At 42.3% G+C, this 576,716-nt stretch overlaps 1 protein-coding gene and 1 pseudogene across 3 annotated transcripts; both read right to left on the minus strand.

Moving 5' to 3' along the window:
- Positions 1 to 39,479: 39,479 nt before the first annotated feature.
- GRIN2B (glutamate ionotropic receptor NMDA type subunit 2B) lies at positions 39,480 to 453,396 on the minus strand. Of its 3 annotated transcripts, none has more exons than XM_047864812.1 (15): positions 453,386 to 453,396; positions 451,733 to 451,737; positions 449,712 to 449,874; positions 326,930 to 327,358; positions 219,414 to 220,012; positions 148,263 to 148,377; positions 90,992 to 91,194; positions 90,032 to 90,203; positions 89,660 to 89,813; positions 85,918 to 86,043; positions 83,158 to 83,387; positions 48,958 to 49,118; positions 46,917 to 47,104; positions 43,695 to 43,933; positions 39,480 to 41,339 (listed from the first exon to the last, which is right to left on the minus strand). In XM_047864812.1, the coding sequence occupies exons 4-15, from the start codon at positions 327,338 to 327,340 to the stop codon at positions 39,480 to 39,482; spliced, it is 4,458 nt and encodes a 1,485-aa protein (XP_047720768.1). In that variant the 5' UTR covers positions 327,341 to 327,358; positions 449,712 to 449,874; positions 451,733 to 451,737; positions 453,386 to 453,396. The 3 variants fall into 3 exon arrangements, with proteins under 3 accessions (XP_047720768.1, XP_047720767.1, XP_047720766.1); XM_047864811.1 differs by lacking the exon at positions 453,386 to 453,396 and adding an exon at positions 451,157 to 451,393 and having other exon boundaries at positions 449,712 to 450,139; positions 451,728 to 451,824; XM_047864810.1 differs by lacking the exons at positions 449,712 to 449,874; positions 451,733 to 451,737; positions 453,386 to 453,396 and adding exons at positions 412,563 to 412,620; positions 413,276 to 413,451.
- On the minus strand, positions 372,335 to 372,774 carry LOC125170571 (zinc finger protein 280D-like; annotated as a pseudogene).
- Positions 453,397 to 576,716: the final 123,320 nt, after the last annotated feature.

Below are 576,716 nucleotides of genomic sequence, written 5' to 3' on the forward strand. Positions count from 1 at the left end.
TGACTTTCTAATGGTGACCCACATTACAGTGTGACCTATGACACATGTACACACACTTCCACTTGCACATTCATATGCACACACACCTACATGCACGCACACACACACACGTGTGCACACTCACACGCACGCACTTACACAAATGTGCACACACACGCACACACAGACATACATGCACACACACTCACACGCACGCACACACTCACATGCATGTGCACACAATGTACCTGAAACAAGTTACACAAACTAATCCTTATCTTTGCTGTGTGGAATGTTCTTTGGTATTTTCGGTTTGACTTTGTTCTATTTCATTTCATTAAAAAGGCTAGACAGAACTCCCTAAACTTATTCCACAACTTACTACTGGGTTGAGACACACAAGCTAAAAAACAGTGCCCTAACGTGCCCTCACCGATGTGTTTCACTGCATTTCCTCGGCTGGAATACATGAATGACTCAGTTCCCCAGTTCTCCCCAGCCACTGGCCCAAGTTTCATTTTTTTAAACACGAAAGTATCATAACTGCATACACGAGAAATAACATGCACTGAAGCTGCTGTTTAATTACACAGCGTTGAGCATAAGTTAAATGATATATTCCCTTCTGAGTTTCGTGAGTAACCCAGCTACAGAATTGCTGGAGGATTAGTTAAGACAATTCTAATTGGAAAAGAAATATAATTAAGTTCAGAGAAGTCAACGGTCTCTGAGCCAAATCGTTCTCCTACCTAAGGATCTTTTCTCATTTGTATCACACTGACTAAGCAACTTCTCGGCAGCTGGAGCCTGAATTCAGTCTTTCTCATTCATTCCTTTGCTTATTTACTGACTCTCCAATTCATTTATTTGCAAAAGATTCACTGAAAGTGAAAGCTAAGTACTATGCTTAGTTTTCATGATGGGCCCTATTCATACAAAGATGTCTGGTCCCTGCCTTTGATTTAAAATTCAGTGTGGTAGTGCTGAAAAGGAAAATGTCCTGGCCACCGTGGGAGGACAAAAGGAGGCAGGAAGGGATCAAGGAAGACATCAACAGGAGAGACAGTGTTGGGACCTTGGACCTCATTCTTGCCGAGTAATAAGGGTATGATAGGGAGGGAAGAGATGAGAAAGAAGGGGGGTAGGATGGAGAGAAAGGTGAGAATGTCCCACGTAGAAGGAAACATGTGCGAAGGAAAGATCATGGCACCTTTAATAAAAATTTTTTTTTCAACGTTTATTTATTTTTGGGACAGAGAGAGACAGAGCATGAATGGGGGGGGGGGGGCAGAGAGAGAGGGAGACACAGCATTGGAAACAGGCTCCAGGCTCTGAGCCATCAGCCCAGAGCCCGACGCGGGGCTCGAACTCACGGACCGCGACATCGTGACCTGGCTGAAGTCGGACGCTTAACCGACTGCACCACCCAGGCGCCCCAATGGCACCTTTAATAAAACGCAGCTCCACGGAGCGTACGGAGCTTGCTGGAAGTTGACGGGACACAAGGCAGAGAAAGTGGACAGGCCTTGATTGTGAAGAGTCTGTGCTATACAAGGAGTTTAGACTCTATCTTGTAGGTGACAGGGAGCTGAAATTAATGAATGGCTCTTGAATGACACAGCGCAGTGTTTCAAAGAGATAGCAGAGAGGCTGTGTGGGAATGGTGGGGAAATGGGGTTACTTTGGAAGACGGGTGAGGATGAGGGGTAGGTTTGAGAGCCACGAGCCAGTCAAGTGGACAGGAGTGGTTGACAGTTCGGTGTGGGCAGTGGCACCTGGATTTGCTTTGGGCGGCCGGCAGATGGTAGTGCCATCTGCTAAGATAGAGGCTGCAGGAGGAAGAGCAGGTACAGAGAACAGACTAGTGAGTTCTATTTTAGAGAGGACACATTTGAGGCCACCAAGAGACCTCTAGGTGTAGCACATAACAGACAGGCAGAAATGTTACCCTGGAGCTCGAACATAGGTTTGCTCACAGGTATAGATTTGGAAACTATAGGTTTGGGTTAGCAATGCAAGCATTAGGTGTAAATGAGAGTGTGTGTGTGTGTGTGTGTGCAGTGAACATAAGGGGGCTAAAGGCAGAACCTACCAGTATTTAAGAGGTGGGCTGCAGAGAAGAAACATAGTTTAAAAAATTCCTGAAAGTAGCCCTAATGGCAGGAAGACAATTTCAAGGGGTGGCCATTACTGACCCGACAAAGGAAAAGGACTTTGAACAAGGAACGTTCAATAGTCACATAACATGGAGGAATCCTAGAAGGTGTTCACTGGCTTTCTCAGGGCAAGTTCAGGGATGAGGCCAAGGGTAGGGAGGTGGGGAAGAGGTCAGGTGGCAAGAAAGGGCAGCCCAGCATTGCAGCAGGAGAAAGGCAGCGGGGACAGCATAGCACGGTGATGAAGGCGGTGACTCCAATGACAGATTCATGCACTCAGCTAATACTGATTGAACAGCCACTCTGTATGGACCATTTGTCTGAGTCCTAGATACATTTACATTCAGTAAATAAGAAAAAGGGGACAATCTCTTTTCATAAAACTTGCATTCTCAGATGACTTGAGTCTGAAGCCTCACTCTGACACTTCTTGCTTGTGTGGTCTTGGTAAGTTATTTAATCTTACTTTATCGGTCCACAGAATGGGTATGATGATAGGACCTATCTATTGGGTGGTTGTGAGGCAAGGACCATAAACCACCTGGCCCAGTGAATGGTGCCTAGTTATCTCTCAATAAGTGTCAGCTATGGTAAGTGGGGTAATGGCGACTTTTTCCAGAGACTTGTCTATGGTGGGAATTCAGAGAGATTATAGCTAAAAGTGGACCCAGAAATGGGACAAGGCATTTCTCTGCACAGGAGAGGCCTGGCTTGTTTATGTACCTGGGGAAAGAGTAAGTTAAGTTGCAGAAAAACATAATTTGTGGCCTGAGAATCTGGAGGAAACTCCAAGGCCATGTGTTGTCATCCACATCGAATCCAGCACACCACCCCAAGGCTCAGTTAAGGGAAACTGAACGACCCAACCTTTTGAGCGAATGACCTTGATCATGAACTCCTACGGTTCTTTATTTTTCCCTCTGTGTCTGGATTCTGAGCCACTTTGTCCACATCTGGAATGAGCCCCCCGTGGGCCGTTGGCACACACAGCAGGAAGCTGCCCCGTTACTAGGGTGACCATTCGCCCAAAGTTCCCACATGCTGTTTTTCATATCAACTTGGAATTTCAGCGATCGGTACATTGTGGGGTTTCTTCCTTCTCCAGATTCAGGAGCAGTGGGGGTTGTAGGAGCACATGAGCTGTGGAATCAGATGGACCTCACAGCTGTCACCAAAGCTGTGGGGAAGAAGAAGGTTCCTTACCATCTCCGAACTTATGTTTCCTCCATGATGAACCCAGGAATAGTAATACCTACCTCACAGTGTGACTGCCTCGTTAAACCTGAAAATGGAAAGTACATGACCCACGGCTTGGCACTCAGAAAGTGCTCAAAAAATATCTGTGTTTCTCATCTCAATTAGCCCTTGAAACATACAGTAATTTAATAATAATAGAAATGATAAACACGAAGACCCGAAGGATATTACGTGGTCATTCACTTAACAATTTCTCATCTGTGGAACAGAAATAACAATAGCTACGCCCTGACCCCAGCACGGTAAGGATTACATGCCACAGGTCTGTGGTGTCACATCTTTGTGCTTAGTTTGACTCTTGCTACTACGAAGGTAAACGTGAAAATGCCCCTGGCTGCTTTCCATCAGCTGAGAAATCTTGATACTAGAGGCTGCAGAGAGGTGGAAAACTGAGATGTGTTCTCTGTTAAAGTCTGGATAAGAATGTTTGAAACGAAGGGACCGTGCGTACCTTAAATATCAAGCAGGGCTGGTTGCAGACCAGGGAGCATTTCCAGGAGTGCTGATTTGCACACACTAGACCCCAAGACGTGATCCTCAGCTTTGTGCCATTAGAACTTTCTCGGCTGAGATGTATGGTTTTGTAGCCAAACCATCGGCGTGAAAGAAGTTGGGAGTGTAGCCACATCGAGACAAGTCGAAGGTCAAAGAAACATGGGCAGGCCAGGCTACCTGTGAGACCTTCCCTCATATTGTAAAGCGGGAACCCAAGATTTAGCACCTGGCAAGTGTCACCATCGAAGTCCAGCAGCATGGATCCCACTGGCCCGGGGTTGCCGGCATGGCCCTCCCTCCTCCGTCACACCTCCTGCTCCACGCTGTCTTGCGTTTACAGGCGTGCTCACGGCCCCTCGCTAGGCCAGGCCGCAGGATTTCCGGCCACTCCCTTCGGTTTCTCTGTTCCTATCTGATTTCCATTCACGTCCAGATCCTCTGCACCTGGGAATCGGTCACAGGGCCGGGATGCTGAAATGATGGAACTACAGAAAGCCAGGCGGCCATCCAAATGCTATGTTAGCAATACAATTAACTGGTAAATGAGGATTTTTTTTTTTTTCAGAGAAAATAGGCCTTTTATTATATGAGCCAGAACTCTGGTGTGCCTTCCACGACTGGGACCCAGGGAGGGCGACCCAGGGTTTGATCCCTCTGAGTCCTAGACACTGCTCATGTTGATTCTGTCTGCCATGATGGTGAGCCTGTCTTAGAAGTCAGTGAAGGTCAAAGGGAGAAAGAGAGAATGTTGCCTATACTGTTCTTCCTTAATGCCCCCTTCACCCAGTTGTTTCCCAAACACATTGCACATACACCATCCACTGAGCCTTTGCTGTGGCCATTCCTTCTGCAGAGAATGCTCTTCCCTGCATTCTTCAGGGCACGACCCTGCTGTCTTCAGGGATGCTTTAGGGCTCACTCCCTCTCTGTGTGCCTGGTGCCCTCTCAGGGAGGTCTCCCTAATCAGTGCCCCCAGACTCTCTCCTTTTCCTCCTTCACTTTTCCTCGGAGCATTAATTCCCATCAGGTGCCCTAACTCTCTCTTACACGTTTAAGGGTCATCTCCCAGATGTGAAGTTCCACTAGCGAAGGGAAATCGGTCAGGTGTCATCACTGCTATCTGGTCAGTAACAAGCATTGACCTGGCCTAGAGCAGATGTTCAAATCCTTGTTGGAAGGGAGAAAAGGAGACGAAGGAAAGGGAAATAAAGATATAAAGAAAGGCAGAGTTGCATTTTCTTGCCCCAATCTCTCCATTTCATGTAGCAAGCATCGTTCCAACTTGTACTCGACGCTGAGCCCCTGCTCATGCCTCTGAGTGCAAGGAAGCATTTAGCAGCGGTCTCTCTCACTGGAACCTGCCAATCTAGCTGTGATCTTGGGACCAGGCAGAAAAAATTGGCATGTGAGAGACGTGGGCATCACGAGAAGAAGGGGCCACATGTGTTGAAGTAACTGGAAAAGACTTCAAGGAAGAGCTCATGTTTGAGGTGGCATTTGATGGGGGTAGATGAAGTGGGATGATACTGTGATTTTTAATAAGAAATACATATTTGGTCTTTATCCCCATACCTTCACAGAGCTTCTAAAACTCTTGGAATTTCCTAAGGGATGAGAGAGATAAAGGTATCTTTTGTTATTCATAACAAGCCCCTTTCTACTGCACCTGAACTGATGTAAATGAGGTGCCTTTTGGAAAGACCCCCGAATAACCACGGGGTGGGTGGGGGCTGGTTGCCAGGGGAGCCAACCTTGTGACTGGAGGGCTGGACTTTTCAGACCCACCTTCCTCCCACCTCCATCTCTGGGAAGAGGAGAGGGGCCAGAGATGGACTTAATCACCCATGGCCAATAATGTAATCAATTACATCTACATGATGAAGCCTCCCCAAAGCCTGAGACAATGGTGTTTGGAGAGCTTCTGGGTTGGGGAACACCTGGGGGTGCCTGGACAGGGCAGAGGAGCTCGGCGCCCTTCCGCACAGCTGGCTCCACACATCTCCTCCATCTGACTGTTCCTGACTTACGCGGGGGCAGTCTTGTGGGACTGAGCCCCTAACCTATGGGATCTGATGCTCTCTCCAGATACATTGTATCAGAACGAAACTGAAATGCGGTATTCCACAGCTGGTGTCACCAAGTTGCTTGACGAGTGGAGACCCACACCTCTGGTCACAGAAGTGTTTTGTGTTGTAGTGGAGGAGAAACACAGGAGTGTTTTTCCTAAACGGGAGAGGTGGGGGTGGGGTTAAATAGGAATATCTGCCTGAAAGTGGGACCTTATCTGCTGTGACTGGGGAATAGTGGATAAATCAAATAGGCTTCAGCTCAGACTGTGTAAGGGAACACTAGACAAGGAGGCTGGAAAGTAAAGCCAGACCATAATGTCAGGGGAAGTGCTCCCATTTCATGCATAGGCAGTAGGGAGCCAGAGCAGGCTTACGGTGGGGAATGGCCAGGGTTGTGTGGCATTGTGGGGTCAGCCTAGCAGGTCGGTCTGAAGGAGGGATTGGAGTGAGGAGCTCTGAGGCGAGAGGATCCTTCAGGACGCCATTGCCAGTGTCCCAAGGAGATCAGAGGGCCTGACCAGACTAAGGGGAAGCAGCGCGGGGTGCATTTAGACAGTGTTCACAAGCAGATTTGCTAGAATTCGGCAACTGATCCGTGTTGGGTAGGGACTCGGGAAGAGGTAAGGATGACCCAGGCTTTGGGGCCAGAGGCTCAGGAGAATAGAAAGGTGCTTAAAGAGTGAGAGCTCACAGGGAAGGGGGATGCGTTTTTTTCAAGGAGCCTGTTTGCAAGCTGCAGTCAGCTGCCCTCCTCGTTGTGAGGGACAGCCTCAGGAGGAGGCTGCTGAAGTAAGTAATCTTTCCCATTTTGCCCATCCCCTCTATGATGTTGCAGACCACCTGGGATACAGAGCTACACAAAATGGGATGCTAGGCAGAACATGGGTCGCCTAGGGCAAGTCCTTGTACCAACGAATGCCTCAGTTTTTCCCCTTTCTGCTGGAATCCGGTGAGGCTGACTTTCACCAGCCCACTCTGCAGCATGCACATCTGAAGACAAAATGCTTGTTATGTGCATTGAACTCCTGGCCTAAAAGGAACTGTGGTGGAAAGAGTTGGCCTGTCCACACAAAAGGTTACATTAGATGCATTAGTAAATGTCCTGCTGGGCTATTCATACCGTGAGGAAGTGCAGGGGTGGGGTGGGGATATCTCCGAATAAGGCTGCATTCCAGCCCGTGGAATCACGCTCACCCCAGGGATGGTGCTTCTGCTGCCCTTCTGGTCCTTTGTGTGCAGCTGCCCTTTTGCTGTTGGCCCTCAGCGGCTCTGCTCTGTTCCTGTGCAGATGGCTCGGGCCCACCCTCACCCCCCAGGCTCCATCAGGGAAGGGTCACATTCGTGAGAGGACCGGAGGGTCACTCAGTGGGTCTGAGAGACACAGGCTGGAAACCGCTGGGACACTGGGGGCATTGCAGGGACCTGAGCAAGGCAAAGTTACTATTTTTCCTTTCTTGAACATCCAAACACAAAGCTACCTGTGGCATCTAGATTGCAAAGGCTAACTGGACCTATTGGCTTTGGGTAGCTGGGGACAGAACGGGGATTCTTATGGGTTGAATGCCACCTGTCTGGACCCAGGCCCACGTGAATGCAGTAGCCACTGTGCAATGGAGGCTCATGGGACAGTGCCTATTACTTTCTCACGTGATACAGGAGAGTAGAGATTTTTGCCCTCCACCACGGAGGTGGCAAAAAAAACTGGAAACATTAACAGTAGCCTGAAAACCAGGGCTCTAATCTCACTAGAAGAGTGGCTGAGGAAGCTCCTGCAGATCGAAGGGATCATGGGTCCAGGCTGCGGGTGCAGAAGCCAGTGTGAGAGGTGATTGTGGTCTTTCCTGAAGCATCCACGTGGTTGACGCGACTCTAGGCTTAGGATATGGCTCTCTGTTTTTATGGGCCAGCAGTCCCAGGGCAAGATGTTGGCAGGGAGAGCCGGGTTGGCCTCCTGGAAGTCACGCAGGGGTGACAGCCTGCACTAACATGGAAAACATTCCCTTGAGGTCATGGTGCCTGCCAGTCTGGAGAACTGCTGTCATCTTCTTTCCCAGGTCTCCTCATGGTGAAGCTAAGCCTGGAGCACATCAAAGACGCAAATTAAGGAGGGAGAGAAAGGTTTGGATTGAAAATAGAAACTTGACCCATGTCTGACATTCACCTTCATGTGGAAAAGGAGAGGAAGATTTGGCTTTCTGTGTTTCTGTTTTGTTTTGTTTCGTTACTGGGAAGGGCGACTTAATCATAGGGAAGGGTGTGTGTCTGTGTCTATATTTGGTTTCACTCTGCCCTCCCTTCTGCCAATCCTCACAAAATCGTGTAGTGAAGCATTCGATCTTTTTTCCAAGCTCTCTTGAGAAGGTCTCTTCCCCAAGTGAGTTGTTCCCTCTGCCTCTCCCCTCCTCTCAACTATTTTTGCAATCCGTCCCTTGCAACCTGCTTCTCTGATGTTGACCCTGGCAGGTAAAAGCTCCATGGCTCTGAGCCCACAGAAGACATAGCAGGGTGCACGAACAATGGTGGTGGGGGAAGCAGGGACCTTCATCTTCTGAGCATTAGGGGCCGAGGGCTTGGCACCCATGACAGTGCACCGTGGGAGCATCTCCATGGCCAAAGCTGGGTTTGGGAAGGGTGATGTGAATTCCTCCAGTGGCTACGTGGCAGCCTAGAGGTTTCCTCATCCATTTTTCTTTACCAGTTAGATAGTCACAGCGGCGAGTTGTGGTATGATGTGGGAGAGAGAAGATTGCCACCCTATAGGCTCTAGAGGATGGTTCAGAACCAGTGTAGAGCCTGAAATACCAGAGATTACAGCAAGGCAGCGCCTCAGCAAGAACCTGGTACGTTTTCCTGCCTGTAAGGGAAACATCTGTACTTGACTTAGCAGGATGGCGAGGGAGCGACACTGCAGTCAGGGGCTCTGGTACAGGCTCAGCTTTGTGGGAAATCAGATCGCAGACCCTCAGAAGTGTGGCTAAAAGGCAGCCTTTGCTTTGGAATTTCCTCAGATGTATCTGTGAATGAGAGAGCAGCACCGTGACACCACGGCGGCATGGATGAAGAGCCAATCGTCAAGTTTTGTGGGTTCATCCAATTCAGTTCTTGGTGGTAAATGTTTAGAAAGGATCTGCCAAGTCGTTTTCTTCACGTGAAGGTTTCGTAAAAGTGAGTAAACCAGAGTCATAAGGAAGGCTGTGCATCTGTCTCTATATTTGGTTCCATTTTACCTTCACTTCTGTCACATCAGTCTCGTCACCTTATGTTACATTTTTCTTTCCATAAATGTCTGCAATTATCTGTGCCAATCACCACAAAAGTAGCAGGGTGCAGTGGAGAGAGTGCTGGGCTTGGAAAACCCGGAATCTACTTTTTACTCACTTCATGACCTTGGGAAGGTCACTTTCCCCACAGTGTTCTCATCTGTAACATGATAATAATACTATCTGCCTCCCTACTTGTCAGGGATGGTATGAGACTCAAAAAGGCAACTACATGGAAGCACTTTCTCTTCCCAAGACACCTACTTCTATCCTCCTCTCTACCCTTATCAACCTCCCAATTCCAGAGTTCTCTACATGATTACATATGAATGCATCTATTTCTCACTTCAAATCAGGTACGGTTTTCACAATCTGTTGTGGAGGCATTCTTCAAAATGAGTCTCTCTGGAAGAGAACCTCTTCTCTGAAATTAATGCATCCATTCCAGACTCAAAGGCTCATCTGTTTGGGGCCAAATGCAGAGGGCACAGGTAGCATCCTGCCTGGAAGTCAATCCCCAGGTTTGCTGGGGCCACATATGACTTTTCAAGACTCCACCCAAGCAAGTAGGAACACAGGAGTTCCTTGAGGGCAGGACCTTCTTTTCTGTTTTGCAAGCTCCTGAATCTTTCACTCCTAGAACATTGTCCAGCACATAGTCGACACTCAGTAAATATTTGGATGTATGAATGAAAATAAGTAGAATAGAGGAAGCTCTGCCTTTCCCCTATCATCTTCACATAGGACTTGCCCAGGAATCATCTCCACAGCCCCAAAACCATGTTTGTAATCATTGTTAACTTGGAGCAGATCAGCCTTACCAAAATCTGCCAAGTTTACCCTAATCAACAGAGACACAGACAAAATAAATACGATTTCCTTATCTCTCCCCCCACCACCACAATCATCAGAATAAATATAACACATAAAAACATATAAGCATCTAACTCATATAAATTATCTTATTATTGAATAAGTTACATAGAAAATTAATTATGAATTATATATTATGTAACTAATGTTATGTAAATATAATTATATAAAGTTGTCAGGGCGTGTGTCTCCTAATTATATGCAGTTTGCAAATTAATTAACTTGAATTCTCCTACCGTTGTGATACAGCAATGAAAGCAAAACTAAAGTCCAACATTAACTGTGATAGAACAAATAAGTCTAGCTCAGGAGGTCTTTTCTTAAAGGCATCAATTGAAATGGAGCTCCATATTTGTTCCACACCCATGAGGTCTGTTTCCTGAAACATGACATCTGTTATTTGTATAACACAGACATGCTTATCTCGGCTTCATGGGGGAGCCTGTGCAAAGCTTTTCCTCCATCCCCATGTTGTGATCTGGCAGCTGGGCTAGAAAGAGAGTGAGTGCTTGGTGCTGAAAACAAGTTTTTCAGGTAACCCAATGTGGTCATCGGGGTTCAGTTAGGAAACAGAAACCATAGCAATAAACGGAATTGGGAAACTTTCAGTTGAAGAATTGTTTGCCGAGTAATTGTTTACTGGAAAGGTTGAAAGACAACTCTGCAGAGAAGGACATCCACCTCTTGCACGAGGGAAGAGTGCACAAGGAAATGACTCTGTAGTTAGAGGAGAGCCCTGCAAGGCTGAATCAGCCGCTGTGGTGGGAACATGGCTGCTGCAGGAGCACACACTGGCTGCCTGTGAAGGAACTGGCTGGAGGAAGTTCTGGAACCCTGGGAACTGGCCACCAGTGTTGCAGGGCCAGTTGCAGGAAGAGAAGCTGGTCCACCAGCCTCCCAGTGTCCCTCTAGCACCCTCTATTGGCAGAGCCTAACGTCAAGAGGCTGGCAAAGGAGAAAGGAAGCTTGCAGAGACCAACTCTAGTATCACAAAGCCGGGCAAGCAAGGGTCCATGGGGAACCTGGGGGCCCAACTTAATAACTGACACCTCCCCAAAGGACATATGGGGCAAAAACTATTTCTGGGTTTTATATATTCTGGCCACTAATCCCTTTTGTATTCACTGCGCCATAGAGGTTTTGTTCCGTTCTCTCCCCCATCTGATGGCTCTGATTTTATATTTTAAGGCATTAAATGAAATCACCTTGGTACCTTGGCTCCATATTAGCATCATCCAATGAGCTTTTAAAAAATACTGAGAACTTAGCAACTGTATTTTAAAAATCTTCTCAGGTAACTCTGATTTGCAGCCAGAGTTGAACATCTCTGGACTAGGTGTGGCAAGAAGGCAGGTTGGCACACAGATAATATGACTTTGGGTCAGTGTAGGCCTTCAAAGGCTCTCTAGTGGAAAGGTTCTGGGGTAAGATGGATCTGTTCCACCTGTGCAACTCCAGGCAAATTAAATACCCTCCCTAAACCCCAATTTCCTTCTCTGTAAAATAAGAGATGGGGAGGGAAATGTGACCTGTCTCCGCATTAACATGAAGAGCAAATGAAATAATATATGCGACATATTTAGCACAGGGCTGGTAATTATTAAGTATTCAATAAATGATATTTATAGTGACAGAGATGATGACTGTTTTCACTTGCAAAGATCATTTGTGTATGACTTTCTCTGAATGGCAACCAACTGTGACACTTTGGACAAAGCAGGATGTTACAGTGTCTAAAGGGACACGTTTTGCGAAGATGGGTGCCTTAGTAAGTATAAGTAGCTAATTGTAGGGTATCAGAAACAGACAAGTGATTACCAAGCTGCTACTAGACATAATAAGATGGTGTTACATTTGTTCAGAGTACTCCACAGTTTCCAGAGTCACTTTTGCTTATTTTCATTTCATTTCCAGAATTCACTCCTTTTAGTAGCTTAGTAAAGCTGTTTGACTTCATGGTGAAAGTGGGGTGTCTGGGATGGGTTTTTTTGGTTTTAAACTGATGATCTTTTACTTAAGAGTGCTGAGATAAATTTCTAGGCCTAAGAGGGAGTCTCTCCTGCCTGGGATGCCACGAAAGCAAACCAAAACTCAGATAAAACTTTGTGCCCCTGTAAATGCTCTGCTTGACCAGAAACACAGCATATCCAAATGCCATGCCGACCCCCAAATGCCATGCCAGTTCTGGGCTCTGTACTTACCCCTTTGCTCCTTACTCTTTGTCCTGTACAAGCTTCCTGTCTTCTGCCCCAGTCTGCAGGCCTCTGGACCCTTGGGAATGGAGACTGCCCACTTCACAAAGTGTTAAGTTTGTATCACCTACATTGTCTTCTTTATTATTTTAAACAACAACTGTGTGGTTTTGGGCAAGTTGATGGATCTCTCCAAACATCAATAGCAACATTTATGAAATGGAGTTATTAAGAGGATTACATGAGGTCATGAATGAATAGGCCTGGAAGATAATAGATACACATTAAATGATAGTTTATTTCAGGTGTAACTTGAAGGAAAAATACCCTCTCCTTTGGCATCTGAGGGGTTTCTTGGATAGGCTAAAACTTGCGCTGCTGTGTGCTTTGGGATGAAGAAAGGATATACCCAAATATTAAATTTAATATCAAAAAAAAAAAGCAAAAGGGAGAGAGAGAGAAACTTGACATTCAAAGCTTTTGTGGGTGTGTGTATTTGAACGATGTAGGTGGTCTACATGTGTAGAGGGCCGTTCTATTAGTCATTGGTGGGAGAGAGCAGGAGAAAAATCACATCACTGCCACTGCTTTGCTCTGAAACGAGAAATGCTATATCCATGATAGAAACACAACTTCTTTGAGTATGCTGCAGCAGTTAGGAGGAAGGACTAGTATATGCATGCGCATCAAGGGGAGGTGTTAGGGAAGGGGCGGGGAGTGTTGCAGAATTAACTAGCTTTTAAGGTGTGACAGGTGATGAGAAATGACGAGGATCATGCTAAACTCAAGAGCTAATACTATCCAGAGGCATCCAAATTTAAATATTCAAAACCTGTGCCAATAAAAAAAAAATCCAGTTTCCTGATGGAATCAGCCTGTAGGGCTCCTAGTTTTGACCTTTAATTTAGACTCCATTATCCATGGGATGATAATGGGGGTTCCTACTGGTCAACCTGAAAAACCATCCCCCTATTCTAGTGGGGGAAAGGACGATTGGCTTTGGAGAACTGAGGCCCACCTTCAGTCGTCCTGATGAAGCTCCCTGTGGGGTCAGACTGGTTGAATTACTATGATTAGAAGCATGTTCTGGGGGGATTACAATGCCCTAGGGATTGTCCGGCAGATGGGAAGGGGCTAATTCCTAGGTAAAGAACATCATCAGTTAGGATAAGTTTCCCAAACCGAGGGGATGCAGAATCAGAACTCCAGCTATGAAAGGTTGAAAAAAGAGGTGCATCCTTAGAAGGTCATTGTGGAGTAAACCCAGGAATTATGATATATCCATAGTCTCTTATTATAGGCTTAGCTTTTTGAGTTTCCTTCTATGATCATGGGAGGAGTCATATTTAATGTCCGTTTCAAATTTAAAAATTTGTATGTAGAATTTCCTTTAGATAGACTAACTTTTCAGTAGAGCTACATGTAGCCATGTATTGTGGCAGGATGTACTGTTACTGGATTGTAACAGTACACTGAACCTTCCCTATAGTCATTCTGCAACTCCAAAAGAAGAGGAAAGAGGTCCAGGAGTTCCAGAGAGTGACCACCTGTGGAGTGGTGGTCTAGAGTGAGGTTGAGAATGACCACAGACGATAGCTGCAGCATTGAGTTGAATGAGAGTATGAAAACTCCTTTCTCCAAAATACACTGACAGTGGTAGTGGTTCTCATTCTGGCTGCATGTTAAAATCACCGGGGTGGGGGGTGGTTTTATTTATTTATTTTATTTTTTATTTTTTATATTGAATAGAATTTATTGTCAAATTGGTTTCCGTACAACACCCAGTGCTCATCCCAGCAGGTGCCCTCCTCCATGCCCATCACCTACATTCCCCTCCCGCCCACCCCCCATCAACCCTCAGTTCTCAATATTTAAGAGTCTCTTATGGTTTGCCTCCTTCCCTCTCTGTAACTTTTCCCCCCCTTCCCCTCCCCCATGGACTGCTGCCAAGTTTCTGAGATCCACATGTGAGTGAAAACATATGATATCTGTCTTTCTCTGCCTGACTTATTTCACTTAGCAGAATACTCTCCAGTTCCATCCACGTTGCTACAAATGGCCGGATTTCATTCTTTCTCATTGCCAAGTCGTGTTCCATTGTATGTATAAACCACATCTTCTTTATCTGGGGGGTGGTTTTAAAATGCTCAATGCCCAAACTGCATCCTAGGATAACTGAACAGAATCTTCGGAGGATGAGATGAGACCCGGGCATCAACATTTCAAAAGCATCCGGATGACTCCAATATGCAACCAACATTGAGAACACTAGGTAACCTTTGTCAGGGGACAAGCAGGCAAGTTGACATCAGGGTTTAGAGGTAAGACAACTGAAGTCCGCTGAAGTTGAAAAATCTGTTAAAGACCGCAAATGATAGCTTTGGCATAAGTTTTTTGACAGGCTCCGAGACTCTGTGTCAGAAGTGCCTTTCTGGTGGTCTTTCCTGTTCTCTTGTTTCATTCTAGAATTTCGCAAGAAGTTGCTTCCTGGGAATAATTTATATTTTTGAAGGGATTATTTGGGGTTTGTAAAAGGATGAGAATAGAAACATTTAAGCCAAATGATCAGGGTAAATATTCAAGTGACAAATGCAGAGAAATATCAATCCTGGAGTAGTCTGGGAAGCCTGTCTTTCAGGGACAGTTAGTTGGCTGAGGAGAACATGACTGGGTATCCCTTTAGACTGCTTTTGCTAATAGTTCCTTACAGTGGAACTCATGGTGGCATAGGGATGTGAAGAATACAGGTGCTCTGAGCTATTTTAAGAGCCCCAGGCGGTGGGTGAGGCAGGTAGCATAAAGAACAGACACCTGCCACAGGTTTGAATATTCCTACAGGGTGATCTGACCAGGTGAGTCTATCTGTTTGGTTTTGTGTTGTTTTTTTGAGATGCTCTGGTCATGATCAAAGCTTTAACTATGTCCTTACTGGGGGTTCCCACCAGGATTCAGATACCTTACTCTTAAGCTTCCCTCATTTAAAACCAGACTCAAGATTTGAGTGGAAGTCTTGTCTCTCCCAACTTGTTTTAAAAACAAGTCTCAGATTTTTAAGTTGAACCTACTGTACAACTTTCATATTCTTGTTAAAGCAATTCTATGGCCCAAGGACAACTTGGGATTTAAAGAAATATCTCTGTAAGTGAAGAGAATTACTATATCTGGGAGGAACTCTGGATTTATGTCAATGTTTGTCTACTTCCAGGTATGTTCAGAAAGAAAGGAAACTTTTGTTGTTGTTGTTTCAGTAGAAAAGAAAATATAGGAGGAGCCCTTACAGAGAATCCCCCTGAGACAATAACTCTGAAAAGACAATACATCATCCTGGAAGATGCCCTGAACCAGGGATCAGAAGTGCTGGATTCCAGCTGGGACTTGGCCACACATGAGTTCATTGAGGCTCCTTAGCCATAAAATAGGGTTCTCTGCAAAGTCCTTCCAGGTACTAGGATTATAGGAGGAACACATGACTCTTAACAAAGTGATGTTGGAATGTGCCTTATGATTTCCATTTGCAAAACTAAATATATCTATGCTCTTTTCTTTTATTATCAGAAATATCACTTAACTTGAGTAATTCAGAAATCAAGAAGAGAAATAATCTGGCACCTATATATACAGTCAGTAACAGAGTTGGGACTAGAGGAAAAAAGAAGGCTATTCAGGTACATGTAATAGCTCAAAGGACAGGTTAGAAAGCCAGACCAAGTCTTTGTTTCTTGTCTTGGCTGTGGGAAGAGCTGAGTCACCTTGTGACTAGATCCATATTGCTTTGTCCATATGGAAGATGTATGTGACTAGCTAATTCTTTTAAATGTACTGCACATTGGTGACAATGAGGTCCAATTTGCTCTCTTGATACTTCTAAGCAATGGAAGAAGAATGCATTAAAGAGTAAGACAATTATCAATTGACAGGAAATACATCGGACAGAGGAACATGTTAATCATTACCATGAGGATACCACCAGCAAAAACCAACTGTGGGAACCTCTACGGGATAAAAGACTCCATTTGTTCAACAAGTAAATTTCAAGATTAAAAATAGAGAATTGAGGGGTGAACATATAGATTCAAACTGAAGTTGAGAAATAGCAACCAATTGTTTGGACCTTATTTAGCTTATGATGAAATAAAAACAACTATAAAACAGTGTTAAATTTGAGACAATTAGAAATTTGAACAGCAACTAGATGTTTGCTATCACAGAATTGTTGCTAAGGTTTGATGTCATACTGGTACTGTGGTTACTCTAGAGTCCTTAGTTTTTAGAGATATATAGTGAAATATTTATAGAGTGAATTATACAATTATGGAACTTGCTTCTAAATAATATGGAGGAAAGGGATAGGATATGGTTGAAACAGGACCAGCATAACTTGGTAATTGTTGAAGCTGGGCCATGGACACAGGGAGTTCATTATACCATTTGGTCTACTTTTGAATATGTTTAACATTTTCCATGCTGAAAAGACAAAAAAGGTAGATGACAGTTATTACGGAGGGAAGAGTCTTACAGAAACTAAAAAATGGCGCTACGATTACAATCATTTAATTTCGCCCAACCCCCTACCAAGAGAGCACAGCATCAGCTAGCAGAAACGGATTCCCAACTCAACCAGAGTCATGAGTCCAGACTACTACTGACACCCAGAAATTGACTAGAAAATAAATTTTTCCCCACCAACATCTTGTTATGATACATTTTTCTAAGCCAAGTAAAGAAAGCACAAAGACTACCCCCGCCCTCCCAAAAAAAACTCTGATTCTGGATTTTTTTTACCCTGATAATTTGTGGTAGGTTTCTTTATTTTTTGAATATAAAGTGACAGAAATAATTTGCCATTAGAAAAGAGAAAGAATCTTTGACTATTTACAGCTTTTATACATCACAAAGTTTTTCTTGTTTTTATGTTGTGTCTTTTTTTTTTTTAAATTCATTTTAATTTTTGTTCCTGCATCATTTGAACAAGCCCAAACTGGAAATCTATACAGCTCACAAAAAAGCCCTCCACCCAAAAGACCCCCCACCCCCACCCAACCCCAATGAGAAACAAGATAAATCAAAAGAATGAAATCAACTTATTTCTTTTTTTTAAGGTAAGTCATTTGCTTATATATATACTTGTAATTATTTTTTTTCAAGTTCAAACACCAAAACCCAAGAGAGAAAGGAAAAAATAAAAAGACCCAGTCATCCGCCCCCTCCCCCCACTCCAGAATCTCAATTGATCCCTGCACGTCCAAAATAAGAAATATATATTTACAGAAAACAAACAAACAAACAAAAAAAAAGAACTTGGAGGTGGATGGGCTGGGGATCTGAGAGTCAAGAGGAAGGAGAGCCGGCCCCAGGGAGGGGGGGCAGATCTGGGCCTCACAGAGTCAAGGCAAGCCTGAATCTTCTGTGTTTTCCCTGGGGAGCCTACTGCACTGGGAAAACTATGAACGTGTCCCCTCTGCTGTGTGACCTCAGGAGGGGGGCGGCTCTGAGTTTGCAACCCAACCCTACAGTGGATTCATATTTTGTGGTTTCCATCATCATCACCCCCTCACAAATACATGTGTACGCACAGACTCACGGGCACACACGCACGCCAGTCATTGTGGCTAATGTAATTATGACATTGATGGAGCACTGAATCCTGTCAAGTGGAAGAAAAGAGATGTGCCCTTAGGGACGAGAGCTCATTGCCCTGTCCCGTCCCTTCTCTGTTCTCCACTGCAATATGCCGCGTAGCTCCCTGAAATGTTTCCGCAAGCATCAGGGCTACTCTGAAGTATTAACGCTGGGATGGTCATTGGGTAACAAAGCTCCTATGAAGATTTGCCCCTCACTTCCTGCAAATTTCCTTAACAAACAGGCGCGCACAATTAACCAGGTGCGGCAGGCAACCTGAACTAGGGGAAATCTGAGGCAGATAAATGGAAGCCATGCTGTTTTCCGCTCAACTTTGAAAGGTTGCACTCCCAGAGGCCAGAAAGCAGACAGAGGGCATGATGAAACCATCCCTGGCTAGCTTCACTTGTTTCCTCCTCCCTCCTAAATGGGTTTCTGTAAGTCTTCAGTGCATAAAGACCAGATAGTCCCTTAAGTTGATTGCAATATCTTTTCAACACAAGAGCCAAGCATGGCATTCAACAAGCCAGGATGAACACAATTTAATCTTTTGGGGGAAAATGCCAGGCAGGAACAAGACTAAGCCAAGGGGTCCTTTTCCTGATGACAGAGAAGCTGCACTAGTAGCAGCCATCACTGTGACCAAATTCCTGCCCTGTTCCAGAATCTGTGGAGGCTTGGAGAACTAATGCACTAGAAATGGCTGAACAGCTTCTGTATCTTTTCAAATTATGAGAGGTACCCTGTGCAAAGAGCGCGGGAAATGAAATAGAATGAGCACACCATCTGTGTTAGAAGTATGTGGAATGTTCCTGGGGGTAGACTCTAGGTTGCTCTTGCTCAATCTCCAAAAGCCAACACGGTGGATTTTTATTCTTGCCTCCTTTCGTGAAATTTCTGATTTTTTCAGGCCCTTCCTATAAGCCTTCACTCATGCCCTTCACGCAGCCCCACTCAAAGTCCTTTTCCTAACTCTCTCTTGCTCTTTCAAACCTTTCCTTCAGGTCTTTTAAAGACTTTCAATCATCTTCTATGCTACTGTCCCCCTGGTCCTCTCTAACACAAGAAAATACTAAATAAAAATGATCAGCCAGAGAACACTTTAATTTAGCAAAACTGAACAGAAGCAGATCTGCTTTCTGATCCTTTTACTTCGATTTTTTTAAAAAAGATAAATGAGGAGAAAGGTGAACAAAGAATTATGATTCCCTTAGGAAAACTACCTTAGTTGGGAGCCTTGAAAATAGGACAAGATTTACTGTAAAAATATGCTCTTTCCAGGGCAAAGAGTCAAAATGTGGCCTCAACCCACAATCACATTTGCTTATGTCTAAAAAATATGCTACGGCCTACCAAAGAGGGCAATAGAGCTTTTAGTGTAAGTTAAAAAAACAAAAACAAAAACAAAAACAAAAACAAAAGCAAAACAAAAACAAAAACAAAAACAAAAACAAAAACACAACAACCCAGACATCAGGATTGAAGAAGAGGAGCCAGAATTCCCTGTGCTGCTGGCAAGACCCTATCCCCATCACTTGGAATCTTACCACTTCAGTCTGACAAAGGGACCATCAAGATTGATCCAAAATACCTGTAAGCCTTGCTTGGGACAGTCACCATGAGAAGCCCAAGTCTCATCACTCAGACATTCATTCCCAGATGACCGGCCATTTCCCATCTGAGCTCATCTCCCATCCTTTACGAGCTCCCTGTATCCTTCCATGAATCAGTGGTTCATCATTGGCCACAACCTGGACAACTGCTTTCAGCTTGCTGTCACAGACACTCGGCTTTTCCTTGAGGGCCTTGTAGCCCTCTCAAGGGGAGACATTTCTTCTCCCACGTTTCCCATGCCACTCAGAACCTTCCTTTCTCCTCATTGCTATGGCTGGACCACCACCCCCCTCTCTTCTTTAAAAATCAAAAGAAAACAAGACGAAAAACCAGCTTCAAGGCACATTAGACTATACCAGTTGCTTTTCCTACCTGAAGCAGTTGTTTAAATACTCTAGGATCACCCTCATTCCAGTTGCTGTCTTCAATACCATTCCTGTCATAATTCGTGTTGCCTTCCATAGCCACATAAACCATTGTTGCCACCTCCTGGCCGCTCCGTTCCTTGGCCTCTGCTCCTTCAATAACTTTTCCCTCCACCTAACCTCTGCCCACAGCCCCGCACCAGCCCAGACCGTGTCACTACAAATAATTGCAACAGCTCTATAGTGGAAGCCTCGAGCATCCACTCTGACTCAGCTCCTAATTTCCAGATGAGTCCTTCTGGAACATGATTCAATAATTTGGTGACTCCAGTCTGCCTCTCGGTCTCCTCCCCTGACCACACCTCATTGTTTCTGATTCCCTAAAAATCCTCACCTTTGTCCTCACCCAGCTTGGATTCCATGGCCAATCATCATCCCTACTTCACAATTGCCCTTAACTGTGTCTTACTGTCTTCACTGCATTCACCTGGTTAAACCCCAGCCCTGCTTAAATTTAACTCTCTAAGCTGGATGTAGCTGAAGAAAATTTCTTAAATTTCTTTTAAACTCACGACTTTAAGAAACTCAAGTCAGTCCTTTGTGTCACCCAGCATGTCTCCTACACTTTCTTTGTTGCATTACTCTTCTGCTAGATGGCTATATAAAGTAATTCAGATCTTTTTCTCTTCCCAAACCTCTAATACTTACTCCTGATATTCAGTCTTAGCTGATCAACTTCCTTTGTATTTCACTAAAAAGACATCAATCAGAAAAGATGTACTCCCACCATCACATTTACCAACCAATTTAGGCATGTGTCCAAGGTCACTACTCTATTACTCTAACAACCTGGTTAGTCTCCTAAAGTCACTGCCCACTTGTGCCCTGGATCTCACCCGCTCTCATTTCATCAAAGACATCATTCCAGCCAGTGTCCCCTCCCCTGGGTCATTCTGGTCAGCCATACACAGGATGTTATTTCTCCCATCTTAAAAAAAAAAAATCCCTTCTTGGACCTCACAGCCTTTACCACCTCCTGCTATTTCTGTGTTCTCTTTACTCCTAAGAGAGTTGGTAGTTCTTTTTGTCTCCCATTTCCTCTCCTCCCATTCTTTCATGAACCCACCACTTTCATGCCTATGTCCCCACCTGTCCACTGATACAGCTTTTTCTCAGCTTATCAGTAAAATGACCTCCATGTTCCCAGATAATCTTATTCTACTCCTCGATTTGCTCCTGGCTGGTCCTCCCAGTACTGCTTTCTCTTCATCTCTGAAGGCTCTGGCCCAGGGACTCTCTTCTGTTTAGTCACTCCCTCATGGCTTCAAATACCATCCAAATGCCTATGAATTCCAAATTTATATCTTTAGGCTCTACTTCATCCCTAAACTCCAGACTCATATATCCAATAGCCTAATCAGCATTTCTACTTAGGTGTCTGATGGACATTTTAAACCTACTATAAGGCTCTCTTCCCCAATCTGCATTATCTATAGGATTTCCATTTGATTAATGGTGACTCCAAACGTTCCAAACTGGTAGTTGACTCCAAAAATTCTAGGGTCATTTTTGATTTTTTTTCTCTCTCTCTTACTTAATGTCTAATACAACAAAACCTTCAAAATATTTCCAGAACCCGACCATTTTTTCACCACCTCTGCTAACACTATGGTCCAAGCCACTGTCATCTTTTACCTGGATTAATGCAATAGCTTCTTAACTGGTCTCACTGCTTCCCTTGTTGCCTATGCGCTCATGGTATACTCTCAACACAGCTATCACCGTGCGTCTTTTAAAATGGAAGTCGGGTCCTATCAGTTTCAACTCAGAATCCTCTAGTGACTTCTCAGCTTGCTCTTGGTTAAAGCCCTTAACACTGGCCTACAAGCCCTGTGTGTCAATACCACCTCTCTGACCTCTTCTCTCATATTCTCCTCACTCATTGGCATCCCGGCTCTTCCTCAAGGATCTCAAGCATGTGGTTTGACCTCATGGTCTCTGCAATTGCTTTCTCTTTGCCTGAAAAACTCTTCATATAGAAAGCCCCACAGTTTACTCCCATTGGGGCCATTGCTCAAATGTTACCTTTTTATAGAAACTTTTTCTGTCCATCCTACAGAAAGTAGCAACCCACACCCATATCCCACCCCCCTTAATCTGCGTTGTTTTTCCTCTGTGGCACTTTGAAGTATCTGACATGAAATTTATGTATTTATTGTCTATGTCCTCTCATAAATACGTAAGCTTCACGAGGGTATGGACTTCATGTTGTTCACTTCTGTATCCCTGGCATGTGCTTTTTATTCAATAAATAGCAGTGTGTGAATAAACCATCTTTGTAAAACATGCTCCTACAGGCCAAATCTCCCAAAAAGAAGACTTTGAGGGAAAAAAAATCTGAATATTTATTTTAAACTTTAACCAGATTCCTAAATGACAAGAGTAGAATTTACATTCTGACTTGAGAACTCTCCTTGGGTTTGCTACTTTTTTTTTTTAATAACTAAGAAATGAAATGACCTTGAGTCTCACTCAATGGCTCTCTCCCCCTCTCCTTCTGTTTTCTAAGTCCTAAATCCATTGTGGGTACAATAGCATTTATAGAGATTCTAATATTTGGGAAGATTACTTAACATCTTAGCCTTTCTGGTTTGCTTAGACCATATGATCTATTGCCGTTTAATAATATTTTATGGCTTAAAAGATCATGTGTCTGAGTTGGTAAAATCCATGTTAATATGTGTAAGACTCAGGATTAAATCAATCCATAAAATGCCTATTTGTAATCTAATCTACCAATTTCCTTCCTGAGGTAAATAGTAATCAGATTAGAAACCTGGTGTTTTCACTGGGGAAGAGAAGAAATAATTTTATTTAAAAGATTTTCTCTCTCAGAGGTGACCTAACTTTGTGATCCAAAATCATTCCAAAATTGAAAAAAAGGTTCAGCTAACTCTATTCCCCTGATATATTTTGTTCTTCACAGTGCCCTTTGGCTTCCCAATTTAAGTAAATGTAATCATAATGGGTCTAAGGCTCTTCTACTCAAAATATTCTTGACTGGAGAATGAAAATCACTTGAGAGAAGCTGCCCTAAAGGTCTGTAGATGAATTTTTGAAAACTTAAGGCGCAATGCTTATCAATGTCTTCCTGGAAGGAAGCCTATGCCTCTTTCTAAAGTTATTCTGTTGCCAATGTTTTGCACAATCAATAGCAGCAAAGCTTCTCCTCTGCCAGAGCTCATAGGGAGCAGCAAACACATCATTTATGGACTAGACCACAGCACCTGGATGTTGGTGTCATCATCTCTTCACCCCCAAACCATTCTACCCTGAGTCCTCCCTTCACTGCGTTTAAACATTTCTAAGCTCAGTGAGGAGCATTTTTTTTTCAGAGTAAAGCCCTTTGTCTACTTGTGACTGAATCTGTTTCCTATTTCACTTTTCTCTCTCTCATTCCAAAGGAGGCACGATAGAAATGCTTAAAAATATAATGTACAACAGCTCGTTGGGTGAGAGACTTAGAAACTCTGTGACCTTAGGGTACTGTCATATCACCAGCACGTTCAGACTGACATCTGAACATCCCACATCACACAGGGGTTGTGCTTTGAAACAATAAAAAAGAGAGAAGACAGTAACAACCACAAAATGCCTCCATATACACGACAGGCACCTCAATCAAAGCCCTGGTGCACATTCTCACAGAGATTGCTTAAAATTCCAAAGCACACCCCTCTCCACTGGTAGAACTGCAGGCTATCACTGAGGGCACACAATTTCCCAGCACTTGACCTTGAGTTGAAGCACCTGGTAATATGGCCTTTCTTGTTTGCTTATCATTCTCCTTTTTACCTTCTCTATCTTCCCAAGTTAAAATACTGAGAAAACCGTGAGAAATCGCCAAGAGTTGCTTTAACAATCTAATAGTTTAGATAATACTGCATCTTAAGGAACACATCCCTCCGTCATAGGAAAGGAGGAGAGGAGGGAAACAAAATCATGACAAGGTACCAGGAGAGCTGCCAGGAAGACCGAGAGGCGAGAAGAGTTTCCGTGTAAGGAACCTGGAAGGTTCAATGCTAAAACTTACACTGAAATTGCCAGAGACATAGGTATTTTGGCCTATTTCCTGTTACAGCTATTATTCTCTTTGTTCAGTACCAAGCACTAAAACTTGTTTTGGAATCATGGCTGCCAGGAAAGGAAGAAGAGGTGACTCTAGGGGAGAGACCAGAACTCCCCAAGTGGCGAGGATTGAATTTCCTTATGAACTTCCATAGCAAACTTTGCCAGTAGGATGTGTGATTGGTGATGGCCAAGTAGATTTCCCCCATGATGTGACAAAGGAAGCGAAAAAGAAACGAAGGTTACCAGAAAACAACAATAATGACCCCAGAAGATAGTAGCTTTGTTCTTGGTCTCATTTATCTTTCTGTCTACCAGGCTTTACCCAAACGGGGTTATGCAGATTATTCTTTCATGTAAGCAACAGAAAGCAAGAGGTCAAGGAGAGGTGTGAGCTGCCCAGGTGCCAATAACCAAATGGACAAGCCTGGCTTGGAGAGAAATCAAAGTCACAATATGAGAGGAATTACATCTTGCTCCCATCTCAGTGACATGCAGAGGCTGCTGCTCAGTAGGAATTCCTGGGGTCTGAAATTGACTTAACTTTTGTCTGCCTCTCCATAAAACACCTAGCACCCAGGACCACTAAAATCTACCACAAATGGGAAAGTACCCTCATTTTCTGTATACCGTCGGCAGCTTCAGTCTTACGCAGATATGGATTTTATCAAGCTATCCTTTCAAGCTATGCTTCAGGTTATCTTCTTCATTTCTATTATAATCTTGATACTGAGCACAATAGCTCCATTGAATAATTCTGTTATTTTATGCCTTTATGCCCCCACGAATCCTCTTATCTCCCCCCACCCCAAAGACTTTCGCTGTAGCATAACAGGGAATGGCCATCTCATGGGATTATGATGCTCTACATGCTCACCAGTGGTTGGCCACGTTACATCATTGATGTTACAAGCACCACGACCCACGTATCTGTAATGGCACTCATGTGAAGGATGACGTCACTGTGGAGTCAAGATAGAATGACCCTGACCCCTCTCTTAGTTTACTATGATACCATCATGATTTCATGTGGCATATGGAGAATCGAAAAGTAGAGAAAGGATATTTGTAAATGGCTGAATTCTAAACTTTGACTTTAAGGAAGATTCTAGTACCCTCCTCTACATCATCCCTCTACATGAGAATAAAACTTACCTCCTCTCTAAGCCCATATTCTTTCCTGAAACCAGGTTCCTGAAGCAGCCTCTGGGAATGACTACACTGTATAATTGACTATATAGAGGATTCCCCACTCACCCATTTAAGGGCCTTTCCATCTTCCTACTTCCTGTCCTGTCTTCCCTCTGGGGACAGGATGATCCGATGAAGTTAAAAAAAAATCCACATCGAGGTAAGAAACTTCGAGCTCTTTTACTGTTCTTGGTATAAGCAGAATGCTCTCCGTACATGAACTAAAACCAGTTCTGTGGCAAGATTAAACTAAAGACACTATCCTCTTTGGAAAGACTAATAATAACTTCCTGAGCTTGGTATTATTCATCAGTGAACAAGTAAACTGCAGGAGAAATGGTTGCCCGGTTCCCTGGGTTCAGGATGCTTAAAGAATTAACTATTATAATCTTGGGGCAAAATCAAGATTTCGTAATGATTCTCAGGAGACCTTTATTGGTCTTTGCAATGCCCACACTTCCCTTCTTCATGCTTTAGGCAAGCCATAATGATTGTGCATCTAGGGGATATAGGGCCTTCCTTCTGAATTCATTGTATATGTGAACTTCCATATACTTCTACTTCTGTTTCCTGAACAAATTCATGTCTTAATATTGGAATCAGGCTTTCTGTGTTTGGCTAAATTATAGGGGAACCCAGAAGAAGGCTCTTGGGGGCTCTCCCCTGAGGTTCCCTCCTGTGGGCTGACCAAAACTGCTGATATCTTTAGAGTATTTTGATTTCCTCACACACACATTCCTGAAAACTTTCTTCCCCATGTTAACACTTTGCAAGAAATCCTCTGCCTCAGTTTTCCTTAAGCTTTTTATTTATGTGGGTTACATGCCACATAAAACATGTTTAATAATAATAAAATTATTCACATTGCCTTACTCTACAAAATTCAAAGACATTTGTCTCGTTTGGCCTTCAACTTTTCCTCGTTACAGAAACTTTTCTACCTCTCTCTCATTTTCAAAGTTCTTGCCCTGTTCTTACCTCTTTGACTTGTCTCTGTAGACTCATGTGGACTCTGGACTGTGTGTGTGTGTACGGGTCTACAAAGAAGACAAATTTCCATGGGAAAGATCTGGATAAATCAGCTGCCTGGATTTAATGATTTTTCTCCACTGTTAGACGCTTAACAAAGGGTGAGGGTGGACAATTCAGGTAGCATTACCCAGTGAGCTAGGATGAGGGTTGGAATTTCAGACAACCTTTGGTTCTGCCAAAGAATTTCCTAAATAACCTTAGTTTTGACTAATCATAAAATGTTGCTGTGCTTCAAACTTTTCATCTGTAAAATTAAAAGGTGATCATATTTTTGTGCCAAAGGAGGCTATGTGGAAGAAGGGGTTATGGTAAATTATCCCACATTCACAAACCAAGGAAATTTGATTTACTCAGAATGTACCATAGACTAAATATGGTGGCCAACTAAGTGGGTTGCTGGTGACCCTAGAAACTCTATCCCCCAAGGAGCGGGTAGCAGGCTAGAAACTGCCATAGCTCAGGTCATTTTTACATAATTCAGAATGATCAAGCAAAGACTCTTCAAATTTCTGCTGCTCCATTTCTTGTGCCTGTTACCAAGAAATAACCAAGGTAATTGCCCTCATCAGTGGAGCAATGTAGTAACAAAGTTGTTCTCTCTTCTGGGATCCAAAGTACCCAGGATGCACAAGCAGACTCTGTCCTCAGTCATTAAAGGACAGTGGGGCTGACGGAGCTAGGCTTTTTGGACTCTGGCTTGGAAGCATTAAACACTATGCACATGTTCAAGCTCTGTGCCCTCTGAGTGTTATGTGTGCATCGTTCAGGACATAGAATACTTCCGGATCTCTAGACTGAGAAAGAACAGTAAGAGAATGTCAGAGATAGTAAGTGGATGAGGGAGACAAAGCTGTATGAGTCCTGGTTGTCTTCCAATGACATTTGCATCAAAGAAAGGGTATTGTCAATATTTCATGGTTTTCTCAGTAAGAATTCTATCTGGATGCTTCTCTAGTCTCCTTTCTTCCTACGGACATGAAGTCTTGATATTTTCCCTGCTCCTGACCCTGGAAGAAGAAAAATTTGTGAATCTCCCAAGGCACATATTGCTATTCCTGTCCCCAGTGAGGAGAGACCTCTCTACCCTGCTCATAGTGTCGTCAAGAAGAGATGTGGGCACATTTGGGTAAGTATGTATCTAAGTAACAGGACTATCTGTCCTTGGGGAGACTGGCTTCTGCTTCTCCATCTTCCTAGCACCGATCCATCAATAGGACATCAGAGTTCCACTCGAATTCCACAGGGTAAAACAGGGACAAACAAGAGGACAACTAGGTTATTCCATCACAAACAGAATGCTCCTTTCACATAAAGTCTGGATATTCTGCCAAACCTTGAGCTGTCAGTGGATCCACAGGCTAGGTAGAACAAGAGAGAAAACACTAGCTTGATAAAGCAGAATATGTCCACCCAGTTCTAAATGAGCGCTTTTTATCTCCCAAGGATGTATCCCTGTTCCTCCGTAAGGCGATTGAAATTGGCAATTTGGAATCTGTTAGAAGTGTGCGCACACAAGCAGTGTGTGTGAACTGGGGAGGTGCACACGCATTGAGGGAGCTCATGGCAAAGAGATCAGATCAGGTCCAGTTGTGCTGTCCAGGTCACCATGCGGCAGCAATGCAGAAGTTACTGAGGGCACAGCTCAGACAGAGGCAGCACTATGGCCCAGACCGTGGTTTACACATGGTTCTTGTTGCAGCCAAAGGGAATATTAAAATAGCCCTTGAATTCAAAAGAAAATGATAAATTACAATGTGACAGTGACATTGGGAATTAACTACACAGACTATTCTGAATACGACTGAGGTTTCAGGTAGGCATGCTTTATTTATTTTTTTAAACGTCCCCTTTGGAAATAGATAACAACCTTATCTAAGAGAAAAGGCAGCTCAACACATTTCACATTCCTGTGGCCACATTCCCTGAAGCTCAACTCCTGTCAGATCTCAGAGACTGAGAGTCTCTTAATACGAGGACAGACAGAATCACAGCCTGGTGGCTTAGATTCTGTGGGGAAGGGTGGTGTGACGGGGTCGCTTCCTCTCTACTCAGGTGAGGATCAGGGCCTCTCTGGGTGCTGTAGTCTGAGGGACACGCCTAAGCACTGGCTCAGGCCTGACATGTGGCCTGACTGCCTGTGGACATTCAGGATCTCATGGATGTGGTTGGATCCAGGTTCCGCACCCACCACTGGTGGGCACAGTTACAGCTGAAGGCAGGTATGATGTGGTTCTTGCTTTCCTGGCAGTGCCCTGGGCAGCTGTTACCTTTCCTGGTATTTTTGACATTGGAGCAAACAACTTCCAGTCCACACATGAGCATGAAGGTGGTCCCCAGAAGGGGCTTTTAAAATTTTTCTTAAAAATTTGTTTCCCTTTCTGCTGCATCTCGGGTTACAAGTGAAAATGGGGAACGGCAGGTGTAACGCTGCCCTCAGTCCAATACCCTGGAAATAAGCTCCAAGTTTGCGTCAGCTTTCACTCCCGGGGACTAAAGGAACAGACATCTGGAAGGTCATCAGCTTTCGGTCTTGCCCTTTTCTGAAGCTAGCATCAAAAACCAGTAATCCAGGGAGACCCAAGAGACTTGGGTGCAGGCTCCTGGCTTTGTGAAATGAAGAGAAACTCCACTGTAGACTTCCTATCCTTTTCCTTCCTCCTACCCTCCCTTAATGTCTCAGATATTTACAGGGAAAAAAATTGACACGAATACCTCCTGGGTAAAATTGCCTCCTGGATATATTATGATGTCCTGGATTTGTTTTCATTCCATTGGTCTAACAACAATTTATGAATGTCCATTATGAGGATGGCGTCTTCCTACCGTTCTACCTATTATCAGACAATTTGTTTCACTGGGGTGTGTGTGTGTGTGTGTGTGTGTGTGTGTGTGTGTGAATTTTTTAGATGAGAAATGAAATACACACACACACACACACACACACACACACACAGAGGGGGATTTTGCTCTAAAATGTTAACTACCCCATTTCCAGGAGCCGGACTATCTAGACCTAACAGGACTTTCAAGAAGAAAAATTCTCCCTCGAGACTTACATTTTAATTTTCATCAGGGTGCCTCCCAAGTTGCCACACTTTGCCCCATCTTGCCAACCACAATGCCTCTACCTCCCTCCTGTCTCAATGAAGAATGGACTTTGTTCACTTTTTTGAAGAAGAGACTTGTCAGAGCCTGTAACTTATTTAAGTCCAGTTCTCTATTGTATGCTTTAAATTAGCACACAATGGCAGAAGATGCCTCCCAAAGGAGATTAATTCCTGACCAATGACATAATGAGATTTACAGACGAAGCTGGCCAGGGGAAGGAAACATTATAAGTGAAAGAAAGAACCAGCTCTAAGAGGTTCTTTTGGGGAACAAACACAGGCTCGCACAGACTACAAGGAATAAGACAGACTGCTTAGTGGCATACCACAGAGGCAGGGGGGATGTGAATAGGGCTCTGGGAATAAAGGAACAAGAGAGTCATGTGGTTAGAGGTGATGTTGTCTTCCTCTAATGCAATGAATCCCTTCACATTTAGAGAGAAAGGATTGCGTTAGAATTCTAAGTCAGCTCATTCAAATTCTAGCCTGCTTTCACTTGCAGTACACAGATCAGAAACAAAGTGCTCAATTATTTCAACACTCAACTTCCCTTTGAGGGAAGTAGTCCTCTAGACAAAGCCTCTATGGTAAGAAGACAAAGAGTGCAGGAAAGAGAGATCACCAAGACAGGTCATGAGCAGCACAGTTTCCCTAAGTCCTACTGGACCTACTTAGGGTCCTACTGGACCACTACTTAGGGTCCTACTGGACCACACTTAGGGTCCATAAAACCGTGTGATTACTGAGCCTGAATTGTGACAAGATCCTTCTGGTACACACGTTTCAAAAAAAAAAAATGGCTACAGATTGCATGAAAACCACATCAAGGCCAGCATAGGTCAGGTTGTTAGAGACTCAGTCCAGGAGTGAAGTATCTGGAGACAAGCCCCACTCAAAGCATCTGAAAGCTCCTGATACCTAACATGTGATCAATATCCTCCATAATCTCTCCCTCTGCCACTTATTTGGTTGGCATGCATGTAGTATTCCAAGTACTACTAACCATAAAACAGCCACAGAGTAACTTCACAGAGCAAGGCAGAGCCTCAAAAAAATCCAAATTCCCATTTGAAACAATAGTTAACATGAACATGTATACATTCAGCATATTGCTGTAATTGTAGGTAGGCGCAGAAATACAGAAATGTGGAGGGACTGATCCTTAGGTTTTACTGCAGATTCAAGTATCCTGTGGGCAAAATAAAGTGACTTCTTTTCAATTATAATTTATAATACCAAATATTTACAAGTACTTTCCATTTGGAAGATACACTGGTAGGTGCTACAGGAGATAAAAAGATGAATAAATGCATGCCCCCTGACCACCACAGGGAGTTTATAATCTAGCAGGACTGATGAGATGTATAATTAAGTAACCATAAAATAAGATGGTCTGCAACAGATATCACTAGAGAGATACACTTAAAGTGCTATGGACATTCACAAAAGGCATATTTGTAAGTTTTTCTGGATGAAGGAAGGTAGACATGTGGTACATTTGTTCTGTTCTTTGAAGATCTGTATATAGAGAGATGGATATTATGCAAGAAGGGAGTGAGATGGGAGAGAGGGAGGAGAGAATTTGGGGCAAAGGAAGCAGTTCAAGAAAAAAAACACGTGGGGGAAAAAGTCAGTATCGGAAAGGTAAGACAAAAATGTGTGATTCAGCTTATCTGCTGCACAGGCGCACACACTGGCAAATTACAAGAAGTTATTCTTCCTGCTGGATCATGGCAAGTACAGCCCATTGGAATTTTTTTTTTCACTTGGAGAATGGCATGATTTAATAGGAAGTGAATACTGAGAAGAGGAGATTCAAATATAAAAACTTAGAAAATGCTAAAAGATATTGAAATCATCCCGACTAGATGGAAGGACCTGAATGGGAGATCCTTGGGGGCAAGAATTTACAGGCTTTCCAGATGATCAGCTGTGTAAGATGAGGGAAACGGAGGAGGCAAAGTGTCTGGAAAGCTTTAGTTTGGTGACAGAAGGAACAGCGGAACCATTAACCAGAAGGGGGAATCTGGTGATTAAGTTCGTTTGCAGGGATTGCCTTGGATATTTGACTCAACAAGAAATCGTCCAGGAGGTGAATGGAAATATCTGCATTAAGAGGAAATGAAAAGGAAAGTGTAGGTGAGAAGATTTGGAATTCATCCCCAGAGAGTCGTCAAAGTGGTGAAAGAAAGAAACATTGCTACAGAAGCATGGCGGTAAAGAGGGCGGGAGGGTCAAGCTCAGAACCCCATGGCAAGTCAACGCTGAGGGCATAGGAGGAAGAGCAGGAACCAGCAAGAGAACATAGAGAGAGGACCAGAGGGCTAGGATTAAAGCCAGAACATGCTGCTTCCCAATGGTAAATTTAGGTTAGCGGTGGGGGGGACAGGGTCATTGGATTCTGTAACAAGAAGTTCACTGGAATGTTGCCAGAGCAGTTTCGGTAGAGTGGAAGAGTGTAGCCCACTTTTAAAGCTTAAGCCATGAGCATTATTAGGTGAGGAAGTGAAGAAAGACAGGCTACATTTTTGGGATGTTTGGAAAGTGAAAAGCTAAAACAGAGGACAGGAATCCAAGAGTTTAAATTGATGGAGAGATTTGCTTTTAGAGATGGTGGTAGGACGGGGAGACTGTTAGAGATGGTGGTAGGCACGTGTGGAAGAGATGAAAAGCCCATAAGGGAGGTACTGCTGGCTGGAGCGGACCTCAGGACGGGTCAGAGGGTAGGCATCGGAGCACCGGGGTGAGGAGCACTGGGCTGAGAGGGAGGAGGGAAAAGACGAACGAAAGACAGCAGGAATTTAGAAATGGAGAGGACTGGTCATGTGAGGACTCAAGAAATCAGGTGTCTTTTCTCAGCAATGCAGTAGGAAAGACCGCGTGTTGGGAGACAGGAGTTAAGGATGAAAGGAAAAATGGAAACCAAGTTTCACGACCACTTGGCAGATGGGACATGGAGTCGAAATAAAAAAAAGATGTTCAAGCGGGGTAGGGTTCAGGGGGGCACCAAACGGATGGCATCTGTGCCCTTGGCACAGGTGGAAGACCCTCCGTTCTCGCAGGAAGAATGGATGACGGGGTGGGGGGGATGCAGAGTTGGAAAAGCAACCGGGTGTGACAAGGCAAGAGGCAGAAGCCAGTGCTGCGGAGAGCATGGGGCGATACCAAAGAGGTGAGGAACTTCAGCCAGAGCAGTTGATGGAGAACAGCACAGGGAGCGTGAAGGGAAGTAGGTAAGATACAGAAACTGCAAGGTTGTGGTCAGAGAGAGAATTCAGAGCTTCAGACCAGGAGGTGGAATGATTCAAAAAAAAAAAGAAAGAAAGAAAGAAAAAAAAAAGATCCAGGCCTGGCTGTGAGAGGAAAAACTGACGGTGTTTTTTTTTTTTTTTAATCACATAATGGAGAATATCTTTGACTCACACCCTGACACCAGAAAAAATTAAAACTTGCATGTATAAATATACTGATTTATGCATATCTATTTATACAAACATAATACATACATTTAAATATTTGATACTTTTGCATTCATATATTATATGCGAGTATAATATATTCCATTTGGAAATCTTTTATATTCGTCACAGTACCAGCCCAGGGGCATCGTTTGTACTGCTCAATAGATACTGGTTTAATTGAAATTAACATATTTAATTAGAGCTTTTATTTTTGTCTCCTGCATAGTACTGGAATCTGCGTCACCCCCTACATCATAACGCTATTAAAATAATTAAAAATAAAGAGAGTTCAGGTTTGAAGTGTGGAAACCAAACCAAATCTTGAAAATAACCGTTTTAAATTGGGCTTCGCGTTGCGCTTTTACCCTTAATCCTTGCGCTGAGTTTCCATTTGTTTCCATTGCCAGAACACGGATTCTACACACCAGAGTCCCAGGGCTATGGGGGATTCTACTCATCCACTCTGCTTGCCACCTTCAGTTCTCATCAGGAGTCCTCACCCCTGTAATCACACCAGCAATTATGTTTTAAAGCACAGAACAGTGCCAGAAACTCCCTGTGATGAGCTGTGAGATGGATGCAAATGGACATCCTGGCAGAGAAATAGGGATGGTTTCTAACTTTTCCCACTTATTCCCAGTACTGCTGTCCTAACCCATCATTCTTTGGACAAAATTCTTTTTCCTTGCTTCAATATTGCAAATTAGAGTCTTCAGACTTCACTAATGTCTCCAAGGCATGGAAATAGCATTGGCTTCCATTTTTTTTTTTTTTTTTTTTTTTTTTTTTTTGCAGGGGATGGTTTTTTGTCATGACAATAGATAGGTGTAGATACTTTAAGTGATAGAATCCACAGGGCTCTGGTGTGGTTGAGTCAATGCGGTTGGTATGGGATAGAGGTGGGATGCATTCAGATATCCTGTGATGTTATATACTCTATTGGAACCCCAAACTGGCATGGAATCCTAGGTCTAGACTGGCATTAGACATGTTCAGACTGATGAATCTACATCTTAGTGATGTCCCAAATATCTGATACGTCTAGGAAAGAACTGCCCACTGGTTAAGTAGCACTTGGTAGTATGGTGGCTCCTTAACAGTTAGTGTGCGTAGATATCACTGGGCACCCCCTATGGCAGCGAGGACACACAGAACATAGAACAAGTGCTACATTGGAAGAGTCATTGAACCGGGACAGAGGACAGATAAGTGCAGTACTTTTGTCATCTTAACACTGATTCGATTGATCGTTCTAGCTGCCTACTCAGTCACCTATACAGGAGGAGAAGCGCCAGCCTTCCATTTTCCATAGGAAGACTCACAGTCCTTCATCTGCCCAACAAGATAATGAATTTAAGATTCACAAACTACACGCTCCTGTGACCACTCACTAAAAATAATTCCTAGCTAGGAGTCCTGTTCTTACAACACATGAGCCTTAAATAAAAGCAGGTGGAAGATGAGACGGTTTAAATGTCTTTATATTCTGGAACCTGTATTTTGACTCCCTTCTCTGTTACTCTCTGTGTTCTTTGCTCTCTCCCCCTTCTCTTGTATCTTACTATCTTCTCCTGTATTATCATCCCAGGAAAAGAGATGAGACTCCTAATGTAAACTAGGTGTTTAAATGTATAAATCCCTAATATGGCTTGATATGTCACCCTTCCTGGGACTGTTTTCATTTAAATGACAGACGAGCAGCTCAGTGCTAGAAGAGTACGTCTGTGTAGGAAGCCAGTAGTTGAAAGTGGGGTGGGCAATGAAAAGGAAAGGTCCTCTCAGGACCTCTGAAGCCACACCATGGATCATATACCATTTGTAAGGCCAGACCCATTCCATTAGAACTGTCCACTTTTAGCTGCTCATCATCCACCATCAGTTCCTTAGACAGAACGGAGAGTCCCTGACACTCAGGTGAAGCAAGCAAACGCTCTACCGGAGTGTCTGGCGGTCTACTGAGCACACATTTCTTATATGGCTTTGGGCTCAGAAAGCACAGAAGTTATGGCCACAATGGCTGGAAATGCCCAATGCATTCACCAATGATGCAGCTGCACCATGTATGCACACACGGGAATCACTCCTAACACACCAGACAGACACACACAGGGCGTCAAGCAACGACAGGGCTTTCTTAAAGAGAAGGGGATTAAAAGAATACGGTGAGGTCTGGAATAGCTTTTTCCAAAGGCCGTTGCCCAAACCATCTGGTTATTCTGTCCCTAAATCTGGAACTAACTAAATACCAAACAAACAAACAAACAAACAAACAAAAAACAGAAACAAAGAAACCCTAGCTCTTAAGTGAGATGTGCAGGTGACCAGCACGCTGCAGTTTTGGTAATAGTTTCTTCACCTCCCATGCGGAGAATTCACCCCTTGGGCAACTCCCGATGGCCACGGAAGACTGGGCGGGTGATATTCACCTAATTGTATAGAAGACTCCTATTTTATCACATTACACATGCGTTTGGGCACTACTGACACCACCAACACTTAATGGAATCACTTGGGACTCTTTTTCCCCCAATCACAACATGGCTGTGGCCAGGACGGGGGAATCCACATCAAGGAGGTCTCCCACGTTCTGGCTGAGGATACACAGTGACATACTTTGAAATTACGAGATCCACTGCACATGCATCACTCTGAAGGGTGTGCGCATTCTTGACTCGAGCAAATTCAAGGGGCACGTTAACTGAGGTTGGTGGCAATGCTAAGATTTAAGCATTGCCACTGAGAGGATACAGGATCAGAGCCACCAACCCACTTTCCGGTGGAAGGGAATGACAGAGGACACCAAAGATAGAAAGCATGGATTCTGAGGGAAATTGGAACAATTGGTGCTCTCGAGGGTGTCTGTGGAATCTCAGTTTTGGGCAGATTGGGTCTTTGTCCAGGCCCAGTGTGGAATGGATGGGGCTTACTGCTGAATTCATCCTCATGCAATTTTACTGGCTTGTTATTTTGGAATGAAGTAATATCTAGAACTCGACACTGCTTGGCCTTCCTTTCTTTAAGCTTTCTTGAGCAGGCCACGAATACTTTATTTGGTCCCAATTCAAACATCCAGCTGAAGAGAAGTGACCAAGGGGCCCAACGAAAAGGTTTAGAAAAATGAAACGATCCAGCTGACAGCTTTCAATGATGGGAGGATAGGACCAAATATGATGTAAGGTCTTGCGTAAACGGATTTGGACATTTCATCCCGTGGTAGTTAGAGAGAGGCTGCCACCCTTCACAAAACAAATAATCCAGCGAAAGAAACTCTGTTTGTCTGGTTAATAACCCAAGGTCAGGTTATGAATCCCTGGCTCAAGGCAAATAGCACCTTCCTGAGGGCAGAAACGAGGACAGGACAAAATAAAGTCACTATCGGCACCGTCCCTCACATACCCACCCTTCTACGTCTAAAACCAACTTCTGCAATCTTTCTACGGGCAGATCTGGTCATCTTTTTTTTTTTTTTTTTTTTTTTTTTTTTTTTTTTTTTTGAGCAGATCTGGTCATCTTTTCTAGAAAAGCATGCATATTTGTAAGACATGTATCCAGTGCTGCCTCCCTGTCACCAGATATCACATGCTTCAAAAAGTAGACTTTGTGGGAATTTTCTGGGTGTGCTTGCAGTGCTGATACCTAAGGAGTGAGGGAGGGCATAGGGAGGTTGCCAGCACTCAGGTACTAGGAAGAAAAGAATTGGCTTTGATATGGTTGTTAAACATCACAAGGGGGCTTCTGGGAGATTTCTCAGGACTGAGCTGCCTGAAACCTCTCGGCCACATCAGGATTGAGGGTCAGTTTGACCTCAATTCTGATTTAAGCCCTTTTTTGGAATCTTTCCTACCCTAGGTGCCGACAGGGCAAATGTGGTGTCGCCAGCTTGACTCTGCATGGAATGCTGGTCATCCGCGGTCTACCTAGGAGACAGGAGCAGGACCTGGGTTCTGCTTAGGGCCAAGCCGGACCCAGTGCCAGGCCCAGGCTGATGGGCACGGACACTTCTCACAGACCAAGAAGATTGGTGAGGTGGGGAGGCGTGGGCACAGATTACTTTTCCCTGGCATTTTCACCACAGTGGCCTCCATTCACATACACTTTTCCCCAGACGCCCTGAAGCAAAAGCCATACAAAACAATTCCCCCAATGGAAAATGAAAACCCATAACAAAACACTTTTCCCCTCTTCATTCCCATCCCCACCCCACTCCCTCCAGCCCGACACCCTGAATACTCACAAGAGAACACTTTATCTATACAAAATTAATTAGAAAACAAAATATTTACATATGAAATAAACACCATCTTGATTTCCGTCACCAGTGGAGACCGACAGAGCCCCCTTTGTTCTAGATTGCTGTTCGCTAGGTTAGTTGGTTTGGTTTTTTATTTGAAAGGGGTGAGGTAAGAGGAAGAGTGAGGGGAGGATCCCCTGACCTCAGACAGAGTCAGGGTGAAGCGATGTTTATATGGCCCTTCTCCTTCTTCCTCCTGGAGACGCCTCACGCCCTCTGTCCTCTCTCTCAAAGTCTTTCCTTGAATCTAAGGTAAAGCACTCCGTGCTCCTCTCTCCAAATCTGTGAGAGGTTCAGCCCCTTGCCCCCAGGTTCGTTTTAGAAAGAAAACATAGCTTTACAAGGCCTTCAGTTGGCTTTAAAATGAAAGATACTGAGGTAAAAATCCAGGAGGAGGACAGGGGACAGCAGTCAAGGGCAGGGAAGGAGGAAGGGTGGTGAGTCAGGGCAAAACAGGAAGGCAAAGAGCAGCCCTGGAGGGTGTGACTTGAAGAGGCATGGCAGCTTCCTTCCAGAGGAGGATGAGCACCTTTCTGGTTTATGTGTCCTGTGTGCAACATGGAGATCCTGCAGTCAAGCTTCCAAACAGACCGGGGGCTCTTTGGCTGCCAGCCTGGGTAAGGGGAGGAAGGCAGGACAGTGGCACGGACCCACAGGACACCCCCTCCCTAAGTTTCAGGACCGGCAGTGACGAATATTCATTTCCCTTCTCAAGTTTCCAAGTGAAGGGGGGCATTGCATCTGCCAGTACCCTCATCCCTGGAGTTTTAAATATATATGTGTGTGTGTCTATATATATATATATATATAGACACACACACACACATATATATTTACATATATATTTTTATTCTTGAATGGTACACCTGGGAGGGAAAGAAGGTTCTGTAGGAAGGTGGAAGGGCTTCTACTGAGAGTGTTCACATTGGGCTCAATGCCACATTCTCAGGGAGCCAGACCCAGTGGGGCAGTGGGGGAGTCCATCCCCTGCTACCCTCTCCACTTCCAAATCTCTTCCCTTCCCTCCACGTTTCCTGAGCTGTACTCACAGAGCAAGCTCATGCCATTTGACTGTCTGTTCCAGATCAGTTGTGATCAGCTCTGGTGGAGCAAGCTCTCCTAGCTCCAGGTGAAGTAAGAAGGGATCAAAGCATTGAAAACATCCCCCTCTCTCACTTACCCGACCATAAACAACTCCCCTATACTTCAAAGCTTTACGTAGCTCCTCCCCAAACCTTGGCCAGCGTCTAAAAAGCTCAAGAAAGCTTTTATAGAATCTTTTGCTCTCGAGTGTGGGCAAAAGAGCCGTGGCTGCTTCCCGTTCCCTTCAGCCTTCCTGGAAAGTTCTCGTTCAAAACTGGTTGAACCGCAGAGGAGTGACTTTTGCACCTTGCTCTCGTAGGATCGTTCGTCACCTTTTTGTCTAGACCGCATCATCGTCCATGTCAAGAACTTCCATTCTCCTCACTCAGGAAGGGTGGAGGGGAGAGACAGTCAACCTTCAGGTAGCATCGGACCATCTCTGTTTGTATATAAGCCAAAAGAGGCACACCGCTTCGAGATGTTGGAAGAAACAGCTTTAGGAGTCCAGGTTGCCCTCTCTACATTTCTAGGCCCCTGACCACATGCCCGTGTAGACTACATGCACGTACAAGTGTACATGGCCACACATGCACATGTCGTCCATCTTCTCTTGCCTCTAGCGCACCACGGAACATGGCTATGACGTGCTTTCCGTCACCTACCAAAGACCCTTGGTTCCAGTTCACCACCACGGAGTCTCGTGCAATTGAAACATTCTTTTGGCTTATATATAAACACACATGGCCTCCTGCCCTCTGCTTGGCACGTGATCCCTACACAGATGCCACCTGAGTGACAAGAATTTAGCAAAAGCCTCTTTGCATTCACGGGCAGTATGGCAAATGGTCTCATTTGGGTGCTTTTGCCTTCTCACCTAAACATCTAGATCAGTTTGGGAAGAGCTATCCTGCGCTCACGTGGCCTCCTTGTATCTCTCTCCCTGCTGCACTCCAAGTTGGGTGGCAAACAGTCCTTCCGTGCTCCGAGGAAGCCTGCACGCAGCCACCTCCTTTCTCCACTCTGCCCTCCCGTGCTGAGCGAGCCCACCGGATTCCCTCCCGGGAACGGGAACGACTGACAGATGGAGAGGGAGGAGAGCACTGGAAAGGCGGGGGAGGGCTGGGGCTGGTCACCAGGGTTGCCCTCTTAGAAGGAATCAGAACTCCAGGATTCCGTCAATAAATGAAAACAACAAGAAAGGAGCAAATGGGAACCAAGTTCACCCCCGTCACCCTCCGTGACATGCGCACCACACGCCCACGGCCCCACCCTCCCGTACCCACCTTAAAACCTCTCTCTTCCCTCACTCAGACATCAGACTCAATACTAGAAAGTTTCTCATAAACATGCCCATTGCTGGAGCCATTGAAAGCCCTGGGGTTTTTGTTGTTAGGCACACAGGGGTTGGACTGGTTCCCTATACAGATGTCTTTCTGGAAACGGCCTGGCACAGCCCCGTGAAGGGCCGAGACCACCGGCTTGTTGGTGACAAGGGCCCGGAAGTCTGGCCTGGCTTTCGGCGCCCCCGCCACCGTGGGCTGCCTGAAGAAGTAGGATTTGCTGCCATGGAGCAAGCACTGGTCGTCCCCAAAAGTGGGGATGAAAGGGTTTTGCGTGACCCGGTCAGGGTAGAGCGACTTGCTGAGCATGTAGCCGCCGCCGGGGTTGTTGTGGTGGTGGTGTCCAGCAGTGGGCACTGAGGACTTGTTGTTGGCAAAGGTGCTCTCGCCAGCTGGCATCTCAAACATGTGGGCGTAGGGACTCCCGTCCAGGAAGCGGCCCTTGTCTTTCAGGCTCACGCTGCGCGGGGCCAAGGCGGCTTCTTCCTTCTGCAGGTCCACGAAGGTGTCGTAGGAGTGCTGCCGACGCAGCTTGTTCCGGGTCTTCTTCTGGGCCTTGGAGTTGGTCGGGCTCTGGGGGTACTTGGTGGTGGAGGCATTGGACGTCACCGCCACAGGGGCAGCCGGCTGGTCCAGCTCCTGCAGGGAGTTGTCCTCGCTGATGTCATACAGGTTGCCTGCCTTCTTGCAAGCCTCGCAGCGGATGCACGCCTGCCTGCCCGAGTTCTGCCCGGCCACCGACGCGGAGTAGTTGTGCAGCTTCGACGGGCAGCTGCGGCAGAAGTTGCCGCCGCCCGAGCGGTCCTCCCAGTCCACGTTGGCCAGGTTCTTCTCCCAGGGGGCCGGGACCCCGCTGACCACGCCGTGTTTGTCGCCCGCCCCGTGTTTGAGGTGAGACCTGTTGGTACAGGGCCCTCCTCCGCTGACCGAGTCGCGCTTAAAGTCATCGCCCTGCTCCTTGTAGATATCCGTCAGGTCCACGTGCTCCCAGTGCGGGGAGTTCTCCTTGGTGCGGAACTGGTCCAGGTAGAAGTCCCGTAGCCCTTCCTTGTCCCTGAAGTAGCGCTTGTGGTCCGGGGAGCGGGGTGGCCGGCGGCGGTAGGCCAGCTCGATCTCGTCAAATTCCCGGCGGGACTTGGCCGAGGCCGGCCGCTTCTTCAGGCTGTCCTTGTATTGCTGCTTGCGCCGCTTGGCGGCATTGCCCTCGATGTTTCCGTAGGTGACCGTGTGGGTGGAGATGTCAGACACGTCGGAGCGGATCAAGTCATCGTGGCCACTGTAGCGGTCGCTCTTGAAGGAGAATTTGCCGTACAGGTCGCTCAGCTGGCTGTGCTTGGAGGAGGGGAGGCCAATGTCCAGGGGCTTCTTGCTGATGGACCTCGGCTGCGTGGTGAAAGGCGGGTTGTCACAGTCGTAGAGCCCATCGATGGAGCTGGCACTGCCGATGCTGTGGGGGCGGTGGTGGTGGTGATAGTGATCCTGGTACACGTTGCTGTCCTTCAGCTGCAGGTTGCCAAAAGTTCTCTCCACCTCGCTGATGTAGTCGCTGAAGAGGTTCTCCTCGCACGGCGGGTTGTTGTAGGATTTGCAGTCAGAGTGTGTGAAGCTGCGGCGGTGCTCGGAGATGTCGTAGACCGATGACTCACGCCGGATGAAGTCCAGGGCGCTCTGGGGGGAGCCGTTCACACCAGACAGGTTGGCCATGTTCTTGGCCGTGCGGAGCAGGCGCAGGATGTTGGAGTGCGTGTTGTTCATGGTTGCGGTGGGGGAGTTCATCACGGACTGGCGCTCCTCGATAGCCACCCCGTGGATGCAGCTGTAGATACCCTGCAGCAAGGAGAGGATGACACGCGTCAGGTCTCCGGCGAGGCTAGAAATGCCCACGTGGAGGACGCTCTCCCCTCCACCGCTACTAACTGCCTCGCTGGATTGAGAAAAGTCAGGCATGAAACGTGGCACGGTCTTAAAACTCATAGAATGCTGTGGCCAGAAGCTTGCCTGATTTATCACCTTGCATTTGCACAAGATGAGCCAAGCTCAGTGGTCTGGCTCTCTGAGAGGGGACACGCTCACTCCAAGTGACTTGAGTAAATAGATTGGAATCGTAAGACGTGACATTCTATGCCTCGACTCCACCATCGCCTTGCATTGACTTTCCTTCCTGTGCCTACGTTTTCCCATCTTAAAAATGAGGTCATGATATCAGCTGATCGCAAAAATGATTGTCAGCTTCCTGGAAATCGATAGCAATACTCCCCAGGTGCTGGGGCTGTTCTGCCCAGGCTGGCCACCCTTGACTGGTGGTATAGCACAGGGGAGCTCAGAGCTCATAACAGCCACTTTTTTTCCAGTGGCTTTTAGGATTTTGGTCACCAAATAACAGCTGAGCAGTTCTCTTCTTGAGCCAAGCATGAACCAAATTCACAGAGAGAGTTAGGGAGCCCTGGGGTCAAAGAAGGATTTTTCTCCTGCTGTGTCCTACACCGTGGGAGGGCGGAATTGGGACAGACAGCAAGTACTAAGTAGGGACAAATAATTCCCTTGTTGAATCCTCTCACTTATTCTCTCTTTAGCTCCTAGTTTCCTTCTTACACTTTGTCACTCACTTAATCTTATCATACATAATTAATACTGTAACAAATTAGTATTGATTGAGAACTCCCTGTGTACAGCTCCTTGTTCCAGGCCTTGAAGAACACCACCCAGCCCAGGTAATGGGTTGGGTTCACGTCCCAAGTCAGGGAAACCTGCTAATGTCTCGCTCCCTGCCTTGGAAGGTGGACACGTTTGAAACCTTTTTCCCTGGCAAGGGAAGTATGTGAAGAGGAGGTGGTTTGAATTGGGTCTTGAAAACAAAGGGGATTAATTTGGGAAGGGCAGTTGCCCCAACAGATGGGGATGAGGGCAGAGAAGATTAGAACAGAGAATCACAGCTAAGTGGGGGAGAAGAAGGGGTTAGAGGAAGTGAGCCTCACCATCCCAGAGGGCCATAGCAAGACCTAAGATCTTCGAAGTAAGGTTACTGTCCTTACTTTCCTTCTTTCTAACCCTCCTTGGTTAGGGCCAAGAGAAAGCGCTAAGCAGTTTCTTCTGCGGGGGCCTTGATTATGCTTCCGGGTCGTGAGTGGGATTCCTGTTACAGGCCACCAGCTCCCCCGTTCCTTCTGCCATCACCCTATGTTGGACCTCAGAAAGGGCTGTACGGTGCAATAATGTGATTCAGGGACCACGCATCCCCCCTCTCCTGCGTACAGGTTCCTGAATGGCCTGAATCAGCTCACAGCCAGAGAGGAAATTGTTCTGTAGCACTAAAACACTACAGGAAAATGATGAGAAGATAGGACGACTTAATGAGAAATCCATTTTCTTACATAACTCCACTAGAGCCCAAGTTAGTTATATCTGAAATCCAGCCCTCTATTCTATAAAGGACATCTGAGGTCACTGCTCACGAATGAGTCCCAAAACTTTACCGACAAGAATTAAAAGAAGCCTGCCTTCCCCCGACCCCCCTTCGCTGTGATCCTCTGTTCGTATTTAAAACTGAGTTCTGAATCCTCACTTTGGGCCAGAAACGGAGAAGAGACCTAAATAAAGAATGACTTAAGAGTTGTACTCTTGTTTCAGTGAAGAAAGTTTCTGGAATGTACATTTCTTATGGGTCAGTACTTATTTCTGAAGGTTCCGTTAAGCTCTTTAACTCTGCGTAACTCACACATGGTTAAAACAGAGTGGAACCGTGGAACTACCAGTAATTTATCTCTGTATGTCAGAACAAGGGAGCCACATTATATTTCACTATTTGAACAGACATGTGTTTTTTTTTTTTAAAGAAAGATTAAATGATTAATACAGCCTATACACAATTAACTAACGGTGACGGAAAGCATTTGGTAGGAGGCCAAAATTTTCGTTTTGACAGATCTGCCAGTTCTTCGTGAGAACCAAATGCCCAGACCCCACACACGAAGCTGCCGCTTCTTGAAGGAAAACCAGCACCCCCTGTTGTTTAGAGCCACCTGAAATCCCGTCACCCGACCCGCGGGGGAAAGGTGCACGATGCGGTTTCTTGCTGCAGCTGCACGGGGCTGGAATTAGTGCGCTCCTGGGTCTCTGTGCTTTGCACGGCCCTAGACTAAGCTGTCCCCCGCAAGCTCCCGACACCTCAATCGAGCCACTCACTCTGCTGATGGAGAAGACCATGCCAGGCTTGCCGGAACAGACGCCCATAAAGCAATGCCGGAACTGCCAATAGAAAAGGTGTTCGCAGATGAAGGTGATGAGGCTGAGAGCCATGGCTGCCCCCAGCATGTAGAAGACTCCCGCCATGTTGTCGATGTCCAGCTGGCTGCTCATGACTTCGTTCTTTTCATTGTGGCAGATGCCAGTGAGCCAGAGAGCCTCCAGCTCCTCCATCTCCCCTGGAGACGGGCCGGCAAGGGGAGCGGGGAATGGGGGGCCGAGAGCAGGCAGAGGGGACAAGGAGGGTATTGGGGAAGAGAGAGAAGGACACGAGAGAGAAAGAGACAAGGAGACGGAAAGAAAGAAAAATCAATAGAGAAAATCACGGTAATTTGATGAATACCGCCGTGTATCAATTCATCAACGTATTCAATAAGTATTCGGCAACAACTTAATGTGGGTACTGCAGTGACACAACGGTATGGGGCATTGCCTCCGCTCTCCACGATCTGTCAGTCCAAACTGTATACAGATAATCAATATGACCGGCAATGTGCAGGTAACGCGAGAGTTCAAATTCAGGGAAGTAATTTTGTGCATGGTGTGACCGGTCAGTTCTCCTGAGGAAGGTAGGACTTGGAGGTGGGCATAGAAAATGGGTGCGTTTTAATTTATATTGCATGAAAAGGCACTCGAGGCAGCAGAAATAGCATGAGCAAGGGGAGAGAGGTGGGAGTACACAAGCCTTGTTTGGGAAAGACACGCAGAACAGCTCAAACAGAGAAAAGGGGGGCACAGGAAGCTGAACAAAAAAGGTTCATGCAAGGTGCTCAGGGCCTGAGTATCAGACTAGGTGCTTTGTACCTTCATTTGCAGACAGTAAGAAATCACATAATCAAATAAGAGATTCAGAAAATTGGCTCTTAAAATATGTGCAAATCAGGGGCACCTGGGTGGCTCAGTCAACTGAGTGTCCGACTTCGGCTCAGGTCATGATCTCAAGATTCCTGAGCTCGAGCTCCGCATCGGGCTCACTGCTGTCAGCGCAGAGCCTGCTTCGGATCCTCAGTCCCCTTTTCTCTCTGCCCCTCCCCCACTCTCAAAAAAAAAAGTTTTTTTAAATGTGCAAATCAGATTGGGCTGGGGAAGGAGGGATGGAGAGAGAGAAGCAGAGATTGACTGATCCCCCACTGACCCTCGCACTATCTGATCTCTTGTTGCAGAGGGAAATATTAAGAGTAAAGGGGAGTGAACTTGAATCAAATGAAACCACCAAATTTAGAACTGCCTCCTTGTAACACCGCTTAGAGAAGCTCTGCTTGATTTAATTCATGCCAGAGACAAATAACCTTTATCCACTCCCCTGGATACTAGAAATTAGGAAGGTACAAACCTTAGACAAAAGGAAAATGAAAAAATTCACGTGCCCTTGAAGGCATCTAATTCTAGGCAAACAAAATTCTGAAAATCTCATGAAGAAAGCTACCTGTTCTAATAATTTCAGTTTGGTTAAAAATTTGAACTTTGAGTAAACTGACTGGAGCTTTGGTAACTTCTGCAAACAATCTCTACTGCTGCCCTTCCTCATAGACAGAGGCTCTGCTATTGCCTTTAAGTGACAGCTACATGAAAATTATAGAAGCCCTTATACCAACATGGCTTATATGCTTCAGCTATAAGCCTTGAGTCTTTCCAGTGTTAATCAAATCACTTTAAAACACTTTTTGAATGTTTATTTATTTTTGAGAGAGAGAGAGAGACAGAGAGCAAACAGGGGAGGGACAGAGAGAGAGAGAGAAAGACAGAATCAGAAGCAGGCTCTAGGCTCTGAGCTGTCCACACAGAGCCCGACGCGGGGCTCAAACTCACGAACTGTGAGATCATGGCCTAAGCCGAAGTCGGACACTTAAGCGACTGCGCCACCCAGGCGCCCCAAATCAAATCACATTTTACTCATTTCTTTGATCAAACTATGATTTTCCTAACTAGTGGAACAACGGACTTCACCTGGAGCCTGAAAATCCAGCTGTGTTCCTCTCCCTCGAATCTCATCCCTAACAGCAAAGGTTCTGCAGGAATAATTTAGACAACCTCCTGGCTGATGGCCTGTGGGGCCAAGCAGAGTCAGGCTGCCCTCCCATAACTGGATTAGCTTCTGGGAGACTAACAGGAAGAGTAGGTACTTTAAAAAACAAAGTGAAGAGGAATGCCGAAGGCTGGAGTGTAATGAAATTGGAGATCTTCTCAAAGCAAGATGGCTGCCTCAGTCTCCTGCCAGAATGACACTGGGGAGTGCCTTACGAGTTTCTGCCTCAGAGGACCCTGTCCCTGCTTCCTATCTCTTCCAGCTTAAAGAGCAAGATGGGAGAGAGGGAAGAATGAATAGATGGCCACAAGTGTACTGGCCTTTCTCTGGACACACAAAAAGCAGAAGCCTTTCCGAAGCTCTCTCTACTGCTCCGGCCACATGTGAAAAGACTGTCTGGAGCATCTAATACTAGCCCCTCTTACTTGATCCCTGAAGGTCTAATCATACCCTGCGATCCTCAAATGTACCTCCTTGATCAACTACATTAATCCTCCCAAATTTCACCCAGTTATGGGTTGAACTGTGCACCCACCCCGTGACCACCGCCAAATTCCTATGTTGATGTCCTAATCCCCAGTACCTTGAAATGTGACTTTATTTGGAAATGAGGTAGTTGCAGATGTAATTAGACAAGAGGATATCATGCTGGAGTAGGGTAGGCCCCTATCCATTACACTTGGCATCTTTAAAAATGGGGGGAAATCAGGCATCTACATAGGGAAAATGGCGTGTGATCATGAGGGCAGAGATGGGGCGATGTGTCTACAAGTGAAGGAACGCTAAAGGCTGCCAGAAAACCACCATGAGCCAGGGGAGGGGCATGGAAGAGATTCTCCCTTGAGGCCTTCCAAAGGAATCAATGCTGACACTTTATCTTGGGTTTCTGGCCTCCAGAACTGTGAGACAAATTTCTATTCTTTAAGTCACTCAGCTAGGGTACTTTGTTATGGCAGCTGTAGGAAACTAATACCTACCCCCCCCCCCCCCCCCCCCCCCGCCAAAACTTCACAGTATACCGTGGGATAACTGTCTGGAAGTGCAAGGGTGACAGGAATGGAGAAGAAAGAAAGGTTGGTGTTTTGGACTAGCCGTGAGAAGAGCCCAAATAAGCATTTCCCCTTTCTTTGACTCACCATCTCCAAATAGCTGCAGGATAGCAAGGTCCACCTGGCGCTTCCACCCAGAATCTTTTTGGATGGCAATGCCATAACCCGTGGAAGCAAAGACCTTCCCACTGCCAATGGTCACCAGCTTGCAGCCTTCATCTCTGCCTGCCATGTAGTTCAGCACTGCTGCATCATAGATGAAGGCATCCAGTTTCCTGTGCAAAGAAGAAGCAAACAAACAATCCAGTGGAGGAATTTTAGCCCAAAACTACCTACGGGGCCATTAATATGAAGCAATAGGGTTCCAGCCAACTATGGGGAGGACTGGTTCAAAGTAAGGCTCGAGTTGGAACTCAGCCAGAATCTAAAGCCTAAATCGCAGGCTGTTCTTTATGTGATTTCAGGTTGAAAGGAGGAGTTCTTTCCCTCCCACTGGGAATGATGAGAATGTAAGTCGGGCCTGAAGCCAACTCATAAGCTGTGTCTGAAAGGAGAAGGAGTAAAAAGGAATCAATAAAAATAATAACAGAAATAATGAAAAGTAACCATCACAATGATAACAACAAATAGCACGGGTTAGATTTATATAACATTTTTCATTTCTCAGTTCATTACAGTCCAGAGTGGGGATAAGTGTAGGTGTATGTGTTTCGATAGATGTGCAGGGCTATTTTTGTGGTCAGAAAGGTTTCAATAGTCTGTTTTGCAGCACAAGGAGAGAAAGGAGCAGTTGGGGTTGTAGCGGCACAGGCTTACGTTAAGAGCGAATGTGCGCAACGACGGGAAAACCCAACGTATAGAAGAATTCAGGTCTCTCAAGTTCCCAACGTAGAAGAATCTCATATTATATATTGTGCTTCCCAAGGGAGGAATATGTAGGGAAGGGAGTAAGACCACGGGTAAAGGCAGGAAGGCATGGACCGATGTTTCAAACCAATCTTTAGACACATCGAAGGTAGAGAAAGAAATTCAAGTACAGCCATTATAGGTAGGTACTAGAGAGGTCTGCAAGAAAGAAAAGCATGCATCATCTCCTTCAATTGTACACGGTGAGTTAGCTTTATCCCTCCTTAAGAAAAAATAAGCCCTTTCCGGTATGATAAGATAACAAACATTTTTAAAAGGCCCACGAGGACCCTATAGAAAAGTGACACACCAAAAAACCAAAACTCTGATATGACGGACAGCTGTGGTTGTACCAGGGGCCAGGCTACCTACCGAAGTGGTCCTACACCCAAGCTCAAATCTCATCTCCTGTAATCTGCTGTGATGTCGTGGTGATAAGACAGAGTCTGACAGTATTTAAGGAAACATGCATCTGAGTAGCTCTTCCAAAACTGGAGCCACCGGGAGGTCCAGGTGCTGCTAGTTATCATACAACACAGGAAATCAGCTACAAGACCCCTTGACCCCAAAGTCCCAACATCTATAATGCTCAATTGTCTATCTATCTTATCCCACAGCCGTGGCTTTCAGAGGCCAAATGAATAAAGGGACCAATGTGGCTGGGATTATGCAAGCCAAGGTGTTTCCAGTTCATGAGCTCCTCTTAACAAACAAATAACTTTCTAGTGTATAAAGCTGGATCAAAGAACACTAATAAAAGTGGGAACTGGAGATCAGTTAACACATTCTCACTGTTTGTGGTCTAAAAACCTTCACCCCTTTCTTCCTTTATTCCTCCCTTGTCCAAAAGACACCAGAATCATCATGTTCACCTTTTAGTCAACAGGTCTTCATGTCACATGTAATACATGAACCTTAGCCTTGACGCTTCTCTTTTACTTTTACAGCTATTTTATTTATTCCTGGTTCATGGTTACATTAATGCAAGTAGAACATAATTTGTAAAAAAAAAAAAAAGTATACATAGAAGTATGTAATAGCATAGGAGTCTTTGTGCACTGGCCTGAATTATATTGTCAAATTCAACTTGGAAATCCACAGAAAGCAAATGCAGTCTTGTTTGCTTTAAGTTTGGCACCCAAGCATGATATAGCTGATTCAGTGTACATTTAATAAATGTGAGAAACATATCAAAGACTCTGAGCTTGGAAGCAGTTCTTACCCTGTTTTCAGGGAGAGCAATGCATCATCTACACCCCTCTGGTTGAACTTTCCCATGTAGGCATGCATTTCTGCATAGTTATTGCGAATATTCCTCTCTGTGCTGCCGTTGGGCACAGTCCCAAAGCGAAAAGGGGGTGAGAAGTCATTGGGTCTCTGGAACTGGAGAGAGAGAAAGAAAGAGAGAGAAAGAGAGAGAGACAGACAGAGAAAGAAAGAAAATGCTTCAGAAAACGTGAAGAGATATTAAGTTAGCATTTAGTGGATTTATAATGGAAGGGACCCAACTACAGTTCACCAAATACAATAGCCCTCACTTAGGAACAGCAGTTGCTAACTGAAAGAGGACTTCAATTCAATGCAATTTAATACATATTGTTGAGAGCTTTCTATTTGCCCAATCCTGAATTTAATCTATAACCTTTGCATGTTCCATTTGTGCATACTGTACAATATCAGTGACGATGGGGATGTGCTGTTAGCTTAACTGCACGGGCTCAGTCACCTTTACACCTGAAAATTATGTAAAATATGGCTACAGGTCTCTTAATTTAGGGGTCTAAATACATTGTCATTGCACCATTTAAGGCTATAGAACTTTAGTGGGATGAACTACATTGTACTCCTGAAAACAATTTGTTGGATATCAAATATATTTTGCTAAGAAATTTTCTTGACCTTCCTTGATGCATTAAAAGCCTGTATTTATTCTACGTGAGTTGTTGAACAAATTGTAAAATCAAATACAGTTTTCATTATGTTCCTTCCCTTGCTTAAGAACTAAGAGTAGATCTCCAGTGCCTATCATAACAAAGTGAAATTTCTTAGCTTAGATGTGTGGCATCAGCTTATTTCTGGTATTGCCCTGCAATTAATAAGACTGTATGTTGCTTCCTGAACAAATTATTCATTTGTATCTTCATGGCCTCATATAGTCTGTCCCCTCAGCATGAACTCACTTTTCTCTTGAGGCCAATTCATGTCCTTCATCTCAAAATGTAACTCAAAGCAATTTCTTCAGGACACCTTCTGTGAATTCTTTCCTCCATCACGTCTACCCCAAAGTATTTGATGTTCTGGGTTTCTATCATGCTAGAAATGCAATTACTCTCTGAATGAACTGGTTAAGTTCTGAGAGCTACTCTTTGATATAGTCATTAGAAGTTTAAGGTCTTAATTGAGACAGATACGGATTGAAGATCAGTTCTGCCACTTACGACTGTGTGATCTTGGGCAAGTGACATGAACTCCATGCATCATTTCCTCATTTGTAAGAAGGAGACAATGATGTCTCGTTTTCAAGGCTCTCGTGTGGATTAGATGATATAATGTATAAGACGTGACTGGCACAGCACCCTTGCATGCGGTAAGTGCTCAATAAAGATTATATTATTTTAAACTCATGTCTATATTCTGCATTCCCCAGTAAACTTCACACTCTCCAACCTCCCCATTCTAATAGTACAGCAGTGATCAGCTAGACCGTGGCCAGAGTAGCTCCCGTAGCTTGGCACAGGAAAGACGATATAGATATTTCAAGTCCTCTTGGTTTCAATACTATGGGGATATATTTACTTCAGAGATATATTTGGAATACTCAGGAGTACTCTGAACCTCTGGACTTGTGTGGGCTTAAAGACATTCTCCTTTCTCTTTCCCTTGACCTGAAAAGCTCAAGAGCTTCTCTGAATATAGGGATTTCATAAACCACAAAATGTCACAGCACCAGGAACCACAAATACCGTCTTCAGTGTGCAGAGTTGGCCATAGTTAAGAGCAGAGTCATGCAGTGGGGTTAGGCAATCTGGGATGCATCAAAAGACCACTTCTTCTTGACTCGAGAGGCTTCCCGTCTGACTTATCACAGTGCTTTTCTCCATTAAGAGTTTTTGTTTCATTGGTTTCGAAAGGGTTGTGATTTTTAAGTGAATAAAAGAGTCCTAGAATTTTAGAGTCATATAAAGCCACTCCAGGTTAACCAGTCCACACCCTTCATTTCACAGATGAAGACCAAGGCAAAGAGGACAAGTAATCTGCTCACTGACACACAGTGGTAGTGAAGGTCAACACTATCAGAAATCAATTGGCTTAATTAATAGTACTCTTCTTTGTCCCCAGCGGAGAGTAAGTTTAAGGGGACAGAGATATGTTTTTTTTAAGTTTATTTTTATTTATTAATTTTTGATAGAGATAGCGAGTGTAAGTGGGGGAGGGGCAGACAGAGAGGGAGACAGAATACCGAGCGGGCTCCGTGCTGTCATCGCAGAGCCTGATGCAGGGCTCAAACTCACGAACTGTGAGATCATGACCTGAGCTGAAATCGGGAGTTGGATACTTAACCGACTGGACCACCCAGATGCCCCAACAGGGATATGTTTTATGGAAGAGACAGAATGCTATGCATATCACAGTCAATGACAATACTTCATTTGTTTGGAAACAGGTAGCCCCCAAATCAAATGCAGAATACATTCTATAGCAGGCAGCAATGTATAAACAAACTCCTTTTGTTTTTTTTTGTTTTTTTTTTTTTTTTTTAATTTTTTTTTAACGTTTATTTATTTTTGGGACAGAGAGAGACAGCATGAACGGGGGAGGGGCAGAGAGAGAGGGAGACACAGAATCGGAAACAGGCTCCAGGGTCCGAGCCATCAGCCCAGAGCCTGACGCGGGGCTCGAACTCACGGACCGCGAGATCGTGACCTGGCTGAAGTCGGACGCCCAACCGACTGCGCCACCCAGGCGCCCCTAAACAAACTCCTTTTGATCAGCGACTCCCCACTTTGCTAGAACGATGACAACTGAGCCTCACAGTGCCCAAGATATCCGAGGGCCCAGCATATTTTCTGCAACATCAGTGAAAGTTGAAATCGTGTCAGGTACAATTCTGGTGTAGGTCATTATATGTGTGGTCTTTTTTTTTTTTTTTTTTTAAATTAGCAATCCATGTAAGGTATACGCAATAATTTTGATTCGCCAGATAGAATCTGATGTCCAGGGTGCCTCACTTCCTGATGAAGCCAGATTATGGAAAGTTTCTGCACTACTCCTTTGTAACTTTAAATTTTTAAATTATCTTCAGATTTCCAGATGTTGTTTATAACCGTGTCCTTGAACAAAAACTAAAGAAAGGATCAAGGACCTAACACAGCCAAGATGACTGCAAAAGAAGAAAAAAGGTTGAAGGGCTTATAATACCTGACTTTAAGACTTGTTACAAGGTGATAGAGATTGTGGCAGTGTGATAATAGCACGGAGAAAATAAGGAGATCATCTGAACAGAATAGAGTGCCCACCAACAGACTAACACATATATGGTCACAAAGGCAATTAAGCAGAGATAGGAGTGTCTTCAACAAATGGTACAGGAACAATTAGATATCCATATGCAAAAAAAAAAAAAAAAAAGAACTTCATCCCACACCTCATGAGATATATAGAAATTAACACAAAGTGAATCACATGCCTAAATATAAATTATAATATTTCCCGGAGAAAATACAGGACACAGTCTCTGTAACCTTGAGTTAGACAAGATTGATTTCTAGAGATATGACACCAAAGCACAATCCACCAATAAAGGAAAAAAAAAAAATCAGGCTTCATCAAAATTAAGTACTCTTTGAAAGAAAGTTAAGATCATGAAGAGAGAAGCCACCAAGGGAGAGAAAATATTTGAAAATAGAGTCATTAAAAATCTAAAGGGAATACATGATAACAGAGCCAGATTCTTAAACACTGAAAGGTGAAAGCATCTTCCGTAAGAAAACGACCAGAGAAACCAGCCAGCACTGAAAGAATGGAAAGGCACAGTCCTTGGAATGCACTGGTCTTAGAGGCAGATCATTTGTATTGGCTTCTAGTTCCTTCTCTGACCAGCTGTGTGAACATGGGCAAGTTATTTAAATTCACAGAGCCCCATTTTTCTGGAAGTATTATTTTTAGTAATAATATATAGGAAACCACTGAACACAGTATCTGGCACATGGTGGGTTCTCAAAATTATTGACTGCTTCTCTGACGATGAAGTTCTAACATCTAAAATTGTCTTGTGTTAGCCAATGTTCCCTAAGATGGAAAACTCTTGTTCTCTCATTTGTTCCTTAAACTAGGCCAGTTCTGGGGACCAAGAGGGTGAGCGCACTGCCCCAGAATTAGCCAAAGCAGAGGCAGAAGTGAGCTTGCCTTTTCCTTTGAAAATTCTTGTCCCAGCTTGAGAGGTTTAAATAAAACTCGAATTTAAAAAAAAATATATCCATCATTGGACATTGAACTTGGCTAAAATTCATGGCCATAGAGAACTGCATGTTCAGTGAGGCCTGTGGGGAAGAAGGAAAGAATAATCTCCCAAATACTTTGACACTGCCACTAAATGCCCTGTAACAAAATTTACCCCAAGCGGTGAGGCATTATATGGCACTTGTTTAACCTGAATAGCAATCAATGCTCTCTGGGGTTTGGGGAAGGAATATCGTTTTGTACTGCCAGGAACCACGAGTCTTAAAATCCACAGAACAGGGGGGGGGGATCCCAAGAAACAATTAAAAAGGATTTAAAACCCCCCCAATACACCAAGGAGGTCAACACTGGATTAAAGAGCTCTGTCTGATTTTTAAGTAGGGAACTGTACACAGTATTCCTTATTGGTCACCTTTGGCCATCACAGGGTTTCCTTGAATTTGGAATCTTTTTCCCGAGTTACCCAGATTGGGATTACAGAAACAGATTTCCCCATATCACAAGTGAGGAAACTGAAGGCCTAGAGAGACCAAGTAAGTTGTTCCAGGCCACATGGCGAAGCTGGAGGACAAGCTGAGGCTTGACCTCTGGGAGCTGAGCCTTCCCACTGCCGGCTGGTATGCTGGCTGACTAGTCCCTACTACTGCTTACTGGGAATGAAGCCCCACACGGCAAGTGGGGCCACCTGTGAGGGTGTCCTTCCCTTTCTGGCACATCAAATGCTGACTTGCATTCACCCTCTGGATTCAACACGTGGCTTCCAGCAATTACTGTAAGCACACATTTGCACAAGGGCAAAACAATGCCGAATGTTAAGAGAACTGTAATCTCACTCGATCCTCCTGGACAGCTGTGGGGAATCAGAAATCAACCCTCTTAGCTGTTGAGACCATCATCTCAGCCCCTGTCTTAAGAACCTCAAAGTGAATTAGTCTTGGCAAGCCATGCCAGGAGAGAGGTGCTAGAAGGCTGGAGTAAAGGTCCCTGCCTCACCCGAAGATGATTGGACTGGAGGGTCGTGGGGCTGAATGGAGAGCCTCTCATACAGCCTGTTGCAGAGAAGGGTAAGGGAAGTGTGGATCTGATCCATTTCGTCTTATTTATTAAATAAATATATAAACTTATTTTCTTATGTATAAGGCATTACTAATTCATCCGTAGCGGTTACTCATATCCAACACCTATGTAATAACTCACATTATCTCCTTTAACTATAATAATTAAAATGCATCAATTCATTTGGTAAATATTTGCCAAGCATCTCTTAGTGTAGAGGGCTGTATTAAGAACTGAGGGTACGGAGAAGAAGAAAAAAATCAGGCTCTGTTTTCAAAAGATTTACATATTAGACAGTCAGAGAGGCAAACATTCATTCGATTTTCTATTCATTTTCTTTTTCATTCATGCCTTTATTCTTTCATTCATACAGCTATTCAGCAAGGATCTATGGGCATCTGCCATGTGTAGATGTTATTCTCGGTGCTGGGGATACGGTATTACAGAAGAATAAGATCCTGCTTTGAAAGAGTTCACATTATAAAGAAGGGAGGCAAACAGTAAGTGACCCCTGCCTGTTAAAGGTGGTGGACTGAGAGCCTCCATTCTTCCACTCCTTCTACCAAGGGGTGAGGTCTATGTTCTCTCCCTTTGATTCTGGCCTGTGCTTGGTGACTTGCGTGGCCAATAAAATGTGCGGAAGTAAGTACACGTTCACTTCTGTGCCTTTTTCTTTTTTAATGTTTATTTAGTTTTGAGAGAGAGAGAGAGACGCACACAGAACACAAGTGGGGGAGGGCCAGAGAGAGAGGGAGACACAGAATCTGAAGCAGGCTCTGAGCTGTCTACACAGAGCCCGCTGTGGGGCTGAGATCCACAAGCTCTGAGATCATGACCGGAACTGAAGTCAGACACTTAACCGACTGGGCCATGTAGGTGCCCCTGCATTCTGGGACTTCTGAGGCTAGGTTATAACAATCTTTCCAGCTTCCGCCTGGACCTCTTGGAACCTCGCTTCAGGGGAAGCAGTCCACTCTGTAAAAAGTCCAACAACCCTGAGGCCACCACGCTGGAGCCATCACAGTCCTGTCTACAGTCCCAGCCTAGCCCAGGCTTCCAAATGTTCCAGTAAGAGTACCAGGTATTAGAGTAAAGCCATCTTGGACCCTTCAGCTGAGCCCAGCTACCAGAAGACTACCACATGACCTCAGCTGATGCCACATGAAGCAGAAGAATCGCCCAGGGAAGCCCTGAGCAAATATATGACCCCCAAATTAGTCAAATACCCTGAACGGTTCTTGCTTCAAGCCACTAAGTGTTAGGGTGGTCTACTGTGCAGCAATAGACAGCTGGAACGTGGACGGTTTCAAATAGTGACAATGAAGTGCTACGAAGAAGCTAGAAACAGCTATTAGACAAGAAAAAGAGTGACTAGTAGAAGAACAAGTTCAGATCAGCTGTCCTGCAAAGGCCTCTCCGAGAAGGTGGCATCTGAATGGAAACCCGCGTGACAAGAAGGATCCAGGCCTGCAAAGACCTGGGGAACGCATACTGGGCCCAGGGAACAGCAGACACAAAGGCCTGACCAGGGGACAAGCCTGGCGTGGTGAAGGGACACTGAGCAACAAGATGGGTGCTAGGAGTAATGTGCCTATGCAGCGGTGGGAGCACAGAGCACAGGGCATCATCCTCAACAGCCTTACAGAAGCTGCAGCATGGGGGTCAAGACCGGAAGGAAGCGTTTTCCAGTTGGACAAGAGGAGCAAAGGGGCTTCTAGGTAGTGACAACGGCGGGGGGGTGGGGGGGGTGCAGAGACATCTGATGGGGAGAGAGTTTGGGCCTGACTAGAGATCATGAGCTGCTTGTCACTGTCTGAGCCTCGCAGATGTGGCCGTGATAACTGGAGGCTGACATGGCTGAAGACGGAGACAGAGCCGGGATCACAAAGGGACTCGAATGCCGCGTAAGGAAGTTCAGAGTGCATGCTCTAAGGGAGAAGAAACAGCAGAGCCTCTGGAGCCAAACTGTCTGAATTCAAATCCCCGCTCTGCTGCTTGATAGCTGTGTGACCTGGAGCACCTCACTTAACTTCTCTGTGCCCCGGTTTCCACTTTTGTGCAGTGGGGCTAATAACAATACCTACCTCATAAGGCTTCTTAGTATTCAGCCAATTAATCTCGGCAAAATATTAGCACTGTGCCTGGCACATGATAAATATACCATATTAGCTATTATTGCTGTCATTATTATTACTGTCAGCATCATCATTATCAGAGGCAACTGAGGGTCAAGAGTGGGTTTTTGTGTTAGAAAGAGCCCAGAGGTGTCAGCACGAAGGACAGGTTGGAGGACTAACTAAGAGAGGAGCTGAGCAGGACTTGAGCTCCCATGATGATCTGGAACCAGGCGGTGGGGGTGGGGGGGGGGTGGTAAAGAGGAACGGAAACATCACCAGCTACCTCCCTCCCTTCTGAGAATATGAAAGATGGCATGTGCACAGCTAGCTAAAATACAAGACCGCCCAGGCATGTACCAGGCATGTTCTCTTCAAAAGAGAAAGACTGGAATCAGCCTGGAAGGCTTCTTGGAGGAGGCTGGGTGTAAGCTGGCGGGGTGAATGGGCTGGGTTTGGAAGGATAGAGATGGGAAGCTAACGTCGGTTTACACCGGAAGACCCCCTCTGCTTTAAGAGTCCTCCTCCAACACTGCTTAGTTTCCATGGTGAGTGAGGAAATACGTCTGCAGAGAAGTCTTTGCGGCCATGACGCCAGGAGAAAGAGCAGGTTCTGAAAACAAAAGAAAAACCCTCCTAAATACTGACTGGGTCCAGGCTTCTGTGCTGACCACCAGACAAAGCCCAATGAGGTTAATTAGAGTTAGATCCTGTGAATGAGGGCACACAAATGACAGCAGCTCTACTAACATGAAGAGGGTGGGGAGGAAATGCCTTCCTGGGCACTTGGCTGCCTGAAAATGGCTCTTCTCATTCAGTGGGAGTCTGACCAGCATGTGCAGATTGGGACCGGCCAGCACCATGACCTTGCAGAGATGCATACTGTACGTTCTGCTTGCAGGGTCCATCCACACGGACGCGGAACCTGGGGGCTTTTGTCCTCAGAGCTTAACAATCCTCCACATAAATATTCATCCCATTATGCCTGCTTTTACATTTGAATCACAAAAAGAATCAATGCCCAAATGCCACTCAGCCTTCCAAGGCACCCGAGGGAAAAGGTGGGAAGGCTTCAGACACAAGGGTGGCTTTTATGAGGATGTGGCAGAGCATCAGAATCCTAAAGGGACCGCTTTTTTTTTTTTTTTTACCTACCCAGGACCCTCCCGTTATCATTATTATTACCATGCATACCCTGCTTCACCACTAGTTTTGTTATCGACATTTATTTATTTATTTATTTATTTATTTATTTATTTATTTTAATGTTTATTTTTGAGAGACAGAGACAGAGTGCAAGCAGGGGAGGGGCAGAGAGCGAGAAGGAGACAGAATCCGAAGCACGTTCCAGGCTCTGAGCTGTCAGCACAGAGCCTGAGGCAGGGCTTGAACCCATGAACCATGAGATCATGACCTGAGCCAAAATCGGATGCTCAACTGACTGAGCCACCCAGGCGCCCCGACTTGTATTATTTTAATGAAACGTGTTATTCTTTCATGCATGCATTTTAAATTGTAAAGTGTAACTGACGTAAAACGTAGCATTAATTTTTTTTTTCATTTTAAATATTTTTAGGTGTACCGTACTGTGGCATGAAGTATATTCACACTGTTGTGCAGCCATCCCCACCATCCATCTCCAGGACTTTTTATCTTCCCCAACTGAAACTACGTACCTGTGAAACACTACATCCCCATTAGTTCTATGCCTTTTGACCATACACAGAATCTTGTAACCCCAGGCCACAATCAGGACATAGAACAACCCCATCACCTGCTGAAACACCCCCCACCTTTAACCTCTGGCGACCACTGATCTGTTCTCTATCCCCGTTTTGTCTTTTCCAGAATGTCATTTACATGGAATCATACAGCACATAACCTTCTGAGATGGGTTTTTGCACTTCTAATAATGCCCTTGCGATGCATCCAGGAGGATCTGTAGGTCATTCCTTTTTATTGCTGAGTAGAATTGCATCGTACGGATGTATCGGCTTGTTTATCCATTTATCCATGTAAGGACATTTAGGTTACTTTCGGTTTGGGGTAGTTACAAATAGAGCAGCTGTAACATTCATGTGCAGGTTTCTGCGTGAGCATAAATTTTCATTTCTCTAAGGTAAACACCCAGGAGTGGGAGTGCTGGTTCGCATCTCCACCCCCTGCCCAAAGGGCAACTCCTTTTGCATCTCATTTTTCCTTTGATCTTCCCAATTTCCCCATGAGCCATAAAGGAAGTACCGCAACTGTTCCTGTCTTCTTGTTGTCTGCTACTGAATTCTCCCCTCATAATATCCTACAGCCTGACCAGAATGAAGCAGGGGTGTGTGTGTGTGTGTGTGTGTGTGTGTGTGTGTGTGTGTCTGACTTCAGACTCTGAGCAATGTTTGAAGCCAGGAGGAGGTGGTTGGAGAAATCAGCCTCCCCCCCTCCCCCACTATGGTCCCTGTTTGCCCAAAGGGGGAAGACAGGCAGATGGTAATCTATACATTAGGCTTTCTGAAGGCACAGTCTTCCTCACTGTTCCATGGCCCATAAATGCTTAGGACACGCAGGACAACGAGGCTGTCTCTGCTTACACTGAAGGACAACATAATGCTAAAACAGTAAGTGTTACCTGTGGGTTATGGGCTCTAGAGACTGAAGCTCAAATCTGAGCTCCATCATTTATTAACTGAGTGACTTAATACACAAGCCAATTGGCTTTGAAACTGAATGGCAACAATGTTCTAAGAGGAGAAGTAAGGCCTAACATCCCATTACAAATCCTCCCCTTCAAAACCTGGGGCCCAGGATCGCCACTCGGGACCCTCCCCATGGAACCACCCGGCTGTGGATATAGTGACAGATTAGAGTATAAGATTCTTCATGAATTATAACCTTCATGAAAGCTATAATCTGGGACGGAGGCGGAAGAAATAAATAATTATTATACGTTTCATTATAAATTATTCATTGGAGAGAATATTGTTCAAATTCACTCAGCAGAGGAGACTGAACTGCAATAACAATAACATCACAGAATGTACTTAGAAGACACAGGTATATAATAAAAGGGCCGAAATTAATTCAGTTCTCTTCCTGGGCCCCTGGAGAGCCGGATACCATTCTGTTACTGCCAGAAAGTGAGTTAGCACATACTAAACACTCAATATCTTAGTCATTTCTATTCTTTTTTCTCTTAATATCAGCGCTGTGGTTGTCCACCGTGGCAAACACACAAAGTCTGCATATGAAGGAATGTGCACTTGGATAGGAGAAGCCTGGCAAGTACGGCTTCACAATTCTGGATGCTATGCTGCTGGAGAAGCAGCCCTTTGCCTCTCTGGGCTCAGCATGGAACTGGGACTCCTCCGACGGACTCTGGAGGGGAGGAGGTGGTGGAGGGAACAGCATGCCCTCCGCTGTCACCACCCTCCTGCTGTGCCCCCAGAAAGAGCGTATAGAAAATACAATGTGCCAGTTCTTCAGATTCCTGGAATTCGGTTAATTATTAGTTTTCCTCCTAGCAAAACAGTCATCTCTTTTGCAGTTTACAAAATTTAGATATACGAACCTTAATAAATATTTCCGAAAATAGTTCATAAAATCAGGTAATGGCTTTAGAGTTTATGTAAGCTCTCTGAGGTTTGGCCCTGAGCTAGGAGAGCTGAGCAGATGATACAGAAGCTACTACTCCTGTATTAGCTTTGCCAAGTCATACCTGTGCCCCGAAGTCTTACATGTGTGGCCAAGTCTTATGTCTGGCCATAGAGTATCATCATCGGCACACATTCAATGGCTATAATCCATGCATTAAGTCACTAAGCTCTGAAATGAAATAAAGCAACAGATACAGTCCCTCCATGACTGTTCAGCTGGAAATTAAAATGGGAAGCAGCTAATGCTTCCATGTTAACGTACCACACAACTGACATAGAGTAACTCAATCTTTCCATCGACCCTACAAGCTGGAATGGTTATCCCCACTCAGTGGACAAGAAAACTGATGAACAGTGTGGTAAGTCATTTGAATAAGGCTACACAGCCAGAAACCAGTGGAACAAGGGTTCAAACCCAGGGTCCTCACATGACCATAAAAGATACCACAGAGTTCTATCCACACCAAACAGATGCTTGGCAAACACGTGTCGGGTAGAAGAATCCAATGACTAGAGGACTGTGCCAAGTTCCAAACGGGACATAAGGCAGGCGAGGGCTCTGCAAGTTCAGAGGGAGCAGGGATCATCATGAGGGGGTGGGGTGGGGCGCTAACGAGAGGAGGCAGAGACGGAGCTCTTATAGGTTGGCCAACTTACATCGGCGGAGGTGTGGGGAGGGCCCTCGAGGCAAGAGGAGGGACTCAAGTACTGTGACGTCACTGAAGTTGGAAAGAACGTACATGGGAACGTGGAGCAGTGAGTTGGCGCACAGACGGAGGCCGTGCAGCAGCACCCGCTGCACGGTCAAGCTGCAGAAGGATGCCACAGCACTTAGGTAGCACTATTCAGCTACAGCAGTGTGGCTAGAAAAGCAGAGAGGCTGGAGCAGAGACATTCACTGCAAAATGACTAAGGGTCTGGGCTATTTTCAGGGGGAACATCATGGGAGGAATATATGAGAGAGATCTAGAACATAAGCCCTGACAGGATCCAAGTCAGCCTGGATATTCAGGAGGACAAAGGGAGGGAAGAGCGGTGGAGTCCACATCATCCCACCCCCTCATCTGCCACCACGCTCCTTCGCCCATCCCTCAGCAGCCATACTGGCCTCTGAGCCGTTCCTAGAATATACCAGGCATGCCCTAGCACGCTTGTCTCTCTGCTCAGAAAGCCCCTGCTAGCCATCACTCCCTTACTCGGTGGTCTTCTCACCGAGGCCTTCTCCGACCACTCGACTTAAAATTGCAACTCATCTGCCAACACCATCTCCCTTCTCTGCCTGATGTTAGCAGTTAACGCCTAATATCGTAAATAAGTGCTTTTTCAATTCATTTTCCTTTTCCTCCTTTTAGAATGCAAGTGACATGAGGGAGAAGATTCTGTCTATGTTGATCACTGCTGTATCACTAGTGCCTAGAACAGGACCTGGCATTTAAGAGGCTCTTGGTGCGAATGAATGAATGAATGAATGAATGAATCAATAGCACACTCCTTACTGGTGAGTGTGTTATCATGCAACACAAAGAACACAAAGTTGCACGGCAGTGTTTCTTTGATCCAGTGCTACTGTGGCACAGCTAGTGAATAAGGAGTTAATTTGTCCTCATGCTAGCTGAGGACATCTTTTCTGGCACCTTCTCCATCTTCCCTTCAAAAAAATATGTCAGATCTGAGATCCCACAAGAGCTTGTCAAATTTAGGACTTGACAATGCATATGAGTATTTCTTTGGCACCAAAAATGTGACAGAATTGGAGATTATTATGGTAACATGCAGATGAAGTGAAACAGAGGTGTAAGGACAATGGCATTTGATTTTTATCCCGAAGTCATCCCGTGTGTGACAGGTGGCCTTGGTCATGCTCCCTCAACCTACCCTTAGGTGAGACTTACAACGAGGTGTTACTGCCACGCACCCCCTTTCTCATACCGACCGGGGAGAGTGCATGGACTGTTGCAGATATATTATAAAAGCTGTGGGTGCTAGCAAAGAGAAGTGGCCTTTAAAGATTTCAAGTAAAGGGTACAGATGGATTCACCATGGAAACTGGGATTCTGGAACTTCAGGAGCAGCCCTAGCAGCTCACACACAGTTTGGGGGAGAAAACCGAAGGTTACTATCGGGACTTTCACATGCCAGATTCCCCAGTGAATTTAGGGGGTGCTCCAGTTGCTAGCATGCTAAGCTGAGGTTCCTAACCCGAAGCTGGGGCAGGGGTAGGGCAGGGGTAGGGCTGCCAATGGACTATGCCAGGCAGGGCCGAGGGCAAGTAAGGATCCAGGGAGAGGCACGTCAGGGGGGACAGACACACCTCTGCTTTCCTGGCAATCAATCAGATCCATCAGTTCCAAACCGAGAAATGGAAATGCCAGCATGTGCACACACGGTCACATTGTGACCCATTTACAGCACAGCAGAACTTACGGCTTTGGTCAATAAAGTCAGCCTTATGCAGGGGGCACTCCAGTTTATAGAATGTCAGTGCTGGGAGGGGGCCTTCGTGAGCCCACAGTGCCTACTGCCTCCCTTTCTGGGGTTCACAGTGGACCCTCTCAGGGGAGGGTTCTGATGAGTCCTTTGGTAAAGAAACTTATTAAACCTGACACAGAACTTTCCCAAACATATTTTGCCATGGATTTTTTTTAAAAGAATACCCATTATGTTTCCCAGAACATTAGTGGGCTGTGAAACACAGTTTGAGAAATGCCCACTGAGAGACTTCTTCCCTGTTCGCAGCCAGAAACAGAGGCCTGGACAGTTTATTAACTCTCCAAGACCAAATAGCCATTCCCTGCTCCTGTCTCCTCCTTTCCTTCCTTCCTCCTGTTACCACACACGTACTGAGCGCCCGGTCGGCATCTGCAATGCGGCTAGAGCCACACCATGCTTTGACATGTAATAGTTCAATGTGCCTACGACATCCTTAATGGGCCTCCAATTACAATGGTAACACAATTATTCTAAGGTGATGGCTACAAAAGTAAAAGATCAACAGCCATAGGGCAGAGGAATGGAATTTAATTTTGCCAGCTGACTGAGGGTAAGCCAAAAAAGCCCTTTTACTTTCAACCATTGCGTTGAAAATCATTCTGAACTATGTTAATTCGCGTTCCTTTCTCGGGTTACCCTCCATTCAGACATATTCAGTGAGTATCTGCTTTGTGTCCTGGTACTGGGATGTGGATGCTTCTGCAGGGATTTAGACGCAGAAGATCACAGATGGTTTAAGAGGTGACATTTAACATATATTTACTCCAGGAAAATCTCAGAAACTATTTTTACCTTTTTAAAAAAAAATTTAATGTTTCTTTTTGAGACAGAGACAGAACGTGTGTGGGGAAGGGGCAGAGAGAGAGGGAGACACAGAATCTGAAGCAGGCTCCAGGCTGTGAGCGGTCAGCACAAAGCCCAACGTGGGGCTCGAACTTGCGAACTGCAAGATCATGACCTGAGTCGAAGTTGGACGCTTAACCAACTGAGCCACCCAGGCGCCCCATCAGAAACTATTTTTACTTTTAATAATTCCTTTATATGAGCCTGTTTGGTTATCATTTCTCTCTTTGCCCCTATGAAAGTGGAAAGTGGCATGGCGGCCATATTTCAGGGTTGGCCACTTCTTGTTAAAGAAGTCATGGGGAAGCAGAAATGTCCAGTGGAAAGCTGGATGATTGTGAAGGCAAGTCTCACCACTGAGACAACTGTGTAGACATGGCACATGGACCCACTGAGGGGCCACTGTACTCCTCTCCCACGGGACATGGAGAGCAATCGGGGCTTCAAAGAAGACAAGTCCTGAAATCACTTTATAATTTAAGAGCCGACAAACCACAATAGCAGTGCGGTTGGAGACCCCCATTTGTTCACCACTCTTCTTCAATACTGCCTGCTCAATTTGGATGACTTGGGAGTAGAAACCACAAGATGAGCAAACCCTGTCTGCTACTATAAATGTCAAATATTTCGTATCTACATTACCTACCCCCAATCCATTAGTTTACGAAACTACCTTCCACTGTTTCTCAAATCCAAATGGCTAATAAAGAAAGAAACGCACTGGCTAATCCTGTGAACACTATACGAATTATGTAACTATCTGAGGCATACATTCATTCATTGACTAAATGATTATTCAATCTGTTCTTCAACAAATATTTGAGCACCTATATTTGCAAGGCTCTATATAGTTACTGTGGATGTACCAGTGAACAGAGACAAAACATCTTGACCTCAGAGAGATTATAGTATAGTAAGGAGAGACAAACATTATAAATATGTTAAATACCATTAGTATGCCACATCATGTAACATATAATTTCTATTAAGGAAAAAAAAAAGACAGAAAACCACAGAGATAAATAAACTTATTTTAGAGCCTCTTCCAGATGTTAGATCAGATGCTTCGGTGGCCTGCCTACAGGATATCCTGAGCTCAGACTGCCTTTAAGGGACACAGTGTCACTGTTTCCTGGGAACTTTTGCCTCCAACAATATACAGTTTATAAGTGCCTTCCTCTTTGAATGTAACCCCACCATCTTGGTCTGATGTGAACTTTCAGAGGGACAATTTCAAGTTTTCATCAGATATACTTTTCTACTTAAAATGAAACCCAAGGTGTATTTCATTCCAGGATGGGAGAGGATACTTTTTGTAGAAGAAACGAATGGGCTAAAGGGACAGGATTACTGGCAGGACAGCTTGCCTATGAATTGCAACACATTATCCGGGAAAATAATACAGATGAGTCCATTTCACACTTATATTAGTAAAATCCTGTCCGAGTGGATATCATTAGAGGGAATGTGTGCACTCCCGGGGATACTGTCTCACCCACTTGGAAGCTAAAAGTTTCATTACTGAGTTTCACAACGATTCATTTAAGATACCAGGGAACTGGGTCCTTGGAATGGTTCCAAGTACATGTGTCACGTTCCCTTGGTCAATGGTTTACAGAGAAGATAGCCTACTTTAAAATTATTCTATAAATTCCAAATCAGGAGTCAATTAACAGAATGGGAAAAAATCTTAGCCAATGCCGAAGTAAGCTGTCAAGAAAGTTTTTCTTTATCAAACAAGAGGCCCCTGTGACTGGGCAGGTGGGATTCTTGGTAAAAGGGTAGGCATGGTCAGCTTGAGTTGAGAGTGGGAGATAACTTACTGTTCACACAGGGGAGGGTCTCATTTTCCTTAAGAAGTTCAATGATGGGATGGAAAACTTGCTCTTTAAATCTGCTATGACACTAAATTGGACTGGATGGCTGGCCATTTGGGACAGAGAATTAAATAGCAAAACAATAAGTGTGGCATGATGAAAGAGGATATTAAAAGGATGAAGTTCAATTAGGAAGCATACAAAGTAAGTCACACAGGATGTAAAACCATAGTGCCCTCCAGTGAGAAGGGACAGGAACCGGCTTTGTCAAAAGCATGGTCAAAAAGATTGTGACGCCCTAGCGGACCACAGGCTGCACGGGTTGACAACACAGTGCTGCTATTTAAATAGGGAGCCTATAAAGGGAAGTATGGTAGGTGGGAAGGAGAATATCAGGACCACGGTGTATCACTAGGAGGGCATTATGGTCCCGGTGTGCTCTTTTCTAGAACTCACAATGGAAATTTGAGGAGGTTCAGAAAGTGATGGAAGGCAATGGGACCAAGTTTTAAGATAAAAAGTTAGGGGCGCCTGGGTGGCTCAGTCGGTTAAGCGTCCGACTTCGGCTCACGTCGTGATCTCGCGGTTCGTGAGTTCAAGCCCCGTGTCGGGCTCTGTGCTGACTGCTCAGAGCCTGGAGCCTGTTTCAGATTCTGTGTCTCCCTCTCTCGCTCTGACCCTCCCCCGTTGATGCTCTGTCTCTCTCTGTCTCAAAAATAAATAAACGTTAAAAAAATTTTTAAAAAAGATACAAAGTTAAAAGATTGGGTTTATTTAACCTTGAAATGAGCACCCAAGGACATTGCACTGTACTTACTACCTTCCGTTTTAAGCATTGTTTGAGTGTCTGCCTCCCTCACTGGACTATGAGACCAGGGCTATCTCGGCAGGTCCCTAATACTTCATAGGTAGGGTCTCCATGACATTTGGGCCATACTTCTACTAAAATCACATGTGCCATTTATCAGAAATTCTAATTTAACTGGGTGTCCTGAATTTGTATTTGCTAAATCTGGCAATCCTGCTCCTAGGGTAATTGGTAGCCATCCAATAAATACTTGTTAATTTCTAGCAGGTACTAGGTATTATGTGAAGTGCAGAGAATAGAATAACTTACATTAAGAAAAAACACACAGATGATACAACACAGGACTCAGTCGACCCAAAGAGCAGTGGAAAGGGGCGGGATTCTGGTAAGAGGCAGAATCCAGGTTGAACAAGGAGCTGATCAAGGGTAGGAGGGGTTTCTGGAGAGACCCTTTGAGACGAAGAAGCCCAACTTATTGTAGAACAAGCCTCTAGGCTTTAGCCATGAGCAGCCTGGCAGCTGCGAGGACTCCTGAGACAGACTGTGTGGTTAGGCTCTGAGCTCAGGGCTTGGGCAAAAAAGGTTAGCAAGAGCATCCCTGCATAGAGCTGTTTGGATCTTTACCCTGTTCCAGTAAGGGGTTTATGGCAGATATATAGGGTCTGTCTGTTGAAGAAATAAAGACTAGATCGTGAGACTGGAAAGCAATGAAACTGATTAGAGCGCACTTACATTATAGTTGCATTGTACACACATGCAGGATAAGGTGCACTAAGATCGTATGTGTTAAGTGGGAATTGGCTGGCAGGGACCCTCAATAGTTTGGGGGATGGAAAGAGGATGGGAAGAGCTGGGAACTGAGAGGAGGAGCTGTAGGGACTGAAACCGTTGGGTCTCAGGCTCTCCCAAACTCACATCTAACCCGACCTTCTGGGAATTTTCCAAATGGCAAGGGGTCACTGGCGAGCATCAGTATTTCCTTCATTAGTGGACAAATTATGATAGCATAGCAACCATTTATGACAGTAAGAACATAATTTCCACCACTAAATTAGTCAAAATGGATAATGATGATAAATTAGGAATATTATAAAATTCCCCGGTTTCATCAATAATTTGCAGTGAAGCTAACTAAGGTTCTTTTCCAAGTCTCCAAGACAGCTGAGCTGGGAACAGTTAGGTTTACTTTTTCTGAGCATCTGAAAGGAAAGACAATTCTTTGGCAATACAGACCATGCAAGTAGGGAAGGTTTTGAGAGAAACCCAGTTTTATAATCTGTCCACTCCCATAAGAAATTGTTTGGGGTAGGGCCCAGTAGTCAAATGAAATCGTATTTGTTTTTTTGTTTTTTTTTAATTTTTTTTAACGTTTATTTATTTTTGAGACAGGGAGAGACAGAGCATGAACGGGGGAGGGTCAGAGAGAGAGGGAGACACAGAATCTGAAACAGGCTCCAGGCTCTGAGCTGTCAGCACAGAGCCCGACGCGTGGCTCGAACTCACGGACCGCGAGATCGTGACCTGAGCCGAAGTCGGACACTCAACCGACTGAGCCACCCAGGTGCCCCAAATGAAATCGTATTTGAAGTAACTGTTTTCTATCACAGCGATAGGTGACAGATGTAGATTTGGAAACAGTCACTGAATTCTTACTCTGCACCTTGGAGTGCGCTAAGTGCTTTCTCTCAAAAGACCCAGAAGGATGGCTGAAAAAAGGACAATTGGGCACCTCTTGCCTATGGCAGATAACCTTCTTCCAGGCAGCCTTGGCTCCAGAGCTATTTTCTGGGACTCTGAGCAGTGAGGAGTGACCCCTCCATTCTCCCTTGCACACCTTTACAGCCCTGACGTATGACTTGCCCCCCGTCAACACCCCCACCCTGAATCTCACTGAAATATGCAAGTGCAGGGAGCCGGGAGGGTGGCGGCGGGACCACAGAGTGGGTTCTCGAGTGGATTAGCAGCAGTTTGTGTCTTTCAAGGCATATGTTAATCATCTACTGGAAACAGCATGGACTTTGTGAGATGGGTTTAGGCACAACACAGGGGTCTGCCATAGGAATCGAGCCCTACCATTAATTGAGGGATTAGTAGACACCATTCTGAGCACTTTAGAGGTATTTTAAGTCTTTGATAGTACAAAAGCTATCACGTAGGCAACACTCTCATCCTCATTTTATGATTAGGAAACTGAGACACTAGAGGGGTTTGGGAGCCCAGCCATATCGCCTACTTTGCAGTGGCTGAGTCTCAGTTTCCTCTTCTGTAAAACAGAGGTAGCATCTGCCTAAAAGGTTTGGCAGGGTAAGCGAATGAGATAGAATGTAAAGCGCCCAGCCCAGCAAATGCTGCCCATGGTCACTTAAGACTGACCCATCCTCTGAGGCTGTAGCTACAGACGTAGCTTTACGTAGCGATTAATATGGACAAGGGCCACAGTTGCTAACATCACGAAAGAACACGTAATCCAAAGGTCAATTTATTTTTGGCTTTGGAAATGCAACTGTTAATAGGTCGGCTCCAACCTATGAACAGGTTGTCCTCAACAGTTCACTTATAAATCAGCCGTTCAGAAACAGAAATACATTTCCCCAGAGAAACAATATTGTAAATGGGTAGCTCATTAAAGGCAATTTAATCCATAAGAGAGTGGAATTTTAGTGTTAATCTTATTAGCTTATGTTCTGGGAACATTCATTCGCGTAACACGCTTCCAAGACGCAGCAGGCACTGTCCCAGGAGCTGAACAGTGTGTCTGTTGCCTTAAGGATGTTACAGGGCAGTGCAGGAAACAGCCATCTGATCACTGATTCCAGGGGAGGCTAACAAGGATGGCTTCCGGCTATTGTAGGAGAAAGGGGTAGGCTATCTGGGGATGTGCAGGGGCAGGAGATGGGTGATGAAGTGTAGAGAAAAGGAGAGGAGACTTCCCTCACTTGAATTCAGGGCTCACCCTTGTACTTCACTTTGAATATTCAGATCCTACTTTCTGGGCCCGGTGCTCTCCTAAGCTCTCCTCCAGGGCATCCACACCTGGCACTCCCTATTTTCCTACATGATCCGTGTCCACAAAATTAAACCTACTGCCTTTTTTTCAGTCCAAATAGACCATGTCTCGCTGCTAAGAGGGAGACAGTCTAAAAAAAGAAAAAAAAAAGTGATTAAATCATCACTCAACATCCCGAAGATATTTGCATTTGAAGAAGCTGATTGTGTAAAACGTTTTGTTTTCTGTATAAATGTTTAAACTACAAATATAAGCACATGAAACCATTCCATTAGAAGGTAGTGGTCGCTCAGACCGATTGGCCCAGCTCATGCACTGCCTTAGGAACTACTTTCTTTCAGGGGTTTTTGACAAGTGAACCACACATCCTTAGCTGTTGGGAGGATGTCATGGTTGTTTTGTTTTGTTTTGTTTTTGAGAGAGAGAGAGTAGAGGATAGGGGCAGGGGTCGGGGGGGGGGGGGGTGGGGAGAGAGAGAGAGAGAGAGAGAGAGAGAGAGAGAGAGACAGAATCTTAAGCAGGCTCCATGCTCAGTGCTGAGCCTGACCTGACACGGGGCTTGATCCCACAACCCTGGGATCATGACCTGAGCCAAAATCAAGAGTCAGATGCCCCAGCGACCGAGCCACCCAGGCGCCCCCAGACGTCATGTTATTTTCATGTGCACACGGCTGCTCTCATAGAGTCCCGTGGTGCCAAAGAAGGGGGTGGTGTGGCAGAATGGCTGCGTGTCTGGGTCACCTGTAACCTGGGGGGGACTTGTCCTGGAACATGGGTGTACAGGATGATGTGTGATTTCATGACACCTCAAATCAAAAAACTGAAGTCACGTTATGAAGACTATTCCAGGGAGCTAGAAAGCCGCCCGGCTTCGCAGCACCAAACTCCTAGCCCCAGCCCAGGTCAGCGAAACCACAGCCGCCGAGCAGAATGCCCCCCTCTGCCGTGCGCTGTGTGTGGCTCTACCATCCCCAGCAGAGGGGACCAGAGTGACGATCACGTACTTGTGTTAAAAGCCTCTTTTCCACGACTTGGGGTGGAGAGGAGGGATTGCAATTCCAACTCAGGAGGAGATTCCGAAGTGCGGAATATTAGAGGCAGCTATTAGAGAAGTTCTCACAACCGTCATTAGTGGGGAATAAAGTATCTCTTTCTCTGCATATGGTGGCTCCTGAATGAACGAATGGCTGAACGGCAGAGGCCTTTTCCAAATAAATTAATCTCGCAACGTGAGACCTCAGTGTTCACTGACTTCTTCCTCTGGGTGTGTGGATCGTTTTTTTTTTTGTGTGTGTGTGTGTGTACTTTGCATGGTGGACTTGCCCCTGACCGCAGGCATTCTGAATATTGGTATTGTTAGGGCCACATCTGACCCCATGCTTACAGATGCCCACCATGTCCCGTGCCATGTATTTATGGCTGTCAGACCGCAGGGGTATTTAAGGAAATCAGGCTGCTCGGTCTACACTGTTTGGACTCCAAGTCATCCCGAATCTTGTCAGACCTAGTGGTGACCCTCTGCGTGGGGGCCTGAGTTGCACAGGGGTAACAGGTGCTCTGGGAGCCGGTGCTGACTTTGACTCTGCCCCATCTCCACGGGAAGCCTTCTCAGCCTTCTCCTGTCAGCAGCAGAGGATTAGAACAGACTCCTCTGGCAGCAGCCTCTTCTCATTAGCAACCTGGAATCACTGCTGTGCTGAAGGCTGCATTGTTCTTCCACGTTTGAATATCAATTTGCATAATGAAGCAGGTGAGAGCGCCTCTTGCCCGTTCAGGCAGCCCTGATTGGCAGAGAGAAAGGGATTTGTACATAATTGGCCGCAATTAATTTGACGCGCTTTTATAAGGAGAAAAGGAAAAAGCAGAAAATTGCTCAGTGCTCCAAGTCAAAGCGGCATCTGCACCCTCTGCGGTGTGTGCGTGTGTCTGCAGCGATGGGTGGGTGTGTCATGTACAGGCATGTGAGTGGGAACCTTGTGCACTCAGCTGCAATTTTTTTTTTTTCTGGGAGCAAGAAAAGGCTCATTCCCCGGAGGTTCCTGTGCCCGGGAGGTCCACGGCTACAGTGTCCTTCATAACGCAATGCTGTTAGCCATCTTGTTCAATTTGTGTTTGAGGCCACTAGGAGACATCATTAGACATCCTAGCATTCTTTCTTTAGTACCACAATGACACCCAGCTCAACATCTCTTTTGTACTCAGTCCAAAAAAGGCTGAGTCCCAGCTGTCTCGGGGTCTGTTGGCAATCAGTTCTTGCAAGAAACTGAACTGGCTTGTACTTAACTCAGAACACGCTGTAGTGCTAGTGATAAGCTAGGAGATGTGTGAGCAAGTGTTAGGGAATTAAGCATTTGGCAGTTTTAATATCAAGGTGGTTTGTAGAACTTAAGCTACTCATGGTCTACCCCAAGGCCACAGATGCCTCAGAAACAGTCAATAAGTGTTCTTGCCTTACTTCCGTCCTAAGATGAAGACAGAGGGATGCAGCAGGGCACATTTCCCTCCTCTCCAATTCTTTCCTCTCTGCCTTCCTTTCCGCTGAAGGGAAGGTTCCTGAGAGTGAGATCTTTTCCTTTCTGGCTGGCTTGGTAAGTCCATTGGTTTCTTCCTAAAAGAGAGAAACTCCGCATCCAAGAACATTCTATGTCCGTTTGATTCGTTCATCTAGTCAACCCTCAATAAGTAAGTGGCTTTTAAGTGTGTAAGAAATGAGTTCAGAAACAAAGGCAACAGAGCCTGTGCTGAACAATCTCTTAGATTCGAGTGAACAGAGTCCCTTCTATGTTCCTGTGCACTTACAGCTGGGTCGAGAGTGGTCTAGCCACCCTCTGTGGTCCAATCACCTCTCGAGAATCCGAGAGGTCAGGGCAGAAAGGGCCCCCGTGACCGGGGGTTTGACGGTCTTCTGCCGCCTCAGGCCAACACCTCTAGAGGCACACGCAGGCACACGGGGCTCGGTCAGTGCAGTTAAATGGGACCGCTGCAGGTTTATGGGGTCAGTTCTCCCTAGATCAAATCCCGATGCCCTCACTTCCTAGTTGTAGGATGTCAGTGAATTTGCTTAACTGTTACATGATTCTCCTCATCTGTAAAATAATGTTAATAATATCTAGCTTAAAGGGTGGGTATGATGATTAAAAATATAAACAAATGTGAAGAGTCTCACAACAGACACATTCAATAAATGTTGAATAGGTGTTGAGAAACTCATGCAGATTTGGCCCCAGGAATCTCAATGACTATCAGCTAGCCAAGATAAAGATCAAAGTGAAGCCCACTGCTATAGATTTTGTATTCTAGCTGTTCTAGAAGAAGGGGATAAAGGCAGGGGAGCTAGGAAAGGTCCTGGGAGGCAGGAAAGCATTCACTTGATGGGCACTGTGCTGATCTAGCACTGATGGTCTCTATGCGTGGCCAGAGTTCAAAGCAGACTCTTCTCCTTGTCAGGCAAGTTCATGGGTTCCTCAGAGAGTCTTTCAGAGTGAGAACATTGGTCAGCAACTCCCTGATTGCAGCTGGCTGCTTACATCAGTCCCTCCGGCTTCTCCATCAGATGACACCCCTCCTGTGTATTTCTGTTTCGATTGCCTCATCCTAAGCAGGAAGCCCTTTGAGCAGGGTATCTTTAAAAACACCCCCCTCCGCTCCTGGCCCAGACTGACTCCCTCCTGCTCATGTGGCCTAATCTAGACTTGAGGAACAAAGGCCTACCTCATCACTGGTGGGGATCTGGACCACCCACCAGGCGAGGGGCTCAAGCCAAGACCCGTCATCCTCGATCTTCTCAGCTACAGGTCAAATGCCACTCTTTCTCCATTTGAACTGCAGGGGGTGAAGGCCAAGCTCTCCAAATGATCCCTTCAAAACCCCTTTAGTGGGTATGAGGGGAGTGGGAGGATAGGAGGGGATGCCACGGGCCTCTAATAACTTCCCCCAAAGTAATGTGCTCTCACGACCCGTCTTACAGTTGTGGTTTCATGGCCGCCTGCTGGCAGGTCCTGTGAGGTGGGAGCTTTTGCACCTGTACGTTACTTCTACCTGGATGGACAGGGTCCTATTCATTTGAAAAGGTTCCCCAAGTGACTTTGATATTCGTGCTCTGCTCCACCCCGCCCCTTCCCAGGCAGCTACTTCTCCTGTGTCCCCACAACAGAAAGAGCTACTCAAACAGACTAGCCGTATAATTTTTCAAGTGAGGACCTGAAGCTCTCATCTTCCTCCTCCTGACTGCCTCCTGCGCGCACCGTGACGGAGCTTCTCGCCTGCTTGTTTCCTTCTCTCCGTTCGGGCAGCTCTCAGGATCACACCGGCCTGGAGACAATGCCCCTGATAGTCTGAATCAAAGCCCTCCAGACAGGACTGCATAAAATACCAGAGCAAATACAGAGCATGAGTGGTCTCTTAATGGCTCTGTGTGAGCCATGCTGGAGAAGAAAACCCAATATCGAATTATGAATGAAATGGTTGGGCTTCCCCAGCCTCTGGCGGTCTCAGATCCCTACTGGCCCCAGCACATGCCCAGCTCTGCCGAAAGCTTCCAAAAACATAACAGGTGTTACACAGTCCACTGGGACCCTTGTCTACTCTTGCCATCATGATGGCAAGGAAGGGCACTGGAAGGGCAAAAAAGGCTGAAGCATCCACAGAGCCCAGAGCTCGCCCAGGCTACAATGCTCACTGTGGACACAACTGGAACCTCTCTAAAGCCTAATTCATTTTAGGCCTGATGCCTTTGGCCACATATAAATTGTGATGGCTGCACTAATTTGTCTCAAAGGACTTGCACTTAGTTGCCCAGCAAGAAACACTACTTCTTAATAAATTCTCAACCCACAAGCCGAGATTTAGTGAGCGTATAAAAGTTTAGGCCCCTTATACTAAAACACTTATTTCTACTTTGTGTTTTTGATGAGAGAGAAAAGGATGTTGAGGAACTCTCTTATTTTTCTTTGGAGGAAATAAATTTCAAAATGAAGAAACTGCCTTCAGTAGTCGGCTAACCAGAACAGCTCTTCTCCTAGGACCAGAGACCTGGCTGTAAGTAGATTCCATCACCCCTGGGGGTCCCCAGAGCCACTTGCCCTTCCCAGCCTGGGAGAGATGGCCTGACAGAGAGAGAGACCTGAGATGGAAGTCACACAGATAAATTCAGTGATCTGACCAGTTCGAAGAAGTAATCGGCTCCTCCCACTCTTAGAGCACCCAAAGCTTAGGTACGGCCTGCCATGCTATGTGCTTTGATTTTTGTTAACTGAAATCATGTGTTGCTTATTGCAAACTGCAAATTTATTTGGGGCCCAGTTCAATTCAACAGAGGTGGGGAAACTGTGAATTCATGCTCATGTTAGCTTGTATAGTTGCATTTTTAAAAATGTTATGGCTCCAGGAAGGCTCTGTTCCTCTAATATCTTACATAGGGACATATTTCTAAGAAGAGTTATACAGAGTCCAAGATTGGTTCTGATGCTTTTCTTTGGCCCTTCTTCCTTCCTTTCTTTTCTTTCTTTCCTTCCTTCCTTCTTCCTTCCTTCCTTCCTTCCTTCCTTCCTTCCTTCCTTCCCTCCTTCCTTTGTTTCTTTCCTTCCTCCTTCCTTCTTGCCTTCATTTCATTTTGTTTTATTTTTACTCATTTCACAGAAAGACAGTTCCCCTTATCAACAGAATGAGACAAACTTTCTTCTTTTGCCAGGTAAGAAAGACAACCTTTCTCAGATCTACATTATAAAACTTACGGTCTATGTACATGGGAAACATATGTTCCTTATGTAGCTTTGTGTTAAGTTCCTAGCTACCCAGTTATCTTGTTATCCATATGTACTCTTTTTTTTAAAAATATAATTTATCATCAAGTTGGCTAACATATAGTGTATACAGTGTGCTCTTGGTTTTGGGGGTAGATTCCCATGATTCATCGCTTACATCCAACACCCAGTGCTCATCCCAACAAGTGTCCATATGTACTTTTGGAGGATAGATATACAGTTGACCCTTGAACAACATGGGTTTGAACTGCCCAGGTCCATTTATATGAGGATTTTCTTCTATAAATACAATCTAGTAGTGTAAGTGTATTTTCTCTTCCTTATGATTTCCTTAATAGCATTTTCTTTTCCCTACCTTTTAAAAAATATTTATTTATTTTGAGAGACAGAGAGAGAGCGAGCGAGCAGGGGAGAGGCAGAGAAAGGGGGAGAAAGAGAATCCAAGAAGGCACCACACTGTTAGCGGGAAGCCCGATGTGGGGCTCCAACCCATGAACCGTGAGATCATAACCTGAGTTGAAACCAAGAGTCAGATGCTTAACTGACTGAGCCACCCGGGCACCCCTTCTTTCTTCTTACCTTTATTGTAAGAAGGCAGTATGTAATACATATAAACATACAAAATATATGTTAATTGGCTATTTATGTAAGCATAAGGCTTCCAGTCAGCATTAGGCCACTAGCAGTTAAGTTTTGGGAGAGTCAAAACTTATACTCAGATTTTTGACTGTGCAAGGGATTGGTGTTCCTACCCCCACGTTGTTCAAGTGTCAACTGTATATATATGTGTGTGTGTGTGTGTGTGTGTGTGTGTGTGTATATGTATACATATATACATATGTGTGTGTATATATGTATACACACATGAACACACACACACACACACACACACACATATATGAGTGTGCATTCCTGTGTAGCGAAGAATCTAACAAGGAAGATCCGCTCATCTACATGAAGAGAGAGGACACCTGTTTACATTTGTTAAGAAAAATGTCACCTGTGCCTTTTGATCAAATCAAGTCCCTTCTAGTTCTGTGATTTGAACAACGCAACACAATCCAGAACATGAGAGGGGTGCATTAATCATATTTTTCCCTAGAAAGGAGTTATGGAAATGATACATCATACAAAAACAGGTTCTCAATCCCCTTTGATAATGTTACTATAAAGAGGTCTAGGAGAAGGTTGTGTGGGAAGTGTGCACACACAAATGACACAATGTACTGTGAGGAGCTGACCGAAATCAGGCTGAAGGACAGAGCGAACGGGAGCACACAATGACACTTAGGTTTTTTACTGTCTCCCTAAATAAAATCCACCAGCACGGAGAAGACTTCCGTCACATGTAAAACATGTCTCTGCAAATCTTCAGTGTGATGTTGATCAATTCTTTGAAGCAAAGGAGCTGAACTGAATCCTGCTGTAAGAAATACTCACGTTGGAAGGATGGGGCCGGGTGCTGACAGAGGAGACAGAGACGAGTAAGAGAAACTCCGAAGTTTAACGTCTGCAAGGAGCTCAGAGTGCAGGTGGTAAGAGAGTCACAGAGGCCCTGTAGGAGTTTCCTGTGGCTGCCTTTACGAATTACCATTAAAACAACACACAGTTATTTTCACACAGCTCTGGAGGCCAGAGGTCCAAAATCAAAGTGCCAGCGCTGTGCTTCCTCCAGAGGCTCTAGGGGAGAATCTATTCCTTGCCTCTCCCAGCTTCCAGGTGGTTCTTGTGGCTGTAACACTCCAGTCTCTGCTTCTGCCTTCTCCTGATATTCTCTTCTGTGTCAAATCTCTACCTTTCTCTCTTGCCCAAGAACACTTGTCATTGGATTTAGCACCAACCTGGATAATCCAGGATGATCTTATCTTGAGATCCTTAACTTAATTACATCTGCAAAGATGTTTTTTTTTCCAAATACAGTTATTACTCACAGAATCCAGGGCTTAGGATGTGGATGTATCTTTTAGGAGGTGGCCCATTCAACCCACTATAAGCCCCAACAGTATAGCAGAGGTGAGAAGTAAGGAATCCTGTGTGGGAAGCCATGGAATGTCAGGAAGCAGGTGGCCAAGGGGACAGGGGGCCAAGGTGAAGCCTGATTCTGTGGAGAGGCACACAGAAAGTAGAGAAAGGAGACTCTGGGCTCCCCTTTGGAGCCCAGCAGTCAACACCAAGCCATGTGCACCCTGGAACTAGGGTGACCACTGCAAAGTCCCACTGGATGCCTTGGTCAAGTCAAAACTGGACTCAGGAATTAGGGTTCGAGTAAAAAATGGACTCAGGAATTAGCAAGAGGCAGAAGTAGTCCATTCTCAAATAAAATTAGAGAGGTGGTGATAGCTGATGCTGATCAACAGAACTGGGGCTGGGCAAGCCCCAAGCTTGGTTCTGGATCTATCTTGACGAAGGCCACCCCGGAAAGAATGAGGGATATTCAGTACTTGGGGTGACAGCCCACGTACAATGTCATATTGGTTCTGGTAATGGAGCGACAAAGGGGCAGGTGCCCCTTCCCCTACGCACGCATGCCGTGTGCCCTGTATTCGCCCAGGGTCTGAGGAGTTTTCTTTTCTTACCACATCCTCCAGAATTGCTCTTGACCAGCTGTTACAAGAGGACCAGTTGCTTGACAGCTCCACAGGACTCCCACGCAAGAAATCACACCCTATTTTGCTCAACTACCTGAAGGTCCGGCACAGGCCCTCGTTTCTAGCTCCCTGGCTAGTTAGTCATGCCTGCCGCTTCCCCAAGTAAACTATTTTTGGCTCAGTGTTCCGTGATCTGACCAAGAGGGTCAGGCCCAAGGTGTGACAGATCCAGCTTGAGGTCAGCTGTCTCTCACTGGCTTTCGGCCTAAAATTAATAGGACAAGGAAGACGCCTCTGCACAGTGGACAGCACAGCCCATTTTCCCCATGTGCTCAAATACCATCCAAACATTACATGTCCGTGTATTGTGGTGTAAATATGCTTATTGCTAGGCTAGTTTTCTTCCAGAATGCATATCGAACCTGTTTGCATGTGGATTTAAAAATCCTACACTGTCTGTATTCCAAAAGGATAGGAGATGACTTCAAGATCCTATGAGGCTTCACAGAAACTCAGAATAATCATTATCTAGAAAAGCCATAGGCCCTCCCCCAGTGGTTAGAAGGCTGTCCTGATTATACCTTCCATGTTGCAAACAAAGGAGGCTGTCCTTGTTAACTAGACAAGCACCTTTTGGACATTTTACAGTTAACAAAAAATTCCTAGGGTTCCTGGAAGAAAAAAACCGCAAAAAACAACGTGGGTGCACATCACATTGGTGGTGAGAATGCGTGAAGCAGGACGCAGCCAAACACGCTTGGAAACCCCATGGTCGGACGGCGGTTTCCAGCGACCTTCAAAGTCTCTGCCTCCTTGCGGGCTTTCTTCACCCCATGACTCCGTAACTGTCCCTTCTCTCTCCTGCTGCCACCCCTCTCCCCTCCTCCAGCAGGGTCTGAAAGTCCAGGGTCACACTGGGCTCAAGCTAAAGTCAATTTGTGGGCCATTAACCTGCACAAGTACTGGAAATCACCATTATTCTCGATTTAAAGTAATGCCTCGGAAAGCCTCCTTAAATAAAGTGCAAATGTTAAGATACTGTCTAATTACTGTGGATCAATTCATCAGATAGCTGCTTTTTGGTAGAGGAAAAGGATCTAACGTGTTATGCTTTGACAAGGTAGATGGGAGGATAGGAAGGAGGAGGATTAACGGAAACAAAGCACTGGGATCTAAACAGGATGGAACCCTGTTTAAAGGCCCTAGGCAGCGAAGAACATCAAAAGGGAAATTACTTAACCTTTCCCACTTCAGTTTCCTCATCCACAAATGAAAACATTAACAGTGTCATTACATGAGATAATCTATGTAACGTAACTGGCATTCTGCCTGGTTTGTGAGAGCTGAAAACAACGTTGGCAGAGATATTATTGTTGAAGTTATGTTAATAATAGCGATGACTGTTATTACCATTATCCGTAACAGAAGTAGTAACAGTAGTCCTGGGGGTGGCGGTGTATGGTGACCTGAGGGTTTAAGTGGAAGTGATACAGAAAGTCATTAAGTTAGAGAACAGAAAATGAAAGAAAAAGCGGGGGCAGGGTGTCAATACCAATCCTTAGCTATGTCATAAGTTGGTCTGGGATGAGCTACGAGGGAGAAATCCTGGCAAAGTGATTTTAGAGCCAAACACCCAGGGACTCAAACCTTGGCTCTGTCACTTGTGAATGTGGGACTTTAGGGAAGTCAGTAAACTTCCCAGAGTCTCAGTGTCGTATTTGTAAAGTGAGAATGATCATACCTCCGTGAAGAATACACATATAAGATATAGGTAACGTGCATAATGGGCCCGGTAAATATGTCCCTTCCTTCACCTGGTGGTCAGGCTCTTTCCCTTCCTTTCGGTGGCTGGCGGGCTGCAAAATGAGAAATCCATCTGGATAGGTGAGAAACAGTAGAGGAAGTAGCATGGTGGGCTCTTTGTTAAGAGGAGAAAGATGTCACCAGCTTCCTTACATTTTCCTCCCACTGGGGGAGCCGAGGGAATGTACAGTAGGGCTGCTAAATGTTAGAACTTGCACCCATATTTAGTTACAGCATGTAGTGGGATAATTCTGAATTCACTGATGTAATGTGCTAGTGCACAGTGGAAGCCATCCAGTGAAAAGGAGCCCCAAAATAGGTTTTCATGGAAACTTAACTCTGAACACTCTGATTTTGTGCCTTACCATAAATGAGATCTGGGAACGTTTCTACGCCAAAAAATTGAAGATAATTTCCTAAAGATATATAAATTTAATGGCTATAAATGTCATCTCCTCATCACCGCAAGATATTCACCATTTGATTTGAGTTGTATGGAAGATACGCCATCCGTGACAGTGAAAACAAGTTTAAGAAATCTCTTCCATTTTAAGTGTTACTTTCCTTGATGAAAATTTAACTGCACTGAAAGAAGAATCTTCAAAATCACCTCATTTCTATTCTCACTGCTGCTGTCTTGACAACTTCATTCTTTACATTCTCTTTTTCTAAATTCACAGAATACACTTGCTGTCATGCAAAGTCAGGCCCAAGACTCTGTTTTCTAAAGGTGTTGGGAAGGAAAACTAATACCAATTTGGGGATTATAAGCGCACTTCCAGAAAACCCTCTTTCTGATTTGTATTAGCATTCCTGCCACTGATACGCGTTATATGTCATTAGTTACTTAAATGTTTTCTATAATTATGTAAATTATGTCACAATTTCTGGCAGGATGCTTACACACTACTATTTTGTCATTTGCAAAGTTCTGAAATGTATCTGATAACCATTTTCACGTATTTTCAAATTACACAGTTGTGAAAGGGTTCTTGCTCTCTTGTTGTTTTGCCTTTGCCTATAATGCTTAGTCCGGTGTTCGGCGCGAGAGCCTCTTACGTAAATATATCCCATCTCCCCCTCTCCTCACGGACTTTTTTAAAATAAGGATAGCCAAGTTATTGCCACTGCCCTTATGGAAGTCATGGTCAAATGGGGGAGATACAGTTAGGTAGAGGCCTATAGATTATTACATGATAATGTGGAAGACAGGTGTTATTAATAAAGGTATGGATGACTGCCACGTCAGTGGAGAGTATGACTCACCAGCCAGATGACCCAAGGAAAGCTCTACAAATGAAGTGACCTCTAATCTGGGTCTGGAAATTTCAGTAGGAGGTTAGTGAGTGAAGTCAAGAGAAGAACATCCCAGGAAGACGCACACACTGAGGCATGGCTGGCAAAGATAAGAAGTCTAGGAGGCCTAGCGGGTAGGCCGCAAGACACTAAGCACTGGCTGACGAGACTGAAGAGCTGGAATACACTGGAATCATATGTAAAGGCCCTGAGAATAACAGTCCGTATTCTATAAGCAAGGGAGCCACTGATGTTCTTTAAGCAAAGAACTGATGGGATCCAACTTTTCAGAACATAACCAACGTGGTGTGGAGGACAGACAGGTGCACAACCTCTTTGGTTTAAGCAGCCTAGAACGATATGTTCTTTCAAAACCACCGAAGGGAAAACCGTCTCCTTGCACCTTAATTAGGCTTAATTCACATAGAAAATTGTATGGTTGCTGCCAGGTGGCTCGTGAATGTATGGGAAAGATAAAGACAGTGCCCTAAGCAATTCTCAGAGATACTTGAAGAAAACCAAATGATAAATGTCGTGGATCCCTCACTTAGTAGCCCAGAGCTCCAAGAGGGACTGTGGTCCACGTTCCTCTGCCATACTACTGACCGCATGGCAATATGGTCCCACCATATTCCGTGTGGGGACATGATCGACCAAGCCTCCGCGGAGCCTGATGAGAAGACACGGTCGGCCACACCCCTGGCAAATCCACATGTGAGGACACGGTCCACCATGCTGCTGCCACATCCGTGTTTTAGAACGGGCACAGTCCACCTCATCTACGCTACATTCAAGCGAGGAGCCCTGAGGAACTAGCTGTTCTTAGCCCTACTGCTGCCCCTGTCACAGAAACAGGCACAAAAATTAGTGTAACAGGGGGTGAAGGGAGGTACGTAATTCAACTTTTCTGAGTCAGGATCATAATGATGAAAGATGTGGACGAAGGACCAAAGAGAAATGTTTAAAATGAACTAAGTAATAAATTCATGAATATATGAATACATGAATAATAAATCATGCGTTAGAAGAGCGAAGTAAATAAAAACTTAAAAACAAGGAAGAAGAACTACAAAAGAGCTATTATTTTTTAAAATGAAGAAAATAAAGGGGGTGCCTGGGTGGCTCAGTCGGTTAAGCATCCGACTTTGGCTCAGGTCATGATCTCGCGGCTGGTGAGTTCAAGCCCCGTATTGGGCTCTGTGCTGACCAAGCTCAGAGCCCGGAGCCTGCTTCGGAATCTGTGACTCCCTCTCTCTTTGCCCCTGCCCTGCTCAGGCTCTGTCTCCTCTGTCTCTCAAAAAATAAATTAATGTTAAATTTTTTTTAAATGAAGAAAACAAAGGAAGACAAGCCAGAGAAAGAGCTAATATGAAAAGGTAAACACAGGGAATGAGCCTCATATGTACATATATATATATATTTTTTTTTTTTTTCATTCCCTTTCTCACATGCTTTTGAGTGTTCTTGATGAGCAGAGGTGAGTAGATGGAGAAATCAGAGCCTATGCCCTTCCTTTTAACTCTTCTCAAACCATTTGCCAAGTGTTTAAAATTTCATTTTGGGGAAACCTGCCCTATGTTAGAAATCACTGACTCTCTGACCTATCTGTTCCAAACACAGATCTGTCTATATCTTGTAGTTTCATCCTGGGGAAAGGGGTGGGAAATCACATTCTCTAAATCTTTTTTTTAAAGTTTATTCTATTTATTTTGAGAGAGAAAGGGGGGGAGGCAGAGAGAGAGGAAGAGAGAGAATCCCAAGCAGGCTCCACAGGGTCAGTGCAGAGCCTGACATGGGACCCGATCTCCCGAACTGTGAGGTCATGACCTGAGCTGAGATCAAGAGTCACATGCTCGACCGACTGAGCCACCTGGGTGCCCTTCACATTTTCTAACTCTTGAGGAAACACAGGGTGGGAAATCTGTTGTGGGTGAGTCTCCGGAATGATGCAGGGGCATCCCCGAGTCTTACTGGCCATTCTGTGGAGGTAGCTCCTATCCCTAGTCTTGGACGCTCCCAGCTATCATGGCCTCAGGGGACAGATGGCCCACAGAAACCGTGAAGCCTCAGGCAGACCTGGAGAGTACCGTGTACAGGACAGGTTTGGCACATCCTCCTCCAGGAAAGATGCAAACCAGCAGAGACTCTCGTTCCTTTCTTGACTGCACAGCCTGGCAGGGGGCCTGCCATGGGTATGAGGGCCACCTATTCACTGGCATCACACGGGGCAATCGTCGAGTTAAACAGCAGTTCCTTCTCTTCAGGAACAATGTGTACCACCCTCCTGCTTAGCCCTGGGAACACACGGGTGTGCAGATGAACAAACGGAGAGCCCACTGGGCGGAAAATGAAGGCCACAATGGGCCAGCGCCCTCAGTGTGGGTGCCGGGGGCGACCCTCTAATAACACACCAAACAGGCAGCCCTGTGCTGACGGGCCACCCAAGCACATCCGGCAGGAGGTACCATATACTCAGAAAGCCGCGACCACACCAAGCTGCTTATTTGCAGCCCAGGGTGTGTTTTTGCCAACCTTTCACAAATCAGAAGGCGAATGTGAAGTACTATTATTTCAGTAGGGACCCTGATTTTTGTTCCCCTATCCCCACGTAAGGAAACACAAGAAAGAACTGCCCCGATTCCAAAGGTGGAGAAAATTAACAGGTACGTGAGAACTTTCGAGTATGGCTCAGAATAGGACTGAGGGCAAGATGGGCAGTTTCAAAGGGTTCTCTTACCTTTTTGTCACTCAGGCCAGAAACCTGGTCCACATACTCCTCTTGGATCATGAAGGCAGCTAAGTTGGCAGTGTAGCTGGCCAGGAAGATGACGGCAAAGAAGGCCCACACCGACACCATGATCTTGGAGGTGGTCCCCTTTGGGTTCTGCACGGGGACGGAGTTGTTAAACACCAGACCCCAGAGTAACCAAATAGCTTTGCCGATGGTAAAAGATGGGCCACCTGGCTCTGTCATGACGAAAAGACAAGGGCAGAACGTCAAGACAGAATCACTGATTCTATATACACCTACAAATACACAGAGCTGGTAAGTTCCTGCTCAGAGCAGGAAATCCCCCAACTAAGATACAGACACTTTTAAGTTGACAGCTTGTGCCTCTCTTCTCCCGGGACCCTCAGGAAGGCAGAAGAGGGTTCTTTAGAAGAAAATCCAGGGGTCTGGGGTGTGCGTGAGATCCTCCTCCAACTAATGTTCGTGATTCAGCCCGGGCACCGGCTTCCCGCCCCTGTGTATATGAGACCCTCAAGATCACATCAAAACTGAATAATAACAAAGGCAACTACCCCACTACTGTCACACTTGTGCCCTTATTACCGTTGTTCCTCAAATTTATATTTGTACCGACCAAGAAAGGATTTCAACTTTTAAAGAAAGGTCCACAAGAACTGTGTGGACTCTTCTACCACTGTCATGGACCTTCTAGAATTTTATTCACACTGATGCTAGATGACTTTGAATGTCCTTTATTCTAATTCTTCTTTCACTTCTAGCGCTTCGCAGTAAATGTGTCAAAGATAACCTTGACCCCAGTCCAATGCCCACATCCCAATTGTTTCCTATCATGGTAGCTTCTGTGTAAAAGAGTATCAGGAAGCCCAGGGAGGAAGTCACAGACACCTGGCTTTTGCCACACTATCTGAGGGCAGAAAAGTGGGCTGTCTTTGACCTCTTCCCCCCCAACCTTTACGCACACCATGCCAGGGCTTCTGCCCATAGATTTATTGTGGCCTCCCTGCTTTCAGGGCTTGGCGATGGCAAAATCTCGCCATGATGTAGCCCCTCCACTGCAGAAATGAACATCTGCCTGCACAGTTTCACAACACATTAGCACACGTCTTATGATGCTATCTGTGATCCTGATAGCATCTGCTCTGACAACTAAATCAGTGACTACACATGTCAAGCCCAGTGTCTAACTGTGCACACACATCTGTGCATGTGGACCTTATTTCATGGAGCAGATGTGTAACTAAAAAGTTGTTCATAAATCAAAGTGTTGTACATTGTAAAATGCCCCAAGGAGACTTGATATTTAAAGTGATCCCGTGTTGAGTTCCTTCGCGAAGACAAGCGTCCTTTGGTAAAATAAGTAATCATAAGCCCTTGCTTTGAATTTTGTGGCTGGATTTTTCGCCTCTTTGATTTCTTCAAGGTGAAGGGACAGCATCCACTAACCTCAGTTTTGGGCACTGTCAACATATGTACGTCCTTCTGTGTTTCTCAGAGGTTTCACTTGTTACTAATGCCCCTCGGGATGGGGAGTAGGTTGTGGTTCTGGAAGACCCTTGGGCACAGGCACAAAGTCCCCTGACCGGACCCTATTGTGGAGACATTCAGACCTCCGCTCCAGAATGCATGAGCCAAATAAGAGGGTAGGTCTGCACCCAGAAATACCTCAGGGCAGGAGTGGTTTACCGCCTGGATGGTGAAGTCAACAGACTGCCGCCTAGCACCCCAACCCCAAAGGTTCTTATTAAATAGCTGTGGGGTGGGTGGTTATTCTATTATGCAACCAAGGTAGAAAACCACTATTTTGAAATATAGTAGTGGTCCAAGATCCACACTGGACTTAGGGAATCAGAATATTAGACAATCAGGTCCAAGCACCTTTGTCTTTTAAGTGCCCCACTGATGATTCTTTGTGTGGTGCAGGTTAAAAAAAAATCTTTTCTCTTGGAGGCATAATTTCAGAATAAAGCTCACATTCTGGAAGGGAGAAGACTCAGAAAAAAGTGTACTATTTCCTAATTCTGGGGTTTTCAGAAAGTTTTAGAGGATGTATTCACAAGGGTCCCACGGCCCCCTTCAGAAATCTAGTAAATGTTTTGTGAGGTCTCATAAATGCCTCACACACATGGGCAGCCTTCATATCTCTTGACCCACTTAGCCAGAAAATTGGACTGCCCCCGACAGTAGCTATGGGTCAGAATTGCTATCCGTTGGCCATTTTATTTCAAACACCCAATGTCTGTACCCCCTGGAAGAGGGATCTGAGTCAGGGTCACATGCTTTGGAGATCTTGTACCTCGGCGGTGGAGAACTCTTTCAGCCACAGCTACCCTGCATGTACCCTGGGGCAGTCTAAAGTTTTTATTCTTAATATACGGGTATATCTGCCTTGTTAGTCCATCTGTTCAGACAGACTGCTCACCGCCTAAGGTTATCAAAATAGTTTCCTCTGACATGTTTATGCTATGCGGATCTCCTGCTAGCTTTCCTCTCGTATACCCCCGGGGTGGAACTGGGCTTGCTGGGTGAGGCTTCTGCCAGCGAGGGGACATACTGATTCAGACTAACCTCTTAATTGGGGTATTTCTAATGAGTTGCCAAGCTGTTGACATAGAAGGCTGAGGGTTCGTTTTCGGAAACGGATGGGTTAGGGAAGGGGCAGACACCACATGAGGCGTACAGAGGCCCGGAAGTGACAACGAGAAAAAAACAGAACGCAGAAATGCCAACGGCTGCAGCTGGCCTTACCTCTGCCATCAGCGAGGCACCTGTTATAACCCACAGGGCTGAAGTACTCGAAGACAAAGACAGCCACGGCTGAGACGATGAGCAGCATCACGAACATCATAACCCATACGTCAGCACTGAATGGCTCTGGGGAAGGAAAGAAAAAATCAGTGCTCAGAATTGAAACAGAGCAAAAACACATTCTGACTTATTTGCATATCCATTTGCTCAGGCAACACGTGTTTTCTGAGGGGACAACAAACCACAGTTGTGTTGTGTCCCTTCAGAGAGCCAGGGCCTGGGCGGGGGAGAGGTGAGAGGCTATGTCTGGGTGTCTCCATTGCCCCGTTTCTTTTCTTCCAGAGAAGGAGAGCTTCTTGCCTCTGAACTTTTTGAGATAGTTTCTGCCATGGCCAGGAAATGCACAACTACAAGAATAACTAGATCTGGAGTAAATGAATCATACGGGTGTGGTTCATGGCGTATGTTCTCACCTATATGGCTGGCCACACCACATGACGGAGACCTGGACAAGCTTTCACCAATGCTTCCCAGGCTTGCGTGCAAATTCATTCTCAACAGGCACGGTCACTACTTCCGGCCTAACTTGGTTCAGTAATAATTACATCCAACGAACAGCTCTTTTGCCCCCTTGCCTCACCTCCTCTAAACTTCCCAGCCTATATTTACTTTTCAACCCTCTTTATTGTGGTGGATTTTATTAAACATCGTTAGGGTATGAGAATAGAAGTCAACGTCCAAAAAAAAAAAAAAATCCATCCATGTTGACGATCCGTGACTGTCACGGTGGGGATGCAGCAGGTGACAAGGAAACTTGTTTCAGGTATAATTAACAAAATGACTACAAGCTATTCCCTAACAGTGAGTGAAAGGGGTTGATAGGATAGGACCAGGTAGAACAGCAAGAGAGTGCTTTCTTTAATTTCTTTAATCATTCTTGCTGAATCCCTCCCAGCTGACCCAAACCTCTCTGGCTTAGACGCGTCTAGAAATTGAACACCATATTCCAAGAGCCACCTCACCGAAGGCCTACAAAAAGGGACAATTGCTATTCTTTCCCATGATATGATGTTCCCTCAATTGTGTCTCAAAATAGTTCTGGCCTTTTTAGCTGTCACATCACATTGTAAACTCATAACTAAGTGAATTAACATACTGTTTTTTCCATTTCCCAAATCATTAATAAAGATGAAGTTGAAAAAAGGGAAAAACTGGCTAGAAATTAGAAAATATCTTCTTACTTGAAATCTCTGCTTTACTTTTGGACTTTTGAAGGGAATTATACAAACCCAGTCACTTAACAATTTAAAAAGGACCTCGATAAGGCACGCATCCACTGTGAAATGTAAAACCTTTCAGTGGCAGCCAGAGATGTGAGGGTAACAGGTTTAATTCAAAGCCTCTATATGGTGGAGTACAGAAGGCCCCTCCCCTCGGCTCTCATGGACTGCAGTCCTATCCAGATTAAAGGCATCCTCTCTGAGCTTCCTTCTCCCCCACTGAGGCAAGGGCAAGTTTCTGTGTACAAAATACAACAAGCATTTGTATTGGTCTTTACAATTTAGAAGGTACTTTCACCGTATAGTTTATACAATCCTTATAATGGCCCTTTCATTATGGTATCACCATTTCTATTTGACAGAATGGCATGGCCAGGTTATAACCTGAGGTATTCTGGGGCAAAGTGTATCTCTGCCCACCACACTGGTTCCTGATTTAGGAGTTGCACTCTGAAATGGCTTCACGACTATTGGAACACAGGCTCTGAAGGCAGCCACCTCTGGGCTTTAATCCTGGATTTGCCAGCTATGAACTGACAGATTGTTGGAAATTTGCTTAACAGATCTAAGATTCAGTTTCCCAAGACACAAAATGTGTATAATAATGGTATCAAGGAGATAATATGCCAAAAGGATGTACAGTATTGCTTGGAAAACCACATAATAGGTGTTCAATAAATGTTGGCTTCTTTTACCCTTGTAATTAATTGCTTCTCCTCCGAACACACACACACACACACACACACACACACACACACACACACACACCCTGCTTGGCACTACTGTGTCATTTTAGGGCTTTGCTGATATATCACTGGCTCTTCCAGTTCAGAAGCTGAGGTTAACGCTATATTGTGGTTAGAATTAGAATGCACTTTTGTCTGTGTCTCTTAATGTTCCAATTATCCTTGCAAAGTAAAAAAGCAAATAAAATACATAAAGCTGCTATGAGGATTAATGCATATAGTGTGTGCTATCTAATAGTATTTCACATGAAATTGGCAGGTCCAGAATTTGCTCTACTCTAAGAAGGCTAGCTGAGAAACTCGAGTAATTTATGGAAAAATTCTATGGAACCTATAACTCTATTTTATAGTGCATTAATTAAAAACTTCCCCTTTCCCCCACTACCTGCCAGATAGAGCTTAAAGAAGTATCAGTCAAGGTCTATTCCAGTATCCTCATGAAAAAAAAAAAAGTTGAAGTCCTTCAGAGAGTTTGTGACTCGTCCAAGGGCTTACAGCTTGTTTATGTCCAAGCCAGGCCTCCTGCCTCTTAGCCCAACGTCCTGTTTTCAAGGTGACATTTTATTTTCCAACCCTTTGCTCTCACGGCCTCTGCAAAAAATATGGGGTATGAGCTCACAAAGGACCTCATCTAATTGAAATCTTGGCCTTATCTCACCAGGTCTCATATCACATCTAAGGCTTTGACACATAAGCGATGCTGGAGAGAGCGAAGTACAGAACGACATGAGGAAGGGCGGGGTAAGATGGGAGCGAGCATCAGATCAGCTGTATCTCTCAAAGCTCTGAAAAATGTATGTGAAAAAAAAAGCCTCTTTTGGTAGCACCGACTTCAATCTTTGAAGATAATTAAAAAGGCATTTCAATGATATCTAGAATTAGAAATTATTTTTTTAGATTTTTTTAATGTTTTATTTACTTTTGAGAGAGAGAAAGACACACAGAGTGTGAGCCAGGGAGGGGCAGAAAGACAGAATCTAAAAGCAGGCTTCTGGCTCTGAGCTGTCAGCATAGAGCCAGACGTGGGGCTCGAACTCACAAACTGTGAGATTGTGACCTGAGCTGAAGTTGGACGTCCCTAGAATTCGAAAGTATTAAAGCGGGAAGAAGTACCCTCTGAGATCAGATAGTTGAAATGCCTTCTTCTTTTTTTTTTTTTTTCCAACGTTTATTTATTTTTGGGACAGAGAGAGACAGAGCATGAACGGGGGAGGGGCAGAGAGAGAGGGAGACACAGAATCGGAAACAGGCTCCAGGCTCTGAGCCATCAGCCCAGAGCCCGACGCGGGGCTCGAACTCACGGACCGCGAGATCGTGACCTGGCTGAAGTCGGACGCTTAACCGACTGCGCCACCCAGGCGCCCCCTGAAATGCCTTCTTTTACAGACGAGGAAACTGAGTCCCAGGATGGAGCACATTTGCTCAGGGTCAAGTGTGGAGTAAGTTGCAGGAATGAGACCAGAGTAGGAACCCTGATTACTAGCCTAAGGCTGTTTTCTTCCAGGGTCCTACGCTGTCCTATCAATTGTTTTTGGGTATTCTTCAGTTTTTATATTTGAGAATAAACAATATTTAAGTCCCCCAAATTAAATGGGCTCCTAGAAACCACCTCGTGACTGAAAGAGCCTGGCCACGTGCTCGCTCCTTCACTTAATCCTCATACCAAGTATCTGTCCTTACGTCCATGTCCTTCACACCAGTGAGCATATCACTTACCTAAGAAGGCAGAAGGTGAGACAGTCCCATTGCTGCGTGACACCATGACACTGATGCCGGTCTCTATGAAGGGCACAGAGAAGTCGACCACCTCGGATCGCTCCTCATTGATGGTGAGTGATCCCACGGCCATATAGGCCCTCTTCATAACCACCTGGGAGAAAGGCACAGTGCTTCAGGTAGGGCACTCAGGAAGGCCAGGGGCCACCGCAAGGAAAAAACAGTCAGGCAGTGGTTTCCTTAGTATAGTGGGAACAGGAGAGCCTATTCACGGTTTTGTATTTTCTAAAATTTATAAATGAGCCTCTTTTTATATTAACATGAAACAAAACCCATGGAAAATGGAAACGGCCCTTACTTTCTGACACTCACCTCTCCAATCATACCATTCCAGGTTCCATTGATTTTCTTCCCATGCTTGCCATTGGTAACCAGGTAAAGATCATAGGTGAACTTCACAGATTTGGAAATTTTCTTAAGGATGTCAATACAGAACCCCTTGCAGCACTTTTTGATGTAACCTGGCTCCTCATCTGTTTTGTTCCTAACCAGTTGAAGAAACAAACGAACGAACAAACAAACAAACAAACAAACAAACAAAACAAGGCTTTATACAAGAGGCAGCTTTTATCCTTCACCATTCAAACTCCAACCCCAAAGCAGGGCCTCCCTTTCACAGCTCAGCACAATGTGTATCAGACCCGAGTGAGGAAATCGATAGACGACAGAACTGCAATTCTTTCATTAGCTCATCATGGTGAACAACGTTTCCTCACAGTTTTTAGTGCTCCTTTGAAGTGTAATGTACATTAGGAAAGCGCGCATGTCCTAAGGGTTCAGTTGGAAAAATGTGTATACATTCAACCTGCCCATTTAACCAGCACCAAATCCAGGTACGGAAAAGTTACCCTCTTCTTCTCTCTTCCAGGCACTTCCCACTCTCACCAAAGAGAATCATTATCCTGACTTCTAACAGTATAAATTAGTTTTACCCATTTCCAAAAATGTTCCTAAATCTCAAAATTTCGGGGCATGATGGCACGAACACCAATGCAAATTTACATCTCCTAAATTTCAGGTCCTGGTTGTTGAGATCGGGCAAGGCCAAAGATACGTTAGCAGAGTTAGCAGTAGTTCTCCCAGGTCATGATCTGGACAGACCCAGGCATCACACCACAGGTCTGCTAGTAATTCCACGGCTCAGTAGTAACTGACAATTGAACATGGTGCCCAACTCATTCTATGCCTCAAGTCCCAGCCCAGGCAGGTGCTGACAGCTGTATGAAATCGGACTATCCCATGCCACCCGGAGCACTGGGGAAGGGGCCATACTCAGAGACTATGCGTTTTTGGCAGGGGACTGTGTTCCTCATGCAGGTTCCACTCAGAGGGTCCACACTTTCCACAATGACAAAGGGGGCCTCCTCCAGGGTTACAATGCTCAGATGGTCATCCTCCTGTTCTTCTGTCTCAGGACACATTCGGGGCCACACGTAGTACTTCATCTGCAGGGACTTGTCTTTCCACTTCCCCACCTGCACAGGGGTAAACAAAAGACTCAGAAACCACTGGCAGAGACCTAAGCAACCTCTCCTTAGCATCACCCAGGAGGCTGTTAAACAAATAGAAACAGACACAGGCATTGTATGTAACAGAGAGGAAATTCTTTTTAACCTATATGCCTAAAACGAGACTACCATGTCCATACCTAAGAAAGGTAATATATTCTTTTGCTCACTCACTTACCAAACATTAGAAGAGGATCTACTATGTGCTGGGCATCCTTCTCAATAAACCCTGTGGCTCAAAGAAGCATGATTCTGCCCTTTGTCAAGCTCACATTGAATGAAGGAGTCAGAAATGTAAACAAATGTTTACAGTGATAGATGGTAAGTGCTCAAACTGAAGCCTGTATCAAGGGCTGGGAAGATGCCAGAGTTTCCCGACTTGTGCGGCTGGCGCTTTTTTCTACTTAACTGTAACAAGGAGCATGATAGTGAGAGCAGCAAATAGCTCCAGAAAGGTCAACAGAATGACTGGAGCAAATGAGCCAGAAGGATGTGTTTTGGCTTGTAACAGAGGTCCAGTGGGAAGCCATGTGGAGAACTGGGTAGATCTGAACTGGAATAAAATGATAAGTCAGGATTAAAGAATACAGCTCCGCTGGGGAAGGAAGTGTGGTTGGGCTGGTGGCGAACGCCATGGGTCAGTGCAGATATGCACCTGCTGGGTTGGGTGGGGGCACCGGGATCAATCATACAGGTCTTCCTGTGTGCACAGGCTCTGTACCCCTACTTCAGGGCGCACCATTCAAGCATACTCCGGCGTGAGAGGTGGGTGCCCCCTGGAATCATTCACAGGGTGGCCCTGCTACCAATCATCAGGAGAAATGTGTGGGTTCCATTATCTTTTAGAAGAGCCATTCATTCCTGTTTTTATAATAGAATCTGCATGACTTTGTTGGTGGGTGCCTGTTCTCACTCTGCCCTTGAGTTTCCTGAAGAGGGAACACCTTTTCATCTTCTACAACCAGACATCCTCAATTACCACAGGAATTATGGACTGTAAGCTCCTGCATTTTCCCAATCTATAATTTCCTCCATGCAGCAATGCAAATTAGTAGCATAAGTGAGGCACCAGGACTACAAAACTACTTAATCATTAACTACATAAATCAACAAGGAGCAACAAATGGGCAGTACTTCATGAATTTTCAAGCAAACGGGCTTAGATTTCCATATTCCTACAAAACCAAAATTCCTTTGTTTCTGCCTTTGTCTGCCTAGGTGTCTACCTAGTACCTCCTTAGGGGTGGTTTGTATCTCCCTCCAACCTGTGTAGCAGGGGCTGCTTACTTTCATGCCCGTATTAGGCTTGCACAGCCACTGTCCCGGTTTTACTGCATCACTACAACAACGGACAGTGGTTTGGTGTCCTGGGCCAACCTGTTGGGCATTAGCCTTGGCGCTAGTTTTCTTCCAAGTGCGTACACCATATTTCGCTTTTGCATTAGAGTTATGCACTGGACCTAGAGTTGGCTTTCCTTTATGTATGTAGTCTTCTCCGTAGTGAAGGTCCCATTTTGGTGCAAGTCTGTTTTTCTTCATATTGCTAAGAGTACTTATTTCTAAAGCAGAAATATCCAAATAGCTTCTCAGCCACGTGGGGATATGGATGTCTTCAGCTAGTGGTTACAGGGGTGGCGGGACTCGGGGGCAGGGAGAACCCATCGTGGAAGCCCATGATGTTGGGTCACCTCCAAGTCCAAGTAGCCCTACGTATCGCAGTGGCCAAACTGGGATCATTTTCTGTGTTCAACGATGGGGAAAAGTTGGGAACCTCTAATGTACTTATTTTTATTTATTTTGTCACTCTTACCATCTTCTCCCAATAGTCCCTGCCGAGTTTTTTCTTTTGAATCCACATTTATTCTCTTCTATCTTTACTACTTATTAGCCTAGTCCCATGGTGCAGCAGCCCATTCTGGGATTACTGCAGGCCACTGCGAACTTCACGCAGGCAACCCCCTAGAGCGCACTGTGGACACTGCTCCCAGATGTTTCTTCCTAAAACATCACTATTCAAGAATTGGAATATCCATCCCTATTCAAGATTTTCAACAGCCTCTCACTGCCCTTGGGATGTGTCCAAACTTCTCACCCAGATGGTCAAGGTGTGTGTGCTGAGCCTAATGTATCTTGACAGAGTTCACTATTTTGAAACATGAATCCTTTGTTCATATTGGAAAAGGAAGTTATTGATATTGACAGCCAAAACAGATTAATCAGGTAGAGGTTTTAACAAGTAAGCTGTGTGTTGTTGACTAAGAGACTTATTCTATTTGTAAAACAAAAATGTTGCAGGCGTAGCATTCTGGCAAAGTTTCAGGACATCCCTGTGGACAGCATGCGATATAATATAGATTATTATATACTTTGATAGATTTAAAAGGAGTTTAAAATCTATACCCAAAAAGGAAAAGAAAATATTGTTTAATGAATCAAGGTCATCACGGAAAGAGGTCTTTAGTGACACTTCAGGAGATTCTGTACTTGCAAGTGGCCTGAACAGTGTTTCATAAAACCAAACAGAAGTAATGCTTACAAAACTGCAGACAACACAAAGCTAAATGGGATAGAAGATATACCGCATTGCAGAATCAAGGTTGGAAGTGATATGAATTAATTGGAATGGACTAAACCAAATGGGATGAGATTTAATAGTATTTATACATAAAGTCTAGCATTTAGATTTTTTAAAAAGCAACTGCACAGTATTTAAAAGGCCATATTTCAATTAACAGCAGTCTATAAAAGCTATTGCACTAACAAATGGGGCATTTACGGCTTTACAGAATCCAGCACACGTGGTGAGGAAAGGGCACAGACAATCCCACTCGGCACTGTGTTCATCATACCACAGCTGGAAAATTAGATTCTGCTTCTATAATTCTATGACCAAATGATCATATTTACTAGATCATTCTCACCTATCCAATAATAACCTGCACATGGAGTCCCCTCTAGCACACCTTTTCCCAACTTCCTGAAAAAGCTAGCCGGGTCATTCCTTGCTTCACATTAGTTAAATTCAACCAGAAGCAATTGCATGCCAATTTTGTGCCAGGGACGGGGCTGTGTGTTACAGATAACAGCACCAGGTGGCGTTTAGCAAGGCCTTAGTATATGGTAGGCACTGAACATTCCAGTAATCTCACTGATCATCACAGCAAGCTTGTGAGAAACTGAGCTGTCTGGCTCCTGAGTTTGGGCTGTTCCCTCTGCACTGCACTGCTTCTCTGTCAATGAAAGGATAAAACATGACTCCTGTCCTCTGAGGACAGTCTAGTGGGGGCAAGACACTCTCTATTGACAATAATATCAAATTTTTTAGGCTTTGGTAATTACCCTAATAAAAGGTATAAATCAAGTACTCTGGGATTCAGAATAGAAGTAATTACTTCTGAAAGGGTTGGGGTGATGGGAAAAAAGCTTGATGAAGACACGTCTCTTTGAGCGGGGCGTTGAAATGTGACAGTGAATTTGGTGAAGAGTACTTGATCCACTGAGGCAATAGCAAGAACAAAGGATCAAGTCCTACAGTTGCTCAAAAGAAAGATCAAGGATAGTCCTTCACAGCTGAAAGGGTTGATGGGGCAGTGGGGGGGGAATGGTCTAGCTCAGTTCTCCTCCTCTTTAGAGACCTGTTCATTCCAGCCGGACAGTCTCTATTCTGCAGACAGCCAACTGGATAACACTTGTCTCTCCCTAACTCCTTGTTCAATGGCCTCACACTGGTAGCCTGAAATTGGCTTCAAATGGCATCCACGAAGTTGGCAAACACAGTAATTCAAGGCTTCCTCTGCCCACCCCCACCCCCCGTTGTTAAATATTTACCAGCTCACAAATGGCCAGAGTAACCAAATCATTCATTATGTCATGCTATTTACTGCCTTGGGGACTAACTTTTCAGGTGTCTTGTCTCCTACACTAAATTCTGAATGTAACCCTAAGTATTTTTGTGACCACGGACAAATGTTTAAAACTCTGAGTCTCAGTTCCCATATCGGCAGAATAAGGGAATGATTTCTAAGGTGCCTTGCATAAAATCTCATGATCCCAGGATCTTTTTAGGATGAAGTTCTCTACCATACTTCCATCTGATCAGAAGCCAGTGAAAAAATATTCTACATGGTTATTTTCTGAAGCGAGGGAAGGATCTAATTTATTTATACAAAAAGATTAGCTTGTCTTAAAGTCCTGACTCTTTTGTATTGTTTCTTTAAGGATGACTGCAGTGAAGAAGAAAAGTTAACAAATTCCTTGAGGGCTGAAAGAGAAATAATTTTAGGAAAAAAATATCCCTCTGCTATAAATACCAGATTCAAAATGCTGTGCAGTGCCCATGTTAAAGAACACGTTTAGTAACCTCGAATTAGCTACCCCTAGGCAAAAGAGAGCAGGGCAGTTAGAAACAAGTGAACTAAAATTAAGTAAAATAGGAATTGTTTGGGTAGAAAAATAAGGTATGTTTCAATAATTGTTTTAAGGGGGAGGAAGTATGCTGGAGATGTAGATAGGAGAGCTTGTCAAGAGTGAGAAAGAATTGGGGTGCCTGGGTGGCTCAGTCGGGGATATGTCTGACTTCGGCTCAGGTCATGATCTCGCAGTTCACGAGTTCAAGCCCTGCGTCGGGCTCTGTGCTGACAGCTCAGAGCCTGGAGCCTGCTTCGAATTCTGTGTGTGTGAATTCTGTGTGTGTGTGTGTGTGTGTGTGTGTGTGTGTGTGTGTGTGTCTGCCCCTACCCAACTCGTGCTCTGTCTCTCTCTCTCTCAAAAATAAATAAAAACATTAAAAAAATTTATAAAAAAAAAAGAGTGAGAAAGAATAGCAGATAGAAGCCTGAGACACCAAAAGGGAAGATTCTGAATGCTTTCCCAGAATATCTGAACTGGCTTGAGCTTGTAATACCGGAAATGCAGAGAGTCGTAGGAAATGAGGTCAACAGGAGGTACTTCAGGGAAGATACAGTGAGAAACACTGAATGAAGAATTTACAGCTGAGATTAAAGGATGATCAGAAAAAGAAAAACGAAAAACCTTGAGGAAATAATGAAGAAAACATCTATAAAGTGCTCTGAATTCCTCAGAGATAAGCACTAAACAAACATCATTACCGTGAGCACGTTTAACAACAACATCTGTCTATAAAAAATGCCATTCTCTGCCATGCTAACATTTAAAAAGAGCTCTTGAGGACTGAAGTCATCTTTCTCAAGAGAAAAAAAAAAGTCTCTGATTAGTTTTCTCAGAAAAAATGGAGTCATTTTTAGGGGTTCTGGTTTGGCACTCTTGGTACAAGCTGAGCACCTGTTCAGCTGGGAATCTCTCCTCAAAAGGACGTTTACCTCACAAACCTACGGAATATTATTCCTTAAGCCCTTGCTCATGAAAATTCTAGCGAACCAATCTATGCCGATTTTAGACTTCAAAGTCTTCCTTCTGCTAACAGATTTCCTCCATTACCACCAGTGAAACTGGCACTAATTTGCACCCTGACAAGGCCACGCATGAAAAAAAGACCACGGGGACCATGCTCCCACTGAAGCCCCTGCCTTCATCCCTCTGGTGAATGTGTCATCACGGAGAAGGGAGAGGGGCCTGGGCAGGGCATGGCGGCCGTGAGAGCTGCTGCAGTCCTTGCCCACACACCAAAGGACATCCGTCTCCCTGGGCTGCCTCTCTCAGCTGCACAGAAAGTCATTTCTTAAGATCCTGGAAGAAAAGCACTTATTAGAGCCTCTTTAGGTGTCAAAGGTTACTTTTCGAAAATGGAAGTGTTTTTGTTTCTTGTTGGAGATGGCATCTGGCTCGAACACGAAACGCTGCTTAATTTACGCCTTCCACTGCCTTTAAAAATGCAAAATGTAAAACTATGTGATCTCCCCGAGCAAGCGAAAGGAACGGGCACAGCGTCTGCAAGGCAGCCGGAACATGCCTCCTATTCTGTCCCCAAGCGGCGGTCCATCAGGCAGTGGCCCCTGGCCGTGTGCTGGTGTTGATGCTGCCCCCCGGGCAGGCCCGAGACTCCTAACAGAGCAAAACTCTGAGGATGGGAAGGCACTCCCAGCTCTCCTCCCCCAAAGCCACCCGTCTTGGCTCTGAGGACTTTTAAAGGTTGAGTGAGAGTACTTCATTTTGTCCAATCTTAATGTTTCCGTACCTGCCCCTCCTACCCTTACCCCCATCATTTGTAACCAAGTGGATATTCTGGTGTATGGCCACTCATTCTCTATATTCATACAAAGTACATATACCTATGTATGAAGAACGGGATAAGCGAGGGTAGACATGTGTGTGTTTGCTAAAATTGTATCACGATATATACAGGTCTCTGCAACTTGCTTTTCTCGCTTAATTATATATACATCGTGGACTGACTTGCAATTCAGTAGATAGTAGATCTAACTCCTTTTGTTTATTTAAAATGTATTACTTTAAAAGAGGGAGAGAGAGAAAGACAGCACCTGTGTGTGCCTGAGTGGGGAAGGGGCAGAGAGAGGGGGAGAGAGAATCCCAAGCATGGTCCTTGCGGCCAGCCTAGAGCCCTACATGGGGCCTGATCCTATGAACTGTGAGATCATGACGTGAGCTGAAACCAAGAGTCCGATGCTCAACTGACTGAGCCACCCAAGAACCCCAAATCTAACTCCTTTTAACAGCTGCATAGTAGTCCGTAATAATGGACATGGCTCAGTTTATTTAGTCATACCCCTATCGATACATATTCAGGATATTTCCCCCAAAATTTTAACCAAGACATATGATACAGATCTTGATATTTCCAAAGCATTAATTCCCAGGGATGAAAAAAAAAACAGAATAAGAGAATATTTATGTTTTTAAGTGTTCTGGATGTTGCCAGAATACTGTACCAAAGGTATGTAGCGACTGAACTTCTTGTCAGCAACACACTCGAGGGCTCCTTGCTCACGTTGTCACCAGCGCTAGGTTTTTATCACTATTAACGTCTGCCACTCTAAGGGGTGAAAAACAGTATCTAATTGCTTGCATTTTCATCTCCCTGGTTCGCAGTGAGCGAGAGCACCGTGGCACATCTGTGAGCATTTAGATTTTCCTCTTTTACCCTCTAGTCTTATCCTTCACCCATTTTCCGTTGAGCTGTTTGTCTCTCTTATCTATTTGTAGGGAGCTCCTGGTGTAGCAGGATAGTAATCCTTTACCTGTCAGATAGGCTTGAAATGTTGTTCTCCCTCTGAGATCTGTCTTCTGTTTTTGCTATATTTTTTTTATGCACAGAATTTTACTGTTACCTTTCTTTTTTTTGTAGTATAATGTGTGTGTGTGTGTGTGTGTGTGTGTGTGTGTGTGTTTAGAGAGAGAATGTTTGGTTTTACCTAAGGAAAAAAGATCTACCCCACTCTCAAAGTGTTACTTGTTCATCCTTTTTTTTTTGATTAAAAAAAGATGTTTATTTATTTTTGAGAGAGACAGTGCACATGGGGGAGGGGCAGAGAGAGAGGGACAGGGGATCCAAAGCAGGCGTTGCTCCGATAGCAGAGAGCCTGATGCGGGCTTGAACTCATGAACCGTGAGATCATGACCTGCGCAGAAGTTAGATGCTTCACCCACTGAGCCACCCAGGCCCCCACTTGTTCCTCCTTTTGCACGGAGCTTGTCCTATATTGTGTGTGCAGACACAGTCCTCCCTCTGTCGGTCTTTCCATGTCTCTCCAATGCTTTGCATCCTTCTCAGGCCTCATCGTTTCCACAGTGCTGTCTCCGGTCACCCTTGCTCAGAGAAAAAGCTCCATTTGATCTTCTGCAATAATTCTGTGGGTCAACCACTCCCTTCTGCTGTTACGTTAGAACGCTAAGCTATAGTCTGACATACAGATCCCTGTCTGTGAATGCGTCTTGAAGCATCCTAGGGCAGAGACTATATTATTTTACTTCTTTTTGTCCCTTAGACTGGCTTGAACAAGTGTGCTCTTAGTAAATCACTGAGTGATGGCACTAGAGGAAAAAATACATCGATACCCTCTGAAGGCTCCGCTAGGTATAATTCCAGTGTTCTTCCACAAGAAGGCCTTAGGAGGTAAAGGCTGCCGCACTTACTGCTTCTCTTCAGCCATCCTGATTACAGAGTTGCCCTGGACGGACTCAGCTCCGGGTGGACTGCTGTAAGGGTAATGGCGAAATCTGCTGCACTGAGCATCTAACGAGGCCACTGGCACAGCTTGATACCCCTTCTCCTAATCATTTGCATACTCAGTGATGTCTAGGTTTAGAAACCCAGCATTTGAAACGTGCATTACAAAGTAATTTCCATATCCAAATTGGATCCATGGCTGCCTTGGCCTGTTACTGCTTCGGCACTTAGTAAGCTGGGGACCGGCAGCCCGGGACACACGGGCCAAAGGGAGGGCCGTCCAGCCATTCTTGCCTGGCACCTGTGTGGGTCTCCCAGGGAGACTGAGACATCGGTTGTCATCCCAGCCTCAGCTGCTTTCCCTGTCTGACGCCTGCCTCTCCAAGAGAGCCGGGGGCTCCCTGGGGACTGTGCATACCCACTGCTGCTGCCAGCCATCCCCCTGTGAGTGATCCTGGTTCTCCACAACTCTTGCTCTGCAGAGTGAAGGGATGGGAAAGTGGCGAGCTAGAGCAGGAGCTGGGGCCGGAAATGGAAGCTGCAGATTCAGAGAAACAGTTATGGTCATTTCAGATAACTCCACCAACAGATGTGATGAGAAGACTGGCCTAGCAACAGAGAGAGAGAGAGAGAGAGAGAGAGAGAGAGAGAATGAAGCCAGTGATAGATAGATGAATGAAGCTGGTGATAATATTAGAGTAATTGTAGCTGTTATGGGCTGGACGCATGGAGGCACCGCATCCTTTGTCACTAATTCCCCCAATGGTGGATGTTGTACCTGTAGCGGACAAACAGCAGCCTCACTGAGGGTCCAGGGTTTTATCCCCGATCGCTTTGACTCTACAAGTCCATGTTTCTTTCACTCTGCCATGTTACCAAGAGAATTATTCCTGACCTCTTCTTCATTGCTCGCTTTTTACTGAGATCTGAGAGACAGGAGTGTGCTTCAGCCCTGCAGCGCCCCCACCCTCACCTCTGCTTCCCAGCAGTGATGGTTGTATGTAAAGGCTTTGTGGCAAGTGGCAGCTGAGGTCTGTGGTGTGGGCCTGACAGGCAGGACGCTGGCAGGTGCCAGGAGGAGGCGTGGTGCTGACAAGCTGTGTGACCTTTGGTGAGTTATTTCATCTCTCTGTGCCTGGCACATCTTAGCTCTATGCGAGTATCTGCTATTTTCCCTCCTCCTTCTCCTCCCTCCTCATTATGACTATTACTCCTACGAGTGAAACATGGGTACAACTCTTCAATGTGCCTAACTTCCTCCCAGAAACAGGTTTTTTTTTTTTTTTTTTTTTTTTTTTTTTTGCTTGCAAGTGGCAAGGGAGAAATACTGAACAAACTCCAACTTCTCAAACTTTAACTCAATTCGATAAAAAAAAAAAAGTGTCAGGGTAAACTCCACGCAATTCTTTTGGCTTTCTGCACCACTTTCATGTGAAGAAAAGTAGAAATCACAAGGATAAAAGATGCTATGATTCTTCCAGACTGACCAAGGGCCTTGAACCCAAAGAGTCCCATTGAGCCAGGTGCTCCCTCTTTATAAACCCTGACCTGGGATGAGAGGAATATTTTAGAAAGGGCATGAATTCTGTCAGGTCAGAACATTTTGTTCATAGTTTGCCACACAGACTCAAACAGACTTAAAGGTTCAGGGTGTTGCCCTGAAGTATCAGAAAGGGTTTGAGATCTCCTAAGCGTTAACTCCCCATTCTTGAACACCAACCTCAGAGCCCCATTCTGGAACCCAGGAGGGCTCAGTCACCAATAGCTGAGCTCTACCATCGCCTCTGAGTTCCCTTTTGCCAAAAAAGGCCCGTCCTCTGAAACACCAACACTGAGCCCCGAAGCACCCTCTAGGACATGTGGGAGCCAATAAGGGATATGCATTAAACAGCACCAACACTAGTCCCACCTCCCTGAGTCAACTTCCTCCTACATCACAGGGCTCTCGATGGGTGTGCAACACCCCCAAGGCTTTGGCTTGCTCCAGAACACGGCTCAGCAGGGATGCTGGCTGGTAGATGTGGGTGGACTCCAAGGGTGCTGCTGCTTTAATCTGCTTTCGGGGTCTGGGCCACAGGCTTCAGTCATGAACACTGCTTCTCAGCAGCTTAGCTTCTCATTACTCTCCACCTTTATCCTCCACTGACAAGCTGTGAGGGTAGAGCAGACGTGCATGTCGTCTGACCACACTGGATTTGAGCACTGGCTTCACAAGTATTTGTTTATATATGTGTGGATGCATGGATGCATGAATGTATATATGTATTCATTCATCATTCATTCATTCATTTCACTACTTCGGTTCATTTTACCATATTAGTTAAGTGCATAGGCTTTGAAGTCAGAAAGGCCTAATTTGAGTCCTGGCTTTGCTTGTATGTGACTTGGGACAAGTTGCCTAACCCCCCCCTTTTTAATATTTATTTCTGACAGAGCGAGAGCGAGAGCGAGAGAGTGCATGCAAGCAGGGAGGGGCAGAGAGAGACGGAGACAGGGGATCTGAAGCAGGCTCCATACCGACAGCAGAGAGCCTAATGCGGGTCTCGAACTCACGAACCACGAGATCGATGAGATCACGACCTGAGCTGAAGTCAGATGCTCAACTGACTGAGCCACCGGGTGCCCACGTTACTTAACCTTCTAAACTCTGCGCTGTGGATGCCTGCTGTTACGTCTACCAACCTGCCATCTTCCGCCTGACTCTTCTAGCGCACTCTCTCCCCCGACCCCTTTTCTTAGTTCGGTCTCCCCTTCTTTCGTGAAACATCCCTTCCTCAACTCCAACTGCACGGTCCTGTGGAAGCTGCCTTGTTGCACCTCCCAGTCTACCCTCTGACCAGAGAGGCGGGGCAGCTGACTGGCTGGATAAAATCCTTGGGGTTTTTAACCTCCGGACCCAAAAGAGTACCAAGTCAGTCTCATAATCTATAATATATAACATTCAGAAGAGGTAGGCAGCCATGTTTTGTACCTTCTGAAGAAAACTGGCCTATGGAGAGAGAAGAATGAAGCCAGTGGCCCGAGGAAAGTAGATACACGTGAGAGAGGGCAAGATACATGACCGCATCAGAGTCCCGGCTTGTAGCTACTCTGGATGCCTAGCCACAGTTCTGGTGAGAAAATCTGGTGTATCCTTTATGATAAATTTGCCTTTTGCTTTTAAGCTAGTTCAAACTGGGTGTCTATCCTTTATAATCAAAGCCAAGTTCTCATCACACACTGTTTATCTCGCCTAAGCAAGGCAGTAGATAGTAACTATATCCTTCTGGGGTTTCGGTAAAAATTCAATAAAGTAATGTACATCCCTGCTTTGTGGAATGCCTGGAACATGGAGAGCCCTGAGAAAAGGACAGTAGTGGTGGTATTATTCATCAACTTTTCGCGAACACCTCAAGAGCCAAGTAGTAGGTTGGCTCACCAGTGACAGGTCCCAGCACCATCCTTTTATTTTATTTATTTATTATTGTTCAGTTATTTTTGAGAGACAGAGAATGAGCAGGGAAGGGGCAGAGAGAGAGAGAGAGAGAGAGAGAGAGAGGGAGACACAGAATCCAAAGCAGGCTCCAGGCTCTGAGCTGTCAGCACAGAGCCCCACGCGGGGCTTGAACCCATGAACCATGAGATCATGACCTGAGCTGAAGTCGGACGCTTAACCGACTGAGCCACCCAGGCTCCCCGGGCCCACCACTATTCTTAATCAAGTGCTTCCCTGCCTGGGGCCAAGGGAGGGAGAAACAGGAGGCCCGCGCTCAATCTCAGAGTTTTGAATTTAGGTAGGGCCAACCAGCTAGAGTTCCTTGTGTCAAGTCTGACAGTGGCTTATGACCGAATCCCCTCCATGGCCCCCGATCCTCAGGGGGGTTCCTTGGACAGTCACAGGGTCTACAGTTTCAGTCAATCACACTCAACAGGTCATTTGGCGTCTCTTCCCAACTGGCTTACCTGCCAAACCCTGCTGCCAGGTCCAGTCATTTTCCAGGCCTCCCATCCCCCTTTTTACTCTCCATGCGCCCCTTCCACAAATCCTTCTCCAGGAGGAACAGCTCGTAAGCACAGGGGTTCCGTAAGATCCCTACAGAGGGCTTTCCCAGGCCAAGCAAGCGGTAGAATGGGATCTGAACCCAGGCAGTCTGACATCCGAACCTTTGCTTTTCACCACTACTCTGTATTGCCTCAAGTATTAGAGAAGATGCATAAGAATGATATCAAGCACATCGTCATAACAATGCTCAGCAAATGGCCCTCACTGACTCAGGATAGCCCATCAGTCCTGTTCTCCTCAGGCAGCCCCGCATGCCTCTGGCCTGCCATAGCGTTAGAGGCTCTCGAAGTCTAGGGCAGCTGGAGGATGAAATGCTCTGAGTGGAAGCAGTGCCACCATCTAGAAGGCACTGAGATCTCATGGGAGACCAGTGGGAGCCAGAGATGATTATAGGCTCTTCAAACACTGCCTACTGGGCTGATCCCAGCGTGTTCTGTCCTTTGCCTCCCAATACGTTTCATCACATCCTCCATCACGATCCTCCTTTGAATTACAAATGTGTTCAAGATGTTCAAAGAAAAGGTTATTTGCAAATACACAGGCATCTACGATAGATCTTAGACACACTGGGCTAGCTCCCCTCTGGAGTGTATATCTCAGGACGCTAAGAAAGATGAGGAAATTGTTGCACAAACAAGCCAAATCAGGTTCTCATGCAAAATTTCAAGAGCTAGAAAAGGCGGCCAGGACTGGAGCAGGACCTCATCAGGTGAGACCGTGGAGAGCTGTTTTTGGTGCTACAGGGTGCTCGTGCACAAGGGCCAAAAAGGAAGGAACAGGAGGAATTCTGGAAAAGAAACATATTGCGGAAGTATAATGAGAATGTTTTCCAGACCACAAATCTGAATGTAAACTCCGATAATTATGAATGTGTTTTCAGGGACAATGAAGCAGCACAGTTGAAAATGTGGTCATCTGGGAAATCCACGGCATAAGGTTGTGAATATATATGAAAAGAAACAAGGCATGAACATTGAAAAGACACATAAAAATCACCGAGGCGATGAGGGAGCACAAATGGAAGAGGTCAAAGTCATAGAAAATACATTACAATTTTAAAAGACTAGACCACAAAGAAGAAAAAAGTCATGAAAGATATGTTTCTAGGAAGGTGCCTTGTAGAATTCTTTGAGCAGTTTACTCGCACCTCACGCTAAGGTCACGGACAAGACTCGATCCTTAGCAATATCAGTCATTCTTTGTTCTAAAATTTTTTTAATGTTTATTTATTTTTAAGAGAGAGATAGAGCACAGACAGTGAAGGGGCAGAGAGAGAGGGAGACACAGAATGCGAAGCAGGCTCCAGGTTCTGTGCTGTCATCACAGAGCCCGACGCGGGGCTTGAACTCACGAGCCATGAGATCATGACCTGAGCCAAAGTTGGGTGCTAACCGGCTGAGCCACCCAGGCATCCCCAGTATCACTCATTCTAAGATGGTCTGGGCTCTACCAGCCCTCTATAGGCAGGATTGTCCAACTTTGAGGACAAACGTACCTGCTAAGTATTTAGAAAATAGTCTTTCTGAAATATTCTGGACTATGCTATCCAAAGTCATTCCTTTTCTCCCCTGAGATGCCTTCCCCCAGCTTCAGAGGATACAAATGGCACGAAAAGGGTGCGTGGGTGGCTCAGTTGGTTAGGTGTCTGACTCTTGACCTCAACTCAGGTCATGATCTCATGGTTTATGGGTTCAAGCCCCGCATTGGGCTCTGCACCTTCAGAGAGACAGAGATTTTCTGTCCCTCTCTCTCTGCCCCTTCCCTGCTAGTTCTCTCTCTCTCTGTCTCTGTCTCTCTCAAAATAAATAAATAAACTTTAAAAAAATTAGAAGGAAATGGCAGGAAAGGATCTCACACTGGCTTTAATTCTCACTCTGCCTCCTGTCTGGATTCCTAAGTTACTCCTAACTGGTTTCCCCTCCTCCAGTCTTATCTTCTCCAGTTAATCCTCTACCTGGCCCCCAGCATGATCTAAAATTCAGATGTGACCCCATCCTTACCCTTTCCAAAGACTGTCATTATCTTCTCCTTCACCTACAGAATGACATCCACCCTCCTTGGATGAGTACACAGTTATTCCCCAACCTTTCCCTTTATCTCTCTCCTTACCTCTTTCTCTCCCTCCCTCCCTCTCTCTTCCTCTCTCTCTCTTCTTTCTGGCCTTTCTGGTTTCTTTTTGGCTTATCTCCTCAGGGTTCCTAGCCTTTGCTTTCATCTGACAATAACACGCTATGCTGTTTCTTATCAGAATGCCTTTGCTTTATTGGAATTCCCTAATTTTAAATCTCTTCTCTTCTGGATGATATCCACTCAACCTTTAGGATTCAGCTCAGGTAGTATTTACTCTAAGGAGCCTTTCCTCACCACACCCCCAGGCAGGGTTGAGGGGTTAGGTATCCTTTTATTTTCCCCAAATACCTTGTGCTTATCTCAATCATTGAACTTGCCATAGTATACATATTTCGTTGCTTAGATGCCTGATCTCCTCTCCTAGACTATAATTTCCTCAAAGGCAGGGAATGAATATTATGTACATATGTATGTATGTATGTATCTGCAATGTCTAGCAGAAGGAATAGCACCACAGTGGGCACTTAGTAAATGTTAGTTGAACAAATGAGTAGGACTTTAAAAGGAGAACTTGCTCTTGGCAGCTAATAGTCAGTGATGGTGATTCTGCTAATAATACTAGCTAATATTTGTCGAGCATTCACTGTGTGTCAGAGACCCTGCTAAGAAAGGCACATGCATTACTGAATTGAATTCTCAGAATAGTCTTATAAGCTAGATATTATCTTTATATCTATTTATGGTAGATCATGATATTAGTGGTGCCCAAGGAATCATGTCCCAATCAATATCTGTACTTGTGTAGTCCCCTCTCTCACTGACTCTAGATTTGGCCTTGTGACTTGCTTTGACCAGCAGGATAGCAAAAAATGTAACACACATAGACACTTGGCGAGTGACAGTGCAATGGGCCTTGCCTTCTTGGAATATTGCTGATGACTCTCAAGAAGCTTGGGCCAGCCTCCTTCAGGATGGGCAGACATGCAGAATGGGGCCCAGCTGACAGCCCGTAGCAACAGCTAGATATGCAAGTGAGGCCATTTTGGATTATCCAGATCACCACAACAGATGAGTGACCCCACGTTAGACGAACCCAAGAACCACTCAGCTTATCCCCAACTCAAGTTGCTGCCCCCCGAAACGGTGAGTAATATAATGGTAGTCGTTTCAAGCCACTAAGTTTTGGGGTGTGGCGACACAGCAGAGGTTAACTGAAACATATCCACCTTGGAAAAGGCTACACATATCAGGCAAACATAAGAAGAACATAGAAACAAGAAGACAGAGATAGAATTAAATGACCAAATAGCACAAAGTTCTTTAGAGCTCTTTAATATAAATAAGTACCGTGCTGCATAAGTCTTTCTTAATTGTAGAACTGTTGGAAGATCATTGAACACAGAGTCGAGTTTCAGGCCCAGCCCTACCACTGACAGGCCTTGTGAATGTGGTAAATCACTGAATCTCTGGGGATCTGAGTTTCTGTACCAGCAGAGTAGGGAGAGATGTATGTATGTATATTCTACTCATTTCACAGGGCCGGTAGAAGAATCAAATGTACATCAAACTGTCCAAATGTGGGTATTAATGTTTTTGAAATTAGTTCATAACTTTGGATCACCGTAATTACTAACAACTCATCTGCAAACCAGCAAAAAAAAATGCTGGCGGGACAGAGGAGGGCACTAAGGAATGGGAAATTCAGAAGGTAAAGTGTCAATATCCTTCCACGGACTAAATAATATTTCTCCAGTAGATATTTCAGGACCTTTAGTATCAGTGGTTTCTAATCATTTTCTTTATAAGACACTCCTTGAGATACCTTATGTAACTCCTCCCCACCCCCCTCTGCCCCAGTGTTCATAATCTAGTTTCACACAATCTATTAAAGGTCAGGAGAGTACCTGATCTCAGAGCAAAAGCATTAGGCCAGGATTGTGGAGATTTATTTGTCAGGCTCTGCCTCCCACCAGCCATGGGAACTCGTCCCTTAACCTTGCTGAGCCTAATTCTCTGTTAAATATGAGGGTAGCAACATTTACCAAAACTCCCCCTAGGGATTCGAGAGTAACACATGTGATGATGCGTGTGGAAGTGTCTTGAAAATGGCCACTCCCTGCACAAAGTCAAGGTGTTAGGAGTGCCCCATTGAGCAAAAAGTACCCGATGCTTAGAAGTGTTTATTTATTTAGAGGTATTTATACCAATGACGTGCCAGACACTGAACTAAGCGGTAGGTTTGGTAGGGAAAAAAATAGGGCAACTGACATTTGAGGTGAACGGTAATTTGCCTGTGGTCCCATAATTAAGAAATGGCTAAGTTGGACACAAATCCTTATCTGTTTCCCTCCAAAGCCTGGGCTTCTTGTATAGTGCTGGGCAGACTCCAAATGGAACTTCCTCAGTCTGCAGGAGAGCGGAATTATTGGCCAGGTAGTTTACCATTAAATGGGGTCACCAGCTTGTGGCTAAAGAAACAGATGATGAAAAAAGTGCTGAGGGAGAAAATGCCCATTTACAAACACAGCTTAATTAATTAGTCAACTCAGATGAGGCAGAAGAGGCGGGTTTCCAGATGCCTGACATGGAGAATTAATTAGGAGAAAGGCGCCAGGCTTGGATTCCTGTCCAGAGCACACAGTAGAATTAAATTACTAAATTGCCTCAGTGTCCCTTACCTTAACTAAATTGCTCCTCAGCTTAACTAAAGCTATCTGGGAAAGAAAACAAAACACCTCGCTGAGAATGACAAGGGAACTGAAAAGGTACCCTCAACTGAAGCTTCAGGTGCCATCCAGAAAAGAAAGTTGTTTCTAGTTTTTCTTTTTAATTTAAGAGAGAGACAGAGATAGAGAGACAGAGACAGAGAATGAATGGCAGAGGCGCAGACAGAGAGGAAGAGAGAGAATCCCAAGCAGGTTCTGAGCTGTCAGCACAGAGCCCAACACAGGGCTTGAACTCAGAAAGTGTGAGATCATGACCTGAGCCGAAATCAAGAGTCTGATGCTTAACCGACTGAGCCCCTCTAGTGTTTCTAGTCCGAGTCACAGAAGGTCAAAATAAAATTAAAGTGAAGTAAAGTTACAGCCCACCAGCACTTGGAAATTCCAAAGCTGTACCTAAATAAAATGGAAAACTGGCAAAACACTTGAACTCCTACCAGGTAAAGCCATCACCTTCATTTCTGCCATCTTTATGGTTGTAGAAGAAGCGAGTCTGGGAAAAGCCAAAGTCCACCGGCCACTGCCTCAATTTTCTGTGCCGTTTTGCTTACAGGATAAAAGATTATTTAGGAAAGAGAAGTCCTGTCACCTGAGTTACTTGTTGTAAATATAAAGTATGTGTGAAATCTGTACAAATCACAACAAAATGGGGTTGGGCTGGCTCAGGAGAATAAATAATACGGAGCTAAGTGTCCTGAACTCTCCGTGACTTTATGAATCAAAATCACTTTTCAGGAATGGGTCCCTTCCCTTCTCTGCTTCTATAGTTCACATTTCCTGGGGGTTCTAAAAGTGCTCCTAATTTGTTTATATTTTTATCAGTGAATTTCCATGTATTCTTCACTTGTTTGGGACTTGTCCTCTGCCTAATTAAGCAGAGGAAGTTAATGAGGTATGAAGCAACTTTGTGCCACAGAGTAAATAGAATATAATGTGCAGAGAGAGAAGCGAGCAATGGGTCAGGGCAAAGAGTCAAGTGAGGCTGGAGACTTGGGGTCTGGGCAGAGGGGGGGAAGGGATGGACAGACATGGTGGGATTCCATGAGAGGGAGGCATAGATGTCAACTCTTCAATCTGGAATTGATCTAGAGAGAATCAATAGTTTTCAACCAGGCTCTCTAGTAGAATCACCTGTAAAGCTATTAAAATGCTGATTCCTGGGCCCTCTCCCAGACCAATTCTCTTGGAATCTCTAAGTGGGATCAAATCATAAATTTATGTAAAGGAGACAACAATATTATTTAAAAACTTCCCAGGTGATTCTAATGCACGGCAGGATTGAGGACCACTCATCCATGGCGACCTCTTCATTTTACTAATAGGGAAATGAGGGAATGAATTTGGAGATGAGAACGAGACAGTGTGGGTCCGTGGTGTTAAGTGACATTTCACTGAGTTGCCCTGAACAACTTCACTCTTCATGCACGGCTTCAATTACAGCTTTAGTCTCACTTTATGGGAAAGGGAGCACTCCTTGCTGGGGATCCTTTCCCTTGTCAGGCTGTCACACTTGGGCACCTTTGTATGAGGCTGAAGGAGGTTGGACTAGCGGTGCTCAGGGTGGTCCGCAGACCAGGAGCATCAGTATTACCTGGGACCTTGTTTGAAATGCAACTTCTCAGGCTTCACTCCAGACCTACTGAATCAGCAGCTGAAGGAATGGAATCCAAAAATCTGGGTTTTAACAAGCCTGATACATGCTGAAGTTTGAGAACCTCTGGTTTAGACTACCATTTCCCTCCCTTCCTTCCTTCCTTCCTTCCTTCCTTCCTTCCTTCCCTCCCTCCCTCCCTCCCTCCTTCCTTCCTTCCTTCCTTCCTTTCTTTCTTTGTAAAGGTGCATTTAATTCTTTTTCACTGTTTGTTTTTGAGAAAGACAGAGTGCTAGCGGGGGAGGGACAGGGAGAGAGGGAGATACAGATTCCGAAACAGCTCCAGGCTCTGAGCTGTCAGCACAGAGCCCGACGCGGGGCTCAAACCCACAAACTGTGAGATCACAACCTGAGCCGAAGTCGGACGCTCAACTGACTGAGCCACCAGGCGCCCCTAGAAAACCAATTTTTTAATGGATCTTTAGTGGCAGGAAGCAGAGTGGGAGGTAATGGTAGCAGGAGGTTCATGAGGACACTGGCCCCTCCAACTGAGGATAAAGGCTGGCAGAGATTTCTTTGGATTAATCAAGGACTGCAGGGTAAAATTTATCACTGTATACAACAAGGATTTTAATATTTACCATGCGTCACCTGCCTGACTACAGCTAGCTGGTGAAAACAAAATGCCTTTTGTTCCCTCAAAGATATCTGATGCCAAACTGATAAATTCCTGCTTTTGAAAAAGTTCCATTTTTGCCCATGATGGGAGTTTATTCAATACTCTACCCTGGTTTTAACTTAAATATTCCTATTTTCAACTCTTGATTATGTCTCACAATAGAGAATAAGAAAGATGAATATAATAGCAAAAAGATAATCAGCATTTTTTTTTTGCCTGAAGAATGCATTCACAACTCATAACCCAGTCACTGACACAAACACCCACACCCCCCAAACCTACCCCAACTCGTTTCTCATTCTTTCTTGGCCCAGGGCCCTTTCAGCGCCTACCACACAGCTGTTGATTTGAGGAATGTGCCGAAATGATAGAAGAGCTAGGTCACAGCAGATAATCCACTTATGGATAATAAAAAATGTGTGTCACACTTCGCTGACCATGTCAGTTCTGAGCTGCTCTACATACATAAGAGATCCTTCATACCCAAGATGGATTTCAAAGCAAAATGAAAAGCCCAGATGAAGTGGCCATGTTCCGACTCATGTTTTTTACATATAATTTTTTGTTTTGTTTTGTTTTCTTCATGAAGTTCATGCTTTTGTTTTATTTTTATTTTTTAATATAATTTATTGTCAAATGGGTTTCCACGCAACACCCAGTGCTCATATATAATTTTTTGAAGTTTATTTATTTACTTTGAGCAAAAAAGAGGGAGCATGAGCAAGGGAGGGGTAGAGGGGGAGGGAGAGAGGGAATCACAAGCAGGCTCTGCACTGTGAGTTCGGAGCCTGATGCAGGGCTCCATCCCACAACAGGAGATCATGGCTTGAGGTGAAATCAGCAGTTGGGATTCTTAACAGACTGAGCCACCCTGGCGCCCCATTCCTACTCCTGTTTTAAATCACCCTAGGATAATAGGTAAAAATAAACTCTCTGACCAATAATAACTAGTTACTGATCACATGTCCTATGCCAGGCTCCCTGTGAGACCCTCCAGGGGGTACAGAAGGTAATAACACAGATTTTGCTTTCAAGGAGCTTAAAATCAAATGGGGAAGAAAGAAATATACGTATTAAAAAACAACTTGTAATATCCAGTATATTAGTTGTGGTAGGCTAACTAGTACACCAAATAACTCATGAAATGTAATCCTAATTAGGGGTGTCTGGGTGGCTCAGTCGGTTGAAGCATCTGACTTTGGCTCAGGTCATGATCTTGGGGTTTGTGGGTTCAAGCCCCGCGTTGGGCTCTGTGCTGACAGCTCAGAGACCGGAGCCTCCTTTGGATTCTGTGTCTCCTTCTCTCTCTGTCCCTCCCCTGCTCACCTTGCATCTCACTCTGTCTCTCAAAAATAAATAAGTGTAAAAAATATTTTAAAGAAAGAAATGGAATCGTAATTATAACACAACTGAATTTCATTTCTAGTTCATGTTAGTGTACTGATCTTGGTAGGGCAGCTTCCTTTATGCAATTATTTGGGAACCTAGGCCAATGGAGACTTTGGCATCTTCAACATGAGGCTTTCAGGCCCCCATGGAGAGGTCTCCATCCCAGCTAGCCAGAGACGAAAGGAGCATAGCTGAGCTTATGTGGGAGGACTTTATGGGCCAGTCCTGGAATGACACCTGTCATTTCTGCTCATATTGCATTGACCAGACATCAGTCACATGGCCACACCTGATCACAAGAGAAGCTAGGAAATAGAGTCCAGCTGTATGCTTTGGATGAAGGACAAACATAATTTGGTAAATGGCTACAGTCTCTGCCGTGCTAGGCTTGACTGGGGAGGATGTGAGAGGCTGGAGGGAGGTTAGTAACAGTTCTCTCTTTTTTTTTTAATTTTTTAATGTTTATTTATTTTTGAGAGAGAGAGAGAGAGAGAGAGAGACAGAATCCGAAAGAGGCTTCAGGCTCTGAGCTGTCAGCACAGAGCCCGACATGGGGCTAGAACTCACGAACCACGAGATCACGACCTGAGCCAAAGTCGGACACTTAACTGACTGAGCCACCCAGGCACCCCAGTGTTTTCTTTATATATGTTTGCCTTGTTTCATTGTTTCCCATTATCACGTGTTACTTCTGTAATTTCTGAAGATTCCATACTCATGAGACTCCCTTGATTTTTCCTAGAGTCAGTGGAATCCTATACACTGTAGTCCATTCCAGGAATGAGTGTTACTGGGAAACTATGGAAGGATTCCGTGAAAGAGGGACGGCAAATTTCAAATGATGCTACTTTGACCTCTTTCTGTCCCTCCTTTTAGCCAACAACTCACTGCTCAAATGCCAATGCATGGAATCCACTTTAGTGCTGGCACTTATCAGGAAGTGACATCCTTCAGGTGTCTGGGCCAAGAGAAGACCCAGTAAGGCAGGACACCAACTGTTTTACTCAACATGAACATTGGTTCTGGGGTCTGATGAGATGTCACTGTCAAAAGAAGGTCTTAAAATATACAATGCAAAGGAATATGGGGGAAAATCTCTTCACATTGAGAAGAAGCAGATGGTAAATCAGGGCACTAAACCGGGATTGGAAGTGGAGAGAGGGTCATTTGCATTTTTTTTATGATTTCTATAAAGAAGGGAAATCGATAGAGCTTGCTTAAGAGCTCCTTCTGGGTAAAGAGGATTACCTATCTCATTTCTCCCACTCTCTACCCTGCCAGCACTTTCCCAGACACCTTGAGCTCAGGGTACTGAGCGGTGCAGAGGAGCATGGGTGGAAAAGAAGCACACAACCGGATTTGTACCTCCCCTCCCCCACCCCACTTTTCTGCAGAGATAATTTGCTACATGGAATCTGTTGGCAACAGCAGACCTAAGTAGGAATCAAATGATTGAGGGGGAGCACAGAAGATTTAGCAAATATATGAACCTGGGCCCTATACGTCAGTGCCCTGAATCTAGCCATTTATTTGCTTTAACCAAGGCATTCTGCTTCATTTAGGCAATTAGCAGCAGTGAGGAAATGGGTAAGTGTTTGAGTTCCTGTACATTATGCTGGGAAAGGTATTTTATATCTCTGGCATTAGTCATAAGCTTAGGAATAACTTTCCTGTACTGATACCTATAATTAGAAGACAAGTGTTTGTTCATTCATTCATTCATTCATTCATTCAACAAATATTACACATCTATTACGAGACAAGCACTTAGGAATCCCTGCCCTCCAGAAGTTTGCGTTCTAAGAATGGAGAAAGACAGTAAGTGGATATATAATAAAATGTCAGCTAGAGAGAACTGCTATTAAGAAAATAAAGCCTAGGAGAGAGGATGGTGTACGATGGGATTTACATAACGTAGTCAGGGAAGTCCTCTCTAAAGAGGTGACGTGTAAGCAGAGACCTGAATGAAGGGAGAGTCACATGACTCTCTGAAGGAGGAGGATTTCAGGCAGAAAACTCTGCGAGGGCAAAGTTCTTGTGATGGGATGTTCCTTGGATTGGGATGTTCCGTCTAAGAAACAGCAGGTCAACCACTTTGGCTAGAGCTGGGAATCCAAGGGAAGGGTGGCAGGAAATGAGTCTGGTGGGGTCTGGAGGAGGTAGATCACATACTGAGGATGTGGATCGTCTATGTTTGATGGAAAGCCGTTGCAGGGTTTTGAAGAAACAACTGACATGAACTGTTATGTTTTGAAAGGACTCCTCTGGCTGTGACATAGAGAACTGTACAAGAGTAGGAAGTAGAAGGTGAGTAGGGAGAGGAGGGTGATCTGACCACGGTGGTGACAACAGAGAATTGGTTAGTTTCAGGATATGTTTAGAAGGCAGAGATGACCAGATGGATGATGAATTTTACAGTAGGTGGAGAGAAAGAGGACTCTGAGGTTTGGGGCTTTAGCAACGGGTGATGCCATCTACTGAGACCCTGCACAGAGCAGTGACTAGGCTGATATGGACATGGATGTCACATGGCCTCGGACTGATGCCCGATCTGCCCTATGACCACAGGCAAGTTCGCTCTGTATCTGTCTCTATATCTCAGTTTCATCTTCTGTAAAATGGGGATATTAATAATACCTATCTCACAGGGTTGTTATGAAGATGAAATTAGTGAATGCTTGTAAAGCCCTTAGAACAGGGTCTGGGGTAAAGGAAGCTCTCAATAAATATCAGCTAACATGAGGAATATGGAGAGTGGGAAATAGAAATGCAGAGAAAAACAAGAGTTTGATCTGGGACAGGGGCAGTCTGAGTCACCCTCCAGATGTCCCAGGAGAAATGTCAGTAGGGTATGCACAAGAGTCTGAGTCCAGGTGAGAGTTCCAGACTGGAGATAAATTTGGGGGACACATACATTCAGAAGAAGACTTTGCACGTGAAGGGATCAGAGAGTATCATCTTGCTGTTATCAAGCAAACACAGGCAATGGAAAAGAAACAAATATGTCCTGGAAGCTAACAGAAAAGGCAGGGTGACAGAGTTATGTACAAGAGGAGGAGCTAACCTAGGCTTGGGGGACAGGCAAGATTTCCAGAGCAAGTGAGGTTTAAGTTGAACCTGGAGGAAGAACTTCCATTCTTAATTATGCTCACTGCTCCTCTCTGTATATTTTTAGTCACAATACTCGTGGCCCCTAAAAAATAAAAGTACAGAAAAGGACAATGAGAAAATTAGCTGTGCACCTATGTACATTTCCTTAAGAAAACATCAACTGGTCTTCTTAAATGAGACGTTCTGTCTTCTGTAAAGTTTTGGCATCTACCAGAGAATGGAAATGTCAGAATTTCCATACATTTTGCTTCTGCCGCAAGAAATAGTTCATGGCTTAGTCAGCATTTTCTCAAAATGAGAACAATAATCACGACACAGGGCTTCACCTAAGCTAACAAATCATCATCCTTCCTAACCTATGTGTAAACAGGACCCTGATGAAAAGGTTCACTAGTTCTCTTCCCTGTTCAGGACATTAGACCCTTAACACACACACAGAAGCTATCTAGATGAAGAAGCCTACTCAGATGGTCCACCAAATATTTCAACACTGTTTTCCTTTTCCCTTCTGCCTGTGTACCAAATAGGTAAAATCCATTCTGCATCAGGAAATTGTTTCACTAACTCAAACAGAGCTTTGTTAAGAGTCTAGGCCAAAATGATGTCACTGAGCTGTAAATAAGTGTGCAGGTCTGACTGGCAAAGGGGATTTAAAAGACGTGAGATTAGATTTCCCACTGAAGTGGAAAGAAAGGTTTCTACTCTTCAGAAAGACCTGCTGTCATCTTTCTACTGTCCCAGATGGTGAAAGTTATGCACTCCTTGACCTGAGCCAAAGCCGATGTAAGAGAAAATAGACAAACAGACCTGCTCGAAGATACCGAGCGAGGGCCCATCTGCGATGGCTTTAAGCACACGAGACACAACTTCCCAGACAAGGACACCTTCCCTGACCCTGTTTTCTACACCGTGGTTTACAAGGTAACCAAAAAAAAGTCTCATAAAAGACTAGTCCAAGGTATCCCACAATTCCTGGAGATGACAAGAACAGATTTAAAGGACTTTGAACTCAGGTGGTTTTTTTTTTTTTTCCCCCTGCAAGGAGTAAACCAAGGCCAAGGTATGCCCACGCGCATGCATACGTACGTGCTGAACGAACGTGGATGGACGTGCATTCACAGGCAGAGGAGGGTACTGGCAGAGGCAGTGAGGCGGCACTGACCGCTCATCATAGAAAACGACTTCTGGGAAAACCATGCCTTCTGAACAGAACCAGAGCTGCGGTTTGTGGTTTTCAACCTGCCCCCCTGACCCCATCAAAACACAGGGAAGCGTCTTCCGAACTTGCAAGTTAAACATCTCGCACTTGAACCCTCATTTCAAAATGGTTCTGTCTCAGAAATGCAAGAATTGGATCACAGATGCCAGCTTTTTTTTTTCCAACGTTTATTTATTTTTGAGACAGAGAGAGGCAGAGCATGAACGGGGGAGGGGCAGAGAGAGAGGGAGACACAGAATCGGAAACAGGCTCCAGGCTCTGAGCCATCAGCCCAGAGCCCGACGCGGGGCTCGAACTCACGGACCGTGAGATCGTGACCTGGCTGAAGTCGGACGCCCAACCGACTGCGCCACCCAGACGCCCCACAGATTCCAGCTTTTAACACTGAAGAACCCCTTGGCAGATGGGGGTGGAGGGAGCTTCTAGTAAGTAATGTTACCCAGAGAACATGCACTCATGGTGACCTCAGTACAGCAAGCCCCATCCTGCCCCTACCTATGGAAATGGAATGGATCTGAACTTTCTAGACATAGAACATAACCCCTCTTTTTACCCCAATTACGCTATTCCTGTCTCTTCTGCATAGGACAGCCCAGGATGGGATGAGGTCTTCTCTTCACCTTTGTTGTACCCCAGGGGGAGGGGGAAGGAAGAGAAAGATATCGTTTATGGAATACCTATCATCACCTAAGCCCCGAGGAAGGTCTCTAAATGCAGGGAGGTCAGTTACATTTGCACCATTTTATTGAGAAGGGAACTGACAGTCAGGAAAATGGAATAACTCACCCAAAGTCATCAAGTCAATAAGCTTCAGTGCCAAGATTCAAACCCAGCTTTCTCCCACAAAGCCTATTCATTCCAGAGAAGGCTATCTGGTTCTGATCATGCCTATCCCACTAAAGGTCCCAGTAAAATTTTAGGAACAGTGCTTCTTGATTCATACACTGTAGTGACCAGTCAGCAGCAGACCTCAGTGCCAGACAGCACTTTGGAAATATCATAAAAATGAAAAGATTCTGCAGTGGTAAAGGCAGTAAAAGCTGTCAGTGTTCACAGACAGGTCTGCTCTAATACCAGATAAATCCTGCCGTTTTCAGCAGTCACAGTGTTAATAGCTTTTTCATACCTGAAGACCGTGCATAGGTCACTTATCAACATTCAATGTCCCATTTCCTTTAAAGTTCCCACATGTATTCCATTCACTGCCCTTTTAATCATTCTCCCATTTTACAATAGACTCCTCAGGTCCTCTTTAACTCCTATAAATTCTGTGGGTCTCAACAGGATCCAATACTCCAGGAAGACTGGAGAAGTATAGTGCATCTTGGAAGAAAGATGTCTCGATCAACACTCGGAATGCTGTTATCAGGATACTGTCCTCTGCTGGGGTTGCACACTTTCCTTCACTTTCCTGGAGACTCTCATTTCCTGTCGTTTACCTATTTCTTCCTATCACCGTTCCTTCTTTTCTCTCCTCTTTTCCTTTCCCTATTCCTTCTCTCTTCATTTCTCTCGCTCCCTTTCAGTTCTTAAATTTAGCCACGTTCTTTTCCTTTGCATTCTCCACCTCTTCCTCTTCTTCTTCTCTGCCTCTATTTTCAAAGTCAGTTTAGTTAAACTGAAAAAACAACAACAGGTATTAAAGCCACACAAACCTGATTCAAATGTTACTTCTTCCACTTAGTATGCCCTAGGACGAATAACCATCCTGCCCCCTCCCTCAGCATGTGGATATCAACGGTATGCATGTGTAGGTCTGGATAATAAATGGCAGAACTTGTGTAAATTCAGTTCAGGCCTTTGAATGCAAGTCGGACACTAAAAATCATCAGCAAAACCGCTATCTGTGTCCTGTCTCCTGTCTGGCTGGTGTTAATCCTACCTTCTCTCCCACAACTCCACCTTCCCTCTGTTCCTTCCCAGAGGCACTGATAGTTAGGGCTCAGCATTCAGCTCGGTTTCCCTTCACTTTGCAACAGTTTCTCTTTGGCTGAATTCTCCTCATGGTCTATGTTCCTCTAGTCTGAGTCCACCGTGAGGTGGAAATAATTAGATATTATGGAATGTTGCAAGTAGACAAAATGTTCAAGCATCTCATTGACATGCTTCTTTTTTTTTTTTTTTTAATTTTTTTTTCAACGTTTTATTTATTTTTGGGACAGAGAGAGACAGAGCATGAACGGGGGAGGGGCAGAGAGAGAGGGAGACACAGAATCGGAAACAGGCTCCAGGCTCTGAGCCATCAGCCCAGAGCCCGACGCGGGGCTCGAACTCACGGACCGCGAGATCGTGACCTGGCTGAAGTCGGACGCTTAACCGACTGCGCCACCCAGGCGCCCGACATGCTTCTTTTAAAGAAGGGCAGTAGCAACAATATTAAACATCCCTGGACCATTCTGACCTAACTATTAAGAATAATGAGCTTAGAGCCAAGGAATGCCTCTAAGGAATGAAATGTACCTCCAGGAATGAAATGTATGACTAAGGAGGAGCCTATCTGTGTAGTCAGTAGGTTGAGTAGGTAACGACCATACTCATTTCCTACCCTGAGAGTACGAAGATAACAAAGTTTTTTTTCTAATCCGAAGTTTGTTTAAGTTTATTTATTTTGAGAGAGAGAGAGAGAGAACGAGAATGTGTACACACAAACACACCCACACGAGTGGGGAAGGGGCAGAGAGACAGGGAGGGAGAGAATCCCAAGAAGACTCCATGCTGCCAGAACAGAGCCCAATGTGGGACTCGATCTCACAAATCCTTGAGATCATGACCTGAGCTGAAATCAACAGTCAGACACTTAACTGACTGAGCCACCCAGACACTCCTCTAATTGGAAGTTTAAAAAATCTGTGAGCAATATTAACCACTAGTCCTTATAGCAGGTTACTTCTTGGTGGACATAATCCTATTGCAAGGAGAAGCATTTAGCAGGCAAACCTGCCACAGAAGCTTTAGAATCATAGTTCTTTCCGTAAAATGTAGGACCCTAAACACACCTGACTTGTATCACGGCAAATGGCGGCCCCCTGCTACGTAACCCACATATCTTTTGGTAGCTCTCAGCCTGACCTGCCATTTCCACATCTCAGACGTTTTTTGTCTTTATTTTCTTTGAGTTCTCGACTCCCTTTTGCCCTTGTCTTTACTGAGCTTCGTCCTGTTAGTTTCTGATTACTTGTCCAATTTGTTGAGGTCATTTCCAATTCTAATCGCATCCCCCAAGGCTTTAGCCTCCGCTTTAAATTCAGTCTCATCTGTGAACTTAATGAGTGTGCTACGGCAGCATCCAAGTCACTGATGACAATCTTAACTAGAAGTGGATCCAGGACGGAGCCCTGTGCGACACCACATTTATGTGTTTACCTGTCAAAAGAAATGGATGTGCATGGGCTTTAATAAGTTCAGTTTAGAAAACAGAAGCCTCTCTCTTCAGAATCTGGGATCATTCAGGTAGAATTTGTGACACTTTTGGCAATTCAAGGCTGTAGCTCCATACGAGTGAAATTAAATAACCAAAGTCATTGCTCAAAAGGGAAATTTCTTTTCAAAACGTCTCATTGTTTTGAATATAAAAGTCACTGCTTGTTTTCACCATTCTTCCCTGGAATCACTCAGAGGCACACTCTGGCCTACTGACGGGGCCCTGGGCAGGGAGGGCACGGCCTTGGCTTTTCGCTCCATCTCTGGCATTCAGCATATGACCTTGGGTGAACCACCTAACCTCTCAGCCTAGACCTTATGCTCATCAGTAAATGAGGGGCTCCGATCAGATGACTGCAAACGTGCTTTCCAGATCCGAGAGGCTGGGGTTCTCTCTTGATGAGGGACTAATTATTCTCAGTGGCATATTACTATACACATTCTTTGCTGTAAGCTTTTCCCATGACATTTCTATATAACATTGTAACTTTGAACACAGTTAAGAAGGATTAGACTAGCTCTGCACATAGTCTAGAATTTGTTTGCCAAAATGCATATTTATTTGCTTATGGATTCCTTCTGTATTCTCAAATACTTGAATGCTAGCTATGTGTGAGATGGCATTTCCTGGTGATACCCAATATTCTAACAACTAGTATTCTATTTCAGAATTCTTACTTAAAAAATGATACAATTGAGGCCCAGACTGGTTTCGCGACTGTGCAGAGTCACAGAGCTTGCCTGTGGGGTCACAGAGTTAGGGCTTCAACTTGGTTTTTGGGCACAGAGCTCTGAACTCTTTCTGTAGGTCACCCCCCTCTGGCCACTTAACTTACTGTTCACTCAGTAGAGGTTATGTTATAAAAGAAAGTACTCTCAATTATATCAGCAATCAACTAAAATGCCTCGCCACACTGTGTAAGAGCATCTGTTTTTCAATGATGAATGACCATCAACTCAGCTCCTGAAGATAAAAGTAAATTTTCTTACACTGTGGATATGTAAATAATTTTCTTTAGGAACAGTGTAAGGCTATTTTCTAAATATATTTGGCTCCAAGTCTGGAAAACAATCATAATTTTTAAAAAGACTGGAGGAGAGATTCTGCCACCAGTCTTAAAGAAGCAAACAGTTGTCAACTGCCTACCGATGGGTCACATGGTCAGGAGCTCCACATGGCCTTTAAAAGCTGAATGTAGCCTCTAGCCAATACTCAGTAAGAACCTCAGTTGAATAGCCACAAGCAAGTGAATTCTGCCAAAAAAAACCCAGAATAAGCTTGGAAGTGGCATCGTCCTCACTCGAGCCTCCAGATGAGAACACAGCATGGCCAACCCTTTGACTGCAGGGTTGTAAGACACTGAGTAGAAGACTTAAAGACATGCCTGGCCTCCTGACCCCCAGAAACTGAGATCACAAGTGTGTGTTGTTGATAAGCCACCAGTTTTGGGGAATTTGTTATGCAGCAACAGAAAACCAATACAAGAGTTATCTATAATTCATGGAAAAAGAAAACAAGTTTTGAAGAACTTAGGTGTGTGAGTTTTTGAGAACTTCAGTAACTTTGTTCAAGGTTACATAACCGGCAAGCAATAGAACTCATGTTTAAACTTAGGTGTCCTCAAAGCTCAAAGGTCAAATGGTCGATACATCATGTTGCCTTTCCATGCTTTTCTTTCCATTAAGTGGCATTACTACTGGGATATTAACACATAGAGAGTTGTAATATGACTTCTTGAAGTTAGGGACCAATAATGTATGTGGTCTTGAAGTTACAAACTAAAGAACTCAAACAGGTTTTTTCCTTTCCCCATCTGCCCCTCCCTGGTCATCATGTTGAGGAATGCTGCCCACTCCTCACTCCTGAGAGAGAAAGAGAAAGAGAAAAGAAAGAGAGAGGGAGAGGGAGAGGGAGGAGACAGAAGAGGTAAAAGTGGGATGGAGGGGGCTGCCTTACTAGCATTGGAGAGAGGTTCTCATCCACTCAGAGGGGGAACCGAAGAAATGTCCTCCAAAAAAGAACTGTTCCAATTAGGAAAAAGCTCTTAGGGTCACAATAATGAGCCTCCCACCAGGAATACTCCAGAGGCAGGAGCCTGCAGCTGATGAATAGGGTTCCATACTTTGGGTTAATACGGTGGTAACAATGAAACCTACAGCTTCGTTTCAATACAATTGGTTTGGGTTGGATGAAAGAAAGCCAGCAGTGGGCTGACTGAGTTTGACAAGTCAAGGAGCATTGGTTCAGATATCTTAGGGGCTGTTTGTTTGATGTAGATTATAAAGGCTGAAATTTCACTGGTTAGGCTTGGCTGGGCCTCTCTACTGTTGGGCAGAGTTGGACTGTACTTTATACATGCCTCAGTTAAATTACTGGAACAGTAATAAACTAGGTGTATCAAAATTTTGACGTGCCAAATTACATGGGAGCATATAGGGAGTAGCATAAACCTTAGCTCTCTCTAGTCCATCACAATGTCAATTTCTAAAGCACGGCTTCAGAGAGAGCTCAGCAAACAGCTGAGAACGTATTCCATGCCCGGCCCAGGGCTGAGTGCTATAAGGAAAGCAGGGGTGAGAGAGACATATAATCCTCACTCTCCCAGAGTCTATAATCTGGTAAGACAGAAAAGCATGTACATCAATAACTAAATAACCATCTAGACATTTGGAATTTGCCATCTTTAGAGCAGGCAACAGCGAAAGACACAGCCAGCCCCTGACTTAATGCAGTCAATTAGATGACATTAAGTCATGGAAGACCAGGTGGCAGGTGTGAAAGGCCTAAGGGAACAGACTGTCATTTGCTGTAAGAATTTCTAGAATTTCAAGTTCCCTCCCACTGTCACAAAGAAACTAACTTCTCCTTTGATGAAAGATGTTATTGCAGTTACCTCCTATGATAACAGGTAAGTTCTAGTTGAAAAGGGGGATGACATCAGTGAATACTTCTGGACTTCATCATCTTCACCTTCCAAGTAAAAGGCATGCAGAAAAGATGTGGGATGACAACCAGAGAGTATGCATAACAAATCTCTGCCCTGGAGGATCTTCTGATCTAGTTAAGGAAAACGAAATTACATGCTAAATTAAGTACCTAAGAGGCATAACAGATATAGGAACCTTGAGAGTCCAGTATCTTCTTTAACTTGTTAGGAGGTTGGTTTTGACATTTACGCATTGTGTGGTTAACAGCAGAGTGGAGAGAAAAACAGAGAGTGGGATAAGACGAAATGACCAGGGAAGAGCAACACGATAAGCAAAAACACTAGCTTTAATTAAATGCTAGTTTGACTCTGGGCTCTGCCATTAGTTTAAATTGTATGATGATGAGCATGTTACCCACTGTCTTGGAACTTGGTTTCCTCATTTGGAGAGGCTATTACTAACAGACAGAGGGTAATTAGGAACAAGCAAGATAATCTATGCATAGTCTGTAGCACGATGGTTTGCAGATAGTGGACTCTCAGAAGTTATTTTTTGAAGAAAGGAGTGAAGGCATAAAGACAGGCAGAGAAGACAGAAAACAGAAGGAGGAGCACCCGCTTTTCTTTAATTGCCTAATTTCCCTTGATGTTTTTAAGGCTTTCTTCTTCTCAGATTTATCTACCTTCCTCTTTTGCTATAAGAGGCTCTTTTAGTAAGAGGCCAGCTGGTCCTGAGGACCGAGTGCTCATGATTACTAGGAGAGTTCCACAGGATTATAGGGACTTAGTAACAAAACAAAAAACAGGGGCGCCTGGGTGGCGCAGTCGGTTAAGCGTCCGACTTCAGCCAGGTCACAATCTCGCGGTCCGTGAGTTCGAGCCCCGCGTCGGGCTCTGGGCTGACGGCTCAGAGCCTGGAGCCTGTTTCTGATTCTGTGTCTCCCTCTCTCTCTGCCCCTCCCCCGTTCATGCTCTGTCTCTCTCTGTCCCAAAAATAAATAAACGTTGAAAAAAAAACAAAAACAAAAAACGAACAAACAAAAAACCCCACAAAAATTCACAGTAAAAGATGTTTGGAGAAATATTACAGCAAAATTAAACAATTTTCTTCACTATAGGAATTTTAGAGCCTATATTTTTCCCATATGCATTTTAATTTTTTCAAGACTTTGATATATAGTGGACAGCCTCTCCCAAGTTAATTTAAAAGGAACCAATTTTTCACAGTGGATCACGTGAGGCCAGGGTTCCATGGAATATCCATTTGAGGAATACTGATTTAGATCAAGAGAGCATACTGTCTGTATGGGGGAAAGGTAGACCTGTTTGGGGGCGGTGCAGAGAAAGCCCCCAGAAGAGGTGGTTGAAAAAACAATCCTGAAGAATCCCATCTTCCCCATCAACCACGCTGAACTCATCATTCAGACCTCTAGCTTTCTGTTTTTGCATTTGTAAAATGAAGGGCTGGAGATGTATATTTTACATACCCTTCTAGCTCTAACAGTTTACTATTCCCATGTGGATGTGAGCTACATGATTAAGCATTCAAAAATTACACGTGTTACAATGCCCCTTCTTAGACAACAAGCAATCCACTTCAACATAGCCTTCACTGACCACCCACCACATGCCATGCTCTGTGAGAGACGCTCTACCTTCTCTGGTTCTATCCACCGAATGTTAACGCAAGGACTCTCCTCAGGAACAACATAGAAATGGAAAGAAATCACTTTGGCCTGGCAGTCAAGGCCCTCCAGAGTCTAGCCACTGGTACTCTTCATCTCTCAGTAATCCCAGGCCAACTTCACGCTCTTACTCCTTCCACGGTTTCGGGTGGAAGCTCCCCTCCTAACGCCATCATTCTGTGTGTCCTCTCACTACGCCGTCCCTGTGCTCTTTGCCTTCTTTCACAGTGTTATCTTTCCTGCAATCCCCTAACCCTTCCTCTGCCAACATAAATTCTGTTCCTCCTTTAGGACACCAGTCAGATCACAAGAAGTCTCCCTTGATCCCACAGGAGGGACCGTCTCTCTCACTTAAAATTCAACAGATCTGAACGTGGGCACTCTTACTAAGATGATGGAAAAGTCCCTTTACGTGCATGTCGACTTATCTTTCCAATGAAATCTGAAGGGTTGCAGATTCAGACCTTTCCTCTGGAGTTCTGAACAAGGAAACATATCCCATAACCATCAACTGGCAAACGGGAAAAAAAGTGCCTCTTCATTCAGTTCAGTACCTCCCAATCTATCCCCTCCATCCCTCACGGAGGCTTCAGTTTCCTTCTCAATGAGGTCCTCTTTGGCTACTTATCTACCTTCTTTACCTCTTTAGCATTTATCACTATTGGTCATTTTGTATAATTTACTTATTTCCAATGTTTTCTGTCTCCCCATAAAAACAGAGGTTTTTTTTTTTTGTTTTTTTTTTTTTGAGTCTCCGTGCTAGAGTACTAGATAAGTGCCTGGTGCATAGTAGGTGCTCAGGAAATATTTTTTTTTAGTGAATAAATGCATACAGGAAGTGTCATTTAATGTCATGGGCTTAACACGGCCTCTTACTCTCTGTTTTATCTCCCAGATCTTTCCATTAAGAGCCAAAGCACGTAATGGTAGCTCAGTGAATGTGAGCAAACTGGTGGGACGGTGCTGATTTTATTGGCATTACTAGAAATTCTGGGACTAAACTAGAGGCCAGCATAAAGTCTATCTGTTTCACTGGGCTTCAGGATCTATTGCTGATTTTTCTCACGCAGCCTAACTCTGATACTAGATCATTAGGATGAACTACCCTCTCCCCCTCTCCTAATCAAGCTAGAAACATTCTGGATTGAAAGTTGTGTCAGAATGCCAGTAGACAGAAATCAGTCCACTGGCCCACGCAGAATATCTGCAAGGTCTGGACAGATTCCCATCGCTCCATGACTTGATATCTGTGCGATCCTGAGAAAGTGACCTGTTTCCCACAGATCTTGGTTTCCTCATCGATAAGACTGGGACACTATTAAGCAGGTGGGAGGTTGTGAGATTAAATGAGATAATTTAGGATTTTATTCTTTCCTGTAACATTTATTGAGCTTTTACTATGTTCCAGGCTGCATTATGTACTAAGAATATAGAGATTAAAGGCTCCGTTTCTGCTCTTCAGGAACTTAAAGTCTGGAGAGAGGAGATACGTACAAATGAACAAGGAAATACAGTGTGATAAGTGTATGGGTGAAGGTAAATGTCAGTTAGTTCAAGAATGCACATGCACAGTTTTCTAACCAAGCCTGAAGCGATGTCAGGAAAAGCTCGCCAACGGTGGCAACAATCGAATGGAGCCTTGAAGTGCCATTAAGAGTTAGCCAAGTGGAAAAGGTCTGACGTAGAAGAGGAAAAGTCTACCCTTCCAGATAAAGGGAAAAGCACATGGAAGTGTATGGTAGATTCCAAGAGCCACAACCAGTTTCTTGTGGGTGGCACTTTGGGTTTAAGTTGAGGAATCATAGAAAATGAGAATGAAGAGACCTGTAGGAGTTTGGAGCCAGACAATAAAAGTTAAACTCCCTAGCACGGCTTTTGAGTTTTTATCTGGATGCCACTGGAGAGCTATTGCTGAGTTTTAGTCAGGGAACCGACTTGAATAATTTTATGTTCTAGGAGGATCCTTCTGACACTGTGTGAAGGATACATTAGAGTAAGACTAGATCAGAGCCACGGAAAAAGCAATTGCAGTGATTCAATGCAATAAATGACAAAGGCAATTAAGAGAGGAAATAAAGAGTAGCAGATAGATAGGAGGCAGATAGATGAGAAAAGAGGAATCATCTAGAATGATTCCCAGGGTTCTACCTTGGGTAATTGGGCAGACTGTGGCACCAAAGTTAATACAAGAAGAGAAGCACACTGGAAAGAGAGAAAGAAGATGGGGAATTTAGTTTTGAGTCTGGTGGATTTGGGGTCTCTGTGGTTCATAAAAGTAAAGGTTTTAAGAATGTCTCTGAGGGCCCAGGAGAAAAAAATCTGGGCATACAGGTTTGGAAGTCATCACTTTTAGGTATGGATTGTCTGTGAAGTCTACGTAGATAGATCTGTGAGAAAATGAAAGAATCAAGAACGGGAGCCCTGGAGCATCCCAATAAATAAGGTCAGGGGGGAGTAAGAGCTAGGACAGAAGGGGCAGAAGGAGAGCCGGTAAGGGAAGGAGACAAACAAACCAGAGAGGAAGTCATGAGAAGGAAAGGGGGGTCACCAGTGTCGACTATCAAAGAGCGGCCAGGAAACTAGTAGGTCGATTTGTTGGGCTGCGTGCTAGGAAGTCCGTGGCATCAGGAAAGAGAATCGTAACAGAGGCACACAGTACGCTGTTAACTCAATAGACAGCTTCGACTCTGTTCATCAAGTATACACAGTGGGAACTCAAGAACACTGTGACTTTACACGAACCATGGGAAGTAGGTTTGTCTCAATTTTTTAAATTTTATTTTTAAACGTAAAAATACCATTTTATTGTGCTAAGAACACTTACATGAGATCTACCCTTTTAGCAATTTTTTACATGCGCCATAGGTACTGTCGACGACAGGCAGAAGGAGATTGTACAGGAGATATCTAGGGCTCATTTGTCCTGCATGATGGAAATTTTACGCCCATGGATTAGCAACTCCCATTTCCCCGTACCCCATTCCACTCTCTGATTCTATGAATTTGACTCTTATATACCTCATACATGTGGAATGTTTGTCCTTCTGTGACTGGCCCCTTTCACTTAGCATATATCCTCAAGGTTCATCCACATTGTCAAATATTGCAGAATTTCCCTCTTTTGTAAGGCTGAATAATATTCCACTGTTTCAAATAAGTACGTCAATGTCCACTTTCAGGAGGCGTGTTTTGTCTATAACCAATTAAGTGGTCACATCAGTTGTTCATCTTTTGTCTCTTCTGCAGTATAGGCCTTGTGAACTGAGTATATGATTTTCAAAAACCACCCAAAAAAAGAGGGTCGCCCAACTCTGCTACCACCTTCCTGCACTCCCCCTGACTCTGAAAAAGAAAAGGCTATGCCTGGGCTTCCAGCACTTTCACCCAAAGGCAGAGGAATGCCACACCAGATGTGGGCTGCTGAACAGCCCTCACCGCTAGAGTGGCTCAACGGGAATCCTGGGTTAAAAGGCACGACAGAAAAGGCAGAGGTTATTTCTGGAATTATCATGATAAGAGACGTAATGAGAAACTCACTGTGGGGCTGGATAGAAAGAAAAGGGGGGGAGGAGCTGACAAGGGAGAGAAAAGCTTCCCTGGTTTCCTTGCAAAGAAGCTGGAGGAAAATACCTGAAAATGTGTGAAAGTCGAGAAGCAGGAAAATGAAGAACGAGAGACATCAGCTAAGGTTAGCTAATCCCATTTACTTGTTTGTACATGAAAGACCAAAGCGAGAATCCTGACATACAGCACATCTCAAGAAATCTGCAGGTGATGCACTGTATCCTGCGGTCTCTGCTTAAACTGTCCGGGAACAGCCTTGTGGGGCGGTGTTGCCACATATGTGCGCAAGGCGCTCTGGGCACTGGCTCTCCAAACTGCTTGCTACCAATGAGGCAACCGGCCCTGTGGCTGACAGTCGATTATCATTTTCACCAAGATTCTGTGCACAAGTGCTGACTCTGTTCTCTTTCGTAACTGGAACGGCTAAAAGCCCTGGAGTCCAGTTCTGGCCGCTCGGCTGGTGTGTGTTTTGCGCTTCTGGGCTGGTATTGTCCAGATAACTAAGGCCCAGGCATCCCCGTCCACCCATTACAATGGCAATTACAATGCAGTAAAGCTAGACTGGCCGTCTGTTTTACAGAGCACGCAGGCTGAGGCTTACGAATAGCTGTTAGGTTGGGGAGGACGCTCTGCCCCAACTTCTGGCTGCCTCCCTGGAGGTCTACAAACAAGAGAAAGAGAAGCTCCCAGCTTCGAGAGAGGGTGGGAACAACAAGAAATAATATTTCAACGGAAGAAATGGAACTGAAAATGCCAGGTGTCTACAGCTTTCGGAGCGAAACAAAACAAAACAATTAGTAATTACCTAGGTGGGCCAGTTGTTTTCCTTGCACAGTTGAAACCTGGAGAGGCTAGACATTGGTGGGGTATTAGCTGCATATCATGTTGAGGGAATCGCCATTCAAACAGGAAAAAGCATCAAGCACAAGACACTCATGGTATCCAAAAGCCACAGAAGCTTCATGTCTCTGGCTACCAGCAAACCTGTGGGCCCAAATGTCATGTCTTTTCTCAGGCTTATTCTCCTAACCTGGCTCTGCCCAGAATAGAACCTCGTCGCCCGACCAGTGGTAATTATACTCAAGCCATGCCTGAGGCAAAAGCAAAAATGGTGGATAACTTTGGCAAACACTGAGCATGAGGCTTGGGTTTCAGGGCAGGAAGAACGGATGGGGAAGGGAATCAGGCATCAGAACACTTAGAAGTTCATGTGCGTTAATCCATACTGCACCCCCAAGAGCATGAGAGTGGGGCCATACCTCCCCCTATGCTACATTCAGGGGTACGCGGTATTCAGTGTAGTCTCTGGGGTCCAACTGCAAGGCCCAAATCCTAGTTCCTCTATCCACTAGCTGTGTAACCTTCAGAAAGCCACTAAACCTCTCTGGGCCTCATGATTTTTTGGTCTGTTTTTTTTCACCTTAAATACTGATTCCATAGGGATGTTGTGAGGTTTAACATGAGTTAATAAGTAATCTGCTTAGAACAGTGTCTGGTCTATAAATGCCAATTTATTATAGAAGTGTTAGCTATTACTAATAGTTTATTGTCTGTCAGCCAGGGTGCCTATCACTTTAGACAATCTTCTTTAGAAGAAGAGTTGGCACACACTGGAATTTTGGCTTGCTAAATCTTCTGATTTCCTTCCCCTCATTTCCCCTGCTTCCTGCCCTGGGTGGAGTCTACACTGTCCTACCTCCTTTTTTAGCTTCTCTTGCAATGTCTTCCCTTTTCCTTACCGTCTCTCTTACTTTCTCCACCTATATGTCAATCTTCTCATCTTCCTCACACTCTTTTTCTTCGAGAACAGCGTTCAACACATTGCAGGCAAAGATGAGAACATTGTTGAATAAACAGTAATCCAAAGCATGAACAGGCAGTTTGGTCCCAGAACACAACAATGACTTCAAAATATAAAAAGGAAAAAAAAGAGTATGACCAGGCCCTATAAGTTGTTTCTAATTTTAAAGACAGGGATCACAGAGAAAGAGGGAAGTAGTCACTTGCGTAGCAATATCCAGGAATACAGAATAAAAAATAAAAAAGAGGAAGAGCCTGCTTTACAGTGGGAAGTGACGTAGGAAACTCTGGTGGTCTGTGTGTTCAACTGTGACACACGGATGTGCAGGTGGCACTGCCTGACCCTAAGCACCAATGTCTCTTTCGTGAAGGAGACAGAGATGGTCCAACTGCGTAAGGCTAAGACAGTCGAAGGCTGTTCCCTGACTTCTTGGTAGCAAGGTTCCAAAGAAGTCTGCTCTACATTGTGATTCCTGCAGATTACTACAAAGGCAAGAGAAGGAGGCCAGTGTAAAACATTCGACCTCCCTTCCCGGAAGGTAGCTGCTAACAAAAGCCCATGAAGCCAAATGACCGGGCTGCCCAGTGTAGGAAATGAAGTTTAAAAATAAACAATTCTTATAGCTAACAAATGAACAAATAGTTGCCCCTGAAAATATGCCATAGTCAGAACACCGTGGCAAACCCAAATAGGTGTTTGAAACCACAGATTGTCTGAACTATAAGGGACCTTAGGGACTTAATGTGATCCTCCTGATTCACAGAGGTGGAAAGAGAAGCCAGAGACATGAAGTGACTTGCTCAAGGTCACCCACTAATTGGTGGCAGAGCCAAGACTTGATAAGCCAAAGGGAGTGGATGCACCTGTTTCTGGGATACTAGGACCCAGTCAAGTAGTAGACATCTTGCTTGAGTCACAGTAGCAGTGGGGAGAGACTGAGCAGAGAAAGAAATTAAGAATGGGGACTGGGAACATCCACGTCAAACAACTGGTTATAAAGATTCAGTGAAAGTTGAGTCCAGGATTGAAAAACTAATTCAAAGAACAAATAGAGCAACAAAACCCACCAGGCAAACCACTTGCTGTCCTGGAGCGAGTGGTTATTAAATGGTGTCCTGGGGAACTGGGGACGTTCCAAGTATCTGCTCTAAAGGGCCAAATAGCTTTTTCATGTTCTAAAAACTGCTTGAGCTCTCCTTTGTGAAGAAAGGCCCAGGTGCTCATCTATTATTGAGCATGTTTAAAAAGGCATTTAGGGAAGAGCACCAAGAGGCAGATTTGCAACTCCAACGTCAGTCCCAGGAGGGCTGTGCTTGCTTAGAGAAGAAGCAGGGTTCACGTTCAGCAGTAAGGAAGAAGCCAACACAGCCAGGTGTTCTAGCTTTCTCCAAAACACCTGTTGGTGTTCTCTCCTCCAGCAAGTTCGCCAGGAAGTGAGCGATGCAGAGGGCAAATGCCAACAAGGAAGGGATCTTGCTACTGTCAACACACGCAGACCAACGAGCTATGGCCAAGATTTTACCCCACGTGTGTGGGGAGGCACATAGGGGTGTAGGAATTTTGTCACATAGATACTTAGGTACAGAGTGCTTAAAGAATGTAATATGTGGAGCTAAAATAGTTGACATCGTATTTTATCTTTTCAATGTTTATTTATTTGGGGGAAAGACAGAGTGTAAGCGGGAGAGGGGCAAAGAGAGAGAAACACACACACACACACACACACACACACACACACACACACACACACAGAATATGGAGCAGGCACCAGACTCCAAGCTGTCAGCACAGAGCCTGATGTGGGGCTTGAACCCAAAAACCATGACATCATGACTTGAGCCAAAGTCGGATGCTTAACTGACTGAGCCACCAAGGTGCCCTAGTTTATACCATATTTTAATATATCCATAATATATATTTGACATACTATTCACAAAGCATCATTAAAAATGTAGATTACAAAACAGGATATATAATACCATCCCAATTTTATAAAAATATGCCCTTATATTTCTAAAGCACATTTATAATATATAAGAACACAGAGGGAAAAAAGACTGGAATGACAGAAGCAAAATGTAAACAGAAATTATCTCTGGGAGGTAGAATTTGAGGTGCGCTTTATTTTCTTTTCATGCTTTTCTCTATTCTTTTTAGCTTTCCTCTGATGGACCATTACTGTTACTTTTGGAATCAGACACAAATAAATACTGTTGCAGAAAAGAGAGGTTATCACTCAAGATGGGACGGGATTCCTCCCGTTCTGAAAAAGAAATCCTAACTTTGTGTACGTTTATACCCACATTTTAGGGTGTTTTCCTCCTTTAGTCTTTAAGTGGCCAGTGATTCAACTGGAGAATATAAATACGGGTGGGGATCCTTGAGGGTTACCTTAGTGGTTGCCTACCACAGTCATATTCGTCCCTGTATTTTATCTGTATAACATTCTTAAGAGGGTACATTTCTTGAGAACAGGGCATCTTATTTACCTTTCTTTCCTTTCAGCATCTAGCATAGGATCCTTCATAGAGAAGCCCTTCAGTATGTTTATTGAATGGAACTGAATCGGCCTGGAAAAAGAAGTGATAACTCTAAACACAGGAGGTAAAAGCAACACTTTCTTCCACTGGACTTTGAGATCCTGCTTTCACGTGGAAAACAGCAATGCCAGTGGAGATCAAAGAAGAAAGGTTTATCTGAGCTTTGCAGAGTAGGAGAAAATGTTATACACTCACTGTAGTGCTTTGGATACTAGAAAGCTCCATCTTGAGATAGAATGTTTCTAACTTTTGAGCTGGGGTGGGGGAATCTAAAGTACCCTGTAGAGAGACCAAGCCTTCCCCTTCCATCCTTATTCAGCACTCAACGCACAGTAAAGATACATGTGCCATTATTTTCATTATTAACGCAGTTTTCTTTCTATTCTGCATGCTCAAAATCTCTGAGTGTGGATCTTCTCCTGCCAAGACAATTTCAACCTCTTTTCTTGACTCTGCTTTTTTTTTTTTTCCTTTCTGTTTCTTGGCTTTAGTTTCATCAGAATAGCATGACAGAAGCCTTCTTGCTTTCTCACTACACTCAGACTCTATCACTCTCTAATTGCTATCGGTTTTCTGTTCCTTCGTTAAGATATGACATTTGCCCACCCCTCCCCACTCCCCCACCCCGCCACTTCATTTCTAATTTCAGCTTTTCCTATTCCACATTCTTTCATTTGCCCACTCCCTTCCTTCATTCTCCTGGTCTCCCAGCTGAGTTTTTCCTCTGCCTGAAGCCTTCATTTCTCCACTAGGAAATGCCCCTGGATCATTCAAATTCCCCTTGAATGCTCACACCTATGAATCCTTTCCAGGTTATTCATCCAGTTGGGATTATCTGTTACTTTGCCAAGTAAAAAAGACAAATACACACCCTTTATAAGACTAACACTTTTTAAGGCATCAAAAGTTTGTATTTCTGTATTTCACTGTCTCACAAATAGAAAGCCCGTCAGAATAGGTAATTTCTTTTTCCTTCTACAATCGTAAGGTGGATTTGGAAAATCAGTACAATATAGAACTATAATTGCCCAGGACAGGGAGGCATTTTTAGACTGTACTCAGAATTCTCAGCTGCCCCCTAGAGACTCCAAGGTGAACTGCAGCGAGCAATCAAAAGCGCTCCATAAATCCCCAATTTCTTAAACTTGAATGTACCCATTCTCAAGGTATACATTCTAGATCTTAAGCTGGGACTGAATGTTTTCTGAATTCATTTCTGCTCTGTGAGTTGCAAACTCCCATATCCCAATCAGGTAGGTTATTAATAAAAGCGATGGGACATGGTGGGAGGCTGTATTGAACTGGAGAGCTGGAGAACGTGTATGCCATCCAAAGGAGGCTACACCCCTCAGCTCCAGCAGAATGTGAGCCCGGTGTTGCCACTCTCCTGATTCTTCAGGAAATCCAGAAATCTGGAGATCTAAGGGGCATCTCTAAATATTTAAGTACCCAAAGCAATTTAACCTTAAATACACCTCTCTTAAGCCACATAGAACATGTCTATGATCCAAAAGCAGTCTCTGGACTGCTAGCTTGTCACCTTTCCTCAAGATCCTCAATAGGTCCTCCTATAGTGTCACATCATGACCTCCAGGGTCAAATGGAGAAAATGGAGGAAGCAATTGCCACAACAGGTGCAAAAGAGTGGAGCACCTGCACCCCTTGGAGCAGGTGAGGGTAGGCAACTTCCTAAATACAGTTCTTACTAAACAATGAGGCCTAGTAGGTCTTGATTATTTGGAAAAATCGAACATCAATACTGGAATGTTTATAGCCTGATGTGTCAAGTTACAAATTTCACATCCCAATTCTCCGAAACCTAGAAACAAATGGAAGACCAAATACCACCCACATTCCTCTGCGGCTCAGAAGGGGGTCTATAGTCTCGATACAGTATCTATATACAGTTTAAGCGGAGGTCTTATGGGCATAATATGAAATACTTTTACATCAAGTTGCCAGTTAAGTTTCTTACAACTGCCATTGGACATATTCCTTAGGAATTAAACTGGCAACTTATTTAAGATAATAAAGCCATTTCCAAAAAGCCCCTTTGGGGGATGACATCATGTGGCTGAGAGCCATTGCACCCTATCTCACCACCTTAACAGCACTTGGTATCATCTGAAATGATCCTGTTTATTTGTTGCTGTGTTTGTTGTGTGACCTTCCTTAACAAGACATAAACACCTCCAGCGCAGGGAACTTGTCGGTCTTATTACTGTTTACCCTATGCCCAGAACAGTGCCTGGCACTTGGTAAGGGTTCTGGAGATATTTGCGGAATGGATAAACCCAGACTTCCAGCCTAATATCAGGGAGTTTCTGTAGCAGTGATCAAAGATGACAAGTAATTCAAAATCTCCCGGAGTGAGCGGCACAGGCCTTAACTCTTTCTTGCCATGCTTCTGGATCTGTCCCTCACTTTATGAAGGGATAAAGATTTTTACTTCGCAGTTAATGGCTGGAAAATAAAATGAGAACAGAGGACAGTGACAGAGTGGCAGTCTTAAATACCCATTAAACAAATAACTTCTCTCGTTCTCTTGTCCTTGTGAATAGGTGATAAACTATCCCTGCATTTTATAGGTCAAAATTCAGATGGTCGGGCCTCATTTTGGGGGCTTCTGAGGTAGGACCTGAGAATCTGCATTTCAAGTAAGTTACTAGGTATGCGGATGCTATTGGTCCAGGGACCGCACTGAGGACCAGGGGCACAAAGTGTAAAACACTACTCAGGTGTCAGTACTACCACTCCCTTTATAGCCAACCCTGACCAGGGCTGTCTTCTGTGGACGGAAACCACTTTCCTTTGTGGCAGGAATTCCTTGAAGGGTTGTGGGCCAATTACTCGCCACACGAGGAGGCCATAAAGGAGGGATTGGCAGTTCTTTATCATCAGCCACAAAGTGGTGGCTGATTACAGTGAAAACAAAACCCAAGGAGATCAAATGGCACAAGGACACATTACAAGCTTTCCTAAACTGTCATCACCGTTTAATGCATTTCGGTTGTTACTCAATAGTTACAGACAACCCACAACAGGATAAGTCTAAGCTGAGGAGGTTTTAAACTCACTGATGTCCCGGTGGCAGGCCCAGCGTGGACTTCTGTGCCATGTTGTGGACTGTGCTGTGTTATTGCCGTTATTTTAAGACTCAATTTTTAGAAAATCCTTGTGCAGGGGCGCCTGGGTGGCTCAGTCGGTTGGGCGTCCGACTTCAGCTCGGGTCATGATCTCGCAGTCCGTGGGTTCCAGCCCCGCGTCGGGCTCTGGGCTGATGGCTCGGAGCCTGGAGTCTGCTTCCTATTCTGTGTCTCCCTCTCTCTCTGCCCCTCCCCCGTTCATGCTCTGTCTCTCTCTGTCTCAAAAATAAACGTTAGAAAAATTAAAAAAAATTCTTAAAAAAGAAAATCCTTGTGCAAAAAGTTGTTTAACAATAAAGGAAGAAAGCTTGCTCATTACCAATTTATCTTCGAGCAAGTCAAGAATTCTATGTATTTCCTAGCTCCTTCCTTTCAGTGACTAAGGCCAAAATCCAACTGTGTCCTGTGGGTATGTGTTGTCATTTTCCTTCACGTTCTTGTTTTCTGGAAGCCGGTTTCAACTGTGCTACATTGGTTTTACACTACGTTCAAGTAAAGTAACTGAACATTTGCACAGCACTTGCCCTGTGCCAGATATTGTACTAAGAATTTGACATGAATTATAACTTATTTGATCCTGATGGCAACAGTTTGAGGTAGGCACTACACTTCCCATTTTATAGATGAGAAAACCGAGGAACAGAAAGGTGGAGCACCATTGTTGATACTTCTGTGGATAAATTACTGTGCAATGCGGAGGTAAGATATGATGCCTCTTGGGTTTTAAACTGTGCCTCAAAGGTCAAGCTTAATAATCCAAGGTCAAGGGGAGAGCATAAGCAAAGACATGTGGGCATAAAAGTACAAGCGGTTTTGAAGAAAGGTCAGTGGCAATTATGCTGGCGTGCAGACTAAATGCAGAGGGGTGGAGGGCGGAGAAGATGGGAAAGTTGAATGCTTTGACTTGGGGGCTGGTGCAGGGAGCACATTTTGCCCCGAAGACGCACTTTGCAAATTTCACTCACTCAGGTACCACTGTAGCAATTTTCTCCACATCCGTGTATCACGTCGATGGTACTTTTAATTTAATATATGAAATAACCTTCCTTTTAAAATGTATCTTAACAGTTCATATTACTGTAAATGTGAGGCAACTGTCACTTGCCAAAGACAGACAACTATAAAAATAAACACATGATTAGTTAAATGAAAAAATACTCATCGCTCTTAAATTAACTCATGTATCACAGTGAAACCCACAATCACATTTGGGGCAACGTTTAAGTGGCAGAGATGAATCACAGAAGATTGGTGTTCCTGTTCACTGAAGTTTGCTCTTACCTTCTCGTTCACATATATATGGATTATATATATTTCATATAAGATACAATGTAATCTTAATGAACCTTCATCTAGTTTTACATGAGATCCCTAAACTCCACTACTCCTCTCTCTTAGCTAGTCGAGTTCATAAAATATTTGGTTGATTGTGTTTTATGTAAAGCTAAGTTAAAATTTCATGTTACTCTCCTACAAAGGTTTAAGGGCTGTTTTGTAGGTCAGCTATTTTAAATTCCCCTTGGTGTTTCAACATTTCTCTACACCTTCAGCGGATGTCTGATCAATGGGGGCTGCATGGCCACTGTGCCACTGCCATGGTGGCTGCATTTGAGAAGAGCTTTGAATGCAGAAGAGTACGGTTTCCTAGAAAATCCCCTCTATGCGATCAGAATTGGACAGCTGCTTCTGTAGGTAGTTATGCCTTTGTTATTGAAACATGTTCATCGACACAGTTTTGAGGAGACAGGTTCTTGCCGTCGACTGAAAAGAGGATACATGTATGATTGTGTGTGTGTGCGTGCGTGTGTGCATGCACATGTATGTGTGTGTAATAACAGTGAGGAGGTAGAGGGAGGTCGAGGAAGGTAGGGATGCAGAAAAGCCTTTTTTGTTACTGTTCTTTTCTTTGCTCTCTCCCTCCCTCCCTCTCTTCTTTTTTCATTTTTGCTCGTCTCAGGAAAATGTTACACTGAAATAGCCAGTCACAGTCTGGGCTAACTACTAACTATTCCCCCCTCTCAAGGGTTACCATGGTGTGATTTGTCCTCTGGTCTACACAACTGTTTCCAAGGATATTGCTACACTCTGATCCCATTAGTTGTATTGTTATATTCCTCTGTGTGTTAAGGCACAAAGCATGCTGGATTAAAATGGAGCTGGATATAAATGCCGACACCTAGTTCTGCCACTCTTCTGTGTGGCTTTGGGCAAATCATGTCACCTCTCTGAGTCTCAGTTTATTTATCTGTACAACTATTTGCCAAAAGTTTAATAGGAGTCAGAATGAGATCATATGCACTAACGCTCTTCATAAGCCACATTGTTAATAAAATGCTATATAAGTATCAGATGCGCCTGTGGCCAAACCTTAATTCTAGGCTAGACTGTTCTAGAATTGTACATCTTCCCCAGCTCCTATAGGGAAAATGAAGGTTCTGTTTGTTTTAATGTTTCTATAAAGAGAATGCTGAGGTGGCTTAACTACCCACCAGAAATTCTACTTGAGAGGTACTATTCTGTTCCTTTGCCAGCAAGTGCCTTTCCCTAGGGGTTGAGTGAAGAAAAAATGGTACATATTACAGGAATAGCCAAAGACACTGATTTTAGAAGATATCCCACACCAAACCCTTGGAATAGACAAATGTGAAAGGATATCTAGAGGGGTTTGGTGTAAACACGGAATGCTGAACCCCTGGAAAATATAGCCAAGGAGAATGGTTTTCTTCCTCTAAATGTCCATTACTCTCCCCGTGACTCATGTACATGTGTGTTCTTCTCCTAACTTGCCTCTCCAAATCACACTCGTCCTCTCACCTTCCCCCCCCACCCGCCCCACACACACGCTTAAGTTTAAACCTTCAGAACATTTAGCTGGCAGAGCTAAGACCTGAAAAACCTGTTGAGTCAGCAGTGGGCAGCCCTTACAGAAAGCAGAGAAAACCCAGATTACGTGAGGTGAGAGCCTCCAAGCCATCTGAAGTCCTCTTTCTCTCCTCCCACCTTTCTGTCTCTATATAGATACGTAATACATAAATGTATATGTATATATACACAGAGAGAGAGATGCATATGTGCATATATAACTGTTCCACATACCATGAACTAGATATACAAATACACTAATACTAACATGCTAATTAACTAGAATTAGAATGTTCACCAAATTATGAACAGAGATAATTCTAATAGACAAAATAATAAAACCACCCCAAATAATTGGAGTTCCATGGCTACTGTGAGAGATTAGTATCCATATTTCTTTTATTATTAATAGCTTTCATTCTTTTGTAAAAAATTTTTAATGTTTGTTTATTATTTTTGAGAGAGAGAGACAGAGCATGAGCAGGGGAGGGCAGAGAGAGAGGGAGAAATGGAATCTGAAGCAGGCTCCAGGCTGCTGGCAGCGCAGAGCCTGATGTGGGACTCGAACTCACAAACCGCGAGATCGTGACCTGAGCTGAAGTCGGACGCCTAACCGACTGAGCCACCCAGGTGCCCCAATAGCTTTCATTCTTAAAGATAATTTATTTTCTTAATGGGCCTATACTTCCTTTCAAATCTTTGTACTGCAGGCTGATTAGCAGCGTTAACATGTCAAGGTCAGAGCTTTTCTCCCCGTGTACATGGATTATGTTTACCCTGCTCCGGGCCAGATCTCATAAATAGGTATTACAGAGAGAGAGAGGTTGTGTACGGACTAGTACAAATCCATCATCATTGCAGGAAAAACTCAAAGCAGATGATCTTGTCATGCTAGGTCAATAGAGCTTGTTTGTATATGAAGGACATTCAGATATTATAGTTTTGATGTCAAACTTCAGATCTCAGCTAAAGTCAACATGCTGTGAATGCATGCAGAAAGTATTTTCTTTGGTGGAAAATACATAAAAGTATCAAGAGAATAGCACCCTGCTATAGAGGCCTGGGCAGTCTTGAGGCATATCCGCCTACAAATAACAAGTGACTTTAGCCAGGTGCTGCCCCTACTGGTGAAAGAAGGGGATTCTCCTCCCTTCCTCCTGGTCCCTTGTGCCACAGAGAACAGAAATTGCACTAGAAAGGCTGACATACCCAAGAGTTCCTTGGGAAAACGGGTCTGAATTTTACAAGCTTCCAACTCTCAAGGAAATGATCCCCGTATGATGAAAACGGCAGACAGACACAGACCACATGGCCAACCCCATTCTTTGTAGGCTGTAACTATCAAAGAAAAATCCTCATCAGCAAAGTTAGAGGGCTACACACTCAATCAGAAGATCAAAAGGAAAAAAAAAAAAAACAACCCTCCATGAGTCCTGACCGACCAGGAATCACAAAGTAGAACCTTCCATTCCAACTGGATATGTGTCCATTGGTTATTAGCGAATTAATACAAATAACCCAAGCAATTCTCAATTTAAGGGCTTCCCTTTTTAATGTTTAGCACATTAGATAACAACAAAAAAGTGGTCAAACCTTGTTACCTTGAAAAGCAGTCTTTATGGCATCACAGCTGGATTATCAAAAACTCTGAAATTATTTTCATATGAGCATTGTATGAAATATGATATGAATAGTTTCATTTCAGTCTCTACTTAATACACGTACGTCTAGTTATGAGTGACCAGTTTAAAGAAGTGGGATACATCCTTACAATGGAATATTAAACAGTCATTAAGTTTCGTGCGTTGGATAGTATCAGTAAAACAGAAAAAAAACATCTACAATATTATAGTAAGAGACAGTAAGAGAAGAAACTAGATTGTAAGCTGTTGTAAGTTGTATTAGCAATTCTGCCATATCTCATTGCATTGTGTGATAACATGCACACGTAGAACATGCACGGAGAAGCATCAGCAAGAGACAGAGAAATATAAAGGCTAATTCTTTGAATGTATATTGTATGTATATTGTGTCTTATCTCCCCCACATGTCTTTTTAAAAAGAAAAATTTTTTAATGTTTTTATTTATTTTTGAGACAGAGACAGCAGGGGAGGGGCAGAGAGAGAGGGAGACACAGAATCTGAAGCAGGCTCCAGGCTCTGAGCTGTCAGCACAGCGCCTGATGCGGGGCTCGAACCCACAGACTGCGAGTACATGACCTGAGCCGAAGTCGGACGCTCAACCGACTGAGCCACCCAGGCGCCCCTCCCCCAGATTTCTTTAATAAGCATCAATTACCTTCATAATAAGAAAACCATAAATGTTTTTAACCTACATAACCTAGATAAGCACAAAAGTCTTCTAACCAGTATACCACTATTTCTTCTCCAATATCACTAATGGAAAAAACGCTATAACCTAGAAATCAGACAGATAGTTCAGGGGACTCAGGAGCCAACCATAAGATAATGGTCATGAAATAAAAATAAAACGTAAACAAGATGGACGTAAGCCGTATTTTAGTTTTGGGGACACGTTCCTCACTGCCTTTCGTTAAGCCAGCACTTCAGTCTCCAAGTTCAATTCTGCTTTTTCTTCCCCATCAGCATGGATAGGTTTCAGAAGTAAAGTCAACCAAGGTTATCTTGTTCTTTTATCCCATTCATTCAGTGGCCGATGACAAACACACGGAGACAACCAGCCTTTATGAAATGACATTTCTGAAGTCTCTTCCCTCACCACATCCTGTTCTTCTCTTCAAATTATTTTAGAAACGCACACTGGGTTGCAGTTTGGCATTGTGGACTGAGTCTAATAACAAGCGTTGAGACACTGGTGGTTAAGAGTACACTTTCTGCTCCTCAGGGCTGGCCCCCAGGAGTCTCTTTCTGGAACCCCAGAAAAGGGGTTAACGAATAGGGTGGACCATGACTCTGGGAGATCAGTGGATAAGAAGGGAGTACTTGGATGTGAGAGTCCAAAATAATCACAACTCAGAAAGGCAGCCAAAGACATGTAATCCAGCTACCCTGTTTGTAAGCCATGGTCATAAATATATATCAGCAGAGAGTCTTTACCAACCAAGCAACATGAAAGAAACATCCACCCCATTATTCCACCATATCAAATAGTAAGATTTAAAAACCACCTTAGGTTACAGAATTTTAAGTGTCACAATGAGCAATACCTTCCTCTTTCTCTTTGCAATACCTTTGTGGGTATGTATACCAGTAAATTTTACCTTATCCTCCACCCCCACATAAATTTAATAAGCAAAATGTCTTGGGGCGCCTGGGTGGCTCAGTAGGTTAAGCGTCCGACTTCGGCTCAGGTCATGATCTCACGGTTCATGGGTTCGTCGGGCTCTGTGCTGACAATTCGGAGCCTGGAGCCTGCTTCAGATTCTGTCTCCCTCTCTCTCTGGCTCTCCCCTGCTTGCTCGCTCTCTCTTTCTCTCTCTCTCTCTCTCTCTCTCGCTCTCTCAAAACTAAATAAACATGAAAAAAATTTAAAAAAAAATCAAAATGTCTTTAGTAAGTATCTCAATAGATTATCTTTATAAGAAAACCATAAATGTTGTTCTCCTTTTTCCCCCAGCCACTAGGAAAACTACAACACTAATTTGGTGGGGTTAGTGCTTGGTTCATGGTAGATGCTCAATAATTATGTGTGGGAGAGAAGGGAAGGACAGGGAAGAAGGGGGGTGGGAAGGAGAATGGAAGGAAAACTCACAACCATGTATTTCTTGTACTGTTTTTTGGGCTGCACACTGCAGAGTGATGAGGACATATCCCATTTTTAAGACTTCCAAAGTCATCCCCTGGTGTCATTAACAGTCCTGGTACTCAAAACTTCTATCAAGAAGTTCTCCCTACAGCTAATATAAATCCTCTCTGCTTGATCTTAAGCCCACTTACTCCGGTTCTGTCTCGGAGGAGAAAAACGGAACAGCTGATCTCAACACTTGGTACAATAAGTCTTCATATATTTAAAGAGAGTAAGTCATCACTTCATTGCCTTTTCTTCCTCCCCTTCACAACCCCAATTCCCATAGCCTTTCTCCATGGATCCCGTGTTCTAATCCCTTAATCCAATGATGCATATTAGTACTCAGTTCAAAGTCGGTAAAAATAGCATGTTGTCAAACGGCAGTATCGAGAGGTCCAGAACAAACACCCCCAACGTGAGGAGCTTCTGTTTCACCTCCTCAGACAACCTCTGTAAAGTCTGAAGAGAGCAGGGATGCTCCCTGGCCTCTCCTCCAAAGATGGGTGGTAGAACACAGTTTGTACAGGCATGTTCGGGCTGTCACCAGACATTTACTGGCCTGTTCAGGAATGTCTCGCGCTGTGCTGGGCACAGGCATATGGTGAATAACCAAATGGATGCGGCTTCTATGTCATGAGCAATCTGCCAGTTTGGATGTGAATGTGCCTATGTGTTTGTATGCACACATGCAAGGGAGGAAGTGGAGTGGCTGTTTATTTTGTCCGTCAACAGCTTTCAAGTGGCACCTGCCACAGCAGCAATCAACCTCTGCTGTATCATCACCAAACTGATCATTCTGGAATATGATCACTGGAGTCGTTAGGTGCTCATAGCACAGGGCATCCACAGCCTGGAGTTGCTGCTGTCTCCTGGATACGAAGCTATCGGAGGCATATAGCATCTCTTAACCTCTTTCATTCATCCCAGGCTTCAGATGCCAGTAGAACATTCTGTCTTATTATGTTGTTGCCGTTGTGGCTCTTGGGGGATCTTCCTTCTACCAGTTTAGTACCCTTCCTCCTCTCCCACTGTTCCATACATTAATTCATAAATACTATTATAGGCCCAGCAGTGTGGGCTAAGTACTTTCATTCTAGCACTTCGTTCAGTGGTGGATGTGGCTGTAATGTCTCAGTATTGCAAGCCTAAGGTGATAACTGGGATTTGGGGAGCCAAAAAAAATGACCCAGACAAATGGAGAATGTTTTAGTCTACATAAGGAAGGGCATTTTCCAGTAGATGGAGGCAGAGAAGAGGGAATCTGGGCTTATAAAATACACCTGTTGTCCCCGGGGAAATGGTTTGCATCTCTGCCTGCCTTACGTCTCCTCCTGTAATTCGGACCCAGACAGTCCCTTTAAGGTCTGTTTACATCTTACAGCCTGAAAATGCACCATCATCATTTCTTGAAGTCATTACTCAGAACACACCCCCACTGCATTTCATTTTTATTATCCCCATTTTAGGAACGATTAAATGGAAGCAGAGAGCGGTAGCAATGAAGCAAATCATGAGAGGCTCTGATAAAGACAGAAGCTTGAATGCTTGCTGGAACTGCTTCTCTGTGCCAGACTATTTTTAATGCAAGTTTATGCAGCTGTCCCCCACTTAGAGAGAAGACTTACAAATGAACCCATTCTGCACGCATTTTTCCACCACCATCCCCTACCCTTTCCAACCTATCATGCTATCCCCGCATGCATGCACGTGTGGGAAATGTTCTCCTCCACATTCCCACATACCAAAGACGTTACCTGGCTTTCTGTGACTGTAATTCTGATCCAGAGATCTCTGTGCTATTCTAGCTGCCCCCATGCCTCCTTAGTGGCTATTTGTACAGGATCCCATTACAAGTTCACAAGAGCAGGTGCTATTTTAAAAAAATAGGAGGTTGAGTAAATATATAGAATTTTTATATGCTTGCAGTATGTTCAGAGAAAATACATAAGACCCTGGAAATAAGGATTTTTCTGGGGAGGGGCCTGGGGGAACTGAAGATCACAGATAAGAGGATGTTCTTTTTACCGGATACCCTTTTGTACCATTTGACTTATTACCATGAGCAAATGTTACCTTAAAAAAGGGGGGGGGGAGGGCACTGACTGACATTTGTTGAATACTGGCTATGTTTCAGTCACTATTAACTGGTATTTTATTATAAAATCTCCTTTAATCTTTATAACAGCCTTATGTAAAACCCTGTTTTGCAAAAGGGGAACGGACTCAGGTAGTATGGCCGCTTGGTTTACGCAGCGGATAGACGGCAACAAGGGGCATTCATCTCTGTTCTTTCTGAGTCCAAAACCATGCTCAGTCCCAGATTATGCTGCCTTGACTTCAAGTCTTTCAGAAGGAGCCAGATTTATGAGACGGTAGCTTTGAGACTATGTTTTAAAACCTGAGAGGGTATTCACATGGTTCACACCAGCATCTGAATGAGTCTTCGTCAACCTGAGGCTCCTCGTTGAAAAGTGTAAGGCCTGCCTCCTCTGGGAGGTTGGGCCTCACTGAAAATGGCGCCCACCCCGCCCGCCAGACCCTTGCTAGCACTTGGCCTGCTCACACCAGCGGTGGAGAATGTGCCTGCTCTCCCGCTCTCTTCAGTAAACCACTCCGTCCACCTGGAGGTATTTCAGGCAGAAGTGAAATGCCTGGTCAATATACTGACTCTCCTAAGCATATGAATTCTTCATTTATTTAACAGCTATCTTTTGAGCCGTCACTCTAAGCCAGATACTCTTCTAGAGTATTGGGCTTATAGAGGTGAACAATGTCCTTGCTCCCAGGAAGCATCTGTCCTGGTGTGAAGAGACAGGTGATAATCAGGCAAATAGGCAAAACATCAGATAAAAAAGTATCCTGAAGAAAATTAAAACGAACTGTTGTGATAGGGTGGCTCAAGCTCTACGTTAGCTTGAGTCACCAAGGAAGGCCTTCTGAGGAGATGATATTTATCTAAATGACAAGAATGACAAATATTCCCTGGAAGCTACTGTCCTTAGAAACAAACTCAGGTTCCTTTTGTATGCTTCAGCTCCCACCCCAGTTCCATTCCAAGTGCTTACTTATTTACAACGTGAATTTTGTAATCCAAGAAGCTAGAGCCAGAAAGGGCCCTAGAAGTCGTCTTAATCTCATGCCATGATTTCAGACATGAAGAAAGAAAGATCCAGGAAAGTGAAAAGAGCAGGTCACACAGCTAGTTAAGGGCATGACCAGAAGCTGTGGGTCCTGTCTGTTGCCTCATTTTCCCCACAAATCCAGATTCCTTCCCCATTTATCTTCCCAGCTTCCATCTCCTCCCTGTCAAATATTCACCGTGGGGCCTGCCTCTCCAGAGTCCACAGACACGAAATCTTCCCTGGGCCACATGGGACCCTCTGGAGTGGTATTAGAAATCCTGAGAATACAGAGGGTCCTGGGGGTCAGGGTAACAGTGGAAAAAAAGGTTTAACTTCCCATGGCACAACTTCAGCACATCCCAGATATGCACTAGAGCTGTGCCTGGCTCCTACCACCCGTCTCTGCCCACAAGGGAGCCCTAACAAGGATTTCCACACTGGGGAGCCTCCTGGATCTGTGAATTCAACAAACAGTAAAGACCACTCTTCAGCAATGTTCCCTGATTGAACCAAATCAGTATGAATATGTGATATTCTATGACCTCCTACCCCCTCCCAAAATGCTTTACAAAAAGATTAACCACAGAATTTCTTTAAATAACAAGCTCCCTTGTTTAAAGTACATTTAAAGTATGATCTATGAAAACTCAATCTACATAACGGTTTTATCTCCCCTCTGCCCCCCAAAAGAGGTATTACATCAAGGGCAATAACGTAAACTTGGATTCTTAATGATGGATTTTCGACTCTTGTATTATGCAATGGTTCTCATTCACCTGACACATACTTATTGAACTGCTCTATGCAAACACTTTTCCAGGTTGCTGGGAGGACAAGACGATATAAAGACACAGCCTCTGCCATCTGGAAGCACGCATCCACACAACTCTAAAACAGGCAGATGGGACGGTGCTACAACAGAGGTAGGGACAACGGTTACGGGGGACAAGGGAGCGTGACAGATTATATTTTGGTCAAAGACGAGAGAAGAAGACAGTAACAGTTTCATTGGGCTTCAAAGGACGGTTATTATTTGTATAACTGGACAACTCATTTCAGAAAAAGGAAACATGATACATGCTGTACAGGAAGCAAGACATACAGGGAAATATCTTAGAACAGAGAGAGCCCAATGTAGCTTGATGGTGAGACGGGAAACAGCAAGGGAGAGAAGACAGGCTTGGAAAGGTAGACAGGAGCCTTGAACACCAGAATAAAGTTTGGACCCAGTGCATAAACCATAGAAGCTTTGAACAAGGTTTGGGCAGAGAAAGAACATGATCAGAGTTGTGCCTTAGGAAACTCACTCTAGCAGCCATGTCCAGGACTGATCTGAATGGATAAAGGTAGGCATCAATTTAAAAAATTATCACATGCTTCCTGGATCATATAAAGAGGAATAAATTCAAGAGCTACAGTAAAGGTAGAACTGATGAGAAGGGAAGGGATGCAAATCCCAGGGAGGGTGACTAGTTTGGGAAAGGGCAGTAGTGGGAGTGGTCACAGGCCTCAGATTCCAGCCTAGAGAAGTCAGCACGAGTGACGGTAAGATCTCTTTAAGGAAAGAGAGGTGTGAGATGCCCCATCCTTGAGGCAGTAATCGTGAGTCTACTGCATAAAAGCTACCCAACTGGACATCTCTGATCCATGTACGAAGCCTCAGTTATTAATAACTCCTCTTCTGGAGATATACAGAGGTGCCTATCATACATGAGTTCCCAGAACACTTCTTAAATTATTATGTCTCTATAGCAGCAGTGAAAAGCAGCTTGATTGGAGTGCAGGGCAGGAGCCCAGGGGAAAACCACTTCTGAACAAATGATAACTCAGTAGAGGGAGAGCAACTTTAATCAAGAACACAAGGAATAATCTAAGTCTTATGGCTGTGCCCTGATATAAGGAACTCTATGACAGATTGAAGTCTTTCAAGTTTAAGAATAAGGCCCCAGGTTCCCACTACGTGAGCCACACATGCTGTTTCACAGATGAGCATTCACCTAACTACCCGTCCAGGGCTCACGGACAGGACTGTGAATTTCAAGAAATTTATCTCTGGTCTCTTTTCCTGGCCCTTCTTTCTGGAAATATATAATGTGGGTTTCCTTCCAGTCAGAGCCATGCTGACATCTTGAAGCCTGTTCTCAGCCAACTGACTGAGTCCATAGAAATTGCTTTAAATCGGTGTTTCCCAACATGTTTTACAGACTATGAATTTCATGAACAAAGGGACCGGTCTAATAATAAAATAAATTTTGAAAACATCAGAGTAAGTAAAGTTAGAGATGGCCCTTTGCTATAGACAGTATTCCTCTGAGCTTCCAAATGTTACTATGCTCTGGGAACCTCCCAGAAGGAGAGCCTGGAGGGATGTCTCCCAACCTTATTTATCTACAGAACCATTTTTCAGCAAAGAATCTCGAGGGACAAATGACACCTGAAGAACATATACCAGAGAAGCACCAGTGCTGACATTGCTCTGGGGAGCATTTGTATTTAAGTAGGAATCGGGGATAAAATCAAAAGCGAATACCTGTTAAGTTCTTACTGTGTGCCAGGCACCTTTCTAAGTCCTTTGCATATATTAATCTATTTAATCCTCATAACAACCCTGTGATCTTGGTACTTTTATTTTTATTCTCATTTTATAGATGAAGACACTTGAGGCACAGAGTACTTAAGAGATTTGTACAAGGTCCTAAGTAGACAAGTTTGTGAGTAGAAGAGCTAGGAAGTGAACCTACGTAACCTGGCAATCACAGAAATTAATTTCTAATGGTAGAGTTTCAGATACTGTGGTCAGCTGTCAGCGGGAGAGATCCTGAGGAGAGCCTTGCAATGGCAAGCCTCTGATCACAGCAAATTCAAACCTATGTGCTTGTAAATTACGTTTCATTGGCCTCCCCAGTACACTGTGTAGGACCCAACTTCTGAATTATATCACTGATTTGATTTCTTCACTGAATTATGTTACATTATACATGTACACTCTTCCATTAGAATAAAGTCATGATTCACACAGCACCATAACCAATAAAAATGATAATGCATAAAGAAAATAATCTCTTGATTAACCAAAGGACAAGAACACGAAGATGCAAGTTGGAGAAACTTTGAGTTTGAGCTTCTCCTGTGCTCTCAAAGTATTGCACTCTAACTTCACAGCTCAGAGACCAAAACTAAGGTTTGGTTTAGTTTTCTTTTAATGTGTCGCAAAATTTTATGTCCCTACCCCATCTGCTTTGCTTGAGAATTGACAAAAGATATGTCCTACCCTCTCCCACTTCCTCTCCTTGTTCAGAAGGATTATCACCAGTTTCGGGTGCATCTGGTAACCATCTTCACTGAAGGACAGATTTCTTCCCTCAAAAGTGACATTGATCAGATATCTGTAAAGATAAAAGAAAACAAAGGTTAAAAGTATGAAGAAGGTATGCCAAGAATAAGACAGGAAGACAGAGGGAAAGGTGAATGGAGACAGACACCTAGATAGACATACAAATATCACTGTGAAACTGTTAAGCATAGAGACATTCAAGTTTTCATTTAATAGGAGTAATATGGAAAGATAAGAAACCTACTTCATTAGGTTTGTAAGGCTTAAATGAGATAACTTCCCACCGAGGCCTGGGACGTAGTAAACCCTCCTTAAGCATTAATGGTTATTATTCACAAAGGGAGGTCAATTAAAGGGTGGAGTTGGTAGAGAGAAGAAAGGGGGAGTGTACCAAGACAGCTTTCTGCTAAGAAGGGTGGCACACTGGAGAACAGGGTCTCTCTGCCTCTCAGAGATATGTACACACTTTTGAACTCTTGCCAAGATCCAGGCCATGCTTCTAAGAGCTGTGAGAGGAGTCCAGCAGTCAGGGGTCTGGTTCCTCAGGATACATGCGGAAACTGGGGCTATTGCATTGTGTATAGTGAACAGAAAATACCGGGGGGTGAGGGAGGTTGGAGGAAGGAGGGAGAGGTATCTCAGAAAGTATTCCAGGCACAGGCACGTAAATTAGCAGTAACTCTGGAAGTAACTGGAGTCAAACCAATGAACTTATCTTCCCCCTCAACACCTGCACCTCCAGCTCACCCTTGTTCCTCTGCTGGCTGCTCCGATCTGATGAAGAGCTCCCTCACTGGGAATTCCCACAGGCGTGCTCATTACAACCACATTAGTGCAACTGTGCTGATGGTAATTAATGTTCCTTTACCATAATGGCCCAAGGAGTCAATAATGATTAGCTCAGTGTTCACATGACATGCTACTCTAGAGCCTTGGGTCTGATGCCGTCGTGAGGTGTCTCTGCTGAGAAGCAAAAAAGGTATCTTGTAATTGCCACCAGGGTTCTAGGGGCTTCGAATTTGTGACCAACAACAGTTTCCTAACACACTGAAGGGAAGAAGAATGTATCAGGAGGCAGCTTAAAGGGTCCTGTTTTAAGTCTTCTCATTCAATGAAACTGGGAGGCTCTTTGTTCTTCCAGGTAACATTAGGTTAACTAACAAGGTTGCTAAGATGCAGATCCTTCAGGCACTTATAAAAAGAATACTAGATGTCATGAACCAAACCCGCGTGGACCACTTATTATTTCAAGAGCTGCCTGGGCTTTTTCAGCCTGTCATTCTCTGGTCTTATGGTCTTCACAAATGCAATCAAGAACACAGAAGGCCTCAAAAGAATAGAGGCCTCTAGAATCTCAGAATTGAAAGAGACTTTCGTAGTCAACTGGTCCACCACTTCTCACAGTTTATGCTTTCCCTCTACAACAGAAAATTGGCTCTCTCAGCCCTTCTTGTTATCACTGCACCCTCTACCATCAAGAGTGCCATCTCACTGTTGGGCAGGGTGCCTTTTTGTTTTGTTTTGTTTTGTTTTCTACTTAAAGTTGAAATCTGCTCAGGGCACCTTGGTGGCTCAGTGGGTTGAGTGCCTGACTTTGGCTCAGTGAGTTCGTGAGTTCGAGCCCCACATCAGGCTTGCTGCTGTCAGCACAGAGCCCATTTTGGATCCTCTGTCCCCCACCCCCGTCCCTCCCCAGCTGCGCTGTCTCAAAAATAAACAAACATTAAAAAAAAAAAAGCAATTTGCTTTCCTGAAACCCCTGGATACTGGCTCCTTCTTAGATATTATTCAGTCTTAGTCTACTCCTTCTTCCACATGAAAGCTCTTCAACTTTTCAAAGACAATTATCATGTCTACCTTGTAAAGTAAATTTTAATCTTTGAAGAAAACTGAAGGTCACTTAGTTCTACAATTTTATTTTATGTTTTTAAACATTAAAACAAATTTTTTATTATTTATTTTTGAGAGACAGAGCGGGAGTGGGGGGAGGGGTAGAGAGAGACAGGGAGACACAGAATCCGAAGCAGCCTCCAGACTCTGAGCTGTCAGCACAGCGCCTGACGCGGGGCTCGATTTCACAAACTGTGAGATCATGACCTGAGCCAAACGAAGTCGGGCGCCCAACCGACTGAGCTACCCAGGTGCCCCTAGTTCTATAATTTTTACCTGATAGGAAACTGAAGCACTGAGAAGTCAAATTATTTGCCCAATGTCCTACAACTAATTTAGAGCAGAAATTACATTTTAAGCCATATTTCTAGTCCCATGATCTCTTTACCACACCAGCCTGACATATGCCACATCAGGTTTAACATCACCAGTTCCTTCACATAGTTATCATATGCCATGACTTCAAGCCCCCATTCTCCTTATCCTCTGGCTGCTCTTTCTGGACACTTCCAACTGGTAAAAGTGTAGTGCCTCCTAATTCAACTCAACACTCCACACAGCATCTCCTCCATCCCTTGTACTGCCTGTCATCTCTCGGGTCCGTGCCGCTTGCTCAAGCCCATCACTAGTTAGAAAATAATAATCAGGTCTCCTATACTTTACAACTTCAACACTCCAGCCAAAGCCCTATATAATTCATTCCAAGGAACAGAATTACAAAACCACAAAACACTTCAAACTAACAAACCAGAATTTAAGCACCCAATGTAATTAACTTGGAAAATATATTCTTATTATAATAATACTGCATTGCTTAGAATAATTTCTGGAATTCTTCAGAGAAGGTTAATGAGACATGCAAAAAATTTTAGTTTTCTCTTTCTCTCTCTTTTTTTTTTTTAGAGGAAAGGGAGGAGGAGAAAGGGAGAAAGAGGAAGGGAAAGAGAGAGAAATTAGTTACCTAGCTTAAGCACCCTCCTTTCTCACCTGACATGGCTCTGAATAATTCTGACTTTATCTAAGAGACCTTTACAATGTTTCTTTTAAGAAATGTCCATTTCAGAAAGCAATTATGAGAAAAGTTCCAAAAATAAGTAATAAGAACCATAAATGCTTCTCAAGATGACTTCTTTGAAGGGGACAGCATTGAATTGGGTGTATAAGTTTTAAAATTCAAACTGTCAGAAAATAAACTACATTCATGGGTAATGTAATTGCTCTGTAGTTAAAATTTTCTAGTTATTCCTGTTGCACATCCTTTTGATTTTTTAAATGAACTCCTTCTGGGATGTTCGCTCTCTTCCAGCTCTACAGGTCCATTTTATTCTACCTAGACACTTCTCATGTATTTTACACTTATCAAAAATATTGATACATTTCATGACAATATGCAAAATATTCTTCTCAAAGTATCCCTTAATTATTCATATCCTTCAGCAGTATGCAGATTAATCATTCGCATTGTGTTTTTCTGAGTAATTCCCTCTAACGTGCCAACATTTGGCTATTAGTGAGGAGCTTGCAAATACACACCCGCCCTGAACAAGGATGCCCTTTGAATAGCAGAACAAAGCAGTCCATTCACTAGGGACAGCAAGTGTGATAAAATAATCAGGAGTGTGGTCACTTCTAGGCATGGGACTTTGGCATTTCCTCTTCAAAATGGAAACACCATTCTACCTCCTGCTTATCAGAGAAGCCCAATGTGCTAATCAAATGAAATAATGGATTAAAAAAAATCAAATGAAATAATGGATAGGAAAACTATAGAAAACAGGATACAAACATAAGGTTATTTAATGGGAAGAAATCAGAAAAAGAAATATATTAGTGTCATTTGAATATCTAAAGGCAAGAAACTTGCCTCATTTTGGATCTTGTGAGTTAAAGTGTGATAACTACAGTATAACAAGACCCAATTATCAATGGAATACACACTGGAGGAATGGAGATTGCACTCCACGTAGGGAGGGATAAACTAGGTCAAATGGTCACATTCGTCAATTTAACTTTCCATAAGGCCTGAAAATACCCAACCACCTTTGGATCTGGCTGCACTTTGCCAATTTTGAACATTAATTAAAACCCCAAAGCTTCCATGTGTAAATCCTTGGTAAAGGATTAAACTATAATTAAGATGGGACAGACATTCTGTTTTCCTCTAAACGTGTCATCCTCAAGCAGACAGTCAGAAAGCCTAGCTCAAGTGGCAGTCAGATTCAGAAGCTCTTCCTGGAAGACTCTAGGCCCCTGGAAATCCCAGCAAGGTTTGGTATATATATATATATATATATATATATATATATATATATATATATATGTATGTATGTATATACACACACACATATTGAATGGCAAAAAATATATATATATATATAGCTTGATTTGTCTCCAGGATGCAGATGGACCCTAACGAACCTCCTTGTGTCTCATAAAGTTCTAATACTACACAGAACCTCAAACTGTTAGAACCAGAAGAAAATTTAGAAACTACCCATTGAGGGAAGGGGAAAACAGGTCCCAAGATGCTACCCTTATTTTCCAAGGTGACCTGCCCATTCAGTACTGGAGTTCAAGTCTTCTGGTTTTCAGTTAAGTGTTCTTTTCGTTATAACACCTAGTGAAGGTGAAAGCAGTTTTGTGAGCCCCAGATGTGCATTTTAGCACTCGCATGTCACGTGTCATGCCTTGGACTATGTAGATCCCTAATACAGACTGCATGAAATAAAATGCATCTCATTTCCTGCTTGATTCCTTGTTGAGAAAGAGCCTCAGAACTCCGATGGGCTCAGAGCCAATACATTTGCTTTATATGGCTAAAGTCATACTCCAGTGGGTTTAATGAGGTCAAGCTGAGGTAAAAAAGCCCTTGTGCCTCTTTGACATTGACCATGCCACTCAGAGCTCATCCACTGCACCACAATGATACCTAAAGCAATGATTTAGCAGGATGCCCTGTGTGGGAGGCATCCAGAAGAGCTCTGCTAGAATTTTCCCAGCAAACCAAGAGCCCTGGCACTGTAATTCTCATTCTGCCCTCCATACTTTTACAAGGCCCTCAATTTTTAAAATTAATGTCTGTTAATAAGAAATATACGTGGTAATGAGAAAGATAAGTCTCTCCCTTCATCCAATCCTTTAACTTCTAGATGAAGCAGATGGAAGTCCAGAAGGATTTGTGGCTTAACCAAGATCACATGATGGGGCTGGAAGCAGGATCCAGGTACCCTCACCCAGGGTCCAGCACATCTCAAAAACAGTAGAATTTTTCATAGCTCTCAGTTTCCATTCTCTAGCTATTAAGAGTGAAGCAATAAAGGAACAAAATTCCAGGCACAAAACTTGAATTCTTGATCCCTTGTTTACAATTTCTAACTCCAAAATTCTGTAGCTCTATAACTGAATCTTTGGTGTGTTACTTACTTTCTAAGGCCTTCAGCTCCCTCATCTATAAGACTGACTGGTTCACACTATCTTCCTTGCCTGATGAGGGAAGTACAGGGCTGCTCCCCTGACATGAAATAGATGATCTATTTCATCTGTTACATTACGTTATTATACTCTCTATCATCTGAACGGCAAAACCACAAATCTTTCCGTCTTTCTCTTGTCTCTCTTAACCACTTTACTATTTCACTTAGTATTCTTTCATACACACATTTCCTCTTGAAGTAGTGGAAACAATTTCTCACAGGATTAGAAATAGCGGACTTTAAAACACTTAAAAGCTACCTGATTAGAGACCGGTATTAGGGAAAGGAGGCAAGGATATTGAAAAGTTGGACAGTCAGTGTTATGGTTTGGTAAACTAAATAGAACACTTCTGACTTTTGCCCACCTTAGAAATTCACAATTATCAACGTAAATCCAAAATGACCAGTACAGTGCTGTCTACACGGCAAGCCATGGCCACGGAAATAATTGTCCACTAGACTCACCAATGGGTTCTTCTGAGATTAAGCCCAGGAGAAATATATCATTAGTAAGATATCCTACATGCAAGCGAAGATTTAGACAATGTCCCAAAATGCTAATGGAAAATAAAGAGAAACAGAAAAGAAACTGAAGAGGAAAGGACTGTAGTGCACATTCTCCATAACCACCCATCACCACTACTAGGCAGTGTAGCATGGAGAGTGTTTTAAGAGCAAGGATCATGCAGTCAGACAACCTCTGTTCAAATCCTAGACCCATCAGTTCCTAAACTGTGTGGCCATCTTTTCAAGACGCACGAATTATTTTATTCTTGCCAGTAATGGTTTTCTTTTTAAGGAAAAGGTATTTGAAGAAGTTTTAAAGGTTTCCTCTGACATATAATGTCATATATAGAAATATTACACCACGCTGTTGAACGGAATAATTAGAAATACCAGTTTCCTAAGCCGTCAAATACAGTTCTTTTCTCTTATTTCCGTATAACGACACTTAATAGAGAACCTCAGGAAAAACTAATTTAAAGAGTGCGTTGTCATATTAATTTAATAATTGCTTGAAAAAGATTAAAAAATAGTTTGTCTTCCAGTAAATTAAACATTTTCTCTGAAATGGCGTTTATATCATTAATCTATTTTGCAAACCATTCTTCACAAATCACAAAAGGTTCAAGTTTGGGCTAGTCCATATTTTAGTGATTTAAGTTCTAAATTCCCAGTGTTAAATTAATGAGATAGTAAAGTATCTTGAGGACTGACTGATATAAGTTTAATATACTTCCTCTCACCTGCTGGTGGTGAAGATTGTGCTCTGGCCCCTTAGCAGCCTGGGCTGAGCTGAGTTCATTTGAGGAGTAAATGGTGATGTATCAATTCACCAGCTATTGCAACCAAGAGGCTTCTCAGGCCCCTTGGCCTAATAGAGGGAAAAAGTGCTGCTTCATGAATGAATGCCATGAATTATTTTCATGTGAAATGAAAGTGGAGAGGCATTGCTGGAAGTTGCTCAACAATCCCTGCTTGAATATAAGAAGACAGAGAACATTACCGTTCCTCCAGAAAGATGTTAAAGCAACGAGCATATTCTGAGTGGCTATGCCACGAGCCGCAATGACCTCATGCCTACCCACCAGTAGTACCCTTTCACCAAGTCGGGTCCATGTGGCAGGCCATAGCCAGAAAACAATTCTCCTCTGGACTTCCTAATGGGTCCATCTGGATCAAACCCAGGAATTTGTCCTCATTAATAAAATAGCCTATCTTCAAATGAATGACAAAGCCTGGGCAATGCCTCAAAATGCTTTAGTGGTGAGGAGTAGAAAGAAAACAAAAGGGAGAAACAGAATAGGTTAAGCAAAGAGGAAAGGAATGTGGTATGCATTAAATACACACATACACAACAACAACAACCATCAACAACAGGCCCTGCAGTGGGGTGTGTAAGAGCAAGGACACTGGGGTCAGACGAGCTCTGCCCAAGTCTTTGATCCGCCAGTTCTGAAGCTGTGTGATCTCACAAATTATTTAACTTCTGTCTCCATTTCTTCCTCATTAAGGATGCGAATAAAAACAGTACCTACCTCATAGGACTGTTGTGAGGATCAAGTAACTCAATACACAGATCGGACTTAGAAATGCACCTGTCCCCCAGTGAACATTATGTGTTAGCTGCATCTCTTACTGTAATTACCCTTTTTTGTTTTTGGTTGCTTGGTTATCAGAGAATGTAAGTTTGCAGGGACTTTGGGAATCAGTCTAACTTTTCATATTTAGAACCAAACGCACCAAGGCCTGGGGAAATGCTGCTACTATTTGGCATGTTAAATTCAGAATCTGAGTCTCCTAATTCCTAGGTCTCTGCTTTTTCCCAATACCACCAGTCCAGAACATTTCCTCTCATTCCGACAATACCCCAAACTCCGAAGGCTCTGGAGCATTTGGTTTCTTACTATGATCAGTAACCCTCGTGAGAGTCTGTGTAGTGGGGAATCACTCAAATATACTTCAATATAAAGTTCACTTCCTGAGAAAGGCAAAAGATGAGCTCATATCCCCATAATTTTGGCCTAGAAAAAGTGACTCCTCAAAATGACCCCTATTCTGATCTCCTAGAGCCCTGCTTTCAACACTCTGTAACTCTCTTTAAAATTCCTTTGGAGGGGGACACATCCTTGTTTGTATATTCCTTGGAAACTAGTGAGGCCACCCCCCCCCTTTTTTTTTATTGCTACACCATTTCATTTAATGCTTTCTTAGGCACAAAGTAGGGAAAACAGGTATACCTAATCACAACAGTGAAGTTTACCCTATTTTTAAAAGTTTTTATTTAAATTCCAGTTAGTTAACATACAGTGTCATATTAGTTTCAGGTGTACAATATAGTTATTCGACCTTCTGATGTCAATTAACAAAGTGTGCTGAACAGCAAAGCTGTTTCCCATTCAGGAAACTGTGCACAGAACTCAGGAATGGAAAAGGAATCCCTCCTTGCTCTCATGCCCATAAACTTTAGTCACGTCCACTATAGCTGAGACCTGCTAAAGTGCTAGGGAAATTCAGAGTTACTAGAGGCAGTCGGAAAGGTGGAACTTCCCAGTGGGAAGGAATCAAGTAACTCTTCTGGATACTGTTATTGCCACCTATCTCTTTTTGAGTTCATATTTCCATTATGTACATAAGTTAAACTCATTTTCCTTTTAAAAAGTCCTGAATAAAAAATTTCTTTCCTGTTCCATAAATAAGGTGCTCAATATGTTGGAATATAGACTTACAGGCTATCAAAGCTAAGTGGTTGGACCTTCCCAGAGAAAACACCAAGACAGGTCAAAGGCGAGCTGATCTCTGAGTACACTGATATTTCTTTTTTATGCCCACTAATAATTTTAAGGTGAAGACTTGCCTCTCTGACACCCATTTTAGCCCATCAGCTGGCAATACTGCTCAGGGGCTATGCCAAGACCAGCCAAACAATGACTGGCAAAGATTTCTCCAGGACATTCACCTTTGACCGGAAGCCCTTTTCTTCCTGTGAACTTTCAGACTGAATTATAAGAAACCCTGGGCATATATATACCCAAGAAGCCCTTGGTCAAAAATTCAAAGTGACCTGGGAATGATGTCAGGGGAAAAAAATAAGGAGGCGCTTCTTTTTGTTTTTGAGCTTTCTCCATTTCCTCAATTTGTTCTTCTCTATTCTGGAGCCCCTCTCTATTCTCTATTATACTTCAGGTGGTCAACAAAATTAACACATCAGCAGTACCTCCATACACAATGGCTCCCACCGCCTCTGTAGCTACCATAGGCTTAATTTCACAACTCCCTCCAATAGTTCTAATAAAGGGTAGCAAAAAGGGTGAAAAAATGAATTATTGAGGTGGCTTCAGTTCCAGGGATTAGGAGTGGAGGTTATGAGTTGCTGTCATCCATGGGAAAAGGGGGTTATCATTTAGTCTCCCAGTAATGGTTGTCAGATGTCTTCAAATGGATATTTCTAGAAGCAATTATATTGAATGGCAGGGAAAGAGGGTCAAAAGAGGGAGAATATTCCAGGGTCAGGTGATGGTTTCCAACAGACAGAGGAGTCAAGATGCCTGGGTGAAGATTAAGTCTTAGGGGAGATAGGTGTTCCACAATTACATCATGCTGCACATGCCATACAAAAACAGCAGTATTCAAAAACATTTCTCTGTCTTCAGAAAACCCAGGGAGCCAAACCTACCCCATGGAGAAAGCCCTTTCACATAGAAAATAAAATGATTTTTTGAGTCTAGGGTCCAGGGAAAGACCAGGGGAACAAAAGAGATGATAAGTTCAATATAAAATGGGAATGGAGAAAGTGAAGCATCAGAAAAGTTGGTCAGCAACTTGGTTAATGTGGCTCCCCCAGCACAGTGTGGAGAAATGGCTTTCCGGGACTACAGTTGAGTGGGAGGACCCATCCCCAAAAGTATGATTGGATTTGAAGGTACAGGAAATGCATACCAGGCAATAGTGAAAGGGATCTCACAGAGTTGAAAACAGTGAGATGAAATGTATATCTAATCACCGAGAATACACCAAGATGGAAACCACAATGCCAAGGTGCTGGTCAAAGGTTACTAGCCAAACACACATCCTATGTTTCTAGAGTTTTTGCAAGTGCTGCTCTACATCACAGTACTTTATGGCACTGTTTTCAGATCAGGTTAGGATAGAGAGGTCAGGGAAAGATTAAAGTTTTTGTTTATTTAATTTTAGTTAGCTACTTAAGACACCCGTTGATCTTTTCCAATATTCTAAAATAAGCCTGACCCTTGAGTCAGAATTTAAAGCAAGGTGAGGGCAAGCATTTATTTAAAACAAACTCTATTTCCCTCTTTGCTTGTCCTCAAAAGGACAGCACCATGAACCCCAACTGTATCCTTCACAGGGAAGCTAAAAGAAACGTGTAATCATTTCTCCCTGCTGTACTGTGTGGGGGCTAGAACTCTGCTGTTCCTTCTTTGTCAGGGGATCCTAGCTCTTTCTCTTCCTCTGTAGGTTGATGTTTCCATGGAAACATGCTCTTTAATGCTTCTGAAATTACTGTGCATTTATACCATTAACTCTTTGTTGACCAAGGCAGGTCATAAAGTGATTTGTTTTCCGATCTCTGAAAAGTAATTCCATTTCCTATCTCATTTTTCTTCAAACTGTTGAAAAAAGTTAACTGACACCTGATTGTCCCTTTTCCCCTATCAGACCTCACTCCTTAACCCTTGCAATCTTGGCTTTTGCCTCTATCATTCTACCAGAACTCTTCAATTTACAAGGTTATCAATAATTGAAGGTCGACAAAAATAAAAGCAGTAGGCTTTGCTTCATCATCATTCTCCTAGACATTCTATAGCTTCTAACAGTGGACACTCCCAAATTTTCAGCAGCTATCCTTTCCCTTGTTTATTTGTTGTTTAAAATAGAATAATTTTTTGATTCTCCTCATACTTCTTAAGTTAGTTCTCTTTCCTTTTCTGTCCATTTTCACGTGAAACCCCCTAGCTTGGGGGTACCCCAAGACTGTCACCCCTGCTCTCTATTCTCTCCCCGAGACTCATTCATAGCCATCATATCAGCAATCACTTCTACACCAAGGCCTCCAAAATCTCCATCAGAGGTCCCATCTCCTTCCTGACCTTCAGTTTGATATCTCTGATTGGACCACTCTACCTGAGTGTTCTGATATCAGGTCAAACATAACAAAGTCAAGTCCAAGTCAAGTTCCTGCCTTTTGGCAACAAGACCACTACTCATACAGTGTTAAAATTCTGGCACAGCTTTGACTTCTCTCTTTCTGTTATAATTTCATCTTTGCAACATGAATGAAGAGAAAAATAAGCCGACCGCTCTTATTAGCTGCATTCTCAGAAGCAATAAAATCAGTTAAAATGTCAGCTGTAGTTTAGCATTATGTATAAAATAAGTTGATTGATATTTTTCCCCTTCTCAGAATTTTGTCTCCCCAAGGTAAATGAATCTCATGGATGTCTAGCCTATGAGTGGAATTGCTTGGAAGTTGTATTTCTGTCCTGGTCATTCAATTAAAAAAAAAACCCTCTAATAATGCTACTATTTATTGAGTACATGCCAAGCTCTGTTCTGGATGCCTTGCATTATTTTAAATTCTCACAGACATGCTATAAAATAATAGATCACATTATAATGGAGGTCCAAGGTTGGTGGCACTGGCAGTTGATCTTACTTAATTCTGTGCGATTCTAAAACCCATAACTCCTTCCACTGCCTGCCTCATACTAAGAATAATGTTGTCAAGAGAAGCAACGGGCAGGAGAAAATTTCTAACATGGCAGGACTAAAATCCAAACCCAGATCTGAATGGCTTCACAGCCGGGGCTCTTAATCATTATTTAAACCACCGCCAAGCATCAGTTGCCTTTAATTGTCCCTCGTGCCAGCCTCATAAGGGAGGACGACAGGGAAGGGGGTGAAACACACTGCCTCTGTACAGCTCTAAGAAAGACTGGAGGCACATTGCTGGTCAGGACACACATACAGAATAACAAGAGAACTCCAGACTCTAGGACTGTCGATCTGTCATATTTTACAAGCACTAAGCTAAAAAAGTGAAGAAATGGAATTAATTTTCCTTATAGGAAAACGGGAAACAAACCACAAAGTAGTAAGCTTGACTAGACTTACAGAGGAATTAATTCTCAGATTATACTCTGGGAAGAAGTAACTTATGAAAGTCTAGGGCTATATTCTTGGTGTTCTTGTTAGAGACACACAACAAGAGCTAGAATATTTATTTACTTGGCGTGGTTAAGAATCGAAAAAGTTTATCTTGCTTTGGCACAGAATATCTAACCTCTCTCTGGACTTAAAGTACAATATTAAAATACTTATTTGGAGCTACAATCAACTCTCAGTTACCTTCAGTAACGGAGGCAGAACCATACTCATGATCTGAATAATCAAATACATAGCATATTCTCGGTACTTAGCTTGCTTCTTCCTTCTTTGCCTACTTTCCTGTATGCTTTTCTTTATCTTTTCCTTTATTTGAGGTTTTTTTTTGGGGGGGGGGGAATTCAGTAAGGGTCTCCGTTCATTTTAGACATTTTCAGGACACGAATTCTTCCTCTAAGTGCATGAATCCCAGTTCTATCCCTGTGGTCCTGACCTCTTTCTCATCCCCCATTTCTATGTCTTGTTGGCCATTTCCGCCTGATTCCCCATTACAAACTCCAAGTGTAACAGATGGGTTTGTTTTAATCTTCCCCCTCAAAATAGCTAACTTCCTAATTCCCCTCTCTCATTAGCATTTACCAAGCACTTGGAATAGTGCATGACACACAGTAGGCTCTCAGCAAATATTAGCTATTAATATACAAATATTTGTTTATCTTGAAACCTCCCAGGTGTTTCTGACTGCTTCCTTTTCTTAGTTTTCCATGCCCAGTGAGTACCCTAAAACATTCCTGTTTTTACAAAATAATTATTGCATTTGTCTCTTCCTTCTTATCCCCACAATTTTCATCCTAGACCAGGCCTTTAAATTATCACACCCAGTCCCCTCCTGGGCCCTCTGCCCAAACACCACTTGAACTTAATCTTGCTAGACTTTTTAGTGCTATGTCACTCCTGCTCAAAACTCTCCAATGGCTCCCCATTCCCCAGAGCAAAAAGCCACCCTCAGTCAAGGCTCTCTACCTCCTGGCCCTATCTATCTATTTAGAGTTCTCTCATCCTCTATATGAACTCTTGCTGAAGCTAAGTGGCAGCTTTACTGTCCCCTGAATGTTTTGTCAACTTTCTTACCTCTCTTCTATTTTCACTCAATTGAGTAATCCAAATCTTGCTCATGCTTATGGATTCAGGTCAAGTCTTACCCTCTCTCTACACCTCCCTGACATTCAAGGTGCCTCTCTCTCTCTCTCTCTCTCTCTCTCTCTCCCTCTCTTCTCTCCTCCTGCCCTTTCTAGCTGCCAGTCTACATTTCAGTACTTCATCATTACCAACATGACCTGTTTTGTTCCTTTTTATTACTTAACTTTTCATGTGTCTGTATCTTGTTTTCCATGATAGACAATACACTATTGGAAGGTAAGAATCAAATCTTGTCCTTTTACTATCTTTTTCAGAATTCAAATTAGTGCCTTGCTTGTGTTAAGTATTCGATAAATATTTATTGATTTGTTTTGAACTTCCAGAAGACTGCTCTTGAAGTCTCCCTTGCTACTTTTCACTTCCCAGCCCCTCAACATGTACCACTTCTCTCTCTCTCTCTCTCTCTCTCTCTCTCTCTCTCTCTCTCACACACACACACACACACACACATACACACTTAACATTGAGTAAAAATTCATGTGGAAGAAAGTGACTGTCCAATTATCGATGAAAAAAAAAGGTATAACTACAACCTATCTAACTTTTCTGAAAACATGGAGACAAAAAGTGGAGTTGATTTAATTCTTGCATGGGTCCTTTAAAAATTTTCCCCCTTCGGGAACACCTGGGTGGCTCAGTTGGTTAAGCGTCCCACTGGATTTTAGCTAAGGTCATGATCTCATGGTGGGATTGCAGGATCGAGCCCTGTACAGGGCTCTGTGCTGACAGGAGGGGGCCTGCTTGAGATTCTCTCTCTTGGACCCTCCCCCTCCCTCACACTATCTTTCTCTCTCTAAAATAAACTTTAAGGCACCTGGTGGCCAGTCAGTCAAGCATCCAACTCTTGATCTTGGCTCAGGTTGTGATATCACAGTTAGTGAGTTTGAGTCCCACATGGGGCTCTGTGCTGGTAGCACAGAGCCTGCTTGGAATTCTCTCTCTCCCTCTCTCTGCCCCTCTCCTGCTCATGCCCTCTCAAAATAAATAAACTTAAAACATTTTAAAATAAACTTTAAAAGAAATTTTCCCCTTTGAATGTTCTCCCCTTTATACTGTCCATGAAAACATCTGTCTGCCCATGAGAATCACAAATCTTATTTCATAAGAAAGAAAAAGAAATAAAACTTTTAGATATTACTGTGCTGGCAATGATTTTTCTTTTCAGTTTAGAAAAGAAAAACATTGGGGAAACCTGAAACATATGTAAAAAATAATATTTGCATGTTCTTCATCAATGTAAATTCACTTTGTTAGTTTAGGGACAGAGAAAAATAAAACTCATTTTGCTTATAACATTGAGGTGAGAAGGTCTTTATGCTAAGTGAAATAAGTCAGGCAGAGAAAGACAGATACCATGTTTTCACTCATATGTGGATCCTGAGAAACCTAACAGAAGACCATGGGGGAGGGCGAGGAAAAAAAAGTTAGAGAGGGAGGGAGCCAAACCATAAAAGACTCTTAAAAACTGAGAATAAACTGAAGGTTGATGGGGGGTGGGAGGGAGGGAAAAGTGGGCGATGGGCATTGAGGAGGGCACCTGTTGGGATGAGCACTGGGTGTCGTGTGGAAACCAATTTGACAATAAATTATATTTAATTAAAAAAACAGATAAGAAGATGTGGTGTGTGTATATATATATATATATATATATATATATATATATAATGGAATATTACTCAACAATCAAAAAGAATGAAATCTTGCCATTTGCAACAATGTGGGTAGAACTAGAGTGTATTATGCTAAGCGAAATAAGTTAATCAGAGAAAGACATATGATTTCACTCATATATGGAATTTAAGAAACAACACATGAACACAGGGGAAGGGAAGGAAAACTAAGATAAAAACAGAGAGGGAGGCAAACCATATAAAACTCTTATTAAACACAGAGAACAAACTGAGGGTTGCTGGAGGGGGGCTGGGTTGGGGATGGGCTAAATGGGTGATGGGCATTAAGGGGGGCAACTGTTGGCATGAGCACTGGGTGTTATATGTAAGTGATGAATCACTAAGTTCTACTCCTGAAACCAATACTACACTGTATGTTAACTAACTTGAATTGAAGTTAAAAAAAAACAAAACAGAAAAACAAAAGGGGAATTTGTTTTTTGTTTTGTAGTATTTTTCAATTTTTGAGAAAAATTAAATATTCTCACTGGGGAAAGGAGATTAAGTTTTTTTTCAATGTTCACAGTAACTACAAAATTCCTCCATTACCTCTCCTCCCTGCCTGCCCTTCCCCAACGGGATCTTATGATCCCATAAGATCAGAAGAGAAACTGAGGGTGAATATTCCTAGTAAGATCTTCTCTACATTTGGCTCAACTCTTGATAACCCAGGATATATCTGCAGAGATGCCTATGGGTCAATGCAGAAAATGCACAAAGTGAATATTTCACAGGTGGGAAATTAAGAGCTGAGGATAGTTCAGACTTTCTCTTTTGTAGATAACACCAGGATGCGAAGTAGTAGTCCAGGTGGAAATCAGAAAGTTATTATTAATAAGTCTCTCTGAACCTTAGCAAAGGTTTAATCCCTGTGAAAGCAGAGGGAAGTTAATTTGATTAACACTTGCCTGAATTCCCTCCTATTTGGGCATCCTACCATAACCTAGAGGAATTTAGCATTTGAGTCAATTTCCTTCTCTCTCTTCCAGTCACTACCGGGTCGCTTTGATTATATAAAGTTAAAACACATTCGATGTGATTGGGGGAGAGGAGAAAAACAGCCTGAAGAAATGCAGTGTTTGATGTGTTTAATTACAAAGGGGGTTAGGGTGGGTGTCAAGAGAAAGAGAATGTGAGGGCGCAGGCACACACTGGAGAGGAAAGAAGAGATGGAGAGAAGATGAAGCAGCACGCAGCCTGCTGGATAACATTTCCATGGCAACCACATCACATGCACAGAGAACTGCCAAAATAAGTCAAGCTCCAAGTAAGTAGGTGTTGGTGGAAGAGGAGATTAGAACTCGGCAGTGGACAAAAACCACTAGAGGAGATGAATGATCTTTGTGAGTTCAACTCTCCTTCCCATTTCTTCTTCTAACCATACTCAAAGCTCCAGTTTGAGCGAGAAGGCAAGTGAAGTGTGACTGGTGCCCAATCAAAATTTCATCCAGGAAGGTATCAGGATGATAAGAAAGAAGCTTAAGAGTCCACAGTAAAGCCCAAAGTGAGGTAAATAATTTCCTTATAGCTGTTAGCTTGATTTGACAACTTTTTTTTCAGCCATTTGAACAGGAGGAATAAATTTGTTTTCATTTTTCAGGTGGCTTAAGGAAGGGAAACAACATTAATGAAAATATTATTGAGCATGAAAAGATAGGCAAAGTTCCTGCATGAGTGGTCTAGGCTGCCTGCCCACTGGTGAAATCTACCCCTGTAATATAGGGAGAAGGCTGTTCAAAAATATAGTCAAGATGACCCTGGAAAAATTAGGTACTTGCAAAGATGTTTTTCCTTTTTCCGGAGACATTTAAAATTACCCAGAAAATAATAGCTTTTCCTTTCTAACTTTAGGGCATCACACAGAAGAACCATCAAGAGTGTCAGAGTTTTTGTGCTTTCCCATAGCATCCATGGAGAGCCCAAAGAGAGCATGTTACATGATGCTCCTTCACACAGCGTTATACCGAGAGGCTGAGCTATGTCTCTGATGCTCACCTGGGGAGCCTGTCAAAAATATGGATTCCTGGGCCGACCCCAAAGACAGGGATTCAATACGCCTGGGATAGAGCCTGAAAATATGTATTTCAAAGCTCCCTGGCAGTTCTGCTGTATAGACAGGTTTGGAAACCATCCACTGAAGCATACTTCCTTCCTCTCACTTCCCTACTCTCTGCAAAGAGTAAGTAGGCAAGCCTTACCTCACCCCCAGGAGTGGTAGAATCATCAAACCTAGCAGGAGTTGCCCTTCACACACTCACCAGGCCAGAAAAACATCATTCTGCATTAAAAAATTAATCTTAGAATAGCACAGGTCGCCAACTACTCCTGTCTGGGAGAGTCTGCTTTTGGAACCACTCTCCTATAAATGTTGGTGGGTAAGGGGTGAACTAGGGAGAAAAGAGAACAGTTTACACTGAAGAGCGTAGACAGTAAGCAAGAATAATTAGGTCTTAAAGTAAAATAAATAGCTAAATTTTGAGTGAGAAGTGAAAGCACTCTTTATTCTCCTATCAATCCACAGAGGTACTTCCCTGCATCATATAACCTTGCCATAAAAATCACAGGCAATTCAAAGGATCCCTTGATATCACTTATCTCAAAACTCAATTCTTCTACCTTTTAATAACACCATCCTTCTGTTTCAGATTTACACAACCCAACATTTGAGGAACCTCTTCCCAAACTAACTAATGTCTACCCAAAGTGATATTTACTAGGTGAGGCATCTGACAAGAGCAATATCAAGTTATTCAACAAATGATCACTGAGCCATACCATATGTCAGTCACTGTGAATACAGTGAGGAGTAAAAGACGTTACCTGCATCTTCCAAGCACTTACTCTATTAGGTATTTTGCATATGTTATTGCATGTAATCCCATATCACAGATGAGGAAACTAAGTCTCAGAAAGGTGACTCATTTTGCCAAAGTCATACACCTAGTAAATTACAGGATGGAATTAAAATTGACATTTGTCTGATCCCCAAATTATACTTTTGTAACCTACCACACTAGCTCTTTCCTACAGTTGGGGATACAAACAAACATATATATATAAATTAATATTGCTGACCATATGTCTACTCTTCTCCTCTACTTCAATCCCCAAACTGGTACCAAGAACACATGGATTTATCAAGGGAAAAAAAAAAGAATGCCCTTTTTTGAGAAGAGATGAGAAACTTCTGTTCCTTTGTCCAGGGCTGGGGAAAGTGAAGATAGCCTTTCCATGAGTGGAGTAAATACATATATCTATATATAAATATCTATATCTTTGTCTTTCCTTTCATTTCTCCCCTTTGGTAAGGTTTGAGGCTTTGCCTTTCTTCTACTTGAGAGGCGATAGACACTGAAGAATAACGAGGATTTGATAGATCAAAGACAAGGAAAAAGGAGCTTGTTATTTTATGGAAAGCTGCAAAGGGATCCCTAAGGATGCCCCACTCAATTATCCAGAGACAGAAAACACACAAGAAGCAGCATTTATCAAGGAAATAAAAGAATCTGTATTTTGGGGTGTGTCCCAACAGTCATATATATGTGTACGGTAACACCAGGAAGTAAGGGCACAGGGGAGGACACACAGAAGCTGTGTGAGAAGGGGCTTATGGCTTTACAAGGAGAAGCTAGTTTAGCTGGGTCTTAAAGAATGAGTTCACCTGGAAGACAAGAGAGGGATGGAGAGCCTAGAGGATACATCATGTGCAAAGGCAAATGTCTGCAGGAATGGTGATACTGTGATTGCAGGAATAGGATGGAGGAAAGGGAACATCGTCACTATAATCAGGAAAAGCAGTGGCAAGATTTAAGCCTAGAAAGAGAGAGACTGAGGTCATTTATGAAGGTCTTGAACATGATGCTGTATCTGTATAAATAAATATACATGAAAAGTTTCAAACAAGGCAGATAAGTGGATCCAATTAGTTTTTCTAATTAATATTTCTGTTCACAAAAATAATGCTTGGCATGAAGACAAGTTAAGGGGCTTGGAGTCTAGATAAGAGAAACAATGTGATTTTGAAACACAGTAGTGGAAACGGTGATTGAATACTGGAAGACAATCTAAGAGACTATTGTGAACCAAGCAGATGGATGTGGAATGTGAAATGTAATGATTTAACTGCATCAATTGTTCCTTCTCATTACAGGGAGAAAAGGCACAGCTCTGAGCTCTGCAGGCCACTCTCAAGGTAAGACACCTTGCATTTATGACCTTTATTATTCAAACTATTACCTTCTTAGGACTTCAAGGACAGTGATGAACTGACTGGTTCTTATTCAAATTAGAAGAGGAAGGAGAAGGAAGGCTGGGAGAGTCAAGAAGGAAAGGGAGCTTGGGGTATTTAATAAAAACCTAAGAGAGGGGGCAACACATGCATTTTCAGGTTGGAAGGTCACGCTGGCAGTAGTGTGGAGACTGACCCGAAGGTGCCAGCACTCCCCAAGTATCCTTTGGTAGGTCCAACAAAAGGAGTCCTTCTTTCTCCAGGTTTGAGAATTCTGCTTTCTTGCCCCTTTTTGGAGACCCTTTACCCATGTTCATTATTCTTGCTCGGGCCCTCTCAAAATCACCGGCAACTCTTTTACATGGAGAGAAAAGATTATATGATTAACTCAGTAATTTTTCCAAAGTCCACACCCTCAAATGTTAGCATGCAGAGATACCAGCGCACACAGTTTGAAAAAGTTGCCCCAGGTGATTCTAGAATCTGCTTCCACCACATAGTCTCACCCCCACTGGAAACTTCTGCTTTAATGTGTGCCTGACCTATGCTGAGTGAGAAGACTGCACACCAATTTGATACTTCAATGAACTCATATGGACTCAGGCTTCCTCTCATTACAGCATCATATTACAGGACCATGTTTAAGTCATGGCTCACCGCAATTCTGGCTTTATTTTGCAGTCCCCTTCCATTCTATTTTTCTGCAAGTCAACTCTTCATTACCAGCACTAAATGGAGGACAGGGAGGGCATACATAACCAAAATCAACAGATAACTACAAACCCATACTGAAGGCAAAGGGTTCAAAATTCTCTCCCACTGAGTCTTTTGCAGAGCTCCTATCATGAAACAAAACTTAATAATGCTTTAGCTGTTCTCTTTGCTTCTCCACACCTGCTAGTGGATGTCCTAACAAGCAGCAAAATGACCAAATCCCAGCAGGAGGGGTAAGGGTGAAAAGCAAAAGACCTAAAAAATTCACAAAGTGGATCATAAGTGCCTGAATGATGGGCTCTTGGAAAATCAGGTCCTGGTTGATGAGGCTTCTTTTTTCCCCTACATGCAATGAAGACAAATCATCAAGCAAGTTTGCTCCAAGATGTAAATTCTGAGTTGCCATGAATTACTCCCACAACTCAGGAGAGAAGCAAAGAATGGGAAAAGCCTCAATTTTCACTTTTTAAATGTGTAACCATAACCTTAAAATTCATCCAATTCAGGAAGCAGCTTGTCTCTGAATGTGATGAAAAAAAAAGTCTATTGAGTCTATCAGGGCTTCTGACACACTCACAGATGGTGCAATTAACATCTAGCTCTGCCTATATTCCAATCCTACCCTTTTCCCCCTTGTCACTGAGCACCACCTGATTTCATCTTTCCTTTTGTTCTATCCCTTGTTTTCTCTTCTGTGGGTGCTGCCTCATTGGGGGTGGGGGACTTCATTTCTTTTGCCAGTGACATTCCGAGAGCAGGGACCACAGTGGCTAGAATGATGGCCCAGCCCCCCATGCTCCTTATCCCTGAAGCTCTTTTCATTCCCCCAAGATTGTGGGGGGAAGCACTGCCTTTCAAAGAAATCTGAAGCAAATATGGCCCATGGTAACATTAAGTCTGGGTGGTGAATGCATGGTATCTGAGACAGTACTTTCGGCATTTCCCTGTGCATTTAAAGAATTTCGTATTTTAAAAACGTTTCACTGTATGGAACAAAGACAGCAAATCTGTAACAATTCTACTGTTCCACGGTTAATTAAAAGCAGGGAATGTTGATCCTAAGAAAAGTATTTTGCTGTTACGTGGTATTTACTCTTGTTGGAAACTAGGCTTCCATACCCAACTCAACATGCGCCTCTGAAACATGCACCAAAGTAAGAGATAAGGTTCACTTTTCCATCTCACCTATATAGGGTGATAAATCGACCACTCTCCTCTATTATAGGTCTGCAGCATTCCTAAGTGAGAGGCTGGGACCTTATTCAGATGTAACCATGGTTGCACAGAACAGGATGGTTTCTTCCAGCTTCAACATTTAGCTGGAGGTCACCTCTCCACATCATTATCAGCCTTCTTCCATGGTTTATGAGGCAATGAACGCATAACACACGCTGCTAATGAAGCCACGTGCATGCTGGTCTGTACTGATGCAGCCTGATGTGGGAAGACATTTTACATTTAAGAATGTCTCAAGTTCCCAGCAAATTCTTGCCTTGTGGGAACAGTGAAACCCCCCAAATGGAGAGTCCCTAGGAAAAACAAAGCATTAGGGAAAAAAATTCCTTTTGTGGAGGCATGCAAATATTAACTGAAGTTGCTCTGATAGCATAATTTTTTTTTGTACACACCAAATGATATAAGTGTGTCTGTATACACAAAATATGTTTATATCATTTTTTACAGTCTGGAGGAAAATACCCAAAATATAACAGTATTAGCTCTGTGTGTGATAAAAATCTTTGTATTCTTCTCATACTTATGTAAATTTTCAAATGTTTATATATATCTCTATATATTATATATACATTCACATTTTAAAAACCAAAAAGGATTCACTTTGGTCATGTGCCTAGCCTATTATTACATAGTAACTAAACACTATTATTGTAATATGTAGAAACTTGGGGGAAGGTCCATCCATCAAAAGATCACCTGAAACACACAGTGAAAACTTGGGTGCACACTGTGGCTTTTTGTACAGAAATAGGTACTCATGAAGTCAAAGGCTATAATAAAAGTACTTGTGTTACAGTGGTGGGAATATTAGTGAGTTTTCTTTTGCTTCCAATTTCCCTATTGCTCCTATCAATCTATCGATCTAGACATCATCTTAAAAATACGCAATCATGAGGCACCTGGGTGGCTCAGTTGGCTAAGTGTCTGACTCTTGATTTTGGCACAGGTCACGACCTCACAGTTCATGGGACCAAACCCTGCACTGGGCTCTGCGCTGACAGTGCGGAGCTTACTTTGGATTCTTCCTCTCTCTCTCTCTCTCTCTCTCTCTCTCTCTCTCTCTCTCTCTCTTCCCCATCCCTGCTTGCGCTCTGTCTCTCGAAATAAACAAATAAATAAACTTTAGAAAATGGAATCACTACCACAGCTTGCTATGTCAGTTGATTACAGGTTAGGACCAAGTACCTCAAGAAATGGAGAGGAGCTGGCTCCGAGAGTAAACTGGTAAAGTTCAACCTATCATGGCAGATACAGGCTTGCATACAATATCACAAAGGCTGTGCAGTTAGGGAAACCTGAGCTGATGTCCCATCTGCGGTGGCACTTACTATGCAGACTGTGGGCAAGTTGGCCTCTTGGAGGTCCCCTTTCCTCAAATACCCATGGTGTGATGATGTTTATGGGGGGCGGGGACACAGAGTAACACATCTATACTGCCTAGTACTAACAGGTAATTAATAACTGGTTGCTACTTGAGCCTCCTAAGTCAAATACACTAAGCAGAGCCTGGAACTTTTACCAAACTCATCCTAATGGTATAAGAAATCCGTAAAAGAATCAAACAAATTAATATATCCAAATGGTTTAAAGGAATTTCTGAAGAAAGACTGAATTGACAAAAGAAGCTTGCCAGTGTGAAACATAAAAGAACCAATGCATATGAATTTGCCAGTGACTCTTCCAGCGCAGTAGAGAAATGCACCTGGAAAGACACAAAATGTTTTTTTCTTATCCAAATAACATTTGGCAGGTAACACTGGGATTGAGACAGGTACATCCTCACTTTAGTGACACCAGCCCCTCAGACCATGTAATTTGCTTCTTTTCCTATCGTCAACCCCGGGGAAATCTGGTCTACCAGGGAATCTTGTTATAACTCAGCAGTGGTAACTCCAGCATTTCAGTAGAACAGAAGTTCTTTGAAGATCAGTAACATGCAGTCTGTGTGTGGGGAGATGGGGTGGGAGATGTGAGCACGCTGGACATCATCTGCATAATAAACATACAATCTGAGTAAAGCCAGTGTATTTATTTGCCAGAGTTTGGAAAGGGGAATTAATAGGAACTTTAAGGAAGCCAAGTACTATCCTTCTCCCACTGGCCTATGTAATTTAGCTAACTGTAGAACTTTTCTATAAGAAGAGAATACAGTGAGCAATCAACTTCAACAGAAAATCTCTAATGTATTTTTAGTGAATATTGGACTAAATGTATTTTTAGTGAATATTAGTTCATTAAAAATGGCTACAGGGCACCTGGTGACTCAGTGGGTTAAGCGACCAACTCTTGATTTCTGCTTAGGTCATAATCTCATGGTTGGGAGATCAAGCCCCATGTCGGGCTCTGTGCTGAGCATCGAGCCTGCTTAAGATTCTCTCTCTCCCTCTCTCTCTGCCCCTCCCCTGTTTGTGCATGTGCACATACTCTCCTCTCTCTCTCTCTCTTTCTCTCTCTCTCTCAAAATAAATAAATAGGGCACCTGGGTGGCTCAGTCAGTTACGTGTCCAACTTTGGCTCAGGTCATGATCTCGTGGTTCATGAATTCGAGCCCCATGTTGGGCTCTGTGCTGACAGCTCAGAGCCTGGAGCCTGCTTTGGATTCTGTGTCTCCCTCTCTCTCTGCCCTTTTCCTGCTCACTCTCAAAAATAAAGAAACATTAAAAAATTTTTTTTTCTAATATTAAATAAATAAATAAATACAAATTCTTTGTCACTTGCTCTTTCAAGAGGTAGTCTATTTCTCCCCTCCTCCCCTTTTCTCCAAATTGAGTTAGGCTTGTGCCTGCTTTGACCAAGACAATACAAAAGTAACACTGTGCCAGGTAGAACTAGCCACCATGTCTTGAGGAAGCCCAAGTAGCCAAATGGAGAGGCCCTCATGGAGGAGATTGAGTCCCATCTGACAGCCATCACTGATGGGCTAACTATGAGTATGCCATCTTGAAATTAGATACTCCAGCTCCAGTCATTCTAACTGATGCCACTTGGAACTAAAATCAGCTGTCCCTATGGAGTCCTTCCCAAACTGCAAAACTATCGGCCAAATGACTGTTATTTTAAACTAGTAAGGTGAACTATCTCAGTCTACCATGAGTTTGGTTAGGATGGATTATTGCCCTGATACTGACCAACTCAGAGAATAAAATTGAGATTGGGAGACCAGAAATTCAGTCATACAATCCTATCAAAGTAGAAACTTCTCTTCAGCTTCTGCTCAAGTACTCCACTGGCCTCCCTCTGCAATACTTTGTTATTCATTTATTATTCACTTACCTAATATTCACCTAACTAATATCAAACAAATATTATGTGTTAGGCTCTGGGGATCCAGTGGCAAACAATTTAGACCCAGTCCCTGGTTTCACAGTGTTCTTGTTCTCGTAGACCTCAAAGTTCACCTCACCAACTGCAACAGCAGTATCTGCTCTAAGTGAATTTACTACCACTGCATGATCCAGGCCAGATCACAGTGGAGGTTCTGTTCTGGTGGTGAAAGCTGGCCACAGAATGGCACAGCTGAAATATGCATATTGAACTGCTGTGACCAGTTCCTGTGGCTTTTCCTCCAGGCTGGTGCTCAAAGATCCAGGTGAGAACTGTACCCATCCTTCCTGAACACCACCTCAGCTCAGGGTTCTTTGGATGAACAACCAATGCAAAGTAAAGCAGAGGTTTAGAGTTATGGTGAAAAGAATCCTTGAAGGCCTCTTAAAAAATCCACATGCAACTCCTCTACCAAAGAAGTGTAGCATCTTTGCTATACAAATCAATACTAGTCAATTTGAACTCCAAGAAGTTTTTTTTTTAATTTGGATAATCTCAGCAATAACAGAACCTTAGCAATTTGTCAACTAATAGTCACTTTAATCAAGATTTGTATAATGAATGTTTTATGATTCATGGATCTCTTCCACATACCCCACAGTTCTTCCAGTATCATTCTCAGGAACTATTTTCCATGGGGCATTAGATGAGCCATCATTCCCACAGTAACAGAATTGTAATTGTTAAACATGTCTAATACAGGGGGGCCTGAGTGGCTCAGTCAGTTGAGTATCCGACTCTTGATTTCAGCTTAGGTCATGATCTTGGAGTTATGGGATTGAGCTTTGCATCAGGTTCCACATTTCATGGAGCCTGCTCAAGATTCTCTTAAGACTCTCTCTCTCTCCCTCTGCTCCACCATACTCACTCTCCCTCTAAAACAATAAATAATAAAAAATATTAAAAACAAAGTTTAAAGACCTCTACTATACATATAATTTCTAAAAAAAAAATGTCTAATTTGATTAGTTCAAAAATATGCTTGCCAGGATCTTTCCCTTGAACAGGGAATCCCAAGTATTCACTTTTTAGCTGATAACTTCTTGGATGCACGCTCTATCAACCAAAACCACTGGGATCCAAGGAGCACTTCATCACCTGACAAAATAGCCAGAGCACGCACATGGCATCTGTTTGCTCAGAGATCTACTGGTTTCCTTGTGTGCTCTCAGGCTCCTGACTTTGGTGGATCAGTGATAGATGAAAAAAATTTAGAATGAAAATTGTCCTAAGAGGCTATGAAATAAACCAAGCAGCACAGCTGTTAAATGAGCATTAGGATTTGAAAACAGGAATAGATCCCATTAATCTACCCTCCATAGAGGTCCGCACACCAATAGGACAAGTCTATCCATCCCTGGGAGACGATTTTCATTATAAACCAGGAAGGCAGCTCCTTTCCGAGGCCGCGTGAGGAGGGGCTCCATGAGAATGAACAGACTGCTTCCCATGCACCCATGAACACAGGAGCACACAGACCAAGATTAAGAATCTGAAGTATAGTTTTAGATTCCCATCTCCTTCCTTTCTGTTCTCTCAGGCCCTGGCCTCCCAGGTTCCTTTTTTCCCTTAGTTTGATGCCCCATGTTGTTTCAGGCTGTCTAAAGTTTCCAGATTCAGAGCTCTCTCAGGTGTCTTTTGCAAGGTGCAAAATATTCAGTTTGTTCCTCCTTTCCATTCATACCATGTGCTCATCAGATCTCCCTGCTTAGAGACAAGGTCTCAGACAGACTAGGAGGAAAGCAACCTCCACATTACTGATTCACACCATGGTGGGGGAATGTTGCTTACAAGTGTGCAGCAATGTCCCCGTACAAATGCAGGAAGGTCATCAGGACATGAATGTGGCCAATTAGTGCTTTCATTATGACGGTTTACCAGCACACGGCAGTAAGGGGTTTTGAGGAATGAATACCTTTTTCTAGTTTGCACTAATGTGACCCATGGGCAAATCGCTGATAAATGCCCGAACTCCCAGGGGTACTGATTTATTCAAATGAATCTCTAATTGGGCAGAACTTTTAGGAGATTTTATGCAGTGGGTGGGATTTTCTTTAAGGGTTCCACTCATATAATGGGAGCTGGAGGAGGAGGGAAAGACAGGCTACCGGGCCTCAGTTGGCTGTAACAGTGGACCTCTTCCTGGGTGCCCACTCTTCATTTTAGTGTTGGTCCAAAAATACTGCTGCCCTCTCACAACTTTATGTGTATGTTTTATTGTTCATGTATTACATGTTCACTGCAACAAATCAGAAGATGCAGTTAACATATGTGGAATTTAGGAAACAAAACAGATGAACACAGGGGAAGGGAAGCAAAAATAAGATAAACACAGAGAGGGGGGCAAATCATAAGAGACTTAAATACAGAGAACAAACTGAGGGTTGCTGGAGGGGTGTTGCATGGGAGATGAGCTAGATGGGGGATAGGCATTACAGAGGGCACTTGTGATGAGCACTGGGTGTTATATGGAAGTGATGAATCACCAAATTCTACTCCTGAAACCATTATTACGCTATATGTTAACTAGCTTGGATTTAAAAGAAAAAAAAAAAAAGAAAATGCAGTTAAGAGAAAAATGTCACCCTCCAGAGGTAACCACATTATTATTTTAGCAATTTACTCATGTTCATTTTTACATATTTTCCCAGAATATGTAAATGCAATAGAAATATATATCACATTACACACAAGTGCTCTAACCTTCTATTTTTTACATTAATGCTCTCATCTCTGTCTTTTTTTAAATTTTTTTAATGTTTATTTTATTTGTGAGAGAGAGAGAGACAGAGTGTGAGCAGGAGAGGAGCAGAGAGAGAGGGAAACATGGAATCCGAAGCAGGTTCCAGGCTCTGAGCTGTCAGCACAGATCCTGATGCAGGGCTCGAACCCATGAACTGTGAGATCATGACCTGAGCCGAAGTCAGATGCTTAACTGACTGATCCACCCAGGTGCCCCTCTCATCTCTCTTTCTAGTCACACACACATACACACACACACACACACATACACACACACACACACACACGCACAAATGTGTAATATTTTTAAAAACCCATAATATCTCATTAACTAAAATTTGATTAATCCCTTCATAATGGAAATCTAGCATGTTTTCAATTTGTAACTGCTAGATGATCACCCTCCTCTGCATATCTTTGTGCAGTTAACCTTTTCTCTCTCTATTTTAAGTAAGGCTGACCACAGCCTCAATCAATTTACTCCCAGCTACCTCTTCCCACCCAGGGAACATATAGACATATATACAAAGGGGCACAAACACACCCTTTACTGTGTATACACCTCTATATAGTCACTTTCATTCATAATCATACTCAGATTCAAACTTAAACTTACGAAGAAACCCAGCCAGTATACAGATTCAGGGATTTAGCTTGCCTCTGTGATCCAAAGTGAGGGAGAGGCTGTGGTGGGGGGCAAGGGGTGAGCAAGGATGGAGACAGGGTGGGAGGGAAGTTCTGAAGGTGTGGGATAAACGAAACCAGGCAGGGATTGCCAGAGACATAAGAACAGTCACCTGAAGAGAAGGCATTGCGGGCCCCAGTTAGGAAAAGGTCTGATGCTGAGACTGGGAGCCCAACAGTGAGGTCTATGCTTAAAGGGCACAATGGAGTGAGAAAGACCTCACCAGATAGCCAGCCACTCACTAACTAGCCGCGTAGGGCCAAGGCTAGGGCCAGGTGAAAATGGCCTCAGAGAACAGAACCACAGGTGAGAAAAGAGAGGGAATGGAGAAGGGCTGACAAGGAGAGGAAGGATGTCATTCCTGTGAAACACTGCTCAACTGGCCAATCTCTGCCCATGCAGTCTCCCAGCATCTCTGAATGACTCAAACCAAATCCTGACACAACCTACAGATAACCTCTTATCCTGTATTCATCTACGTTCAGAAATATGCTGAAGTAGTGCTTGTAGCATTACATATGTCCTTCTTGGTCACCACACCATCCCCTCGGTGATACTCCAGCCTGAAAGTATCCATATACCCACCTAATCTGGAGCACTCCCCCTCCCTAAATCCTATTGGTACCATCTCTAAGTAAACTCCTTGTCTGATACTCAGACCCCCCTCCCCCACCAACTGCATCTATTCCCGTGCGATTTCTTCTTAGTCATTTCCATATCTGGCTCTGTCAAATGGAGAAAGAACAGCATGTACCTCATAACACTGCTAGGAGGGTTAAATGCAGTCTTATGTGTAGAAAGACTGAGAACTTTGCCTGGGATGTTGGAAAAGCTCAAAAATGTAACTATTGTTACAGTTATTTCCTTGTTTATAAATAAAATTCATGTCACTGGTACTCGCCATTCCTCAGCTTTCACCTAGCACCAAATTTCGAGAAGCCAGTTTGTTCTTGTCTGACAAATCAGTGCCAAATGACTAACATCAGCAGAATATTCCCAGGACTGATACTTCCTCAGATCCTCCTTCTTCAATGCCCAGGTGTCATCCATCACACCAACGTATCTCAACTGGACCATCCTATCCGTCCTTTTCCCTTTCCTCTGATGGTACTATGCCATCTAGACACATCTCTGACTACCCACAGTACAGTGTTTTACACATAGGAGGTATTTAATGAATGCTGAATTTTGTTCCCCTGCTCTCCCACCTTAGATAATCCCCATCACCTACAATCTCCTTAACCTCTCCATAAACCACAAAGCCATTTCATGAGAAAAATAAATGTCATACACTCTCTAGTTGTTTGTAATAATCATTATGTCTATTATCTCAAATTTTTTGGACAAGGTACTCTTAAATACATGAGAGAGAACACTTCCAAATTGATCAGACAAAAAGGGAATGGACAATATAGAGCATAGTGCCTTATCTTCTCTAAGTTTATAATTCAGAAGTAATTTCATGACAGGAAGGCACATGACCATGTCCGCAAGGATTTCAAAGAAACATAGGTATAGTATATCACAATGAGATTAGGTCTGTCAAAACAATAAAACATTTTTAAAAAAATGCATTGTGCTACCAACATCCCTACCTAAAACCTGGTCCTAGAACCAATTTTACTTCCGTTGAAAATGGCCCATGAACTTCTTCACATTGAAAGCCACCTATGAGATCTCCCAAACAGTTATTTTGCACTCAGTCAAAAATTCTGTTTACTATAGTAATTATTTTCAAATAATGTAGAGAAACTCAATAGTTCAGAAAACTTCAATAAAGATAGATAAAGGGGGAGCCTGGGTGGCTCAGCAGGTTAAACGTCCGACTTCTGCTCAGGTCATGATCTCACAGTTTGTGGGTTCAAGTCCCGCATCAGGCTCTGTGCTGACAGCTTGGAGCCTGGAGCCCGCTTCAGATTCTGTTTCTCCCTCTCTCACTCTGTCCCTCCCCCACTCACACTCTGTCTCTCAAAAATAAACAAACATTTTAAAAAAATTTTAGGGGTACCTGGGTTGCTGAGTTTGTTGTGCATCTGACTTTGGCTCAGGTCATGATCTCACAGTCCATGGGTTCAGGCCCTGCATAGGGCTCTGAACTGACAGCTCAGAGCCTGTAGCATACTTTGGATTCTGTGTCTTCCTCTCTCTCTGTCCCTCCCCCTGCTAGCACTTGGTGTCTCTCTCTCTCTCTCTCTCAAAAATAAACATTAAAAAATAATAAATAAATAAATAAATAAATAAATAAATAAATAAATATTTCAAAGGGGTGCCTGGGTGGCTCAGCCGGCTAAGCATCCGACTTTGGCTCAGGTCATGATCTCGCAGTTTGTGAGTTTGAGCCCCGCGTCGGGCTCTGTGCTGACAACTCAGAGCCTGAAGCCTGTTTTTGATTCTGTGTCTCCCTCTCTCTCTGTCCCTGCCCCCACTCACACTCAGTGTCTCTCTCTCTCAAAAGTAAACATTAAATTTTTAAATTAAAAAATAGCTAAAGACGTAGAAATAAACCCTTTGATGAACAGTGCAAGAAATTGGAGTTGTATAATGTAGAGAGAAGGGGTAGAAGGTGATGAGATTTTGTCTTCAAGTTCATGAAGTGCTGTTTCTAGTGCTCTAGTAATAATTATCTATCTATGCCCACAATGGGCAAAACAGGAGAAAATAAATTAACTTGCATCAGGAAAGACTTCAATTAGACATAAGGAAGAACCTTCCAGCTGATTAATTACTAGAATGAACTACCTGGGGGAGGCTGTCAGTCTCCATCTCCAGTGTTCTCCAAAGAGAAAATTTAAAAAACTCCATCTTGGCAGGCTTTGGAAATCATCTACCTATAGGCACAATGACCTCTAGAGGTCCTCTCCAATTATTTGATTTGAGGACTCTCACAGTGTTTACTGATTGTATAAATATATTGGAACTGGCAAGGGGCTGAGGATCAATAAAGCTGAAGAAAAGCGAGGATTAGTGGTAGAACTAAGTACTGAGTAGATATCAGAAGTGCCATCCTCCAATATAATCATATTCTAGGGCTGTCAAGATCAAAAGAAAAAATGCATCAACCCATACTTTCCCCGTGGGAGACTAAATGGTTAGAAACAAAATAAAGTTTCCTCTAGTGACCTAAGCAGAACTCAATCAGTAGAGAAAATTTTAAAAAAGCCAAAGTAGACTCGTTACGTACCACATTTTCTAGTACACCAACATACCTCCGATAGACCTAAAACCCCAGCTTTGTGCTGTACCACCTCATGGACAGCAGTATTCGCCAGAAGAGTCTTCCATGTTTCCTCCTCTAACTTGAGCTTACAATCCACCTCCCCTTCCTCCAGTCGTGTCTGACCATCAAAGTCTTCACTGCTTTTACAATCTCAGCTCAGATGCCACTTTCTCTATAAAGATATTTCTCAAATCCCCCAAGCTGGAGTCACATCTCCTTCACCACATCACTGCATTTGTACCTCTGTCACTGCACCCATCAGTGCTCTGTGAACCCTACTTGCTTTGGTTCTCTATAGCTACAGAAACAGATGACTGGCAGTCAAGTACAGGAGAAATGCTGGTCTGCCTCATCCCAGGCCCAGATAGCTCCCATGGCTGTCTTCCCTCCCTTTGCTGCAGGCTCCCTGGACACGGTCTCCTTTCCTCTCCACTTAGGAACTTGTAGCACATTCAGTTATCCCTTGTCAAACCTCTTGTTGAGCCTGGCTACGGAAAGGAAATCAGTCTCTCCAACCCTTCACTTCTTGCTGCCCATAAAGGCAGCATATAAGCCCCTTTTTGTTCAAAACTCTTTTCCTTAATCACAACGGGCTTATAAATAAGTGGGAATGAATTTTTTAAAACATCGATTACAATAAAAATGAAAATGTTCTTATGGTTTTGGTTTGGCTCCTTAGCCGTAATTCCCTCCTGAGATGGTAAATGGAAGTCTCATTTGGCTTTCATTCCTATAGAACCTACCAAATAGCAATCCTGTCACCTCTCAGCCTGTTGATGAAGGCCTTGAGGTCCTTTTCACCCTAAAGAGATCCATTCAAAGGAGAAGAGCAGATCTACCCTAGCATCATGTGGCATCTTGGAAGACCTCCACACTGGACAGCACCCAGTTAAGTAGGTCTCCTTACACTCTGTAAAGAACACATTTTAAATGATGGTCTATGACTCTGGAGAAGCTTCTGTCCCCCTTTCCATATTCAATCCCTACATCTTCTCCTTGAATTCAACAGCTATGATACCAAAGAGTAATGAGAGCTGACGACACTCAGAGAGGTCCATTTGCTGTGTATTTATCCAGTTTCAAAGACATTAACAGCATCTTCCCAAAGTCTTTAGAATGTTGCAGGCATCTAAAGAAAAATTAAATTGTGTTGTATCAATGAACACTTAAATCAAGGCAGTCAAGGCATATTTTTCAACACTTACCAGATCTCTTGCATGAATATGTGGCAGTCTTAAAGTCTGAAATTTTCATCAAGCATCTATTTGGTACAGGGCATGGGTGAGTTGGAGAATGTGAGAATATATAAAATATAGATGCTTGGTGGGCATTAGGGTGAAAAATTTGACTAGTTCAGTTTTTTGTAAATGTTTTTGGGGATACTTCAATGCCTGAAAAGAAAGAATGAAAAAGGTAAAACTCTTTGGTTGAGAAATGATGCACTGAGAATCAGTAACAAGTGAAATATTAAGCAAGGTTATTGGGTAAGGGGAACAGGCTTCTAGGTCCCCCACAGAGCTCTGGTAGAGAGTTGCTCCGGTGTGGATCCAAGCTGAGTCTGCAAGCAAAGCTGGATGACGGATGAATGTGCTGTTTTGGTCTGCAGGCACCAAGGAAGTCCCAGGCTTTATACAGTAGGAGTAAGTCACAGTAGGCTGAGATTCATCAGGCAGAGAGCTGTGTCAAACTAAGCCTGGCTATACCAGACCAAAAGGTCAATAGCAGCAAAACTAGTAAGGTTGTCACTTTACCACTGCCCATCAGAATTGGTTTTGGAATTGAGCTGGCAATTATAAGATTCTCCTTGACAGGCTGGGGAATGAGAAGAATGTGTCCTCTCATTACCCCCAATCCCCCACGATTTTTATCCTGCCACACTTAAAACAGCTCTGTGGGAGTAGTATTACTCCCACTTTACAGAGAGAACTGGGCTCAACCTGAGGGAGGTTAAGAAGAGTCACCTATGAAGCCCATATAACTTCAAAGTCTGTGATATTATCCGTTTCCATTTGAAGAGCATTTTCGTTAATAGAGAAGATGGAAGGAAAATAGGAATGGAGTAGTTCTGCTTTCACTTGTCAACCATTCACACAAAACCAACAGCCCTGGGACATGATCCCTTCTTTTGGTTATTCTTTTTTCTCCAAATCTTTTTAAAAATTTTTTTTCAATGTTTATTTTTGAGAGACAGAGACAGAGCAGGAGTGGGGGGAGGGGCAGAGAGAGAGGGAGACACAGGATCCGAAGCAGGCTCCAGGCTCTGAGCTGTCGGCACAGAGCCCGACGCGGGGCTCGAACCCACGACCCGTGAGATCATGACCTGAGCTGAAGTCGGACGCTTAACCGACTGAGCCACCCAGGCGCCCCTCTCCAAATCTTAAGTTGCCTTCATTGTCGCTGCATCTGAAGAGGAGTGGAGAGAAAATATGTTTTTGAGCACCTACAATGTGCTCAACACTTTCTACATTTCCCCCTATTAAATATTTTCCCATTATATAAAAGAAGACCCTGATACAAACAGAGAGGTTAATCAACTTACATAAGGTCACAAGTATTGGTCATTCTAGTTATCTTCTTGCAATACTGCTATTAGTCCTTGTTTACTGGCTTATTTTTCATTCATTCTAAAATATTTATTGAATGCTTTTGGAAAGTATTTACTTCCAGACACTGTTCTGAGTACTTGGCATACATGATAATAGAACAAATAATCCTTGCTCTTGTGAAGCTTGAATTCTAATGGTGGTAACCAGACAATAAGTAACAAACCCAGGTACATAAATGAATAAGTGGGTTTTCTTTTATCTTGTGAATGCATGCTTTTGAAATTCAAGTTTAGTGGTTCTGGTTCCAGGTAAAATGGAGCAAACGCCAACTTTTCTCTGCTGTCGAACACAGCTATAAAACCTGGACAGAAGGCATGAAACAGATACTTGAGGTTTCTGAAAATCAAATATCAACAGGCATATTGGGAAGGACACGAAAATTCAAAGTAACACCAACCTTAGTGGCTTTACATGAGGCTCAGAATCTCATAACAACAAAATTCAAAATATTTAAAATGCAATCTAAAGTTACTCATAATACTCAAAACCATGAAGATCTCAACTTGTATGGGGAAAGGTAACCAGCGGGACACCAACAATGTGATGACACAGATGTGGAAAGCTTTTAGAACAGCTGTTCTAAAAGATACTCAAACAAGCAATCATGAACACTCTTGAAACAAAACTTAAAACAGAAATCAAATGGAAATTTCATAACTGAAGATATAATAGCCAAAACAAAAAATGCCCACCAAATGGAAGCAATGACCCGAATGTCAGTGGCAGAAGAAAGAGTCAGTGACTTAAAGGTAACAAGAATATCTGGGGAGTACTTCCTCCTTGGAACTCTAAGTCCCATACCAGATTCATGTGGCACCATGAATATGTCCTTCTCTAAGCTTCTGAATTCTGAAAACCACAACCCTAGCTCCAGGAGTAATAGCTCTTCCTAAAAGTATCACTTCCCAGTAGTCCCTTTTTGTTCCTTCAGCCCTCCAATTTCCTGTATTACATTCCCTCTGTTGACTGCAACACTTGTACATTTATGGTGGGGATTTAAAATTATAGAACCATCTTGAAAAATGGTTTGGCCAGATCTTACTAAGTTAAACATATACCTATCCTATGACCTAACAGTTCTCTCCCTGGGTATTTACTCAAGAGAAATGAAAACACATGTCCACGAAAGGATATGAACAAAAATATTTAGAACATTTTTACTCATGATATCCAAAAATTGGAAACAACTGAAATAAATGTAATAACATGGCTGAATCTCAAAACATTATGTTGAAAGGAACTCAGACACAAAACAATACATATCATATGACCGCATTTATATGAAGTTCTGAAACAGGCAAAATTAATTGATAGTGAAAGAAATCAGATAATGGTTACCTTTGTGTGTTGGGGTGAGGGTAGTAGTGGTAGGTAGGAAATAGACTAGAAAGGGGCATGAGGCAAATCTGGCAATGAAAATACTCTGTATCTTGATAGACATGTGGGTTATACCCATGAAGGCATTTGTAAAAACTCAATACACATCTAAAATACATGTTGAGATACCTAGTTGCTTTGTTTTCATTAGAATCTTATCTTTAGATGGTATTTTCATCTCTGGACATCAAGTCAAGCCAGTGTTTTCTATCATCGTCTGAAATATCTTTCCATAAAGTATAGGGCATATGTTTTCTAACTTCACAATTTTAAACCCTAAGTTAACAGGATCATTATCTCCCAAGATTCTAGCCACCTTCACATCTTCAAACAGCTCTTGGACACAGCTTCTCTTGGTGCTTAATTTATATTCAGGGTATGTTGTACTATAGATATTTCTTCATTTCAATTTACTTCACTTCAGTAAGTATTTATTGGCCATAGTTGTGTGCAAGGCAAGGTGCTAAGCAATGTAAGAAATCCAAAATAGCATACAGTCCTCTCTTCAATATGCTTATCATTTAGAGTAAGGTAGAATGTAGTTTTTAAAAGCATAATGGGGGATCAACAAGATATAAAACTTTCACAATAAATTTGACAAATGTTAGGTACTTCTTTTAACATCCTTGGTTGAAAGGCATTCTACATTAATAACGTGATTTTTTCACTCCCACTCTCAGTCCATTTGATGTGCTTTTATGCTTGTAGCAAACATAATTAGCAGACATTGATGATTTCATTCCACCAAATCTCCATTCCTATTAGTCCTAATAATTTTAGCAAGTGATCTTCAAAGAACATTGACCTTAATGGCTTAGACCTCACATATTCAGGAGGTCCCCAGCTTACACAAGACAACCAGTATGATCTCCCCGCCCCAAAGGGGCACCAACTTCTTTCCAACAAAATCACAGAATCTAATTATCCTGAGAATTATCTAAGCAGTATTCATAGCTTTCCAATAAAAAGTCGGCCAAGAACTACTTCTTTCCTAGGAATGAGCCATCAGTGTTTGTAACATACTCTTAATAGAACAAGAAGTCACACGCATCAATATTTCATTCCACACGTAAAATGAAAATTCTGTAAGTGAACAACTCAGAATCTGGCTGTATTTTTTGCTACTTTTTTTTTTTTAAATCAATGTCACCAACGTTTAAGAAAGAAAAGTACGAAGAGGATGGGACAAAAGTTGGTGCTATACAGCTTACACATTTGGAAATCTGGGTTTCCAAGATCTTTCCTTTTTCTGAACAAAAGCTTGACATCATTACCAATCACACAGAGCTGTTAGGCTGCCTGGCTGGAGAACAATGCAGTGTTTAAGATGCTCTGTCACTAGAGTCTTGTAAGGATTTTTTCCTTCCTCCAAAGGACTCATTCTTATTGCTCCTTTATGACCTAAAGGGTATGTAATTTTCAGCTTCTGTTTAGAATTGACAAGATGGGTAGTGTTTCTAGCCCTATGTTCCATAAACAAAATCTCCAAAACTCCAACTCAGAAATTAAATAGATTTCTAAAAATGGACCCTCTATCACGCAACCAAAGTCTGTCTCTCAGAAAGTAGGTGGGAGTAAGATTCTCTCCTTCCTGTTGTCCCTCCCCCACCCATCCTTGTTGATGGATAAGAGATGTCAGCTTGTCAAGTCTTATTGGGTGCTACCTGATGTCAGTCCACACTCAGGCAGGAAAAATCTGTTTGCAGTCAGCTCTTTTAATAACTCCCAGCAAATAGGAGGAAAGCAGATCTATTCATAAGATACTTCCTCTGATATGGTGGGGGAAAAATAGTCCATGACAGAGGCTTGATATGGAGAAGATTTTTAAACAAAGAACAATTCTTTCTTTAGAGAAACTGGAGAGAAATAGTTTCCCCAGGGATTTGGGGATTCTAAGAAATATTATGTTTCTATGCTTATGATTTAAGGTCACCTAGACTTGAAGCTCTTCGAAAAGGAGGTCATATCTTCTCCATAAAATATCCCCACTCCACAGAGTCCTGCTGAGTTCCAAGCATTCTATGGATTCTGAACTTTGATGAATAGTATTGATGCTGCCCCTTAATCTCAAGCCCAAGGGAAAAATCTGGGAGGGTGCCCAGCGTTCCATCTATCCCAGAATGGATAAGAAAGACTAGAAGACCAAATGTTCTGATGGTATATTTTGTGACATAAAGCACCTAATTCTTTAGAGAACCAAATTAAACAGGTTTCTCTAAGAGATTTTAGAATTCTAAGAAATATATTTCTATGCACCGTGACTGTATTATTAAGGTTAAATTAGGTGCCAAGCTCCTGAAGACGGTGGTCCAATCTTTCTGGCAAATATTCTCATGTGTAGTGTCTAGAGCACTGGACCATGGGTCTTATGGTGCTAAATACTGAGTGGTAGCAGTGGGTATGATGGTGATAGTAATGAAGACAATCATGTGCACTAAAAAGACTGAGCCAAAATTAAAAAAAAAAAAAAAAAGACCAGAGTGCACTGAGAATTATACTGAGTACAATTACTAATATATGTATTCATTCATTCACTTTTCTGAAGCCTCTCAGCTATCATCCTCCAGGTAATATTCACTTCTCCTAGAATAATATAGATGTGGCAGAAAGTGAATTCCAAGAGTCTAGTTAACAGCATTCCGGTTAAACAGAGAAATATTTTTCTTTCTGGTTAGAATTAATAAAACAACTACCAAAGTTCTCAATATCAAGCTATTCAGAAATAGTTTTGCATAGAAGGTTAAAGAACTGTCCTTGTTCCTCATCCTCCAAGGCAAAAAAACATGCAATCAACACTTAGTAAATGTTTTGAATGAATGCATGCATGACTATAAATTGAATTAATACATGAATAAGTGAGAAAATGAATGAATGGCTCCTTGCACTGTATTTCTCTGCCTATTAGAATACTTATGGTGTGGGTAAAGTTGCGTTCTAAAAATCTAGCACTTAGGCTCTAAAAGAATGGTCCCAGGGAAAACCGAATGCTGATCTTTGAAGTGAGCAACACAAGATTATATGAGCTCCAGAAGCATATTGCAGAAATGACCCCTTGGTGACAAAGGAAAACAAATTGATCATAAGGATGTCATAAGAGCAAGTTTTTTTAAGCCGGCATAATTTTTCATGTCTATTTTAGTCAGAAGATTTGTGGAAGCAGAAGGATTTGATCCCTAGACAAAGTGGTGATGGAGGTCTGTTTCTTCCAGTGTTTACTTACTTCCCCTATAGTATCTACTCCCAAATCATTAACCCGTCCATAATGATTTGAGTCCAAACTGAGGTAGCTAACAGCCACAAAATCCTCTCTATAGGGTTAAAAGAACTCTGAAACTGCAACCAAAGTATCAATGGACAGCTGGTGACCTAAACCACTGCCAGGTTGAAAACCCCCAGGAATAAGAATATCTAATTTACTCCAGCATCTACAGCAAACTGAATATAAAGTTGTGAATGGAACAACCTCCTAATAAACATCCCTTGATTAAACGAAGAAATGAGCCTAGGGTGATGCAACAGGCAATAAATACTGTAAGTTTAGAGACAAAAGAGCACAGTGTGGGGAGGTGAAGTCAGAATAGACTTCACAGAGGACATGGGACTTAAATAACATGATTTCATTCATAGGTGGAGTTTAAGAAATAAAACGAATGAATGAAGAGGAAAAGGGGAGACAAACCAAAAAGCAGACTCTTAACTACAGAGAACTGATGGTTACGAGAGGGGAGGTGGGGGCTGGGGGGAAGGGTGAAATAGCTGATGGGGATGAAGTGTGTACTCATCTGGAGGCACCTGGGTGGCTCAGTCGGTTAAGCATCCAACTTCGGCTCAAGTCACGATCTCATGGTTCATGGGTTCGAGCCCCATGTCGGGCTCTGTGCTGACAGCTCAGAGCCTGGAGCCTGCTGCGGATTCTGTGTCTCCCTCTTTCTCTCTGGCCCTCCCCCATTCGTGTTCTGTCTGTCTCTGTCTCTTTCTCTCTCTCTTGAAAATAGATAAATATTATTTTTTAAAAAGTGTACACTTATCTGGATACACACTGAGTAACAGATGGAATTGCTGAATTGCTATATTGTACACCCGAAACTAATATAACACTGTAGGAATTAAATATTACACTGGGGCTAAAAGAAAAAAAAATTAAATAGTATATTGAAAGAATGGTCACATTATGAGCCGATACTGAGCTAAGCGCCCAATACGAAAAAGTCCTAAGCTCCTAGGGTCCCTAGTAATCATAGCAGCACCTTAGCCCAGGTTTTTCTGACATTCAGTATCTTACTCTTTCAGAGGGACCATGGTTGAACAGGCCACACACTTTGTCACAGTGGATGAAGGCAGACGAAATAGCACAGGCTTTGGAAGACAACGCAGTCAGAAGCAACACTGCGTAAGAGCTCAACGCTGAAATTTCAAGGATCAAAGATAAGGGGAGGGAATGAAAGTGAAAAAGAGAGGTAGAAAGGAAGAAGCGGTTTCAATGAAAGAAATCCTCCGTTCTCACAGTTTCAGGTGAAGGATTCGTCTGTCCTGTGGGAATGAACGCCACGGAATAGTCTTCAAGAAAACAGGAAACAGAGGGGGATTTAGAGCGATCCAGTATCCCTATCATTCTATTCCTGTTCTGTCCACACACGGTCGTGTTGGTTTTTTCATCTTTGGTCTTCAGGACTGAGACAGTCCTTCCTATTCATCACCTCAGAACACTGTGAGTACCCCAGTGGGACTAAACACACAAGGGCTTGGTTCTTTGATCACGAGAATAAGAACTACAGAAAACGATTAAATTTTATGCAACCACAGAAGAGTAAATTCTTATCAGAAGGGGTGATGAGGGAAAGGGGACTGGCATTTCTTATCAAAAAAGTGTATTATACATTCTATTAGGCTATATACATGTACACCCATAAATACCTATATCCGTATATATTTGTATATGTGCATAATAACTCAAACACCACAGAAATCCTTAAAAAAATTAATATCCCTTTTTTTAAAAATGGTAAAGCTGAGGTGCAGATAGTTTTATACAAGCTGAATAGACGGTAGGGAGATCTGGGATTCCTAATGAGGTCTGACTGACTCTAAAACATACCGCAGCTCAGAAAATAGGCAGAGAGCATGGCAATTCCTGGTAATAAAACAAAATTCTGATTTAAAATAAACGCAAAGCAGAAAAGATCGTTAGAATTATACTCAGAAGGCCTTGCTAGGAATGCTCTTGCCACCGCCAGCCCTTGGACAAGTTTCTCTGAGTTAGCCTCGGTTTTCTCCTCTGTACAATGGTATCACAACCGTCCGACAATGCAGCATCACAAACTAGATATGGTCTCTTTCTCAACGTGCCCAACACCGTAGCTACTACAGTAATGCTCCTGGCACATAATCTGAACCTGGTAGGCATTCCATAAATATGTGCTGGACGATAATGAAGTAGAAGTGAGAAAACCCACAAGAACCACTCCTGTTTTTGAAGCTATGACAGATGGTCAACTTATTCTTCAGGATTTCCGATCTCTCAGAAACCACTCAACCTATGCCTTTGCTGTTATAAATCAAAAGTGAAATGGGGCGCCTGGGTGGCTCAGTCGGTTAAGCGGCCAACTTCGGCTCAGGTCATGATCTCGCGGTCTGTGACTTCGAGCCCCGCGTCGGGCTCTGTGCTGACAGCTCAGAGCCTGGAGCCTGTTTCAGATTCTGTGTCTCCCTCTCTCTCTGCCCCTCCCCTGTTCATGCTCTGTCTCTCTCTGTCTCAAAAATAAATAAACGTTAAAAAAAAAAAAGATTTAAAAAAAAAGTGAAAAATACAAAAGTGAAAATACAAAAGGTGGAGGTGAAAGCATAGCCTGGCAGTGGTTGGGGGTCCAAAGTGGAAAACAAACTCGTCCTTTTTCAACAAATCACAAAGCATCTCTTTGTCCCTGGAGGTAGCTTCCCCTATGACCACAGTTTCCCTTTGAGTGAAAAACAGGCGAATCCCAGAGAGAGCACAGGGGCAGACCCCGAGGCACAGTCCTTAACCAGGAGGGATACTCTCTGGGGCCCTTCTCTCCCATTTTTTTTTTTCTGTTCCATCTTTCCTCTTCTCTCTCTTCCATGGCCAGCCTTGTTTCTTGAATCTATAATGATGGTTTCCTGCTTCTCCTTATGGACGGAAAGTCTGGTGGCTCTCATGGGAAATCACCGTCTCTCCTCCCCGCCCCCCTCCCCCACAAGACTCCTCTGTCTCCCTCTGGGTGGGGTTTCAGCTGTGGCAGCTCCTGTGGTCTTCTCTGTGGAAAAGTTTGGGGGGGGGGGACTTCAGTTCCCAGAACAACACCTCTGTCACCTGCAGGCCACATAGACTGTTCTCCCTCCTCGTCGTCACTCTTAAGGAGAGGGGACAAAGCCTCTCAGGCTCATCATTCAAGAAACTCAACCGACAGTATTTGAAGGAGAGAACCACAGCTGTGAAAGCCCACGGAAGCCTTCAAGTGCTAAGCAAGAAGTACCAGGGAAAAAGGGCAGACACCTGGACCAGGGCAATTTCACAGATGAATGGGTGAGGTGAGGGGGGAGAAGCAGGAGCTGTTGCTGGCTTATACCCAAGTGTAAATTGCTTGTTTTGCCCTACAGCATTTTATGGTGCTGGGAAGCTTCTCTAGGAATCTCCTGTGGGACTAGACATGATAAAAATGTAAATAAGAGAAGCTATAATGCCACCTTGCACTCCAACTTCTGAAGAGGATCCGGAAGCCCCTTTCTTCAACTGCGTGACACCCCTGGGAGTCTAACTCTGTCACATGAGGTTCAGTGTAGTAGAGAGGAGAAAGTTAAGGCAACACAGGGCTATCACTGAAGAGGTGGCTTCGGTGTATTTAATTTTAAAAGGGGGTACACTCACTGGTTCCCTTTGTGCCATAAGTGGAAACAGAGAAGAAAACAGGCTTCAATAAGTACCCACCTCTCTCCAATGCAGCCACATGCATAATGACCAAAGATGCCCTTATCTACCAAGACTCCGGCTCCAGAATACAAAAGAGCAGTGCCCTGCCTACTTGGCTCAGACACATGCTCAGTCGCAACTACTCATGGGGTTAGAGGCCACCATCCACCCATACACCTGCTCTCACATGCACGAATCCTCCCCAACAGTCCCTCGACACACTGAAATCACTTACACATGCACTTTCTCCCGTCACCACTCACCTTCTTCCCTTTCCAGAACCAAAAGCTGACCTACACCCGCCATTCAACAGAGGAGACTGGCACTCCTGTGCACAACCCACCCCACCTCTCTCTCTCTTGCGTACTGATCCACTCGCTTCTTCAATCAATCTCCTGCATAAATACATGCACAGTGCATCCTGTCACTCATTCATGTTATTCGTGTGTGCTTTTTCCCATTCGAATGAACACTCAGGTGTAGATCTACTCCTTAATTCACTCATCTATGCTAATCAGACAAGTATCAATAAATCACCCCAGTACGCTGCTATAAATTCTAAAGCTTGGACATAGCTCCTTTTCAGGAAAAAGTGTCTACATTCCCCAATAAATTTTAACAACTATTTGTTTTCATATGGCACTTCGGCCAAGAGAAACCCTTCTTAACAACGCAATGACAGTAACACTCTGCTTTACCACCATATCACTGTAAGAAGCGGCATAGAATTAGACAAGTATCGTATGATCTCACCCATATGTGGAATTTAAGAAACAAGACAAATGAACACAGGGGCAAAAAGAGGCAAACCAAGAGGCGGACTCTTAACTATAGAGAAAAAAAAAACTGATGGTAAATCAGGGGGGAAGCTGTTGGGGGGAAACAGGGGACGGGGATGAAAGAGGATACTTATCATGATGAAAAAAAGAAAATTAAAAGACAAAGCTTTTTTTTTTTATGTTTATTTTTGAGACAGAGAGACAGAGCATGAATGGGGGGAGGGTCAGAGAGAGAAGGAGATACAGAATCAGAAGCAGGCTCCAGGTTCTGAGCCGTCAGCACAGAGCCCGACGCGGGGCTCGAACTCACGGACCGCGAGATCACGACCTGGGCCGACGGCGGACGCTTAACCGACGGAGCCACCCAGGCACCCCAAGACAAAGCTTTTTACAAAAAGTGACACGGTGGCACCTGATCAGGAGACCATCACACCGCAAAGCTGAGGTTTCTAGCAAAGCCACGCCGACATTTCTGTTCATTATCTGCAGGCTACTGATGCGGGTAGGCTAGGAGATTCAGCAGCATAAAAAATGAGGACGTTCCTGGAAAAATAATTGCATTTTCTCAATGAATTAGAAGGCAGATTTTACCAGCAGAGAGTGCTAGTTAGAGGAAAAGAGACTTAGGTTTGAGGTGAGAAAAGAGAGTGTGAAGTTATTTTGGAGTGGGAGAAAGTGAACGTAGTAGGAAATGCAGCAGGAGCTGGGCGGGACCAAGTCACAACTCGAGATGCGGGGCCGTGTCCTCACGGCTCGCGCGCCTGCAGCCTGGAGAAGAACCCGGAGTTGCCGGACTGCCTCGAGGAAGGCGGGACGTAGGCGGCTGCTTTCACTAAGGCTGGGCCCGGGCACCGCCGGGGGTCCCCTTCGCGTCCCTTCACCTCCCCCCCCCCACTCTGCCAAACGTGGACGAGGCGACCATTTGTGCCCGGGCTTCAGCCAGCTTCGGGTGGCGCCTCCTTGCAAGCACATCCTGTCCCTGCTGCGCCAACGTGGTGGTCCACGAGCCAAGAACGACTTGCAACCCGGCAGTGCAGGAGACTAAACGGGGGCAGGAAAATAAAGGTTCCCCCCTGTTGTCTTTCAGCCCACAGTTCTAAGATACTTTTCAAGGCTCCTTAGAGGATTCTGGCATGATGAAGGATCACTCGCCCTCAGCAGCGCTCAACCCAATAACGTATCCTTGTATCCATTTTCCCTCCCTCCCTGTCCCATTCTCCTGGTCCCCAACTCCTGCTTCCCTTGGAGTCGCTTTGAAAACCGGAAACCAACAACAAACCAACCAACTGACCTCCACAGAAGTCTTTCCCTAAGGCTCTGCCTTCATGAGAGCTCGGCGTAAGATGACTGATGACAGCAGCGGCTACAGCCGGGATTACGGATTTCAGCAAGGACCCCACTGCTGGGTGTGAGTGGGGTGGTCACACCTCCTGGCGTGTACCCGCACCACAAAGACTAAGGCTCTCTCGCCTGTCGTGGACTTGGGGGGGGGGGAGGGGGGGCAGGGGTGGAGGTAGCGAGTGAATGTATCAGGTCGAGTGGTGGCTCTGTCAAATATCTGTAAGTCTTGGAAAAAGAAACCGGAAGGGTCAAGTCAGCCAACTATCAACTTGAGATATCCTGTGAAATCCAGAAGGCCTGCTAGGACATGTTTAAGGAGATATGCGTCTCCTGCAGCCATAGGGCAGACTGCTGGAAACCAGACCCAGGAACTAACTGTAACAGTAGCAATGCTACAGAAGAGACTTAAGGCGCAATGTTGGAATGTCCTCTATGGGAAAACCCTAATAAAAAAAAAAAAAAAAGAGCGGGGGTGGGGAGGCACCTGGGTGGCTCAGTCGGTTAAGCGGCTGACTTCGGCTCAGGTCACGATCTCACGGTTTGTGAGTTTGAGCCCCACGTCAGGTTCTGTGCTGACAGCCCGGAGCCTGGAGCCTGCTTCGGATTCTGTATCACCTTCTCTCTCTGCCCCTCCCCAACTTGTGCTCTGTCTCTCTATATCTCTCAAAAAGAAGTAAATGTAAAAAAAAAAAAAAAAAAAAGCATGGGACCCTGAGACCCACAGAGGAACGTCTGGGTACACAGCAAGGGAAGAGTTTTCCTACCATCTCCAAGGTGGCAAGACAAGCTTCTCTCCCATTGCCAGAGGAAACAAATTTGACCTTAGAGACCTTATCTGAAGCAGGTGCCTTTCAACAGGACTCCTGTCCTCCCAGATATACGCCCCTACCTCCCTCCAATCCCTCCAGGCCAATAACAAAAGTCAGGTCATGCACAAGTAGAGCTGGAAAACACAGCTCCTAGCAGGAGGCAAATAGCTAAGAAGAAACAGCTTACATACTGAAGGAAATGCAATGGAAAGACCTGGCCTATATAGATCTTCAGAAGGCAGGGAGCACATGTGGAAGTGGATTTTGAGGGAGCAAGAGGGGGATACAGAATTTATTGGCTCGGGAGCACTTTCTTGTGAATTACAGGGCAAAGGTCTGGCAAAGACTCCTGGAGGCACTCCTGACATGCTCCTGCATGGGTGGCTTAGTGAATGAGGCAGTAGATGATGGGATGACCTTGGCAAAATATTGCAAAAGGGGCCAAAAGATGAGGGAGGTGGGAAAGTTAGGCTGGAAGGATTCTGTGAGACTGAGGATTGGTTTACCCGATGTTCTAGAAAGGCCCAGTGGGATTAAGCACCAGCCCCCACCCAGATCTATCAGCTCAATAATGCTCCTTTCATTGGCCTTCCTCTTCCCCTGCCTCAGCCTCCTTGTCCCTAATTTCTGCTCCCAAAGGTTGTTTCCCACAGAAAGTCCTTGTGCAAAAGACTAAGACAAGCTATTTCTGAGGAAACGAAATTATAAGCAAGCTAAAGAATCCTGAGACTGCTCCTGGACCTACCACAGACTCCAAAAATTACTGTCTAAATTAGTGCATTCTAGTAGAGTGTCTAAGTGGGTCCTCCAGAGATAATAAGTTCCTCCTCTCCTCTTCTCCCTTCACCTGAATCTGTAAATTAAGATGGCAGTTAAGGGCAAACGACTCCTTGAGACAGAACAATAACGCAAATATAACCACTGCAATCTCTTTGGCTCTGTGCAGACCAGAAGCCCCTGTGAACACGCTTTTCCTTGGGCGTGACTCGGCTTCTCATTTCTCAGTACACTGTTTCCTCCATTGTCACTATCTAGCCTCAGGACAGCAGTGTCCCCTGGAGGGTTCAGATCCCCTTCTGGGGAAATCAAAGAGCCGATCAGGAATTAGTCACCAAACTGTGTCACTTTAGATACAAGGAAGAGAGGAAGAAGGAGGGGAAAGGAGCTGGGAGGGGAGGGGAGAGAGGGGGAGAGAGGGGAGAGGAGGGTGGGCAGGTGACTGGGAAGGGGAGGAGTAAGGCAGGAGGGGGAAATGCTGTAGTTGAGGGGAGTTCACACTTTTATTTAATTATCACAAGACACGTGCAAGTGTTCTCCTGTCACGGAGATGAGGAAGCCAAGGCTTAGGGTCCCTGTTTTAAATAATGAATTCTTAAACTACACGGACAGCTAGGGGCTGCAGGTTGGGCCCCAGCATAAGCAAGAGACAAGACTTGACAGAGAAGGAGGGAAACCGATCAGATCAGATACACAGACGCCTGCAGGCTTCTGCCTTCTTATAGCTGGGATTTATTTTGATACACCAATTTATGGGAAAAAAAAAAAGAAAACTTCACAGAACTGGAATGCAGGCAACCAGAATATTTTCATTTTCCCTCTACTTAACAAGCAATGGCTGCCAAGCAAGCGCATGTGAAGCAATTTCTTGGGAGGGGGACCCGAAGGCTTGAGGAGAAGCACCGACCTCACTGCACCCTGACTTCTGACAGTCCCCAGGATGAGGGAGCCGAGAACCAGAGTGGCCCTCTGGAATGGGAAGAGGCAGATCAGCAAGCCAGCTGCTGTTAACTACAAAATGAACTTAACAATGACACCCCCAGGCAGCTGGACCAGACCTGAGCTTCTTGTAAATCTTCCAGTCGCTCTGCTTTGTGTCTGGAAGGTCCAAAGCGTGACAGCACCTCCCTCCGCTTCCCTAAGATCGTTGCCCATGCATATCCACCTATGCCAATGCAATAGCTAATGTTTTATTACACTATATCCCTTTCTTGAGTTTCCTGCTGAAGTCATCATAACGCTGTGCCATTTCAGCGTTCTCCTTTTCAACCAGCCCTTTGTAAATTGTACATTCTTTCTCCATTTCCAGTAATAACTAAGCTTCAAAGGCTTATAATACCACGGAGCTGAAGGGACCTTTTTTTTTTTTTTTAAATTCAAGAAACAATTATATAGCATTTACCCTAGGCCACACACTGCTTCTTCACTTAAAATTATTAACTTATTGAATACTCATAACAATTCTAGAAGTTAGGTACAGTTATCCCCATTTTCTGGGAAGAGACCACTGAGGCTCAAAAAGACTAGATAACTCGATTCGGGTCAACAATTAAGTAGAAAGTGGAAGAGCCAGGATTTGAACCAGGCAACCTAGCTCCAAAGTCTGTGCTCTGAACCTCGGGGATCATTTAACTCATTCCCTTCATTTTATTTTACTCTATTTTCATTCTTTTCATTTCGTAGAAGAGGAAACTAAGACACAAAGCAGCTAAGTGGCTTGTGCAAGGAGAAGGTAGCGTGTGGGCTGGCTGCAGGGCTTCTGATGTCCAGCTCGACGTTGCTGGCCGCGGTTCCAGCCGTATTCACCTGTAGGCTGCCTTCCAGTGGTGGTTCCCCATGAGTTCTTCAACTGATCTGTAGATTTACAATATCGCAGTGGAGCTTTATTTTACCAAGACTGCGTTCAAAAACATTTGGAATTGTGAGGATTTGTACCTAGTCTTTAGGGGCTTTAGAATTGGGTAACACAGGTTCCAGAGCTTCCATAATTAGCCATGAGACCACAGTATGCTCCTTTCCCTTTCTGTGAGGTCTAGCTGGTATATGGGATGGTGCCCTACAACCTGTCAGAAGCATATAAATCCGGTTCTTACAATAAGAATGGTGATCAGTCCTGTTAATAGCATAATGTTTTACCTATTATTTCTGCAGTTTGTGAAATGGTGACAAGGATATACACTCGGATGGTCATTGTTTCTCAACGAGGGAGGGTCTGGTGCAGAGATGACTGCTGGGGATGGGGAGGCTGTGGCTCAAAGCTGGGAAAGGCAAACCATGTTCCTGTTAACAGCTCTGAGTAATAGTGTTGTGAGGCAAAACGCAAAGCTGTTAATAAGGGAGAAACTGGGGCTCTATAGAAACATACCTCTGCATGTTCTCCTTCCCCTGGGCATGGGGTAGCATGCCTTCACCTACTCTTCTTATTAGCCCTTACTGTCACTTCACAGAAAAACCTCATGTAAAGCTGATTGCATCTGGTATAATGGCTGTTTCCTCAACCATGTCTGTCACTGGAGATTGCGTGTCCTTCAAGGACAGAAAAGCCTGTCTTTTATTTCTATCTACAAAGCTAGTAGCATGGTTGGCACTCAGTAAACACGAGTTGAATGGTTAATGAGTGAATGATTTTTCAACTTGATTGAAATGCAACCATTTCTGCTTTCATTCAGCAGCCGGGACTCAGGTTGTCTTCTAAGAACAATGCACTAAGTAGCGCCCCCTCCCCCCTGCCCCTTGACTATGTGTTGGGTAGGAGTGATACTGAAGCATGCGAGTCAATGCACTTTTCCTGAGTGGGAAGACATGTTGAGGTCTGGAACATTTTTAGATCCAGGTTTTGAGAACGGCTGTCCGATACTTTTCCAAGATGTTGTCAACCAATCACCAAAGGGTGCCCATAACTCCCTATGCATCAGAATGTGTCCTATACTCATTACAAAGCAAAACCAAAATCAAGTGTTTAAAAAATCTCAAGCTAGCATTTTGTCTTGTTAACACTTTAATCTCTAAGGAGACACTTAGAGCTGTGTTTTTTGGTTTCAGAGACAATTTTAAGAAAGGAAATGTGGAGAAAAGGCCCAGAGAGGGAGGATGCCAATTCATATAATTTTTGTGTGTGCTTTAATATTGAGAATATTGAGGATTCTTTAATGGCAGAACGCAAGCGTAAACTTGGTGGGTCTCCCACAGCACCTCGCACTGCCTATGCACACAGCCTATGCTCAATTAAAATGGGATGGATGGGTGGATAGATGGACAGAATATAATTTTCTATTGCTACCATTACCAACAATCCCCTGTAAACTAGCATAACTCTGGTCAGTATATCCAAATACCCTACCTCTTTCTTACCCATCATTTCTCTTTCTTGACTTTCTTCGCACATAACTGATATCTGATATTGTCAGTTCTTTATTCAAGCATTCAGGAAAAAACAAAAACAAAAAACCAAAAAACCCTGTCTCCCTCATCAGCCAACAGGAAAACCTCTACATACATAAGGGTCTTCTCACACAAATCAAAGAACAAAACTCAGCGCTATTTTCACTGGGGTGCGGGTCTCCATCTGAGGAAGAGGTGAAGTCAGCAATGTGGTTAAAGTCTAAGACTGACGTTTTGTTTTTCCCGTCATTTATTTGGCACTAGCTATCCTGTGCTTCAAAACAAGAAACCAAAACACGCTAACAATAACCTAACATTCACTCCCTGCATGGCAGTGAGGGCTCATGTAAACCATTCCCAGTGAGTCATGTCATAACTCTTTGTCCCAAATAATTCACTGCCATCCCTGCAGCTGCCTCTGGCTGCTCGGGTCACCTTTACCCATGTCCAAACTCAATCTCCGAGACCTTCTTTCCTTCTGTCCCTCCCAGTTTTGGGTGGTTCTCCGTCTGCCCTCAATTATCAATCACGAAGATTTCCAAGGCCAGATTAATTCTTGGGCCGGAACTAGCCAATTCGTGGAGGGACCGTCTTGGAGGAAGAGGAGAGGAAGAGCTTTAAGGGGAGACACTCGAGGAGGCCAGGGAAAGAGAACAGTGCCACATGAATTATCAGAGGAAAAAGAAACATGGGAGAAGTACAACAGAACATGTTAGAAGGGACTATTTCCCAGATCTCTTGCTCATTCCAGAACTTTTCAGAAAATAAATAGCTGAAGACAGGGAGAATGTGTTTGGGGAAAGTAATCCTATCTTCTGTGACAGGATTCATTTTGTTACTGAAGGGAAATAACCTATGAGGAGGGAGAGACAGAAAGAAACCAGGAGTAGGGTGGGCGAGACAAAGAGGAAGACATATGGGGAGGGGGGTGGGAGGAGAGAACATGGTATGCAGTGGGAACACTGTTGGAAACATGAGAACCGCCCCCAGAAAGAAAATGCCAGCATCTCTGGGCAAAAATCTAAATTGTCAGCACATGCATCTTTGCTCTCAGAAATATACACTTTTTTTTTTTCTCTCTCTCTCAGGATGACTCCCCATTCCAACATCAGTAGAACAGTTCACATCAAGAGACTAAGATCATTTCATTCCTCTCATCGTATAGCATTTCTAGGCCCATCCCTCAGCTTTCCTCACAAATGTGCAATCGCCATGCTTTAGGCTAACCAGTGCTGGGAGCCTGTGGCGAGGAAGATTCGAGAGCAAGTAGCTGTCCAGATTTCATCGAGATTTAGGTCTTACAAAACTTTAGTGGAAGAAATATGTCCCTCTTGGAAGGAAAATACAACCTTCAATGCATACACCTTATAAATACAGTTTTCCATTTAATTCTCAGTTGTTAATGTCAATATGAGCAGGGAGAGTAAAAAACAAGAACAAAAACAAAAGGTAATAAACAATGAGCACTTTCTTTGTATCCGGCCTCTGCTAAGAACTTTGCATACATTCTCATTTGACCAGCACAAAAATAACACTTAGCCCTTAGTGTTAACTCTGTTTTTACAGCTGAAGATGTTCAGAGGGATTAGGTAACTTGGCCAAAGCCACTAGGCTGACAGGTAGAGCGGCCAAGATACCAAGAGACCCCTCTGGCTTCTGATATTGTACAAAGGGCCCTAATTTCACTTTACTGACAGTGAGCATTAATAAGCACCTTCCCCACCAACCTTTTCCCATACCCGGTAATAGAGGAGAATGTTTACATCCTTCCCTTCCCTTTAATTCTTTCCCTAGGCTGTTAAAAAAAACAATAAAATGATTTAAAAAAAAAATTAGGCAATGGACCTGAATAGTCCAAAAACAAATCAATCCTCGATTGATGGTAGTTAATGGTATCAAAGAGGAAATAAAAGATATGGATAGTCCACAAATGTCTGCCCTCTCCACCCCATTTGACACTATTGACCCCGTTTCCTTTCTTAAAAGTCATTTCTCTGGACTTCAGTAACCTGCCCCTTACAGAGCTGACCACGATCCTCCCTCCACCTCCACCAGGCCGGTGACCTTTGCTGAATATTCTGCCCCCTCCTCCCTTCCAACTGTTGTGGGTGGCTCAGGAGGAATCTCACTTTGCTTTTCTCTGCATACTCCTCTCCTGAGAGAACTGATCTTTTCTCAGCTGGCCACTGGCAGTAGTCACATCAACACTATGCCGATGAATTTCAAACCCATAGCTTCACATTCCAGACCATACAGCTGTAGGCACTTCGAGATCTCCTCCCATGTCCAGCCCTCAGCTCAGAATTTAACACATCTTCTGTGAAAAACGAGTTCCCACTTCAACTTATCAAATTCCATTGATCCATCACCATCCTTTCTATCTCAAAACTCCAGCTTTGACTAGTTTATCTCCTCTATTATCTCTATATAGGATACTACCAGATCCTAAAGAAGCAGACTTCAAAATTCTTTTGCAATCCCTGAGACCACCAACACCCTGGCCCTTGTCACCTTGCATTTGGTGACCCACCTTTGGGTAACTCTTCCCATTCCTTCATATAGTGGTACACGATTAATCTTCTTAAAAATAACCATTTCATCATGCCTTTCCTATGGCTACCTCCCAGGATAAGGTTAAATGACATTACCCTACCTTTCATGGTTTTCCGTGACGTACCAGTTAGTAGTGACACTCATTTAGTCCAAGCCAGGGATTCAAGAACTAAGTATGCTGTTTCATAGAAGAATCTAAAGGGGACAGATATGCCAGTGGTGGCCATTTCAAATCCTTTACAAAAACATAACATAGAATAATAGCTAAAAGCTGATGAAATCCTACCTGTTACTGATGTTTGCTCTTTACCACACTTTTGGGGGGATGGGGTGAGGATGAGATTTAGAGATTACAAATGACTAGATTAAGGTCACATGATGAGATGCCAACTCCCGATATGGTGCTTTTCCAACTATAGGATGTTGCCTTTCAAAAAATCAACTCTGTCCCACTGTAACCCCCACACTTATTTTTCATTACCTGCCTGTAATTCCATTCAGGTTAAGCTGATCCCCACATAACCCTTATATGATCATTCAGTGTCAAGTGTCAAATCCAAATCTTCGTTCACGCGATCATTCTCACTTAGAAAAATGTCACCTTGCTTGGATCTCTACATTCCACATTCCTCAAAGCCTAGGTCAAGTTCCACTGTCTCCAATTCCTCCACAATGTTTCAGGGCTGCAACTTCAGCCCACATAGACAACATTCCTTGACTATGGCATATGAACTGTACTGTCCATTTGAGGCATTTCGTCATATTCTGTCTTGCACTTTTAGTCAACATTTTTGTGTGTGCAGGCTTTGCTTCAACTAAAATCAAATTCTGAAGAGAATCAGAACATGTCTTTTCTGCTGTGTTGTCCTTCACACTGAGTACAGCTCTGTGCACAGAGTAGGTGCTGCACTATTTGTTGAAAATATAAGGAATCTAAGAATAGAACCTGAAACAAAGTCTTAAATAGATAATCCAAAGGCCCAGAGGAAATCAAGTCTTATATAACCCAAAGCTTAATTTTACAATTAGCTTAAGTTCATTTACTCATTCAACGAATATTTAATGAGTGCCTGCTCTGAGCCAATTAAAGTGCTAAGCATTAAAATGCAACGGTGTGTGAGACCGACGCATTGCTGCCAACATGGAGCTAATAGTCTAGTCAGCGGAAGACACAAACATCAAACAAATAATTGTGTGTGTGTGCGTGTATGTGTGTCTGTATAATTTATCTGGAACACTGAGTAGGGAAAATGGGGGAAACAGAAATATATTTTACTATAGAATCAGTAAAATCAGAAAATTGATTAGATTCAGGGGTGAGGGAGAGGAAAGAATCAAAGAGTACTTGTTAATTTCTAATACATGTCACTGGAAAGATACATATACCATTCCCCTGAGATGGAGAAAAATACTGGAGGGCAGGGTTTATATGGTTATATCACAAAATTCAACTCTGGCACGGGGAACAGTTCCATTAGGAGAACCCGATCGAATAAGAACAGCTGACAAGAAGTAGTCTGAGGCCCATATCCCGACTCATCTTCAGGTGGATTTCTTAAAAACGTAAACGCTCTACCAAAAATTAGTCCTGAGAAGAGGAAGGCAGATCCCAGAAACTCAACCCAGAATTGGGTAACTAGACTGTGAATACCTGCAGGTTAGTGTTTGCTGAGGCAGGGAGAATAGAAAATAAATCTTTTCAATCAAAGAAAATCAAATCTGGCCCATTTATTTTCTTTATCAAGTGAATCAAAAGCTTGGCTGAACGAAAAACTACAAGTAATCTGTAAAAGGACTGCTCCCAGTATCTTGTGTATCCGTGCAAAAGGCAGGCTAACACAGGGGCCCCCACTCTCCATTCCCTTTCTGGTGCTGTCGGCTGGTGTAGAACAGTGTGCTGGGAAAGACGCCAAAGTTCTGGATTCAAAACCTATTCAAACTACTTCATTGATCAGAGGGTTGGAAGGAAACCTATAAGTTCAATACCTCATAAAATCAAAGAATCAAAGGACTCTGGAATCAGAAGGAACATAGGGCTCATCTCTTCCAAATTCTTTCCAAGCAAGCACCCATCCTAAGACCTTATTTTACAAATGAGAACACAGAAGTCTGGAAAGGTAAAATGACTTGTTACACAGCTAATGAGTAGCAAAGCTGGGAACAGAGAACCATGTTTTCCTGCCTCCCAGCAGATTACCTCTTCCAGTCTATGGACCACAGTGTCTGGATGGGAAAGAGAAGGGTTTGGTCCAGAAAAGTCATCCCTTTTGGAAAGTAACAGGAGAACAGGTTTGGAGGTCAGGAATTTGATATCTGGGGAGGTGGACTGCCATGCCAAATTTCAATTTGGCCAAAAGAAGTCCCCACAGGACACTAATTACATGAGTAAAATGATCCTAATGAAATCTGAAAATTATAAATGTGATAGGGAGTAAAATACTTTTTGCGACATTAGAGAGACACGGAGCAGCTTGTTCTAGGAATCCAGGCACAAGCTAACGAGGCCAGTGGATATGGAAGCAGAGAGGACAGATGGACGTAACTTAGAGGCCATGCAGGAGTTACCGGGGTTTGACTGATGGTATAAAGAAAAGGAGTAAAGGGCAGTGAGGAATCATCTCCAAGTATGTCACCGATTATAGGGCAAAAGACCACGTGAGTGCTCTCTGCACATAAAGCAGATGTTGAAAACTGGTTCAAAGCCTACTTTTTACTGCCAATGAATCAGAAAAAATCACCTTCACGTGAAGGATAGCATACTTAATTTTTAAAAACGAATATTCACTTTTTCACTCCCTGTGCACAAGCCCCACCTTTCATCTTTATTGAGTCATTCACGTTTTCATTCAATAAAACATGTAGAAGCCTTCTGCGCAATGAGTCCTGGGGTAGCTACAAAAGACATTCCCAACCTTAGACGCTCCCCGATATACTTTTAAAGTTGAGCCGCTTGCACATCTAAGGGTTACAAGAGAGGTATGAACACGGGGCTACGGGAGCACAAGAAAAGAATGACTAATTCTGCCTAGAATTGTTAAGAGAAGGCTCCATAGGAGAGAGGACACTTGAGTCTGAACTTTAAGGACATTCATGTATTCACCTGGGGAACTGAAAGAGGAGCATTGGTGAGAATAGCCCATGCAGATACATAAAGTAGTAGAAAATGGTCACATTTAGAGAATGGCCAGTTATGTTTTCTGAAACTGTTGCTGGATCACAGCAGAGTATGTTGGGGCACGGTGGAGAGTTGGAAGAGGGACACAGATAAGCCCGACCGTGAAAGCTGGGCCCAGATATTCAAAGGACTTTTATGGCTTGCTAAGGAATACACAGCTCATCCAGTGGATAAAAAGGAGCCGTCGGAGATTTGTGGGAAAATGAGCTTTCTGCTCTAGATATCCAATTCTTCATTCTTCACGGCATACTAAAATCTATTTAATTCAGTAAGTCATGGGCTACAACTCCTTCCTCATTCCCATTTTGATTTGAGAAAGACTGCATTAGCCACTTTCGGGTCTTCAAGGACAATGTCTCCATCCAAAAAAATACAGATGCCCAGGTGATGGGTTTTTCATCATCCAAGGCAACCACCAGACATCCTCTTCCTGGAAGATGCTGGCTGGGGCTGTTGTCATGCTTTTGGAACCGATGTCTGATCAGGCCCTGGTTCTTTCTCCTTTGTAAAGGAAAGCACGATATGTTTGAGGGATCTTGAGCACGCACCCCTCCTTCACCCTGAATTAAATTCACAAAAGCAGAGTTTTCATTTTCTTAATCAAGGCACGACACTGCTACGTTAGGGCAGATCGTCCTCCTGTTGTAACGCTGTCCTTCCATCCACAGTATCTCTACTCTGTTAGGATGGACCACCTGCATGTTCTGGGGCTCTGACCGGGGGCTCAGCACCTAGGCATTTCAGGATCATGCCCTGCTCTTTATTCATTTCTGCAGGGTCTCCTTCCCCTCAGATAGGCCCCATTCCTTCTTTAGGTCTCCTGTCAATTTCTTCTTTTCATTTTTTTTTTATAGACACATTTCCCTGCAGCTTACTAATAACCAGAGTGACTGATTGGACAGCTGGTACAATCAAGTGTGGAGAAGCAGGATCCTTTCCCAGTGCTCAGAAGGAATGGAAGAGATAGGCATTTTTTTTTTTTTTTAGAAAAAAAATATAAGCTCAAAATCTGAAGCACGTGTCATGGCTAGGGCTGACAGACTTAGCATGTGTGTCCTTTAAACGGGACCCAAAGGATTTCAAAGGCTGAATCAAATGCTGTACTTGCTTTCTTTTCCCACTTTCCAATTTTACCTTTGTGACAGAAAAAGAAATATGCCTCAGTCTTCCTGATGACACTGAGATACATGAACTATCATCTCCCACAGAAAAGGGGGGGGGAAGCCACCAGGTGACCACTCAACTCTCGGATGTACCCTCGGCTCCTCCAGGAAAGCACATGGATTTTTGGGGTCACCCCTTTGAGCGCAAGAAGCATGGTGGGAAACACAGTGAGATGCTCTGGAGAGATTAACTGTTGCGTCCCTTCCCTTCACTGCCGGGTTCTTAACACGACACCAAACAGCCAGGAGGAAATGAAGTTGACATCACTTGAGGTGAGATGAAAACAATGCCAGGAAGGGAAAGAAAATCCGTGTAAAGAAAAGGGACACTAAGAACGGCCATGCCTCTCAGGCACTAAGATTCGCAGGTCCATAATTGTTTGAGGTCTGCAGTATAGTAGTGATGCCTTTCATCCACCCTTCACCTCCAATGCAAGACCGAATATGGCCTTGTGTGCCCCTGATATGAAATCTAGAAAAATCTCTAGATGCTTTGAAACAAACAGCTAAACATGTGATCTGACTTACAGCGCCAGTCATTGGGCATATGCAAAACAAGGATTTGACTGCCTGCATAAGACATTTTCAATTCAACCTTGAGGAGCCAGCTCAATATTAGAACATGCCTTGTTGAGCCCAAAAGAGGAAAATGCATTGTGCAGCAATTAATAAATGTTTCTTAATAGTGATTAGTTCCTCCCTCATGTTATGCTATTGTGAAGAGACGTCAGAAAGCTCCATATAATAGCTCAGATCTGGAATCTGGAGTCTGGGGAAGAACAAATGTTTGGGACTCATTCTCTCCTGCTCACGCAAGGAAGCTCAAGTCTGATGGCCGTAAGGACAGGAGGCAAAAGGCCACCTGTTCAGCCAGGAAGGCTAAACTGTGGGATAACTGTTCCCACAGTTATAACTGTGGGAGAGATGGCTGGGTAGGTGGAAGACAGGGGTTAAAAACAATGATAAGAATCACCTAATAATCACCTACTTGGAAAGTGTGTCTGCAGATTCTGCCATGGTTCTTACAAATCACAAAAAGCTTTAATAACGATAATGCGGTACTTCTCTCTTATTTCTTTGGACAAACAGGAAGTTTCCTATGCCATGCAAAGTCTTTAATCAGATGGATGGCATTGCTCTCTTATACAAAATTATGCCCTTCCTTAATACAATTCCAAAGCTATGCTTTGGCCTACCCTCTCTTGCTTGTTCACAGCAGCCAGAACCCCAACAATGCCACACTTTATCAAACCACCTGCAACCCCCTGCCAGAACATTATCAAGCCCAATTCAATTGGTTCCCCTGAAGGAGGGCTCTCCCAGACTCCAGGTAAGGGTTGTGAGATGGAGGCGGCCCACCGTTTCTTTTCTCACCTTGGCCCTCATCCTGCGTCTTCCTCATTCTAAACTGTTTTCCCTTTTATTTCATTCTGTGGCACTTTAGGGAGCAATTCCATTAACTGTAATAACAGCGTAGTAATACAAAGAACATCATTTTCTAGTGTTAATAACTTTCATTTTCAAACCACTTGTACGCTCCAAAATTTAGCAAAGCATAAATTTCTCAAGGCTAGCAGGCACCAAATTTGGAGCTTTAAAGTTCTGTTTCCTTGGGGTTTGTAATCAATCTATGTACAGAAGAATTGGAATGCCATTTAAAGTCAGATTTGATGCTCACGCTGCTAGCTTTACTAATGGAAACTCATCTCTGTGCATAAAATAGGCACACAGAGCGTTGGCAAAAGGACCAAAAACCATATGAGGAAATCATGACCATCTGGAAGAGGATCACCACTGGTGAGATGTCTATATCCTATCCCTTTCCAGAATTTGAATTTCATAGCACTAACAGGGATCCCAACTTTAGATTGGTCATCAGGAAAGAACCAAAGGAAAGAATTCTTTCATTAGCATCACGTTCAAATTTATGCAGAACTATCACTGCGTTCCATCTTATTCTGGTCACTGGGACCACAAAAGTGACAGCGGGGTCGAGAACGGTGATCTGCAACCCTGGCTACCCCTTTACTATCAACTTGGGAGCTTTTAATAGATGTCATTTCCCAGGCCCCTACCCACCTCCCATCCAACCAAATCAGAATTTTGCAGGGTGGGGCCATGAGATCTGCATAGTTTCTTAAAGTTCCCCAGGAAATTCTAACCACATGGTCAGGACTGAGATGCACTGACACTGGGAACTGAAGACAGCACAGGAGTAGTCAGCACATTCACACTTCCCTGAGGTTGTTGAATCAGTGATACATTTTAGAAGGCTTCTTTATCTGAAAAAGGAAAATGTTAACTTCTGACGATCAAAGCAAACATACTTTGTTTGAATTACCTCATTTGTCATCACTACCTCTCCCACCCAGCTTCCCTGCAGCAGCTAAGTGTTCGTGGGATGCGGATCTCACTTCCCCGGCAAGACCGTGAACTATTAGACGGTTCTCTACAGTCTTGGGCACACAGTAGGTGCCACCTGGTTTGTTACTGGTAGCCAATGAGAAAGATTCTGCAGAAAGCTGACCATGTGGAAGAACGTTTCAGAACACACAAGTGTTCAACTCTTCTAGCAGGGTTAATTTTGGACTTGGGCTGAATGATCGGAGAAGGAAGCACTTCCCAAAGGATTGTGCCGCTAGAGGCCGCTCTGAACCAGATCCTTGTTAAGTGGCTTTCCGAAGTACAAGCACATCCAAGGGAAAGAAGGCTGCTGAGTAGCACAGGGAGTCATGGCAACATCAGGGTTCCTATTTTTAAACTTGTAGGTGAGCAAGCACACAAAGTGCGTGTGTATACCTGTGGGGGAGGGGATTCTGGTATATTTCCAAAGAAGATTCTTCTGAGGTTTTGAGTTTGCAGGTGGCTAACAACCTATGACCATCAGATCAAAGAATTAAGCTAGAATCTGTTCTATTAAAATGGTTTTTTTCTCTTCCTTAACTCCATTATCTTGTTCTCCACCAGAAGGGACCGTTTATGGCCTCGTGTCCAGAAGTACCGGGGAATTTTTGATACTTTTAACCATCATATTCTGAAATTCTGATCTTTGTTTCTTAGACTCATTCTGCTAGCCTCTTCGACAACTCATATGGTATTACAAGAAAAATAGGTCCCAATCAGCAAGTTAAAAGAAGTTTCTCTGGATGTCCACACTCCTCATGAGGCCAAATGGATGATGTATATTGTCTGTATCCCCACCATCTAGCACAGGATCCAGAACATGGAGTCAACATATCTAGTGAACGTGTCACTAATTCAACTACCAGTGGATGGAACATTGTGAGGCACAGAAAAGCAGCCCCCCCCCCGCCCCCAGTATATTTTTTTCACTCCCACGGGCATCATTTTTACTTTTCTCCAATCACTGGCTACGTTTCAGCCTTACACAAATCCAAACTTCTCCCGCTTGTCAAAAATGAATAGTGGCCCTGGAGGACATTTGTAAATCATGACAGAGGCCAAGGTCTTGTTTTGTTTTATTACATGTCCTTGACAGTATTTTCAATGGGTCTGTAACCTCCAGGCACTTCAGCAGATTTTAGAACAGAAAGTCAGCTCTCCCTTCAGTTCCAAGGGACTTTCAGGTCTACAAAGACTACAAGTTGCTGTTGTCCCAGATGTGGGCTAGAGGACTTCGGAATATACGGGAATAATGAAAAATTAATCATCCTCTCCAATCCAAAAAGGAAGGCAGAAGCAAGATACAGCAAGGCCGGTAAACAGAGATGCGACACACTTCAGGACAGATGGAGAAATAAGCAGGCTCAGACTGGGACATCCCTACCACGCGTGCACTGGATGCTGTTCCCAGAGTGATTCTGGATTTATCATGGCTTTAGGACAGGAATTCAGCAGAGGCCAAGAAGGGAAACTTTATTACAAAACCACCCTGTCCCTCTGGCTAATGGTGTGTTCACATAGGTCCCAGTCCTGCCTAACGGACTCCACCTCCCATCTCTCTCCTTCTGAGAGATGGCTCTCAGAAGGGTGGACAACATGGGGCAAAGTACACCGGGAATCCATAAACACTTGAGTTTGAAACCCAAGTAAAGTGGGCGAGTGACTTAAACTTCCTGGATCTCAGTTTCTTCCTCTGAAAAATGGAAGTAATAATGCCTCTGTACAGTACATTTTAAGATTCAATAAGGCCTTATAAAGCACTTGGCACATAGTATTCACTCAATAACCTTTTTTAAAGTAAATTTTCTAAATTGCTGAAGCTTAGTATTTTTAAGTACCAAGCTTTTTCTTGATTATAGGAAGCCGTTTAAATGGAAAATTTTAGAAAGGTATTATAGAGTTCTCTGACTTCTTAAACCAAAGATAATCAATATAATTTAAAGCTCTTAATAATGACCTAACAATGACTATGCTATTCTTTATACAGGGCTGCCTTAAAGGGGGTATATGCTTCCTGGGGAGTACACGGCAGTTTGCCCCCAGTGGTCTTAGACAAGTGTTCCTTTCATGGTCTTCTGCTGGGGTTTTCTAGTACTTTATACACTTCATCGTTCTGCTTGTTATTTCTTAATGCTGCTAGCTGGCCTGAATGATTCCCCTCATGTTCATCATTTCTAAGCTGTTGTCATCTGGGAGATCAGATAAGCAAATATCTCAGATAGCACTGGTTGCCTACCGAAGTTATATCCTTGACCACCTCTCTGGTTAACAGAACTTTGATTTTTAACTGGGCATCTTACCGTCAGGTCAAAAACTAAACTTGTCAGCTTCCCTTGCAGCTAGCTGTGGCCATTGACTGATTTCTGACCAGTGGACTATAAGCAAAGTATGGGACTTCTGGGCAACTTCCTTCAAAAGAGCTTAGCCTCCTTCCTAGCTGTAATCTGTTGCTTGAAACTGGAGTTCGGCAGCCATATTGGGCATGGGGGTGAAGGCCACACCCCACAAACAAAAACGTTGAAAGGTAGCAGGGATCCAGGTCCCAGCAATCATGCGGCTACCATACCAGCTCTGGACAGACTGCCTAATTATGTTTAGTAACCTGTTTAAACTTGGGTAGTGACACTGCATGCCATGTCTAATGTAACTGACTCCACAAGCTGCTTCTTAGGAGTACATACAAAGGTAGAGTAAATGAACTTTAAGCTAACATAAACCACGTTTACTTTAGGACAAGAATTTCGTGCCAGTGATTTTAGTTCAAAGCCCTTTTCTGCTTTCTTCATGGTTCTTGGTTATGCTCTGGATACATAAGGCTGCTGCCTGGGTCACCTCTTCTCTCCCAGGCAGCAGAGGGAAGACTATGCATGGACGCACGTGCAGTGGGTAACAGAACAGTGAGAATAAAGACCCTGGGTAGCCTTTGGGGTCACGATTTTACGTCCCAGGCTACTACACACACACACGTACACAGATACCTAACTTTTTCTCTAGTCAATAATGAGAGCAATTTGACATATTAAAATTTATGTAGTAAACCACATTATCACATTCTATTGTGCTATTTTTTTTTTTTTTTTTTTTTTTTTTTTGCCTAAGCAAAACCCCTTGGTAAAGGTTTGTTCAAGGACGGGGGGAAAGTGGGGGAGAGTGTCTGGAAATACCCCTGGAGAAAATGGAAAGGAGGTTAAGTATCTGAGTCTTCTCTATGCAGTGAATATAAGAAGCCCTCACATGTTTGTAGCGATGATTCAGTGAGATTATATAGACGAAGATTCTCTGTAGGAAAAATGGTCACTTTTATGATCCTCCCGATTAGCCAGTGTAATGAACTTGAAGTTTGTGATCATCAGCCCTTAAGTCAAACACGAAGTGTATTTTGACACACATCCTCATCTGGACTCCTTCTGGGAGCTCTTTCAGGGGATTGTGAAAAGAACTGCTTAGCAGGAATATAACATCGTCACAGCGCGGCTGCCATGGCTTTTTCCTGTTGCTTCGTCAGGAAGAATCTTTCCTTTAGAAAAAGACGACATTTACGGACTTCTTAAAAGTACGTAGAACCACTTGACGACGGAGTGTACCTCCTTTGCCCAAACAATGAACGTGCTGGGATTCTTAGCACCCATCCTTACGCTCATGGGGACTTCAAAAATGGAATTTAGACTGGAAGGAAATACCTTGTTGGTATTCACAGAGCCAACTCCAGGCAAGCCATTCCAAAAGGTTCTTCCCAACTTCTATCCCATACACAACCCTTCTCAGGTGATCAACTAAACAGTCTCGGTGGTAAGAAGAACTGGGGAATCTGGTACGTAAAAGCATTTTTATCTAGTTCTTCTGATACGCTCCTCCATCCAACAGATGTAAACGTACACGCGTGAATAGGTGCTCTGTGGATGGAGAACACACGCACATGAATGTACATGCATGTGCATGCGAGCACTCCACGTATGGTCCTTGGTGAACATTGGCAGTTAAAGGCAGGAAAGGCTTTAAAGCTTTTAAAGGAAAGCTGGTGAGAAGAGAGGGACAGCAAAAGATCAATGAGCAGAACAACCCCATCGAGAAAGAGATGGGAAAGAAAGAAAGAAGGAAGGAAAGATGGGGGGGTGGAGTGAAGCAGTGATGAATGAGGAGAAGAGAAAGCCCGAGCAGCGATGGAGGCAGCAGGCAGCCCCCGGCCGGCTGCTGCTGCTGGAAACCGGACAAGGGGGAACAGATTTCAGCAGCGGGGAGCTCTAATCTGTCAGCAGCGGCTCCTTCATGTGTGACCAGCCAGCCCAGCTTGGGGACTGGTGCCAGTCTGGGCACGCTAACGCTAACCCCACCAGGCCCTCCCGGAAGAGAAGGAGCCACTGGGAAAAACCGTGAAAGTCGAGGGAAGGTTCCTCTGCCTCGGCTGCTGCCGCCACCACCCTCCTGGCTTCTCCACAGGCCCCTGTCTGTGGGGCTGGTTCAGACCCCTCAGCAGCCCCTTGTGAAGGTCAGTCATGCTGAACAGCCCACTCCTTCCAAATCCTCATCAGCCACATCAGGTCCTGGAGAACTCCCTCCCCAGGAGATGACCACCTACGTATGCCCGACAGCTCCACTGGAGAGGAGACAAGAGATGGGCTCCAACCTGGATCTGTTCGAAATGCGTGAGGTCTTCTATAGAGGCAAAAGCCACAGAACTATCTCTGCTCTCAAGAAGCTCATGTTAGGCTGACCTTGGCCGGCTACGGTCCAGCCTCCACGCAGGCTTCCAGCCCATATCTGTAACCATAAATGACAGCACTCTAGTTTTCTGGCAACTCGCCTCCATCCTTACCTCCACCCAGCCAGCCTTTATTCTCTGGTGGGAAGAGAGAGCAGATGGAGGAATGACTCCCACTCAATTCCTAAATAACGCCAGCTTCAATTCCCATTAACTGTGAATTTGCACCCTTGTCTGGGTGAGAACCAGGGGAGCAGGAATCGTGGGGCTATTGCCAGCCCAGGGCAAAGGCTAACGGGACAGGCCTGGCTGCCTGTCAGCCCTTCTGAGGACCCAGTCAAACAGGCAGCTCGCTCTGTGAAGAGTGTGGCTCCTCCCTTCAGGACACCTGGGTCCTGTCCTCACCCCACCTCCAACAGACAAGCCACCGCCCTAAGCCTCTGATCCCACATTTGTAAAATCATTCATCATTCTACCATCTATTCTGTGAGAATACATGGATTAAAAGGGTTGGATCAGAGGAGCACCGAGGACCTTTCCAATTTTGATTTTTAAGGGAAGCAAAGGGCTCTTTGAGCTTGGTTAATGTGCAGCAGAAGGAGAGGCTGAAGCCCGATCCCTGAGGCAGGGCCAAGCCAGATCCTGACATCACATAGCCTAAGCTGGGGGTGGGGGGGGGGGGGGGGTCCCTGGGCGTCATGTCTCTTAAGAACATAGAATGAGGACAGTGCTTCTTATCTTCATTCGTGCTTTTATCTGCCAAATATTTATCAAGCGCCTACAATGTATCAGGCATTGTGCTGGGAACACGGAGGTTAAAAAACAAAATCCTGCTCTCATGAAGACTGAATTCAACTAGGAGGACGAAGACAACAAAAATACTTAAGAATAAAACGTATATGTCAGATAAGGGCTACCAAGAAAAATGAAGCAGGGGACAGTGAGCTCTTGGGAGGGTGGGCATACAGCTGTCCTTTTAACGGAGGGATAAGGAACATCTCCCGGAGACATGTGCATGGGTCAGGATTTTTGCAAGGATCCTATCAGGTAATCGCACAAGGTCTGGTGCGCAGGATGTACTCAGAAAGACAGCAATGCCGGACTTACTAACCCCCACAGGCTGGCTGCCAGGGGGGCTACTTTTGAGCACAGACTTATGACTCCTTAACCCTTACCATTGCCACCAACCCACATCCTTTCTGAGGCAGAATCTGCTACTCAGAATGGGGCCCGTTTTCTCCACTGAGAGCCTCTGCCCTCTGCTCTTTCTTCTTTCCTCTCTGAGACCATCCTATTCCTTCCCATAGACCATGTACCGCCCGTGTCTTCTCTCCCAGCACAGACGTGATCTTCTCCCACCTCACACTTGTCCTCCAGGAAATGGGATTCTTCTCCCATTCACTCTCGCTTTACCCCCTGCCCTCTCCTCCTCCAACTGTAAACAGTTTGTTTGTTTTTTTTTTAAAGGAGGAAGAAGAAGAAGAGCTGGGCGGAAGGGGATGAGGAAGAAAACAGAAGAAAGAGGAAAGAAATACCAACTAGGTCACGGGTATGTTTTAAATTTTACAAGCCAGCCTCAGAATTAAACAGTGATTGTGGGAACAATCACGTAGCGGTCCGCAGGTTAAGTATTTGCGAATGCTCTTCACAGGTTTGAATTTCAGGGAAGGAAGCAAAGATCACTTACTGAACTGACTATACATCTGATAGAATATGGAGGATGAGAAGAAAACAGAAGAGTCTGAATAATCCTCAATTTAGTCATTCTTCCATGGACAGTTACAGCACTGAATAGATCTTTTGGGAGGGTTATTACATTCCTTAGTTGTTCCTCCTGCCCCCCAATTTCTATCTCCATCTGTACCACTGAGCAGATATAACCTCTCTCTTGCTTTGCTACATATTTCATATGAAAATGTAGCTTTCCTTAGATGCCAGTCAATTTCTTTAATCGGGGGACGGTCCACTATGCCTGACAGCCCACTTCTAACTATGCTTTTGCAGAACCTTTTGACTGTTCACACATAAATTATATTAAATAATTATATTTAATACATATTTGCCTTACCAGAAATCTGCCTACGCTTGGCACTCCATGAACATTTACTAACTAAAAGGTGGGTAATAACCAAGCACCTCTTGCCCGTAATTGTCTAAAAACTAACAGACTCAATTTCCTGTTTATTTCTTAACTTCTCAGTGCTTTTCAGGCCAAGAGAGTCAAGTGGGCATCCCAGCTACTACAGTGGGTCCAAGGATAGGGAGTCTGCCCCAAAGTTAGAGGAGGATAGTGTTTACCACGGTTCTTTTAGGAAGAACTTAACAGAGCCCCTTTCTTCATATCAGCTATCCTTGCTTCTCAAAGGCTGGGCCAGGAGGAGGAATCTGGCCTTTTGAGACAGCAACTTTCACGGGGAAAGAGGCTGCAAAAACAGGTGTTGGGTAGGAAAACTGAGGACACCAGGGGGAAATAATTAGGCAAGATTCGTAAGAGGTTTGCTTTGTTGAGATCCAGCCATCTTCAAGAACATCTACTTTTTTCCAAAAGTGGGGAACCTGAGTCCTCAGGACAGACAGCAAGCCCGGAGGTCAGTGGCCAGTATGCCATCACCTGAGTGACAGAAACAGACTTAGCAGAGTATTGGAGCGCACATTCCGAAGGAAAATAACCATTAACTGCTCCCCTGGGGAAGTGATAAAAGAAAAATCTAGACATGTGCCTACTAATAGCTAGCAATTCTTCTCTAGCTCAGGGGAATAAAGACAGGTTTAGACAACTAGCCTAATCACTTTCTAAACACTTTCAGATCATCTGGTACCAAAACATTAAGACTTTTCTCAGGAACTAAGAAGATCCTTCACTTAGACAATACATGACAGAAGAAATTATTCAATTCTTTCAATCAAATAAAGTTCCCAGTTGGAATAAATTTCTCTCTCAGCATGTCTTGGGCAACAGTATGAGGCACTGTACCACATTTACTAATAAGGCATATATGAATGCTACAAAGTCCCAAAAGAAAATTAATTCTTATTAGTGTACAAGAAAGAAAGAAAGAAAGAAAGAAAGAGAAAGAAAGAAAGAAAGAAAGAAAGAAAGAAAGAAAGAAAAACACAGGAGCCCTGTTAAATTTGAATTTCAGATAAACAAGTTATCTTTTAGAATCAGTATGTCCCATGCAATATTTGGGAACAGATTTTTGCTAAGAGAATTAGCTGCTGTTTATCTAAAATTCCAATTTAACTGTGTTTCTGTACTTCTCTCGCAACCTGTTAAAAAGCCTTGTCCAGCAGCCTAGAATCCATCTGGAGATAGTCACCCAAACCATATCTGGCCAAGTTCCAAGGAGCTAAGAAGTTATCAGTAAGGAATCTGGATTGACACCTGATAAATAATGTTCATTTCAAGGATCCTCTCTGAGAATGCTTACAACACTTCCTTCGGTAACTAACAAGTGAATCACTTCCAACGTGTGTCTCTCTTTGGGTTTCGGCACTTAACACAGAACCTCCACTCCCTGTCCCCTAAATCTAGATTTATCAACCTCCCTCACATGGAAAGAAAGCCAGTTTGGTCAGGTATAAAGGAGAGCTTTGGGGCGCCTGGGTGGCTCAGTCGGTTAAGCGTCCGACTTCAGCTCAGGTCACGATCTCACGGTCCGTGAGTTCGAGCCCCGCGTCGGGCTCCGGGCTGATGGCTCAGAGCCTGGAGCCTGCTTCCGATTCTGTGTCTCCCTCTCTCTCTGCCCCTCCTCCGTTCATGCTCTGTCTCTCTCTGTCTCGAAAATAAATAAACATTAAAAAAAAAAAAAAAAGAGCTTCACCACCCCTTAGGAGGACAGGGCCTATTCATGTTTCTGGGTTTTCAGGAAAGTGACAGGAGAAGCCATTTCCTGACTCTGTATGCCTGGTGTCATCCTGGGGCTGGGTCATTCCCAGATACCTCCCGAGGAGGCTTCTTCCCACTGCTGCTGCTGCAGAGACATGAGCAGCAGGCCAAGGAAAAAGTCATCCTCATAAAACAACCAACCATTTGCAACAATTTTATTTGCAAAGATTTCCTGCTGTGGCTAAATGATGTGGCTGCTTGGTTTGTTATTTAAAAGAGTGACCCTAGTGAGCCCAGAGCTCTGAAGGGGGGAAAGAGGCTGATTTCAGACCAGGATAAGTAAGAGGAGCTGGGACTGAGCGTGCCTAATTGAATTCCACTGATGATTCTGAGCGCTGTGCCACATGATAATAGCTTAGACTTTGAGGACAGCTCCTTATAGTCCCTATTAGGCAACCCCAATCCTTTCAGGGTCCTGATAGAGAAGGTTATTAAAATATTCCCAAGAGAGGTTCGAGATTGGATTCAAGAGCCCTGAGGAGCTGCACTTGAGAGGATGGAGGGAAAAGATGGGGTGCAGAAGGGATGGAGGTATATGGGCAGGGGAGACAACCAAGAGAAGAGGTCTCGCAGGCAGTAGATACAGAACCCCAGGAAAAAAAAAATCTGGGAATTGGGGCAGAAGAGAAAGTTCAGAGAGGAAAGATCTTAGTGGAGAAGCACTCTGATGAGTCCGAAGACACTGTGTACAGTATGGGAAAGTGGGAAATCACGGTGGACTTTTTGCCGGACTCTGGTCCTCAAGGAATTTATGAATAATCTGGACTGTGTCCCCCCTGTTCTTTTTAGGAGGGCTACACTTTCAAAGATGGAGGCGGGTGTTCGTGGCCATCTTGACGAGAATATCTGAGGAAGGAGAAGAGAGGACTGAGGAGGGCTCCCTTTCTGAGCGGCCACAAGACAAGGTAACAAAAGTTAGAACCAAGCGTGACTCTTAAAGGTGCAGTGGTCAGAGACCAAACTTCAGAGAGACTGCTTGCATTCTAACGTAAAGTAAGCCAAAGGGGAAATGATAATATCCACAGATGACTGTGTACCCAGAGGAGTTTTAAGATCAAAGCAGGCATTCCTGAACCAAAGTTTATGGACTTTAACATCCATTTGATTTCCTTGTGTGGTTTGGCAGACATTTTGGCCTAAATATTTTTCATTGTTAGCATTGGTTTTAATGAACAAATATTTGGTGATCTGCATCAGATTTTAACTTAACACTAAAGACAGCGGGAGAAAACATGAATGTAGAGAACTGAATAAATAGTAAGTTTTTTTTAATCTTTAGGAATTTATTTATTTATTTAATGTATTGAGAGAGAATGAAAGAGAGAGAGAGAGAAGAGAGTGAGAGAGCAAGAGAGAGAGAGAGCGAGAGAGAGAGCGAGAGACAAAGAGAACACGAACAGAGTAGGGGCAGAAAGAGAAGGGAGAGAGAATCCCAAGCAGGCTCCACACTGTCAGCACGAGGCCCGATGCAAGGCTTGAACTCATGAACCATGAGATCATGACCTGAGCGGAGATCAAGAGTCGGACGCTTAACCACCTAAGATACCCAGGTGTCCCATGAATAAACAGTAAGGTTTTAAAGGAAACCTCCACGATCTCGCAGAGAGGAGCAGAACAAGAAAGGTCCTGTGGAATAGGTATGCACTAGGCAGCTCAGCATCTTGGAGGAGGTCATTCATGAACTCCAGGTGTCCTTCTTTCCTCTGCCACACAGGACACTAAGAGTGGGGGGACGTGGAACTAAGGACAGAAAGGTCACTGCTTTCACAGAACTTACAGGGACAACATATAACAAAGCATAGAACTAGAACTGTTGGAAGAAATGGAACTGGCTGTATTGGGGGAAACAAAAGTTACACTGAAGGCAGGTAACAGGGCCCCATTAGTCCAGGGTCCAGGAAAGCTGCCTCCATGAAAGTGATGTCAGGACCAAAGCCTAGGGAATGAAAATGAGGCAGGTGAAGAAGCTTCTGCATTTATGTTCTGGTGGGAAGGGGCTCCTGGGGAATATATTCAAGGCAGAGAAGAGAGCTAGAAGCAAGAGAAAGAACACGGTATTTTCAAAGAACCAAAGCAGGTTCAGTATTGCAGGAATGGAGTGTTTGAGGGACAGCATGGCACGAGACAATTTTGGAAAGACAGGCAGGCCTGTGCAGTGGAGGACTTTATAAACCATATCAAGGAGATGGGACTTTATTACAGGAGCAATGAAAAGCCGTTGAAAGGCATTATGCAGGAGACTGATGAAATCACATTTTCATTTTAGATCACTCTGGGTGCGGTGTAGATTGGAAGGAAGCAGTACTGGGAGCCAGAAGATATTTACGAGGCCCTGCAGCAATGCAGGTAAGAAGAGCCGAACTGGGACGTGGCGCAGGGATGCAGACAGCGAGAGCACTCCAGAGGAGATCTGTGGGGAAGGGCATGGTCAGCAAGGAGATGGCGGGAATGTGAAAGCCAGGACACCTTTGGAATTTTTATGTTAGCTAACTGGGTACTAGGACGTACCCTTTGTAGGTGTACAGATTTGTCTGCAAGAGGATGGAAGAGCAACAGGAGAGAAAGCAGTTCAGCTTTGCATGTGGTATGTTCTAAGGCTCCGTGGCATCCAAAGGAACATATCCACTCACAGTTGGCAATACAGACTGGGGGCTCAAGGGAGAGGTTTCAGCCAGAGAGGTCCTTTGGGAGAACTTACATTAGTTGTATACTTGGCAATGGAGGACAGAAAAGGAGGGTCTAGGACAAACCCTGAGAAGCACCAATTTTGAAGACGAGCCTGCCAAGGACCTGGAATGGAAAGACTAGAGAGGTCGGAAGAAAATCAAGACAGTCTACCAAATAAGCAGTGACAACTAGGGATGGCAGAAAGCATAGATGAAGGTGGGATAATACTAGGATTGGATCACAGATTGCATTAAAAGTAGCTTTAGTTTCAACTCTGAGTTAACAGCTTAGCTCAGAGGCTTTAGTCCAGCTCCCTTCCAGAGGTTAAACTAGTAGGTACACCTTCAACCTCCACTAAATGTATTTCAACCTTCCCAGAGTATACTTTGGTATTTTATGTAAGCTGAATGGTATCCGAATAGGTGTTTTCTGCATATGTTTCTATTTGTTGGATGGAATTCATAACGAATTTAAAACGGATGCCCAAAACATACTGTTGAGTAAAAGAAAGCCGGGTCATCAAACAGCAGGGGTAGTTACATTTCCATTTATGTAAAATTATAGATTTATATGGATGTAGGCATGCACGCACAGGGAAGTACCTAGAAAGATGTTCACTAATTATTTCTACAATGATTCTCTCTGGTTGGTTGTAGCGAAGGTCATTTTTTTCTTTCTCTTCTGGGCTTTTCTGCATTGTTTGAGTTTTGACAATGTTCTTGTGCAGCAGTTTTACACAAATCACAGAACTACAGAAGCCTAGTATAGAATCTTCTGCCCTTCATGGTCACACAATACCCGCAGGAGGATGTGTTGGAGGTGTGGCTGGATTAGGAGGTGAGGTCAGGGGAGCCGAACTCCACCTAGATCTTCTTCCTACTGAAGAAATCGGACTAAGAGCAACTATGGAAGCTGCCTCTACAGAACCACCTTCATGCTTAAGGGCAGAGAGGAGAAGCGCAGGAGACAAAATCCAAGGAAAGAACCCTCTTCATGTGCCTACAGACCCACGCCACCTGTTCTCCATTCCTTCCCGGTACAGCATCATTTCTAAGGTAAGGGGATTGGTAGGTCCTCATGCCTACGTGCATGGTGTCTTTTACAGTGATCAAGTACGCAGGGCCCACAGAGGTCCGTGTACAGCTCCAAACTGAACCCCTTACTTGCAGAGTGACCATGGACAGTATACTCCTACGAACCTTATTCTCTTGTATCATAAAATGGAAACGGCTCTTAACACCTGCCTAATAGAGTATTGCTTTGAGGTTAAGGAGGTCAAACACCCATAAACACTTAGAGGAACACCTAGCACACGGTAAGTGAACAATAAGTGGGAACCATTTTGTATTTCTTAGAACAGGAACCCAGCACAGCGAGCTTTGGATCTGAAAACACTCCCACCATCACAAGCCATGGCCATCCCAGTGGCCAGCCTTCAACTTCTGACATCTTGAACTGCCCTTCCCATAGTTTCAGAACCTCCTCCAACCCCAGTCCTAAAAGCCCTCCTCGGACCTCTACCATCAGTGTTCCACACTCACCTATTCAGCATGTTGGACTGGTAGATTCTCTTCTCATGGGTGTTGTAACAACTGCTCTTGGGCTCAGGGATGAAGCTGTGTTCAGACAGCATATCGGAAGCAGCGGTGGTGATTATGGCAATTCCATCCCTCACTCTGGCAGGGAGGCCATAGTCCCATTCATCATAGGACACAGAGATGAGCCCAGTGGGGAACTCCGAGGGCACTGTGTCTGTATCCCCTGCCACCAGACTAGGCACAATCCACGTGTAGCCGTAGCCAGTCAGCCCTACTGAGTTAGCTACTTCAAAGATATAAGTGGCTTCTTCCTTCGTACAATAAAGAAGAATGATGGGGCTTTGAAGTTTCTTGAGCTGGTTCTGGATCTTAGAATCTCCATCATCCAGGGACATGTCCAGCAGGAGGACTTCCTCTAACTCCCAGCCCACGAAGCTGTTCTCAATGGTGCTGCGAATCTTGTTTACAAAGTCCTGGTAGCCAGGGAAGTAGGTGGTGACGATAGAAAAGATGTACCAGTCATACTCTTCCATGATGTTGAGCATTACGGAAGCTTGCTGCTCAATTGATGGGCCAAACTGGAAGAACATGGAGGATTCATCCTAGAATAGTAAAATGTAAAAAAAAGAAAAAACCAACGATGGTAAGGGAGAGTTGGAATCAATTGGGTACAGAGGTTTGTGTTCATTGTTTACTTTTTCACATGATGCCTTTTAAAATGGGATGTTTGCATTGCAAACATTTGTAATACCTCTCTTCCTAAAACTACCTCCCAGGTTCTCTGGAAAATCAACATAGGTGTATATATTCTCATTGTCTGAAATCCTTGGAGCATAGGGCAGCTTCCTATCATCAGATACGTTAGTATTTCTATTGCAAAACACATACAGAGTTGTATTAGATGGGACAGAGACTCTAAATGGCCTCACATCAGCTCAGGTCAGGTGTCACTGTCAAATTGAGTTCTAGGAACACACACACTTTTCATTTTGTGAGCCTTCTGAACTTATCACAACGGTGGATGTACATCACTCAATCAGAGTGAATAAATGGAAATGCCATCAATCTATCCTTAAACCTATTGGTGGAGGCGGTAGAAACGCACTGGCCTAACAGGTGGGTGGTACTCAGGTATGGATGGCCAGAGAAAAGCACATGGTAGCAGAAGATTTAATCAGTGTATTTTCTAGAAAAATATAATGGATGAATTAATAGCACATTTAGTATTCCATCTTGCACTGTGACCATGAGATCTGCAAGTTAGAGTAAGGCACACGTAGTGTATCTGAGCTACAAGTTAGAAGGAAGGACTTGTACTCAAGCTCATGTATGATTAAGGTTTATTTAAGAGCAGCACACAGAAGACTGTTCTTTCTCTTACTTGTTTAATACCATGGGTCTCGGTCTGACCAGTGCATTATACACATAACCTTCTGTCAATTCTAAGAATCTTCTGTTTTCTCCCTCCTTTTGAGGGAGAAGCCATTTTAAATTTCTCCCATTTTATTTCACCTGCTGCTCTGAGATGTCAAGCCCTGCATTTTATCTCTGCCTTACAGCTAAAAAAAAAAAAATCTAAGACCACAAAATGAAGACCCTCTCGGCCTTGTCCTTCTCCCTCAATCCACCTTCCCCTGACTTCCTCCTGGGGAATGGCATCTCTTTTCTTGGTCAGTGCCCCCTATCTTTTATCTGATGGTTCATCTCCATTTTAGAACAATCCAGGCTAACAAAATTGTGTCTTTCTAAAAGGGGCAGTTCTTTCTCATCCCCAAACGAGAGCTTCAAAGTACAGTCACAAGAGACCAGGCTTTTAAACAAAATTACATGGTGATTTCTTAGTTCACGAACATAGTTGTGTATAGCTGAGAAATTGCTGCGTATTTTTTGGGTACCCACTATTGAAAAAAAAATACAGGTTGGGAAATATCCAGCTGGTATCCAAAGACCCTGATTCGGCAATGAAAGCTGCCAGCCCCTTGGCTCTGCCAGAGCTATGATTGCTTCATGTGGCTTGAACTTTTCACATTTCCCACAGGCAATCCAGAATGAAACAGTAGAGGCTTTGTCATTGGAGGGCAATTCTTTCTGCTAAGAGTGAAATGGTGCTTATCATAGCTTCCTCCTCTGGCTTAAACATACAGTCAAAGAGGAGCTTCACAGGACCAGAGAATTCGGGGAAGCAGAGAAGGTAAGGCAACAAGAATGGGCAGGAAGGAGTGGGAATTGATTCAGAACACAGTAAGGGCTTCGTGTGTGTTTCCTCCAAACTGTAACTGGCCCCTGCCCGTGGTCTCCTACTACAAAACAAGTACTATTCTTCAGGTAACATTGATTTTGTCCTCAGGTTATAGGATTACAGTGGGAATCCTGGTTAAAAGTTTATTCCAAGATTTGTCAGGGAACCAAAACAGGGAAGGAAGGCCAGTGACAGAACCTCCCACCCAGAATGGCTTTAGAGAAATGGCTATTTGTTTTCCTTGTTACTGCCAGATAATGTTTCATTTGAAGATTCCCAAAATTCCCCTTTTCACTTGAGTTTTCACAAAGCCTAGTGGATATAACAAAATGACAAAATCTTCCAGATATACCGTAAAATGTATAGACTAAGAAGGCACCTGGGTAGATCAGTCGGTTAAGAATCCGACTGTTGATCTTGGCCCAGGTCATGATCTCACAGTTTATGGGGTCGGGCACCACAGTGGACTCTTTGCTGTCAGTGTGGAGCCTGCTTGGGATTCTCTCTCTCCTTCTTTCCATGCCCCTCCCTCCCTCTCTCTCAAAATAAATAAACTTAAAAAATATTAAAATAAAATAAAATGTATAGCCTAAGGATAAAAGGGATCCCAATTGTAAACAAAGTAACTCAACCCATTCTATGATAAGGGAACCTCTCATCACAAGGGAGTTCTTAACACCCACAACTCTCCATCTATCATGAGACCACTGGCTGGTTCAAATAGAGAGCATGCCCTGAGGGAGAACCCATGAGGGTCCATAGTAAATGAGTCCATGCTAATGAAAATAAATTAAAAAAAAATTCTAAAATACCAACTCTACCCTCTCCTCTCTTAGTCTTTTCTCTCCCCACCCCACCCCTTTTTTAAGCTTATTTATTTTGAGGGAGCGGGGAAGCAGAGGGAGAGAATCCCAAGCAGGCTCCTTGTTGTCATCAGGGTTCGATCTTACAAACCATGAGATCAGATGAAATCAAGAGTTAGATGCTTAACTGACTGAGTCACCCAGGCGCCCCATCTCTTAATCTTCTCTTAAAACTTGCCCACAATTATATATGAGCTCCTAAAGAAACCATCAGCTACTATGTGAAAAAATCCAAGAATATAAGGTGAAAGTAAGGAGACAGAAAAACTAATATGGCTCTGTCTCACCCCCACCATATCCTCCTCTTACCTAATTCTATCATCCTCCACAATCATCCTTTCTGACTCCTCTCTCCCATCAATGCCCAGTTCAACTGTTTTATCTTGCCAATCCTTCATTAAATAAAGGATGCCTTACATGACCATTTTATTGTGGCACCAAGAAGAGGTTAATGAAGCCAAACAGAAATCAAGAGACAGAGTTATAGCTTGGGCAAATGGTTTCTGGGATAATGAGCGGTCCAGTGTTATTAATTTAGTTGACACAGCAATCTGGTATACAGCAGTTGGGAATGGGACAGCTCTTTTTCAACAAAGCTTTGGACTAACTATAAGTTGCAAGCAGTGACAGGCTTTGCAAATTATGGCTGAAGCCACAAATCAAAGAGCAATCTTCATGTGTGCATGGAGTGGAAAGGACTGGTGGCCACACATCCATCTTTACAGGCACCCAGCATGCATTGTGATCACCACAAGAAGTATCATCTTCTAGGATGAAGGACAGGGATATAATTCAGTTTGCAGCTCACTGTGCTTCCCCAGTTACATTTTTATCTCCTAATGAAGATTCCCAGCCACATTTATTGCATGAATGTACTTCTTCACCTTGCCTTTCGAGCAGTTTTGAAGCATTCACATATAAAGGGCCACCATGACTGAGATAATTAACACAGGGAAGGTACAATTGTACATTAGATTCCATCAGTCTAGAACCATTATGTTGAACCTCCATCACTGTGATGTTCATGGTGTTTATTTGCTAATAAAAAACAAAAACAAGTACTTTTTCAGTCTATTATTGGTCTCCAAAATAACTGCTGAAATAATTAGCAGTGTGTGAGATTCCTCTTCTGTATCACCCTGATGCCCTACAGATACATTTCAGAAATAAAAAATCAGGAGTACCTGGGTGGCCCAGTTGGTTGGGCATCCAACTCGTGATTTCGGCTCAGGTCATGATCTCATAGTTCCTGAGTTTGAGGCCCACATCAGGCTCCGTGCTGACAGTGCAGAGCCTGCTTGGGATTCTCTCTTTCTCTGCCTCTTCCCTGCTCGTGTGTGTGTGTGTGTGTGTGCGCGCGCGCACACACACATGCGTGCACTCTCTCTCTCACAATAAATAAATAAACTGGAAAAAAATGATGAGAAATAAAGGATTAACTACTGCAGCTGCTGCTGCTAATGCCCCTGCCAATAGGTTTCAGCTATCGGCCCACTTTGGGAATTGCATCAGCTGAAGAGAACCATCTTGCCCAAAGTCATGCCCCTTCCCAGGATAAACTGCCCTGAATGACTGGTCATCCTGGAATATAAAGACCTGGCCCTCTTGCCCTGACTCTAGACAACTCTGAAGGATCAATTGATTTTCAAAACTTCCCAAAGGGTCAGCTGGAGCTTCCTTTAAAAGTGCCTGGGTGACTCAGTTGGTTAAGCGTCAGACTTTGGCGCAGGTAATGATCTCACAGTTCATGGGTTTGAGTCCCGCACTAGGCTCTCTGCTGTCAGCACAGAGCCCACTTTGGGTCCTCTGTCCCACTTCTCTCTCTGCAGCCCCTACTGCATGCATGAGTGCACTCATTCTCTCTTGCTCTCCCTCACTCTCAAAAATAAATATTAAAAAAAAAACTGCATCACACCTCGGGGCACATGGGTGGCTCAGTAGGTTGAGTGTCCTACTCTTGATTTCAGCTCAGGTCACGATCCCAGGGTCTTGGGATCAAGCCTGTTGTCAGGCTCCAAACTGAGTGTGGAGAGAGATTCTCTTCCCCTACCACCATTGACTCTAAAATAAAATTTTTTTAAAAATCCATCACATCTCTACTTCTCCCTCCGCCCAATCTTCTCTTTTCATGGCAATGATCTCAAGAACACTCTCTGAAGAACCTCCTGTATGTTAACCTTGGTTTCAGTGTCTGCTTCCCAGGGAACCCAACCTGAAACTATTCAGTCCCCTTTTTCAACATGGAAAATAGATGGCCTAAAAGAGAACATAGTATCTATTTTCAAATACAGAAATGACCTATATGTGAGAAAGACAAGTCTTTGCCCATTAGCTCCAGAAGAGAAAACTGGGACTAATGAGTAGAAATATTAAACGTCATTATTCAGTTCAATGTAAGAAATAGATGTGCAAAAATTACAACTATTTAGAAGAGAATGAAACTCACAAGGTTTCTTCGAACTCACGTGAGTTCTCTGTTGCTATACGCATTTGAACAGGAGCCGATTTTTATTTTAAGTTTATTTATTTATTTTGAGAGACAGAGAGAGAACATGTGAGCAAGGGAGGGCCAGAGAGAGAATCCTAAGCAGGCTCTGCACTATCAGTAAAAACTCACAGACCTGTGAGATCATGACCTGAGTCAAAATCAAGAGTTGGACACTTAGGGGCGCCTGGGTGGCGCAGTCGGTTAAGCGTCCGACTTCAGCCAGGTCACGATCTCGCGGTCCGTGAGTTCAAGCCCCGCGTCAGGCTCTGGGCTGATGGCTCAGAGCCTGGAGCCTGTTTCCGATTCTGTGTCTCCCTCTCTCTCTGCCCCTCCCCCGTTCATGCTCTGTCTCTCTCTGTCCCAAAAATAAATAAAAAACGTTGAAAAAAAAATTAAAAAAAAAAAAAAAAGAGTTGGACACTTAACCAACTGAGCCACCCAGGCGCCCCAGAGGCTGATTATTTGATAAAGGGATTCTCCCCAGCACTCGGCCTGGAAAACACATGCTGACCTTTAAGGCCTAGTTCAAGTGTTAGCTTTTCATGCATAACATCTTTCCTAAGTTCCCCAGGTAAGTTAGTTCTCTTTGCCTTCTGCTTTTACAATATTTTGTACATGCCTCTATCTTAATATTTATCACACAGGAAGGATATATCCCTCTTCCCATAAAAAACACCCTTCTCAAGAGCAGAAACTGTGCCTTATTCATCTCGGTATATCTAGGTAGCATATGAAAAAAATGTTTTTGTATGAATAATAAAATGAAGGTTCCTTTATTGGGTATGAGATTAACTGAACTCTGACAGTCTAATTTGGTTCCAAAGTTCTATGATGATATCACATATCGACCTCATAGTCAGCAGCTATGCTTAAATAGTTATATAAACTGCACTTTTATAAAATGTGATGGGATTCCCTCTTGGAACCAGGAAGAGAGGCAGAAAATACTAGTGGTCACTTCCTTACCCCTCTGTGACAAATTCCTTGAAAACATCATCTACACTCCCTTCCTCTAAATCCTCTTCTCACATTCTCTATCGCACTGACTCCAACCAGACTTTTGACTTCATTGAAACTCCTCTTGTGAGGCACAGAGGTGACCCTGATATTGCCAACTCTAACATCCACTCACACTTACCATTAGAGTCACTAATGTACCCTCCGGACTGAGAAGACCCTTTGATACCAAAAAATGAAACAAACCACTCTCTACTGTTTACACAGAGTTTTGTTCATAGTAACTCACTGAGAGGAGTGGACAGTCCACAGCAGTACACAGCTATTCTCCAGCCCTATCCAGACCTTAATCCCTAGCTTTTATGGAGTGAGAAGCATGGTGGTGAGGTCACAGGGTAGTTATCTAAAGTGGCGACGTCTGTGCGCAAGAGGATCTCTACTAGTTATCCAAAATGGTGCCACCTGTGCTCCAGAGGGGACCATAAATGTAGGGCCAAAGATGGAGTTGGTGTAGGAGTCAGCATTCCTACAATCCATCCTTACCTATGAGCAGCATTTGACATGGTTGATAATTTGGCTCCTACCTATGCCTTCCTTGGTTTCCAGGGCTTCACATTCTCTTGACCTTCCTTCTACCTTACTGGCTGTTATTCCTCTGTCTCCTCTGCTGGCTCCTCCTCTTCCTTCTGACCTTTTATTTTATTTTATTTTTTTATTTATTTATTTTTTTTTATTTCAACGTTTATTTATTTTTGGGACAGAGAGAGACAGAGCATGAACGGGGGAGGGGCAGAGAGAGAGGGAGACACAGAATCGGAAACAGGCTCCAGGCTCTGAGCCATCAGCCCAGAGCCTGACGCGGGGCTCGAACTCACGGACCGCGAGATCGTGACCTGGCTGAAGTCGGACGCTTAACCGACTGCGCCACCCAGGCGCCCCCCTTCTGACCTTTTAAAGCTTTGTGTCCCAGGAATAATCTTTGGTCCTCATGCCTCTTCTGTCAACATTCACCGCTGCTGAGATCTCATCCAATATCTTGATTTAAATCCTATTTATATGCCAATCACTCTCACACTTCTTTCTCCAACACTTCAAACTTCTGTATCAAACTACCTGTTCTATATGTCCACTTGGATATCTTAGAAACGTGGCCAACATTTCCAAAACTGAACTCACCCTTTCCCATTTCAGCTAAAGGCAGGTCAGTCCCTCCAGTTCCAACTCCTCTCTTTCTCTGGAGCTCTACATCAAATCAATCAACCTTACTGCCAACCTTCATAATGTATCTAGAACACAGCCTATTTTCACCAGCTCTGTTTGAGCCACTATCATCCTTCACCCAGTCACTGCAAGAGCCTGCTAACTGGTCTCCCTGCTCTGCCCCCCCCCACCCCAAACCCTCTATAGTCTGAGCTCAACAAAGAAGCAGGATTATCCTTTTAAAACTTAAATCATAAGATGTTATTCTCTGCCCCAAACCCTCAATGGCTTCCCAACCCACTAAAAAGAAAAAGCCAACACCCTTGCTTTGGACCCCAGTTGCCTCATGGACCCCACACCCTCCCACCCTCCCTCTCACTCTATCCATGCACTCTAACCTTTCTTGAGCACACACACTCCTGCTCCAGTTATTGTAGCTATTTTCTCTGCCTGGAACACTCTTCTTCCAGCTATCCACAGGGCTAACACGCACCTGTTTCAAGTCTTTGCTAAACCTCAACTTCTCAACAAAGCCCAATCCTGATCCTGTAGTAAAATACTAACACCTGCCCAATCCTCTCATCCTGCTCCATTTTTTTCTTGTTGCCATAGCATGTATCACCATCCAACAGACTTCATGAGTACTTATTTGATATATTTATTATAACTCACTGCCTCTTCCCAATCAGAGTGTAAACACCAGGAGGGCAGGGACCACTGTTCATTGCTGCCTTTTGGTACCTGAAATGGGGTCTCAGTAGATGTTTGTTGAATTTAAAAATGTAGAAACTGATGTTACAACCAGATAATCCTCAAATCCTCAGTTTATCTTTGTTGGCTTTCCAATCGAAATTTTGTTTTCCTGGTATCACAAAGCCTTTCACATTATTCAAATCTGAGTGCTTCATAACATCAAAGGGATTATGATCCTGCTAGAACATTAACATAGAATCAGAGTAAATAAATCTGATTTTCCTCCTAGTCCCTCCTCCTATTGTAGGAGTAAAGAAAATCTTTCTGTTCTCCTTCTCACTTCAGTTCTTAAGGAGGATCTGTGTCTGATAAAAGGCTAGGACCGCTAGAGTGTCACTGAAAACTCCACTACCATCAGATTTAGAAAACAAGTGTGCAGATGATGGGGTCAGGGTTACCCAGCTGCCTAACAGAAGTGCTGGCCGTTTCCTCTTTACTTCTTCCACAGTAAGCAAAGTAGAAGCAGAACATGAAGGACAAAAATCTCTTTTCTCTCCCAAAATAAGGGAAGGATTTTCTCTCCCCACCTAACTCCGACCCCCACCCTGACCCCACCTTTGAGGGCTAGAAATTCTGATTCCACACTATCAGTTTTTGACTAAGGCTGCTGGTGTTAGCTACTGTGGGTGAATTTCAATAGTGTCAGAGTTTTGTGAGCAATGCCTTGCAAGATAGGGAAAATGCCTGATGTTCTCCAGCCTTGCTATTAGTCAGAAATATCATGACTGAACCACATGCTGGAAGCTCACTAGTGGAGAATCATGATCTCTCCTGCCCATTAAACGCCAGATCCATTCTTTGTTAAACCTTTGCACACAAAGGAGAACACTCTGGGTTTTCAAAAGCCCATGAACAAAAATCCAAGCAGAAAGGTTAGTGTAAGAGCCATTCTAGATAACTAAACAACTCCTGAAGAAGCCAGCATTCTTTTTCTTATTTGTTCGTTTTTTTTTTTTTCAGAAGATAATTTGGCTTTCTCCTTGAATTCTGTCCCATTTTCCTCCCTGACTGAGTCTTCTTGGATGCACTTCAATTACAAAATCTAAGTCACAGCTGAGAAGCAAACGGAAGGTATTCACTTTGAGAATGCCTACAAGGTTCTTTCTAGTCCAGGTCTCAGAGACAACATAATAGCAAGAAGAAAGCTTACGAGATAGAGGGGGCAATAAGAGGGGAAGAATAAAAAGGCAGATTTCCTCTCACTAGAATACTCAAATGAATTACAGAATTAAGGAAAGGAGCAGAGGGCTTGGCGAGGACTAAGAGAACTTCTAGAATGTGTTTGTGCTCCCCTGTAAGGTATCAGGACTGCCAAAACCTTAGCAAGGCTATTTCATTTCATCTTAAATTAAAATTCCTCTCTATGGCCTACTCCATTATGCACATCAAAACAACTCTCAGATGGATGGGCTTGTATTTTTATTAAGATGTTCTTTTCTATAAAAGAGCAAGCTGACAAGTTCAGCAACAATGAAGTGGCGACTGAATAAAAGTACTTTTAAATAAATGCAAGGGAAGAAGGTGGAGGAGAGGAGAAGTTGGAAAAGAAAATGAAATGGATAGAGAAAAAATAGTGTAAATATGAAACTAAGAGTATTAGCTAGGCAATAGGATTATCAGTGTCAGACACAATTTATTTAGGTGAATTTATAAAATCAGGTGTGGAGGCAACTGGCTGGCTCAGTTGGTGGGGCATGCAACTCTTGATCTTAGTTGTGAGTTGAGACCTCACATTGGGTGGGGAGCCTACTTAAAAAAAAAGCATGTGTTCAACACTAATATTGATCTGGGAATTTTATAGGATAAAAAGAAAGGCAGCGTAAGACTAAACAATATAACCAAGGGAAAAACAGAAAAGTATTAGGTATGAAATACTACATCCCAAACTGTCTATGCCTCCAAAGTGCTCCCACCTCACTTAAGCCAAGGGGGTAGAGTTTACAGAAGAATTGTGATTAATTTTTTAAATTTGTTTTATTACTATGTTTAATTTGGGGGGGAGGGGCAGAAAGAGAGGGAGACACAGAATCGGAAGAAGTGGGGCTCAAACCCACAAGCCGTGAGAACATAACCTGAGCCAAAGTTGGATGCTCAACTGACCGAGCCACTCAGGCGCCCCAGAAGAACTGTGGATTATTAATGAAAGGACAGGGTTAAATACAAGTGGGTCATAGTACCTGACATACTAGCAGTTTTCAAAATAAAGATGTTGACATTTGTCTCAAATAAATTAACATTCCCATCTCTTCATACATATTTGATCATAACATCACATTCACATACCAATGGGAGCAGAGAAGTGGGAAGGTTCTCACAGGAAGAGAAGGATAGAAAAGGCATTTTATATTTGATCAAGCGACGAGTGTTAGCACTTCATTTATTGCTGAAAATAACAAAAGCACCAGTTCTAGATACAGTGGTTATGTCCATACACATGAGTTTTTTCAAGGGATCTCTGGAAAACAGAGAGTTATTTGTGCTTCTGTCCCTGCTCCATATAGAAAGACAAAGCATCGGTGAATTTAGAATTGGGACCAGTCATTTGGAATAAGTTAACAAGCCACTGTCTCCAATGGTGGAAACAAGTTTTCTGAGAAAGTTTTTCACACCAAACATCCAGTGATCGGTATTCCTAAGTCCCTGGATTGGAAAACTGATCACTGCTTCCTCACATCAGCAAAGTACGGCTGTTCACAATCAACGCGGCTTTGAATTTATTCACATCTCCCAAACCAATTTGGTCCTCCATCTAAAAGAGGCAACGCATCTTGAAGGGCTCCAGAAATGAAAATAAAATTGCATACAGGCATTTTAAATATATATATATATATATATATATATATACATATCCTCAACAGCTTGTCAGCACCTGCCTGTCTCAGGCTCTCTCGATTATAGGACTTAGAACGTTAGCCACCCAGGCATGCCTTCCAATGTTTTGACTGGGACTGGCCAAGGTTTATCCTCACCTACAATATCTTCTAGAGCTGACTGGGCTCCTCTAGACCCAGAATTTGGTGAACCTGATGGGAGCCTGGCTGAGTACAGACATATCCACCCAGAAGAAGCCTTCCTTCCTAACAGCCTCACCATGGGTCCAATCCAAAGGACTAAGTGTCTTCCTCATGTACTGAAATTTATTCCATCTCTTTTGGATGAGGTTCCCGACTCAGAACTTCCAACTGTTCTGCACAATCCCTGACAAACTTCCAACACCCCCAATGTTGGCCCTTGCTCCCTGGTACCTCCAGATGCCAGCTGAGGTCTGATGCCCCTTTCCTGACTTTAACAGAGAGATGATTAGCACATTAGTTGTGCCAAAGGTTGCTACTTTGTCCACCAGTATATCAAATCCTTGCATACCCACACCAGTCTGAATCACACCAAGTGGGTTATTTGGTCTAAAAGAGGTTTCTTGGAGCTTGCTGGCCCCCTATGCTGTGATAGGCAGCCCCCTGAAAAGGATTAGTCCAGTATTCCCAGATCTCTGACCTTCCCTAGACTTACTATTCAGGTTCCAGTATGCATGGCCTCAGTAGAGTGAAATTGATGTCCAGTATGTGAGTGGGTGCATCCAAGTTTACTTGAGATTTTCTTCATTTTATACTGAAAATTTCTTGCCTTTTCCAGAATTATTCAACTCCTACATTTGCTATGCCTCATTTATGCCTGCTGTTTATTAGCACCAAAAATGGAACCTTAAGAGTCTAGAGTTCCTAATTGCTTACTTTTCATTTTCTTTTCCTCATGCTCTGGATGGCATGGGTATATAAAGCCTCACTGAGAGTACAACACAATCTATTAGAATCAAATCCAGCTCCTAAACTGCTACAGGGAGAACCATACTAAAACTATTTTTCTAACCATACAATCTTGTCCATATTCCTTGAAAACAACCTGTTCATTTTTTTTATCTATGTAAGAAAAGGAATATTTGATTTAGAAGGCACAGAATACTTCAGATCCAGCTTCTAATCCAGTCAAGGGTCACTCTGTCCCAGCCTGTGCCCTCTGACTCAGTGGTACCAACTCAGCCAACCTTTCCAAAAACGATTTTATCACTGCTATAGTCAGCACTGAAGTCCAGTCTGAGGCGTTTTCCTTCTTTGCCGCCTTTTCCCCATAGTCCTAGTTCAACAGATAAAGACCCCATTAGAACGTCCTACGTGGCTTACACCCTTAGTCCAATCAGTGTTTCTATTCTCTCTGGAGCCTTGGGGAAGTGAAATGCTGTCAATATCTCGACCCTATTCTGGAAGATTCGCCAAGCAAGGACAAGCAGCAGCCTTACCTCAAAAGAGATGTCAAATTGGCAAGATATTTCCTGCAAACAAGAATTCTGCAAGCAAACAGATGGCCCATTTATGCATTTTTATTTTGAAGTTTGTTGATTTGTTTTTAAACCACGTTTCCTGGTCTCCAACGTTTCTATAGCTCATAGCTTTCCACCTGAATACTTTTCCTGCGATGGGAGCGTGCAAGCAGAAAAAAAAAAAAAAAAAGAGAACTCTTTAAAAGAAGATGCCAGTTGGCATATCAAACTGCAAGAAGCTCAGAGCTCTCTGGAGAAGAGTCATTGTCACAATCAGATGCAGCATTTATTAATCTCTAATCTGGATCCTTCACAGAGGGGCCTCTGCCCATGGATGAATCATCCCAGACAAGTATGAGTCTTACATACAGTCTCATTATCTTTAGAACTGGCAGTAAAGCAACTCACCTGAAGCTATCAGGTTCACATTAGCTGGCTGTGAATCCTGACCCATGCTAACAAAACAAAATGGGGGCAGCCTTATGGCTCAGCAATGACATTTTAATGTTAATTCAGCATTGCTAAAAGGTGTCAATATGCTTATCTTTTGTAAGTACAGCTTAAACTCTCTGTTAAATAACGCCAGCCCAAGATCTCAAAGAACAGACATCAAGCAGAGTGGCTTGAGAAGACACAGGCCATCTTAGGAAACAACTTCAATTAAACCAGTTTAGGTGAATGTGAGGTGGAACTAAGAGTATTTTCCAAGTCTTCAAAGAAAATTCCACAATTTTCCTCAGTTACATAGGCCAATGGCAACCTTGACTTTCAGAAATTCTTCTGTACGTCTATCTTGATTCCATCATGCTGCAGATTAAGCCTTTTGGCTCTCATGCTTTCCTTGATGAAAGATAATATGATAGGCCTTCAAAATTTTTATGGAACTAAATCAAACTGATTTCAAGACAGATGATGGTTTGGTTCAAGAAGGATAGGGTTCCTATTACAATATGTGAGTGGTTTATAGTGTTCTAGATGCTGTTATACATGTACTGTATCAATTAATACTCACATTCTTATGAACTAAGCCCTATTACTCTCCATTTCACCAACAGAGAAAGTGAGCTTTAGAGAAGTGAAGTAACTCACCCAAGGTTACTGTTGGTTTGAGAATCCAGCTAGGTCTGACTTCAGAATGCAAACCACAACATGATGCATCTTCAAGCTTCCTTTAGTCATCTCTATGGCTCCATCTGAACCATCTACATCTCCTATATTAATTGTGAACCACAGAATGATCACAGTTATCTAGTTAAATTCTACCCCTGCCTAGTAGTATGGATTATTTTCATGAGCTCTTTAAGCTTCATTCCTGTGCATCCATTCACTAGCACATGGGTACTGCTAACTAGTGATGGATTTGGTATATGTTATTACCCTACAGTATTCTTCTAGTGGACATCATACAACCTGTTATTTATGATCTTATTGTTTTTTAGTCAATCAAACATTTATTAATACCTATCAGGTGCTATGGGAGGCAGACATGAAGTGTAAGTCATTATCCTCATCCTTAGGGTGAGCTAACTAGAAGATAAGATGAAAATGTACAAAATAATTGATGCTTTTCCTAAGTTAAATGATAACATGAGGTTTAGAATAGGTCATAGGAATGATGAGAACAGAGGGCAGTATGGCTGGATGGCTATATTTTGTAAGCTTCTTTTTACTTATCTCCATCCTTGACAGTTCTCCCACTATCAGCAAATTAAACACCCATACATATCAATCCAAATATGACTGTAGGTAGAAATATAAGTAACACTGGCTTTGAACCTTAGATTTGTCTTCAGGTGGATGATGAGCCTCTGATGCCCACCATCTCAGGCAACAATGTAGGGGTTGATGGACATACCATACTGTATCATATCCATAGCACTCTACAGTCTAAACGAATTATATATAAATCTTTCTCCTTGATCTCTCCAGCCTTTCATTTTCATCTCAGAAGATTAGATTAGTATGACAGGACTTGTCCTTTATGAAGCCAGCCTATCCAGTTAAAAAACTTTCTTCTCTCCAAATAATTGCAAATTGATTTTGTTAAGATTTCTTTTCAGTGTTCCTTCAGAAAAGCTAAGGGAATGATAATTCCTAGTCTTTCCTCTCTCTCAATGTATTTGTTTTCTTTACACTGATTTTTTCCCTTTGGCTCTCCAACAGTTTTCAATAATTGTACACATTGGGCAAGAGATCAATCATTTCAGTGTTTCTTACATAGAGATGACCTAGGAATGCAAATTTATATCCAAGCAACTCACCAAAGTAGCCGATACCAAATTTCCCCCAGTTCAGTTTGTTAGTCCCTGTGCCCATTCACTTAAAAATAGATGACCACCTAAAGGCTATCAGTTCTCAAAACTGCCCCCAAACTTATTAAGAAAACATGATATTTTTTATTATCTTCTTACTGATAAAGCAAATGTATATTCTAAGATATTTTATTCTTGGCCTCATGAAATTAAATGAATATAAGTAGCAATGACATCCCTGAGAAATGACATAGTGACACAGTTTGCCACCTTTTTTTTCCAAAAAAAAAAGAGGACACAACCTGAACCAGAGGTTGTTCCAGGTATAAATGAGGTGGCATACAATGTCCTTGGGAGCTCAATAAGGGCTGAAGTTCAGTAAGGGACTTTGATGATAAAGGGTAAATCTCTGGTGATGAAGGATAAATTCATCTCTCCTTAATTCTCTCAACCTCTTAATCCTTTCCTACTGTAAGGTAGAGTAACTTCCAGATTCCCCTCTCATTTCCTTCTCATAAAGGCAGAGATCTGCTTTGGTCACAGTAAAACTTTTCAAATACTTAATTGGCTCTATTTATTAAATATATTCTAGAAGAGGGTTTTCATGTTGCTCAGTGAGTAACTTCTAGAGGCAGAATCAGTTAGGACTCTTTCTTTGATATGTCAAGTAATATATCAATCATGCCTAATCTTTCTTTTAGATCAACCTCCCTTGCCCACAGGCTCAGTCAGCTTCTTTTTGCACAGCACAAGTACTATTAACCAGAAGTGGGTGCCTGGCCAAAGCAGCCTGGGTCTGATGTTATACGCAGATTATATATATAATGAAAAATAAGCAGCAGAACCACATAACACACAGTGATGAGATCACGACTTCTGTGTACTCCTGCAATATCAGGCCAACTTCTAACAGTTCAGAAATTGAGCTATTTATTTTGCCTGAATTTCTGTTTTGCTTGAATTTCTTTTTTTTTTCAATATAATTTATTGTCAAATTGGCTAACATACAACATGTATAGTGTGCTTTTGGTTTTGGGGGTAGATTCCCATGGTTCATTGCTTACATACAACACCCAGTGCTCGTCCCAACAACCACCCTCCTCAATGCACATCCCCCATTTTCCCCCTCCCCACCTCCCCCAACAACCCTCAGTTTGTTCTCTGTATTTAAGAGTCTCTTACAGTTTGCCTCCCTCTCTGTTTGTAACTATTCCCCATCCCTTCCCCTATGGTCTTCTGTTAAGTTTCTCAAGTTCCACACATGAGTCAAAACATATGGTATCCGTCTTTCTCTGACTGACTTATTTCACTTAGCATGATACCTTCCAGTTCCATCCATGTTGCTGCAGATGGCAAGATTTTATTCTTTCTCATTGTCAAGTAATATTCCATTGTATGTATAAACCACATCTTCTTTATCTATTCATCAGCTGATGGACATTTAGGCTGTTTCCATAATTTGGCTATTGTTGAAAGCGCTGCTATAAACATTGGGGTACATGTGTCCCTATGAATCAGCTATTTTGTTTGAATTTCTGCATATGGCTCCTGGCTTCTAAAATATTAACTACATCTCATCCTCCACAGTTTTAAGAAATGAAACTTCTCCCACCTTGTCCTTCAGTACCATATCGATATACCCTGAACAAAATTAAATTGATCCCCGTCTTCAACTTTTTCCTCATTGTACCTACAGCTGTTCTGCACTCTGTTCAAATCAATTCATTTCCCACTTCCTTTGAGATGGTTTGACTAACCATCAAACTTGGAGTCCTGTTTCTTCTGAACTCCTGGGCATTCCATACTGACCTGTCTGTCCATGATCACTTCAAAAGAACTCAATGTTCTTTGACTTTGACCACATTTGGCTCATTGTAAGGGCACCAGAAATAAGGTAAAATATTAAGTTTATCCTCTGTAAAATGGCGGCTGAGTAACTGTCAAAAAGGCTAGTTTCTGAAATATTTAATAGATTTCACTGAAATCTCTTGTGTAGGAGGAGGTTACAGTGCTGTTAGCATTGAGACCAAAGGTCAAATAACTGTACCTTAGCCCTTAGGATTACCACTTCAACACAAAGCTGGCAACTGGAGCTTTATGCACAGCCCCCAATTTCTCAGGCACACCTCTTGACAGCATTCTTCCATCTTTCTTTCATCTATCCAGCCACTGGTGTTTATTCAGTACGTAAGACTTGGCTAACAGAGAACTGGGCACAGCAAGTAGGTACAATGTAGTTGGACATAAAGCCAAATAATTTACTTGATGGTTTAGAGTCTACTTGGAGATTAAAAGCTATTTGCTTTAGCAACCTATGTAATAGATGCTAACAAAACTACATCCCTTTGTTTAGGCATGAACTTACATGGTTTTAAAAGGAAGGTTTACTAAATAGCCAAGGGGACAAAGCAGCAAGTAAGGGAAGATGCATACTAGGGCTATGGAAAAGAATCGGCTTTGGAAAAACAAAACAAACAAAAAACCTCACAGTCAAATCTTGATACTTCTTAGGTGTGTGATCTTAGATGGTTATTTCACTCATACGACCATTATTTATTTTCCTCTAAAAAATAAAAGTACTAATTCTTAATTTATAGATTTGAAACAAGGATCAAATGAGGCAATACACACGAAGCTGCCTAGCACAGTGCCTGGCACACAGTCAATTTTCAGACACGTTTAGTGTGACTGTATTCACAACATGCAATGGCCAAAAACATAAGCAAGGAAAACTTTTGTTCTATACATATTTACAAACTGGTTGACAAATTCATCATTATTTTTATGGTCTTCATTGTCTAAACATCCATTCTATGTGATCAAAGATAGCTTTCGAGTTTGACTGGAACTTTAATATAACCCAGAACAACATGGGCTCCTGGTTGTCCCTTTCCAAATATATGAGAACACTCTACACACAGAATACCTCAACTAAGAGTAGAAAAGACATGAAGAAGTAATCAATCAAAATTCTAAATATCCAGATCATTTAAGACAGTACACTTTCATCATAGGTAATGGAGCAGCCTTGTAACAGGTTTTTTTTTTCTTTTACAAATCAACTAACTTTTAAATATCTTCACAGGTCTACAAAAATAATCACATTCTCCAACAGTATTCCTCGTCATCCAAAGCACCCCCAGCTCTCTACCTAATGTATTCTCATTTAGCAACACCCTCAATGGTAAAATAAATTATCTGAATAATTATCTGAAGTCCATTCCCTGGAAGGGCCCAGTGATGTCACTGACTCTAGTTGTGAGTAAATTTCATACTCAAAGACTAGCACAGTAGGAACTCTTGAACAGCTGGAGTACAGTGGAGGTATTGGGTTGGAATTGGATGATTAGAACTGCAGAAGTGACCAGTGTTTCCATACATGCATCCTCAGGCACAGACTCACAGGCATAGACTTCATAAATTCCTTCCCATCCAGCCATACTGAAACTGAAAGTCTCTATGAAAGACAGAAAATTTTATCGATTCAGAGGCCTACATTTTCCTTGTTTTTCCCTAATTCAATTTTTACATTGTCTGAAATAGCTAATGCTCTCAGTTGTGAGTTTATACATTCATACACCTGCATAATACTGTGTGTGCATGTGGGAAAAAGGCAGAAGTGAGTCAATACAGAAATATCTGTATATAAGGAATACACATCTGTTAAATACACATGAAGCAGGTCATGGTGAGATAGAACATGACATGGTTTAGTAAAAGCTGTTGGCTGCCTCTTCAGCAAGGTGGACACGGAGAATCACTTTGGAAAAGAAGTCTGCATCTTCCCAAAAGCACCCAAAGACTAACAAACACATCCTTTCCTTGGGAAGGAGTAAAAGACTTTTTTCGAGCATAACAAAAGTATCATTCTTGGTATGGACAATAGTGATCTCTGGAGAAGAGGTGGGTCAAAGATCCTATTGGATCCTATTGGGAGGGGTCAAAGGTCCTATTGGGAGAAAAGAGATTGTTGACACCTTCAAACTTCTTCAAACTTCTTCAAAGTTACTAGAAACTCTTCTCTAGACTAATATAGTTCAGACTGAAACCACTGACAGAAAAGGAAAGTTGTGGAACCTTCTATAAGATAATGGGGCTTCTGCAATATGAACCCAGATCCACATAAAGAATTAGCGGTTCATGGAGGAGGACCAGTTTCAACACAGCCTAAGGCTGATTTTGGAAATCCTTCCAGACATAAACATCCCAGAAGAGTGAACCTATCTTGGAATCAGTGAAGGAGAAAACAATTATACCATGAAATGCTGCAAGCCAAAGACAAACTAGGAGAGAAAAAAAAAAAAAAAGGTCAGGGTCTACTAGTAGATTATTCAGAATGTCCAGTTCTCTTTCCATCTGAGGTCTAGAATCAGGCTGAACCACGGCCTGAGTAAACTCTCAGGATTCTTGAGAAATCTGGCATGCATATTAGGGAGACCTTCAAAGGTGAAATTGTTTTCCTGTTAACGTAAAAAGGAATTTTAACAGTGAATCCAAAAACAAAAGATGTGACCCTTCTTTTTACCCAAGCTGACGACTGATACAAATGACTACAAAACCAGTTACAGATAAAGACAGAACAACTTGGGGTGCAAAATTTAGTAAATTTTGCAGATGAGTTTTTATCAAAAAGTGAAAAACCAGAAGTATAATGAGTTGAAAGGTAAACATCCAGGAGGGTTAACTACAGCTCATTAGCCCACTGTGGTTCCAAGCCAACTTGATCAGAAAACACTCATCCCTTGGGTGGAAACTGGGAGTAATGTGGATGGGAATAATGGAATTGTTGAGTCTAGAACAGGCATTTAGTCTGATCTTTTAGGCCTTAATTGGGGCACAGGGGCACAGCAGAAGGGATTAGCACCCATTTGGCTATGAATCTTACAAGGTCAAATGTACAAAGTAAGAGTACAGAGAATTTAGAAATTTTAGATTTATACAATGGTGCCAATAATGCAGTGCTTTGCTGACGTCTTTTTACCAAGAGCTCTAGTTGGGGAATGGGTTTTATGAATTGTCTAACCTTATATATTTACTTCTAAAGACATAACATGCATTTAATTATTCCTGAACATGCACTACTTGGAAGACCCTCTCCTAAGCACTAAGGAGGATACAGATGTACGGGAAACTCTCCCTGATGGAAAGGATTTTGTAGGTCTGACACCTGGAATATGCAAGCAACAATAATGCAAAGTGTAACATCATTATCACAAAGTAAATGAAAACAAATGTCACGGGGCTTACAAAATGAAAGGATCACACATGATCAAGAACCAGGAACATCTTCCCAGAGGACAGGGAAGATGGTGGTGGTGGCGGTGGTGATTACCAGTTACTAGTAGGGTGAGAGGCCAGGGTGGGAACAGTTTACGTGTAAGTGAGGAGTTAGCTCTGAGGACAATAAAGGTTCTGTTATAGTCTGTTCCTCTAGCAGATATTTATCAAGGACCTCATAAACACGAGACACTAGAATTGAGGCTGGTGACAGAGATAGGAACTTCTTGTTGAAGCTTTCATGGTCTCACAGAGGAACAAAGAGTAAACAGAAAAATAATGTAATAGGTAAGCACTATCCTGCATTACAGCCTAGCGGTTAAGAGCAGGAACTCTGCGGTAAGACTGCCTAGGTTGGAACAGAACTCTACCACCTTATGCAAATTTGTTACCTATTTGTTATCTTATGCAAATTACTCAGCCTCTCTTGCCATGGCTTCCTTACCTATGAATGGGTCAGCCATGGCACCTGCCTCACAGGGTAAATGAGATGATACCTGTAAAGCACTTAGCGTAGTGGTGGACACAGTAAGTACTCAGTAAACAGCACTGGGAGGTATATACTTGTTTCTGCTTCTCTGCATATCTGATGTTACAATGACAGTCTCTTAGAAGTAGAATTAGGGAAGAATCAGTCAGGGATATTAAGTTTTTAAAAATCATTAATCCATTTTTACACATTGTTCTCCAAAATCGTCCTATTGTTTCACACTCTCGTAAGCACTGTATGAAAGTGCTGATCTCACTATACTCCACAGTTAATACAGTCTTTAAAATTCTTGCCAATTTGGTCGGTGAAAAATGAGATGCCATTGTTGTTTTACTTTCCATATTTTTCATTAGACTGAGGCTAAACATTTTTCATGTTTATTAGCCACATATATTTTTCCTTTACATAAATGGTATTCCCATTTTACAAGTGGGAAAACTGGGAATTCTGACTGCAGAATTTGGACTTAAAGAGGTAGGAAATGAGGAGTCCTTGAAAATTAAACAGGAGAAGGTGCCACATCATTTGGTGCCTTTCCATCACTGGCACCTGGGGAAATTTCTCCTCCAAAGTCTGGTTAGCTTTTCTCCTTTGTTGTCCTTCCTCAAGGAACACGGATATTCAGAATATATGCAACAGATATTTAAGGAGCGAAGTATGCGCTTGTAGCCCACATGTCAGGTGGTGCCTCCTACTCTTGGGCAGTCTTATTGACTTTGGTCCAGATATCAATTCTCGGGCCAGAACAGTCAAAAAATCTTTCCTAACTTCTTACAACTCCTGTGGGCTTACGTTCTCCCAGTCTCCCTTCAAGTTGCTACATCTGCCCTGATTCCAGACATAGAATACCCTTCCATCCAGCCAACTGAAATATGAATTCCAGACTTAACTGGTTTCTACATAAAGGGGGAAAAAAATCTACCTCTTTCATCCATCATGTGAGCTTAGTGCTTTCATGTAAGGTTTGGGGGAACCTAGGGAAGGGCCACATTGTCAGGGTGGACTTGTATCATCTCCGTGACTGTTCCACACCCTTGCTCTCCCATCTCTTCCTCTCTCACCCTCCTCTTCCTGGAGATTTTGTATGTATGTTTTTATTTATACTTTACTCCTGAAATTCTTATCAAATCAAGCAGAAGTTTCTTCAATTTTGAAGTCCCCGAAACTCAGCTTCTAGCCCAGGTGGATTTTTCAAGTTGTTTCTTGTGAAGAATAGAATCTATTATTCTCTCTGAAAAATATTCTGGAGGATACATCTTTCTCCGATCATAAGAATACAACTTTCTCTGATACGTGATGGTGCAAACTATATGAAAGTAGAGACGTCACAGGTTATAGTTTCTCTTAAGCATGGATGATGTTCAAAATATGTAACAACTGGTACTTTCACCTACCAATCAGCATTAAAGGTGGCCTTAGGGACAGAGTAGGGTCTTGGACCCCTGGTCTGCCAGGCATTAGCCCTTTATGCTGAATGTGGGAAAGCCTGGAGGAAGGACTGGTACACTAGCAGGCTTCAGAGCAGCGATTCCACGACCATATATCACCTGTTACCAACTAGAACAGAAGTAGTTCCATAGTTTAATGACTATACAGCCACCCTGGTACTCCCCAGCTGAACCTTGGTCTGGCAGCTCATCAAGAACCATCTACTTGATCCTGATCCCACTTTATTCAACTGAAAATACTGCTCCATCTCTCCTCAGGCCTCCCTGTTGTAAAATCACCCCCAAACCCACTCTTTTGGGCCATCCTGCCCTTAACTTGATTGTTTACTTTGGTTGAATGTATTTTGGTCCAAGACCAGTGCCCTGAGATTTTCTGGTTTCTAGGAAACCAGTTCATTCTTGACCAAATATTTTCTTTTAATTTCAGGGAGAAATAAAGCCCTTCACTGTTACCCCAAATTGTCTCTGTGTCCTTTTCAGTTTCCAAGGTAATATATCCTCCCTTCTTTACAGGACCCGATACAGCTGCTCTGCTCTGCAGCTTTCCTCAGTCCTCGTTAACTTTGTGGATATTACAAAACTCAAGTTTGTTTATCGGGTTGTTGCTAAACAGCAGTCCTTGAGAGTTAAGTTCCAGCAGGGCACCATCCAACAGAAATATAACCTGAGCCACATATATAATTTTAAGCTGTCAAGTAAACACATTAAAAAGTAACAAAAAGCAGGTAAACGTAGTTTTTACATTTTATTTAACTCATTATATCCAAAACAATATTTTAATATATAATCAATATAAAAATTATTAATGGGATGGGGTGCCTGGGGGGCTCAGTCAGTTAAGCGTCCAATTTCGGCTCAGGTCATGATCTTGCATTCCATGGGTTCGAGCCCCACTTCAGGCTCTGCGCCGACAGCTCAGAGCCTGGAGCCTGATTCACATTCTGTGTCTCCTTCCCTCTCTGCTCCTTCCCTGCTCTTGCTCTCTCTCTCTCTCTCTCTCAAAAATAAATAAACATTAAAAAAATTTAATAAAAAAATTATTAATGGGGTAACTCACATTCTTTTGTTTATATGAAGTCTTCAGTTCCAGAGTACCTTTTGTACTTACAACACATCTCCATTCAGACAAGCCACATTTAAAATGGTCACCTGAGACATGTAGTTAGTGGCTACTGTTTGGGACAGTGAGGCTCTATAGCCAGACTGCCTAACGCAGCTACTTAGAGCCCCACCACGTCTTGGCTGTTTCGTCTTGGGTAAAAAAAATGTCGCCGTGTCTCAATTTTTCACCTGTCAAAAGGTGATAATAATAGTACACATCTCTTAAGATCGCTATGAGAATTCAGTGGGAAGCCACAACTCCTGAAACATAATAAGACTTCAATAAATGTTAGCTATTGTTACCACCAGCATGTCTTTTGCTATTTCATCTCCCCATACTACCATCCATTTTCCAACTTTGTATTCAATATCCAAGAGAACTGGTGTCACCACATCAAGAAACTTCTCTCTCCCAAAGCATAAGAGACTCTTAAAAACTGAGAACAAACTGAGGGTTGATGGGGGGGGGGGGGTGGGAGGGAGGAGAGGGTGGGTGATGGGTATTGAGGAGGACACCTTTGGGGATGAGCACTGGGTGTTGTATGGAAACCAATTTGACAATAAACTTCATATATTGAAAAAAATTAAAAAAAAAAAAAAAGAAACTTCTCTCTCAAAGAACTTGCTGCCCAGCCATCGCCTTTTTCCAGTTGGAGAAATGACTTAGAACAGTCCCATATCTTTAACTATTTAGATGATGTCTATCCTGGCCTCGACAGACCAAAGGTAACCCAAAAGTGAATTTAGCGCAGTACGGCCCAAGCACAGAAACAGCGAGAAGAACAATTTTTATTTATCTGGTGTCTGAATACTTACTCACCATAGAGCTACTTTTGAAACCAGTCTCCTCATTTATGTAAGCAGCTTCTATCTCTATGCCTGAATTCGAGCCAGTATTTCATGACAGTTCATCCAAAGAAAAGCATTTACCATGGTTTACCCTCCCAAATATTACAGAATGTTATTTATGTGGCCTTTAAGCAGGTGCCATATCCATCCTCAGTCATGGCTTCATTTCAACAATAAATGGCAGATGCGCCATGTTTCCCAAAAGTCTTTTAAAAACAACTCTGTGGATGCCAAGAGATACAGGAATATTAATGACTGGAAAGTTGGGATTTAAGGGATGTATGTAGAATGGAGGGAAGAGAAGCTAAAGGACCCAGTTTTATTAAGAGTGAAACTGTTAACAGAGAGGAAGAGTTCATAAAACTATAGGACAGGAAAATTCATTAAGGAGAAAGTCAAAAACCAAGAGTCAGAAATAATCTAGCAGCAAGAATATTTTGTATGATATTATTTGCAGAGAAAAATTGATTGTTTTCAAGGCTCAGAAAAGGTGTTGTAAGAGCAACTTTGCCACGAAATATGAAAGATGTTTGCATAGGTGAGTGGTACGGTTTATGAAACTTGCAAAAGGAGGAAAAAACATGGAAGCACTTTTGTACACATGGTAAACACCTTAGTTTCTTTGTCTCGAAAAGAAATATTTCCTGATCACAGATGTGGCCAAATATTTCAGCAGGACATGCAACAGACACCCTTATGAAATCCCGGTGAAAAGAAGGAGAAATAGCTTAAAGGACTATCTCTAGTGCATATCCAAAGGATCCTTACTGAGTCCTGTTTTAGTTAGCATTTTTGGGGAAGAACACTTCAACAAATTTATAAAATCTGCACATGACAAGAAGACGGAGGTGTCAGAGGGAAGAATCAAACTTCAAAAATACATGGGTAGGCTATAAAGATGAGATCAACTTAAGCAAATGGTACTGAACTGAGTTAAATTTAAAACCAACTGCACAAAGAGAGCACGGGGAAGGCCTGGCTTACTTTGGATCTCAGCTAATTGTGAACTTGGGAAGCCAGGCTGTCAAAGCAACGAATGCAATCTTAAACTGCTTTAATAGAAAAGCAGCATACCAAACAAGGGAGATGATCATTCTATTGTATTCAACATTAAACGGAACACAGTGATAAATTGATCATTGGTACTTTGATCCAATGGTCAACATGAAACATATGACAATCATCGAATTTGAGGAGCAGGTGAAGAAATATAGGCTTCTTAGTATGAAGGAACTCAGGGACTTCCTGCGAGTGATCATAATGTACCCGGAGGCAGCCACATGGACAAAATGGTGAAGAGTAACTCTACAGGGGAGAATAGGACCCTCAAAGTGGCAGTTATAGCACAAGAGATTTTGTCTCAATATAAAGAAAATCTTTCACAATCTGAATGAAATGGATTCTCTCGGTCATCCAGCTAAGTACCCTGCCACCAAAAATGTTCCAGCATTTTCCAAACAAAAACAGCTCAGGGCCACCTGTCAAGGATTCCTGAATCAAGTGAGATGTTGAACTAAATGACCTTTAAGGTTCCTTCAGAGACTCTATTAATATGGTATCTATGTAGTAAAATGTGAAAAAATTGAGTCAGTTCTGTCTGACACTATAACATAAATGTGAGGTAATTACACATGCATACCCCCATCACAGAGTATGTGTTATTACTAGAGTTACACCTTAGCTCTTCAGTGTCTGTGGATCAATTATGTCAACAGAGTTATGTGCTGGACTTTGAGCTAGTGAGGCTGAAGGTAAAACAGGGTCAGAATTTATTTGAGTTGATGAAACAGGCTTCATTTTTCCATAACTGGAAAGCATAGGCCAGTCAGCAGGTCTGTTGAGGGAAAGAAACAGGCTATAGAGAAAAATGAATAGCTTTTAGTTCCTCTACTTCTGTTGGCAACACAGGGGAAAGGAAGGGAGGGGGTGCTTAAGGTACACACACACACACACACACACACACACACACACTCACTCTCCTGGTAGTAACCAGGGACTAGGCTCTGTGACTGTCAACGTTTCCAGGTAGCTTGCGAGAAAATGTTCCTCTTCTATATTCATATGATCTTTGCTATTGAGGTTATGAACACAATTATACTTTTCCTCCTCTCAAGGGATAAATATGTCAGATTGTAAGATACCATTTTTGTCTTTGAGTTGAGGCTACAATAAAATACAAAAAGAAATCTAGATTATCTCTCAGCTCTTCCAGTTTTAAAACAGATGATTCAGTGTGGCTCCCCTTCTGACAATAATGTAATGAGACTCATTTCTTGCAGATCTGAGAAGAGAACCCGCACTACTTTATAGTTTCACTTTGTACATCACTCTTGAGCTATCTTTCACTTTGGTGGAACCAGCCTCCGAGGCTCTTTTCTCTAGACCTGAGTCACCCTGTATTTTTACTTCCCCATCACACTCCTACCCTCATCCTATCTCTCCACTAAAAGTCAAAGCTGCAGCTCAACAGCAAGCCAGAAACTCTGAAGGTACAGATATGAAAGGTGTCCATCGTCTAGTCTGTGGAGATGGAGAAAATGGATCTGTTCAGTCCTCACAGGAAGGGGTACGTACTGTGTAGGCACTCAAGCTCTCCCACATTTAGAGAGTACCCATGGCTTGACCCAAGGATATGGTGGTTCCCAGAAGAAACCAAACTTTTCCAAAGACCAAGAGGGAAATTTAAAAACTACTATTAATATAAAAAACTATAATTTGTATAATCGGTGTCTCATTTAAATAATATAGAGATGAAACAAGTTTATAATATGCTACCAAAAAATAAGAAGAGTTTCCCTTTACTCAGTGCCTTTACTGAAAATTCATTCAGATCTCTCCCAGGTCACAGCATCCTTCTCCCACTCTGGTAATCAAAGGGGCAGGATACTAATAAAAACGGAAGGACTCATGCACCAGGGATACAGAAGAGAATACGTTAGTGGTTCCATGCGCAATACCTACTTTCCGCTGATAGGTAGGCAACAGGACTCCCTATGTAATGAGTTGCAGACATTCTATTGATCTCCAAAATATAGGATAAGAGGAACACCATCATGAATGGATTTTTTGAGGACCGTAAGTAGGCAGTAGGGTGAAACGCAGCTCTTTGTTCCAAGCAACAGGCAGAGTTAAGTAGGCGTTAACAGAGAAATATTTTAAAAGCCAAAACACCACGGCAATAAAGACACCATGATCTAGGCACACGAATCTGGGCCACATGGACAAAGGTAGCTGACTGAGGTCTGTAAATACCTGGAGTGACTAATGAAGGCCTTTGGGCCCTTCCAAGAGACAAAGTATGCTGCACTGTAATAAAGCAAATGATCAGAGGGGAAAAAATGAAACAGAATTATTTTAAATGAACAAAGAAGCCCACTCCAAGCAGCAATACTTTAGAACCTGCTGGTTATACTTAATATAGCTAATGCTCAAAAACTAGGAGAGGCCGAGCCTGAGCCCGAACCCAAGGGTTCAATGTCTTCAGAATTTGCACCTTAGCAGGAAAGGGGAAGGTAGGACTGAATGTAGAACTAACGAAGAACATATCCGTTTGTGTCCTAACTAGGAGCGTATATGTCTGTTTTCCTAATCAATAGGAAGCTTCCTGAAGGCAGGAAAGGCCTGGAGTAGTGACTAGAATATAGCAAGTGCTCAGCAAACATTTGTTATGTGAACACAATAGTGCAATCTGGGCTGTCCTCACGTGATAGACTGAATGTACTAATGGCTTTGATTGATGGCCTCCCTGGACCCACTTCTTTCCAGAACCTTACAGTTCCTCCCATCAAGAGGTAGAATCTGTTTCCTTACCCTGTGAAATGAACTTGCTTAATGATTCATTTTGGTCAGTATGATGTGGAAGAGTGGCACTGTGCTAGTTCTAAGCTTTGACCTCAAGAGGCTTGACACGTTTTTTGCTTTCTTCCTTGGAAGCCTGCTGTGATTTGAGAATCAGCCTGGGCGAGCCTGATGGAGGATGAGAAACTCCATGGTGAAGAGCCCAGCTGTCCCAGCTGAGGTCACTGTAGACAGCCTCTATCCAGCTGACACTCAGGCATGAGAGAACTCAGCCCAACCCGAAACCTACATGAGTGAGTGGAGCTGAGACCAGAAGAACTATCCAGTTGACTTGTAGGCTCTTGAGAAATAATAAAGAGGTGCTGTTTTAAACCACTAAGCTTTGGACAGTGCATTACACAACCACAGCAAACTGACACACCTCACTAAATGTTGCTTTTATGTTCCTTATTACCGATGCTGTTTTTAAGTGTTTGTGATCTATTTTAGTTTCTCGTAATTTACTTCAAAGGAAAAAGCGGAAAGATTCCTTATCCTTAATTCAATCATAACTTCTGTCTAAATGTGTCCTCTCTCTTTTCCCACTAGTTACCGCTACCTTCTTTAAGTCCTCATTTATTTCTCAACTTTTCTATGAAAATCGGCCCCTGGCTGGCCCCCTGGTATCCATCCTATTCGAACCCCATCTGTATAATATATGTAAGTGTTATCACCATGAAACATATGTGTGATCATGTCACTCCCCTTCTCAAAAAGTTTAAACCTTTCACATCGTGCACAGAACAGAATAAAGTGTGAACTATCCAGATGGCCAATCACATCCCTCACATTTTCACCCCAACACCCCTTTCCAGTTTGGTCTCACAACACAACCCCCACATACCTTCTGTCCCAGCCACACCAGTCTGCCTCCACCGCCATTCACCGACCTGTCTTCTACGTTCCTGCTTGCACATTTCTGCCCAACTTGCTTCCCACCAATTTCCCACCAATCAAAATCCCACTCAGAGCCACCCACTCTGAAAAGCAATCCTCATCCTCCACTACATCTTTATGTAATAAAAATGAGATAATAATAGCAATACCACCAATAATAATATAATAATATTTATTAAGTATATAGTTTGAGCTAACACTGTGCATTCTCTTAATCATCACATCAATCCTACGGCACGGCTACTATGACTAATGCACGCGTTCTAGGTGAACAAACTGAGGTTCAAAAGGTTGAGCTAAATCAGTCCAGTGTCAAATATCTACTGAGAGACAGAGCTAAAACGCGAATCTGGGACTCCAGGAGTAGATACACTATGCCACATCATGTTTTCATTTGAACTTCCCATATTTATTGTAATCGATGAAGCTAAAGTACAAAGTAATTAAATGACTTGCCCGAAGCCACAGAGGCGTCAGCAGTACAAGATCATGCATCAGATATTTTGAATCCCCCAATTTTACGCTAATTTTTTGCCACCCAGGAAAATGTAATTGCTTGCCCTCCCCGGCAGAGCTTGAGAATTTGCCTTTGTCCATTTTTTTTTTTTTTTTCAGTTCAAGTGCCTGAACCAGACTCAGCAGGTAAATTTCACTTTCTCCTGCTACTGTAATCATCCAGAGCTCTTCAGCCAGGATCCCAAAGCAGAGGAAGAAATTAAGTCTAAAACCAAATTAAAAGAAGTTTTGGCTTACTTTCATTCAAATGTCAGGAGAAGTCCACCCAGGAACCCTGTTAATATACAACTGAACAAAATCTCCCATGTTCCCAACTGTGTGCAATTCTGTCGGGACCAGCACTGACGCCTGGACCATGCTAATCTCCTTCCTTACTACTTTACATACTGTTCTCCCAAAGAGTACCACAAGGCTGAACTTACTTGCTTTTCAAAACTGCCACTCCCTTTTAATTACAAAAAATGTCACCCAGGGAACTCCCTAGCCCTGGTGGCCACACTTGCACAATTAGGAAAGCAGTCTTGCAACTGGCCTGCAGTTATTAGTCTCCAGAGGCTAGGGGCAAAGAAAGGCCTAGGGAACCAGGAATGGGCCTGGTTTTGCCCCAAAGTACCAGGGCTGAGGGAAAAAGAAAAAAGCCCGGCTGAATACAAATCCAGGTGAACCATGTAAGCTTAGAAATGGTCCTTTTACTAACGCAAAGGGGAAGAAAGGGAAAGTGGTGTGGCTTGTTTTGCCGCTGTGCCTGTTGTCCATTCCCTTTCTTCATCAATGCAGCCGCACAGCAGGTTGGGGCAGCCACAGAGAGCGGCAGGGGCTGCAGAGGGAGCAGAGAAAGGGCCTATTCAAGAGCGCTTAGTCCTCCCAGTTTGAGACTCTCCACAAAAGAGAGGCAACAAATGCAGACTTCAAAGGGAAAAAAAATGTTACAGTCATCCGCCTTCTCCATGGACCCTTTGATGGACAGCTCTTCCCTGCTGCTTTTTATGTTCATCCTCTACCTCCCCAAATTCCGATTCATCTAAGAAGTGTGTGTGTGTGTGTGTGTGTGTTTCTTGAGACCTATATAAACAGGCATAGCAAGTGACTGGATGAAGAACATGGTCAGGCCTAACTCAGGCCTGGAAAAGTAGCCAGTGATGATTATTTGAAAGACTTTCTTAAGTTTCTGAGAAGCCCCCGCATAAAAGAAGATGAACTTCAGTTGCATTCCTGATCTCTTCAGCCATTCGCTGCTTATCTCACACGTGTCATCAGAAAAAGTGAAGATTTTATTTTACACAATCTAGGACTCGAGGGAGATAATGGCAGGTAAGATGGGTCTTTGCTTCCAGGAATGCCCTTACATAGAAAAGAAGTCTTCATGTCTGAGTGCCGTGTATCCACCTGTCAGAAACATCTGCTCTATTTCAAACGTTCTTTCCTCAAAGGCCAACTTGACAGAGCCTCTGATTCTCCCCCAACCCCCTCCCATTGTGCAATGTTACAGCTTATTATAAGCACCTCTGCCCAAGGGCGGCGGTACAAGTGAAATGAAACACAAATAATAGCCAATTCAGCTAGAAAAAGATCTCAGGGGGCATAGAAGAAAAAATACAAGCTTTCATAAGGTTTGCAAATTATCTAAAGATTTCATAGATCCTATTATTCTCCTACGGCCTGTAAAGTAAGAATACTAACTCATGTAACAGACTCAACATGTTTGAAGACACAATTCAGGCTGGTGGCAGCAACTTCTGTAAATAAGCAGCCATACTCCTTCTAATCCCTCAATACAGAAGAGAAAGGAGGATGGTAGACAATTGGCATAAACATGGAACCCACAGAGCTGAGAATAAAGATCTCACCTTTATCTCCCTCACTAGCTCGATCAGCACCTCATCTACAAATATATCACATTCCATATTGTGAATACCCATGAAGCCCCCTTGAATCTTAACACCCTTCGGGACAAATATCCTGACATCTAAGAGCTAAGGGAGATGGAAGGAAGGAAAAAATATCAGGTGCCATCCGGGCCATGACTATGGCAGGGTGACGGCTGCAGAGAGGCTCAGCTCAGGTAAGAGAGGTGGGAAGAGGTAAGACTTCTCCCAAAGTCAGGAGACATCAGAGGGAGGGAGATGGTGTGTGATAAAGTTTTCCACTGTGTTCTTAAGAAAAGATACTCAGTTTAGGGGACAGAACTGGGCTCTTGGAACATTAGAGAGGCCACTACAGCATTCAACAGAATGTTAAGTGAAAATTTACTATTTTCAGCAAATATAACTATTAAAATAATACTATTCCTGTTATTTCTACTGATTATAACCATTTTATACTAATTATAGAAAGATACAATATGAAAGTCTTGTAAAGACCTTATCATTACACTCAACTCTTGTCAAGAACTTGCTAGAACCATAGAATTTTGGCACTTAAGGGAAGCTTGGAGGTCATCTATTCCAACACCTTCATTTTAAAAATGAATTCATCAAGGTATGGAAAAATTGAGTGATTTCTAGAAGATACTCCAGTTACCTAGACACAGAAATTACCTGGTGCTCACTGGGAACACTATTTCCTGTGCCTCTTATATAAACTTTGGTTGCCCTTCTTTGAGGAGCCTCTAATTTCTATCGATGCTTCCCATGGGAATTAAACCCTCTCCCAGCCCAGAAGGCTGTTTATCTGAGGGAAGGTATTAATAGTTGCAGCCCAAACTTCTGCTTTTGAACCTGGAAGGCCCTGCTGGAGCTACCTTTGCTGCTAGGAGAAACCGTTTCTTTTTTCTCCAAGGGAGGCCATCCTTGGCCCTGACCATCAGCCTTCTGCATAAACTGCCTCTAAGCAATTGGAAGACAAAACTGGTGATAAAGCAATAAACCTCTGCAAATGTTGAGCTCACTTAATTTGCTGACCATCTGATTAATAGCTCGTCTCCACATTTCAAGTCAACCCCAGCTAAACCTCTGGAGCTTCTTGCCAAAGGCTTCTTCAAGAGTCTTGATTTTTTTTTCTCTATGTACACTTAAAAACCTCATTAAACAAGAGAGAATGTTTTTAAAACAGTCAAATAGTGTTTTATCCATAGCCTTGCATGCCGGAGGTTATAAACTCTTATATTCAACAACAGCTTCTATAGGACCCACGCCAGGGTAGGAGAATGATAAACCACTAACAACAGTGCAATAATGATATCCTGTCACCAGTTGAGATCTTAAGAGGCAATAACCGCAAAGGGATGTTACTATTAAACTAAATGTGCATGCCTTCTCTACTGCAGCAGAAAGATTTTGGAAGATAGCTTAGGCTTACACTAGTTGAATGGGAATAAAGGGCGCTATAGCTCAGGATGGCCCACTTCTTTGCGTCCCCTGGGCCAGTCCTTCTCACACCTCAAGAGACCCTAAAATGAGGAATATTTTGGTGGTAAATGCCTTCCTGTTACACCTGAGCATCAGCCCAAGATCAGCTTCCTGGTGGCTCCGAATATTCAGAGAAATTTTCTGACCTCAACTGTACATAGGTGCTAATAATGGTGCCTGTGTACAAGGACTGTTGGAAAGATGAAGTGAATCCGGGCTAGGCCTTAGAATTTGGCAAGGCAATGAGAACAACAAACAAATGTTCCCTCAGTGTTAGCTATTATTTTATCTAATTAAATAGGATGTCTTTCAGCATTTCCTGTTACCACTGGTACCAGTTGAAACTGACCTGCTATTGCCATCACCCAGGAGAGAAACTGGGGCAAGAGATCATGGTGGTGCTTGGGGAAGCCGGGGGTGCAAGAGGCAACTCTCCCTCTTCCAGCAGGACTCCTTCCCTCTTCAGGCCACAGGCCTTCTGATGCAATCACTTATGTGCACGACTGGTTTTTACTAAAAGGCAGAAGGGCTCCAGGACATACATGATCATAGAGGGGAAGCAAATCAGAAACAGAGTTTCATGTTAGTTTGCAAAGCTTGGCATGAGTTTAAGGCAGGAACACATCACCAGCACCATCTGCACACAGCACCTGCTATACCTGATACCTGAGGTATTAGCTGGGGATGGCACTTCTTCTGGGAAGTCCGCCCGGCATTCAAACTTCTGAACTCCTATGGAACTCGGGGAAAATCTATCCTCAGCTTTCCTGGGCTCTACCTGCCTGTCCATCACAGACACGGTCCCTCTGAGCAAATCTCTCTCATCTTCAGCCTGCAGGACCTTTGGTCCCTCATACAATGTCCCTGCAGGGAGACCTGGCTCCCCATCTTTCTGTACCAACATTTGCCCCTCCTGTGCCCTCCTGCCTCCTCTTGTCCTCTTGCCCCTCAGGCTTCCCTGCCCCACTCATCCTCAAGCCCTTCTGATCTGAATCGTCTGAGTTCATTATCTCTGGTTTTCCTTAAATACACAAATTCATTTTTAAAAAGAAAAAAAAAAGACCCTAATTTTTTTCACTGCTCCCTAATCATAAGTCCCACCTGACCCAGATGAAAATGTTTTTATTCCTCCTTTTGAGAGATCCAAATAGCTAAAGACAGCACCAACAGGCCCACAGAGGGCCCTCATTATGTTTTCCATAACTTGTAGGGTAATTACGTTTTATAGTAGTCATCTCCCATGAACGCTCTGTGGAGAATCATTTCTGTTTTCTGGGGTGCAGGGGGCATTGATGGAGTGGCGGCAGTGAATTGGGCGGCGGGCAGCACCACGGGCAGCGATCTTACAAAATATGTAGTAGGAACCTCAAGCGTAGAGATTTCCACTCCTGTTGCTGAAGCTGTTGATGTGAAATTAGGACCATTATCAGGACCCAATCCAGTGCTGGAAGCAGGACCTAAGGTAGGTAGTTTAGTCTGTGCAACACTAGGGCCGAAATAGGAACCCAGAGAGTAGGGCCAAGAGTGTAAGGCAGAGCAAGGCCAGAGACTGGGATCGGAGCAATAGGGACAAGGCTGGAGCTCTGCCCCAGAAACAAAGCAGGAGGGACAAAGGGACACAGGGGTTAGAGCCCAGGCCCCACATCAGGGAAAGGAGAGGTCTGTACGGGACTAACTTATTTTAGCACAGGTCAGTATGTAATAGCTATAGCAAACAACGACCGGACCGTGCAGAGACCAAGGAAGGGACTTAAATGGCATCTGTTCATGACAACAGACTTAACGTTCTACCTCTTGTGAAAGATTCACAAAACTATAAATGACAAAAAGAGCCGCATGATTGTCCCGTGGACAGTATACTATGCTCCAATTCTTATTAGGGCGCCTATAGTTTGTTTTTTTGTTTTGTTTGGTTTTGTTTTTAATTTTTACAATTTCTGAGTTACCCACAAGAATACCACTCTATTAGATCTGCCGTTTTCCCAACAGCCTTGTGAGGTAGGAATTTTTAACTCAAATGTATAGGTGAGGAAACTGAAGCTCAGAGGTACTCAGGGACTTTCCCAAGGCTGGAGGGCCAGTAGTTGTCAGAGCTATGATTAGAACACGCATTCTGACTCCACGCCCAGTGCTCTTCTCAATAAGCCTCAGGTGCTACCACGACAGAAGGGAGGGTCTCTCACCTCCTAAATGGCAGTCGTTGGCCTAGGACCAGTGAAGAGGGTCATGTCCCAGCTGAGCCAGGACTGTCATTTTAAGTGTTTGGGCATGCCTTGGAAACGGGAGGGGGTGGGCTCGGCAGAGGTCTACATTCATGGGAAATGAAGAAGCCGAAGGAAAGAAGGAATCAAATATGTTCACTCTATTAACAAAGCAGTAGTCAGAGGACGGGAAGAGTGGCTTAGAAGCCACCTTGAGAGCTATCACTTGACCCTCTCTCCCACCCTGACCTGTGTGTGTCCTCAGGGGATAAGGAAGGAGGACATGTAAGTAAAAAGTGAAGAACTGTTTTTTGTTAAAGCCTTTGGAAGAAATACATCACGAGCATCCAGCTTTGGTAATGGTATGTAACATAACGGGCGAAAGAATCGTTCTCCCAGATACTTCACCACAGACAGTGTGAAAGCCCTTATGAAAGGCATTATGAAGACTCCAGTGCACATGAGGCAGGAGCTTAGTGGGAAACTGCTATCCGCAGGGAGACTGTCGTCTCAATGGGAGAAGACAGCAGGGTCTGAGAGAGGCTATGGTGCAAGGCTGAGGTTACGGAACTCAACTCAAACATCAGCCAAGCAAATAAAACAAGAGGAAATGGCAATGGTACCAAGACAGAAACGGGAAACCCACAGAAAATGGTAGCCATTGCCAGCAAATAGAGCACCAGAACTGTTTGGGAGCCCTGTCACATACCTTCCTGGGAAGTCGCCAAAGTACGCCTGCAGATGATGGCTTTGTGGGGGACTGTGGTCTCGAATGAGTAGGAAGAAATCAGAACCAATGCAGTTTGGACTGTTACTGATATTATGCATGCACAAAGGGGTGAAGCCTGGGGAAATTAGTGTTACATGTAATATTCCTAACTGCATTTGTGATGTCTGTAATTCAAACTAATCCCAAAGTAGACCTGAATATTTTGGATAAAGTTATGCAACTCACAAATCTTTGGTCCTCAAGAAAATGTCAGGCCACACTTACCCGCTAGCCAAACATGTGTTCAGGACCTTCCCTCCTTTCTGAGGGAATGAACGGAGCACTAAGGGCCTCATGAAATGTGGTCTTCTGTTTTTCTCCCACCCTTCTTTGGCATACGCTTCCTTGTTTGAACCTGCTCCCTGCCAACTCGCAAAGGGCTCCAGGAACAAAGTCTCAGCACTGCTCCTCACTGAAAGACGCGGGTTGGAAAAGCCCCCTCTGGCCCACCTTTCCCCATGGTTTGGCCCCTTATTTGAACGGTATGTCCCAACGGGGCTCTCCAAATCCTGACTCAGCACCTGGGCACAATCAGCAAGTTCCTCTGTTACCATCAGACTTTATAGGTGATAAAAATGGAGGGGGACACGTTTTTAATTCCTTTGAAATCTATGTCTTCAACTCCTTCATGAAAGTGGGGAAAAAAGATAAGGCAAAGAAAAAGGGAGTAGCTTCCATACTTCTGTGTTCCTGAGTAAGGACCCCCCCACCTTGTTTCTATGACAACAGGCCAGTAAATGTTTCTACACAAGCCGGTCCATTTCACTGCATCTGCAAAGACACCTCTCTACTAAATTAAGTACCGAACTAGGATGAGTAACCACCAGTACAAACTTTACACTTCAGCTAGTTCCATCATTAAGACATCCCCCCCTCCCAAACGCAAGAGGTCACAAAGATTCAGAGACACCCGAGAAAATAAAATATTTTTGCACCGGTACATCTCCAGCAAGAAATCCCTCTACAATTGTCTGGCAGACATATCACAAAGCTGTTCAAGACAATTCAGTAATCAGAAGAAATGAGGCTAAAAATAAATAATGTTAGCCACAGAGTGGAAAGATAAATCTCCACAAAATATTGGCAAGTGCTTCTCTGCTCGCCAAGGCTCAGAATACACAAATGCCCTTTTTTGTTCAGCCATGACAATCTAATTCAGGTTTTGGCCTCCCAGAAGGTGATCACTGAGTCCAGATGGACACCACACCATCTCGTCTTCCTGGGCACAGAAGCCAGACTGCACTGCAGGTATGTGCTGAAATTCAGTCCCATTTCTCCACTGCCAGCTAGCCTGGCCAAGAGAGGAGCTGCCCCATCCCTGGAGCCAGCTAGCTCCTGGGTTGGCTGTGTAAGGCCACAGAGCGGTAGGATTCCTTGGGCCACTCTGATGTTTCAGGACTTAAAGGGGCAATCAGGACACTGCTCTGCTCACCCCGCAGAATACCGAATGACTGGAGGACAGAATCGTGACATGAGCAGAACCAAGCAAGTAAAATGAACAGAAACAAGTGCTGTTTAATACAAAGAAGCCGAGCCAATCTGTATTGAGCAGGGGAGAAAAGGATCCAGGAATATTTAGCAGACAATAAGCTAACTGAGTTAGTAATGTAACAAGACTAAGAAAAAGTTATATCAGGATGTCTAAAGTTAAGCGTGCAAAGTAGACATAAGAGGGTGGCTGCCACCATTAAAGTATGACCGCTAAAAGTTCGACCTTTTCTAGACAAAAACATCAGGTTTGTGCAGTGGCCAAAAAAAGGAAAAAAAAAAAAAAAAAGGAAAGAAAAAAAAGTGGGCCTTACACTGGAAGAACTGGATCTGACCTTGCCATGCACTTCACTATGCTAGCTAGCAATAACTCTCTGAGCCTCCGTTTTTTCACCTGTAAAATGGACATAATAACAACGTATAACTCACTATGTTGAACCAATTCAATGAGATAATATATATAAAGTGCTTTATAGTATGTGACAAGGAATAAGGGTCCAACAGATGTTAGCTACTAATGGAACATCTATTTCTGATATTGCCAAAAAAAAAAGAGTGAAAATGTGGAAGGTTCTTGGGGAACGATACATATTTTAAATGTTGTAACATGTGTCCTCACCTGAAAACTTGACCAGCTACAGACCCATAAAACTAAGGACTAGACCCTCAGGGTTCAAGCCTCTAACCCATTCTATAAGGCTGAGCCTGGGGATCAGCCAGACTCCTTGGCTATCGTCTTTCTCTTCAACCTCACTTGATCAGTGTAGGAAAGAGGACTAAAGGGGAGCCTGATTGCGAGGACAAGGCACGTGCAGGGACCAACAGCGGCCGGATTTGCAAATGACCAGACAAGCCCTTCCCCAGTTCAGAAAAGCTTTTAGAACCATTTGAAACTGAACTGTCCATTAACCTTGAAAGCAGGCAGTTAGTAATGCAAATAGCAAATCACCTTATAAAGAAAAAAAAGAAAAAGATCAACTCATCAGGAAAAAAAAAAGTTAGAGAAGGAGGGAGGCAAACCATGAGACTCTTAAAAACTGAGAATAAACTGAGGGTTGATGGGGGGTGGGAGGGAGGGGAAAGTGGGTGATGGGCAGGGAGGAGGGCACCTGTTGGGATGAGCACTGGGTGTTGTATGGAAACCAATTTGACAATAAATTTCATATTTGAAAAATTAAGAAATAAAAAAAAAAACACCTTTGTGAGACAAACAGGCTTCCTGCCCCACATCTAGTCTCCTCCACCTGGTCAGGCAAACGTTCATCGTCCATCACTCCACCACTTGCTCTAACATTTCGTGAAGGTTTGGGAGCGTGAACGGGAAAAGACCTTCAAGTCCACCCAGTTCCCACCTGGCATTTGCACAAAGGAATTGAAACCTGAAGGCATTAAGGCAGTTTCCAAGAACACAGATTTAGTGGCAAAACTGGTTTTCCTAATTATCTGTCATACCTGCCTTGTTCATTCTCACCTCAAAGATTTCATTGTGACAAGAAACACGAGCCCTCCGCTTCTCTGTATTCACCTAGCAAGCTCCTTAAAGGAAGATAAAGCACCCAGCTTTGGCATTTCTCACTCACACCCAGAAGCAGATGACTCAAAAGACGTATCAACTGTACCTTTTACTAAAATGACAGTGGAAAACAGAGGAACCAGTTCCCATTTGGGACAGGGACTGGTTCATTCTGCTTGAGTCACTGTAGACACGATTGTGCCATTAATTTTGAAAAATCCCTAATGTGGTTCTCAGAATATGAGTAGGACCTGTTTAGCCATTTCAAATAAGTCTAGCTTCATTCAAATGGATAGAAACTACGTACTTGGAATAAAGTAACAACCGGTCTCCACTTCCGTAGAGGTTCAAAAGCCATTTAATAAAACTGCAACAGAGTTTCGTGATACATGAGACACAGGTAATGTCCTTATTTCTGGATATGAAACTAAAAAAAAACATGACTTGGCATTATCTTTATTCTTAGAAATCTTATAAAACAATACTGGTTAACTTGAATGGTTCAGCTGTTCTCCCAAATGAAGACACAAGCTGGAGAGCTACCCTCCTGTGATCCTTTCTGTCATCTCTGCTGTATTATTACAGTGATATTCTAGGAGTGCTTAATTCCTTATCATCCTTTCATCTCCTACCTCCAATAACTTTCAGACTCCAGTTTGTGAAAAGCCTCCCTCTCTACCCAGTCACATGCAGCCCATCTTTTAAGTCACAGCTGTGATTCAGAAGGTCTGGGGTGAAGCCCAAGACTCCGCATTTCTTAACAAGGTCCCTGAAAATATTGATGCTGCTGGTCCTCAGACTGTGTGTGAAATGCCAAACTCTAGAGTGTATCCTGCAATCAACTGCACCCAACCAGGACCTGGGATAGCTCCCTCTTTCCTCAGGTGTGACTACCCTGACCTGAGTGTTGCCCTAAAACTCCAAGAATGTCTACCCTGACCAGGGATGTCTCCCTAATTCCCCAGGTGTGACTTCTGTGACCCGCGATTTGCCTCTAAATGACCAAGGTATGTCTACTATGACCTGGGATGTCTCTTAATCGCACGTAAGTATGATCATAACCTACCTGCTATGGCCTGCCTGATAACCCAGGTTATTCCTGACCCATCACCCTTCCTCAGGAACCTCTTTACTAAGATGTCTAAAATGGTTTTTGTGGGCTTACTGTGAAACAATCGCAGTGTTAGAGAAAAGAGCAAATGAGGTTGTCATTCACTCACTCAGTTAAAAAAAAAAGTGTCAATGTTGCAATATGGTATGCATCATTCTAGCCCCTATAGAGATAAAAAGATGAATAACATACAATCTAACCTGAAGACAGATGTCTTGGTCCCACAGCATACCAGCTGGTTGACCTTGGAAAAATTAATGTTTGTATTAGTTTTTTCCTCTGTAAAACGAAGATAACAATGTTCATCTCACAGTATCAAATAGAATTATATACATAAACTCTTAACATTCTTGAAAATATACCATAAAAATGTATGATGGGCTTATTATTATACATTCAGGCTCCCCTCTTACACTGTCAGCTGCCTTAAGATGAGAAATGCCACCTTATCCCTTCCACCAAAACTAAGAGTTTAGCATAGTTCTTTACACTTTATGGAATACGAACTCTCTTTTCATGAAATTTCTTCTCTCTTTTACTCCTATCCCTGGATAAGTAGTACATCTAGAACGTTTCCACATGAAACAACAGAACCGGATTGATTTTAGGACATACCCTTCAGAAAAGCTCTGTTCTGCACAGTTTATGATTCCAACATTAAGATCTTCCTTGAATTTAACAAGGTACTTCATTTCCTTGTGGCCCCTTTCTTCCACTGATCTCAGAACATTCCCCATAATCACCGGCACTCAATAAATATTCATCGAATGACTGAATTAATATTAAGGTTTGACATCTGTTAAATCTAAGGATATATTGACAGGTTTGGGAACTGGGGCCCAAATCTGTAGACTTTCTTCCCTTCCTGAACAATTTCATTGCCCTGGGTCAGGGCAGTCTGGAAGCCACCTGAGGCCTTTATACTGTGCTTTGAAAGCACTTATGATTGATAAACCTGTTCCTTAAGAATCCTGGCCACTCATGTAATTGACACTAATCCACCCTTCCTGCTCCGGGCCCCCCCACAGGGCTAAAGGCTAAATAAGACCAAACACATTCTGCCTCTGGGGGTGGTAGAGGGTGAGTGACACTTCAGCAGAGAGGGTGGAGAGGAATTTCGAGTTCTTGCGGTCATTCCAGGTGTCTCCTTTGCATTGTGCCTGCATTTCCAGGGACTGCCAATGAAGCACCATATCCACTCAGGCTGAGGCACAGCCACCACGAGGCTGGGTCCAAATGCTTTCAGATCATAGGACACCTGAGAGATTGCTAAACCATGATCTCAGGGTAGAACCCCAGGGCATCTCTTGCCCATTGCCTTCTTCTCCAGGTGCTGTTCCTGCTGCCGCCACACAGACAAGATTAACAAGAAGGTTATATTTAAACTTCCAAGAGGCGCTGCTGTGCCATTATGGGTCTATTTAAAATCCTCCGGGCAGCTGCAGTACATAATAACAAATCAGCAGGAGGGAGGGAGGAAAGGGAGGAAAAGGGAAGGAGGAGGGGAGGTGGTCAGGAGCATCACAGATTGTTTCTGTGAAAAACTGACTGTCAAGATGGCAGGGGGTGCAGGCAAGTTAAAGATGTCCCCCATGGTGAGAGAGGGAGATAGAATGCATCAGGAGAATGTGCTAAGCAGGGATTGGGGGGGGGGGGGCAGGGACTTAGGATCCTAATATGAAAATCTACCAGACCTGAAAACTTGCCGCCTTCCTGGATGTCAGAGCTCCAGAATACTCTATTTCTCCCAGGGGACCCTACTGAACAACACAAGCCATCCGTTTTGGTGTTGATGAAAGATCAGCCCCAGAATGTAAAGAGCTCTGGTAAGGGGAATACAGAGCTGCTTCCTCAAATCCAACCAAAGCATGCCATTCTGCTTCTTGATTCAGCATCCAATACTTCACCCGGTGGGAGGTCCAGCTCATGTTCCCTTAAAGAACATTTCCTACTGCACCAGCCTTAAAAGCAAATGACTTACCTACAGCTGGGCTCAATTTTGACCTTGAAGTCCCACCCCACTTCTTGCTGTCTTTGCTGGGTGTGGGCATAAGTCTTTTTTAGTCTCTACTTGCCTTCTCCCATCAAAGTCTTGTGGGTACAGTGGAATATTCGCAAGGTTTCCTGAACTGTAGAGCAAAATCATATTCACTTTCCTCTCCTGTCCTCCCTTCATCGGTGGTATTTGTCATTCTTAGTTTGACTCACATTATCCAAACTCCTGACCATTTTTATCACTCTTTGCTAAACCTGTTTCAAAGGTACTGATATTTTCTTGGTTTTTATTTCATGTACAAATTTACTAAAATCTCCACTAGTTGTTTAAACTATCACTCTTTGCCCACCCTTGGGGCTTCCATATGGCATTAACATCTCTGGTTACAAGATGGTTACATCTCTGGTTACAAGAAATTACAAGATGAACCCAACATGCAATCATGGGCAGCATATTCTTAATTTTGTTTTTAAAGTTACTAATTGATTCACTTTACTTCTATGAATGGCCAAATTGGATGTCACGTGTTCAAAAACCATTTACCATGAACTTAAGGTATAAGACTTGGAAATCCACAAGGATCTAATGAACCAAGTAAATGTCAAAAATTCACTTCCTACTGCACAGACATATTTTAAATGTTATGTAATATTCTGATATAAATATATAAGTAAGCTATGTAAGATCCAAGGCCTATATATGTTAATTATCTCAAAAAGAATATTCTAGTAGATCAACAAATCTCAACAGTTCATACAAATTAAAAATGCATTCCTCAAGGAGCTTTATCTTCTTTTTGTTTTGTTTATGGTTGAATGCCCAATAAGTGGGAGACTTATTAAACAACAGTCCCTACTAAAGTAGTAATTGACAAACAACACGTATTTTATAATTATGTTACCAATCCATAATTTGTTACAAAACAAAATCTGCCATACCAATATATACTTCTTCATAGTGGACACAGATTTAGAATTAAGTCTACATAAGTAGTAAATGTTCATTAATATATTCGTAGTGTTCATGAAATATATTGTGCAAATATTACCAACATGCACAGACTGTATAAAAAACACTCTGTACTCTGTCCTGACATGTTTAGGTCACAATATGTGACCCATATAGCAAAACTCTATAAGAGTCTACAATGGACTTGTTATCTAGGATCAATGTCTTTCCTTTTTTTTTTTTCATTTCTTTTTTCTTTTTAATATTTATTTATTTGGGGGGAAGCGCAAGTGGTGGAGGAGCAGAGAGAGGGGGACAAAGGATCTGAAGCAGGCTCTGCACTGACAGGCTGACAGCAGTGAGCCCGAGATGGGGCTGAAACCCATGAACCACAAGATCATGACCTGAGCCGAAGTCAGACGCTCAACTGACTGAGCCACCCAGGGGCCCTTCTTTTTTTTTTAATTTCTGTATCTTATCCTATAAATACAGGGAGCTCAAAAGATAAGACTTCCAGAAAGAAAGAGTAAGAAGGCAAGAGAGCACCACCAGGACACGTCACAGCACCAGGGCCAATCTCCAAATGACTGAGGGGACAGAGGACCCGAAACAGCATCCCAGTCAGCCTGTAGAAATGGCTCCCCCATCCAATATGAAAACACATGGTCTTGGCTGAGTGAAAATGACCTTCTCAAAAATAAATACAGCAAGAATCCTTTATACTCCAAAGAGTTCCTTCTGGGTGAGATGATCGATGAGGAAATCAGATAGAACAATTCCAAGGTGTCAGACAGGAAAAAAAAAAAAAAAAAACCAAAAAAAAAAAAAAAAAACTTGAGAAAAGAAAAGAAATGCAGCCCTGTCACAGAGCCATCCCTCGTGCGGCCTCCACCTGAACCTGTGCTCACCACTCAGTATCAGAGCTCCTGGCCTCTTTACTCACTATATTACAGTCCTCCCCCTTTTGCTGAACTAAGCCTTCTTCTGGTCTGGCCCCTGGGAACAGTCTGAACTTGGTACAGAGGGTGTCTTAGATGGGACTGGCTATCCACACTGGCCGACTGTGTGGAGTCTGGGTGAGCAGACAGGGGGCGCCACCCCGGCTCAGCTTCCTGCGTTGACACCCATCCTTCTGTTTGCTTGGGGCCCATCCATTCACACACCCACCAGGTGTTTCCTGAGTCCTTACTTGTACTGGGTGCTCAGGACATAAAAAAAAAAAAAAAAAATAAAAAATAAAAAGAATAAGATGATGCTTCCCTGAAGAAGCTGGAAGTCAAGGCAAAGTAACAAACATGTAAAGAAAAATGAACAACTTTTTAAGTAAAATCACGAGGACAGACACAGAGGGAGAAAACAGCTGCCATTTTAAAGGACCTACCAGAATCACAGAAGATTCACAAAAGCAAAATAAAAATCAAGAGGCTAGTAAGTATGTTTTAAAAGCTCAACCTCACTAGTTAACTAAATAGAAATTTAAACAATAACATCTTACCTTCTTACATATGCAAAAGACATTTTTTTCATTATTGCAAAGAAATAGTGCTATTGATAAGCATGCATACTAATTTAAAATTTCTGAAGATCAATTTGATAATGTATATCAAACTGTCTTTCCTCAATGTTGATACTATTTGACCAGGCCAAGCCAGTTCTGCAAATTTATATTGAAGAGATAATTTAGACTAGAAAAACAGATTTCTCTGCGCGGATGTCCCACGATTGTATGATTTGTAAAACCCCTCAATTTGAAAATCTGGGTAAATTACATAGTTCTACACGGTCATTAAAAATGATGCAGAAGGAGGTTTCTGACAGGAAGAATGACCATCGTACATTGATAAATAGAAAAGGCTGGACGTGAAACAATATGCATAGTATGACCTCATTTTTATTTTACGTAACACACAATGAGAGATGTTTAGAGTACTAACTACTATCTGGTGAGATGATGTCTGCTTTAATTTCTCCCTTGTCTTCCAATTTTTCCCCAATGCGCATGTATTGCTTTTGCAGTAAGAATAATTAAGTTTGTAGAAGAAAATAAAGCACAGGTCTTGTGTGAGGACTGGGCTGGGGTGTATATACCATTGCAAATTTTCACAGCTTTGCAGAGGATGACCGATAGTGAGTGACTTGTCTAGTTCAGACAGCTAGTAACTTAGCATTAGACGTCACGTTCCAAAAACCCGTTTCCCTTCCAATTGGCTAGTCTGCAGTACTTACTTGTTCCCTAGAATTAGATTTTTTTCATTGATCTTACTGTGATGTTTTAAAAAGTTTTTCCATAGGGGCGCCTGGGTGGCTTAGGCGGTTAAACGTCTGACTTTGGCTCAGGTCATGATCTCGCGGTTTCTGAGTTTGAGCCCCGCGTCGGGCTCTGGGCTGACAGCTCAGAGCCTGGAGTCTGCTTCAAGTTCTGTTTCTCCCTTTCTCTGCCCCTCCCTCACTCACACTCTGCCTGTGTCTCTCTCTCAAAAAATAAATAAACATTAAAAAAAAAACTAAAAAAATGTCCATATATACTAAACTGAAACTTTTTTTTAAATGCAAAAACAAAAATAAAATGTAGGGGACTGTGAAAAGCACAAAACCACTTTTAGAAGACTTCTTTCACTTTGTATCTGAGCATGCAGCAAAGCACCCTAAAGCCCATGGTGAGAGGGGAAGGGGCAGGGCCAGTGGGGAGCCAGAAAGAAACACACTCATGCAGGAACAGCAATTCACCCACATCCAAGTCTCGACTGATGGAGAATCAACCCAGATGGGCATTTGCCTTTCTGCCTGTGGAGCTGCAGTTATGTTTGTTCCAACCAGTCATTTTATGCCCCTCTGGTCTATGCAAAGTACACTACATGGAATTATATTGTGCTCGATATGAGCTGTCACTTCACTAAGTGCTTTATTCATTGTTTGCCCATTTTCATCTTTCTCTGAATCTGCCAAATTCTATCTTCTCCCTGGAATGTGGATTCCTAGGTGGTCCAGTATGAACCTGTCAAACTTTCGCCTCTTCTTTGATATCACCGTGTCTTGTGGCTTCTACAGATTCTTTTTGTTAGAGAGACATTATATTTAGATAAGAAACCTTTTAAATGCCACTTTAATCCTCCATGGCTTGTTTTGTCCACCCTACCCTGTGCATTACTTAGGTTTTATTAAACTGATTTTCACTCTCTGCTCTTCTCACATCCCAGAAAGATCAGTGCTTTGTTAGTGTTTTAGGTTGCTATTCCTAAAATTTGCACTTTCATACGTTTTTATGCCCTTAGGCTCTCCACAGTCATTTGTGGCTCCCCATAATCTCTCTCCACCTACGTTTTAGTCCTAACTATTCAACAGAAATACAAAAGAAGATCTCTAAACGCCTCTTTCTTTAAAATTCATGCATTTTCATATTCGGCCATGCTGGTCCTAGACGCCACCTAGACTGCCCTCCCTTTGCCCTTGTCCTTACCCGTGGCAATCCATGAAATTCAAATACCACCTCCTTAAGAATGCTTTCTCTGATCACACTAATTAAAACACCCCTCTGCATTCATATATAACACTTAGTTTTACAGCTCCTGCAGTGTTTCTCATAGAGATTTACATTATATACTCTTGGTTATGTTTTATCTCCTCCAATAAATTCTAAACTCCATGAGGTCTGGAAGAGTGTCTTGAAGCAATAATGCCTTGCCCATAATGGGTACTCACTAAATATCTGTTAAATGAATGAACAGGGGCGCCTGGGTGGCTCAGTCAGTTAAGCGTCCGACTTCAGCTCAGGTCATGATCTCACAGTTCGTGAGTTCAAGTCCTGCATCGAGCTCTGTGCTGACAACGTGGAGCCTGCTTGGGATTCTCTCGCTCTCCCCCTTTCCCTTTCTCTGCCCCTCCCCCACACACTCTCTCTCTCAAAATAAATAAATAAAGTTAAAAAATAAATAAATAAATGGGGTGCTTGGGTGGCTCAACTGGTTAAGTGTCTGACTTTGGCTCAGGTCATGATCTCATGGTCTGTGGGTTCGAGCCTCGTGTCGGGCTCTGTGCTGACAGCTCAGAGCCTGATGCCTGCTAAGCATTCTGTGTCTCCCTCTCTCTCTGCCCCTCCCATGCTCGTGCTGTGTTTCTGTCTCTCAATAATGAATAAACATTAAAAAAATTTTTTTTAAATAACTAAATGAATGAACAGGTGGGGCCAATCATATTTTTCTAAGACCCTGGTCATGAAGGCCAGGGCTAATGTGCACAGTGGTGTCCCATTCCCATGCAGCTCACTGTGCCAACCTAAAGTTCACATGGGTTTCCTGAGCATTATGTTGTCCCCTCTCTTATACCCAATACAATACGTGGCCTTGCTGCTTGGGTGTTAATTTCAGTCCGGTTTGGTCTTAATTGAAATTTCCTTATATATATTTTATTTAGGAGTCCATTTATTTCATCTTCTAGTATTTATTTAGTACTTTACATGTGGGAGGAGCTTTAAAAATAACTTATCAGTTATTCTTCGGTGAGGTAGGTCAGTATTAGCATCCCTATTTTACAATTAAGAACCTGAAGCCAGAAAGGCTCAATGACTCGCGGAGAATCAAAGATAATGTCAGCGTCAAACCCTACAGCTTTTCAGCTTCTTGCCCACAGAATCATACACCTCACTGCATTTCCTACCAGGGCTCACAGATCAGCATAAAATAACCTCATAATCTAAACAAGGCTGGATCAAGAAAAACCTGAAGCTCAAAATTCCAGATAGTCACGCTAAACTACAAGACCGGTGACATTTTTTTTTTTCCCTTGAAGGTAATACCGTTCGATGCTAAGTACAGCACAAGAGGACAGAAGATGCCTGAGTCCCCATTGTGAGGCGTTTGCTTTTCAAACATACAATAAGCATGCACGGCATTATCATTTATGTTATTAAAGATCTAAAAATATTCAGTTCAACCTCTAATTTGAGCAACTTGGCCCGCCACTTAAATATACTGAAAGTGCCTTGTAAATTATAATACTTTATACAAACATAAGGCCTCTCACCATGTTTGTTTTCCTGCAAATCCCATGAGATTGCTTAAGCTTCTTGACTTTCTGGCCTGAAATTTTGCTTAGTATTAATGAACAGGACACAAGTTCCTTAACATTTCTGGGCTGCTTTATGAAAAGAGGCAGGTGGATTAGAGGACCACTCTGGTAGTCTTGTGCCCAAATCTGCTACAGCTATATGAATCTCTATGACGATTCCTGATGGAAACATTTTAGGCCAGTGAGTGGTCACTGCACCGACGACGGCACGAACTACGTCACACCACTTCTAATAAGAGGCCCTAGAAAATTCCTGTCACTTTTCTGCATTTGTTCACATTTCACTTCGTGCGAAGCCCTTCCCCCCCCCCACTCTCCTCTCCCCTCCCCATCATCTTCATTGACCACGTCACCTTGCCCCCCCCCCCCCCCCTTCTAGTCCCAGTAAGCAAGCTTTACTAGGCCAGGACGGAATCTCGCCACTGCGAAATTTGCTTCCATTTCAATCAGCTACAGAGAGGGGGAAAGTGTCCAAATTAAGCTGCTTGATTACGGAAATTAATCTTGTCATTTAGCGTCCCTGTTCTGCAGAACAGGGCCTTTGATTAGCCTCCTTGTTTCAGAATATTACAAGCAGACGTTTATTAAGCAGAAGGCATTTTTTGCCGTCAGGCAAGTTGGAGGGAAAGTAAAGGTGCCAAGAGGCTTCTAAAAGCCAGGGCACCACATCGAGGACCCTCAACCTGCTTCTGCATCCCTGTTCTCTCAGAGAAGACTATCCCAGAATCAGGGCCTCACCCAGGGCCACCCAGCTGTGGACTACTCCTCTGATGGGATGATGTTTAAGAAGCAGAAAGACAACACGTGATCTTTTATCCTTTAAGAAATGGAATGAGCCTCTTGACCTAGAGAAACAAATGATGACCATGGAAAATGCTATAAAGTTAAACGTGTGGAGAACCTGCTACCTTTATAGGGCCATACACTGCAGCAGCTCTGAATTATGGTAATGTGTAGATTAAGAAAGCCATAAAGATTGTATTATGTAATTTTCCTTTTTTTTGGGGGGGGGGGCAGGGAGACGGGGTCATTCTGTCTCTCCCACCAGTGTGTATCAGCATTTTAAACCTTGAAGGGGTGCTATCTGGTAGAGAGCAATTTGCTTACTAGACCATGTTCTAAATCTCAGAGTTTCTGGGGTCACTTTGAGTTTGATAGTGGGAAGGAGTTAGGGTTGACCTGCTCCCAATTCACACAACTTCCTGGCAGAAGGAGTATTTCCAATGCTGACAGCTTGACCTAAACCACCCCAGAGGGAGCTCAGCATGAAGCAATGGGGAAGTTCAGTTCAGACATCCCAGGAATTCACTAGAATGGCTCAGAATGCCTGAGGGCCTCCTGAGCCCTAAAACCAGAGCCTAGGCTACCATCAAAGATAGATAAAATGGTGCTAGAAGACAACCACTTATTGACAAAAACAGAACAAAACAAAATACTGCTCGGTAACAAGAGTCTTCCTTCTCTAATTGAACCTTAACTTCTCCTTAGAACAAGAGCAAAGAAATACATTCAGGGTGATAACTGATGATATATACTAATTAAAGTCATGAACAGATCAAGAATGCAGAAAAATAACTCTGAAACAGGATTTCTGAACTTTGGCACTATTGACATTTTGGGCAAGATAAATCTCTGAGAGAGGCACCATCTTGAACCCTATAGGATGTTTAGCACTATCCTTGGTTTCTACCCACAAGATGCCAGTAGCACTCTCTACCCCAACTTGTGACAACCAAAAATATCACCAGATACTGCCAAATGTCTCCTGGGGACAAAGTCACCTTCCATTGAGAACCACTGCTCTAGAATACCAATCTCAGAAAAACCAACTTTCTAACTTCTCAAATAAGCTCTCTATGCTCGTCAACACTGAGCAGAGATGTGTGGTAGAAAAACCATGTGGTTTGGAAGCTAAGAGGCCTACGATCAAGTCTCAGCTACTGCGTATGAGCATGTGGCCATGACTACATCTCTTTTAAGCTATCAGGTGCCACCTCGTCACAGAGACCTTCCTTACCCATCTTCTCTCTATAAGCTCACTCCCCCTCCTTCATTTTTCCTTTATCCCCTTACCTTGCTTTACTTTCTTCGTACTACTAAATTCTGTCTCAAATTATATTTTTGTGTTCTCTATTCTCTGTCCGTCTCCCTCATGAAAATGTGAGTTTTTTATCAAAGCAGGGACTCTCTTGTCCACTCAGTATTCTCAAGGTCTAGACTACAATGGGCACTCAGTACATAGGAGTTGAATAAATGTAGTTGAATAAACACATGATCATTCTGAAAGATTTTATTACTGGTGAGTGAGCCTGTATACTTTGTCAGCAGCCTGCCTCCCATACCATAGGCCCCAGAGAAGAAGAATAATCCCTGATACTACTGAATGAATAGTTTGTATGCCTATATCTCATTCTGGACTATAAAAATCTTAAAGGCAAATTTTGTGTCCTTCCTAATAGTTTGTTTTGCATTCCTAATGCTTAGTACAGAGTCTGGAACACAGTAGGTATTCAAAAATGTTGGCTGCTTCTAACCGCCAAATGAATCAGAGGAAAAAGAAATAATACTCCTTCTCTGCTTCTGTCAATAGATCCAAACTCTGGGCCAGCTGCTCACACTGGATGACCAGAAGATCACAGACAGCCTGTCTTCTCCTTTCTACTACCTCTAAAATAAATCCACAAATAATGGCTTACCATTGTGTAGGAAAGTCTGACTGTATGAATTGGATTAAGGTAGCAGTGGGCAACAAAACATTAGCTACATGTCACATCGAGAAGAAGAATGTATTGAATCCAGTAGCAAGATTCATCTCTCTAATCATTAACCATTGACACCTATGGTAATTGGCCAAGACCAGGAGCCTAACTTCCGTAAATGGGCACTGGACATGTACAGCTGTGGAAGGAGATAATGAGGGAGATGTCAAAATAAAACACAGCTCTCAGTATAAAAACCAAACTCTCCCTGTTGCCCCATTCCCACTCTCTAAGGTAAAGGCCCTATTTACAGATGATACAGTGTTGTAAAAAAGATGGTCATTATTGTCAGAAAGAGGCATCCTCCCTATGCCTGCACAACGGCATTCAGGGCAATGTGACTTATTTGAGTACATCACAAGGGATTTTCCTTCATTAAATGGAATGATCTGGGCTTAATATATAAAGCTGCAAGACTTGGCCACTAACACAGTACCTGACTGGAGGGCAGAGAAAGTAGACGATGACATCAGGACTTCTGGTTTGGAATTGGGCACAGGGTCCATCTTTTAATGGAGATAAGTAATGAGGAGGACGTCAAGAGAAATAAATATATGAATATGGAGCAGGGATGCTAAGCCTAGGGTTCATGATCAGCCTCAAGGGATTCACGAATCTCCTGAAACCATATGCAGAACTTGCACGTGGATACTTTTCTGAAACAGGGGTCTCTAGCTTTCTCTACATTCTTAAAAGGCTCCATGACCCATGGACACTGTTTTATAGAAGTCTCAGAAGAAAAAAAAAAAAAAGGAAGTATGCCCCATGCTCTTAAGATACAGTGGTGTCCATAGGCAGGGTTAAATTTTCCAGTTAATCAGTCTATCCAACCATCAAAAAATCCATAATCCATTCAACAAATATTTGCTAAGCCCCAATCTGTGCTCAAGACACTGTGTACCACCATTTCTAAGGGTATGCCCAACAGAAGAAACTGCAAGAATATGTGAGCATTCTTTTCTTCTACGTGGGAACAAAATTCTCAGCAAAATGTTGACTGAAACGACTTTGGGATCAGGCATTTGAACAGAATTTTATTCCCCTATTATATTTGCATTTCCCCCCTACTTAACTCTCCTCAACCTCTATTTTCATCTACACATACCTTTTTTTTTCTTTTTCATTTTTCCTCTTCTCATCTGCTACTAAATCTATTTCGACTTTTAACACTGTTAGCAGGATCCTGCTACAGTGTTTGGCATTCGATGAAAGAAGAACAGCATAAAATCCAACAAATAAAAAATGCAAATACGTAAAGAATTCAGTGCTTTACTCTATTAAATCTGAAGTATCTGCAAAAGATTAAATCACAATGGAAAGAAATGGAAGTGACAAAGAGAAAGTTAATAGTAAGACAGACATGTTGATCAGGGAGTCCATCACAGAGACACGATATTTAAAACCATGAAATCATTTGCAATGGGAATGGAAAGATAACAGACTTGCCCTTAAAGTGACCACAGTAGAGAGATCAGTAAAGGCATTTTGTGAAGCATGGTAAACTGAGACCCAGACTACAATGAAGTAAGCCACTGAGAAGTTTAGGGAAATTTTATGTAACACTGTAAATAAACCAAGAAAAGTAAAGACCAAGCAACAAAGCTATTTAATTTTTCTAATGTTCATTTATTTTTGAGAGACAGAGCACAAGTGGGGGAGGGGCAGAGAGAGAAGGAGACACAGAATCTGAAGGAGGCTCCAGGCTCTGAGCCATCAGTGCAGAGCCCGACGTGGAGCTCGAACTCACGAACCGCGAGATCATGACCTGAGCCGAAGTTGGATGATTAACCGTCTGAGTCATCCAGGTGCCCCAATAAAGCTATTTAAAGAGTCACCCTTTTCAACACTGAATATGAGAATTATAATATAAGGAAAGAATGAGAGTGGGCAAAAATGAGAACCAGATGGCCACACAAGCATGTGAGAATACCATAGATTCCAAACATTACTACACTCTGGGACTCTGGGTACCGGGAGTTGGAAACAGGGTGATGATTAAAAATTTTGCTGGCAGCCGTAACAACAACAACAGAAGCAGCAAAATAAGAGTATTCATAATAGCTAAATTATGAGCTAAATAATGCTAAATAATGAGAAGTTCTTAGGCACCCGTGTTTTACACACGTTCTCATTTCATCCCAATGACCACTCTACACTGTTTTGTGGCAAAGGAAGAAACTGAAGGTAAGATTAAAGGCACTTGCAGAGATCATCTATGCAGGGCATAGACGCCAGCCTGCCTAAATGCTAATTTATTCGACAAGGTGTAGAGTAAAAGTCACGACAAATTTAGAATGCATTTCTTTTTTAAGTGAGTATACACAAGTCAGTAAAGTTAGGTCCTATCTAACAACACAGGTAACAAAATTACCCTTCTCAGATGTTTTCAGGTTTCTCTCAACCTCGCTTTAATTAAGCCGTACAGCTTCACCTTTGGGGACATGTGAAAATCACAAGGCTGACAGTGTTTATGTCTCTGTGTACATGTGTTGTCACGTGCCACCAGTTGAGTCTTGGGATCAACGTGGGCAAATGACTCAGAGGGAAAAATGATGAATGTGTCACCACTTCAGGATTCCCCCAAACGGTTCCTTTTGGACGATGACAAGAAAGCTGCCATAGATTAAAAAAAAAAAATGTCATCAGGAAGGAGACAGCAGAGGTTTAGAGCTGGGATCAAACATTTCAGTTTCCGGGTAACCTGGAAAGTGTTTGCATTTAGGAACATAATGCCTAAAATACAAAACTCTTTCAAGGGATGTGAAGGCAGGCAAACGGTAGCCTTGCCCTTCTGTGTCTTCTTCCATGTGCACTAAAAAACTCTGTGCTCAAGGAACCATAAAGAGAAAGACAGACTTCAAATGTTACATTTAGCCATTAGGGTTGGCTGAGACAGCTAGCAAAGGCGAGAATCACCCCGCTGCAAGTGTTTTCTTAATGTGATGCTTATTTTATGTGTTCTGGGGTTTGTGACCGATTTCACTGGGGCCACTAACAGGAAAGAGCTACAGGGCTTAAGAAGAGAGCTAATGAATTTCAGTGAATAATCAGAACCTCCTCCAAGTCACCAAACCTTTTCTCTACCTTGACAGAAGTTTCGGGAAGTTTCGGTTCTCTTGACGTGTTCTTCAGTGAGCAAGTTCCTCTATGGCAGCAATGTTCAATACAACTTGCTGCAGTGACAGAAAAGTCTGTGTCTGTGCTGTGCTATCCGACAACCACCTGCCACGTGTGACTACTGGGCAATGAAATGGGGCTCATACTACTAAGGAAGAGGGTTTTCATTTTACTTAATTTTAACTAATTTAAGTTGAAACTAAAATGGCCACATGTAGCCAGTGACTGCTGGGCAGCCACTGCAGAAACTTGAGTGCACTGAGAGGGTCTGGATTCTCATTTTCTAGTTCCTCCTGTCTGTCGCTGAACACTTTTTCAACTCCTCCCTGAACTTTCATCTCTTTGGTTAAAAAAAATGTTTTTTAAATATTTATTTTCGGAGAGAGAGAGGGAGAGAGAGTGCGAATGGGGGAGCAGCAGAGAGAGAGACACAGAATCTGAAGCAGGTTCCAGGCTCTGAACTGTCAGCACAGAGCCCGACGCAGGACTCGAACTCATGAACCATGAGATCATGACCTGGGCCGAAGTCAGATGCTTAACCAACTGAGCCACCCGGGCGCCCCTCATCTCTTTGATTTTTTTAAAATCTATCTTTAAATGTCAATCTTGTTTTCCTAGGTCTTTTTATTCCATATCTTTATCTGGAAGCATATAAAATTACCCCTTAATAGGTGAAAAGCAGTGGAGTATCAGCAGCCCATATGATTCAACTTTGTATCTTAGGCTTCTTTGGTGTGACAAATACATGGCATGACACTACGCATATAGGATCCATCTATGGTTGCATGAATGGAAGGGTGGGTGAAGTGACAACCAAATGAATACTGGGTGAATACGTGAATGACAAAGTTAGGTGGGCAGTAGATATATAAGCATCACTTAAGGTACCTTTTCTCAGATCAGTGGGCAAATACACTGGTAAGGAGGTTAAACCACAAGGCAAAACCCCCCTCAAATAAAAAACACATGACAGGAATACATTTCAGGACTGAATCTAGTATCAGGCCCCACTGGCAATGGACAAAAATATATATACACAGGAACTTCTGACATCATAAGAACTAAGCAATCACTAAGTATCCAGGGATTCACAAATTCTTTGCGTAGAAAATGATTAGAAATAATTAAGGGTGGGTTGTTTATTGAGGAGGGAAATGGAGTCACTAGAGAAGGGAAATCATGTGCTAGAGACATTTGAAGGGACTGTAGGAAAGATGTATTCACAGTCTAATAATGGGCCTTTGGGAATGTTTCTGTGTAATATGAGAACCAGAGAAGTAAAAAGAAGAGAAAAAGAAAATATCACCAGTTTTTAAAGTCTAACAAAATAAGCTCTCAGTGCAAACTGTACTGCCTGGTGGTGTTCATTAAAGCCCACGATGCCTATCTTTGAAGTGGAAAGGTGGGCCAAAATACTCATGTATTTTCTATCGCCCTTCTAAAAATGTGCCTAAAGACTTCAGCATTTTTTCTTCTGAACTGTATTCATGGGCTTCATTTGACGTCATTCCTGACACCAACAATCTTCCCATTAAAAGAACACAAGTAGGTGATAATTGCAAGTGTAAATCAACACCCTATGTCAGGAGACCCAACACACACACACACACACACACACACACACACACACACGCGCGCGCACACACACAAATGCAGTTCTCAACGTATGAAATGATGCTGTAAACCCTCTGCCAGCAGTGCATGCACTTGAGAGACATTTGCAAAGCAAAGAATCACTTACAGTCCTTCATCTGGTCCCCATTTATGAAAATCAGCACACATATACAGGTCACATCAAGGATAAGATCACCACATGCGGCTAGATAGGAGATGACAGATCCTTAAAGAGACAGATCCCATACACTTAGCCCAATAAATTTTATATATATTATATTATAGATATGATATTATATATATATAATAGGTATATATATTATATTATAGATATGATATTATATATATATAATAGGTATAAGGAGCTGATACCTATAATACTATGGGATTTGACAATATCATAAAATGGAACCCAGAAAAGTGGATGCATATGGAAATGACAACTGATGTACAGTAAAACTCATTTTTTCTCTCCATCATCCTGGAAAATGCCCAGAAGATTTAAGGTTTAGAGTTTCAATCCGTGATTTGGACTAGGTTCCTATTTTTTCCCCATTTTCCCCCATTTAAAGAAGCCAGAACGTAGGTTACAATGAGGTTACGATGATAAAGTCACAGTTGGGATAAGGTGCCAGCAGGGATTTTTTTGGAGCCCATGCTATGTGAAACATGGAAATTCTACTCTGAGAAGGAGTGAGCGGCAGAACCTGGTTTCCATAGCACTGCCATGGAAACAGCTCTCTGTGACTCTGCCTCCAGGCCCTCTGAAACTGAAGCATCTCTCCCTTTTTTGCTCCAACACCCACCCACCTCTGTATCACATGCCCCCAACCCCTCACAAGTGATTAAAGGGTATGGTGAGAAAGTGGAGCCCTAACCAGGCTTTTGCCTAGTTATATTAATACATGTTAATGTTCGTGAAAGAAGAGAAAAAAAAATCTGATGATTCGTTCTCTTTTATTGAGGGTGGAAGGGAGGTGATGGGTGAAGAGAGAGAAATAAAAACCTAAAGGCCAAAACCCCAAAACCTAAAGGTCCAAAAATAAAAATCTGGCCAAGAAGTATATTAAAGAGATAGGCCTACTAAACCCATGCACTGGGTTAGTATACTCTCTTTTGTCTGCCTGGGTTGCCAGCATAGAAATATGAAAGATTTACTTAACTATTATAATGTGCTAGAAGCTCTCTCCTAATCTTTATCATTGGTGGTCAAGTGGAGGTTTGGTAGGATTTTTTTTCTGTTTCCATCCCTTGGTCATGAAAGTAGAATAAAAGTTTAAAAATGGCCTTCCAGAAGCAGGTAGGAAATCCCAACAGAAGGAAGCATGGATTATTTAGCAAGCTTTGTAACCCTCATGCCTCTTTCTCCAGTCCCTGCGAGGGGGTGACAGCCAGCCAGTGGTGCACTGGTCCGGAATCTGGCTCTGAGACGCGTACTCTGGTTGAGCTGGAGCGATGCCCACTGACAGGGAGCGAGGGAAAGGTCAGGAAGCCTGTTAGCCAGCAGATGCTCGGAAACCTGACAGGGCATAGCACAAAAGCTCCTGGTCCAGCCAGGAGACTGCAGCTAGGACCCTCAGAATCCCATTCCTGTTTTCAGTTCCTTCTCTACCTGATACAATGGACTTGGGACACCGACCTTACCACAGGTGGAATGCACAAAGGCACAAAAGCATCACGCCTTTGAGAAGACTCTGAAGCTAGAGTTGCTGGTAAAATTGTCGAGAGGGAACATAATAAAACAAAAGGGCCCCAACAAACTGCTGCCTGGAAAAAGGAGGTGATGTTCTAACCTCTTCAGAATAACCCAACGATGGGTAGGCAGTAGGGAGAGCCCACACACATGAGCCAAGAAGATGAACAGTTGGGCCATGACCTTCCAGCAGCTCAGGAATGGTTCTTCTGGGGCCAACAATGAAAATGCTCTATGTATTTCTAAACCTGAAAAATTCTCCTCCACCTGACTCGCCGAGGACTGTGAAATGGAAAGCAAAGCCGGCATCAGTCAGAGGTAGACAAGGGGGAGTGAAATAAGACAGGGGTTATGAATTATTCATTTTTATTTATGTGTTGTGGTGGCAATTGTTACAGTTTTTTGTTTCTCCTGGATGTTGAAATTGTAAAAAGAGGACTGAATAATTCAGCATGACTCAAGAAAACATAAATGGAGTATGGTCTGGGCAGTGAATGCCTATGAAATGGATTCACTTTGTTTTTACTCTTAACATTTGTATGAGCACTGGCTTATAATTTAATTAACGACCTATGATAGCTCTAATGAATGTGAGAATATTTGTAAAGCACTTCAGCGTTCTAAGTGTGAAAGGGACCAGAGAAGCCTGCGCATTTGTACCAAAGGGCAGGAAGGAGCAAGGGACCCAGTGGGAAAGAAAGGGACACTCTGCAGCCGAAGGCCATTCCAGGAAGACGTCAGAGCCCCACATGCCAGAGGCACATTTCTGGTACTAATTCGTGCCCTGGCTGTTGGAGCACTTGTGCTAAGCGCTGCGTGCAATTTCATTTCCTACCACTGTAAGCCTGGAGGCAAGGTAGGATTTATTTTTAAAAAGGACTGGGGGCGCCTAGTGGCTCAGTCACTTAAGCATCTGACTCTTGATTTTGGCTCAGGTCATGATCCCCGTGTGGGTTCAAGCCCTTGCATCGGGGTCTGCGCTGACAGCACAGAGCCTGCTTGGGATTATTTCTCTCTCACCCTCTCTCTTTCTCTGCCCCTCCCCTGCTCTCTCTGGCATGCACACACTCTCTCTCTCTCCCTCAAAAATAAACATTTAAAAAAAGGGGGGGGGCTGCTAGTTCAGTCTAAGAATCACAAGTAGAGTTGAAGAAACATAAAAAGCGTAAATTCCTCATCATTCCTAGAGACTGACGGGCCAAACTCCAATCTAAACTTCATATAGTTAAATCCATTTTTTCTTTCTATCTGCTTCGCAAAGTCCAGGAATAATGTTTAACGGAACCAACTAAAATGTAAGTAAAGAGGGGACAGCGCAAATTCGTTTTAAGATGAGACTGTTCATTACTTTAAGATTGCCAGGCCTCAACTTTCCATCAAAGACAAAACCATCATGGCAGACTGCAGCCCAGGGATGAACCCACACCTTTCTTTGGGTCCTCCCCGAGTGCGTCACACCAGAAAAGTTGTTGGCCTTTGGGGCAGATGGTTTTTCATCATGCAGGGCTCTCTTTTATACCACAGGCAGTTTAGCAGCCATGGCTGCTCTCCATTAAGTGAGAATAACACTCTACAGTCATTGTAACCTCCAAAAAATATATTCACACATTTTCAAACACCCCGTAGGAGTAGGATAGGTTGAACTGTTGTCCTTATAAAATTCATATGCTGAAGCCCCAGTCCTGGGCACTTCAGAATGAGAGACTGTATTTGGAAAGGGAGTCTTTAAGGAGGTGATAAAGTTAAAGTGAGGCCATGAGAGGGGCACCTGGGTGGCTCAGTCGGTTCAGAGTCCGACTTTGACTCAGGTCATGATCTCACAGCTCGTGAGTTCGAGCCCGGGGTCAGGCTCTGTGCTGACAGCTCAGAGCCTGGAGCCTGCTTCCGATTCTGTGTCTCCCTCTCTCTCTGCCCCTAACCCACTCGCATTCTGTCTCTGTCTCTCTCAAAAATAAATAAATGTTAAATTTTTTTTTTTTTTTTACAAAGTGAGGCCATGAGAGTGGCCCCTAATCCAATCGGACCACTGTCTGTATAAGAAGAGAAGACTGGATACCCCGAGACATCAGGGACATGCACAAATAGAGGAAAGACCAGGTGAGGACACAGGATGAAGGTGGCCATCCGCAAGAAAAGGAAAGAGGCGTTAGAGGAAACCAAACCCACAGACACCTTGATCTCGAGGTTTCCAGCCTCCAGAACTTTGGTAAAATAAATTTCTATTATTTAAACCACACAGTCTGTGGCATTTGTTATAGCCTCCCTATCAAACTAATATAGAAGATAATACTACCTTCAGTTGAGAAGCAAAACAAAGTTTCTACACATCTTCAAAATTCAACTCAGGTGAGGGGATGAAGAAGTACAATTTTCTAGTTATAAAATGAATAGAGACATGGGAATGTATAGCATAGAAAATATAGTGAATAATCCTGTAACAACTTTATACGGTGACAATGGTATCTGGGCTTATCGGGGTGAGCATTTCACAATGTACATAAATACCGAATCACTGGGCTGTACATTTGGTACTAACACAACATCGTATGTCAGTTATTCTTTAATTAAAAAAAAAAAAAAACTCAACTCACACTCATCTTGTCCAAAAGCTTTTACTAATCTCTAAAAGGAAATATAAATCCACAATCCTTAATCTAAAACACTAGAAGCAGAGGGGTACCTGGGCGGCGCAGTGGGTTAAGAGACCCACTGTCGATCTCAGCTCAGGTCACGATCTCACAGTTCGTGAATTCGAGCCCCACATCAGCTCTGTGCTGATGGTGTGGAGTCTGCTTGGGATTCTGTCTCTCCTTCTCTCTGACTCTCTCCTGCTTGTGCGTACTCTCTCTCAAAATAAATAAGCTTTAAAAAGAGTTTAAAACACTAGGAGCAGGATGGAGCTTGATAATTTTTAAATTTTCAGGTTTTCAAAAGTAATACAGTAGCACGGTTACTGAATGTTATCTAACATCACCCTACAGGTATCTAGGGCAAGACCCTATAATTAAACACATAAACGTTTCTTCCATAAAACATAAACACTTTTAAGGTTAAATTAAGCTATAAATAGCTTCACATCACTTTAGGTCATATTTTGCTGCCAAATAAATTCATATTAGGTCAGTTTTTAACAATAAATGAACTACAGAAATGCTTTGTTTTTCAGAATTTGTTGAATTTCTTAGTTGCAATTAAGAGATCAGGGACTTAGTCCCCCTTCCTTAATAAAATGAAATACTGAACTTTCAGAGTTGAGGATTATATGGAGATTCTTCTGGTGAATAGGAGCAACCAACACTCAATATAAACTCCCTGCCCTGGGGCTTTATCTTCCTCACAGGATTCTCCTACTTTGGCTCCTAGCCCTGGGTGGACACTTGTCTCCTTAAATCTCTGGCCCAAGTTTAGACAGAAGCTCTCCCTTAGTTTCCCTTATCTCTGATGGAATAAGCTAGGACTTTCCAAAAGACTTTACTAAATCCCAAAGGATAACAAAGGGTAGACAAACAGAACTGTTCTGACCCTACTCTGGCTAGCTAGCTCTCAGAGGCTTACATCCCCCAGTATAATCTACATGAGCCCTACGAGAACAGAGGAGACAAGGTCTAGAACCAACTAGTGCCTAAGCATCCTAAGCCCCACCACCCAGGGGCACAATCTTAAACACTTTCCATTTTCAAAACCAAGAGAAAGACCTCTTCTCTAGCCTACAATAAAGAGGGGAAGGAATTGTAATTCTTCCGCCCATATACCTCTTCATCCAAGCTCAAATATTTATTCAATAAATATTTATTAAGCACATAGTAGGTCCCCAACTCAAAGGAAGCGCTAGGGGCACCACAGTGAGTAAAACACCGAATTTACCCTCATGACCTTAGAAACCTTTTTCTCTGTATTCCTACAGCACATACTGTGCTTACCTCTGCTATAGTACTCACTGCATTGCATTTTAATTGTTAAATGTCAACCTTACTTACTGAACTTTGAGCTTGTTAGAGGAAGGAGCCATGTCCTATTGACTTCTCGAGCATTTTGCACAGTGTTTCGCCTACATTAGGGGGCCAGATAAATGTTGATTGAATTAATGAATAAATGAACTAGCGTGAGGGAGAACTTGGTCACTAAATGCTATCCATTCTATCTTTTAATTACCTAAAAGGCAATCCTTCTTTCTCTTCTTCCCCACTGCTGTGCCTTTACTATGTCTTGACTGATTACTCCAACAGCCTGATAACTGGTCTCCCTGACTACCAAAACTCACCCTCCGCATTGCTGCCAGAACTTTCTAAAACAGAAATTTGATCATTCCCCTTTTTCCATTTTTCTGAACTAGAAATTTAATCATTCCACTCGCCCACAGGTCAGACTCCTTTGAATCACATACATGGTCATTCACAGTCCAACCCAGCCCAGCCCAGCCCATTTTTTTGTCTTACTTTCTTTGCTTCTCTGTTTTTTCCAATCTCCTTCCACTTCCTACAATGCAACAGTTGCCCCATTTACCCAACACTACTCCATGTTCCTAAAATATACCTTGCTCTTTCATCTCTGTACCTCTGCCCAGGCAGTTGTTCCACTTTTCTGTAATGTTTTATCACTGCTCCTCTTTCCCACCTCCGTCCCTTACCCCAAATCACCTCCCCACTGGAAGAAACTCACTGTTCATTGTTCAGGGTCCAGCTCAAATATCATTTCTTACATGGAGCTTCTCCAGCTCCTCAGGCAAAGTCATTCTCTTCCTCTGATACCAAGCAATACAGTAAGAAGTGCCCCTGGATGAAGGGCTCTGTTTATCCCTTACACACACCATATACTTGGCAGAGGTTATTCCTGACCCCAAACTTAGACTGTGAAATGCATCCCTCTTAACAAGGCTAATCTAATGATCGGTTTATTGTTATTGGGGATTAGTTAATAGCCAATTGAATAATAGACATGGACTGGTGCTAGGGAAGAAGGCAGAGGAAGATGAAAGAAAGAAAGAAAGAAAGAAAGAAAGAAAGAAAGAAAGAAAGAAAAGAAAAGAAAAAGAGAAAGTAAGAAGAAAAAGAGAAAGAAAGAAAGAAAGAAGAAAAAGAGAAAGAAGAAAAATAGGAAAGGAAAATAAAAAAACAAAGAAAAAAGAAAAGATGAGAAAAGGAAAAAAGAGAAAAGAAAAGAAGAGGAAAGGAAAGAAAAGAAAAGAAAAAAGAAAAGAAAAGAAAAGAGAAGAAAAAAGAAAAAAAAAAGAAAGGTACTACATAAAAAGAAATGGGAAGGACATAAAACCAACTATCCCTATTTTACCATTTGCCTAGGATCAATCCTGGCCCATGTAGTAACCAGAAACCCTTGATCATCTGGTTATTTAGAAAAAAAATTAGTACCAGCCACTGTGAAATGTTCCTTTGGAATCATATGATTGAGTAACAATCAAGTGAACTGCTGAATTCACAAGAATTGCAAGCCCACTATCCTGTTGGGTCCAGATTTTTTTTTTTTTACCAACCAAAGTTAAAATGAAGGAAATCTATTCCTTGGAGTTTTTAAGGCTTTTAAACATTACTACCTTTCTCCATTATAAGAACAAATATGGGAGGTAATGAAGCAATAAGAAACTGCCTATAAATATTCTAAATCCTAGCCATGAAATATGTCCTAACTCTAACATATATAACAAGTCAAATGAAATCAGGGAATGAGATTCCAAGAGATTTACTGTGCTCTGTCTTTCTATTCTTCTTCCTGTACTGCATTTCCTAAAGCGTTGGGCCTGGGGTCTTATGCATTAGTAACAAAGGAGCTTTAGAAAAGAATCTGGATGTGCAGGGAACAGTTCTGTGAAGAAGTTACAGAACCACACATAAAATATTCGGTTAAAAATAATGGTACCACCTTTCTAATGATTTGGTCAAAAGGAGCCAACCAATTGAACAGATTCTGCAAGGCATCTTTAGGGCAGTCCCACCGGATCAGTCAGTTAACGTAGTATTCAAGGATCTAAATGTATCAGGCACTGGAGGATGGTCAGAGGAGCTATCAGTAAGAACACAGTTCATGCACTTACAACCTATTGGGTATAACAAAGTGTGCTCATGAGAAAAGTAACTAAAATACAACAGAATCAGATAAAAGTTAATGAGATAAACAGTTAAGAAATGAAAGTATGGGGTAAATATTAAAACTTTATTTATTGAGAAGATTCTTTGTGCCAAGTACTTTACAACATGCCGATTAAATCTTATGATAACTATAAAAGGTCACTATGGTAGAAGCCCTTTTGCCTGACAAGATCAGGATAGGCAGAAATCTGGTGAGAGCAAGGAGTATTTATTCCTTATACATCTTATTTTAATCTAAAATGATGTCTATCCATTTGCTAATATTTTGATATAGAGAAAGAGCCTTTTCTTTGTTGATTTGATGATTACAGTTCTAATCTTTCTTCCATAAATGACACCCAAAGTACATAATCCATGATTTCACTTTTCAGTTCCTTAAAGATACCTGGAAAGGATAAGGATAATGAATATACAATTTTTTCCATAAACTCATATGAATATACAATAGGTCCAACCTTTTGTGAAAAGCCTTTTTCTTCACTGAATTTCCCTAGCATCTTTAATGAAAATCAACTTATATGAAGTACTGGGTCATTTATAAGCCCCATTCTGTTCCAGCGATCTATATATCTATCCTTATGCTAACAGCACACTATCTTTATTACTGTAGTAAGTTTTGAAATCAAGTAGTTTAAGTCCTCCTCCAACTTCATTCTTTTTCTAAATTTTATTGGCTATTCTAGGTCCTTTGTATTTCCATAAACTTATCAATTTCTACAAAAAATTTCCCAATCAAATTTTGATTGAGATTGAGATGATTCTAAATATTATAGTAAAAAGAAATGAATCCTAAAATATTGAATCTTTTGCACCATGGGCACAATATATTCTTCCATTTACTTATGTCTTCAATTGTTGTGAGCAATGCTTCTTAGTTTTCAGTGTAGAGATCTTATACACATTTTGTTACATTTTCTGTAAGTATTTCATGTTTTTAAGGCCATTGTAAATAGCATTTTACTTATGTTTCTTAAATTTCCAATTGTCTTCTGACAGTATATAAAAATACAATTGATTCTCATATATCAATTTTTTTTAACGCTTTATTTATTTTTGAGACAGAGAGAGACAGTGCATGAACAGGGGAGGGTCAGAGAGAGGGAGACACAGAATCTGAAACAGGCTCCAGGTTCTGAGCTGTCAGCACAGAGCCTGACGCGGGGCTTGAACTCACGGACCGCGAGATCATGACCTGAGCCGAAGGCGGACACTTAATCGACTGAGCCACCCAGGCGTCCCTCATATATCAATTTTAAATCCTGTGATCTTGTTAAATTTGTTTGTTCTGGTAATTTTATGTATATTCCCTAGAATTTTCTACAAAAAAGATCATGTCATGTGAAGAATGATACTTTTAATTCTTTCTTTCCTTTTTCATGACTTACTGATTATGTGACAACCCTCAGTATAATGCTAAGTAGAAACAGTAAGAGCAAACATCCTTGCCTTACTTCCACCATTTAACATGATGTTAACTGTAGGTTTTTCATAGGTAAGTTTATCAGGTTTAGGAAGTTTCCTTCTATTCTCAGTTTGTTGGGATGTTTTATCACGAATGAGTATTGAATTTTGTCAAAATGATTTTCTGCATCTATGGAGATGATCATATGGTTTTTTCTTTTCTGACAATATGGTGAATTACATTGATTAATTTTCAAAATGTTGAATCAACATAGCATTCCTGGAACAAACACTTTTTGGACATGATGTATTATCCTTTTTATACCTTGCTAGATTTTCTATTTACTACTATTTTGTTGAAAATGTTTGCTTCTATGTTCATGAAGAATATTAGTTTATAGTATCCTTAAAATAGCTTGTCTCCTTTTGGTACTAAGATAACACTGGTTATGAGTTTTAAAAATGTTCCTTCTTCTATTTCCTAAAAGAATTTGTGTAGAATTTATATTATTCTTTCCTTAAATATTTGGTGGAATTCAATAGTGAAGTCACTTGGGGCTAAGGTTATCTTTGTAAGAAAGATTTTACGTAGGTATTCTATTTCTTTAAAGATATAGGTTTATTTGGGTTATCTTTTCTTCTTAAATGAGCTTTGATAGTTTTGTGCCTTTCAAAGAATTTGTCCATTTATCTAGGTTGTCAAATTTATCACCCTATAAAACTTAGTTAAATTCTACCTTTTAATCTTTTAATTTCTGTAGGATCTGTAATGATGGCCCTCTTTCATGCCTGATATTGGCAATTTATGTTTAATCTCTTTAATATGTAGTCAGTCTTGCACAGGTTTATCAACTTTATTGATCTTTTCAAAGATCCAGTTTTGGGTTTCATTGTTTGTTTTTTTTTTTTTCTTTCATTTGTCCATTTTCCATTTCTTGATCCCTCTCTTTATAATTTCCTTTCTTCTGTTTATCATGGATTAATATTGCTTTTCTTTTCCTAGATTTTTAATATAGAAGCTTATTAGATCATTGATTGCAGATCTTCCTTATTTTCTAACATAAGCATTTAATTCTATAAATCTCCCTCTAAGCACTGCATTAGTTATTACTGCATAAATTTTATTATGTTGTTTTTTATTTTAATTGAGTTTAAACTATGCCCTAATTACCTTTGTGATTTCTTTTTTGACTCACATATTATTTAGAAGTTTACTGTTTAATTTCCAAATTTTAGTATTTTCCAGATACCGTTCTGGTAATTCTGATGTGGTCACAGAACACATTTTGTAAGATTTCAATCAGTTTAAGGTTATTGAGACTTGTGTCACAGCCCAGAATATTGCCTATCTTGGTAAATATTACATATGTACCAGAAAAGAACATACATTCTATTGTTGAATGAAGTATTCTACAAAGTCAACTAAGTCAAGGTAGTGGATAATGTTCTTCACATCATCTATACCCTTAGTATGTTTTGGCTTACTTGTTTTGTAAATGACTGAAATAAGTGTTGAAATATCAAACTACAAATGTAGTTTTGTTTCTTTTTTTCTTCCATCAGTGGTCCATCAGTGTTTGCTCCATGTATTCTGAGTGGGTGGCTGCACATACATTTAGTATTGTTACCTCATCTTGAAAATAATGGGCTCTTTTTCATTATGGAATATTCCTTCCCACACCTGTCAGTATTTCCCATCCAAAAGTCTATTTTTATCTGATATCAATATAGCCTCTGAAGATTTCTTTTGATTAGCACTTGTATAATATCTTGGTTTATCTCTTAACTTTTATCTATGTCTCCATTTAATGTCATTTTCTTGGTTTTCATCAAATCTGACAATCTATGCCTTTCATTGGAGTATTTAGGACATTTACATTAGTATAATTATTGATATGCTTGGCTCTAAATCTACCATTTGGTTATTTGTTTTCCATTTTTACATTCATCCTTTGTTTCTTTTCCTCTGTTTTTTGTCTTTTCTTATACCAACTGGTTTTTACAATAGTTTGTTATCTCCACCACTGGATCATTAGCTATATACTTCTTAGCATTGTTTTGATAATTTCTTTAGGATTTGCAACATACATCTTTAAATTATTACACACTTTCAGGGCACAAGGGTGGCTCAGTCTGTTAAGCATCTGACTTCTGCTCAGGTCATGATCTCACAGTTTGTGGGTTTGAGCCCACTGTCAGGTTCCACACTGACAGCATGCAGTCTGCTTGGGATTCTCTCTCTCTCTCTCTGCCTCTTCTCTACTCACACTTTCTCCCTCTTTCAAAAATAAATAAATAAATCTTTAAAAAAATCAAACAACCATAAAAGGGTGCCTGGGTGGCTCAGTTGGTTAAGCATCTGGCTCTTGGTTTCCACTCAGGTCATGATCTCACGGTTTGTGGGTCTGACACCCGCATCAGGCTCTGCACTGTCAGGGATTCTCTCTCTGTCCCTCTCTCTGCCCCTCTCCTGCTCTATCTCTGTCTCTAAAAAAATATATAAATGAAACTTAAAAATAAGTAAATAAAATAAAATAAAATAAAAAATAAGAAATAAGTTATTACACTCTTCAAATAATGCTTTGCCCCTACACAGGTAGTATAAGAAACTTACAACAGCAAATTTTTATCCTTCCCCTTATTATTAGGACTATATTATTATCTTATATTTTACTTTAACATGTATTTTAAAATCCATAATACATTTTTTTGCTTTAAACAATCATCTTTCAAAGATATTTTAAAATGTTTATAAATTCCCATGTATTTACTATTTAGAATATTCTTCATTCCTTTGTCTAGATCCAAATTTCCATCTGATGCCATTTTTCTTTGGCTGAAAAACTTTCCTTAACATCTCTTAAGTACAAGTGTATCACTGATTCAATTTGTTCCCATGAAAGTCATTATTTTACTTTCATATTTAAAAGATATTTTTGCTGAGTAGAGAATGCTTAAAGGTTTTTCTTTCAGTATTTAAAAAAATTTTTTTTTCAACGTTTATTTATTTTTGGGACAGAGAGAGACAGAGCATGAAAGGGGGAGGGGCAGAGAGAGAGGGAGACACAGAATCGGAAACAGGCTCCAGGCTCTGAGCCATCATCAGCCCAGAGCCTGACGCGGGGCTCGAACTCCCGGACCGCGAGATCGTGACCTGGCTGAAGTCGGACGCTTAACCGACTGCGCCACCCAGGCGCCCCTCTTTCAGTATTTTAAAGACATTGGTCTATTTCTCCTGATTTGCATAGTTTCTGATGAGAAGTCTGCTACTATTCTTATCTTTGTTCCTCTAAATGTAATATGTCTTTTTTCTCTGGTTGTTTTCAAGATTTTTCTCTTCTTCAGTAGTCTTCATCTATTTCATTATCATATGCCTTAATTGTAATTTTCTTCATTTTTTTGTTTGGAATTTACTGAAATTCTTGAATCTACAGATTTATAATTTCCATAAATTTTATTTATCAAATAATTTCATATAGTTTTCATCAACTGTGAAATTCTATTTTAGGCATTAATTCTTTCAATATGTTTTTCCTTGCCTCTCCCTGTAGGTCTCCAATTATATACAAATTGGACTGAATGATATCATCCTACTAGGCACTGCAACTATTCATATTTTACTGTCTTTTTTTCTCTTTGTGCTTCCTTTTGAATAGTTTCTATTGCTATGTCTTCCAGTTCCTTTTTATTTTATTACAATGTCTGTTCTATTAATATCATCTGGTTTACTTTTTAAATTCAAATATTGAGCATTTTATTTCCCCTCTGTTTAAATTAAGTTGGGTCTTTTAAAAACATATTCCATTTTTCTTCCTCATCATGTTCATGTTTTTCTTTACATCCTGAACATATGTATAATAGCTCTTTTAGTGTCTTTCCCTTGTATTTTAACATCTTATTTCTGCATCTGTTTCTACTGTTTCGTTGTTGTTGTTGCTTTCCTGTTTACAGGTCATACTTCCTGCTTTGTATATGTATGTAAGTGTGTTTGTAGTAATTTTGTAAATTACTACTAGTTTTCTGGCAAAGAGTTACTTCCAGGTTAGTTTGTTCCTTTTTATAGCATTCTTGAATAGCTTTTATTTTAGCACTAATTTATCTTCATTTCTAGGACAAGGCCTTTCTGAGATTGCAACTGAATGTCCGTGTATTCAATGAAGTCTTTCTTCTCCAGCTTTAGGGAACTACAACAGTCCCTGGCCCCATGGGAGCTCTTGGAATTGTTCTTCTTATGGCTCCTTGATAATTATTTCCTCGGAAATTGTCCTTGCCCAATTTGATACAATTTCACCTAAAATATGCACAGATTGATATTTGGACAAAGACTCAAGAGGAATTCTCTGCGTATTTCCAGACCTCTTTCTCATTATGTGTATTCTGTCCCACAAAAATATTGCCCAGCCTCCCAAAAGTCTAATCTCTGTTTCTTTAACTCAGTGAGACTGCTCAACTCTGCTTCGGTTACCACTCCCTGTACCTCGTCGTGGAATTATCGCCAGGTAAACAGCTTCAGATAACCTTATTTTCTTTTTCTCAGGAATATTATTCCTATTGTACTTTTTTCCCCAATGTCAAAAAATAGCTGATTCTTTGTTTTCCCTTCTAATTTTCTGGTTATTTATGGTGGGAAGGTAATACCAGATTGCCTTACTCCCTCATGGCTGGAGGTGAAAGTCTCATACTTTTTTAAAAATATTATCAGATCATATTGTCTGTGCTTATAAACCTCCAAAGGGCTTCATGTTACATGTGGAATTGAGTCCAAAGTCCTTATCATGGGGCTATAAGGATATAGATGATCGAGGGCTTATTTTTTTTTTAACTCAACTCCTACCACTCATCCTCTGTTCACTATAGTCCAGCCACATTTGCTTTCTTTCTTCTCCACATTTCCACATCAGAGTCCTTATCCTTGCTGTTAATACTTCCTAGGCCATATCTACCACAGATATTCACATAGGTTCCTCTTATAATCTCAGTTAAAATTTTATCTCCTCAGTAGTATCGTCACTGAATACATAATCTAAACTTGCTACTCCCCTAGCCACCCTGCATTAAGATTTCATTTTATTTTCTTTATAGAACTTAACCACCATCCTGAATTATTGTGTTTATTTTCTGACCATCCCTAAGAGCAGGGGATGTAAATTCCATTAGATGGAGACATGTCTATTCATCCCTGAATATCTACCACCTAGAAGAGTACCTGCATATACAGGGTACTCAATTAACTACTTGTTGAATTAAATAAAACTGTTCATTTTTAATAAGATTCTGAAAACGTGGAGAAAAAACTGTGGTCTAGAATGATGAGAAAAGACAGTGAAGTAACTAAGCTCAAAAGGATGCTGACACCCTTTCTTTCCAATTGTTCTTTCAACACTCCCACTCCTGATACATTACTGTAGGCCTGATCTAACAGATAAATTTGAGAAGACCTAATGATTATGTGGATGTTACTAAGACATGGTTGAATACTTGAGATTTACTGTTATTGAAATTAAAATTGGAATCCTTGGTGATCCCAGTCTTCAAGAAGGAGATGTGGGAGGTAAGGAAACACCAGCCCTGGTGGGTCAACCTGTCCAGATTTCAGGAAAGATCCCTGTTTATTTCTCAGATGAGGTTATCCCTGAATTCAGAGGAACAAACAGGAGGATTCCCTTCACAGAAGCAGCTGTTCCATGCTTGTACTATGGAACCTCTGTGACATAGCTCTCTCTCTTTTTTTTTTTTAACATTTTTTAATGTTTTATTTATTCTTGAGAGACAGAGAGACAGAGCATGAGAGGGGGAGGAGCAGAGAGAGAGAGTGGGAGACATAGAATCTGAAGCAGGCTCCAGGCTCTGAGCTGTCAGCACAGAGCCCGACATGGGGCTTGAACTCACGAACCACGAGATCATTCCCTGAGTCGAAGTAGGACACTTAACAGACTGAGCCACCCAGGCACCCTGACGTAGCTCTCTGTCTTAAAGAAGGAAGCCACCTTGAAGAAAGTGTCCTTTCTATGAGACAAGAATACATGTGGTAGTTTTAATCCACTCTGCAAAGCACCTGAGACCCATTATCTGGCAGTCAGATGGTGAATCTGTCACTGTGTCATCAGAAAATGTTTGAGGTCTATCAACAAGCCAGAGTCCCTTTAAACTCCCACATAAAAGATATTTGACAAAAGCAAGGGATCTTATAGAGGGAAGTATCTAAAGTAAGGGATTATGACTCAGGCAGAGGTCCAAAACCAAAGCAAGACAAAGTCAGTAAACTCATTTTTATAGCTTGTGTTATGACTGAATTGTATTGTTTTTTTCTGACTTATTAACACACAGACTTATTTAACTAACACATAGACTCTTCCAGAGAAGAAAACCATCGGTATTGAAAGAAATGACACAAATAAGGTTAACTTATTCATGCTTCTACCTTAAGGAATACATTTGTTGTTTGTTTTGTTTTGTTGACATCTGACTAGCTTTATGATGCTGTAACAAACATGCAGAGATAACATTTCTTTCATTTCTTAATGAAATGAGAGTTGTAGAGAAACTACAGAGAATATAATTGGAGAAAAAACAAATGTCTTAATCTTCTCTGGAGCCAATACAGGCATTAGCTTATCTTTAGAATACCCTGTAACAGTTGTACAGTGAAAAACTCAGGTAAGTTGATTTTCTGGTTCCCTATCACACCAGTGCAGGTAAATTCTAAGTTGCCTCAAATGACAATGTCAGTGGTGGGAGAAATCTCTCTGCTCACTAATCCCTGGTGATCCTCTCTTTCAGATGGGGCGCTAACACCCTTTCTGGCTACTGGAAATGCCAGCTGAGGCCCTAACAGGCATGAAGGCATAGGACCGGTGAGTAAAGCCAAGGTCATAGAGAGTGAGACTAACATAATGCCTGCCGCGGTACAGCGACACTCCATAAATGTGATGGGTTGAAAGGGATTGAAATTGAGTAGGAGAAAGGCAACAAACTGGGAAGAGACAAGAACAGGAGAAAGGAGAAAAAAAGGCTCATGTGGGGGAAACCTGGTGACTGCCCCATAATTTCATCCTCCAGATCCAGTCAGCAAACCAATGGTACAGGCCCCATCTCTGAGCCAGGTCAGGCCAGGCCAGGCTGCCTCATTGGTTAAATATTTTTAGCCTCTTTTCTTCCTCAACCTTTTAAAGACTGTGCTGACTTACCCAGAAACAAAAAGTAATCTGACTGGCTTAAGAGAAACAAGTCGGCAGGCCCAAAATAAATTCAATAAGCAGCACTCTACTTTTCATTAGTTTTCTATAAGGTTTTCAGGGCAATTTGCCTTTGCAAGAGAAGCCCATGCATCTGCTGCAAAATATGTACATGCTTTCCATATGTAGAGGTGGGTTTTTCCCCTGGTGAGGGGACATGTTTTGTTAGTTTTCTTATTGGTACTAGCCAGTGGAAGCAGGGGGACAGACTTGAAGAAAGGCAGTGCTAGCAAATGAAAATGGAATCCATACAAATTTAGTAAGTTTCCTAAGACCTCTTTTTATAAATATCTATCCTTATTGTAAGGGTATTCAAATGTCTAGTATTTGTGGAAAATTGGGGAATTACAAAGAACACACAGACCATTTACATCATCCATACTCCACTCAGAGAGAAGAACTTATTCCTTTGTTGTCTGTAGATCAACCTGTTGTAAATGCCCACATCTTCACAGTATGTGCATTTGTACATACATATGCTGCTCCTCCTGAGCTCACTCTGCACCCCCAGAAAAACACACACCACACCTGATAGCGTCTTCCAGAGGACATCAGTGTCTACTTCCAGTGAGTGTACCGGAGAAAATCTTCAGAATGTACACTTCCTCCACCCTGGCTATAACCTTCGAGAGTTTAGGGTCTGTCTCAGTTACACTCTATCCCCAGTATCTAAAACAGTGTCCTGAACATAGAAGGGACTCAAAAAATATTTCTTGACTATGAAGACTTGAATTTTTCATTTACTTATAGAATATGATGTTCTCCCATTTCCTTGTTCTTTTCTTCTATAAGGCAACTTCTGGTGGCTGTATATCTTTTATACCATGACTTAATTGAAGCAGTCCATCACTGAACCTGTAAAATGGTTCAAATTACTCACAATGATAAATAATGCTAATGACCATATTTCATATAAATACTTTTACATAGGATTTTTGTCCTAGGATCAGTTTCTATGAGTCGAACAGCCATAACGGGTATACATATTTTTGAGGCATTTATTGCCAAACCGTCTTCCACAAAGGTCATTTCGATTTATATTTTTACCATGAATGTATGAGAGTGTCTATTTCTTCACACTGTCACCAACATGAAGCTTGTTAATTAAAAAAAAAAAATTGCCCCCTGATGGATAAAATATAGTTTCTCATTATTGCCTGAATTTGAATTTGTCAATGTCAGTGAAATTGAGCTTTCTGTACTCTTCTGCAAGGATTCCAAAATGTACTGCTTCCTGAAGAACAGAGTCAGTTCTGGGGCACCTGGTTGGCATCGTAGACCCCACTCCTCCTCCTGCCTCATTTCCCTCCACTCCAGCTCCACCCACAGAGAGCCTGCCCATCCTTCAGGGCTCCTCTTCAAAGACAATTCTCACATTCCCCGAAGCGGCATTCACAAAGAGGTTTCTTGCTGTTTCCTATCAGATGCGGTCTCTCCATCACACAACTTTGAAAACAAACTGTCTGTCGTGATGGTCTCCTGTCTTGCGTTTTTCTTACTTGTATCCCTGACTCCTTGGCTCCAGCCACACAAGCCTTGTTCAGATCCTCATATTCGGTCATATTTGCTCTCCTGACATGGCCCCTGCACCTGCTATTTCTCTGCCTGGCATTCTCTTTCCCAGTTTGGCACTACTCATCCCAACTGCATTCGGGAACTCTGTGACTAGGTAAAGTCTTCCTCACCCCCTATACTTCACATTCTTAGTACTTATTACAGTTGGAGTTTTACGTTTACTTGTGATTATTTAATGACCCGCTCAGCGGCAACCTGCATGAAGAATGTGACTTTCTGTGTTTGCCGTAGCCCCAGTGCCTAAAATGTCCGTAACAGGTGTTCGGTAGATAATTACGAAATAAACTAGTGCATGAGTAAATGGTTTGAGGAACAAAATGAGATAATGTGAAAATGAGTCTGTATACCATATGGTGTAGCAATGGTCATTGTTAAAGTTGTAGTTATTGCTGTGGTTGTAAAGCTTCTTGAAAACAGTGCCTAGAGCAATTTTTGGCATATGGTACGGTATAAAAAACGACTATCCCTTGAATTGAAAGGAGATAGGGGAGGTGGATCTGTATTGAACCTGGAAGATGGCTGACCAGTAAGACACTGCACAGTTTCAATTAATCCATCCAGAGAGTTGCAATATAAGAACTGCTCAGACGATTATCCAGGCTGGGTCCTCACAAGGGGATAAACACATCAGAACCTGCCTTAGGACAGTCATGATGGGCCTCACAACCTTCCTCCTGTCTGTCTCCCCAGAACTTTGGCCCTTTTCTTATTCCAGTTTTACTCTATAGCTTTTCCCTGATTGCTAAGTCCAGTTCATTAAGTAACTAAACAATGTGTTCTGTTATACATTCAGTTGTTTCCTCGCTGATTTTCTTGAGTGAACCCTGAGATCAAGATACACAAAATGGGGAACTCCTCTCATCTGGCTTATGTGTCATCCTGGTCTAAGATGCGGCTGTTGGGGCACCTGGGTGTCTCAGTCAGTTGAGCGTCTGTCTGACTCTTGATTTTGGTTCATGTCATGCTCCCAGGGTCATGGGATCTAGCCTCTTGTCGGGCTCTGCATGGAGCCTGCTTAGGATTCCCTCTATCCCTCTCCTGCTGCCCATCTTCCCCACTCACTCTTTCTAATAAAATTAAAAAAAAAAAATAAGATGGGGTGCCACCATGTTGCTACCCAATAGGTAACTTTTAGCAAATGACAGATTCCAACGTGAGACTGAGGGAATAACATCCTTACAACTGAAGAGGCCCTAACAGCCCCCCTCCCTCTCATCCCACTCCATGTTGTAGATGAGGAAATGAGGTCCCCAGAGGATACGGGACTTCTCCACAGGATCACACCGTGCTACTGGCAAAGCGGGTACCAGGCCCTTCCTACAACCCCATGATCCTTCTCTAATGGAAATTATTGAGGAAAAACCAAAACAAAACAAAACTGATGGTCATTCTACTGATGTTTCCGGACTATGATCAAAACTCTGTACTTTGAAGCTTCACTACCTTTTGCTCTCCTTATGCCCACTGCCCGCAGGCAAAGGCAAGAAAAAGGTGAAAACACAGCTTTTCTATTGGATACCATCTAGAACTAGAATACACCCTCCATAGGAAGTTCCCTCAGCAGCTTTCCGTCAAGCTCTAGAAGTAAATCAAAATGCCTAGTCATGTTTCTCTCAAGCTTATCACTAAGGGCATCATCTTTGACCTATTTGTGACCACGACAGCACATTCATTTCCTTCTCCTTGCCCTCACATTAGCAACCCCTGACACCGCCTGGCTTCCCTTCTTGTCATCCCCATCTGCTAGGAAACCTTGGCCCTGTGACAGCTCCCGCCTGTTTACCTAGCTAATTGTGTTGGTGTTCTCCCTGAACCCCTTTAACAGGTCAAAGAATGGTCATGTTCCATGAGGACCTTGCATTTTCTAAAAGTGATACGTAGGACAGGAGGGTGGGGTGGAACTAACTGAACCTGACAATTATGTGCCTCTTCTCCCCAAGGATTTCAAAGATGGCTACTAGACTGCCAAATGTGTGGAAACCATCATTCCTACCTTCAAAAGACAATCGCCATCTAAGCCAGTAAATCTCAACGTCTATTATACATTAGAATCACCTGGAGAGTTTTTCTTTAAAAATTACATTTGGGTGCATCCCAAAACAATTACATCAGACTCCCTGTAGGAGGGACCCAGACATCTGTATTTTTTTAACCTCCCCAGATGATTCTGACGTGCAGCGGACTTTGTGTGCCTCGGCTCTAGGGGCCAAAGAAACCTTTACTAACTGTTATTTATGTGCCAAGGACAGCACCAAGGATGAAAGTGAGAGAAAAGAGAATTAAATCTGTCTCCTTTTTTTTTTTTTTACTCATTTTCTTCCCCCATTTTCATCACAGACAGTAATTCCAGTGGCTCAAAGAACCATCTATAATCTATGATGCAGAAATAATCCTAAGGAATGGAACACCTCCATCTATCGCTTCCCCGCTTTTTAAAGCATTGACCAATTTCTGTTCTTACTCTCAGATTATAGAGCATTCTTGTCTTGAAGCTCCTGTTTTTCCTGGGATCCCAAAACGAGTTACAAGGGAAAAGGCAAGGTGCGTGTACCCTCATTTATCCAGAGCCCCGTTTTCTCATGTGGACATTCCCTAAAATGATCATGTGCCTAGGAAGACATTTCCATGAAATGATATTTAACATTCAAGCTACAGCTGTCTTTTCCTTACCTCTTTCCATTCACAACTGGTTTTTATGTAAAATGGAAATGTATTTGCTATCAGACCAGCCCAGAAGGAACAGGAGTCGGGAGCAAAGCTAGCAGGCAGGACTTCCTGAAGGCCGCTGAAATGGCATGACCGCAAACACAACCCCACATGGAGTGGGACCAGGGAAGGTGGGAGCGACTCAGGGAAGCACCTCCTTGGGCTGAGGGACTATCCAGTCCTGGGGACAGGTACTTAAATTAGCATTCTGGGGGAGAAGGAGAAGGAAGGATTTAATGTAGCAAAGGAGTTGTGTGAGAGAGCAAACATACCACATTAAAAAAAAAAAAAAAAAGGCAGCAGGAATATGTCCTAATTTGGAAAAACAGGCCACATTGCCATGGCAACTCTGAATCTCCACAAGGCAGCCAGGCATGCCTTTAAACATCGTGTTAAATAGTTCAACTACGAAGAAGAAGAAAGGGAAGAGTGTAGGGGGCTTGGAAGAGAAAGAAGAGGCCCGAAGCCTGCTGGGGGCCACGGGGGGATGCTGCCCAAAGCACAACCGTTCTTCAAGGGAGATTTCAGACAGTGAAGCTGCACATTCAGAACTGAATCCTTCGTCTCTGATTATCTGGGCAGGCTGGGGACTGTATTTGCATTTAGTTAACCTGTATCTTAAGAAAGATTTTCCCAAAGGCATACAGATGCTAACCTAGTACTTTCCAACCTTTTCCCAGAAAACTATTGCCCCAGCATCAAACCTGCAGTGCTCAGGCCACCTCCCGGGCCCCCCCAAGGGGAGTGTGGTCTTGTGCCACAGGAAAGAGGATTATTCGGCAGCCCGGAGGGGCTGGGCAGAGGAACGATTTGGCCACACCTGTAACCCACTCATGACACAGTGGTTGTGGCCATGGTGAATTCCGACCAGGGAGAAAAAAAAAAAAAGGATTTCATTTATTAAAAAAAAATTAAACAGCCTCCTGGAAACCATGCCTAAATGTAGTTATGCCATGTGTGGTACTTTGGGATCAAGCCAGTGATGACGGGAATTCAGGAAACAGTTTACTGAGTGGCTCTGAACCTTTAGAAAATATGAATAAGAATATAAAACTGTTCTCCCATCTGGAACATTAATTACGCAAATTATGCACTTAACGTTCGGCATTTATTTTACCTTGCAAGGAATTCTCAACCACACTGCCTTCCACATTACTTTGTATCCTTTTCTTTTAATTTTTTTTTAACATTTATTTTTGAGACACAGAGATAGAGAGCATGAACAGGGGAGGGTCAGAGAAAGAGGGAGACACAGAATCTGAAACAGGCTCCAGGCTCTGAGCTGTCAGCACAGAGCCCGACGCGGGGCTCGAACCCACAGACCGCAAGATCATGACCTGAGCCGAAGTCGGACGCTTAACCGACTGAGCCACCCAGGCGCCCCTGTATCCTTTTCTTTTAAAAAGCCTCTCTGCTGATCCTTTTTGGCCTTCTGGCCTGGCGTGCCTTTCTTGATTCCTCCTCTGCTGGGGCCACAGGCTCCCCCAAGGCAGAGCAGAGTGAGGGGAGCAGCTCCAGCAGGTGAGGGTCAACCTAGAAAACAAAGAAGAAAAGGTCCACACGTCCGCGTCCCACCCAGACGCCCAAGGGTAGAGCGGTGCACCTCACAGGTAACCCGGGGAGGAGGATGCCTTCTCCTCTTAGTCTGACAACAGCAATAATAAAAGCAGATAGATATTGTTGTCGCACGCCTCCTCTCTCCCTTTTTTTGTTCGTCGGCTTATAGCAAATCGTTCTCCGTATAGATTTGTTCTTGGCATCGGAAGCTAAAATTTCAACTTGCTGTGCTCCGCTCTCTCCGGAAGCTTCCTGCTCCATGTGCATTCCAGCCCAGGACGGGCCCTTTCTTGTCTGGTAGGGCCGTGACTCACGGCAGGGGCCTCACTAGATCCGGGACTATGGGAAGCCACGCCTCTGCCTCCCAACCCTCCCACCCCACGCCACGAGGAGAAGGCACAGTGCCTGGCCCACGAGCAGGCTCTAAGTAAAGAAGGCTCCCAGCCCGGCCAAGCGCTATAAGGAAGGCATTTCTTTCTCTGTCAACCCCACAAGTTTGGTATCATTATCCTGATGTAACATGAGGAGCCCAGGGTTCCTGGGTGGCCCAATGGACTAAAGCATCAGACCTCGGCTCAGGTCATGATCTCACAGTTCATGAGTCTGAGCCCCGTGGGCTCTGCGCTATCAGTATGGAGCCCACTTCTGATCCTCTATCCCCCCTCTTCTCTGCCCTTCTCTCTCTCTCTCTCTCTCTCTCTCTCTCTCTCTCTCAAAAACAAACAAAAAACAAAGTGTTAAATGAGGAGCCTAAGGTTCTAAGTGGTTAACTGCCTAAATTCAAACGGCTGGGAGCGGGCAGAACCTGGCCTTGACACTCAAAGTCACGGCTCTTAACCACAGCCCTAACTCTCAGTGGTGGCGCAGGATTTCCACATAGAAGGGCTTGGCCTTGGCAGTCTGATTCAGGAGTTGTGCTGAGGAGGCACTTCGTGGCAACAGAGTCTGCATTCAGTGTGTATGTTTACTTGGGTAGTAACTCCTGTGTTGGGGGAGGGGGGTGGTTGAAAATTGGTGAAGGGGCAAAAGACTACCCCCGCCCAGCCTTCCTTGGTGTTGCCATGAACATACTGCCTTTCTAACAAATGAGAATAAATATTTAAATAGAAAATATACTGTGTATTCCTTTTTAATTTTTCTAATGTGTACTTATTTTCGAGAGAGAGAGACAGAATGTGAGTGGGGGAGGGGCAGAGAGGGAGACACAGAATCTGAAGCAGGTTCCAGGCTCTGAGCTGTCAGCACAGAGCTCAACATGGAGCTTGAACCCATGAAACGTCAGATCATGACCTGAGCTGAAGTCAGACGCTTAACTGACTGAGTCACCCAGGTGCCCCTGTTGTCCTTTTTTTTTTTTTGAAGTTCATTTTGAAAGAGAGAGCATGCACGTGTGGGAGGTGGGGGCAGAGAGACAGAGAGAGAGAGAGAGAGAGAGAGAATTCCAAGAAGGCTCTGCACTGTCAGCACAGAGCCTGAAGTGGGGCTGGAACTCACGAATCGTGAGAACATGACCTGAGCCGAAACCCAGAGCTGGCTGCTTAACCAATTGAGCCACCCAGGTGCCCACATACTGTGTATTCCTTGATTGCAATTCTGCTTTTCCTCTATCTTGATCTCCATAAATTACCAAAGAACTTAAAAATTTAGGAGGGAGACACAAGAGGAAAAGTGAAACCAATCATTGTTACAAACAGTAAAGGAGCAAAAGGCTGCATGTGAGAGGGCTGAGAATGGGAAAGAATGAGCTAAATGGCAAATGGGGAAGAGGACTGGAAGACCAAGTGTTTAACAAACGCACTTCATAAAATCCCTCTTACTGCCAAGCCTGGAACACAGCCAGCCATGGTCCGAAGCACCTGGGTGGTCCATTTTCCACCCGTGAAGCCCTTGAAATTCCCCCAGATGCCTCATTCTTTTTTTTTTTTTTTTAATTTTTTTTTTCAACATTTATTTATTTTTGGGACAGAGAGAGACAGAGCATGAACGGGCGAGGGGCAGAGAGAGAGGGAGACACAGAATCGGAAACAGGCTCCAGGCTCTGAGCCATCAGCCCAGAGCCTGACGCGGGGCTCGAACTCACAGACCGCGAGATCGTGACCTGGCTGAAGTCGGACGCTTAACCGACTGCGCCACCCAGGCGCCCCGATGCCTCATTCTTAGGAGGAAAAAACTCCTGCTCTAAATTCATCTGGTCCAGAGAAACTTCCATATCCGGAGCACCCCATCCCCTAGAACTCAGACCTTGGCCCTATTTGTCTTGCCAAACTCTTTTATCTGTCATATCTTACCTTCTTAGTTCTCTCTCCATCCGTCAGTTGAATTAACCTGCATTTTAAAAATGTCTGAATGGTACATGCCTGTTCCATCACATTACTGAAACAGCCTCTTGTGACAGCGGTGCCGACCTCTGGGTTCCCGTCTCCTGCAAGGTCCAGGGCTGTCTCTTCTCCCCCCGCTATGTACTCCCTCACCTGTCACCTCTTCGAGGATTAATAGGGTCAAAACACGCATTCAACCAGCAGTCACATGATGAGGTGACACAGGAAGATTTCTAACATGGCCTCAAAGCTACTTAACAGGCAAGGCATAGCGAGGGAAATGGTTGGAGAAGCCCACAGATGTTTCGCTCAGGAGGCCAGCGTATTGCAGGGGAGCCGAACAGAGGGAATTGCCAGCTTATTCCTGGTGTCCTGCTGACGCAAGGTGGCATGGAAGCCATCTCCTTCCCCCACTTTGGTGTTATTCCAGGCACCCCAGCACTCACACACGCACCTTCGCTGACAGCCAGACTCGCTCAGAAATGTTCCTCTGGGAGGTCATGGGATCTGCATTCATTTAATGGGGCCCCCCAATGCCTGTGCCACTTTTTATCAGCCCTTTCACCCACTCACTCTGCCAACATGTGGCAGAAAAGGTGCCATCAAGGACTCTCGTATAACATTTACTGTTCACACTCTCAGGCGAGGGACACATGTGCAAAAAGGTGAATGAATCTACAAGAGAAGCAGCAAAGAATCCAGTGGTTTTGACAGCAGCCTGGCAGGCTGATTTTCCATCATTTAAAATTAATTACATGGCATAATGTACACAGACGTCCACAAAACAAGGGAGACAGGTTGGATAAGGGCTAAGAAGTAACTGGATGAGGGCGATGGGGCCCAGGAGCAGCTTTACCATGATTTATTTACACAGCAGGAAGGTTTGGGCCAGAACCTTTCCCAGATGATGGCAACTTGAAAGTGGTTCAACCAGATGAATTGTAACCACATATGCAATCGTGTGGTGAAAATCCCCGAGCTCTTTTCAATTCTTTCTAACCGGAGGAATAACACCACCTTATGCTCGCATAGTGCTTACAGCTTAACCAAGCACACACACATATATTACCTCATTTTAATCATTACATCATCCATTACCATCTATGGACAAAGAAACTCTGGCTCAGAGAGGTTCAGTGATCTGCCCAAGGTCATGCAGCCTGCAAGGAGCAAAGCCAAGTGGAAGACCCACGTGTCAGACAAAGGTCTTGTGACCGCACGCCTCAGATTTATGCCACTGCTGTCCACAGCCCTCAGAGAAACAAGGACAGGCACAAGAAAATCCCAGAGCCAAGAATAATGTGCACACTAAAAGCCACCCAACAGCAACAACTGGCTATTGAAAATTCACCTTTAGTGAGTCAAGAACCAGGTCAAAAGCTCTGGCCTGATGGGATGGGCCAACACGGCTCATTCAAAAAACACAAAACACCTCCATAACAGAAAATCTGCATATGTGTGTGTTTATATTACTTGGAGATCATGGAACATTTTTATACTTGAATCCTTCAGAATACAATGTTTCTCCCCACCTGGCCAGGGGAAGGAGTGTTTCCTGCACTGAAGGACCAAATCACATGTAATTCAAATGGTGAGGCATGTTTTACTTCCTCTCTAAGAGGACGCGATGCACACGACCACAGCACATGATGCACTGCCCTATTTCATTCTGCGCCTCTCAGTTCTGCCCCACTGCACCCCTCCATATCACCGGGACCAGCTTTGCTCCCTCTGGAACCTCTTCATTTGGTAAGGATCCCAGAGATTCTAGAAACATACAGCTGGAAAGGAATTCAAGGTCATCTCCTTGGAAAGGAAAAGCAGCAGAATACGACAGGAAAAGAGATTCCAGGGCTGAGAAAAGCACCTCGGACCCTTACTCTGCGTTCGGAAGTGACAATGAATGAATGTATCAGTGCAGGGGAATCTCATGATTTGGAGCCAAAGATGCTGTACCTCTTACCGGATGTGCAACCTTGACAACCACTTAGTCTCTCTTGGCCTCAGTTTTCTTCTATATAAAATGGGGGTAATAACATCTACCTCATAGGATTATAGTAAAAATCTAAATAATGTCATTAAGGTAATATGTTACATAATTCAGTTAAATGCTATAAACAGGTATAATTAAATAAAACATAAAGCACTCCGTGAAATACCTATCTGATTCAAGTTACATCACTTCCCACCTTTTGTAGGTCCAAAATTCACTGGGAATTTCTTGGTTGATTTAATTTAAAAATAATACTATAGGGGCGCCTGGGTGGCTCAGTCAGTTAAGTGTCTGACTTTTGATTTAGGCTCAGGTCATGATCTCACAGTTTGTGAGTTCAAGCCCCACATCAGGCTCTGCACTGACAGCATGGAGCCTGCTTGGGATTCTCTCTCTTCCCTCACTCTCTGCCCCTACACTGCCTGCTCTCTCTCTCTCTCAAAAGTAAATAAATAAATTTTAAAAAATTAAAAGAATAATACTACATGGCTGATTTTTACACTTCATATACTCAATCTTCTTTCTCCCTTCCTCTCTGAGCCTTGAATTATTTGTCCCATCTTTTTTTTATATCTTTCTAGAAAGTAGATGTAGGGACAACTCCTTTACCTTGATTCTCCTGGAGGCGGAAGAAGAAGTTCAAGAAAATCAGTCCTCACCATGGGCACGACATATTGTCCCAGGCATGTATTAAATATTTGTCCATGGTATTGTAGCAGCATGAGATACCCATACATCAATGAGGTGATACAATGTTAACTCAAAGCAAAGAAACATATAATCCTCCTGGCCGAAGCAGCCTAGTTGTAGGTAAATATGAAGGTACTGGTGGGGTTTTGGAAGACTGAAGATAACTTGGTGAGCCCCAGGGGATACAATTCTCCATCTACAGATGAGGAAACTGAGACCCAGTGAATGAAGTGTATCACACGGCATCACACAACTAGCCGTGACAGAGCCCGAACTCTTACCCCGGATAAGCCCTTTCTCCTCTATAACACAATTTTGAAATAACCTTCCAACCAGAAAGCTGCGTCTGTATTTTATTTTCTTGGATTATTGATGAATATGTCATACAGGACAGAAATAAAGGCTCGCTAACGTGAAGACAGAGTACCTCGCTCACTCCCCCTCAAGCCCTGAGCCTCATCAGTCAGCCGCCGAAGATGATGATATACCGGAGAACCTCGGCACTACACTCTGTTGGGAGGCAGTCTCTCAGAGAGACAGGATATGAGCAGAGCCCCCAACCTGTCAGGCTCCAGACCAACAGTTCAGGGGACGCATCTGGATCCACAGCTCTTAGAAGTAATTTCCTCGCTAATGCTGCCTCTAGCAAGAGTATCTACATCAGTGTTTCCCAAAGACCAGTCCATGGATCAATGACAATTCATGATAAAGTTATCACTGGCCCACGGAGAAATGAGAAAAATAAGAACGATGCAGGGGGTGTTGATACAACTAAATGTATTCAGTTTTAAAGGACTGTCCTTTATACTGAGATTATGTACTTCCTAGTTTCGTTTTGTTTTGAATACCCGCTTAAATGTCCCTGAGTTTAAAAAAAACAAAAACCTTTAATTGGGAAAATAAAGACATCATGCTTTATCACGCCACCCTGGCCATCTTCATTACAAAATAACTAGAATCAAGAAACCAGGACATCTCTCCTGTAAGCAATGGGCAGCAGAGGCTGTGTGCCTGAAGCACTAAGGTCCCCCCTGAGCCTGGAGCACTCCCAGCAGAAGGGGAAGCCTGGGGCAGGGACTTGTCCGGCAATGGTCCAGGAGATGCAGGAGGCTTTGGGAAACCATACTCTAACACGACACTCAACCCCGTTTCTTCAGCCTTCAGTCACATGGGGTTTGCACCGTGTTGTATTTAGGCTTTTGGTTTTAATCTGTTGGCTCTCATTCTCCACATTCAAGTAACACTGATGAATGCTCTTACCAAGTACCTACTAAGCGCCAATATCTACATCTCGTTTTTACATGCGTTGGTTTTCCAAGCCCTAGAACAAGCCTTTAAAGGATTAAAGGGGACCTCACCTGGGTTTTGGAGTTGAGTGCTGCAAAGTTTTTATGATGGCTTCCTGATCTTTCTTTCTCAAATTTGGTCTTCCTCATCTCGCGTCTGTGCCATTTACTCCTTTACTGAAGCATTCTGCGTGTCGCTAGAGATTAAAACTCTACTTATGTCTATTTCTCCAACTTCACTATTTACTCTGATTTGCTCCATGTCAACCCATACTAGATGCTCACTTGCATTTACTGAATGAATAAATTCATCTGAGACCACTTTTCAAGGAGCTAATCATACAATACCTCAATGAAATTATTTAAATGGTGACATTTTTTGGTGTGGAAATGTCCATGTAAGGAAAGGTAACTTCTATAGTTCATTATGGAAATCAAATCAAAGTTAGGTCTCGGGAAGTGATGGTTTCTCATCATCAAAAATAATTAAAAGAATTATAACGAGATAATATACATAAAGTTCTTACACATAACAAGTATTCCATAAATGCTAACCTTCTTCCCTTCCCAATTCATTTCTGATGAGTTGCTCATTGAAATGCTGCTTCCTTTATCTAAGGAAGTCTGTTTTATTGTGGTCACAACACAGCTTAAAAAAAAAATAAAAATAAAAAACTATGGTATCAACACCGGGCCAAGGAAAAACACCTTGGAAATACCATTACACCATCTGTGTTATGTTCTCCAGAATATACAGACATGTACACATGCATGTACACACACACCCAAAATTTTGGTTGACATCAGGTTGCTGATTACTCTGAGTATAATCTTCCAGCCACCTGTGTCCACATCCAATATTTCCAGGAGCCATTCACATTTGATCCAGTTTTTAAATTTTTCCAATTTTTCATGGATGATCAAAATCAAAACCTCCTTCAAAATAAAGATTAAACATACTTTCTTTTCTCTCTTAAAATGTCTGCACCTTCAGACTTTCACAGTATATTAAATCCATGTGGCAGGACTTCCAGAAACACCAGAAAAGCTCCTGGAAAGTGAACAGTATCTAATTCTAAGAACATCTGGTAATTGATAAATATTAAATAGCCAGAAGACATCAATTAGGGCTAGAACATTTCAACATTTCAAAAGTCACACAAGGGTCTGTTTTTGAAAGAGGCATTTTTAAAAACATAACAGGTACAAGTTGTAAATCTATCAAGATCTCATTTCCGGGGCGCCGGGGTGGCTCAGTCAGTTGAGCGTCCAACTTCGGCTCAGGTCATGATCTCACAGCTCAGCCCGTAGGGTCAAGTCCCATGTCGGGCTCTGTGCTGATGGCTCAGAGCCTAGAGCCTGCTTCAGATTCTGTCTCCCTCTCTCTGCCCCTCCCCTCCTTAGGCTCTGCATCTGTCTCTGGCTCTCTCTCAAAAATAAACACTTAAATTTTTTTTTAAAAAATTTTTTTTTTTCAACGTTTTTTATTTATTTTTGGGACAGAGAGAGACAGAGCATGAATGGGGGAGGGACAGAGAGAGAGGGAGACACAGAATCGGAAACAGGCTCCAGGCTCTGAGCCATCAGCCCAGAGCCTGACGCGGGGCTCGAACTCACGGACCGCGAGATCGTGACCTGGCTGAAGTCGGGCGCTTAACCGACTGCGCCACCCAGGCGCCCCTTAAATTTTTTTTTTTAAATAATAATAATAAAAGATCTTATCATTTACCACGTCCAACACGACTCAGATTCGTATAAGTTGCTTGCAGCAAATCACCAAATCACTGAAATGTGTCATGTTATGCTGGCATGCATCTCTCTTCCTGTTTGTGTCTATGTGTTCTATTTACACTGCCCAGTGTAAAATGGTGTTTAATATACATCTTAGAGCCAATGTTATCAAAATATATTTCAGCCTACATTCAACAACTCTGGAGTAGGCCAACAACCTAGTACATTTTCTCCTCATTATCACCTCGGTAAGAGTCCCTTGCCAGGATCTGGCTAGGAGGCTTATATCTGACAAAGCTTAATGAAGTGTTAATGAAGGGAAAAATGTACCAGCCCATTCTGGGCTTTGTTCAGAACAGGTTTAAGAGTATTCTGGTAAAAAGCTTTAACAGTGGATCTTTTCCCCCACCCCAAGAGAGGACAGAGAAAGGTGTATACTTGGGTTCGCCATCTTTTGCTTGAATGATGTTGCCTGTTGTTCATGAATGCTGAAGTTTAATCCTTGTCCGCATCTTCAAACTCCTCTGCGTGGGCCTTCACCTGTGAATTCTCCATCCTGGATACCTGCCCGACCTTTCCAATGGTCTGGGTTCTACAGCATATAGATCTACTATAGCCAGAGCTTCTTTTTCTCCCCTGTAAGTAACCGTGTGATCTCTTCCAGTCCCATTTGAGCTCTTTATTCAACTTAGATCTCATCAGCCAAAGTCCGCAAAGAATTCCCGGCCAAATCCTCTGTATCCCGTTTGACTCCCCTGTCCTGATCAGGCACCACAGGTTGCTCATTGCCACTAAACACACTTCAGCGTGCTTTACATGGTTCTCTTCTCCTACAGGCATTCATTACACTGGGGGCCCAGAGACTTAGATTCTAGTCCCAGATCTGCCACTTATAATTTCTCAGTCTTTGATATATCAGTTAACTTCTTGGAGTCTTAGTTATCTTCTCTGGAGAACGGGGATGATGATAGAAGTCATCTTCACTTCTCAGAGAGACAATCTAAGGCTGTATTTCCATCTTACACAATCATTGTATCAAATCAAGACAAGGTTGGGGCACCTGGGTGGCTCAGTCGGTTAGCGACCGACTTCGGCTCAGGTCTTGATCTCATGGTTTGTGAGTTCAAGCCCCACATCAGGCTCTGTGCTGATGATTCAGAGCCTGGAGCTGCTTCAGATTCTGTGTGTCTCCCTCTCTCTGCCCATCCCCTGCTCGTGCTTGTCTTTCTCTCTCTCAAAAATAAATAAACATTAAGTTATTTTTACAAAAATAAGGCAAAGTACATAAATTCACTTTGGAAAACATTATAAAATATAAGATTTGGGTATATTTAAAAAATCTCCAACCACATATACTGTGGAGGTTGTTTTGTTTTGTTCTGTTTCTGATCTCTCTCTTGTTTTCACTCTTCTTTCCTTCTAGAAGCCTCCTTGCTCTTCCAGTATGACTCTCCAGTTGCACAGAAATTTCCATGCATACTTGAGTCTCTCTTTCCTAAGTATCTTAGTTGGAGGAATACTATACGATGGGAAGTGAAAGGGTGACCTCAGGGCTCCATTTCTGGAAGAAAGGGAAGACCTGTCTACAGCTTGTAGGTAGTTACTTTAATCACAGAAGCGTCTCAACCAGACAGAATTGACTTTATCCAAATTTGCTTTCCATCTGCTTGCTCGTGGTTATCATAAATTCATACAATACCGAACATATAGGTCTTCCATCATATATAGTCCAAAAATTAGTTCAGTGATACTCACTTTTATCATTATCTGACAGATTCATTAATATACTTTCAATCAATCGTCTCAGGCCACATTGAGTGCAGATACAAGAGAACCAGGAAAAAAGATGTCATTCTCTCCCTCTCTACCCTAATTTCAGTTTGCTTTTGTCCCTCACCTCCAATCAGGAGCAATTCATTATGTCATATTTTCTGCTATGCTGTGCACTACTATTAGACAGGACTGGTACTTTGCTGAGGTAAAAGTCCTACTAGAGACTGACCTGGTAATCTGGGAAACTAGGCCAACTCCAGGAGAGAACTGAGGTGGGGCCTCAGGCAAGTCACTTAATCTTTCTTGGCCTCAGCGTCCTTTACCATGACCTAAGGGCACCACACTAGACCCTAAGAGCCATTCCAGGCTGAATGGTGCATCACAATGACACATTCATCCAGACTTCTGTGAAGGGATTAGGACCAGGGTGGGGGGAGGATGAGGACACAGCTCTCCTTCTCAGGACACCCCTCTCCCTTCTTCACTGCATGTAAGAGCTGTAGCCTTCTCTTGCTGCCCTCCGCATGCCAAATCTTCAGCAACTGTCAGAAAGGACACAGTTTAGAAACTCATAATGTGACAATACAGGTTCATAGTTTGCCACTGTCCCTCATTTCCCTCTACTTTTAATCTACCGATGCCAACTCCTTTTTTAGATGTCCTCCCCCTATTCAATCGCTCCCCTTTGCTTCAATCGATATCTTCTTCTCTTAGACATCATGTCAGAAACTTCTAGAATGGATTTTCTGCCTGGCTTTTCGAGCTGACTACTGCAAACTCCTCATGATGGTCTTCCTGATCTTAGTTTGTAAAAAAAAAAAAATCAGTCCTTCTCATCTAGTTTCTGTGCCATTTTCTCCTTGAGTGAAGCATTCTACGTGTTCTAAATCTCAATCCCTTCACTTTGCAGATGAAAAAAGTAAGACTAACAGAGATTAAGGGACCTGACTGGTCAAACAGCTATTGCTGGTTATGAGCTAGGAAGAGAACCAGGCTTCCTGACTGCAGTTTGGGCTGGGCTCTTTCCACTATAGCCCCAATGCCACTAAATGGATATTCCCATTCAACCCCATAGAGGAGCCAGAAGGAGGATAAGGTTTCCACTACCCCACCCAGCCCCCCAGAAATAAGCGGTAGTATTCAATCCACTTACACTACCTATCTGATCCAAAGTGAACTTTTAAAACAATATCCCCAGGCCCTCTTCCCTCAGTTAAGATACTGGTGACACGTACCTCCCATTTTATATAATCCTTGCTGTGTATAATTGCCAATTGTGGGATTCTTTTTCAGTTCTTTGACATATGAGATTAAATCTTCTATAGACTCTTTATAGCTGCACCCTCCCCCAAACCCACTTAAACCAATGCTTTTCCTCTTATTGAGCGAGTGTGCCTGCTGATATGCTCCAACGCCACCATCACCTAGCCCAGCCGCTGCTATTAGTATCTATGTGAAAAGTAATTAAATCACTTCTGCAATTATTCTCTCGTGCTTATAAATAATTAAGGGTTGCACATTCTCCCGGAAGCCACAAAAGTCCCAGGAACAGTGACTGACGGGAGAGATGGATCGGTAAAGGAAGTGAAATTCAGTGAGGGGTGATGATGGAGGAAGCAAGAAATGGAGAATGAGGAATGGGCTAAGAGTTGGGAAAATGGAAACAGAAGCACAAAACAGGGATAAGAGAAGAATGGAGGAGGGAGTGTTCCAGAGACATTGGTAAAATGAAAGAAAAAGAAAGAAGAAAAATAGTGTACTAGAATAGACTTAGTAACAAAAGAGGAAAAGGAAGATGTGCAGGCAGAGGCAGACTGAAAGAGGCCAGTTCTTTTTTGTCACTATTTCACAGCTAAGGAAAGTGAGGCAGAGAAAAGTTAAGTAACCAGGCTACAGTCACAGAATTAATGTGGAAGAGAACCAGAATCTGAGTCCAGGTCTGTCTTGGTCTGAATCCTATAGATAATCTGTGTACAATATCCTTAGGCCTTTAGAAATATTAAATGTGAATCCATAATGACCTCAAAATAAAAATTTTAATAAAAAAACATGTTATTACTGATGTCTCTTATCAACAGATTAGCATTGGTCCATCCACAGCACCTCAGTCACACACCCTCTGTGACCAAGGGCATGAAAATGAAAGCTAGCGGATGGAGGGCATCTCTGCCATGAGGGAGAAAGCTAGCAGGGTTCCACAAAGATAGGACACAAATATCCATGGTTGGCCTCATTAAATGCCAAGTCCTAACCAACTAAACCAACTTGCCACAGACTGTAAAACTAACATTTGTCAGCTCCAAAAGTCGAGGACAGACCGCCTGGGAACTCTTAACTATGCCAGGTCCTAAGGTAGGCCATTGAGGGACCTCGACACTGACAGGATGAAGCATGAAGATGGCTGTGTGCACCACATAAAGTCTAAGTCATGTGCAAGAATGGGTCACGGCAGATGGGGACAGGACGAGGGGAGAGAAGGACAGAGAAACATGAACCAGAAATGAGATGATGGGGGAACAGGAAGAAGAGAGAGGAGGGTAAGGAGGGCAGACCGAAGGAGAAACCAAAGGATCTAAGAGAGGGAGAAACAAAGAAGGGCCCAGACACAGACAGGTTAGAAGGGGAGTTTGAGAGGGCAGTAAAAGGCAGCTAAGAAGTCTTCATACAAAATAAGGTTTGAGCCCTCTCCATATGGTGTGCAAAATTAAAACGGTCTAAAAATCCTCAGAGTTCACTGATTAATCTGGGCTTCCTAATTCTACTTGATTCTATTCTCCTTCCCAGAATGACTTAACAGCATAACGCTCTCCAAGGCTCCTGAGCAGGTTCTCTGCTGTCCCCTGTTCAGCCAGGGGTGACCTACACCCTTCTCAAGGGGCTGCCCTTCAGCCTTTCTGTTTGCAGCAAGGTCTCCCAGCAGAGTCTCACCTCAGAATTGATGAGGCTGCCCATGAACAGCACGATTTGCAGGAGTCAGGAAAGTACCTTCTGTTTTAAACATGTATGTCCCTTATGGCTCCACATGACATCTGAAATTCCGCTCGCACACATTTCTTCCTCTGAGTTAAAATATAAATGCCCATGGAGCAGGTCACACATTGGTTGCTCTTAATCTATTCAGACTGTGGCAATGACTTAATTATTTAGAATGTCTTCCAGTTTGAAATGGAACAGGGGCCCATCAGGAGGAAATAGTGGGGGGCTACACGGAGGACAGACCCAAGACTGAATGACATAGTGCTCCTTGGGAAAGCTCCACCAGTGGACAATGCAAGGAGCTGGGGGCAAGCAAAAGGGAGTACTCTAAGCAGCCAAGAGGCAGAAAAAGGACACTGGACAACTAAACAAGGTAGCAGTTATCAAGGGGAGAGAGGGGCATGGGGAAGGGGAATTTCAAAATGATTAAAAATACATTCTTTCCCAATTGTGTAACTTTTCACAGGGCTGACCATTAAGATGAGGATGACAAATGTAGCCATGGTTGCCACTTGGAAGTCCCCCAAACACAGAAATGACCCCTGTTGGAGCTCTGCCACTACCTTCCATCAGACAAGAAACCAGCTCCAGATATGTACAACTCACAGAAGCATCAGAGGCCCCTGCTGTTATGACTGGGGAGCCTCCAGATTGGAGCAAAAGCAGGACAAGGAACACATCAAAAGGAGAGGAAGTACCCTTCTGCCAGAGCATGTAGAGCATTCAACCTCTGTCCAAATCCCCCTTCGCTGGCTAACAGACTAGTTTTCATAATATCAGCTGAATTAGTCTCCAAGAAGAACTGAAATGACGCCAGTAACTACTCAAGGTTAGTTCCCTTTCATTAACCAGTGACACCCCCTTGGGCCCAGAAACAGAAGGGCCCAAAGAAAGAACTTCCAGAATCTGACGGCCGCACAACTTTCCTCAGTAAAATTTGCCATCATCAGTCTCAGAGAACAACAATGATCAGAGAGCAGACCATTCACAACACAAGTGTTCCTGTCTCTTAGCTCTCTCTCGTATAAATGTGCTAGCTATCTGTGGGGGAAATCGTATGGCAGGAGGGCAGGAGGAGAGCTGGGACTCTGGGTGCCATGCTTGCTCTCCACCCTACAGAGCCCCGTCTTGCTCAGTCTGAGAAAAGCTTCCATGGGCAACGTGTGTGTAACCACAGCTACCGCTGTTGCTGCTGTTGACATGTTCAGCAGAAGTTCCCCACTCCTCTCCTGCCTGCTTCTAGGAATCGGGCACTCACACTTCCTGTCCAAATTCCTCTATCCCTGGGCTCTGACCCTGGGACACAAGCCTTTTTTCCTACTTCCAGTATCAACTTCGGTTTCCAGAACCATCCACCTAGAGTGGGAGACCCTCTCTCTGTGATGTCTATTCAGAGGGGCTGTCGGGGAGGGCTCTGGCAGAGATCCCAGGCAAGCAGCCAGCAGGGGCCAAGGGGAAGAGAATTATTCACAGGATCACAGATGTTAGAGATGAAAAGAACTTGCAAAAACACATCTCACTCATCCATCCCACCTTGCAATGTAGGCCCTTTTCCAAGAGCATATGGCCTGTTCCCATCTGATTTCAAAGGATCTATCATTACCAACAAATACGCACCGAGCACGCTCTGTGTGCTCTGTGTTGTCCCAATCATGAGAGGAGGAGACAAATGGGCTCTCCCCCTCTGGAACGGGCTGCCATACTGACAGATAAACCTGCCTCTCACATGTGTTGCCTCAGCCCACCGCCGTGACACCAGATACCTTTCACACACCTATCATTCTTACACGTAAACAGGCCTTTGATCGTCGTGGAAACTACCAGGGAGAGTACATGCTGATGGCCCAGAAAAAAGAGAGGTCCTTTGGGTACCACCTCTAGGAATTGGATTTCAGTCCAAGGTAACAGTAGTTACAGCTGATACGCTAAGACTATTCAGGAAGTAGAAGGACATAGTTTGCTCCAAGACCTATAGCCATGCAGGACAGTGAGACAAAGATACTATTACTTCTTTGTCAATTTTTCATCTGCTGAGATGGGAGTCTTAGACCGACGTACATCTGATTTCACTTTCCCCTGACAAACAGCAAGCTAGGAAAAACACCCCCCCGCCAATCCCAGAAATATCAGTGAAGAGTTTGATCTGACCTAGAAGTCAAATCCTGGGGCATCCACTTGGCAGTGTCCTGGGCTTCAGGGTCTCAGGCCCACTCTTGAGAGTTCAGAGTTTGGAAAGAACTCAGTCCATCAGACTGGGATTGACCCAGCAGTTTTGCTCACCCCCATGTCCTTCTCTCTTTAAATGTTCTTTCCCCTTCTTCTTGTCTCTCCTCCCATTCTCCCCTCTCTTTAAGAGCCGTGCTCTTGTTCTGAATGTTTGGGTGTTAATGGAGATGGGCTGGGCGAGGGAGGAATCACTTTTGCCTAAGCTCCAGTTGACTACATTCTGGACGGCTGGGATATTCCCCTCCCAGGTTAAGCTAGATGTCCCAAGAAGACCAAGTAAATGAAGTGTTCAAGAGGAAATGTAACACACTGCTGGTGTCCGTGGGCTTTACTGTCAGTCAGGCAAGTGGTTCCATTTCCATTCGGCCATGGCCAGTGTGTCACCATGAGCCAGTTACCTTCCTTTCCCATCCTCAGTCTCTCCATCTTTAAAAGGAGAATAATCCTACTGCCTAAGCTCTAGGGCTCCTTCAAGGGTTAAACCTGCTAAACGCAAGTAAAGCACTATCTCATATAAACTGCAGCACTAACATGTAGTAGGCATTTGGTTTTTTTAAAGGAGAAAAATAGGAGGAAGCTGGCTTCTTATGAAAGCCCAGATCTAGCCACCACCCAGGTCTCTTACCACCCAGCGAAAATCCAGGATTCCAAACACACCCCAAAGAGCATGTCAACTGAGCCTACACCAAGACACTTAACAGGCTGCATTCTAACTGAAAGTCAGAGACAAGGGGGTGGTTGATTCTCCCCATACCCAATTCCACGGCCTCTCCTTATCATTTCCACATTGCTCCCTTTCTTCTGTTTCCCTTTGCTCTTCTCCTCTTCTCCATTAGTGTCTTCCCATCTTCTTCCAACTCCCCTTCCTGCGTCTTCACCGTTATTAAGCAGCCACATGAATGCATTGCACTGAGGACCATGAACAATAAAGCTCAACAGGTAGATAGCTGATTATCACAAAACTTTATAATCGAAAAAATATGCCGTGTTCTACTGACTGGGGTCCCCAAACCTGGTGGTATTTCAGAATCCCTTAAGAGAAATTTGTAAAAACAGCAATTAGTGGGGCTTGACTCCAAAAGGGTATTTGGGTATGGAACCAGAAAATCCATATTTCAACAAAATAATAATAAAATAAACTCCTCTGTTGATTCTCAGGGCCAGTCCCTTTAAGAACTACTACCACACAGGGGTGCTGGGGTGGCTCAGTTGGTTAGGCATGGTTCAGCTCATGATCTCGTGGTTTGTGTATTCAAGCCCTGCATCAGGCTCTGTGCTGGTAATGTGGAGAGGCTGCCTGAGATTCTTCCTCCCTCTCTCTGCCCCTTCCCCACTTGCTATTAATAAATAAGTAAATTAATTAATTAATTAAAAGAACCACTACCTCATATTGTACAACTAGACTACAGAAACTCTATCAAGCTCCTCCCTCCCTTTTCTGGATGTTTCTTAACTCCCTCTTTCCAACCATCGCTTTGGCTTCCTAAATCATGCAGCTTTATATTTGAGAATTTACAATCTTTGCTTTCATATAAGCAGTGGGAACGCTGCAGTGGTAAGAGAATGAAGGCCAAGGGGTTGGAGGGAGAGCTGGAAGGGCCATGCAGACAGTGGATCTGTGAAGGCAGAAGGAGCGAGAGGACAGATGGAAGGCCGTGGAAGTATGGGCAGGCAGAAGAAGGAAGAGGGAGGGGTGGGTGGCAGCAGCAAGCAGGAACTACAGTGGAGCCCAGCTTCCCGTGGAGTCTGTTGTCCTAGCAACACGACGATGCTCAAAGGTTGAAGGCTGCCGCTCCTTACAACTCTAGACAACATGTTGTCAAGGTAACAGAACGCATCCGAGACACATGGTGGCAGGCCAGGAGGACTTGGGCCGGTGCCAGAAGTCCTCAGCTCAAGGCAGGCGGCACTGATTGGCTGTGCCGTTACACTATCTCCCATTCTCAACACCCACACCTCTCACCTCAATATCTCACCCTGGTTGCTCCATCTTCTCAGTGCCTTTACCCCCATTTGGGAAAAGGGACAATTAAATCAAACTGCCACGACATAGACAGTCTAGGAACTGGCCTCAGGACACGGTGCATGGGAACTCCAAGAACTCAAAATGAGAGACAGCTCTTTAGGCAGGGTAGAGCCAATCACGATGCTTCTAACTTCCTACAATACTTTGCTCATTTCTTTACAGGTCTGTAAGCAACTTGTGTGAAAACAATGAAACAGAACAGAAAGCTACCTAATCCATAGATCTATCAAAAAAAAAATGATGCCTGATTCAAGAGGAATTTGTATTTCAATACTACTAGAAAGGGCAATAGCAGCCATTTATTCAAAAGCAGGTGTAATGAGTCCTTTATAGGTTATTTTGTCTCCTAGTAACTCTTAGAAGTTGATGAATATTAACGCCTTCATATCGATGAAACAAACAAACAAACAAACACCAGATCACAGTAGTCATACAACGTAGCAAAAGGTCACCCAGCTTCTGAAAGGTGGAGACAAGACTTAAAACGGCTCTAAGGTATATATTCTATCCACTCTACTGTCTCCATCTGAAAAGATGCTAAGTCAACTTCCATCATGCCCTTCTTACACCTTCTAGAATGAATTGCAAAATAGCCAAGTTGACGCCAAGACTCTCAGGCCGTACACGATCTGACCTCATAGTACCTTTTCAGCCTCAAATTCTACCATTGCCCCCACTGCCCACCACCCTCCAACTCAGACCATATGATACTCATCAAAAAAAGCCAAACAGCAAAAACTTCCCCCCTTTGAGGCCTCCACACCTGCTCTTCTCTCTGCCAAAATGCTGCCCCTGATATCTTCATGCATCTTGATCCTTACCTTACATCTCTCACATGCTATCTCCCCCTGAGACCTGTCCTGAAGACCCTAAGATAGCCCTACCTGATACCCCTTCCTGCTATTTTCATAAAAATATTTACCACTACCTAAAAGAATATCGTTTAATTTATATCTTTGTTTATTGCCAGTCAGTGCACCATGAGGATATGTCTCTTATTGACTCTGTCTCCAGGACCTTGTACAGTTCCTGATCTCCAGCAGATACCTAATAAATATTTTTTGAATGAATGAATAAGTAAATGAGAAAGGATGTTGTTTGCTAAAAGAAGTTTCAAAATCTCCTGCTACTACCTCTGGAAACTTAATTGCACTGATTAAATTTAGTTGGTGATATTTTGCTGATTAGTATGTCATGTGAATCGCATATGTTTATCTTTTGGAACTTCAAGAAAAAAAAAAGCTTCTTTCTTTCTGCTCCCTCCTTTGAAAGAGAGCTAATAAAAGTCAAGATTATCACTGGCGCCCCACTGCTTTGCGTTAAAGGTTTTCTCTGCTGCTTCAGAAGGCACCCCTAACTTGAGGCAGTCCTTTTTCCGTGTCTGGTTGCTAGAAATAAAGTGGACATGAGTGTTAAAACTCTAAGATTTGAGTGCCGAGTTGTTGACAGCTGGTATCTGGAAGATGTGAGGAAGAGAAGGGTGATGGAAAGAACAGCCTATAGACAGGTAGAAATGTATTTTCCAGCAATCAGAGATTAATTCTCACATCCGTTTCCATTTGGATTTAAAATACTTTTCTTTTAATTGCAACTGACATTTGCTGCAATGAAATAATTAATTCAGTGATACATTTAACACGTATGTATTAAAGGCTTACTATGAGCCAACCAGTATGTTAGGTCCTGGGGATACAAAAATGAAAGAGACAAAGTTCCTGCCCTTGGGAAGCCTGCAGTCTAGCAGAGCAGGGCAGCTAATAAAAAAAGCTATTATGATGAATTACAGTTGTAATAAGGACTATGAAAATTACACAATGAAAGAGAATAAAAAGGAAAGAAGCAAGGGTTTTGATCTACAAGTAGAGAAGAATAAAAATCTAAAAGCACAAGGGCTTCAGATTGGGAGACTAGCCCTAGCCTGAGAGGTACCATCCTGGGCACTGAAAAGGCTAAAGAGAATAGCCACTACATCCAAAAGCATACAAATGTGCACACACACACACACACACACACACACACACACACACACGAGCGTATGCACGCATATGCACACAAAACAGAGAATCAAATACAAAAATAAGGAGAGAGGAGTGTATAAAGGGAGGTCCCAGGGCTCAAAGACAAGCTTCGCTGCCCTGTAGTTCCATCAAAGGCTCCAGCAGGGGGGTAGCTGCCAAGAACACTGACTCTTCACCCTTCTGGCATTGTCCCAAGCCCCGGGGGTCGGCCAGAATGTCAGAGCACCACCACCTTGGGACAGAACTCCCAGAGTGCACACCTAATAACCACACAACTAGGTGAGTTCCCATTACTATAATGGCTCGGGTGCCTGTTTACATCCTCCTCCTCACTCCTTCATTTATTCACATGGAAAACCTCTCGTAGACACGCACTGGCTGGCTCCTACTATTTGCCCCGTCTTTTCCAAGCACTTTCACTAACCTTACTTAATAACCTTAAGAAAATAGGAGCTATTTATATCACCATTTTACAAGGAGGACTCGAAGGCTCAGAGAAGTTAAGTACTCTGCCAAAGATCACACAGTCAATGAGTAAGCCGGGAAAGCACCTAGGCAGTGAGATTCCAGAGACCCCCCTCTTAACTATGGTGTGGATATCACTTTCCTAGGGCCGCCATCACATGTTACCACACACTCGATGGCTGAAAACAACAAGATTCACTTTCTCACAGTTCTGGAGCCTGAAATCAAGGGTGTTGTCAGAGTCATGCTCTCTCTGAAGGCCCTAAGGGAAAATCACCCTTTGCTGCTGCCAGCTTCTAGTGGCTTCTCCGGCACGTTGTGGCTGACTCCAGCCTCTTCTCCTCTTTTAAAGCCCTCTCCTTTGTGTCTAGGTCTCCTCCTCTTCCACCTCTTAGAAGGACATTTGTCACTGGACTTAGGGCCACTTGGCTAATCCAAAATGATCTCATCATGAGATCCTTAATGATATCTGCCAAGACCCTTTTTTCCAAATCAGGTCACATTCACAGGTTACAGGAGTTAGGACATGGACACATATCTTGGGGGGACCGCCTCTCAACCCACTACAGTGTAGAGAGTGCACAGTCTAATAACTGTTCGTTGTTCATTAAAAGTTAGCTATTACTACGCATCAGACATTATGGCATGTGCTAGGAATACAAAAATTAGTAAAGCATAGCCCTGGCCTACAATGAGCTCATTGTACAGCAAGTGGGACAGATAGGTAAATAAGCCAAGTTATAACAAAAGCATAAATAGGACACAGGTGGAGTGCAAAAAAAAAAAAAAAAAGTCAATCCTGTGAAGAAGAGAGTCAGAAAAGGGTACACAAAAGTGCCACAACTTCTCTTAAAAAGTGGGCAGGTGTTTCTGGACGGACAAGGAAGAGGATATTCTAAGGAGAGGAAGTAGCACAAACAAAGGCACAGAGATGCAAAACAGCCAGGACCAGAGAGGGAGCTATAAATAACTTAGTGTGGCTTAATATTACTGTTCAAGGGCGGGGAGGTTAAGAGAAAATCCTGGAGAGGTAGCCTGGGATCAGATCAAAGAGGATGTCTTATTCCAAGCTGTGGGAAGCCAGTGCAGTTTTAAGCAAAAGTGTTGAACAATCAGATTTGAGTTTCTCAAGAATCACACAGGTCAGCCGTGTGTCAGGGGAGACGAGAGAGAAGGAGTGCCAGCACTGAGGTCATCACGGTGTCTGGAGGGACGAAGAGGAAGGTACCAAGGCTTCCTCACTGTTTGCTCGACCATCCTGAGGGGGAAGGGAGCGTCCTGGATTGATTCCCAGACTGGCTAACTACCCTTCCTAGAACACTCTCTTGGTTTCTATAATGCCTCTCTGTCCTTGTTTTTCTCGTTCTTGTCTCATCTCCAATAATTAAGTACCTTAGCTCCTTTATCACCTCCACCCCCTCTGGCTATTCCTCAAAGGTAGTTCTGTCCTGAGGTAGTTTTGTCCTTGACCCATTCCCCTCCTCTTTCCACTTGTTCATTCTGAGCCATCTCATCTACCCTCCCGATTTCAACTACCCTCACTTGCTAACGAGGTTCATATCTTCATTTCCAGCCCAAATCACTCCCTTTACCTCCAAGTCCAAAACCAACTGCTTACCAGACATTGCCGCTTGTATGACCTACCCATCCATGTTCTAAACTGTACTCATCCTCCTTCGCACTGTCACCAAATCTATGACAAATCTAATTACTCTTGTCATCATAATTTCTGGCATAGCACTAAAAGGGTCAAGTGTTCAATGCTGCAGAAGGTCAAGAAAAAGAGAAAGTCCATTGGATGTGGCGTTTTGTAGAAAGTGAGAGATGAGGAAGTGAAAACAGCAATGTAACTACTCTTTAAGGAGCGGAACTGTCAAAAGAAAGAAGGAGGGAGAACCGGGGTCAAGAAAAGCTTTTATGCCTCTGTTTATTAATATGAGAGTGATCTGAGAATGTTCAATGAGGGAAGAAATGTATTTTGGATAGAGCTATTTTTGACTGTTAGGTACTATCATACATACGGCAGGACACCAAACGTGCCTAGTTGCCAGGCTATAAATGCCAGAAGCACGCACACACACACACACACACACACACACACACACACACTTTACACAAGCAGTCATTACTATATCAAAAACCTCCCCAAAACATGTCCAAACATCTCCCGAAGACCACTAAGCTAGAAAAAAAAATGTCAGTGGAAAAGAATAAATTGATATTTAAGGGGGAAAAGGAAATAACTGATGAGCCAAGGTCCTAGTTCTGGAGGAAATGTGTGGAGATTAGACCAAAGGCACAAAAGCAGGGTTTATTGCGAACCAAGACAAATGACACATGAGACATGTCTTGGCTTTGGAATCACGCAGGCATTGGTTCAATTCCCAGACTGTTACTTACTTCCTTTGAGAGATACAACTGAGGGAACTACTGTCCCCAACCCTTTCCCCTTTGCCACCTCCTCCAGAAAGCCTCAGAGGCCCCCACAGGGTTGACCATGTGACACTGTTTGAGTTCATGACATTAGGGACATGGAGAAGACTCTCCCTGATCTAATACCCACGCACCAGCTTTTTCTATGGGCATGATGCCTAGAACCAGGGCAGCATCCTTATAGCCACGACAAAACTGCCACGGAATCCCAGAGGTCAGCCCTGGTATCACTACATCACTGAGTTGCCGCCACCAGACCCTGTCTCCAGGTGCCTTATTCCGAGACACCAATAAGCACCTATTTGTTTAAGCCACTATGGGCAAGTCACTAAGCTAAAGGTCTTGGGCAAAACAGTTAACCTCTCTGATCTACCATTTCCTTATAAAGGACAAAATACATGCCTCATGAATTCAAGGAAGGAATTCAATAAAACAGCATTTTTAAGGTCATATAAGGTGACTAGCTCAGAGCTTGGCAAAAGTCAATGACCAATCAATGTTAGTTCTTTTCTCATGGCAACCTCCTAACAACCCATGATAATTTGGGTGTTCTCTGTCATAAAATAGAAAGGTAGCAATAATTTTTTTGTCCTTGTAAAAATGGAATCAAACTAGCCTTTAACATTACTCTCCTGCATGCTGGACCCTTAACCACAGAATCAAAATATGATTTTGAATAAAATATAGATCTAATGCCTAAGAATAAGGCAAAGAGAATCACAGTAGTCTCAGAAAGGGGAATAAAAATGTATCCTCTGTGTAAAAATCATAATCCAAGGCGTTTTTCAAGAATATCAGTATAATCTATTTTTTTTTAATTTTTCTATATATTTATTTATTTTTGAGAGACACAGCATGAGGTAGGAGAGGGCAGATAGAGAGGGAGACACAGATTCTGAAGCAGGCTCCAGGCTCTAAGCTGTCAGCACAGAGCCTGATGCGGGGCTTGAACTCATGAACCGTGAGATCATGGCCTGAGCCGAAATCGGATGCTTAACTGACTGAGCCACCCAGGAGCCCCTATCAGTATAATCTATTAAAAGCTGGCTGGTGATAGTAAATTAACTGCCCTCCTGTATATATATATATATATATATATATATATATATATATATATATAACATATCACTACTTCCTACCCAGTACCTTTAATATGTCCGTTATCTAACAATTCACTTTTTCTTACATACAAACACTTCCAAATCTATGAGTGACCCTAGATTCAAACACTATTTCATTCTGCTTTCTTTTTTAATGTTCTTGACTTATCTTCATTGCTTATATCCTGTGTGTAACAGTTTATTGAAATCACTGTATGTCCCTGCTTTGAAAATCTTGATAAGTCCTGATCATGTCACAATCGGTAATTACGTCACCACAGAGGCAGAACCCACTGAGCTGCTGCTTATCCCCAGGCCTAAAATGAAGGGTATTAGCATCCCAAGGTTTTCTCTTTCAGTTAACAGGAAAATATTTAGGATCCCATTTTCTTCAAGTGATTAGGTATGGTCTGGTACATGAAAAGACAAGAAAACGTAAGGCCTACAATTTATCAAGCATTGTCTACCGTTCTTTATAAAGCTTACAACCCACGAATGAAGGTGTTATTTCGACGCCATTTTGTGAATGGAAGTTTTGAGACTCAGACAGCTTAAAGAGCACAACTAAGGTCACGTGGCTGGCGAATGCACAGAACTCAAGCCGATCTGCTCCAAAGCCCGCATTCTCTCTGCGTTGTGCCACAGCCTTCCTGCAGACACACTATCACTTGCCTGGAAGATGTATGAGAAACAGGATGGCTGGTGCATTACTTTCTAGCACCAAGTACTTTCATGGCTATAAATTCCTAAAGCAATTTCTGGGGCCTCAGTTTCTCCAAGCATTAAAAACCGCATCTGTATTGGGGCACCTGGGTGGCTCAGTCGGATAAGCGTCCCACTTCGGCTCAGGTCATGATTTCACGGTTCATGGGTTTGAGACCCACGTCAGGCTCTGTGCCAACAGCTCAGAGCCTGGAGCCTGCTTCAGATTCTGTGTCTCCCTCTCTCTCTGCCCCTCCCCTGTTCACACTCTGTCTCTGTCTCTCAAAAATAAACATAATTTTTTTTTTTTAAACCTGCATCTGGATTTCAACTGGCCAGTTTCTTGAAAGCAAATCCTAGCTCCATCTTTAAAAGGGAGGGTGTGCTGGCCAACAAGAAACCTATTCCACAGTCACAGGTGGAAAGGCCTGGAATCCACACAGACCTAGGGCTGCAACACTGCAAAGCCTATAGGGTCTTAAGAGAACTGCCCACCCATCTTTCCCCAAAGTATAGTTCAAGGCAGAAGGGAAGATCCCAGCATTCTTCTGACTCCTTGGTGTGTGGAATGGGAGTCTCAAAATCAGCCAAAAAAAAAAAAAAAGGTTTTAAAGTCAAACACACTTGGATTTGGATCCCAGTCCCACTGTTTTTCTAACTGTGTCACTTCGGCCGTGGTAAGTAAACACTCCGATGTCGTTTGAACTAAAACAAGTACTACCACTTACGTCACAGGGTTGCAGAAGAATTAAAATACTCATTAACATCGTGCCTAGCACCAAGTCGGCACACTCTATTAGCCTTTCTGCCCTCTTGTCTTCTCCAGTATGTCTTCACTGTACTCATCCAACCTGAAACACCACGGTTTGCTCTTGAAGTGTTCAGTCCCAAGGAATACCAGATGACAGACAACTAAAAGCAAGGTAAAAAACTGAAAGACACCCAAATCAAGGACGATGCACAGAGCGAAATATGAGTAGCAGAGCCATCTTGGTTTCAAGATTGGGCTGAATATGGAAACCCACATGAGCAACTGGAAGGCAATAGTCTATTTACAGAGTCACACATCACTGCTGGCTCACTCTCTGCAAATACATTGCATCAGATGTGTGTTGGGGGAGGCAGAGGCAAAGGGGGGAGAGCAAGAAAAGATAGGGCCAATGAAGAGTAGGGGCCATCTTCTAGCCCCAGTTGGATTCAAACTGTGGCATTCTGCACAGAAAATGAGAGTGCTATTCAAAGCATCAATCCTCAGCCAAACAATTTAGAAAGGAAAGAATCATAGCAACAGGCTCCAGAGTAAGATATTTTCACATGTCCTTTAACTAGGAACAAGTTAGGAATATGGTACAGATTACTGCCAGACCCTGACCCTCTACTCAGCATCCCCTCTTCTCTTCCATTCTTGCAGCATTACAGATTGGATCTTGTGTTCTCTTGTCTGATCTGACTGTAACTTCCACTTTCTGTTCTCCTTCCCACCTCTTGCCTAAACTATTGTCATTGACCCTCATGCTAATGTCAGTAGGTCTGTCATTCCCTGTCACACGGCTCCTTAATCCCTCACCTGAAGCAACTGTTTCTACAGTAGTTTTCCAGAAATGTCCACATACTTTATTTCAGTTTCTCTTCAAAGTGTTGTAAAGTGGGGAGGGTAGAAGACAAAATTTAAATGTTATAAACTGTAGGCTGAGTGTCATCCAACTTTACGTGGCTGGTTTGTTCAAATTTCCAAAGCTCATGAGAATGGAGACTAACGCTCACGACTTATAATTCTTACTTTAGGATTTTGTGAGGCAGAATTGTATCAATAGCAAGTATGAGCTTCAAAATAGGTACTGATGGAAGGTGAATCCCATTCCTACTGCTCACAAGCTGTGGTATCTTGGGTTAGTTATTTAACCTCTCCGAGCTAAAATCTGAAAACCCAAGAAAGATTTCAGCATCTCAGCAGAGAAACCTCCTGAAAAGAAACAGAAGTACATCTAGCTTTAGTTCATTATTTGGACTGGGATGGGCATCCTAAATCCAGGATCTCAGGGAGAATAAAAGCAATTATAACAAGGCAAAATAAAGTAGGCTCTTTATACTCAGGTGGGAACTGCCAAAAATCACCTCATCCATTTTTAAATGGTCTCCGTTACTATTCTAAACAGTCTTGTGTTACAGGCACCTAGCGGTACTTTCCTTGCTAAAGCTCTTCCATAGCCGAACATGCCTTTTTTGGCTGTGGCATGGCTATACCACCGATGAGCTTCGGCTTCCTGGTGGGGAAGGACCAAAGGTCCCACCCCACGTGTCAGAGCTCCTCCCCAGATTTTCACCTGAGCTCTCTTCTTGGACCGTGTCCAGCTCAGCAGTGTCTCTACAATTGGCCATGACTCTATTCAATTCCCCATCCTTTTCCTGTATCCTGAAGCCTCCTTTTCTTCAAATTGCCCCACAGAACCGTCAGCTTGGCCTACAGAACGCTGTGCTGGAAACTTGGTGAAGCTCTTGGTGAAGCTATATATTATCTCACTGAATCGTCGACAACTCTACAATACATTCTGGAGTATTGTCCCCATTACAACAGGCAAGGGAACCAAGGTTTAGAGTAAGTGGTTAGCAAGTGGTCCAGATTCCCACATCTAGAGGTGGTGGTTAAAACCAGCCCTGACTCCCAATTCTGAGCTTCAAACAGGTCTACTCTTCCAGCTCCAATGCTTCTTTCCGCCATGGTATAAGGTTCATTTCCTCATTGGGAAAGTAGAACCCTCATTCATGTTTCTACTCATTAATTAGCATACGCAAAAAAAAAAAAAGTGAGTACAAGCTATTGGGCCAGATGCTGAACTTGTGCCTCTCTCTACTTTGGTCAAAAATCTTTGTTAACAGTGTTTTCTTCCGTTACGAACTCCTTCCATCAGGGACTTTATTCCTGTAATAGAATCTTCCACAAGAACACCTAACAAGTGGGCCTTATATGCAGCAAGCTAACAACAACAACAAAACTAAGGTAGAAACTGAGATGGCAACTACCCATCTCCTAGAAGGGGGAAGCAAAATGGAAAGCTTAGTTATCATCCTTCAGATGGTACCTGTATCTCAGAGACTAGGCCTTAAACGTGGCAAAGCTGTATTTCTTGGTCCCATTTTCAGATGTTTTGTCCTGTGGCCGCACAGTGGATCCATAGTTGTCAAACTCCGTGTCCTCATTCTATGTTTGTAAAATATGGTCATGGTACTTAAAAATACACTTCTATTTAAAAAAAAAAAAAAACTGGCCTTAGAATTTGAGATGTTTTATTTTTGAAACTTGCCCCAAAAGCTTGTTTCTCTGAGATCTGGGGGATCTTTCTGTTTGCCTTCATACAAATCCTTTAAGCCAACAAATGGCCCTCTGCACAGCTGCTGGGAATCTTGGCCCCACAGGCCACTCAGCCGCCCTGGTTCCTGCTCTCCCTCCCCTGCAGCTACCAGCCATTTAGGTGCCTGACCCCTTAGGGCTAAGCCTCCAAACCTCCAGCTTCTGTGGCATCAGGACTTCATTCTTTCTTCCTTTTCCTCTTTCTACTTACCTTTTGGAAATCTTTTCAGGTCAAAAGTCAGTTTGATATTTTTAGGCTATTTTAGGAAATTTCCTAAAAACCACTGCTTCTCCCCTTTCTGGGGGGGGATGGAGAGAGAAAAAAAGATAAGATGGAATATTTGTTTGTCGTTCCATGGTAGGGAGGTGACGGGTGTGGGGGAGCAACTCATTACAATCACTTGCCTTCAATACTCCCTTTTACCCCCAGGGGTAGTCACCAGTAGGCCCGCTGTAGACTCAGGTTATACCTAAGGCTATACCATCTCATCTCTTCCTTACTGCTCTCCTCTAGTCAGATCCCAGTATCGCCATTGTGAATGAAGTGGTGGGTTACTTTTAGTCAGGTAACACCTACCACAGCGCTGTATAATGGAGAAGTAAAGAACGGGAAGGTATGCGAGACCTTGACTAGCGTCTCCATTTTCTTGAAAGACAACAGAGCACATGGCCTTTGGAGCCAGCAACCCATGTTAAAGTCCTGGCTGCCACTTACTGGCTACATCATTTTGGCTATGCTTTTTAATCTCTCAGGGCCTCAGTCTCCCCAACTGTCAAATGGAGATAAATAATATGACTTAGCTCACTGAGTCGTTAAGTGTATTAAATACGATAATGCCTGCAAAGAGCTGTGTGCTCAAGCAGATGGTAAACACTAAAGCACCTAGAACCAATCAATGGACAAAAGAGCCCAGTCTTTGCATCTTACCTCATATTATTATATCGTTATTATGCATTTGTAAGAGAAACAACAGAGAAGCAGCTGAGCAGTGTAGCCAGTAACCTCTTCTAGTGGGGCAGGGGCAGGTTATTATGAAATAACATAAGTTGCACAATAGCCTGAATAACAACAACAACAAACTATTTTCATTTGTCGTGCTCTCAAAATAAGTATACACTTATTTATGACTCAAAAATTTGGCTCATCCCTCTTGGCATTCTTTCAGTGCAATACCATGCCCTCAAAATACCACTCCTAAAATACAATCAGCGGAGGAAAATGATGTTAAAAACGTCTACCTGAAGCAAAAGCTCAAAGGGTTGGTCACAGTTAGTCTACATTTTCCATTCTGCTTAAGTTTATCCCACTGCCCTTAGCATGGGTTTCTGGTGCCAGAATGTGTTTTCTAATATCTCTTCCTGTGCCCATGTGAATGGAACAATACCTTTCTCATATGCAGCTGAGGTCCCTCCACCTAGTACTTCATTCAACTTGACCTTTCCTAGACTGAATGAAGGAAGCTCCAAAACAGAAGTGAGTCATCTCTGCCTGCCAACAGATGGCAGTAATGATCACGCACGGTTGTTTTAGCCTGCTAAACCCTGCACTGTGGTGGTTCTAGGCATGCTTGTGGTGTCTGTGCTAGCTTTTGGGGTGTTTACAAACATCATTAACCCCACAGCATGTCTTTTAAGTACGAAACGAAAGACGGTTTCAAAAGTAATGATAAGAAGTGGAAGATGACAATGCAAAGACAGGGACCCTTTAAAAAACCCAATGTGATGGAAAACAATAAAAATTGCACTTGGGGTGAAATGAATCATTCTAAGATATGAATAACCGCGAAGGGCAATACATATGTGAGAAGGGCTGTCCCTAAGCAATGAGCTGTAATCAATAAAGCAAGGGAACATATCTGAGTAAGTGGAAAATGTCAAAACAAAACATAACCACAAAGAAAACACTTTGTGCAATTAAAGAATAGGCATCAGTGTCCGATGATAATTAACTTGTCATAGAACAATTAATCTAATGTTAATGTACTAGAGTCTACTATTTATTTGAGGCCTTAAAGCTGAGGTGCTCAACCTTAACCACACGCTAGAATCACACGGGAAGCTTTTGAGACTCCGGAAGCCCAGGCTGCATCTGGGCGGTTCGGAATCTCTGCGGGAAGGATTCAGGCATCAGTAGTGTTGAGAGCTCCTCAGTTGATTCCAATGTGCGACCCGGGTTAAGAACCATTGCCTTCAAATCTAAGCATGGAGAAAAGGCAGCTACTACTGGCTCTGTGGATTAAAATCCATTCCAATGTGTAGATCCATGTGTGATATGCACGGACACCTTAGCAAGAAGTACCTCCCCGTGACATCTGTATCTTCAAGGGGACAAATAATCCGCCTGAAGGGATTTTTCTTTTTATAGTCTTAAAGCTGGGCAGGGGGAAAATTTGTGTTACCAAAAAAGAATAGAGCACGCCTTATTTTAAAGTTTTGAAGGAGCTATTCATACACATACTTACATATTTGAAGAAAATGTATCACAGAAAGAACTACAAGCTTCAACATCTCTTAGTCATTGCAGCAAATCCATTTGCAAACAAATGGACACACAAACCTGTTTGAAACTACAGGAGCTCTAAATACCAGTATCTTTTCCTCACTTTCATCTCCAAAGGGAGAGACTGATTCCTGATCTATCCACTTACTCCATGCATTCTGGTTACTTTCTTTCATAATCAAGTTTTGCATTCAAACACACACATCATTTAGTTCTCAATACAACCCTCCAGGTTCTCCTCCCTGACTCCCTCCTTTACCTTATCCGCCATTATCATAGAGGAGCCTCCGTGGATGCCCAGGATGGGGGTGAGTGTCTGGGCTGAAATGAAGTCAAGGATCTGGGCGATGGCCTCCTGATCTGTGTCATCGGCAAACACCACGCCCTGGATCTTCCGGTCGGACATGAGATCACAGATGCGGGTGATGATGCTCTTTGGGTCAGTCTCATTCATGGCTACCAGCTCCACACGGGGTACCACGGAGAGATGGTGGAAATCATCTTTCTCGTGGGCATCCTTGATGGCCACCTCGTCTGAAGTGCCCACGAGGATGACAGCAATGCCAATGCTGGGGGGGCTCTTCTGAGAGCGAGCTCTGCTGCCTGACACGGCCAGGACAGCCAACACCAACCAGAACTTGGGAGAACAGCACTCGGCTCTGGGCTTCATCTTCAACTCGTCGACTCCCTGAAAACACAAAATGAGAGGGGTTAAATTAACGACCCTCCTATGTGACCTCTCTGGGAAGGGGCTGGATACTGCAAGTCAAGGGCCTTATCTCCTTTCACTGATCATCAAACCCAACTCCTATCTTCGAGCCTTGTCCCTGATCTCTCATGTTTGTTTGTTCAGCAGAATGGAAGGAAAAAAAAAAAAAACCTTCAAAAGCATCAGAAATCCTTAAGCAAGACAATAAAAGCTATTGCTATAGCCATCAGCAGCAAACAGAGGCAAAAGAAGATGACAGTGGTCCAGGCAGTCATACCAAGGGCACAAATGCAGGAGTCTCCAAGAGGGGGTCCTGCTGCTGCTGTATGATCCCTGGTACTTCTGCCACAACCCATCTTTGAATTGCTCTTGGGCCAAGGGGATGGCAGAGACTGGGCAAATGAGCAGCAAAATGGACTCAGCAGAGGCTAGCAACAAAACACGGTCTGGGCAAGCTGGCCATATACAGGGAGCTACAGAAACATAAGGCCCTCTACTCTGTGTTCACCTCAAAGAGAACAAGAGCCCAGAAATTCTTTAGCAACTCTTTTAGTAAATGACTTTTACTACTTAAAAAAACAACAACAGTGGACAGTACTTTTAAAAACATCTTGGGGCACCTGTGTGGCTCAGCCACTTAAACATCTGACTCTTGATTTCAGCTCACGTCGTGATCTCACAGTTTGTGAGATGGAGCCCTGCATCAGGCTCAGCACCATCAGTGAAGAGCCTGCTTAGGATTCTCTCCCTCTCCCTCTTTCTCTGCCTCTCTCTCTCTCTCTCTCACACACACACACACACACACAAAATAAATAAATAAACAAACAAAAAATCTCAATTGATCCTGACACTCTTCCAGAAGGGAAGTAAGAAAGTAAGTAAGAAAAGTAAGAAAGACATTATTTTTCCTATTTTATAGATGTTAAAGGTAAGGCTCAAGCTAAGAAGTCCAAGACTATGCCAACTAAGTGAAACAGACATGAATCCACATCTTCCGGCTTTGAGGCCAATCTGCATTCCATTGCATTATGCCACGCTGTCTCTCACAGTATCAATTACTACAAGGAATAGTTTCATTGTGATTTGTTATACATCAAAGTACGGCGATTTAGACAAATACTATTGGTATCTGTAGTGTTAGAACCACTTGAGAAAAATTTTCCACGGCATCTTACAGCAGTGACTTCCTCGAGACGACTGGCTCATATTTGAGCATAATTCACCACCTTTTACCTACAACCAACTCGTTCTTGTGCTTCCACATATGGCCCTAAATCTTACACCGTGCACCGGACTGAGGACACAGCTCCCTACCGAGCTTGGTCATTTCTCTTTACATTTTGAACCATTCTCCAAGAGGTCTTCTTATTTAAACCGAACGGATCCTGCTTATGTTATTTTGATTTAAGTAATCATTTACTGCACATCTGTTAGACCCTGTGCGCTATGTTAGGCATTTCCTTTTGTACAACCTCTTTGGTCCTCATAGAAACTCTATAAACTAGCCATCTTTTAGCCCCATGTCTCAAATGGAGACACTGCAACTCAACACAATGATGTAATTTTCCCAAGGTCAGTGGTATTGTAATGCCAGTGTGCTAGTATGTAAACATGGCATTTTTGTTCCTGAGGAAACATTCTGCCGACTGCACCCAAAACAAGAACGAGGGATTCTCATCCTCCTACAAAGGTCACGGATGAAAATGCTGCTTAATATCTTCTTGTTTGAAAGAAAAGGCGAGATACTAGGATCTAAAAAGTCTGAGAGTTCAACCAACAAAAAGAAAATAACGAGGATGTTGAAAAGAAAGATCAGGAAATATTTGGTCTGAACAGACCAACTCCAAAGGGCATTAATGATTTGGGAGTAAGATGCTGGGGACATTTTGTGGCTGGAGAAGCAGAAAATCCATTCTAGTTCTTGGCAGAAAACATTTTGGAACTCGTAATGTTGTAGTCAGCCCTCCACACTGCCAAGAAGGAGACCTGTATTGATTGTCTTGTCTGTCACTTGTGAATAAGACGAGCAGCTCAGTGGTTCACACCTGAGCGTAGTTCGCTCCTGACGGTTTTCTGACAGTTTTCTCCGTGTCCTTGTGGAAACAGGGGAGTGGCTACATGGGCCCTGGAAACCCATGCTGATGAACTGTGTCCAACTTAGCAAGAGATCCAGGGCCCGCATTCCGTCTCCTAGAGCTTAAAGCAAAGCAGCGCTTGCTATATGGAAGTGAGCAGCACTGATCATCCAGAGGAAGACAGATAGCGTTAGCGCCTCAAAAAGCTGTTGACAAAATAATAATTATAATAATAATCTGTTCAATTTCAAAGACCGGTTCTCAAGGAGAACCAAAAGACTGAGAATTTGGCAAAAACAGTGGCTAACTTCATTCCAGTGAGATTCTAATCCTACAGTTACAAATCCCTAAATCAGATTCCTTCGCATTGAAAAGTGGCCCACTCTGCCATGACAGTTTATTAACTTTAATGCACTCTACACTCTCCTACTTTGATGTTTTATTTGCTCTTTTTTAAAAAAAAAATATCTCCTGTGTTCCTCCATTTCTTCTCACACAATATATTACACTTTGTTATGCAATGGCTAGTTGTGACACTGAAAGAATAGAATCTGGCTTTGCTGAGCGTCTCTTTTATACTCAGGATAGAGCAGAGCACTTTACAAAGCAATACATTAAGGGAGATACCAGCAACAGACGGACTGGGAGACAAACAAAGAAGCTGCTTTGAATACAAACTCAATTTCACACATTAGAAGGGGGTTAGTTGAAAGCAAGCATGCTGTCCAAGGCAAGCAAATTGCTTTTGCTTTCTTCCACAGACAGACCAGAGTTAGTCTTGATGCGGCAGCTCTATGCGGCTTTGCACCCAACCTCGCCCCGGCCTCCTGCCGTTGGACTTCACTCTCCCTCAGTAGAATGGAGCATTGTTTCCTTTGCGCTCTCCTGATAGCCTGCATGTATCTATACTTAAATACCCTTAACAGTGTATTACGATTATACGGTTATGTGACTGCCTATATTAACTAGCTGGTATTCTCCGTGCAGGCAGGGGCCCATTAGGCTCAGTAATCATTTATGGAGCACGTACTGCCCAGTAAACATCGTTCTTGGTAGGGGGATGCAACCGACACGGGCTCTCTCCTCCACAGTCTCAGAGAACATGCACACAAAGAAGACCTCTTCTCACTTCTGTTTCCATGCCTGGGGTCGAGCAGGGCCTCATATACAATAGGGAAGGAAGGACTCGATACATGGTAGTCACCTAGTTTCTGCCATTATAAAATTGTCAATATTTGGCCATTGCATACCTATTACAGTAACCTATTTTACCTATTATGTATTTATAATAACATTTTACCTGTAACTTACCATGTGCCAGACACTTCTGTTGCCAGATAATTTTCATGTATTGTGAAATCACATACAAACATTATGTCATAATCTTTCCCTATGTTACAAATAAGGAAACTTCTGAAAAGCTAAGTACATGACAAAGGGCCACCTAGCTAATCAGGGGGTGGCATTAAAGTTTGTCTACCTCGAAACCCTTGCTCTTTCCTTTCTGCCTCCTCTTGATATAATAAGAATATATGAATGAATGAATGAATGAACGAATGAATGAATGAATGAATGAAATCTCCAACCAAAACCAAACTGCATTCTAATACCAGGTCTGCATTAACTAAGCACCTTAGGATGGGCATTGTCACCTAATCACCATTACCATTTCCTCGGCAGTGAAATCAGGATATATGCCTAACCTACATACCTGAAAGAGTTCTTGTGAGGATCAAATGATAGTATGTATATGGAAGTGCTTTGAACACAGTACTCTATAGATGCAAAGGATGTTACCTTTAAGCTTCTACAAAAGTTGTTCAAGGAGACCAGCTATTTGTGAAAGCAAAAAGTCAGCATGTGGGAGGTGGAGTGAGAGAAAGGCAGACCAAGGCTGAGAGGAATATTAAGAGGAGCCTCACAGGGGGCAAGAGATATTAGTTCCCTGACCGATATACCTCCCTGAAGAAGATGCCACATAATGGTCTCAGGGTAGCAACAAGCCCAGCTGCTGGCTTGCCAGTCAAGTGCAGCAGAATTCCAGAGTCACTCAGGCCAGGGTCACTAATGGGAATCAGGGGAGCCTGGCACCCCCAAATCCTGCTAGGAATTCGGGAACCAGGGTGCACAGCAGAAGCAACAGCAAAAGGGCAGGATTGGAGACGTGGCTGTCCACCTCCTGGCCCCCTGCCTCCTTGAAGCGCAAGCTGAGTGGTCACCAGACGTCTAGCAAGCAGAGGACCACAGCAGCCTGAGTTACGCCTACAGCTGGTGCAGGGCAACTATAGCAGGAACCGGTCTCCACTTTGCCCACAGTGACTCCAAGGGAAGACACATTTGAGTGAGGATCTGGGCCAATTCTGTCCTCAGAGAGAACTGAATCCTTAGGCAACACCAACAAGAAGGGTAAAATGTGATTTAATAGGTGATTAACTCAACTGTTTCCAAGCACCATCCTACAACGCGGTCAGGACGCTATTTGGAGTGCACCAATTAGGGAGGCTGTGATTATAATATGATCGGCAGTGAGAGAAATGAAGATTAAAAGTGCCAGAACTGTGTATCAGGTCCAGTTTCCCAAGCTAGCAATCAAAACAGAAAGCCAGGATACACAGGCCTTAAAATGCGTAACATCAGAGAGTAGGGAAACGAGGAGCCTCGTACCATGCAAGTCAAATGAAGTATAAATGAGTATAACCTTCTCGGAAGTGGGAATATCTACCAAAATTTTAATATCAAGATAAAATAAAAGCCAAATGTGAAAATATTAGAAGTAACAATGAGAGATGTCACATACTGGTACCAAGAAGATACAATCAATAATCATCAACATATGTGAATCTTAACATCTAGGCTTAACATGTATGAAGCAGTCACTAAAAACACCTGGTGAAAAACAGGTAAATCCAAGACCCAAAAATACAAACAAAGACATAAATGATAAAAAATAAAATAAAATAAAGCCTATGTAATAAGCCTGTATTCGTTCTAAGATCCAGACATACATGCACAACAGAGAATGCATACTCTTTCTAAGTACATGGAAAATATTACATTTACAAAAATGCCTCAATATAGTCCAAAGAATCAATGTGAAACAATTGCCATTTTTCTATAATGCGACTAAATTACAAATAAGTTTTTAAAGGTAGCTAAAAAAATTACATATCCAAAAACTTTTTAAAAACTTACTATTAAATAACTCTAAATTTAAGGAAGAAATGATAAACTAAAAAATTCTTTGAACAGGATAACAATGAAAACACTAAATATCAAAATTTTAGGAGTACAACTAAACACTTTACAGAGAAGCCTATACCCTTGAGCAAATTTATGAGAAAATACAAAATGAAAAATAATTAACTGTAATTAAATTTTCACTTATTGAATTGAACAATTACCTGAGTCAACCTTAGGGAGAAGTTCAATAATATAGAAAAAGGCATAAATGAATGAAACACAAAGTAAGTAAAAGGAAAAAACAAAACCAAAAGCCGGCCTTTAAAAAGACTACCATAGACAAAGTTCTGACAGGACCAATCACAACAGACAAAATAGAGAAAATGCAATTTAAATTAACAATGAAAAAGGGAAAATAACAACATATACAATGGAAATATTAAAATCATCAAAGTATAGGGGCTCCTAGGTGCCTCAGTCTGTTAAGCATCCAACTCTTGATTTCGGCTCAGGTCATAATCTAACAGTTCATGAGATTGAGCCCTGCATCGGGCTCTGTGCTGAACATAGAGCCTGCTTAAGATTCATTCTCTCTCTCTCTCTCTCTCTCTCTCTCTCTCTCTCTCTCTGTCCCTCTCGCCTGCTCATGCTGTCTCTCAAAAAAAAAAAAAAATAAATAAAATAATAGAAGTATATTATGAAAACCAATTGCTTTTAAACTTAATATATAAATATCTAATAAAAAAACAAAACAAGGTTCAAGAAAATGTGGAAGATTTGAATAGAAAAATAACCATTAAAGAAAATAAAATGGTTATCAAAGTCCTCCAGTTCTGATTCACCAAAACCACCACCACCCTTGCACCCCACCTTTGCCAAAATAAAAGTAAAACAGGCACATGTGGTTTTATAGATGAAGCCTGCCAAACTTTTGAGCAAGAAATGGAGAGCCTTGGGGCGCCTAGGTGGTTCAGTTGGTTAAGAGTCCAACTTTGGCTCAGGTCATGATCTCATGGTTCATAGGTTCAAGCCCCGTGTTGGGCTCTGTGCTGACAGCTCAGGGCCTGGAGCCTACTAAGGATTCTGTCTCCCGCTCTCTGTCCCTCCCCCGCTCATGCGCACGTGCTCCCTCTCTCTCTCTCTCTCCCAAAAATAAATAAAATGTTAAAAAAAAATTTTTTTAATTAAGAAAAACTGGAGAGCCTTGTTCATGCAAGTTGAACAAAATAGAAAAACAAGGGAAGTTTAGTCCTAAATCCAGAAAATCATAGTACAAGAAAAGAATTATCATTGGTCCCTTTTACTTACAAACATAAAAGCAAAAAAAATAAAATCCTAAACAAAATATTAGCTAAACAAAATAAATAATATTATATTTTAAAAATAATCATCATCATTATCAAGTATGGCTTATACCAGCAACATAAGGATGGCTTAACTTTAGAATATAAATCAAAATAATTTATCACTTTAATGGACTAAGGGAAATATTTACACGAATATCTCAAAAAAATGATGGAAACACACTTAAGGCAAACATCTATTTATGACATAAATGTTAGCATATGTTTAAAAAAAATTCTTTCATAATAGGAAATTAAGAAGACCATCAATCTTTACCTGGTATGATTATATACTAAAAACTTTTTTTTTTAATTTTTTAAAATGTTTCTTTATTTTAGAGAGAGAGAGAGTGCAAGCAGGGGAGGGGCAGAGGAGAGAGGGAGACACAGAATCCGAAGCAGGCTCCAGGCTCTGGGCTGTTAACACAGAGCCCGACGTGGGGCTTGAGTTCACAGACCATGAGATCATGACCTGAGCTGAAGTCAGATGCTTAACCAACTGAGCCACCCAGGCGCCCCTATACTAAAGACTCTTAATCGCATTTCTTTTGGCATTGAGAAAAAGGCAAGGTTAGTGCTATTCCTGCTACTGGATATCCTGGTAATAAAGGAGGTCAAGAAAACAAAAATTTTTAAGAATGGGGATGAAACAGGAAAAAAAAACTAGCATTATATGAAGATATTAAGATTATCTACATAGAAAATCCAATGGAATTTTAAAACTAGTAGTATTAATATGGGTAGGGTATGATTGATAGATAAATAATACTCTTAGAAAACATCAATAGCTCTCTTTTAACCAACCAGAAAATATGATAGTCATAACAGCAAAAGCAACTAGAAATTATTTAGGAATTAACTAAGAATACACAAGACCTCTGCAGAAAAAATTTGAAACTCTATTAAAGGGTTATGAAAAAAGGCCTGAACAATGTAATCATATTCCTCATTCATGGATGTGATAACAATATTACAGAGTTCTATTTTCTCCCGAATTAATCTATAACTTCAAGTCAATTCCATCAAAATAACAGTAGGATTTTTTAAGGAATTTTATTAACTTATTCTAAAATGTATATGGAAGATAAAGGTCCGGAAAGAACTAATTAATTAAACAAGACATCCTTATCTGAGCCAATAATAAAAGTATGCCATGAACTGAGAAGTATGATTAACTCAATTCTGCAGAACAGATCCAAAATAAAAATTTTTAATTAACATAAATTAAATTAAATTCCAGGTCAATTTTGAATTTTAAGTTATACTTTCTAAATTCAAATTTATAGAGCAGAGAAAATGTTGAACCAGAAAGGTACTTTTGACTCAGAATGCTTAGCTTAGGCAATAAATGTGTTCACCAACCATCTGATGCAGTAAGTGTGAGTATTACAGGTATCAAACATGTACTATCTAATGCCATTCTGAAATACAAAACCAATATCTCTTTCTAGTAAATGAATTACAATGTTATCTATATATTCAGGGAATTTGGAAACCCAATTTCAATCCCCAAATGCATTTAGGGTCTGCTAAGTATCACCTAAACATCGTCTAAATCTGCAGAAATAACACACAAAAGGCATGACTCTTTGATTTCAGCTGACTTAGAACCAAAAACTTCTCTCTGCATTGTTATTCTCTCTGCATTGTTGTTCTCCTCCTTCTCACACTATTACCATCATCCATAGCTCTCTTAGAAGCTTCTGAACCCTATTGCCCCTGCTCTTTCTTCAGAGAGAAACATGGTAGGAAATCCTGGTAGTCTAGGGGGTGGGGACAGGTGCTGAGACTGCGCCCATGAAACCAGTGATGAAAGAAAAGTCTACCTGGACAACCTACAAGCACACTGAATCCGTTTTTAATGTAGTGACCATCATGGCAATAAACAGTGTTTCCTGGTCCTGTTAGGGTATTTACTTATCTAAATACACTCCTGTGCGGAACCAACCCCAAATCCATTCCAACATACCATAGCCACAACAAATATAGAAAATCAAAGAAAACAGAACCTTAGTTAAATTGCTTCTGGGAAAGTGTTTGATCAGAGAAGAGCAGGACAGATGGGAGAGGGAAAAGACACAGGTAAACCCTTGACCCAGCAGATGAACCATCAAGTCCTCCTACATAGTGCAGCCAAGAATGCCCTTCCAAAGACTACCAGTCCCTTTGACCCCTACGAGAAAATACCCTTATCACTGCAAAGGGCAAATGTGGCTTTGAATTCCTCGGCAGCAAAATTTTATTTCCTAGGACGTCTAGTGAATAAAAGCGTTTTTGTTCTTATTTGGTCTAAGCAGACCTACCACCTGAGCTCCTTCCTTGTTCTACAACACTTCCAGTGGCCCCATCTAGGCTTTTCTATCCTCAGCAGGTCTTTTCCTGCTTTATGTACAAAGGCAGAAGGATCACTTCTACTGTCACCCAAGTTCTAAACACAAGGGTTGTAGAGATAACTAATAAAGGATTATAAATCACTTTCTATGTGTGCGTTTTAATAGAAATTTGTAATACAAATGTAGATGACTATCTGTACTCTCACCAGCAACAGTCACTCATGGAGTTTTTCCCTTTAATATTCTGCAAGAGCGGACACCAAAATTGTTCAAAGTTTCTCATCTAACATCTGCACATGGTTCTTAATTATAATTAATTTATAGGCCTCTAAGGACAGTGTGGGCAGCCCTGCTGAAATCCAAACCTTTTGAAACCTGATTCTGATTACTACCATTGGGCAGCAGATTAGGGCAATTGCGTGTATTGGTTTAACAGCAAAATATCATTTTCGAGTGTTAATAAAAATTATTGGCTTGTCACTGACTATAAAGGGGGGGGGGGTGAGCAGTGAAAACGGGTGATGGATGATAAAAAGAGAAGCACAGGAACAAGGCTGCCAGAAGATCTCAACGGGGAAAGGAGGTCAAAGGAAGATGTCGGGAGGACAACCGCGAGCCAGGGATGGGGCAGGGGCCACGAGACCCGTAGACATTTACCGGGAAGACACTGGTGTTCTCAGATGCAGATAAACAACCTATGCTAAGATCAATCTACAATTCAGGTGTTGAAAAGGCCCTTTCCAAGTCCCCCAAGACAACCTGCTCTGCTGCCTAACGATATTCCAAGCCACCCTCAAAAAAACCCCGTGCCGCTTAAACCCCAGTGCCACTAACCACAAGAGTCGTGCTGTGTTGTGCTGGACAGAGGAAAGCTACGGAGTTGAGAACACATGTTTTACATGTACTCTTAACTTGCTGTGCAGTCCTGGATCAGTTTTCTTTACCTCGCCGGCCCCCATCCCCCTCATCTGTAAAACGTGAGATAGTAACTACTTTCACAGGATTACTGTGGAGACTGACTTATCCGACAAGTGTTTACTGAATGTTTTCTAGGTGCCAGGTAATGTGCTTGGAGATGAGATCCAACACTGAATGTGGTCCAATCTCCAAGGAGCCTATAGTATAGCGGCCAAGACAGACAAAAAGACAGGAGATTACGGCACGATGTGACAGGAGCTATAATAGAGCAGACCCTGTGCACCACAGAAGCCCCCCCTTATTCTGCCTGAGATCAGGAGGAAATGATACACTGAAATTGCAAAATAACAAAATATTAGTTAGAAGGGTGTTAGGGTGCAGTAAAGAAAGCAAGCTAGTGATGCTTGCCACTGAAATTTACATCCACAGAAATGTGTTAACAATCCCATGGAACTTTGCTTTAAGTGACACTATGCGTGTAGAGTTCGTTTCTAGTTCTTCACAGAACTGCACTTAATTCTTATTATTCTTCTTGACTTTTTAAGGGCAGTGCTATAAGAATATGTTCTCTCTTACTGTTAAAATCTAATTGCATATGCTTTAGAATTTTCTAAGACTGTCCTTTGGATCCCATAAATATGAATTTTGGTATAATAACAGCTAACGAAATGATACTGAAATAGTGCAGGGAAAAAGATCTAGAAATCAAAAAGATCTAGAATTGAAATTTGGATCTGACATCTTGTGGGGATGGGGGCAATAACTTAAATTATCCAGACTTCATTTTCTTCATTATAAAATGGGGATGATATTCCTTACCTCACAGAGTTGTTGGGAATATTAAACAATCTACTTAAAAGCATCTAGCAAATAGCGGGTACCTAGTATTTATTCATTGAATGTGAATATACTCTGTTCAGATGGAGATAAGGAATTTCTTTTGCCTCGAATTACTTAGTAAAGAGTCAAAGACTCCTTTTCCACCGCTCTCTCCAGCTTTAGTACAATTTTTACTGACCTTAGAAATGCGTTGTTTTCAAAAGTTAGCTAACCTCTCCACACTTATGAGAAGGGCTCTTTCTCTCTCTCAGATATATTACATATATATGTATATGTATGTGTGAATCTACACACACACACACACACACACACACGCACACATCTCATATATCAAGTGCTGGCAAGGATGCATAAATTCTGTGGGAATCTCGTACATTTCTGGTGGTTATGAAAATGGTGTACACATTTCAGAAAACTGTTTCTAGGATTTGCATTATGTTTAACAAGTTTACCATAGACCTAGCACTGGCACTCCAAAGTATTTACCTAACTTGAAAATTCTGCTATATAAAACACTGCACGCAACTGTTTACAGAGCATATTTTCACAATTGCCAAAAGCTAGAAACCATGTACATATGTTTCAATGGATTAATACATCAAACATGAATGATAATAACAGGACTATACCCAATAATAAAGAGGGCTGGTGGTGCACATAACATGGGTGAATCTCAAACGCAAAATGGTGAATGAACAGAGTCAGTTTTAAAATCTTGCATATGGCATAATTCCATGTATATAACATACTCAAAAACGTAAAACTGCATCAGTGGAGAATGTATCAATGGTTGCCATATGTCACACATATTAGGGTTTGGGGAGGGTGTGGCTACAAAAAGGCAGCAAGAGGGAGTTCTGAGGACGTATCCTAATGGTGCTGGTGAATCCAAACTTAAGCGTTTTAAAAATCACAGGCCTGTATATCCCCCCCCCCCAAAAAAGTGAATTTTACTGTATATTCAATTAGGAAGTCAAATAATATTATTAAAAGTGTTTTTTAAAAAGCTAGTCTATAAGAAATAACCCAATATCCAATATAAACAATATTTTAAATGGACTTTAAATTCTAGAGCCAGGTAGCACTACTCCCCCTTCTCATCAGTCACCAAATTTTGTGCAAAGTAATATGACGACTTCAACTACAGCAAAATAGCAATTTATTATCCTTGGAATCCATATTTTCACTCACTAACAGTGATTTTCCCTACATGGAGTATAGGAGAGGCGAACCCAACTCTCCCTACTTTGGCGCTTAAGATACTTTTCTTGCAGACCCTAACTAAGTGAGAGCGAGGATTACATCTACCTTCCTTATCTGTCTCCAGTACTTAGCAGAGTGCCCGGCATATGGCAGGTGCTCACTAAACACTTACTGATGACGATCCATGAATGAACCAATGCATAAGTACCTAAGAATACCAATAATGAGTTGCCCCTCTCCATCAACATTGACACATAAACGAAGGCACTGTTCTAGGTCTTTCACTCCCTAAAGGTTATAACATGAAGGAAAATACTGTAAACACCAATATCATTTCTAATTTTTTCATATTATATAGGGATCATTCCTAGGTCGATGTTGCTAGCTGATAACTGCTTATGTATCCGAGTGTTTATATGCACGTGTACATACCTATGTGAATCAACGCCTACACGAGTGATTTATATATATGTGTGTACAAATTGCCCTCTAACCCTTGGTCTCTGAGTTCTAAGATGGTTCTGCTGATGAAGCCTGGCATCCACACATGATTCAGCATTCACTCCGAGCCTAGGTTAAACCAAGACGCTGAGGCCATAAAAGACTTCAAAGAGAGCACAGCAGCAAGGCCAGAATCAATAGGGAACAACAGCTATGCCATTTGAGCTGGCCAGTTATTAAGCCAACTCTCAACGCAGTCATATATTCCTTAATATAAAATGCCATTTTTTATTATTGCCATCAATACACACATTTGTTAAGCGCACGACCAATCATAACTGAATTCTGAACTCATTTAAATCCCTCTGATGTTACATGTGGAAGGGAGCATCTATTCAGAGAATTAATCGTAAGTGGAAACATAACTCTAATTTCACTTGCCCTTCCTCCTCTCTCCCCCCTCCTCTCAAATCATGGTGCAAGAATGGTGTAGTATAGGGACAGAGAACTGAGGATCAGGAAATCTCGCCTTAAAAACGATTCTGCCGCCAACAAGCCATGTGACTTAGAATTATTCAACCTCTCTTTCTTTATCAAAGAAAATGGACTGGTTGTTCTCAAAGTCTCTTTTAGCTTTAAAAATCTGAGAATCCCTCCATCTTCCATTTCCTCCTCAAGATCAATGCTCTACTCTTCTCTGCTTTGAGTCCTGGGGGGACAGACCCGTTTGGAGCACATCAATGGGCTTCCTAGTCCTCTGGCTTCCAGTTGGGTTTGACCAACAGACAGCACAAGCAGGAGCTCAGGGGAAACAAGAAGACCAATTCTAGGGCTTCCCTCCCGAGGGATCCACTGCGGACTGGCTGTATCACTTGACTAAAGGTCACAGCTTTTCCATCAAATGACCCTTTCTACATGGCTCTCTCCACACAGCACCCCCTCCAGATTCCAGGAACTGCCCCCACTTTCCTCCTTCAGGACTACAGGTATTGCTAACTATACCAAGTTGCTTCTGGCTCCAAGACACTTTACTACTTCTTGTAGTTTCTGGGCACTGCCCACACCTTGGTAAACGGTCCTTCTTCTAAACTCTCTTCAAATTAAACCGATTCAGGCTATCATCTGTTGCCTGCTCTAGCCATAAATAATACAGATTCTTCCCGCATTCCACAAAAATGCCTGGGAGCCTCTCTTAGTTTCAAAATGGCAAAAGCAGGACCTGAATCCTACCACCACCCACCACTACATAAAGTACAGCCTCTCCTGGTAAAACTTCCTGCTTATCCTCAGGTCCTGGTTACCAGCTTAATAAGCAGCAACGCTTTCCGAGTGCCTAGCCCTCTGCAAAGAATGCGTAAACATCTGTAGACTGTTTCAAGAGAACGGCCTTCAGAAGCCAACATTTTGAAAATGAGGAATATAAAAAAAACATCGGGAATCAGAAAAACATACCAAGCAATTATCAGAATGACTACAAAGTACAATCCAGAGAAAGGCAGAGCATTTTCATGAAAGAAAATGTGGTCATTAAATGGGACTTCACACGACTGAAGAAACAAACTGGTTAATGAAGCCCTTACTTCCTTATTTTTTTTTTATTTTCTCTTTGATTCGGCTAGACTCTGCTTCAGGAAAAAAATCAGATTTTCGCATTAATTTTCACTGACAAATTATGGGCCAAAGTATAAACAAAGAAATACAGCCACACAAGAAAACACAAAGGTGATATTTCAAGTAAATACATGACAGTTAACTTTGCAACTTTTCCTTAATATGCAGAAATTGAAATAGTGAAAAAGAACAAAAAAAAATATTTGTGAGTCCTTGCTGTAATAATAATATAGTTGCAGTTTGGTCACGCTTCAAATTTTATATTGTTTTTAAAAAGTAAATAGGGGCACCTGGGTGGCTCCGTCAGTCAAGCGTACGACTCTTGATCGTGGCTCAGGTCATGATCTCGAGATTCAAGAGACTGAGCCCCGCGCTGGGCTCTGCGCTGACAGTGTGGAGCCTGCTTGGGATTCTCTCTCCTTCTCTCTCTCTGCCCCTCCCCCCTCTCCAAATAAATAAACATTAAAAAAAAAAAAAAGCAATTAGCCACTCTCTCTGAATCCAGCATTTTCACACTGTTGGAGCAGCATGTACATCAGGCCTGAATTACCGTGTCCGCCATCGCCACAGAAACTACAGGGCAGGGACAGCTGGCACAGTCCACACTCCTTCCCCAGCCCAACTGAGGCCAAATGAAGCTCCTCTCTGACTCAACTCGGTTACAAGCTGTGCCAGAATCCACGGGCAGAGATCTGTACATCCAGATACAAGGGATGCACTCAGGGTATCTGTGACTTTCCAATTTTAAACTAGAGTTTGATACATGAGATGATGGATGTTAGGGAAACTTATGTGGTAATCATTGCACAACATATGTAAGTCTGGTCCTTATGCTACATACCTTCGAGTCAATCACGTCTCGATAAAAGTGGAAAAAAATAGAATTTGAAAGCAAAATCTTAACTTACACTTCACACTAGAGCTCCTACCCCTTTCCCCTCGAACATCCAATGAATCGGGGCACCTGGGTGGCTCAGTCGGTTAAGCGTCTGGCTTCAGCTCAGGTTATGATCTCACCGCTCCTGAGTTCGGGCCCCACGCTGGGCTCTGTGCTGACAGCTCAGAGCCTGGAGTCTGTTTCCGATTCTGTGTCTCCCTCTCTCTCTGTCTCTCTCCTGCTCACGTTCCGTCTCTTTCTCTCAGAGAAAAATAAACGTTAAATTTTTTTTTTTTTTTTTAATCCAATGAATCAACAAATCCTTACTGAGGCCCAAGGTGTGAATCACAGTGAAGTGTCCCAGGGAGTCTAGACCTGGCGTCTGCCCACAAGGACTATCCGCTCGGGCACAGAGACAAGACACACTCAGCACCCCAACACTGGACCGTCACAGGGCTTGGAGGTGAGCAGGGACAGACGGCCTGGGCTTGGGCACTGAGGACAAGTTCATCTAGCAGCAGCTCTGAGGGTATGTAAGGTGAGGACGCGGGCTTGAGCGGAGGCACAGGAGTGAGGCGGGGAAGCAGTGAGGCACAGAGCTTCTGGGGGACGGGAAGCCGTGTGGCCTGGCCAGCAGCTAGCGTTCATGGAAAGGGGAGTCGTGAGCTAAAGCTGAACAGATACGCAGAGGAATGTGGGTGCTCAGCTAAGGTGCTTGGATTCACAGCTGGAGAGGCAACCAGAGGAGATAAGAGAACGGGGGGGGGGGGGGGGCAGAAACAGACCCCCATCGCTACATCCAGTTCATTCTCAACTTCCAAGGTGAATGAAACCGCAGCTGCCTGCGAGCTGCTTGGGAAATCAACGAGGCTGGCTCATTACAACACGGAAATTCCTGGTCTGCCTCTGGATAATAGCTGTCACTGTCAGAAGTTAAGACCCCAATTTTATAATGATTAAGAAACCAAAGTGCTTATGAAACAGCAGTCACTGAAGTGTGTTTGATTGAAAGGGGGCTCGCGGAAACGTTCTTCTCAACAGGAGCTCTTCCCTTGCGGTACCACGAAGCTAAATACGGCGGCCCTGCATCTGTCCTCGTACCCAGAGACTTCTCTTTCCCCTGTCACCTCCATCCCAAGTCCACTCCCCCAGCTCCTCCGCTCGTTCCTGTCACTTGCGCATTCAGCCTCGGTGAGACTCTCCCTGAAACCCTTCATCCTCGGGCAGCCTGTGCTCGGGTCTCAAATTCTCTCTTGCCTCACGCTGGCAGATGAGTAAGGGCACGCGTGCGTGGTGTGTGCGTGCGTGCCCGCGGGTATGCGTGCGAAGGAGCGAAAGGGTATCCCCTCTTCGTTCACTCTGTCCTGCCTACTCCATCCTTTTCATTTCATTCCTCGCCTTGCTTCTCAAAGTGTCTTCTCTTGTTCTTACCATTTCCTTCTCTGGAGTTCTTTGTGAGCGTCCTCACACTTTCACCCACCCCGTTTGAGGTGGCTTCACCTCCGCCCCGAATTTAACCACGACCCCTCCGCTTTGCCTTCCCGCAACCAAGCCCGTGACTCAAATCTTAATCATTCATAAACTGTAAAGGCCTACTTTTACCTTTATTCCGTCTGTTTAGTTAACTGGCTTCACTTCAAGGTTAACATGTCTGCAACGTTTCCACACCTCTTCATGTGCCCTTGTCCTTTTCTTTTGCCGAATTTATAGTCAGGTCTAAGTCAAACCCTCTATTTTAGCACCAAATTCCTTCTTCATCACCTGATGCGACGCCCTAATGTTTTCATACAACCATCTTTTCCTCTGGCTTATTCTCGCACTCCACAACAAAGCGTCCCCATCCGAGTCACTTTCTTCTGCTCGCTAAACGACATTTTTCTCTCTTTAAAGCCTGACATCTTCCTTCCCGTTCTCCTCTTCCCTTCAGAATCTACTTAGGTAGCGGTGTAGTCCGACAGAACATAACTGATCCAGTCTGGGCTCCACAGAGTTTAATGAAAGGAGCTTCTAAGCCTTTACCCCTGCACCTAATTAATCATTCATGCCTTGAAATTCACTCCTTCTTCCACCAGCCGCGGGATTGTTCATTCCCACACCAATTCTCCGAATTTCCATCTGTCTCCTCGTCCAGAGTCAACATGGCTCTTTCTTACACAAATTTCTCTAGGAGACAGATGAAGAAAGAATGCAGAGATCAACTAGCTACCTACAACGCAAATAGTATCTGTCACATTTGCCAGGAGGAAGGGGACACGGTGGGTGCCACGAGATGGCCCTGCGCTTATCAAGAGCATTTTCTCAGGAGACCTCTATTTCAGAAAAAATGGACAAGCTCTGGCAGAGGATGTGTGAGATAAGGGAGGGGGCTGATCGAAGCATGAGGAGGCTCCTTAGAATTAGTATGAACCAGAGAATAAGTATAAGGCACCAAAGCAGTAATTCCTAGCTAATGCAGGAGAAGAAAGGGCAGCCAAGTAAGCCAGAAAAACATTTTTTTTTTCAAAATTGGCAAATACGATCTATTTTTTTAAAAGTGGCATTGACAAATAGTGGAAAAAGCCCTGGGTTTAAAAAAGACTTCCTATGTGACCTTAAGCACATCACTTAGCCTCACTGAACCTCAGAGAAGTACCTCATCTCCCAAATGTGAACAATGCCTATTTCTTGTGGGACTTACAAGAGAAAACAGGTATGAACGTAGCTTACAAATTGAAAGGTACTATGCAAATGTACAGGTTTGTTATTACTAAACGGTACGGATAAATAAATTATTCATTCATGCGCACACCAGCATGTAAATTGCAACTAAACATAAAACTTTTTTGGTCAATTATACTGAGGTATGAGTTGCACACATTAAAATTTTCCCTCCACGTGTACAGTTCTTTAAGTTCTGACAATCATATGCAGTATATAACCACCACCATAGTCAAGGTATAGAGTATCACCATCACCCCAAAAGTTCCCTGAACCCCTTGTAATTAATCCCTCCTGCCCTTTTCCAAGCCTGGCAACCACTAATCTAATTGCTGTCCCCATAATTTTGTCTTTTCTAGAATATACTGTACATGGAACCAGACTCTAGGCAGCCTTTTTAATCTGACTGCCTTCACTTGAAATAACGGCTTTTGAGTTTCATCGATACTGTTACATGTATCAGCATTTTGTCCTTTTAATTGACAAGTGATATTCCTTTGTATGGATGTAGCACAATACATCTATCCATTCACTGTTGATGGACATTGAGGGTGTCTCCACTTTTGATGCTTATGAATAGAGCTGCTATAGCATTCGCATGTAGTTCTTATTGGAAACCTATGTTGTCCTTTTTCTTAAGAGGGTACCTGGGAATGAGACTGCTGGGTTATAAGGTGAAAGTAATTTTAACCTTCAAATTGCCAGACTTTTCCAAAGTGGCTATACCGCCAGCAGTTCTTCCATATTCTTACCAACACTTGGTCTTACGGCTTTTTTCTTTCCTTTCCTTCCTTTCGTTTTCCTTTTTTCTTCCTTTCTTCTTTCCTTCTTTCCCTATTACTTTTGTTCAAACTTTAGCCATTCTACTAAATGGTTAGTGGTATCTCATAGTGGTTTTCATTTTTTTAAGTTTATTTATTTTGAGAGAGAGAGAGAGAGAGAGAGAGAGAGAGAGAGAAGCAGAGAGAGAGGAAGAGAGAGAAGCCCAAGCAGGTTCTACACTATTAGCACAGAGCCCAGCACAGGGCTTGATCCCATGAACTGTGAGATCATGACCTGAGCCGAGATCAAGAGTCCAACACTTAACCAACCATGCCACCCGGGTGCCCCTCTCATTGTGGGTTTTTTTTTTTTCAACGTTTATTTATTTTTGGGACAGAGAGAGACAGAGCATGAACGGGGGAGGGGCACAGAGAGAGGGAGACACAGAATCGGAAACAGGCTCCAGGCTCCGAGCCATCAGCCCAGAGCCTGACGCGGGGCTCGAACTCACGGACCGCGAGATCGTGACCTGGCTGAAGTCGGACGCTTAACCGACTGCGCCACCCAGGCGCCCCTCTCATTGTGGTTTTGATATGAATCTCCTGTCAGCTAATAATGTTCAGGATCTTTTCAAGTGCTTATTCACCCTCTGTATCTCTATTATGGTAAAGTGTCTTCTGCCCACTTTTTAATTGGGTTGTTTGTCTTACTGTTGGGTTCTAAGGGTTCTTTATATATTTTAGACACATGAAATTCATGTATGTATTTTGTACATATGTTCTCCCACTCTGTGGCTTATCTTATCATTTCCTTAACAATGCTTTTCAAAGAACCGAAGTTTTTATTATAAATGAAACCCAATTTATCAGTTTTTTTTTTCTTTTATGGTCATGCTCTTTGTATGCCTAGGTAATCTTTGCCTAAACCAAAGACACAAAAATTTTTCTCCTGTTTTCTTCTAAAAGTTTTTTAGTTTCATATCTTTACAGTTATAATTCTATGATACATTTTAAGTTAATTTTTAACATAGCATAACGTCCTCTTTTCTTGTCAAAAATAAATAAAGTATATATGTGTGGGTCCACCTTGGAACTCTCTTCTGCCTGACTGATCTTTATGTCTATTCTTTTTTTTTTTTAATTTTTTTTTAACATTTTATTTATTTTTGAGACAGAGAGAGACACAGCATGAACGGGGGAGGGGCAGAGAGAGAGGGAGACACAGAATCGGAAGCAGGCTCCAGGCTCTGAGCCATCAGCCCAGAACCCGACGCGGGGCTCGAACTCGCGGACCGCGAGATCGTGACCTGAGCTTAACCGACGCTTAACCGACTGAGCCACCCAGGCGCCCCCTTTATGTCTATTCTTATGACATTATCACATTACCTTCATTACTGTTGCTTTACAGTAACTCTCATAATCAGACGATGTATGCTCTCCAACGTTGTTCTTTCACTCAAATGTTTTTGTTTTGTTTTTCAGTATAAATATTAGAATCAGCTGTCAAGGGGAGCCTGGGTGGCTCAGTCGGTTAATAGTGAGACTCTTGAATTTGGCTCAGGTCATGATCTCGCAGTTCATGAGATCAAGCCCCACAGTGCACTCTGCACTGACAGCTCAGAGCCTGCTTGGGACTCTCTCTCTCTCTTCCTCTTTCTCTGCCCCTCCTCCACTTGTGCTCTCTTTCTCTCTCAAAGTAAATAAATAAACTTAAAAAAACAAACAATTAGAATCAGCTGTCAATTTCTACAAAAAAGCTTGCTGGGGTTTTTATTGAGCTTGCATTGAGTCTATATCAAAATTTGAGAACTGACATCTAAATATTGAGCCAGATATTTTATAAAATTCATCCCTAAAAATCTCTCCTTTTTTTTGGATTGGAAAAGATTTACTATAGGAAGAGTAACCAAAAGATACTGGGTATTTCTTTTCCTTTTTTTTTTTTCCAAAGGTATAACTGACATATAACTTCATATTAGTTTTAGGTGTAAAACAATGAATGATTCACTATTTGTGTAAGAATATACAAATATATTTATGATATCATAAACTTATTTTTTAAATTTCAATGCCTAATTGTTCTCTGATAGTATATATAAGTATAATTAATTTTTGTTCATTGACCTTGTATCCTGTTACCTCGCAAACTTCCTACTCATTTTGGTAGGTTTTTGGTATATTCTTCGCTATTTTCTACATAAATGATCACAAATAAAGAGTTGTATTTTTTTCCCTTCGCTTCTATTTCTAGTTTTATTACACTGGCTAGGACTTCCAATACAATTTTTCACAGGAATGGCACAGGGAACATCTTGTCCTGCTCCTAATCTTAGAGGTGAAGCATTCAGTCTTCCAGAATTAAGTAGGATACTACTTATAGGGTTTTCATGGATGTCTTTTTTCAGGTTAACTAAGTTCCCTTCTATTTCTAGTTTGAGGAAATCTTTTAGTTGTGAATACATACCTACAATTGGTTTTACAGTTTGTTGGTGGTGGTGGTTTCCTTTGCTGAAAATATTTTTTCCACCTTTGACTCAAGATTCCTTCTATGACCTTGGTTGATCATAGAGACTTCAGAGAAAAGAGCACCTGTAGCAGGTTACTTTGGTTAGCGTCTATGAGATTGACTGAGGGATAACAAAAAGTAAGCAGCTCCCTATGGAGGTTACAGCTCTTCACTAGGAAATAATCAGGCCATAAAAAAAAAATTGCTGGAGAGGAGATAATAGATCTGAAATTGATGGAGAGTAAAACACAGTAAGAGGCAGAGAAAGTGGGAGTCTAAAATTGTATTAAAATTGCCCTCTACACCAACATTTGGGAGGAAGTCAGTGATGGGAGACAATTGTGGAAATAATTTCCAAGTGTCAGCACTACCGAGTTGTAGAAAATCTGGTAGACAATGAAAGATAAATGCTAAACCACAGAAAAAGAGTAGTCAGGGCCAAAACCAAAAACCAAAAACCAAAAAACAAACAAACAAAAAAAACGATTTAAGTACACGAAGTCTCTCGAAATTGAAAATACATACACATGTCCTTAAGAGATCTTTCTGACTACACGAGGGTGTGGTCAGAAACCCCAAAACTAACTTTTTCTCCCCATTAATATGAGAATTTTCACTCTTTCTTCCTTCCTGTCTACTTCACTCTCCACATAAATGCTTCAATGCCTAGGTAAGGGCCCTGTCACCACCCCCAGCCTGTGATTCCCCACATCATTCACACCGGTTATGGGGTCTGGGAAGTGCTAGTAACAAAATCTAAAGGAAAGCTTAACTGGGCTTTTTTATGTTGGCTACCAACCTTCCTAAAAGAGATGGGGTTCTTCGGTTTAAGCAAGGGTCTCAGAAGCTGATTTTTGAAATACAGTTTGCTCATAAGACAGAGCGTTCATGCACAGAGGGAAGAAAAGTGGGAGCAAAGTATATCATTTATTAGAGAACTCCCACCTAATGCCATGTTTGTCTACACATGGTGTGCAAGCAACTTGCCTCAGAAGCACTTGAGCACTGGGTGAAATCTGCAGGTAGGCAGGCTGAACCCCAGAAAAGGTGGTGCCGAATCTCTGCAGATAAAATGTGAAGATATGCATCTTTCACAAGTGCCCTGAGTGACACTGCTGTGCACCACAGACAGAGACGCCCTGAACGGAGGAGTGCGGAGAAACCAATCGTTCCCCAAGCCAATCCACCGCTACCCGCAAGGCTCGGAGAGCAGTGTTTCTCAAACTCTGGCCGCGATCCACGTGGTATAGTGGACTGCAACGGACCAGATGAGTTCATCTGAGGCAGAACTCTTACCAAATCAGTTCATCTCATGATGAATTCTGCTTTGAAAAGCCACGGAGAGGTTCAGGTGAGACACTGCCTCGGGAGAAGCACAACGTTATTGTCTGCTCCCACACTTCCACGTCGTCCTGCGGGCCCCAGCTCGCTGAGCTAGGGCCGGGTCCCTGACCAAGGTTTTAGGAAAACTGTAATGTGAACTCAGAAGAGCTGCGTAAGTTAGCTGTGGGCAACGGACTTGTGCTGCTGAACAGACCGCAGGCTGAGGTACCGCTTGGAGTGGCTGAGTCTGAGCTGGAGTGCTGACGAGCATGCAGGAAGGGCCAGGAGGCAAAGAGAAACAGCAGATTGGCACAGAGAGGCAGAGACAAGACATCAACAGTTCTTCCAGCCAGCGGCAGGGAAGGAGATAGGCAAAAGTAGCTGCCTGGGTTCCGCCAGGGGTCCAATACTCACCCCCAACCCCAGGGTCCACTGGAGGCCGGTTAATCCTTGCCCTGTAATAAACTTCCTCAACCCAAGCCAGTTCCAGAGGCCTCAGTGCTTCTCAACCAAATAATGTAGGGAACGCTGGTACCGTAACAGAGGTGCACAAAAGAAATCCTCACTCCTAAACGTGTACATAGCACTGACTGTGTGATAACCACACTCTCAGCGCTTTATATGTACTAATTCACTTAATCTTCACACAACCCAATGAGGCACACACAACTTTAGCCCCATTTAACAGATGAATAAACTGAGGTATACAAAAGTATAACTTTTAAGTTATACATTTTTTTAGTTACACTTTTATTTCATTTATTTAAATGTTTACTCATTTTGAGAGAGAGAATTAGAGCACGAGTGGGGACAGGGGCAGAGAGACAGGGAGAGAGAGAATCTCAAGCAGGGCCCTTGCTGTCAGTGCAGAAGCCGACACTGGGCTTAATTTCATAAACTGCAAGATCATGACCTTAGCCGAAATCAAGAGTCAGATGCTTAACACACTAAACCACCCAGGCGCCCCTTTTAGTTACACTTTTAGTGATACGGTTTATTTTTTTTTTAATTTTTTTTTTCAACGTTTTTTTAAATTTATTTTTGGGACAGAGAGAGACAGAGCTTGAACGGGGGAGGGGCACAGAGAGAGGGAGACACAGAATCGGAAACAGGCTCCAGGCTCCGAGCCATCAGCCCAGAGCCTGACGCGGGGCTCGAACTCACAGACCGTGAGATCGTGACCTGGCTGAAGTCGGACGCTTAACCGACTGCGCCACCCAGGCGCCCCGAGTGATACGGTTTAAAGTTAAGTAACCCCAGGTTACATAGTTATTTCTAGCATCCCTGCACTTAATCACTACGCTATACAGGCTCTCAAATGCCAGCACAGAAAACCAATTACATTTCAAGCAAGAAAATAATTACAAAAGTAAGCTGAAATGCTTTTGAAGAAACCTTCAGTGATACAGACAAAACAAAAGCACGGATAAAGAAAATAGATTAGAAAAATTTTAATAACAAAAGCGACTTCTTAAAAACTTTATTAACAGGGAACATTTACACAGACAAGAACTTACGTTATGAGTGTATATTCAACTCAGTGAAGTTTTATAAAGTAAACCATCACTGATGTTTTGAAACGCCTTCATAATTAAGTGAGTATAGAGAAATCCTCGTGGAAAACAAAAAAGCCATGCTTGCTCTGTCCCTGAAATTAAATTCAAAAAAAATTAATATAAAACTGATACATAACACTATACATAAGGCAGAGGGATAAGGCACAGAATTCAAGAGAACTCTTACAAAAAAGATCAGCAAAAGACAGCATGAATGGAAGTGGAAAAAAATAAAAGAAAAAGAAATCAAAACTCCTAAAAGAATAATTCAATTCTTAGTCAAAGCGACCTGCTTTCAGAATACTTTGGGGATTTGCTGCAGTCTTACTTACACTTACCCACTCATCCAGGACAAGTAATAATTATGCAAAGTGAGTAATGAAGACTGAGAGTTTGTGAATCTCATATATTTTATTTCTTTGGAGCAGTTGTGAAGAGGTAAGTGCCAATAAGTACTTCTCTGGGCCAATAAGCTCCCAGGTATTTCCTTCCGAAGCCTGTTTTGTAGCCAAGGATTGCATTTATACAGCACCCTCCCTCTGAGATGGAAAGGAAACCATGTCACGTCCTCAGGTGTATGGGGACACCGGCTCTGTGTAAGTGGCTGTGGACTTGGTCCCAGGACTAACAAGGACCTTCATCTGCCTATACAAGCCTGCTGGCTCCCTTGTCCTAATTGCAAGTCAGGTGAGCAAACAATGAAATAATTGAACCGGCATCGGAAAGAGAAGGCAAAGAAATGAAAGAGGAAGACAGAATGAGTGGAATGAATACAAAAGGAGACAGCTGCATTTAACCCCCAAACCGATGTACATAACATCTCAGGCAAAGAAAACAAGTTCACCACCTATTAGCTTGGGATAGGGCATGAAGAAGCTTTTCTATCTGAGTCTGCCGAGGGGATTTTAGGTAAGCGCAATATAATTACCTGACTTGATCACGTCAGAGCTCCATCTTCTAACCACTTTCTAACCTTTACCTAATTAATTTCCACAAAACCTCTGCAAGGTTTGCATGTATTAAACACCCAGTTTGTAAATGGCCACACCAAGAGCCAGAGGTTAAGTGACTTCGCTGAAACTGAAGGGAGAGGCTGGCGCGTGAAATCAGAATGTGAACAGCAGTAAGGTGTTTCCGCTCCCCAAGACCACGCCAAACCCTTATTTTTCGAAACTGCTTGTGTGCTCAGCCTCGTAGGGCTTATGGAATGGCACCAAGGATGGATGTTTGCACGGGTGAAATGGGCATACACCTGGCTGTCATTCAAGAGCCGAAAGGAAGTGCATTTCCCACTTCCTTTCATGAGCCCAGCAGCTAATATACCCACTGGCAACGGGTACAATGATGTACAATCAGGGGAGCAAAGCTCCCCACCGGTCGGTCATTCTTCAGCCATGCTGATTAGCATACTTCATCTTTTCTAGGCTTCTCAGCAAAGCCTGATCAAGGCAAGAGTCTGACACTCCGGGCAGTGGGGACTGAAATGGTCTACCTTAACTCTGTCTTCACTGTGCCTGAGAGGAATTGAGACCCTGCTGCTGACCAGCAGCCCCTGCCAGGCTGACCCTGACTATACAGCCAGCTTCCCTGATGGCTCTGCAATCCCCTACTACAGCTGGAGCATTGCCTTGAACTCCAGCTCGCCAAGCAGATCCCTGACCTTCTGCTTGACTCTTGTATTTCTTCCTTCTAAGTGAACAAAAGCCCTGCAGATTCCCAGAAAGGCCCTGAGTTCCTTGTGTCTCTTCAGATCCTATCATCTGGTGCATCCTCCACCCATCTTTTTGAAGCTATCTCGACTGCTGAATCAGTCCTGCCTTCCCTGATCTCACCCACTGTCTTCATCCCTCGCCTTCCCCTGTGTCTGCGGTTAAGATCCCAGGACTTCTTACAGTCAAATCTTCATGAACTAAGCACTTTAAACATTAAAGAAAATATTTCAACACTGATGAGGAATGGGTGTTTTCCCAGTCTTTCCTGGATATTCTGCCACTCCTTATTATCTGCATATCACTACTCCCCTCCCGTAATTTCCTCTTGCCCCATCTGTCTCTTCTCTCAGATCTCTTTGGTTTTAACACCCTGTGAAGTTTGCCCACCTAACTATCACCTCTAGAAAGGAAACTACTTCAGGACCGGCTGTACTCAGAATCTCCTATGGATTACCCTATAGCTTCTGAGAGCCATATTGGGCATTTGTAAATTGCAGAGCCTAAACCGGGTCTTGACGTCTGACCGTCTGCTGCTGACTGGTGGGCTGGTACCACCACCATCCCCTGGGCACAATGGCAGCACAAGGAGGAGAAGCTTATTTAGGAGAAGCTTAGAGGCAGCAACGCAGTTGGAAAAAGAAGCTAGGGGACTATCATAAAGTAGCATTTACACAGCAAACACTATTTTTACTTGGTGTATTTATTTATTAAGAAGAGAGGGTGCTGTAGGAGGGCTTGTCAATATTATGGGATTATGCTTCCCCCACATCACTTTTTATGTCATTGCTGTCTCCTAAACCAGGTTAAGTATAGGTTTCTAACACCAAACTGGAAGAGCCAGTGAAACTGAGGGCACGGTGGCTATCAGATCCGGAGCCCTGCTCACCAATGTCCTGTACCCAGTGTGACTTCTGCCCAGCCCAGGGACAATTTAAAAGAAGACAGCGCCCCTCTGGGCACCATGCAGACTTTCCACTTTGGGAGGGAAGAGGTACCCTGGGCACCATGGTCTCTGAAGCTGCAAACTCCAGTGGGTGCAGGATCCATCCAATCAGGCTTCCTCTGCAGGCGAGGACACCTGAGGGCAGTGACTTCTTCAATCCTGTCCTCTAGCCAAGCCCCACTGTCTCTGCTCCCTATCGGTACCACTGATGTGCAGCCACCTTTAGTTGATTGCCATCTTTCATCTTCTGGAATGTGATTTTTAAATGTGTTATGTATTTCATTTGTGCAATGCCCAGGATACTGGATTGGAACACAATTGCAGCAGATTACACTATTTATTTTACAGACTTGAAGATACAGCCTCTTGAACTCAATATGCAAATGCAAGTGAAGAATATGCAAATCTATGTTTTCTGCCAAGACTCTGGCATTTTTCTTTTAATGGGACTGTGATTTCTATTCAAGAAGGAAGAGCATCTTCCTCGCATCCCCCTGCATCAATGCTCTCCCCCTCCTCCCTTCAAGGTCCTGACCAGCTTGTAACTTCACTAAGCTTCAAAGCCCAGAGAAAATTACAGGCTCCACTGAATTACATTTAAACCTGTAATGGTCATTCCAAGACATTACTTAGTGCCTTTCAATAGGTGTGCTACAAACGCAATGAGGGTCACACTACTTCACTGCCAAATTGGAATTTTATTCTTAACTTCATGAAATCAGACAGTCTCCTTAGTAATTCTAAATATAAATGTTCTCACCTACTGGAGGGATGCAGCCACACAACCTTTCTTTAAAAAAATGCAGTTTACAAAGCTTTTTAAAGTGAAATTTACGGTGGTGCTGGTAAAAGGTGTCAGACTGGCACCTGCAAACTTGAATCCTCTATTTAGCCTCAGAATAGTAAATTACGCGTATCTTACACAGGCGGCCAGAACCACCACCACCCTCATCACTATAACCACCACCAGAGCTAGGAGTGAAAGATGTGCTCAAACCCAAGAAAAGGTACTGAAGAAACAAATCAAATCTAACAGTTATTCGCCTACAACCTACAAGGCACTCTTCTAAGTTGTCAAAAATATAAACGTAAAACAAGCCTTGCCCTTTAGAAGTGTACAATCTAATGAACAATCACTAATATTCACTTGTACTTATTTTCACCGGGCACCATGCTCAGCACTCAACATGGGCACATCACTGGTTCCTCATGACAGCCATATCTGCCCAAGATCTTCAAGTTTAAAAATAATAGAGACCAGAGTCCAACCCAAGGAAACGATCCTAGTGATTCACATATAAATAATCATTGAAAGGAACTGAATTGAAATTTCATAGGCTAAACACAACTGTCCCAAGAACCAAAATGAGAGCCTTAAATTAACTCTCAGAAAAGGTTTTCATTCGGGGCTGTAATAACATCGCGGAAGAAAGAAATCAGGAGCTCCATCTCCCAATGGCCCAGTTCTAATTTGTATTTTATGCTTATATGTCAAGTTCAATAAAATGTCCTCATGGTTCTCTAGTCCTAGTCCCTTTATAAAGAATATTATTTTTAAAACTATTTCAAATTCTCATAATGAAATGTCACACAGGCTAGATTTGTCCCTCCTATGTTGGAAATGGAATAAATGAGATCCCCTAAGTGACCCAGGAGCCTGTGAAGCCCCAAGATTCCCAGGCACTATAAGCCAAAAGAGTACAACAGGCCGAAATGAAACTATATTCTCTACTCTACTCCCGTTCTCTCTACTCTTCCACAACTTGCTTATTCCTTTTGGTTCTGTAGGAGTGACAGAGGCAAGGCAAAGACCATCACCTTGTTTAAAAATAATTCTGCGTGTAAATACAAGACACTCTCAAAAACCTAGTGGAACATGAGAATTTGGAAGAGTGTCAGAGCTTCAAACAAGAGTCCCAAGAGCCAACTCTGGCCCATTTGAATCATATTAGCTCCCCAGGAAGATAAAATGTTACTGAAGGTCTAGAAGTGAATCCTCAAGCTTGCTCCAAACTGATGTGTCTGACATCCTGAAAGTACATACTCTTTTATGGAATTAGTGTGTTCAAAGCTCAGAGCCACAGTCATCAGGGATAAGAACCTGCAGTCAGAGTTGAGTTGTGGCCTGACCAAAAACATCCCCTATCCCTTAAGAACCGTTCAAGTGGTTGTGGACTTGTTCAATATTCAAATGACTTGATCAACATTGATCAATGACTAGCACTTGGCACATAGCAAAGTGCTTTTGTACAAATAAATTTGATTAACTTGTTTTGAACAACTTTTGAATTACATCTGAGCAGCCATATTTTAAAATAGCTAATGCACTCTATCTCACCACAGTTATCTATAAAATATTCATGGGCCCTGTACATACATTGATTTCTAATCATATGGCCAACATACTGAAGTGTGTGTCCCTGTTTTCCCTGTACTGGTGAAGAATAATGTGCAAGACAGATGCTGGGAGTGAGGGAAGGGTAGTAGGGACCATCAAAAATTCTATTTCCAAAGGAGTTTTTAGTAACATAGAAAAATCCTCAAGTTGTGATGTCAGATAAAAGGAGCAACATGAAAAAAAAATGTTTATTTTTGATTTTGGTAATCCACAGATATAAAAGAAGAAATACACCAAAATAGTAGATAAAGAACATTCATTAAATTCTTTGTTTAACCCTTATTAAATAATGCCAAATTACATACACTTAAGAAGGTTACAGACCACATCAGCTACCTGGAAATCAATGGAAAATTATACAGAAGCATATGTCACTTTAGTAGATGTGTGCCTGAAAAGCTATACATAAAACTCAGATATCTGAAAGCCATCTACTCAGAAGCACATTATGACAGCTTGCTATTTAAAACTACAATTTTGAGAAACAATAGCCAATGGAAAAAAAGATCAACAAAGAACAACAAAAAAAGCAACTTAACACAACATTTTTAAAGGAAGTGGGAGGTGTGCATTCATCTGATTTATATACTGATGACACAAAATTATGTTCATATATATATATATAAAACAAGGAATTGAAAATATACTGCAGATATAAGCAGAAGATTTGCAAAACAGAAATTACAAATGCTTAACAAACATAGAAAATTGTTCAATATCACTGGTAATTACAGAAATAAAAATTAACTTAGCAACAGCGCATAATTTTTACCTACCAAATTGTAAAGACTATTTACTTAGTTTTTAAAGAGGAGTAGACAAGGATGTGGTAGAGGAAGGCACTCTCACATATTACTACAGGGAGTATAAATTGATAAAACCCTTTTTGGAAAAGCCATTTGGCTCCATAGATCAAGAGCCTTAAAAATGTTCCTACCTTTGACACTGTAAATTCAATTTCTGGGAATCTATCCTAAGGAAATAATGTAAAATACAGACAGAAAAGCTTTATACACCAAGATGTTCACTGCAGTTTCATTTATAAGAGTGAAAAGTTGGAAGTAATTAAATGGCCGACAGTAAGAAGGTGGTTAAGTAAATTACGCTATAGCTATATGACAGAATGCTAAATAACCAAAAAAATTATGTTTACCAAGAACTTTTAATAACATAGAAACCCCTTATGCTGCAGTGTTAAATTAAAAAGCACCACAGAAAGTTGTATGACGCAATCTATATACAAATGAATAGAAAAATGCTGGTGGTAGAAAATACAACAAAAGTTAACAATAATTACCTTTGTTAGAATTTGAGTGATTGTTTCTTCTTTCTGCCAATTTTCTCATTTTTTCCAAATATTACACAATAAGCATATGTTACTTTCAATCGAAAAAAAAAGTTGTTAAAGTTATATATTGCATATGTTTCAAATATTTGTACCAATTTGTACTGACTAGGAAAAGATAAAGAAGGGAAGAAGAATAAAACCAAAATAAGGCAGAGAAATTAATGAAGTATCAGCCTCTCCCTGTCCCCTTTTAGGTACTGCCACTAAATTTTTTAAAGCCATGTTGTGATTTAGCAATTACAAGCATATGAAAAATTTACCCTGTTAGCTGAATAAAAATAAGTTAAGTGCATAAATCTGTCTAGGGTCAGATATTTCCCACTTTTGACTTAAAGGAATCACATAATGAATCACTCTGGAAAGAATCATTTCTATAAAGTGAGAGTCATGATCTAATTCTGAGTTATCAAGTCTGTTTAAAGTGCTGCACACCTCTTTTGTATGCACATAAAGGCACATGTACACTGTGTAAATATTGTGAATGTGTGTGCACCAGGAAGACACAGAATATAGAATATAACAGCAACTAAGGCTTGTACAGTTTGGCTTAGTTCAACCCTCTCTCTTACCAGAGGAAAAAACTGAGGCCTGAATAAATTATGAGGCTAAGAAATTTCTTCAGGGTCTCATGGCCAGCCAGCAGCAAAGCCAGTGTGGGTGGCCTACCGGTTTCTCCAAACTAATTTACATTCCCAAGGTTATATCCCTGGGCTACGACTGTAAGACACTGGAAAGCTGAAATAAAGTGGCAGTAACTCCTGGCTCTTTCCCTACCCGGGAAAGGAACACCTTCACTTGAACCATTTTGTATTAAGGGAAGGACTTCAAAAGCTGTTGAAAGTGGGTGGCTGAGCTCTTTGATCTGTGAATAACTGTCCTGGGTGGTCGCTAATCGCTCAATTAGCAGAATACACTGAAAGTGGAGGCTACAACAGTATTTGTTTTGTTGGTGTGCTGGGATCAAAACAGCTCTTTTCCAAAATTTCAAAGGCCAAGAATTTCAGAAGTCCCTGAGAAATGACAGAAAAGTGAATTAATAATGTAAACTGAACTCTGCAGACTATAAATATTTTACAGCTCTTGTACAACATTAGGCTAGGTATCCCTGCTTTGGGATTCTTAGTGGCTGTGATTAGCATGTGTAAAGTATTTCAAGGTGACTTATTAAGCTTATTATCTGAGGGCTTCAGAAAAAGTTTTTAAATGCAGATCTTCAGATCTTTTTCATGCTATGTCAGTTCCCCTAACTTTGGAATCTAAAGAGGCGTCTTAGCTTAAGATACTTGTGCCTAGTAATTAGGATAATAGTGTATGTAGCAGATGCTGACTAAATCAAGACTTAAATGGCCTGGGCAGAACGCCTTAACTCCCTTCTTTATCCAATGGGATTTTCACCAAATGTATGTGTCTGTATTATAACATATGTGTTTCATGTTTCATCCATACTATTTAGGCAAATTCCACATGCCAGTATTTTCTATGTAGAGAAATACTTCTATGATAATAAAGTAGAAAATGATGTATGCAAACGGGATTATAGTGTGATTTCAGAGGAGAGATGGAGTGTAACAGAGGGCTCTACCACTGCGAAGGCTCCTTTAACTGGCAGTAAACTCAGAGCTGAGAACAGCAGGATAGTGCCAAGGGAAATGAGTAATAGTGAGGAAGACCGGGACAGGAGTGCAGGCCTGACGAAGGTAAGGCGCAGGATGAGCTTGGCTCTGACAAGTCCACGGAGGATTGTAATTAAAGATCAAGGCAGGCATTTGGAAAAGAATCAAGAAGTGGATAGGGTGTCCGATGAAAAGAGCGAAGCAGTGGCGTCAGTCCTTCGGAAGGCCTGCAGCATCGCCACTGGCCGGTAGGGGCATGCAAAGAATCCAATAAAGTTATGAGAATACGAATGACTTAAGAGAACTATCACAAAGGCCACAGTGGTGTCTGTAAAATTCGAAATTCGTCTCCCAGATGGATGGACACGGTAACTACATGCAATAATTTCCCTAAGTCATATTTTAAAAGTCCACTCCATTTTTTAAATTATACTCACATGGTGATCTCATGGCTCTGTGGTCAAGTGAAGTCCTTGAAAAAGCGAAGTCCAGAATATAAAACGCGTTTGAGGGGGGCCTGCAGGACTCCAGATATGAAGACTATTATCACTTTATGGGCAAGCTAGACTGCACACTACAAATGTCACCGTCCAGCAAGGACTGTAGACAGACCGGTCCTGGCTTTGACATACGCTATCTGAGTGACCCTGAATAAGCTGTTGAAACTTTCTGAGCCACAGTTTTCTCATCTGTAAAGTGGAGATAATACCTACCTTGCAGAACTCTTGGGAAAATTAAATGAGATAATGTATGTAAAGTACCCAGAAAAATGCCTGGCACATCTGCCCTCATAACAGATGCTATTTGTGATAATGATTATGATGAGGAGGATGTTGCTTATTTAAAATATTGCCAACATTTAAATTTCTCCATCCCTTGCTCTTTTTGATTGCCCTAAAAAGAAGCATCATGCTGCTGCCTCCCACCTCCCCGCAACTCTCTGAGAAACGGACAAGAACTAGGGAAAAGCCTGATGTATCAGAAAAGTTTCTCGTTGACAGAGCAGATTTCCTCAGAGCTTCTCAGGTTAGTCAGCCTCACTCACGTCTCTTTCATGCAGGAAAATCAGAGCCCCAGACCAGCAAGAGCCCTGTTTCTGTAGAAACTATCCAAATCGCTCCACCATCTTCTGTCAGTGTGCTCTAAATCAAAGATTCGCTATCCACACCCCCACTGCCCTGGTAAAGCCAAAAGTTACAAACAAGCAGGCACAGAGGGGAGAAACACCACCATGTAATGAAGAGTAGAGAAAATGATCAGCTCAGAGACTCCCAAATCTTTAATATCTGATAAGAAAACAAATTAAAATATTAACCTCCTTTCTTATCATTTCCCAAGAAAGGTCTCCTGAAGGCTTGTGAGTTCTAAGTCTGTTTTCAGTCTATAGCAAGTGTAGGCTCTCCCACTGAGTTGGAGCCCTTAGACCTTTGGAAGTAAGTGGCTAGGAGATCTCAGGCAAGATAATTATCTCTCTGGGCCTAGATTTCCCTTCTGGAAAATAAGGATGCTGTATTAGGTAATCTTGAAGGTCCATTCCAGAGATAGATAGATAGATAGATAATTAGATAGATGATCAAGAGATGACAGATGTATAATGAGAGCACATATTTATTAGGAAAATAACAATAATTAAATGTGGTTAAATTATTTAGTTCTACTGAAGAATTATGTCCTGGGTCCAGATTATTTTAATAACTTTGTCCTTACTGAAAATAAAAACACAACATGCCAAAACTTATGAGATGTATTAAAATCCATGTTAAGAGGGAAATTTATTGTGGTAAACACTTATGTTTAAGAGGAAGAAAGATCTCTAATCAACAATCTCAATTTACACTTCAAGGAACTAGGAAAAAAAGAGCGAACTAAACCCAAAGTTAGCAGATGACAGGATATAATGATGATTAGAGCAGAAATAAAATAGAGAACATAAAAACAGAAAAATCTCAATGAAATGAAGAGTTATTTTTTGAAAAGATCAATGAAATTAAAAATCCTTAGGTAGACTAAGAAAAAAAAAGAAAACGCAAATAACAAATATTAGAAATAAAAGAGAAGATGGGGTGTCTGGGTGGCTCAGTTAGTTAAATGTCTGACTTCAGCTCAGGTCATGATCTCACAGCTCATGGGATCAAGCCCCCATGTCGGGCTCTGTGCTGACAACTCAGAGCCCGGAGCCTGCTTTGGATTCTGTGTCTCCCTCTCTCTCTGCCCCTCCCCTGCTCACACTCTGTCTTTTTCTCTCTCTCAAAAATACACATTATAAAAAAAATTTTTTTTTAATTTTTTTTTTTCAACGTTTATTTATTTTTGGGACAGAGAGAGACAGAGCTTGAACGGGGGAGGGTCAGAGAGAGAGGGAGACACAGAATCGGAAACAGGCTCCAGGCTCTGAGCCATCAGCCCAGAGCCCGACGCGGGGCTCGAACTCCCGGACCGCGAGATCGTGACCTGGCTGAAGTCGGACGCTTAACCGACTGCGCCACCCAGGCGCCCCTATAAAAAATTTTTTTAAAGAAACAAAAGAGGAGACATTATAATTGATGTCACAGAAATAAAAGTTATCATTAGAGACTACTATGAATAAATATACACTAACCAATTGGAAAATCTAGGAGAAATGGATAAATTCTTAGAAATGTACAGCCTATCAAGACTTAATCATGAAGAAATAAAAAATGTGAACAGACCTATAACCAGTAAGGAGACTAAATCAATTGTCAAAAACTTCTAAACAACAACAACAACAAAGCCAGATGGCTTCACTGGGGAATTCTAGCACACATTAAAGAAGAATTAACACTAAAAAAACTGAAGAGGAAATACTTCCAAACTCATGTGGCCAGCTTTAACCTTGATACCAAGACCAGACAAACATACTGCGAGAAAAGAAAACTACAGACCAATATTCCTGATGAATGGCGATGCAAAAATGCTTAACGAAATCTAACATATCAAATTAGCACATTAAAAGGATTACATGGCATGACCAAGGGGGATTTAGTCTTATAATGTAAAAACAGTCCAACATGTGAAAATCAATCTCTATCATAAACCACATTAATAGAATGAAAGACAAAAATCACATGATCATCTCAATAAAAGCAGAAAAGGGTTTGACAAAATTCAACACTCTTTCATAATAAAAACACTCACAAAACTAGATAGAAAATAAAAAACCTACCTCAACATAAATACCAAACCCACAGCTAACATCATACTCAATTGTAAAAAAGTGAAAGTTTTTCCTCCATGATCAGGAATGAGGCAATGATGCCCACTCTTGCCACTTCTATTCAATATAGTAGAAATTCTAGCCAGAGTAATTAGACAAGAAAAATAAATAAAAGGCATCCAAATTGGAAAAGAAGTAAAAATATCTGTGTTCACATTTACAGACATGATCTTACATAAGAAAACCCTAGGGGTGCCTGGGTGGCGCAGTCGGTTAAGCGTCCGACTTCAGCCAGGTCACGATCTCGCGGTCCGGGAGTTCGAGCCCCGCGTCGGGCTCTGGGCTGATGGCTCAGAGCCTGGAGCCTGTTTCCGATTCTGTGTCTCCCTCTCTCTCTAACCCTCCCCCGTTCATGCTCTGTCTCTCTCTGTCCCAAAAATAAATAAACGTTGAAAAAAAAATTTATAAAAAAAAAGAAAACCCTAAAGATTCCATAGAAAAACTGTTATAACTAATAAGTGAATTCAGCAAAGTTGCATAATACAAAATGAACACACAAAAATCAGCTGAAAAGGAAATTAAGATAATAGTCCCATTTATAATAGCATCCAAAATAATAAAATGCTTAGGAATAAACTTAACCAAGGAGGCAAAGACTTGTACACTGAGAACGACAAAATATTCCTGAAAGAAATTAAAGAAAATACAAATAAAGGGAAAGAATGCCACGTTTGTGGTTTAGAAGACTTAATATTGTTAAAATATCCACGGTATACAAAGCAATCTACAAACTCACTGCAATCCCTATCAAAATCCCAACAGCATTTTTTTTTTTTTTTGCAGAAATAGAAAACCATCCTAAAACTATATGGAATCTCAAAGGATTTGAAAGAGCCAAAAGAATCTTGAGAAAGAAAAGACAAAGCTGGGGGCCCCACACCTCCTGATTTTCAAATACATTACTAATATATTCCAAATGTATTACAAAGCTACAACAACCAAAACAGTATGGTAGTGGCATAAAGACAGATATATGGAACAGAATGGAAAGCCTAGAAGTAAATTGATACATATAAGGCCAAATGATCTTTGACAGCATTGCCAACGGTGTCAAATGGGGAAAGGATCGTCTCTTCAACAAGTGGTGCTGGAAAAACTGCATATCCATATTCAAAAGAAAAAAGATGGACCCTTACCGTACACCATATACAGAAATTAACTCTAAATGGATTAAAGAACTAAATGTTAGACCTGAAACCACAAAACTCCTAGAAAGAAAAAAAAAAGGGAAACACTTCATTACATTAGACTTAGAAACGAGTTCTTGGATATGACACCAAAAGCACAGGCAACAAAAGCAAAAATAGACAAACGGGACAACATCAAACTGGAAAACTTCTGTGCAGTAAAGGAAACAATCAACAGTTAAACGCAACCTATGGAACAGCAGAAAATATTTATAGATATATACCTACAATATATAAAGAACCTTTGGAACTCAACAACAACAACAAAAATAACCCAATTAAAAATGGACAAAAGACTTGAGTACACATTTCTCCAAAGAAGATACACAAATGACCCACAAGGATACGAAAAAACATTCAACATCACTAATCATCCAGTAAATACAAATCAAAACCACGATGAGTTATCACCTCATACCCATTAGGATGGCCATTATAAAATAATTAATAATAATAATAGTAATAACAATAATAAGTAGTAGTATTGGCAAGGAGGTGATGTGGAGAAATTGGGACCCACGTCCACTATTTTACGCTGCTGGTGAGAATGTAAAATGGTACAGCCCTATGGAAAACAGTACTGTAGTTCATTAAAAAATTACAAACGGACCTACCAAACTAAAGAAATCCTCTTATATTCTACAATATGGATGCACTTTGAGGGCATTACGCTCAGTGAAATAAAACAGTTTCAAAAAGACAAACTGCATGCTTCCGCTTATATGAGGTACTGAAAGTAGTCAGACTCTTAGAATGGTAGCTGCCAGGGGCTGAGGGAAGTGAAGAAAGAGCTGTCCTTCAAGGAGTACGGAGTTTCAGTTTCACGTGATGAAAAACTTCTAGAGACGTGCTGCACATCTACGTGGCTGCTGGTACTACTACTGTGCTGCATACGTCAAAATAATTCACATGATAAATGCTATGTTGTGTGCTTTTTACCACAATAAAAATCAATAAATAATTTGGTCCTTATTCGTCTTCCTAACTCCCCCCCTCCCACTGCCATCCTCTTCATAATAAAGAAAGAGCTATCTTAAACTGCCCTGGCTTTGCCAATGAGGCTTGTTTTTAATGAAGGGAAGAAGAGAGGTGGAAAAGAAATGACAATAAAATGCACACAAGAGTTGCCTGTGTTACTGTCTCTCCTTTCTGAGCTAACCAAATCCACAGGCTGCAAATGGGACTCATCAGGGTCACGTACTGAGATAAAGGGATTTTTTTTCAGTTCATTATTTCTAGCACCTTATATTCTTGATTACTAGAACCATACCTAGGGCAGCAACGATAATAGATAATGATTTGTTGAATACGTGTCAGCCACGATGCTATGCCATTTATACATACAACTGTATTTGAAATTCAAAGCTTTTGAGAGATAGGTTAGGTTACCAGCCAAAGGACACACAGTGATAAATGGCAGAGTAAGCATTTGAACCCAGGCCTGCCTGATTCCCAGGTTGGTGCTTTTAACCCCAGGGGAGAGAGCCCTTTGTTGCCACTGTATGGCCACTACATGGCTAGATCATCCTGCTTGCTGGATGTGGGGAAAATTCAAGAGGCAGAGCACAAATGTAGTCCTTCCTTATCTGCCCATTACATTTCCTGGTGTATTCCCTAGTGCAAATAATAAAAAATGACTACTATTACTACTACTCTGTACTGTTACCACTACTTACTGAGAATTAGGTTTTGTTAGATACTGTGCTAGGCTTCTGTTAGAATTATTTTCCTTCATTTTATAGAGGAGGAAAGTTAAAATGCAGAGAATCCAATAATTTGCCTCAGGTCAAATTAGCTTATAAGGTGAAGCCAAATTTAGAGCCCAATATTATCTGACTCAATGCAAAATATGTTATTAAAGATTTGGAGGCTGGAATCAAGGCCACATTAATTAAATTGACACATGACACTAACTTGTGCACAGCCCCTAACTCTTTCAAAGTAAAGAAAGAAAGAAAGAAAGAAAGAAAGAAAGAAAGGAGGAAAAAGAAAGAAAGGAGAAAAAAATGGATAATGTTAATGTTCAGTAGAAATAAGACAAGACACTATGATTTGACCTGGCAAAAGTAAGTGGGTCAGTGCCAACTTCAAGAGTGTTTAGTCTCAGGACAACTGGGGAGGTGGCTTACGTAAGCCAATGTTCAATCCAAATGAAAATAGGCAGGAACGTCCAGAGGGGTGTCTCCTTTTGCCCCAAGAAGTTCTTCTAGGCAACAAAGCATAGTTGTTCAAAGTGCCAGACATAAATTTAAAAAATCTATAAATATTAGATATGATTATTTCTACTTCAAAATAGTAAGTTAAGCCAAATGATTCATCTGTAATTAAATAAATCAAATGGGGAAACTGCCAACTATCCACATCCTGTTAGGTGATATAAACAAAGAATAGCATGTTAAGATGTTGAAATTTTTTCTTATTCCGTCTGATGCTAATGGGGCCACAACTAGGGTTATATTTTCTTTCAAGAAATCCACAGATGTGCTTTGTGGAAGATGATATATCTATGAAGACTTTTTTTTTCTTTTTTAATTGAAGAATAATTTCAAAACAGTTTCCAGTCTAGGAAAATCTCACATGATATACACCTAACCTGTAACAGGCTTATTTCCCATCAATTTCCCACCTTCCCCTAAAGGATGGATAGGACTCAAACAGGTACGTCTTCCAAGTTCCATGCTGTTTTCATGATGTTCCAATCTTAGAATGATCTTTCCCCGTCTCTATTTGTTGAGTGTATTCATAAAACTTTTATTAAATATCCCTTTTCTCTACCTCCTTTTCAAATATACTCAGGAAAATATAAGCAGCTCAAGGCTTCCTTTTTTTTATGATTGTGGAATATTCATATAAGAAGCTCATAAAATATTTATGTATTCACTCTTCCAAATACTCATTCTTCCAAATAATTCTAGAGTAAATACCTATTATTACCACCCAGAACAAAAAATAACATAATAGAACTCTTCCCCAAGACCCCTGTGCGCTCTTCTCTTGTTACAACCTTCTCCCTTACCAACAGAAGAAACCACCATCCCTACTGGGTATTATAATAATCATTTTCTTCCTTTGCTTTATAATTTGCACCTAATGACACATCCCTAAGTCGTATGGTTTAGTTATTTGTTTTATAACATTACATAAATAGATTCATACCGTATGTATTACTTCACATGGTGCTTCTTTTACTCTATATCACACTTGTGAGATTTAGCCATGGTGTTGGGTACAGCTGTGATTCATTTACCTCAGTTGCTATACACGGTTCCATTCTATGAACGTACTTCAATTTATTTATCTACATTGGAATGTAGATCAGACTTGTGGGTCAATTCCAGTTGGGAGCTATTCTGCCATGTCATTTCTTGTTCAAGACCTGGTACAAGCATGCATGATATTCTCTAAGATTTTTAACCTACATGTAGTACGCACAGGGGATATACGCATGTATATATACACATATATTCTTGCCTATGAATTTCAAACTTATCCCCTATATATTTCAAATTTAATAGATAATGCCAAACTACTTTTCCAAATCAGGCCAATTACACCTCCACAAGCAGTGGAGTTCCTCTTAATCTACAGTCTTATCAACACCTGGTATTGCTAATTTGTACAATCAGTTGAATATACTGTGGCAATTTGTAATGGCTTTAACTTGTATTCCTCCACTTCCTAACGAGGTTGACATCTTTCCATATGTCCACTGGCCATTTAGATAGCCCCTTCTGGGAAGGGCTTCTATGAAAGCCTTTTACTCCCCATTTTACTACCAAGTTGTCTACTGTATTCAAATTAATTTATACAAAAATATTCATTTCTTTATAAATTACAAACACTTTATATAGAGAGACACTATACTTTGTATATTCTGAATCTATATTTCTTTTAAAAATCTAAGTCAGTGCTATCCTGTAGCCGGTAGTCACATATGGCTAACGAGAAGTTAAAATGTGGCTAAAGAATTGGTTGGAAATTTTAGTTTAATCTAATTTAATTTAAATAGCCACACATGGCTACTGGCTACCATAATGAACAGTGCAATCAATCATAAATATGAGTCTTTTGTTAACTATATATCTTATAAATATACCTAACCAGTCTCTGTCTTTTCAGTATCTTTATGGTATAAGGATTAAAATGCAAATTTAATGTAGTGGAACATATCAAACTTGCTCTTTATTATTATAAATATTTTGCTTTATTAAAAAAAAAGTTTCCCACTCCAAGTTCATGAGATACTCTTCTAACTTCTATGAGGTTTATAGCTCTGCCTTTCACATTTACATCTCAAATCCCCCTGGAATTGACTTTTGAATGTGCTAAGAATTGAGGAACCGATTTCATTTTTTAAAATATATAGATGCCCAATTTCCCTCGTATTAATTATTAAAAAGACTATCTTTTCTCCACCAATTTGCTGAGTTTTGGTACTGAGACTACATGAGCCTCATTTTAAAAACATAAAAACACCACACCAAAACAAAAAAAACTAGGGACTGTCATCTCTTTTTGTATTCTCTGCAACAGATTATATAAAAGTTTTCCTCCTTTAAAGGTTGACAAAACTTGCCAATGAAGTCCTCTGAGCCGGGCATTTTTCTTTTAGGAAGATTTATTTTACTACCAATTAAATGTTTTACAGATTATCCCAATCTTTAGACTGTCTACTTACTTGTGAATCAGTATTGGTGAGTTCTATTTTCTAATAATTTTTCTATCCAACTAAATTTTCAAATTCATCAGCACACAGTTTTCATAATAATTTATCTTTTTATTTTATGTAGCATTTATACTGTTATCCTCTTTTTCATTCCTTAGAGTGACCACATGTGCCTTTTATCATTCTTTCATGATGAGTATTGCTGGACGTCTGTAAGTGTATAAGACTTTTTTTTTTTTTCAAAAAAACTTTAGACTTTGTGAATATATATTTACTATCGTTTTCTTTCATTTATGCTGTTATCTTGATTCCTTCCTACTGTCCACAGTGTTCTAGATTATCTTTTTCCCTGTACCTAACTTCATGAAACAAATGTCTACTAGCTTTCAACCTTTTTTGAAAAATACAAGCTAGGAAGACCATAAATTTTTCTCTAAAGACTGTTTTATCTGCACCTACATGTACTGATTTGTTATTGTTCAATTAAAAATAGTTTCTTAACTTCTAGGATGATTTCCCCTTTAACACGTAAGTTATTTACCCCAAATATCTAAGATTTTCTGGTTATCCTTTTGCTACTAATTTCTAGCTTAATTATTACACTGTGATCAGAAAGGATAAGGTCTTCTGAACTTGATTTCAGTCCTTTGAAATGCAAAGAGATGTGATTTAAGTTCTGGTAAATGATCAATTTCTTAAATGTTTCATATACACTTGACAAAGAGTTTGTACTCTGTACCTTTTTACTGCAGTGTTCTGCATATGTCTGTTATGCCAAGTTTGTTAATCACATTGGTCAAATCTTCTAGGTCGATACTGATAATCGTTGGCTTGTTTTATCTGTGACAAAGAGAAGTACTTTTTTTAATTTCCTATCACAATTGTGAATGTTTTTATTTTTCCTTCAGCAACTATTAATTTTTGTATCATATATTTTGAGGTCATGTTACTAGGTTTCACGTAATCTTAAAGTTTTAGATCTTCTTAGTACACTAAAATTTTAATCATTGAAGTGACCCATTTGTCCATTAATATCTGATAATAATACAGCTATAACAGCATTCTTTTAGTCAATATTGCATGGCATATATTTTCCCAACTTTTTATATTCAGTTTATCAGTATCCTTATGTTTTAGATATGTTGCTTGCAAAGAACATACCATTAGATTTTTTAAGTCCAATCTGATAATTATTTTTGTAATTAGAGCATTTTTAGTTTCTGTAATTAACAGGATTAAATTATCTTGTGTTTTCTATTTGTCCTCCCTGTCATGAGTTTCTTTTCTTTTTCTTTCTTGTCCTTCTTTTGGATGATTGAGCACTTTTGTCACTGGTACTTCCCATGTGCTAACTGTAAGTTATACTCAGTGTCTACTGTTTTAATGGCTATAAGAGAAATTAAAACATATCTATTTATCAGAGCTTGAAGTTAACATCTTTACTTTCTCTCAGGAAACAGCGGAATCTTAAAAGACAGTTTTAGACTCATCAACCTCCATATTTAATTTATATATTTTTGTTATGCACTTTTCTCATTTTTAATTATATCAGTATCATTCATTTTTATTTTTGTTATAAATGGTTAATACTCATTTAGATTCAATACTTGCTCTTCGGTGTGCATCTCAGACCTTTTATCTTACGCTCCTGTTCCTTCTGTTTAAAATACAACCTTCAGAATGTCCTTCAGTGCTGGTGACTAAAATTCAAGTGTTTACTTTGCTTGATTTTTTTAAACTTTTACTTCATTCTTGAACGATGTTTTCACTGTTACGAAATTCTAAGGCACTAGTTATTTTCTTTAAGCACATACACTTTCTACTATCTTCTGGATTCTATTGTTGCTATTGAGAAGTCAGGAGTTAGTCTGCTGGTCATTTCTTTATACTAACCTATCATTTTTAGGACTCCTTTTAAAATATTCTTTATGTAGTTGATTTTCTGCTGTGATATTATGATACCATTTTAAGGCAGAAGTCATTTGGAAATCTAAAGTAAAAATAAATTCATTAGTGTTCCTTAGTATTCATTATACCTCTTAAATCTATACATTTGACCTTTCCTACTTCTAAATCTGATTTATAATGTAAATATAAACAGATAAATATAACTATTTTAAGGTCATGTTTTTAGGTATATGCATATTCAAAACTGTTACATAACTCTGGTAAACTAAACATTTTATCCTTCCGATGTGATTGATCATGGGATGTATGCATGCAATCTGTGGCATTGTTTTTTTTAAATATATTACTTCTATTTATTTTCTCTTACTACTCCTAGAATTCTGATTATATGCAGAGAAGGTCTTTACCTTCTCACTCTACCCTCCATGTATTTTAACGTCTCTTCTACATTTTCTTTTTTTATAAATTGTTTTTAATGTTTATTTATTTTTGAGACAGAGAGAGACAGAGCATGAACGGGGGAGGGGCAGAGAGAGAGGGAGACACAGAATCCGAAGCAGGCTCCAGGCTCTGAGCAGTCAGCACAGAGCCTGACGCGGGGCTCGAACTCACGGACCGTGAGATCATGACCTGAGCCGAAGTCGGCCGCTTAACCGACTGAGCCACCCAGGCGCCCCTACATTTTCTTTTATCAAAGGGGACAATGGGGAGGGTCTCTCCCTGCTGCCTTCTGGATACTTCTTCTGATTTATCTTATAGTACACTAATCCTCTCTTCAGCTGTATATAAATCTGCTGCTAAATCAATCATATGAGGTCTTTCTTCCAGTTATTTTATCTCTTGCTCCCAGAAGTTCTACTTGGTGCTTTTTTCCCAAGTAAAAATGGTCTCTGTTTTTTAAAAGTGAGTAGTTGAGCTCCCAATTCAATCACCCAAGTGCTTTTCTTCAAGACAAACACGATTACTTCAGACAGCTTTATACATACGACCCATTTCATCACAGAAAATACTTTTAAAAGCACACATATTCAAGAGGAGAGAGTTAAAATCGATAACATTCTAATGCTTCATCAAGGAAAGGGAGTATGACTAGAATAATTTTTATTGGGAGTGCATAGTGGTGACCAGTACAAAAACTACTAGCATAGCTGGTACCACTGTCCTGATTCATACTCCGGCATTAGCACTTTACCCACCATTGCTTTTGCATCCTCATTACAAATATCAACATGGTGAAAAAGGCAAATAGTATCTTTGTATCAGGAGGACAGTCTCCCAGAGAGATTTACAAGAGAGTCTTGGGAAACTGTTGCCCTAGGGCAACGCTTCCATTTTTTTAAAAGCATACGTTTATACGTGACATATATGTATTTATGCGCTTCCATTTTTTTAAAAGCATACGTTTATACGTGACATATATGTATTTATGTGCTTCCATTTTTTTAAAAGCATACGTTTATACGTGACATATATGTATTTATGTTTGCATATTCACGTAGACTGTGACTTAGTCTGTACTGAAATCCCAGATCGCCATTTGCCAGCTGTGTGACTTTCGGTGAATTATCGAACCTGTATGAGCCTCTGTGTCCTCAACTATAAAAAAAAGAATAGTAACAGTGCTTATTCATAGGCATTAAATGAGATTAATTTATGTGTCGCGTTTAGCACAAAGCCTTACAAATATTAATAGTTTCAGAAAAATTAACTGTTACCATTAACAATTCCCTTTTAGGTTTGTTTGTTTGGTTGGTTTTTTTTGGGGGGGGACAGAGAGAGACAGAGCATGAGCGGGGGAGGGGCAGAGAGAGAGGGAGACACAGAATCGGAAACAGGCTCCAGGCTCCGAGCCATCAGCCCAGAGCCTGACGCGGGGCTCGAACTCACGGACCACAAGATCGTGACCTGGCTGAAGTCGGACGCTTAACCGACTGCGCCACCCAGGCGCCCCAGGTTTTTTAAACCAATTAAACTCTGAAGGTATGTCTTCAGAATAAAATGCTACAATAGCCTCTCAACAATTTTTGACATTAAGAACTAAGAACACTTGGCCCAGTTTACAATCTTAAATAGTTTGCCATTATGCAATTTTCATAACTGATTATACTTTCATTCACGTTTCGACAGCACCATTTTCAATACCGTAACTAGCTAATTTAAGCCTATTACCTGATTTATGAACAGGTTGGGTAGGTAGTTCCTGGTTGAGCTATTATAAAACAGTGACACTGTCTAATGTCCATTACACTTCCCAACCCAACTATACTGGCTGACTACAATGTCAATCCGGAAATTTTGTTGATACTGACAAATAACATCCAATATATCCCTGACATGGTTGTGTACTTTCAGAAACACAGGCCTAGACGAAGTCTGAACTGTAACAGAGCTATCCAAAGATCTAGATTCAGGATGAAAATTTACGGGTGAGTCAGCCACTGGATTTGATGTTGGGTTCGTGTAGTACTGATTTGTAGACTTGAATGCAGGAGTAATACCTGAGTGTGTCATTATTTATTCCCCTGAAATACAAGCTGAGGTTTACCCTGTTCAAAACATTTGCAATTTCTGATTTTGAACTTGATATCTCTCCAACTCATGGTCATGGTCATCATCTTCAGTCTCTTTTAATTTCTTCTGCCATGGTCCAGCTCTTCTTCACATTTCATAAACGGTTCTGCCATTTTTGAGAAACTTTGGCTGAAAAGCGTTGTGGTCCATCAATTTGCAGAGCTGAGTTTCTGTAAACTGTCACCTAACTACTTGTGACTCCAGGCAAGGCATTAAGTTATATCTCAGTTTTCCTTCATTTTCTCCCATTGAGCTGTCTTATTCTGGTTTAATTTGTAGGTACCAGGCACTGAACCAGGAGCAGAGCTGATCCATGAGAAGGCAGAGGAGGAGAAAGACATGCATGAAAACCCACTGAAAACTGGGTGATGACAGGGGCTCCCATCATGGAGCAGGCTGCTAAGCCATGGGTTAGGCGGGACTCTCCTGGAGCCAGCTCTGCCCTCCTGCGGTAGGCTGGGGGGCAGTCTCCATGACTCCCGGCTCCCTTCCTTCCCACTGACAGGAGATGGGCATGGGTGTATGTGCCGTGAGGCAGGTCCTGGAGGGGTGCAGCTGGCCATAAGCCAGCAGCCAAGGCCCTGCCTGGCTGGGGGTGCCCCGCTAGAGGTACCTATCTACTCCCCAACAGTCCCGGGCAGTAATCTTGAAATCCCTAATGGGTTCTTTCACAAATCTTCTAGAATACATTCTATACTTTTCTAGTTCCTGGAGATATTTTTAGGTTTGCCTTTGACTTCTTTAAACACAATAAGGATAATTATCTATAATAAATGTCTGATGACTCCAAAGTCTGGAGAGTTTGCTGGTCTTTCTCTGCACTATGGTGTTTCTTCTGGTTCATGTTGGTTTTGTTGTGTGCTAGTTATCTCTGATGGTACTGCTGACTACCCTTGAAAATGCACCGGGGAGGTGGGTCCCAGTAGTCTAGGATGTAGGTGTCTTCCTTCAAATTAGTTTTGCATTTGTTTTTGCCAGGTGCCTAGGAGTACCAGGAACCCAGAACCACCTCAAACTAAATTCCCTGCCAGAGAGTTCTTGACCATCCATTTATGCAAATACGGGTCCTAAGTACACTGATGGGTTGAGCTGGTTGTGGTTACAACTTCTCAGAGACAGGTTTTCATTCACTGTCCCCACCTCCAGCCCCCTTCTGCTCAGCCTCAAGGCAGCTCTCCTGAGAATGTGATGCAGGTATTGTATTTAGAATTCCGAGATTCCAGCATAATAGGGGAGGGTTTCCCTAGGCTCCCCATTTAGATTGCATCCCAAGTTTTGTTTTCTGCCCTCTGCTCCCAGGCCAGAACTTCAAAACTGCAGCTCAATTTTGAAGATCAGTAAATTCCATTGGGTAAATAGAGTTCCCAATCCTTTTCCCTGTCTTGGATTTCAGCCTCCTGATCCCTTATTTTCTTATAGCAATTCGATGCTATTAAGACATCCTTTTTATCCAGTATTATAATTTTTTTTTTTTTTAGCCAGAGGGTCAGGCTGATTAGCCAGACTGCCATATTCCTGAAGAAGAAATTTATTTCTTCTTCATTTCTTTATACTTCTGTCATTTAATGCATTCCATCTTGTACATAGCCTCCTAGCTACACACAAATCCATGGGAATTCCAGACCTTACCTCCTATCCTTCAGTATCGAAATTTAAAGTCCACTGCCCACTAAAGGGCAATGCTTTACCACCCTTCCATCTACTCCCATGTCTTTATTATACAGCTTTGCTACATTCAATCAATTTCAAGAACAACACTTTGAGTTTCAGGAGCAAGAAGGTTGTGGAGAGACAATTACCCACTTGAGGACACAGAGATGCATGGTTATATTTTAGGATATGCGTGGTCTTTTCACATGGTCTGTTGTAGGTGGTGTATGTGTGCTTTTGAATGTGTGTGTGAGTGTGCATGTGCACGTCTGCACACGAGACAGAGAGACAGAGAGAGAGACAGAAAGAAAGAGAGAAAATGTGTGCACTTAATATTTATTCAAGTAGAAGCTATCCCAGTTTTGTTGTGCATAGGGCTTTATGAGTATGAATGGGCATGGTGACAAAGAGTTCCTCATCTGGGTAATCATAACAAACTTCTAAAAATGCCATTGTCAAAATGTATATACAACCCGAAAGTCAGTCCCATAGTGAACAGGATTAATTTGTATCATAATAATTTGTAATTTTAAATAATTCACATTTTCTATGCATAATTTAGACGCTATGTGCTTGACTCTTACTGAGAATAATGTTTGCAATCGATCTGTCTCTGTGAAGGGACCATGTTACTTGGCCATTAGTTATCTATGCAAATTACTTAATATCTTTGGTTCAGATGCTTCATTTGTAAATCAAAGGACGTGGGCAAGAAGTTGTATAAGACTCCTTCCAGCCTCACATTTCTTTCAAAGATTTATTTGTAACATAGAAAGCCATTTAGAAATAAGAAGCTTTTTGCATAAACCAGTTACATGCAAAGATACAAAAGAATTTCACAGATAAGATTTTGAGCAAAAGCCACCAGACACTAGAGTACCTACTGCTGGATTTCCTTCATATCAAGTTCAAGAACAAGCACAACTTATCTAATGTTGACAGAAGCCTGAGTAGACTTAGAAAGGGCGTGAGGTAACTCTCTGGCTTGTTGAAAATGGTTTATATCTTTATGGGGTGGGTGCACAGATGTATACATATGTAAAAATTCACCCAACTACACACTGATATGTGTTCACTTTACTGTATGTTATGCCTCAATTTTTTAAGTGTACAAAGAATTCAAGAAATTAAAAAGGATAGACTTTATTATCTCACTATCTCCGTGTTTCCTAAAATTCAGGATAAAGTAACTCACCTCTTCCTTTACAAAAGTAAATGGCATTTTACTTATTACTGCCCATGAATGCCTTACACAGAAATGTGCACAATGTATTTTAAAATCTTAAAATTTCATTTCTTTATTTAAAAAAAAATTCTTGGGGCACCTGAGTGGCTCAGTTGGTTAAACGTCTGACTTTGCGCTGTTAGCACAGAGCCCACTTTGGATCCTCTGTCTCCCATGCGCATGCTCTCTCTCTCTCTCTCTCAAAAATAAACATTAAATTTTTTTTTCTTAAATCTTAATTCAACTTTCGCCAGGCCACAATGGCATCCTTATCCATTCTACCCCACGCTCCAGTTATTCTGAATTCACGACACTGTATATTGTATTTTCCCTAAACTTCACAGGAAATCTATACCATTTAAATTATTCTGGAAGCTAAGTAGTTCTCTATCAATTTCCCTCAGCCAAGAAAAACATAAGAAAACCACACATAAATAATCCAAAAAAATTCCAAATTTGAAAAAAAAAAGTTATGATGCTCAGTGGTAATAGGAAATATTGCCAACAATTGTTAAGTCCGTGTACTACCTTGAGACAGTCCAGCCCATTAATAATTGCCAGCACTATCAAGCATTCATTGTGCATCATAAGAGCATTTAACTGGCACTATGTCATGAGATAACTGTAACAATTCAGAAGATAGATACTAGTATTATCCCCATTTTACAGATGAGGAAACTAAAGATTAGAAGGGTTAAAAAAAATTAACCCAATTTTCTTTTTTTTTTTTTATGAAATTTATTGACAAATTGGTTTCCATACAACACCCAGTGCTCATCCCAAAAGGTGCCCTCCTCAATACCCATCACCCACCCTCTCCTCCCTCCCACCCCCCATCAACCCTCGGTTTGTTCTCAGTTTTTAACAGTCTCTTATGCTTTGGCTCTCTCCCATTCTAACCTCTTTTTTTTTTTTTCCTTCCCCTCCCCCATGGGTTCCTGTTCAGTTTCTCAGGATCCACATAAGAGTGAAACCATATGGTATCTGTCTTTCTCTGTATGGCTTATTTCACTTAGCATCACACTCTCCAGTTCCATCCACGTTGCTACAAAAGGCCATATTTCATTTTTTCTCATTGCCACGTAATATTCCATTGTGTATATAAACCACAATTTCTTGATCCATTCATCAGTTGATGGACATTTAGGCTCTTTCCATAATTTGGCTATTGTTGAGAGTGCTGCTATGAACATTGGGGTACAAGTGGCCCTATGCATCAGTGCTCCTGTATCCCTTGGATAAATTCCTAGCAGTGCTATTGCTGGGTCATAGGGTAGGTCTATTTTTAATTTTTTGAGGAACCTCCACACTGCTTTCCAGAGCGGCTGCACCAATTTGCATTCCCACCAACAGTGCAAGAGGGTTCCCGTTTCTCCACATCCTCTCCAGCATCTATAGTCTCCTGATTTGTTCATTTTGGCCACTCTGATTGGCGTGAGGTGATACCTGAGTGTGGTTTTGATTTGTATTTCCCTGATAAGGAGCGACGCTGAACATCTTTTCATGTGCCTGTTGGCCATCCGGATGTCTTCTTTAGAGAAGTGTCTATTCATGTTTTCTGCCCATTTCTTCACTGTTAACCCAATTTTCTATGGCTAGTAACCAGCAATGGTGGATTTAAACTCAAGAAGCTGGATTCCACCACAAAAATCCTTTTTAAAAAAGCTTTTTTAATGTTTATTTATTTTTGAGAGAAGACACAGAGGGTAAGCAGGGAAGGGACAGAGGGAGAGAGGGAAACACAAAATCTGAAGCAGGCTCCAGGCTCTGAATTGTCACCACAGAGTCCGATGTGGGGCTCAAACTCAAGAGCCATGTCAGACGCTTAACCCACTGAGCCACCCAAGCACCCCCAATCCCCAAAATTCTTAACAATCACACTCTAACGTCCTTCCCTGTGATGAATTGAATGTCTCCCTTCACCTTGCACCTAGTTCCGCTTCTTGGGGACACACAGAACAACTTTAATCCCCTTCCACATGATAACATTTCAGACACTTGAATGAAACTCATGCCCCGCCCCATCTCTCCTACAAGTTAAAAAAACCACCTCTTACTTCTACAGTTTTTTATATGACTTGTTTCCAGTCATGTCACCTTGCTTAAGACTTCTCACAAAACGTACCCCAGTGTATTCACTGATTGCCTGGAATTGAGGAAAGTACATTCAAAGTGGTCTGATAAGAGCACAACACAAAGCACACTGCAGGACTGCTCCAAGAGAAGAACCACTTCAATGGAATCTAGAAATGCTTGCTAAGTAGTGGTAAGTGGTCAGGAGAAGGAACCTTGGGATTATGTGTACACACAGCCCATAGCATCATCGGGCACTGGCTCATACTCTAATGAAAGCAGACTCCAGGATATCAGCATAAAGATACGACTTCCATCTTTCCTTCTATCTTCCTTAAGCTAGGTCAAAGCCATTGATCTTAGAGCAGCACAGAGGGCAAATTCTACAGCTCCAGATTCCATGGTCCAGGCAAGCCATGTTACACAGATCTTCATTAGAGTTGACCTACTATTTTTTATATGTGTAGAAGTCCAGATGAAAACCCAAGACTGGCTGTGAAACAACCCAAGTAGATAAGATGCACACTACCCACTCATGAGAACTCATCTTTGGTAAGGACTACCCGGATTCAACACAGGGAGCCCAAAAGCCTAATGTTCATATTGCAAGGGTTAGTAATAACACTACCCTCAGGTTAGGGCCACTGGATATGTGCTGTGTATCCTCATGACACAAAGCCCAAATGCAGGAGGAGGGCCAGAAATATTGACTCTTGTTCTTTTTTTTTTAAACGTTTATTTATTTATTTTTTTTTAATTTTTTTTCAACGTTTATTTATTTTTGGGACAGAGACAGACAGAGCATGAACAGGGGAGGGGCAGAGAGAGAGGGAGACACAGAATCGGAAACAGGCTCCAGGCTCTGAGCCATCAGCCCAGAGCCTGACGCGGGGCTCGAACTCGCGGACCGCAAGATCGTGACCTGGCTGAAGTCGGACGCTTAACCGACTGCGCCACCCAGGCGCCCCAAACGTTTATTTATTTTTGAGACAGAGAGAGACAGAGCATGAACAGGGGAGGGGCAGAGAGAGAGGGAGACACAGAATCGGAAACAGGCTCCAGGCTCTGAGCTGTCAGCACAGAGCCCGACACGGGGCTCGAACTCATGGACCGTGAGATCATGACCTGAGCCGAAGTCAGACGCTTAACTGACCAAGCCACCCAGGCGCCCCTATTGACTCTTGTTCTTAAATCCACCAAAACTATCCGATCTGAGGATACTTATCAGAGCCTCAGAGAAAAGTATGAACTAGATGTATCATAACTGACAGGGGCACAGCATGGTCTGGCCCCTAGCACTGATGTACTGTGAAAATATGCTGTATCCCATGGCCTGATGGCTGAGGTCTTCCCGGTCATTAAATTGGGGTAGAGACTAGGGAGAGCAGGAAGAAAGAGAAAAAGCAGAGGGTCTTAAGGTACGGAGGAACACCTGGGAGTAATAAAGATAAATGTGACAAGGAAGTAAACACAAGAGAGAAAAGAATGTTGCAAATAAGACACAAACTAACGGTAGCTATTCTGATTTATACAAATATCAGAAAAGAGAACAGGAACCTGAATTAGAAAAAACCAACCATCTTTGTAAAAAGCTCTGGTTTTAAAGACAGGTTGATTGATCGTCAGAGATTACCGAACAACAAAGAAATGCCACCTCCTATATTTTAGGAAACAATCACCAATTAAGCCAACTAAAATATTTACCGAGGAAAACCAAGAGCAGAAGCCATTCATATTATAATTCAGGAATGGGTTTTAATACGTTCAAAATTTCAAATTGAGATTTTTCTTATGAAACTTAAACTCAGCCAAACTGCTTCCAAACCTACTTACTCCTTCACTGACAAACAGAATGATGCTCCTGGGGCTCAGATCTTATTATTAATAAATACTTATTAAGTACCCCTGGTGTGCTGAATGTAGCACATAATAGATGGATAAATACATTGTGTGCCCTCCCTGGAAGAGCTTAGAAGTCTTAGAAAGCTGATAGGCCACACAAATAAACACCCCCAAATTTCTTCCAGAGAGTATTTTCAAGAGTCAATGCCATTATCATGCTTTGGTGTGAGGTGCAAAGAAGAAAACGGAGTTGGACTTGATTTGATGAAATGGGAGGAACACATGGATACTATTATTCTAGCAACACACACCCTTCTCTCTCCCTTCTCCCCCACCCCGGCAAGGTGCAGCCCCCCACTCCCGTCCATAGCTAGTCCCTTTACCCAGGTCTCCCTCCATCTCCTCTCCCTGCCACCAGTCTGTCTCAGACCTTCATCGTTTCCAACCAGGACCACCATGAAGGCCTTTCCACGAGCTCCACCACTAGGTCTCACCACTCTGAGCAAATCCAGTGCCTCGAAAAGAATTTTTTTTTAATAAAATGTAAATTTCACAGTGTCGCTCCTCTGTTTAAAGATTCTTCAGTAGATACCCACAGCTCTCAGGATATAGATCAAATTAATCCCTTACCGTGACATAAAATGATCTTTGCGGTTTGCATTTCCATAAATTTTCATTCTCCTCTCATGGCATAACCCCTCAGGAACCCATCTACTCCAGACCCCCTGCTTTTTATTTGAAGATCTCCAACTCTGTCGTGCTGTCTCGAATCTTCCTGCCTTAGCTCCTGCTGAAGGGGGCCCGGGGCCAGCCTGCCCTCCCCTCCTCTTTGGCCAGCCCAAGTACCACCTTTGCTTAGAAGGCATTTTCGACCCTTCCTGCATCTCCCTGGGCGGGCCCTCCCCCTCCAGGCCCCTATCCATCCTCGTATGAGATCCTACAGTGCCTCTAACTGGGACACTGTGCTGAGTCTTGTCTGTCTCTTCAAGTAGACCAGGAGCTCCTCCAGAAAACAACTGTAGCCCATCCCTTTTTATACCTCTAGCATTTGGTGCAGAATTTGTAAGAAAAAAGTGAGAGGTAATGAGTCTAAAACAATAAAATGATGTTTTCAAGTAAAGGAATGAATGAAGGATCACACGGTTGGTTCAGCCTGGAGGGAAAGGACTGGACTCCAAGCCTCAACACCGAAGTCTCGCAGGAGTTGGAGGTGGGAGTGGGGGAGGGGAGAACCCCCAGAAGTGAGCTGAAAGGCGGCCTCCGCCAACCGGGAGAGCAAATTAGTCTCAGCAGCCTGCTGTGCCCTCACAGCCTGGGAACCAGGAACCAACTCACAACCTTTGTACAGTTCGTATCAATATCTATTATTTTTACACAATTCTTCTTGGCTACCTGCTCACCTCAGGCAGTAAATCAAAATCCTATCTTCTGACCTTCTGGAGGGTCCCCTCTCTTCCCTGGCTCGGAGGGAAGATGATCTCTTCTCCCTCTGTCAGGACTCCTAATCTAGGCCCTCCTCCACTCCAGCGCACTCACAGGCACCCCCACAATAACAGGGTGCTGGCAAAGACTTCGCACAGGACGCCGGGGTCATGGTGGGGGGGGCGGGGGGTCAGTCACGTGGTCTCTCCCTCGCAGGAGGTGGGGGAGCTGTGGACGCACCGAGGAAGGTATTCGAGTACCCATTCACATCAGGCTCTTTCCTTCTCCTCCTCCTCGGTTTTTTTCCACCTCCTCACGGAGAAAGCGTTCAGCTGGAGAAGGGCAGGCTTGACTGCCCATGCCGTCAGGACGGTGAGGCTCAGCCCCACCGTGCGGGGCCGCAGGCAGAGATGAGAACGGTGCCCGGTGCCCCACACGCAGGGCCAGGGCGTGCGCGCCCAGGGTGGCAGGAATTAACCAAGCCCCACGTAAGCCGCCGCCCACCCCTCCCTCCAGCGTCTGCACGTGACACGGGGAGGGTGCTGGCCGTGGCCGCCCCTTGGTGCTCCCCTGCCACGCAGGAAGCATGGGGGGGGGGGGTCATCAAGAGCCGACGCTGTGGCGCTTCCATCCGAGGCTGACATTGACTCTGGATGCAATTTAGCAACCTGCATGCAGTGAATAATAACCCACTGGGGTCTCTTGCCCTCACAGAGAAACGGGAGGAAGAGAAGAGCAAAAGAGAAGGGAGACAACCAGGTTAAAGAAGAAGAAAGGAGGAAATGAGCGATACATAAAGCGAGAAGGGAGAGTGAATTACTTTTCATATGTTTAGTGATTAAAGGAAATGAAGTGTGAACAACACGGTGAGGAATTAATACTCCTATTGAAGCTATGTATTTAATATGATTAGCAGGAAGCCACCTTTAAGGTGTCGGAGAGCATTAACAGGATCGCCTGAGCCTCCTGCTCAGTGCTGTGTGCTTGAGGGCGCAGGGTCAGGACGTGAGTGACCCTGGACAGTATATGGAGTCTCTCCAAACCTCAGTTGCTTTAACCATAAAATAGGGATAATAACAGTATCTACCTCATAGGCTAGTTTTACGGATTATGTGCATTCCTCATGCAAAATACTTAGAACGGTATCAGGCACACTGAACAGTAACAGCTACCTAATTATTATTATATTTTCATCTTTGATTCTAGATTCCGAAGATCTTCATCCCATTCATAAAGTTCCCATGGAAGAAAAATCCACCTTAGCATCAACCCTTGACAAAAGACCCTAAGCAGGTGGTTGAGCACTAACCAGGCTCCAAGGGACTGCTGGATGGAGCAAACAGGTGGATTTCTTCAAAATTAATGTCTCCCCTTTTAACTAATGGTCCTTTTGCCCATCTGCTCCCTACTCCCTCTCCCCACCCCTAAAGACAGAGAAGCACTGAACTTAAGAGTTAGAAGCATTAGGCTCCTACTACCGTGTGGCCTTTTACATGTGACTTAATCCTCTGAGCCTCGGTCTTCTCATCTGTAAAAAGCAGGCAAGTAGCCACTATCTTTGGGGCCGAAGTAAGGTAACAAAGGTGAAAAGGACCAACAACATAAGTCCCGCCGTGCGTTAGTCACACAGTAACTTAGATTCCGGTTTGAGTCTCAACCACCCCACCTCCTCGCTCTCCACTAGCTGTATTTCAAACCCGGTAGTTGCACCCAAAGGCATCACCCAAGCCCTGGCCACAGGCAAACAAACATTATTCACTGACCTCCTCTCTATTTTAAGCTGCACCTCCCGGGACTGCTCCTGGCCATTCTGGAGAAGTCAAGCATCTTGCAGATGTAACATTACAGGCTTCCAGGTCCTTGGAGCAGCACTGCCCAATAGCACTTTCTGCAATGATGACAATTTATAACTGCAGTGTCCAACACAGCAGCCACATGTGGCCAGTGAGCACTTGAGATGCAGCTCAGCAACTGAGAAACTGAATTGTTATTTCATTTCATTTTAATTCATTTAAATGTCACTGGCCACGCGTGACCAGTGGCTACTATGTTCTGTACGGGACAACACTCACTCAGCCTTAGAGCCACTGCCACTTATGGCCAAAGTGCTAACTCTAGCCACTCGTCCGAGGAGCAAGACATCCGAACCTTCCAACCACCTGGCTGGTATCTCTATTTGGCCGCTGCTACCTCCATCAAGGGCAGTTCGGTAGAGCAGGAAAATGAGGTCGCTCAAAGGCTATTTCCAATGCCCTTCAATCACAAGACAACTAGAAGACTTGTTTTTAAAATGCAGGTAAAATCAACATTTCCCCTGGTTCATTGTATTTGGGGGAATGTACGTAAATTGCAACTGTCTTTTTAATGGTCCCTAAGGGTTTGCCCTGCAGTGGGATTACCTTGTGAGGTATCTCACCAAAGGGCAGAGCTTTTAGACCAGCAACAAAAAGCCTGTGCACTGACTTACAATGAGGGGCAAAACTCTAGGGACCTTTTTGAAAATGAGATCCCTGGCATTTCAATTTCACTGAGTCAAAATTCCACAAGAATTACTTCACAATATTTTTTACATTAATCTTGCCAAGATCAGATTCCAAGAAGCAATAAAGAATATTAAGTTAGCTTTTACTTTAAATCGGAAAGTTTGTTAGGTTTGAAATCATACACAAATTATCATCTTTGCCAAACTGAGATTGGCCCTAAGGGATTGAGAGAGAGAAGACTCATCCTCTTGTGTGGAATGCGTGAGCCTCACGCACTTGCATGACCTTCGTTACAAGGTGCTAAAAGTGTTGTACGGATTGTTCTCAGCCACTTGCCCTAGACAAAAACAAAACAAAACAAAACAAAAAATCCCTGGCCCAAGTAAGAAGTGGGGATGGGAGGCAAAGCCCATCTGCTCACTTGATAAATATGTATCTAGTCTTTACTACGTGCCAGGAAGACACCAATGACCATGGGGCTCTAAGCTCAGTTACAACAAATCTATAAACGGGTAATGCTTGGACCAGGTACGCTGTCCACACAAGCTGTTTGGGAACACAGAGAATAGAGCAGCACATGCCACAGGAAGGTAAAGGAAGCCTTTGAGCTGGGACAGAAGAATGGATAGAAATATGCCAGGGAAGAATGGGCAGAAACAGGGCAGCAACATTTCAGGAAGAGGAAGTGGGAGGAGATCAAAAACACAGAGGATGAAATGAACCTTCTAAACTGGGGACAAGCCCCAAAACTGGCCCCATTTCATTTTGGGGCCTATCAGTCTTCTCAGTCTTTCCTAGTCCCCCTGGCCCTCTTCCAAATTCATGCAGCCAGTCCAAGAACAGTATGTTCCTTAGGGTCACACCCCATTTATAAAAAGGCTCCAAATTGGGTCCTGCACACAAAATCCCATGATCCTACTAATTGTAGGGGCTAAGGGCAGGCCACTCCAAAACGTGCCACTTTGGCAGGCAGATTATTTCAAGCTAAAATCAATCAAGGCCCAAAAGACTCGGGAAGAATTCTGCCTAACTGCCTAAAAAGAATTTAGATAAGAGAACCTGCTCCAGGAAGAGAGCTATCATCATAGATAACTACAACATAATATGAACTAGGGGTGATAGGAAGGAATTTGACAAAGTTACCCTGTTAAAATTCCTCTGTATGTCCCATAGTTTTTGAAGACCAGCAAACATTTATTTACTAGACATTTACCTTTTTTCATCTTCCTGTGAATTGCTCTCCTTCCTTTCAAAGTCCCAGACCCTTACCCCTCTTTCCCTTCCCCCCATCATCAGGATGATGAATATATCCCATTTTTCCTGACTGCCTTTGAAATCTCATGTCTGTGCAGATTCCCTATATGTACGATATTAAATTTGATTTTCTCTTGTTAATCTCATTGTCTCCTGTCAATGTAATTCTTAGACCAGCTAGAAGAATCTTGAAGGTAGAGAAGAATTTCTCCTCCCCGACACAATCAAGGCTGTGGCTGCTTTTTACAAAGCCCCAGCAATCTACCATATATGTGAACGGTGTTTGCTACTTCTTGGAAGAGACACCCTAAAACAACTGCTGCAGGTAGCCAGCTCACCATAGGATGATGATCCAATGATTTTAGAGAGAGCTGGTGGCCATTAGAGTGAACTGATTACGTTGGGAAGTGTTGCAGTACTTTAAAAAGAGAGGAGATGCTACATGACAGTGAATTTAACGAGAGGAATGTCAGGACGCTAAAAGCAGCTGTAAAGTACAGCACGACAGAGTGATGCAGGTGAAGAGGAAGGAGACAGCAATGACCAAGGTAAATGTGGGCTAGCTGGAAATGTTTCTGACATGCCATTAAATTCTTAAAATTGATCTTTCTGTTTTAAGTTCATTTATTTGAGAAAGCTGGAGACAGAGAGAGAGTGTGTGCGCAAGAGGGGGAGGGACAAAAAGAGAGGGAGAGAGAAAAACCCAAGCAGACTCCATGCTGTCAGCGCAAAGCCCGACTTGGGGCTCGATCTCACGAACTGTGAGAACCAACTGAGCCACCTAGGCGCCCCTTAAAATTGGTCTTCTAGGCCGCTTTTAAGAGACCAAGTTTTAACAAGGTAAATCTACCCCCATTCAGGAGGAAGCTAGATATTCACTGGAAACTATGTAATATTGCAGATGAATATACATTCAAAACTAGCCTATAATGGTTGGATGAAAAACATATGTTCCATTATGTGAGAATATCTCATTTTAAGGGACAATTGCAGAATATACAAAAATGTTTCTTTCTTCTTTCTTACTATTCTATACGCTAGAAAAATATCAGATTTTTTGCAGGGTTTTTTGGATCCTCTTATAAATTAGGTCACCTCACCAGGCTTTTTGGACATGCTGGGTGGATTTTCCCAAATAAAGACATCACAGTGGTCAGCTGGCAATATGAGTGATAGAATTCAGGTCCCCAGAAACTGGAACCAAGTAGGGCAGCGCTGTGAAAAAAAGCAATGGACTAGCCATCAGACATCCATTAGGCTTAGCTTTGGATACCAGGTCCCCCCGTTGATCCTTGCGTGCATTTAAAAAGACAGGTCTCTTAACTCTCCGGACCTCACTTTTCTAATCCGTAAAAGGGGACCAGTGATTAATTTCATAAGATTACTGGGAAGATTAAATACAATGATACAAGTTAAAGCACCTGAAAAATATAAGTCAGTAAATCTTAGTTTAATTGAGTCTGGTAATGCCATTCATTTACCCATTAATAGGAGAATGAGGGTGTGCAATCTGAACATGTTGAGTAAGATGCCCACATAGCTATTAAAACTCCTGGCTTCTGACCCCTCACCTAATTATCAGTCACAAACAGCACTGACCCACCCAGTTGCCTTTCATTTACTGTTCCTTTCACATTCTGCAATGAGACACTGATTATGGGAAAAGAAAGCATATTAAAAGGCATGGTTACTTGCTCTCTCCCCTATAAGCCTGTGGGTAATTGATTCGTAGACTACCCATTATGAAGTTGGGGTCTCCTTTTTCATACAGGATTTGAAGCTCCAAAATGAAGACTTGATCAAAATAAAGCTGGAAAAGGATTCCTTAGTCCCTCCCAACTGTAATGTCTTTTGGAACAACTGACTTGAAAGTCAGCTTTCCTTCTCCAGGATCCTTCTCACTTCTTCTACCCATTCAAACTACTGGCAGTCCAACCAACTTATTTTTATTTTACTTATTTAATACTTCACTTTTTCTCAAAGAGACTTCTAATTCCAGCTCAGAACAGAAATTCACCTGTTTCTGAATCTCCACTCTGGGGAATTCCTACAATAAGCCAAGGTCATTGTCTATCACATGCAGAACCCAAAAGCTCTACATTTACCTGCTTGATTTCAATGTTATTTAACATGCATATAGCCAAACCTTCCCAAAATAGGCTGTAGACCCGGCCATCCTTATCTCCAATCTTATGAGTCAGTGTGTCTAAGTTTGGTATTTGATGACCCTCTGAATATAGCTTATAAGTTAGAGTTCTAGGAGTCCAAATATACAAGCCATATGGAAAGCAAACAAAACCAAGTTTAAGATTATAAACTCCTATTCTTCATAGATTTTATTCCAACTATTCTAACAAAACACTTACTCATATATATCAAAGCATTTGTTTCTCTCACAACTTTCTAAAATTCAAACTCCTTCCTAAACTAACATTCCCTAACACACATTTATGGAATGGTCCCAACATTTTGGAAATACTATCCTTGTCTGACGTGAAAGATGCCAAATAGAGGCCATATGGCATTTGTTTTCTTACAGGCTTAATGTCAACTATAAAAATAATAACAACAACAAAACGTGATACAGTCTTTTAAGATGGTCTATCACCTTAAAAGAATTCATTTGCATAAAAAAAAAGAGGGTGATACTCATTTGCAAAAAGGCAGGGAAGCATCAAAATGAGCCAAAGAAAATTTCTGACCAAGATCTTGCTTGAAAATTGGGAGGTGAAAAAGAAAAAGTCTTCTGAAAAGAAACTGAAAGCCCCTCGCCCCATTCTGAAGGCCAATGGGAGCTCAGGGACTAAGAGAAAATAGACTTTCTTCTTTGGGTTCATATCAGAGGCATCTTGAAAATGAGATCAGTGATGTTGCAGATGAACTGGCCGGAGCATTTAACTCCCTTCACCACAGGAGAAAGATCACATTCCCACAGAGGAATACACTACAAATCCTTTCAATCAATTCAGCTTTTCACCCTGTGTCTCCCCTAAAGAGCTTATCTCTGGAGAGGCCTAGGATGATAAAAAGCCCCCAAAGGAATTGAAACACAATCCTGAGACTAACAGCCCTTCTCCTCCCTTAAAGAAGGGAGTGGGGGAACCAAGACAGTAAAGAGTAGGAAAGTGACAGTAAAAAGGAGGAGAGTCAATAAAACAATTTCCCCAACTCTGTTATGCTTGTCATTCAAATATCATTTCCTTGGTACTTCAGCTTCTCAAGGAAAAGTTTTAAAGGGATAGGGCTGCAGCAGGGAAAACAAGGAAGGAGATGATATTGCCTTATCTTGGGCCAGAATGTCATGTTTTAATTGCACAAGATATCGTTTGTTGGTCTCCAGCACCATTCTAATCTCTAAGCTCTCTCCTGCATGCCAGGTCTCTAAAGCCTAGAAACTACCTTTCCTAAATGCCCTTGCTGCCAGGTTTCTGATTAGATTCCACCAGCAAGGGGCACTAGAGTAAGAGGAGGACAGCAGAATGGAAAGAGAAGTCACTGCACTCCAGGTACAAGTGGAGGCAAGTACCTGGGCATTGGTACATGCTAGTAAAATCAGGCATTTCTTGAGAATCACTGCCCACCCCCACTCCCCCTTGCTCACTGCAGTTCCCACACTTAAATTTTTTTTGAATGGGGTTTCCCTGGCCTCCACTCCCCCAACTTTATGAAGGTTGAAGTTAGGCTGGCCTCACCCTTTGAATTCCCAGCGTTAAACCACTTCCTGCTCAAAATATTCATGGTGGCTTCTGTGGATACTGACTGATACAATGGTCTATCCAATGCTTCACAAACTGGAGTACCTGTACCAACCCCAAGGTCACCAGGGGTATATACAAGCATATGGTACATGCTTGAGAAATAGGGTACACGTGCTTGAGGCTTACTTTCATAGTATCTACTTTTAGGAATTTATTTTTATATTAAAAAGAATCACTGAAATACTATGAAGGAAAGGCATTTTAAAATAAAATTTTAGGTATATACAAAGCTTAAGAGAAAAGAACTCTTATAGAAGGGCACTCTGTACTCTCAGAACCTGAAGAACATGTTTCCACCCTTTGCAATGATGAGTACCTTGGTGGAAAACTTAGAAACACAACGCACATCTATCCTACCTGCCTACCTACCCACCTATCTGAGCATCTCCTGTGTTCTATTCCAGAAAACATTCTAGATGATATAGCAGCATCAGGCAGATTGAGTCTGTACACTTTCCATGAACTGCATAATCAGGACATGCAGTGTTCAATTAATTGAGTTTCTACATAGGTCTTACCTTACCTACTCGAATGCAAGACCCCTCACGGCAGGCAAGGCACCAAGTTTTAAGCTATGTGTTCTGTATTATGTGCCTCCAACAGTGCCTGGCCCATAGTCAGCAGTCAACACACATCTCCTTCGCTGCATTGAGGAATCAGTGAATAGACGAGTTGGTGGCTGAATACTTAACCAGCACAAGTGGCAATACACCATAGAGGTTAAAGCACGTAAAATACGCTATGAAACGCGTAGCCTTAAGCAAGTTATTTTGCCTTTAAGTCTTAGATTAAATGAGGATAAGGATTGCACCTATTTTACAGGGCTGTGAGGGCTGGGGTGAAAAGTTCAAGAGAGATGATACGGGCAAGATGTCAGGTGTCTAAGTACCTAGCATGCTCCCCCATAAACATCAGCAATTATCGTTACCTATTTTCCCCGGATTCGAAGAGCCTAAAATCGGCTTAGATTATACGACTATATGGAGTCGGGTTCAACCTTTCCTCAATGGTTCAGAGAGCACCGGAGTGCTTCTGCGGGTCATTTGAAATAGAAATTGTGTCTCCAGTTCATTAGCCGGAATGGCAGGGAGTAGCGTGCCCTGGCTGTCCCCACTCAGGCCCTCACTCACACGACCAAAGCTGGCTAGGAAAAGCCGATGCTCTGGCCACGCGGCAGCCTTCCAAACCGAACTGTTACTTGGGGTAGGATGACAAAGTTAGCAGGGAGGCAAGAGCACAGTCAATGAAATAACACGTTTTGACTCTAAAAACGAAACTGATCCAGTTTACTCCTTACATGAAATTCAAACTGGCAGGAGTGTGAAGCGGATCACAGAGGCTAAAACCTGACTAAAGGCAAATGAACAATTATCAGTGATAATGTACATGGGCAGAGGAATGCCCGGTGGGGAGCCCGTGGCACCCGTGGTAAGTCCGGTTTTATTTAACATCTTAGTTGATGATCTGGAAGAGAGATAAACAGAAGACTAAAGAGAGATGCTGAAGTGGACATCTGCTGGCTTTCCTGCCAGGCATCCGCCCTCCTGTCAGTGGTAACAACACCCAAGTTGTGTTTTGAGAAACCCCCTCCCCCAGTGAGTAAAATCTCCATGGGACTGTCAAACAAGATCGCCCATGCTGGGCCAAAAAGACGCCCCCTCCCTGGACTTTAAATCGTAAGCAGGGTATCACAAAAACTTAGAAACCATAGAACCTCCTAGAACCATACCTCACCCCACCCCTTAAATTAGTCAATATCCTTTTCTGTGGCCCGCAACCAAAAAGCCCAACGACTAGAGATGCAGCTTGTACTAAATGCACGTGGAGTCCGCATTTTGTTTATGTGACCCTTCAGCAATTCTCAAGATACTTTGCAGGCACGGGTGTAAGCAATGCCACTGTAGATAAAGCAAGTGATTTAAAAATTATAGTGTTTTGATTCAACTCGAAAAAAATTCACCATGACATTTTTTCTGGGAAAAAGAAAGGATTCTGATATTCACATAACAGAACAAATCACCTAACCTTAGAACTAAGGTGAAAGCAGAGAATCAGACAGGAGATTGCAACGAGATGAGGCACTTTTAAATGCCATTCAAGTTCTATATTGCATAAAGTACAAAACATCAGACATTAGCAAAGTACAACCATCGTAAGTGACCTCTATGGTACATTGTCTGAATTATTAGGTACATGCTTTCTTTAAAGAGAGAGAGTAGGGAGAGACTAAACCCAATGGAGTTTAGAGAAACGTAATAAAAAATAAATCAGGCTATCCAGGGTAAAGGGATGAATGCTAACGATATACTAGATTTGTTTTCCAAGAGCCCTGCTCTCCTGGATGGAAAGCATGTAAGGAGGCCACCATCTTTGCTTGAGGCTAAGAGATGCTCAACGATTAAGTGCTTCAGCCCAACTGGATGTTCTCTGTCACCCAACTAACCCTATACTGCCTCCATGACAATTCACCTACACTGCCTTTGGGCCAGGGGAACAAGCTTTCCTGTCAACAACTAAAAAGTCCACTCACTTGCAAGGAGAATTTGGAAAGAAAAGAGGAATTCTCTTCTCATTATTAGACAGAATCAAGATCCACTTCCTAGTCTACAAGGAACAGGGATTCCTACCCCTGTTGTTCTTTCCTCTCAGAATCTCTGAGCAATACCTGTGATGGAACTAGCCAGTGCAACATCCTGCCTGGTGATTTAGAAAGACCTAAAGTATACATTGCATACAGCATATAAAAGGGGTACGTGGTCACAGGTATATTAGATAGGTATAAGATAACTAGAATTGCATCAGAAGGGTCCCAAAAGAAACAGATGGCCATCCTAAATGGGGAGACTGAGGCAAATTTAACAGAGACTATTTATAAAGGTGTGGGCAGAGTCCAGGGAAAACAACAAGGTGGTTGGCTAAAACGCCTGGGTATGGATGCCTAAAGAGGCAAGGTAAGGGAGCTAGTAATGGAACCCTGCCCTAGGGTGACCGTGAAGGCATTTGTGGCCTTTGGGAGAAAAAGGCAGCCATTAGTAATCCACAGCACGGTAGAGATGAAAGAGTAGGGATGAAACTGGGGGGGGGGGGCGGGGGAAGTGGCCACCCAGCCTCACCCTTCCAATGCTCTCTCTTCCCATTGGGGTCACTGGGGGCCCAGCGATCAGGTAAACCAGGTTCAGCCTCACAGCAGTTAAAGCAGGGGGAAAGGACAGAAAGTGGATCTGGAGTGTGTATCTGTATTGACATCTGCGTCTATATATCTCTCATGTCATAATGATTTGCCCATATTCCTCCCAAGTACTTGATGTCCATATGTTAACTCTTCTCTTTCTGTACAAGATCTTCTTACCCTAAGTGCTAATCTACATTCCCCTTAATTTCCTTAGTTAAAAATTAGGAGTTAGGGTGCAAAGGTGGCATTTTCTTATTCTCCCCCATACATACCCAGGCATAGACATAGGCAAAACCTTCTTTAAGGCCATAATCATAAAGGAAAAATTTAAATGATAAAAATGCTGCTAACTTCCCCTTAAGAGCTCAGAGGAAAAAGGACATCTTTGCTTTAACAACACATAAAGGGCAGAATCCATGTATCCTATATTGTAAGTCTACAGCAAAACTGCCCTAGACTAAGAGGGACAAGAAGCGGCTGAAACAGCAGCCTTGCCTTTGTCTCCCATCGCCTACTTTGTCTGCAGGCTCCCCCTGGAGAACAGCTCGCAGCACCTCCCAGTTCCTGACCGGAGACTAAGTTAAAGGTCTCCTGTGTGACTTGACCTACCCAGGACCCCAGTTTCTGCAAAATCCTCTTACACAGCATGTGACAGAGCAGGAATAACAGGAAGAAATTAAGGGGTGATTCAAGAGTACCGTGTTAGAAAAAGCTTGAACAAAACGAGATCTGTTATGTCATGAAAGGTCTGCAAAAGAAAGTAGGACATCTGTCATTTTTGAGATGTTTGCTGACAGAATCTTCAAAGCACGGCTTCCTTTTCTGATTTCCACCATTTTGAAAAGGAACATGTGCACAGCTCTCAGCAGGTCAGAGCAGTATGTCATCTACTTTTTCTCCGTCCTGACAGTGGCACCAGCAGGCATTTTAGAAGAGAACTCAATTGCCTGTCCTCTGAGACAACCCCACACTTTTGGAAAGGACCCCCCAAAACCCTGAATTTCCCTTGGGACCTTAAAACCAAAGGAGCCCAATAGTCATTTTGTTCTACCTTTAATTCCTGACTGTTAAAATTCAAGCATTCTGAGCCAGTTTCCAAAGCTATTAAGGCTATTAATAGTGAGATTTTGATGAGCTAGTTCAAAGTCAGCACTAATGACCTGTTGATGATTTTAATGGTTCTTGCAATAAGTACTGTTGAATGACCTATTGTTAGAATACAGAGCGACTTGCTTTTCCATTAATCCATTAACTCTTCTTGTCTCATAAATCTTTCCTGACTAAAATATTTTCCCCCCTTTTAATCTGAAGCGTTTAAGGATTAAAAAACAACAACAACAACAAAACAAAACCCTGAGATATACAAAGAATAAACTTTCGTGACTGAGAATCAGAGGAGGCAAGGAAAAAGAGGCAAGAATTAGCAAGATTCTTAATTCCCATTTGTATGAAGCTGTGCTTTAGAGAGGAAATAAATCTAGCAGGGGCACACTCAGACCAGGGAGAGGGCAGGGGAGGACTACCAGTTCAGAAGGCAGAACCTTTGAAAATGACAGGGACGGAACAATGGGGTCAGGGCACAGGTAGGATCCGGCATTTTTAAGGAACTGCAACCTGCACACATTCAACTGCAAAAAGCAACACTCCACCCTGGTCTGTATGCGTACCTTCCAGATTTATCGCTCTTCTTCTGGACCTTGCTTTAACACCTGGGCTACTGAGCCTTCCCTTTTGACACACTCTCAAGCCACCATCCACACCTAAACAAAGTACCCATCCTTTCTTCCCAGGCTGCAGAAACAGCTGCTCTCCTGGCTAGTTTTTTTCTTACTCTAGTTGACAGCATTCACTCAGAGACCACCGCCTACAATGACTCTCTTGCCCTATCTCCTCCCCAGTATCATCCTGCCTGGGGGTAGGGGGAGGCTGAATGAGAGCAGGGAAGGATGGCCAACAATCGAAGCCTAAGGAGTGGAGCGAGTCTGCAGCAAATGAACAGTCAAGGATTTTTTATCTCCTATCTGGTTCTGCCTGTAATTTTAAAAAGACGAACTTGAATAGAAGGCATCTAAGGAGGCACAGACATGTCTGAAAATTCACAAACCAGGATATATTATGGTTGAGAGTATTTGGATGAAAGATAAAACAAGACAGAAAATAATAACACAGTTAAGAGTAGACCACCAAGCATCTTAGCCTGACAGAGGATATTGAAAATATTTCCTGAAAGAGATCACAAAACTGGCAGAAAGGCAAGATAATGTTAGCGATATGAGATTTCAATTGTTTAGACATGCTAGAAGCTTAATTCTTTTAAAACAGGGCATCTGATTTTTCCTTCTGACAGCAGTGTTTCTCAGAGGGGGAAGAAATCTCTTGAGGACAGCTGCTACAGGGGGGTTAATCTTCCTCCTCAAGGAAGCTCTAGTAAGGATCCAACAATTTTTTTTTTCCTGCAAAGTGTCAGAGAGTAAATATTTTACACTTTGTGGGCCACGTGGTCTCTGTCTCCGTCACAGCTATTCAATTTTGCCCTTGTAGTGCAAAAGTAGCCATAGACAATGTGTAGACAGATGGATATGGCTGTGTTCCAATAAAACTTTATTTGTAAAAAACAACAGACCATTATATGCCCTGCAGGCAGTAGTCTGTCAATCCTTGTCCTAGATGGTTATGAAGAACTAATGATATTCTTGGGAGGGAATGACCACATTCTACTGGAATTTGTGCTAGCTAAGAAAGGGATGATGTGGAAAGTAGGATGTGTAATCTGGTAAGATGATTTCTGATGGAAAATTCGAGCTTGGAAATAATGAATTTGAGCCTACGGACATTTCAAAGAAGGAAACGTGATTCAAAGGAGATGCAATGTCAGGGCGCCTGGGTGGCTCCGTCGGTTAAGCGTACGACTTCAGCTCAGATCATGATCTCACGGTTCGCGGGTTCAAGACCCACATTGGGGTCTGTGCTGACAACACAGAACCTGGAGCCTGCTTTGGATTCTGTGTGTGTCTCTCTCTCTGCCCCTCCCCTGCTCACACTCTGTCTCTCTCTCTCAAAAATAAATAAACATTATAAAAAAATTTTTTAAAAAGAAGAGATGCAATACTTTAAATGATCTTATTCTGGCTGTATAACAGCTAATAATCCTAATGCAGAAGATACTTAAGAAAGACAATATGGATACCCAGAAAGTTCTCATAAATCAGATTATATAACAAAATGTATAAAAGGATATATTCATAATATATAAAAACATGACAGTTATAAAACACATAAGGCTAAACTTGCAAGGAAAGTGGCTAAAGCCTAGAGGGCAAAATAGCAAACAACAACAACAACAAAACACTAGTTAAAGCTATGTTCAAAGAAAAATGATCAGGAAGTGGTAGAAACACCTTTGTATGATGATGGCAAGTTAAAAGATGACAGAGAGAAGGCAGAGGTACTCAACTTTTATCTTGCGTTTCATCTCTTCCACCAAGGAGGACGATCTTCAAACTGAGAAGGGAAAGGCAAATATGGCTAAGAAGGCTTATATGAGAAAAAGAAACTGTGAAGAAGCAGTCAGTCATTACATACATCAGGTACTGAGCCAGAACAATGGCAAGTCACCAACAGCTAGTATTTATTGACTTCTTAGGAGGCAGCAGACTGTGTGCTAAATACTTCAATGCATTAACTAATTTAGTCCCCGTGACAATATTATACAGAGTATGCACTATCGTTTTTTCCCAGTTTATAGATGAATAAACAAGAGGTTAGCAAATGTATCCAAGTTTCCAGTTACTAAGTATAGAGGTAGGTGTTAAACTCAGTCTAGTTCAATTGAACTAGGTCTGACTAGTACGAAAGTTCTGTTTTTAAGGACATTTACATAACCTGAAGATTTATTCAGGAATCATTACCACTAATCCTTCAGAGGATTGGACCTCTAAACTAGACAGTGGCATATGACCAGCTCTAACTTGCACAGATGCATAGAAAAACTCTGTTAAAAGAAAACCACATGCCCAAAATGGAGTCACTTATGCTAAGCCAAGTGAGCAAAGCAGGGCTTAATATCTAACCTAACTGCAGTTTAAACTTCCTCTAAAATTATCTTCTTAACCAGTCAGTAATTTTCTGGTGAGCACCAATAAGGTATCAGTCACATGGGTCCTCTCCATCCCCCAAAGAAAGATGAAGCGTTCTACCTAATAAGACCTTGTTCCGTACTCCCTAAGAGAAGGTGACCTTGCCTGAAACAATCCTGTCTTTTCTCTTGCCAATGACCTCCTTGTACCACCTCCTTATCATGAAAACCTTCCATATTGTACAACTCCTTGAAGCTCTCTACTTGCCAGATGGGATGCTGCCGGATTCATAAATTCCTTAGCAAAGTCAATTATTAAATTTTTTTTAATATTTATTTTTGAGAGAGAGACAAAGCATGAGTGAGGAAGGCGCAGAAAGAGAGGGAGATACAGAATGGGAAGCAGGCTCCAGGCTCTGAGCTGTCAGCACAGAGCCCAACACGGGGCTCGAACCCGCAAACCGCGAGATCATAACCTGAACCGAAGTCGGATGCTTAACCAACTGAACCACCCCTTAACCAGCTGACCAGGCACCCCTTAGAAAAGCCAATCAGATCTTCAAATTTACTCAGTTGAATTTTCTTTTTTAACAGCTCTCAAACAGTCTCTGCCCAGCCCCCACTGGGAGTCTGGGAAAGCCAGGCCCCAGATATGCTAAAGGAGAGCATCCCCACTAGCGATGGCTATCTGAAAACACGCTTCTGTCATACACCTGGGCAAAGCTCTGAGTGTCCACAGGAGCATCAAGCTTCAGCTTTCCTCTATTTCCTATCTCACGGAAACACCAGACTGCCTCAGCGACCAGCCCAGGCTTCCATTTCCAGGCTCCTATGTCAGTGGTTTGGATCCTGGTTCTGCCACTTATAAGCACTCATGAAACCTATGGTCAGCTACCTAACTTCTTTGATGATCAGTTCCTTCACCTGCAAAACAGCACATCCTAGGTAACATAGGTTATTGTGATGGCTCAGTGAGAAAACATACATCAAAGCACTCTGAACACCACAATACAGTAAACAAATATTAATTGTGACAAGTTATTACTAACCTGATTTTTTAAATAACAAATTTATTTTGTTGATTAGACTACCAGACCGGTGATGCAGAGAAATGAAATATAAAGAATATAAATGAAATATAAGGAATCTTAATTTCAGTGGGGCATCTGGCCAAGTCTCCCATGAGATCTTTGAGGCCACGACAGAGGATGGTGGGCAGAATAACGGTGCAGTCCTCGAGGTCCACAACTGGATGAGATGAATGGATCAACCCAGCCTGGAAAGAGCTTTGGGGAACTGGTTCAGATACACCCAGGTATTAAGAGCATCCGCCTGGCTCTGACCTGAAGCAAGTAAGAACCAGACCCTCTAACTTTGTGTGGCCTCCCTCACGGCAAATTGTGTTCTTTAAAAAGCCTTTGGCCTGTCTACATTTATATTTATGTATCAGAAAATTATAATTTATAACCACCAACTTCCACAAAATATGTGAAAGCAAGTATCATGCTTATTAATGACTTGAAGGCATAGGAGCCTTCTTATAAAAAGATGAGATCAATCCCCGAGTGACAGAATTTGGACCCAAATTAGACCCTGGCAAGCCAAATCAATAAGGTGAAGTACAATAGTGACAACCATCAGGTACAGCACTTGGATCCAAAAGAAAAAAAAAAAAAAACTGTAATAGGAAGAAGTAGCTATGAAAGTATACGTGTGCTAAAGATTTAGAGCTCTTAGGTAAGTTATCAATCAAAAGTTCAATGAGGCTGTCAAAAGAAAGAAAGAAATGCAATCTATCTTAGGCTGCAATAACAGATGTAGAATACCTAGAATGAAGGGAATCACTTTCCTGACGTATTCTACGTGGGACAGATCACACATGAAGTTCTGGACTAGACGTAACTAAGAAACACTTGAGCTCATTGAGAAGGGGTGTGACCGGGAAAGATTGAAAAAAAAAAAAATCTAGAAATCTAAAAAGTATATCATGTTAGGAATAGTTGAAAAAAAAAAAACAGTATGTATAATGCGTACAAAAGACGACCAAGACTGTGGTATTCATCTCCTAATTCTTGCGGAACACTATGCACTCACATTCTATTCTCCTTTTAACCCTCTGCTGAGGCTGCTTGTATAAAGATCACCCATGACCCCCATGCCACCAAACCCAATGGCCAATTTACAGTCTCAGCTTCCTCTCGCATCTACCTTCAACAACGTTGACTATGCCCTTATTTGTGAAACACTTTCATTGCTGGCGTCAATAATACTGCAGTATCCTGGTTTCCTCCTACTTTGGTGGTCAGTCTTTGCTATCTCCTTCCTGCCTCTCCTCCCTTTCATAATTTCTGAAAGTAGAATGCCATAGGCCTCACTCTCTGACATTTCTCCCCCAGCTACCTAGGCTCACTCCCTAAGTGATCACATCCAAATTCATGGCTTTGAATCTCATCTCTCTACTGGGGGCTCCCAAATGTTTATCTCCAGTCTCAAACTCCTCCAACCCGAAGGCTCAAATAAACGTCTAAATCAGAAATACTTCACTGTAATTCAGACCAAAAAAGTACTGCATTTTTTTTCTGCGCCAAATTTTCTGCCCCTGCAAGTCTTCCCTATTTCAGTTAATAGCAACACCATTTACCCAACTGCATAGCCACCCATGATTCCTCTTTCCTTCAACCCTTTCTTTTTGCAATCCATCCGCAAGTTAAGTCGGCACTGTAATAAACATATGCCTACAATCCAATACTGCCCACCACCTCCACAGCCTTAATCTCCATCATTTACCACCTGGACTATGAAACAGCCACCTGAACGTGTCTTGCCCCTTATGCACTATTCTCACTGTAGCTAGATTAAGATGTAAATCAAAGCATGTCTTCCAATAACTTTCTTTCACACAAAATAAAAACTGAAGCCTCTTACCATAGCCTAAAGGCTCCACATGATTTGATCTACCCCTCCAATCTCATCTTTTAATATCCTTATGTTCATTACACTCCCATCACATTGGCCTTCTTGCTACTACCCAGACATGCCAAACTTGCTCCTGTCTTTGGGCATTTGCCCTCGCTATTGGTTTCCTCATGGACCACTCCCTTTGATTTGGCAGCTATCTATACCACTGCCACTCCCTCCAAGGTATTCCGTGACATTATCCAAAAGAGCCTTAAACCCCCTTTATTTAACCTATCTAAAATTATATAATTCTTTTACATGATTAATTTCTGTGCCCTCCACTAGCACATTAGTTGTACTTTTTTTTTTTTTAATCACTGTATCCCAGGACCTAGAACAATACCTACCACTTAGCAGGCAATAATAAATGTTTAATGAATGATTGCCCTATAAAAGGGAAATCAGACAAGCTCACAAACTCAAGAGCCAAATTCATTCATCTGCTAACTTTTTAGCATCTTACCCAAACTCTGAATCAATGGCTTCCTTATTTGTCTTTTTTTTGGGAAAATTTCGAAAGTCCTTTTTGGAATCTTACTGTTCATGCTTATCTAGTACATTGTAAAAACGGGCACTCAACTAATGTTTGTTGAAGTGAACTGAATTGAATGAATAACTTATTCTATAGAGAGAGGGGGAATAATGAAAATTAAGGATTAGAAAAGCTGGAAAGAGGTGTGTTTGTGCTACATATAAGGAAGAATGGTCAAACAGTTACTATTACCTCATCAAGCACCCATCACCCCGGGAAGATTGAACGTAGGATGAATGGCCATCTATGAGAGGTATATACAAAGGGCTCCTGCATCAGGCCAAAGAGGAAGATAGATGATATCTAACATCCAAGTAGACCACTGCTTAATTCCGTGTAGGATGGAGTGGAAAGAGAATAAGCACTGCTCAGGCACCGATAAGATCTAGAGAAGAGGACAACAATGACAGAGTTCTGTTTCAATAAATTGATAGCAACAGTAGCTGGGTTGTAAGTGCTTAACAGGTGAGTGGATACTGAAGAAATAATTCCAGCCAAACTATGTTTGTCCATGTAAGGGAGACGATGATAGCTCAAAAGGCAAGGTCAGGTTTCAGGGAGGTTTTTAGAAGGAGACTGAAGCATGTTCAGAAGCAGCAGGATGGAAGAAGCTGGTGAAAAGAGACAGCCTGAAAGTGTCAAGGATGGAGCACGGGCTCCGGACTCTGGGCATCAGGATTAGCCCAGAGGAGCCTGGGCTCTGAAGCCAGGATTTCCAGAGAAGGGGTGTGTTGAACTGAGAAGGAAACAGAAAGCCCCAGTCATGAATCTCTGCGATGGTTTTGTTTATATTTCGTTCATTCATTCATTCACTTAAGTTTATCTGTTTTCATGAAAGTCTCTATTTTAGAAGTATCATGCATTCAAAAACTGGATGGTATCATGGAAGAGAAGTCCTGAGGTAGGGGAGGCAGAAAAGCCTTTCTTGCATGCCTATCCTAAGCTTCCACCAAAAAGAGTAAGACTAGTTTTGGGTGACTTCCAGAACTGGGAAAGATCCAGAGAAATGCTGAAGTTAAGAACAAAAGGGTCAGGAGAACCTCGGTTTTAGAGTTAGAGGTAAAACTCAGGATGAAATAGAAAGCAGTCTGCCCTTAGACTGTGAAAGCCTAATTTCTATGCTATCCTGATAAAGTGAGTAAAAGACTGCATTTAAAACTATTGACATGTGTTTGCCGGTACTCCAAGGTGATAGTAAAGTGGTGTTTGAACTCAAAGGGTATGTGGGGTGGGGCGGGGGAGGGCTACAGTACCTGCTGGGCAGCCCTTCTCCCATAGTTACACTTCTCACCAGTTTCCCTCTCCTTCTTCCTTTAGCCAGGGGTGATAATGGCTTCCAGCTGTTACTAGTCCCTGGACCTGACTCATTGGTTCGACTGAGTCCCTTACTTCTTCCCATACCACTGCACATAGTCGCTTTATCAAACTCTTTTCAATTAAACCTTCTGAGTATGCCAGTGTCTTCCTGCCAAGAACCTAACTGAAACACTAAGGCCTCAAAGATGGCTCCCTTCCCTGGGGCAGCTCCTTCCATCCAATCAATTTAACGTGACAGCCATTTATCTCCTTTATTGGTCACTACTTACACTCCGAGTCCAACCACAATCTGTTTTTGTTTTGCTAATTACCCATTGAATCACGATTTCCCCAGGCATCTACCTGATGCGGCCCCATCCAAATATCCTCCCATTTATAAGTCTATCCTAATTTCACTTTCTACCTACCCTGGCTTCCCAAAGGTGTCTATATCCTTTCCCCAGCATAGCTCAGGTACTGTTGGTAACTCTGCAGAGAGGGTATCACCCTACCCACAGAGCTAAGGCTCAGATACGGGCTCCTGGCCCTGTAGAGGAATTGTAACATAAATCAAGAAAGCACAGTAGAAGCCTCATGGTGGAACTGGACAGTAAGTGCTAAAGGAAACGCGGCAGGTATGTGGCCCAAGTCTACTCAGTTTGCCGGACCCCAAGCCTGGATCAACCTAATTTGTGACAGATCCGATCAGCTGGAGGGTTTAGAAGTACCTGCCTTGGAAAAGCCCAACTTGGGAGAGGAGCTGATATAAGCTGACAGAATGAGGTTCACCCTGCCTGAAGACGAACAGAACTGGTGAAAGTTACAGCGGATATTTGCCTTCTCCTCGAAACTTCCCCTTACCCCTAAGTGTCTCCTAGTCAACAACCTACTCAAATTGCTGACTTTTCTGAAATGTGTTACCGTCATTCCATCTTACCTTTTGAGGAGACTCCATGCCTAGAGAGGATGTGAACTCTGCCTCCTATTTCTGCTATGTTTTCGACAGCATCTGGCTCAAGGCTGAGCACCAGAACTTTCGAAAATGCCTATTAACTCACTGCCTCATCTCAGCAGCCCATTTCAGTTGTTCTCACAGATTCAAACCCTAATACTCCTTGACAACCCATATCTGCCTATGCTCCGCCTCTGTGAATGTCCAAATCTCCCAGGCAAATGGTTCCATTTATATTTTTTCCAAAAATCAGGATGCGCACAGTAACTAAATTGCCAGAAGCTGCATGCCATTGACTCTCTTACACTCAGAAAACTATTTAGACGCTAGGTTAGATAATACAGTTTCTATGCAGGTTGTTTCATTCTCTCACAAAAATCCTTAAGGTTGGATACAACAGATATTGTGATAGCCATTTTAGAATTAATGAAACCAAGGCTGAGGACATTTAAGTAATTCACCCAAGATTACAATACTTGCAAGTGATTTTAAAATCAGAGGAGAATCCAAGGCTTTATCTGCTACCTTGCACTGCTACTCTGTCAGCCTATCTCTTCCCCTAGGTTAATCCCCTGTTCTACAGGGCTCTTAAAGATTATAACATCATGGGGAGACATAATCAGGCATCTGGCCAAAATTCACAGCTGCATCACTGGGGAGGAGCCAAGACCCCAATACATACACATAGCTGAGTCCTAAACCTTGGTTTCCCCTTGCTTCTTCACACACTTGAGAGTAATGCTTAGCAGCACTTTATATGGAAAGCATGGCTCTCAGGTCTGATGTAATCAAAGCCCTATGTACTCACACATTCCTATCGCCTGGTCGTCTGTCAAGGCAGCTGTGAACAACAGCCAGGAAATAGTGTCCGCTTTGGTACTCCCCTAGTCTCCAGCTAAACACCCCAACCAAAAGGCAACAGTTTGATGTCTTATTTCTCGTGTTCTTGTCTCACCTGAATAGGTGAGATGCTTGTTCCCATTTGCCCTCTAAAAAAAAAAAAAACAAAAAACAAAAAAAACAAACCCAAGGTATCTAAGAATGGACAACCAGGAACTAAACAAACCCAAGGTATCTAAGAATGGACAGCCAGGAACTCCTGGAACTTTAAGACAAAGGTGATAGAAGGAACAGGCAATCCAAAAATGAGAAAAGCATATGAAAACACAAGATAATGATTGGGGTTTTCAAGAGCCATGGCTGAGTGAGTTTGGCTCTGCCTCAGCTATTCAAAAGACGAGTTATATGTGACCTGTAAGAAATTATAAGCCCTCTGTATCATACAAATCTTAAATATAAGCAATAGTTAGCAACTGTTATACTAACAGGACTTAACAAAACTACTGGACTGCATGCCACCTTCAGACCATAACATGGCCACAACTTCTCTTGAGGGTTCCCATTTGAATATTCATCCTTGCATTCATGAAGTACTTCACCTCATCTTTAGAGGAGGGAAAATACATTCCGTGTGATAACAACAGACACGGAGTGATATTCCCAGAGCACTGGCTACTGTCCAGTCAGGGAGTCTGTTGTCTAAAAGCATGAACTCTTAAGTCAGATTGCCCCATGTGAATCCAGACTCTTAGGCACTTGCTAGATGGATTTCTTGCCACATGTTTCTTGACCCTCTGCACATTGTGATAACAACAGTACCAACTTCATGGCACTACAGTGAGAATTAAAAGAGATAACACACACAAAATAAATAGAAGAGTACCCTGCACAAGGTACATGAGTACTAACCATTATTAAAGATAAAAGTAAGTAAGGGGCTTATGCCGTTTGCAATGATGGAGTACCTGGTATCAGATCAGCCTTCCTACTGGAAACGAGTATAAAACTGGACAAAATATATGAGGCAACTGTTTCCAGGCAATGGACAGAAAGCAGCATAGGATTTCAATTCCTGCAAAGGGGGAAACGCATGAGATCAGCCTGTGATCACCCTGGCTCCTTGCCTAGAAACAATTTCCTGACCGGAGTAGAGGGAGCTGAACTCCCAGCACAGCAGAGTGGTCACACATGCTGGGGAGGCAAAGGTCAGAGTTGCTGGCAGCTAAATAGGCTGGATTCTGCAGGGTGGAGTATCAGAGAGAAAAGTACAGGAAGGGACCCCATAAGTTCAACATGAGATCCACTATGAGTCCACGGCTGAGGGCTGAGTATATATCTTGGGTCAACACACCCGAGATTTTCTAGACTGCAACTACAGGGTTGAAAGGAAAACCCAGATACTAGAGGTTGAGCACTAGTCAAAAAGGGAAGTGCTGGAGATTGTTGGACTCCTAGCCCTGCCAGAGTAGAGATTCCAGAAATTCCACTCCTTAGGAATAAGGACCACACCATAAAATAAGACTTACTCTAGTCTCACCCTAGTAAAGACTAAATCCAAACCTCAAAGAGATTCAGAAAAAGACAGAATTTGGACTGATTTCTACCAAGTTAGAGGGACTTGGGAAATGCCATAGGCTTTCCACAGGTATGCAATAATGAAGCATAAAACCAAACTTGCACATGTTCAAGGTGATGAGCCGTTGTAGTATTCAAACTGCAAGATAAAACAAGAATTAACACTCTTACAAGGAAAATAACAGAATCTAGAGTCTCTGTTAACAAATTACCCAGTGTCCAGCATTTATTAATAAAATCACTTACACAAAGAAAATAGAAAAATGTGATCCATATTATGGACCTAGCAAACAAAAATCTTAAAGCAGCTATTATTAGTTATTATAAATGCGTTAAAAGAAGTTAAGAGAAAATATGGTCAAATAATTAAAGGAAAATATGGTCTTAACAAGGGAACGAATAGAAAATCTCTCAGCAGAAAAACAGAAATTACAAAAGATGCAAATGAAAGTTCTGGAATTAAAAGGTACAATAACCAAAGTAAAAACAAAAATCAGGGGTACCTGGGTGGCTCAGTCAGTTAAGCATCCAACTTCGGCTCAGGTCATGATCTCACGGTTTGTGGGTTCAAGCACTACCTCAGGCTCTATGCTGACAGCTCAGAGCCTGGAACTTGCTTGCTTTGGATTCTATGTCTCCCTTTCTCTCTGCCCCTCCCCCACTTGTGCTTTGTCTCTGTCTCTGTCTCTCTCAAAAATAAACGAACATTAAAAACAATTTTAAAACAAGAACAAAAATAAATGTATGGGCTTAACAGAAGATTGGAGGTGGCAGAGAGTTGGTGAACTTGAAGACAGATTAATAATATCTTTGATTTACTCTTTCTTTTTTTTCACTCTGGCTCACTGCCTAAACACAATTTCCTGACTGCAGTAAGGACAGCTAGTGTCCAAGTCCAGCACAAAAATTTAAAAAGGGGTGAGGGGAATTGAATAAAAATGAAAAAGCTGCATATTGATATTTGGCACAATATCAAATGATCTAGCATACATATAATTGGCGTCTCGAAAGATAAAAAGCATGAGATTAAAGCAGAAAATAAAAAAACTAAAGAAGTAACAATCAAAAACTTCCCAAATGCAATGAGAAATACTGACTTCTTGTTCCAAGAAGCTCAGCAAATCCCAAACAGGATTAATATAAGCCCAAAGCAGACTCATGTGTTGGTACACCATAATCAAACTTCTGAAGCTAAAGAAAATGACTGTTAACCAGAGACAATGGAACAATATTTCTAAAGTGATAAAAGGAAGAGGGAACAACTATTAACTTAGAATTCTATCACTAGATGGGGCACCTGGGTAGCTCAGTCAGCTAAGCGTCCGACTTCAGCTCAGATCACGATCTCGCGGTTCGTGGGTTCGAGCCCCGCGTCGGGCTCTGTGCTGACAGCTCAGAGCCTGGAGCCTGTTTAGGATTCTGTGTCTCCCTCTCTCTCTGACCCTCCCCCGTTCATGCTCTATCTCTCTCTGTCTCAAAAATAAATAAACGTTAAAAAAAATTAAAAAAAAAAGAATTCTATCACTAGAAAAAATATCGTTCAAGAATAAGGGTAAAATAGGGGCACCTGGGTGGCTCAGTAAGTTAAGCATCCAACTCTTGATTTCAGCTCATGTCATGATCTCACAGTTGTGAGATGGAGCCCTGCATTGGGCTCCATGGTGGGTGTGGAGCCTGCTTAAGATTCTCTCTCTCTCTCTCTCTCTCTCTCTCTCTCTCTCTCTCTCTCTCTCCCCCCCCCATCTCTCCCTCTTCCCCTGTCCCCTGCTCACGTTCTCTCTCTAAATAGAAAAGGAAAAGGGGTGGGGTGGGGGCACCCGGGTGGCTTAGTTGGTTAAGTGTCAGACTTCAGCTCAAGTCATAATCTCACACTTCATGAGGTTGAGCCCTACATCAGGCTCCAAGCTTATGGTGCAGAGCCTGCTTGGATTTTCGCTCTCTCTCTCCCTCTCTCTCTGCCCCTTCCATGCTCTTTCTTTCTCTCTCTCAAAATAAATAAGTAAGCTTTAAAAAAGGAATAAGGGTAAAGTAAAGACATTTTCAGACAAATATGTGAAAGGAAAGCTAAGTGAAAGGACAGAAGAGAAATAATACCAGATAAAAAAAAAAATACCAGATAAAAAAACTTAGATCTATAGGAAGAAATGAAGAGCACTTGGAGGGGAAAAGAAATGAGTAAATATAAAATGGCTATATTGTCATTCTTTTCATAATTTATATAGCATTCTTTATTAAAGCAAATATGATTATAGTGTAAGGCAAGGTTCGCAACATATGTAGAAGTAAAAAACAAGACAACAGTCTTACAATGAACAAAGTGGATAGTTAGAGGAAATTTTGCTGCTGTGAGGTTATTACATTTGTGAAGTGGGAAGTATGAATCAGAAAACAGAAAGTGGGAATTGGGAAGTCACTGGTGTGAGGTAGGGAGTGAAAGAGGGAAAGAGGAAGTATGCAATGTCATAATGTGAAGTATGAAGAGATACAATATTGATTCTAAATAAATTACCATAATCAAGAATGCATATTGTTAGTCTTAGAGCAACTACTAAAGGAGGAAATAAAATGGAAAACACTAAAGAATACTTTATTAACCTTAAAGAAGCCAGGAAAGAAGCAACAGAGAAAGAAAAGCAGATGCGACAAATGAAATCCAAATTGTATGACAAGAGACAACCACATCAATAATTACATTAACTATAAATATATTAACCTTCCAATTAAAGGGCAGAGACTGTCATACTAGATAAAAAAAGGAAGACTCAACTATATGCTGTTTATAAGGAATACACCTTGAACATAAAGGCATAGTCAGGTTGAAAGTAAAAGAACAACAACAAAAAAAACCTATACCATGCAACAATATCATCCAGCATTTCTATTCTTAGACATATGTCCATAAAAAGACTTGGACATGAGTGTTCTTTGCGGATTTATTCATGATCACCCAAACTGAAAACAACCCGTATGCCCAGAAACAGGTGAATAAACAAATTATGGTATATTCATAAATAAAATAATATTCAATAAAAAGGAACTATTCATATGTATAAAAATAATATAGACAAATATCACAGACATTTGCATAATGTCTAATTCCATTTATATGACATTCTAGAACACAAAAAACTAATCTGCAGAGATTACAAATTAGACTGATGGTTGCCTCGGGTAGGGAATTGTGGAGTAAAGTGGACCACAAAGGGGTACAAGGGAACTTTCTGAGAAGACTGAAATGTTCTTTGATGATAAGAGTGGTGGTTAGGTGGTTGTATATATTTGTCAAATGCCACTGACCTGTATACTCAAAACTTATTAATTTTATGTAAATTTTAATTAAATAAGGTTGATTTAAATTTTCTTAAATAAAGGTAATTGAATGTTTCTCTCCTTTTTTTTTTTTTTTTTTTTTTGGCCATCAACATCAAACTTGACCAACTAACATCTACTCAGGAAAGAGGGAAGAAATTTTGAAGCAGAGGATTAGAATAAAATAAAAACCCCCCTCAAAACAATTGTACTGTTCCTCGCCTCCTGTCTATTCTGCATGTAGTCTTTGTTGTTGTTGTTTTAGGTTCATTTAAGTAATCTCTCCACCCAACCTGGGGCTCGGACTCACAACCCCAAGATCAAGAGTCCCAAGCTTTTCAGACTGAGCCAGCCAGGCCCCGCGATTCTGCATGGAGACTTTGAATTGCCACCTATTATTATGATTGTTACTGACTGACTTTATTGATCTGTAGTAGTTGCCTAAAATCTAGTTCCTAAAATTTTCTGGTGGATCCAGGGCAGTTCAAAAACACAAAATGTGTTCTTAATCCAAGAAATATCTCCACTGTACATGGGGTGCATGGAATATAAAATGAGAAGGGCTTGGGGAGCTTTTGTGTTAGCTCCAGCCTTGAGGTGGCAATTCGAGGTAGCTGGGAAGAAACTAACACCACCTGAGGACCCAGGAACACAGGCTGGTGACCTAGCAGAATGTTCGCTGCAAGCTTATGAACCTGTGGAGAACAGAGTTTAAAATCCACAGATTATATTACTAAATTTCACCAGTCCCCCGAGATACTTAGTTTCACGGTCATAAATGACACCAAGATTTAAATCATTTGCAACAGGGCCTGCCTTTCAGAGCTGTGCCATTCCATTCACCTCTCATCTCTCCATGCTACTCACACACACTGCATCTGCTGGGAGAGTGATCCAGCCACTCAGGCCCATTGTGATGAGGTTTGCCTCAGAATGCTTTATGATTTACGGAAGAGCAGAATAAGGAAACTTCCTTACCTTTAAAGAACTCCACACAGCACTGCCAGAAGGCATTATTCCCCAAAGTTGTTGTTTTTTTCCTCACCTTCTCATTGGCCCTCCAATCCACCTCTCCCCCATCACACACACACACACACACACACACACACACACACACAAACAGGTCAGGCTCCAAATTACCAAAATGATGAAGTGACAAAAGAGATTGATTTATGAGTATGGTACAAGGGGTACAACTAGGAGATAATGGGGTGAAATTGAGCAAAGAGAAGTATAGACTGATATCAAGAAACATTTGAAACTCAACAGAGTGTGAAGTAAGCTCCCAGGAGAAGCCAGAGAAGCCCTATGGCTGGAAATCATTAAACACTCAGCAATGGGAAATAATGGGTTGTGGCCTGGCCAGGTGGACAGAGGGAGCAGAAGTGAAATTCGCATTTCACTAATATACTAGAACCCTTCTACTAAATAAGTAATTCTTATTTACTTATTAATAAGTGATGAGTGACTATTCCATTTCTATATTCATATTTTATCTGTCTCTGTTTTTCTCTGTCTCTCTGTCTCTGTCTCTGTCTCTGTCTCTCTCTCTCTCTCTCTCTCTCTCTCTCACACACACACACACACACACACACACACACACACACACACACACATCTCACAAACATCCAGACTCTCCACACACCTTCCAACATGGTGCCTGGAAATAGGTGACTCACTATGTACTTTGCACAGCCTGCAAGGTTCAAGTTCATACTGATTCTTCCCCTCTTCACCTCCCATCACTCATCCTGTTCACCCTCTCTTCTCACAGATTCCCTTCACTCCTCACACGTTTTTTTTTCATAAACCACTATATACATGCTGATGTCCCCTATGGGAACCACTGGCCCGGAGAAGGCAGCCATGCCCAGGAGAAGGTGGGTGAGAGAGAGTTGAGTTAGGGGGAGATTTCACACTCTTCTGTGGCTTTCAGATAAAGCTAAGCCAACTGCCAAGAATGATCAGAACAATATTGCTAGCTATTGAGGATTTTATGTTCCAATGCCTCCTCCTGTTTTTACATTATGCTCCTCTATTGAGCCTAATCAAAAGCAAAAACTGTCCACAACTAGCCCACAACTTCCCCACAGACCTTGGGGTGAAAAAGTTCTCCAAGAGAAGAGCCAATAATCCTAGCCATATGAATGATAAGGCTGGAGCGTGCCACCAAAGTTTCCTGCTGTGAAGATGGGCAAAGAAAGAAAAAAATGATCATGCTTCTCTCATTTCAAACCCTGTATAAGGCACGGGATAGGGTGTGACCTTTTATTTCTAAGGTATAGGGCTCTACAGTAGGACGGAGGATGCGAACTCTGGGCAGCACGATTTGCTAAATCTAGAAAAGTCAGGGATAGGATAGCCACCTCAATGGCTGAGAGAGAGCAACATAATCTGCCCTTAAACTTGATCCACTAGGAAGTAGTAATAACCAAGGCCTGCAGCATTCACAGCATTAAACATAAGAAAGCATCACTGCAGATTTCCAGTCTGTTAGTATCCTAAGAACGGGTGAAAAATGTCACTTCCAGATCTGTATGTGCGCAGACCACGGGAGACAAAGGTTGAAACAACTAAATGTAAAAGTGAATGTTGATGAGGTGAGAATGAAAATGAGGCTCAACTGTGACTAATTCTGTACAGGCTCTCGCAGTGTCTATTAAGGACAACTGGAAAAGCTTCAATGTTAGCATGTTACTGCCCTCTCCTGGGCAAAAGGTCAAAGACGGTGCACATGTGTGAGTCACAACTGGTTCAAGTTTGTCCCAAGGCCTTCAATCTTTAAACCACTGGTCTATAAACCTGTGAAATGGGACTGCCTTTGACCATCTTCCATGTGCAAATCCAAATCTGTCTCCCCTAACTACAACCATTTTAGCTTTCCCACTGGAACCAAAGGATTCTGAGACCCCAGGCTTTGTTGGGGGGTTATCGGTGGCTGTGGGCAAAGGACTGGACTAGTGATGTGACTGGGAGCAGGGAGGACAGCCCCAAATGTCTTAGTGATCCACTTTTTAAGCAACAACCCCCATCACTGTTTATTTTCCTGGAATTGTTCCCCAGGGCCTGAGAAAAATTCTTCTTCCAATCCTCACCTCCCTCCCCCGCATACCCTGTCGACTCTTCAGCCATATGCCTGAGCATTTACTGTTTTGAACCTAAACTTGTCCAACTGAGTAATGTTAATTAAATCTAATTCATTTGCAATTTTTAAGGGCTAGACTATCTTATCAAAATTAATGAAAACTGAAATCTCTTGGAAATAATTATTTTATGACTTTTAATGGCTGTACAAATAATATTTTAAATGAGGATACATGTGAATAATAACTAAAATAAAATGAGGCAAATTAATTAACAATGTCCTGATAGGCCTAAATTAGGTAATCATCTATTTTTTACAAAGTCTCGAGGTAAGTCATTCAGTTCCCAACTCTGCATTTCATACAAAGTACAAAGATCAGACCCGAATTCACAGAACGTAAAGGAACCTAAATGAATGGGAATTTACAATACAGTATCCTTCAACAGAGACAATAATCACTTTAAAGGATTCTCATCTCCAACAAATATTTATCCAGGGCCTGCTGCGCACACAGCGCTATACTTGGGGGTAGAGCACGGTCTCATTATCACGTCTCCCTGTGAGGATAAATCACAGAGGATCCCGAGCCCTGCTGTCATAGTCACCTTGCTTGGCTTGCACTTTGATCATGTCCCTGACCCCTCGGGTCCCTGCAGAGGCGCTCCCCATCTCCATTCATGGGCGAAGCACCTCCTCAGTGGTAGGCAGTGCCCGGTGGGGGTGGAGGAAGGAACACCCCAGGGGCTGAGGGGACCTGACTAATTCCTCTCTGATAAGAAGGCCAATGGCCAACTGCGCACTGAGCGCTACTCCATGGCTGCGCCTGGCCGTGTGCCGTCACTTTGGGGATATTATTTCATTTAACCCTCAAAACAGCCCTGCAGGTAGATCTTTTTGATCTTATTTGATATTATTGCACCATTTTAAGGATGAGAAAAGAGAGATGTACCAAATTTAAGCATTCTGCCCAAAGTCATAAAAGCCTTAAGAAACAGAGTCACGATTCAAATGTGATTCTGTCCAAGCCCCAAGTCCAAGCCAGTAACTGCTGGACTATACCACTTCCTTTATATCTGAAATGGAATTAACCCATCAGGCTTGCTGTGCAAATCAAATGACAATTTATAAGACGGGCTCCTAGATGATAATTTGCTTACATAAAGGATCATTAAGTCAGATCATGTTACATCCCTATTCAGAAATTCTCAACTGGTTCTCCACTGAACTGAGAATAAAATCCCAAGTTCTTGCCCCGGCCCGCAAAGCCCCACGTGAACTGGCCTTGACTGCCTCCCCTATTTCCACCCCATTTGCTATTCTCTCCGTGCAGCCTCCTCGCTTTCCCTTAAACAGAAACGTATATTCCCGCCTCAGGGTCTTTGCATTTGTGCGCTCTCTGCTTGAGACGCTCTCAGCCCAGATAGCTACATGACCCACCTTCTCATTTGGTTCATGTCTCTGCTCAGTGTCACCTTACCCAAAAGGTCTGTCCTGCCCGATCTATCCAAAATAGAAACTTGTCTCCTCATCTGTCTTCGGTTTTGTTGACAGCACTCATCACTCCGTGATATCGTTATACCCGCATCTGCTTATTGTCTCTCTCATTCCAGCACATTCTCACGAGGGCAGGGCCCTGGCCCCGCCTGCTCACTGCAGTGTTGCTGGCACTTTAACGGTTCACAGCACATGGCAGACACTCAGTAAATATCTATCAAATTAATGAATCCATGAATGAACCATAAATTCCTTTATCAATACGTGCAGATTTGCCTACTTGAATTTTCACTTGTAAAACCAATCTAGAAAGGACAACCTCAATTTGATGTCGATGTGCCTGTTCATCACCCACCTTTATTTTATTTTCTCTACTCCCTCTCTTATATCTTTCCTCAACTATAAAAGGTCCTCCGAACTGCCACACAGCACCCCCTTCCCATCAATGCCTTTAGTCATCTCCTAAAACCCTTCTCTAACCACATACTGCCGAGGAGAGGTGACCATGGCAAGGCCACTCTCTCAGTCACACAACTCACCATATCACAGGTGGAATGCTCGCCCCCGTCCCAACACAGCTTCCCAACAGCAGAAGGGCCACACAAGTCAGCTGCCACTTCTTACAGCTGGGTGGTCTACGGTGGGCCAGGTTCTAGCACGGTCCCATGTGCAGGGGGTACCAAGATGCCTCCCAGGAAATGCTAACAGCTGCTCAGCCCCTACTTTGCATTTTATACTCACTTTCCCTAGTCCTCTCAACTGCAAAGGTAGACCCTGGGTTCTTCATTTCACAAATGGCAAAAGTGAGCATCAGGAAAGTAAAATCACTTGCCAAGGTCACAAAGTTAGGGCCAGTGATATAAACCCATGACTCAAGATCTGACTCGACTTCAAGAAAGAAACATTTCTTTTGGTTTTAAGAAATAAATATTAAGGCTTTTACCTGATTATCCAAGTAGTTTCCACGTGGCTACTAGGTGCCTCGGATGGCGATAGGTAGTCTAGAATACAAAAGTAACATATAGGTTCTAAACTAAGAGAACGCTGTGGGCCAGCACACGGGATTGAACATCGCTTCAGTTACCTGTTTTCTTGTAAGCTCAGAGCTTTAATTTTTCCATGATCTGGACTACTGGGTAGGTTAGTTTGTATGGCTCCTCTAAAACATGAGTTATTTCCTATATATCACTCCACTTCTCAGATGGCTATGGCTGGAAAAAATGAACTGCTTTTCTAGCATTACGTACTTTTCAAGAATACAGTAATTATTATCACTAATAATAAGTAGACCTTAGAGGTCTAAGGTCTGCAACAAATTGGGGCAGGGCAGAAAAAAAAAACAAAAAACCTACAAGCTCACCAAACAAAATGCAACTAAGTACCTGGTCCTCTTCTTGTTCCAGCTGCTTAATCCATTGAATGCATCACTATTATGACATTAGAAAGCGTGAGAAATGGCAAGGTAAGCATTTTTATGAAGTGTTACAATTCTGTAACTAACCTACACTTCCTTTCTGAGGGCTGTGTTTTCTGTAACACTAGATTCTTGTTGTCTTCCTGGGTGTTACTGGTTGAGTCTGGCTCTGCCTGTGTTATCCTGAAGAAAGCTCCTTTAGGAACTAACCACGGTTGCTAACACCAGAACCTCTGTCTTACCTGTAAGAACAGGGCTGAGTTCCCGTGAACACAATGACAGCAGATTTTCTGTGCCCCACCTCCACTCTTCTCTCTCCAGAGCTAGCCTTTCCACAGAGCGAGGGAGACAGCACCAGTGCCCACGGGTACTACCAGCACCCAGAGAGACGGGTTCTATGACAGCCAGTGAGGGTGAGGGCTCAGACTCCCAGGAGCGCCCCATAGCCTATTTTGCCAAAGGAACAGAATCAAAGGTGTAAGGGCAGTGGAAAAACAGGTTAGTCCACCCCCAACTGAAGTCTATGAGATCAGGTGACACAAGCAACTGGTTCTTCACCTGACTTTGATTTCAGAAGCACAGTATGAAGCATTTGTACTTGGAAATAAACCTTCTATCACAGACTTAATTCCCAGGAATGACTATGCAGACAGATAGATGCCCAACAGGGTAGACCAGGACGCCCAAGTACTGCCCATATTGTAATAACGCAGGACCGCAAGGAGGTGGAGGAAAAAGCCTAATTTGGGAATGGAAGAGCTGCTCTGTGGACATTCCAGAGTATGACGCGGACCACCCCGGGGAGATACTGAGTAAAAATATTGGGGGGGGGAGGGGTCAAAGCAGGAAACAAGGAGAGTCAGGTGTTGAAGTTAGTATAAAATACATACAAACTCAAGATGGAGGAACACGAATAGTATCTAGAAACTTTGTTGCTCAGTTACCCCCTAAGAGGACTCTTAAACCTATGTACCCTGTATGTAAACATATGTAAATTGACATTTACATTTTTTTCCATGGTAATTGAAATGGCTGCCAAGGATATAATTGCTGGCATACAGTAAATACTAACATTTTGAAATAAACTGTTATGTCACTGTTTGAAATGTATTTAATGGAATACAAATGCCATAGTAACTTGATATCAACCACCATCCACTTTTGAAATCGAAGATTCAGCTCTTCTTTATATGTCATAAACTGCATATCATTCCTTTTTTTCCCTCACATTGTATTTCTCTCTCATTTCCCCCACAAGATTTTGTGGTAATGTGATATATATATATATATGTGTGTATATATATATACACATGTATATATATATACACACATATATATACATATATATACACACATATATATACATATATATACACATATACATATACATGTATATACATATACATATATACATATATACATATATACATATATACATATATACATATATACACATATACATATACACATACATGTATGTATATGTATACATATATGTATATGTACGTATATGTATACATACATGTATATGTGTGTATATATGTATGTATACATATATGTAAAATGCGTGCAGGTACTGTAATGATCACTCTCTATCATACCATTCTGCAACCACAGTACATATATAAATTGAAGTTTATGCTTGTTTTGTATTACCTGTAATCATAGGCTCTATATGTTTACCTGTTCTTTTCTGGATTGAGATATGACTACAAGTATGAATTGTAAACACTTGGTGAAAAGAACATACATACTTTATAAATTTGGACAGATGAGCATTAAGTAGTAAAACCTTAGATTTCATTTTATGTATATTTTACCACAATTTTAAAAATAAATGCAAAAGATCTTATTAGAAATAGATCCCTCAAAAGGGCACCTGTTGGGATGAGCACTGGGTGTTGTATGGAAACCAATTTCACAATAAATTATATATATATATAAAAGAAAGAAATATATCCCTCAACAATCTGGTTACAAGAGTAGTTTATGGGGTCTTACATAAAAGAAGTTCACCCTAACACAAATATTTCGAATTGTGCCTTTTATGTAGCCCCACTAGAAGTTCTTTCACCTTAGGGCAACGTATACAGTAAAATTCTGAGTAAATGAGAGACATGCTTTCCTTTTGTAAAGTAAGAAAAGAATTACCATGAAGGGGGGGAGGGATGATGACACTTTCTCAAGCAGATTGATTTTATGAAGGAATACTAGAAAACTGAAGATCTGGAAATGAAGTCCCTTAAAATTATCCATGCCTTCATATTCCTTTAAAGTCTTTACATATTCAGGAAAATAGCTGTTCTCCAGTTTGCAGGATGCTATGTTTGAGAACTTCTGGATCACTGCAGTCCTGTCACTTTTCCCACTGACTATGGTCTGGTCAGCGTAGCTAATAAATCATCAAGTTGTAGCCACATATCCCCTCACTCTATATATATCCCCATGAAGTAGGGAAAGGCTGAGGCTCAGTATGTGAGCTGTCCTAGGATTACACTAATCTAGGCTGCATACTGCTTTCTTCTCTTCATTATCTCCCAAGAGGGAAGAGTCAACAGCTTGGTCCAACAAGCAGCTAAGCTCTGGAACCAGCTTCTGCCAGGGCAGTGGTAACACAGGTCAAAGATCAAGATTTCCCTCACTGAAGGGCTGTGGTCAGTGACAGGAGCAGAGACAGCCACAACCCCACACGTGTTTTCCCTGCACACCCAATAGCAATCCTACCCCGCTTCCTGAAACAAAGTATCTCCACGGGTATTCTCCATCCTGTATCTTAGATTTTCAATAATCCATTTATCCTCTCCTTTTCAACTTGAAACCCTAACATAAAAAGTGATCCTACAGGACTCCACCTGTGGCTGTGGCTCATCTCCCAGATGCAGCCCAAAGCCTCTGCTGATGACACCAAAAACATCACCATGGCAACCATCACTGACATACAACGCAAAGCTGAGGATGAGGCATGAATTCTTCTCTGAATCACTTCCCCAATGTTAAACTCATGTCATCTATCACCCTGTAGGCTTGCTGGCCTGTCCCAGAACCAAGGAAGCGGCAGACTTTTTTTTTTTTTTTTTTTTACTCAACAATGCTTCTTAATAACAGCTATTTTCATTATAAAGTCAAATTAAACACATTTTAAGCCTTTAAGAAAGAGGAAAGAAAAAGGTTACCTACAATCCCACCACACTGGACTATTTACTCTTAGCAATGTGGTCTTTGAAGCATCGCATTTTAACCTGAAATTGGCTTTCCCTCTCCTTTAAGACACGTCTATGCAAAAACTGTGATGAAAGTTACCATCGTACCACCTGGACCCTGAAAGTATGGCACCTATTCCCTCAAAAGCCAACTATCCTTCAGTTAAATGTAGACAAAGCGCTGGAAGGAAGGAGACAATACCCAAAACTAGCACATGGGCAAATGCGATACAAAATGCTGAAAGTGTTGTTGAATGGAGACAAAAAAGAAGGTTCTGGGACAAATATAGACACATTGCCTCATAGCAAAATCCTAAAGAAAGTTCCTGCCAGGGGGGGATCCTTCGGGTAAATGCTTTCTTTTCATAAGGATCAATCCAACCCTGCCTCATATGTTTCAACGCGAAATTCAAAACCGCACTGCAATCAAAGAACAACAAACCTTTGTCAGCCCTCTGGAGGCACTAAAGATGCTGAAATGTGTGCCTTGCTGAGACAGCACTGTAAATAGCAAAGAAGTCCTATTTTCCTTTGTTCGCAGACAAAGCACAGCCCTACCGATTTGGGTCTCCGATTATATATATATCTATGGTCTCAAGTTCATGTTTGCCACAGTCATCCGGTTCCGTTCTGAGGCCAAAGACTGGAACACGGTTGGTGGTGGCACAGCCAGCAGTGGGGACTTAACAAAGGCTATTCATTCAAAAGCCATGTTTCTGAAGCAAAGAAGACCTCAGACTTAAGAGACCTGGATTCTGCAAGAAGCAACTGTACATCTAGTTATAAAATGTGAAATTCCGCTGAATGTAGGTTACATCAATCCCATCAGCATACCAGAGACAGTGCTTCTTGATTCACAGCACAGATCAGGACTTGTGGTCCTCAGAAAAGCACACTGAATGTAGGGACGGCAATCGGTGGGTAATGGGAATTCTGCGGACACATCAACCATCTGGAGTCACTGGTACTTTGGTTCCTCTGAGCTGACCGGCAGCTACTCAGGAAACCCAGAGACCACAAACGTACCATAATCCCACAGACTGCTTTTTCTTGGAAAGAACTAAGTGTTTGGAAAAGACAGTTTGGGTAGGTCAGCCTTTAAGGGTTGCTCCCAGAGGTCCTACTGATTTCCCCATATCTCAGGTCCCTAGAAGGGCAGGTCAGTAGTCTTGCAGCAGGTGATGGCAGAACTATGTGTGGTTGCTGGACATTGGGGGATCCCTTGCTTCAACCCCAAGAGCACTTGGGGATACAGACTGAGGTTGAGTCTGCTGGTGAAAGATAAAAGATGTCTCTGATGACTCTTTCACCTAGCTGAGGTTTGCATGCTATCCAGGCTGAAATGCAGATCAGCATCTACCTTCTCCCCTGATTTGTCTCCAAGAGTTTTGAACTCTTTAACCAGTGGACTCAACCCCGATCTGTATCCCCAAGTGCTCTGAGGGGCTGAAGCAAGGATCCCCCAATGTCCAGCTACCACACATCTCCAAAGCTCCTAGATGCTACAGAGAAATCTCAAAAAGAGAGCTCCCAAAAGCTCCAAAGCTCTCCCACATCCTACAGGACACTGCAGATCAATGGCAGTAATTTTCCTTACCCTTTTCCTGATTTTTTTGCCGGGGCTGCCACAGGTTTTCAAGACCCTCAAGATGAACACTCAATCAGAGGGACAACAGGGCCTCCTGAAGTCTTCTAAGGACTGGAAGCATGCAAGCTGCAGAGGCATTCTGCGGTCAGTTCAAAGCCACTGACGTGGGGGCCCTTCAGCTGTGAGGAGCTCTACGGTCTCATGATCACACTACATGTGACGTCTACGCTGCCAGTGGCCTCTACACCAGGGTGTCAGACATTCCCTAGAGGGCCCAGGATTATTAACAAACCCTTTTATTTGTGTACATGTTCAGGAATTGTTGAGTATGATCACAGACCACCATATCAAGAAGAACGTAGTACACACTGGTGAGCAATGAAACAAACAAGAGCTGGGTATGACTCAAAGGAAATCAGCAAAACACTATACACCTTTGGATAGGTACCAGGCTATGCTGTAGATGCAGGAGAGAAGACTGCGAGATCCAAGCCCATCAAATACATGCTTACTAGGCATTTCCTACATGTAACTGAGAAGGAATTTGAAAGAGAGCAGCAAAGAGTACAAAACATTAGGAAACAGGCGCTCGAATTATCTTTGATCGTGATGTTGATTACAGAACCGAAAAGCCTGAGAGATGGCTGGAGAAAAAAAAAAAAGTTATCACTTTATGTAAAAGATACTGATCATTTTGCTACTTCCACTGAAGCTAAGGAATGGTTTTTTACTGTGAAGGAAAAACATCATATTATACATAGAAGAGTAGTCTGTCAAAATGGGGCATCACACAGTACAAGAAGCTATTGAAGAGGTTGTATCAATCCCTCCTTGTTAGAAATCATTAAAACAGAATAGACAGATCAACCCGCAAGCATTTACTATTCCCAGGTCTATCCCCACGCAGTGGAGCATTATAGTTGAAAGTGGGAGTTCAGGGCCCTGGGGTGGCTCAGCCAATTGAACATCTGACTTTGGCTCAGGTCATGATCTCCCAGTTTGTAAGTTCGAGCCCCACATCGGGCTCACTGCTGTCAGCACAGAGCCCACTTCAGATCCTCTGTCCTCCTCCCTTTCTGCACCTTCCCCGCTTTTGCGCTCTCTCTCAAAAATAAACAAACATTTCAAATATATATATATATATATATATATATATATATATATATATATATATATAAAAGGGGTGCCTGGGTGGCTCAGTTGATTAAGCGTCCAACTTCAGCTAAGGTCATGATCTCACGGTTCATGGGTTTGAGCCCTGTATCGGGCTCCATGCTGACAGCTCAGAGCCTAGAGCGTGCTTCAGATTCTGTGTCTCCCTCTCTCTCTGCCCCTCTCCCATTCATTCTCTCTCTCAAATAAATAAATATCTAAAAAGAAAATTTAATATATACATTAAAGAAAAAAGAAAGGAAGTCGGAGCTCTATCAAACTAACTGGAGTTCAAATCCCAGCCTGGCCACTTACTGACTGTGTGACCTTGGGCAAGTTATTTAACCACGGAAGCCTGGTTCCTCACTTGGAAGATGAGGGTGATAAGAGTACTTAGGTCATTAAACTGTTGTGCAGATTAAATGTGAACATGCATGGAAAGCATTCAGCACGGTATCAGGCATGAACAACCTGCTTGTAAATTACTGCTCTTGCCTTTGGTTGACTCCTGGCCTAGCTAGAAGTTACTTGCCCAGAGTTTCAGTTTACCAGATCATGGTCAAAAATGAAGAAATAAATAAAAAGGATTTCTGATCTGTCAGATTCAATGTCTCAGACACCTGCAGTGAATGATGCCCTTTGCTCCTGGAGCCTACACTCTTACCTCAGACTCTCGCTTTGGGACCATTCCTTATAAAGAGTGTCCACTCTAAGTTTATGGAGCAAAGTAAGTTTTAGGTACGATATCACTTTGTAGAAGCAGTTCAACCAAAGGCCAGATTTTTAATAGCACCAGAGTCCATATCAGAAGTAAAGCTTGGCACACATGCTCTAATTGACAGGCCTAGCCACACACAACATAGAAAAACAGCTAAGCTTGATAAGCAAATAGGAAAATGAAGGACAAAATCTCCACCCCAGAAGTGGTGCTTCTAGAGATAAAAGTTGCAAACACTTCCCACTGCCTTGTGAACATTCCAAGAGGAGTGAAGCCAGAGAGGGTAGTGATATGACTTTCCAGATAATATATGGGACATCCAGTTAAATTTGAACTTCAATGATTAAAAAAAAATACTTTTGGTATAAGTACACAAATATTGTCATACTTGCAACATACTTTACTAAAAAATCGTTGCTCATCTGAAATCCAAATTTAATGGAGTGCCCTGTGTTTTAATTTGCTAAATCTGGCAACTCCAGACATGGTAAAAAGAACCTCCTATATACGGAGTGGCCAAGGCCAGAAATGAAGTTGAAATACTGAAAAACCAGAGTGATCCCCAAACAGTCTCTCTATTTGATAGACAGGCTAGAGAAAATTTATTCCAGAGGTAGATAGGAACCAATGTGAAAAGCATTCAGCCTAAATGTAAAGGGTGAAGAGGTCCCCTTAGGCAAATTAGCTTGTCTCCTTAACAGGATATTCAAGTCAAATAATCCAGTCTGTTTGTAGAAAGCACACTGATTCCAAAAGCAAAGTACATGCAATTCATGGTTGGTAGAGCTGTACAACTGCCCCACTTACCAAAACTCCAGGAAGACCTCACGGAAACTAGGTGTCCATCCCTCGTGTGCCCATGCACGCATTACCCGCTTCCTTCACAGCACTCACCACACAGAACATAATTATCCATTCATCTGTCTGTCTCTCCCTCTAGACTATGAGCTCCTCCAGGGCAGGAGCAGAGTCTAATTTCTGTAAACCACAACCCTAACATTGGCTGGCCACCACACAATGCAGCTGGTTGACTTCACGGTTCCAGTAAGAGAATTCAGAGTAAGACAGGGCTAAACAGATTTTATTGGGAGTAAGTCAGAAAAAGAGAGAAAAAGAAAGAAATCCATTTGTATTAATTCTCCTCCACACTCTTAGATTAGATATGTTATTTGTACAGGTTTTACACATAAACACAGTTTATGTTAACTGTAGTCTGTTTATACACAGCAATAAGAAAGAAAAAAACCAAAGATATTTGTTGAGTGTTGTTGTTTTTTTTTGGGGGGGGGGTAAGAGCAGTGAATAAAGAGGTCTACATGTATGTAATGATATAAAAATTAAAATATATGTAAAGACCTTAAGTATATGTCTGTATGTGCATACTGGGTGCACATACAAAATATACCAGAGGTTCCAGGGAATAAGACTGGACCCAATCTCTTCCTAAAACTATTAAGAACTCAGAGGCACTCAACTCTAGAGTCAGCTCTCCATAACAGTTCCCGTTGTGTTCATGAAACTGTAACACTGTAACACAACATCCCTATCCACTAACCACTATATAGCATCGGCAGGAATCCACATTGGGATATGATGCGGTCTTCATGCATGTCATCACAGAAATGAAACTACACTTTCTCAAAGACTAATACTGCTTCAGAACAAATCTCCACGCTGCCTAAGAGCCCTGTTTTCCATCTCACAGAATCTCTCCATCACCTGTTTACTTGTGTCCCTCCTTACTGCATACCTTCATTGAACACCTCCCCAACATGGCCTTCCCCTATCTATCACTTGTCCCACCAATCTCTCTTCCTCACAGATTGGTGAGGTGCTCACTGGCATCTAGAGGACAAGAAATATCATATATTTCTGCCCATGTATACAATGTATACAACTATGTGTGGTCTCCAACAGCCCAACAACTGGGCAAGACCATTCAATAGGTGCGGGAAGAAAAGATAAGAACTTGTATTTACATTTAACTTTATCTCACCCATATTTCATTTCTGGTTTTGTGTGTGCTTCATAATGGCTACAACATATTAGTATACACATAACTGTGTACTAAATAAACATCCTGATCATTTGTGTTCCAGTTATATATGGGTGCATAACAAACTGCTCCAAAACCTAGTGGTATTACAAAAAATGAAACAAAACAAACAAAAAACCAACCATCTTATTATATGCTCACAAATTTTGACAGTTAGGAGTTTGGAAGTTGAGAAGACTCAAACAGCTGGGAGGTGATTCCAAGGGCTGAGCGCTGGAATGATCTGGAATTTCTTAATTTACATGGCTGCCACTGGGCTCAGCTGGGATTGTCAACGTGAGCACCTGCATATGGCCTCTGCGTGTGGCCTCTCACAGCGTGGCAGCTGGGAGATCTAGAGCATAAGAGAATGAAGGGGAAGCTGCATGGCCTTTTCTGACGAGCCTCAGAAGTCACCTAGTGTCGCTTTCTGCATACTCGATTGGCAGAAGCCATCACAAAGCTGCCCAGATACAAGGAGGGGGGACGAGGCTCCATCCCGTGAAGGAGAGTGGCCAGCTCACACTGCAGAAGAGCATGTGGGGTGGGGGATGTTGCGGCCACCTCGGGAAAATAATCTGCCTCAATTTTCCTCTTGTGAGCTGCTCCCCCCCTACGCCGCCCTCCCCGCCCCCCCCCCCGCCCCCCCACTGCTCTCTAGCATGGGACCAATCCCCTGTAGGCCACGTTCCCCAGGTTCTGTTGCCAAAAGACTCTTGGTTGGGTTTTATTTTGTTTTAACAAGTCTAGTTAGGTTTAAACAACAAAGGCTCTACCAAGAGACTGAGGGGCTACCAGAGGGAGGATATTTTGCTTTCATCAGCATCTGCCCAGTGATCATTTCTCCTCCAGGCTTTCCATTCCCTGCTAAGCAGCCATGACTTGCTCTATCTCCCAATGGACAACTTCCATCTTGTGACCCAAAGGTAGACACTAACTTCCTGCTTTGCTGACCTGAGACTGTGGCCCAGGTTGGTTCTGCCCTGTTTAGCTTTTCAGCTCTTCCAACCCCTTTGTAACTGATTTCCAACATGAAGTTCTCCCCTTCAAACCACCTGATGTGGACCCGGTCTTCCCGACTTCACATACTGGGGATAAATATTCCAAAATGTTTTACTCGTCAAGATGTGGGATCAAAAAAGCATGTAGATCCTTGATGGAGTTTTAAAAGCCTTCAGAGGGACAGAGCTGACAGAGGGACAAATGCAGGTGGCCCGAGTTCCAGCCCGGGATGAGGCACTAGCTAGAGACTTTGGCATTTGCTTAGTGTCCGGGCCCTAGGGTCCTCAACCACACAAAGTGTTGTCCCTTTCAGCACTCACATTCTGTGATTCTGTCTCTCAGATATAATTTGCCCACTAGGTCCAGGCCTAACCCCCACTGACTTTGATTCCAAAAGTGTCACCTCAGCACAAACAAACAAACACAACTGTGTTTCACAATTCAACAAAGGGAAGTGGCCAAGCTAGACAGTAGGGGAGCCACGACCAGCCCCCGAGGTGGCGCTGAGACTGAGGGTGAGGCAGGCAGCATGGAGCCCAGCCTCAGGTTAGTGTGAGAGGTCCATTCCCACACTCTGGCCAGTTCTGACTCCTCAGCCCCAGGTACACGCATGACCGTGTCTGTCACTGGGACCCTTACAAGTAAGCTTGACCACCTGCAGACTGAGCCCCATCCAAGTTCAGTGGAACCACTCGGGGACATTCAAAACCACTTGCAAAAAATAACTTTTCCTTCTGTGAAGGGGGGAAAAAACCAGCCTCATGACATTTAAAAAACAAAACAAAAACGCATCGTTTGTTTCAAAAGTGAAGAAAAAGATCTGAGTCTGCCAATTACCTCATTTCCTATTTCCACTTTAGAGAAATGCCTTCATGATAGAGCTGACAGAGGGACAAATTCAGGTGGGTGTTCTTTTTTCTCTCAGGACGCATAGAAATGATTCTTCTTCCCAGTGCCCATCTCCCTGTCTCTTTTCCATCCCAGGGGAAGAGGACTTAACAAAATTGATTGTAGATTTAACAAAACATCTCAGAGATATTTGAAGGAAATGAAATACTGCAATAAACTACGAATAATTTGACCCTAAATTTTAAATCCAAAAACTCCTTTCCATTCAATGTTGTGCGAAACGAAGGGGTCACGTGTTTTAAACCTGGCATTCTTTCGTGCAGAGGGGTTCTTATTTTCAAACTACTTCTCGTAGCAGGATTTGACCTGTAAATAAATGTAAATGCCAGTTAAGAACATGGTTCGGGAAAACGCACATTCAAAATACCCTGACATAACAAAGACACGGGAAGGCTAGCAACAGGGCCTGAAGTCTCCCCATACATCCGTAGCCAGCTTAGCATCAGGCCTAAATTGCTACCCTGGTTCGTCCACCAGAGCAGAACCCCGTGAGGCATTCAAATCCGCAACTTTACTTTGATGATTTGAAAAGGGTGAGACACAAGCTGAACCAGTTCTAACGGAAGCAAACGGTATTTATTCTACTTCGCTAAAATCCGTTCTGCACCCCAGTGATTTTGAGATGAACTGAGGAGAATCCATCGTGTACCCAGGGGCAAGTTTCTTCCTTCCGTCCATTTCACATGTGGGGCCATACACAGGACACAGTACTTAGAGATAATGAGCCTGGTATGAAAAGCAAATGGAGAGAGAAATCTCAGCAGCTGGCAGCTTCGGTTAAGAAACCAAGAGCAATTCCATTGAACGTGCCCACTTTTCTAGACTCCACGCAGAACATGAAGATGAACAAGACACAGCCTAGCCCTCCAGGGGCCTACCGTCAAGTGGCAACATCAGACACATACATTGATAACTGAAATAAGACTTGGTGGTGACAAGCACCATTGGGAACATAGAGTGAGATATAAAAATGTGGGAGGGAGAAAAGTCCGCCTGTTGGAAGGGTATGGGAAGGCTTCTTGGAGGAAGTGGGATTCCAGTGGGACCTTGAGGGACAGCTAGAATTGTGACAAGGCCAGGGTGGAAGTGGGGGGGGGGGGGGAGTGCTGTACCTGAAGGGACAAGGGAATGGCTTGAGCAAAAAAACAAGGAAGTCGGTCAAGGGCACGTGCTGCAAACACAGATGACGAGAGCAGAAGAGAGAGGAGACAGTCATGCAGTAGGCAGGAGGCCACACGGGCCCATGAGAGCCAAACCTCATGCGTCTGTGCACGCCAGTGGGGGACAGCAAGGACTTCATTCTACACGCAATGATGAGCCATTAAAGATTTCAGAGAAGGCAGATGAGATCAGATCTCTGATTTAAAAGGCAACTCACGGCAATTTGAGTTACGTTCTTAAAATCCATATTCCCCACAGAAAATTTTGCAAAACTCTCTTATCAGGGCAATAACTCTCTCCGTCACAACTGCCCTGAATGCTCAGACCCTCTCGCTCTGTCTGAAAAGCCTCGGTCTGAAAACAAGAGCTTGTTCTCCAAGTCAGTGCCTCCAAATGTTCATTCCGTATGGACTCTGGATGCCCTGTGTGGTATCACATCTGTCTGCCCAGCAACGAGCTGTGACATCATGGGTGAAGCCTGGAGTGTCCCCTGAGGGTTCACCAGTAAGCCCACGAGCTGCGGCAGAATCAACTTCTACTTTCTTATAAACATCCATGGCAATGAAGAGCAAAGGATAAAGTTTTCCATGGATAAGTAGCATCCATGTCCCTTGAACAGTTAATTTCAAGGTTATCTTATTCCACAATTTCTCTGGACTCGGAGAATCAGAGCTCAGAACCCTCCCTCTAGTACCATAACTAAAGGCTGAATTTCTAAGGAAAGTTCTTTCTTCCTCTACCCTTCATTTCCATGTGTTCACAGACCCAATTTACCTAGGGTGAGAGCTCCAATGCCTTAAGTCCCATAGGTTAAAAAGAGTTCAGTAAAGGGGCGCCTGGGTGGCTCAGTCGGTTGAGTGTCCGACTTCGGCTCGCGTCATGGTCTCACAGTTTGTGAGTTCGAGCCCTGCGTCGGGCTCTCTGCTGACAGCTCAGAGCCTGGAGCCTGCTTCAGATTCTGTGTCTCCCTCTCTCTCTGCCCCTTCCCTGCTCATACTCTGTCTCTGTCTCTCAAAAATGAATAAAAACGTTAAAAATTTTTTTTAAATAAAAAGAAGAGTTCAGTAGTTATTTTTCCTTGTACGCATAGATGATGAATTAGATTAAGATCTAAGTTGAGCAGAACAGGTGAACAAGAATGGGGGATGAAGCAGGCAAAGAGGTCAGACCCTACTGTGCCATACTATCAGCCCATTGCTTCCATTAACTACTCTCTACGGGGGTTCCCATCTCCAGGTGCTTCCACTGGATCCGGCAGTAAAAAGTGTGCACATGGAGCCTCTTCTGGGGGTCCAGCCTCAGGAAATACAGTAACTAGTATCTCTGAAGCAAAGGAAGTTGTGGGAAGAAAGATATGCGTACACACACACACACACACACACACACGAGAGAGAGAGAGAGAGAGAGAGAGAGAGAGAGAGAGAGAGACGGAGAGGGAGAGCTGCGAAGAGGGGTTTCAACCTCTAGATACTTCAGCGGTGTTTCTCAGTGGAAATTAAAGACAGAAGCACCAAATGAACTCATTTACATCTCCTTAATAACCTTCCACTGGACCACACAGACAAGACTGACTGGCTGCCACAGCACCACGTCAGAACCCCCTCCACTTCTGAAAACTTCTGCAACTTCTGAAAAACACCTCTGAAAACACCTCAGCTCCCTTCCTCAGCCTGTCTCCCCCAAGAGGCCAGAAGCTCAACAGGTTTGAGTCCAGAGCTCACAGGCAGGGGGAGGGGGGGGCCACTGGGAGGGAAGAGACCTCGGACCTGGTGGTATCTCTTCCCCAAACACTTCCCACCAAAGACAGCAGTCAGTCTTTTCAGACAAGAAACTGTCTTCTCTCTCTTGCAGATCACCCAGGCTCCCACATCCTGGCTCCTCACGGTTTACTGTGACCCCACCAAGAGGTGAAAGGGAAAGGGAGATCAGGGGGAAACCCAGACTAGGTAAACTGTCAATTCTGACAAATAGAATAAACTAAAGAGGGGTGCCTGGGTGGCTCAGTTGGCTAAGCGTCCTACTCTTCATTTCGCCTCAGGTCATGATCTCACACTTCGTAGGATCGAGCCCCGCCCTGGGCTCTGTGCTGACAGTGAGGAACCTACTGGGGATTGTCTGTCTCCCTCTCTCTCTGTCCCTCCCGGCTTGCTCCTGCACATGCTCTCCCTCTCTCTCTCAAAATAAATAAACATTATAAAAAGAAAGAAAATAACGAGTCTAGAGCTGTGGTGTCCAAGGTGGAAACTAACAGCCTGCTGTGACCACACAAATTTCAATTTTCCAGGTTCACTGGCCACACACGGCCAGAGGCTATCACATGGGAATGCACAGATTCAGAACACTCGCATCATGGCAGAAAGTTCTGTTGGACAATGCTGATCTCCAGGCTGTCATGAAGGCATCTATCCGAACCTTGGATTAACAATAAAACGTGTTGGCAATAATGTGAAAAGAGCACTAATCAGAGGAGTTAATCGGAGGCCCAGCTTTTACTTATCAAGAGTTTTGATGCCATCGGAGAATCACTTAGTAGCCCAATCTGTAATATCAGAATACTGAACCGGACAGGTGACCCCTAAAGCCTTACCGACAGATGAGGTGGTATAGACGCCACGAGAAGAACCCTGAATTCACAATAGTCGTGAGTCCCAGTGGCCGGTCACCTAATCTCTCCCGGCCTTAGCTTCCTCAGCTGCCGAATGGAGTATCAATCATCTACCTCATACATCAAACAAGAGAATATATTTAAGACTGTCCCATTTGCTGCCGAAATTCCAAGCAGCTAGGTGTTACCTCACGAATTACAACATCCAGAGTGCCCGGTGTTTGAAGATTCCTATTTCTCTCCTTTATCCCTGGGAAGGATCTCCCTCAGCAAGTGCCCAGGCTGCGGCCCTCGTGTGCGTTTCCCGCACCACATCCTTGCTCCCACCAGCAGCCCCTTTAGCAGAGCCACCAACACAACCACAAAGGGAAAAGCCAGTTATTTTAAAGACACTCATAAAACGTGCCCATTGGGAAAAAAAAAATGACAGTTACAGAGACATCATTTATTGAAGCCCTGCTATATCCAGTATACTTCATTTGGGCTGTGGGAATTAGCTTAAAAAAAAAAGGGGGCGCCTGGGTGGCGCAGTCGGTTAAGCATCCGACTTCAGCCAGGTCACGATCTCGCGGTCTGTGAGTTCGAGCCCCGCGTCAGGCTCTGAGCTGATGGCTCAGAGCCTGGAGCCTGCTTCCGATTCTGTGTCTCCCTCTCTCTCTGCCCCTCCCCCGTTCATGCTCTGTCTCTCTCTATCCCAAAAATAAATAAACGTTGAAAAAAAAATTAAAAAAAAAAAGATGCAGGAATGAAACATACACATTTGGAAAAGCTTTAAAAATATTTAGGAATCCTTTATACACATCAGCAGGGGTAAATTAACGTAGGTTGAGTTTAATAAGTACTTAAGGCCAAAATGAGATATTGAGTAATAGGACAAGGAGAATCTGGTGGGTTCTTCAGCAAGGTTCCCTTAGGGAGTTCAAAACTGAGCCAGCTTCTGAAAGAGGTGACAGACACGGTTTGGCAAAGAGGAGAGAAGAAGGCATTCCAGGGAGGGAAATTGTAACACACCAAGACGTACGGGCAAGGACAAGAAGAGCTCAGACAAGTGAGCGCCCGGCCACTTGGAGGGACTTTCACAAAGGCCGTAGGCTGCCAGGGTGGGGGCCCAAGGCGACAGGGAGGTCAGGCCATAAAGGGCTTCATGGGGGAATTTCCTTTTGCTAATAAGTGGTAATGGAGAGCCACTGTGGATTCTTGAGCAGAGGAAAACAGTGTTTAATGAAGACCATTCCAGCAGCTGTGTGGAGGATGGCAGGGAGGAGGGGAGGCAGGGAAGCCAGCCAGAGTCCTGTACTGAGCAGGAGCCGCGGAAATGGAAATGAGGGGCGGAGGAAACAATGCAGAGAAAGAACTGGCAGAAATTGGTGTAGACGAACGGTGGGGGCTTTGGGAGAGACAGCCAGTGGGAACCAATGCCAGGACTGTGTACCACTGGCAACAGTAGAAATGCTGGGAAAGGATGGCCATTTGAATGGAGAAGGGAGAGGAACACAAGGTCTTTTTCTCCACCGTTAAAATTTTCCAATATGGAGAAAATACGATCGGGAAGTGTGTTCTGAAACACCACTGAAGACACAATCGGAATGCGGGAAATGTAGATTCCAGAACCCCTGAAATCACTTGGTGACTGGAACCACGTGATAAAGTGAGCCTTCCAAAGGGTTGAGGACTGAGAAGAAGAACAGAAATGGACACTAGATTACACCTTGAGAAAACGGTGGCCGTTGCTGGGGCAAAGGTGTAGAATACTACTTCTCGGCCTTCACACTACTGAGGTTTGGGCTGGATGACCGTCACCAGGGGCTATCCTGGGCACCGGAGGACAATGGAGCAGCATCACTGGCCTTTACCCACTAAATGACAGTGGCCTCCATTTCCCCTAGTCATGACTCAAAAATGTGTCCAGACACTGCCAAATGCTGCCTGAGAAGCAAAATGATCCCCAACTGAGAACCACTAATGTGGAGGTAATAATAATATCTAACATGTATTTGCCGAGCACTCACAATGTATCAGGCACTGTTCTAAGTACTTTGCAGCTATTAATTTATCCAAACCTCAAAAAAGCATTCTGAAATAGCTACATTATCTCCATTTATACAAATAAGGAAACCAGGACTCAGGTATGTGGTTTTTCAAAGGTCTCACCACTAGGAACTGACCTCAGGCACTCTGGCTCCAAGGTCTATGATTTTTACCACAAGGCTCTACTGCCTTTCTGTGGAAAGGACGAATCATATGCAAAGCGCTCTGTAGACAGATTCCATAGGATCCATCAGGGATTGGGGAAAGGGGCTTACGGAGATGTACAAGATCCCTTCAGGGCCAGGCTTGAGACACTGAGAAAATGCTAGCACTAGGCAAGAAACAGGGACCTCAGAAAGATGGGTTCGGTTGAGGGAAAAAAATGGAATTCTGTTTTGAATAAATAAAGGTTTTAAGGCAACCACTGAAAGCAGCAGGAAGGATCAGTAGTAAGACAGATTTTCATGATGTCAGGAAAGGTGGGGGCCTTGAGTGTAACAACAAAACTCCAGATAGAAGGATGGACTGGGTCAGAGAACAAGGCTGTCCAAGTTGTGAAAAGATGCAAAGGCCCCTCTGAAGTTTCCAGCAAACAGTAGATAAGCATGAATGTTTATGCCAACAAGAGAATGATTATGGACACTTACACCAGAGTGTTGGGGAGCCTGGGTGGCTCAGTCGGCTAAGCATCCGACTTCAGCTCAGGTCATGATCTCACAGTTCATGGGTTCAAGCCCCATGCTGGGCTCTGTGCTGACAGCTCAGAGCCTGGAGCCTGCTTCAGATTCTGTTTCTCCCTATATCTCTCCTGCTTGTGCTTGGACTCTCTCTCTCTCTCTCTCTCTCTCTCTCTCTCTCTCTCAAAAGTAAAATAAAACATTCAAAAAAATTACCAGATAGTGTTGATTTTCTCAGCCAAGTGTGATGAGCCCATCTACTGTAGGCAGGAGTATGGAGGAGAGAATGCTCAGGGAGGTGGTGTTTTAAGAACTAGATGAGCATGTGATTCTGGGGCTCATGAGAAAAGGCTAGGCACCCCATCTTTCAGTGATGATGGAGTCCTGTAAGAAGGACTCTGAAGCAGGCCAGGTGGACTCACTCTGGGACTTCCTTCAACTGCCCTCAATAGCATGAGTGACAGGACAGCAAAAGCAAATATGACTACAAGTCGATGGCTCAGTAACGGAGAAATCAGAGTGTGATGAAACATGAAGCGGAAGAACAGGCAAGGAAGGAAGCAACAAGGAATTCCACACGGACAGGTCAAGGGTCAGTGATCCAAGTGAAGTAGAGGAAGCAAAGCCTGAAGGTCATGAGAAGGGTGAACACCCAGGTCTTTGGGGGACAGGGTAAGAAAGACACTGTGAGTTAGGGAAGGAACGTTGCTAGAGATCTGAACAGAGGTAAAGTCAATGATCCACCTTAGCCAAGAAGTGGTTGATGTGCAATGGTAATGGGCAAGAATCCATGAATCCAACATACACAGTCTTTAGTGTAAATTTTGAAACAGCAGAAAATGGAATAAAGAGTGAAACTGTTGACTATGTTAACTGAGCAGCTAAATAAACACTTGCTTTATTAAAATTAGAGAAAGTTCTTTCCCTCTGGGCAATCTCAACAATCCACTTACAATGAAAAATCTGAGAATGGTTATTTCCACAGCACGAGGAGCTGTGTGCATAAAATTACAAGGTTAAGAACACTTATTTAATCAATCTACCATGCCTTCTAAAACATGGGTCCATTGGACTGGTAGACAAGAATAGGAAATCGGGACTGTCTTCCTCCCTTAGAGTGGATGTGGCAAGCAGAACAGGGAGGTGAAGCGTAACGATGCACATACGAGACAAAGGAGCAGGTGTGGGAGAAGTGGGGCAGAAGGTCTGGAATAGCAATTCTCAAGCCTGGCTGTACATTAGAACCACCTGGGCATCATTTCAAACATACTGGTGCCCGAGTAGGAAATCAGGATCGGTGCCCTTGTGAACATTCTCTAATGTTTCTTGTATCCCGAGATGGAATAATGTCTCATTCATGCTCTCATATTCTCTTTCTCTGTCTGTCTCTCTCTTACACACACACACACACACACACACACACACACGCATGCATGCACGCACGCACACGTGCACTAAGCTGGCTCTTCCACAGCAAAGTAGCGGGGAGCACGGCTTTACTTGGCAGCAGCTTCGCCCGCCAGCTGCATCTGGGCTGGAGCCCAACTGCACCGAGGAACCAGGCAGGAGCAAAGGGAGGCTCTTCTTGCCTCCACACCCGCCTCATTCCCACCCAGTTCCGACACCAGAGGGAGACGGGGACCCACCGCTTTGAATATATACCATCCGTTCTCTAATGGAAACAAAAGGGTTTCACAGAAGCCGATATCCCGCCAGCCTGCAGTTATTAAACTCAGATCTCAGCAAACCGCATTCATTATGTGTGAAAGTAACCCTGAACTGCCTATGCTACTGGTCGGCACCATGGTACAAATAACCTAAAACCAAGAAAAATTCAAAATTGATTTCTCTTTGCCATTTGAATGCTTGACATTCTGTAAACTCAGAGGGCTCAATTCCTTCCCAAAATGTCTGTTTGCTACCATTTAGAGGAGGGAGTAAGACAAAGAAACGTACACAGAGCAAGTTACAGACAGCGCATATCTGCGCAGCAGCGTCCTGGACGATCATAGTGACTGTGACACCCAAGTAAGCCTGGGGAGGGGCTGGCAGGCAGGCGGGCTGGCTGACCTCCATAAAGAGGTCACAAACACTCCCTGGAGTCCAGACCGAACTTCCCAGGGTGGCAGAACAGCTGTCGCTTTCTGACTCTCCTCCGGAAGTGTGCCAAAGCTGCTGACTCCGTCCTCCTCGCGGGCCAGGCTGGGAGGGTGGCTCGGGCTGGGGGGGCAGTGGGGACCGCCCCTCTCTCGGGACTACAGTCAGAGAGGCACTCTACACTAGACCCGTCCCCACTGGCCAAGAGGTGGAAACCACCTTACGGCCCACTCCCCCTCTACCCCTTCCTTTCTTCGACCCCTTCCTCTTCCACTTGGCTCCCTCCCTGTCTTCTTTCTCCTCAACACCCAAGGTAGAGAAAAAGCCAAAGAACTTGGCTGAAGTCGATGTTCTGGTTATGGCGCTTTCCTTTCATCAATCTTTTTTCTCTCTCTCCTTCTTTCCTTGTTACTGCCATTGTCTCTAATAACTCAAGGATCTCAGCCCCCAGCTCTCCCCAAATTGCCCCCCTAGACATACCCAATTTAAAGACTTATTTCAAAATATTCCCCATTCCCTGGGGCACTAGATTTCATACTCTTCACTCTGTCTCCCTCACAAGCAGAAACAAACAGGTCGGGCTTCTATATTTCTTCTCTTTGCAGTACAGCCAAAGAGAAGGGCTGTTGAGAAATTGGGGTAGACACCTGGGTGGGAAAAACAGAAAATGGAAAGGCGAGCAGGGATCATCCCTCTTTCTCCTGCCCTACTGAGAACTCACCAGCATGGCTCATGGGATATGGATGGGAGAGGTACAGTGCTAAGTTCTGGGCACTTTATATACCTTATCTCAACTAACCTTCACGTAACCTGCACTTTACAGAAGAGGGAGGCTGACGGCGGCAAGCAGCAAATTGGGATTCTGAACCCAAGTCCCTTGGACATCAAAGACCTGGCTCTGGAGTCCCAGGGGCTGCTTCTCTGAGCAGTGGTCATGGGGTTTCAGCCCAACTCTGGATCTACACTATTCACAATCTAGGTTTGCCTTGGTTTAAAAGCCACAGCAGCACCAACCCAGAAATGCTGAGGATACTGGTAACGAGGCATCCTGGAAAGGGACCGCCTGACATTCGGGAAAAAAACAGAAACAAAGCTCCAATTGTAAGAACGGTAAGAAGGGAACCTAAAAAGGTTATCTCCACTGAATGTCAACCATGTTGAGAGGTGAGGGGGATACCATCAGAAATCAAGAAATCAGCACTCTGGAGTCCCAAAGGAGAATTCATCTTTGGCTAGAACTTGTTCTCAGGGCCTTAGACCAGAGTCAAGGAGGCAGCTGGGGTAGATCAGGAGAGGGCTATCACAGTGGGACAGTAATGAAGCTGGTGTTCCTTTATGCCAGTTTCATCTGAATTACATTCATGCCTTCCAAAGCACTTCAACCCAATTCCCAAGCGGCTGCGCTGGCTCGCTCATATCTAAGCCAGACAGCCCTCGTTCGTACATCACTTGGTTTAGACCACTTCAAGGATACTTCAGTTCTGCCTCCTTCTCCAGCCATATTTGCCTAAGTCTCAGTTCCTGGTATGTCAGCTTGTAGAGGACAGACATTATGCCCGACTCCACAGCAAAAAAAGAAAAAAAGAGCCCAGTGCCCTGCACGCGCCTCCATAAACATCCTGCAAATAAACCCATGAGGCTGGTTAATCCGGGAAGAACAAAGGAGTTGGGGTCTCGAAGAAAATTCTCCCCCATGGTCCCCACCTTCCAGAGACAAATAATTGGAGGAAAATCTGCCAGGGCGGGCCCTGGATACATGATCTAGAGCAAGGGTTCTTAACCTGGCATCCATGGATGCGCCTCAGGGATCCCAAACCCCCTAATACTTTGTGGGGAACCGTGGGACCATTTACAAAAGGTGGGTTTTTCTGGGAAGAGGGTCCAGAGCACGCATTTTAGGAATCGCTGATCCCGCGCAATGTGTGGACTGGCAGGGGAAGGCGAGGCAAAGCCACAGCAGAGAACTGGCTGGCATCGTGGCCCGCAGAGCCCAGCCTCAAAGTCAATCCTGACACATCACCTCCTCACTGCTCAGCCAGGATCACATTGCTTCGTCCCTTCGGACACGAAAGGCAGGCATAGCACTTCACTGTCCCCACCTGAACCCCAGTGCCCCCCAGCTGGGAACAACCCACACTTCGACGGCACGACCTCTGCTGCCAGCCGCTGCCCAGGAGGCTCCACTGTTAAGCACCGCCTACTTAGCCCACCCCAGTTTCCGGGTTTAAAAACTAGACTCTCAGGGGAAGTGAGATCTAAAACTTTCATTACTTTTTCTTAATTACATATAGCAGTTTCCTACAGCCTTCCAAGCCTGTCCTTCTCATAAAACCACAGATCTGATAGGGTTTGTTCCCTAAAAAGCCATCTTGGTGGTTACTGTGCCCTTGTCTTTTCAAGGTTTGGGTTACTGACTTTTCGGTTCAGTGTTTTTTTTCCAATTTAACAATTATGCTTCTCCATTTATAAATTTCCAGCCATCATATCTTTCTTTAAAAGGTTTTAAGCTGGCCCTCAGGTATCTTTCCAATCCTCTATGATTTTCTCAAATGGCGGCCTTTGGCCCTGCAGTGACCATTTGCTAAAGGCATTTTAGACTCTGTCATTAAGGCTCAAGGCTATTTATTACACTCTCAATGGATGTTTTAAAATCCTCTCCAACTTCAACTGGGTTTTGTGTTCCCTAACCTATGCGAAAACCCAGATCATATACACATGTACCCACACATACCCACACACGGGTGTGTGTGACTGTATTAGTAACCAGTTCCCTATTGTATCTCTAAGAAAGTAAGACGACACCTCCTGTCCTTATGCAGACGACTTCTACCCCCTTCCATTTATCTAATTCCTGATAGAAGTAAAGCTCTTTCTTGCTTTTGTTTCCCAACTCATCTTTTCCAAACATGAACACAATGTGCTGTTATCGCAGAAATTCTGGAAAGTGCAGAGAAATATAAAAAGGTGAAATAATAATTTTCATGCTCAAACCCTTCTATTTTTGCACCAGAGGTGACCTTACCTTTTCAGGGAACATCTTCCCCTGCCCATCAAAGTCGTTGTTTTCTTTTTAGAATAAATTCTTTGTTTAACCAATTAAACTTCCTTCAAGATTTCCCAAGGTAACATGCTGCCCTCGAGGGCTCTCTCGAGGCAGAGGCAAGAGAAGGAAGAGCCCTGGATTTGGAATTTAGAAAAGCTGAGACCAAGTTCCAGCTCGTCTTCTTCACTGACTGTACCATTTTGGACAATGACTAGAGCACTTCATACCTCAATTTCTTCATCTGTAAAATGGAGAGAATAGTTCCTGCCCAGAATTCCTCCTAGTGGGTTCTTGGGAAGATCAAAAAATGTGTTGGGAAGGCAACCTCTGAGAAAGCCCTTAGTAAACTCTAAAGTACTCCAGAAATGCAAACGATTGTCATTATTGTGGCCAAGGCTGTTTATGTCTGCCTGGGTTACCTTCTTTCTTTGAAAGAATTCCTGTCTCTTGAGATTTACATTTGGCTGTTTGCAGGCTTCCTTACAGCTTTGCATTTTATCCTAGGTTTGATCAGTTCATGGCCACTTTGCCCAAGGCTCACTTCAATCCTTAAATCCTGGATTAACTGGTGCCTGTTGGTGGGTCTCTTCTGCACTTTTTGCACTACGAATTCATGTTCTCTTGACATTCTAGGAACGTGTCAGCTCACGGCCATACCTTCTTCTCTTGCCAGTTATGATTTGATGAAATACTCAAAGGCGGCAACGCCAGCATTGCTCTGGAAGCCTTGATTCAGACACAACTGCCTCATGCATGACACCCTGCTACCCAAACTGGTTCTAACTTGGTTGGGGCCAGGAGCCATCAAAGCAGTTACTGCTTACTGCATGCTTACACTGGGACAAGTACTGTTCACAATGAAATAACGAACTTCATCCTCACGGTAACGGAAAGGCCGGGATCATTAACACCTCATCTTAGAGACAAAGAATCTGGGAGTAGAGAGAACTGAAGACATTTGCCCACTAAACTAATGGGGCAGAACAGAAACCCTGACTGAGTGACTCCTGAGTTCTTGGTCTCTCTCAGTGCCTTCAGCACGTGCCACCATAGTAGAGTGCAGCAAGAATGCATACAAGTGCATGCCACGCACACCAGGAGCACCACCCCCAGCACCTCCAAACGTGCCACTGGAGGAGCTGGTAGCCAAGAAAACCTAAGAAACCAAAAGGAAACAGCCAGCAGTCGAGAAGCACAAGTTCTGGAAATAACAACCCACTTCATGCAAAACTCCACAGTAATTACACGGATCCCATGCCCCTGCATTTCTGGAAGTCCTGGGTGTGTCCCATATTTAATTAGCACATCAGAAGAATGAAGTCCACAAATATTCATACAGCTCCAAGTCCTAACAACTCTTCAAATTCCGCTGTGCACTCTCTTCTCTTCCACCGTCCTCATTACGTAAAACCAGACACACACTACGTTTCTTCTAAGTCCCTGATCGTTCAAATCAACCATAAAAATTTACTACAAAGCTGCAGGGCATAAAGCTTCAGAATGTGAGCTTAAGCCAGACAGCTGGGTTCAAATCCCGGCTCGGCCACTTGAGCTAAGCAAGTTTCAGCTTCTCCATGCCTTAGAATCCTCCTGCATAAAATGTAGGTAATAATTTTACCTACTTTCTAGGGTAGCTGGAAGGGCTGAATTCATAAATGTGTGTAAAGCACCGAGCACAGGGCCTGTAGGCCCTCACACCATGTCAGCAGCTGTTTATTACGTGGCCACCGTGGGCCAGCATTCTGCTGGGCATGCAGAGGGCCCAGAGTAGAGGCTGGTTCCACCCTGGAGAAATTCACATCAAAGGTGGGTGGGACAGAGACACAGCAGGGGTCCTCTCAAACTGGGGAACCATGGGGGGCATGAAGAGAGCAGGGCCTCCAGCCTGAGGGGACTGGGAAAACCCAGAGCAGAGGATCCCTCGGCTGACTCCTGAAGGCAGAACGGGACTGAGAGGCAGGTGAGGTGAGGTGGGGAGGGCACTGCAGAGAGAGAGGCAGGAGCAGAGGCCTGAGCGTAAAACGGCCTTTCATATGTCATTGGCTTGGTCACCATCTCCATCTCTACTCTTCTTGGATCACGTGAAGATAAAAGATAAGCCTGGAAAAAAATAGTTCTATACGCAGAGCTAGAAAGATTAGTCTCGTTCTCCATTCTGACAAGTTTTTATCTCGTTTCCTAGGTAAACACTGTGACAGAGACCTGAGGAGATACAGACCAAAGATTACAAACCACAGGTCACAACGCCTTGGTGCTGCTCCGCATTCAGAACACGGATGACTTTGCCACCGCGTGCCTGTCTTCTCCAACAAATATTTTCTATTCCCTTGCCTATGGGGAGGGGATTACCGCACTAAAGACCACAGGAAAGCTGTTATCCTGAGCAGGATGGAGTTAATAATATTGAACGGGCGTATGTGTGTATATTAAATTTATGGTTTAAGGGGATTCTTTACGCTTCCTCATGTGATCCACAATACAATAACTGTCTCCCCTAAAAACCTCATTTTGCAGATGAGGATGGAAGCTCAGCAAGGTTATGTAACCTGCCTGAATCACACAGAGCTGAGGTGAGGTCGGGAAGAGGCCTGGCTTCCTGGCCCGTTGGCCACTGTTCCTCTTTTAATACCGCTGTACTTGAAGTCACTGACAAGTAGTTTAAAAATATGCACGTGGCAGAGCGAAGGTACCAGAACTCTTTGTGGCACCAAGAGATGGTGTCTTTCCTTAGATGGAAAAAAAGAGACAGGGAATTTAACCTTTATAGTATATGTTGACACATAAACCGCTCTCTGTGTCAAAGATTAATGCAGGTATTTGAAACAACACTAGGTTCCTCAGACTCTTTTTGGAATAAGATAAGTCTACCTCATAAAACAATAACCATGATTCCATTAATAATCAAAACCCAATGACGAAGCAGTATTCTTTTTTTTAAAAGATTAAAAAAATTTTTTAATGTTTATTTGTGTTTAGAGAAAGAGAGGGAGACATGGGGTAGGGGAAGAGAGAGGGAGACACAGAATCCGAAGCAGGCTTCAGGCTCTGAGTTGTCAGCACAGAGCCCAACACGAAGCTCGAGCTCATGAACCACGAGATCATGACCTGAGCCGAAGTCGGAAGCTTAACCAACTGAGCCACCCAGGTGCCCCCAAAGCATTCTTGACTGCCATTCTCTTACTCTAACCGTCTGTATCCACTCAAAGTAGTAGTTGAAAAGAAACAGGTACAAGAAAATGAACAATTTTCAAAACGTCCACAATCAAATGAGTAGGAAAGGATCGTTTTCTCTTAACGGGAGAAGAGTTCAAGTTTGGAGGTGAAGTGTATCTAAAGAATGGCAGGCCCAAGCTAAGAACATGGTGCCCAAGCTTCAATCAACATGCGAAATGAAAGAGATGCTGATTTCCAGTGCCATGGATTTCTCCCCTTTGTCTTCACTGAATTACATTAAGGTCTAGAAATTGGCCATAGGGATCCATTTTTTCATTTGATGACAACTTTGCTTTTGCCAAAAGCAAAACGCAAAGAGAAGTGGTCTAAAAGAAGTCACTTCAGCTGAAGTTTCAAAGTACATGCTACTTTACAGGTTCCTCTACATACAACATGAAGCCTCATGTTCTTTTACAGGGAGGCAGCTCTTTACAATTTAAAAAGAGAAGGCTTAGAAACAAGGATGTAGCTGGAAGCCTGGCTTGCTGCTCACAGCTGTGTGACCTTGAATTCTTTAATCCTCACTCTGTTCACCTGAGAAAACGATGTCAGCCTTATGGTAAGGATTAAATGTGATAACATATGTTAACATAATCCTGGATATCATGGGCACATTACAAACATCTATTGCCCTAATTCAAGGCCCAATTTCAACAGAAGATTGTCTTGAGCAAAGGCAAGACAATTCCTTTTGGGTAACTATTATATTTGGACTGACAGGAGTAATTCTCAGTAGGTTCATCCCACCGTTTATCTCTAAAATGATCTAAAAAAACTCTGGCTAATTCCAGGACCTTATTGCACCTCTCCCCAACCTCTGTCTCAGTTGCACAAATGCAGATTTATCAACAAACTAGATTCTCCACCATGGTGACTGAAAGATCGTCCATACATTTCAGAGTTAACCCTGAATTTTATGTTGAAATCAAAGCATCTTTGTAAATAGTGCAGAAGAGAAAGGAGAGATTGAGTAGGTGAATAACCATGGTCCTATTCATTCCACAAAGCCCAGTGCAGTGAAGGTGACTGGGGGATAGAGATGAAAAAGCCCCCAAGGGATTTGTCCCAAAAGCCAGCGTAAGAAAAATGCTACAAACAAAGGGAGAATAAAAATAGTATGTGAACCAACAACTTGGGAGAGCTTACTTCTAGCTGGGAAGATCAAGCAAGACATCATGGGTGAACCAGCCATTGAGATGGACTTGAGGAATGGACGGTATTGACATGGAATTTGGAGGAAAGGAGAAAAGCATAATCAGTGATGAGTAAGAGCTTTTTGAAAAAATACCCCTTATTGAACACAATGTAAAATAAAGATCAAAGAGGTGAGACACTAAGAAATGGGCGTATTTTCATTCTATCGGCCTAGAGTTAGCATGAAAAGATACTCTCAACCATTCAACTCAGGTAGAATTCACCCAAAGCATCAAGACATGCTTGGATGGCAAAGAAATGGAAACATTAAAGGCATAAATATGTCAACTTTATCCTCAATACACATTCATTTTCATCATCATCCTTATCGACAACCAGCATTTTTCTGAGCACTGCCCAAGTGCAGAAAGCATTCTGCTAAGCACTGAGAACATAAAGTGACATAAGGCATGAATCTTGTTCTCATAGAAAACTGACAAATTAATCAACAAATGAAAGTGATTTCTCTTCCATATGCAGGCTCCAAGAAAATCCATTCAGTGTTTTTTCTCCAAAAATCCAAGGGATCAACATTATCCTACCCAAGAAAGACCTTCTGCATCTGAGCACCCATAGGTAGCACCCAGGGGAGGATTTCTTCTGTAGTCCTTCTTCCTATGTGAGCTGAAGGAAAAACCAGGACACAGACGTAAAGAGAACCAGGTAAGGACTGAAATTGTTCCCTTTCCCCCTTTAAGCCCGGAAACGGTCCCGGAATTTCTAACAAGGCAATAGAAAGGAGAGCCATAAACCCTGAAGGTACCAATTCTGGCTCCTGATAAAGCTGACCAGCAAAACAAATATAAGGGAAAAGGCTACAGCGTCTTAATGATTTGGATGCTTTGCTTACACACAGCCAACAAAGGTTGATCTAAAAATTCAGATCGGTGTGCACACTTCTTGGGTCTCTCCTAAACACTTAGTGCCTCACTCCTCAGCACATCCCACCAAACCCCAGTGACAGTCCAAGCCACACTCATGACCTTTCTCTCCAATCTCCCATCACTATTAGCTGATGTTCAAAAAAAAAAAGAAGCAGGGTTTTTACTCTCTTATGGTTTGTCTTTTTTAAAATTTTTTTTTAACATTTATTCATTTTTGAGAGACAGAGAGAGAGTATGAGCGGGGGAGGGGCAGAGAGAGAGGGAGACACAGAATCCGAAGCGGGCTCCAGGCTCCAAGCCATCAGCACAGAGCTCGACGCGGGACTCGAACTCACAAACCATGAGATCATGACCTGAGCCGAAGTCGGACGCTTAACCGACTCAGCCACCCAGGCGCCCCATTATGGTTTGCCTTTTTAAAGGAACACAGATCCATAAATCTGCTCTTTTCTTACCTCTACATTTAGGTTCACATTTATTTTTAAATGGGCAGGGAGGGAGCCAAAAAGGAAGGATGTGAGAAAACTATTAACTCAGCTGGCCTAATAATCAGTGATTAAAGTTACAGTCAGAGAAGAACGGAGCACAATACCTCCAACCCTCTTCCTCCTCTTCATGCCCTTAATATTCTACTTCAGGCACTGAGAGGGAGGGTAACGAGGCTAGTGAATTCCAACCAGCACTAAGATAATTGTACCATTCACACCCCTCACCAGTCAATCAGGGTCTGCTCATCCAGCCTCATTTATTAATAGTTTCCCTACACTTACACTGTTATAAAGGAATGCAATGAGGCTTTCTCTCTGAAACGAGAAATGGGGCACCGTCAATAAAGACTAAGTGGAAGGAAGGATGTTTGCAGAACCAGGGGCCGTGCACCTTATTTCACAGCCACCCCTGTTTCAAGGGTGTCGAGGAAAGCAGCTCCTTGACTTCTCTAACTTTCCACGCCAGGCCTATGTCAACGTTGAGAGCGCTCGGGAATAAGCACAGCCCTGCTCCTAATTCAACACCAGTTCCACCCCTTGTATGCACTCTGCACACTAAGTCCCCTCGTATTCCAACCACTTCCTGGGCCTCTGGCTCAGGGACCCTCTGCCCCTCACGTAACTGTTTAACAGCGGTAGGGTCTCACTCTACCTGTTAAAACGCTAGGACCGCAGGACATTTCGAGAGACCAGGTGCCTTGTCAATCACCTTGCCCCCTGGTTCACAAGCATGGCCGCACATTAGAATCCCCCCTGGGGCGTATTTTTAAATGACCTCTGCTTGAATCCCTTGTGGAGAGATTTAATTTAACTGTTTGGAGTATGGCCTGGGCAGGGACATCACTGTTGTTTTGCTGTTGTTGGGCTTTTTCTATTTCTCTTTGTTGAAGCTCTCCAGGTGACTTTATTATTGAGCTGGGATTAAGGAGCGCTGCATAGCCCGTCTCACAGATTCAGAAATGGGAAAATCAAGGCCCAGAGGCAATGGCTCGCACACAGTCACCGAGTGCAACAACACGCACAAAAAGAGAAAGAAGCTTCTGACTCTCAAGACCACCACTGCCTCCACCACCATGTAGACAGCGACTGGATACCCTGCAAAAACTTAACATTTCTAAAGACACATCAAGCAGCACCGTGAAGGGCTCTGAAGATGTGTGGATGAGCAAATGCCCAGCACTGGCTGACTTAAGAGACATGCATTCCAGAGGGGTCAGTGGGGCAGGGCAGTGAACGGGAAAGCAGTGAGAAGAGAGTCAGTGGACGTGGCCCTCCCCCACGGCTGTGTCTTTAAACTTTGGAGCTATTTGCACAGCTTTAAAATGGTGGTTGTAGAGGTCAGATCATCTTCAAGGTATTAATATTAGTATTAGAATTAAGTCTTGTTAGTATTAACATTCTTGTCCCATGTCTCTCTCTCTCTCTCTCTCTCTCTCTCTCTCTCACACACACACACACACACACACACACACACACACACACACATTACTGTACCTAAACTGCACTGATACATTTAATGCATTTAAGATTATTTTTTACTATTGTATTTGGTAGGTAAGTCACTATACACGTATGCCCACACACACACAAGTCAGGCGTGTACGGGTGCCTGTGGTGTGCACATATTGGGATGCACACGGAACACAATGATTTCAAACCCAAAGACACCAGCAACTGTGGAAGCTGAGTGACCAGACTGCTTCAGAACACGCACGCATTTTTCACAGAGGACAATTAGCTTTTGAGAAAAGGATAAAAGCCATCACCTCAGCTTTGGGTTTCTTCTGAGTCTCTCTTCTCCCCTCCCTTAACAACGTAGTGCTCTTATCCCACCGTCGGTTTTAAGTCCCACTTCTCAGAAAGAAACAAGATCTCTGATTTCCTAAGAAATTCTAACCAGCGGAAGCCCTGGCAGGGTCCATATAAAGATTAAACTGGACATTTCTTTCTACAGAAGGAAATGCACGGTCTTGGTGAGGCGGTGAACAAAAAGACATGGAGCGTGGCGTGTGTAGAGCACTGTCTGGTTTTCAGGAGTCAAGTGAGTTAATTAGTCAAAGCCTTAAATTATCCTAATCTAGGAAGCTCTCTTCTTCGGACGTCCCCCTCCCTGTAGGGCTGGACTCCAGGCAGGGTCGAAACCTGTCCTTCCATTGCCTTCCACGTCTGCCACTCCCGCAGGCCCAGCCTGGCTTGCTCCCCTCTCCCCTCTCCTGTCCCTCTGGTCACACAGCCTCCGCTGCCCAGCCCCTCAAGTTGCCCTGGAACACTAGTCCCTCAAGTCAGCCAGTGGTGCCATTTGTTCATCCACACACCTTGAGACTCACACTGCTCTCTTTATACGGAGTGGATCTTAGGGTTACTGGAGGGGTTGTGGGAGGGGGGATGGGCTAAATGGGTAAGGGGCACTAAGGAATCTACTCCTGAAATCGTCGTTGCACTATACGCTAATTTGGATGTAAATTTAAAAAAATAAAAAATAAAACAAGTTAATAAAAAAAAGGCTTCAAGCTGAGCTTCGGCTTCTTCTGCTAATGAAATGAGTATGAACCACAAGACACAGAAAACTGGTGGAAGTGGGGGTGGGGCAAAGGGCAGAAGGACAGGCAGCAGAAAAAGATGCAAATAAAATTCAGGGTAACGTGCATCTCAAATCCATCCTCCCCTCTTAAGCACCCCTGCTACAGGTCCCTCAAGTGGTGGCTGAAAGTGCCTTTACGTCACCTCCACGCCTGGGCATCTCCATGAAGAATGCTTCTAAAACACCAGGCCACCTAAAAAGGCTACCAAAAAGCATGCGGTAAAGTCCCTGGGAATAACTGAGCCCCTCGTCCATCACTCCCCTTTGCCATTAAAGAAAGCAGCTAGCGTCTGAGTGGCGTGGCAACTCTCTACCTCTCTACTTTAGAAACACATGGGGCTAGGCTGGTCCTTCATTTCGAGTAGCTTGGCCTGGGCTAGGATCCAGCTCTCTCCTTGGCTACAAACCAACTAACAGCTGTCCCTTTCTTTATAATGGCCATCAACAAAGTTAGTTGCAATCCAGTGGCCTAACATGAAAATGGTATCATTTGCTCCAAAGGCAAGCCTAATAAACAGGGCTAGGATTCATTAACTGTAGAATCACTAAAGCAGAAATTAGAGCCTCTGGCCTTTCCTTTTAAGAAGTCCCTGACTTTATTCTCTGGCCTCATCGTTTGGAGTCTGAAATTCCTAATCAATGAACCAGCACATTCCTGTGTTGCTCTTCTCCCCAAGTTCAGGGACGCAAGGAGGAGCAGAAGGCTTAGGGCTTTTATACCAATTTACCTCTCCATCTGCTCTCCATCCTCCTACAATGGCCATTCTCTCCTTCTCTTACATTTTATTTTTAAAAATAAAAACACAGTTTAAATGTCAACACCTCATTTTCCCAGGCTTCCTTCCTTCTAGATCTTACCTAAGTATATGATGATCTCTTTACACATGTCTCCCCCATTCAATCATAAACTACTGAAAGGTACAAACCAGAGCTCATTTTTCCCTATAACACAGTTTTTGACAAATACTGGTTCTTAACAAATGTTTGTTGGATAACTGAGTAGAGCAAATGACATAAAAATAGATGCAGTTAAAAGAAGAGTGTGTGAAAGAAAAGAGACGAGGAGACATTAATAAGTAGATAAACACTATCTAGAGGAGAAGAACATAAAAAGAAAGAGAAGAATCAATTAAAAGGGCCAGAATAAGAATACACAGAGAATGAAAGGGGAAGAAGCAAAAAGACGCACAAAAAAGACGGTGAAGAGTGACCGAAGAGGGGAGATGGGTGAACTTGGATACACAGATTGCTCCTGGATCTTTTCTTCTTTAAGAACAAAGCAGGAATTCTAAAAGTTCCAAGAAGGGAATATGTATGTGGAGCCGCCAGTGTTAACCATGAGGTAGAATTAGGTTCAGGAATGAGACAGACCCCGGATGCATGGCCCGGGCAACTGTGGCATCACTGGAGAGTGTTAGGAGTGTGAAATCTCAGGCCCCACCCCAGACCTAGTGAATCAGAACGTAGGCTTTAACAAGATCCCCAGGTGATTCCTATATACAAAAAACTTTGAGACGCGCTGATGTAGACATCTGACATCCACAGGTAACCCCAATGGTGTGGTGCACAAAGCATTGCCAGTGAGCAGCTACACAACCTCGAGCAAATCACTTCATGTCCCTGGATTTCCGTTTCTTCACCTGTGAAATGAGAAGGTCAGAGCAAATGCATTCTGAACAGTCGCAGAGCTCTGATCTTCTTGATCTCATCCAATAGCATAACTTCAAATCGTTCCTATACCCACCAGAACAAACAACAACAACCAGAACAAACAAAAACAACAGCATTATTTACTAATTAATATTTCACTTCCTCTCTCCACGCATTCACTTGGTATTTTTTCAAGTATCTGTTATGTGCCAGGCACTGTGTTAAGAACAAATGTGTTAAGAACAAACATCCCTCCCTGTCCTCAAGGAGCTCCCAAACTTGTCAGGGAAACAAAGCATCGAAACAAAATTGGGATAAAGCGTGCTGATCATCATGAACGAGCACTGGCGATGCACAGAAGGCAGGGCAAACATTCTGCTTGGGGCAGTCACGGAGGATTTCAACAAAGGGCCAACATATGCACCACGTCCCTTCCCTGCCAGCCTCAGCTGCAAGCACTAAAAAGTGAAGAGACAAAAATAAGGTGGTTGGAGAGCGTCAAGGAACCGACCAAAGGCTCCTGAACACTCCTCTCTGGGTTCACAAAATGCCAAGACCACCGCACAAGAGATTTTGTGTAGCGGCCGCAGATAATGCCATCCATAGCCACAGGTGCCCCCTAGAAACCCACCTCCTCTGACTTGCGCCTTTTCCCTCGTTCCGACTACATTTGGTTCTTCTAGCATCTGCGTCCCTCTGAAAGGCAGTATCAATTCAACCACTAATGTACTCTCCCTAGAGACTTCTTCTGTGGTTTCAAAGAGGGGATGCACTTTAATAAATGTGAACAATTCATTAGACCAGCAACTCCTTTGATCTCTATGTATTTATAGAGACGACACTGGTATCCGACTGCATGCACAGTAGCAGAGACTGAAAATGTAATTTACTGAAAGGAGGAAATTTCTAGAATTCCTAAGGAGGCTGGAGAATGGCAGTGGTGAAAAGGAACCTCACTTGCCAGCTTATCCGCTCCTGACCCCCAGCAAGTTACATGAGATGAGTGGCTTTGCCAGCCCTAGCCTTCCTGATTAAGGAGAGAAGGCTGTCGCTCAGAACAACAGTTTGCCAACCTTTAGAACGGTGAGTTCCACCCTGGCTTCCTTGCTGGTCCTGACTTCTACAGGCTGATTTGTTGCTACGGTCTCTTCCCACACAACCTGTCCTCTCCCCTGCCTCCTAGATTTCCTACTCCGTAAATATTCATTACATTTGCTTTCACTTGTTAGCAGTGGTGGACACATCACCTTCATCTTCGTCTTGCTGACCGAGAAAATAGGGGGGAAACCCCTGCATCCTGGGTTCATCATCTTCATGGAGGAGAAGGGAGAATGTTTTACAAGGCAATGATGATGTGGCCAAGGGCTGGATCAGCCCAGTCCGTTTTTTTCTCCCTGTCCAGCACCACTCATCACCACCCCCCCCCCAACCAATTTCAGTCCATGTGTCCACCTCCCAGGCACCCACGCCCCTCCCCACACAAGGCTGGTGCATATACATGAAGGTCACACAAGATGGTGGAGGTTCTGAAGCCATCTTTCTGGAGGTGAAGCAGGAATACAAAATCAAGGTACCTGCTGTTCACTCCTTCACCAGAGGAAGTCGCTCTTCTCGCTCAGCCTTAAAAAGAAAGGCACTTGATGTGCAAAGTAGTGACTAGAGAAATTTTTTTCTTCCTCCTCCTTTCCCTTCATTTTACCCCCTTACTTAGTCTCTGCCTCTCTCTGCGCCTACCCCTGCCATAAATTACACATATACGGTGGCAAAGAAAGACTCTTCAGACAGAGACAGGCTTGCTAGGAATGGAACAGAGAGTGGAAATTACACAATCCAGGGGCACACCCTGCTCCTCTCTTTGCATGTTAACAGGTATCTCTAGGCGGCCATATCGCTCTGTGTTCACAGGTCCGTCATGCTTTGCTACACCTGAAACATAGAGATAGGAGGCAACCATGTTGTTCTGCTGCCCTTCAAATCACCAATCTAAACTCCTTAACCTTGCTTCCTTGGGAAGTCTTTATTTCCCATCAGGTTTTTTTTTTCCCCCCTTAATTGCACATCACAGAGGCTCCTCAACTGAAATTAAATTGGCTCTTCCTCCCACCAGCAGCCACATTTCCTCCCCATGGAACCCACACTGTAAGGGGGGTGGCAGAAGGAGAGATGACAAAATAGAACCTAGTCAGCTCTTTGTGCCATGAAGAAAAAAAAAAAAAAAAAAGAGGACGGTGGCCTGGAGCAGCCCAGAGCCCCACGGAGTCACGGCCTCACCAAGACTGCTCATGAGGACGGGAAAAGCCTGCCTCATCAGGGTTCCAAATGGCTTTGGACATGGGGGAGGTACAGACCACCTGTGGTGATTCCACCTGGAATCCTCCGTAAGCCACTACCAGTTGGAATGTCTCCCCTTCTCTTTGTATCTTTCCTACCCTGGAGTCCTCCTCTTCCTCAGCACCCTCCCCTTTTAATCTCTTGTCCTTCGCCTAGTTTTAGGGCCAACCCATGATGGCCTAGAACCTGGCTTACTCCCATTAGCATTCTGGGAGAATGTGGCTGAGACTCTGTCAAAAGCTCTGCTGTCAACCTGGTCACCAACCAACATGACGAAGGACCTAGTCACTGTAGAGCCCTGTCACGGGCACCGGGCACGCAAAAGGGGCATATGCCCCACGGACACCCACCTCGCCTTGTTCATCTGCACGTAGGAAATCACTGCACATGGAACTGCTTTTCCCACCCATACCTCTGTTCTATTTCGAAGTAAAATTAAGAATACATCCTCCCACTCGAAGGAGTAGAAGCAGATGGAGAACTAGCCCGGGTGTCTGTAAGGTGAGCACACACCCGATAACCTCAGCTGTTTGTAGATATGGTGAGAACGGGGCTCAAAGTGGGATCCCACTCTCTCATTCTGATGACACCATGGTTACAGATCGCCGCTTAACGGATAAAAGCTCAAAAGAATGAAACCTGGAGGAGAAGAGTAGCGAATGTGGATTATGTCCATCCTTTCTGGACAATGAAGAAATATCTTCTGGTGTGATGTCGAGTGACAAGGATCTTCTGCTACTTCCCCCACATCCCTTTGGTATTCTGGACCGTTTCAAAGTACAGTTATGAAAAATGCCAGAATAAAAAAAAAAAGATTTGGGGGTAAAATGCTTTCAAGAAGACCAGTGATGTAATGATTCTGCTACATTATTTTGAAGATCTTTATCTCAACCTGATTTCTGCATCTGGGCACTTTCCGAGTTTGGGGGTGTACCGTCAGTGGACCAACGAGGAGAGCACCAGTCACCAGCTCACCATCATGGCCCTCCAGCCTGTGGATGATCTGCTTTCCTCAGGAGTTGTCTTGGATTGCATGAGCGACTAGCTGAAGAGTCATTAGCTAAGTCTTTTCTGTTTCTCCTGCTATTTCTCCTTTCAAGCCCCTAAAAATACTGCCTCGCCACCTTCCATATGCCGTAAAAATTGATCAGAGGGGGGAGAAATAAAGTATGAATTCTCTTTTGAAGGTACAAGACTAACACATGCAAACGGCACATCTCTTTGTTTAACACAAAGACTCACGTGTCGAATTCTGCACCCCTTCCACATGCACAGCATTTCAGAAGTCTGCAAGATAGCCATTTTGCAAGAGTGTGGAAGTAACAGTTTGCTTGGAGGATGTGTGGGTATAAATAGATGTGTAGACAGAAGGAGAATTTTACAGCTCAAAAATAATAGCACATGAAAAGATATAAATTAAAAGGAGACTATTGACAGAATTCCTTCTTTCCAAGCTTAAGATTTCAGTCCTTTTAACCTGCAGCCTCCTTCAATTCCAGGTGTTCTTAGACCAGCCTGATTCCCCACCTAGACCTGTCCCTCTGCAGTAGGCCTCCCGGGATCTCTGGGCCCGGTGTCCATGCTTTAGACAGCAAGTGGACTTCAGGGCAACAGCCACAGTAATCTCAATCATCATTTTCATTTTTTAAAGGGCATTAAAAAAAAAAAAAAACAACCCTAGGAAGGTAGGGACAGGAGACAGAGAGGCATGGAAGTGTCAAGGGGGAAGAGCTAGCCTGAAAAAAAATTTTTTTTTTCTAGATTCCCATAAAAATCAGAGCTTTAGCCCTGGGTGAATAAAATGCTATTTAACTCAAAAATCACACAGGTCTCCCATGCATGTCTACATACATCAACCTTTATGCCATCCAACATCTTCCGTCCTTACATACATCCACCCCCAATGCCTCCTAAAAATCCAAAACCTGTTTGATGAGGAAGGAAAAGGAATAACATGGGAGATTTCCCCCTTTGTAATAAGCCCTTTTTCCCCCCAAACCAGCATTATTTTATTATCTTGTCACCGTTTCTTCCAAAAATTCCACTTGAGGGATTTGAAGGGAGAGATAAACAAGGAATCCCTACCCCAGGTGAGACGAAAATAAAATAGAATTTGCCCTACCTTGGTTTGTAGAAGACAAACCTCTAGACGGACAGATTAAGGGAGTGAGCATGTTGGGAATGTCCAGTCTCCTCTTCTCGCTGGCATATCCATATAAGAAAGACGAAGGATAAATGAAAGGAAGATAATTTAAAATCCAATTTTGCGTGAATTTTGTTTTAATCTTGTGTCTTGAAGAGATGCAAATTCAAAGAAAAAAGACTGAATTCAGAGGTAATTCAGGATATGGAGAGCAGCTCACAATGCAGAATCCAGAGTAATTATTCCATTTGCATGTGAGGTTAGTGGCTGGGCTATTTTTTTAATGCTTCTTCTGGCAATTACGGTTTTTGATTTTTGGAGCTTTAGTGGAGGAGGCTCTGTGTAGAGAAGCTGGGGGCCGGCTCTGTCCCTCCGTGGAGCATGGTCATTCCCAAAGCGTCCCCTTCCTAAGGGGGAAAAAGAGGCGGTCAGGGTTTGATTCGAGTGTCCCCGGAGGGTGAGAAAAATGAATCCCGAAAAAGATATCAATTCGTTTGAAGGAAAAGGGGGAGGAAACCCCGCATTTCCCACAGAGTGCACACGAGAGGAATTGAAAACAGCTGGCACCGGTCTATAAATAATTCAGAAAAGGTCTGGCTATACCATTCCTGGGACAGGCATGGATGAGAGGTGGGAAAGCCAACCTGAATGGAAGAGGAGAGAGGGAGGGAGGGAGCAAAGGAGGGAAGTGGTAAGGAAGGAGGAAGGGAGGGAGAAGCGGCACCACAGAGCAACACACACTCACACTCACACGCAGAAACACAATCCCCACTTAACTCGCCAGCAAGTGCGGCCCCCAGCCCCATCTGCAGTGCTGCTGACATGTCTGTCTCGCTCTCCCCATCGCCTCCAGCAGCAGCGCCTCCTCCCACCCCGGGATTGTGCTGAATGGGTTCTGATTGTGCACTGGGTGCACACTGGGCATTTCTTGGAAGGGGCACACTGACACGCGCGCACACACACACACGCCCCCGACGCGCACGCGCCCCCGCGCGCGCACTCACACTCACCCCCGCGCACACTCACCCCCGCGCACACTCACGCCGCCGCCGCGCTGATGTGCAGCGCACGGGGCTTCACCTGCAACGTGTCGATTGGACGGATGGTCGCGGCGCGTGGCTCCGGCCCGGGGCACCGATGCCCAACCTCTCTGCTCGGTAAGGGGATTAACCCTCCCCAAAGACCAGAGAGAGCCCTACCCCTTCACCCTAAAAAAAAAAAAAAAAAAAAAAAAAAAAAAAAAATTTTTTTTTTTTTTTTTTTTAAAAACCACGTCCAAATTAGCAAGTGCCGGGTTCTGCTGGATTTAAGAGCTTCACCTAACACCAGGTTAGTTAACGGTTCACCGCTTCGACCCTTTATCTTCCTGACACCCCCAAACCCCAACACTGAGACATGAGACTCCAAAGCGAATATTTACGTACCGACTCGGAGCGCCTCAGCGATTGCAGAATCTCCGGAGAGGGGTGGCGGGGGGCAGGGGATTGAGGGTTTTCCTTCCCTGCAAAGCAGGATTGATAATCCGTGTCGGGGGTTTTGAAGTTCACGACTCTTCTTGGCCAAGCAAAAGAAAATGCATTCGGACGCCAGCACTTCTGGATTGTGGTCATCAAAAATCACCCTGACGAACACTTTCGATAGGAGCAAAGCCCCGAGATTTCCTAGAGGTGAAGAAGCCGAAGGAAGTGGTTTTTGAAAAGGGGTGGGGGGACCTTCCTTTCTCAAAAAAAAAAAGGGGGGGTGGAGAGGCAGGAGCCCAGATTCCAGTTGGTGATGATCGGAGCCGGGGGAGGGGAAGCGGGCGGGGGCAGGCTGTGCAAGTCAACCGCGCGGCAGCGGGAGAGGAAGGGGAGGAGGGGGAGGAGGGGGAGAGTAAGAAAAATGGGTATTAATCACCGGGGACGGGGGCTGGGCGGGAGAGCACAGGTTGCCTGGTCTGGATTTGGGTCTCACACCCAAAAACGTGCCCCCCCCCCCCCGCCCATACACACCTACCTCACACACACTGGCTCTGGTGGGGGGAGAAACCCACGAAGCCAGGGAAGATGTTTCTGCTCCCAGGCTGTGTGTGTGCGCCCGCGTGTCCTCTTTCTCCACGCCCCCCACCCCACCCCACCCCCAAACCCCTGCACCCCCTCACTCCTATTGCTAAGACTCCGGCGGAGGCAGCCTTCCACGTCACGTGCTGGGGGAAGTGGGGTAGGTAGGGGGAAAAGGCTTAACCCGAGTCCGTGGCGCCTCCTGCCGGCCGCAGTGGGGCACAGCAATGAGAAAGGGCTGCTAAGGGGTGTGGGGAGCGAGACAGTGCCCCCGGTGGGCGGCCGCACTCGGCTGCAAAAAGCGTCTCAAAGGCGGAGCTGCAGTTTGAAATTTAAGACCCTTGCTCTCTTTTCCACAAATCAGCCTTGGCTTCCTACGGGCAGGCCGTGTGCAGGACGCAGTTTAAAGCCGGGTTCTTGCCTTCAAGGAGCTTAAGATCTATTTTGAGCACACGAGGCTGACGGGAAAACAATGGGAAACAAAGAAAGGCAGATGTAATAAATTAAGGTCTAAATTGTGTAGTACAGACTGTATGTGTGCTTTGCTGACGACTAGCAAAGGTTCAAGGTGTTTGGCATTTTTTTTTTAATTAAAATAGACCCTGCTATTTAAAGACATTGAGATGATGATGGGATAGGGGAATGATCCTTAAATTAAACTAGATAGCATGGCATTTACAAACCCACCCTCTTGTAAAAGGTAAACATCCATTCGTTTCTCTCCCTCTCAAACTGCTTTCTGTTTTAATAGCATTCCTCACTTCCTGTAGCATTGTTTATTTTTAATATTAATATCATCGTGTATGCATCATTTTTATCCTGATCCGTTGTCTCTTCAGAGATCCAGAATATTATAGTGATCGAACGTTTTCATACTGGTTATATCATGAGCTTCTCACCAACGTTCCTGAGAAGCAGCCATATAAAACACACAGGCAATAATCCTGTGTAAAGTGGCGACACCTGGTCATTTGGAGCTTTGATCTGTGAGGAATCCATCAGATCTGTCCCGCGGCCCTATAGACCAGGAGGTAGTCATAATATATCTGAACTAATTCATGGTTCCTAGTTTCTGTTAGGCTTCCTTCATTGTTGCATCTGAGATTTTTTAAGGCACTCACAAACACATAAGTATTATATGAAAACACAAATACTGAAATTATTCTCTCTCAGTAATGGTATTGCTGCTCTTCTAAGACAGGGTAGGGTTGATCTTCCAACTCTTTGGAGAACTACAGAACCACTCCAGAGGTGCTGTGCCCCTTGAGACACAACAGCCACCCCAAGCCCCTCTATGTGCAGGTGTCTAGGTGTTAGAACATAGATTCCAGGGCCCCATAGATTCCAGAGAGCAAGGGCCCCATGGGAGTCTCCTGAAACCCTTCTTGAGTCTCCCAGGAATGCCAGTACCTTCAGAATAATATCCAAACTCATTCAAGGGTTGACCTTTAACCTTGTTAAAAAAAAAATCTCAGAGCCCACCTTCCCCTTCCTACCCCAAACCCCTTCCACCAAAACTGGGTCATTCTTTTCTATTTTCTTTTCTTCCCTTTCTGGACCCAGTAATTCCATTCCAGTCTGTTCACTTTTGCAAGTACAGAGGGAAGGATGAACTCTCCGAGCCCCCTCTCCCTAATTAAGTCCACCCTCTCCTTTAGTTTCTAGCTCAAGTCCCACCTCATCTGAGGATATTTTCAGTCAACCAAGCATTCCTAAATTGATTTCTGTAACAACTGCAGGACTTTTAAAATGAAGTATGACACCTTACCACCATTCCCCTGCCTCCCACCCCCTGCATTGGGAAATGTGTAGAGGAATTTGTATGGTACTGGCGCATATGATGCACCCACTGGAGATACTACACACACCAAAAGGGTCGTCTGGTCCTGCGTCCTGAAGAACTGGCCCAAAAGGAAAATAATACTTCCATAAGCTATTTATGTTGAACCATATGAAACTGCTGGTAATCAGTCATATGAAACTGCCAGCCATATGAAATAACCATTATTGACCTCTAATAAAAAGGCCATTTCACAAAGCTAAACTTAAAATTGTATACTTATGTAAATCTCCTGCCCTTTCCAATTACTTAACTACTTAAGGAGATAGACCGGCATAAATGTTATCCATGTGTTTCCAGCACCTGACTGTTGGTTAGCAACCTCAGGAGTTCACCTGGTGAAATTCTAAATTGGTTCCTGGACACAGAGAGCAAGGAAAGACTGAAGAAAGAGACAGACTACTCCAGATTTGTCTTAATAAGCAAAACAACTTACCTACCTCGTCTTGGGCAGCCACAAGATGAGTGGATCTCAACAGCTGCCCACCAGAATCTTAAGAGTCTATATAGAGGCCATAATGGGGTTCAGTCATGTACACAGTTCAGCTGGTCTCAACCCATTACTCTCTAAGCTGTATCCTTGAAGTGGCTCCTAGCGCGAGAACCAGTGGGTAGAATGTACATTCCAAGGACAGGGAAGGGGGGTGAGGAGTTTCCAATTGCTCAGTCCAGCTTGTGGGTCAACTGGCAGTCACATCCTCTCAATGACCTCCTCTAACAGTGGCACAATCCCAGACATGAGGCCTCAGTAATTTTTTTTTTAATGACTATTAGAAACCACTTTCCCAAGTAGTTTTGCTAACTCTGGAAGAGCTAATTCTAGGAACCATGCAGCTTTTGAGTGGAAGGCGGCATCTCTTCACCATGGTGTTCTTTGCCTATTGTCCATTCAATGGAAGACCTCTCTCCTTATTTCCTAGACTCCCTGTCACTTCCCTGCACTTCTCATGAACAACCTTCGCCTCCAAGGACCACAAGCCTTGCAATAAAACTGTTTTCAAGAATCACCCAGATTCATAAATTTGGAACACCTTTTCTCAACATTGCAAATATGTATTTCCTAACTCCTAGTCAGGAAGCACAAAAAGCAATATTCTAAAAAGACAAGATGTTGAATTATATTTCACAGCATAGTTTATTGAAGTAAAAGCTCTTGCCTGAGGCCGCTCATGACACTGATGCGGGTATTCTGCCAGCTCTCTTAACCAGAGAGGATCCTAGGGCGCCTGGGTGGCTCAGTTGGTTAAGCGTCTGACTCTGGATTTTGGCTCAGGTCATGATCTCACGGTTCATGAGTTCAAGCCCCACATTGAGCTGCGCTGACAACAAGGATCCTGCTTGGGATTCTCTCTCTCCCAATCTCTCTCTGCTCCTACCCCACTCATGCACTCGTGCCCTCTCTCTCTCTCTCTCTGTCTCTCTCTCTCTCTCTCTCTCTCAAAATAAATAAACAATAGAGAGGACCCCAAGAGATGCAAACACTCTTGTCCATGGCCTCATCAGCAGATGCAAAACCCATGCCTTGCTCAGCCAAAACCAAAAAAACAAGAGGGTGGAGTATATTAATCTCACAAAGTCTGTCATATCAAGCCCTGGTACCACAGGGTAGGGCCTGAAGTTTACAATTTGGGGTTCCTCTTTAAGGAAAAGAGTAGAAATTTTGAAAGTGAATATTTACTTCAAATGAGAAAATAAATCACAAATAAAAAATTATTTGATACTTATTAATGCTGCAAAATATTTTTAATTAAATAGTAATTGTAGGGGCACCACCCACTGACTGGGTGGCTCAATCAGTTGAGCTTCCAACTCTTGATTACAGCTTAGGTCATAATCTCAGCGTTCGTGGGATCAAGTCCCACACCAGGCTCAGCACTAACAGCATGGAGGCTGGTTGGGATTCTCACTCTCTCCCTCTCTCTCTGCCCCTCCTTCACTCATTCTCTCTCAAAATAAATAAATAAACACTTTAAAATAAATAAATAATTGTATTAGTTATTGCCTGCCTGTTCTATAATACTTATTTTTCTATATTTTTTGACTTCATACTCTTCATATTATGATTTATAATATCATTTCTATGGAAATAATAGAAAGAATCCAGTCTATCCTGTACCGTGGTTGCTCAAAAATTGTTCTTCATTTACTAATCACTTAGACAAATTTCTTATTGGTTGTAGTGCAATATATGTTTTTAGAATTGCTGTCAAATTAGGGAAAACCTTCATCAAATTTCTTTATTTCTTTTATGCATAAGTTGTAAGGTTTCAAGAATTTCAAGTTTTCTTGAACAGTGATTAATACTAAATATTCCTTGAGTTGATGACACTCATTAACCAGTTTGCAATATATTAAAAGTTTTGCATTATCTTCATCAATGTTAGTATTTTGTCTCAAACCTGCTAGGCATTTAAATCTTTTTCCAGTGTATTCATTTGGTTCACTCCTCTTCTATAACTGGATTATCAAACAATTCAGTTTGATAACAATTGATAACAATTAATAACAATTCAGTTATTATTCAAAATTTCTCTTTTCTTCTTAAAGAATTACAGTTTTGGTATGACTTGAAAAAAAAATGTTGCAATTTGCTTCTTAATGTCATGTTGATTTCTATTGATGTCAATGCTAATTGTCTTTTTTATTTTACATGCATTAATTGTTATGTGACTTTTCTTAGTTTTCCAATAAATAAGTGTATATAATAAAAGAAAGAACTCCTCAAATATGTTCCAAACAGCAGTCTATAATTTCTCACTCGTTTTATTAAAATGTCCCCAAATGTCTTTCCAAACTGCAGATAAAGTGGCATCATCAAGCTTTATCAACTCTTTGAAGAAGTGTTTTAAATGTTTGAAGAAACATCTTTAAGTCTATGTTCAGGTTTCCCTTCCCAGCCTAGGAAAAATTTTAGAAGCTTAATGTTGATGTCCTCATGGTACAAAGCTTGAACAGCTTTCTAATGGGAAGCATTACACTTGGATTCTTTAAAGAAAATTCTAAGTTGTCAAATATTCTATTTGTGAGACAAATCTGAAAGGGAAAAAAAACCGCTACAAAATACAAAAGTGGGCTACAATTTCAGGGAGGGTGGAGGCAGCTTTTTCTCCAACTAGAATAAGAGGATGAACCACTGAGCACACAACCTGTGAGACCTTCCATGCCACAGTGCTGGGGGAGGGGGCACAAGGAATCTTCCTGGAAGCTATTCCTTCATTGAGAAAGCTGGCAGTAAGTTACCTCTATAGGGAACTGATTGCAAGCCACATAAATATATCTCACTAAACCCAAGTTACATCATTCCCAACACCAACCTTCCCCTCTCTTCGTCTCAAAAATGCTCGCCACCACTCCAACGACACCCAGTGCGAGGGGAAATCAGACGGAGAAAGTTGGAGTGGAAAGAGACAGCAGTCTTAAATGACTGCAATTAAAATATGCTACTTTTGCAGATTTTACTAAAACATTTGGACACATTATTAGGGCCTCTCCCACAGCCTTAGAAGAAAGGGCCCCAAGTGAGGGGCTGGGAATCTGAAGCTGCATTAGCTTCAAAGTCAGTCTGCCTCTGCTCGTTACCTAATGTAAAACAGGATTCCTGGTTTCTAGAGAAAATATTCGAATTTTATCTTTGAAAAAATAATTTGTTAAAGGCTCAGTTGACAACATGCATATTAATGCCTTCCGCTGAATCCAATCCATCTTCTTTTGCTTGCGATTCCTGGAGTGTACAGGAAACACAGAGCATTCAATTTTAATAACTCTTACAAGCATACTAAGATCCTGATCCTACCATCATTACTCTTGTAAAAGAATCTCTATTTTGTTCTTATCATAATGATATTAATTATTCAACCCGGGCACTCTGCTTTCAAAGGGATAGTTAAACAACCTTCATCCCCTCCCCCTTGTCTGAAGTCCTGCCTGGCCTCCAACAATTGAAAAAGTCTTCAACATCCACTGCGTTTTCACTGAGCCTGTTGTGTTCCTCGTAACAGTACACTTCTACACATTCACATCAGATACTCAGGGCAACGTTTCTTTAATACTTCCCTAAATGGTCCCTTTTCTTTTCTAAAATACACAATGGGGGCAGAAGGAAGGAGAGAAAGAAGAGAGGAATAAATAAGACTTTCAGGGAGAAGAATCATTGAATCCAGAAAGTAGATATAAGTTGTGATATGATAGTAAGTTCTCTGTTAAAAGAGAGAGAGAGAGAGAGAGAGAGAGAGATGATGATGGTTTTTTTTAAAGAAATCCTTTAGAATCTTGATTTTTTAAAGTTTATTTATTTTAACAGAGAGAGAGCAGGGGAGGGAGAGAGAGAGGGAATCCCAAGCAGGCCCTGCACTGAGCATGATGCCAGGCTCAATCCCACAAACTGTGAGATCATGACCTGCGCTGAAAATCAGGAGTCACACACTTAACTGACTGAGCCACCCAGGCACCCCTGGAATCTTGATTTTATCTACCTGAATCGGTTTTGTTTTACTTTTCTTTTTTTCCACCTAAATATTTGGGGGAGGGGGAATGGTCTCTATTTTCACCGTTATGATGTACAGAAGATGCTCCCTTGGTGTTTTGCTATCAGATTGATCAAGCTCTTGAGAAATGTGCCCTAATTTCTTTTACGACAGACAATATGGATGAGAGATTCTGTCTCTATCTGAAGGCATTCTGAACCATCTTACCAGAGGCAGTCAGATAATGATGCAAATGGTAAAACAAAATGGAGATAAATTTTGTAGCCCTCCTCTCACAAGGTCCCTCCTTTCTCATCACATCATGCCTTTTCTCCGAAGGTTTGTAAGGTGTTTTCTTTGTGAGCCACGTATCCATTCCCCCAATATCGTTTTTCCATTTTAGAATCTGCCTCCTTTTGTGGGCCCTTTATTCCTGGAGTCATCACCCTCCAGGCACACACTACCCCTTCCTCATGCCCCCTTCACAGTCCTTTTATCCTCCAGAGTAGCTTTTATTGATAGTGACTTCTGCCCACTTCGCACTGTCCCTCTGCCCCCATCCCCTGTCACCCTTCGCATTGGCAGCCAAGAGACCTTATGTAGAGACCAGTGAAAGGGGATAAGGACAAAGCATAGGGATCTCCTGCCTTAAATAAGGGAAAGAAGACCCAGTAGGAGACCTGGGCAGGCTGTTGACGATCACATGCAGAGACACTGGTCCCACAAAATAAATGTGAAATTGTGTGAATTAAGCTGGATCTCGTTAAGCTGGATCTCCCTGGAGAGCATGCAAGTGTGCACGCACATGCACACACACACACACACACACACACACACACGCGCGTGCGCGCACACACACACACCCTAGCATGTTGACGGAATTCTGAGGTGCCAATATGAGGCAAGGAGTGGTTATTTCTCAGTTGTTCCAAATCCACACAATCACCCTGAGAAGCGCGTAACGTAAGCTCCACCAGGGCAGGGGGCTGGTCCATTTGTTCACTGCAGCACTCCCAATACCCAGCGTGGTGCCTGAATGAATAAATGTATGAATAACTTCTAAGAGGACCCTAAGAATGAGGTCAGTAAGTATTCAAAGAAGGACTTTCTCTACCTCTGTCAGAGCTGCATTACAGTGACCCTGCTTGAATGCTCCCCACGCTCCCCACCGCTGGGGTTTAGTTCAAACTCCCCTTTGACACTCTGGTTCCTTCACAGTCCAATCCCGAACTCCCTCTCCTCTGTATCTCCTCATAACATGCACTCATTTCTTACTTTTTATTTTTTGTTTTTCTAAGTTTATTTACAGGGGAGGGGGGCAGAGAGAGAGGGAGAGAGAGAATCCCAAATGGGCTCTGTGCTGGTAGCGGGGCTCGATCCCCTGCACTATGTGATCATGAACTAAGCCGAAATCAAGGGTCAGATGCTCAACCGACTGAGCCACCCAGGAGCCCCTTCATGTTGTTTGCAAAGTGAGATGTATTTTCTGTTTAAATTTAGATTTGAGTTTTATCAAAGTGATGTAAGCAAAGTTTAAAATAATCGGGTTGTCCAACAGCAGTCCTCAGACCTCCTACCGCCACCTCCCTAAAGGCCACCACATTCAGCTTTTTTTGTTCCAACTTCTGGCACTCACCCTCAGTTAAGATACTCTTAACTGTCTGTTGACATCCTACTATGGAAGGTCAGAGTGTGTGTCTCTTTCACAAATAAAAACAAAAACTAAGGTACCACATAGCACACACCACATAATGTACTTCATCGGTGCACATTTCCTACTCTCATATCCTCTAATCGGTATATATCATAATTATACTTAAATCAATATTCAGAGTTTACAGTTGTCCCATAAATGTCCCTTATTAGGTTTAGTTATCCTTTCTCTTAGGTCTCCTTTAGTTTAGAACGGTTTCTCCGTCTTATTTTGTCTTTCATGACACTGACATTTTTGGAGAAATTGGGCCAGTTATCTTATAGAATACTTCATAATCTGGAATTGTCTGATTCTATTCCTCATGAATAGATTAAGGATAAACATTTCTGACAAGGTGCTTTTGCACTAAATTATCAGGAGGTACATAATGCCAGTGCATCCCATTATTGACTAGGGCAAATGTGACCATTGATTTGGGGGTATCTCAATTGTAAAGGTATATTTTCTTCTTTGTAATTACTAACTTAAGACTGCAAGGACTAAAGGGACCTAAAAGCTATGACTTCCCAGTAACTATGAGCACACCAGGCACCCAAATCCAGGTTTCTAAATACCATTCTCCAGTAAAAGAAACCAAGAAATACAAGGTGGTCCTAGAACATTTTGTTTGGCCTGAAAGCAGGGAAGTGGTTCTAAAACTAATGGGAACATGTCAAAAGGACATAAGATCCAGCTGGAAGGATTTCTCGCTGGCAGAATTCGGGACTATTTTAGCTCGAAAAAGAGTAACGACCATATTGATTATGAGACCTTGAATAAAAAAGACCCCATTAGTCCATAGGAACACTCACAGGAAATGGTGGTGGGCACAGGGAATAAAAGCTCTTCTTTACAAATATCATAGCTAATAAATGCTGAAGGAGTAACAGAATTAGAGGCTCACCATTTTACAACCTCCAGTGTAACAACCAATCATCAGTGAGAACTGATAAATGCTTTTTTGATGATGATTTTTGGCAAGCCACAATTATACAATGTGCTTATTCTTAACCTATAAATATTATTATGCCCTTTTTTAAAACTTCAAAATGTATACTCTCACATCTTCCAAATACCTCTTCCTCTTCATCCATGTTTACTCATACATTTCATAAACCCTTCCAAATTTCCTTCTCTGCAAAATTTTTTCTTTTATCCATTGGTGGATTGCTGTGAGCACTGATTCATATATAATTTAGTGACTCCATAGAGAAAAATCGTTTAGCCTCTATTTAGGAGCAATATCTGAATTTCTTCTTTTTTGAATAAAAACACTTCACAAATCTCTTTTTACAAAATGGTAAAGCGTATCTCAAAGCTAGTTAGGTCATGTACTCCAAATTTTAAAATACTGATTGAAAAAAACATTAACCAAACACTGTCTATGTGTAAAGCAGAGTGCTAAGTCTTGTTGGAAAAATAGAATAAGTAAAACACATCTCCGCCTTCTAGAAGTTTAGTCTAAAGAAAGGAAAAGAGTATTTATGTAATGAAACAATAAATGCAGAACTATTTAACTCCAATAATAGAGATAGAAGTAAGACACTGAGACCCCAGAAGTAAGATCCATTCTTTCCAATAGAATGTGGAAGATTGCTTTAGTGGCCCCAATTGTCATCTCTTCCTATAACCACACCTTTGCCATGTAACTCTGCAGTCCCCTCCCACAATGAGAGGGCCGTCCTTGCCTACACCTTGACTTTGAGTTTGGCAGTGTGACTTTCTTTAGCCAACAGAATGAGGCAAAATTGATGGTGTGTCAGTTCCATGAGTAGGTCTCAAGAAGCCTGCGTATTTCTGCTTGAGCTCTCAAACCTCTGCCGTTGCCATGAGAAGAGCATGTCTAGGCTAACATGTTTGTCTTAGTAGGAAAGAAGAGACAGGCAGAACAAAATTAGACACCCTAACTGAGCCCAGCCTACTTCAAACAATCTTCAGCCAACCCCTAGGTCTGTGAGAACAAGTGCTTAACGTTTTAAGCCACTGAGTTTTAATGTGGTACATGGTGCAGCAATTTTATGGCAATAACTAACCGATACGCAGAGGGATGGAGGAAATCTTGCACCCCAGAGGAGGTGGTATTAGTTCTGAACTTAGAAGGAGCAGACCTGTTTGCTCAGCTGTAACTGACACATAATATTACATTACTTTCAAGTGCATAGCATGATTTGATATTTGTGTACCTTGCAAAACGGTCACCACAATAAGTCTAGCTGACATCCATCACCACACATAGTTACGATCTTTCTCTTGTGATGAGAACTTTTAAGATCTCTCTTAGCAACTTTCAGGGATACAAAACAGTATTATGAACTATAATCACCAAGGAATTAGACCATTCTAGGTTGAAGGGAAAGCACAGGCAGAATCTCAGAGGCATATTCAAGTAACAGCAAGTGATGGAATACAAAGCCAAAGAGGAATGTAGTGAAAGGATGAAGGCAGGTTCTGGAGCCTATTGAATTCCGTATGAAGGAATCTGCATTTTATTTTGCCCTCCATGGTTCTGAGGAAGAGAATAATTTCATGGGGCCTAGACTTTTGGAAAATAATGTTAGCAACAATTTGGGCTAAATGCAATGGAGAAAAAGGAATCAAATTACAAATGATTGATTCCCTAGGATGTACTGAGTGCTTTACCTTAATTATCTCATATAATCTCTCAATAATCCTATGAAGTAATTGTTGGTGTCCTTTCATACAGATGAAGAAAAAGACATAATGAGATTAAGTAACTTTCCCCAAATCCCTCAGCTGGCAAGAGATAGAGTTGGGGTTCAAGGTCAGGTTGCATGACAAGAAGATCATATTATCCTCTTTCTACTATGATCATTCTGCCTCCCAAATACTGGATACAGGCAGCAAGTCAGGAAGCTATTGCAGTGGTTAGGAATTATGACAGTGGCAATGAGAAAAGAGAAGAAGGGATAGATTTTAGATTATACAGTTGCATTTATTTATTTGTTTGTTTGTTTATTTATATTGCCAAATAGCAATTGGCTGAATGTGTCTGGTGACAGGGCACGATAAGAAGATCCCACATTTTTGAGCATGACTAACTGAAGTGTTGTGATGCCATAAGATAGGAGACAGAGGAAAAGCAGATTTGATGGTAAGAAACCAGACATTAGAGTTTAATTATCATCTTAGGAAGCTTTCTGATCGATGATAATATTAACAATAACGCTCACTGAGCACTGTTCTTAGTGCTTTGCATTCAGTAATTCACTGATCCACACAACAGCCCTATGAAATAGGTGTCATAATCCCATGTTATTGATAGGAAATCTGAGGAATTGAGAAGTTAAAGAACTAGCAACGATGCTTGTATATAAACCAGACAATCTGGCTCTCGTGCCGCATTCTTAACAACTGCACTCTTGAATCAGTCCGTGATGGTTCTTCCAACATGCCAGACCCCAGTCCTAAAAACTGTGTTAGTCAGGATAGTCAAGGTCATGCTGCCGTGAAGAGCCCCCAAACAACGGACGCTTAACACAACAAAAGATTACTTCTTGCACTTTCAAAATCCTGCAGATTCCAGCCAGCCTTCAAGACCTAGTTCTCTGTGTGTCAAGAAAACACTCTCTGTTGCCTCAGTCTTAGGTCACTTGCATGGCAAAATGTACTACCAAGATATCAGCCATAAGGAAAGAGAGGAATTACGTTTCTTGAACTGGCAATTAAATGTTTTGTCCTAAAAAAAAAAAGAGATCCATCTCACACCTGCCTACGTCCCACCAGTCAGAACTAGTCCCATGGCTAGGCCCAATTTCATCGGGGCAGGGACAATTTTATCTAGAGCAATTTTATCTAGAGTGAGCAGAGCCATAAATATTGTTGCACAGCATTGACATCTACTTCCTCAACTATACAGCTTCTTGTAGCATGGCAGTAATTAGACATTTGGGTCTTAAAATTCAAATTCAAGGTAAAAGCACTATTTTGAAACATACTTGGACAGCGTATAATATACCTATAGATCCTAATCTCTAACCCCCTTCTCAGAATCCAGGATGTTCATGCTCTGTTCCTTGTTACCACTCCCACTCCTGTCCAAAGAGATGGAAAAGATCAAATGACATAATCCATATGCTTTGCACACTTTAAAGTACAATGCTAATTGTATCATTCTATCTGATGTTAGGCTCTTTATTTACCCTCAGTTATCTATTAGCCAGTCATTCAATAGTCATGGAGCTTCTAGACTGAAGGCATTCTACAAGGCACTGTGGAAGATACAAAATGACTTAACTGCCTATCCCTGCCCTCAAGCAATTGCAGTTGAATGAAGAATCCTGGCTGTGTCCATGAAATGTTAATAGATATAAGCAAAAGCAAATCCTTACCTTTTTTATGGGTAAATTTCAGACAGGACAGTTCACGTGGATAGACAGGAGACAAGGAAGATTGGAGAAGAGTGGTTTTCAGAACCTCTCTGTTGTCCCTCAGAAATCTTGCCACAGGAGAGTTTGCCTGAGCTAGTAAAACTAGTCAGTATGATGTTAATGCATGAAGAGCTAAAACACATCTTGCCTAAGTTATCACAAGTTTCAACTTAGTAAGGTCAAAATTAATAAGGTTTTTCCGTACTTTGAAATCACATTTGATGGCATGATAAATGTTAGAACTAAAAGCCTAACAACTATCGAATAATGTCAACATCTAAAGGAAGAACAGGGGAGAACAATTAAGTACCATGATTGCATAAGGAACAATAGGTTGGCTTAATTAAGGCCTTCCAAAGATGCATGCTATCACAGTATAGATTTTCTGAGTTTTTTTAAGAATGTACATTTACCCTTGACACTAAGACTCTCAGAATTTAGTTAGGCAGAACATGCATTTTTATGTCTTATCTTGCCCGCTGGCCCCTAAAAATGATTGACGATCCCATTTAATTTGAAAGGAACTTAAATTTAAAACAACTAATAAAGATTCAAAACTATTTTCTTCTGCATTAGTATCCTTACTTAATTTTTTATTTAAAGAACTCTTTAACCTATACCTTAATTCAAAGACACTAGCTACTTATGTCATTTTTTTCAAACTTTTATAGGTGTATATGTCTGCATTTAAATTTTATGTAATTGTAAATATGTGATGTTACTTTTGTAGTCTATTTATTTAAATCTACTTTTGGGGCGCCTGGGTGGCGCAGTCGGTTAAGCGTCCGACTTCAGCCAGGTCACGATCTCGCGGTCCGGGAGTTCGAGCCCCGCGTCAGGCTCTGGGCTGATGGCTCGGAGCCTGGAGCCTGTTTCCGATTCTGTGTCTCCCTCTCTCTCTGCCCCTCCCCCGTTCATGCTCTGTCTCTCTCTGTCCCAAAAATAAATAAACGTTGAAAAAAAAAAAAAATTTTAAAATCTACTTTTTATGTAATTTCCTAGGTATCTACAAAGTCACTCATTTATCAAGCTAAGGGTTATAATTTGCTAATCCATCTCTTAAATTGTGTGTCCAAGTTTTTCAATATGATGAGTAATTTGCTATAAACATCTGGGTAAAAAAAAAATACCTTTTTTTTCTCTTAGAAATATTTACTGGGGCTGCATCCCCAAAAGTGAGATTATTGATCATTGAGTATTATCATATTTATTGCTTTCATTTCCAATTCTTTCTAGGAATATTTTATGAGTTTGCAAAATCTTACTTGCACTTCTTCCTCTACTGCCCTGAAAACTTGGTATATATTATTTTATTTATATTTGTTTATATAACATATAAGAAGGATCATCTCCAGGGTGCCTGGGTGGCTCAGTCAGTTAAGTATATGACTGTTGGTTTCAGCTCAGGTCATGATCTCACGGTTCATGAGTTGGAGCCCGGCATCGGGCTCTGCACTGGCCTGCTTGGGGTTCTCTCTCCCTCTCTCTTTCTGCCCCTCCCCTGCTTATACAGTCTCTCTCTCTCTCTCTCTCTCTCTCTCTCTCAAAATAAATAAATAAACATTTGAAAAATTAAAAATAAAAAAAGAAGGATCATATCCTATGGTCTTTAATGTATTTATCTATAGCTATGATCAAGCTTATTGATTTATTGGTCATTCTTTCTTGTGTGTAAATGGTTTGCTCCTCTTTGGCCAGTCTTTCTGTGGAGAAGAAATATTAGCTTTCTGTATCTATAATTATTCTCTTTACATTTGTATATTCAAATTATATCCATCACACTTATTTTATGTATTTCCCCTAGCATAAAATCCTACTTTTGAAGATTTTTCTTTTAAAACTATTAAAAAAATTTCTATCACAGAAACACAGAAATTCCTAACTGCCATACTCTAAACTCCCAAGAAACTGATTCACATTGGCCTAAGTTAGTCTTGATCCAGTGCCAAAATTTTGACCAATTCCAACTTTCCTTCCAGTGTGTCTTTATTTTCCTTTTATGTCCTTCCAATGGGGCTTAATTTTGACTTCATGAATTACCCAGGCAGACCAGTATTATAGATATTGAGGAAGGTTGGACCTGATACACAGCCAGGGTTTATGCTTTTATGAAGTTGACAAATGTAATGTAGGAAAGGCCTGTCTACAGTAGCTGTTCACAAAGCAGATCATATGTTTACAGTACCACATAGCAGCCTAAATCCACACTATTATTCTAAGAATACATGAGTGGGCCATACTTTCAGAAGCCATTCCAGAGCATGTAGGCCAGGATCTCAGCAGAAACAGAGATAAATTAACATTCATAATAACTGAGCACTGTTGAGGAAAGGGCCACCTGTTCCTTTTCTGCAACAATATTAACTCTCTTGCTTTTTTCTGACATTAGTTATCCACCACTCTCAAGTTAAAGAAACAAAAGCTTCATCTTGAGAAATCCTCTGGGCTTTCTGAAGCTTCATTTTTATTATGGAAAAAACACTGCATTAGGAAGTTCACTGAAGTGATACTATCACCATTGCAAGAATTTATTTCCTACTGAGCTTCTCTACAGCCATGATTTCAAACACCAACTGTACGATTTCCAAATCTATATGCTAGACCAAACCTTTCTTCTGGACTTGAGATCCACATTTTTGAATGTTCTGGGGACTGCTACTAGACTGTTTTCATTCAGGCACTGAACACTCAACATGTCCCACACTTATCCAGAGTCTTTCTTCCCTCGCCAAACCTGCTTCTCCACTATATTCCCTATACTGTGGGTAATATCAACATTCCCCCAGTTGGCCAAGCCAAAACTTTGAGAATGAATCTGACTTGTCCCTCTCACACCTCTCAGACTAATTCAGTCTTCCTTGTAATTGCCTCTTGAATGCTCTTGAAGCATCCTTTGCTTCCTTGTCCTCATTATTTCATTCCAAGCTTTCCAATTGCTTGCAATGGACTCTTGAGTGTTCTTCCAGCTTCCAGACTCAACTCCCTCTCATTCATCTAGCACACCATCCCAGAGGGATCTTTTAGGAACATACATTGATCAAGGCACCTCCCACTTTAAAATTATTTAACTCATCCTCTACAGGACAAAGTCTAAACCACTTAGCGTGGCACCAGCTTTTGTAGGATGTGTGTTACTTGCAAAATCCTACCAGAGGGCAGATAAAGACTTGGATTGTTGATTCTACAATCATGATGAATTATACTATATCACTCACACCCTTACATGTTCTCAGCCCTATAGTTGATAACACAGATCTTATATGACTAAATGGAAACAGGAATGCAGTTGACGATTGCATCCCAAGTTTTTCTGTGCTCTCATTTTAGGAATAGAGTTATAGTCTCTAATCCAACCCCTATATGTTTTGGAGTGGAAGCTTATGAAATGTTACATAAATTATAATGATCTTTACTAACTCAATAGTGGATGTGTTTATGAACACATTGAGCTTTATGTGTTCATGTGTGTTTGTGTGTGAGTTAAATGTTGTGGTCATTTAATATGTTATAGATACTGAAAATGCATTGACTATATCATGGTGATATATATGTCCAAATCACACAACACAAAAATTATACTAATTGCAAAGAAAAATCAATGGGTCTTTAGATCACAGTTTAAGCCTGCAAGGACTAAAGAATAAAAATAAAAGTAAAATAAAAATAAAATCTTTAAAAATTGGTTGAGTGTTTTGTCAACTTTTTTTTTTTTTTGGAGACAGAAAGAGGGAGAAAGAACATGTGAGAGAGCACACACAAGTGGGGTCGAGGGAGGGAGAGAATCTTAAGCAGGCTCCACACTTAGCACAGGTCCCAACACGGGGCTCCATCCCACAACCCTGGGATCACTACCTGAGCCAAAATAAAGAGTCAAAGCCTCAACTAACTGAGCCACCCAGGTGCCCCTTGTCAACTTCTTTGTACTTACATGATCAGACCTCCAAAATGTATTGCTAGTTACACACATAAAATTTTTCTTTTAAGATATCGTTAATTTCTGCAAAGCAAAATGGCCTTTACCCTCCTCAAATTTTATTCTAAGAACACTTCTAAGACTTCACTTCTGCCTTCTCCACTTAAATAGTTTTCCATCTTCCTATTTATTTTCTTAAATAAAACATATGCAAAGAACTATCTCATTCAAGGACCAGAATATGATAAAATTTTTCTTGTGCTTAAAATAAACATTCATATTTTGCATATTCAAAGGCACCTTTCAGATCATTTGTCTCTGAACACACCACAGAACGACACATAATAGAGGCTTAGTCTATATTTTCTAGGGTTTTCTTTATTCTTGCCATTTTGCTTTTTTTTTTCTTGTGCTCGTTTTAACAAGGCAGGTGGTACATAGGATCTGAGAGAGAAAAAAATTTCAGGAAAAGCTGGCTGACCCTGAGAGTGATGTTCTCTCTGCTCACTCCCCCTCTGGATTCTCCTGTCCCTATTGTATTTTTTAATATGAAATTTATTGTCAAATTGGTTTCCATACAACACCCAGTGCTCATCCCAACAGGTACCCTCCTCAATGCCCATCACCCACTTTCCCCTTCCCTCACCCCCCATCAACCCTCAGTTTATTCTCAGTTTTTAAGAGTCTTTTATGGTTTGCCTCCCTCCCTCCCTAACTTTTTTTCCCCCTTGTCCCTATTGTATTTGAGGATGGTTTCCCTGTTTATGTTGAAGAAGGAACGCCACAGAGGGCTACTCTCCTCCTTCGTGGAGTTATGTGTCCTGAGTATTCTAAGAATTTGCAGCAAAATCTTTCTATAATATTTTCTCTAAACTTCAACTCCTATTTTACTCTTCAATTGGTGACTTGAGGCTCAATTTTTTTTATAAAGATGTAATTTAAAATTGTATCCAGAGCTGCAGCTCTCTTTGAGGCTGAAGGTCATATTTTCATTAAAAAGGATGTAAATGTGCCCTAAGAGTGTTAGAACTATCCCTTGTTCCTGAACATTACTCTCTGTCACTTTTAAAAATTATTGTCTCAGGACTGAGGATAGTATCTTCCCGGCAATTCCTACTCACTACCTACATGTGGTGTGAAGGATAACTAATAAAGAATGTTACAAAGTCTTCTATAAGCATTGCACATTCCACATATGCTTAATAATTTTAGCATTAATAATTCCTAAATGGAAGGTTATAGCAAGAAATGGAACCCACAAACTTTAGCGCCATCCCAAGTTCTGAAAGCCAATTGTAACTTAAATATAACCAAGCCCAATAGAAATACTAATTCAGATCATAAATTTTATAAATCTATTCATCATAACATTTCCTTTTTAATTCCTACATTTAATAAGTAAATGTTGATCTGATATTAATTTTAAGAAGAAAGAATGAAAAACATAAGCGACAAAAATAACACAGTTGGCAAAAAGGACAGCTTTGGGCTCGTAAACTAAATTACAAGGTTTCAACAGGGCTACAATTTAGGAGTGTTACTTGTGTTCAATTATTAAGGCCATGTTTGAAATTTTTTTTTTTTTTTTTTTTTTTACGTAGGCTTGACACCCAGCACAGAGTGCAACGTGGGTCTTGAACTCACAACCCTGAGATCAAGATGTGAGCTGAGATCAATCAAGAGTGCGATGCTTAACCAACTGAGTCACTCAGGCGCCCCCCAGAATCATTTTTTTTTAATGTTTATTTATTTTTGAGACAGAGAGAGACAGAGCATGAACGGGGGAGGGTCAGAGAGAGGGAGACACAGAATCTGAAACAGGTTCCAGGCTCTGAGCTGTCAGCACAGAGCCTGACGCAGGGTTCGAACTCATGGACCGCGAGATCATGACCTGAGCCGAAGTCGGCCGCTTAACCGACTGAGCCACCCAGGCGCCCCACCAAAATCATTTTTAATCATGGGACCATGTATGCAGTTTTTCTAAAACAGGTGATGGAAAATCTGGTTCTGGCACTGTTTTAGTTAATGGTTTGGGAAAAGCCATTTGACCTACTTTTGCTTTTATAATGTTTTCAAAAGAATTAGAGCCACTGGATCTTTTTCCTTCTAGAAAAGTGAGGTGCCGGCAAAAACTCTTTTTTTCACTCTCTTGTGCTATCTGCTGAGCCCCAAAGTTATTCAGACTCCAGAGAAGGAAAAGAAGACAAAGAGAAAGAAAACTTTTTCACATTAGCATAAAGGTCTTCCTACCTTCGTGATCTATAAGTCCTCTCATATACTTTCCTTTTTTTCCTTCCACCTTCAAAAAAGTTCCAGATGTAAGAATACCATACAATGACCAAGAGAGATACCCGGAAGAAAGGAGCCAACAAACCCATGTTCATTGCTTTATCTAGCTCACTAGAAACAATAGGTACTTGCTGTGTTCCTTGCTCTGTTGAGAGAAGTATAAAACAATTACCAGGTTTATCAGTTCCAACTTGGAGTTGGGAGTTTCAAATATCCTCCCAATGGTTGGATGTGCCTCACTAGCCCATTATCTCTGTTGGCATTCCTAACTGGAGAACTAACTACATTAAACCATCAAAAATGGCTTCCCGATTCTTGTGCTTCAGGCTAACACTCCCAGGCATACATCCTACCTAGAAAACATGTCTCTGGATTGCTTCCTCCCTATTCTTTAGAGAAGGGGAATTAATAACAATTTTTAGAACTCTCAGGTTAAAAACACATAAAACTCACTATTATCTTGTCTAAAATAGTCTTTCCTAATATCTTATGTCTCCCTGTAGCCGAAGAAATAAAGATTTTTATTATATTTAATCCAGAAAGCTGTAAAGTAGGCTAGATTTTTTTCTCTCGAATTTATTTCTCTATGTCCTGCTTATATCAGGTTACCCTGGGTTTGGGGAAGGCAAAGGAAACATACACTAGGGTAAGTCAGGAATTTCAAATTCCTTGAAATAACTGATTGTTCTAAATATTATGTTTATCCCACCCCCAAAACCCCACTTATTCATTATGATTGAATATAAATAAATTTCTGATCTATAAATAAACATTTCCCAAAAATATTCATTGGATCTTTTTCTTTTAACTGAAGAAGCACCACACTTGCCCGGTAGCATGGATTTTAAAATGTTATGATTTAGGAAATTGGGGGATTCAATGGGTTGTTATCACGCCCCAGAATGTGTAAGTTACTCCTGAGCCATTAAACAGATGCTCACAGAGAGGAAACACATCAGCAATGGCAACAATCACACCAAGCTGCTAGTTAAGAGTGGGCGGTACAAAAGTGGAGGCAGCAGAGAGGTCATTTTCATTTTAATATCATTTTATAAGAGTAAAAGGGAAGCTTCGCTAGCTTTATGATACCAAATATGCTTTCGAACCAAGATAAAGCTTGATCTTTTCGAACCAAGATAAAGCTTGAAGAATATTCAAATGAGATGGGAAGGTTAAGACCACTTTAATCACAAGGAGTTTGAGAATAAGATATTTGGTTTGAGGAGGGCACTTGTTGGGATGAGCACTGAGTATTGTATGGAAATCAATTGGACAATAAATTATATTTTTAAAAAAAGAGAGAATAAGGTATTTGGTGGTCGTGGGAAGTAGATTTGAGGATGGAACTCTCCTTACCCAATGTATATATCAATTTCTTCTCACCCTCTTTTGAGGGAAGTAAGTGAATGCACTGGTGTTCTTACAACTGTTTGTGAAGCATGTGTCCTTACATCACCTCTTAGATATTCATCCCTTGTTTTCAGCAAAGTCTCCGTACAGGAGCTATGAGGACAACTTACTGTGGTCGGCAGAAATCTGGGTCGATCCAGAAGCATGAAAACCCGTAATTGTTGCTTCCTCTCTTGACCCTCCTCTATTCCACAGTCCTGCAGAGACATCCCAGCCTTCTGGCAGGCATGAGTCGAAGAAGGGCAATGCCTTCCCCTCCTTCCCAACTGGGACCTGGGACCTGGGATCCAGGATATGTGGCCAATGTGAAATTAGAAGGTACTTCTCTTTCAGGCCATTTTGCCCTTATTACATATGCACAGAGAAAAATTCATATGTATAAATCACAGCCTAATTCTTGGCAATTCCCCCAGTAGAGCTTATCCTTCTTTCCACTTTCCAGTATATGGTACTTGTGCAGAACCGAAGTTGCAGCCTGTCCATTTTAACACAGATTTGAGGGGACCTTATCATTTGGCATATACCCCCATTTTTTAGTCAATACTACTGTAAGTAAAATCTTTCTGGAGAATTAAGTATTCCTAATATTAAAACTACCCAAAGATATAAAATCACAGAAGGACATTTGTGTAATGAAAAATGTACTTAAGCAGTAACTGGAATGTAATCTTACAGAATAATAGGTGCTTCACTCTGGCTCACTTATCAGTGAATGCCACATCCTGTACACTGTTGAAGTCAGGGGCCATGTTCCACTTCAGAAAAAAGGCCGAGATTTTAAGAACTTTCAGGTTTGCAGTTTTCTGACATGCAAAGCAACCAGATCTCATTGTTCTGTTAAAAAAAATATATGTTAAGTGTTTTTAAGTTCTTTGAATGACACCAGCACACGAAATGGTGTTATTACTGCTACAATCCTTTTAATGTTTGGCTAAATAGAAGTGCCTCCTAGAAAACTCGGGGGAAGAATAATCCTCCTACCCTATTGAAACTTTCGGTGCTACTTCTTGAAATAGGGAACCCCATTTTTGTACCCCTAAAGCCTGCCATGAATTTTGTACTTCTACACGGAATTATTTCACATTTGAGAAACAGGGTGAAGACAAGTGAAAAGAACTACATAATTGTCAACAGTGAATAGGCTAAGAGATAGTTTAGTAACAGTATTCAAGTGTATAAATGTTTAAACTAAGAAAGATGATGTCGAGCCTCACTTTCAATGCACTCAGGACAGGGTGAAAGAAAATGGACTTAGAACTTCACCAGAAACATGCGTTGTGCATGCATAAATACTCACATGGACACACAAATACTGGACATGCACATATACACACATAAATACAAGCAGAGTCTTCATAAAACCCTGTGTATTCTATTTCTTTTCCTTGTGCATCTGAAAGTTTAATAACTTAGTCTGGGGTTATGCTATAAATAACCTATTCAGAAGTTCAGAAGTGAATTTATAAAACTGTAGGACAATCATATTATGCAGTTATTAAAATATCTATTCATTGCAGATCCTGTGACACACTACACAAATGGCTGCCATAAACAAGAAGATAATGGATAACCTTGGCTGTAGAATTAAAATCCATATCACTTTTTAGAGGATAATCTCTTTTGACTTTATGTGATACACATACATTGCTTCTGTCTTACCTACTACCCAAGTTGTTAAACTTCAAAAAGCTGTACGAAGTCATTACAAAGTACCTTTGTATATAAAAAAAAGTCCCATATAAAGGTTGAGTCTAAAAACAAGTAAAAGTTTGTCAACTTCTTAGAGCCCCAAGTAAATTTTTTAAAATATTTTTAATGTTTACTTACTTTTGAGAGAGAGACAGAGTGCCAGCGGGGGAGGGGCAGAGAGAGAGGAAGGGACACAGGATCTTAAGCAGGCTCCAGGCTCTGAGCTGTCGGCACAGAGCCCAATGAGGGGCTCGAACCCACGAACCATGAGATCATGACCTGAGTCTAAGTCAGACACTTAACTGACCGAACCACTCAGGTGCCCCCCAAGTAAATATTTTGATGTTCTGTGATCTCAATATTTTTTGAGTAACCATGTTATGCCCTAAAACTATTCATGAGACAACACATTTTCTTATATCTTCTCATGTATAATTCTTCCTCAACCTTCTTGGAAGACTCTTCCTTCCCACCATGTCCGTTAGATATTGAGTCTTAAAAGATAAGTAGGTGTCTTCCTGGATGTGTGAAGATGGAGAAGCACAGTGGGGAGAAAAGAGCGTTCGAAAGAGATGGAAGAGCTCGATCCAAAGTCCAGGGATATGGATGAGGACACGTTTAAGAAAATGCCAGTACTTGGGCGTGGCCAGAGTTCCCATGTTTGTTTAGTGGGGAGCAGGTAGTAAAAGTGAGGACGTGATACTGAATAACAAATAAGGCCACAGGCACACAGACTAAAGAGGCCTTATTTACGACACTCGGAAGTTTACAGATTTTTCGTCTCAGTTAATGATGGGTTTTAAGCAGAGCATTTGGGTCATCAGATTTAGGTTTTAGAGAAATCATTCTTGCAATGGTGTGGAGAATTCACTGAAGGGTAAACAAGACCATAGGCAGAAAGGACCGTTTGGAGACTGATCTACAGAAGTAATGGAGGGAATGGAAAAGGAGGTCGTCGGAAAGAAATTGAGAGGAAAGAATTTATAGGATTTACCATTAATTGAATGAGAAGTTAAGTGTGAGAGCGGAAACTAGGATGCCTCTAAGGGTTCTCGGTTAAGAGATCATGTATTTGAGGATACCACACATTGAGACAGGGACTAGAACAGAAGCAAAAATAGAGGAGGTAAAGCATGGGAAGGAGAAATTAGTTCTGTTTTGATCTCTTAGATCTGAGGTGTTTGTGGGATGCTCATCAAGTTGAATCTCAAGGAAAAGACAGATTCTAGGAAACCACCTAGAAAATCTGATGTCAGTGAAACCAATCCACTGATGCCGCACTTCAGAGCTGAGGTCCTTGACAATACTCTTGTGAAATGAGAAAAGGAGTGCTTCCCATTTTTAACCCTCTTAGGGCTCCACACCAAAGGGCTCTAAAGCACAATAGATTTTACCATTATACCTCCTTTATATCATACACATAGCCATTTGCTCTCAAGAGTACACCCACCTTTTAAAGAACCTGCATATCACACTTAATGTGTCAATTTGGCTAGGCTATAGGACCCAGTCATTCAATGAAATACTAATCTAGGTATGTTATACATATCAAGTTATGTTATACATGTAGTTAACATCTACAATTAACTGACTTTAAGTAGAGAAGATTATCCTTAGTAATCTGGTGGGGGGGGGGGGAGGATGACAGCGGTCATTCAATCAGTTGAAAGACCTTGAGAGCAAAGCTAAACCTACAACTAACACCATACTTAATGGTGAAAGAAAAGATGCTTCCCCTTAATATCAATTATGAGATAGGATGTCTGATATCCTTTGCTTCTATTCCATGGATTACTTCACATTATAGCTATAGAAATTAGGCAAGAAAAATAAATAAATGGTATCCAGATTGGAAAAGAAGAAAAAAACTATCTGCAGGTGACATGATCTTATATGTGGAAAAATCCTAAAAAATCCACTAAAAAACTACTAAAACTAATAAGTAAGTTTAGGAAAATTGTAGGATTCGAGGTCAATGTACAAAAATAGATTTCATTTCCATACACTTGCAATGAGCCATCCAACATAAAATTAAAATAATTCCATGCATAATAGTATCAAAAAAGAATAAAATACTAGAAATAAACTTAACAAAATAATTGCAAAATATCTGAAAACTACAACACATTGTAAAGAGAAATTAAAGATCCAAATAAATTGAAAAACATTTCATATTCATGGATTGGGAGATTTAATATTGTTAAGATGGCAGTAGTCCCCAAAATGAACTACAGATTCAATGTAATCTTTATCAAAATCCCAGCTGTCTTGGTTCAAATTGACAAGCAGATTCTAAAATTGATATATAATCACAAGGGATTCACATTAGAAAGAACAATCTTGAAACAGAATAAAGGACTCACACATCCCAATTTCAAAATGTATATACAAAGCAATGGTATAAACAATAGTATAGACAAAAATAAACATATAGATAAATGGAAGAGAAATGGAATAGAAACAAGAGCTCAACAACAAACTCATATACCTATGATCAACCGATTTTTGACAAGGGTGCCGAAACCATTCAATAGGAAAGAATAGTTTTCTCAACAAATGGTGCTGGGTCAACTAGATAGTCACATGCAAAAGAATTAAGTTCATGCCTCATCTCACACAATATACAAAAATTAACTCAAAATGAATCAAAGACCTAAATGTACAGGCAAAACTTTTCTTAGAAGAAATATAGGGAAAAATTTTCATGACCTTGCATTTGTCAAAGTTCTTAGATATGACACCCAAAGCACAGGCAACAAAAGATAAAATAAATTAGACTTCATTGAAATTAAAAACTTTTGTGCTTCAAAGAACACTATCAAGAAAGTGAAAAGACAACCTACCTAATGGGAGAAATATTTGTAAGTTATATATCGAATAAGAAAGAAAAGGTGCTTATAGTATTTATGTAATATGTAAAGAGCTCTTACAACTCAATAATAAGACAAATAGCCCAATAAAAAATGAGAAAAGTATCCACATAGTCATTTCTTCAAAGAAGATATATTTTAGTCCCATTAAGTACATGGAAAAATATGCAACATCATTAGTAAATTCAAATCATAATGAGATACCATTTCACACCCACTAAGATGGCTAGGAAAAAAGTAAGATAACAAACGAATGGTGAGAATGTGGAGAAACTGGAACCCTCAACAATACCAGCCATTTTGGAATACAGTCTGGCAGTTCTTCAAATGATTAAACACAAGTTTTTATATAATCCAGCAATTCTGCTCCTAGGTATACACCCAAGAGAAAAGAAAACATATATCCACACATAAAATTGTACACAAATGTTTATAGTGACATGATTCATAATAGTCAAAAGTTGGAAACAACCCAAATATCCATCAATGGATAAATGGAGGATAATTCATCTTAGAATCCATTGGAGTGAAGTATTTATACATGCTACAACAAAGATGAACCTTAAAAATATTACGCTAAGTAAAGGAACCCAGCCACAAGATCACATATTATATGATTCCAATTATATAAAAGTTCAAAACAGATAAATCTATACGGATGAAAAAAGTAGATTAGTGGTTCTGTAAGGCTGTGGAGTTGGGGGGAATAGATGTAGGGACGGAGGGACAGGAAAGAATGTGGAGTTTCTTTTTGAGATGATAAAAATAGTCTAAAATTGTGGTAATAATTGCACATATCTGAGAATATACTAAAAATCATTGAATTTTACACTTTAAGTGGGTGAATTATATCTCAATAAAGGTGTTTTTTAAAAAGGAGCAAAACTGGTATTTCCCTGAGGAAGAAGAAAATCTGCCTGTGGATAGTAGCTTTAGCTCCTGTTTCTAGCCTACGAACATGGCCTACAGATTTTGGACTAGCCAACCAGCATAATCAAATAAACCAATTTGGGGGACGGGGGCATGAGGAGAGAATGAGATTTCTGTACTTCCCACTGTTTCTGTTTTTCAAGTAGAACACTGGTTAATACAGATTTTGACATTCAGAAGTGGGGTGTTGCTGTAACAAATACCTAAAAATGTGGCAGTGGCTTTGGAATTGGGTTATAGGTAGAGGCTGAAATAATTTCAAGGTGCTTGACAGAAAAATCCTAGATTGTTTTGCAGAGACGACTGGTAGAAATATGGACGTTAAAGGTACTTCTGGTGAGATCTCAGTAGGAAACAGGGAACGTGTTATTAGAAATGGAGGAAAGGCAAACCTTGTTAAAAAGCAGCAGAACTTGGCTGAACTGTGTTCTACTTTGGAAAAGCAGAACTCGTAAGAGATGAACTTGAATATTTTAGCTGAGGACATTTCCAAAGTGTTAAAGGTGCTGCCTGATTTTTCCTTGCTGCTTAAAGTAAAATGCAAAAGGAAGGAGATAAATTAAGGGAGTACTGTTAAGCAAAAAGGAACCAGCACTTCATGATTTGAGAGGTTCTCAGTCTATCCATATTGCAAAGGATGCTAAAATTAGGAAATTCACTGTTGAGAAAACCTGCTCTGTAGAGAAAGCCAAGAGTGTAGCTGGACAGTCTTTTGCTGAAGAGATTAGGTGTGTGACTCATTTTCCAATCAACCATCTCAACAGAAGCCAAGAATAGAGATGAGGTCATCCAGGAAGAATCTGTGGAGAACCCTCTTGTCTGAGGATGTGGATCCCCTTGGGATACACAGGAGGCCCATAGATTTTGATGGTATTATACCAGCACAAACGTTGCCAGCTGGACTGATAGGGACAGAGACTGGACCACATGGAAAAAAGGTTGTCTACTCCTAGCGTTCTGCAGGCAGGAAATGGGTTTATAGAGCTACCCAGCTGCAAACATGTGTTACCCTTCAAGAAAACGTTAGAATGACTGAAGGCGAAATAGCCATGGGCCCAGAGGCCAAGGACAATGGAGCTGTCAGTAAGTATGCAGAGGATTATGGAGCCATAGGCACAGAGGAAGGAGCCTCAAGCCACGGAGGATTATTCTTAAGTCTCGAAACCTAATGAAATCTGCCCTGCCAGATTTCAAACTTGCTCAGTACTGGTGACCCCTTCATTTCTTTTAATGTCCCCCTTTTGTAATGTGGATGTCTATACTCTACCTGTCCCACCATTGTACTTTGGAAGCAAATAACTTGAGTTCTATGTTCACAGGTTCACAGATGGAGAGGAATTCTTTCCCAAGACAGATGATGCCCAGAGTCTCACCCATACCTGATTTAGATGATCAGATTTGGGTGCCTTTGAGTTCACAATATTTACTTAAGATTTTAGACTAAGAGTTGATGCTGTAATGAGTTGAGACTTTGGGCAATATTGGGTGGGGTGAATGTATTTTGCACATGGAATGGACATAAATTTTGGGGAGTCAGAGGGTGGACTCCAGTGGGTTGAATGGTGATCTCCCAAGATATATGACCATCCAGAGTCTATATATATATAACCTTATTTGGAAAAAGGGTCTTGGAAGATGTACTTACTTAAGTAAAGACCTTGAGGCAATCATCCTGGAGTAGAGTGGGCCTTAAATCCAATGACTAGTTCTCACAAAAAAGAAAGGGACACAGAGAGGTGAAAACACAGGCAGAGACTGACATTGTACTGCCACGGGCTATAGAGTTCCAGGAGCCAAGAGAAGCCAGGGGAGGCAAGAGAGGATTCTTCCCTAGAGCATTCAGACAGAGAATGGCCCTGCCAACCCTGTGTTCAGAATCTTGGCCTCCAAAATTGTACGAGAATAAATTTCTGTTGCTTTAAGCCATCAAGTTTGTGGTAATTTGCTACAGCAGTCCAAGGATATGACTCCACTGGGCATGGGTGAATTCTGTTGCCAGTCCATGCTCCCAGAACCATCACTCCCTTCTGATAACTTACATCTAGTGAATGAGCCAAATTCTCTGTCACAGACTTACCTTTACACTGTGGAAACTGTATTCTCACATATCCCATTGTCCTTTCCTGCAACCAGCTTCAGCTAAAGCCACCTCCATACAACAGTGGATTTTATATCATGGAGCCTCAGTTGGAAGATGGAGTGGCCAGGGTACCAGCTGAGTGTCTCCTAAGAGAATTCTCCACTCCATAAATTTGTGGATACCCCTGTTGGGTAGAAGGTACCACTTTCAGATGCCAGAGTACCCAAATCTAAATAAATGGATGGACTACTCAAACCATTACAATATCTGAATCCCAAAATGTTTCGTGAAATTATTTTGAGGGATTTTCATTTTAATTATGTTTTATCTTTGACATATCATGATTATGAATACATATTGTCATCATCATAATTTTTAAATAAATAAATAGACTAAAATATACTAAGCACAGTGGTAGGCACAAAAATATTATTTGAATTAGGTCTGAGGATCTAATGTATAACATGGTGACGAAACCTAAAAAGGTATAATTAAAATTTGCTGAGACAGTAGAATTTAAAGGTTCTCACTAAAAAAAAAAAAAAAAAAAAGTGAGATGATGAATGCGTTAACTCAACGGGAGGAGTCTTTTCACAATGGATACACATACCAAATCATCACGTTGTATACTTTAAGTATCTTACAATTTTGTCAATTATACCTCAATAAAGTGTAGAAAAATTTTAATTAAGATATATAGAATGGAATAGATGGAGGTTTTAGTACTTTAAAAGATATCTTCTAGGGGCGCCTGGGTGGCTCAGTCAGTTAAGCATCTGGCTTTTGACATCGTCTCAGGCCATAATCTCAGGGTTTGTGAGGTCGAGCCCCTCGTCAGACTCTGCGCTGACAGTATGGGGCCTGCCTGGGATTTTCTCGCTCCCTCTCTCTCTCTCTCTCTCTGCCCCTCCTCCACTCATGCTTTTTCTCTCTCTCAAAATAATTAAATAAACCTTGAAAAAAACCCGGAAGAAACAGACAATTATTCTAAACAATATAGAACTAAATTGTTTCTCCCTGAAATCTCAAAGAAGGTATATGTAGACAGACCAGAGACACCAAGGTGAGTTTTCAAAGTCTTTAGAGGCCCAGGCTGACTGTATCTTTCATCTCAACCCTCCTATTGCATAGCTTCAATTCTTAAGGCTTATTCACAGTTTCAGTATGGCTGATTAATTTCAACTATAAAATCGCCATGAAGAAGGAAGAGAAGAAAGAATGCTCTTCCCTTCACTTCTAAGGAGCCTTCCTAAAAGTCTTCCTCCACTTATACCTCATTGGGCAGGTCAATGTGCAAGGGAGACTGGAAAATAAAGTTTTCAGCTGGACTCATTGCAAGGATTTGGTTACTAAGGAATAAGAGGATGATCCACTTGCAGAAGCATTTACTAGCCTGTGATACAACAGAGTTTCAACATATGCCATAGGTCAATTTCTGAATGTCAGACTTAAGAATTGCAATGATTGTCCAAAATACACCTCTCATGGTAACACTTACTTCTGTTCATCATCTTGCTTGAGCTGCCATACTTCAGAAAAAGGGAAGAAACTCTTCCACTATCAAAATTGTAAACAATACATTACGAATTAATTTTATATTTTAAGCTTCTGGTATTTAAATGAAGATACTTTTAACAAGGTAAAAAGAAATGGTAGGTCTAAGAGTTAAAGTTAAAAAAAAAGTCCATTGTCCAAAATGCTGTACTAGGGTCTTCTTAATAATGATGGTGAGGGGCGCCTGGGTGGCGCAGTCGGTTAAGCGTTCGACTTCAGCCAGGTCACGATCTCGCGGTCCGTGAGTTCGAGCTCTGCGTCAGGCTCTGGACTGATGGCTCAGAGCCTGGAGCCTGTTTCCGACTCTGTGTCTCCCTCTCTCTCTGCCCCTCCCCCGTTCATGCTCTGTCTCTCTCTGTCCCAAAAAAATAAATAAACGTTGAAAAAAATAAAAAATAAAAAAAAATAATGATGGTGAGGTTCCTAATGTAGTAAATAAAGAGCACTACTGAACCATCACCCATTACTATGTTCAGGCATATCTGAATGTGATTATCAACTTGAGGGAGTAGCCTGAGAAAAGTTTATTTTCAGGGGGTCTTAAAGAACTCAGTGGCAGGGAAGAATACAAGCATGGCAAGAATGACCTCTCAAATCAGAGGAGAATAGGGATTTTGAAAACAGCATGGCCGAGACTATGCAAATCTGCTCCCAACACTGCTCCCCTGGTACAGGTCTGAATCCTCAGGAGAAAGGAGGCGATGAGTAAAACTAAAAATCTCTCTAACACTCAAGCATCATTCCTTAAGGCACATCTAACACAATGTAACCCTAAAGGTAGGAAGGCGTGTTCTCCAGTTCCGCCCTAGGGCACCCCAAAGCTTTGCCATGCTGGGAGCTTTGTGCAGCCATCAGGATAGCACTGATAATGGCCAACACCCAGTGGTAGAGAAGCACAGACTAACAAGGTCCCTCCTTGCCGCCTCTCTGCCTGGCCCAGTTGTTTGATGACACAGATCTGTGGCGCTCACTCAAAGTACTGCAGAGGGCCAGCTAAGAAGCACCATCTCCCATACCTGCAAGAGTGAGAACAGCCACTAGCAAGGAAATCACTCTTTCCAGAAGAGCAGTGAGAATGTCAGGGGGACAAATTGTATTCAAGCACATGTGAAATATCCCCTGGGCTGCTGAGACTCAATAGAGACTGCAGGACTTCATAAAGGTCTACACAGTTGCACGGTTAGTGGTCCATAACTAGGATAATTTGAGTTACATATGTATTTTTCCTGGCAAGAATACTCAGACATCAAACTGCAACAAAAATTTTAAGAGAATGCTCTAAAATTACAATGCAATTTTAGATATTACTGAAGCATGGAGACTAGTTTTTGCTGCATAGTAGATACCAAAAATTATAGAGTTTCAAGACATCCTTACTTCATGTCATTCAAAAATGTTTATAAAGCACCTACCATATATGCCCTATGCTAATTGCTAGGGATGTAGAGCTGAACCACAAATATGTGGATGATAGAGTCTAGTCAAAGTCAATGTTAGGTATGGGCTGTAGAAGCTAGCAATTCACGTTTGCCCCAGAAAATTCACCAACATATTTTATTTATTTGAAAAAAGTATATTTGGTTACTGTGACAGGTTGAATTATTGTTCCATTTTTTTTCACTTTCTTATTCTTATATAATTATACATTATATACTTTTTGCCATGTGACTGTTTATCAGATTTATTGAAGTGTAATTTATATGCCATAACTTTCACTCATTGTAAGCACATAGTGCAATATTTGGTAAATTTATAAAGCAATGGAGCCATCATCACAGTGCAGTTTTAGGACACTTGTCCTACCTCAAGAAGTTTCCTCATGCTACATGCAATCTATCCCATCTCCTATCCCCAGATCCAGGCTATCATCCCTCTATATCGTTTTCCCTTTTTAGAAATGGGATCACTTAATATATAGTCTTCGGTGTCTGGTTTCTTTCACTCAATATAATGGCTTTCAGATTCATTTATATTATTGCCTGTATCAAACTTCATTCCTTTTTATTGCTAAATAGTATTCCATTGTATGGATATATGGATATACCACTTGTGCTTACCCATTTCCCAGTTGATTAACATCTGGATTCTTTACAAATTTGGGCTCTTAAAAATAATGCTGCTATGAGTGTTCACGTGCAAGTATTTGTGTGGCTTCATTTCTCTTGAGTAATTACAGAACAGTGGAAATGCTGGACAGTATTGTAAGTATATGTGTAATTTGTCAAGAAATTGTCAAACTTTTCCAAAGTAGATGTAACATTTTACATTCTCATGAGCACTGAATAAGTAATTCAGTTTGTCTACATCCTTGCCAACACTCACTATTGTCAGGCTTTTTGATAATAGGTCTATAGGTCTGTAGTGATATTTCATTTTAGTTTTAATTAATCTTTCCCAAGTGTTTTTATCTTTTCATGTGCTTATTATCCATTTGCATGTGATTAGTGAAATGCCTATTCAAATCTTCTATCCATTTTTAAATTGGGTTGTCTTTTTTATTATTGAGTTGTAAGAGCTATACATTCTGAATATGTCTTTTATCAGATATCCGATCTACAAATATTTTCTCCTAGTCTGTGGTTTGTCTTTTCATTTTCATGATGGTCTTTTGAAGAGTAAAATATCTTAACTTTGATAAAGTCCTTTTTATTTATTTTTTCATTTACAGATTGTTTTCATGTCAGATGTAAAAAAGTGTTGCCTAACCTAAGGTCACAAAAATTTTTCTCTTATTTCTTTTTTTTCTCTTATTCTCTTCTAGAAATACTATAGTTCTCACTCTTACATTTAGGCCTTTGATCTATTGTGAATTAATTTTTTCATGTGCAATGTAAAGTAAGTTCATTTAAAAATTTTTGCATATGTATATCTAATTGTCTCAGTACAACTTGTTAAAAAGAGTATTGTTTCCTGATTGAAGTATGTTTGCATCTTTTTTAAGGTAAATTTACCATAAATCTTAGAAGTTATTTATAAACTCTATTTTGTTCCACTGACCGATATGTTTATTCTTACACGATACAGTCTGATGACTGTAGCCTTATATTAAGTTTGAAATCAGACAATGTAAATGCTCCAACTTTTTTTTCTCCAAAATTGTTTTGCTAATCAAGTTCCTTGCATTCCCATATAAACTTTAGGACCAATTTGTCAAATTTTACAAGAAAAAAGCCTGCTGGAATTTTGACAGAGATTATATTAAATCTATAGATAATTTGGGGGAAAACTGCCAACTAAAAAAGTCTTTTTTTTTTAAAGTTTATTTATCTATTTTGAGAGACAGAGAGAGCACAAGTGGGGAAGGTGCACAGAGAGCCCAAGTAGGCTCCATGCTCTCAGTGCAGAGCCCAACATGGGGCTCAACCCCACAAACTGTGAGATCATGACCTGAGCCAAAATCAAGAGTTGTACGTTTAACAAACTGAGCCACCCAGGTGCCCCCATCTTAAGAAGTCTTATAATCCATGAACATGGTTTATCTCTCCATCAATTCAGATCTTCTGTAATTTCTTCCAGCAATGTTTTATCATGTTTTAGCATTTAGCTCCTGCATTTTTATTATGTATATTCCTAAGCATTTTTTCTTTTTGCTATTTTTATGAACGAATTCCTTTCTTAAATTTATTTTCAGATTGTTCATTGCTAATATAAGAACTAACATTGATTTTTATATATTCATTTTGTATCTTGCAGCCTTGTTAAGCTCGCTTATTGGTTCTAACATACACATACATACATCAGTATAATTTTAGGGCTTTGTACATATAAAAGATAAGGTCGTTATTTTCCTTGCTTTATCACATTGGCGAAAACTTTGAAAACTTTGAAAAGAAGTTGTGAATGGGGACACCTGGGTGGCTCGGGATGTTAAGTGTCCGACTCTTGATTTCAGCTCAGTTCATGATCTCATGGTTATGGCATCAAGCCCCAAATCTGGCTCTGTGCTGAGCATGGAGACTGCTTTAGATTCTCTTTCTCCCTGTCTCCCTCCCCCGCTCACTTGTGCACTCTCTCTCCCTCAAAAAGTAAAAATAAAAATAAATAAGTCACGAAAATGGATATTCCTGCCTTATTCCCAATCTCAATGGGAAAGATTTGTTATTCACAATGAAGTATAATGTTAGCTATAGATTTTACACACATGCCCTTTATCAGGTAGGGGAAGTTCCTTCTTATTCATAATTTGTGGAGAATTTTTATCAATTGATATTAGATTTTATCAAAGCCTTTATCTGTGGCTCTTTAAAAAAATTATGCCACTTTTGTCCTTCATTCTATTAATACAGTATATTCATTGATTTTCAGATATAAAATCATTCTTGCACTTCAGGGACAAATCTTATTTGATCATTGTATATAATCTTTACATATGTTGCTGATATTTTGCTAATATTTGTTAATATTTGCTAATATTTTGTTAAGGATTTCTGCATTTATGTTCATTAGAAATAACTGCTTTATAGTTTGCTTTTCCTGCGATAACTTTGTCTGGCTTTGGTTTTACACTAAAACTGGCCTTATAGGACAAGCTGGGAAGTGTTCCTTCTTCCTTTTCTTCCTAAAAGCATTTGTATGGAATTGGTATTGCATCTTCCCTAAATATTTAATAAAATTTAGTAGTGATGTCACCTGGGCCTTGGTTTTTCTTTGAAGGAACATTCGTAGTAATTACAATGTCTTTAGGCATTTCAGGTCTATTCAAATTTCATTTTTTCCTGAGATGGTTTTGGTAATTTGTATCTTTCCAAGATATTAACCATCTTACTTTAAGTTCTCTAATTTGTTGGCATAAAGTGGTTCATAATAGTCTCTTCTTATATTTTTAATTTCTGTAAGGTTTTTGGTGATGTTCTCACTTTCATTCCTGATTTTGTTAATTTGTCTTTTCTCGTTTTCTCTCTCTCCTTTTTTAAATGTTTACTTATTTATTTGAAAGAGCAGAGTAAGAGCACGAGCGGGGGAAGAACAGACAGAGGGAGAGAAAGAATTCCAAAAAGGCTCTGTGCTGTCAGAGTGGAGCCCAACATGGGGCTCGATCCCACAAACCATGAGATCATGACCTGAGCCAACATCAAGAGTGGGAGGCTTAACCCACTGAGCCACCCAAGTGCCCCTCTTTGTTATTCTTTTTTTTTTTTTTTTTTTAATTTTTTTTTCAACGTTTATTTATTTTTGGGACAGAGAGAGACAGAGCATGAACGGGGGAGGGGCAGAGAGAGAGGGAGACACAGAATCGGAAACAGGCTCCAGGCTCTGAGCCATCAGCCCAGAGCCCGACGCGGGGCTCGAACTCCCGGACCGCGAGATCGTGACCTGGCTGAAGTCGGACACTTAACCCACTGCGCCACACATGCGCCCCGCCCTCTTTGTTATTCTAGCTAAGTTTCTATCAATTTTGTTGATTATGTTAATGAAACAACTTTTGTTTTCATGGCTCTTTCTCTATTTTTCTGAATTTTACTTCACTTGTTTCTTCTCTGGTCTTTATTATTTCTTTCCTTCCTTTTACGAGAGGTTTAATATGCTTATCTTTAGCTTCTTGAAGTGGAGGCTTAGACTGATATGAGATCACTTTACTTTCTAATATAATAAAGTTTTAAGTATCCCTCTCACCACTCCTTCAGCTACATCTCATAAATTTTGGTAATGTTATGTTTACATTTTCATCAAATTCAGCATATTTGCTAATTTAGCTTGTGATTTCACCTTTGACTCATTGTTTTTCTGAAAGCATACTGAGAAATTCAAAATACTTGGAAAATCCAAAATTGCTTCCTGTTTTTCATTTCTTATTTAATTTTGTGATATTCAGAAAACATATTTTAAGTGTCATTTTATATCCTATAGTATGGTTTACTATGAGAGTTCTATGTGTACTTGAAAAGAATATGTATTATGTTATTGCTAGGTGCAGTCTGCTATGTCATTTATGTCAAGTTGGTTGCCAATGTTGGTCAAGTCCTGAATATCCTTATTGATGTTGTCTAGTTCTTCTGTCAATTACTAAGAGAGTCATATTGAAATCTTCAAGCACTACAATATTGAATTGACTACTTCCTTTAATTCTGCCAGTCTTTGCTACATGTATTTTGGGGCTATGGCTCTGGTGTTAGCATTTATAATTGCTATTTCCTCCTGATGTATTGAAATTTTTACCATGATGAAATGTTTTCTTTTATCTTTAGTAATATTTCTCATCTTAAAGTCTATTTTTATATATTAGTAAAGCCACTCTAGGGATAGCTGTAAATCAACTTAAAAAAAAAAAACTTAAAAAAAGACATTCCAGTTCTTCAATGGTCACTCTTTGCTTTTCCAGCCTTTTACTTTGAAACTATTTGTATCTTTGAATACAAAGTATGCCTTGTATAGACAGCATAGAGTTGGATCTTGCTCTTTCCTCCCTCACAGGTTGGTTATATTTTAAAGTTTATTTTCTTAATAGTGCATCTAAGGATTACAGTACACATTTGCAATTTATTACATTCTGCTTCAGGATTATCATCATCATCATCATCGCCGTCGTCATCATAAACAGCAGCTTTGCTCTGGCATATTTCCTCTCATTTTTAGTGCTAGTCTTGTCATACATATTACATCTATACATGTAAATCCCCAATATAACATTATGATTGTTGCTTCAAATGGTCCGTGCTTTTAAAGAAGAGGGGAAAAGATAAAACGATAAAGAGTGTGTTCTATTTATTCACATATTTAACATTTTCAGTGTTCTTCATTCTTTCCTCTGGAGTTGAGTCACCATCTGCTACGATGTCTTTTCAGCCTGAAAGACAGTCATTAGAAGTTCTTACAGGACAGGTCCTTTTTTGTTTATCTGGGAAGGTCTTTCTTCTGCCTTCATTTTTGAAAAATGGTTTTGTTAGAAAGCTCTTGGTCAATGACTTTTTTTTTTCTATTAACACTTTGGATATGTTCTTCCCCTACTTTCTAGATGCCCTATTTTTATGAGAAATCAGCCTTCGGTTGTATTGTTGTTCTCCAGACATGATGAGTCATTTTTCTCTTGCTGCTTCAAGGCTTTGTGTTTGCCTCGTTTTTTTTGTAGTTTTTCTTATTATGGGTCTAGGTGTGGATCTCTTCGTGTCTATTCTACTTGGTGGTCACAGAGCTTCTTGGACTATAAATTAAGTTTTTCATCAAATTTAGCAGCTTATGGCTGTTATTAAAAAACAAAACAAAACACAGTTTCCCTTTCTCTCTCCCCACTCTCCCTGGACTACCATTATAAGTATACTGATAGGTTGACATTGTTCTATGGGTCTTTGAGTCTCTGTTCATTTTTCTTCAGTCTTATTTTCTTTTTGTTCTTTAGATGGGATAATTTCTATTTATCTATCCTCAATACACTAATTATTTCTCCTGTCTTCTCAAATATTCTCTAGACCCATCTAATAAACTTTCCATTTCAGTTATTGTATTTTTCAAATCTAGAATTTGTTTTTACAGATTATATCTCTATTTAGATTTCCTATTTTTGAGTCATTTCCACCATATTTTCCTTTACTTCTTTGTACCTGGTTTCTTTTCATTCTTCAAACATACTTATAATAGCTGTTTTGATATCTTTGTCTGGTAAATTCAAAACTTTGGCCCACTCTGATTGTTTCTATTGAACACTTATTGTCCTGAGTATGAATTTCAATTTCCTGTTTCCTTGCATTTCTCATATTTTTGGTTGAAAACTGGACATTTTTGATAACATAATGTAACAATTCTGAAGTTTTATCTATTGAGTGATTTGTCTGAAGGATATTTTTAAGTAACTTGAATGAATTTAAACTGCAAAACCTGTCTCCCACAATGTGTATAGCTCCTAATGTTTCTACTTAAGTTCTGAAATTGTGTTTCTAAAATTATTTTTCAGCTTGCCTTATTAGGGCTCACCCCTGTGTTACTAATAGCTTAGTGGCCAGCTAATGATTTATGCTGAAGTGTGCTGAGACACCTCAAGTCCAAAAGCACTTCCAACCTCTGCCAATCAATCTTTGTGTAGATTGGGGAACACATTCAGAGCTCAGATAGTTCTCAAGTATGTCTGGGCTTGTACTTTTCACTTTTTGGTGTCCTCTGGCCATGTGCATAGTTCACAATCCCAGTCAGCCAGAAATGTGTGGAATGTTTATTAAGGCCTTTTATGGCTCTCTCTCGCTTCCAGAAGCTCCCCACTAAATTGCTAGCTGGTCTGCCACTTGCCCCAAATAGGATCAGAGCCTCAGGCCAACAAAGCTGTAGGCCTTCCCATTTGTTTCCTACTGGGCTTGCCACTTTTCAATGGCAAAGCCATGGGTTTTTGTCTCCAGCCCCAAGTTGAGTCTATCCACTCAGGAAGCAGAACTGCTGGCATTCATGGCCAGCACTCCCCTCATAAAACTATAGCTTTCACCAACCAGCCTGGGTTAGGGGAGGTATGGAAGCAGCTCCAACCAGTAAATAAATAAATAAATAAATAAATAAATAAATAAACAAATGAATGAATGAATGAATGAAATAAAAAAATTTTTTAAATGGCTGCCAATGGCTGCATATTCCCACAGTCTTACTCAAAACTCTTCAGTTTTTTTCAGTCAGTACTTCTCCACTATTATCTGCCTTTGTTCAATTTCCATAACTCCGAAATGAATGTTATTGAAAATTTTATACAGTTTTATATCTGATTTTGTTTGGCAGAGAGGTTTCACTGACCTCTTCACAGCTGGAGATACATGTACTGTGTGGCTTTGTAGTACCTCTCCCTAGTGGCAAAAGTATATTTCTTTGCCCCATCAATGTTGGGCTTGGCCGTGTGACTGACTTTATCCAGTGGCACATTAGCAGGGGCTTTGAATGTACTCTCATGATGTGCTTCGTTCTTGCATTCCTGGTATGCGTCACCAGTAGAGCATACCTCGGATAGTTACTGGTCCTAAAATAAAGAAGTGGGAAGTAGATTTATAGCCAATCTTGAGCCTTAAGCCAAGCCCAGCTGAGCTTGGCCAACTTCAGCCAAACCCCAGCTTAAACCCTAGTGACCTACAAATGCATTAATAAGAAAATAAATATTTATGATTATAGGCAACTGAGATTTTTGGCATTGGTTGTTATGCAGCAATGTTGACTTATGCAGTCACCTAAGAATAGATGGTACCCTATCTAACCTGTTCCACATGAACAATAAAAGAAAGTAGTCCCATGCCCTGCTTTGTACATCCTTTTAAATGGATCCAGGCTTAAGGGTAATGTCTAGGTTACAAGCATCATCAAATGCCATGGAGAGATAATGAAACGAGTGGCATGGATTTATCATAAAATTCTTTAGAGTCAAGGGAGAGCAATGTGCCAGGTGTAAGCCTAAAAGAGCCGTTTGCTTCTGAGAGTTATTGACAAACAAGTAGAGAAGTACATGAAAAATGTCATTGTGCCTTTTATCAGCCTGCCAGACCAAGTTTAGCGCTAACTCAGCATTACTCTCTTACTCTGCATTACAAACTGAGGATCCCTAAGCAAGGATGCATTCTAAACTTCTATTTTGCTGAAAGCTCTGTATTTTTTGCACACAGCAAACAAAGCTTCTTGAGCAGATTCATCAGTTCAGTTTAATTCAACAATATCTGCAACAGAATACCTCCACCATTACAGAGCCAGCACAAGGCGCCCTACTATCCCTCACTTGAATGGTAGAACTCACCAATAAATGCATGTTATAATGTAATGTGAGATGGGTCATAACAGGCATCTATGTGACAATAGCACTTCCCAGATCTAAGAATGTTAACTTAAAAGTCAAATCTCTCACCAGCACCATAAAGAATATTGTCAGTCTTAGCACTGAAATAGTCCTCATATCGATGTACCCCTGGAATGTGTGTATGCAGAGAATGGAAGACAGCAGGACACTCAAAAAGCTATTGTATGAGAGAGCCGATGTCAGAAAAATCACAAGCAAGGAGAGCAGGATAAATGCTATAAGAACATATCAAAGCACAGCATCAAGCAATGCAACAGAGCTTGGACTGCTGGGAAATAGCAGCAGTACACAAAACAGCCCTGGCTGCAACTGTAAGGAATGTGAAAAGCCTTCAGGTGAACAGCTAAACAACAATAGGCTACAACTACTCACCCGGGTACAGATTTCACATGTGCATAGCTCATTCTACATTAGCCTGTTCAGCCACACCTCTACACAGCAATTGTGGCTTGGACCCCCAGCCCTCTCTTAAAAAACTGAAGTCATCAGAATAATTCTAGATATTCCCTATCAACCCCTTGTATAATTTTATGTGGTTTCCCCCCCAAAAGTTGTATACGTCAACTCTAATGTCATTTGAAAATGCCACACTGTAGGTAATAGATTAATAGGAGGACTTCTGGCAGCCACAAATATCTCATTCGTAACCACGGGCCCAGAAGCAAAAAAGATCTTTGCCTTGCAAGAAAACCGGCTATAATAAAACCTATGAACTTTATCTACAGAAGAAGCAGAGCCGACCATGGGCCCTTACACTTGCAATTCTGTAAAAGCTACAGACCTTATAAACTACTTGTCTACTTTCTCTGGAAAACTGTTAGGTTTTCTTAAATGATCAGGGACCTACAGGTTGCACTGGAAAGAGCAAAACGGTATGCTCAAGAAGCAATTACAAGCATTGGGAAAAATACAGTCAAATTCCTAACTGTAGTCACACATCAACCAGTGGCCATTTTATATGACAGCAATAGCCCTGTAAGTTTCACTTCCTAAATAACCCATGAGGGCATCAATAACACACAATATTAAAAAATGTTGAGGGATGAGCACTGGGTGTTGTATGGAAACCAATTTGTCAATAAATTTCATAAAAAAAAAATAAAAAAATAAAAAAATAAAAAATAAAAAATAAAAAAAATAAAAAAAATTTTTCCACCTACGTGTTGCCATGGGTGAACGACTTTTTTCTTTCCTTTTCTTGAGAAATTCCGTAAATGTGTGAATGCCTCTATTCCCTTAATACGTATGCAAATCTTTTTAAAGACCCAGAATGTTTTTCTTGAGGACGTGGGAACCATCTCTTTAAAATGTATACATCAAGGAAGAAGGCGTCCCTATTTCCTTATCACCTTTGGGAGTTTCTCCCTCCACTCCTTCCTTTAGAAACCACGGATTCTATCACAGGGATTTGTATTCCTTAGAACAATCGCAATTAACCAGTGCAGATAGCTACTTCAATCACTAGGTGAATTGGAAACGAACTATGAAAGTGTATAGCCCACTGTGTTGAGGACGAGTTACCTTTTCTCTTGAGAACGTATATGTAATGGATTGTATCTACATGGCTGTATAAAAAAAAAAGTGAGCTTTCTGTCTTTGTAGTCTCCTTAGCAGATTGGCTCTGATGTGCATCACAGTCTAGTTAAAAGCTTACTCAATAATAAAATTGTTTTCTTTCTGCAAAAAAAAAAAAAAAAGTTGAGCTTCATGTGATGACACTGACTTATCAAGAAAATGCTATATTAAGTTGCTTTCTCTGATGAAGAAGATGCAGGGGCGCCTGGGTGACTCAGTCAGTTGGGCGTCCGACTGCGGCTCAGGTCATGATCTTGCGGTTTGTGAGTTTGAGCCCTCCGTTGGGCTCTGTGCTGACAGCTCAAAGCCTGGAGCCTGCTTTGGATTCTGTGTCTCCCGCTTTCTCTGCCCCTCCCCTGTTCACACTCTGTCTCTTAATAATAAGTAAACGTTAAAAAAAAATTAGAAAAAAAAAAGAAGATGCAAAAATATAGTATATTTAAGAAGACTTCCCCAAAAATTATTGATACAGTGAACATTTTAATGTTTAAATATATCTGGAAAATATACACATGCAAAATATTTTATTGCACAATGGCTCTATATCACCACTGTTCTGTAGAACAGAACACTGTTCTGTAGAGATATAAATGTGAGCCACAAATGGAAGCCACATATGTTATTTTAAGTTTTCTAGCAGACACCTTTTAAAAGTTTTTAAAAGAGTAAAATTAATTCCAATAATAAATGTAACTTAGCCCAATATGGTCAAAATATTATCATTTTAATATGTAACCAACATAAATGAAATGTTTGCAGATTTTATTTGTACTAATTCTATGAAATCTGTTATGTGTTTACACTATGGCATATCTCAGTTCATACTAGCCACATTTCAATTGCTTAGTAAACACATTTGGCTGATGACTACCATATTGGATAGCACAGATGTCAATAAATGAAGCTTTACTGAAGAACTGAAATTAAGGCAAATGTAACCTTGGTATTCCAATCCAATATTCAAAAATACTAGAAGAAATGCAGATATCAAATCACATGTATTTCCCGAGTTTCCCCAAAAGCTCTATAAACAAGGATGAGAGAATTTATCACATGTGTCTGATAACCATAACCAAAGCAAAAGAAGATTAATACTAATTCCTTGTAAGGGGAGGGACAGAGTTATAGACTCTTAGAAATTAGAATGAGGAAGAAACTTTCTCTGTAAAACTTTCTTGAGCACTCAGAAATTAACTATAGCCTTGTGGTAAGCATAGCATAATATAGAGTTGTTGAATCACTATCTTGTACACCCAAAACTAATGTAATATTGTGTATCAACTGTACTCAATTAAAAAAATGAAATAAAATAATTTTTAAAAATAAAATGAAGTGTAGCTTTTGATGCCATAGTCCTTTTCTCATTTGCAGAGGAGGAGAATTGTAAGCACTTAAAACCATTTATATAGTCATTTCTGAGATTAATAAGAGAAGTCCAATTTTCAAAGCTGTATCTCTAAAATAGCTAAATTTTCAAAGATTAAATTTCAATCTATGTCTAAATCGCAGTAAAAAACAATCTACTAAATAAATCTAATAAAAGATATTTGAAAGTAGAGCATGTTTTGCACCAGATGTGTATTGATTTAGAATCATTTGACTGTACGATTTTAAAATTTTGTGAAAACTTGATATTAATATTTAATAATTACATTCTAATTTGGGACTATTAAAACAACATGCAGATTTCTTTGTGTTTAATCGCACTCTTTCTAAGATAAAAAGAAATGAAAAAATCTTATTAATGCAGCACTAAAATTAAACTTATTTTATGCACAAAAGACAAGAAATGTTAACAAAATGTTTCTGAGAAAGTATGCTTTCTCACTCACCTAATTCAGGTCTTGTATCATTCTATTTCTTTCATACAGATCCTGGTCTCACCAAGGACTGTGCCCTATGGAATCCTCTGCTCAACTTCCTGTTATATCTCCTCTTTCTCATTGGATGCGAGCAAGGACAAAACTTTGCAGAGACTTAGACAAAGAGGAACTATAAAGTGTAGGCCAGGACCGACTGGTAGGAAGGGAAATTCTTAAACGTTAGGTCCTGAGAAGCAGATTAAGGTTGAATCTGTGATCTTACCCCATGCGGTGGTAATTAAGAGCCATTAGAAGCTGGAGAAGTTTGGGGAGGCAGATTCTGGAGGCACAGTAGTATGGAGAAGGAACGTCTCTGTTTGAGTAAACTGAGGACTCAACGGAGGAATGATTGCAAGAATGAAGCCTTCAAGGTTATCACAGGGTTTTATTTATCATGAACTTAATTCATCTAAGTACCTTCGTTTTTAATGAATTATGGATATTATTTATTTTTATGATAATAATTACAATATTTTCTAGCAAGGCTAAATGATCCTAGATCGTTTCATCTTCCTCTGTGACTCTTGTAGTCTAATACTTGATTTCTCTTATATGAACTTTCTTGAGGCTTTCTTTCTTTTCTAAGTTGTTGAGGCTTTTAGTACAAATCACAATGTCTACTAGAGTCTAGCTACAGCTGAGTGCATTACTAGAAAAACCCAATGGTCCCAACATTAACTTGCTCTTATAAAACATCTTTGTGTTACAGGTTGATTTTTAAAATGAAACTACCTGCTATTTTTTATCTGTTTTGGGCCCTCCCTAACCCCCTATTCTCTCTAAGCTTTGGAGGACCCTTTTGTGACCACTAGTATGACTCCACTCTACAGTAACCATATAGATTAATGCTATTATCCTATTAGTTAATAGGGGGTAAAAAACAAACCGCCTGAGGACAGAAACATGTGGTGATCTTAGGCCTTCATTTTGACATCTGGCTTCAGGATCTACTCCTCCCCCCACAAAGCAGTCCAGACAATTTCCAGGGTGCCAGGCCACCAGGACAAGAATTTGTGGAGTCCAGAACTCATCATTATTTTCCACCTTTCACTTGAGCAGTAAAGTTCTGGCCACCCTTCCTTTTGTAGCTATTGCTGGGTAGACAGGTACTTCAAAGTAAATGGAAGTTTGGATGTAAAAGCTAGTGACTCACACTAACTAAAACGCACATGAGACAAAAGTAAACATCAAGTACTGGTGTACTGGTGTGTTGATTTATGGTGAGTAAGACAACATGACACGCACAATACGTATTGTGTTGGCCTGATCAAAACATTTTTTTTTTCTAGTGGTCCAGCCACACAGAAATCAAAAGGTGGTTTTGTGAGCATGGACTCAAAACAACAGGAAGTGGATAAATCAAATCTTTAGTGCATCTTTTCCGAAAATGTGTTATGTGCTCTGAGACATTTTAATAGATCTTTCCACAACAAAAGGTTCAGTAATCAAGTGATGTTGAGAAACGCTAGATTAAACCAAGGAAAGCAGCTTTCATAACTATTTTCCCTTGGTCTGCAAATGTGAATTCTGAATCTACAAGGGTTCCTATGGCATCCTTTTTCTAGAATAAGTTAGGCTCTCCTCTTAATAGAATAATTATCAATATTTCATGAAACAATATTATCCTATAGATACAGTTTAGGATTCACTGACCAAATTCCTTAGCCTGATATAAACCTTACCACAGGGATGGACCTGCCAATGGGCTTAGCGTACTTGAAATACAAAAACTAAAGCCCTGCACCATTCTCCCTTCAGGGACATTCTTATCATAGAGCTGAAACAACCCAAGTCCAGTATCCGAGTCATTCTTTTTCCTTTTATTTGTTTAGTTAGGGCTGCCAATATGTACCTAAGTTATTTTCCTATTTCTTTAATTTGATTTAATTCTGCATTTAATTCTCACATTAAAGAGGTTACAGTGAAGGCTTTGCTTGCCTACACGTCACCCCACCTTTTTCAGGTGATTTTCCATACCTTGACTGTAAGTTATATATTGACTTTAAATGTCACTCTAAATGACTCTATTTTCTTTATTTTCAAGCTTTAGAGTCCAGCTACACTAAATGCTTATTGAAAATATGTAACCAGAAAATGATATAACTCGTAGACAGAATAATGCCCCCACCCAAAAATCTACATTCTAATCTCGAGAACCTGCTAACATATTACCTCATATGATGAAAGGGCCCTTGAAAATGCAACTAAGTTAAGGATCCTGAGATGAAGAGATTATTCTGGAAAGATGAATGTAATCACCAAGGTCCTGACAGGTGAAAGAGGGAGGCAGGAGAGTCAGAATCAGAGTAGGAGATGTGACAATGGAAGCATAGGTCTTAGTGATGCAATTGCCAGCCAGAAGGAGGCCATGAGCCAAGGAATTCTCCCCTAGCACCTCTAGAAGGAATGAAGCCCTGCTGACACCTTGATTTTAGACCCATGAGACCCATTTCAGACTTCAGATTTTCAAGACTATAAAGATAATAAATTTGTGTTGCTCTAAGCCACTAACTCTGTGGTCATTTGTTAAAACAGTAATAAGAAAGGAATCCAATAACCAAAATTTTGGAGACATCAATCCCCTGTCTACTTGGTCTTTTGACACCCATTTCCAACATACAACTCTCTGGGTTCAAACTTGAGTAATACTCTGAGCCACGATATCTGTCTGTCCTTTAAAATCTATTTGGGGATTCATGTGAATCTCACTTTACAATGTTATGTAGGACAACTTACATCTAAGAATCTCAAGTTTCAATAAGCATTAAATAGTTAAAGGTTTCAAAAAGAGATTAATTTAGTTAGAGAGCAAAAAGATGAAAGCTATTAACTGGAGATGACAACTACCAGAGAAATGTGTTTTTAGAGCCCCTAAAGTAGAATGAACTCAGGAGAACTGACCCATGCTAAGTAAACTCACAAGAGACTTGACATAAACTGTATTAATCAGAGTTCACCAGAGAAACAGAACCAAGAGGATGTGTACATAAATAGAGAGGGAGATTTACTTTAAAGGATTGGCTTTTGGGGCACCTGCAAGGTTCAGTCAGTTAAGTGTCTGACTCTTGCTAGGCTCAGGTCATGATCTCACAGTTTGTGACTTCAAGCCCCATGTTGGACTCTGTGCTCATGGCACAGAGCCTGCTTGGAATTCTGTGACTCCCTCTCTCTTGCCCCTCCCCTCCATTCTCACACACTCTCTCTCTCTGTCTCTCTCAAAAATAAACTCTCTCTCCGTCTCTCTCAAAAATAAATAAATACACTTTATTTTTAAAAAAGGAATTGGCTTATGTGATTATAAAGGCAATCTGTGGAGTGGGTTGTCAGTCTGGAGACCCAGGGAAGAGCCAATGTTGCAGTTCAAGTCCAAAGGCTGTGTGCTTGTAAAACTTGCTTGAGGAAAGGTCAGTCTTTTGTTCTAGTCAGGACTTCATCTGATTAGATGAGGTCTACCCACATTATAAGGGCAATACGTTTCACTCAAAGTCCACCATTTTAAATTTAAATCTCATCCAAAACACCTTTGCAGAAACATATAGAACAGTGTTTGGCCAAATATCTGGGGACCAAAGCCCAGTCAAGTTGACGCATAAAATTAACCATCACATGAACCAAAGGCCAATTCATTAATTTAAATTTAGGGCACTTCTTTCCAGAATTTAAAATATGTATGTTCTTGCCAGGAAACCTTACTATTAGAACATCTAGTAGATGAAATTAATAAACCGTAAGCTGCTTGATGAATGTGAATCAGAACAAAGGTAGTAGGACAGTTGTGTGGAATAATTCACTGTACTGATCAGACTCTACTAGGTGCCTGACAGTTTCACTATCCTTCAAAAAAGCCTCTGAGGTCCTGCCTTTTGAAATTGTCCCTATCAATAGATTTCTAGTCTTTGTTCCACTTGAGCCTACAAAGATGAGCCATCATCTAGAAGTCTAGGAGGTGGCCCTGTATTAGATGGCAACTAAGAGCATTTTTCTTTCAGATTTTGAACATAAAACATGGGAGAGAGAGAAAGTAAGGAAAAGTTTTAGGACATGAGAAACAATGTTTTACTAAAAGCAGTGATTTAGAAGAAAAATTGGAGATTTTTTTAGTTTTCAAGTATGTAATAAGTACAAGTAGAAAAAGAAACAAATTTGGTAATACCAAATCAATGCACCTGGAAAACTCGTTGAGTGAGAGGCCTCCAGCCAGTGAGAGTTATTTTGGAGTCCAGAGCATAAACCACCTACCAGTTCTCTCACTATCTTACAACAAATCCCACTGGTTGAGGTAAACTGTGACTGTCTCCTCTCTACTTGTAGTCAAAAAGTCAAACACATTACCTAGGCTCTAAGGAAAGCCAGACAGACCTTTACTACCCAACCAGAAAGTCCACCTCTCCCAATGACTAAAGTTTTTCTATGCCCTGGAAGCAATGTCTAGATTCTAGATTTCTTTAGACAGTGTCAGAGACCTAAAATCCCTCTGTAGGTTTTTGTCCCCCTCCCAACATCATATAATTATAACATGCAAAATATATATACCCAAACAGCGTGGCTGACAATTAGTCAGTTTAGTGCTCTGACCTTGTTTTTACTGTAGAATATGATGCAGTTGTTCATCTAATTCCTGGAATTATCTGGGCTGCACTTTTGAAAACGGTGGTACCACCAAGACTGAATCAGGAAGAAATAAAAAAATCTAAATAAACCAATTATTAGTAAGGAGACTGAATCAGTAATAATAATAATAATAAAATCTCCCAACAAATAATGGCCCAAGACCAGATGACTTCACTGGTAAATTTTACCAAATATTTAAAAAATAATTAACACTAATCCTTCACAACCTCTTCCAAAAAATTGAACAGAAGAAAACACTCCCAAATTTATTTTATGAAGCCAGTATTATCCTGATACCAAAACCAGAAAAGAATGCTACTAGAAAAGAAACGTACAGGCAAGTATCCTTAATGAATATAGATGAAAAATTCTCAATAAACTACTAGAAAACTGGGGCACCTGGATGAGTTGAGTATTTGACTCTTGATTTTGGCTTGGGTCATGATCCCAGAGTCATGGGATCTAGCCCCACATTGGGCTTTGCACTGAGCATGGAGCCTGCTTAAGAGTCTCTCTCAGGGCACCTGGGTGGTTCAATCTGTTAAGCGTCCAACTCTTGGTTTCAGCTCAGGTCATGATCTCACTGTTCCTGGGATGGAGCCCTGCAATCGGTCTCTCAGTTGAACAGCACGGGGCTTGCTTGGGATTCTCTCGCTCCTTCTCCCTCTCTTTCTGACCCTCCCCTGCTCACGAGTATGTTCTCTCTCTCTCAAAATAAATAAATAAACATTAAAAAAGATTCTCTCTCTCCCTCTGACCCCCTACCCTGCTTTTGCTCTCTCTTTCTCTCTAAAATTAAAAAAAAAAAAAATACTAGGGTTGTGATGAGCACTGGGTGTTGTACAATAAATTTCATATTATAAATAAATAAATAAATAAACAAACAAACAAAAAAAATACTAGAATAATGAATTTGGCAGCAAATTAAAAGGATCATTCATCATGATCAAGTGGGATTTATCCCTGAAATGCAAGATGGTTCAACATACACAAATCAATCAATGTGATACATCACATTAATAGAATGAAAAAAAGAACCATATGATCATCTCAATAGATGCAGAAAAAGCATCTGAAAAAAATTCAACATCCATTCATGATAAAAACTCTTAGCATATCAGGTATCAGAGGAATATATCTCAGCACAATGAAGGTCATATATGAGAAGCCCACAGCTAACATTATACTCAGCGATGAAAGACTGAAAGCTCTTCCTCTAAGATCAGGAACAAGACAATGGTGCCCACTCTCACCACTCTTATCCAACATAGTACTAGCAGTCCTGGCTAGAGGAATTGGGCAAGAAAAATAAATAAAAGGTTTCAGAAATTGGAAAGGAAGAAGTAAAATTGTCTCTATTTGCATATGACATGATTTTATATATAAAAAACCTAAAGACTCAACCAAAAAAAAGAAAAAACCTGTTAGATCTAATCAGTGAATGTGTAAAGTTGTAAAACACATTAACATACAAAAATCAGTAGTACTCCTATACATTAACAACAAATTTTCTGAAAAAGAAGTTCAAATATCTATTTCATTCACAATAGCATCAAAAAAATGAAATACTTAGGAATAAATTTACCTAAAAAGGTGAAAGATCTCTACTTTTAAAATGGCAAAATGTTGTTTAAAAAAATCAAAGACATAAATACATGGAAAGATATCCTGTATTCATGGACTGGAAGAACAAATATTGTTAAAATGTTATTAATACCAAGAGCCATTTATAGATTTAAATGAAATCTCTATCAAGATTCCAATGGCATTTTTTACAAAAACAAAAACTTCTAGAATTTACGTAGAGCCACCAAAGATCCTAAATATCCAAAGAAATTCTGAAAAAGAACAGAGCAGGAGGCATCACATTTCCTGATTTCAAGCTCTACTAGACGCCTGTAGTCATCAAAACAGTACAGTACTAGCAAATAAAAGCAGACAAATAGGCCAATGGAACAGAATCAAGAACTCAGATATAAACCCAAACATATACAGTCAACCAATATTTGACAAGACAGCCAGGAATACTTGATGAAGAAAAGACAGTCTTTTCAACAAGTAGTGCTGGGATGTTTGGGTATTCGCGTATAAAAGAATCCAACAGGATCTATATCTTATACAACTCACAAAAATTAACTCAAAATGCATTAAAGACAAATGTAAGACCTGAAACCATAAAACTCCTAGAAGAAAACATAGGAACAAAAAACTCTTTGACATGGGCCTTGGTAATGATTTTTTGGATATGACACCTAAAGCACAAGCCACAAAAGAAAAGAAAAGAAAAGAAAAGAAAAGAAAAGAAAAGAAAAGAAAAGAAAAGAAAAGAAAACAATGGCACTGCACCAAACTAAAAAGTTTCTGCACAGGAAAAGAAACCATCAACAAAGTAAAAAGACAACCTACAGAATGGGGAAAAAAAATTGCAAATCCTGTATCTGGTAAGGGGTTAATATCCAAAATACATAAGGAACTCATTGAACTCAAGAGCAAAAAAAGCAACCCAGTTAAAAAATGGGCAAAGGGGCGCCTGGGTGGCGCAGTCGGTTAAGCGTCCGACTTCAGCCAGGTGACGATCTCACGGTCCGTGAGTTCGAGCCCCGCGTCGGGCTCTGGGCTGATGGCTCAGAGCCTGGAGCCTGCTTCCGATTCTGTGTCTCCCTCTCTCTCTGCCCCTCCCCCATTCATGCTCTGTCTCTCTCTGTCCCAAAATAAATAAACATTGAAAAAAAAAAAAAAATTATAAAAAAAAAAAAAAAAAAAAATGGGCAAAGGACTTCGACAGACATTTCTCCAAAGAAGACATACAAAAAGGCCACGGTACATGAAAAGATGCTCAACATCACTTGTCATCAGGGAGATGCAAATGGAAACCACTATGACTTATCACCTCACACCTGTTAGGACGGCCACCTTCAAAAAGATAACAGATAGCAAATGCTGGCATGGATGTGAAGAGAAAGAAACCCTTGTGCACTGTTGGTGAGAATGTAAGTTGATACAGGCACTATGGAAACAGCAGGGAGGAGCCTCAAAAAATTAAAACTAGACACAGCAATCCCACTTCTGGGAATATATGCAAAGGAAATGAAAACACTAACTTGAAAAGCTACCTGAATCTACCATATTCACAATAGCATTACTGACAATAGCCAAGACATGGAACCAATCTGAGTGTCCACTGATGGATAAATGAATAAAGAATATACAATGGAATATTATTCAACCATAAAGGGACAAAAAAAACCAAAAAACAAAAACAAGAAAATCCTACCATTTGTGACAACATAGATGGACCTTGAGGGCATTATACTAAGTGAAATAAGTCAGACAGAGAAAGACAAATACTGCATAATCTCACTTACATGTGGAATTGAAAGAAAGAAAGAAAGAAAGAAAGAAAGAAAGAAAGAAAGGAAAACATAGAAATATTGGTCAGACTTGTGGTTACCAGAGGCAGGGGATGGATGCGGAATTGGAGGAAGGTGGTCAAAAGGTACAAATGTCCAGTTATAAAATGAAGAAAATAATGGAAATGTCATTACAGCATGATGACTGTAGTTAACACTGCTGCATGGTATATAGAAAAGTTGTTAAAAGAGTAAATCCTAAGAGTTCTCATCACAAGAATTTTTTTCCTGTTTTCTTTTTTTTTCTTTTTCGTTTAGCTGAACCACATTCTGGTAATCATTTCCCAATATATGCTTATCAAACATCATGCTATATGCCTTAAAGTTACACAGTATTATACCTTAGTTATTTCTCAATAAAACTGGAAAAAAGGTTGTGGTACCATTTCATCTTGCTGAAACCTTATTGTAGTTATCTTGTTCTTTTTTATTTTTAAAAAAATTTTTTTTCAACGTTTTTATTTATTTTTTGGGACAGAGAGAGACAGAGCATGAATGGGAGAGGGGCAGAGAGAGAGGGAGACACAGAATCGGAAACAGGCTCCAGGCTCCAAGCCATCAGCCCAGAGCCTGACTCGGGGCTCGAACTCACGGACCGCGAGATCATGACCTGGCTGAAGTCGGACGCCTAACCGACTGCGCCACCCAGGCGCCCCTAGTTATCTTGTTCTTTATACGACAGTGTTACCCCACTGGTATTGCCCTCTAGGCACCAATTTCTGGATTCTTCCTCAAGGTGTATAAATTTTAAAAATGACTGATCTCGTTCACTATGTTGGATTTTTTTTTTTTTAGCTTTCCTGTCACAAGTTAACCTTATTTTCTAGTTCCCACATGACACACCTCATTTTCCCTTTTTGTACTGACAACAGCAGCATGCTTATTCAAATCTATCAATGAAAAATTAAGAGCTTTCAGATTAATTACAGCATAAACGTTAGGCAGGGACAGAATTATAATGTAAAAATCCAGGCTTATGCAATCAATTTTAGCATATTCACATCCAAGAGAGGAGCAAGGAATCCAAAAGGTGCCGTCAGGGAATTCTCTGACCTTCTTGAAAGTTCCTCGCTTTGCAGATAGGCGAGCCACAACGGAATCCAGCAGACAAGATGAGGCCCAGATTGGTGGTGTCTGAGTCGAAGCAATCTGGCAGCTGCTTCGGACTCAGGCCAACAAGCCCTTAGGACCATGTGTCAAGTCAGAGAGGGAGGATTTCGCAGATGCTGTGGGCTCGGGCAGTGAAGAGGGCTCCTGCCTGAGAAGAGAATGAGAGCAAAGTGGCAGAAGAAGACAATAGGGCAGCTCTGTCAAAAAACGACGGGCCCTCCAGTCCCCACACAGCGTCCCTTGGTCCCCCCCTCCTGCCTGAGGGCTGGCTCTGTAGGATGTAGGGGACTCTGAAGTTCTAGGGTGTGTTTGTAAGTAGAAAGAAAGTGTTGGTTGGTCTACAGATGAATCCGGTTCCTGGATGATGCCTGGGCAGAGAGTTCAGCTTGCCCCACTTTCTTGTCACAGGAAGCAAGCTGCCACAAAAATCCTTTAGAACAGTGATTCTTTTTCTAACCGTTAGCAAAAGAACCTTTTTTTCAAGCGAATTTTTTTTTCTGGAATGTCAAATATATAAAAATAGTTGAAAGCATATCAGTCCTGAACAGCCCAGAGCCCAAACCCAAGGCCTCCCCACTGAGCCCCACCCCCATAGCAGCCTCTGCAGCCCCTCCGTGAAATATTGGAATTGGTGGGAGACAGTGTAAAAGCCACTGCTTCAGAATGCCAGGCAGTCTGTCTATGAAAGCCTGAAAGCACGAATTCAGGCAAATGTGAACAATAAAAACCAAGCATCGTGCCAACAACCTCAAAATCCTATCAAAGTTGAATCAACTGGTCCCTGGGAAACCCTAAGTGTCAAAGACGTCCTTGAATCCTACCACATCAGCAGTCTACTGTTGGAAATACTCTTATTAAAAAGGCACTAAGAGGCCAGACAATGGCATGGAACATGCCTAAGCCCCGAATTTGAGTCACAATTCTGCTACTTGCTAGCTGGGTGATCCTGAGCCCCAACTTTTTCTCATCAGCAAAAGAACGATAATATGTTTCTTTCTCACCTTAAATGGATAGAAGGACCAGGAGGACGCCTGGGTGGCTCAGTTCGTTAAGCAGCCGACTTCGGCTCAGGTCACAATCTCGCAGTTCGTGGGTTTGAGCCCCATGTCAGGCTCTGTGCTGCCAGCTCAGAGCCTGGAGCCTGCTTCGGATTCTGTGTCTCCCTCTCTCTCTTCCCCTCCCCCATTCATGCTCTGTCTCTCTCTCTCTCTCAAAAATAAAATTTAAAAAAAAACATTAAAAAAATTTTAATGGATATAAGGACTAAATGAAAGAAGGCATTAAAGAGGAACGTAAACTGTATGCATGAGAGTTGTTGAAATGATTACAATCTGCTGTCTGTCATGTCATTCATTCACTCTGCAAGGTTTTTATTGAACAGTACTCCAAACGCTATAGAACCAATAAAGTGAGCTAATGTGGATGTGACTTCTCTGTAACCCACTGTACAAGGCAACAGTGAAGAGTAGCAACTTGCTCCCATGAGCAGTGATGGGATCCACACTGCCTGTGCTATCTCCTCCCCGCTTCCTGCCTGAGCTCCCTGACGTGCCGTTACAGCTTTCCCAAGGGAGACTCTGTTCCTTCCAGTCACTGCTACACTCACTCATTTCCCCCAGAGCGGGGGCCCTGAGGTTCCCTGATCCCTGCCTCTATGCAGAAAATTCAGAGCAACCTGACTTAGTCATTCCATGAGTGATAGACCACCAAAGTTAGATAGACTAACTTTCACACTGTCAAGACTTTGGCAGCACTGACCAACAGAACTTTCTAGACTGATGGAAATGTTCTATATGTGCGGTGTAGTAGCTAGCTACAAGCTACATATGGCTACTGACCTCTTGAAATGTGACTAGTATACCAGAGAAATTGATTTAATTAATTTGATTTAAATAGCCACATGTGGCTAGTGGACAGTGTAGCTGTAGAGGAATGGAATGGAAGTCAAGCCCGCCCGACCTCTCCAACGAAATCTAGGAAAATATATAGTAACTGTACCCACATCATTTTCAAATATAGCAACCCATATCATATTTTGAATACTTATTGTTAAATAAACAATGGTTTTACCATAGCCACATGATCTGTCCTAATTCAGTCTCCAATAAGTGCTTCTCCTAATTATTGGAAGTTGTGAACAAAAGCCAATGTCATCTAAGAAGACTAAGCATGCATGTGAGGGATTTAGCACTGTGATCAAATAAAACTTAAAATCAATCTGACACCTATTAATGATGTGTATAATAGTTATAGTACATGCAGTAATTAGTTATAAAGGGTAAGTCATTCTCATAAATCACTAAAATTAGCATAATTTTCACACTGTTTGTTCTACGGTATTCACAAATTACGCCAATATTCTTGGCGTTCTTGAATTCTTTGTAAATGTCCATCCCCAGCATCATTAAAAGATCAGAATCCTGGCTCCAAAACTATTGCCACATGTTGTTCTGTCTCAGTGTTCTTTCCCTACCTAATACAATCCACAGTTGAGGTCTTTGGCGCCCCTGGTCATACTGTCAAGTTCTACTACTCTCCGTCCCACCCTTGAGATGCTGCTGATCAGGGCAACTATACTGCTCCCCTCATGAGGCGAACTGTGGATAGACAGCTCTCCCTGATCACCATGCATCAAAGAAGAGGGAAGAGAGAAGAGAGGAGAAAGTAAGAAGGCCAGGAAGGAAGTTGGATGCTAGGCCAAGGCAGCCAAAGGGATTGCTCAATATGGACTCAGGATGACAGTCTGGAGGCAGAGGGGAACAGCATGGAGTAAAAGACAGGGCCGCAGTTAGACAAGAAGGCCTGTACTCTTGCAGAATGGGATCCTCATCCTGAAGCCATACCCGGCAGAAGCCTCAGGGCACCTATATTAAGGTAGCCTCCGGGTGCATATATTGTGCTGAGTCGTCCTTCATAAATATGCTTCTAATGGCTCTAGATCTGACACAGCTTTCACAGTGAAGAACAAAAATAACTAAAATTGCTACAGTCTTGATCTACTGGGAGACCAGAGGAAGCAAAGGAGGCAGTAAGTACCTGAAGTAAGCAGAGAGGACAAGGGGAGGGGAAGGTTTGGAAAGCCCAGGAAGAAAGTTCATGGTTCCTCTTGGCTGGGAAAACTGCAGAAATCCGGCAACATTTGCAGGAGATATTAATTTCCATGGCAGGTGTTGAGATATAAATACCTCCAGTCAAACCTCAGTGGGCCCTACAGGCAGATTACATGCTTTCCAGGTTAAGGAGGTCAGGGCTCAGAGGATAACTAAAGAAGCAGCCTCCTTACAAATTTTTCTGTGCAGAGGTCCAGACACCACCCTGCTCAAGCTAAGCTTTTCCTAAGGTGGAAGCCGTCAAGTTCTGATTTATTTCCAAGGTCCAAAAAATAAAGGAAGAGGAAGAGTTTGGCAACACTTGTACTAACCACAATCCTTTTCCCTTCAAGGGCCCTGTCTATCTTCACAGTTTTCAGTGCGACTCAGAAATAAAATACCAGTAACAATAACAACAAACTACATTCACTGAGGGATTTGTATAAGCTGCACTAAATGTTCCCATCTCTCTTCAGTCTCTCTCTCTCTCTCTCTCTCTCTCTCTCTCTCTCTCTCTCTCTCGTCTCTCTCCCAACCTCCTGCATGGCTACTATACAACTCTTGACTTGACATCCCCTCAATTCACAGAGCCAGCTCAGCGAGAAACCAGCATTTCTTGGACTCAAATTCACTGGGAGGGAGAATTACCTAGCTCAGCTAGAGTCTGAAATCTACCTTGATTGAATCAGCAGATACCAGAAGCTCAGGCACTTACAGAACACAGGTGAGTAGGGGGCCCCAACTGAGGGTGATAGTCCTCAGAGAAGAGATATATGAGCTAAACAAACACTTAGAAACATGTCTCCTGCAGTGCAGTACCTTAGTGGTGTCCATATAGTCCTTCTTTGACCTTGGGGAAGAGCAGTCATCACTGGAGGTAGGGAAAATGCTAAAATAGGAGTTAGGGTAACTTCTAGCTTCTGCATGCTTTTACCTAAGACCGTCTCGGTTACCTCCATCTAGCTAACAAATAAAAGCTGCGTACAAAGGAATTTGGCTCTGTCTAATCCCAGGTACACAGGGTAGAATCACAATCTCTTTTTGATAAGACGTTACTTTTGATTCCTTTGAAGCCAAGAGATTTCTTGGAAGGGAAATGCTACTGATATTAAAGTCCTTGGACGAAGAGATTATTTATTGTACTGCCTTCTTTTCAGAGAATCTGAGAAAACCTGGTGGGAGAAAGTGGCTCAGAAGGCAGTATGTGGGACAACTGTTTCAGAAGTTATATGGGGGGGAGGGGATGAGCTTATGATCTACCAGGGGATTTAGTGTTAAAGGTTCCTGTCCAGGTGATTAAATCACTAAAGTGTCCATTGTAATTAGTATTATTAGTTGCCTTTATTAGTCTCCTGTAGAGAAAGTAAGGACCAAGAACGTTAAGCTCACCTTTGGCAGCTGCTGATTGAAAGCAATTCTGAGATGCATCTCTGATGGTGAGCTCCTATGACTAAGGAGAAGACACCAGTACAGAAATCGTTCTGTAGAAAAACTTCAAATAAAGAAAAGCCTATCTCCTAGGAAACCAATCCACTCCTCCTCATTCTCTGTTCAGAAAGATGGCCAGCTTTCCCTTTTCCCATCCCCAACCCCATAATCATTTCCTTCTTCAAAAGCTCACAGTCTAACAAAGCAAGAAGGCATTCTAGATGAGTGTGTGTATTTTTTAAGCTGAATTGTATCCAACCAAGGTCCAACACCATTTCCAAGTTCAGAATCCATTTGAAAAGATATTTGGGATGTAGAAATGCAGGCAGCTGCCAAATAATCACTTAGATATGACAAGGAATACAGGCTGTGAATTGGAACACAGCTGCAATCTACCTACATAACCATTTTCCATAGGGTAGAATTTAGTGGTATCTCTATTACAAGGGGTCTGGTTCCTCATATCTCTTGTAGGCAATTTCGCTAATGCTATGACCTTAAGGCACGGTGCCTTAGAGAAGCTATTACCTACTCAGTTGTTCCATGTGAATTGAGCACCTATTATAAGCCAAACACCAGGCAGGCCACTGGGGAATGAAGAGAAAAAAGAAACATTTAAGGAGTTCAAAGTGTAGCAGGGGAGGCAGAGACACAAATCCATATTGTAGCCACAAAATAAAGAGGTGAGTTCAAAGCACAGTGCTGGTACAAGACAGGGTCAGCCCTACTGAGGGCTTCACAGAAGTGTTCAAAAACACTTCACAGAAGGGAAATCTTTGCATTGGGGTCTTAGGAGTGAATAGAAGTTTGTCAAGAAGGCCACTGTGGTGGTGGGGGGGGGGGGGGGGGGCGTAGGAAGACTTCCAGACATGGGAAACAGCATATGCAAACGTATTAAGGCATGAAACTGTAAAGTTCAGTCATGGAACTGCAAGTTAGTAACTGAATAACAACGGCACTGAGGAAGAAATGAGAGTGGAGAGAGACAAGTAGAGAAGGAGGAAGACACTGGTTCATGAAGGATGTGGTTTGTCACGGTTGAGCAGTTTAGATTTTAGCCTACCAGTGATGGAGAGGATACTGGATTACCTGTGGTCCTCAAAGCTATTCCAACTCCTATGCTCTCTCCTGTACCATAGGAGTTGGAAATCTGGGGAAACATTTCCCAGATCTCTTGTCAGCAGTATTCCAGTTTAAAGTCCACCAATTCAGCATCCTGATAGGCTTTCAGAAGGTAGAAGGAAATCAAAGGCCACCATTACTCCTCCAATAGTGGTAGGCAAATGTTTGAGCTTCCACAAACATTAGGTTGTTATTAGCATCCTGCTGTATGTGAAGTACCCACTGTGGTGTTATAGACAGTTACGAACGTTACCATTCTGAACGGTGTTCTGAAGTTCTTAACCAGGGCAACAATAGCTGCTTCCTCTTCCCTGAGGAAGTTTACTACCACATTGTAGGCCGACTGGCTTCAGAGCCATCAACAACCTTCTCTGACCTACAGTCCTACAACTTTCCCAATATTTTATAAGCATGATTTGGCAGCATTAAATCTATCCCTGCTCAACATGCTTCATGCAGTTTCAGTTTCCCTGATCCGAACCCTGACTGGGGCATTTTAGAAGATGACCCTGGTGGCTTTATGAAGAAACAACTGAATGGGGAGAGACTGAGGGCAGGGATATCAAGAGATGGATTATTTCAATAATACAAAGGAAAGATGATGCTCAAAACCAGGAAAATATCAACAGAAACACAGGAGGAGAATAACTTTAAAAATATTTAGGACTTGGGGCGCCTGGGTGGCACAGTCGGTTAAGCGTCCGACTTCAGCCAGGTCACGATCTCGTGGTCCGTGGGTTCGAGCCCCGCGTCGGGCTCTGGGCTGATGGCTCGGAGCCTGGAGCCTGTTTCCGATTCTGTGTCTCCCTCTCTCTCTGCCCCTCCCCCGTTCATGCTCTGTCTCTCTCTGTCCCAAAATAAATAAACGTTGAAAAATATTTAGGACATATGACCATTTGGATGGAGAAGAGAAATAAAAGGAGTTTAGGCAGGCTCCAGATTTCTGGTCTAGGTGATCGTACCAATGGTGGAAAAGACAGAATGCAGGACAGGGGAGATCAGAAGAAGACTTGGTGGGCATTACAGATGAGGGTTCAATTGAGAATGTATTAAACTTGGTCTAGATATTAAGTAGGCAGTTGGGTAAATAAATCTGGAAGGGGAGAGGATTCAGCCTGAAGGTATTTATTTTGTAGACCAGGAGCACAGAAATGGTCATTAAACCACGGAAGTGGGTGAAATTGATTAAGGAAAGTGTGTAGCATGAAAAAAAAAAAAAAAGAAAGAAACTCATAAAGTTGAGAAAGGATCCCTGAAAAATACCAACAGCTAAGAGCAATTACTAGAAGAGAATCCAAAGAAGGAGATCAAGAGCAGTAATCAGACAGGTAGGAAAAGTCCACACAGTATGGTATTAAGTAGGAGGAGGTCATCTGGAATCATGGGTAAAGATATAAAGATGACATAAATGGTAACTAATGGAAGACATCAATTTTAAAATACAGGAAGGATTCAACTGATTATTTATGTTCACTCAAATGTTATTATTTGTTGCTTTTACACATGGATGCAGTTTTATGCAATGCAAAATGAAGGGATGATTTGTAGCTCTAGGCAGTTTCACACTCCACTGGGTTTTATCTCTTCCTTGGTCTTCCTCCTTCACTTAAAGGCAATTTTCCCTTTCCTTCATCCTCTCACGTATCTCCCCTTGTTCTTCTTAGGATGGAGGCAAAGAATTTCTGCCCTTAGAGTTAAGAGTTCCTGCTCACATCTCCCAGATACCCAATCTGCATTTCTTTAGCCAGGCAATCTGAATCGAAGCCTTGTGGACCCTAAGTGTGTGCAAGTTAAGCCTGTGACCACTCGCTGACCTATTCTGGTTCAAAAACTGGTAAATGGACCACTAGGGCTGTGTTGAAATCAATTTAATATTCACGACCAGAATATTTTTTCCATGAAATATAAGACAGTAAAATGGAATAGAAAATACAAGTGTATATTAGTGACAGGAAAGATAAATATTATTTAATAAATCATTTGTTTTGGAGATAGGTTATACGTGTGTGTTTTGGTTATATACTCTCTGTTATATAACTCTATGAGAGTTATATAACTCTCATGTTATGTGTGATGTGTCACAAAGTAAAATATTAGGGCAGTCTTCTAACTAAAACATGAAAAATAATTACCAAGGAGGATTGAATTCTGTCTTAGTTTATATTTACAAAAGGAGAAGTTCTCTGGTGCAAACAGTTTACTCGGAAAGTGATCCCGGAAAACAAAAGTGAAGGAGTAGGGGGAAAGAGAGCTAAGAAAGGGCAAAAAGCCAATAAAGTGTGCATTTGTGCTGGTTACTGCTATGGGTGACTGGGTCTCCATCTTGTTGGGGACACTCTGAGGAAACATGGAGAATGTGCCTCAGCATTGTCCCACTGGAGCAGAGGTCAGCTAATATGTTGTGTAAAGGGTCAGATGTTACATATTTTTCTCTTTGTAGGCCATGCAGTCCCTGTCATAACTACTCAACTCTGCCACTGCAGCATAAAAGCAGCCATAGACAATACATAAATTAACGGGCATGGCTGTGCTCTAATAAATCTTTATTTATAAAAACAGACGGGAAGGATTTGGCCAAAGTTTGTCAAGCCCTGCACTAGAACACAGGGAGGCTGAGGCATTCCTTTTTCCACCAATTCCTATTGCCCAGTAATTAAAGATGGCCCTAGAGAGTGATAACCTTCCCCACATTTCTGGGCATGCATAGACACTGAGAACACAGCACCAACAGATGTCACGTGTGCTTGAGGCAGAATACTGGCTGCCAGGGATGCATGGAAGCGTGCTGGAGTCAGGAGGAAAAACATGGTGTGGCGAAGCGCATCACACATAGAGTAAGGGACAAATGGAGGTTATGAAACTCTGGAGAATGTATTCATATTCTCCCATATTTGCTGAGGGGACCTCACAAGCCTCTTCCAAGCCCTCACTGATCCTGCCCGTATCACCTTTTTCTCTAGAAACACTAAAGCCTGGTGTTTTTATATTCATCACAACCCATTCCCCAAGGAAATTAGTTGTTGCTTTGTAGAGAAGTTTTTTTCTTTTACTTCTTCAAAGTTAACTGTGTGTTCAACTCTCATACCTAGCTTGGCACACAGGCTACCATTTCAAATCATTTTCTCTTAAAACTGTCCACACAGAGGAATCTCATCTAATTATTCTTACACAGTCTAAAAGACACAGTCTCTCGTATGCTTTTAAGCTCATTTTCTTTACCACACAATTTCCTTTTCTCCCCAAATGGATACATCCAATTATTCTCTTCTTGGGTGTTTTAATTTCACACATTTTTGTGCACTTAGAAAGACCATAGATTGCACTACATTCACTGGCAAATCATCAAAAAGCATTTAAATGAAAGAAAATTTTTGTAAAAACAGATTTTTTGTAGCAACATAAGCCTGAGATCACTCCTTGTTTTAAACCACGTAACCAGAGGAGAGGAGAAAGACAAGATTTCATGATTTGATTTCTTTTTAATGACTTTTCATTTATATCGCATTTTTACAGCTCACAGAGCTCTTTCTCATGAACAGTGTGTGGTCTGTAGGTTTCCTTATTTGATCCATAGGGAAACTGAGGCTCGAGTGTTAGGTGTTTCGAACAATTAACAGAGAAAGCTGGTAACAAGACTTGATCTGTAATCCAACCCCCCTTTCATTCAATCCTATATTCTTTTGGCTATGCATTATTCATAAGTATCCTGTGAATTACAGAAATGTTAAGGGTTGTTTTTTTGACTACTGATTTCTCACAGGAACTTTATAATACCATGTCATTCAACTTTTTCCATGGCTGGAAATTGGTTACAAATGCTTGGAAAGTTTTTGATTTGTTTGTTTTGATGAAGCTAGGTTCCAAGCATGGTAGATTATTTGCAAATATGGTTACAATAACCTTATTTCTGTGTGCTCATGACTTTGACATTCTTCCTATAGAAATGAATACAGTCTATTCGCCCTGCCCTTGAGTCTTGGCTGACCTGTGACTTGCTTTAAGTAGTAGAATGCGGTGATGTGACACAGTGAAACTTTCAAGTCCAGGCCTCAAGACGCTTCTTGGAACACGGTGATGCCATATGAGGAAGCCTGGCTCTCCTGCTTAAAGGGCCATGGAGAAAGAGGCCCAATGGCAGGTAAGTGAGGTAAGTGAGTGAAGCCACCTTGGACTATCCAGCCCCATTCAAGCCTCCAGATAAGCAAGCCTCGTGAGTGACTCTAGATGATACCAGTAGAACTGCCCAGCTAGGCTCATCCCAAATTACTGCCCCACAAAATGACGAGCAAATAAAGACAGCTGTTGTTTTAAGCCACTAAGTTTTGGCATGATTTGTCATACAGCAATACATAACTGATACACTGGTAGTGAGGGATTTGATGACCCATTATTTCATGGAAATAGTGGAGATTCCCCAAAGATCTGTAGCCAAATTTAATGCCTCAGAGATGATGAGTTTTCTTCCATTTTTAAGGAAGGCCATCTTGGGGCGCCTGGGTGGCTCAGTCGGTTGAGCCTCCGACTTCGGCCCAGGTCATGATCTCACGTCGGTGAGTTCAAGCCCCGCGTCGGGCTCTGTGCTGACAGCTCGGAGCCTGGAGCCTGTTTCAGATTCTGTGTCTCCCTCTCTCTCTGACCCTCCCGCATTCATGCTCTGTCTCTCTCTGTCTCAAAAATAAATAAATGTTAAAAAAAAAAATTTTAAGGAAGGCCATCTTGATTCCCCAGGTTTGTTACAGAGTAATAGGATGTCAATACCTAAATAGCCTAAACTTAGTATATTAACTTCTCACAGAACTGCTTGAGCACTCCATTGGAGTGATTTCTGGCAGCCATTTTTGTTGCTTGACTCTGCCCCAGTGGCCACAATTAGTCAAGAATAGATACCTAATACAGGCTGGGCCAGTAGAGTCTCTCAGTGGTGAATATAAAATATGGAATAAAGACCCAGAGACTGGAAATCTTTAAGAACTGAGTCTGTTTAACAGTAGGTCTCTGGAAGAAAAGTAATCACTACTCTGAGATCCCCAGTGAGATCCCACACTGGTCCCCACCCTTCCGGAAAAACAGTTGTTCAACTCTTCATTAGATTCGGTGACGTATTCAAATATTCATCCGATAAGTCCTCTTTCCCACATAAACTACTATGAGTTGGTTTTTGTTCCTGGCTGCTAAAGAAATCTAAATTAATGGAGATCCCATTCCCACCTGTGGCTGGATAGAAGCCGAAGGTTGGCTCCTAAGGGTTCCTCGGGAGACACTGCCCCCTCTCTGCTCTCTTATAGTTTGGGCGCCAGAAGGAAGCTGCTGCCCAAGAAGATAGTCTCATTGTACAGGGAGATGAGAAAAGCTGGTATCTTAAATTTCTTCACAGTTCCACCTACTGCCCAGATCAGTGCTAACATCAGATATAAGCAAGTCTCTGTCAATAATTCCTCTGATGAAAGCTCTCCCTGTTCCTATTGCCCCATGCTCTTATCATATGGATATCAACTCCCTACCGTCAGGATCAGCCTTGGTGGTGATGGGAGGAGGAAGAAAGTGATGATACCTACAGTTGACTTCTCAGGAAACTGGGTATTTGGTGGTCCGTGGCCAAGTACAAGGTCTTATCCCCACTGCCCACCAGGATATCGTTGGCCTTATATAACCTTGCTCCCTGTGACATCAAAAATCTATACTCCTCTACAGCTTACTGTAATATCCTAATTTTAAGCTAAAGTTGGTTAAAGAAGCTGGAACCTTACATAATTACCACAATTCAGGACCCCAAAAAAAGACTGCAGGTAACAAAGTCATTTTCTATTATATTTGTACAGGGAAAGGTGCATGTTACTGAACAGCTCCTAAGGGCATCCTGTTTTCAGGAAGAGCTCACACAGTCACATGGCTAAATTCCACCTATTTCATTCAGGACAAGTCCGGGAATTGATTTGGTCTTGTTGCTGAAAAGGGAAAATGATCTTAATAAATGTCCAGCAAATGCGGGTTTCAGAACTCGGGTTTCAGAACTCTACAATGCCATGATAATTTTTGCAAAGGATGAATCAAAGATAAAAGTAAGTGTCCCACTGCCAGATGTCATTGTGCCTGGGTCACTTTTTGGTTCTCTAGAAAATATGAACAAGGCCTGTGAGTTTAAAACTAAGGAAGTTGATGACTTTTAGTAAACAGTTTCAGGTTGTGGCCCACAGATTGGTAGTGAAAATTCACCTCTGGATAAGAGCAAAATCCCTGGTTCTGCTTATATTAGAATTTCTTTCTCCATTTTCAGAAACCGAAGAGTTGAGTTTTTCACAAAGCTATTGGTCTAAGGAAACAAATCTATTCCAATTTCTTGTGAAACAGAAAAAAAAGAGAAAAGGGGTAGAATTATACAAATGTAAAAAATGGAGATGATCTCTTAATCTCACCCCATAAATCCTAAAGTTTACAAGATGTTTCTCGAACCTGAGTAAAAAACTTGCATAGGTTTTAGTTTTAGTAATCCCAAAGAGAACACACTGGAGAGGTAAAATCGCTATTCAAGTTAAAAAGCAAAATCGAACTAAAATCTCTAAAACTCTCCCTTTAGACACATTCATTAAAATTAGAACTATTTCCTTAAAAGGAAGCAAATAAATACTGATATCAGACCTTTATGTAGATAGTTTGTAGATTCTGATGTTTAAGTATCATGGGCAAAGCAGACACCAAAAATATTCCAAGAAAGGAGTGAATTTGGTCACTAGTAACTGTCATTCTTTAAACAACTTACACTCATGACTTGGAAGTCTTTTTTTCATCCATTCATTCACTCCTTTGCACTCACACCTCTAAGCACTCATGCATTCAAAAACATTTACTAAAGGCTACAGTATGCCATGCAATGTAGTAAGCACTGGGGATGAAGAGAATTAGAATACATCTCCTGTCCTCAAGAAGCTGACACTCTGGGGGCGCCTGGGTGGCGCAGTCGGTTAAGCGTCCGACTTCGGCCAGGTCACGATCTCACGGTCCGGGAGTTCGAGCCCCGCGTCGGGCTCTGTGCTGATGGCTCAGAGCCTGGAGCCTGTTTCCGATTCTGTGTCTCCCTCTCTCTCTGCCCCTCGCCCGTTCATGCTCTGTATCTCTCTGTCCCAAAAATAAATAAACGTTGAAAAAAAAAAATTTAAAAAAAAAAAAAAGAAGCTAGCTGACACTCTGATCTCGGAAACTTTCCAGTCTTTGATCTCCTATATCCAGTCGTGAAAACTGACATTAATGTTTTCTCTTTCCATTTCTTTCTTGCCTCTGCCACAATTAAGGTCATTACTTGGTGGCTGAATGATTAAAATTTTTTTCTAGGGGTGCCTGGGTGGCTCAGTTGGTTAAGCATCTAACTCTTGATTTTTGGCTCAGGTCATGATCTCATACTTCATGAGATCAAGCCCCATGTCAGGGTCCCCACTTTGGGATTCTCTCTCTCTCTCCCTCTCTCTCTGCCCCTCCACTGCTCATTCTCTTTCTCTCTCTTTCAAAAATAAAAATAAATAGACTTCAAAAAAAAGTTTTCTAGTTGGAATCCCTACCTTTAGCCTCTCTTTCACCACAAACTTTTTACCACTAATCTCATTCACCTTCCAAAAAGATGGCTTTGATTGTGTCATACTCCTGTACAAAATACTTTGAGTAGCTTCCCATTTTCCCCAGGGGGGGATAAAGATAAATTCCATAACTCAACTGATATTATTGGGATTCCTAATAATTGCCACCATTTATTGAGGGCTTACTGTGTGCCAGCCACTGTGCAAAGGACTTTACATGCATTATCTCATTTATTCCTCATGCCAACTCTTCAAGACAAGAACTAGTATTTTCATTTTACGAAAGAGAACAATGATGCTAAGAGGTGATCACTAACTTTCCCAAGGTCACATAGACAGTAAGTAGCAGAATGACTTCAGAGCCCATGCTCTTAACCACTGTACTGAACTGCCATTCTGCTCTTGAGTGAGTCTCAACCCTGTGCCAGCCTGCCTCAGTACCTTTGCTCCTGCTGGGTCTCCCATGTGATACGTCCTTCACTCCCTCCACGCCTTCCAAGTTTAAGCCAAATGTAAGTCCTCCCTCCCCTGTGGACTCTTCCTAGACCATGCTAGTAGACATGGACCTTCTCATCCTCTGAGCTCCCATGAAGCATATTGTTTCTACCACTCATTTGGGACTGAGAGATGTCCTGTACCATATTTCTATAAAAATATCTCATGTCTCAGGCACTGTAGTGAAAATCACTTGAGAGCATAGAGTCCTCAAGAAACTTAATAAATACTGTAGGTTTTGTGGCATTTAATTAGACACTCAATAAATTAATGTTGTGTGAGTAACGAAAAGCACAGACATTAAAACAACGAGGGAAGTCTGTCACCAGCGTTTGAATGATTATGATGCACATACCATTCTCTCACCATGTGTGGTGAAAAGGATCATGTGGAAAGAGCTATAATCCCCTGTCCAGCATGCCAGAAAGAACAGAAACCCCCATGGAGTTCCAGGGGTTCCATAAATATTCCTAAGTAATCAGACTAAGGAACATTATGAAAATCTCTGCTCTGATCCTCAGTTTGAATAAGATCTATGCGAAACTTTAGCTCCAGAGCCTTATCAAGCTCCAGGGTAAAAATGGTGGACTTTGCAAACATATGGCAGCAACACAGTCCGGCGAAAACGGGGTGACGTGGATGCTGAGAATCCCCACTGTCTCCTCAGACTGCAAGAGATGGTTTCAGTTACAGCTCCAGCCTAAACCACTTGGAGGCCTCTAGGGACCACAGAGCTCACAGCACGCTAGCCATGTTCCTTCGACCACTGACCCCCAGCCCATGGCAGGGCTTCGACCCCTGACCCAACACATGGCAGGACGCGATGACCACCTTACATGTCACACCTGGAGGCTGGCCAGAGACAGACTGCCAACTGGACAGTAATCTCCAGTGGAAAAGCCTGGCTGAAGGCAAGAGATGACCAGCTGCCCTCTACAGTTTTTATCTTTGCAAATCAGTGACACAGCGGTGCATGCCTTCCCTTCTTTGCTAAGAAAAGAGTGACAATGAAAGATCCTGAGCGCAGCCTCGGATGCCTTAAAGGGAGCATTATGTTTTCTGAGGAATGAAAGAAACAGAGAAGCTTGAGGCATGTTGGGCACACACCGTGAAGAAGAACACATAATGTGTTACATGGGCTACTAGCCTTTTCCCTTTTTAAAGTGGTTTTTATGAATTTTCATATAACTTCAGCCTCTCATCAACCCTAGCTGATGGCTTGGGCAGCCGTAAGCATCTTCCATTTTATACGCGTGGTAACAGCTCAAAGCCTTGCGAGAGATCCCACAGCTAGCGATTGCCAGCACCAGGGCCAGAACCTCTCTGCTTCTCACGTTTCCTCTACAAGCAAGGCCCCTTTGGGCACATGGTTCTTTCCCGAGACTGAAGGAACTGGAAGAAAAAAATGGCATGCTTTGATTTGGTTGGCTTTTTTGTTTGCTTGCTTGCTTCTATTACTGTTCTGAATTCGTTCACTTTCTATCCCTTCCTTCCCACCTTCCTAGATCCCCCTCCCCCCATTCCACTCGCTCTGAGCTTCTTTCAGATGCTACCTCACTGGCTGCTTCACGGCCAATATTTGGAGCTCACAGATTACACAGCTGTGTCCTCAGACTGCCTGTTGCTTCATCTCAGGGTTGGATGAAGAATAATAATAATAATTATTATTATTATCATTATTATTCAGTAGGGGAGGGGTGTTAGAGAGGGAGAGGGAAAGAACTAAACCATTACAGAATTAACAGCCACTGGTGCTCACCTAATGACCCCATTAAGACCCCGAATAATCTCAGTCTAACTCAGGGGTAAATACCCCAGGGTGAAATGCTCCCTGGGTTCCAGTATTTTCATTTACCTGACTGCATCCTGACACGCAGTGATCAAAAAGATCATCAACAGAGTTCTCAAGTTGCTCCCCTCACTCACTGCCAAGTTGTAAGTGAGGGAGGGACCTCAGAGAGGGGCCGTGTGTGCCCGGAGCTGCCGGCCTGGCCTCTCCACCTGGTGCCAAGTTCACACTTGCACAACTGGGCACAGGAGAGCACCGAGAGGGAACAAGGGGAACTCTGAAGGCCAAACTGTCATTCCGCTCAGAGGAAAAAGAACTCAGAAACTGTCAAAGCGAAGGCCCTACTCTGGTCCTCTCTCTCTCTCTCTCTCTTTTTTTTTTTTTCTTTCTTTTCCACAGCAAAATCGCTGGGGCAACTCTCACCGTGACGAACACTGGCACTGAGCTTCTCAAGGGGAAACAGCGACGCTGGCCTTGTGTGCTGCCCCAGTAATAAAGATTTTACCAGCTGCACTGAGCGTTGCTGTGGAATCCAACCATTGCTGTCAGGCTAATAAGAAAAAAGATTCACTGTTGTGAACCAAGTAAATAAACATGCCTGGGAAACACTATGGCAGCAGATAACACCGAGAGAAAAAATGAGAATTGGTACTATTTTTAGTGCTAGCTCTCTGATTATAATTGTACTTGAAGAGCAACTAGCATGAACAATATAAAGGCAAAGTTAATTTCAGATCCTGAGTTGCTGCACAGTGCTTAGATTATTCAAAATGCAATGTGATCTACAGTCATTTTTCAACTGCGTGACAGGGAAACTTGGAGATATCCAAGTAGCTGATGGGAGGCTCGTGGGCAAATGGAGGTTAAGGGATGTTGGTTGTGGAAAGATTCTTTATTTTTAAAAAATCGTGTATAGTGTACCCCATTCTCCCTCTCAAGCTGGCATTTACTGAAGAGTTACAACGTGCCAGGTACTGAATTAATTATCTCATTTAATGACCACATCAACCTGTGAGGTAGGTACTATTATGGTTTTCATCTTATGGAAGCCATATAGCTTGTAAAGAATTTGAACCCAGTCTCTGACTCTAGAGCCAAATTACTGTGCTGTTGTCGATGACGACAGGACATAACTCACGCTTCCGTCTTGTGTACTTTGATGGAAAAAGGCATCATGCCCCACTATCTGCACTGACTCTGCATCCATCACCAAGAACGGGGCCCCAGGGTTACTGATGGGAGCAGAGATGCCCTAATGAGGCAGAAAACAAAACAAAAACAGAGGCTACGGCCTTCCAAACACACCTTGTTTACCTTTCCCTGTGGCACTGTGCAGCTGAGAACCCTCTCCCATGCTGAACCTAGGCCTGGAAGCTCTCTGCTGAGCCTCACATCTTATCCCTCTCCCCAGATCAGAATATTGCGAAGCAGACATTCAGGTCCAACTTTTAACCACTACTCTTACCATTGTCCAAGGAGGCAGACTGGCTCTGAGGGCCACTGTCGTGGCTCTACTGCCCTTCCTTTTCCTCCTCTTGAGCTACGAAGTGGCCAGGTTCAGACTCACTAAATGCGTATATGAAAACAACTTTCATTCATATGAACTATGAATGAAAGGCTGAGCATACAGGATCAATGAGATGAGGAACCAATGTGCTCTCCATTAGGTAATGCTCTGAGTGCTAACGTACAAGGTATATGTGTGCACGGCAGTACCTATGAATGGAGCTCCGTTATCAGTCATTATAAGTCTTGAAACTAACGAAAGATGAGAAATCAAACCACAAGCATAGAACTAAGGCGAGAACACAACATGCTTGCCGACTGACGATAAGATCCTGGAATATGATGTTGCGGATCTCATTTCCAACAGTCTGTGGAAATACTTTCCTTAAGAGGGAACTTTATAACTTGGTAATGGAAGTTAGTGGGATTATAGTTTTGCCTTTAAGGAAAAGTCTTATACAGATACCTAGACCAGAATACATTGTATCAGTTTAAGAGCTGTTCGCTTGCAAGTGATTAAAGATCTAACTCAAACTAGCTTGAGTAAAAAGGGAACTTGTTAGCATATGTAACAGGCACAGAGCTGGCTTCTGGCACAGACTAATCCAAGGGCTAAAACTCTGTCACAAGCCTGTTCTCTTTCCACACGTGGGTTCTGCTCTCCTTCACGTTGCTTTCATTGTCAGTGTCCACTTGGTGGCAGAAATGATTGTCAGCAACTCCTGTCCTTGTTCAAGGGCAGTGTGAAGAGTAAATGTTCTGGGCTCTCCTCTGATTGGCTTACTTTGTTTCAGGAGCTCATCCCGGATCACATCCCTGTGGTCAAGGGGATTGAGTGTACCCTTTGGCAAAGCTAAATCACATGTCCACCTTCCACAAAGGCTGAGAGGAAGCTTAAGTCCTCAATGAAAATTCAAGGAATGATTTACAAAAGAAGGAGGAACGGAGGCCTAAAATCAACAGATGTCCTCCAATGCATCTCTTCATAAAACAGAAGTACTTGCATTCACTTATGAAAATTATTAGTACCAAGACATAAAACATCTAATTACGAATACATATGAGCTTTCTCCCGAGGTGTAGCATTCTTAGATGAACCTAAAATACTGCCACATACTTTAAACGTTTGGGTACTCACTGGGATGAATACACTTGCAAAAATTACAGAGATCTAAAAAAAAATTTTTTTAATTACACAGATCTAAAGTTAAAAATCAAGATTGATGACCAAGACCAAAGAATCTTATATTTCTACCTCAGATTGGCTCTTCACTCATAAAATGTTATCTTGATAAATTTATGCAAATTCTCTATACTCGTTTTCTGTCTTTCCAGTTTGCTTTCCTTTCACAGAGTTATGTCATAACTCTTCCGTGTGCCCCCTCCACACCCTCCCTCCTCCCTTCTCCAACCTCATCTCTGCTCTGAGAGACTAACTTGTGTGGACTGAATTAACAGGCTCCTTTATTCTCCAAATTCTGGTTGGGTTCAACCAATAGGGAGACCTGGTAGGAGATCAGGAGAGAAAAGGAGAGTGGGAAGAAATCTCTGTCTCTCAACCACAGGTCACAATGCCTATCAAAGATGTCCTCTCTTCATGATTCTCCTTCTGAAATTTCCAGTAATTGCTTCTTCCTCTTGCTCCCATAGGCCTAGGGCTGGTAAGGGAGCCCATAGCTCCTGCACATCCATGTGGTTCCCCTATTCCTTCCCACACCTTTGTAAATAGTTCTTTTACTAAATTCCCCTCCAGTATTCCAAATTTGAAGGTGTCCTCTATTTGCTACTGGGACCCTAATTAATACAGTCTATAAAATTTTGATGGAGGGGGCACCTGGGTGGCTCGGTCGGTTGGGCGTCCAACTTCAGCTCAGGTCATGATCTCGCAGTTCGTGAGTTCGAGCCCCGCGTCGGGCTCTGTGCTGACAGCTCAGAGCCTGGAGCTTGCTTCAGATTCTGTGTCTCCCTCTCTCTCTGCCCCTTGCTCATGCTCTGTCTCTGTCTCTGTCTCTCAAAAATAAATGAACATTAAAAAAATTAAAAACAAAATTTGATGGAGAAGGGAGCAAAGAGGAATAGAAAGGGTGACCAGGGACTACAGATCAAGAAATAGACCTAATTATCTGATAAACGACAAAATACGACAAATGGCTCCAACTAATTTGATGTTTGGGTTAATTTACTTTTTCATTTCATTCAAAGTTTTCCACTTCAGAGGGAGTTTGAGCACATACCTTAGCTAAGTTTTTGGTGAGCTAGAGAGACGAAAAGGAATGAGAGCAGTCCAGGAAAATCAGAAGAGTTTCCTTTTGAACTCTTCTCTTCTACATGCTTCTTTCATAACAAGCACCATTTACAACCCCCTGCATTCATTCCCAGCTCAGAGGAACCAGCTATTTCTATCAGGATCATTGCTATTTTTCAGAGCATGTATTCCTTTTGCCAAAGTTTAGATGACTGTGATTGCAAGAAGAAGAGCAGTAAGGGAAAGAGAAAGTTCTAGAGGGGCGGAAGAAGGGTAAACTGAAGTGAGACAATGAGAAGATGGGGAGTGAGCCCATGCATCAGAGGTGAGCACTGAGAGAACCTGATGGCAAAGGACAGTGAGGTATTAAGAAAATGGAGTAAACCAGAGAGAGGAGCAGAGGGACCATGTGGTTGTTATCTCTGGCTATTATGCAAGAGGATTAATTTGGGGGGGAGGGGACTGGCGAAGACTTCATGGCTGCTCAGTAACGACAGAACAATAATGTGGTAGTATTTAGCATACATTCTACTGGAAACGAGGGCCACTGTCCTCTATGGTTCTGCAAACACGCTAAAAAGGATAAGGCTGACTTATCCTTACTTGCCTGTTCTTTGCCAGATCAAAAGACATTTTCCATTTATAAACAGAGGGAGTTGGGCTGTCACCTGAAATGATCTAGTTTAACAACAAAAATGGGGTGAGGAGAAAAAATCCAAGATTGGTATTAAAACCCCCATGCCCTTAATTTGCACCAATTTTCCTATCAGTAGCTCACTCTCCCTTTGCTCAGTAAAGGGGAAACTGCTTCAAAAGTGAAACAGGTTATGTTCTCAGTGGTCTGTAAAGCCCTGATGTTGCTGCTGTTTGTTTGTCTGTTTGCTTTTAATTACTTTTTAAAGACAGTGGCAAGAGAATCAAGCAGTAAGAACATACTCGCTACTCCCTCCCTAGCTGTGGCCTTTCTTAAGTCCAGGATTTTTTTTTTTTTTTTTTGGTCTGCCCCCCATCCATGGCAGCTGCTTTCAGTTGCCCAATTGATTCTGCATTTTAATGAAAAGTGTTATCCTCTTCCTATTCAGTTTAAGATAATTGTTGCCCAGGCAAATCATTATAATTAAATTCAATTTAAAAGGGAGAACCCACCTGCAACCAAATGTTAAACCTGCCTTTGGATAAGAAGTTGGTATTTTCACTTTGTATTAAAGCAGAAGTGTGTAATGGTAAGAGATTTTCCATGGAGATGGTTAAAGAGATTTGCTTCTTTTTTTAAATGATTAATTACAATTCACCTGTCTCTGAAAGGAAATTACTTGACTCTTAGAAAAACATTTTCATTAAACAGAACTACCATTGAGTAAGCTTCTATCAAGCAAGTCTGGTGCTGATGCAGAGAAATAAAGTCATTGAGACAAGAAAAAAATAAGGTGCTTTCAGTAGATATATGAAATGGAACTGAAACATACATAGGAAGTTCCTATAGAAGATACTTGGCGTTGTTTGGCTCTTCAGCATCTTTCCACTTCCTAAAAGTGTTCTGAATTTTCTCCAAGAAAGTACATTTCTCATTCTCATCTAGAGTTTGGAAAAATTAGACCCTATCCAACTAAGGGCTGATGTGACTAAAAGTCATCAGACTTAAGCCAATCAGCATGTCCCATGGCCTGGCAAGAGTGATCTGATTAGGAACCAGAGCCAATAAAATGTTGCTGGAACTTCTGGGATGAAGAAAACTCCTCTCTCTTCTTCAAGAGCTACTTAAAGAGACATTTTCTTCCCCCAGAATGTATAGTTGGAAGATGAAAGATCTAAAACTGCGACAACCATTTTGCAATCCAGAAGGACAAATGGCAAGGGGACCCCAAGGCGTGAATCTTTTATCTAGGAAGGCAGAATAATGTGGTCACCTTGGTGACATCATTTGAGCCATCAGATCAAGCTAGTGCTACCTCCAGATTTTGCAGCCATGTGTAGCTACTTCCACAGCTTAAGGTAATCTGAGTTTTCTGTTACTTGCAACCACAAGAATCCTGGAGGAGTGAATTCTGTACCTGGATTGAAGCAAGATCAGATGATCTCCCGGTCTGTGGTAAAAAATGAGGTAAAACAAAAACAAAAAGAAAACAAAACAAACAAACAAAAACAATGCCTACCTTATTGGGACACGGTATTAGATTGGAGTTTTTGGACCTACCAATCATGTAAGTCACCAGGAATTCGGCAAAAATACATGTAAAAACTGGAAGATTAATAACTTTAGGAAGTTACTTTTAAAAAAATAGGTGAATCGGGAAATAGAAGCAAGACAAACATAATTAATGAGCTACATCTAAAAGAAGAGGGAAAGAATGTTAGAAGACATAGGCAAATTTCATTTTCTTATCCAAATATTATTTATTTAGAGTCACAGGAACAAATAACTGTGATGGAGATTGATAGAGGTGATTACAAACCTGGATAAGACAAAAATCTATCCACTTAAGGAAATTTTTTTAATCAGATAGGGAAGCTAAACATGTATGCTTGTAGTCAGTTGCAACTCAGTACAAGGCAAGTGCCGAGAAATTATTTCCACAGTCTTTAACAGCTTACTAAGTATATTCACATTCATTAGATCATTTGTTTCATGCCACAGCCCTTTGAGATAGGCAGTTGCACTTCCTTCTTTGGCATAAAGAAACTGAGACTCAAAGTGTGGAAAAATAAATATCAATGAATGTCGCTGTGGCATTATTTAAAAGAAAACTAGTAACTGCCTAAATATCCATCAATAGTGGAGTAGCTAAATATATTATGTTCCGCCATACAAGGGAATGGTAGGCTGCTATTAAAAAATAAGGCGGTAGCGATGCCTGGGTGGCTCAGTCGGTTAAGCGTCCGACTTCGGCTCAGGTCATGATCTCACGATTCGTGAATTCGAGCCCTGAGTCAGGCTCTGTGCTGACAGCTCAGAGTCTGGAGCCTGCTTCGGATTCTGTGTCTCCCTCTCTCTCTGCCCCTCTCCTGCTCACACTCAATCTCTCTCTCAAAAATAAATAAACATTTTAAAAACATAAGGAGGTAAAGTCCTTTCTGGGTAGAATGAAGTAGGCAAACTCCACCCTGCATCCCACTGAATAAGGATTGCCAGACTTGACAAATGAAAATATAGAATATTCATTTACATTTGATTTTCAGGTGAACAATAAATTTTTTAGTTTAATATTTGATCAACATATACTAACAATTATGCAGGGTGTCTTGTATTTTATTTGGCAAGCCTACACTGAATGCAAAAATCTAGATAAATTACAAAGAAGTTATCTGAAGACTCTGAAAAGTGAATGATAGCAGAATGACTGAGGAACAAGAACTTAAATTATGAACAATCTGGTGGTGAATTTCCTGAGTTTGTTTTGTTTTTTTCCTCATCTGCCAGCCTGGACTGAAAAGCAACCCAAATCACAGAGCTGTGGATCCAGCACAGAGAGCAAAAGCCCCAAGAGAAGATCTCTCTTTCTGGTCTGAGAGTGAGAAGTACGGCCCTCTATAGCCTGGAGAGAATGGGGAAGATCCTCTAGTTTTCTTCCTCCCTGCCTTTCCCTCCCTCCCTCCCTTTCTTTCCTTCCTTCCTTCCTTCCTTCCTTCCTTCCTTCCTTCCTCCCTCCCCCTCTCCCTGACTTTCTCCCTCCCCCTCTCCCTGCCTTCCTCCCTCCCCCTCTCCCTGCCTTCCTTCCTTCCTCCCTCCCCCTCTCCCTGCCTTCCTCCCTCCCTTTCCTTCCTTCCTTCTTTCCTTCCTTCCTATCGAAGATCTCAAGAAACCCTCAGTCCCAAACCTGCTGGGTGGTGGCTGGACAGTGACAGCCTCAGTGCCCAGGCTGCATTCTCCTCAGGTGGCTGCAACAATATTTACCATTCCATATGCTCCCTTGCAATTTGATTTTTGACCTTTCTCTCATTGAAAACATAGTAGGGTCTCTGGTCCTTCTCCCTTTGGTTATGGGTGAGATTTGTGACTCTTTCAACAAATACAGTGTAACATATATAAATACTAGGATAGAGGTTAAAATAAAAGGAAATATAACTTTCATCTTGCTCACTGGAACACTCACACTCAAAGTTTCAAATCACCTCTGTTCAAAAAGTCTGACAATTTGGGGGCACCTGGGTGGCTCAGTCTGTTAAGCACCCAACTCTTGATCCTGGCTCAGGTCATGACTCCTGGTTCTTGAGTTCAAGCCCTGCATGGGGCTCTGCACTGACAGCGTGGAGCCTGCTTCAGATTCTCTTTCTCTCCCTCTCTCTCTGACCCTCCCCTGCTCACATTCTCTCTCTCTCTCTCTCTTCCAAAATAAATTAAAACAAACAAAAAAAGTCTGACAATTTTGAGTCCACCATGCTATGAGAAAACCAAGCCAAATGGAGAAGCCACATGTAAGTGCACCAGTTGGTAAATGAATCAAGCAATGTGCAAGTAATTGTCATGCCAGATCCAAATGATATCTTTTGGCTTTTGCCAAATACAGTTGGCAGTATTTGTGTTTGATCCTTCTGCCCATACATCAAACATGTAAGCAAATGGGTCTTCCAATGGTCCCAACCTCCATCCTCCCTGTCTTCTCAGATAAGACTCCCAGATATCATGGAACAGTGATAAATAGCATTGATTATGCCCTTATTAAATTCCTGACTCACAGATAATAAGATTGCTCTTGTTCTACAAACGTTGTGGTGGTTATGACACAGTAACTGGAACAGATGACCTCTATCGGAAAACCACTGTTTTATGTTTAATGGGCTATGATGCAAGTTGAGGGAAGTGATAGTGAAAGATGAATCCTGACCTCAAGACGTTTATAATAAGGAGGCAAAATAAGATACGTATATAACCACCCAACCACATTTAACCATATATAACCACCCAGCAAGGTAGATAGTAGTGCTGCTAACGACAATTTTTTTCAAATGGTTTGCTGCTGAGAGCAAGAAAGGTCAGGGTGGGGCTAAAGTTTTGAGGAGTTTAAGTGCTTGGAATAAACTACTACTGAATGTTCTAGGAAAGCAACAAGACATGACTAAAAAGATCGTTCAGTAGCAATGAGGACCCAGCTGGATTTAATATCATGAATTAGAAAGGATCATATTAGCCCAATTGGATCATGTCTTCTAGCTATATTTAACACTTTGGAGGAAACAGTTGAAAATTCAACAGTGGGAAAGATCTGGTTTTGATCTGGCATGACAACTGAACATTCCTTAATTCATTTACCAAACATTTATTGAACACCTACCATACTCCAGACGCTATGTACAATAGAATAAAAAGTGTGAATGGAATACTAGTCAGTGATCAAAAGGAGTGAAACCTTGCCATTTGCAACAACATGAAGAGAACTGGAATGTATTATGCTAAGCAAAATAAGTCAGGCAGAGAAAGACAAAAATATATGATTTCACTCGTATGTGGAATTTAATAAACAAAACAGATGACCATAGGGACGGAAAAATAAGATAAAAACAGAGAGAGAGGCAAACTATAAGAGACTCTTAAATACAGAGAACAAACTGAGGGTTGCTGGAGGGGTGGGGGGGGATGGGCTGAATGGGTGATGGGCATTTAGGAAGGTACTTGTTGGGATGAGCACTGGGTGTTATATGTACATGATGAATCACTGAGTTCTGCTCCTGAAACCAATACTTTGCTGTATGTTAAAACTAACTTGAATCTAAACAAATAATTTTTTTTATTTTTTTTGTTACATTTATTTAATTTTGAGAAACAGAGTGAGATGAAGTGTGAGCGGGGGAGGGGCACAGAGAGAAGGAGGCACAGAACCCGAAACAGGCTCCAGGCTCTGAGCAAGCGGTCAGCACAGAGCCTGATGCGGGGCTCGAACCCACAAGCTGTGAGATCATGACCTGAGCCGAAGTCGGATGTTCAACCAACTGAGCCACCAGGTGCCCCTAAACAAATAATTTTTTTAAAACGTGTGTGTGTGAGGGGTTATAACTGAGTACAGAGGTATACTAAAATATGGAGGCTTTGAGGGAAGTTGAGAATTTTTTTCTAGTGGAAATGAAATAGACCTGCTTTTTAGTATTTGTATTAAAATGAGCACAAATATCACAATTAAAAGAAAGTAAGTCTGAGGGGCACCTGGGTGGCTCAGTCAGTTAAGCGTCCGACTTCAGTTGGGGTCATGATCTCCCAGCTCGTGAGTTCGAGCCCCACGTCGGGCTCGATGCTGACAGCTCAGAGCCTGGAGCCTGCTTCCTGCTCATGTTCTCTCTCTCTCTCTCTCTCTCTCTCTCTCTCACTCTCTCTCTCAAAAATAAACATGGAAGGAAGGAAGGAAGGAAGGAAGGAAGGAAGGAAGGAAGGAAGACTCAGATAAATTAAGGTCCCCGGCACTCTTAAGATTGCATAATTAAGTAAGGCCTGAAATGAGATCTGAGGGATGGTAAAGGTTGCAAGGAGGTCATAACTAAACAATACCTGAAGTTTGTTCAATTAAATTTTAACTACTCTTGGTCTGACTTAATCTCTTCTGAGCCATTTAATATCTAGTTTGAGAAAGGACAATGGCCAGCTGTGATTTTAAGAATAGGTAACTATTTCTCCAAAAATGTACTTCAAAGTTTAGCTGGGGTTATTTGCAGGGAAGCTTATGTTTAGCCCAGTGAAAGACCAATGTCTCACATGTTTAGGGTTTAAAAGAATCTTTGGTGCTCTGAAAACTGAGAAGTGTCCTGACATCCTTCTCAACAGTTATTGAACATAATCTCAGCTGTTCTGGGATGTTTATTTTCAGAGTTTCGTAATGCATAATAGCAACCTTTGCCTTACATTTTTTAATATATTAACAAAGATAAATGGTGTTCTGTAACCATGGTCTATGAGTTGTTTGGGGACAGGATACACCAGCTTACCTGCATTGTTTACTAATTAAAATTGGATTTATTATTCGTACTTGGTTTTAGTGGAGCCAAGGAGATTTGACAGTTAAATTGAACACATAAATGTAATGTTCCTATATGATCAGCTCACTAGAAGGGACCTGGATCAAGAGCGGCTGTTGGGCTCTCTGGTAATAACACGCTTTGCGCACACCATTGTAGGGGGTTTGAGACAAAGCATGCTTTATTCCACCCAGCAATGGGTAAACAAAGAAACCTGGACATGAAATCTCCAGACACTTTTAATATATATCTTTTTTCTGATATTGTTGTACTGGATCTTTTGCCTGTAATAAAACTGTTCCTTGAGTATAAATGATTTGAGTCCTGTGAGCCTTTTCAGCAATCAGTACTGAAGCTCATAGAGTGATTAATGAACAGACCAAGGGGGATAAGAAGTCATGAAGATCTTTAAGGGGAAAACTCATTTATTTATTCAGCCTTTATTGAATGTTTATGGTTCCAAAAATCTCACCTGGAAAATGGCAGACAAAAATGACTCATGCATGACCTTTGATCATAAGACATTCACATTGTGAAGAAAAATATAGACATTCAAGCAAAATATCACAACCAATTGTAATAACTGCTGAAATAGAGGTGTACAAAAGCAACAAGGGAAAGAGTAAATCTTTTTGAGAGAGTTTGTTAGGACTTTGTATTTAAGCATAATTATAAAGAATGGTCACGAGTTATCAAAAAATAAAAAAAGAAAGAAAAAAGAGAAAGGCAAAGGAGAAATACATTCAAAGAAGTAGAGGATACTGTTTATAAATTTTCACCAGTAGAGACCTATTTAAATAAACTGTGGTAACGTTTATGCAAGTGAATACTGTATAGTCATTAAAAATAATAAGAAAATTCTCTACATACTAATAAAGAAATATATCCACAACAAATAGGATACATCTCTATACTTCTAATCCTAGAAGAAGACTGTCCAAGACACAAGCCTTGGTTTTTATAATCAAAACAATGAGGAAGAGAAATATTCGAAGAAATATTAGTGATAATTTTCCAAAACAGATTAAAGACATTAAACCACAAATTAAGAAGTCTTATGAATACCAAGCAGAATAAATACAAAGAAAACCACACTCGGAAACATAACAATAGGGGCGCCTGGGTGGCTCAGTGAGTTAAGCATCCGACTTCGGCTCAGGTCATGATCTCGCTGTCCCTGAGTTTGAGCCCCGCGTCAGGCTCTGTGTTGACAGCTCAGAGCCTAGAGCCTGCTTCAGATTCTGTGTTTCCCCCTCTCTCTGCCCCTCCCCTGTTCATGCTCTGTCTCTCGCTCTCTCTCAAAAATAAATAAAGATGTAAAAAAAGGTTTTAAAGAAACATAACAATAAAGTTGATGAAAACAAAAACAAAACCAAAAGAAGTAAAGAAAAATCTTTGAAGCAGCCAACAAAATAAGACTATCTTCAAAGGAGTAAGTTTGACTTTTGCATAATAACCCAACAGAGATACTAAGAACCAGAAGAAAATGGAGCTACATCTTCAAAGTGTTGAAAGAAAGAAATAACATCCAAAAATTATCAAAAATTTAGATGCAATAAACTCATTAATAATGATTCAGAAATAGTAAAGTGTAACCAACCTAATACAGGGAAAAAGGTAGAATAATAAAAAGTATTCAATACAAAAGAAGTCAAGAAAGGAAAGAAAAAGGAATATAGGATAGGTGAAATAAATAGAAAAGAAGTAGTAAGATGGAATAATAAGACATAATATATACCCATAATTAAATTAAATATAAATGGCTTAAAAGTTTTAATTTTTCTAAAATACATTTTTTTAGGATGGGTTTAAAAATAGCAATTCTGTACTACTTATAATCATACTACTTATAACTATATACTACTTATAATGAAAAATATAAGGTCATGTGTTAGCTAGCCACAAAAAAAAATATCCCCACCCCAACAATTCCCAACTCCCATATTCATGCCCTTTTGTAGTCTCCTCCCCTCAGATCTAGGGTAGATTTGTGGCTTGCTTTGGACCAAGAAAATGTAACATAAATGATGCTTTGTGACTTTCAAAGGTAGATCAAAAGAAGCCTGTATCATGCACCTTAATTTCTTGGAAAAATGGGCTCTGAGAAAAGGTAGTCACCATGTAAGAAGTACAAATACTCTAAAATTACCATGCTTTTCATAACGAAAAAAGAAAAAGAGAAAAGAGAGACAAAACCAAGAAAGAGACTGTTTAAATATAGAGAACAAACTGATGGTTACCAAAGGGGATGTGGGGGGGATGGATTAAACAAGCAAAGGAGATTGAGAGTACACGTATCATAGGGGCACCTGGGGTGACTTAGTCGGTTACGCATCCAAGTTTGGCTCAGGTCATGATCTCATGGCTCGCGAGTCCGAGCCCCACGTCGGGCTCTGTGCTGACAGCTCAGAGACTGGAGCCTGCTTCGGATTCTGTGTCTCCCTCTCTCTGACCCTCCCCCGCTCATCCTCCCTCTCTTTCTCTCGCTCTCTCTCTCTCTCTCTCTCTCTCAAATAAACATTACAAAAATTTTTTTAAAGAGTACACTTATCACGATGAGCACTGAATAATATATGGAATTGTTGAATCACTATATTGTACATCTGAAATTAATGCAACACTGTATGTGAACTATACGGGGATTAAAATTTTAAAACTTAATTAAAAAAATCATCATGCTTTCAGAAATACAGATTTAAAGGAACTGTACCCAAGTAATGTGCCCAACAAGTCTAATATGTATCTGGACATAATATAAATGAAGAGATCCTGGACTTGAATATGGAGCCTAATGTCACAGAGGAATGAAACTTTGGGGGACCGGGGGAGGAGTACACATGGGAAAGACAGGAACTACTGCAAGCCAGGGAACAAACTGTGGTAACTAGGTCTTCAAAAATAGCCTTCTAGTGAATCATACCTCTCAGTATTTACACTCCTGTGTAGCCCCTTCCTCCTTGAATCTGAGCCAACCTTCTATATTCGCTTTGGACTAACAGAATATGGCAAAGTGGTGTTATGTGACCTCCATAGCCACATCACAAAAAGCCTGTGGCTTTTGCCTTAGTCTCTTGAAAGATGCACCCTGGAGGAACCCCATCCCATCCAACCAAATCAAGCCCTTGCAAGATTCCAGCTAAGACTGCAACTGTATGATGGAACCCCTTCCCAAATGAGAGCTGCTGAGCTATGCCAAATCAACCCACAAACCATGAGAAATAATAACACATTGCTTCTTTAAGCCACTACATTTTGAATGTTTTGTTATGTATCAATAGATAACTGAAACAGGATTAAAAGGTTTAAAATAGAGGGATGAAGGGGTGCCTGGTCATTTGAGCGTGCGACTTCGGCTCAGATCATGATCTCACTGCTCGCGGGTTCCAGTCCCGTGTCAGGCTCTGTGCTGACAGCTCAGAGTCTGGAGTCTGCTTCAGATTCTGTGTCTCCCTCTCTCTCTCTGCCCCTCCCCGACTCACGCTCTGTCTCTCTCTCTCTCAAAAATAAATAAACATTAAAAAAATTAATAAAAATAAATACATAAAATAAAGGGATGAAAAATAAATATACTATACAAACACTCTTAAAAGAAATTTGTTGTAACTATATTAACAGACAAAGTAGACAAAATATAAAAGGCATTATTATAGATTAAGGCAACTTTCACAATGATAAAAGATTTAATTCACTAGGAAGATAAAAATTTTAAAGTATATACACCTGATAACAAATCTTTGAAATATATAAAAGTTAAAGTGATAAAACTCTAAGGAGAAATAGACAAATACACAATCACACTGGATGATTTTAATAATTTTCATTTACTGGTAGATTAAGCAGAGGGAAAAAAATCATTAAGGATAGAAGATTTGAACAATAAAACTAATAAATATGAATTCTACACATATATAGAACACTGCATTCAACAACTATAGAAAACATATACCTTTTTTTTAATGTTTCTTTATTTTTGAGAGAGAAAGGGGGGGAGGGGCAGAGAGACAGGGGGACAGAGGATCCAAAGTAGGCTCTGCACTGACAACAGTGAGCCCCATGTGGGGCTTGAACTCATGAATCGTGAGATTAGGACCTGAGCTGAAGTCGGATGCTCAACTGACTGAGTCACCCAGGCGCCCCTGAATACATATACCTTTTAACTGTGCATAAAACAGTTGTGAAAATATACGTTATAAACTGGGCCAGAAAAAAAATATCAACACATTTGCAAAGAATGATATGATGTAAAATATGTCCAGTACCACAGTGGCAATTAAGCTACTAATTAACAAGAGAAAGATAACTAAAGGTCGTATCTTTGGAATACCATGATAGAAAATATTTTTACTGAATAACAACTAAAATATTTCACTTTGAAACTCGTAAGATTCAGTTCAACCATATTTGAAGAGATAGGCATAGCTTTAAACGTTTATAAGAAAGGAAAAATACTGAAAATCAATAAGCGTTTCAAGAATTAGCATTTCTGAGGTTAACATCACCAAAACGGACCCTAACGTCCATCTCCCAACAAAGATCAGCAATTGGGCAGCTATCCGTGAGCAAAAACAGCTCTAGGAGAGCTGTGGAGTCCATTTAAGAAATTTTAACAACACAATGGAGTTTTAAAAATCTGTGACTGCAAACAAAGAGAAGGAACACAGCTTCATTTTGTCTGAACCATCCCATTCCTCCAAGGAGGCATCGCTCAGTGCCAAGAGGGAACTTCCCAGCTACAAAGAATTCCCTTCGCCAGGAAAGAGAGAGTAAGTGAGCCGCCTCTCCAGTCTTTCGGGGCACCACACAAAGGCCCCATTTTTTTTTACCCCACCCAGAGAGCAAAGTGGAGATGTTGAGGGACATTAGAAACAAAGAAGAAAAGCAGGGACTGTCAATGGCAACCACGCGGTGGGAGCCATCGGGGTTCATTGTTCTGAGGCACCAACAGCCAGCATGGCTGACACCCACCCACCTACCCACGGTAGATCTCACCAGCTGAAGCCAACCACCCGAGTCCCTTTCCCTTCCCACTCCTTATACCCCCGTGCCCACTGGAGCTCGAGAACCATACTGGCAACCGGCTCAGGCCTCTCTGGTTGCATGAGGCCATGGTGCCAGCCTCCAGGCCTGTGGCTGACCCCCACCACCATGCATGCCCTCGGGGCTAGGCCCTCCAGCCGTGCAATCGCACGCCACCAGCCCACCATTGGTTACCAGCCTCCTCCGCAGCGTGCCTGCCTAGTGGGAGATCGGGCAGCCGCAGGAAAGAAAGCATGCCGACAGCTTCATCTACTTGGGTGCCTGAAACGGGCCTCGTCCTCTTTGTCACTTGCCTGCACCATCCTGCTCACCTGTACAGGCCCCTCCGGTGGTGCATCTGCCTGCTGCTGGCCCGACTCCCGCTACCAGCCCCCACTGCCGTGTACACAAATGGGAAGGGAGAGAGCACACCAACAGCCAGGGCCCCTGCTGAAACCGAAGCCAGTGGTTGCCCCGGCCCCCACCATTATGCGTGTGTCTGCCTCTACTCAGGCACCTGCAGCTGGCCCCTACAGTGACATGGGTGCACACCACCAGCTCCAGTCACCACCACTGCCTGCACTGGTCCCCAGTTACCTGGAGGCATCACTGAGGACCCCAACAGCCCCTACGGCCACTGAAGACCTCTCACCGTGCTTGCCAAGGACTACACGTGATATTGTGGACCCCAGAAGGCTGAGCTCTGAGCTGAAGAGACATCTTGCCCCCCACCCCTGACAGTGCTACCAAATGCCCCACGCTTGGAGCCCTACACAACTACACAAGGCTACGCACCTACACAAGGCTACAAAAATGACAAGGAAGCAGGGAAACATGACTGCACCATAGGGAGGTAGTAAAACTCCAGTAACTAGCCCCAAAGAAATGGAGTTCCCGAAATTTCCCAGCAAATAATTAAAAGTACTTATTCTGTACAAGATAACACAGATAAACAATTCAATGAAATCAGGAAAGTAACAAAAGAACAAAGTGAGAAATTCAACAAGAGGCAGAAAACATAAAAAAGAACCAAATAGAAATTTTGGAGCTGAAGTACACAAATGAAGAATTTAATAACCAAAGATTTTACCAAGCAGAAGAAAGCATCAGTGAGCTAGAAGACAGATCAATTGAAATTATGTAATAAGAGTAGGGGGGAAATAAGAGGGGGAGGATGAAGAAAGCCTCCAAAATTTATGGGATGCCATCAATAAAAATAATGTATGTATCACTGGATTCCCAGAAGGAAAAGAGAGGGATAAAGGGACAGAAAACTTATTAAAGAAATAATGACTGGGGCACCTAGGTGGCCCAGTCAGTTAAGCATCTGACTCTTGATTTTGGCTCAAGTCATGATCTCACAGTTCTTGAGATCGAGCCCGGCGTTGGGATCTGTGCTGACGGTGTGGAGCCTGCTTGGGATTCTCTGTCTCCCTCTCCCTCTCTTCCCCTCCTTCTCTAAATCAATCAATAAACAAACAAACATTTAAAAAAATAAAACAAAGAAATACCGACTGAGAACTTCCCAATTCAAGGGAGATATCTGGATATTCAACTTCATGAAGCTAATAAATAACCCCCAAATTTCAATCCATGAAGATATTCTCCAAGACAAATTATAATTAAATAGGTCTAAAATAAATTAAAACAGAACAGAGAACTTTTTTAAACAGCAAGAGAAAACAGATTGCTCACATACAAGAGAAACCTCTGATAATTTTTTTTTTCTTTCAGCACTTAAGAAACTACAAACTAAGAATGCTTTACCCAACAAAGCTGTACCTCAGGAATAAAGGCAACATAAAGACTTTCTTAATAAACAAATATGAGGAAATTCATCACCAATAAACCTGCCTTACAAGAAATGCTGAAAAGAGTTCCTCAAGCTGGAACAATGAAACAAAAGGATGCTAAATAGTTAAAGAGAGAATCAAATAAGTAAAACCCAAAGTGAATGAGGAGACAATACATCTGATAACACAGTAATACCAAGGATTATGAAAGATTACTATGAATAATTATATGCCAACAAATTGAATAATATAGAAGAAAATCAAAAAATTTCTAGAAACATGCAACCTACCATGACTGAATCATGAAGAAATAGAAAATCTGAACTGACCAATACTGAGTAAGGAGATTAAGTTAGTAATCAAAAACCTCCCAACACAAAAAAAGCCAATACCAAATGGTTTCCCTGATGAATTCCACCAAACATTTAAAGAATAATTAATGCCAATCCTCAGACTCTTCCAAATAATGCAAGAGGAGGGAACACTCCAAAACTCATTTTATAAGGCTAGAATTACCCTGATATCAAAGCCAGATAATCACACTATGAGAAAAGTACAGACCAACATCCCTAATGAATATAGATGCAAAAATTCTCAACAAAATATTAGCAAACCAAATTAACAACACATTAATAGAATCATACACCGTGATCAAGTGGAATTTATCCCTGGGATGCAAGGATGTTTGGACATATGGAAATCAATTAATCAGATACACCACAGTAACAGAATAAAAGATAATCATATGGGCATCTTAAATACATAAAAAGCCTTTGACAAAAAAAGAATCTTTCGTGATAAAAATGCCCAACAAATTGGGGACAGAAGGAACCAATCTCAACACAATAAAGGTCATACAGGACAAGCCCAAAGCTAACAGCATACAGAATAATGAAAGAAAGTTGAAAGCTTTTCCTCTAAGATCAGGAACAAGACAAGGGTGCCCACTTGCGCTACTCCCATTCATCAGGGTACTAGAAGTCCTAGCCAGAGCAATGGGCAAGAAAAAGAAATAAAACATGTCCCAAATTAGAAAGGAAGAAGTAAAATTGCCTTTGTTTCCAGATGATATTACCTTACATATAAAAAATCCTGAAGACTTGGGGTGCCTGGGTGGCTCAGTCAGTTAAACATCCGACTCTGGTTCACATCATGATCTCGCGGTTCATGAGTTCAAGCCCCACGTCAGGCTCTGTGCTGACAGCTCAGAGCCTGGAGCCTGCATCGGATTCTGTGTCTCCCTCCCTCTCTGCCCCTCCCCTGCTCATGCTCTGTCTCTCTCTCTCTCTCTCTCTCAAAAATAAATAAACATTAAAAAAAATCCTAACAGCTCAACCAAAAACTTGTTAGAATAAGATAATCCAGTAAGGTTGCAGGATACAAAATAAAAATACACAAATCAGTTGTGTTTCTATAAACTAGCAACATCTAAAAAAGAAATAAACCCCATTGACAATAGTGCCAAAACAATAAAATACTTGGGGATAAATTTGACCAAGGAGGTGAAAGATCTATACACTGAAAAATATAAGACTTGAATGAAAGAAACTGAGTAAGACACAAACAAATAGAAAGATATCCAATGTTCATGTGTCAAAAGAATTAATATTGTCAAAATATATATTCTACCCAAAGCCATCTATAGATTCAATGCACCGCCTATCAAAATTCCAATGTCATTTTTCACAGAAATAGAAAATAACCGTAAAATTTGCATGGAATTATCAAAGACTCTGAATGGCCAAAGCAATGCTAAGAAAGAATAGAGCTGGAGGCATCACACTTCCTGGTTTCAAACTATATTACAAAGCTATAATAATGAAAACAGTGTGGTAGTGGTATAAAGGTAATTCAAAATGGATTAAAGACTTAAACATAAGAATGAAATCAAAAACTCCTAGAAGAAAACATAGGAGAAAAGCTTCTTGGCACTGGTCTTGACAACGACTTTCTGGATATGACACCAAAAGCAGAAGCAGCAAAGGCAAAAATAAATAAGTGAAAACTACATCAAACTGAAAAGCTTCTGTACAGCAAAATAAACAATAAAGTGAAAAGGGAACCTCTCAAATGACAGGAAATATGCAAATCATATATCTGATAAGGACTAAGTATCCAAAATACATAAGAACTCACAGAACTCAAGAGCAAAAAAACCCCAAAAAGCCAATGTAAAAATGGGAAGAGGAACTGAACAGACATTTTTCCAGAGAAGACATACAAATGGACAGCAGCTATATGAAAAAGTACTCAACATCACTAATCATCAGGGAAATGTAAATGAAAACCACAACAAAATATCATCTCACACCTGTTAGAATGGCTATCATCAAAAAGACAAGAATAGCAAATATTGGCAAGGATGTGGTGAAAAGGGAACCTCTGCACACTGCTGATGGGAATGTAAATTGGTATAGCCACTGGAAAACAGTATGGAGGTTCCTCAAAAAATTAAGAATAGAGCTACCATATGATGTAGCAATCCCACTTACGGGTATATATATCCAAAGGAACTTAAAATAAGTTCTCAAAGAGGCAACAGCATTACCATGTTCATTGCTGCTTGGCTATACAATAGCCAATATATGGAAACAATGTAAATTTCCTCATCAGATGAATGGATAAAAAAGATGGAGTGCATATATATACACACAATGGAATAATATTCAGCAATAAGAAAGAAGGAAATCCTGCCATTTGCAACAATATAGATAGACCCCGAGAGCATTGTCCTAATGAATGACAGACAAAGGTAATACCATCTCATATCACTTGTATGTGGAATCTAAAAAAGTCAAACTCATAAGAAATAGAGTGGTGCCTGCCAAGGGCTGTAGGTGGAGGAAATAAGAAGACACTGGTCAATGGGTACAAACTTTTAGTTATAAGATGAATATGTTCTGAGAATATAATGTACAGCATGGTGATTATAGTTAATAATACAGTTGACGCTTGAACAACACGGGTTTGAACTGCATGGGTCCACTTCTATGTGGATTTTTTTTATAAATACAGTACAGTACTGTAAATGTATTTTCCTTATAATTTTCTTAATAACAGTTTCTTTTCTCTAGCTTACTTTATTGTGAGAATACAGTATATAATACATTTAGCATGCAAAAATGTGTTAGCTTACTTTATTGTGAGAATACAGAACATAATACATTTAGCATACAAAAATGTGTTAATCGACTGTTTATGTAACCGGTAAGGCTTCTGGTCAACAATAGGCTATTAGTAGTTAAATACGGGGGAGTGAAAAGTTTTATATGGATTTTCTATTGCACAGGGGTCAGCACCCTAACCCCCCATCATTCAAGGGTCAACTGCACTGTATTACAGACTAGTAATTTCTGATGAAAATAGATCTTAAATGTTCTCACCACAAAAAGAATGATAATTATGTGACATTAGGGAGGTTTAGCTAATGCTACCCTGGTAATCATTTTGCAACATGTATGTGTATCAAATCAACATATTGTACACCTTAAATTTACACAATGTTATGTGTCAGTTATATATCAATAAAACTGGAAAAAATAAATTATTACTAAAGCATTTCTAAAAGATATTTTAAAAGGGTCTAAATAAATGGAATATAGCATGTTCCTAGACTTGAAGATACAAAATTATAAAGATATCAACTCTTCCCAAACAGATTTACAGATTCAAAACCCTAACTGGTATTGTGTGTGTGTGTGTGTGTGTGTGTGTGTGTGTGTGTGTGTGTTAGTGCAGGAGGGGGAGTTGACAAGCCAATTTTAACACTTATATGGAAATATAAATTGCTGAGAATAGTCAACATGCTCCTCAAGAAATGGCACCTGGGTGGCTGTCAGTTGAGCATCCAACTTCAGCTCAGGTCATGATCTCACAGTTTGTGAGTTTGAGCACCACATTGGGCTGGTTGCTGTCAGTCTGTCAGCACAGAGCACTTTGGATCCTCTGCTCCCCTCCCTCTGCCTCTCCCCCACTTCTGCTCTCTCAAAACTAAATAAATATTTTTTGAAGAAAGATGCTCTTCAAGGAGATGAGGTTGTAGAACTTGCTCTGCTAGATATCAAAACTTTACAAATCTGCTATAATTAGCAGTGTAGGTATTAGGGCAGGGATAGAAAAAACAGACCAATAGAAAACAATATGTAGAAAACAGAAAGAGGCCCATACCTATACGGATACTTGTTTTAAGACAAAGGTAGTACTGATGAACAATGAAGACAAGAGAGTTTCCCCAAAACTGCAGGAGAATAACTGATATCTGTATGGAAAATAATTAAATCTGATCTTGACCCCAGACCACATAAAAATCAATTACAGGTGAATTATAGACATAAATGTAAAAGGCAAAACAAATACAAGCTTCTAAAAGATATGGGAAGATATCTTTGCATCTTTGCAGTAGGCAAAGCCATTTTAACACTACTATTAATAAAGGAGAAACGTATTAGACTGGATTATACTAAAATGAAGGACTCTTGTTTATCAAACAAGCCATTGAGAGAGTGAAAAAGAAAGCCACAGAATGGAAGTATTTCATCATATATAAGTGACAAAGGACTTGTTTCCAAAATGTATAAGGAGCTCCTACAAACGCAACAATTAAAACAACAACAACAACTTGATAGAAAAGAAACTTGAAGAGATACTTCATAGAAGATAACCAAATGTGTGAAAATGTGCTCAGACTCATCAGTCATCAGGAAAATGTAAATTAAAGGTACAATGAAATGCTCCTACACCTCCACCACAGTGGCTAAAATTAAAAAGCTTGTTCATATCAAAGTGTTGACACGGGTATGGAGCAACTGAAACTCACATACACTTCTCGGGGATTGTGAATTGATACAACGACTTTAGAAAAGAGTTTGGCCTTATCTACAAAATTTAGTGTAAACATGCTCATTGACCCAGAAATTCCATTCTTGGTCATATAGCTAAGCAGAATGCATACATACATGCACCAAAACACATGTGTGGGAATGTAGCAGCATTATTCAAAATAGCCAGATTATGGGGCGCCTGGGTGGCTCAGTCGGTTAAGCGTCCGACTTCAGCTCAGGTCACAATCTTGCGGTCTGTGGGCTCGAGCCCCGCGTCGGGCTCTGGGCTGATGGCTCAGAGCCTGGAGCCTGTTTCTGATTCTGTGTCTCCCTCTCTCTCTGCCCCTCCCCCGTTCATGCTCTGTCTCTGTCTCAAAAATAAATAAACGTTAAAAAAAATTAAAAAAAAAAATAGCCAGATTAGCCAACAGTAAATTCATAAAATTCCGTGAAAGAACTGGCATTTTAAGTACCCCAACTTCAGAAAATTTGAGAAAAAGTTGCGAAGCTGTTCCAGATCAAAGAACACTAATGAAACATGACAACTACATTTCCAAGCGTGACTGTGGATCACATGAATGCCCTTAATATGGTACAATGATCTCCCCTCCCTTAACTTTTCCATTGCCACTGTTTTAGTTCAGACCATCAAGATATTTCACTTGGACTAATAGAAAAACCTTCCCACTCTTTCCTCACTTCACCTTCATACTTTACTCAGAGCGAACTTTTTTTAATATTTTTTTATGTTTATTTATTTTTGAGAGAGACAGAGCAGAAGCAGGAGAGGGGCAGAGAGGGAGACACAGAATCCGAAGCAGGCTCCATGCTCTGAGCCATCAGCACAGAGCCCAACATGGGGCTTGAACTCACAAACTGTGAGATCGTGACCTGAGCTGAAGTCGGAGGCTTAACCAACTGAGCAACCCAGGCGCCCTCAGAGCAAACTTTATAAATGCACATCTAATGAAAATGTCATTATTCTTCCCCCACGCAAAACTTACCTGCATTGCATCACCTCTAAAATCAAGTCTGATTCTTCACTCGTTTCCGCTAATCCCAACCCCACTAATCAAGATCAGAAGGTAAACTGAGCCTACACAATTCACAGCTAACCACACACAAATTGCAGGGGGGAGGGGCTGAGACCAGAATAACCACCCAGCTGAGCACAACCCATATTGCTGGCCCACAGAATTGTGAGCTAACTGAATGGGGGTGTCCTTAGACAGTAAGTTTTGGAGTGTTTTGTAATGCAACCATAGCTAACTGCTACAATTCCCTTTCTCAGCATACCTCCTAAAGCTCAGGTCTCTCTGAAAAGTGATATTGGTAGTGGGTACAAACTTCAACATCCTATTGTTCTGACTTGTAAAACTTCCTAGGGCCAGACTAGGGGGAGATAAGTGAGGCATCTGCCAGGGGTGCAAAACTTAAGGAGATGTCTAAAGTTCAGTTATCAGGATAAGTCATATTTTCAGGTATCTTCTTTTAAAAACTCAAAATGAAAACAATCCATAAAAAATATATATATAAATTTAAAACAAGGATCATTATGCTAAGTGAAATAAGTCAGTCAGAGAAAGACAAATATCATATTATTTCACTCATATGTGGAATATAAGAAACAAAATGGAAGAACATACGGGAAGGGAAGGAAAAATAAGATTAAAAACAGGGAGGGAGGCAAACCATAAGAGACTCTTAAATAATACAGAGAACAAAGTGAGAGTTGCTGGAGGGGAGGTGGGTGGCGGGATGGGCTAAATGAGTGATGGGCATTGAGGAGGGCACTTGCTGGGATGAGCACTGGGTATTGTATGTAAGTCATGAATCGCTGGGTTCAAACCCTGAAACCAATACTACACTGTATGTTAACTAACTTGAATTTAAATTAAAAAATGTTTTAAATATATTAAATAAAGATCAGAGAATACCACAACTGCAATCTCTATTTAACATCTGAGAGAAATGTAGGAGTAAGGGGGATGGGGTTCAAGAAACTTTTAAGTGGGATTACAAGGACAGTAGAAAGACCTGATCCTTTATTTCTTAGACTATGTAACATGAAACGCTTGACTATGAACTGACTTGCTCTATAACACTAAACATGTTTCACTTAGAAATGCAATGAACAGTCATCATACATAACCCTCTTTACCATCTGATCAATGGTCCATAAAAGCAAATCAGTAAAGGAACAGAAAAGCCATCTGTTGAGACTTGTCACAGATGTAGTTTGCAATACTAGTAAAAACCACACTTAAATTTAGACAGTGCTTTCAGCACTATCAAAATTACCCAGGTACGGTTAATTTAAAGAAACTGTTACAAGAGTCTGATAAAATAGGTCTGTGGTTAAGCTCTATAATCAAATATTTTTAATGGTCTCACTATGCTTTTACTAAAATCAAAATAGAATCTCAAAAACCCATCCCTGATTATTTTCCCTAAATGTATTTCAAGCCAACTATTAGGGAAAATGTATTTACCTATTATATGACACATTTGTTCTTAATGTAGCTCCTTACACATTTGGGCAATTAATGGAGTTTAAACTTCTCCAATTATTAATTTTGGGCCCTGCCAATAACCATGAAGTGTCTTTAATAGGTACCTTAAATAATGAATAAGAATCTCCACACTTCAACTCAGCAGGAGTGAACTATACCAAGATAGTACAAATAAAGAAAGAAATCTTAAATATATTACATTGGAAACAAACCTTAATTCATAAACACAATTTTTTGGAGAGAGCAGAAATAACTGTAATAATATTAGGTAATCTCTGATATGAACCTATTACTGTTCCTGAGTGATCCTTCACCCATGCTGTAAATATGGTATATGCCGCAATATTACAGATGACTGCGCCATCCATTTTCTTAAAATGAGGATTATTTTCCTCTTACTAGTGAAATGCAAAGCAAAAGAGAAGTTCTACCACCTGCATATGTGAGCGAAGCACCAATCTTTGGCATAAGAAAAACGCTTATTGAGCTGACACTACTCCAAGCACTACACGTAATCTACTCATCAAATTGTATCTTCACAATGCTGAAGGACAGGTAATATTAACCCCCTTTTATAGATGGAGTTTATGGAGGTGAGGCAAATTGACCCAAATCACAAGGACATAGGAGAGTCTGGATTCCAATGCAATGTTCGGGGGTCAATTCCATGATCTTCCCACCACACTGCACAGGATCTCTGGGAGGACCAAGGAGAAAGATTCCCATTCTTCTACAGTAGAATCCAGCCAAGGTTCTGATCCTCTTTTTTTATACAGTGCAGGCAGTGTGATAGACACTGAGAGGGGTTCAGTAGATTCATTGCATCAATGGTCCCAACTCTTTACCTACCCTATATTATGCCACTTTGCTGAGTGACTGCATACCTCAAGGTTTAGCCATGTGACTTGATTAGGCTAATGGGATGTTAGATGTGACATACGCAGAGCCGAGAAAAAATGCTTCTGCTCTTGTGCCTCTGCAGTTGCCACAAGAACATGCCACGGCTAGCCTGCTGGAGCGCTGGATCATGACAGTCTAGTGGCCCAAATGCTTCAGCAGTCACCAGTCAGCTGATTACTCAGCAGGTAAGGGAACCGGCTGAAATCAGAACTCCCAAGACACGTAGTCTCTGACCTGTAGACTCATGAGTTAAATGAATGATTGTTTTCTATTTTAAGCCATTGAGTTTGGGGGTAGTTTGTATTGGGGCAACAGTTAACTGACACGGAAAGACTCTCACAGTGGGAAGCAATGAACACTTAACTCTGGGGGAAGGATCCAGTTAGTCAGTATAGAAAGGACTTCAAAATGAATCTCCACGGGGTGCCTGGGTGGCTCAGTCGGTTGAGCGGCTGACTTCGGCGCAGGTCATGATCTCACGGTTCGTGAGTTCGAGCCCCGCATCGGGCTCTGGGCTGATGGCTCAGAGCCTGGAGCCTGTTTCCGATTCTGTGTCTCCCTCTCTCTCTGCCCCTCCCCCGTTCATGCTCTGTCTCTCTGTGTCCCAAAAATAAATAAACGTTGAAAAAAAAATTTTTTTTAAAAATGAATCTCCACAACCACATTTAGAAACAATCAGAAAATGCCAACCTCTAAACTTAAAGGAAATTAGAGCAGTAAGAAATACATAAAAAATACCTGTAAATTACACCACTTCCCCACTCCCTAACACTTTCTTGAGTAACAAGGATGGTATATAAGGACAAGTCTCCATTCTTGTCACCAAAACTGTGCCCCTTGATTTAGACTCCACTCCATCGTAAGATATTGAAATTACCCCTTGCACAAAATTTTATGTAATTGTTTACCATAGTTATCCATAGAATTAACAGTAGCTTCTCAAAGAAAAGATGTGGGAGCATTATCTATTTTGGTGAGAACAGCTACTTTTTTTTTTTTAATTTTAACGTTTTATTTATTTTTGAGACAGGGAGAGACAGAGCATGAACAGGGGAGGGGCAGAGAGAGAGGGAGACACAGAATCGGAAACAGGCTCCAGGCTCTGAGCCATCAGCCCAGAGCCTGACGCGGGGCTCGAACTCCCGGACCACGAGATCGTGACCTGGCTGAAGTCGGACGCTTAACCGACTGCGCCACCCAGGCGCCCCAAAAATTTAAAAAATAAATAAATAAATAAAATAAAATAAATAAATAAATAAATGACTTAACTCTATGCTTCAAATTAAGTTATATAGGCAGGTAGAAAGTAAAAGGATGGAAAAAAGATGTATCATGCAAACATTAATCAAAGGAAAGCTGGAGTGCCTCTACGAAAATCAGGTAAAGTAGATTTTAAAGCAAAGAAAAGTAAAAGGGACAGAGAGTGATATTATTTAATGATTAAAGGGTCAACCTACCAAGAAGACATAATAATCCTAAATATACACGCACAAAACACCAGCACTGGAAAATGTGTGAAACAAAAAAGGATAGAACTGAAAAGATAAATGGAGAATCCACAATTATAGCTGGGGACTTCAACACTCCTCTCTCAACAACTGATAGAACAATTACATGGAAACATAGCAAGGATGCAGGAGAACTCAATAACACCGTCGACTTCCAGGATCAATAAACACTGATAGAACACTCCACCCAACAACAGCACAATATACATTCCTTTCAAGTGCTCACAGAAGAAATGCAAAGAACGAACAAATCCTGTACCATAAAACAAACTTCAACAAATTTAAAAGAACTGAAACCGGAGTGTTCTCTGACCACAGTGGAATTAAACTAGAAAGCAATAACAGAAAGATAAAAAATAAAATTTATTTTTTGTGTTTATTTATTTATTTTTTAATATAATTTATTGTTAAGTTGGCCTCCGTACAACACCCAGCGCTCATCCCAACAAGTGCCCTCCTCAATGCCCATCACCCACTTTCCCCTCTCCCCCACCCCATCAACCCTCAGTTTTCTCTCTGTATGTGAGAGTCAAAAAAGAAAATTTCCAAACACTTAGAACTGAAACAACACCCTTCTAAATAATATATGGATCAAAGAAAAAAATCTGAGGGAATTTTTTTTTTCAAAACCACACTGAACTGAAAGAAAATGAAAATAGAACATACCAAAATTTGTGGGACACAGCTAAAGCAGTGCCAAGAGAGAAATTTATAGCATTAAATGCAAATGTTAGAAGACAGGGAAGTCTCAAATCAATAATCCAAGCTCTTGCCTTAAGAACTTAGAAAATGAAGAGCAAAATAATTCGAAGCAAGTAGAAGGAGATAGTAAAGATAAAAGCAGAAATCAATGAAATTGATAATAGACAATAGAAGAAATCAATGAAAAAAGAATTATTTTTTCTTTCAAAAATCAATAAAACTGACAAACCTCTAGGGGTGCCTGGGTGCTCAGTGGGTTATGTGTTTGATTCTTGGTTTCAGCTCAGGTCTTGATCTCCCAGTTCATGGCTTCCAGCCCTGCATCGGGCTCGTTGCTGACAGCACAGAGCCTGCTTGGGATTCTCTATCTCCCTCTCTCTCTCTCTCTCTCTCTCTCGCTCTCTGCCCCTCCCCCACTTATGCTTTCTCTCTCTCTTTCTCTCTCTCGCTCTCTCAAAATAAATAAATTAAAAAACAAAACTGACAAACCTCTAACAAGATTGATGAAGAAGAAAAAACGAGAGAAACACATAAATTACCAGAATCAGGAATGAACTGGAGACATTACTACAGACCATAGGCCAAAAGGATAGGAAGAGAATACTATAAACAACTCTACACACATAAACTTAACAACTTAGATGAAATGGACCAATTCCTTGAAAAAAAAAAAAAAAAGGCACAGACTACCAAAACTCAGGTAAATAAATAATGTGAATAGTCCTATAATCATTGAGAAATTTAAAATCATAATTTTAAAAATTCCCAAAATATGAATCTCTAGGCCCAGGTGGTTTTATTTGAGAATTCTACCAAACATTTCAAGAATTAACACCGATTCCACACAATCTTTCCCAGAAAATACAAGAGGAAGAAACATTTCCCAATGCATTAACAAGCGTTGGCGAGGATGTGGAGAAAGAGGAGGAACCTTTCGTGCTCTGTTGGAAATGTAAATTGGCACAGCCACTGTGGAAAACAATATGGAGTTTCCTCAAAAAAATTAAAAATAGAAATACCATATGATCCAGTTATTCCACTTCCTGGTATTTATCCAAAGAAAATAAAAAGACTGATTCAAAAAGATATATGCATTTCTATGTTTATTATAGCATTATTTACAATACCCATGATATGGAAGCAACCTAAGTGCCTAGCGATAGATGAATGGGTAAAGATGGTGTGGTATACACATAACAATGGAATATTACTCAGCCATAAAGAGAATGAGATTTTGTCACTGCAACAACACAGATGGACTTAGAGGATCGCATGCTAAGTGAAATTATTCAGAAAGAGAAAGACAAATACTATATAATTTCACTTAAGTATGGAATCTAAAAAATGAAGCAAAAAAAGAAACAAAAAGTAGACTCAAATATAGAGAAGAAACTGATGGTTGCCAATCAGTTGGCAATGAAGTTGGTGGGGGGATGGATGAGTTAGATACGGGGATTAAGAGGTACAAAATTCCAGTTATAAAATAAATAAGTTGTGGAGAAGACAAGTACAACATAGGGAATATAGTCAATAACATTGTATGGTGGCAGATGGTGACCACACTTAGGATGAGCACTGAGTAACGTACAGCATTGTTGAATCAATATGTTGTACACCTGAACTTAATATAGCATTGTACATCAATGACATTTCAATTAAATAAATAAACAAACAGATAAATAAACAAGAAAAATACAGTTAACATGAAAAACAAAAACCAATATCCCTCATGAATATAGACACAAAAATTCTTAACAAAACTGTATCAAATAGGGGCACCTGGATGGCTCAGTCTGTTGGGCAGCCGACTACAGCTCGGGTCTTGATCTCTCAGTCTGTGACGTCGAGCCCCACGTCAGGCTCTGTCCTGAGTGCTCAGAGCCTGGAGCCTGCTTCTGATTCTGTGTCTCCCTCTCTCTCTGACCCTTCCCTGCTTGCTCTCAGTCTCTCTCTCTCACTCTCTCTCTCTCAAAAATAATAAACAATAAAAAAAAATTTTTAATCGTATCAAATAGAATCTAGCAATATATAAAAAGAATTATATACCATAACCAACTGGGATTTATTCCAGAGAGACAAGTCTGGTTCAAAATTTAAAGATCAATAAATGTAATTCAACAAATCAGGCTAGAGAAGAAAACTCACATGACCTATCAACAAATGCAGAAAAAGCATCTGACAAATTCAACACCCATTCATGATAAAAACTCTCAGAAACATGGAATGTCCAGGTCTTTCTCAATTTGATAAAGAAAATCTAAAACAAAACAAAACAAAACAAAACAAAATCTTCAAAATTACAGTTAATAGTGAAAGACTGAAAGATTGAGAATAAGGCAAGGATGCCCACTCCCACTGCTCCATTCAACACAGTGTTTGAAGTCCTAACCAGTATAAGAAGATAAGAAGAAGAAATAAAAGACACAAAAATAGAAAGAAAGAAGAAAGAAAGAAAGAAAGAAAGAAAGAAAGAGAAAGAAGGAGAAAGAAAGAAAGAAAGAAAGAAAGAAAGAAAGAGAAAGAAAGAAAGAGAGAGAGAAAGAAAGAAAGAAAGAAAGAAAGAAAGAAAAACTGTCTTGTGTGCAGATGACATGATTGCGCACATAGAAAAACCTAAGGAATTTATAAGAAATTCACCTGAGCTAATAAGTGAATTCAGCAAGGTCACAGGATAAAGATAAACATACAAAATTCTATTATATTTATATATACTAACAATGAACACATGGATACCAAAGTTTAAAATACAGTATCATTTATAATTGCTTAAAAAAATACTTAGATATAGATCTAACAAAACATGTGCATGGTTTGTTTGCTGAAAATAAAAAACACTGATGAAAGAAATCAAAGACCTAAATAAGTAGAGAAATATTATTGTGTTCTTGGATGGAAAGACTCAACAAAGTAAAAGATTTCAATTCTCCCCCAAATTAATACAAAAGTGTAACACGAGTCCTATCAAAATCTCAGCAATTCTGGTAGGTACAGACAAAATTATTCTAAAATGTATATGGAAAAGCAAAAGATGTCAAACAGTTAAAATTTTCTGAAAAGGAAAATTAAAGTGGATGTATCAGTCTGCTAAGCCTCCCATAACAAAATAGCACATACTGGATGGCTCAAACAAGAGAAATTCATTTTCTCATCATTCTAGAGGCTTGAGAGTCCAAGATCAAGGTTCAGGCAGAGTTCAGTTTCCTGAGAGCTCTCTTCCTTGCTTGCAAATAGCCATCTTCTCACTATATCCTCACCTCACAGACCCCTTCCTCTGAATGTGCATGCAGCAGGGATAGAGAAACTCTCTGCTGTCTCTTCTTATATTGGATCCTATTGGATCCTATGGATCAGAGCCGCACCCTAATAACCTCATGTAACTTGAATTACCTCTTTTTAGGCCCTATCTCCAAATACAGCCACACTGAAGACTAGGGTTTCGACATATGAATTTAGGAAGTGGGGGTACAAAACCATTCAGTTCAAAACAGTGGGAGAAATCAGTTTACCTGATTTCAATATTTATTGCATAGTGACGGTAATCAAGGCTGCATGGAAAAAAAAAACCCGCATGGTATTGGCAGACAGAAAGACACATAGATCAGTGGAACAGAATAAAAAGCACAGAAATGGACCCACATAAATCTCCTCAACAAATTTTTGTCAAAAGTGCAAAAGCAATGCAATGGAGGAATGTCACCTGAAAAGGCTGACACCTGAAAATGGTGCTGGAACAAGTGGACATCCACAGGCAAAAAAAAATCATATAATAAACCTCGACCTAAGTCTCATCCCCATACAAAATTAGCTTCAAATGGATCACAAACTTACGTGTAAAACACGAAACTATTAAACTTTTATAGACACTAGTAAGTGGTCTGTGGTTAAGAAGATTGGTTCTATAATCACATAGTGTGGAATAAGCATTAACATAATAAAGAAAACCCCCCAAAATTAAAAAACCTAATTAACTCTGAAACATAATTTTCAAACATGGTCACAGAGTCCTTTTCCTTCCCTTTCTTTTCCATAGCCTTTCTTTACATTTCTTCTCTTTTCCTTTTTTCTTTTTTCTTAGGCGCACCTAGTAGCACTTAATGGAACACTGGGGGTCCACAGGACCCAATGTGAGAGATAATATTACTATAAGCAATCAGTTCCTTTAACATAGGCTTCAGTTTTGAGTGTTCACGGGCATTCCTCTCTCAGTTCCCAGCCAGCTGTGTATGTGCATTTTGGCCTATTACTGCAACGCCACCTGTCTTTCTCCATGTGTTCTTAGTCATTCTTCCTGCACTGAATTCAGAGCTCCCTGAGGGCAAGAACATTGTCTTCTTCCTCAGAGTCAATGGAGCACTTGCTTTGTACCTACCTCCTCCCCTCCCCAGGTGCTCTTCTGAGTACCATTCTCAGCTATTCCTCTGAACTGACACCTCTGTTGTTTCTGCCTTCTGCCAACATTCTACCTGGCTTTGGGGAACTAATCCCATTTGAATCATGTCATTCTGGTGGCTACCCATTAGAGATAGTCACTTCCCTGACATGAGACCCAACATGGTCAATGACAGTACCCTATTCTCCCAGCCAAAGTGATTGATTCAGGGTGTGCATAAGACCCAAACCAAGCTGGCCAAAGCCTTTCCCTATAACCATACAATTTGGAGTTGGAAAAGGAGTCTTGCCTCTTAGGTCATAGAAGGTGGGAAGATGTAAATCTGAGGCCATGTTACTAATTTTAAGAAAGCCTGTCTGACAGATGTTGGCAAGGATTCGGAGAAAGAGGATCTCTTTTGCACTGCTGGTGGGAATGCGAACTGGTGCAGCCACTCTGGAAAACAGTATGGAGGTTCCTCAAAAAATTAAAAATAGATCTACCCTATGACCCAGCAATTGCACTACTAGGGATTTATCCAAGGGATACAGGTGTGCTGTTTCGAAGAGACACATGCACCCCCATGTTTATAGCAGCACTATCAACAATAGCCAAAGTATGGAAAGAGCCCAAATGTCCATCGATGGATGAATGGATAAAAAAGATGTGGTGTGTGTGTGTGTGTGTGTGTGTGTGTGTGTGTGTAATGGAGTATTACTCAACAATCAAAAAATATGAAATCTTCCCATTTGCCACTACGTGGATGGAACTAGAGGGTATTATGCTAAGCCAAATTAGTCAGTTAGAGAAAGACCAATATCATATGACTTCACTCATATGAGGACTTTAAGAGACAAAACAGATGAACATAAGGGAAGAGAAGCAACAATAATATAAAAACAGGGAGGAGAACAAAACATAAGAGACTCTTAAATATGGAGAACAAACAGAGGGTTACTGGAGGGGTTGTGGGAGGGCAGATGGGCTAAATGGGTAAGGAGCATTAAGGAATCTCCTCCTGAAATCATTGTTGCACTATAAGCTAACTAACTTGGATGTAAATTTAAAAAATAAATTTAAAAAAAAAGAAAGAAAGCCTGTCTGTGGTAAGCAAAGGATAAAGAAACTCCGAGACAAGCAGAGTTAAGGAACAGAAAGACTTGTGATGCTAGTCGTTGAATCTCTAGAAATCCCTGTGGACAGCTCCACTCCCCGACTCCCCTCTTACTTTAGCTAACATATTCTGTTTTGCTTAGGTGAGTTCAGGCTGGATTTCCATCACTGCAACAAAAAAAAAAAAAAAAAAAAAGATTTCTAACGAATACCCTGCCATTCAGTTTCTCATTCATTCCTGATCACCCTAATAAGCAGTACAGATTATAGCTTTTCATGTGCCATTTTAACACATTTGAATACATTGAACACAGTTTTACATTTTGATTTAAACTTGATTAGCTATCCAGGTATCTACTGGGCTCCTCATGAATGGGTTAGAGAACAGATGTGCTTTGATGAAAAGGAGTCAGGAAGTTCTGAAGCGGGAAAGGAAGTCATGTAAGGACAGGAGGCAGCCAGGGAGGAGAATGAGGACTATGGAGAGTCTGGTAAAAAAAAGGGTCCCTTAAAAGAGGGTGACCCCTCAAATATATGTCAACTCTTCCAAAACACTATGTAGGAGGGAACCTGCAATGGTCAACAAGAGCAGGGAGGGGAGAAGAAAGTATGGGTGGCCAGGGAAATTGGGGAAGGAGTAAAAGAGATTAACATGTATTCAGTACCAAATACGTGCCAGACACCGTGCTGGCTGCTTTAGGTGTATTATCGCTTATAACCACAAAAGGCTCAAAAATGTCAAATAATTATTAGCCTCAGGAGGCGGGTTCAGGATCCAAACCCAGATCTGTTTGCTCCCAAAGCCACACTCCGATGTGGGCCTCTGTCTGGATTCCGGGATCTGCTCACTGGGAGAAGGTGGGGCTTGCCATCCAGGGCAGCAGAAGCAGGTCAGCTCCAGAGTGACTTCAGGTCTCAACCCGCACACAGGGCTGCCTCTGTCTTCCGTGGAATGGAAGAAAGCCCCAGGAGTCTCCTGGTGGATTGCTGGAGCCTGGGGCCTCTGAGGACCTGACAGGATTAGGGGTTGGGAGAGGGGGAATATTTCTATGGAGTTAGGTTGTCAAATACTGGGGAGGTGTTCAAGAAGGGCACTAGTGTATACAGAGATGGGTGTGATCATAATCTTTTCTCTTCGTCCCCAGCAAAGCCAATGGACTGTTCGCAATGAGGGGAAAAGTAAAAGGGAATAGCGTTTTCATAAGGACTGGTTGACTCCGGAAGTAAGGAATCTGGTTCCATATTATATAATCTAAAAATGCCCCCACCACCTACCCCCACCCCCACGCACAGGAGAAGGAAAGGGGAAAAAACCTCCCAGAAATCACAGTCAAGGCAAATGCAGCGAAATGGCTCACTGGTTACTGTGGCAACCGACTCTTCCCTGCTCCTGCTGCTTATCCCACGATCCCTCTGTCACCCTATTTTTAGACTGAAGACAACGAATGAAAATGGCTTTAAAATATTTTTTTTCTTTTCTGTATGTTTAAGACATGCATAACCTTTTTAAAAAGACTCAGAAGCCCAAGCTCCAGCGTAGGGGCAAGTCTCCTCGTGCTGATATGAGGTGACCCTCATTTCTCTGAGACCTCGGACCACTGAGTGAGGAGGGTGCTGGGTTTCTCATGAGTTAAGGGGCAACAAATAAGGAGGAGAAACCTTGGAAGATTGGACCGGACATAAAGAGTGCAGTGACACATGCAAAGTAAGGCAGAGAACCAAGGTCATTGAAAATAATAATAAAATAATAATTTTTGAGGAATAAGAGGAGTTTTGAATTATCTGGCCAAGAGTGACTATGTAACTCACCTCACCTTCACGTTAGTTTTCCTCATCTATAAAATAAAGGTGATGGTGGTCTTCCAGATTTTTGAAGACCTCCAAGACTCTTTAAAGCTCTCAAATCTATGATCGTATCATTTTAAATGTTGGTCTCATCAACCTTGCAAAGCAGCCAAATTGTAAGAATCTACTAGAGTTTTCCTGAGAAACAGCCCCAAATCTTGTTACGATTTCATTTTGTTTCAGCTGTGATATTTGGGAAATGGTATTGCAGACGATCTCTCTCTTTTATTCTGAAGGAAACACAATTAAAAAAAAAAAAAAGCCTCTTACGCTGGTGAAGATGCGAAATGGAAAAATGTAAATGCCTTTTCTTCCTATAAAATACTGAATGAACGCAACATACACTTAAGTTGTTTTAAAGAGAAAAGTGGCCTTCTACAATTCAATGGCAAATAAATTATCAACTAAAATGCAAAGCAATAGGCTTTCTATGTGGCAGAAAATAGAGCAGGGCTGGAGGAAGGGAAAAGTTGGAGAATGCTCACTGAAGGAGGAGAAAAATCTAAACTAGATATAAGTCACATGTTTTATTTAGTTGGTTCCGCACAGCGGTGGAAAGGGGCCCATGTGTCCAGACAGATAGGGAAGCTCAGTAATAAGGGGCCTCCCCACTCTTTCCCAGGTCAGGGCTGGGGAGAGAAGTCTTTCCCATAGATGGCTGATGGGAGATACTGAGGGACATGTTGGGTTAGCCGAGGCCCAGAGCAGGGGTTCTCAGTGTCCATCATGCATGAGCATTACTGAAGTGCTAGTTACAAGTGCAAATTCTCATACGCAGCACTTTGCAGTAACCTGGCCTTTATTACCATTCACCTGGCCAATGCCTATTTTCTGATTGGTTTCGGTTTAGATGTCCCTGCCACAAGGAGGCCTTTTTCATCATTTCCTAGGGTTTAGGTGCCTTCTCACGTGATATCATCACACCCAGAGCTTGTCCTTTTGTCATTTTTATTATACCTGCAACCATTTGTTTAATATCTGTGTTACATACTGGACTGTAAAGGCTATAAGCTTCCCACAGGACATGTGCCATCGCTGTCTTATTCATCACTGCATCCCTAATAACGAACACAGGGCCCAGTATACAGTAGGCACTCAAGAAGTATTCGCTGAATGAATAAACACAATGAAGCGCAGTGTGCCATGTGGAATAGTGTCCTCCTACCATTTATGTCTACTTGGGACCTCAGGATGTGACCTCACTAAATCCAATGACTGGAGTCCTTGTAAGAAGGTCATACGAGAGGCCGAGATTGGAGTAGCACATCTACAAGCTAAGGAACACCAGGGTGACTGGCGACCACCAGCAGCTCGGAGAGAGGCCTGGGACAGATCCTCCCCCAGAGTTTCCAGAAGGAACCAACCCTGCTGACATCTTCATTTTGGACTTCTGGCTTCCAGAACTGTGAAGAATGTCACCTAGTTCATGGCTGATTGTTTTGGTAGCCCTAGGAAACCAATACAATTAGCCTTTCCACTCACTGCTCCTTCTGTCTATTTTCATACTCTCTCTGTATTCCTGTCATACCACCAAAACTCTCCTATTTCCTGCCCCAACGAGGCAGTTAGAAGTAACAGAAATCCAAACTGGCTTTAAAAATAAAATATTTATTGTTCATGACCTGCAAAGTACAGAGTGAGATGAGCTTCAAGGCTGACAATGAGGAATCAATTTCTTTCCAGCCTTTCTGCTTTGCCTTCCAAAATGTAAGCTTTACCGAAAGTTGGCTCCCTCCCATGGTCACAAGGTGCCTACCTACAAGTCTCTGGAATGCAGCGCTTTCATCTAGTATATTCATTATTTATTTCTGTGCAACAAATGACATCAAGCCTAGTTCTTTTTTTTTTTAATGTTTATTTATTTTTGAGACAGAGAGAGACAGAGCATGAACGGGGAGGGTCAGAGAGAGAGAGGGAGACACAGGATCCGAAGCAGGCTCCAGGCTCCGAGCTGTCAGCACAGAGCCCGACGCGGGGCTCGAACTCACAGACCGTGGTATCATGACCTGAGCTGAAGTCAGATGCTTAACCAACTGAGCCACCCAGGTGCCCCAAGCCTAGTTCTTTTTTTTTTTTAATTTATTTTATTTTTTTAATTTTTTTTTTAACGTTTATTTATTTTTGAGACAGAGAGAGACAGAGCATGAACAGGGGAGGGGCACAGAGAAAGGGAGACACAGAATCTGAAACAGGCTCCAGGCTCTGAGCAGTCAGCACAGAGCCCGACGCGGGGCTCGAACTCACGGACCGCGAGATCATGACCTGAGCTGAACTCAGACGCTTAACCGACCGAGCCACCCAGGCACCCCAAGCCTAGTTCTTTAAAGCGACACTGATCATTATCTCTTGAAGTTAATGTAGATGTAGAATTCGGAAGTAGTTTGCTTACAGGATCCTAGTTAGGTGTCTCTCAGGAAGCTGCGGTCAGATGGGAGCTGAAGTTGCAGTTACTAAAGACCCGTCTAGAGCTGGCGGATTCACTTCCAAGGTAGTTTGCTCACATGGCCAGTAGACTGCCAACAGCTGGCAAGTTTAGCACCTCTGTATGTGGGCTTCTCCACGGGACTTCAAGGTTCTTTCTTCATGACAGTGGCTGGATTTCCTCAGAGCAAGAAATCAAAGAGAGCAGGAAAGAAGCTACAATCCCTTTAGCCTCAAAAGTCACATACCATTACTTCCATAGTATTCTATTGTTCACACAAGTCAGCCATAAATCAATATGGGAGGAGACTACCTAAGGCCATGGATAGCAGAAGGGACCCATGGATACGTCTGAGGGACTAGATACCACATCAGTGTCCTGGAGAAGCAAGTTTGATTTGCTTCCTGGACTTCTGCTCATGCAAATTAGTGAACTGCTTTCCCAGAAAACTTGATTCATGCCTAATTGGCCCATTCTCAAACTAGAAAATGTAGCTAGGGCTTGATATTTAGCTCAATTAAGCCTGAACTACACACCCCACTATCTGGACTACACAGGGTAGAGAGGTATGAACATGCAAATGAAAATCTGGGTAGACATCAGGAGAAGGGGGAATGTGTTGAGGAAACACCATTGTATTCACTAATCCAGTGGCTTGACCCCAGAAACTTCTATTTCAATGACTTGTATGTCTGTATGAAGAAATAAGGACTTTAAAAAAAAATACAACTGTAATGCCATCATCATAACTTTAAAAATTAACATGAATTCCTTATCAACATCAGATGTCCAGGCAGCATTAAATGTCCCTAAATATCGAATAGTTTTATATAATGTTTATGTTACTTGGTTTGGTTTTTTAAATTTTGTTTTAATCAGGATTCAAAGTCCAAACACTGCATTTTGGTTGATGTCTTCAATCTCATTTAACCTATACATTTCCCCACATATCTTTTTTCAATGCACTTTATTTGGTAAAGAAATCAGGTCATTAATCCTATAGAATTTCTCACAGTCTGGATTTTGCTGAATGCGTTCCCATGATTTCATTTAACATGTTCCTCTGTCCCCTATTTTCCCTGAAAATTAGCAGTTAGAGCTAAAGACTCATCTGAATCGGGCTCTGGTTCTTTTGCCAAAATACTTTATAGATGGCACTGTGTATGACAACCTGCATTTGAACAAATTCATATTTAACAAATACGCCCTTTTAAAGGAAGTCATTTCTCATTATCAAAACTAATGGCATTGATATTAGATACTTATATGGAGAGGAAGAAGCTTTACAGTGTGACTATAAAACTAGCTTACATCAGAATCAACTGCAAAGACTTATTTAAACAGATTGCTGGGTCCCCTTGACAGAAATCTTTATTCAGTACATACGAAATAAGTCCTGAGAATCTGCATTAATACAAGCTACCAGATGATTCTCATGCTACTTTACTCAGAATGACATTTTGTGAACCTTTAGAACCTTTAGAACATGATGGTTTAGAGAGAGGCTCTGAGATCCAAGTACCTAAGATTGAATTCTGGTTCTGCCACATACCAGCTGAACAGGATTGAAAAAAACTACTTCATCTCTGTGTGCCTCAATTTCTTCATCTGTAAAATGGGGTTGATAATACTACCTACCTGAGATAATACACATAAGCCTTAGCATTGAGCCTTGTGAATTGTCACCATTCAATAAATGGTGGTGGCGGCAGTCTAATCATTAAAACGATTATTATTAATATTATTATCCCTTTGATGGTTTTATAATCTGCAATCAGGGCATAAGAAATTACTGCAACTTAAAAGTGATGAGGAACTGCCTGGGAGGCCTGTGGTCCTTGAGACAGGAGTCTTTGGTCAAGTGTGACTATAAATTATTTCAACGTGGAAAACAGGAAAGACATTGTTTCTATTTAGAGTCAGAAGTGTTCTTCCAAATGGAACAGTGAGAAACCAATCCTTCCCACCACAAACACCAGGTCTGCCTCACAGATGGCTCAATAACTTGTCCCAATATCACAGATAAAGGGACTCTTCTCACCCATCACCAGAACAGGTTTAACATTGTGCCACATGGGAAGACACAAAGACAAATGGACCAAAAAAATCATACAAAGGTATTGAAGAGAAATTTAAAACGAGAGGAGAAGCAATGAGTATTTTGGAGTTAAGATTAAGAATACTTTTTAACTTCACTGGTCATTGTAAATAAATGCTGAGCATTCCCTGGGTCACTGTAACTTCTTTGGTTTTACTTCTTTGGTTTTACCGTTACTTGATAAGATCACCAGCCCAAAGCAAACTGAAGGGAATTCAGGCCAATCTGGGAGAGGACAACACTGAAGAAAGAAGCAGATAACACAGGAATAGTCATGAGACTTGAGGTGAAATTAAGAAGAGGTTACTAATCCCTAGCAAGGAGGACTAAGAGGTCAAAGTAAGAATCATATACACACACACATATACGTATATGTATATGAAACTGAACTAGAGAGTACTGTTGGGAATACAGAGTAATGGCTAACAGTCAGCAGGCCCAGTTTTTAATTATGTTTCTACTGCTCATGGGCTGTGTGACCTTGGAGTAGCTACACAATCTGTCTGAGTCTCAATTTCTTCATATAGAATGATGAAAATAATAATAATATTATTATTATTATTACAATTATAATTTTGACAGGAATAATCATGGACTGTATGCCCCACCCAGAGTCTCTTAGGCTGCCACAATTTTCACTCAGCCTAAAGAACATAACTCCCAATCACTGTGGTTGTAAATTAAGTAAAGGGAAAATAAGCTTGCCAGTTGTAGGAAATACTCTCAGAAGTAATGATCATAATGAATCTGCTTTAAAGAGGCAGGAAGATTAAGGCATGATGACTTAGAGAAAGGCTGTCAAAAGCTGTAAAGAGTCTGAGATTTTACCCTCTGTGCAAGCAAACTAGGGAGCCCACCAGTTACATGGACGGAAGACAAAAGATTTCTGGGTTAGAGACAAAGGACTTTATTAAAGCACACAGGAAACATGAGTACCACTGTATTTCCATCAGTTCTCCTTGCCCTCGAGTCCAACAGGGGTGACACGATCAGGCCAGATGATATCTGCATACACAGTGGGTGGCTTTACAGGGAGGAACCCAAGATCTAAAACCCAGAACTTTTTCCTTTCATTTTTTTAATTTTATTTGAGAAAGAATGCTAGTGAGGGAGAGGGGCAGAGGGGGAGAGAAAGAGAGAGAGAGAGAGAGCAAGAGCGAGAGAGAGCGAGAGAGAGCGAGAGAGAGCGAGAGAGAGCGAGAGAGAGCGAGAGAGAGAGAGAGAGAGAGAGAATCCTAAGCAGGCTCCATGCTCATCATGGAGCTTGGCCAACATGGGGCTCGATTCCCCAACATGGGGCTGAGATCATGACCTGAGCCAAAATCAAGTGTCTGATGCTTAAGTGACTAAGTCACTCAGGTGCCCCTAAAGCCCAGAAGTTTTTAATCAAGCTGCAAACATTGCAGCAAACATAAAAGAAAGATATTTAAAAGTAATGTAAACTAAAAGGAGCCATAATGAGTATTTTGAAGTTAGTTGGTCCACTTCCACCAGGGGGCAAGTAGCTACGAGATAGTCATGCTATAGTCACCTGGACCTACCCAGCTGCCTGTGTAACTAGCTATAAAAGCTGTTTAGTATCAGGAGATGGATAAACCTTGCAATCTGGCATACTTGGCAAGAATGTATAGAAATGTTCAAGGCCCATAGCAGACTGCCTCTACCAACTGAGCACTCACACTAACTCAGTGCCTTCTAAGTCCCAATCAGTCTGCTAGAGGCTTAATTAAAATTTTTGCTGGTACTTTCTCATTCATTCAGAGCTGGAGCGGCCCATCATCAGGAGAGGAAGATAAGTCAGGGTCTTCAAAATGTACACTCAACATCAACTCACCACGTATCTAAAGAACATGAGTATTACTTAAACAACACAGGATACCCACAAGTAACTTCAGTTAAGGTTTCCACCGTAAGCTCAATTCTGAGATGTCTTTTATAAGTTCCTAACAAAAACACAGTGAAGATCACTGATGCTTAAGAAAGAGAAAATGTGGCTATTTTTTCATTCTCCTAGAATTTCTTTCCATTCTCCATTTATTTCCTGTAGAATTTCTAAGCGATATCACATCATCTTAACAGATAGCTATATACCTGAACACTGTTCTAGCTCTTTATAGAACGGTGTCACAAACTCTGATTTAATACCAAGCCCTCATTTTGCAAATCAAAACTTTGTATAGATCATATTAAATAAAGAACATCTTATTTAGTTGAAGATAGGCCAACTATCTTGATCAACTTCCCCAAAGATTCACAACATTTTTTTTTTAGATTTAGCTCCAGGAAGACATTTGTCCAATATGCTTATTTATATTAGATATGAGAGATATGTAACACAATGTGCTTTTCTTTTTGCCTTGGCTATGGGAAAACCTGGAACTAAGTCTTGGACTTCATGTAGACATTCTCCTCAGTCCAAGTTTTCTGGAATAATTATTCAATGCCCTTCATTGTTTGCCTTTATCCTTGTATTTTTATTTCAGTGGTTTTAACAAATTATGGTACATTGTCTCAAATCATTTTTTTGAAAGTAGGCAAAGTAACAAATGAATGAACAAAACCATCCAAGTTCTTGAATTAAAAAAAATTATTATTGTTAATATTTTGCCAAAGTACCCATGAAGTTTTTTCAGTTTAAGGCATAATCCTCAAATTAGTTTAAGACTGAAAAAATGTAAATTGAGCTTCCAAGAGTTATTTAGCATGCCTTATATTATGAATTTTCCTGACTGTGCTTTTATTGGGGTTTAATCAGAGACCATTGTAAGAAATTCTAATCTGGGTTCTAAGCATTTGACATTATTAAACAGCTGAGTGAAAGAGAACATAAGAGCTGCAAAGTAGAAAATGCATTTATTTTTAAATTGAATAACATTATAAATGCAACAACTTTGAAATGCTAAGAAGCACTAGGCAGTTCCATCAGCTCCTGCTTCATAAGGTCTAAATGAAGCTGGAGAGCGACTTCTGAGAAGCCAAGGGGTTAAGGATCTGGTGTCCATCCAAGGCAATTCCCAGGAATAACATAACATAAGTTCCAAGGCATAAGTGAAAGAGTGTCTGAGGTTTACTCTACTTGCTTCTAGGTTTGCCCAAAGTTCATCAGTGATAGGTGATAGGTTAGTCATGGGCCAGTCATTGCACAGGCACTCTCTCCTCACCATGCCAAGGCCTAGAATGTGCCTGAAACTATGAGGTTGGCCATGAATATCCCCTGGGGAGAACCACATCAGCCCAGCACCTCTTACGGAGACTCTACCTTGAGCTAGGCTCTTCCTAAAGAGCAGAGGAATGGACTATCATGAGTATGCTCAGCCTGGGAACAACCTAAATCCTCAAAGACAACACAACTTGCCTGAGACCCCAGGTCTCTGGGTGGCCTGCATGAGAGCAAAGACTCAGCCATCAGTCTACAGGGCAGCAAACACACCCACCTGATACAAAAGTTGGACAGTCAGCATCCAATCCTGACATCACCTGAGTCTTTAACTCCATCTGAGGGTTTAGCAGGGAAAAATGAAACGCATAAAAATAATTTTAATGATTTTAACCTTTAATTTAAAAAGTAAACATTTGTCATCCAGTAGATGGGTTACATCGTGCAGCAAACCGGAAAAACAAAACAAAATTTAACAACTAGCAGCTAACTAGAATGGTTGAGAAATAACCATCCTCTATACTGAGGGAGGCTGCCTGTACAGCACCCTCTGCTGAACCAAGCGGTCCCTACAACCCTTCGAATCTGCTGGCTCCTCTGGTCCTTTCTACTGAAATGTTAATCCTGCTAAGGTGCCAGCACATGAGAGACAAGTTATGTGGATTTCAAAAGGAGGCTCTTGTAAACGAAGTCTTCGGTCTCCAGTGAGAAAGGGTTTACATTTATCTGAAAAAGGACTGTACCTGTGAGGGAGAGGTTTTTCCAGACACATCTCAAATTACATTGCCTTGGGCAGGAGGACTTTGTTCAGGTCAGATTTAGGGCTACAGAATACTCCAGGGATAACACATGATGGGCTGAAAAAATAATAATTCCTGTCTCTAACTCAGAGAAGCACAAAAAGATCTCAGGTAAGAAAGATCACTACCGGGAAGAGAGTACTTTTAACTAATATTCAAAATGACATGAAGAGTTGGGTGGTTCAACTTGACAAATATATATGGCGATCCTCTCAGGAGCTTACTATGCAATACTGGCGTATACAATTAGTAGGATGTAATGCCTACCCTCAAGGTGCCCAGTCTAATAAGAGAGATAGACATGTAAATAATGCAATGTGGTACATGCTATGATAGCTTTATGTACAAAGTGCCATCATCAGAAGGGAAAGAGTAAAGGAGTCTACTTCAAACATCGTAAGTGTGAAAAAGACATCTTCACTCTAGAATTCTGAGATCTCAAATAAAGGAAAAAAAATTAATGAGGCTAGTACCAGATAAGGGGGAAAATGGCGAAATGAAGCAAAAAGGAGGGCTGTAATTTAAATAGGACCTATTGCAAAAGGATTTTTGCTTTCGCCTTTTAAACTAGAAGCCATTTCAGACACATAATTATGAACTCTATTACAAGAATAAAAAAATAAACAGAGCATGGAAGATGATAGTGCAAGTTAATATTAGAACTTAATATCCATGAAACCTTGGCCATTCAGTACATTTAGGGTTAGGGCCAGGAAACCAGAAGGTGAACAGAAAGAGAAAATTACAAAATCAGATGAAAGCATCACTGAATATTTCAATAGAAGTGGAACTAAGGCAATGGCACAAAAGGCAGAGCTGCAGAAGCAGATGATTTATTAACAGAGCTACTAAATTCTGTGTCAAGGATAATTCCAAGTTACAAAGACTGAAGTTAAGGGAGAGTGAAGTGGAAAGTACAGAGAATGGGGAGTTTAAAGACTAGATTCTAGTGTTAGCTCACTGCTAACAAATAAGGAAACCATTATGGACTTTGGTTTCCATATCTATAAAGAGAGGAGGTATATTAGGGACTCTCTAAGTTTCCTTCCATCTCATAAAAAAATGGTAGGACCGAACATGGATAAAGTAAGTATAGTGCTCATTCATTCATTTCATTTCAACAAATGTGGAGCACATGGCATGCACCAGGCCCATGGGGACAGAGTGGGAAATAAGATTCTACTCTGGCAGGGAAGACACTTGAAAATACTGTTAATTCTGCCGTTGAGTGCTGTGGTAGCCAGCCTCCCAAATGGCCCCCGTGATCTCTGTTTTGCATATTCACACCCTCATGGAATTTGTTCCCACATTTTACCAGAGGTGGTCTAAATGACCAACAGTATACAGCAGAGATGACGGTGGGTCACTTTTATTAGGTTATAAAAGACTGCAGCCTCAGTCTTGGGTACTCCCCTTCGCCCTCACCTGTCTGTAACTCTAGCTCCAGCTCTCACATACTTAGATCTCTTGCCCTGGGGGAATCCAGGTGCCCGGATCCGAGCAGCCCTCTGGTGAAGACCTGAAGCCTTCAGCCTTCAGCCACTAAGGAACTGAAGCCTGCTAATAATCACATGAATGAGCAGAGAAGCTCAAGTTTTTCCAGTCCCCGGGGACCCTTTAGATGACTGTAGCCCGGGCTCAACGGCTTGACTGCAGCCTTGGGAGAGACTCAGCCAGAGCCTCCCAGAAACTGGGTGAGATCATAAACATTTGCTTTTACGCTGCTAAATTTGGTGGCAATTTGTTGTACAGACATAGATAACTAATGTAGGTATCTTCCACACTCACACATACACACGTGATTGGTTTTAGTCTGAATTGCTTAAGAGTTAAAATACATAGAATTGTAGAACTGAGACTCAAGAAAGTTAATGGGATACTACTGAAAATAGACCAGGGACTAGAACCCATGTCTTTTGATTTATGCTTGACGTTCCTTTCACTATACCATGCCGACTCCCCGTAATAGATTAATTTCATAGATAAAGAAATAAGGTCCCCGTGGATTAAGTAATTTGCTCAAGATTCTACAACAAGCAAGTAGCTGAGCCTCTGCACTAACCTATTGAACATGATTCCATTCTTTATAATAATCTTTTTCCCACTCTCAAGCTTCACTGACCTTGAGATAATTAGCTGAATAAAGATTAAAAGAAACCAGAGCTCTCCTTAAAGAGTAAGCTGGGGTGTTTGCCTCGGGCCTTTAATAGAGGTGAGCTCTATCTTGGTGATTTGTATTTCACAACATACTCATCCATTTAGTCAACAAGTTTTTGTTTGGTTGGTTGGTTTTTTTGACACCTGCTTTAAGCATAGTATAATCTATGGGTTGTAAGGAATATAAAGCACTGGGACTGAAAAGTCTAATTAGGGATAAAAGACAAATACAATGAAAAATTACAATAAAATCAGTATGTTTGCCTACTAAATAAACAATGGGAACAATATGTACAAAAAGCATTTAAAAAGAACTGCAGACTAAAAATAATAAAGAACAAAGGAAACCCATTGGTTCCTGGTTAAATCCTACCTGAATCTCAGGCAATAGAATCTAGACCTAGAAATTCCCACTCATTCCCTAAATCTCTTTCTCCCCGGGGGCCATATTCCATTAATTACCATTGCAAACACCATGGGCCTCTGAAGACACTACTTCATTGTTTTGGGTGTGACTTGGCTGTCTGGCTAAGGAATTTGAACTCCATTTCTATAACGGTTGAAAGTTTTTGAGCTACAATTGCATCAGGAATGAGAATTGAGGAACATTAATGTCAACACAGCACCCACAGGTTCATACCAGGTCAGCTGGGCAGGACTGCCCCCTTGTGACAGGCATGGGCTGCAAGCCCTATGAAGTGGAAACTAGAAAGGGATAGTGGGAGTTTAGCAGTGCTTGACTGGCTGGGAGCTGAAAGCTTTTTCACGCCTGGCTTAAAGGGACCTTGTTTTAACTTGATAGAGTATGGAGACAAATGTAGGCCTTTTAAGAAGATCAATATGGCCCCAGGTTCTCAGTATGTTTAGCTGTCTGTCTCTCTTGTCACAAAGCCACACTGAAGATATCAGGAACTACGCATTTGCCCATTCAAGCATATGTTTATTTTCAAAGAGAACTGTAAGAGGAGGACTGGCAAAAGTAAATAGGGAAAATTCCAAGGAGCAAGGAAAAAAATATTTGAGGTATGCATGTTCTTCAAGACAGTAGATGGGAAGGAGCCCCTCTCCACTCCTAAGGGCTTCTTGAATTTATGTCCCAAAGTGTATTAGTTATATCCTCCTTAGTACCTGTCCATCCTTCTGTATTCTGTCCATTTGGTAAATGACAGGACTCAACTCAGTCCAAAGCCATTAAGCCATCCTAGACTCTTCTTCTTCCTTCCTACCTCCCAATCAATCACTTCGCACTGTCAATCCCCCTTCCTGAATACTTGTCCATCTCTCCAATCTGTGTCCTTCCCTTCATATTTACTATGTCAGTCTTGGTTCAAACTCCCATTCTCTCAGCCCCACATTAAGCACGTTTCTTGAAAAGGACAGGTGTTTCTCAAGGTCAGTGTTCCATGACTATACCAGTCAGAGTCCCACAGGAAACTGGATCACACTCCAAAGTGGCAACTGAAGATATTTGAGTGAAGGACTATTTACAAAGTTGAAGGCAGAATCCAGGAAGTAACAAAGGATGACAACAATCCTTCCCTAGACAAGCAATAGCAGGAAGTCATTACCACTGCTGTGTCTAAAGGGACAAGAGGAACTAGACAAGAGGTCTAGTTCATAGCTCTACAACCCAGAACAAGCTATTCTGGAAAAGGGATCTCCCAACTAGAACTGTGACCTCAGGCAGAGCTATTGGCAAACTGAGACTCAACGGAGGGGGTTATAAATTTCCTGCCCTGTCTGTGTGTCCACCCCCTAATCCCCTACTGCACCTTCCCCCCCAACTCCCCCTCACCACCACTGACTGAACCCAACAAGAAGCCAAAGGGCAGGGGGCATTTTCAGAGGTCAGCCTCCTTGAGTCAGGATAGAGAAAGGGTGGAGAATAGATCTGGAGGGACAAAAGGAGAATAGCCACCACAAAGCTGTTTCACAGTATTCATCTGCATATTAAAATACTTTTAAAAGAACTCTGGCAAAGAAATTCCTTTAAATTTGTTCTACTCAGTGTTTTCCTGATCTTTCAGCATCTAATCTTTCTGCACCTGATTGCCACCAGATATTACTTCCCTGCTTATATCAGTCAATGGTTCCCATCATCCATAGAACAAACACCCCTCCCTAACCTTATACCATAAGCCCAGCCTCAGCCTACACAGACACCACACCATCACTGACTCCTACCTATTCTCTAAGGTCATCTCCCTCCCAACAATGTATACTCCAGCCTTCCTGAACTGCTTGTGGTTTCATGATCCCATGTTGTCCTTCTACCTAGAATGACACAATGATCCTAAGACCTGCATTAACATGAGTAAGTGGGTTCTCTTCGAACAAAAACCTTTTCTGATGCAGCAGACCAGATTACACCTATTTTTGTGCTAGGCTTTAAGCCTAATCTGTTTTAATACTTATCTATCACACAGTATTAACTATTTGTATAATATTTGTCTCTTCAAATTAGGTTGAAGAATTTCTTGATGTCAGAGATCATGATAATATAGTTTTGTATCCTGTTACCCAGCACAATGACCAGCACACAATAGGTGCCCAGAAATATTTGTTGAAGAAATTCCTCCTCTGTGTAAGAACCAAATGGGTGGTCGGCAATCAGAGGTGGGATCTTTCCATGATACACCCCCAAGTCATAAGTAGAAGCGATTTGAAAAATGTCTGTAACTTGTATTCCTTGTATTTGTTTTGTTATTCTTGCCTATACAGAACCAACAACTAAAAAAAAACAAAGAAAAGACAAAAGAACTTATTTCTTGAACAACTCCTAAATACCTGCCTGCAAATGCCAATACCAGGAATTGTGGTAGGGACTCCCCTCAAACAGGTCAGCACACAAGTGCCCTGAAGAGAGATTGTGTTTTCACAATCTTTGCCTTTCTCTGAGTTTCCTGCACTAGACTGATTATACACTCAGCTATTCTCAGGTAAATCTGTACCTGAAACAACTGGCCCATAGGGTCAGACCTAGGTCCAGATTTTTCCAGATGGTCTTCTAAAAGTATTGCCAGCTTGTTATGGATACAACCCAAGACACCTTCCAAAAGGGTGAGAGTTGTTGGTACAGCCAGCCACGGACCTCACTGTAGCACAGAGTGATGGGAAAAGCACTGGATTGTGAGACAGGCAGGAAAAGGATGGGGGTAATGTTTCAAATCCTAACTCTGCCTCTTACTGGCTATATGACCTTGGCCAGGCTACTCCATGTTCTGTTTCCCCATTTGCAAAATGGGAAGAAGACTTGCCTCACATGGTTCTTGTCAGGACTAAATGGGATAAATCCGAAAGAGATTATTAGTAAGAACCCAATGAATTTTTGTTTCCCTTGTTACTATCTTAATTATCTCCTTTGAGAGGCTGCCTTTCTAATTTTGGAAGGAAGCAGGTGACTTGGATGGGTGTGACGAGGTATGCTACCTTGTTTGTTTAAATTTCTAAAAAATACTTAATTTCAAAGCTCCCTTATGGCAATTCTGTGACAGAAATAAAACTAGGCAGTTGTTGCTATGCAACATCAGTAGTTTGCCGAGGGACTGGATATATCTTTGCTGTTACTTATCTTTAGTTGAATTGTGAGCAACATTTTTTCTGACTACCCAGCGTTATCTTCTTCTTATTACGTAAGGGGTGATGGTTGGGATGAGAGATGGGCGAGGAAGTGCTGCACTGAGGCTCCCTGGACAATGGCTGCCGCATGGCCATCTCCCTGCTGGATGTTTTGTGTCCTCTTTCCATTTTTTTGTGGTTTTTCCTCAATCTTGTCTTCCATTTTCTTCACTTTAATAAAAGAAGATACTGCTTCTTTGAGCCCTTTTCTTGACCGCACCCCTCTCCTCTTTGCTTTGGTGCTGGAACTTTGTCCCTTTTGGAGCAGTTAATATTAGGATTTATTTTAAGAACTTACTCATAGCCAGTCCATCCAATAAATGTCCCTACTTTTCACTTAATGAAAGACACATCAAAATTAATATGAGGCCTTTTGTAAAATATTTAACGTTATGCACTTATCCGCACCCTCTGCACTGGTGTGCGATCCTCATGTTTTCCATTTTTTTTTTTCAGAATTTTCCTCTTTAAAATCAAAACAAACAAACAAACCAAAACAAAAACAAAAACTCTGAAGCCCAACAGATCTGCAGTAAAATTCCTAAATGTGTCTTGTTCCCAAGCCCTTCCCTTCCATCACTGACTCTTCCTCTCTTTCCATGTCTGCTTTTTCAAACCACTGAGCCTGGTGTTTCTATTCCTCTTGCTTGGATTCACCTGACCCTTCTGCTGCTTCCCATCCTGATCTCACTGGCAGTGACTTATTGAAATGCTGGGGAGGTGCGGGAAAAGAATTCACAAGAATTCAAAGGGGGGCTATTCTCCAGGATTCTGTGACCAGGTCTGAGGAAGAACTTCCAGGGTTAGGAAGCATCCTGGGGAAGGGGTAAGTATTCTGAAGATGTATTTCAAGCTAGAAGGACTTACCCTGTGCTGGAAGAAATGAGGAAGCCACAACAGAACATGCTAATTTTGAAGGAATGGCAGAATTTCATGTTGATTCCTCTCCTACCTCTGTCCTACCCCCTCTACTGCCAGTGTGTCTCTGCATTGTATTTCTGCCCCCAGTTGAAATAGATTTGCCTTTTATTTGCCTCATTCAGCTTTTCTAGGATCTTCTATGTAGAAGATAAATGGTCAGAACCGAGAGGAACCTCTGAGGATATGTAGGCTAACTCCCTCATTCCAAACCAGAAGCCCAGAGACCAGGAGAGATTGGCTAAAGTCACACAGCTTGCTAGTGTTACAAGGAGAGAGGGACCCATGTCCCAGGCCCCAGCTCTCCAACTAATGGACTGACTGACTAAAAGAAAGCCTTAGAAGGTAGAACTTTAAAGGAAGGCTTTGTTTCATTGTCTAATTCATGTCTAGTCAGAGAATGGTGAAGTGTCTTTAGTCTTGGACAGAGTAAATGGAAGACTCAAAGTAATAATGGGCATAGTTCTGGGTATAGAGATTGTTGGTGAGTTTTAAATCACCTGTTATAAATGGGTTCTTGTTTTTCATATCAGTATATCCTGCCCTATGGGCTTCAACAAACATTTATGTAGCAAACACGTATGGAGCACCTGCTGTTTCCACATATGGCGTTGGGTACTGGGGTACAGAGATGCAAAGAATATGATTCTGACCCAGCCCTCAAAATGTTTGCAGACTAATGGCTGAGCAAAATCTCCAATGAAACAGGACAAAAGACAGAGTCATGTGGGAAATGCTTTTTTTCACACAGAGAAGGAATGATTAATCCTCCCTGTGAGGAAGAAGATGGTTTCACAGAGGAGGTGGCTTTTGAGCTAGGCCTTATGGGATCAACACAAAAGCGGCAAACACGCAGAAAGGGAGTAAGGCACCCCATGTGGCTGAGGCGGCACATGCGGACCAAGAGGAGGCCACGACAAGCAGAGCATCTGTGGTCCTGGGCGAGAGGGGTAGTGGCGCAAAGAGAGTGTGTAAAGGGAGGTAGGAGATTAGGCTGAAAGCATAGATGGGCCGGACCACAGTGGCCTCGTACACCCATGACAGGGGTTTGAGTAATAAATAACGTGTAAGATTCATTTACATGTTAATAGTTCACTTGGATAGAAAAAAGATTTGCCACTATGGTATTTGGACTTTATCCTGTGAGCCACAGGGAGTTAAAAGGTTTTAATAATAGGAGCGTCGTGACTGGATTTCTGTGTTGGAAAGATTTTCAGATTTTCACCACTGACCTTTCAAATGCTAGGTGAAATGAGCAAACGTTGCATCTTTCTGCTGGTAAAAGAACTGTAAAAGCAAAGCTGTATTTACAAAGTGGGGAATATTTCAAGAAGACTTAGCTTGTTATGTCTGTTGAATTCTAAATAACAATGGTTATGGGCTATGATAAGACCTGAGGATGAAGAGAACATCATCTTTTACTCTGCGGGAGCCCTTTGAAGCTCTCCTAAGCTTCCAATGCCATTCAGCCTTACAAAGTCTTATTTATAATACACAGAGTGACCCTCTACCCAGAAGGCCAGATAATAGCAATCACCAACATTTGTATAGTTCTCTATATTCACAGAAGACTTTTGTTCCATTTTCTGTGTTGATTCCGGCAACAATTGGAGAGATAAGTGTTATTTTTGTCTCTGGTTTACACATGAGGAGCCCGAGAATCAGAAAGGTAAAGTGACTTGCCTAAGGTCACAACTAGTGAGGGAGGGGGCTGGGTTCTCTCACCCCACATTCTGATGTTCTGTCTACTTTAGTTTGCAGGTAATCAGTAGGGTGACAGCCAGATCATTTTCACAGAGATGAGAAACTGATCTGCTCCAAAAGCTGCCCCCAGTTTACTGATGGTCTTGCTCATGTCTTCACCCATCCAATAGGAGTACTAACACCTGCTCACTGATGGTCAGGATGTTCTAAGATACCACTTTGCAAAGTGTAGAGAGCTAGCCAGGCGTACTGCTCATCTATATTCACTTAGAATAATAGTCTGAGGCCCAAAAGCCTAGAAACCATTCATATAGTAGAGTTGATGACAAAATATTTTCACCTTGAATCTTTCTCTTTCACATGCAGAAAGGAAAACAAAAATAGGTCATATCTCTAACGTGTCCTCTCCAGTGAAAACACACTTTTGCAGCCAATTGTAGTGACACATAAGCCAGGCATTTAAAAAATCAGTTTTAAACTAGCAAAATAACGGAGAAAGTTATTTCACCTTTCAGGACCTGTGCTTTATCTGTAAAATAATGGAGTTGGACCCAATGAACTCTAAGGTCTCTTTCTGTTTTAAGAGTGAATTATTTTATGCATAAATGAAACAGGTTCATGTAAGATCTGATTAGGATCTTTTTGATCCTCCAGAGGTGATCCCTGGGAACACAATTCTTAAAGGCTACTTCTTGCTGTGAGCCTCCATTACCCACCCCCTTCTCCCACTACAAGAGAGAGCCTGAACTGATTCATCAACAAACAGCCATAAGAAGACCAGAGGCATGAGAAGATGATCTCTTGGCAAATGCAGCAGGATGGAAAGTTCTCCTCTTTCTTCTCCCCTGTGGCAGCCTCAAGAAGGGAGGAATGCCCCCAAAGACAAACAACCCAGCTTAAAACTTGAATAGACATTTCTCCAAGAAGAAATACAAATGGCTGATAGCCATGTGAAAAGATGCTTTACACCCTTAGCCATCAGGGAAATGCAAATCAATATCATGACAAAGGGGGTAGAAAGATGGGCAAAATGGGGGAAGGAGAGTAGGAAGTACAGGCTTCCAGTCATGGAATGAATAAGTAAGTCACAGGGATAAAGGCACAGCACAAGGAATGTAGTCAATGGTACTGTGATAGTGTTGCATGGCTACAGATGGTGGTTACTCTTGTGGTGAACACGACATGATGTATACAGTTGTCAAATCATTATGTTGTACACCCGAAACTAATGTAATGTTGTGCATCAGTTATATTTCAATTTTAAAAACCCACAGTGAGACATGACTGCAAATCTATCAGGGTGGCTATAGTCAAAAAAGATGATAACAAGTGTTGGTGAGATATGGAGAAGTTGGGAAACTTGCACAGTGCTGGCACAGATGCTGTGGAAAGCAGGTTGGCAATTCCTAAGATAAACATCAAGTTACCATATGACCCAGCAAGGCCACCCCTAGATACACACTCAGAAGAACTCAAAGCAGGAACTCAGACGGATGCCAATGTTCTTTGCAGTGTTACTCACAATAGCCAAAAAGTGTGGATAAGTGAAATGTGGCATATACATATCATGGAATGCTAGTCGTAAAAAAGAATGAACTTCAGATACATGCTACAACATGGATGGACAATGAAAACATAATGCTAAGTGAAACAAGCCAAACAAAAAGGACAAATACGGTGTGGCTTCACTTAGTTGAAATGTCTGTTACAGGCAAATTCACAGAGACACAAAGTGGTTTGAGGTTACCAAGGGCTAAGGGGAGGAAAAACAGGGAGTTTTTGTTTAATGTATACAGAGTTTCTGTTTGGGTGACGAAAACACCCAAAAACACTATTTAGAAATAGTAATGACTGCACAACAGTGTAAATGGAATTAAGTCCACTAACTTAAACACTCAAAGGGTGAAAATGGCAAGTTTCTCTGTGTATGTTTTTCTGTATGTGTGTGCGTGTATACACACACACACACACACACATATATACACACACATATATAAGAATAAGAAAAAAAATGAAGAGCAGAGGTCAGAACTTGCCCCAGTTGGATATCTAAGCAGCCTAAGGCCACTGGACTCACTGACCTGCCCCCAGAGCAGGAGAAAGAGCACCACAGATGGGGCACAGGGGCATAGCCAGGCTGGGAGGGACAGACGGTCCCCTTGGGTTCTTGCTTCCTTAAGCATGCAGAAAATCAATTCCACAACTGGTTGCAGATCCTGAGTAGGGAGCCATGGCGGGCAGGTAGCTGTGAAACTCACAAAGGACTATTAATGCCAATGGAGCGCGTAGGACAGAGCCTCATCAGCAGAGCCTAAAGGAATGCCCACTGCTACCACTGGACCTTCAAGCAAGTAGCCAGAGCAGTGAGAATGGTCAAAAGAAAGGTAAGAAGATGCCACCATCTGTGTCCCTCAGTCTGTCCCTGATTCACTCTCAGAAAGGTAAGCAGGAAGAAGGAGGGAGATGAAAAAAACCAAGTGATGCCTCTTCCCACTAGAATCCTGGAACTACTAGTCTAATCTGAATGGGAGGGAGAAAGGGTAAAGCTGTCAATCAATGATCAGATCGATGGGTGTTTAATTTTATTTTAATTTTTTTTTATTTGAGTATGGTTGGCACATGATGTTACATTAATTTCAGGTATAAAACACAGTGCTTGAACATCTCTATACATTATGCAATACACCCAAGTGTAGTTACCATCTGTCATTCTACAGGGCTAGTACAATACCACTGACTATATTCCCCAGGCTGTGCCTTCTGTGACTTATTCATTCCCCAACTAGAAGCCTGTGTCTCCCTCTCCCCTTCACCCGTTTTGCCCAGCCCCCTATCCCCCTTTCTTCTTGCAACCATCAGTTTGTCCTGTATTTTTGGTCTGATCACACAGATGTTTTTAAATGAAGAGACTGGGGCTCACAAGTTGAAACAAGACCATTCTGCATGGCCTAAAGTGGCCAAAGTACAAATATCATTAGGGGAGCTGGTTTACAGGAGGAAATGGCGGTTTGACAAAGTTGGTAGAATTTATTGGGCACACAAATCATTCATATTTATATACCACATGAATTTAATGAGTCAGTTTTAATGAGTTCATACCTGTAGGTTTAATAAACAAGTTACAAGTTACATTGTGGGAGATGTGTACCAGTGTCCCCCAGTATCCTTGCTCCCCATTCCTTCATAGTAGGAGGACTTGGAATTCTAAGCCGAGCAAATATCCCCTCAGAATGGAGAATACATTTTCTAATCCTTCACTGCATCTGGGTTTGACCATATGTGTAGATTAGGGATAGAATAAACACAGAAATATGTGACAACTTTTGAGAACTTCCCTTCAAAGACCACAATCTTGTACCCTTTGCCTTCCTCACCCACTTTCTTTTTTCAACCCTTTTCCCAATCTGCTGCCTAAGTGAGAGACTGGGACTGTAGCTGACATTCTATATCATGAGGATAACGGCCACAGCCTCAAGATGACAGAGAGGTAAACTCTAAGGATTCTTGATTGCTGGGAACTTTTTGGAAGAGAACTACTATACTGGCCCTGGACAGCCTAACTTTTCTACGAAAAGAAAAAAAAAAAGAATATTTTTAAAGCCACTGTTACTTTAGGCCTCTGTAACTCACCTAATTAGCCAAACCTAATTTTATATGAAATACATGCAAAATATACTATTATAAAAAATAATCTATAAATTCAAATGTAGAAAAAATAAAAACTGCATTATACCTCTTCACTTTAACTTAGTCAAAATAGCATGGATACTAAAAACCAACATTTATGGAGACCTTACACAAGTAATTTTACCAAGAGCTTCATAAGCATTAGTTCTCTTGTTTTCTCAATAACAGCCCCATAAATAGGTATTCCTGTTCACATCTAAAAGGCAGAGAAGCTGAGATTTAAAGAGGTTAAATAACCTGTCCAAGGCCATACAGCTAGTATCTGAAACACCATGATTCTAGTCTGTCTTACTCCAGAGCCATGCTCTTAACCACTATACATCACACCAGCCTAAAAGTTCTTCTGGCAAAGATGTATTTGTGTGGAGATGTGGGATATACTGAATTGCAGTAAAATGTCTTATAATTTTTATATTGTATAAAGGGATTTGTGTGGTGTTGGGTGTAAATACTATTTGGTAATTCATAAAATAAAAAGTTGTTGTAGAATTTTCTTCCTTGGCTACTATAACTCCTACGATACTGTTGTTTAAATAAAATGTAGATACTTAATTCTTAATTTGCTTATAACCTGAGTAATGCCATACTATAATGTGAACCAAGAATAGGTTGGAAAGCAGCCACTGAAAGATGTATAACACTGAAAAGATGCTGTGATAACAAACCCACAATTCTGGCCAAAGAGAGCACAGAGTTGCTATTTGTGATAAATCTAATAAAGGAGACTATTTGAGCTTATTTGTATTGTTATTATAGAAATAGAATTGCTTTGAGAATGTATTCAAGAAAAGGCTTTTAAATATCACTACCTTTGATAAGAAGCTTAAACAAACAAAAATTTGAACATTAATATAAATTACCTTTGGTGACCAATTAGTTTACATATACTGGTTAAATATTTTTGATACAGTGGTGATTCTAATTTACTGGCATTGCTGTACCTAAATGGTATTTAGGAATATTCATCAGGCCACTAATAATTGCTTACCCTGTGTCCATGCCATAGTACAGGATTGATATATTATAGATGTTTGATAACTCAAAAAATGGATGGATCAAGGTTGGGTGTATGAATGGATAGATAGTTGAATAAATAAATATGAATGTGCTTTACCAGTTTCAAATAGTTTGACCCTCAAAAGCATCCTTTGAGGAAGATGCCTGAAAAAGGCATCCCTCACTTCTATCTCCCCTCAACAAACTTGTATACATCAGTGGACAAAAATGTCTTTGTAGGATCTGTGGGATCAACACTACAAGCCTAGGCCCATTGATAGGAGTCTCACCCACCTATGTGTCAGGTCATAGGCATACAGACCTTGTCCTGGCTGTGGACCTTGCAGTGGCCTGTGAACTAGTTCCAGCCCTGCTCAGTCATGGTCCAGGAGTATCTGGAGAACACTATCTTAGATAATCACCCACAGATGAGACAGCCTTTGTGGAAGCAGAGAAGTCCCAGCAAACTGTTGAAGCCAACAGTTCAGATGCACTAGAGTTTAGGTGCACTAGAGAGGGTAAGAGGACAATATGACTTGCCCACATTACCTCTCCCTCAAGGTGGCACAGCTCAGTGCCAAGAGAGACCTTCTGTTCCCCTCTATGTGGGAAAAAGAGAGTGTAAGTGAGCACCTCGTTTCCCCAGATGTGCATGACTCTTCCAAAGAGGCCCATTTCTCTCTCACCCCATCCAAAGTACTGAATCATGAGATCCACATGACGGCGGGGGGGGGGGGGGCAGGAAGAGACTTGGAGACTGGGAAGGACTCTGGGAGGGCACTAAAGGAATGCAGATCCTACTAACAGCATCATGGACTCTATTAAGAAGCCTGCCTGTGAACCACAGGGATGCCCTGCCCTTGGATTCTGCCCCCCAACTGGCCCATGGGCACCCTCAAGGCTCCACACTTCACCCACACACACACCACCACCCTGTGGCCAGCCCAATCTGTGCACATTCCTAATGACAGCAAGAGCAAGCTTTGGTAGACTATCAGTAAGCACATGCAGAAAGTCAACCTGAATCTGTGGGTCAGGGCCACAAACTTCAACTTTAGCATCACTTTTGGTAAACCAAAAGGAACACTGTCAGCACCAAGCCTGGCACTTTGCAGGATCAAGAGAAGGTATACAAGCTTAAGAATTCTGTCACAAGAGGGAGCAAAAAGTATGGAGCAGACACATCCACAGAAGATCTG

This window comes from Prionailurus viverrinus, chromosome B4 (assembly GCF_022837055.1).
Source record: "Prionailurus viverrinus isolate Anna chromosome B4, UM_Priviv_1.0, whole genome shotgun sequence".
In the NCBI taxonomy this organism is placed as follows: domain Eukaryota; kingdom Metazoa; phylum Chordata; class Mammalia; order Carnivora; family Felidae; genus Prionailurus; species Prionailurus viverrinus.

Bases quoted from the DNA above. Each gene is read 5' to 3' on its own strand.
- GRIN2B (XM_047864812.1), bottom strand. From the start codon at position 327,340: ATGAAGCCCAGAGCCGAGTGCTGTTCTCCCAAGTTCTGGTTGGTGTTG. The intron at 220,013-326,929 runs GTAAAGGAGGGA...TTACTATTCTAG, and splicing joins CTATGATAATGGCGGATAAG to GATGAATCCTCCATGTTCTT. The intron at 89,814-90,031 runs GTGAGTGTCAGA...CCTTTCTCCCAG, and splicing joins GGAATGGTATGATTGGAGAG to GTGGTTATGAAGAGGGCCTA.